Raw genomic sequence first — 545,071 nt, 5'->3', positions numbered from 1 at the left:
GAAGACGCCAAAAAATTATCCCGAGTTCTAGGTGAAGATAATTGCAGTACCACTGATCGCGGACGAGAACTTGAAGGGTTCACCTTAGATACACGAGTACAATGGGCAATATCAGTTTCTTCAATCTCGCAGCCTATTATTTTTCCTATCTGTTTAGCTATACTATATAAATTCTCATTTTTATGTTCAGGTATGCATTGAATTTCTAGATTACTGGCACGAGAATGCTGCTCCAAGTATATAATACGCGTATTCAGTTCTTTCACTGTATCTTTCATCTTCTCTTTTTCGCTTTTCAATTCTGTTATTTCTTTTTTCATGCTCTCATGTTCAACCACAAAATCTTCAAATTTTGCATTCATAAAAGTTACGGATTCTACAATCTCCCTTACTTCATTCCTTATAGTAGCCAATTCCGACTTTATCATTGAGGTCATATCTCCTTTAAGCTGTGCAACCATTTTCTCGAATTTGCTATCCAGAATATCCTGAACCGCAACACGCACGTCGTCCACTGTCAGTGGTGGACAGGCCGACGGAGGAGAGTTCAAAGCAGGTCTTTTATTACCTCTAGCAGTCGATATTTTTCGCACTGGTGTACTATCCTTTCTAGTCATCTTCAAACGACGGTTCTGACAAACTGGACATTTCCAAGATTGAAGAAGCTCAGAATCTGATATTACTTGTATAGATAAACATTCAAAGTGAAAATATTTATTACATTCACAACAATTAATGTACTTCTCGTCTTCTGGTCTATCCAGCGCACAACAGCCCCAAGTCCTAGGAGAAGTCATTATATTTATAATTTATATATGTATAAACGAATATATGTAAGAACTATGCGTTACCAGATAATGTGGGTATTATTTTATATCACTTCCACAATTAATGATTCTTATTTATGGGTATTTTTAACTGCATACCTGGCAACACAAAATAAAATTTCTGTCTGATGTTGATGCAAAAAAAATTAATTTCAATGTGGGTAGAAAACAAAAAATCCTGCGAATCCGCCACTTCAATGAAATCCATACAAAGAGTACAATACTTGCGATTGATTTATATTCCACAGATCGATGAGGTTCCCTGAGATAACAACTCACTGCAGACCGAGGTAGCCACACATCAAATTGTTCAATATTATAGCTATTTTAAAATGCTTGTGTATTACTTTTATTAAAATAAAGAGCACGACGCGACTACACTGTTAACAACTTAAGATGGTTATCTATATGATTCCGCTGAGCCAACTGATAAGCTATAATGCGTAGCTCTTTTCCTGTTAAACCAAAAAGCCGTGCTTCCATAGATTTCACATACTCCGCCAGCTCATTTTCTTGCTCGGCTGTGAAAACTGTTTTGAATCGTCCCAAATGTTTTTTTCCCGCAGTCGTTATCAGAATCAGTGTCGGCATTAACAGTTTCACGAGCTTTTCTTACTCGTCGTTCTAAGGTCGACTTCGGAACATCGTAAGTAGCCGAGGCTCGAAGAAATCCCATTCTATCAGTAAGAACAGCATTTACTGCTCTTCTCATGTCTTCTTCGTTCCATTTGCCACGATCTGTTTTTCGTTTATAGTTGCGAACCATTTTATCTGTAGACAAATAAATAAATAGGTAAATACTTTTGATCCTGATTTAAGTAGAATTTAAAAATATTATCAGTAGGTACCTACATAGAAAATGTTATTTTAATCACAAGGTCGGGGCAAAACGGGATAGTATCCCATTATGCCCCGATCATCTTGCCCCGATCCACACGTAGTTAAAAAAGATGACGCAATTCTAACCTCAAACTTAACCGGCGAAAAAATCTGGTATAAATTTAATGTTTTGGACTCCTATAATAAGCTCGGGATAGAAATAATACATTAACACAGGTACTTACATGTCTGTACATCAGTTTTCGAATCAAATTTTGCGTAAAAAAACTTGCAATATCACTTTTTTCTCTCTGCAACGCAAAAACGAGTTCTAACCTGTCCGCTCTGCATGGACGCACTGGCGGAGAGTGAAGTTCGTGCAAATGGCGCTGTTGCCGCTCAGAACACAATAACAATTCACGCACACAAGCTTACTTCCCGTGCTGCCCCGAACTTCATCTTGCCCCGGTCTCCCCTATTAATATTCCTGTTACTCAATAACCAGTAGGGCGACTTGGTGTCGAACCGCTCGTACGCACGAACACCACACGCAATGCATTTAAGGGGGGAATAGGGTTAATTCGTATGAATAAAGTCACATTTTTGTAGTATTTTTTTATGGAACAGTTGAAATCTATTCATTAAAACGAAATATGACATTCGAAGAATATTGTGTAAATTTTTTATGGAGAAATATTAAAAAAATATATAAGCAATGGCGCAATTATTCTGGGGCGTCTGGAAAAAAGTTGAATGGCGGTGACACTCAGAACTCGGTGCTGGATCATCTGAAATAAAAAAAATCTAAATTATATCGTTAGTTAATCGCTTTGCTCAGGTAACACTGAAAGGGGTTTTTCGAAATTTCAATTTTTCATTTTATTTAGGAACTCTTTAACCCTCTATCCCTACAGTGAAGTGCTAATGCACGATCCCTACGGTGGGGTGTTTTTGAACCCCCGTCATTTTCTACGAGTTTTGATTCTCCAGGTGCCATGAACAAACTACAAATTGGATAAACAGTATTTATTTATATTTATATAAACTATATAAATGTCTCAACATATATATTAATTTTAATTTCAACCAACAAACTTCGAAAAAAAAAAAGAAAGAAAAATCAGCCTTTTTTTCAGTCAAATTGAATAGACAAAAAATAAGTGAATACAAATCAACTAGAATATAGGTAACGAAAAAATACAATACTTTAAATCATTAATGATTCTCAACTAGATTAAAGGAACAAAAGTTGAACAAAGTTGAACAAAAAGAGGAACAAAAGTTGAACAAAGTTGAACAAAAAGAGGAACAAAACCCACATAAAAAAGTTTGATCTCAGAAAAACGAAACACTGTTGAGGTATGAACATTTTATGTATAAAAAACAAATGAACGAACGCATATCAAGATGCTAGTCGTCAAATCGCACTTGGCACTGTAGGCAAACATGAATGTTTTTTTCATGTTTCTTACATATGGCCCTTTGGCACTTAGCACATGAAAACTTGGTTTTCTTGATGTTACGGTTAGTGTTCTTTACATTTTCTGTTAGACTCAGCACGTACTGAGTAGGTATCTGCATGCCAGGTTCTTGGGTGATTGTACCTTTTCCTACGTAAGGGATACCTCCCATAAAGTAAAAAGTCCTTGCATCACAAAGAGATATAACTTTCAACCCATACTTGTCGGGTTTGTTAGGTATGTACATCCTGAATCCACACCGACCTCTAAAGCTCAACAATGTCTCATCAATCGTAAGGTACTCGGACGGAGTGTAATTCTTCTGGCAGTGATCACAAAATTTGTATTTGTATTTGTATTTGTATTTATTGGAACCATAAAAAAAAAAAAAAAAATTACAATTGTAGGGTAGTGTACGATAACAGCCACATTAGTTAAAAATAACTGTGTCGTGGCTGTCAACGCCCACCTCCTCAAGGCAGAAGCGCTAGCGTTCCAGTATAATAAATAAAACTGTTAATTAAACAAGAAAAAACATATACCTACATGTAGCACATATATATGTGCTCAACATACATATAAATATTTAGACATTTAGTTTTACATTTATTTTTACATTTTATTATTATGTTGTTATATTATATTAGTTTAGTTATATAGCATGCAAAGGAACTAGTATAAGTTATATAGTAGTATGCGTGCGTGTGTGTGTATGTAGTGTGTGTGTGTGTGTGTGTGTGTGTGTGTGTGTGTGTGTGTGTGTGTGTGTGTGTGTGTGTGTGTGTGTGTGTGTGTGTGTGTGTGTGTGTGTGTGTGTGTGTGTGTGTGTGTGTGTGTGTGTGTGTGTGTGTGTGTGTGTGTGTGTGTGTGTGTGTGTGTGTGTGTGTGTGTGTGTGTGTGTGTGTGTGTGTGTGTGTGTGTGTGTGTGTGTGTGTGTGTGTGTGTGTGTGTGTGTGTGTGTGTGTGTGTGTGTGTGTGTGTGTGTGTGTGTGTGTGTGTGTGTGTGTGTGTGTGTGTGTGTGTGTGTGTGTGTGTGTGTGTGTGTGTGTGTGTGTGTGTGTGTGTGTGTGTGTGTGTGTGTGTGTGTGTGTGTGTGTGTGTGTGTGTGTGTGTGTGTGTGTGTGTGTGTGTGTGTGTGTGTGTGTGTGTGTGTGTGTGTGTGTGTGTGTGTGTGTGTGTGTGTGTGTGTGTGTGTGTGTGTGTGTGTGTGTGTGTGTGTGTGTGTGTGTGTGTGTGTGTGTGTGTGTGTGTGTGTGTGTGTGTGTGTGTGTGTGTGTGTGTGTGTGTGTGTGTGTGTGTGTGTGTGTGTGTGTGTGTGTGTGTGTGTGTGTGTGTGTGTGTGTGTGTGTGTGTGTGTGTGTGTGTGTGTGTGTGTGTGTGTGTGTGTGTGTGTGTGTGTGTGTGTGTGTGTGTGTGTGTGTGTGTGTGTGTGTGTGTGTGTGTGTGTGTGTGTGTGTGTGTGTGTGTGTGTGTGTGTGTGTGTGTGTGTGTGTGTGTGTGTGTGTGTGTGTGTGTGTGTGTGTGTGTGTGTGTGTGTGTGTGTGTGTGTGTGTGTGTGTGTGTGTGTGTGTGTGTGTGTGTGTGTGTGTGTGTGTGTGTGTGTGTGTGTGTGTGTGTGTGTGTGTGTGTGTGTGTGTGTGTGTGTGTGTGTGTGTGTGTGTGTGTGTGTGTGTGTGTGTGTGTGTGTGTGTGTGTGTGTGTGTGTGTGTGTGTGTGTGTGTGTGTGTGTGTGTGTGTGTGTGTGTGTGTGTGTGTGTGTGTGTGTGTGTGTGTGTGTGTGTGTGTGTGTGTGTGTGTGTGTGTGTGTGTGTGTGTGTGTGTGTGTGTGTGTGTGTGTGTGTGTGTGTGTGTGTGTGTGTGTGTGTGTGTGTGTGTGTGTGTGTGTGTGTGTGTGTGTGTGTGTGTGTGTGTGTGTGTGTGTGTGTGTGTGTGTGTGTGTGTGTGTGTGTGTGTGTGTGTGTGTGTGTGTGTGTGTGTGTGTGTGTGTGTGTGTGTGTGTGTGTGTGTGTGTGTGTGTGTGTGTGTGTGTGTGTGTGTGTGTGTGTGTGTGTGTGTGTGTGTGTGTGTGTGTGTGTGTGTGTGTGTGTGTGTGTGTGTGTGTGTGTGTGTGTGTGTGTGTGTGTGTGTGTGTGTGTGTGTGTGTGTGTGTGTGTGTGTGTGTGTGTGTGTGTGTGTGTGTGTGTGTGTGTGTGTGTGTGTGTGTGTGTGTGTGTGTGTGTGTGTGTGTGTGTGTGTGTGTGTGTGTGTGTGTGTGTGTGTGTGTGTGTGTGTGTGTGTGTGTGTGTGTGTGTGTGTGTGTGTGTGTGTGTGTGTGTGTGTGTGTGTGTGTGTGTGTGTGTGTGTGTGTGTGTGTGTGTGTGTGTGTGTGTGTGTGTGTGTGTGTGTGTGTGTGTGTGTGTGTGTGTGTGTGTGTGTGTGTGTGTGTGTGTGTGTGTGTGTGTGTGTGTGTGTGTGTGTGTGTGTGTGTGTGTGTGTGTGTGTGTGTGTGTGTGTGTGTGTGTGTGTGTGTGTGTGTGTGTGTGTGTGTGTGTGTGTGTGTGTGTGTGTGTGTGTGTGTGTGTGTGTGTGTGTGTGTGTGTGTGTGTGTGTGTGTGTGTGTGTGTGTGTGTGTGTGTGTGTGTGTGTGTGTGTGTGTGTGTGTGTGTGTGTGTGTGTGTGTGTGTGTGTGTGTGTGTGTGTGTGTGTGTGTGTGTGTGTGTGTGTGTGTGTGTGTGTGTGTGTGTGTGTGTGTGTGTGTGTGTGTGTGTGTGTGTGTGTGTGTGTGTGTGTGTGTGTGTGTGTGTGTGTGTGTGTGTGTGTGTGTGTGTGTGTGTGTGTGTGTGTGTGTGTGTGTGTGTGTGTGTGTGTGTGTGTGTGTGTGTGTGTGTGTGTGTGTGTGTGTGTGTGTGTGTGTGTGTGTGTGTGTGTGTGTGTGTGTGTGTGTGTGTGTGTGTGTGTGTGTGTGTGTGTGTGTGTGTGTGTGTGTGTGTGTGTGTGTGTGTGTGTGTGTGTGTGTGTGTGTGTGTGTGTGTGTGTGTGTGTGTGTGTGTGTGTGTGTGTGTGTGTGTGTGTGTGTGTGTGTGTGTGTGTGTGTGTGTGTGTGTGTGTGTGTGTGTGTGTGTGTGTGTGTGTGTGTGTGTGTGTGTGTGTGTGTGTGTGTGTGTGTGTGTGTGTGTGTGTGTGTGTGTGTGTGTGTGTGTGTGTGTGTGTGTGTGTGTGTGTGTGTGTGTGTGTGTGTGTGTGTGTGTGTGTGTGTGTGTGTGTGTGTGTGTGTGTGTGTGTGTGTGTGTGTGTGTGTGTGTGTGTGTGTGTGTGTGTGTGTGTGTGTGTGTGTGTGTGTGTGTGTGTGTGTGTGTGTGTGTGTGTGTGTGTGTGTGTGTGTGTGTGTGTGTGTGTGTGTGTGTGTGTGTGTGTGTGTGTGTGTGTGTGTGTGTGTGTGTGTGTGTGTGTGTGTGTGTGTGTGTGTGTGTGTGTGTGTGTGTGTGTGTGTGTGTGTGTGTGTGTGTGTGTGTGTGTGTGTGTGTGTGTGTGTGTGTGTGTGTGTGTGTGTGTGTGTGTGTGTGTGTGTGTGTGTGTGTGTGTGTGTGTGTGTGTGTGTGTGTGTGTGTGTGTGTGTGTGTGTGTGTGTGTGTGTGTGTGTGTGTGTGTGTGTGTGTGTGTGTGTGTGTGTGTGTGTGTGTGTGTGTGTGTGTGTGTGTGTGTGTGTGTGTGTGTGTGTGTGTGTGTGTGTGTGTGTGTGTGTGTGTGTGTGTGTGTGTGTGTGTGTGTGTGTGTGTGTGTGTGTGTGTGTGTGTGTGTGTGTGTGTGTGTGTGTGTGTGTGTGTGTGTGTGTGTGTGTGTGTGTGTGTGTGTGTGTGTGTGTGTGTGTGTGTGTGTGTGTGTGTGTGTGTGTGTGTGTGTGTGTGTGTGTGTGTGTGTGTGTGTGTGTGTGTGTGTGTGTGTGTGTGTGTGTGTGTGTGTGTGTGTGTGTGTGTGTGTGTGTGTGTGTGTGTGTGTGTGTGTGTGTGTGTGTGTGTGTGTGTGTGTGTGTGTGTGTGTGTGTGTGTGTGTGTGTGTGTGTGTGTGTGTGTGTGTGTGTGTGTGTGTGTGTGTGTGTGTGTGTGTGTGTGTGTGTGTGTGTGTGTGTGTGTGTGTGTGTGTGTGTGTGTGTGTGTGTGTGTGTGTGTGTGTGTGTGTGTGTGTGTGTGTGTGTGTGTGTGTGTGTGTGTGTGTGTGTGTGTGTGTGTGTGTGTGTGTGTGTGTGTGTGTGTGTGTGTGTGTGTGTGTGTGTGTGTGTGTGTGTGTGTGTGTGTGTGTGTGTGTGTGTGTGTGTGTGTGTGTGTGTGTGTGTGTGTGTGTGTGTGTGTGTGTGTGTGTGTGTGTGTGTGTGTGTGTGTGTGTGTGTGTGTGTGTGTGTGTGTGTGTGTGTGTGTGTGTGTGTGTGTGTGTGTGTGTGTGTGTGTGTGTGTTTATTTAATATATACAAACGTAGTTATTTTAATTTAAGTACATAATAGTTTTTCGGTGCTGTCATAGTCTAATTTATGAAGCCATTGGTACAGTATTTTTTTACATTCACGAAATGTACGTGGATATATGGTAAGTTCTTTGTTAACTTTATTATATAATACTGAACTTTGATATTGGTATTGACGTCGTACTGTTACTAAATTTGTGAATGGAGTGTGACAAATCTTATTAGGTCTACGTTTGTTATTGTCATTAGCCGCATTAAATGTAGTATTCGAATGTCTACGTAATACTGTTCTAAATATATATGTTTGTCTTACAGTCAATACATTACAAAAACTATAGAGCTCATTTGTTGGGTGATAAATTGGTTTATTGATCATAACTTTCAAAACAACTCGTTGGGCTCTTTCCAATTTTAAAAATAAGCATTTTCCAGAGCCTCCCCAAACTGGGATACAATATCCTATAATAGAATGAGCGAGGGCAAAGTATACATTTTTCAAGGTATTTAAATCTGCGCAATTTCTGAGGTTTTTAAAAATATAAATTAATTTTCGAACTCTTGATATTAATGATTCAACTTGAACATTCCATGACAAGGTACTGTCAATTTGTATACCGAGGTATTTTATATTATTAGTACGGGTAATTTTAACACATTGACAATTGACATTTGATGACTTACACATATGTGCAGTCAAGGAAAACGAGGGAGAGGGTTGAGAAGATAATCTTGGAGCAAAAGTGATGTATTTTGTCTTATCTAGGTTTAGTGTTAATAAATTATAGGAAAGCCATCGCATCACATGTTGAAGTGAAGATTCAGCATACATCTGAGCCTCAGACCAATCCTTACAATGAACAATTATGACAGTATCGTCAGCGTAGGTTACTATTTTACAATTTGGTAGTTCGATCTTACAAAGCTCATTTACATAAATCAGGAACAGCGTTGGTCCGAGGACGCTACCTTGTGGAATGCCGTAGTTAAGAAACTCTTCCCCGCTAATATAGTTATCAATTTTTACAAATTGTGAACGATTGCACAAGTAACTTGAAAAGATTTCAAGCGATATACCTCTTATACCAATTTGCTCCAATTTGCGAATTAATAACGGGACAGAGACAGTGTCAAATGCCTTTGACAAATCGAGAAATATTGCAATAGTCTTAAACTTATTATTAATGTGGTTAGTTACAGAGCCAGATAATTCCAAAATGGCATCTTCTGTGCTTTTTCCAGATGTAAAGCCGAACTGGTTAGTAGCAATAATATTATGTTTATTTAAATATTTTATAAGCCTATAATTTAGAATTTTCTCAAAGATTTTTGATAATGTTGTTAATATAGAAATTGGCCTATAATTACTGACACTATCTCTGTTTCCGCTTTTATATATAGGATGTACAAGTGCTTTTTTAACACTACAGGGAAAATTCCAGAAGATATACAAACATTAAAAACATGACAAATGATTGGAACTAAAGTATGTTTAGCAGCTTTAATCAAAGTAGCTGAAATGTTGTCAATTCAAATTCGTCCCATATTTCTCGAAAGGCTGCAAACTTATCAGTTTTATTTCTCTCTACACGAGTAGTAATCGAGTCAAATCTCAGTGAAGATAGTAGAAATTCTAATCGCTGTTTTGACATCACAGCTCGAAAGATCGGTGGTCCATATTTACGGGAGTATAGATCATCAAGTTTAAGGTTTGATTTTCTCAATACTCCACTAAAGAACAACAAACCGAACAGAGCTTTCAATTCTCTTTCATTTGTTGGTACTGTGAATGATTGTGGGGTAGTATAGTTTTCTGCCATTTCAGCAATTTTCACGTTCGTGTGGAGCACAATTTTCTCAACCATTTCATTAGTGATGAAAAGCATAAAAAAATCCAACTCATTTTCAGCGGTGCGAGCTGTTCCTTTGGCTCCTGGTAAATGTGTAATCAAGTTTCTTGCTGGTACTCTGCTGCTCCTGTTGGGCAGTAGAGGAGTATCAGTCCAAATAGTTTCTTCGTCTTTACCGAGAATAAAATTTCTGTCGCCAGTATCAGAATGTAAATCAGGTTGAGGAACTTCATCTTCTACCAAAACTTCAAACTCGTCGTCTTGGTTGTCATCATTTTCTAATAAATTATCCTCATCATCACTGCAAATTTCTTGTAACAAAGTACTCTCATCCCTTCCCACTGGTCGTCGATTGTCGTCCTCATCGTCACTCCATAAATCTTCGGCGTTCAACCTCTCTACCTCCGCCCTGATTTCTTCATCTGTAATGAACCAGTCCATTCTGAAACAAAACGAATTTTTTTCATTCATTTATTTAGAAAGACTTAGGTACGAGTGTAATACAGCGCAAACCAACACAAACATGCATAACCCACCCTCTCCAACATACCAATACACATGCCCACACACTCAGAAATCTGTACAGAAAATAAACTTTGAAAATAATCCCATACTAACATAGACACTACGGTGGGGTTCGTGCACACCCCAAGCCTGACATGGCGTCATATTTTTGATGAAATAATGATTCACTCACCTTATCTGAACTCCTTCTCACGCTGACAGCTCGGTGGATACTGAGAGAGCAGGTACTGAAGATGGAAAGAACATCAGACGCGATTAACGCATGCGCACAAACCTAAAAATGGCGTTGGGGTTCACCTGAACCCCACCATAGGGACCGAGGGTTAACACTAGGTTTACGGGCGTTTCTTATATACCTATCTCTACGAGCATCCGTCAAATTGACGGGTGGATGAAAATACGTATTTATTTTAAAAAAAATCAATTTATTCAAACTAAATCTGAGTTTAACAATATAAGGCTTCACGTAAAAATAAAATACTAATAAGTCAAATTTTTTGTTAAGTTATTACGAAAATGATAACAATAATATAAAGGCTACATAATCATATTTATCGAGGACATTTTTTACATACGTATTGAATTTCTTTTGTGCATTTTCCGCATACGATATTTTTACAATACATACAGCAATTACTGGTTCTATTTTTATTACAGTAGCCCACTTGGCAACTTTTTCGCACTCCCGATGTTGAAGGTGACCGATCTGAAACGTCTGAACTGTGACGAACGTTCTCCTTGTTTTTTCCAGCTAATTCATCGGCTAAAGAAAATATAAACTCCTTTCTGTATATTTTCGATCCGGTACACTCTTTGTACAATATCCACGCGTTTATCGCTGCCAAATCTAAAATATTATAAAAAACTTGGAGAGGCCATCGAAAACACCCTGCTTTCACACTATATTTGCGTGCCATCTGGTCCGCGACATCGACACCAAACTTTGTTTTATTATAAAATGTAATAGTTTCTGGAACACATTTTCTATTGTTTTCTATCTGTATATTTCTATGCTTGGTGCTCAGAAGAAGAACTTTTATTTTCGGTTTACTTTTATATACAGTAAGCGTGCAGTTGTCTGATTTATATAAATTTGATGAAAATAACGGCATTTTGTCCTTTGTTTCTTTCGCTGGTTTTGGTAGTTCTCTCTTGTTCGAGCGGATGGTCCCAACCAAAGTTGTCTTTAGTTCAAGCAATTTTTTGGCCAGCGGGATGCTTGTAAAAAAATTGTCGGTCGTGATATTTCTTCCTCGATGTAAATACGGTTCGGCTAATTTCAACGTTACAAACTGGCCCAACGAATTTGAGCATCGAGTGTCATCTTTTCCCAAGTAAGGGAAACCATTCAAAATATATTTTGATTTAACGTCAACCGCTAACCAAAACTTAATGCCAAATTTATACGGCTTATTTGGCATGTATTGTGTAAATCTGCAACGGGCTTTAGTTGGAAACAGTTGTTCATCCACTGTGATATTTTGATGTGGTTTATAACAAGCCTGGCTGTTACTTATAAATCTGTTCCATACTTCAGAAATGAGTGCAAATTTATCGGTTTGTCAATTATCAATTCAAAAGCACTAGTTACACAACCCGACATAATATTTCTTTTTGTGTAACCAGTAGGCCCTACGATATCCTTGAATATAGTATGAACGGACGGCCTACCCCTAGATTTCCCTGCTTTCAGTCTCACCCACCGTGTCCCGTCAACTGCAATTTCAATTTCTTCCATTACATCTCTGGATGTACTTGGAATACTCGTCCTCTCATCCTCGGTGTCAGAACTAGAAATAATCCGCCTCCTTTTCTTGTTACGACGTATATTGAAGAGGTTTTCCTTTTCACTATCCGAAGATCCTTCCATTTCTGCAGTTTCAGTGGATTCAGAATCTTTACTGTAATCATCACTTTCACCTAATTCATATTGATCTTCTTCGTAGGACACCTCAGAACAATCCTCATTGATGTTGGTAATTTTTGTCAATTTCTTATTATATCGCGTGTTTCTACTCATGATTGCTAGAAAAGGGTGATCGGTGAAAGTAAAAAATACCGTGCAAAATTCAATTACCCTATTGTAAAAACTTACAATAAGCGGGTGACTACAATAACCAAAACTTTTGCACACTGTCTTCGAAAAATGTTCTTACCACTGTCACTGCAGCGACTATACTGAAGACAGCAGGGATTATCGCAGATTCATATCGCAGCCTAACGTCGGCTACCGCAGGCTGTGAAAGTTCCTTGTGTGTGTTGTTTATGTTTGCACCAACACATGAACTGAATATCTTTTCGATACGACATTTAGTCTGCTGCACGCTTTGAGTTTCGAATAACGCGAGGATTTGACACCCGGGCTACACAATTCGTTATCGAGGCGCTATTGAGATTATGAGTTGGGGGGCGGGGTCTTAGACCTTTCTTTCAGTCTTATATTTGCTATTGGAGGTATAATTTTACAAGCGAAGCAAATATATAAGGATTGTTGACGTAATCAGCTAACCCGTCAAATTGACGGGTTCCGTAGAAATAGGTATACAAGATACAATTTTCAAAATTTATAAAGCTTAGGAAAATAATAATTGTGCGTATAAACTCTTTTAATGAAATTATAAATTTACGATGCAAAATAGTTAAGATTAATGCTATGGTTTTTTGCGTGTTTCATTTCAAAGTTTGAAATCCGTCAAATTGATGGGTCCCGTAAACCTAGTGTTAAAGGAAAAATCGTGATTTTTTGCGATAAAAATCGGTTAATTTGTTATGGGACCGTTCAAGTATTACGTAAGCAAATTTATTACAATTATTTAAGTCTAACTTTCCTATCAGTGTGCGTGTTTACTTTTTTATGGATACGTCTAGTCGCATGGATACGAAACCAAACGAAATAATACATTGACAGAGGAAATTTAGACAAGTGAATAGCGCGCGGTAATTCTTAATAATATTTAGAAGTACGTTTAATAAGCTAAGGCGCAATTTATTTAATAAATGGTATAATCGCCACCAGTGTTGATAATGGCCTGCACCTTCGAGGCATACTATCAACAAGATTTACGACGTAATTTTTCGGAAGTTATCGCCAAATTTTCCGAATTATCCTTGAAAGATGCTTCAAATTGTATACAGGCTTTCCTGCAAACTTGATCTTCGTAATGGCCCAAATGTTTTCAATGGGGTTAGCATCGGGGGATTGGGAGGGCTAGTCCATGGTGGTGATGCCATTTTCTTCTTTCCGGTGGCGATACAGGCGGCTCCGATGTTTCGGGACATTATCCTCTTGTAAGACCCAGTTTTTATTGTTGGGTCCGAACAACTTTTTCACTGATCTCAGGAGGCCGCGTTTGTAAATTTTGAGCATTTTATGCGAATATAAATTTTGAGTAAAAAGCTCTAAGCAACCGAATCCGCGCTGGGACAAGCATCCCCAGACATGAATTTTTAGTTGTTGTTTAACGGTGCGCTGAACGAAATCTGTTCTACTCTAGGCACGCTTCACCGGAACCCATGCCCAAAAAGTCGCTTCATCAGAGAAAACTACATTCGACCAGTCGCGATCTTTGTTGTCACTTGTCCAACTAAGGCGTTTTTCTATATGATTTTCCGTTAGCAGGAGTTTTGAGCTCGTAGATCGATATGATAATTTTGCCTCGTGCAAACGTCGCCAGATCGTGTTTAGATTGACACAAATTTCCTGCTTGGCAAGTTTTAACTTAGCTTCGTGGAGACGCAAAGTGGAATTCTTCTCGAACAACTTTACGATCTCTTTATCTTGATGACTGGATGTTGCTCTCGTTCTCCTTCGTTCAGGAAAATTATTAACGTTTTTTGATCGTTTATATCGCTTAAGGGGGGCGATACATGTAATCGCCTTAATTTTTACCGTTTTTTGAGGACTTTTTAAACTGGGAAGGAATGACTGAATCTTTTTGAACTTTTTTAGGGTTATTTATTATATATTAAAATACACAAAAAAAAATTTTTTTTATTTTTTTTTTTAAAAGGCTGCCGTAAAAATAAATCTGCCAAGACCCTCTCGGAAAAAGCCATCAATTTGCGGGCGTTCTCACTTTTCGTACGGTGATCTGAAATCATAAAAATTAGTTTGTACGTGTTCATAAAACATATATCTTCTAGTTAAGCCTAAAAAAAAAATTAAAAAAGTCACAAAATCGTAAATTGGCACACCTCAGAAAAAAAAAGTTCGATTTTTCACCTTTTTTTCAATGGTTTTTTTGGTAAAAGGGTTAATTTTTGAAAATTTTTTTGGAATGTTTGAGGTTTAACTAGAAGCTATTACTGTAAAGTAGATGTGTGCAAAATTTCATTGGAATCGGTTGAGAACTTTTTGAGTTATCCCACCCGCAAATTTCAAAAATGTCGTTTTGAGAAAAACGCGTTTAAAGTTTTGACACATAGAAACTGTATGATTAAAGTGGCTTACCGATTAATCAGCGATTCCAGGGCCATATAGAAGTCCTTCGGTACGTTCAAGGAACTCGTTTTTCTTTGCAAGTTCCTGCAGACATGCTTGACGACTTGTTTGGTGGTCAAAGAGCTTGAACGGCGATTTTCTCGATTCACTCTTTGCTCTCGATTTTCTTTTATATGACATGGATTGGCGGCCAATAACAATTTGCAGTGAGTTCATAAGTTGTAAGATAAAATTTAACCCATCATTGAACAACCCTGCAGATATAAAAGCACTAATCTCTACGATCTTCCGTCCAGAGTTGAGATGTTTTGGACAGAGGCGCCAGACAGTAGAATTATAACTTTCATTTGCATTCTGAGTCAACCTCCTAAACATCTTTCAAGCAAGTCATCCCGAGATAAATCGTCAAAAATTGGCTTAATATGAGGTTGAACATCAGGATGTAATGGAGTTGGATGTTTAATTTCTTTGGGATTTTCTCCTAAAGCTTCAGCTTTGCGCCACTTGCACCAGCTATCGGAAACAGATGGACAGTACTCAGTGACTTGAATCATCTGTTAGAGCACATATAGTAAGTGGCCATGATCGCATCTTTCATGTCTTTTACACTATTAACGTTTCTTCGAATGGCCAATCCGTAATATAACGATAATTTTTTAATTAATGCTTCCGTCAATTTACTCTTCCGCCCAGATGATTGTCTCTTTTAGTTTTTCGGAGACGAGTACCCATCCTCTTCTGAACATGGCCGATGATTTACAACTCGAAATTCGTCGCCATACGGATTCAAATCAAGAATTCCTTTGAAGGTTTTTGAATCTCCATCTCCTATGTAGTTTCCGTATTTGACACCAAATAATTCTTCAGATCGTGAAAACATTTCCTTTACAGCTTCGACTTCCATAGCACCAGAAGAACCTTTATGGTTTTCTTGGCAGTTTGGCATCATGTTCTTCGAACCACTCACGATATTCTTCAGTGTTAGTTTTATTTTTCCAACGAGCACAACCTGCACAGAAACTACTTTTAACGGCTAAATCAATTACTTTACCACACTAATATCCAATAAGGGTTGTGACCCCATACATCGATTTAAAACCCCGCTTTTTCCATGTACCGTCCCCAGAAACTTTTAAATTTAAGATTGGCCGCTCATGCTTTTCGTTCTCACGTTTTTCTTCGCCGACAGCTTTTACACAAGAAGCTTGAAATAACGACTGTGTAGTGGTGTGTAACAGCGAGATGATAGCATTGTATGTACTTTCAGATATACCATTACAAATGTCCATCATATTACAAAATAAGTTAATTCCGCTCTAGCAACACCTAAAAGACGCATGACTAACACTATTCTGCGATTTACTTCAAATCCATTATTGATTAATGGTCCAGAAGAAATGTTTTTGAGGCCACACTTGCATATCACGACGATTTTAAAACCTAAACCTCTGTTAGCACTTTCTTCAAATTTCACAGGTAATTTACAATCACGACATATCAAAATCTCTGACAATGCTGTAAACACGGTAAAAAACTCGATAAATCGATAGCCAGAAGCGGACTGTAATGATAATTTTCTTCGTCAGCGTTAGAGAGTTTTCTCGCACTTGTACTTTGCGCTTTATTTTCTTCATTTTTATTAGAGTGTTGATTTCCATAAAACTGTCTTTTTCGTGGTTTCGCACTACGGGTTGATATATTTCTTTTATTTTTAGGATAAGACTGCATTTTTATTTAACTTATTAATTTACTCCGCACAAAACGAATGCCAGAAGTATACTGAACTGAACTAAAATAACGGCAACACTGGTTTTAAGTATTTTATGTTAACTATATAGTCCTTGTATACCTAGAATTAAAGAAAAAAAAGGTTTTTGGAACATCTGCTGACCCGGTTCGATCATACAATAGACCCCAAGAATCTACATTCGAAACGCAGGTAGCGAGAATCGAGCGCTCAGTTACAGATCAATAGCACTCAAGCGTCGAGTTGAGGCGTGGCACTTAAATGAGTTTTTAATGTATAAATAATGATAATTTTGTTTTGAATATTTACAGGCATATTTTTGAGATGTTATTCTAACGATTTATGAAAAAAAGAAAAAATCGATTTTTTTTTTTTTTACATGTATCGCCCCCCTTAATCCACTTCTCAACAAACTTTTTTGACTTTTTATTCACTTTGGCTGCAGCAGCATATGATAATTTGGGTCCTTTTGGATGCGTGCACAAAAACACAGCTTCAAGTCCCTTCCATATACTTAGCACCCATTATTGTTTACGTCCACTTCTCACAGTGTTTCAAGTGGCATTAAAATGAATAAGTGATGGCGTCGTGGCCTACCGATAACACAATCGCACTCTGAAAAAGAGACGGGAATATCTTCTAATTTACTATTTAAAATGCCGCCTACTTTCTTGTGGAATAGACTGTATGCATTATTTGCGATAATCCCTGAAAATGTGTTTGGTTGGTGGTTAAGCAAAGACAATGTGAGGGTTAGCCATTCGTGTAAAAAAGTAAATAACTACCGATGACGTAATCGTCATCTAGACTCCCCTACCCCCATGTCATCTAAAATAAGCAAAGCAAAAACCCCCCCGCCCCCATGGTGCTTCCGTAATACTTGAACGGCCCCTATTGTAAAATAAAAAGTTTTAATAAATTTGAAAAAAATTCTCCAGCGTTACCTCTTAAATTAGATATAAAAATAGAGTTCAAAATTCCAAAACAATCAGTGCAGTAGTTGTGAAGTTATAAGTGGCACCGACTTTGAAAACATGAGTTGTGGGATAAACGCTTTAAAGTTTTGAACACTAAAAAGTTTAAGAAACATTCATAAGTGAGTTCTATCGGCTTACTTCACACTGAATCATTGATGCCAGGTCCATAAAGGATGTTGCAATTATCCAGGATGTCTAAAGCATCTTTTTGCTTCTGTCTACAATGAATCCTGCCTTTGTTTTCCAGCTTCCTGCTTGGCTCGGCCTATAGGCATGGAGTCAGTTGATCGCGCCCACTCATGAGCGTTTGGTCTACTATTAATTCCTATGTCTTGCATGAAGGTTAGATAAATAAAAGCACCTTCATTGAAGACACAGGGTGCTAAATAAGCTGCAATCTCAACAATGACAGAGGTTCTACTTAAGTGCTTTGGTGAGATTTTCCAAATAAGTTGGTTCAAACTTTCATTGTTGTTCTGCGTAAAGCCTCCGACACATCGTTCCAGGAGGGCATCTTTGCATAGATCTTCATAGATGGGCTTGATGACATTTAAAACATTCTTAGAAAGAGTACTATATGTATGTTTGAACGAATCCAATGCATTAGCAGCTGCAGCAATTTGCCATTCGCACCAGGAGTCCGCGCCATTCGGGCATTTTTCATGTGGATCCTCGTCCATCGAACTGTAGTGGAAGAACTTTACCCAGATAGCATTCTTCATATTTTCTACAGAATCAGAGTGACGTCTAATAACCAAACCGTAGTGTACCTTCAATTTATCAATCATTTTAGCCGTAAGCTTCCCTTTACCACTTTACTTTCAATATCTACAACGGCTTTTTTTTTCACTATTTCACGCAGACGCGTGTTCATTCTTTATTAAACGTGTCCTACACATTCTTTTTTCATTATTGAAAAATCATTACCATAAGGTATACAATTCACTAACCCGGAGCTTACTCCGGGTGACTCCAAAGCTTACTTTGGAGTCACCGTCACCAATGTACTTGCAAAATATCGCACACTATTCGTTAACGAGCGTTTAAACATGGTTTTTATCGCTTCGACCTCCATATTTCCAGCTGCACCAGTATGATTTGCCTGATACTTTCCAGCAGCTACATGATTTTCATACCACTCTTTGTATTGGATAGAGTTTAATTAACTTTCCCAAATTTTACATACGTAGCAATATGAACTTTTGACGAAAATGTCAAGAACTTTACCTATGAAGAAGCCAATTAACGAGGTTACACCGAATAAAGATGAGAAACCCTTTTTTTTTATATTCGGTTGCCTGATACAGTGAGTTCGTCTTCATCTTCAGTATTTTTCTCTGAGGTTGTTGCTGCTTTTTCTTCTTTTATAGCAGATAAAAAAATCTATTCGCTACTTCTCTTACAGTCGAGTATCTAAGTATCAAATATAAAGCGACTTTCAGTCCTTCAAGTGAAATCTTTTGGATTACAGTTTGTCTTTTTATTTTTAAATAATCAACTGGTAACTGTAACATAAACTAAGAAGATATCAAACACCAGTTCAGTATGTTACAAAAATAATAAAATAAAATTAAATAAGTTTTTAAAAACAACATGAAAAAAAAAAAACAATTTTCAGCGAATATTGAGTAGTGATTGACCTGTAGCAAAAGATAAATATGATTGTTGTCTCGATGTGCTTCCAGAGAAATCGGCTTCGGTAATATTAGTTTGATATCATGTTCTTTGACATATGAAATATCTGGCTCGTTTGGATTGTGAAATTTATTTATAGATTTCTAATGCAGAAAACTAATGCAATATTCTAATTTTTATTACGACTCTAACACTTTACCAACGTAAAATACTCGTATTTCTGTTTTCTTTGTAGAAAACTCAACCAAAACATATTCACCCTCCTGTGGTGTATGAGACAGTGGCCTTTCCAAATAATTGGAAGTGACAGGGACAAGATAATTTTCTACTTCTTTATCAAGCCGCATCAGATTTTTCAAGAAGTTCTTCATTTTCGGAATCATTTTGGGAAATCTTCTTAGTTGTTTTTCTTTTTTAGCTTCTTTTCATTTTTCTTGACAAATTTTTATCCATTTGTGTTTCCAGTTTTTCCGGGGTATCTATTGCAATTAAATTTCTTCCCAATTATCTTGTTTTTCTTTTGGATTTTCTAGGCAGGACGCCTTTATTAGGTTTCTGAATTCAAAGGGAGATATTATCTTCGATTTTTTATCAACAATTGAGGTGAAAAGTGTGACGTATGTCCATCGATAAAAAGTATAATTGGTTTTCGAATATTGTTGTCATCTAACCATGAGTGAAAAATACTACATATGTATTCATAAAACGTCTCTCTAGTCATCCACTCATTATCCGAACGTCCATTACTACATGATGTGGGTACTGACAAACTTAACTCTCGTGGTATCCTCTCATATTTAAAAATGACCATTGGAGGTAGAATATCTTTAGCAGTATTGCCACCAAAAAGTACAGTAAAACATTCTTTTTCATCTGTGTTAATGTTTTGGTACACAGTTCGCTCTCATTTTGGTGCTAGAACCTTACTTTTTTTGGGGTTCAGGAAGAAAGCAGTCTCGTCCATGTTATAAACTCGCTGAGGTGCATTTTTTTTTTTTTTTTTTTTTTTACAACACAGGGGGCAAACGAGCATGCGGCTCACCTGATGGTAAGTGACTACCGCCGCCCATGATCACCCACAACACCAGCGGCATTGCAGGTGTGCTGCCGGCCTTTTAAAAGGAATATACTCTTTTCTTGAAGGTTATGTTGTCGTATCGGTTCGGAAATACTGCTGCTGGAAGTTGATTCCAAAGAATGGTTGTGCGTGGAAGAAAGTGCCTTGAAAAACGCACGGTGGAAGACCGCCACTCGTCCAGATGATTGGGATGAAACTTTAGTTTGTGGCGGGTTGTACGGTGGTGAAAATCAGCAGCAGGTATCAATCCGAACAATTCCTCAGAACACTCCCCATGATAAATTCGGTAGAAGATGCACAGAGACGCAACATCTCTGCGCAGTTTCAATGGGTCAAGTCGGACAGTAAGGCGTTGACTATCGATAATTCGAGCCGCCCGACTTTGAATGCGGTCTAACGGAAGGAGTTGGTACTGTGGCGCTCCTGCCCACAGGTGAGAACAGTATTCCATATGCGGCCTGACTTGGGCTTTATATAATTTCAGGCGGTGTTCTGGCATGAAATATCGTCTCACCCTATTGAGCACTCCTAACTTTTTGGAAGCTATCTTAGCCTTCTCCTCCAGATGACCGCAAAACTGGACGTCGCAAGATATATCAACGCCCAGAATTCCTAGACTTGACTTTTTATCAAGGGAAGTGCCCTGAAAGTGAGGAGATACGACAAACGGCGTCTTTTTTGCGGTAAACGCGCAGACTTGTGTCTTTTTGGGGTTAAATTGGACAAGATTTTGTTCACCCCAGATCGAAACTTGATGGAGTGAAGTTTCGATTTCAGACACAAGTCTATTCCGGCACTCATCGGTATGTGCCCGCGAGATCTTTGCATGACCGGTATATAATGTATCTCCTGTACTGTCGTCCGCATAGCAATGAATATTACTTATCTGTAACATATCATTGATATGCAGAAGAAACAGAGTCGGAGATAGTACACAGCCTTGCGGGACACCAGCATTCAAAGGTTTTAAATCAGAGCATGCACCGTCGACTACGACCTTAATGCTACGTTCCTTGAGAAAACTGGCGACCCAAATGCACAGTCTCGCAGGCAACCCAAATGAAGGTAACTTTGAAAGCAGCGCTCTATGCCACACCCGATCAAAGGCCTTCGCAATATCCAGACTAACTGCTAAGGCCTCTCCCTTACTCTCGATTGCCACTGCCCATCGGTGTGTTAAGTATTAAGAATATCTGTATAATTATTACTGTTTAGATAAATAATAACATCTTGAAACCAGTTTTTTATTTGAGATATCGTTACAGATGCTCTGGAGGCTGTCAAATATTGGGTTTGCCTTATTATAAGGTCAGGGTGACGCTGTAAAAAGATGTTGTACCGTCTCTTCCCTGTACTTCCGTTCTTGAACGGGGTTTCAATCGTAAAATCATCAACTAAAAGTTGATTTTTTAAGTTTAGTTTTTTTTTTTAATTGAATAAAACGCTCAATTTGTGTCATTTATTCAAAATTTTTATTGAAAAAGCCAAGTTATCATCTTGGCTTTTGCCATTTACATTTTAAAGATAACTTCATGTAAATATTGTCCGCGGCTTCGTTTCAAATGGTCCATTCGGAAGGTCCGATTTTGCGTCACTTTTTTGAGCATTTCCGCCTGTATTCCACTAATTACGCGTGTTATGTTATCCTGTAAGGCTTCAATCGAGTTCGGCTTGTCCACATACACTAACGGCTTTACATAACCCCACAAGAAATAATCCAGAGGCGTCAAATCGCATGATCTTGGCGGCCAATTCACAGGGCCATTTCGAGAGATAAGCTGCTCACCAAATTCATCCTTCAACATGTCCATTGTTTCACGAGCTGTGTGGCATGTGGCATCGTCTTGATGAAACCACATGTCAACCTTTTTTTTTTTAAATGTGGAAAATGCATCATGCAGAAACACACCCCCGGGGGAGGGTGTGAATACTGCCGGACTCCTACCGGCTAAAAACCACATGGCAATTCCTCGCCGCGCCTTAGTGTTGGGGTCCCGGGTTCCCTGTCGTAGTCGACCGAGATCCCCTAACGGCGTTGGCCCGCGCCGGCTCGCGGGCCCCAACTTAGTTTTGGGGCGGGTACGAGACAAGTTACAAGCGGGTAAGAGATGTCCAAGCCCGAAATGCGCATCTCGGCCGTCTTTTCAGGTTTGGAAACCTGGACCACACTCTCCGGGAGCACCTCCCGGAGTTTTGACCCCCACTTGTGGCGCTAGAGATTTCGATGACTGGCGCCGGTTGCAGCGGTTCTACATCGAATCGACTCAATTCCCAGGGAGGGATGACTTATTCGGGACTTTGCTTCCCTCAAAACCTGGGCATAGTTGACTCCGTTTCTTTGAGCCTCTTCGTTTATGGCGACAACCACCGCCACCGAACGAGGAGGGCGCAGTTTGGACGGCACACTCTGCGTCGCCTTTTTTGGCGCGGCTGCCTGCGCTTGCCGTTTCTTGGCCCCCCGTTTAACGACGGTGGTCCACCCCTCTTCATTATCATTCGACACCGCCGGCTGGGACTGCACTCAAGGAGCGGCAGCTGGCGTCTGGGAACCTGAGTCCTTAGCTTCACTTGCCCCGCCCCCTTCTTTGTCTTTTCCGCCACAGTTTGAGGCTGAGAGACCGACCCACCAATTGGCTGCGTTATCGCAGATGTTTCCGCTTCAGCCGCCCTCAGGTCCGCGGCAAGCGGGATACGCCGATTTTCAGGTAGCAGGCGCTCCCTGATGCCATCTATTTTATCGTCGATGGCGTTCCTCATCATCAGCGTCAGCTGATCCAGAACGTCTTGGTTCCCCAAAATTTGGGGGGAGTTGACGGGCGGCGTAGCCGGCCTCTCACTTATTGATCGCACTTCGGCGCACACTTCCTGGAGTTCTTTGCGGACGTCATTCAACTCCGCACGCAGGTGCGCATTCTCTTCAATTAGCCGCATGTTGTCCTCAGAAGAGGTACACTGGGCTATGTTCGCAGTCGCTGACCTGACCGTTGCGACCACGTTCTTTAGGTCACGAATATAGCCACCCTTCAGGTTTTTGGACTTGGCAGCTATCTGGGCGACCACTTCCATGGCGTCATCGATTACCTTGGACGGCTCATGAGTGGTTTTTGCCTGCTCCGTAGCGGGCAACGCTGCCTGCGCGCCTCTGCGCGGAAGAACCCGGCGTGCCAGGACCAATACCTCCTCCATAGCCCGCAGCTCAAGTTCTTCCCTTTTCGCTTTGTTTAAGTATTCTTGAGCTTTGGCGAGCCCGATGTATTGGCCGGTTGTTGGCGGCCGACCACGTCCTCTGCGCGCTCCTTTCGCCATAGAAGAAGGCGATGATCAGTGCATGACTTCCGAGCCAGAGTCGGAATCTGAGCTCGTCCGCAAACATCGTCTCTTAGACCCTGCCCGGATTCGGCCCCTGAAAAATTTCCCCTACAGTGAATTCTTATACGGAGAAGCTGTAATTACAAAAGCTGCTCCAGTTCGAGTTTTCTTAGAAGAATTGTTTTTAGGCAACCTAGGCACTGGCTTAAGAGCAAATGGTGAACCACAAGACGATGGTAGTGGATTGTCATAAACACTAGCTCTTGTTGATGCCTTAGAAGATGTCAATTCTTGAGGCTCATCAGGAGGATTTTCATTGGAAATACCGCTATTGGATAACACTTCAGTTGGCTCTAATTGGTTTTCAATCGAAGTAAGCATACAACTTGTATCCTCCGGATTTGTGTTCTCGACAGTTTTCTGAACATTTTGTGATTCTTGTTATTGATCCTCTTCATCAAAGATTGAAAACTCTTCGTCTGTAAAAATATTTCGATTACAGGGAAATAACCCAGTTTTGCGAAAACTATTTACGGCGTTGGTCATGGTAGCCGCTTTTTCATAAGCCGTCCCAAATAATCTGGCTACATATTTATTTGTTAGTGTGCGTCCCGGATTATTACGCAGCCAAGTTTCAATTTCTTGAGAGTAATAAGCTTTTAGTGGCTTCATAAATGCCACATCCATTGTCTGCATTTTATGAGTGCAATGTGGCGGCAAGCAAACAATTATCACGTTGTTGTCTCGAGCTAAATTAATCATATCGATGTTTCGTGTATGTGTGTCGTGTGTCATCTTGAAGGTCAGCGGCCTTTGCCGCCTATCCATCCACTTCTTAAGAAGTGGACGGATAGCCTCGACGGTCCTCCGGCCGGCCGATGGATGGGCCAGCTGCTGTTCCCACTCCCGCTGCAGGATCCGTCATACGTGGAATTTCCGCAGCGCAACTTCCAGGCTGGAAGGCTCGGCACCCTGGCGCCTCCGCTCCGATGGGGTCGCCTCCTGCTTCCATGCACGGCCTACTACGCTTTGGGTGCGGCAGGTGCCCAAAGGTTGGTGCCCTTGCGGCCGATATTACGTCACCGACCCGCCCACCCCGCAGAACACGCCAGCCGAAATAAGTATCCAGTGGCGTGCTCTGCAGGGTGAACTGTCCCTCGCTAGACACCGGAGCTTAAACAAACGATTTTTGTAGAGGTTGTTTCCTCGCGGCCCAGGCGTTTAAGCCAAAGCCCCCGTCCTCTCGCTCGGGTGTAAAACATGACCACACCTCCGCGAGGGATTACGGGTTTGTCGATGGTGGCACAAGGCCAATCCGGCTGTGCAGGTAAGCACCCACCGGACCCGTCGACCCACTAGAGGCCCCAATTTGTTGAAGCCACAACAAACATCAGGGCGAGCATCCTCGCCCATTACAGGGACGGCCTATAGGACCGCCGCTGCCACCCCGTAAAAAAAGAAAAAAAGAAACAGAAAGGAAACAAAACGACAGAATAGGCAAAAGAACAGGAAAGGATAGAGAGAAAAACAAAAACAAAAGTGAACCAAAACAAAACAATGAAGAGGAAATAAAAGAAGAGATAAACGAAGTAGGGCAGGCTAGTTATCCCCAGAATTGTCGACTTGATTAACAAAGCGGAGAGCATATACTGCCTGCAGTGTCCGAATATTAGTCGTCGGTAAGTGAAATCCCTACAGCAAGAAGTCACTTACCGTCGATGCCCGGGGTGCACCAGTCCCCAGCCATTGTCAGCCACCGTTTCCATCGGACGAATCCATCAGGACAAGTGATCGTACAATGGCAAGGGCGTACTAGAAGGTTTCTGACCCACACCACACAACCGTTACCCTGCGCCCCGCGCCCCGTGCATCGCACCCGAATATTCCAAACCGTAGGGATCACTTTGGCCCATAGCACACGGTGTATTTTAAACGCATAGAAGACGCGCATGTGACTCGCGTATAAACGCTTCAAACGAAATTCGAATGCAACCTTGTAACTTAAGCACACGGGGCGATCGTGAAATGCGCCTCTACTGCGCGTATACAGCGATACTGTAGTCGTTCGTAGCTATTGCGTTTTGATTAAAGACTCCTCTTCTTCAGTTGTAGAATGGTGTCGTGGTGAACTGACGACGAATCAGCAAAGGAATTGCTTTATGTGTAACAAAAAATAGCTAAGAGTAAAGCAAGCAGCAGAAGAACAAGAGCCTAACTTAAATCAAAATGTTACACCACATGAAGATGACATCAATTTTGAAGAAAATTATCAAACAAAAACAGAACAAATGAAAAAAGATTTTATTAGCAACATTGACCATTTAAATATTAGAACGCCATCTCAACATGAATCTGCAGTCATTATTAGCACAAAGCACATCGAGCTAGAATCGCCTTGTACAAGAAAACCCCTTCAACCAATAAGCCTTGCATTTGCTTTAGCAATTATGTGGCCCTCTGAATCTCCACTTAAAGGTAACCAGAAAAGACGTAAGAAAGCTCGCCTACCTGATGCAGTAAATAGCAGCGTCAACTGACTAATCAGCGCTCTCGCTTTAGTCACAAAAATAGCAGTAGCTTCATCTCCTTGTTCTCGTTCGAACAGGCGTCTATACACCTTCTGTGGCGGTAATTGAATACCATATGCACCCTGAAGAAGTTGTATCGCCTCATTCCAGGTCATCACAGAGTGCTTGATTCCTTGCCACCAGGTTGCTGCGAAATCTGTCAAAAGCATTGGCATACCACGAAGCGCTATTTCATGAGACACTAACATATTCCTTGTATATAAGAATAGCATCTACAAAAGTTTGTACATCTCCAGTTCCATTAAAATGTACAGTACATCTGGCAAAATTATCGGCAGTATCGACATAGTGTGCACCCCACCAATTTCGCCGGAGCCAGGCTGGAACACGCTGTGTTGAAGTGTGTCATCAGCTGTGCCTGAGATGACAAGCGGTCGCATGCATTGCATACTCGCGACAGGTGCAGCTGCGTCAGCCGACGTCACTGAACTGGCAGTTAGAAAGACCGGCAGCACACCTACAATGCCGCTAGTGTTGAGGGTGATCATGGGCTGCGGTAGTTACTTACTATCAGGTGAATCGCATGCTCGTTTGCCCCCTGTGTTGTAAAAAAAAAGTTATAGTAAAAATCCGTGAACTATCCTCACTCACTAAACTTAGCTCTATAACGTGTAATAACCATTTAAAAGTTCACAACTATAATTATTTATTATCAAATCGATTTTCGATATCGACTCGTCATTCACTAAATTTTATCGACATATGTACATCACTATTTCGTGAGGTAATGTTGGCAACATTGTACTATCAACTAGATCCAAAATTGTTCGTTTCGTCTTTGTCACTCTATATTGTCCATGGCAGTATGAGAATAAGAATTTCAAACAAAAAATGGAAATTGAAATATCACAAAAGTATACACAATACAATGTTAAATTTCTTTTTGAATCTTATGTGACAATTATATACACCCTTACTACTTAGATACATTGTAATTACTATACGGAATGTCTATACCCCAAAATTCTCGTAAAAATATGAAAGCATTGAACCTGGACTGTCCATTTGTCGAATGTTCTAGAACTAATGATAATAAATTTGGCTGTAAAATAACACTCGGCAATAAACAAATGGTTTTCACACAGTCTTTTGTTAACAAACTTGCACCACTTTCAATTACTAAATGTTCGGCCTTGTATTGGGCTGCCACTATAGTGTATTCTTTTATTTTACGGGCCAAATAAAAGGTCTTAGTACAGTGTAATCAGAGAATAGAGACTATTCCATTCGCTCATCTAGAGCACACAATCGTGGAATCGAGTTGGTAGGCATTTCGGTATACAATTGTCTAGGTTACGTTGTTGTTATTAAATTTATTCCATAGTGAAAGGCGTAGGATAGGGGACTAAAACCCATACAGCTTAATCTTATTTCATTTCTTTTCTTGAATCCTCTTTGTTATTGGGGGACTTAATTTTTTTTTTTCTGTTTTAGGCTACTGAAATACCGCAGCCCAAAAAAAGTTTTTATATCAGACACAAAAAAGATGGGGATGTTTTGTCTGTGTGGATTCGTTTCTTAGTTGAAAAACAGGATAAAGCCTGACCAAAAAAATAAAAAAACCTGCTCTGAGGGCGCTATAATTATGGCAACATCTACTATAGTCATACTATTGCGAATTGGCAAGTGTACTTTTTTTAGCTAGTGTTTAATTTAATATAAACTATCGCAAAAAGTTAGTTTACCTACTATTTATTTAAATTCGCGGCTAGAAGAAGAATCGACGTTTAAATTTTTTTTAATCATTACAATACAATCTAGGTTTATTTCTTTCTTTTCTAACGACTCAGGAAGGACAGTTAAAATTTACTTTTTAAAGGTTGTTCCTACTACAAGTTTTTTTTTAAAGTAAATATTTAATTTTTAAAGTATTGTGAAATAAACTTCCTTAAAAGTAAACTATAGGCATTCTGATTCTGATTCTAATTAGGCAGTTTAAAAAAGTACAACTTTATTATTTCAGTATTAGCTTTATTTAATATTTTAATAGCATAAGTCTTCAAAGTCAGAATCCAAATATTCAACAGATTCATATGTTTCATGATCTTCATTGTCTGATTGTTGTGTTTCAATTTCAGATATAACAGATTCATTGCTACTTGTATCACTGGATGTTTCACTATCGTCACCAACATTTATAATAAATTTTTCAATTTCTCCGTCAATTACTGGTCCCCTTTGTCTAAAATCTTATTCTATTTTCTTTGTATGCTCACAACAATTATTCCATGTATCCTAGAAAAATAATTAATAAGTCAGTAACTGTATCTAAACAAAATATTTAATATTATATTAGATGAAATGTGATATTTACCTCAAAACAGTTTTTTACAAGCTGCATGAATGTGATATTGTCTAAACCAACATTCTTTGTGGCAACCTTCCCTTTTACTATGCCCCATATCATCTCAATAGGATTGAGGTCACAATGATAAGGAGGCAGTCTTACTATTTTGTGACCATAATCCTGTACTAAATGATCTATTTCATATATTGGGTCAGGTTTATTTTGTTTTACTATAACCATTAGCATACTTTTGGTAGCATTGGTAGGGTAGGCAATATTATTTGATGAAAGCCAGTCTGTAATTTCTTTTTTTCTATTTATCATGCTCGGTGGCTTGTTGATTTGGCTAGAATGATATCTAGCGTTGTCCATGACTATACAGGTAGGTTCATGCAAATTGGGTATTAATTTATCCAATACCCATTTCTTAAAATTAACTGTATTCATGGCGTCATGGAAATCTTTTTTTTCTTTGTCATTATAAATTAATAAAGCATTAGGGACGAACCCAGTCTTGCCACCACAATGGACAATGACATATCTTTTGCCTTTAGCCACAGATTTAGATCCACCAGGCTCATTTTCACTTTGCCAGCATTTAGCTTGATTGAGCGAAGTATGAATATAACTTTCATCAAGGTATACAACTGGCATACCACTCTTCCTTACATCTTTGATTTCTTGTAGATATCTATCCCTCCATGCTACTATATCATACCGCTCCATAAGAATTGTCCTTTGATTTCTACATTTTTTAAATTTATAACCTAATGTGTGTAACAGTAAACGAAGAGACTCCCTGCCACCAACAAAATTTATTGATTCTTTCAGAGCTGCAAGCAACCGCTTCAAACTCGGTACTTCTTTTCGGACGGCATAAAATTCTTGTAATTTATGCCTAATTGCACAGAGATCGAAATCATCCAAATTGATTTTCTTTTTTGTTTTAGGTTTATTTTTCTTGGGTGTAGAAAATACAACTGAGGTCTGACCTTCTCTTCGTATTTTCATTACGGACGATCGGGATATACCTATACAAAAAAAAAAAAAACAAAAATAAAAAAACAGAACTTTTAAATTAAAAATTAGTCACAAATTAGCCAATTCATATTGGACGTAGTATATGAGTTACCTACCAGTCATGTTAACAACAAGGTCCGTGATGTTGTTTAGAGGAATAGAGTCAATTCCTTCAGACCTTCTTTCTGACAAGTAATTATTTATATTATAAATAACTTTTCTTAACTGGCTTTTAATCGTTTTTGGCATTTTAACGCTGAAATAACTCACTTAACCAAGAAATACACCACGCACAATCGACAACACACTTTGACAGATGACAATAATGACATCTCTTATAGATGGTTGCCAGTTGAAGAAATTAGTTCCAATAGTTTTCCGCAATATGGCGAGGTTTTTTATTTTATTGGTCAGGCTATAAACACAGACACGTTTGATTCCAGACAATTTATCATATTGAAGGCTAGACAGCATGGTCTCCGACCTTAGCCTGTTCCACAACGGAACAAACGTCCTAAAAAAACAGACACATTTGAAGGTTATGCGCTTCTCAAAAAGGTTATTATTATTTTTAATATTTAATACACTCCTCGCAAAAATTAAGGGAACATAAAAATTTTTGAAATTTTTGGGTGATTTTCAACAGGCTGTATTTCAGTGAAAAATAATCGTACAGGAAATTTAAAAAAAGGGTTTTGAAGCTTGAAAACTCTAGTTTTCAGATTTTTTGGTGAAAAATTTTTTTGAGCTCCGGTTTCCATGCAATTCTTAAACAAAGCTGAAAATAATTTTTTTCTAAATTTTCTAGGTTTCGTTTTTCACTCTATGGGCATGGAAAAATTTTTTCGAGCTACTCCATTGTATAGGTCTCTTAGCGTGTTTATTCAGCTTCAAAAATCGCTTTGGATGGCTCAATTACGACCATTTGTCTCCGATATATCGAACTTTGAATGCAAAAGCATCCTTTTCCATTCAACTGCTAATATCTCTGGAACTACTGGTCGCACAGCAAGCGGGCGCCGAGTTTCTTTATCTGCATAAAATTTCCAATTAAGCACAGTCAAGAGTTAGTGAAGAAAAAATTTTTTTCCACCTCTAACATTGAATTGAAAAAAGTGGAAAAAAGTGACTTTTTCTCCTTTTTTGGTTACTTGGCTGTATCTTCGCTAATATGGGCGAGAAAGCTAAGGTTTGAGGAAAATTTTACAGTCTATTGTTCCTTAAAGAACCCCCTAAATCCCTGGAGCGATCGGTTCAACGGTTTTTCCCGGACCAATTGATTGAAATTTTGGAAAAAATAAGGGAACAAGGTTTTTGTCCCTTAAACTCACCCTAATCCATTCAAAAATCAATAATTTCATTTGTTTTTCACTTTTTACTCAATTTTTTGTTTTTTAAAAATTCATTATCAAAAAAAAAAATCGAAAAAAATCAAGAAAATTTTTAAGAAAAATTTTTGCTTGCTGTGCGACCAGTAGTTCCAGAGATATTAGCAGTTGAATGGAAAAGGATGCTTTTGCATTCAAAGTTCGATATCTCGGAGACAAATGGTCGTAATTGAGCCATCCAAAGCGATTTTTGAAGCTGAATAAACACGCTAAGAGACCTATACAATGGAGTAGCTCGAAAAAATTTTTCCATGCCCATAGAGTGAAAAACGAAACCTAGAAAATTTAGAAAAAAATTATTTTCAGCTTTGTTTAAGAATTGCATGGAAACCGGAGCTCAAAAAAATTTTTCACCAAAAAATCTGAAAACTAGAGTTTTCAAGCTTCAAAACCCTTTTTTTAAATTTCCTGTACGATTATTTTTCACTGAAATACAGCCTGTTGAAAATCACCCAAAAATTTCAAAAATTTTTATGTTCCCTTAATTTTTGCGAGGAGTGTATATTGTAAGGATAGCCTACGTAATGGCGTTACTCTAATTTCATATGTTGTAGGAAGAGTTTATTTAGGTAAAATATATTTAGTGTACATAATAATAAAAGTCTCTCCGACTAACTACGCAGTAGATAAGTTAAAACAATGTATGCTATACGTCACGGGACACAGGCGCAGTCGAACCAAACTTCACATGCGTTTTAGCCCTGTAGCGAGCGAGAGGGACAGCACTAGCCTTTGATAATTGCCGCATCGAGCGTGTCCTCGTTCAGTTGGCCTTCCTGACGTTCCTGGGCATCCCGCACAGATCCACGAACATCTAGAGTAGGGATGTTCATGTAAAAAAAATATCGATATTTTTTTCGATATAATATATCGTAATGTTATATCGATACTTTGCGATATATCGAACATATATATCGATATTTTAAAAATATCGATATATATGTTTGAATAATTATTGGGTGTTTATGATTTTGTACTTCATCATCGTCATCTCAGCCGCAAGACGTCCACTATACTGGACATAGACAATATTATTATGCAGCCTACAGAATAAAAAACTTTTAATTTGATTTTGAGTTTATTAAGAAAGAGATGAAAGTAAAATGTAAAACTACAGTCAATCACTGTCAGATTCAGAGTTATTACAAGCGATGAATTGTATAGGTTCGATAGGCTCTATTTCGTCTAAACTGTTATGTTCATTTACTTGCTCAATGAAAGCTTCTAAGGTATTTTCTTCATTAAACTGAATGTCCTCGCATTCAGCTTTATGTTTAAGATTCCAGTTATAACAAATGAATGAAATTTTTTCAGTTCTTTCAGTTGTAAGTCGATTTCTTTTGTTATTATGTATGTAGCCTTGGATACTAAAGGAACGCTCAGTGGCTGCCGAAGTACAGGGAGCTGATAGAATACGAATCGCTACTTTGCTTAACTCAGTGGAACCACAAATACCTTTCCACCATATTAGGGGCTCAATGCTATCTAATGAGCTCCATACAAATCCTCTGGCCCAAAAGTTTTCTTTAGCTTTATAACACGCCAAATCTGCCATTACATTTGACAAACTTAAGTGTTGGCTTAAATTGTAGATAAACTCCATACCCTTAAGTTCTTCCTCTTGAGTAAGTTCGACTCCTAGAGTCCTGGGGTCTAGAATATATGCTGCAAAATGTATTGGCCTCATTGCCATATTGCATCTTGAAGATACTGATGTTAGAATCTGCTGTTTGCTTTCTTCGCTCAATGTCGAAATCTCATTTAATGCAAAACGTATCTTAGCTTGTACATCTCTAAATGTAATGTACGAGGTTTGTCCGGAAAGTACGTATAAAAGTTTTTTAAAAATTTTATTTTACAATTATTCAGGTAAATCAATTTTATCCCCTTCAAAGTACTCCCCCTGTGACATAATGCACTTGTGCCAACGCCGTTTCCACTGTGAGAAGGCTCCTTGCAAGTCCTCTGGTTGTAGGTTTCTCAGCTGCCCCGTCGTAGCTTTTTTTATCTCATTTATGTCCCCCACATGCCGCCCCCGAAGTACCAATTTGGTTTTTGGGAACAAGAAGAAGTCACACGGGGCCAAATCCGGCGAATAGGGGGGTGTTCGGTCACCGAATGGAATTTTTACTCAAAAACTCACGGACAACAAGAGAGGTGTGGGCAGGGGCATTGTCGTGGTGAAGAATCCAACGCCCCTCTCGCGCCAATTCTGGACGAACTCGTGCCACACGAGCTTTGAAGTCTGAGCACATCGACGTAGAATTTTCCATCAACTGTCTGGCCTGGAGGGACGAATTCTTGATGGACAATCCCCCGAACATCGAACTCTTTCTCGGCCCTCTCTGAATCTTTTTAGCCACTTGTGGACGGTTGGTTCCTTCAAAGCATCATCCCCATAAACTGTTCTGAGATCGGCAAAAATTTCACGGCCATTCTTGCCGAGTTTCGAAACGACGCGCTGCTCTTCAACGGAAGCGGGCTCCATGCCGACGGGGTTTCGTTAAGTAACTTCACATGGCGTGACAAGCCAGTTCGCTAGACCAGAACTGAAGCATTGTTAGGGACATAAGGAAGGGGTCCTGCGCTTACCTGGCCTCCCCACTCCTCTTTCTCGCATTCCAGAACACTTTTATACGAACTTTCCGGACAGACCTCGTATGTGCGATGCAAACGATTCTGGTCGCTCTCTAAGTAAAATATGCTTTCAGTGACTGGTTCCAAAATACTTATACATTCCCCTGTCTTCGTCCAGAAATCATCACTTAGAATTAAATCTTTAATATCTCTTGAAATTACCACATCTTCTCTAACTGTTAATATTTGCAAAGCTATCTTATTTGCTTTCAAACTTTTTAACGAAGTAACATGACTTCCCCATCTTGTAGCACAAGGCAATTTTAGTGTTTGTGTAGAATCTTCACCCTGCCTTGATTTTATCAACAAGGAACTTAATCGTTGACTCCTTTTAACAGTTTTTATTATATTTATGGCTTGCATAATAAACACAGTTACTTCTTGTATCTTTACAATATCTTGGCACAACAAGTTAAGGATATGTGCACAGCAACCGAGAGGAACAACATGTGGATATTTGAGTTTTGTTAATTCGAATGCCTTTTGTATATTTCTAGCGTTATCGCCAATAAGTACAAGAAACTTATTTGCTCCATACACTTTCATTACTTTTTCAACTTCTTGGCTAAGGTATTCACTAGTGTGAGGATTACTTTCTGTATTCAAACTTTTAACGTATGCAGGTTGAGGTTTTGATATAAGAAAGTTTATTATTCCTTCATTTCTTAAATTAGACCAGCCATCGCACTGAAGGTGTAAGTAACTACAAGCATTTAGTTCCTCATTTAACTCAAAACGCATTTCTCTATATATTTTATCTAAGTATTTTGTCGCTAAAGCTTTACGTGAAGGTATTTTAAATTTTGGTTGCAATTTTTCGAAAAATTGTATCCATAAAGGATGTTGCACCATCGATAATGGCGTCCCTGTTACAAATATAGCTCTCGCTAATTCTGTTTTTATATGATCATCGGTGTCTTGAAACTCAGCATTTATTGTAGTGTTAGCAGACGACGAGGGGCTTATAAAAGAATCATTTGTCTCTATCTCTGACAGTCCAGACATTTTGGTTTTGGACGAGCTATCTTTTATAAGTTTCATAGAGTCTTTTAATGTTTCTGGAGATTTTGGACAAGTGATAAGATGTTGAAGCATTTTGGCAGCATTACTGAATTTGTAGACCTTATTACAAAGCTTGCAAGAAACAGACTTGTTTGGTAAAGTACGGTAGTGCTCCCATATGCGTAAATCTTTAGGTCTCCCCATTGAACCTAAAAAAATGAACGATGATTAGTTGGTCTGACGAAAATTCAACAATAGAGTGCCTATTTTTTTACAATGATTATTTCTTGTTATTTACAATAAATTTATTAAAAAAATAATAAAATAAATACAAAAAACCTTTGTAAAATTACATCTCCTCGGAGGATTAAACGCAGACGCTAGTTTATTATCGTATTGTTCTGTATTTTTCTCAGCAACTTCTTTAATTCGATTAGGTACTTACGCATATTATGTTAAAAATAAATATCTAGTACACATCTTAGGCTATCCACCATTATTATCCAATGACGACTCTCAGCTAACTATGCACTATCATCCAAAATAAACGTGTATGGAAAATTTTATCCCAGTCGGTTGAGGATTGAGGATAATTGCATCAACATACGAACATACCTACATACTTTTATTTACATAACGCAAGCTAAATAAAAGCTTGTAATAATACATCTAATTTTAAGTTAAAATTGTTAAGTGATCATGATATAATTGTATCATTCAAAAATCCACTTACCTTTAATTATTTCTTGTTAAGTATAAATATTATTTCAAATCTGCTCCCTTAATATGCACTTTTTTACTGCTTTTCCTACCTAACACGTTACCAGGAAGTCACGTTACCAGAGTCAGAGTAATAGTGAACACGTTTGACAGTGATTGTCGTCGCCTCATATTCAGCGTCGACGAATAGGGGAATCCCCAGTCATAATGTATTGCATGCGTGGCGGTCTTACTTCAAATCCATAAACAAAGAGATAATTACAGAACTCGATACTAGATGGCGCTGTTTTTGTTTGAAGAAAGTTTGCGGGCTAAAATACATAGAATTTCATCAATGACTTCCACAAAGAACAACATTTCTGTTTTTTCTAAGTCCGTATCTCTTCCGTATATTTCATAAGATATAAGCTTGGGCTACATTGTTATGCAACGTGATTTTGTCGCTGTCTTGCTAGCAGGGTTGACAGATATACGATTTAAATCGTACTCATACTATTATTTGTCTATTTTTTAATGTACGATCGTAAAGATTATGATCGTAATTCGCACAAAAACATACGACTTTTTGGTTACCTGGCAACATTTTTATTATGAAACGAACATGCTCACATCATCAGTCACATGCAACAATTTATTGGGGATTTCCCCTTCACATCTGGCAGTCCTGCTTGCTAGAATATAGGTAAGTCAGCCACAGTTACTGACGATCGATATTTAAAGGGTATTGTTTTTGTGCTAAATATTTCATAAAAACGTTATTTAATACTTTGTGGATTATTAATTTAGTTGATAATCACTGGAAGTAAAATGGATGCTAATTTGAGAGATCAAGATCTTCGTATAAAACAGTTAATAAAAGAAAATCTACGTAAGTACTCTTTTTATACCTAGGTAGGTAAGGTATAATAAACACAAAAGGTACTTAGATCGCGTGTGTTCGAAGCATTTATTCTAATAAATTTAATTTAAAATTGTAGAAAGAAAAAAATGTCTGCCAAGCCGTAGCCGAAGCCGATCTCCAAATATATTTGGCGATAGTGAGACCCAGTGTCCAGATGATTTACCCAGCGTCGTCGCAACAAAGAAAAAAACGAGGATAAAGTAAAAGAAAATTTACTGAAAGAAGAAACAAACTGTTCTAAATGCTTAATTTATGGAGAAGAGGATAAAAGAAATGAGTATTTCGGACTGTTAGTGGCTCAAGAATTTAAATATATACGGCCATGTGTGCGAACGAGGTGTTATGAAGAAATTTTAAAGTATCTACGGGAAGCAAAAGGCCAACATGTTGATCAACTGCAACATGAAAACACTGAAAATTAATTACTTTCATTTTATTATATATAGATTTTTAAAATTTCCTGAAATATTATTAGTTAACGTTTTATTTAATATTGTAGAATTGATCAATACAATTTATAAAAATAATTTATTGGTATTACTTACATATTTTCAAAAAAATACGTAAAAACCTATTTTTTTGGGTGATTATGGGAGTTTATGGGTGTTTATTGGGTTTTTACCAAAGCACCGGGTTTAAACCCGGTGCTTTGCCCATCTGTACTTGTAAGGGTTAGATCTTCTACACAGCATAATTAATTTTTTATAACTGTTGATAATGCATCATACTTTTCATCTAACCACCGTGTTACAGAAGTTCTGCTAGGAATGTTATAGTGCCGTTACTTTCAAAAGATTCTTGAAACCTTCATTTTCAACTAATGAAAAAGGTTGATTGTCTTTACAGATCATGAACATTATGGCATTATTAATTCTTTTAGTTTTGTCACCAGTAGAGGTATACGCATATATTTCTCCAAAACTACGTTCAATTGATCTCTGGCGTTTAAAAGGCAATTCTCTATCATAATCTATCTTTTGATCAGGTTGAGAATTGTTCGTACTTATCTCGCTACTATCCATTGGCGACGACGTAGAATCCATTGGAGATGTCGTAGAGGTTGAAGGCAACAGTTGATGTTCGTTGACGGTAGATTCCGATATCGTGATACTATCTTGTTTTGAAGTACTAGGAATTGGGTTGGACGAATCTGAATTAAAATCTTTTTTAACAGCAGCAGCACTATGGTTACTTTTGAAAACTTCCAAGTAGAGAGCCTTCTGAATATTTTTGATATGTGCCATCGCATTAGAGGTATTGCCAGCCGTTTTAACATTTTTTTGACATAACTTGCATCTGACAGATTTGTCATAATTTTTTTCGTAATATTTCCAAACAATATTTTTTTAGTGGGTGCCATATTGAAAGATTTCCTAATTTCTGAAAAAAAAAACTGCGTGAGAAAAATTCTAAGTCCTAAAAATTTATGAAATAAAAACAAATCCATCGAAATTAATTTCGCATCCCTAACTAAGACTCTTGAAAACCAAAAAATGGCCATTGAAAACAATTAGTACATTTTGGAGAATTTGATACAAATATCAATGAGTTTGAATATGACCGACATGTTTTTTTTTATTTTTAAACTGTACATTTTTTAGTTTATTGAATAAAAACTTTATTTACAATGTTCTTTTATTATTATAAAAAATAATTAATGTCGGCTAGATTCACACTCATAAATACTTGGGCATTTCATTATTTATTGTTTTATACAAATAGTAACAATTGATAGTACTTTCATTAAAAACACGTTATACTTACTGTATGAAACGTAAACAGAATAAACAAAACAGACAATGATTATCACAGCTTGCTTCTTTTATATAATAAAAACTGTTTTTATATATCGTTATTTATACACACTTAAGGGTATTTATATTTCGTAAACTATAATAAACAAAATAGATAACTTTTAAAGGTTATATTGCATTTGATTGCATTAAAAACGAAACCAACAAAACAAGTGAGCACAGCACAGATCACATATATGTCTAAAGCAAGTAAGTGACCATAGACACCACAGATTTTTTTTTATTGGAAGAAAAAAATACATGAGATTGCGTTTAGGTAGTACCAATGCTGCCAACACCACATATTATAAAAGTTTTACCACTAGTGCTGCCATCGAGGAGGGTATCTATCTCTCAGGTCTACGTTTCGTTATTGCAAAAGCTTTCTATAACCGGGGGATTTTCCTTTTATTATTACTCAAATTAACAATGTTGCAGAAAATAAATAGATATAAATAAAAAATGGAATGTGACCCGATATTTGGTGTATCGGATGAAATATATCGATATTGTTGAATATATCTATGGCGATTCCACAAATAAAGAAATTGAATGCAATGACAGGTGAACTGTCAAATAGCTAGCGAGCGAAGTGAATCGACAAAAAGCCACGTGTTCTAAAAAAAACCGACATTTTTCTATAATTAATATTGTGATTCGATTAGCATTTTATAAATAAACGTTTTAAATAATACAAAGTTTTGATTTAAAACATGGTGGCAGCGTAAATTTCAGCACAATGGATTCATCTCTAGCAAATATAGTTGAACAACAAACTGTGCTTTTGAGGTCTATGCAGGAACAAATCGCAAGACTCATACAAAATCCGCAACCGGGACCGGCGCAAAATATAAATGTACCATGGCCATCACCAATTAAAACAGATATAGATCCTGAAGATGCATTCAAAACGTTTTATTCGTCATGGAGAAACTATTGCCGCGCTACTCAAATGGAGGAATGGTCGGCCGACCAAGAACCAAGAAAAGTTAGTGTATTATTTAGTGCCATAGGTGAAGAAGCTTTAAAAAAATATGGTAATTTTGGAATTACAGACATAGACAAGCAAGCAAAAACGGCTGAAGAAATACTACATAGCATAAGCTCAAAAATGGTACCTAAAAAAAACATAATTTACAATAGATATATATTTTTAAGTAGAGAACAAATGCAATATGAAAATTTTGAAGTTTTCCATGCAGATCTATTAAAATTAGTTGAGGATTGTGACTATAAGATGTTTAAAGAGGAAATGTTAAGAGATAAAATAGTTTTAGGATTAAAATATATATCATTAAAAAAAGAATTGTTAAAGAGGGACAAGTTAACATTAAAAGAAACTATAAACTTATGCCCTGCAGCTGAAGCCACCGATAAACAAATGAAAGATCTGTCTGTGTCAACTACATCAGAAATTAAAAAAGTAGAAGAAAAAAAGATTAAAAAAGGGAAATGTAAATTTTGTGGAAATGTTCATATATATAAGAAGGAAATATGCCCAGCCTGGGGCAAACAATGTGAAAATTGTAAAGGCAAAAACCATTTGTATAAAGTGTGTAAAAAAAAGAAATCAATAAAGATGGTAAAGGATGTGACTGACAATCATATCGGTGATCTGACTGATTCTGATACAGATATTGAGTATATCATTAATAAAATTACAAATAATACACATAAAAGTGCAGCAAAATGTGTACTAAATTATCTAGTTAATAATAAATGGAGAACAACAGAATGCCTCCTGGATACAGCTGCTGATGAGTGTCTTATTGGTCTTCAAAATGCCCAACAAATGTTTGGCAAAGACTATGTTAAACAAAAGATACGACCATCTAAGAAACATCTGTTCAGTTTCGGTGGACACCATATTATTGTGCATGGGGAAATAGATATCACACTAAAAATACAATCTACAATAATTGTTCAAGAGTTTTCAGCCTTTAGTAAAAAATGGAACTTTATACAAGTAACATCTTCTCCCCATCACCCTCAAGGAAATGGTAAAGCTGAAGCAATAGTAAAAATAGCAAAAAAACTGCTATTGAAAGCTACAGAAAACGGAGACGATTTCTGGTCAAGCCTACATTGCTTAAGAAATACTCCTAACAAGATATACTCTAGTCCTGTACAAAGATTATTTTCACGTAGAACAAGAGGTTTTTTACCTATTATTAAAGATTTGCTAAAACCAAATGTAATCAAATATGTATCAGAAACTATTAAGAATAACAAGGAAATGATCAAATACTCTCATGACAAAAAAGCAAAAAAAAAAAACAACCACATTAGAAATAGGACAACCCGTCGTGGTTCAGATTCAACCATCTTCAAATAAATCTTGGACTCCAGGAGTAATTGCAGATGTTCTTTCAGATCGATCATATCTTGTTGATATAAATGGCACAACTTACAGAAGAGACTTGATACACATACGCCCATTTTTACCAAATTCAATAGATAAACCCCATAAGCAAGATATCACTGATATGACTACAAATTTTCAAGAAAATATTACTTTAGAAAACATGCAAAACATTGGCGAAAATATGGTTCCTTCATCTCCAGTTGCTGATCCTTCAGTAGATTACTTTAGTTCTCAAGGTCAATTGTCGTCTCCTAAACCAAAGACCAATTCTCCTATAAAGAAAACAACTACCCCTGCAGACAACAAGCCAAGCAGACCTAAAAGAGAAACAAGAAAACCAGCATATCTAAATGAATATGTTTGATAGTTTTTTTTTTTTAATCTGTTATCCTTATGTATAGGTTAAAGTTTAAATGCTTATTTTTAAGTTATAATAGGTTATCCTTTAAATGTTAATAATTTGGTCCAATATTAATATGTTCTAATTTCAATAAATCCTTCTATAGTAATAGTCATTGGTGCAACTAATAAAACTATTTTCTAAGATTGTAAAATTGTAATACTTCTATTCAGTTGCAATTATTTTGTTCAGTTTTGTTGCTGCATCATAATAGTTCTTTATTTTTGTAAAAAGATAACGTATTGAATATATCTGTGGCGATTCCACAAATAAAGAAATTGAATGCAATGACAGGTGAACTGTCAAATAGCTAGCGAGCGAAGTGAATCGACAAAAAGCCACGTGTTCTAAAAAAAACCGACATTTTTCTATAATTAATATTGTGATTCGATTAGCATTTTATAAATAAACGTTTTAAATAATACAAAGCTTTGATTTAAAACAGATATTACATTCGATACTAGATGATTCGGTAATATCGGATTAAAGCGATATATCGCGTGTATGTATCGATATTTTTTGAAATATCGATTTATATCGCCCACTACTAATCTAGAGTCGTAAAGATTGGGCAACCTTCCTAAAGATCGCCTTGATACTTCTCAAGTCATAACAAACAGTAAGTGGTTAGGTCAACCATCTCAAAGGCGACATTATACTCAAAACCTTTTAAGGTTCATAACATTAAAACAGTAGGCAACCCTTTGAAAGGTTACATTATACTCAAGATCTCTTAAAGTTCATTCACAAAGGGTAACCGTCTGAATGGTTATCATAATGAACCTCTTAAGGTTACTTGTGCAACATAGTTAACAAAGTAACCTCTTAAGGCACTTTTCCTTCTAGAATTACAATCCAATATCGACTTAGAAATGCGTAACCTCTTAAGGTTCACAGTTATAATTCAGTTTGTTCAATAAAACTAATGTCCACCTCTGAAGGTCTGCTTAATTCCTAACCTCTTTAATATTTGTCCTCTCAAGGGTTATTAACGAGCTTGCTAGGGTCCTGTAGTACCACTAATCAAGTGGCTTTTCAAATAGCATTACCTCTCAGGTTCATCGCTGTCCACTGAGCAGTGATGCTCTTTATAACTCGCCAGATAGGTCTTGCGAATAAAACTGAAACTTATTTTACTTACCATAAAATGTTATATTCTTAAGAAAATAAGTATTTTAGCATACAAATAAAATCACAGTCACAATTGACAACGGCACAATAATTCCAACAAAAGGGTCAGTTCTTAATCTGACTCCCTTAATCTCAACATTCTCAAACATTAATCATCTACTAGACATAAGTAATTTAAACAAAATATATGATATTATAGATATTTTAATCATAATTTCAGTCTGAATCTGAATTATAAGAGGAATGGTACAACTTTAATTTATCCCTGGTCATAACGTTCTGATAAACTCGGCCACTTTTAGACATGTTTTTGGTAAGATATCTATCATGTGGTAGGCTCTTAATAACATATAGCCCATCATAACGGGGCATTAATTTTCCACTTCTCAAGCCTTTTTTTATAATTTTTAGTTGAGCAAGGACAAGTTGTCCTACTTGTAAAGATGGTTCTATGCGTCGTTTTTTATCAAACGACCGCTTGGATAGTTCCGCAGCGACTTTTGACCGCGTGGCAGCTACCTCTCGTGTAGCGCAAATATCGGATATTCGCGTCGGTGTAATATATATATATGTAATATATAAAATTCACCAGCAATACGTGGTTGAAACCCACACAATAATTCAAGTGGACCTTTTAGTTGTATTATTTACATTAGAATTTATTCCTAATTGCACCTTAGGCAAGTATTGCTCCCAATTATTTTGATCATCATTTACGTATGCAACGAGTGCATCAAGTGTTGTTCTATTAAATGAGCACATGTCGATCACTGGCCCCACGCAATATAAACAAACGATACACAATAACAAACGTGTCGAAACTTGTCATCAAACAAAACTTCGCTCCTATTGGTCAATGAGCACGTGCCGATCACCGGCCTCACACAATTTAAATAAACGATACACAATAACAAACGTGTCGAAACTTGTCATCAAACAAAACATCGCTCCTATTGGTCAATGAGTACGTGCCGATCACCGGCCCCACGCAATTTCTTTCTTGTAGCAACTTGTGCAATTTCCGCATCCACATGCAACTCTGCATCGATTTTTGCGGATGCGTAAGTGGTTGCGGATGTTTAAATTGATGTGGCAGTTCCGCATTTGCGGATGCAGATGCGAATATTCGCGAAACCCCTAATATAATTTCTATTAAATAATTACAAGTCTTTCCATACTTCCAACCAAGGTATGCTCTTATCTACGAATACTTAAGACCCAATACTTAAGTCATTGATAATGAAAATAATAATGTACAGATAAAAATAATATAATATAACCCAGAAGAATATGCAGCAATCCAGTGTCTATGCTACTCCATCGTGTTCTTCAAAAGTGGCCATACTCAGTGATTTATTAAGTCATAAAAATGACAGAACAAGGCGACAAAGGACTTAAAGGCAATGTTAATAAATAATTATGGATGAAAGATGAAAATTATTTAGGATACAGAAGAAACAGAAAAGCAAAGACTAAAGAAAAAATTAACGTGAAACAAGACGTATTTAAGTCTGTAAAATCCATGAAACCATCTTGAATTTCTGCGTTTTATAAGAAATCGAAACTCAGATCATATGACAACATAAAAAAAGGATAGCGGCAATATTTGTTTGAAAATTTCTGGAAGAACATGAACTGGCAGAAGTGAAGATCATTTATAACTTCTCACGGTAAATAAAGTACAAAAAATCTCTTCTGAGATTTGAAAAATACTATAAGAGAATTACAATATCCCAATTGCGAGACATTTTGGTAGTACTCGTATGCTTAGAAGAATCCAGGAAACTTTTTATTAGAGAAATATGCGTAGTGATATTGAAACTTTTGTAAAGAAGTGCCCACAATCTCAGATGAATAAGGCCCTTAGGCAGATAAATCGAGCACCCATGCAAATCACCAGCACGTCGATCGAACCGTGTCAAAGGATATCACTCGACATTGTTCGGCTAGTTCCCGAAGCAGGACCAGCAAAACTAAAATACGTTTTAACTATATAAGATGAACTAACCAAATTCTCTTCCGCGTATCCAATTTGCAGCATTACAGCAGAGGAAACAAGCGAATGCTTGCTTCACTACTTATCCATCTTTCGTATTCCCAAAACAATCCTCACAGGTCAAGGGACCAATTTCAGTTCCGATCTGTTCAAGAAAACTTGTGATTTTCTCAAGATAAAGAATTTCTGGTCCTCTCCATACCACCCACAAACTCAAGGCGCTTTAGAGCGTAAGCATTCAATTCTTAAGGAATATCTCAGATCCTACGTTAACGAAAAACAAACGAACTGACCCCATTATGTCTATACAGCCATGCTCACTTACAATACATTCATCCATTGCACAACTCATCTTACACCTTACGAACTTATATTCGGAAACAAACCTTTTATATCAAATTCTATCTACGAGGAATCGCTAGGTGTAACATATACTGAATATGACCGTATGCTACAAAAAAAAAAATCATAAGAAAATCTAAAGAATCTTCTAAATAATATTATGATAGTCATATCCGTCTAATCAGATATAAAGTTGGAGAGTATGTACAGTAGGTGGCCAAATTATTATACTCATTTGAAAAAAAAAATAGTTTTTCGTGCTTGTTATGTGTTTTATCTATAATCATGTCTAGTTTAAACAATATTTATTGTCAATTATATTAGTTTATGGGTTAAATAATATAAATAAAAACTATAATGTGTAAAAAACGCTATATATTTAATAATATGTTTTTTTATTTAATACTTTGTGAAACCTCCTTTCTGGGCAATAACGTCTTGTAGACGGCGCGGCATACTAGAAATGCAATTGGATGCAATTTCTTGCAGTGATGGTGTACTGTGCCATGCTTTTATTATTTTTTCTATCAATTCTACTTTCGTAATTATGACCTTTTCCTTAGAAATTTCTTTTTTAAGAGCAGCCCAGACATTTTCTATCGGGTTTAAATCTGGCGAATTTCCAGGCCAGTCCAAAATAGTTATTTTGTTATCATTTAAAAATTTCATGACTTTTTTGGCCTTATGGCAAGATGCCGAGTCCTGCATGAATATACAGTCGCCGTCCGGATACCATTCGGCCATCTGGGGAAAAAGACGAGTTTCTAAAACTCGTAGGTATTGGTCTTGACGCATAGTTCCCTCAACTAAATATAGTAGACCATTTCCTTTTGAACTAATCACGCCCCATATCATGACGGACAAAGGATGTTTGATTCGTTCCACAACACAAATTTCATCATATTTTTCATTTGGCCTGCGGCGAACAAACTGGGAATTGTCCTGGAGAATTTGAATTGACGATTCATCGGAAAAGCAGAGCTGTAAGTTCAATAGATTCATGTTAGGATGGATCACTTATTTCATATCAAAATTGAAAAAAATACAATTAATATGACTTGATTACCTTCTCCCAGTCTTTCACAGTCCAGTGTTTATACATTTTAGCAAATGCCAATCGTTTAGCACGCATTGTCTGAGTCAACTTAGGCTTTTTCAAAGAGCGGCAACAATTGAAATTCAGCTCTTTAAGTCTTCGCCTTAACGTTCTGTCAGACAATGTTACGCCAGCGTCATCTAACAAAGCTTTAATAACTTTTCGGGGCTTTCTGCGATTCTCTATAGCAACACGCCTTATTTCCCTCTCTGTACGAGGCGTCGTAAGGCGTTTTCTTCCACATTTGCCAGCACGTTTTGGTGATAAAGATTTGTTTTCGTCTGTCATTCTCTTTATATTTCTAACTGTGGACTGTGAAACGCCTGCTAATTCAGCAATTTTTCGTTGTGAGTGATTTGTATGATACAAAAGCGTCTTTATTTCCGATCTTTTCTTGGGTGAAATGTCGGAACACTTTCCCATGGCTAAAATAATCGATATTTGATGTTAGAATGACAAAACAACATAAAAAACCAAGTAACAATACAAAAAAATGTTGATATCCACTATTTATAATTAATAATAATAGAAATATGACATATTACCTTGAATCAAAAAATTTTACAGCAAAAATAATTTTAAAACACCCTTTTCTAACTTTGTGTTACACGCGCCAAACGCCGGAAAGAAATGACCGACGTGATGTCCGAGTTTTATGGTGTTGCCATGTCAAAATTTTTAATGAATACAAATGTTATTATATCAGAAAATATAGAAGTAAGTCCGTAGTAACAGAAAATAACCGAAAGAAGAAAAATAAAGACCAGTGAATTACCGAAAATGTGGATTAGTTCGAATGAACATCAAAAAATCATGATGTGTATAATAATTTGGCCACCTACTTAAATGGACAATGTTGTTTTTAAACAACATACTAAACATCACAGATAAAATTGACCTTCTTTTAATTTTTTGTTAATTTTGACAACTAGTTCTGAACGAATTTTGTACTTTTTTTAATGATGGCACTATCCAATATTTTTATGCATTGAAAACAAGTTAATGTCAAATGTCACTTTGAAGAAAACTTTTCTAGTGGCGCGAAACTAAGTTTTGTAGCTGTGTTCGGACTTTGATAAAATATAATGTAGTATACTTAACATATTTTTATTTTCTTGATTATATCTTCAATTACATATTCATGTTGTAAAACATTGAAAATCACTTGATGCTACTGTCGAATTAGGCGAAATCTGGTATGTTGTAGGAAAACTACAATGCGCATTGCCTGCTAAATAAATGCATGTTTGGTGAAGGATTTTTATTTTGCTTTTCAGCATGCCGCGATTACTAGAAAGCGAAATTACAAAGTATTTAGAAACTCTTGAAGATTCAGAAGATAGCTTAGACGGGTCAGACTCCGAAATAGAGGATGAAGGTCACTATTATCAAACAGCTCGAGATGTTCTTCGAGACCTTGAAAATAGTGATGAAGGTCAGAATGCCCAGTCTGATGAAGTGGATGCTGATTCTCCTCTCGTAATCGACAACGATGAAAATATGCCAGACCCTCCTATTTTGGAAGCCGAAGAAGCAGCACCCCAAAGTAGATCACAAGGGATTTCTAAACGACCTCTGGTTTGGCGAAAACGGAATCTTGTTACTGCTGAAGACAGCCTTATTTTTAGGGGAGAAACTCAGATAACGGAAGCATTGATGTCTTGTAACACGCCGTATGATTTTTTTAAATTTTATTTTACATCAGATCTAAAAAAGCAAATTGTAGAACAAAGTAACTTATACGCAGCCCAGAAACAATTATAAATGAAAATATTCTAAATAAATTCCTAGGCATTCTGATTTACACCTCAGTTATAAAATTTCCAAACACCAGGGCTTACTGGAGTGAAAAATTTGGTTATGATCACATAAAAAATACTATGCCGTTAAAAAAATTTGAAAAATTAAAATCCACTCTCCATTTTGCCGACGATACGCTATGCTTGCCCAAAGATCATCCAGACTATGACAGGCTATTCAAAATAAGACCTCTTGAGGAAACGCTCAACTGCCAGTTTGGGAAGGTTCCCTTAGACCAAAGGCTTCCATAGACGAGCAGATGTGTGCAACCAAAATGAGCCATTACATAAAACAATACATGCCCAATAAACCCCACAAGTGGGGGTTCAAATTATATCTCATCTGCAGTCTACAAGGATATGCTCATAGATTTGAGGTTTGCAGTGGAGGGGGCTCCAAAAATAACATCTTACCTGGTGAGCCAGATAAGGGAGAGTCTGGCAATACAGTCGTCAGGTTAGCTAGACTGGTAACACGTAATGTGAATCACATTATATACTTCGATAACTTCTATACTTCTGTGCCTCTCGTCATCTATTTAGCTAAGGAAGGAATTTTCTCACTGGGAACAGTAAGAGTAAACCGATTGAGAAACTGCAAATTGCCTGAAAAAAACATTATAATGAAAAAGAACGTACCCAGAGGATTCTATGAGGAAAACGTGGCGACTGTGGATGATATTGACGTAAGTGCTGTTGTGTGGAAAGATAACAAGCCCGTTAACCTTCTTTCCACTTACGTAGGAGCAGAACCACAGTCACACGCTTTGATAAATCGAAGAAAGAGAGAGTTGCTATTCCATGCCCCAAAGTCACCAAGGAGTACAATACAATGCACACATGGGAGGCGTGGACTTATTAGATTCATTTATAGGTCGTTATCACATCACAATGAAGAGCCGCAAGTGGACCATGCGCTTATTTTATCATTTCCTGGACCTCGCAGTTATAAATTCATGGGTTATGTTCAAGAAGGTAAATAATATAAAAGGAAATGATCAACTTCTCAATTTGGTTACATTCAGACAAAGCTCTTTAGACTGCAAATTGGGTCTACCTGCAAATGGCGCTAAACATGGTCGACCTAGTGGGAGCACAATACAAAGAGAACTTGTAATGAAGAAGTTCCGAGGACCAGCTCAAGCAATTCCTTTGAAAGACGTCAGATTGGATCAGACATGTCATTGGGCAGTTTGGCTGGATAAGCAGCAGAGGTGCAAATTCCCAAAATGTTCAGGCTTTACATTCAAAATGTGCCAAAAATGTCGTGTATCTTTATGTGATACGAAAAAAAGCAATTTTTTTTATAAATATCATAATGAAGAATAAATAAATACATTTCAAAAACAATATCCACTCTTATTTTACCCATACTTGCAAAATCTCAATGAATGCGCAATGTAGTTTATAAACAACACTCACATATTATTGCAAAAAAAGTATAGTAAATTCATGTCTAGATTTTTTTACTCATTTTTCCTAGACAGTAATACATGTCTATTACACAAATATATTTTTTTAAAACGTGAAACAAAAATCGTCCATTTAAGGGTTAAGAAATCATTTGAGAATGCGTCAATGCGTTCCCCTCAATGGAAAGGCCCTTACAAAATAGTTAGGACAAATAAGAATAATACACTTACTTTACTCATCAACCGACGCCATGTGACTCATCACTTCGATCAAATGAAAGCAGTCGTCGTTATTGTCATAAATTAGTAGATAGTTTTGATATTTTAAGCTAATAAGGTAGTAGAAGTAAGACGTGAATAAGATTAGGAATAGTAATTATAAGCATTACTTTTATCATTTTTATTTACCATATAACCATTATTTACAGTTCAGTACGAAGTCAATCACAACAAGATTACGTTCAGCCAATTACTACAAGCTCAGGCCTTTACTATGATTACCTAGGGAACTTTAAAGTTCAAGGCGATAAGGCCGTCTTTTGTATCACTTCTCATTAATATTTACTGTATTTGTTATCTCTCTTTTTACTTAGTGCAATAAAGTGTAAATAAATAAATAAACTTCAAGGTTAATAATGTAGAGTTAAAAATACTAATACCTGTAGATATTTCTCGTTTCGGTCCAAATATTTTAAACATTGAAACTTCCTTAAATACTACCGAACAATTACGTAATCAAACCAGAAAAAGAAATTGATGCAGAATATCATAAAATATTACAACCACTAACAGTAAGACTCCACGATATGAATAGACTTTGCATCTATCTCACATTTAATAGACAATAGATTCAGACGAAACACTTGGATAGGAGGTATAGGAACAATCTTAAAACTCATTGTAGGTTCTTTATATGAAAACGATGGGCTGAAACACGACAAAGCAATACGATCTTTACAAAACAACGAGAAACAATTTGCTTCACTAATGAAAGAAAATATTTTGGTTACCGCCTCTACTTTAACACATTTTAATAGCACTTTACGTAAAATAAGAGATAACGAAGTTAATCTTGATGAAGCTTTCGACAAACTGTTGTTAAATGTAAAAAATATTAAAGAAAATAGTTGGCATTCTAGAGACGTCAATACTCGCTTTATCATTTCAATTGGAAGACATAACATAGTAAACGCCATTTTATTCAGTAGTCAAAATATCCTGCACCCTGTAATGATAACACTGAGTCAGATATATCGAGAGCTTACCGATAACTATAGATATGTACTTGCCCAGCGATCTCGAATTGCCTGTAAATTTAGATATAAAGTCAATATATCTTATTTTAAGTATTTCTAAACTATGATGTTATTATATTAACAATAAGATTATATTTGTTTTGCAAGTGCCACTGGTCAATACCAGAGAATATATGTTATTCCATAGTATTAGCCTACCGACAACTTACAATCCTAAAGAATCAAATTCGTTTAGCTTGATCATACCTGAAAATAAATATATAGCAATGACCAGACAAATCCCATTATTGTTTTTGACAATATGAAAATCTGCAAGCCTGTGACTTTGGGAAATTACATCTGCGACATCGAAAATGTGTATTCTGTGGATGCAAAACATGTATGTGAGAGTGAATTATTGGCGAAAATGATTAGTGAAAAACTAGCACAATGTGAAACTAAGATAATAATAGAAGAATTGGATGTTTCGAAACCGTTGAAAAACAATAAGTGGCTCTATAATTAATCGAAACCGAAAAAAAAAATCAATAGACTGTTTCAATTCAAAATTATATGAGACAATTATTAGGCACAGGTATACTGAACATCCTGGATAATTGTATTGGATACTGCAAAAGCACTACATTAATACCAAGATACAATATTTTAAATATTACTTCACCTATCAGCCATGTACCGGAATTTAATCTGACTAATGACACTTACTGTAACTTAGTATAGTTAAATATACTATCAAATAATGTGTCCTGTTCAACTACAAAACATTGATTTGGATGAATTTAGTTCTAAGAATAATTATAAATTCTGTTAGAACATAAGAACAAGTACACTCAAATTTTCCGCGCCCTCCCTATCCATTCCACCTGTCAACAAACGCGAACAATTAGAGCTGCCCAGAATGACAACATTCGAGAAAAACAAATATCATCGATGGCGGCCGTTTCGCGCGTTCACAACAAAATATTCATAACTAAAGTGCTTCAGTTTGGTATTCATACAAATTTGTGGCTAAAAGTGAACCTAAGACGATCGACAACCCGTACACTTGTGGGCAGCTCCAGGCAGACTACAACAAGAATATTCCGTAAGTCCTTACCTTTCTACATCTTGTCTGTACTTGTTCACTCTTTTAAATGAATTAAGAGCAATTGAACATCCTCAAAGCCCACATATTGTTAAATATGAGACACAATATTCTATTTTTATAATTATAATCTTAGTCTGTATTGTTATTATTGTAGGATATATAACTTAAGGAATTTTGTAGAGCCGACAGCAACCGCCACTTCCGATTCAATTTCAACAAATCATCTCCCATATCTGCTCCCAATATAACAGACAATACAACTAACAGATAAGACTCTGAAACAGAAGTAGTCACGCCTATTGCCCCATTAAGGACCAACATTTGAAAGTCTCGGTATCAACTCTAAGTCTCTTCTTAAAGAGGGAGATGTACCCTAGCACTGTACGGGTTAATGCTGCGTTGGCGCTCTGCCCACCTTGGTCAGCATTTCTGCTCCTCTTGACAATCAATGACTATTTTTATGTCAGTCTGTCTCGAGCCTTCAAAGTGAACGGTTGCCTAAGGAAATACGCAACTATTTGTCCTAAGTTCTTTATTTTAATTAAACTATCGCGAGTGTAATCAGTTTTTTTTAATTGAAGAAATCCGCATAATAGAACATATACCGTTAGCGCAACCGCGACTACCATTGGGTTATCCTAACAAAAACCAAACAAAAAAATCCTTACCGATCGGCTTTATTTCAGCAGAGGGAAGAGGTGTCTGAGCAGTGGGCGTATTGACTTGATCTGGCTGAGTGACTGTTTTTAAGTATCATTCAGAATACATAATAAAACAGTCTTGCCTGGAGTAGACAAAAAGTCAGATTTTTTTAACTCAAACTATAATATTTAAACACGCAGCATATTATAAACACTTAAGACTTTGTAGCGCCACCTATAAGTGGTTCATTAAACTCATTTTTTCGCCAAACTCTCGCGCCCGAAAAACCAACTCCACGCGAATGCGTCATGCGGGCAAAAACGCTATCTCAATGATTACGTAACAAGAAAAGTGCAGATGATGCGGAAGAAGGCGCAGAAAATGATTATTATTACTTGTGCTGCCTTGATTCTATAGCAGACCAAATGAGCAGTGGGTTCAAAACATATGTGCTATGCATCACGTCTAGTTTTCGAGGTAAATGTCAATCATTATTTTAACTACCCTCACTTTAGGCGTATAAGAAACAGTTGAGGTTTTCGATGTTATTATACTTTTTTGTTTTGTTTTTATTTAAAAATTGTTTCTATTTGATAACCTCGATATCTCTGAACATATTTATTTGAAAATCCAACATGACTACTAAACTAAGTGACAGTCGCAACTGCAAAAATGCACCAAATAAGTTTTGTTACGTTTGTGGACAGTACATTGTGAAATCATAAAAAAGTGTTTCTGAAAAAATGAGAAGTGCATATTTACTTTATTTTGGACGTGCTATTAATCAAGATAAACCATGGATACCACAGCTTTTTTTAGTGTTTCATGCTATGCCTCTCTCATATCTTGGTTTAATGGAAATAAGACGACAATGCCATTTGCCGTACCAGCTTTATGGCGTGAACCTAGTAATCATTTTAATGATTGCTACTTTTGCATGACTGATATACATGGCTTTACAAAGAAAATCAAGCACAACATTCAGTATCCTGACGTTCCTTCAATGTCGAAGCCAATACCTCACAGTGAAGAAAAGCCTCCTCCTTTACCTCCTACCAAAAATGAAATTAAGATTTCGGAAGAGCCAGATTCGCCAAATGTTGTAGAATATAATGACGAAAGCAGCAAAGATCCTGAGTTTTTACCTTCTACAAGTTCTACAAATGTCTTAGAAAATGCTTTGTTGATGAATGCATCCATCTACGTTTTTGTTTAACAACGATAGCTTGCGACGGAAAACTTCCTCGAATGACCAACGCAATTTTACAGGTTATAAGAAACAAAGAACTGGAAACTAATATAACTATTTTTCAATGAGTTGTCAAATAAAGCACAGTCATCATTATTCGATAGAATGAATTCAATATGTCTGAAGATCAAGTAATAGCTTTAAATGGATTATTTTGGAAGAATATTTAGGCTCTAATGTTATTTCTAGTTAAATCTTTTTTTATATTGATTCTTTTATTTATGTGTATTATTTCTTTTTTTATATATGTTATTGTACTGATGCTTTCTTGGGAGAGCGTATTGGAAGACTGTAAAGCCCATCCAGTTGATGTAATAAATAAATAAATATATTAAATCTTATTTACATCTATGCATGATACAAGTATACGTTCTGTCATTCAATCTTTAATTATATATTTTGTTAAACTGAAGACCCAAAACTTAAACCAAAGAGTTGCAAGTACTTTTGGTTTACCTTGCGACCAACAAGTCTCAGAATTTTTCACACAAATAATAACAGGTTTTGAAAAAGACATTTTACCGTACTACTTTGGATATGGCGCTGTTTCTCGACAACTCATAGCGAACAATAGTAATAATGCAAAAAAAAAAAAAAATAATTTTGATAAAAATCAGCTTATATTGATTGTTGACGGTATGTGCGTACATATATACGACACCAAATACTAAGAATTTTTAAAGGAAATCATACTCAGGACAAAAACAGATACATCTTTGTAAACCTTTCACGATATGTACCACAAATGGTTTTGTCGTTGATTTTGCTGAACCTTTTTACGATACCCTAAACGATGTTGTAATTATGAAAATTATTTGAGAGGATTATTCAGACTTAAAAAACTTCTGTTACCTACTGATATATTCATTGTCGACCGCGGATTTAGAGATGTCATAGAATTTTTGAATCAAGAGGGTTTCAATGTTTTGATGCCAGTTTTTAAAGGTATTAAACTTTCACTGAGTACAGAAGAAACTAATGTATTGAGAAAGATAACGAAAACTAAATGGGTGGTAGAAGCTGTTCAGGTAATATTGCTCAAAAGTATAAACTTTTACATCATTCTCCCGATAATAAAATGTTGCCAAAATTGGACCGCTTAAGTAAAATTATTGGTTTTCTGCCCAACACTTATGAAAAAAGACGTGGTTCAGATGGTGGATTAAATTATAGTACAATATATGAAAAGTAGACTAGACGTAGAAAATATTTCGAGTTCAGAGGTGCAAAACCAGCGTTGGAGCAGAAAAATAACTATGCTATTTACCTTCAACAGCATCTGAACTGCTCGATTTTCAACGTTTAACTGAAGATCAGCTCAAGATTTTATTCACAGGATAGTAAAAGTTAAGATGTATTTAACATCAAGGAAGAATAATAATAGATGGCCGTTGACACTCTTTTTTCGTCTTATAGATATTGCTGGAATAAATGCTATGGTAATATTGACGGCAAATAATGTGATTATACAAAAAAACGTAAATGTATTTACGTACTATAGGCATTGAATTGACAAAAGAGTACGTCCAAAGAAGAGTAACGATAATAAACCTTCCAAGAAAACTGAAGAGAAACATGATTGAACATTTGAATATGAATGTTGAAGATGTTGCTGGTAATGAAGCGAGCACTAGTTCCAGCATATGCAAAATATGTCGAGTAAAAAAAGGAGACAATCGAAGACATAATGCACATCTTGTCAGAGAAATATTTGCAGAAGCTACACTTAATGAATTTGCAAATGTTGTCTTGATAAAGAAAATATACTCAATAAAAGTAGATTTATTTTTACTATTGTCATTTTAAATGTTTTTACCAGTTTAATGTACTTACACTAATAGGTTTCGAGTTAGTAAATGGCCGTTTAATCCAAAGAATATTTGAGTTGTGTTATTTGAGTTTAAACATAATAATAATGCATCAGAGTACTAAAAATAAATGATTATTGACTTATTATTGTTTTAACTCTCTAATATATAAGACAGATTTTTTCGATTACGCGCAACCGCTACTGTTACAAACGACTGCATGCCTGCTTAAAGGTTAACTTACAAGCTTTTGAATTAGTTCGGGAGCATGCAGTTGTTTTTTTAAGCTTACCAACACACACAATTTCAAATTATACATGATAAGAATATGGCTATTATAATTTCTAGATACTAAAATAATTGTTGATAGATGAATAGACAATACTGATAATGACTTCCAAAACCAGGACCCTAATTTCATGGAAACCAAAGTTTTGGAAGCAAATACTTCACATACAATGAATGCATCCTCTGGTATTGAAACCAAAACAATTAATGAGCCTCTAATTCATGATATCTCAGAAAATACCTTTGTAAAGGAAAATGGGTTCAATAAGACAATGATCACTTTAAACCTCACTTCATTTACGGGTATGAATACTTCATTACTATCACTGTTATGATCTCTTATTTCTTACAAATTCATCGATTATAAAATAAAAACATATTTTTTTTTCAAGATTCTTTGGACATCGCTAATGTCGAGACATAGATAGACAATAATCCAAATAATATTTTAGAAGCTATGGATATACCTACAATAATGAAAACCACAGGTATATATATATGGCGGCCAGTCATTACTTTTCTTATAAAGTCGTATGCCATGGTTATTAGTTATTTTACATGAGAAACATAGGCAATGGACAGGCAGGACCAATTGGATTTATTGTGTTATATCCCATACTATTCTATACATCAAAATGTCTTATGGCGTGCTGGGTTGTGCTGCTATGTACCTGAATTGAGCTGCTCTTTAAGAAAATGGTTCGATAACGAAATTCTTTTTTTAGATTATACAAAGGATGCAGATTCCTCAAATAATGGAGATTTTTCGCCATCGGATGGATCACAACATAAGCTTCCACGCTGTACAAGGAAGTCTAAAAATTCTAGTAGATCCTCCAGTTCGTCCAGCTCTTCTAGCTCTGGCAGCAGCTCATCGAGTTCAGATATTAGTTCATAATATGGTCGATGCGGAAATCAATAAAAGTAATACGAAACCAGACCCAACTTTGAGCTTGGAGATGCATAGATAATGTGGAGTCAGAATTAAAGAGCAGCTTAAGTTGCTTTCGAAAATAATTTGTATATCTCAATGTGTGAGGTTGATCATAGAGGACTTTTATTACCATCTATTGTTATATACCTATGTATCACAAAATAAATAAATGAAATTAAACAAGCCAACGATTAGAATGGCAATCATAAAATTACATGCAATAACTGGCATCAAAACGACTTTGATTAAATTTACAAAAGACCTATATATTTTTTCCTAGCGGATCTAATTCAGTTGAAGATGATACTAATACCACATGTTTCGAGTCCTAACTGGAACTGAGATGGCAGATTATTGCAGAGGGCAGTCACAGCCACTGTTAGCAATATCAAAACTTGCACAAACAGAGGATTAAAAAAAAAAAAAAAAAACAGTTACTTGACTAAACTGGTAAAAACACCAAACTTTAAAAATTTATACAAAGCTATGAGTATCTAAACCCAACATTGCCAGAAAATCAACAAGTTTTCTCGCTGTCTGGAAACATTGTGATTTTTAACATCAAAAATTCATTTTAACACCATCTAATGATAAGGAATTGTTTGTAATGGATATTTTTTTTAAGTGAAAAAGGAATGGTAACCCTTCCTGTGATATCAATTTACACTGGCTAAGGACCAATGAGATGATTGGTGAGGATGAAAGCAGATTAGTTGGCCCATCGTCACGAATTCATCACAAAATATATCAAAAATTGTATCCAGGTGGGACCGCGTGGAAGTCGACCTGATAGTGCATTTACTACCCCTTTATTAATATTCCCCTTCTCCGGGGAGGGATTATGGCATCCCCATTACTAGCTAGGTCAACCTCTGCGCCGTCCCCTTGGTGTTTCCAGGGACTTAGCGACGAGGGGCAAACTGATTTGTTTTCATCTTCCACTGGTGCCACGGTATCGTGTCACCTCTTTTCTTAGATGAAGATGGAATGGAGAGTTTTTTTTCAAAGCGTGATAATGGAACGGTAACCCCACCGGCGTTATCGATGTAAACCGACGGGACACCAGGATGACAGGAGGATGATAGGTCAGTTAGATCGTGACGAATTCAACAAGAATAATTAATGCTTTTAGCATTAAGTCCGCCATGTACAGATATTTGTACTAATGAATAAATAAATAAAACAAAAAAATATTTACGATGGTTTCCAGGGGGAACCACGTGGAGGTTGACCTAATAGGGATATTGCTAGCGATAGGGCTGTCATACTCTATTGCTAACAATCCTTTCCCTCCCGGAATGGAGACTTGAACACACAAAGGCGGGTGTACATCCATTAAAAGGGGTAAATATACAGGTACCAGTGGTGCTGTTGCCGTGTGATCCAGGCATAGAATAGGCCACCCCTTCCTTTCGCATGGGTGTCGTAAGAGGCGATTAAGGGAACCTAATGGTCGAGGAATGAACAGCAGCGTCCCTTTTAAAACATCACAAAAACTACAAAACTTAACTACGGTTGCCAAATTGCCTACCAGTATGGTAACTACTGGCTAAATCTTCCTTTTTGGAGGCCTATGGACAATGGACAGTAGACGGGTGATATAATTATGATGATGATGATATAGGTACCAGAGCAGATCTAAATAGAAATCTAAGTATGATAAATCGTGTTCTATCTGAGGTCTGAGCCAAGTCTTCGAAACAGCAGTGCATTGAGATACTATAAAAACGCATGAAGCAAGAAATGGATGGAGCTTTTGGTTCTCTCTGTCTACCCTGGAAGGAATTTGCCGTTAAAGTATGAAAAAAAAAGAAACCTAATATGTTATTCACAGTTCATACAAAATATTTATTATGTCAATCATATATTTTTCTTTAAAAAAAAAAAAATTCCTATGTGCAACCAACTTAACTGTGAAGCGGCAAAAAGTGGAACCCCGTCCGCCATATTGGTAGTAGTTCTAAGGACTTATAGTCTAAATTAAAATATTTTTTTATTACAATACCAATATATAACAGGGAAAATAGTAATTTTACTATATATAATACATTACACACACACACACACACACACACACACACACATTTGCATTTTATATTATGCATAATAATTTTTTTTTTTTTTTATTTAAGTCCAGTCTCAATTTATAAAAGGCATTACTTAGATATAGTGTGTTAAGTAACATAATCTATTTCTTAATACTAGTATTAGTGTTCATTTTTTTTTTATGGGTGAAAATGGTATGGTAACCCCGTCTGCGCTAACGGGATACGCTGGTGGAGCACCAGTGAAGGGTGATAGATGAAAATAAAAACAGGCCAGTTAGCCCATCATGATGAATTCATCAGGAATTAACCATGATAGTTTCCAGGGAGAACCGCGAGGAGGTCGACCTGGTTGGGTATATTGCTAGCAATGGGATTCTCAGTCTCCATTACTAACAATCCCTTTCCCCCTTTAGTGTTCATTATTTGGGTCAGAAAATTTTCTTTTTCCTAGGATTTAAAAAGACAAATTGAATTTTTTGAAAAAAGAACATCTGTATAAACAGCACTACACACTATAAGGAATGTGGGGGTAAGGGATTGTTAGTAATGGGATGTAATATAATTGTTTATCTAGAAAAAAAAAAATCTCCGATCGTATTAATGAATAGTAACACCAGTTTTAAAGATTAGAACACGTTAATTAACATACTGTATATAGATAAATCGGTTTACTTTACACATATAGTAATACAAACATATTGTATAATTGAAATAAAATAATTCATGTACCATACATATAATGTCGAACGTAATATGATATGTTTCAACAAAATCTAATGAAAATGTACCTTAACAAGTTTTCTTGATATGGGATTGACATGTTAAAAAAACAAAAATCCCAAATTAAATGTAGATTAAAAAAAAATTTTACTGACACACTTTACGAAGGAAATTATGCAATTATAAATTAATTATTATGAAATTATAAATGCAAACCATTAAATTAATTAACAAATTATTGATTTGCACTATTATTGGACATTAGCAGACTGGCTTATAGACAAATAAATTATTGGTTTGTTTACATTTTCATTAAATTGTGTTGAAATAGATTATTATTAATTGAAGATTGTGTTTCACAAAAAAAAAACACACTTCAATTCTGACGAAAACAGTTATTTTTATCTAAAAACTAAACTGCTGAACCGATTTTGATAAAATTTCTATGGGACCACTCTGTAAGTATATCCTTCAGATAAAAAAAATATATATATATAAATAAACTAGCGACCCGCCCAGGCTTCGCACGGGTGCAATGTTGATACTAAATATACCTACCTAGATAGACATATACCATTGCGGACTTTTTTGTTGACCTTTTTAAGGTGTAGAATACTGTAGTACATTATTTTGATTTATCTCGTGGGGTTCAGCCAGCGTTTGCAATGTAAACGCAAAAAAATGTGTTTATTTACGACATCACATTAGAAACCTCTTTTATCAGTGTTTCTCTACAATATTATGCATGTATTATACAGATAAACCTTCCTCTTGAATCACTCTAACTATTAAAAAAAAACCGCTTCGAAATCCGTTTCGTAGTTTTGAAGATTTAAGCATATACAGGGACGGACAGACAGCGACAGCGACTTTATTTTATACTATGTAGTGATTTAGAACTGACAGAGTTATGAGGAAAAAAAAAAAAAACAAAAAAATACACCAGAACTGAGAACCTTCTTTTTGAAGTCAATTAAAAAATTAAGACATTTTCTATAAGCAACGTGGCTGCCTATCTAGCATACAGTCCGCCTGATGGTGAGGGGTGACGGCAACTAGTTACATTAGAGGTATCATCTCTCACGCATTACCGATGATCCTTCTTAACAAGCAGCAAACGAATTCAATTATTATCTCTCGTATGAGAAAGAACAAGACGATGGATGTTTCTGTCTCGTTCTATCTCATGCACGTGGTAGCGATAACGTTTCTAACGACAGAATAGCCATATATCTAGTAGAGCTCATAAATTGTATTACCAGTAATTTTAAGCAACCATGCTATTAAGGGATTGGTGAGACAAAGGTAGCCTGGTAGATAAAAATAAATAAATATCATTGGATATATCACATAGCGCCAAATTAAGCAGAGTTTATGACTGTACAAAGTCGCCATCTCGTGTTATATTTGCATACTACGTTTCAGCATTTAAACTAGCTATGGCCATTTTTAGAGCGCCCTCTTTGGACACATTGCCTCCAATAAACCCTGTGCTGTGACAGAAGATGCAGCCTTCGATTTGAGCGACATTACTCAAAATGTCATCACGTACACCCCACCAACTTTTGCAGAGAGGTTTTCTGGAAATAAAAAAAAATATATATATTTAGGTTTTTTGTTTGTGTCATCAAAAGTAATATGCCTCAGTAATATACAGCTATTAGGTCGACCTTCACGTGGTTTCCCTTGTAAACCATCGTGAACAATTCTTGTCGAGTTCGTCACGATGGGCTAACTGACCTACTTTATTCTCATCTATCACCCTTCACTGGTGCCCCGCCGGTGTATACCGATACGCGCGGGTGGGGTTACCATTCCATTATCATCCATTAAAAAAAAAAAAAACAGAAGGTGCTACTCAATTCTGCTGTAATTTTTTTCTGTTTATTATAACGCATATAATTGCGTGTGCAGAATTGCGTGTTAAGCGTTTTTTTTTTTGATGGGTGAAAATGGTATGGTAACCCCACCTGCGCTAACGGGATACGCTGGCGGAGCACCAGTGAAGGGAGATGATGAGAATGAAAACAGGCCAGTTAGCCCATCATGATGAGAAATTAACCTAGATAGGAGTATCTAGGGAGAACAGTGGAGGTCGACCTGGTTGGGTATATTGCTAGCAATGGGATTATCAGTCTCCATTACTAACAATCCCTTTCCCCCCGCGTGCTATGCGTTATAAAGCCATCCAACAAATTTTTATACATCTACAAATTGGCCCCATAGAAATTTTATCAAAATCGGTTCTATAGTTTAGATTTTAAATCAAAATAACAGGTTTTACCATTCTTGAATTCTATTTTTTTTTGTTATGTAATACAATCTTATTTATATAGAGAAATGTTTATAAAAGTGCTAAGAAACCTTAGTATCACCCTTATAATATCCTTATTTTGATTACTTACACATAGATATAAATAAATAAATAATAAATAAATAAAATAAAAATATTTTTTTCAAGTAAACTCAATAATAAGCATTTTTGAATAATCATTTTTTATGAACATACCGCTCAGTTCGGAATGCAATTTCAGCTGAGAAGAACGGACAAGAAACACAGCTGTTGCTTTTTTCAAATAAAAGTTATATATTTTTTTATACAACTTAGAATGGCAAACAAGCTGACGGTCCACCTGATGGAAAGTGGTAACCGTCGCCTATAGACATGAGCAGTACCATGGACATAACAGAGTATACTGTTTCGCCCATGATACCCCCATGCGTTGCCATTCCTGAGGACTCAGGTGTTATTCCTCTGTACCCAGTAAATTCAGTTAAGTGTGGAAAAAAAAATATGACTGGATAAAATTACTATCACAAACTTTGTATTGATAAAAGAAAGAAAAAGCTACTTTCTCAATTATACATCTAATTAATATATTAAAAACTAACCTGAGTATAAAACTTGTGGGGCTAACTGGCACCGCCTGGACCCTCCACGACCGAGGCTTGTCATTGAACAAAACATACTTGATTTCATGGCCAAGTTCCATCTCGGTTTCCAAATCAAACAGATGCTCTTTCCACGGAAACCTTTCTGTGAACTCTACTATCTGACCTGAACTGTGGACCTCAAATCGTTTGTCTATGGCTGATTTGACATAATCCCGTGCCGGTAGCCAGACGGAAATAAAAAAATTAACAATATGTAGTAATTCCTCGCTCACTAGCACCATGGCTTTTTTAAATACTTCATTAATATCAATCTGCTGGTTACTATTCCATTCGGGATTCAAACGGCCTACTCTAGCACTTAAATGCGTGCGGATTTTGTATTTCGGCTCTTCCTCAGTCATAGGCACTCCATTGTCTATGGCATCTATTTCCTCTATTAAGTTTTCGTAAACTTTTTTATAAATAATACTCAAGTCAGATGGGCTTAATGGGGTTTCTTTTGGTGCTAATTCTCGTAATAACTGCTCTCCATAATATGCATACACCAGGCCAGCTGAGCTTAATCTGAAACAAAATATTGTAGCAATCTTTAAAATCCCTGACATTATAATTGAATTTGTTTATTTGTTACCTCTTAATGTCTTAACAAATTATCATGAAATTATATACCAGAGGGAGACTGTATAAAAGTCGATTGCTTGGGTACCTCTGTCACATTCGTGTTTCAACCGTGAAGCAGTTGTGTTTGCATGGCTGTGTTTCGGTTTGAAGGGTGGGATATAGCCGTGAATTTACTGGGTATGAAGGAATAACACCTGAGTCCTCAGGAATGGCAACGCATGGGGGGTATCATGGGCGAAACAGTATACTCTGTTATGTTCATGGTACTGCTCATGTCTATAGGCGATGGTTACCACTTTCCATCAGATGGGCTGTCAGCTTATTTGCCATTCTAAGTTGTATAAATAAAATATATAACCTATGTTACTTTTTTTGCTGATAATGTAACTTTCTATAGTAGATTTTTTTTTAAATTGTTGGAGGGTGGAAAAGATTGTCTAAAAGGGCTTTTATATCTAAAAATGTAATCTCACTTATTGTCCTTGGGGTTGATAGCACCAAAAAAAAAGAAAGATAAGTGGAAAAATTAAACAAATCAAGATTATATATCCCTAGCAAATTTGTTTTATTATCATCCGACTTTACTTCATTTGTTTCTAAACAAAATTCAAACCATAAATGTAGCTTTCCCAACAGCCATGTGCTACAAATTCATTGAACTTGAACTGTGAACTGTTAATCACACAGAGTACCAGTCCTATTGCTAGCAATATACCCTGGCAGGTCGACCTCCATGTGGTCCCCCCTGGGAACTATTGTGCTGAATTCCAGGTGTATTCATAATGATGGACTAACTGACCTGCTTCTTCATCCTCATTTATCATCCCTCACTGGTACCCCACCAGCATATACCAATAACGCAGGAAGAGTTACCATTTCATTATCATCTATTAAAACTTGGCCTCTTTTCCTCTTTATATCCCATGGATATTAAACTGCAACCGATGACTTCCACTTAATATGCAATATACTTACTTTATATTATATTTGTCTCCAAGTGCAGGTTTCAAAGAACTTAGAGTTTCATTGAATTCCCTCTGATGGTGGTCATACCGCTTCTTCTCATGGTCAAAAACTGCCCCAACATCCACAACAATGTCACATTCTTTTAATTTCTCCAGGTCCCTTGTTCGAACAATCTCGGCATCTTTGTATTGAGGCAGCCTCTTGAGCATATAGCAAGCAAGTACTTCATCACAGTGAAACACACCATCATGGGTTCCAATCTATAGTGGAAAAATAATAAATAAGTACTATTACTATGTATTTTTAGATTTTTTTAAGTTTCGCCCATGACGCCTCCTATGCGTTGCCATTCCTGAGGACTCAGATGTTATTTCTCTGTACCTTGTAAATTCACTGGCATATACCACTCTTCAAAACGGACATGCCACACACAGCCCTGCAAACACAACTGCTTCAAGGTAGAAGCGAATGGGACAGAGGTGCCCAAGCAAACGACTTTTGTACAAAGTCTCCCTCCAGTAAATCTGATTGTGGTGCTCTTAATGTCAGTAGGTAAGTTATAGCTTCTAAAAAGAAAGCATATATGTATTCCCAGACATAACTCTACAAAGCGTTACTTGGATTCTAGAGTGTGCAAAAGAATTCTGAGGTGTGCTTGGCTCACACGTCTCCCTTCTAACTATGCTAATGCCTATGGTTATATGTCAGCCTCTTGGTTATGCCAGCTTCACCTATCATTCCTCACTGGTGCCCCGCCTGTGTATACCGATAGCGCAGGCGGGGTTACCATTCCATTGTCATCCATTAAAAAAAAAGCTTGTTGCTCATAATTCATGATTTAGTTCAACAAAATAATAATTAAATAACGGACAGTGCACGTGGCTATTGCACTTTGCCGACAAATTAGGTTATTTTTATTTATTAAAAAATAAAAAAATGATATCTCACATAACTAGCGTTTGTTCATTTTATAAAAGTAAAGGGCAACAAAAATATACAAAAATCTAACCTTCATGTTATTAAAAAATCCACTAAAAAGTCGAATTCCAGAGAATTTTTGGCGTTTTGTAGAGGTGTGGTAAACAAATGTGTACACTTTATTAATTTGTTTAAAAAACATTAGATAACAAATTTTATGCAAATATTAAATAACATTTAGATTATGAAGTTGTAAAATACATATTAATAAATAAAATTATTTGTAAAATATAATAAAACATATAATAAGAATGCTAGAAAGAGACATATAAGCTATAGAGTAGTGATGTGTCGATTAACATTGAATCGAGTATTTAATTAAACAGATAATCGAGTATACGATTACTCATACATATAATTAAAATGCATGATAGTAGAATATAAGTTTCGAGTACTTACGGTACTTGAATACTAGTCGCGTGTTTATCATATTTTTTCAGATTCTGTTTTATTATTTTATTAATATTTTTCTTATCTAAGTGGGTACCAGATGAAAAATTATTACATTACTGAATATGTATTATCTCCATTAAAAATAAGCTTCAGAAGATGGATATCCATAAAAATTTTTAATAAGTACGATTATTTTTTTAATTAGTGTAAAAATTCTTGACTGACAGAAATACCTAACTCGGTCATTACTATAGATTACCGTTAGTGAAGTGTCAAATATGGTGACGAGATTACTGAGTATGATACTCGGATACTTAATAATTTAATAGGTTCTCGAATATTTGATTATTACTAATTAATTGATTATATATTTTATAAATTTATATATATGATCAGGCTGTTATTTAAGTAACAATTTTTACTTCATCTATATGTAATAGACTAGTATAATAGACTAATATAATCAATAGGAATGTACAGTAAAAGTACTATTTGTATACGTATATTCATTTTTTAAACTACTATGAGTATATAAAAAAATATAAAATTGTATAAACCTACTTCTATAGCTTCTATAGCACAGGAAAAAATATTACGTATTGTAAAAAGATAATTAAGATTTTTAAAATTATTTTAAATTTGTTTAGAGACACATAATACAAAAAAAAGAAATTCAGTCAATTTAACAGCTTCGTCCTTTTGAAAATTGGTAAAAATATTTTAAAATAAGCTTATAAATAGCGAAAATATTGCTTAACACAAAACATAATTACTGATTATTTGTGAATTATAATACTATACTCTCAAAAAATAGTGGTGTTTGACTTTTACCACCTCAAGGACTGAATTTAAAAAACCGAAGACAAAAGAAGAAAAAAAAGAAGGTTTGATAGTTTTATTTACCTATCGATTAATTATGTAGAATATACTATAATAATCGATTAGTAAGTACTTCACTTGAGAGATTCTCCTGTTGTAAAGAATTACACTAGATGGCACTGTTTCTGAAATAAGTTCAATGATTACGTTCTTATATGAAAATTAATTGCTATTTATAAACTTTTTAAAATTAAAAGTTTATAGTAAATTTAAAAAAAAAAACATATAAATTATTCTAATTTATAAAAAATAATTATATTCTCTAAACCTTATCATCATGATATAAAATAATGTCATTAGAATGAGATAAGCCCATAATCGAAAAAGAGTAAATTCAAAGAACACTTTAGATTGTTTAAAAATTGTATTTATTTAATATAACTTCCAATGTTTATAATTTATTACAAATAACTTAAATATCGTGACAGTTCAACTAGATGGCGGTAATGGTACCGCCATAAGTCGCTGTAAGCAAGTAAATAAGCTCGGGCTTTTAGCATCCATTTACTTATTTAAAAGTTAAATAATTACTAACTTTTTGTCCGTTTCTTTGTACGTATGGATTCCAGAAGTTAGAAAACCAATGAAACAGACCACATCTAGATAGCTTATTTTGATATAACATATGCTAGTTTCTAAGTAAGATCTTCAGGAACACAAGTGTGGAGGATACCTCTGTCCTATTCGTGTTTCAACCGTAAAGCAGTTGTGTTTGCATAACTGTGTTTCGGTTTGAAGGGTGGGATATGGCGTGAATTTACACGGTACAGAGGAATAACACCTGAGTCTTCAGGAATGGCAACGCATGAGGGGTATCATAGGCGAAACAGTACACTCTGTTATGTCCATAACACTGCTTGTGTCTATAGGCGACAGTTTTTTTTTTTTGGTGGATGAAAATGGAATGGTAACCCCGCCTGCGCTGATGGGATACGCTGGCGGAGCACCAGTGAAGGGTGATCGATGAGAATGAAAACAGGCCAGTGAGCCCATCATGATGAATTCATCAGGAATTAACCATGATAGTTTCAAGGGGGAACCATGAGGAGGTCGACCTGGTTGGGTATATTGCTAGCAATGGGATTTTTAGTCTCCATTACTAAGAATCCCTTTCCCCCCTTGATGACGGAATTACCATTTCATCTCACCCATTCAAAAAATCACTGTCTTCTGTCTCATATACCGGGTAACAGTTACATATCTATCGGTCCATTTATTTGCCAATTAACTAGGGGCACCCGCGGTTTTGTCTATAATACTTTTTCAATCCTCCTCACTTATCGCCACATACCTCCTAAATTGCATCTACGTTGATATTTCTCTTCATATAGATTTGTTGGTTTCGGATATGTCTAATTCGACCTCTCTTTAGAATAACTACAATTTAGTCGCTAGAAGTCGGATGAGAGTGTCCTCGACCGAGTTACCCACTTACTTCCCCCTGTAGATTCGCTTACATAGCCATCTACCAGACTTAGATGGGAATAGATAACGCCACCACATTGTGGAAGGCAAAAAATCTCAGCCTATGTAACCAGCATTTTGTTGCATTCTGTCCTTTGAATAAGTTATAAGTTTATTGTAAATAAAAGAATAATAATTCAGGATTGTGGTGGAATACGGAGGGGACATGGGGGCAAAGCTCCCCAATCCAACCAATAAAAAAATATTACCAACTTAAACGTACACTTGTTTGCCTGGCACTAGTGTTTTTATAAGCCACAAAAAATTGCTAATTTTTAAGTAAACATGTTTGATCGCTACTAGATAAATGCATGATAACTTCATAAAAAAAAAAAAACTGAAATTTCTTCATATTTTTCTTATACCACTATGGTGGCAAATAAGCATACGGCCTGTCTGATGGTAAACGGGATTACCGTAGCCAATGAACGAATGGGAATAGATAACGCCACCACATTGTGGAAGGCAAAAAATCTCAGCCTATGTAACCAGCATTTTGTTGCATTCTGTCCTTTTAAGTCCATTTTTTAAATAAAAGAATAAAATTCAGGATTGTGGTGGAATCAAACAATTTAATATAATCCAACCATTAAAAAAATATTACCAACTTAAAAATGTACACTTGTTTAATAACATACATATTTTTTTTATAATTCTTTAAAAAATTGCTAATTTTGAATTAAACATCTTTGATCGCTACTAGATAAATTGATGATAACTTTAAAAAAAAAAAAAAAACGCAAAATACATCAGTATTTTTTAATATACAACTATGGTGGCAAATAAGCATACGGCCTGTCTAATGGTAAACGGGATTACCGTAGCCTATGAACGTCTATATAGTCATGCTATATATTGATGATATTTTCTTTTTTGGAAAGCTAGAGGAGCTCTCCTTTTCCCTTTCATCCATTTGTTACGCGTAGATTTGGTAACAAACAATCTACATATAATCCAACCATTATAAAAATATTACTGTTAAAAAATGCTCAAAGTTTACTTGAATAACATACATATCTTCTTTTTTCATTTCTTTATGACATACAGGAACTCTGAATTAAAATCTCTTTCGAATTTAAATTTAAATTTAAAATAAAAAAGTTAAGACGCAAAATACATCAGTTACTACATCTGTTTAATATCCAATCTGTGGTAGGCGTTATCTATCATTAATCTCTCGTAAGACCAAAAAATCCTGCAAAATTCCTGCCTAAATTTGTAGTTATTAAAAATCTATTATAGATCATTTTTCCTTGTCCGTCCGTCCGTCTGTCTGTCAAGATCCTTTTTCTTAGGAACACCTTACCTTCACGTGTTGTTGAAATTAGTCAAATTATGCTCTTATTTTTTTTATTATGCACTAGCGGCCCGTCCCGGCTTCGCACAGGTGAACATTTTTACATTTTAAAAAGTGGCCATTAAGGCTGCACATGCGGCGGAAGCTTAAAAATCGAGTAACTTCTCCCGTTTTCCCAACATTTGCCTTCACTGCTCTGCTCCTATTGATCGTAGCGTGATGAAAAGTATACTATAACCTGCCTAGGAGTATGAAGAATAATTGTACCAAGTTTCGTTAAAATCCGTCGAGTAGTTTTTGTTTCTATAACGAACATACAGACAGACAGACAAAAATTTTACTGATTGCATTTTTAGCATCAGTATCGATCACTAATCACCCCCTGATAGTTATTTTGGAAATATATTTCATGTACAGAATTGACCTCTCTACTGATTTATTATAAGTATAGATTTATAGGAATTCTGCTTAAATTACTAAAATCTAACCTATATAATCTATGGATGGGATCCATTCTCCTCTTTTTTTTTTTACAACGCAGGGGCAAACGAGCATGCGGCTCACCTGATGGTAAGTGACTACCGTCGCCCATGATCACCCACAATACCAGCGGCATTGCAGGTGTGCTGCCGGCCTTTTAAAAAGGAATATACTCTTTTCTTGAAGGTTATGTTGAAGTATCGGTTCGGAAATACTGCTGTTGGATGTTGATTCCAAAGAATGGTTGTGCGTGGAAGAAAGTGCCTTGAAAAACGCACGGTGGAAGACCGCTACTCGCCCAGATGATTGGGATGAAACTTTAGTTTGGGTTATTGTCTAACTAACTCCTTGGGTTATTGTCTTTGATAATAATGAGTAGATATTTTGAAACGCAACTAATACGGAAGTACCAGAGGGAGACTTTGTATAACATAACAGAGTATACTGTTTCGCCCATGATACCCCCCATGCGTTGCCATTCCTGAGGACTCAGGTGTTATTCCTCTGTACCCAGTAAATTCACGCCATATCTCACCCTTCAAACCAGAACACAGCCACGCAAACACAACTGCTTCACGGTTGAAACACGAATAGGACAGAGGTACCCAAGCAATCGACTTTTGTACAAAGTCTCCCTCTGGTAGTCTGTACAAAGTCTCCTTCTTATTTATTACCTTCTATTGAGACTATAATAAAAAATATAATACAAAACAGTATTCACGTCCGTGTGGTCCCGGCATAGAATAGAGTCGGGTCTGTGGGTGTCGTAAAAAGCGACTAAGGGAGCTTAAAGGTCGAGAAATGAACAGCAACGTCCAAATTAAAATATCGCTAAAAGCCTAATTGTGGTTGCTAATATACCTGTTAAGCGTGGCAACTACTGGCAACGAATGATTTCCAGTGGGAACCGCGTGGAGATCAACCTGACAGTATATGTTTCTAGCGATTACTAACAAACCTTTCCCTCTTCAATGATATAAGTTTTTTTTAATGGGTGATATTGGAATGCTAACCCCTCCTGTGCTAACGGTATACGCTGAATGATTTAGGTTCTCCATTATTAGGTGAGTCAGGCAGTTTTTTTTTCTATTATAAATATGGATTACCCTAAAAATCAAAGTCCTATGGTTGGTTGGCGCCGATGATTATTTATAATTTCGCATATTTACGATAAGATTACAGTGGTTTAATGACCGAATTTTATTCATATCACACGTTATAGGTCTCGCTATCTCTGCGATGACATAATTCATCTTTCTGCACGGTAAGTCCGTTATAGGGTAGACAGTATCCCAAATGCCCAATGCAAAAAGTTTTTATATATAATTACTTGTAATCCTTTTATAAAATTTTAAGTGTATTACATTTATACAAATCTTGTATTGAATGATAGAGTAATGAGGAAATGATAGAAATCTCCAACTATCTTTCTCCTCTCACCGTACTGGTTACGCTTCAAACTCTTTTCTCCTACATTCTTCACGACTCTGAAACGCGCTTCCTGATGCCATTAAGAGACTACCGACTAAACCGACTAACTTTCAAAAAAAAAAAACGTTCACGCTCAATTTTTATCTTTATCTGAGCAATAAGTGCTTTATATTATTCCCAAATTCGTGTATAATATAGTATATATCATATATGTGTAAGTATATTTGGTATTCATATATATTTATTCGTTTATATATGTAATTTTAGTATGTATGTGTATCAATAATTAGTAGTACCGTATTCGAGTATTCTGACACTTCCCTGTGGTTGACTGGGAGAGAATGCTTTTAGCATTAAGTCCGCCATGTGCACATATTTGTACTAATGAATAACTAAATAAAAAAAATAGAACGGTATAGAATGGGCCATCTCCTTCCTTCCCGCGGGTTTTGAAGAAACAACTAAGGGAACTAATGGCTGAGGGATGGGCAGCAGCGTCTCTCTTAAAACATCAACAAAGCTTAACTGCGGTTGCCGAACCGTCTACCAAGCCTAGTAACTACTGTCAAAAGATCATCGGGTGCGCAACCGGACAGTGTAGAGATTGCGTGCTCGGCTATGGACCTCTATTTCCGTACAGTCGGCATGTGTACTGCCGACCTTGCAGCTACGACCGAAGATTCGCAGCTGAAAAAAAAAGGAAAAAAAAAGAAAAAAAATGCATCGGAGTAAAAAAAAAAACTGAATTAATTTATATCGTAATATTGAATATACTTACCATAATATAAATATGCTGTGTGTGCCCCGGCATAGAATGGGCCGCTCCTACCTTTCTCGTGGGTGTCGTAAGAGGCGACTAAGGGAGGGCGAGGGTGGACGGCAACATCTCTAAAAGTCTAAAGCTTGGCAAGCGGGTTGCCAACCCGTGGCAACTACTAGCAAAACTCCCCTTACGGGGAAAGTTAATGTCCAGCAGTGGACGGTTAATGGCTGAAATAATAAAAAAATATATAAATACCCATTAGGTTAAACCTTATATGTCAGAACTGGAAAATAAAGACAACACACAAAAATAAATAAAAGAACAGAACGATATTGTACCTGAGAATAATAGAACACAAAACTGATTCATATGCGAGGATGTGGACGGTACCGTACAATAAAAATAACACTATGCCGAGGGACTGTGGTTCTTCGACAAACCAAAACTGATTCAAATTGAGGACAAAAATCAACGGAAATCTGAAATAAACCAATAAGATCGTTACAACAAATGGGAAAAAGTGAATTGAAAAATGAGGAATGAAGGAAACATGGTAGTAAAGAGCGAGGAAAACTTAGAAGGAAATAAAATTAGCTAAATAAACCTGGAAATTAATACCTGAGAACAAGCTGCACTCCTACGGGGGGCTAAATAAAAACCCAATATGTTACTCAACGTTATCAATATAATTCACTCCACATATCATATCAAAAAATTATAATATTCATATACATGAGAACAGAAAAACTTAAAAAAAAAGCAAGCAAGACCTCCCAATAACGGAAAGAATTCATAGAATCTAGAACTAGCCCAATAATTTTTTTTGTCCTGATCATTGAACACATCTCGATCATGCGGGTACCGTTCCTGTCTACAGACCACAGTTACCACTTTCCATCAGGTGGGCAGTCAGTGTGTTTGCCATTCTAAGTTGCATAAAAAATGCTGGCAATGTCGCGGGTAAAAGCTGGAAGGCTATATTTATTTAGCTTATATTTTTTGTCGTACAGATTCCCACGGGAATGAATTAGCGCAAGGCGAAACGTGGTAAGCCACTAGCCTATAAAACTAAGTGTAGGTTGTAAAATTTGTTTGTTGTCCATGTGTTTCTGAAACATGAATGTAACATGTCACTGTTCTTTTTTAACCGACTTCTAAAAAAAGAGATTCTCTTTTCGATTGGATTTTTTGTTATGTTTGTTACCTCGTAACTCCGTCAGTTGTCAATCGACTTGGAATAGTTTTCCTTTATATGAAAGGTTATACTTATAAATTGGTCTTGTAGAAATTTTATTAAAAACGGTTTAGTGGTTTAATTTTAAAATCAAAATAACTGGTTTAGCTACAAATGAAGACTTTTGTGTGGGACAAAAACGAAGAAGTAACCCTGCCTGCTCAATTTATATACGCTGGTTGAGCACTAGCGGGGGATGATGAAAGCAGGTTTGTTGACCCATAGTGACAATTTTATCAAGAATTAACTACGACAGTTCCCCCTGGAAACCATCGTGAACAATTCTTGTTGAATTCGCCGCGATGAGCTAATTGATCTACTCCATCCTCACCTATCACCCTTCACTGATGTCCTGCCAGTGTATACCGATAGCGCAGGCGGGCTTACCATTCCATTATCATCCATTAAAAAAAATAGCTTCAGTTTAATGAGAGAAGCTTAGTCAAGTGATGAGTCATACTTACGTAGTCACATTTACTACAGATTTCTTGTCGTCATATATATATATATATATATATATATATATATATATATATATATATATATATATATATATATATATATATATATATATATATATATATATATATATATATATATATATATATATATATATTATGAAACAATGTTGAGTCCTCAGAAATGGCAACGCATGGGGGGTATCATGGGCGAAACAGTATACTCTGTTATGTCCATGGTGCTGCTCATGTCTATAGGCGGCGGTTACCACTTTCCATAAAGTGGGCCAGTCAGCTTGTTTGCCATTGTAAATTGAATAAAAAAAAAACAGTAATTTTATACAAGAGCTATTATTTCGATTACTAAGTAATTCTAAACAGTGCACTTTAGAATAAAGTATTTTTTTAGTGGAATATGCTGCCGTGCAATTGCCAAGTCATCTATTAATACGTGAAACAAAAACTTTGTACCCCTTTTTACGAAAATCGCGCGGACGGAGTAGTATGAAATTTGGCACACTTATAGTTTATATACAGAAGGAGTGAAGAATGATAATATATTTTTATAAATACACATAAAAATACATTAAATCAATAAAAAAATAAACATTACACGCACTACCATGTATTTGACTCCCACACTCATATATACTCTTTTGTTTATTGTTAAAGTCTGTGGTCAAATTGAAAATAGATTAATATTTTCAAGCATGTTTTGTGACACGTGTTTCATCCAATAACGGGGCGTCTTTAGGTAAATTAGTAGATCCCTGTTCAAAGCCTAGTATATAGCCTAATGTTAAGCGTTCGGTATCTAAATTGAGATTTTTATTATCTTGTCCATAAAGTGGCGAAATTGCGATAACTCAAAATAGTGTCTGAACCTTTGTTAATAGATAATACACGTTTGTGACTAGGTTTTTGAAAAATTGGAATATTAAAAAAATAAAGTGTAACTAGTTATAGTTTATTAAACTGTATAATTTGAAAAATGATAAGAACTTTTAAGCTTTCCAGATATCCAATTAGCGCAGGAGACTAAGGGACTACTCACACTTATTCAGCTCCCTCGCGTTTCGCTGAACGATTTTGGTCATACTTGGTTACAGCTCTGCTTCTATCAGCAGCGTACGGCATCGTAAGAATGAGAAAAGCAAAAGTCGATTGCTTGGGTACCTCTGTCCCATTCGTGTTTCAACCGTGAAGAGAGGTGCATGCCTCTTTGGGCGGCGTAGAGAGATGTTAAGAATGGCGTAATATACATTTGCAATTTTGGAAGGAAAATTATTTTAACGCGTATATTTTTTTTGTATACAACTTAGAATGGCAAACAAGCTGACGGTCCACCTGATGGAAAGTGGTAACCATCGCCTATAGATATGAGCAGTACCATGGACATAACAGAGTATACTGTTTCACCCATGATACCCCCCATGCGTTACTATTCCTGAGGATTCAGGTGTTATTCCTCTGTACCCTGTAAATTTACGCCATATCCCACCCTTCAAACCGAAACACAGCCATGCAAACACAACTGCTTTACAGATGAAACACGAATAATACCCAAGAAAACGACTTTTGTACAAAGTCTCCATCTGGTTATATATATATATATATATATATATATATATATATAGGGGAGAAGGGATTGTTAGTAATGGAGATTAGTAGCCCCATTACTAGCAATATATTCTGCCAGGTCGATCTCCTCATGGTTCCCCCTGGAAACCATCGTGATTAATTTATTGTTAGATTCGTCACGGTGGGCTAACTGACCTGCTTCATCCTCACCTATCATTCTTCACCGGTGCCCTGCCAGTGTATACCGATAGCGCAGGCGGGGTTACCATTCCATTATCATCCATTAAAAAAAAAACTGTCCACTGCTGAACATAGGTCTCTTCCATAGGGGGGGGGGGGGGGGTTTGCCAGTAGGTGCCATGCTTGGCAGACAGGGTTGGCAATTGCATTTAGGCTTTGGCGTTGTTTTAAGAGAAACGCTTCTACCTATCCCTCGACTATTAAGTTACCTTAGTCGTTTTTTATGATATTTACGGGAATGGAAGGGGTGGCCTATTCTATGCCGGGACCACACGGCACGATATTATATGTATACGTTAGTAAAATATGGTTTAAATTTCTTTAAAGTCTATTTTTTACAATATACAGGTTGATATTGAAAGTGAACTGATCTTATTTCTTTCTTAAACTAATACATATTTTTAATTATACCCCATAATTTTATTATAAAAAATATTAGGTTTTTTTTATGGAATTCTTATAAGGTATGTGTATATAGAAAGAAAGAAGAAAGAGAGAAGAAAAAAAATATTATTAATTTAATTTATATTTGTAAATCACTGTTTCTTGGTAATCTCATATGGACTCCCGCGATACAGTTTCGCCTAGTGTGGGGTCTAATGTACTCGCGTTGTAAATTTCTTGTATTTAATAAATAAATAAATTATGCCACTCATATATTATAAATAAATATATAAAGTTTCTAATTTCCTCTAGAAAATACGAATACTATAAAAATAAAATAATAATAAAAATGTAAATGGGAAAGACTGGGAAGATGCATGGATGTTTGTTACTCTTTCATGTAAAAACTACTGAACGGATTTGAATGAAATTTGGTGCATGGATAGGTTATGTTCTAATTTAAAAGAAAGTTTATATACTGATTCACGCGAGTGAAGCTACGTGATACATCCAGTCAATTATTTGGAACATGTAGTGTATGATAGAAAAAAGTGTGCAATAAAGTTTTCATTGATTTCAGGTTCTTTACTAATCATCTGTCTTTATTTTAGTCCTTCTTCGTTTTTATATATATTAACAATAATATAAATTTGTTAATACAACAAATAACCCCATAGTGAACTCCTGTGATCGTTTCAGTTACGATAAATATTTAACCAATACCATGGCCAGCTAACCGAAACGGCACAACCCAAAATTAGTAAAAAATTCCAAAAGTCACTTTTTCACACTGTACATTCGCAAACTAGTTTGTGCTGCGGACAGTACCCAGTGATAGGTTGGAGCTTTTTTGAAGACGTAAAGTGTATCGGACCAGAGTTCAGATAGCAAAGCGGGCTCAGTAACGCGCGAGATTTCACGCGGCGCGGTCACGTCATGCCGCTCCGTTGCCACTCGATACCGGCCGAGCGCACACCCGAACACGCTCTCAGCAAACGACGATACGTCGACGAACATGTGATCAGTGACAAACCAGAAAAAATCATAGAGTAAAACACGGACAAACTTTCCGCCGCTTTCACTTTGAGGTTATAATTTTTCCGGTTGCAATTTTTCCGAACTCGTGCTCTTAAATTTGCGATTTGGCAGCGTATACGGTATCCGTTGCATAACAATGCAGCGAAGGCCGGACGTGGAAAACTTGAGTCTTTTCACGCCGGTGAAATTTTTCAACTAAGTATCCACGTGTGTGCGGTGTGCAGACAGATTTAGGCCGATTTTAATGTAACGACATATGCTCCGTGGTGCCCTGTTACGAAACGTGCAATGCAAAAGTTTTGTTCTGAAAAAAAGTTTGTTTGCTTATCGTCAGATGACAGTTATCCGCTAATTGCTTAACAAAATTTCTTTTGGCACGGATCTGTGTAAGTTTGCCCACCTTTAGCCTTCGTTTCACACGCCGCACCAATTATTTAAGTAAACATTTGGCATTTATTGGTTTTTGTTTCGTCCATTATAATTTTTCAGTTTTCTCTAGGTAAATGATTACCGTGTTTTTTCTCTATGATATTTTCGGTACCATAACGAGAGTTTTAAGTTTACCCTCAAGTGGATCATGTGTCATTATTATAGTGCGTGATTTTCAGCTCTCACACAAACGCCGTTGGGAAATGTTTCTAGTATCAGTTACCTTCCTTGTGTGATGTCGATTAAACCAATACCAGTGTTCAGTTAGAGTTACTATAACCACAAGTGAATACGATCCAGTCAGAAACAGTACGAAAGTGACACGGTACGTTGGGAAACTTGCGCGGTTTTGAAGAGACGAGAGTGTGAACCGTATTTCGAAAGTGCAACTTCGTTATCCAATGTGCTGCTCTGATTTTTGCTAATCGATAGCTAAATCTAAAGATTGACACAGGTAAGTGTCCCTATATGGTTAACATTAAGAAATTATATTATATATAAGCGGAACGTGACATGTGTAACGTAGCTAATGTTGATTAGGTAAGTCAATAAAAAATAACTAATACATAAAAAAGATAACACATATCTTAAAGACGTGAAAAAAAAAGCACAATGAAAATAAAATCGAAAATAAAAAAAAATACTCATTCAGAGAGGTCATAGGATGTTTATAAATACTAGCAATATTATTTCTGAGCTAAACGATCAGCACAATAGTCTATCTATCTCGACTAGCAGAAGGCTAATCACCTTATTACCTAGAAAACGTCAATGAAACGTTCGTGTTTGCCAAGTACTAAGTCGTTACAAAAACAGTTGAAATATTTTAAAACCTCGTTATAACACATGCGTATCTGAAAACGTATCCATTATATAGATGTCTATATCTAGCAAGATCTAGATGTAATTTCTCTAAAATATATATATATTTCTAAATACGATAATTAACATCTTAAACTAAATGTTAAATTCTTAAGTCTAAATGTAGTTGACCTTGTAATTAGTCAGCTAATTAAACAACTATGGTACACTTACTTCAAATATTGAAATTTGATGGAATTCTCATTAATTTAATCCAAAAGTTCAAAAGTATGTTACCAAGCGACGATTTTAAAATATTCTTAAAGTAATAGTGCTTGTAACTCATTACCGTTCTAAATGCGGAGCACATACCTAATATAGCACGATATCTAATTAAATAAATAAATATTAAAACTATTTGGTTGTAGATTTTTTTTGTACTTAATATTATTTTTTTAGTTTATTTGATTAAAGATTATTTTGTTACGCATTAATATATTAAAAATTATTTTCGTTTTATATGACCTGTAGTACCATTTTGATTCCATTATATTTTATAAGAGTAACTAACTATTGCCTTCACGTTGATTCTATCTTTTAAATTCTGAATTAATTTATTATAAAAATTTAATTTTCTTGCTTGATTTTAAGTTTAATTATATCACCGTCTACCTCATTATCTTTGGTTTATTATAAATTGAAATTTGTATTGTTATCGGCACTTGTTAATCAAATTAGAGCGGTTGGTACTATGTCTGATTCTATTCGTACTTACTGATTACATACATTATTTAAACGAACAAGATAATGACTAATTATGTAAACACTTGTAAATTATACATTATATTCAGTTGGATACGAGACAAAACAGTTTTTACGCGAGCCGCCGTCTGCACATCAAACAATGACCTCGCACGAATATTTTGTTAAAACTAAAAATAATACATTACCTGTAATTTCTCTTACTCCTGATAGAAATGAATATGTGACAGTCTATAATCTACTATGTAATTTGGATTTCTTCTATTCTATTATCTATATGTCAGAAGGCCTACCCATATCTCGCACTGATTTGATAGTTGATAACGTGAAGAAAGTATACAATGGACGATAAGGCTAGATATAAATTACTTATCTATTGCCCCGTTTATGTTATCAAGCAACCGAAAAATTTAGAGGAAGTCTTCAACTTGATGATTGATCACGGTTGTTCCGACTGTATTTAACATGTCTTGGCCAACATTTTTTAAATGTTGATAATGTTTAAAGATACAGGATGTAATATTGGACAAAGGTCTCTTCTTATCGTTTAAATCAAGTTATTGCTGTAATAATTATATTTAGAATAATCGCCACTCTTGCCAAAAGCAAATATTATAAATAGGTACAATATGATTTGAAATACAAACATGACGAAAGAATTCAACCAGGGACTAAATTCGAGATCCATCGTTTAAAATCAATCAAGTATGGGAGAATGAAATGAAAGTAAACTTGAAAAAGAAACAGTAAACAATTATTCCTTATCTTTGGTTATTCCGCAAATAAATCGACACGTGTGAGTAAATTTAAAATCAAATTTCAGATAGGGTTTTCTTATCTCGATAATATTCCAATAAGATACCAATATCTTGCATTGATATTGAATTTGTTTAACCTATAAGTTTGCACCTTTAAAATGTTGACTAGTTAATTTGAAAACCAAGAAGAAGTGTTTCCTTAAATCAAGATCGATTAAAGATTTAAATAAACTAGCGATTATATGCAAGTATCGATTTGACGTCTAATTCAAGAGGTGCTTCAGTTTTATACAATGTCGTTACCAGACTGCTTTTGTGAGCTAATAGTGCAGGTAACCGAGCTATCAGTTATACGTAGTAATTTAATTTAAAAACTGTTTTGTCACGTTCATAGTATTGTTCCTCATGTTTATGTCTTAGAGTTGTAGTATTTATATATTATTGTCAATGATTATACGTATTATTTCCAGTATTATTTGAAATATATTCAAATATTTTTACATTACCTTCATTAGAAAGTGCTTATAATGATCATATATTATTTGTCGTCTTTAGTTAAACATTAAGATTTCTGTCTTTAATAAAATTGCATGTTCTGAGAGGGTTTCTGGATTTGAGTAACGTATTATATTATGTAATTTTAGTCATTCGCAACTTTTGTCTCTTATATTAATTAAAGAATAGTGCTGTGAATGCGAAATAATTGCAATGATTCTGAATTCATACTGGCGACTGACGATTATTTTACTTTGCACTACGTTGATGCTTATTGACAAGTTAAATACTCGATAGTAAATGAAGTACATTAACATTATCTAATTCATAAGGATGTTGTTTATTATTATCAGCATAACAATCGTGTGAAAACTATAATAATAAGCTATTTAATTATTTAAATGAACAAACAAATGACGAAGGCTCAATAAATATAATCGAAAACTCAATTAACCTTAATTTAGGGAAGGGCCTAAAATGCCACTGATGTTTATCCGCGGACATCGTCCAAAGAAGCCGAGACACTTTAAACCAGTTATTGCGAAATCAGTCCGTGACAAATGCATAGTTGTTGAACGAAGCGTCAACTAAATATAGCCAAATCACTTCCTAGTTCAAGGGAGTCGTTAACGTAACGTTTATTGTTGCTTTTTATGAGCACCCGTAAAATATGAAATACCTATTCCTGTTATGTCGCTGTGCTCCGATTTACAGACAGCCCGCAGCTAATATGCAATGCACATTTATCAGATCGCTAAATACACTGACAATATTTTCTCCACGTTCTACTGTAAACCATTTATAACAAGTGTTTACCGTTAATGCTCTTTTTTGTAACATCCCTCCTTCTATCTTGATATATGTACTACCTCCTCCTCCTCTCATTGTATTCTTCAGTTATTGAGTATTGTGACTCCCCAGTAGAATCATCGTTTCTCTAATAATATTTTTCCATCTGTGTCTGTCTTTGACTTTATATACTACACTTCTTCTAAACGAATTCTTTTAAAGAGGCTCGTTAGTTTCGGGTACTTCTAATTCGGTCTCCCTTCTGAATATGGCCAATTTGTTCGATGTAAACACTATGAGGGCTTCGACCGACTGATTGGTATTATTTCTACTGTAATTGTTTGTATTGGATTGTTATCGGCATATTTATGCCATAGACTATTTTATTCATCGTTAATTATATGATCATTCGTATTTTATTTCATAAGAGTAAAAAATAAATTGTCTATGATATAGAAGTTATTGAATTAATTTAACTGAGAGTGTATGAGTAGGTACATAGTTTACAATGTAGGACGTTTTATTTACAGTTAATTTGTCTCATTCAATTGGTGCATTTTAATAGTGAAATAATGCACTTTGTAGTAGATGGCAGTAGCATTTTAGTCATCGAAAAGATGTAGAATGCGTATGCGCATCGAATGCGCGATAACTCAACGTAGAAAAGCGTACAAATGACGACCATAAACTAAACTCCGGACTCGTTGAAGGTTTTAACATCAAATTGAATATTTTAATGATCGAGGAAAATACCTGAGTGGACATAATAATGGAAACGAAAGTGGAACGAATTTGAAACAAACAAAACTTATGATATAAATAAAATAATTAAATTTATTCATCGTCACTAGTTGAGATAAAAATAATTATTAGACATTACCAACTTCTTTTTCAGTTTCAATTAGATCTGTTACTATATATCCTTCATTTTACTTTAAAATAATGGTGTATTATTATAAAAATATAGTCGAGTTGTGAACATCCTCTTTTTTGGAGTTGGTTGAAAATCATAAGCCGGCTATTTTTTTTTAATTATTACAATATATATTTGTTAGATTTACATAAAATTTTGTATAATTTTATTTTAGTTAGTGATATGGAAATTTCATAAAATTAAATAAGTCTGTCTAATTATACGCACTGTTTTAGACACTATCACAGCGTATCACGTTTACATTATTTACAAAAACGCCTATGTGTTTGATGATCCGATTACGGAGAATTTCTATTTTCATATTCGAATTTTTCTCGTATGAACCACGTGCAGTTAGAAATAGACTAGCACGTTTTTGTATAGAACACTTTGAGAATCCATTGTTCAGTACATTGATGGTTGTTTCATCATCACCATCATCCTCATACATAGAGGCCTTTCTCATAGATTACCAAAAGGAACGGTCCTGAGCCATCTGTATCCACTAACTCCCTGCAATGCATTTTGAGGTCGTTACTTCATCTAGTAGGGGGTCGTCCCACACTGCGTTTGTCTGTACGGGGTCGCCACTCAAGAACGTTTCTTCCTCGTCGGTTGTTAGTTCTTCGAGCTATATGACCAGCCCATTGTCACTTTAGCTTGCTTATTTTTCAGGCTGTTTACAGGTTACAGGTTGTTTACTTCAAATTATTTTTATTCATAAATATTTAATAATCTTTAGATTTAAATATATAAATTAATAATGTATGTAAATAAATATCTATTGGGCAATTGTGTTTCTTTTCTAAATAATATGTCATTAACAAATATACAGTGGAAAAGTTTCGATAACTATCAGCCGAATGAGCGTAATAATTTCGTACCATTGAAATCTTTTTTATTTCGTACAAATCGAGTGCGGCGCGTAAGTGCTCGTGATGATACAAGCGGGTGATAAGCCTGTCGTTTTTTTTGCAATTTTTGACTTACTCCGATTCGGTAGGCGGGCGTCCGATTGCCTGCGGAGTTGCTATGCAATCGACTTGTATTAAGTTGCGTTTACACTTACAATAGCATTATTTTTATGAATTAAAACAAATAAAAAAGTTCTGTTTTTATATAATATGATATAATAAAATTGTAAATAGAAGATGGTATGTATAATTTAGCTAACGTGAGTATTATATGTACGTTATTTTTAAATTACTGTTTTAATTTAATATTGTTTTTTTTATTTCTTTGCTCATCACGTTTTTTTTATACAACTTAGAATGGCAAACAAGCTGACGGTCCACTTGATGGAAAGTGGTAACCGTCGCCTATAGACATGAGCAGTACCATGAACATAGCAGAGTATACTGTTTCGCCCATGATATCCCCCATTCGTTTCCATTCCTGAGGACTCAGGTGTTATTCCTCTGTACCCATTAAATTCGCGCCATATCCCACCCTTCAAACCGAAACACAGCCATGCAAACACAACTGCTTCACGGTTGAAACACGAATGGGACAGAGGTACCAAAGCAATCGACTTTTGTACAAAGTCTCCCTCTGGTTGCAACCTTTATATTATTTCTGTCTATGATCGACTGATAGATAACGTCATATGGTATCCGCCATTTACACTAGGTGTATTAAAGTTTAATAAATAAATAAAAAAAGATTTTATTTAAGGACAAATTATAAGAGTAGTCTTGACGATGTAGAAGATATGCAATAGAAGATAAAATTATTTGAAATATTTGTTTTTGTGTCTGTCTGTATATTTATTTAGGCATTACTTAAAAAGTACTACATTTAATTGGATACGGTTTTCACAGTTGTATTTTTAAAGAACAAACTGTTTGTTACAAAAATTTGGTGTAAATTTTATGTGACGAAGTAATAAATTAAATAAAGGAAAAATATTGGAAATTATTTTAAACGAACTGCAGAAATACGAGTTGCACTTGAATGGGTTTTTGTTACTATGTACTGTTAACTCATTATCGCCACAATATACGGTGGACTCCGTTTAACCTTTTATCCAAACAAAATTACGCGCTCCCACAAATACATTGTATGTCGCATTACAATTGCCGAATTACATTGTATACGTAAATTATTAGTTATAAATATGTGTGTGTGTGTGTGTGTGTATCAAAATAATGCTATATAATAACCTACCTGCCTTGCTCGGTATTTCCTGTACGCACCTTTTTTTTGGATATATACCTTCTTATTCATAAAAAAGTGAAATTTCTCATAAACCTACTTTAGCTGTTGAATGAACTATTTTGTCTCTTTCTTTTGTACTAAATTCTCAATTTGAAAAAAGTGACATAGAATAGTGTAATATTTATTATGGGATTTATGTAAGTAGGGGGGGGGGGGGTATATTAAAGTTTCTTCAGGGTCGATAAGGCGCACGTGATACCTGTAGTGTTGCAGGCGTCTATAGGCTACAGTGACCGTTTATCATAAGACGGGCTGTATGCTTGTTTACCACCTTCGTGGTATAAAAAAAAGGTAAAATAGATTTGTTAAAGAACTTTGTTTTTAACTTTTTATGAATAAGAGGCTTAGTCTACTAATAGGAGGTTAATTCTGTTAGTGGGAAAGATTTATGCCCAACGGTGGGATAATAATGAATGATGATGATAATATTTACAGCACGTCATCATCATCGTATGATAAAATAATCGTCTCCAAAATAATGTTTTCACGGTATTTATTTTAATTCGAGCTGTTAATTTATAGTTCGGAATGTGTACACGCTGCTTTATATTGCTTGTAAGTTTATTTAAAAATCGACATTTTGGATATATACAAATATAAATTTTTGAAAAAAGGGGTAATTGGCTAAAATACTTAAGGGGCATTTCACTAGAGCTACATTTGTTATTTGTTTCTTGAGTTTTTTTAACGGGTGAAAATGAAATGGTGACCCCGCCTGCGCTATCGGTATACGCTGGTGGGACACTAGTGACAGATGATAGGTGAGGATGAAAGCAGGTTAGTTGGCCTATCGTGATGAATTCAAGAATAATAAATTATGATGGTTTTTAGAGAGAACCGGGTGGAGATATAGTTAGATCGCATTACTTTCACACAATCCCATTTTCCCCGGTTTAAAAAGTAAGCATTGGTTTATGGGACACAGGTATAACATTTTAATTGTTTTTTTTTTTTAATTTTTTTATTTAGAGGCTTTTATCCTATAAGGATATGCCAGCCTTATCATACCCTAATCTGAGAATGGCAACACATGAGGAATACCGAATACCTGAGTCCTCAGGAATGGCAACGCATGGGGGGTATCATGGGCGAAACAATATACTCTGTTTTGTCCATAGTACTGCTCATGTCTATAGGCGACGGTTACCACTTTCCATCAGGTAGGCCGTCAGTAAGTTGTATAAAAAAAGTGTCACAGTGTATTATGTGGTATATTTATAGTGTAAATACATGAATGTATAATGCAACGATTATTGCATTAAACATTCAGTACGGTCACCCATCCAACGGATAGCAACATTAAAAGTCGCTTGACCTCATTGATCGACGCGGAAATAACAATAGAGACTGGTATATATGACGAATGTCACGTAACATATACAAAAAGTCCATGATTCACCAGACTTACTTGAAATACAAATGACGAGATGTTATAAAATAGAATAGAAAATATTTATTGCCAGCAAAACACAATTACAAAGAAAAATACAAAATATATAAAAAAAATTTTTTATAGTACATCGATGTGTAAAATGGTAACCATCGCCTATAGGTATGAGCAGTACCATGGACATAAGTGTATACTGTTTTTCCCATGCGTTGCCTTTCCTGAGGACTCAGGTGTTATCCCTCTGTACCCTGTAAATTCACTGCCATATCCCACCCTTAGAGTTGCCCAAGCAAACGACTTTTGTACAAAGTCTCTCTCTGGTCAATATATAAGAAGTATCTCATATTAGGCAAAAGAAACTGGCTCAGCTGATGCTGTGAGTGTCCAAGTGCAATGTGTACAGCTGCACAGCGCTGGTTTTCAGCCAGTCTCTACCTGTATATGTGTGTGTTATGTACCTACAATATTTTTATACATCTTTGGAATAGCTACCCTGTATAACAGGGGGGGGGGACAGAAATTGTTACTAATGAGTTCTAATAGGCCCATTACTAGCAATATACCTCAACAGGACGACCTCCACGTGGTCCCCCCTGGAAACCATCGTGCTGAATTCCAGGTGTATTCATCACGATGGGCTAACTGCCCTGCCTTTTCATTCTCACCTAGCATCCCTATCAGTATATCCAGGCGCCATGCCTGCGTATACCTGTCGTGGGTAATTATAAAATAAATATATATGTGGGTACTACAGTAATAAAGTAGTTGTTGTTCACACTCGAGACGTTTCATTACATTCACTACATGGTGACAGCGGTATAAAAGATTACGAATCCTTAACGTGTTTAAAATTGTTATAAATCAGTGTATAACATTAAATAATAGTATTAGAAATATATTTGTGTCATTGTGTTGGTGTGGTGTAGTATAAAGTGTAATAATGGAGCACGCGCGTCCGCCTGCAGAATTAAATATGGACGGTGGCCCCGTAAGCCGGGCCGACGCTTGGAAAAAATGGAAACAACAATTCATGTTATTTTTGAAGGCTTCTGGTGTAGCCTCGGAGCGCTCGAGTGTCCAAGCTAGTCTAATGGTAAATCTAATCGGCCCGGATGGCTTCGATGTATATCAAACGTTCACATTCGACGAAGACAGTGAGCGCGATGACGTCGCGGTATTGATGAAAAAGTTTGATAATTATTTTGGAACAAAGCCGAATGTAACGTTAATGAGATACAAGTTTTTTACGCGTAACCAAGATGAAGGGGAATCTATACAACAATACGTCACCGCCCTGCGTCTTCTGAGCAAAACATGCGAGTTCACCACCCTGGAAGAGGAGTTGATCAGGGATAGAATCGTCTGTGGAATTCGACATTCCACTGTCAGGGACAGACTGTTGCGGTGCGATGACCTCAACCTAGATAAGGTCATAAAAATTTGCCAAGCGGAGGAGGTGTCCCAGGAGAGCTGCCGTCAGATAGGGTCGAGTGGTGACACGGCGCGCGTGGACGCGGTGTCGGCGCGCGGTCGCGGGCGGTCGGCGGCGCGCGGCTGGCCGCGGCGGGCGGCGAGCGGCGCGGCGCGCGGAATCAACCGCAGGGGGCCGGCCGCGGATGCGCTTGCGCCGCGGGCCGCGCGGTCTCCGTGCCGCGCTTGTGGCTCCGCGCGGTGCAGCGACAGCGAGTGCCCCGCGCAACGAGTCAGCTGTTACGTTTGCGGTAATCATGGACACTTCGCGCGCATGTGTAAGTCAAATAATTTTTTTCATAACGCCGGCCGCGCTCGGGCCGGGCGAGTATATGGAGTGGAATGTGATGTTGTGAGTAGTGAACCGGAAAATGATATTTTTTATATTTCGTCCGTCGACTGTGGTGACCATTCAGGGGGCTGGTTTCAAATATTAACGTGCGAAAATGGACATGAAAATTTTAAATTGGACTCGGGGGCCGATTGTAACATAATATCCTATAGTACATTTTTAAAATTAGGTTTCGATCCGAACATAATTGTAAAAAAGAATATATCTTTATTATCATACACGCATGACACGATTCCATTAAAAGGAATCTGTACTATACCTTGGTATTATAAAAATATTATTTATAATCTCAAATTTGCTGTAGCGGACATAGAATGTAGCAGCGTGCTGGGACGGAACTCTTGCGAGGAGTTAGGGCTAATCAAGCGTATAATGTCTATTGAACTATCCAACTATAATGACTTATTTAAAGGTTTAGGGTGTTTGCCCGGAAAGTATCACATAGTAACTGATAGCTCGGTTCCACCTGTCATATGTGCGTCGAGGAAAATTACTCATGGGTTACGCGATCGCTTAGCACAGGAGCTTAATAAAATGGTAGATTTAGGGGTCATCAGGAAGGTGAATCATCCAACTCAATGGGTACATCCTCTGGTGTTGGTGGCGAAAAAGGATAATGGAATCAGGGTGTGCTTGGATCCACGAGAACTGAACAGAGCTATTCAACGTGCTCACTTCCAGTTGCCGACTGTGTCGGAATTAGCATCTCGCTTACACGGAGCTCGATACTTTTCAGTTCTTGACGCAAACGCAGGCTTCTGGGCCGTGGTACTGGATGATGAGAGCGCGGACTTATGCACTTTCAGCACGCCTTTTGGACGGTATCAATTTTTACGTCTGCCGTTTGGTATTAATTGCGCGTCAGAGGTTTTTCACGCCAAATTACGTCAACACCTGGAAGACCTGGAGGGTGTAGATAATTATGTTGACGATGTAATAGTATGGGGGGAAACTCGGCAGATTCACGATATGAGATTGAAAGCGTTATTAAATAGAGCGAAGGAAATAAACTTAAAATTTAATAAACAGAAATGCAAAATTGGAGTTCAGGAAGTGACTTCTCTGGGCCATGTGTTTGATTCTAAGGGAATGAGACCGGATTATAATAAGATTAAAGCCATTAAAGAAATGCAAATACCAAAAGATAAAAAAGATCTCGAGCGGTTTTTAGGGGCAGTAAATTACTTATCAAAATTTATTCCAAATTACTCAGAAATAGCCATTCCGTTAACAAGTCTATTGAAGAAAGATAATTACTGGCGGTGGGAGGATAGCGAGCAAAGCGCGTTCGACCAACTCAAAGAGTGTGTGTGTGGAGCGGGCGTGCTGGCGCTGTACAATCCGACGCAGCCAGTGCGGTTGTCTGTGGACGCATCGCGAAATGCACTGGGCGCAGTGTTGATGCAAGGCGGTCGCCCCGTCGAATACGCTTCCCGTACGCTTACAGATGCGCAAACCCGGTATGCACAGGTGGAAAAAGAGATGTTAGCTATCGTTTTTGGTTGTGAACGATTCCATCAGTACATATATGGGCAAAAGGGCGTCATTGTGGAATCGGATCACAAACCCTTAGAAGGAATATTTAAAAAACCTTTAGCGTCTGTCCCGGCGCGTCTGCAACGTATGTTACTGAGGTTACAGTGTTACGATTTGACTGTAACATACGTGCCAGGAAAATATATGTTTATAGCCGATATGTTGTCTCGTGCGGCGCTTCCCGATCTATATAGTGAAGAAATGCATTCTAATATAACTTACCAGGTGAAAATTATTATTCAAAACATTCCTATTTCAAATGATAAACTCACATTAATAAAAAGAAAAACTAAAAATGATCATGAACTTAATATATTATTAAATTATATAAATTACGGATGGCCTAAGCACAAATATAACGTTGCAAATGAAGCAAAGTTATATTGGTCGATAAAAGATGAGCTTTTGATAGTCGATAATGTTATATTTAAACAGGATCAGGTACTTATACCTAAAGAATTAAGAGAAGAAATGTTAAAAATAGTTCATGAAGGGCATCTAGGTATAGATCGGTGCAAGCGGCGCGCGAGGCAAGTTATGTTTTGGCCGAGTATGTCACGTGACATAGAGCAGTTTGTAAAGCGATGTCACACCTGTCAGGAGCACTCAAACAGACCTGCTAAGGAGCCATTGCTTCCTATGGAGATTCCAGCTCTGCCGTGGGAAAAGGTCGGCTCAGATATATTTGAATTTAATCGTAAATATTTCCTAATTATTGTTGATTATTATTCTAATTATATAGAGGTATGTAAATTAAATAATTTAACTTCTAACTTAGTCATTCAAAACATAAAAAATATTTTTTCACGTCATGGCATACCCAAGGTACTGATAAGTGATAACGGGACTCAATACACTAGCCGAGAGTTCAAAAATTTTGCTAATGTGTGGGGTTTCAACCATGTGACGTCCTCGCCGAATTACCCGCAGGCGAATGGTAAAAGTGAACGCGCAGTTCAAACTATTAAAATGATTTTAAATAAATCTATTAAAAGTAACGGAGATTTTGATTTAGCTCTTCTTAACTATAGAAATACACCTAGGGATGGGTTGAGTTCTCCTGCGCAGTTGCTGATGGGTCGCAGGTTGCGTTGTCAATTGCCAGTACATGAAAATCTGTTAAAACCAAAACCTGTCGATCCTTCTGAGTACCAAACTATGTTACATAAACAAAATAACAATAAAATGTACTATGATCAGCACAGTAAAACTCTTCCTATGTTAAGAGAAGGTGACTCAGTAATCTGTATAGATGGAAAGATTAGGAGCAGAGGAAAGATAGTGGGGCGCGCTGACACTCCTCGTTCTTACATTGTCAAAAATAGTGTCGGTGCCAGGTATAGGCGAAATCGCCGTCACTTGATTAGGTGTGAAAGTGATCCACAAGCAATGCATAGTGACCATGGTAAAGACGAACAATTTAACGATGCGTGTGAGTATTCATGTACTAGCAGTGACGAGGCTTCGAATCTTAATAGTGAACAGCTCATCCGCAAAGCTAAAGCAGTGGCTATTCAACGCCTACGGAAAAAATTGTAAAAATAAAATACTTATTATTTATAAAATACTTTTTATATTATATATATACATAAATGTTTCTATTTTTTATTTCTATTTCATTTTTTTTTTTATAACGGGTAATTAAGGTGATGGGTTACTTAATATAGTATATAAGAAGTATTGTACAATTCATATATAATACAGTATATTTAAGGAGATAGAGTGTACCCTTTTGTTATATTCTTTAGAACTTGATTACATTGTTTGTTTTATATAATTTGGGGGGAGATGTCGTGGGTAATTATAAAATAAATATATATGTGGGTACTACAGTAATAAAGTAGTTGTTGTTCACACTCGAGACGTTTCATTACATTCACTACAATACCGATAGCACAAGCGGGGTTACCATTCCATTATCATACATTACAGCAGAAAAATTGTGTGATTGATTAAAAGATTTTTTGATCACACAAATCATACTTCATCACCAGAGGGAGACTTTGTACAAAAGTAATTTCCTTGGGCACCTCTGTCGCATTCGTGTTTCTACCGTAAAGCAGTTGTGTTTGCATGGCTGTGTTTCGGTTTGAAGGGTGTGATATGGCAGTGAATTTACAGGGTACAGAAGAATAACAAGGATGGCAACGCATTGGGGGGTATCATGGGCGAAACAGTATACTCTGTTATGCCCATAGTACGAGGTTTGTCCGGAAAGTACGTATAAAAGTTTTTTAAAAATTTTATTTTACAATTATTCAGGTAAATCAATTTTATCCCCTTCAAAGTACTCCCCCTGTGACATAATGCACTTGTGCCAACGCCGTTTCCACTGTGAGAAGGCTCCTTGAAAGTCCTCTGGTTGTAGGTTTCTCAGCTGCCCCGTCGTAGCTTTTTTTATCTCATTTATGTCCCCCAAATGCCGCCCCCGAAGTACCAATTTGGTTTTTGGGAACAAGAAGAAGTCACACGGGGCCAAATCCGGCGAATAGGGGGGGTGTTCGGTCACCGTAATGGAATTTTTACTCAAAAACTCACGGAACGATCTTGGCGCAAATTTTTTTCATTTGAAGTTCGTTTCTTAGAATTTCGTGGACCACGGTTTTGCCCAAATTAAGCTCTTCAGCCACCTGTCTGACCGTTAAACGACGGTCCCCATTAACACAAGTTCGAATTCTTTCCACGTTTTCGTCGGAATGTGAAGTGGAAGGACGTCCTGAACGTGGGTCATCTTGAACGCTTTCTCGGCCCTCTCTGAATCTTTTTAGCCACTTGTGGACGGTTGGTTCCTTCACAGCATCATCCCCATAAACTGTTCTGAGATCGGCAAAAATTTCACGGCCATTCTTGCCGAGTTTCGAGAGAAACTTGATTACGACGCGCTGCTCTTCAACGGAAGCGGGCTCCATGCCGACGGGGTTTCGTTAAGAGGTAACTTCACAGATGGCGTGACAAGCCAGTTCGCACCGCACGGCGGTCAGACCAGAACTGAAGCATTGTTAGGGACATAAGGAAGGGGTCCTGCGCTTACCTGGCCTCCCCACTCCTCTTTCTCGCATTCCAGAACACTTTTATACGAACTTTCCGGACAGACCTCGTATTGCTCATATCTATAGGCGACGGTTACCACTTTCCATCAGGTGGGCCGTCAGCTTGTTTGCCATTCTAAGTTGCATTAAAAAAAGTCTATTGTATGTACTTACTCGTATATGAATTAACATTGTAACAGACATCGCGAGGTCACTGCCCTTCGCACCAATCAAATGAAATTTATTCGTTTCTATGACGCGAATTTATCACATATTGGAAAAAATTTTAACAGCATTAAAAAACGTTTGTTGGTTCACGACATTGACCAATGCAAGTTAGCTGAACTTTGACTTTTTTATTGGTACATACTACATTGATGACAAACAAGCGTACGGTTGTTTCATAGTAAATAATTGGCGTGTAATTATTAATATTGGTTTCATTTTATGAAAGACGATGAATGAATGAATGAATGAGTATACTTTATTTGCATTACAGAATATAAGGAATTAGCAAGACTGTTAACAAATATAACGATACAGTTGTATAAGTACAGTAAGGCGGTCCTAAAAGCCTGCGCTTGCCAATCCGTCTGACAAGCTTGGTAAATACTGGCAAAATTCCCCTTATGGGAAAGGCTTATGTTCAAAAGTGGACATTTAACAGTTGACATAATAACTTAAGATAATCTTTACTTATAAAATCTTTTGTCTTCACTAATTATCAACCAAAATTACTAAGTCTAGAAAACTGAAATTTGAATCGTGGGCTTATAAAAATAAAGCTACAAATAGGTTATTTTAATGTCATACACATCTAATTAAATTTTGTTTTCATTTATCAAAATCTGTAATTTCCTTTTTCTTTTGTTATAATGAAATTCTATAGCTGTTGGTTTTTATTTAATAATAACTAAATAACGCAAGCATTCGTTAAAAAAAGATTTTTTTTATATATTTTTAAGGGCTTTTACCTTCTTCAGGTATATCAGCCCTATCGTACACTAAACTGATTTCTCAAATAAAACTTTATCTACTTTCCCTAGAGACGGAAAAAAAGGAATAAATAAGAATTAATAATTTACAGAGATGTTAAAAACATTCTGGTTTAGGTTTAGTTTAGAAAAATTCTTATTAGAGGGGAAACACAATACGTGTGCAAGACTGCAGGCGAAAACTAGTTATTATAACAAATACTCAGTTCTCAGGTGTAGTAACAGTTCGATATGTAGGTATACGTGATGATAACTAGTACTCGTCATATGGGACGTCATTTTATTTGGTATTCTAGTTTATAAAACTGATAAAGCTATCTTGTTATGAAAACAATAGCTTACTTTAAGAAAACCCTATCACGTTTGTTTACAAACTAGGCACTGGTATTATGGATACCGAACCGATATCTATATATTGGGTTTCTGTGAATATTGATGGCGGGAAAAAATGCATCACTCATTTCGATATCGTCCATATCGGTCGGATATCTATTTTCGAATATGTTAAAAGTCTGTTATTAAATATTATTATTTGGATAACAGTGGGCCTACCATGAAGTATTTTCCGATACGAAACGAAACAGAAATTTGGTAATAAAATTACATTATACATGTCGTTTAAAAATGTAAAAATATCGTTCCTCTGCACTATTAGGATAGTTTTTATGTAAAACGAAATGTTAAGCTCCATTTACTGGGTCGATTTCGGTATGAACAAAAACACGAAATTGAGCATGAAAATTCGAAATTTCATTTCATGGTAGACCACCAGACTTTTAACACATTTGTTAAGGTACCAGTATACAGATATTGTAACTCGAGTATATAGATATTGCTATATATTATCCACGTCTACTATAAACTACATACTTACTCACTCATTACCTAAACTATGATAAGTTGTAGATAAACTGGTATAGGTTGAATATAATATGATGTATTTGCGCTCAATGCATATATTAATGTAGTCATTTTGATATATTTATATAAAAATAACTGTAACCTTGGGTTCAATCGTGTATCTAATATAAATGAGTAAAATCTTACATAATTTATAATATTATTTATAGAATGAATGAATGGATGAATGAATGAATAAATGAATGAATAAATGAATGAATGAATGACTCTTTATTGTTCCCTTTAAAGAATGATACAGATTATAAAGATTAACAATATATAAAAAAAGAATAATTAATTACATAAACTTAATTATAAGATATTTTTTATCCATTTTTTATACAACTTAAAATGGCAAACAAGCTGACGGCCCACCTAATGGAAAGTGGTAATCGTCGCCTATAGACATGAGCAATACCATGGATATAACATTTTGATGACAAAAGAGGAAGAGAGAGACAGACTTTGTACAAAAGTCCTCTGCTTGAGTACCTTTGTCCCATTCGTGTGTGTTGTGAAGCAGTTGTATTTGCATGGCTGTGTTACGGTTTGAAGGGTGGGGTATAGCAATGAAATTATAGGGTACAGGGCCATAACAGATTAGTCCTCAGGAATGGCAACGCATGAAGAATATTATGGGCGAGACAGTATACGAGTACTCTCTGTTATGTCTATGGTACTGTTGATGTCTATAGGCGACGGTTATTACTTTTCATCAGGTGGGCCGTCAGCTTGTCTGCCGTACTAAGTTATATAAAAAAAAAAATTTAGAATATAACTTTTACCACACAATAGTTCTCAGTGTTATTACTTTCCATCAGGTGAGCTGTCTGCTAATTTGCAGTTCGAAAACTCATAAAAAAATCTGTATATTCAATTATTTTTAAATCCATAATAAAAACTGTTTGAACGTGATTAATTAATAAATCAATTAATACCGAGAAAATATTATTTCCTATATAAAATATATTTCCTCAACACTAATTTTGGTATTGAGGAAACAATCATATTTATATTTAGTGTTAGACAGATTTCGCTTCAAAAGTTCATGAATAATGGAAAAAAAGGTTCAAAATTAGTAAAAATAATAACGTCTAATAATGATAATAATCAGCTTTAATTACCAGTTATTTTGATAACTAAACTATTGAATCGATTTTATTAAAGTTTCCATGGGATCAATCTATAAGTATATTTTTATAGATAAAAAAGAATTTCCCAAAACAGAATCAGAGTAATAAACGTAAAAAAATACAACTTTTTAAAGTCAATTGGAAATATAGTCATACTTAACCTCCTCCAATTAGAAGTCTGTTAACTCTACAGCATACAAAGCCACGACAGACTTTTAAAAGGATGCGGTGTAAACGTAGTCTAAAATTGCATATCAGTCCAAATATTATAATGATAAATGTCAACGTACACACGGCAAGCAGCATTTTAGAGGTTAACTGCAAGAAATAACAGGGTACCCGAACCGGAAACCTGACCGTTCGGAAACGAGTCCGATGTACTTAGCGCGTATTACATAGGCAATTTCTTTTAAATTCGTCATTAACCATCACAATTATTATCTACTGGGAATGAAATTGATTTTGTGATAACTAGAGCACGTTGCGATGGGCGTACTTGATTTGTCAGTAGCGTTTTTAAATTTCGAAGCATCATTAATTTTATTTAATCAAATTGCTACAACTTTTTTTTTCTTTTATGCCAGTTGTATTTAACTGATTATCTACGCTTTTATCATCTTTTGTGTTCGTAAGCATTTATTATGCAATCACTAATCATGATCACTGATTCATAATAAGGTCTCATTGTATGGAGAATTCTAATGAAATCAGTTTTCTCCCATCTATATCAGCCCTTTGTCTCATCCATCTTCGGACATAGGCCTTTTATCCATCTTTTCATGCCTCTCTTTTTTATCTGTATTGTTTGCATTTTAATAATTGTTCCGTATTAACTCGAATGACGAATTCAACTATTGTCTAGAATCTAAAATAAAAAGACTTATGAATTCCGGTATTGCAATTTTGCTGATTTCACGTATATGACTGACGTGTCAGATGTTATAATTTAAATAAAATATTAATAAGTTTGCATTAAAATCGCCGTGTAGCCTCGGTATAGAATGGGTAATCCCTTTCTTTCCTGTTGGTGTCGTAAAAGGCGATTAAGGGAATCTAAATAACACCAAAGCCTGATTGCGTATTTCAAACCGCCTGCCAAACGTGGCAAATACTGGAAAATTCTCTAAATAGAGGGTGTATATTCGGTAAAGGGCAGATAACGGCTGATATGATGTTGATAATTGATAAGTTTTCAAAATAAAATAAGATTTAGTTAATTAGAATTATAAAGAAATTGAAATAGTAACGACGGCTAACAGAAAAGAAATTACTAAAATAAAAAAAAATTGAAAAACAAATACAATAAATAATTAAATATACATAAAGATAAAGAACCTAAAGAATTTAAACATGAAGAGAAATATGAGAGTTTTCAATTTAAAATAAAACTCTTATTAGAATAAAAGTAAGATAATGATGACTAATAAGCAAAGAATGATCTTTTAGAGAAGTTACGTACTAAAATGAGCAATACAGAAATTAATGTTAGTTATACAGCGTGAAACAATAACTTAAGATTTAGAGTTTAGAGTGACTTCAATCATAAAACTAGTTACAGTTCAGATGTTCTAAATATACAATGAGGTAACGCTGTAACAGTCATGTGTTAACAAATATATTATTCTAGTCTAGACATAGTTGAGGCGTGCGTAATAATTAATAAAAAACAAATAAAAATCACTGTGTGACATAAATAGCAAATTATTTGGTTGGAACAGCTCGATGTTGTATATTTGTTTAATGAAGTGGAAAGTATCTTATTTTTATGTTTAAAATCACAGAAAAGCTTGTAACATATGAGGAAATATTCAAAGATTTCTGAAAGCACATATTTTTTACAGATCTATTTCTTTTAATGCGCCACCTACCAACTTATGCTTTAATTCCTTCTATCCAAAGGTTGTCTGGAAGAGATTGCTCAGCAATAAGACCGCCTTTTGTACTAAATTGTTCAACAAATCCTGTTATGTTGGTGCAGTAAAGTGTTAAATAAATAAATAAAATAAATATTATATTCTGTGGATCTTTACAGTAAAGATGAATAGATCATGCAAAAGATAACGTGTATAAATGAAAGTGATGCTCGCTCTTATTGATAGCCGTCAAATGATAAAAAATCTTGCTGCATCGATCTAACGAATCAAAGGCATGATGAGTACTTAAGTCTTAGATGCAGGTGTACAGAAAGAAACAGCTAAAAGTCATTAATGAAAAGTAAATAAAAAACCACCCACAGTGCCATCCCACATGACATATTTGTATTGGATGGTGTTACAAATAATTGATGATTAGTCACACGTAAATGATCATATGTTACATTCCAACAAGTTGCTTGTAAATTTTCAGAATGTTTATTCTCTTCTTACAAAGCTCGTAAATACTGTTACCTTTATCGTTAATCGTCATTTATTTCATGTGTTGCCAAAGAGAAATACAAAATTTTTTCATCATTCAATTCTTACTTTGATCCAGGTTTTTTAAAATTTGTTTTGCTTACGTAATAACTATTATTTTATCTGTGTTTTTCTTTCAATTATTTGTAGTTAAAAAAAACTTTTTAAAACTCTTTGGGTTGATTACACAATTCTGGAAGTTTTTGGTGGGTGTTTCCTTCTGTTATCTTAATGCAAATTTATCTAACATTAATTCCTATTTAAATATTCCATTAGCAAAAGTTCACTCAAATTCTGCAAAATAAGACCTTTTTGCCAAGTATATGAAATCGAATCGGGATATATATAAAGTCATTATTTAAAATGTCATAAAATGTCGTAAAGGCCGACTAAGGGAGGTCGAGAGATGGGCAGCAGAGTCCCTTTTAAAATATCTCTAAAGCCTGACTGTGGTTGCCAATCCGCCTGCCAAGCTTGGCAACTACTGACAAAACCCCCTAAGCGAGGCTTATGTTCAGCAGTGGACCGTTGAGGATTGACATGATAATAACGATGATGATTTGTGGAAATTTCCACATTTATCTATCATTTTTACCATTAACAAGACTTCATCTTTTGTTCTGATATTGCTGATAGCCTTCGACATGATATTACAAAATGCAATAAGAAACTAATTAGTCACTTTCAAACAGTCGCCGGACAATTGCATCACACGCCTATCGGCAGTTGATACGAGTATATTATTTTTAACAGAACACAAATAGCACACTTCGTTGGCCCTGATTACTATCACGTACAGGATCTTAGTCGACTTGTGTCTGTACACGCTAACCGATAAAAGTACAGCATGCAAACATCTATAGCTTTAATTCAAAGACAATATTAGAGGGAGACTTTGTACAAAAGTCGTTTGCTTAGACACCTGTGTTTCTACCGTGAAGCAGTTATGTTTGCATGGTTGTGTTTCGGTTTGAAGGGTAGGATATGGCAGTAAATTTACAAGGTACAGAGGCATAATACCTCAGTCCTCAGAAATGACAAAGCATAGGAGGTATCATGAGTGAAACAGTATACTCAGTTATAGACATGATACTGTTCATGTCTATAGGCGACGGTTACCACTTTTCATCAGGTAAGCCGTCAGTTTGTTGGCCATAAGTTTATTTGTTTGGTTAAGTTGCATAAAAAAAAAAACAAATTTTATAGTCATTCAATTATTATTATTTTTTATATTTGTAATAGTTGATTTTAGAATTTCGAAAATATTAAAAAAAGACGCAGTTCACAATTCGTCAGAACTTTTTTGTGTGTATACGATAAGGTAACTGCAATTTTTGTTAATTCTATTTGCATTCAATTGCATTCCCATGTTAGTCCCATATGTATTTTGTTAGAATTAAAGTGACTTTTATTGTGAATCAAGAAATTTAATTATAGGAGACGTTTATGTATTTATTTATCATTATCTTTGGTATCATCATATCAACCGTTGATTGTCCACTGTTGAACGTATGCCTTCCCCATAAAGGGGGGTTTTGCCAGTAATTCCCATGCTTGACATGCGGATTGACAACCGCTGTTAGCTTTTGATGATGTTTTGAAATGGACGCTGCTGCCTATCATTCGACTATTAAGTTCCCTTAGTTGCCTCTTACGACCACCCATGCGAAAGGAAGTGGTGGCACGTTCTATGCTGGGACCACATGGCAATCTCTTTGCTACATAATATAACAAATAAATAATGTAAATTAAAATAAGATATAAGGTAAAATAAGTCTTGATTTTTCCGTTTAGGAGTAAGATGTGCACAAGTCGAGTGTTATATTTGATATTTCTGACTACCTAAAATTAGAATTAGAGTCGTGAGCATATTAAATAACCCATGCATTATTATATTTAACTGAATTTATTTTCAGTTACAAGTTGTCCCACTGAACAGAGGAAATTGTGTGCAAATTGTGAATGCTGTTTACAATGTTTATGATGCGGATATATGACCAAGTTGAAGAGGGGAGACATTGTCAGATCCTCCCAAACAGGGTCATAGCACTGCTGTTCAAAAATAACTGTGTAATCAGAGGGGTCCAGAATATGCCGAACATCCGCATTCAAAAGTGCATTGCCTTGAAGGTGACAGTCAATTACTAACTAAAAATTATTAGTATTAGTTCTAAATATATTTATTTTCTAGTTAAATCTCAACATCTATGTATATGCAAAGTGTACGAGCTCTTCTAATTTATTTCTAGCGTTAGTTGATTCAAAACTCTTTTTCTCTCCTTAAGTTTAATAAATCGAAGAGGTAAATCCTTTTTAATTTGGGATAAAATCTAAAATGCGATATCGCCACACGCAAATGTGCTCCTGAAGTTCTTTTAAGTGCTATTAAAGTGGTAATTAACACTTCAACTCGATTAATAGTTGCGGATACCACCGCTCAAGAGACCATAAACTCGGTACAGATAGATATATCAAGGTACCGTTTCAAACGAAAGTGAGTTTAATAGTCTTCGATAGATTTATATATTAAAATTGTTAAATTTATTTATTAAACAAGTAAATTTATTATTAAACTGTTAAATTTATTTATTCACTAATTAAATGTATTTATTAAACCATAAAATTTGTTTGTTAAACTAGTAAATTGTTAACTTTATTTATTAGGTAATTGAATTTATTTATCAAGCCATAAAATTTTATTTATTTAGCAACTAAATATATTTATTAAGTTATTAAATTTAAATTTATTTATTTAGAAAATAAATTCATTTATATACTTTAAATTTATTTTACATTCATCATCAATTTTGAATCGATTTTGGTCTTTTTTTATTTCCGTTTTGAATTATTAATTGAGTCACGTTTATTTGTTTTTTTTTTGTAGAATAATAAATTATCATAAATTTTAAATATACGAATCTTCATAAGTTTCTTATGTGTTTTATTTGTTCAGTTTACGATTTTCTATTTTACCAACATTAACGATCACGAATCAGTAAGGACTTATCACTTTATTAAATTAATATAGATTATAAAAACCTCTGTCTACCTCATAAATTACCTTGATTGAAGATATAGATAGATTATAAGGAACAGACATATTGACATAGAAACAAAATAAAATACATACACTGATAATTATGTGTTTCATTATCTAAAAGTACATATAAATTGTTATCTTTATATCTAGGCTTTTTAGGTCGTTGAAATAATAATAATGCATTTAACACAATCAAATATTTGTATAGTTTTCATGACATTTGAAAATAGAATCGAGACACGTTTTCTTTCTTAAAGAACCGGAAAATATAGCGAAAAACCGCGGCTTTGTCCGAGTGCATCATAATAATATTCTACACGGATAAATTATACTACAATTTATTTATTTAATACATTATAATAAATATTTTTTTTTATACAACATAGAATGGCAAACAAGCTAACGGCCCACCAGATGGAAAGTGGTAACCGTCGCCTATAGACATGAGCAGTACCATGGACATAACAGAGTATACTGTTTCGCCCATGATACCCCCCATGCGTTGCCATTTCTGAGGAATCAGGTGTTATTCCTCTGTACCCTGTAAATTCACGCCATATACCACCCTTCAAACCGAAACACAGCCATGTAAACACAACTGCTTTACGGTAGAAACACGAATGGGACAGAGGTATCCAAGCAATCGACTTTTGTACAAAGTCTCCCTCTGGTAAATAATAAATAAGCTATATATTATACATATTATTCTATGTACTAATGGAATAATATGTATAATATATAAAAAATATGTGTGTATTAACAAGGGCTCTCCTCACTGGACACTGCAAACTAAACAAGCATATGGCCCAACTAGGTTTATGCCCAAAAAGTGTTTTGCAGATTTTGTCACAACGAGAAAGAAACGCCGCAGCACTTAATTTGTGGTTGTAGCTCACTCATACATAAACGGTATATCTCGTTTGGAAAACACACTCTGTATCCTGAGGAGATAAAAAACGTCGCTACAAAAAACATCTAAAAATTCCTATCATTGATACGAATTAGCAACGAACTTTAAAAAAGAGTACAAAAGATCATAGGAAGGTCGCAGTGTCTTAGATTTTTCTGCCTGAAAAAGCCCGTCTTTCGGTAATAATAATAGCATATAGTATAACAGGCATTTAGTAGTTATATATAATACTTTATACACTGTTTTATACAGACAAAACTGCAGGATAACTTATATATATATATATATATATATATATATATATATATATATATATATATATATATATATATATATATATATATATATACTTCATATATATAGTTTTACTTCATGTTTTTCTTCTTCCATATGAATTATTTATGATCTGATTCTACTCTTATTCTGGTCGAATTAATTTTTTTTTATGTAACCGATTGAAAGTGGCAACAGTCGCCTATAGACATGAACATTGATTAGCTCCCCATGAAAACCATTGTGGTTAATTTCTAGTGAATTTGCTGCAATGAACTAATTGACCTGTCTTTATCCTCATTGTTCCATCTTTCACTAGAGTCTAGCCGTTATATACCGTTGCTTTGTATTCCCGGAAATAGAATAGATCACCTCTTCCTGGGGGGAAAGGGCTTGTTAGTAATGGAGACTAAGAATCCGATTGCTAGCAACATACCCAACCAGGTCGACCTCCTCGCGGTTTCCCCTGGAAACTATCATGGTTAATTCCTGATGAATTCATAATGATGGGGTAACTGGCCTGTTTTCATTCTCATCTATCACCCTTCACTGGTGCTCCGCCAGCGTATCCCGTTAGCGCAAGTGGGGTTACCATTTTTTTTTCACCCATTAAAAAAAGGTCACCCCTTCCTTTCCCGTAGGTGTCGTAAGAGGCGACTAAGGGAATTTTATGATCGAGGGATGGGCAGCAGCATTAACTTTTAAATCATCACTAAAGCCTAACTACAGTTACCAATCCGCTTGCCAAGAGTGGCAATTACTAGCAAAACTCCCAATGGGGGGAGGTCTACTCGTATGTGCAGCAGTGGACAGCTAACGTTTGAAGGCTGATATAAAGATGATAGGAGTACGCAGCATTCCATCATTACCCATTAACCCCCAAAACCCCATTCGAACGATCTTTGTCCCTGTTCGATTAAAAAGTTACACGCTTACGGAAAATTATTAAAAAATTAACAGATACCTATGTTGATTTAAGATAAGTATGTATCGATTGCCAGTAAGTATGTCGATACTGGATACACTATAAAGAAATGATAAGGCCAAGTGTCCTCAAGTACTCGAAATGAGAATGCATGTTACATGAGCACTTGTGTAATAATAAACATTGATATTTTTTGGGTTCCGTAGTGGAATGGTTAAAACGGAATCTTTTTACACGACTGCTCAAAAATAAAACAGTGAAATGTTTTCAGGGTTAATGTAATTGTATGTGACAATCTTTCTTCCTGGTTATCTGATTAGAATTATTTTGTTCAATTCTACTTCCATTAGTATTTTTTTATGCAACTTAAAATGGCAAACAAGCTGACGGCCCACCTGATGGAAAGTAGTAACCGTTGCCTATAGACATGAGCAGTACCATGGACATAACAGAGTATACTGTTTCGCCCATAATACCTTCAATGCGTTGCAATTCCTGGGGACTCAGGTGTTATTCCTCTGTACCCTGTAAATTCACGCCATATCCCATCCTTTAAACCGAAACACAGCCATGCAAATACAACTGCTTCACGGTAGAAACACGAATGAGACAGAGGTACCCAAGCAATCGCCTTTTTTACAAAGTCTTCATCTGGTCTGTTTGCTGTTTATTACACGTTATATATATATAAAAAAAAAATATACGGTACGTATAACCGCTACATCAAATTGGTAACGGGCTACGGAACCCTATTCGCGAAAACCCAATACGCTATTGACTTTTATAAAATTGAGAATAAAATACGGTAGCAATCACTTAAACTAGCTGCCACTCGTAGGTTTGCTTGAATGAGTTAGAACATAAAGTAGTATATGTAAAAAGTAATCTATAAGTTCCTACAAAATTGCGATTGTATTGGTACTATTTGTTTGTATGTATGTGTATGGCTCATCATTCAATTGTTATATAAGGCAACGATGCAATGACCTAAAATTCAATCTGATTGCAAGTGCGGGAGTTCAGTGCTGACCTCTGTCTGAGGTTTTATAAAATATGATGGGCATAAAAAAATTTTGTTCCATAAATAAAATTATCCGTACTATTTTTTTTAAGCAACTTAGAATGGTAAACATGCTGACGGCCCACCTGATGGAAAGTGGTAACCGTCGCCTATAGACATGAACAGTACTATGGGCATAGCAGAGTATACTGTTTCACCCATGATACCTCCCTTACGTTGTCATTACTGAAAACTCAGGTGTTATACCTCTGTACCCTGTACATTCTAATCTGTGTATGATATTTGTGAAAATAAATTTGTTTATTTGGTTATTACCTATTAACCAATCACTATAAAATTTGGCAGATACGTAGTATTTGGAATGGAGATAAAGGAAATCTACTTTTGCTATTTTGAAACATGGGGTGTTTCCTCTTGGAAAAACATCGACAGGAAGTTACCACGGGAGGGTTGAAAACTGCAGTTTGGCTTTTGATGACTCGTCCTACCTTAGTTGCCTCTTACCATACCCAGGGAAAGGAAGGGGTGGCCTATTCTATGCCGGGACTTACACGGCTAGAAAAAGCTAGTGTATAATACAAATGTTGGTATTGTTCTGAAATCGAAGCCGCCAAATCGGGAGGCCAGGCAAAGACATGTGTTACACCTCTACACTACAATACCAAGGTCATCGATGAAAGAAGAATGTACAGCACTCATGAGATGAACCGGCCAGCTTGTTTGCTATCCGCGACAGTATAAAAAAAATGTATGATAACCCAGCGGTCAGTGATTAGAATTGTATGTATGTACATGTATGCGGCCGCTTCGTTTGCTAATACTTTATTAATAAACATTTTGGCAACGCGAATGTAGAATGCGAATAGTGTATTGGCATATTTTTGGATTTATATAACACCCAAATAGCAACAGCGTTGTTTTCTACCTATTTATCTACCGACTAAAAAAAAAGATGAGTTCAATGTTGTTGTATGTTTTTTTTTAATTCTCCACCTCTCAGATCTCCATCATTTGTGAATTGAATTGGAAAATTGTTTTTTTTTTGGTCTCATAGAGGTTTCATCAAAATCGATTAAGTTTTTCTGTTTTTTTTTTTATGGGTGAAAATGGTACGGTAACCCCGCCTGCGCTAACGGGATACGCTGGCGGAGCACCAGTGAAGGGTGATAGATGAGAATGAAAACAGGCCAGTTAGCCCATCATGATGAATTCATCAGGAATTAATCATGATAGTTTCCGGGGAGAACCCCGAGGAGGTCGACCTGGTTGGGTATATTGCTAGCAATCGGATTCTCAGTCTCCATTACTAACAATCCCTTTCCCCCCAGTTTTTCTGTGTTTAAATCAAAACTGGTTTGAAGAGGGTTTTTTTTGTGAAACAATATCTTAAATTATTCATCATCGTAACGTTTCAGGGTGTCTTTATTAAGTGCATTCTGAAGGAAGAAGTTCCCAATTCGTCCATTTTTTTTGGATCATAATTACGTTGTCAATTTTTAACCCGTTTGTCATGTCTTGCATTCGATAGGGTTTCGTTCTGTGTTAGTTCCAATTAATTGTAACTTACAGAGGAGTCATATATCTGTTACATTTAACATCGATCGACATTCCTCTCCAATGACAACACTTTGTCTTCATTCTGTAATGATTAAAGTCAACATTTTCTTGGCGAAGTAAAGAATTGCTTATTCCGTAGCAAATTCTACGTAGGAATCGCGTGTTAAAATTTTTGAATTTAGAATGCAATCGTAGCTTCCGCAAAACCATTAAAAATTTTGACAACCCAACCAGGGTCAATTCAAAATCATTGTAAAGTTGGGTATATGCATAATAATTAAAAATATTTTAACTATTTATTTTTAAATGTATTTAATTTCATTTAAGCATTCTAAAATATTAATAAATTGAAAAAATATTTTGCGATAACTCCATCCTGTTGGATTTGAAATGTTTCAAAAGAGTGATCGAAAATTTCTTCCTTGATCTAATATATGCCAGTATCTGTATATTGCAGTTACAATAACTAATAATATTGGCCCAATAACAAATAAATTAAATTATTGTAATATCGAAATGAAGTACCCGATCGAAATGAACACTGATGTCCGATTAGTATAAACCTTACCGATATGGGTAACTCCTTTTTCCATCCTCAATGTCCTTAGATGTTCAATATATTGTAGTGGTTCCGATATTATCCACGCCTAATAGGTACTTGGGTTGGAGAAGGACATTATTGGCTATTTTTTATGCAATTCACTCGAAGTCGTGAGTTTAGTTAATAAATAATAATAAAAAAAAAAACTATAATGACAGCATATAAGCAGCCAGATACAAATCTGACGATCCACAAACAAACTATAGCAAAATTTCCAAAGGATATGATTTCTAATGTTCACCTGATACAGCATAACTTATGGCCCAATGATGCCTAAGTTCATTAACGTACTGCGTGAACGCGTTCACTTTACATGCGAATTGCAAATTATTTGCCTCTTAAGAATCATTTTATAAACCTAGATGTGAGTTAACTTTTAGCTGCATACAATGTGTCCTTGCGTTGCATTGCTCAATGCAATGTTTGCTGCTGTCTAGCCCATATACCACACGTGTTGCAGTGATCGGCGTACATTCTAAATGTGTCGGTTATCCGCAAAATTATAGAGGAAAGTATTGTGTTTACAATTGAAAAAATTGTTGGTTTTTTTTTAATGAGTCGAGGAAAGCATTGTTCTATGCTATATGTATGTGAAAAACAATAGAAGATATTTTTTTATGCAACAGAATGGCAAACAAACTGATGGCCCACTTGATGGGAAGTGGTAACCGTCGCCTATAGATATGAGCCGTACCATGGACATAACAGTGTATACTGTTTCGCCTATGATATTCCCCATGCGTTGCCATTCCTGAGGACTCAGGTATTCCTCTGTACCCTGTAAATTCATTGCCACATCCCACCCTTCAAACCGGGGGAATGGGACTGTTAGTAATGGAGACTGAGAATCCCATTGCTCGCAATATTATGCTAGAATTACCAGGTCGACCTCCTCGCGGTCCTCCCTGAAAACTATCATGGTTAATTCCTGATGAATTCATCATGATGGGCTAATTGGCCTGTTTTCATTCTCATCTATTACCCTTCACTGGTGCTCCGCCAGCGTATCGGAAATACGGTACAAGTGCAAAGCCGCAAGCAACAACTAGTACTTTTTATAATATTATATTTGAGTTTGTGATAATTATTATAATATTGTTTTTTTTTTCTCGTGAAATACTAGATTAAATGCAAACTCGAGTCTTGCGTCCCCAGGAAGGTTATCAAATATAGTTTTTTGCATATTGTGACTAGACCTTTAAATTGAAAAAAAAAGTAAAAAATGGACGTTTAATGCCGAAGATATGAACATATTATATGCATAAAATAGCGGGTCGTATTGATAACCTTCTTTTTTGAAATCAATTTAAAATAATGAATGCGGCGGTACGCGTTTCAAAATATATCTGTATGGTTTCGTTGTAAGATTTAAATAGGTATGTTAGGCAACATCCAAAGATATATACCGTTCTGTACAGTATCTTAAAATTTGACTCTTTGCTCTACAACAACCAATCTTGACTAAGTTAATATAAAGCTGATATGGACTTAAAACTTATTATTTGATTGTAAGAAGGATTTTAAAAATCGTTTCAGAATTGGCAAATATAATAATAATATATTAACAAAAAAGGATAAGTGACAATTTATTATGGTAGGTATCTTAAATTAAAAAGCTACTTAATACCTTCAAAATCAGTGAATTGGTTGCATAGATTTCATACAAATGTTTTTTGTTCGAGGTGACGCGGATCTGTATAAAGTTATGATAAAACTACAGTATGGTAAGTTGGAGTATGTATCTCATTTTCTTTTTTTTTTTTTAGAAAAAATTTATCATCTAAAAACTAATGTCATAGACAAATAATATAACTCTTATTATGTTGGTACTTAGCTAAAAATAGTCAAAGATTTTATACTGATAAAATATACAGTAGTTGGTAATACGAATATAAAGGAATATCATTATTGCACACTTACATAGCATTAACAAATCGTTAATGCTAATCGCGATCATGAAGATTATTTTAAATTATTACTAATATAACTGCATGTACTTACTTATCTTATTGCTTAAAGGTTATTGTACCTAAATACATGTATCATATTTCTTACAGAAGTAAGAAGCGTGTGTTATAAATAAATTCACGTTACTAACGTTGATTTTTTTTTTTGCATTTATTTTGTTAATTAGAAGCTGATAAAGAATACTCAATTAAAACGTGACCGACGCGATGGATAAATGAGTCCACTTTCCTTTGCCGTTATAATAAAAATATAATAATAAGTATATTTAGTCTATGGTTACAAGATAGCGGCATTCCTCAACATTTTTGCACGACTTTCCAGACCACACCTAATCCTTTTCCATCAAAGATTACTAATAGTACTTATTGGAATTGGAACAAGTGATACTAGACACGACGACCCTGCGACACGGATTCCATTTCTATTTTATTACCTACTTACGTTAAACTTTGTGAGGGACTTAAATTTTCATTGCTTCGGTCCTTAGATTTTATAAAGTTGATATAGGGGAAGAGGTTTTCCGAACTGTTATGTATGTTATTTATATAGAATGAATGCCAAAAATATATATTTTTTTAGGGAACTTGGAATATTAAATAAGTTGACGGTCCACCTGATGGTACCTGATACCAGCCACTGGGGGGGAAAGGGATTGTTAGTAATGAAGTTTGACAACCCCATTGCTATCAATATGCCCTTCTAGGTTGACCTCCACGATGGTTCCCCCTGGAAACCATCGTGAACAATTCTTGTTTAATTTGTCACGATGGGCTAATTGACCTGCTTCATTCTCACCTATCATCCTTCACTGGTGCCCCGCCGGTGTATACCGATAGCGCGGGCGGGGTAATCATTCTATTATCACCCATTGCTATTTCAATTTTGTTGATTGACTATTTAAAATATAATGGTAAAAATATTAATTTGATATTGGCACGAATATTCTTTCATTAATAAAAATAAGAAGAAATATGTTTCAAAACGAGTAGGTTTTTTTTTTATAATAGTTCGACATATCATATATATAAAATTGTAGTTGAAACAAGGTTTAATTATGAATGAAGGATTGACCCTGTTCGGTTTGAACCACAAATATATCTCAAACACAAAAATTTTCACTGATTCGCTAATGAAAAAAAAGAAAAAAAGCATTCCGTCATATGCAGAAACAAAACTTTAAAGATGGCGCCGCCACAGATTATAAAACTTGATGGACTGTTGCCGCCCACAATATGTCATTTCCATGCATTATTAAGAGATATCTGTCGATCTGTCACATAAAAACAATTGTAGTAGCCGGCTGCGCTTTGTTTTATTGTTCAAGTCATTATCTTGAACGTAATACACGTCACAACATACTATAATATAATGTAAACTTTAACCATGTGGTTATATTTATAATCTGTAGTGTTTATACGAATGTTGTTTTAGCTGGTCGAAAACTGGCTTTGGTAGATACCGTGAGATAAACTTTTATTTTTACTTTATATTAGTAATTACAATAAAATTATTTCATAAATGTGAAGACATAAAACAAGTAATCACTATGTTATGTAAGAGTCAGCCCAACCCTTATAATGATGAAATTGGGAAATGGGTCTATGCAACCTAGAAGTATCAGCACAATAAAATAAACGAATGTCTATATGCCTCTGTAGTAGTGTAGTGTATAAATATGAAAAAGAGTCTGTTTGTTTGTTACCTCTTGTCATTTTAATGGCTCGGTCAATTGTGAAGAAATTTAGCATTATTATTCGATATTGAGAAGTACATAGATCACTTTTTAATCTGGTTAATTGGTGTATGCTGATAACACGAAATCGCGTATAAAAACTAGTAAAGAATAAAGTAAGAAAACATAGCCGCGAAAATCAACAGATGAACTGTCAATCTGTCAGTCACGATCTATTTATCAAGTGGCTTACGAGTGTCTATTCCGAAATGAGCTTCTTATTTGGAAGCGGTCGTACTTAATTACCAATTATTATTCAGGATTAGGGTGTCTCATAGCTTATTAATTTGAGATTATTCAAATATTGACATTTAAATAATAAGAAGTGTTTACTTTATATATTGAGAAACTTAAGAAATTCCAAAAGTTCTTAATTTTTTTATTTTTTTTTTTCTCTCTCTCTCTCTATATTGCATAATGGCGTTTTTAATTTTAAACTAATTTGAAAAAACTTCTTTTGTATACATACTCTTAAAAATTATTAGGTACAAAATGAAATGTCTCACGTTTTTTTCACTTTTACATCTAGATATCCACCGGCCTAGCCAACATAATAATCTTACTTTAATTACATCGTTCGTGAACTAATTTGGTTGCCTAAATTCGCAACGCCCAAAACCGTAATTAAACGAAAACGAACACAAGAAAGAGCGGCAAAAACCGATTGCCAACAGCCACCTGAAGATGTTACGATTTCTCGAAACTAATAAAGCACGATAATGACTTTTAGAAATCACTATCGATTATTAGTAATTAGTTTCTAATCTATTTTAAATTATGTTTTTTTTTTTTTTATGAAACAGTAGACAAGATGGCAGACAGTTTGATGGAAAATGGTAATTGTCATTTATAGATAATAGTAATTTTTTTTTCAGAAAAGTTTTTAACGGCTCTGGAAACTAGTCGTTGTTGAGTCTGATGGGTTGCCATTCACGTGAGGGAATATGAGTAATATTATATTACAATGGTATATTTTATAGTGTCTATGGTGTTTTTCAAGTTTATGGGCGAACGTTATCAGTTATCACTTTACATCAGGTGTGTAGTCAGTTCGTTTAACATGTCGCGTAAAAATTGTCTGTTTAAGATTCCCATTATCGAGTTACAGATTATGGTTAAAAACATATGTTCATTTTAGCCATAATTTACAGCCAAAATTTTTAACTGTAGTAATTTAATTTTAAATTAGAATGACCGTTTAAAGATTTTGAGAAAAAAAAATTGGAGTTTGAACAGGACTACCATCTGGTCATCTAGTTATCACAAAGTAATTATCTCATTTGACTTCTAATTAATCAATTGTTAACAAGTAACTATAGTGACTCTTGAATGACAGTTACTATCACCAAGACGTAAACCGGTTAAGCGTTCCCGAGATTACTGACCGCAAATAACAGATAACGTTCAGTTTATTTGATTGTCGAGATTCTATCTGGAAGGTCTATAAACATTAATATGCACACATGCTTACCTTAATAATGATATCTTGTATATCATTCACGATCTAAACTCGATTAAACCCACCGCTTTATCAAACGTGCAGCCCTAGAGAACCACTGATAAGAATATTACGTAATTTATCTATCTTTTTTTTTTTATACAACTTAGAATGGCAAACAAGCTGACGGCTTGTGACGGAAAGTGGTTACATTCGCCTATAGACATGAACGGTATCATGGATGTAACTGAGTATTCTGTACTTATAATTTATAGTGGGTTTTTAAATTTATTTTACTTCTATTTATTAAAATTTATATTGTTAGTGTAAGTTAAGAATTAATTAATTTTGAAATAATCGCTATTAATTTTTTTTGTTTTTTTAATTATTATTATAATAATTTAAATAATTAATAACAATAAAATAATGATAATTAACATTTTAATAATATTTCTCAGATAATTTTAATGTAAATATTTATAAAAATACACATCATAAATTATTACTATCCAGTTTAAGCTACACATTCCATCATAGATTCAGACATAATAATATAAATATTATATTAAACAATTTAAACCTAAAATTAATAATGCCTTATTGAATTTTTATATGTTTTGTTTTAATTTTCTTGTTCATTTTAATTTATTTCTACACGAAAATAAGTTTAATGCAGGACCATATCATATCATCATCAAATGATGCTATTATTCGTCCACTGCTGGACATTGCCCTCCCACATAAGGAGCCACCTGCATTCACTGACTCCCTGACCATAATATATCAGCGCTAGGATAGGACATAGGCCTCCTTTTATTGGGGGATTTAAATATAGTAAAATATACTAATAACCATAAAATCTTATTAAATTATAACCTAATAATAATATACAGTCTTTTCGAATAAGTTTTTAAAATGTAATATAAGATTTGCTAAGTCTATAAAGACAAGATTTTTTTTTCATATTAACCTATTGACACTGACATCTGTCGAGTAAAATTTCTATTCGCGTATCATCAATGTCTAATTAACCTAATACGGCTTTAAGTTATAGCTTATAAGAACTGTCAAAATAAGTAGTAGGTAAGTGGCGTTTTATATTATTATACCAAACATAGCGCATACTCTGTGCCTACTTACAAGAAACCTATTGCCAATTTGTATTGTTAGTTTTATTAATGATGCAAAAATACTGGTTTCCAACGATGATATCAGAACTCCGCAACCATTAGTATGAAGTTATCGAATAAAAAAAAAAAACTAATACAATCACAACACAGTCGCTAGATGTATAGATCGATAATGTTTTTTGAAAATGGAGCGTTTACTGTCAACTGTTCACAGTTAATAAATCGTAGTTTTAAAAATGGAACGGGGTAAATGTTTTTTTTTTGCAATAATTCGTTCGACGCGTTCTGTCTTCATCTAGTTAACAATTATTATTTCTACAATTTGGCTCAGGTAAACTTTAAGGTTAAAACCCTTTAATTTTCCGGGATAAAAATAAACTAAACGTAAACCTGATATATAAGCTGTTACCTGCCAAGTTTTACTACAATTTACCTCGTAGTAATGCGTCATGGTGAAAGATTAAATTCTTAGAAATTAATATACCTATTATGGGGTTTATTTTATAAGCATATATTATGCCTTAGTATATATATATATATATATATGTATGTATATATATATATATATATATATATATATAGCAAACAAGCATATGTTTATGCTTGTTTGCTACTATAGTAATAAAACTAGAAAGGACTATCATCATCTATCAAAATATAATTAAACAAGAATTAGCATATTAATCAAACTGACCAAGCTAATAAAAACAATAAAAAAAAAATGCTTAAATAATTGTCTAATGCTTTAACTTTATATAATATATAACTGACACTTTGGGCCAATAGAAAATCAAATTTGAAAATATTCAAAATTGTTTAATTGATTTTAAAAGTTAACAGTCTGTTAACGCCTGCATAAGCCATCGTCAGATTTTGGTGTCATATTGATAGAGCGGGACGTCAATATTTGTTGTCTCTATCACCTTAATCGATAGAAAGCAATGCCAAATTTCAAAAGACATTCGCCGGGTGCGATGTTACGTTGAGTGATCAATTATAGACGGAACACCTGACCGTTGGTGACCTGCACAACGGTTGAATGGGTTGTTTTAAACATTTCTTTTTATAGACAACCGGCAGACGGCCGTGTATTTTTATATGCGTAAATTCACGTTAGCCGCGCCTTATACGCATCAAACAAATTTGCTACGTTCCATGTAACGCAGTAATTTGATTATATTTTTTTTTTATTAAAATATTATCTATCCCAGCGAATGTTGTTTTAGTACCATGATAATTTTCTTAATTTTATCGGAATAAAAAATATTCTACATATCTCTCTAGTTGGACCAAACGATATATTTATAAAATATTGCCGTTTTGGAGATTGGCGCCCAATGAATATGGATCGATTTTTATGTTCGAAATTTTGAAAGGAAGAAAAATATATTTTTATTTAAGTGAACTTAGATTCGAGCATTTTTCAATAGTCATTTCTTTATTATTTTACCACTCATTCGGAGTGCAATTTCAGCCAAGAAGTAACGGGCAAGAAATTCAGCTGTTACTTTTTTGTTCTAGTGACTGATTGCCGGGTCACGCAAGCTACTAGGATAGAAGTAGCTTATGTCTATTTCCATCCCTGTAACAAACATACCGACAAATCGTCAATATTTCTGGGTTGATTTATATAATATCTTTTATTAATTGAAAGCATTTTCTGTCAGAATGGATTCATGCTAATTTTCTTATAATTGTACATTGTTTTATATAATAAAAATTATCTAGACAGATTATTAACACAATTAACAATAATTGCTAAATGTCTAATCACAATAAATGTGTATGACCTTATTTTTTTTTAGTTAGATACCATAATCAGTGTATGAAAATTATGAAGAAAAAAACGAGACAATATCCGGGGCTAATTTTTTTTTGCTTGTGCAGAATATATTTTGTAACCATAAATTAAATACAAATGTTTTTTTTTAATAAATTAATAAATAAGGTAACTTATAATATTAAAGAGAGACTAATTTGAGTAAAATTACTAAGGGACTATTTTATACATAAACCCTATCAATTTAATCATTAAAAACAATTCGCAATGAATTTTTGTCAATATTTTCTTCACTTCAGAATGGAGAACGTATCAGTTTTCCTGTATTTTATATATGTTATGTAATTTATCGCCAATTCTGAACCAGTTTTGATGATTTTTTCTGTATGTTTGCATTTGTAACCACTGTATATTTTTTTAAATTAGGATATAATTTCCAAAAATGTATTAAAGTTGTAAGTCTTAGATAATTTTAACCAATATTGCAAAAATACAAGGGATATAAGTTAGAAGCATTTTTCGATATCTTTGTGTATTTGTCTGTTGTAGTTGTTACATTAAAATTTGTAAATTTGTTTTTTGTGTTTAGTTGTATTTTGCTTTATTTTAAATATTTTAAATTTTATGAAATAAGACATGTTGAGAGCTAGAAAAAAAATGAGTTTTTTTATTAAATTTAAATTATTATAAATAACAAAAAATAACAAAACTGTTTTTGTTAATACATTTCATGTGTTATTTTAAAACAGTTTACATGTTTGATGAAAATCTGATCGTATTACAAGAAGTATTTTTATATTTTTAATGTACATTTTACGTTAAATTACTAATAAATTAAACAGATGTGATTAATATTAATACTTACTAATATCAAATATTTATAATAGCAAAAGTAATAAATATTCCGTGGAGAATGGAAAGGAACGAGTAACTACATTTATTGATAAGTCGCCCTACATCGGACGTTCATTAAAAAATTTAATTTTTTGTGTCCATTAAATTTTATTGGTTCTAGTAGGTAGGTTTGAGTGATTGACGCCGAGCCGCGAGGTCTTGTACTAGTATTTAGGGCGACCGTAAAAGCATGCGAAAAAGTAACTGTCCTGAAATTTTCATACATACCTACTCGTAGTTCCGCTTTATTATTACGCTCGTTACAAATATTTTTTAAATTCAATCGATTTGAAAAAAGGTTTACAATTCCGTTTTTTTTTATGTCTGTTACCGGTTTTCAATTCAGTTGTATATTTTTACTTTTGTTACCTCAAAATTTTGTCATTTAAAAACTGATTCGGGATTTTTTTTTATCTAAAATGGATATATTTTCATATTTGTTTTAAAATCAGTTTAGTAGTTTGGTGTTTAAGTTAAAATAGCTGGTTTTGATACAATTGAAGTTGGTTTTTCGAGAAACAAAAATCATTATAAATCAAATTATTCTTATTTTATAAAATATTGTAACCTTCACCTTAAGGGCACCTGCAATTCCTCCAGTGTTGTGGATGCTCATGGACAGTGGTAGTTATGTACCATGAGGTATATGACATGACTACAACGCATATGCTCGTTTACCTTTACACTATATAAAAAAAAATTAAACGCTATATCTTTAAATAAACCAATACACATAAATGACCTTTGTGGTATAAAAAAAATGTCTTCATATTTTTATATTTATTATTATATTTTTTCTGTCATTTTTGAGAGCTAAGATGTGTTATGTCTCCGTATCTTATAATTTCTGTCATTTTTGAGAGCTAAGATGTGTTATGTCTCCGTATCTTATAATTTCTGTCATTTTTGAGAGCTAAGATGTGTTATGTCTCCGTATCTTATAATTTCTGTCATTTTTGAGAGCTAAGATGTGTTATGTCTCCGTATCTTATAATTTCTGTCATTTTTGAGAGCTAAGATGTGTTATGGCTTCGTATCTTATAATTTGTGCCATTTTTGAGAGTTAAGATGTGTTATGTCATTATATCTTATAATTTCTGTCATTTTTGAGAGCTAAGATGTGTTATGTCTCCGTATCTTATAATTTCTGTCATTTTTGAGAGCTAAGATGTGTTATGGCTTCGTATCTTATAATTTGTGCCATTTTTGAGAGTTAAGATGTGTTATATCTCCGTATCTTATAATTTGTGCCATTTTTGAGAGCTAAGATGTGTTATGTCATTATATCTTATAATTTCTGTCATTTTTGAGAGCTAAGATGTGTTATGTCATTATATCTTATAATTTCTGTCATTTTTGAGAGCTAAGATGTGTTATGTCATTATATCTTATAATTTCTGCCATTTTTGAGAGCTAAGATGTGTTATGTCTCCGTATCTTATAATTTCAATGATTATGATTATTTTTATTGTGTTAATATATGACATTATACTAGGACGTCATGCGTTCGTCGACATAAAAATTCCCGAAACAGTTCATTATACACACGATCCGATTACATAGTTAACAGGCCGCGGGGTCGACAACGACGGTTTTGGTAGTAAAATATTACATAAAAAAAATGGTCATTGATCCCTATAAAAAAAAATTCTTATCAATAGTATAACGTGCTAGTAATGACCGGCCAATAGGTATGATGTGTTGTAACTAAATTGTTTAGTTCATTTCGCTAACTTCTGCTTCGCTAGCTTTTTCTGTTTACTGTAATAAATTATGTATGTATTATATAACTAGAATATATGTAAATTAAAATTAATATATTAAAAATTTGCACGCCAACATAGAGGCAGAATGTACCATATAAGGGAAATGTAAACCTCTTTCATCTAAAACTACCTACATTCTAATAAAATAAATTAATTTTATTTAATTTCATTTCAACTATCTAATACGTATATTTCGTTAACTAAATATTTAATTTTTTTTTAGTTCCCAAATAATTTCTACTTATGTATATATTATGTTACTTCTTTTATGTATTTTAATTTTGTTTACATATGTATTCTTTTACTTCTTATCTCTTTTTTTATATATCTATGTCTGTTGTTACTTGTGTGATTGTTAATTCTCTCTCTTTCTCTCTCTCAATTCAATTTAATCTAAATGATTCTTCACTTATGTTGACGATATATTATCTATAATATAGTATAGGTACCGATTGATTCACAAATACTGTTTAATTATAGTGGTGACCCGAATGACCGAGATATATGTATAGGTGGTTTTCCATCGTTCAGGGTCACGGGATCGACGCTATTAAAGTAATTGTATTGTTTTTAAACATTCTTATATAACTTATGTTTCACAGGACAAAAGAGAGAGAGAGATGGAAATGTTTTATTTATTGTAATTTAGATAAAAAATATACGAATAATAATATAAAAGATTTTTAGGTTATATTTTGCCAGTAAAGAACAGAGAATAATGTATATACAGCAAATATTTTGTAGTCGTAAGATAATATTGCTTAACATTTTTCTTTTCATTATTTTAACGGCTTTAACGATAAAAAAAAATATTGTCACATAAAAAACCAACTATAATTGTGACAAAATCAGTTATTTTGTTCTAAAAAATAAAATAATAAACCAATTTTTTATATAAAAAATCATGGAACCATATAATTTAGAACTGACAGAGTTATGAGGTAACTAACATAACAAATATACACCTGAATTCAGAGCCTCCGTCTTTTTGAAGTCGGTTGAAGAGTAATAGATTTTTTTTAACTGAAGGGAACCTTCAGGTTACCAACGTTCATGAAAACTACTTCGATTTCAAATAAATTATTAAAAGCACGCTATTTGGAACGGTCTAATCGATTTTCGTCGATAACAGTAGCAACCGTTTGCATCGTCGATATAAAAAAATGGAGACGATAATATATATATATATATATATATATATATATATATATATATATATATATATATATATATATATATATATATATTATATTGATGTACGAGGGCAAAAGACAATTACTTCGTAATAAACTTTCGTTACGCTTGATAATCATCATCATTCATCATTTCAACCTTTAACTGTCCACTGCTAGACATAAGCCTTCCCCATAAGGGGAGTTTTGCTTTGGTTGATTCGCCCTGAATGCAACTTGTTGGCAACTGTAGTTAGGTCTTTGGGAATGTTTTAAGAGGAACTTGCTGCCCATTCCTCGACCGTAAGTTCCCTTAGTCGGATCACATACGGAAAAGGAAGGGGTGGCCTTTTCTATGCCGGGTCCAATACGGTGATTTAACAATAACTGTTATTAACTAGTTAGAAGCGAGTGCATAATTTGGTTGTATGCGATCCATTGTTAGTGCTGTTTTGTTGTGTCCAATTATTTTTTTAGTAATGAAGTAATTTACAATACAGGCGTAAATAACGCGTACCTATAACGTACACATTTTTTTTAATACGGCGAAAAGTTTGAGAAATTATTTTTTCACCTCGACGAATGTGGTAGGTTAATGAACTCATGGTAAATAGAATGCTGCCAAAAACCATTGTTGCCAGATTGATTATTTTTTCGTAATTTTGGAGAAAAAATTAAATGTTGGAGTAATGGAATTATTGGAGTTTTTGGACAAAAATTATATCAGCGTGGAGAGATTAATTTTTAATAGTTATATGACAGTGTGGAAAAAGGATAAATAAAATTTTCTAGAAAAAAGATAAGGTCCTGGATTCGATTTTGAATCGACTCGAGTCTGGGTGTTCTGGGTTATGTCAACCGATGCTCCTTGCCTCGTTTCTCATAACATAGGGTATCGTAGCTTGAGCTCTATGCGATTGGTGTAATTGTGTTTCACTTATTATTATGTTATGCCCTTAGATTATACACCGAAACCTATCGTGTCTATAGAATATTAAAAAAAAAAAATAATCAATTAATGAAGTCAAAATTTGTGTTTATCCCATTAAAAACAAAAATAGTAAATCGGACGCGTGTTTTACTTTGATTTAGCTAAGCATCTATGTAATGTAACCTACAAAAATAGTTGTCAGTTGATAGTGCCACGGCTAATTGCCAACCGACCGCCTCCGTATAACGGAACGAACAGTGACGTAACAGACATTGTGATTGGCCATAGACTAGTCATGGGTCTAGACCGTAGAAAGAGTGCGCCATAGAAAAGTTTATGAAATTTGAAATCGCAGTAGAATGTTGTTATAAAGCAAATGAACAAATAAAACATATAATTCCTTACTGGTAATATCGCTACTTAATTTGTACGGGTAATATAATTTATTTATACTTTGTTCAACAAAATAAAGGTGTATACAGAGAAAGATTTAAAGTATTTCCATTCTCACTCACATTTACATATTTCGCTTATATACGAGTACTGTCATTTCATGCTATATCTATTCGGATGAAATCTTTGGATTATATGTCCTATCCTTAATCTTTGTTACCGTAAAACAGGGTTTATATAATCGGTGGGACGAATAGAAAAAATCTGGAATAATTTAAGGAAATTTTTTTATGTATTTCCTGAGGAGACAGAAACGAAGAAAGGAGACAAAAGAAACGTCAAAGGGGTGAACGAAACGTCTATGGGGGAAATAAAAACTTGCTTACACTGTAAAAAAATTTGTTTTCAGTTAGGGTTGTCAAAACTTATGGTTGTCTCTTTATTTATAAACAGAATTAATTTGTAAAAAAAAAATGCCAATAATTGGATTGTCATTAGCTTTTTACCGTTTAGTAGTTACATCATTAACGTCAGACTGGGTAGACTTTATAAATATTTAACTAATGGATTTTTATAATTATAATTAATATATACGGTTTTTATCTTTATGTATGTTAGAGTTATCTTAAGTTTTATTTGAACATGCTGTTAAATGATGATGTCAAACGTTATTTATTGCTTATTCTATTTTTAGTTGTTGTCGATCAATACATTGATTAAAAAAATCACTATTTCTAAAACAAGCTAGCATTTATTTGAGATTTTATTTCGCGTATCTATGGGTATTACGAGAAATTAATTTATAATAAATTTGAAAATTTTAGTAGTTTAGGCGGGGAGTCTATGCTACCTATGGTCTATTGTACCCGCGGTTGACCAATTAAACTATTGAAATTTTTTCACTAATAACTCAATTTATAATAAGGAATGTTTAGACAATTATAAGACTTTATGGGTATATATTCATATATATTTCGTTACAGCATGTTATAATTTATCTATCTAAAAAACTATTGAATGAGATTTTGTCAATGAAAATAATCATAACTTATATTTACTTAGACTCAAATGCTCTTTGAATCAGTCTGTTGTATTTTTTTTTTCATTGAATGAATGAATTTCAAATAAATAAATAAATAATAGAATGGTAACCCCGCCTGTGCTGACAGTATAAGTTGACGGAGCACCAGTGATAATAGGTGAAAATGAAAAGACAGATCAGTTACCCCATCGTGATGAATATACCTCGAATTCAACACGATGGTTTAAAGGAGGAACCAGGGACCGAGGACGTCGACCTGTATATTGCTAGCAAGTATTTTCATTACCAATAATCTCTCCTCCCCCGTAATATCAGCCGTTAATTTCCCATTGCTGAACACAGGCTTCCCTCATAAAAAAAGGTTTTACTAATAGTTGCTACGCTTGGCAGGTGGGTTAGCAACCGCAGTTACGCTTTGTTGATGTTTAAAAAGGAACGTTTCTGCCTATCCCTCGACTAATAATCTCCCTTTATCGTCTCTTATGACATCCACAGAAGAGAAAGGGATGATCCATTCTATGGCGGAACCACGCAGCGATTTGTAATATTAGTGGATTATTTTTACGCCAGTTTCCCTAGATACAAGTCTTAATTCGTCCACCTAGCAACTAGTATATGATCCAAGTCTTGCTTCGTCCACCTAGCAACTGAATGCTCGACATATAAAACTATTTCATACACGCAATCTGTAAACATTTCACGACCATTTAGCCAGTAGCTTGTAGCGACAGAAATAACTGAACCTACATTAACTTATCCCACAAAATTATTAGGCCTAAAATAAGTTTACACAAAACGTGGCAATATTCGCCTCCAGTGGTGCGCATAACTAAATGAACTCCGCTTATTCTATGTAAAGACATATTTGTCGTTTAATCTAGGGTTGGCGCATTGGAATTTCTTTATATTTATTTATTTTATTTAACACAAATTTTTACCCTCGGCTTCGATCGCATGACCGGGATATATTTATTTAAAATATTCGATAGAATACGTACGTACGTCAATAGGCAACTATTTGTTAAACAAACATACTTTCACATTTGTACTATTAATGAATATTTACTTATTCAAACAAGTTAATGGTTTATTATCTATGGAAAATAAATAAAAAATAAAATCTAAAATTGTTTAAAACAATAATTTTTTATTTATGTCATACTCGTGTTGGATGTAAATTGTATGAACTGTTCTGCTCTAGTACGAACAAAATTATTTTTTTTTGTTTTACTCTAATTGGATGTGTTAATTTTTTTGTTTGCAATGGGCTATTTATGATGGATTAAGTATTAAAAGTAGGCCACTGTCAACCCTAATGAAAATAAATGTTCCCAAACATCTATTAGCGGAATGAATGATGTACGTAGCAACTAATTAATGGTCATACAAGTGTTTGTCAACACGCATCTCCTCAGTATTTGTGTGAAGTAATAATATTTTTAATAGACTTCCGAAACAAATAAATTCCAAATTTCAATTAAAAAAAAATCGATCTGATTTGGGGAATTTTGAATCTAATTATTTGCAACACTGGAAAAATGGCGCGCTTTGTTTTGGTGAAATATATTTGTCATAATTAAATTAGCGACATTTGACTGGACTTAGCCAGATAAAAATGACCAATTTTGACCTGTTTTTAATACTCGATTCTCTATCTATGTAATATATAAGTCTAAATTAGAATATGTATGTAAGTAATCTAGAATGATTACCTATATTTGTCCATTATTGGTATGTGGTGTGTGTGTGTGAGAGTGCGTGCATGTGTGCGGGCGTGCATGTATTTATAGTTGCAATTGTTTGTTGCAAATTAAATATTAAAAAAGTTTATAAAAATACCTCGAATGCGAAGGAAGGAGCGTTTGATTGTATATTTAGTATAACAAGATCTTTCAAAGAGTGACACGGATGCATCTTGTTACTTTTATTGTATACTCCGATTCAATGTTAATCATATTTTGATATGACAAAGAATTTGCGATGCGTATGCTTTGTGTGTGTGTATATATATAATAGCCCGGTATAATCTTATATATAAAATTCTCGTGTCACGGTGTTTGTTACCAAACTCCTCCGGAACGGCTTTACCGATATTTATGAAATTTTGTGTGCATATTAGGTAGGTCTGAGAATCGGCAAACATCTATTTTTCATACCCTTCAATGATAAGGGTGACCCTCCCCAATATTTTTTTTTAATGGACTAAAAAAATATTCTCCAAATAATGTATATGGCAAAACAACGTTTGCTGGGTCAGCTAGTTTCATTATATTTATATTATAAAAAGAAGAGAGAAAAGAAACAGATATCTCACGCCATCAACAGATGTGGCGTAAAGACAAAATGTACAACGAAACAACCATTTTTCAATTCTTACAAGGCTATTTTTTAATAGATAATAATGGAATGGTAACCCCACCTGCGCTATCGGTATACACGCGCGGGGCACCAGTGAAAGATGATAGTTGAGTATGAAAGCAGGTCAGTTGGTTCATCTTGACGAATTTACTTAGAATTAACCACAATGGTTTTTAGGGGGAACCATGTGGAGGTCGACCCAATAGGGTATATTGCTAGTAATAGAGCTATTTGACCCCATCACTAGCAATCCCTTTACCCCCTATCTCATGTCACCAGACACCAAGATATTAATTGTAGAAACTCGGAGTGCTTTGCCTCTAGTGATGAATTCGGGGTAAAGGGGTTTTTTTTTAATGGTTGAAAATGGTATGGTGACTCCGCCTGCGCTAACGGGATACGCTGGCGGAGCACCAGTGGAGGGTGATTGATGAGAATGTAAACAGGCCAGTTGGCCCATCATGATGAATTCATCAGGAATTAACCATGATAGTTTCCAGGGGGAACCGCGAGGAGGTCGACCTGGTTGGGTATATTGCTAGCAATGGGATTCTCAGTCACCATTACTAACAATCCCTTTCCCCCCGGGGTAAAGGGGTTTGCTCCAAGGTTCTGAGACATCTCGAGAGCAAAGAAGACCTGTGTGTATTAATATGTCAATTACATGATTATATAGATTAGATTTATATAATAATTACTTATATATTACTTATTGGTAAATTAATCACGAACGTGTGGTCCTGGCATAGAATGAACCATCCTTTTCATTTCAGTGGATGTCGTAAAAGGAAATTAAGGGAACTTAATAATTGAAAGAAAGAAAGAAAGAAGAAAGAAAACATTTATTGACAACAACAAAAAGTTACATAAATTATAAATTAAAAAAAAAACTTTACATTTATTATTACCAACGTGGTCACCACTCAGTATGTGCTGCAGCAATTTAAATGCTACAGCGCTGATATTCTGTGGTGCCCATACGTGACATAATTAAAGGATGGATAGCAGCGTCTCTCTTAAAAAATTATCAAATCCTAACTGCGGTTGCCAATCCGCCTGCCAAGCATGGCAACTACTGGAAAATTTCCTTGTGTAAGGGAGGCTTATGTTCAGCAGTGGATAGTTAAGGGCCGATATGATGATGATGACGACTTTATGAACACTTTTGTAGGTTCATATTTCATCATCAACGTGAAAAGTTTTGAACTGAATAAAAAGGAAATAAAAGCAGAGGGAGACTGTACAAAAGTCGATTGCTTAGGTACCTCTGTCCCATTCGTGTTTCTACTGTGAAGCAGTTGTATTTGCATGGCTGTGTTTCGGTTTGAAGGGTGGGATATGGCGTGAATTTATAGGGTACAGAGGAATAACACCCGAGTCCTTAGGAATGGCAACGCATGAGGGGTATCATGGGCGAAACAGTACACTTTGTTATGTCCATGGTACTGCTCATGTCTATAGGCAATGGTTACCACTTTCCATCAGGTGGGCCGTCAGCTTGTTTGCCATTCTAAGTTGTATAAAAAAAATACACCTCTGAAGTGTCATTCATTTGTTTTTATATTTACCTACGAGTATAGACGTAATACATATTAGAGACGTCAGACAGACTATTACAAAATCAAATACGAAGATGGCCTATTGACATCAGGGGGCGCCACCGTTGCACAAGTAATAGTAGTATCATAAACTGTCTCTGTGTATGTAATGGAAGATAAACATCTACGCTCGCACGGAAACTGTTTCAAGTTTGCAAAATCGCAAGTTTTTGTGATTCATAGAGAATATTAACTTTATATGAAGATTTTTTTATTGCAACAGGAAATGGATCACACGATCCTGAGTGATGACAAAGACATCATGGTGCGTGGGTATCGTAAGAGTTGTTTGTGTTTCGTTCGGCTCCGAAATTTCGGAAAATATTTCATGGTAGGCTCTCTAATTTTTAATGCCTTTGTTTCGACGTGGGTTGTACCATGTCGTGGTCACGGCAGGATGAGTATTAAAGTGTTTTTTGTTGGTAGCCCCGCCTGCGCTAGTGGTATACGCTGGCGGGGCACCAGTGAGGGATGAGAGGTGGATACTGAAAAAGCAGGTCAATTAGACCATCGTGATGAATACATCTAGAATTCAGCACGATAGTTTCCAGGGAGAACCGTGTGGACGTCGACCTGACAGGGTATATTGCTAACAATGGGACTGGTAGCCTACATTACTAACAATCCCTTCCCCCTAGTATGAAAGTGTTTATTTTTAATGGATGACAATGGAATGGCAACCCCACCCGCGCCATCGGTATACACCGGCGGGGCACCCGTAAAGGATGATAGGTGAGTATGAAGCAGGTCAGTTAGCCCATCATGACGAATTCAACAAGAATTGTTCACGATGGTTTCCAGTGGGAACCACGTGGAGGTCGACCTAATATGGCATATTGCTAGCAATGGGGCTATCAAACAATCTAACAATCCCTTTCCCCCAGTATGAAAGTGTAAGATAATGTAATAAAAAAAGTACAGGATCAGATTAGATTGGTGATTATTTTAAATTACATAACTCTTATATTAGAAAATTGGTTAAGAATCAAATTCATCAAAATTTAAATTTTATATGCATGATATTGTGAATAAAAATTACACGTAAATCAATGGAAAAACCTCTAAACAAAAAAATAAATGAGGCCTGCATCGGACCATAGATTATTAAGTTTTTTTTTTTATTCCACGACATTCCTTTCATTCATTTTATTTGATTTGGTGGTGTTTTTGATTGTTAAAAATTTGTATAATTGTGAACTTTTGATTGTTAAAATATATACAATGATGTCCTAAAATTGATTAAGGTACGATGGGACTGACGTGCCTAAAAGGACGAAAGTCCCTAAATAAATAAAGATAAAATAAATAAATAAATAAATTTGTCAACGTACCTCCAAATGTATTAGACAATGCTGACAGCATGTACCTACTCATAAATTATTTAAAATCCAAACACTTGACACATGTTCGTGCTGCATGTCACCAACCTTGACTTTAAATAATTCGAAATAAATCTGACTATTAGCAGTAACGTGAAATAGAAATATGCCACAACCTTGTATCTAGATTCGAAATTAGAATACAATAGATTTTTTTATAATAAAAGGTCTGTATTCCAGACAGAATTCTGAGTATAAATTCTACTTGGTTACATTTAAATTGTCTTTCCCATATTTTGAACTAGTAAAATTTTTCATCTTGCCTCCAAACAAATTGTTTATAATTACTCCTCTACATCCAAAGGTTGCCTGAAAGAGATCGCTCTTAGCGATAAGGTCGCCAATTGTTTTCTCATTGTGATTATTTCTTGTAATTATTTATATTTATAATAAGTTTACTATTGTAATCTTTTGGAGGAAACAATAAAGAGTATCTATCTATCTATCTACTAGGCGTTTTAATATTAAATTAATAACTATCTTAGTGAGTAATTTCTAATGAGTCTGAAATTAATCAGGCAAGTCTGAAGATGCGTAGGAATAACTAAAAGTACAAATAATCATAAAATCAGACTCTAAGGAACTTTCTTTAGACTATGATAATACTTGCTTACCATCAGGTGGGTCGTATGCTTGTTTGCTACCTCAGTGGTATAAAAAAAACTTGCCTCGATATTATAAAGTTATTAATTGCAAACTCTCTCTTTCTTCATTCAAAAACATTATCTGTAATGCTGTTTTTGTCAATACTGTAAACTTTTTTGGCACACATTTTATATTATAATTTATAATTGAAGTTTAGGGAGAATTTCATTTCATTTATATATTTTGTGATACATAGATAACAGTGAATGATAGAATAAATTCTCTATGGTCTACCTCGTACATTGGGGGGGAAAGGGATTGTTAGTAATGGAGACTGAGAATCCCATTGCTAGCAATATACCCAACCAGGTCGACCTCCTCGCGGTTCTCCCTGGAAACTATCATGGTTAATTCCTGATGAATTCATCATGATGGGCTAACTGGCCTGTTTTCATTCTCATCTATCACTCTTCACTGGTGCTCCGCCAGCGTATCCCGTTAGCGCAGGCGAGATTACCATACCATTTTCATCCATAAAAAAACCTCGTACATCGTGGTATACAAATTTACAAACTTGAACAAAATAAGAAAAAAATTAATTAGGTTCTGTTTTTAGGACCACAAACTATCACTGACTTATGTATTATCAGCTATTATTTAATAGATGCTAATGGAATGGTAACCCCGCCTGCGTTATCAGTATACACTTGCGGTGCACCAGTGAGGGATGATAGGTGAAAATGAAAAAGCAGGTCAGTTAGCCCATCGTGAACGGAATAGACCAGTCCTTTGTAGTTGGCTAATACTTAACATTAATCCACTTGGGTCCATTAACACAAATGGCCTACACAAATGTTATAAAGCGGAAAGTGCCAAGCGTGGCAACTACTGGCGAAACTCGCTTTATGGGGAAGGCTTATGTCCAGCAGTGGACAGTTGACGGCTGTTAAAAAATACAACATAAAAATATCTACTCATGCAATTGAACATTTTAGGATGAAAATTTCATAAATCAAAAATTCAGAAACTACAAAAATATTTCAGTCTTCTGTACTAACTCGACAGCTGAACGCACCGTGTTCCGCGCTGAATTGTCTCAAGATTTTTGTTTTTATTTCGACCCGTGTTCCTTTGATGAAAATGTTTAATTTCCCTTATTCAAAGGTTGCTAACGTGTCGGCTACACCCTGTATAATTCATCGACATAAAAAACAGGTTACGAATCAAAATAACCGGCGGTTCATTAGTCCCAAAACCAGAAGCGGTAGTGTCACCGGACAATGCATAACTCCGGTCTGCGCGCGACAAAATTAGCGACGATATTTTGCGCGTGCGCACCCAACATCGGCCGCGCGGGCGCAGGCAAACTAGACCACGCGCGCAGTGATCTGTTAATCAATGGACCGTGAGTTATTTTGATTAGACGCATTTCTTATTGTGTTCAAGTGTTCAACACTCGATTACGCCATATTTACATTAGGGCACTAGGCTTTTTTATGGTACTTAAAATTCCAAAAAGCGGTTGGTCTACCTTATGGAAAGTGGTCATTGTCGCCTATAGACATGACCAGGACCATGGACATAACATAAGAATAATATGTGATCACTAATGATTTATGTTCTATAATCGTATTCCATTTTTCCATTTATTACAAATATTGAAATACATTTATGGCAATAGATGGCTGTTCCATAATATTTATTATGAAATAACAAAATGAGGCCACAACGAACAAACTTACTATCACATTTATAATCATCAGCATCATATAGATAGATAGATAGGTAGATATATAATTTGTTTTTTTTTTTTTTTTTTTTTTTTTTTTTTTTTTTTTTTTTTTTTTTTTTTTTATACAACTTAGAATGGCAAACAAGCTGACGGTCCACCTGATGGAAAGTGGTAACCGTCGCCTACAGACATGAGCAGTACCGTGGACATAACAGAGTATACTGTTTCGCCCATGATACCCCCCATGCGTTGCCATTCCTGAGGACTCAGGTGTTTTTCCTCTGTACCCAGTAAATTCACGCCATATTCCATCCTTCAAACCGAAACACAGCCATGCAAACACAACTGCTTCACGGTTGAAACACGAATGGGACAGAGGTACCCAAGCAATCGACTTTTGTACAAAGTCTCCCTCTGGTGGTATGTGCGTCACATACCAATATCTAATGTTATTTGTAATAAGTATGTACTTAAAAAAGAAATAAAACAAAACAAAAAAAAAACCAGCTGTTAACTATCCACTGCTGAACATAGGACTCTCCTTTAAATGAGTATTCGCCAGTAGGTGTCATACTTGGCAGGTGGGTCGGCAACCACATGTAAACTTTTCGTGATGTTTTAAAAGGGACGCTGCTGTCCAGCCCTCGACTATTAAGCTCCCTTAGTCGCCTCTTACGACACCTACGAAAGGAAAGGGTGGGGAAAAGGATTGTTAGTATATAGTAGTTTGTAATGGGGTCTAAGTGCCCCTTTGTTAGCAATATACCCTATCAGGTCGACCTCAGCGCGGATCCCCCTGTAAACTGTTGTGGTTAATGTTGATTTGTCACGATAGGCCAATTGACCTGCTTCATCCTCATCTATCATCCCTCCTACCGGACAGACGAAGTGATCCTATAAGGGTTCCATTTTTCCTTTTGAGGTACGGAACCCTAAAATAAACATTTTATTGACAGCACCAATAAAATTGTATATAGTTTTAGATAATAATATAAAATCAGTTTACAATATAAATTACAAATAATATTAAGATTTGCAATGCTAATTTATAGCTAGGTGGCCTCCATGCTTCACACTTACATTTTTATGCCTAACGGACATATGACATCATAATATGAGTGTAATATATATTATAGATTTTTTTTTAATGGATGATAATGGAATAGTAACCCCGTCTGTGCTATCGGTATACGCTGGCGGGGCACCAGTGATAGGATGATAGGTGAAAATGAAAAGGCAGGTCAGTTAGCCCATCGTGACGTATTCATCATGGGCTAACTGGCCTAAAATACATCTGGAATTCAACAAGATCGTTTCCAGGGGGGACCACGTAGAGGTCGACTTGACAGGGTATATTGTTAGCAAAGAGACCAGTAGCCCGTATTACTGTGTATTACCGTATTAAAAGTGCATTTAGTCCAGTTATTATTCGAACCATGTGCTTTTTTAATTAAATATTTAAGAGACCAGAATGCAGGGTAAGACATTTTTAAAATGTTTCCAAAAGAGATCGTGTCAATTCTTTTTATTACATATAAATTGATGGAATGATACCACAAATAATATGGCCAAAATGTTCAATTGTTTCGGCTGTGACTTGTCACATTTTACGACGGATCTAATTGTAGTTTATAGGTATATTGCACCGCGGTGTCTCACTCTATTCTATCTCAATTAGCAATGGTTTGATGATACCGCCATTAATCAAGGACAAATTGATAAATTTGTAATTTATTTTCGAAATACATTAGTAGATTATACTTTTTTTTTATATCACAAAGGTGGCAAATAAGCATATAGCACGTCTAATGGTAAACTGCCACTGTAGCTTATGGACGCCTGTTATACTAGGGGTGACACGTGCGCGTTGCCAACCCTGAAGAAACTTTAATATACCCTTTTTGAAGAACTCCATACTTTAGTCTCTTGGGATTATTGTTATACTATTATGTATCATCATTTCGTCCATTAATTGTCCCCTGCTGGACATAAGCCTTCCCCATAAAGAGAGTTTAGTCAATAGTTGCCACGCTTGGCAAGTGGGCTCGAAACCGCAGTTTTTTTTATTAGGTGATAATGGAATAATAACTCCGCCTACGCTATTAGTATACATCGGCGGGGCACCAGTGAAGGATGATAGGTGAGAATGAAGCAGGTCAGTTAGACCATCGTGAAGAAATCAACAAGAATTGTTCATGATGGTTTCCAGGGGGAACCACGTGGAGGTTGACCTAATAGGCCATATTGCTAACAATGGGGCTGTCAAATTCCATTACTAACAATCCTTTTACCCCTTCGAAACCGCAGTTAGGCTTAACTATTATGTATATTAATATAATAAAGCAGAAGACTTTGTTTCAGAGTGCTAATCCTTTAGGTAGGTAGGTAGGTAGTTGTCTACCTACCTACCTACCTAAAGGAAATAAATGAGCATGCGGCTCACCTGATAGTAAGCGACTACCACCGCCCATGGTCACCCACAACACCAGCGCCATTACAGGTGTACTGCCGGCCTTTTAAAAAGGAATATGCTCTTTTCTTGAAGCTTATGATGTCGTATCGGTTCGGAAATACTGCCGCTGGAAGTTGTTTCCAATAGTTAAATATAAAAAAGTGTTTCAGTGAAAATTTCGTCAAAACTTAATTATTATTAAGTTGAAAAACAATATATTTACCCATATTACAAGCTGTACTTAGTTTTGTTCTAGATAGACCTGTTTGGTATATTCATTTTTAGGGCTATTTATTACATAGTCAACCAACTTTAATAAAAGTGGAGGGTCTTACTTCGGTTGTTTTTTTATTTGTTATTTCATAACGTATTATATAACATAGTTATACCAGAGGGAGACTTTGTACAAAAGTCGTTTGCTTGAGCACCTCTGTCCTATTCGTGTTGCTATCGTGAACCAGTTGTGTTTGCAAGGCTGGCATTCGGTTTAAAGGGTGAGATACGGCAGTGAATTTACAGGGTATAGAGGAATAACACCTGAGTCCTCAGGACGACAACGCATGGGGAGGGGGGCGGGGTATCATGAGCGAAACATCTATCCATGGTATAGCAAATATCTATAGGTAACGGTTACCATATTCCATCAGGTGGTTGCCATTCTAAGTTGCACAAACTACTGTTATTTTATTTAAAGACTACCAAGGCATACACAAAGTTAATACGTCAGTGAAAATCAACCAGCTTCGACATTTTTTTAAGAATTAAACGTTTGCAAAGTGCACTAGACACATAAAAACAGCAACTAATGTTCATCTACATATATCAGACATATTTTTATATTGTCCTTTATCCAAACGAGTGTAGACAGATTTCGTCTCAATTAAATTCAACGTTTTATTGGAAATGAACGCATCTGTGGCGTTGCACCTTGGATATCTGAATGTCACTGAAAATAAACATCTCGGGTCGCGGAGGTGACGATATAAATACATACTAATATAATAAAATAAATAAATAGAATTGAAATTTCAATCTTTTTTTTTAGTTTTATTTATTTATTTAATAAATAAATGAATAAAACTAAATATATTTAACATGTCTACAGGGCGGACTTAATGTCTGATGGCATTCTCTACCAGTCAACCGTTAAGCTAAACAGAGAGAGTGAATGGCGGTGCATTGATTTAAGAAAAACAATTCGTAAATTAAATATTTTGAAAGATAACAACATTAATTACATTTTAAGATAAATGATCATACAAATATATAGAATAATATCATTATTTCAGCCATTATTCGTCCACTGCTGGGCATAAGCCTCCCCAATAAACTGCCATAAAGAAAGGCCCTAAGCCACCTGCATCCACTGACTCCCTGCAATACATTTCAGGCTGTCACTCCATCTTAAGGGATTGTTAGCAATGGAGTTGAACAGCCCCATTGCTGGGAATATGCTCTATTAGGTCGACCTTCACGTGGTTCCCCTTGGAAACCATCGTGAACAATTCTTCTTGAATTCGTCACGATGGGCTAACTGACCTGCTTTTATCGTCACCTATCATCCTTCACTGGTGTCCCGCCGGTGTATACCGATAGCGCGGGTGGGGTTACCATTCCGTTATCACCCATTAAAAAAAAATCATCTAATGGGGGGTCGTCACTGCGTTTATAGAATATAATTGTTTATAACTCTATAATTGTTTGTATCTATAAGTTTACTATTGTAATCTTTTGGAGGAAACAATAAAGAGTATCTGTATATCTATCTATCTATAGACAGGTAAGTATTTGTTTTGTTTTTCTATTCAGGAAGTATAGCTATTGGTAGGCTCTGATACTGAGTGATAAGGACCAATGTCAGTTTAAATAGGTAAGGTAATAATGATAAGAGATACAAACAATTCCCTTAGATATATTAATTGAGGATTGTTGATTTCCTGATATTATTTAATACTTTCTTTATACTATTATTGTGGCAAACAAGCATACGGCCCGTCTGATGGTGAAACGATGATGGTACCGTAAAGCTACCGTAGCTTGAATTGCCATACCTTAAGAAACTTTATTATGTCCTTTTTGGATACCTCATGCTGTAGTCTTTAAGGAAATTTCGGCAGGTAGATCATTCCACAATCTGAGCGTTCGCTGGAGGACAGCCCTCTGAAAACACACTGTGACCTCTAGCATTCATCCTCACTTACGTGTAAGAAATAAAAAAAAAATGAATAAAAATATTATTAGTAATTATCAATATTTTCATCATTTGAGCCTTTAACTGTCCACTGCTGGACATCGCCTCCCCCTTGGCGAGTTTTACCAGTAGTTGCTACGCCTGGCAGTCGGATTGGCAACCGCAGTTAGGCTTTAGACATGTTTTAAGAGGGACGCTGCTGCCCATTTCTCGCCCTGCCTTAGTCGCCTCTTAAAACACCCACGGGAAAGGAATGGATGGCCCATCATATACGCCGGAACTACACTGCAGTTTAGATTATTTTACAATAAACAAACATTTTGTTAATTTAAATTTTAACTCGTTTACTTTGAATTGTTTGTCACATTATTTATTAGGTTAAAGAACTTTCCTTATTGGTTTAAATAACTAACTACCTGTTATCATCGTAAAATGATTATCATGCCAATAAAATGCGTTCCAAATTTTATTAACAAAATAATCAATTTATTCGATCAAATAAAGTGATCAGACAAACATTTTAATTTGTCGACGACGGTTTACACCTGCAAAGTTGGGTTGTAAACGAAATGTTATGTCCGTAACCAAAATCGAATTAACTACTAATTGGCTTTAAAACTAGTTATATTTGTGCAATGTTTATCTTAACCATACATCTGTCGTTAACAGTGCGTCGCCCCGCGGTTTTACTTGTTAAGGTATGATTCTAAATTAGGATGGTAATATAATTTTTACTATGGTTACACCTATAGTACAGTCCTCAATAGTAATTGAATATTCAATTTATATCAATTTTAGAGCTTATTTCAATCCAATATAGAGTTGATAATAGATTTTTAATGTTGACCGTAAATAGGTACTTGTGGTGTCTGTTTTAACGAGCTCACCTGATTATTCGAGACCAAGTTTCATAGTATTTAAGTTGTAAACTTGAGCAATCAACTTGTTAGTATTTTTATATGCTTATTATTTTGTAAAATTATTTACGTATTATTTTTTAGTAGTATTCGCTTACGGATTTCGTTTAGGTTTGTTTAATTCAAATTTTTATTTTTATTAATACATGATTATTTATAAAGGCAAGTGACTTTTGCAAAAAAAAAATGCACCAACAAAATTAAATTAATATTGAATATCTACATGGGACAAATCAGAAAGTATATATGTACTTGTAAATAAAAAAATATTTTCCCAAATAGATTTATATAAATGATAGAGTTCTGAAATAACAAACATAAAAAAATTGAATGGAGAACTCACTTCTTCTTTTTTTGAAGTCAATTAAAAAGATCAGGCGCAGACGAGAGATTTTTCGTCCACGGACAAAAAGTACCCCCATACGTACACATCTATGTACATCATGCACTCTCTCACAATACAATATGTCATTGTAGATCAAAGAATACGCACCATTTACCGCCGTCCGCGTCTGCATCGATTCTAAAATTGTCATCTACGGCCCTGCCAAATGCTAACTAAAAAGATGACATCTCGAAATAGTGTCATTTCTAATGTGCGAGATGTGTGTGAGCTAGTTTTCCCGAGCCGCGCGTATTTCTGTTGATGACGTCAGGTGTCAATGAACTATTGGCATTATCTGTAATAGGGTTGCCAACTACTGCGCGTTTCTATTGTTATCTATTATTAATTATATAATTAATGCTATTAGATATGACCTCGTGCTATGATTCCTCTATTTGCCGCGTTTCACATTTAACCTATTTATCTTATTGATAGTTCAAAAGAGTTTCTCAATTGTGATATTTTTCGTGTGTTACGCGACATAATTGGATATTGTGAAATCGTTTTCATTAGGGTTGTCTGATAGCGAAATTTTTTTACAAACAATAATTTATATTTTTCTTTTTAATCATATATCATGATGTTTAAATTACGCAAACTTATACGAAATTAAAACAGTGTTTATTATATTATTGTTTATTTGGCAACTTTGCAATCAATATGCGTCTCTTCAACGAAACGCTGTCTCTTGTTTCTGAATTTTGTTTTTTCATAGTCTGTTTTATAGTTTTTATTTTTCAATCATAAGAAAACTTTAAGACTTGCATTTTCAAATTCAAAAGTAGAAATCTAAGAAAGTAGCATCTTTTTAAAGAAGTATTCTACTATTAAATTGAACAGTTTTCTTCAAAGAACATATTTATTCATTTAACTCTTTATTGCATCAAAAACATAAAAATATACAATGTTAATTCAAAATTATTTGAAAATTCAAATGAAATACAATCACCATTCGTTTTGGGTAAAATTATAAGTTTTATATACTATTTGTAGGATTATTTACATATCATTTTATACATATAATGAAAGTAAGCATCAACAACGTACTGAATACACCAAGAAAAAATCCTTTACGCTCGGGAAATTACCCTTCTTTGCATAATAGTGGAAATTTCAATCATAACATTGAATGCCCAAAAATTATATAAAAGACCAAGTTCACTTTAAGTTGATCGTGTCTGTATAACTTTTTAATGTCCATTGCAAAAAAAAAAAAAACAAAACATAGCTGTCAAATTTATTTTTTTAACCATTTTTCCTTTAGTTTTGAACAATAATTATATCACCTTGATTTATTTTACCAATAAAAAAAATCATGCAACGCAGGCTTAAGACTTTGCACGTTCACACGTATCTACAGTTTATTCCGCTAATTAAAAATCATTACTGCTTTGTCAAAAAAAATAGAACTATTAAAAAAAAATATAGCTAGTGTTAGTCGGGATGATATAAAGAGTCTAACAATACCGCAATGCATCCATATCTGTACAGAAATAGAAGTTATGAAGGAATAAAAAAATATAAATACTATCATCATCATCATACCAGCGGTCTACCGTCAGCTGCTAAACATAGGGCTCCTCCAAAAGAGGGCTTTTGCTAGTAGTTACCACGCTTGGCAGGCGGATTGGCAACCGCAGTTAGACTTCGGTGATGTTCTAAGAGGGGCGTTGGGCGTTGTAGCCCATTCCTCGACCACTAAGTCGCTTTAGTCGCCTCTTACGACACCCATCTTACCTTATGAATCCTATAAACTGCACTAATTCCAAAATGTTGACAATTTTGTTTACTCAAAGAAAAAAATATTCTTATATATTTTTCAATCGACTTTAAAAAAGGTGTAGGATCTCCATTCGGTTGGATTTTTTTATATATATGTTAGTTACAACATTACTCCATCATTAGTAGCCGATTTGGATTTTTTTTTAATATGTCAAAGTGATTAGTTTTTAAATGACAATAAATTTTGCAAAGACTAAAATCATAATTTTTTTTTAGTGGAAAAAATCACAAATTTCTTGCATTTTTGAACAATCGTGTAAAAACAGCGGGAAAAGGTTAATAAAAATTTTATTCATATTGTATTTAATTTATCAGCGTTTATTTATATTAGCAAGATAAAAGCATACATAGTGTAACAATTTCTCAGTGGCAAGTATAACGTGTTTGTTATACGACAAGGGCACGAAACAAATTATTGAATAATGTCCCGGGTTATCTATCCGTCACCGCCAACTGTTGCATCGCACCGGGCTGCGATAATGCTATATTTATTAATATTTCAATAATACGCTCCGTTAACATAGGTAGGGTCTTTCACGGACACGTTGCGCTCACTGACGGCCGAATGAAGGATCCATTTCCTTGACGTAATTGTAAATCTTTTTTATACAATAACTACTTTATTTAAAGGAGGTTCTCATTCGATTGTATATTGTATTTTTTTTATGTTTGTTATTTCTATAAATATTATTACTATTGTTATTTACCAGAGGGAGACTTTGTACAAAAATCATTTGCTTGAGCACCTCTTTTTGTTTTTTTACAACACAGGGGGCAAACGAGCATGCGGCTCACCTGATGGTAAGTGACTACCGCCGCCCATGATCACCCACAACACCAGCGGCATTGCAGGTGTGCTGCCGGCCTTTTAAAAAGGAATATACTTTTTTCTTGAAGGTTATGTTGTCGTATCGGTTCGGAAATACTGCTGCTGGAAGTTGATTCCAAAGAATGGTTGTGCGTGGAAGAAAGCGCCTTGAAAAACCTCTGTCCCATTCGTGTTTCTACTATGAAGCAGGTGTATTTGCACGGCTGTTTCGGTTTGAAGGGTGGGATATGGCAGTGAATTTACTGGGTACAGAGGAATAACACCTGAGTCCTAAGGAATGGCAACGCATGGGGGGTATCAAAGGGCGAAACAGTGTACTACTAGTAGTAGTAAGTATACTACTTCGCCCATGATGGGCGAAGTAGTATACTCTGTTATGTCCATGGTACTGCTCACGTCTATAGGCGACGGTTACCACTTTTCATTAGGTGAGCTGTCAGCTTGTTTGTCATTATAAGTTGCATAAAAATAATAACTCCGTCAGTTGTAAACCTATTTGGATTTTTTTTTATCTAAAAGAATATACTTACAGATTGGTCGCTTAGAAATTTTATCAAAATTTGTTCAGTAGTTTAGTTTTGAATTCAGAATATTGGTATTGCCATGTAATTTTTGTGGAACACGATTTAATTAACTAGTTAATGCTCGCGATTTCGTCTATGTACATTTAATACTTCAAGTAGTTTATTATTTTTGAAATACCGAAATACTCTAAATTTTATTCTCCTTTTTATTTTATAGTACATTTTTGTCCTATTTCTTTGTTTTTTTTTTACCTTTTTGCAGTCGTGAATTTTAGAAGTAGAAAAATCAATTAAATTTACTTCTAGATAGCGTAGGTAAACTAATTATTTCTAGACAGCATATTAAAATAAAGCATTTCCCAGATTTTAAGTTAGGCCTTCAGAAATATGGCTGTGAAAAAAAGTACTTTTCTTGGTAATGGAGATCTAGCATAGCTAGCAATATGTTTTGTCAGGTCGATCTTCAGGCGGTTTCCGCTGGAAATCATCTTGGGTGATTCTTGAGAAAATCCTCATGATAGGCTAATTGACTTGGTTTCACTTATCATCCCTCACTGGTACCCCGCCAGCGTATACCGACAGCAAAGGCGGGGTTACCATTCCATCTCATTTTGATTACCCATTAAAATTCTATGTCATTTACAATGTTATGTCCATGTTTATAGGCGACAGTTACTATTTCCATCTGGTGGTACGTAGGCTTGTTTGCCATTTTAAGTCGTACAAAAAAATTTATTGAGTTTTATGTATCTAAAGCTCTTTCATCGCCTTCAGTTTTATATGTTTATAGCGTCTCCAGGGTCTTTGACCTGGCGGTATACTTTGTACATGACAGAAAATTTAATTACATCACTGTAATAATTATTTCTAGTGGTGAGTAATACGATATGAAGTATAGAGGCCATAAACTAAGACATGTCTCGAAATTGAAATTAAACATACTTCTGTGTAGCCGACAAGTTAATTACTCACTTCACATCGACATAGAAACCGTTTGGATTTATTTAAGGACATGATATAACATTGTTTTTCTATTATATGTAAAGAAACAGTTAAGAGAATATGGTATTTTTTTCATGAAACTTAGAATGGTGAACAAACTGACAGCCCACCTGATAGACAATGGTAACTGTCGCCTATAGGGGGAAGCGATTGTTAGTAATGGGGTCTAACAACCCCCTTTCTAGCAATATACCCTATGAGGTCGACCTCGATACGGTTCCCCCTGGAATCCATCGTGGTTAATTCTTGTGGACTTGCCACGATGGGCTAACCGACCAGCTTTCATTCTCACCTATCATCTCTCACTGGTGCCCCGCCAGTGTATACCGATAGCGCAGGCGAGGTCACTATTTCATTTGCACCCAAAAAACCGTCACCTATAGGCATGGTCTTCGTGTGTGGCCATTCCTGAGGATATATTAGTGTTATGTGTTAGCATTTTTTTTTATACAAATTAGAATGGCAAACAAGCTGACGGCCCACCTGATGGAAAGTGGTAATCGTCGCCTATAGACACATCCAGTACCATGGACATAACAGAGTATTCTGTTTCACCCATGATACCCCCCATGCGTTGCCATTCCTGAGGACTCAGGTGTTATTCCTGTGTACCCAGTAATTTCACGCCATATCCCACCCTTCAAACCGAAACACAGCCATGCAAACACAACTGCTTCACGGTTGAAACACGAATGGGACAGAGGTACCCAAGTAATCGACTTTTGTACAATTTCACCCTCTGGATAACCGACCTGAATACGAGCGAAGCTTCGTGAAAATATGTGTTACAATGCATATGCATTTTTTTTAAGACTCCTCTCTCCCTGTGGAAAAAATCCAAATTCCACCACTGCATATCTCTCCAAACGGACTCCGAACAGACATGATCAATTGATGTAAGGATAGCTTTGAAACTGATCTTTCTGTGTGTCCAATGTTACTACTACTATTCCTCTAAGGGAGGCATCATCTTATAAAAACCTTTAAAGTGGTTTGCCGGATGAAAGAAAGACAGAAAGAAAAAAGAAAGAAAGAAAGAGAGAAAGAAAGAAAACATTTATTGCCAACGACAAAAAGAGTTACATTAATTATCAATAGAAAAATCTTTACATTTGTTACTGCCAATAGGATGTCTACTTTTAATGCCCCTCGAAGCAAGTAGCAAATGCCAATCATCTTAAAAGTATCCAATTATGAATTTTAAAATATTCAGAAGTTCGAATTCGACCTTGGGACCCCGGAATTCTTCTATTACTATTATTATTTATATAATATTACGCCTCAGTTTTCAGTTATTAGATCTTGAAGATTTATTATCTGGATTGCCGTATAGTCCCGGCATATGTTTGTAACGGGATCTAACAGCTCTATTGCGGGAGGAAAGGGATAGTTAGTAATGGAGACTAAGAATCCCATTGCTAGCAATATACCCAACTAGGTCGACTTCCACGCGGTTCCCCCTATAATTAATTCCTGATGAATTCATCATGATGGGCTCACTGGCCTGTTTTCATTCTCATCTATCACCCTTCACTGGTGCTCCGCCAGCGTATCCCGTTAGCGCAGGCGGGATTACCATACCATTTTTACCCATAAAAAAAAAACAGCTCTATTGCTAGCAATACCAGGTTAACCTCCACGAGATTCCACCTGGAAACTATCATAGACAATTCTTGTGGAATTCGTCACGATCAGTTAACTAACCTGCTTTCATTCTCACCTATTATTTCCCATTGGCACCTCGCCAGTGTAAACTGATAGCGTAGGCGGAGTGACCATTCCATTTACACTCATCGGAAAAAAAAACATCGTAATCCTTAGGAAAATTAATACATAGGGATGCTATGGGCATCACAGTGTATTCTGTAATATCAATGAAGCTATTCATGTTTAATTGCATTTCGAACTGGGTGGAAGTTTAAAAAAAAAAAGATTATTAAAAAATGTTTATTATTAAGTTTACTTGAATAAAATTATTTATTATTATTAAAAAAAAAACCAAAATTCACATATCCCCTTTTAAGGAGAGAAAATGGTACACTAACTAACCCCCAGTAGAAGAACAGTGAGCCAGGATTCAGGGCCACAGGGATAGAAACCGGCGTACTATTCGTGCAGTATCCAAGAGCACCGCTTTCGGTTTTATTATTATTTTTTTAATTTTTTACAAAATTCACATCTCCCCTCTTAAGGAGAGGAGATGGTAACTAGCCCCTGGTAGAAGCACAGTCGGCCCGGGTTCAGGGCCCCAGGAAGAGAAACCGGCGTACAATGCGGGCAGAATCTAGAAGCACTGCTTTCTGCATCTTTCCCGGGAGTGAGCTGCCTCGAAATCCCAACCGTCTAAGATATTGTTCCAGACTGATTGGGATAAGACCGTTCACCGACAAAACGATTGGAATGATTTCGGTGGACGTCACCCCCCATTATTTATATATTATTATTATTAAAGGTGACAGTTACCATTTTCCATTGCGTAAACCATCAGCTTGTTTGCTATTCTAAGTATCATAAAAAAACAACACTTAAGTCAATGAAATTTTTATTAATAACATCTCACTCAAGTCAGATATGTGAAGAATTTCACGCCAGCATTTTTGTTATGACGGCAAATGATACTAGAACTTATCAGAATCTCTTAATGACGTTACTGTACGAAGCATAAAAATTTTAAACTTGATTAAAAGGTGATAATTCCCTCGCTGTTGGTATGTGGTAGTCGTAAAACTGATACCATTTTGAACAATATAAACGTCTCTTTACTTAATGAACATCTGTAGAAACATAATGTACATATAAAACTTGGAAACTTGTATCCAACGTCTACAGATTTCGTAATATATTCCTATGACCTTGACCCTTATAATTATTTTTTAAGAATTGAAACATGTTTAAATACACAGTTTATCTTAGTTTCATCTTAAAATATCTAAACGGCTAATAAATGATGCAATGTTTGAAGTGAAATTAATATTATAAATAGACAGTTGTAATGCCGATGTAATGAGATTAAAAAAAGAATGTGTTTGAGTCAGTTTGGGTGACTTGTAACGAATCGAATAATGTTTTAGGTTCTGTACAAAATTATATATACAAATTTAGGACTTATTATGTATTTATAATATTCTTTTACATTGTGGAAATCTGTATTTAACATTATAAAAGAGTATATTAATGAAGAAGCAAATTAATTGCGTACGTAATTGCGTGTGTTAATGCTTTCATAACATTTAAACAGAATCTTACAATGAAAAATAATATAGTATAAACTAATAAAATAAAAAATAATGAGTATAAATAAAAATGTGTATTCTTTTTTATGATAAAAAAATGTAAAAAAAAATCTCTAATACTCAGGACACAAGTAATTAAAACAAAATAAAAAAATAACAAAAATAAAATCAAAAAAAGTCATAAATGCTATCCTTACCAACAAGTTGTTAAACTAATCGCTGTATCTATTATTCAATTGTAATAAATTTAAAAAAAAGTTTAAATTTATGACTAAATATCGTGATAATAAGTAAAAATCGTAAAGTCTCTACTAATGATAATCAATTATTTAAAATATATATATATATATATATATATATATATATATATATATATATATATATATATATATATATATATATATATATATATATATATATATATATATATATATATATATATATATATATATATATATATATATATAGTTCTCTGTGTGGTCCCTACATAGAATAGGCCTTCCCTTCCTTTCCCATGGGTGTCGTAAGAACCGACTAAGCGACGGCGAGGAACGGGAGACTTATGTTCAACAGAGGACCGTTTAAGAGCTGATACGATATGATAATGTGTGTGTTCATCGTTTTCAGTTTTAACAACAGAACTCTAACAATAAATTAAGATTGTCCACCATTAACTGTGCATTAATATTGTAAACTAGAAGATAAAGCGTAACAAGATCCGTAAACTGTTTGAAATTCTCAACGTTAGTAGCTGCTTAAATTATATATTATAATTTGAATGTCTTTATAAAATAATAGATTAACTTTTTCAATGTATAATGTTGATTTAGATTCGAGATGTATGGATGTGAGTGGTGGTTAAGTGTAAGTGTGAAAGTGTGTAAGTGTGTGTGTAAAGTGTGGTGTAAGATAGAATAATGCGGATTTGAATAGAGTTTACGAAGAAACTGAGTATATTAGTGTCAGCTAGTAGTTTTTTATTGTGATTATGTTTATTTTATTGTACATCATCATCATCATCATCATCTTCCTACCCTTATCCCAATCATTTGGGGTTCTATTGAACATTGCAAATAATTCCTCTCTCTCTCTCTCTCTTTCTATATATATATATATATATATATGAAATTAATTGGAAAAATAATTAAATTAAAAAAATTACATTTTGGAAAAAAATACATAATAGTTCCAATAGTTTTCGTCATGCATTCGTAGGATACAGATCAGATAAGATATTCATTAGAATAGACTAGATGAAACTCCAAGTTAAATATTTATATTGGAATTAGGCCTCTCTATAGTTGTCATCGTTGAAGCAATAAACAAAGTAATAAAGTGCAAAAATATCATAATATAATATCATCAAATAGAATAATTTAACAGATGATGGGACATTTCATAGTTACGAGTACATTCAGTCACAGATAATATAATACTGTACTAGACTGAGTTTAGAAAATAAAACTCAGCGATTAGCGCTGAGATGTATATTCATGTTAATTTTGCTGCTATAAATTGTGCTTTTGATCCACAATAGATTAACAATAACTTAAATTGCAACAAAATTAATAAGGAAATAAACAATATTGATTTTTATAATCAAAGAATTTTTAAAATCAATTCAGAATTTGTGCAATTACGTAATATACAGTTGAACTACATAAAGATGTAACACAAAAGCAAATGAATGAAGTTTTAATACAACCAAAGAGTTTTACTAATCGCTGTAATGCAGCAACGGTTACCAAGACTGCGTTATTGCTACGCCAAATTTGGCAAGTGCAAATATGACGTATTAAAATATGTTTATAATATTGCAGTGATATCATTGAGATGTTTATTTAAATATATAATTATCGAACCCAATAAAAGAATCATTAATGTCACACAAAATTATAATATTGCACTCGTTCGTGCAAGAATCAGCTAAATATAAAAGCTGTGATAAATGACAAGAGTGATTTTTGTTTGTAATGATTTTATATCACGCTCGTTACTATTTGCTATTGAAAATGAAATATAATTATTATAAGTTAAGATTTAAGCACAATGTATTAGCTCCTTTAACGTGTTATTAGCTGGAGTGACTTGTGATTTTTATTAACATGTGATATTTCACTTGCTACGTGTGAAATATTCCAAGCCTACTAGCTTTACGCGTATTTGCCATTTGTGTAAATACGTCACCATACATCAAGTACGGGGAATAGATACACGATTTGCGGTATAAGAAGGTGTTAATGTCGCTAAGAGGTAATTTATGTTGCTGAAAATAGCATTTCCTGTTCTGTATGCAAAATATTCTAAGTGTTAGACAATTTGTATGGAGCGTGGAAAGCTTTTAATTTAAACATCGCCTTTCTAAACGCGGTGTTTTCGTAGAAATGGGAGTTTCAATAGAATTGTTTGTATACGTATTTAAGTACGGGTTAAGTCAAACTATTGTGTAGTTGTGGGGTTATTAAAAAGTATTGTTCGTTCGAAGTGTAAAAATAAATTTGAAAAATTGACTTTTTAAATAAATGTTTATTTAAAAGTCAATTTCTCAAATTACTATTACTATATTATTATGTACATAGGTCTTCCCCATAAAAGTGGCAGCGGTTGCTACTAGTTGCTACGCTTGGCAGGCGGATTAGCAACCGCAGTTAGGCTTTGGTGATGTTTTAAGAGGAAAGGGACGCTACTGCCCATTTCTCGACCATTGAATTCTTTTTGTCGTCTTTTACGACGCCCACTAGAAAGGATGGGGTGGCCCATTGTATGCCGGGACCATACGGCGATTTTTCAAATAACTCTGATTATGTTACTAACTGTTGACTAGTAGTGATTGCAGTCGCGGATATGTTTGTTGTAAATTTTATGTTTAAACATGAAAGATTTTTAAAATCAATAAGTGTTTTATGAGTTTATTTATATTAAACTAAAAGTCAGTCAGAAGTTATAATAAGCATTCAACTTTTGTAAAATACTTTCAAGACTGTCGATCAAATAATTACTAACCGTGTTATGAAAATTACGTCACTTGATAAATAAGTAGTAACAAATATTTACAAACACATACAAATGACAAAATTACAGAGAATCCGACGGTTAAAGTTCATACAAATAAATACTGTACAATGTTAATTTATTTCATTTAAACACTTTGTTATCAAAGGCTTTCATTAAAAACAATTAATGAAGTAAACAAGCGGTGTACAAAAATAAAATTGATATCGACTACAGACATCTCGAGGCGTATATTTTTAGAGCCACTCTAATTACGGCACTAACAAAATTGTAATTTGTTTCAGATCTGGCGAGCCCGCAAACATCGGATCGTTTGTGGCTTGTAATCGAGAAGTGGCGGATAACACCGAATGGCGCAATAATCGAATCAATATGCGAGCAACGATGTCGCTAGAACACGATACCAATCGAACTGTCTGAGTACGCCGGGCGCTCATAAACATCTGTGAGGGCATGAGTTTCGACTGTCACAGTGCGTTCATACAAGTGATTTTTTGATTTTGTTGTTAGTGACTATGCGTGTTGTGTATGGACTGTGACGTTCGTGGGGGTATGAGAGAAGGGGTTGTGCAGTGACGGCGCCGGGGCGGCTGCCATGGGCGCGGCGCGCCATGCATCTGCGTACGCGCCCGCTGCGGTTGATTCTCGCGGCGCTGGCGCTGGCCACCTGCGCCGCGGCGCCCGCGCCAGAGCCGCGCGCGCAGCGTTCAGCGAACCTCAGCCACATAACGGGCACCTCCAGAAAAATACAGATGTTCCTCAAGAATCGTTATCTCCAGTTGCTGCCAGATGGCACTGTCAACGGCACCACCGACGGCAACAGCGAGTACAGTGAGTCATTATATTTTGTTCTATGCACTTAATTTTATTCTATATATTCTATATTACACTTGTAACTTACAAGACGAGTGTCTTTCTAATAAGACAATTAAAAGGCATCTCTTCCAGCCAACACAATGTAGTGGAAAAGGATATACGGATAGTTAGCGGATAGCTAAAGTGCATGCGTGCTGTAAGAACGACATTTTTTTTTATACAACTTAGAATGGCAAACAAGCTGACGGCCCACCTAATGGAAAGTGGCAACCGTCGCCTATAGACATGAACAGTATCGTGGACATAATAGAGTATACTGTTTCGCCCATGATACCCCCATGCGTTGCCATTCCCGAGAACTCGGATGTTATTCCTCTGTACCCTGTAAATAGACACTAATATAGAAAATACGAATTATATAATTAATAATTTAACCATGTAATCTCGGCATAGAATAGGTCACCCCTTCCTATCTAGAAGGTGTCGTAATAGCTGACTAAGAGAGGGCGAGGGATGGGCAGCAGCGTCCCTCTTAAAACATCTCTAAAGTCTAATTGCAGTTGCCAATCCGCCTGCCAAGCGTGGTAACTACTGGTAAAACCTCCCAAGGGGGAGACTTATGTTCAGCAGTGGACATAAAGGTTGATATAATAATAATAATGATATGATGAAATGAATAATAAATTTAAAATTATTTCTATGTTATTATTTTTTTATTTATTATTCTATAAGTTTGAGTATTTGAAAAGTGCACACGATGCAGTAGCTCTTTGCAAAGCATTAGACGTCGCTCTTAATAAGTATACACCTTGTTATGAAGAAAAAATATTATATCATGTTTACTTTGCTCAAATTTTTTAAATGTATATTTATATTTACATTCATTTAGTCATTACGATCCTGACGCATATCCGAATTCTTAAAAGTTGTGTAATACAACTTTGTTACTTATTATCATCATACCAGCCGTTAATTGTCTAAAAAGGATAAACACTGAACATAAGGGACTGCTGGCAAAACACCCTCCTCTATAGAAGAGGGGGGGGGCTGCCTGGCTGACGACCCCCCGGTCGTCAGCCAGGCATGTTGGCAACCGCAGTTAGGCTTTTGATGATGTTTTAAGAAGTACGCTACTGTCCATCCCTCGACCAATAAGTTTTCTTAGTCGTCTTCTACGACACCCACGAAAGGAAGGGGTGGCCCATTTACGGATATGATTGTCATTATCTCTTTAAAATAAGGATATGTTTCTCTTTCAATGATCACTTTTAATTTTGTATATCGAACATTAACCAAGAATGTCTCCCAACAATTTATTTATTTATTTAAAAAACCAACAGAGGGTTTTCAAATAAAATTAATAAACATTTTATAACAAAGCAGTATGGCCAATAACAGGTTTTACTAAATTAATTTCGTAGATTATGTAGTTGACAATTGTTAAAGGAAAAGCAGAAAAAATAAACAAATCAAATAGGTAAGCAATCGTTGAAGTCACAATAATATTTTTACACATACGCAACACATATATATATACAATAATAAATATATACATATGCACCAATACACAAATATACGCATACATACGATAAATTCAAAAAGTAAAGTAAGTATTTTAATTACAATTTTCAATTATAATGATGTAAAAATTATTTCTTTACATATACAAATATCTTACATACATACAAATTTCTTGCTTAAAAATTATCACCATTTTTATTTTTAACAATACAAGTTAAAAGATTCGTAAGTACACATTATATTTTAATGAATGATTACCGCTTTAACTTACGAGTAATTTAGCCGAGAAAGCTCGACTAATTCCGGAACTATTGGAAACCCTTATTGTAAAGATTCTATTGTTCTTATCCTGAGTGAAAATAGTGATGAGTTAAAGGAAATTTTTACAATAATTTTATAAATGTTACAAAATGAGGTATTGTTGATTAATCATCGATATTAAATCGATTGTACAGATCTATTGCATATGAATATTAATAACTAAGTTTGAGATAAAAGAGATTGACAGGCTACGTCTTCATTAGATAAAAGCCTCTCAATTAAATAAGATAAAAAAAAAACACTCAATAGAAGCGCTCGTTAACAACAAACTGTTAGTAACGATTTAGTTAGACCTCTTTTTGCGTAAAACAAAAACTGCAATGAAATGCAAATTGGCGAATGATTACCATATAAACTAGATCTAGCTCTGAACGTGGAGTCACACGGTTGAGCACTTTACACATTTAGTTCTGGAAATAACTTTATCTTAATAGACAATCAGGTAGCTAAGAAATATTTCAATATAGTAATATACTGGGATAATTAAATGTGGTTGTAACCAATAGTTTCATTTATAGATAACTTATTTTGATCTTCGACTTTTTCTCTGTATCCGGGACATAATTACTGACCGGGACAAAAAGTAGTCTTTATACCTCCTTCTCCATTCCATATAGTACGTGTATATCAAAATTTCATAGTGATTAGTTCAGCCGTTTAGACGATTAGACGTAACAAACAAATTCGCTTTCATATTGTAGAGAAATTATTGGGTTTCTCTGCTCATTTATAGATTTCGAAGCGGTACCGATATAACCCCACCACCATTATCATCATATTAGCCCTTAACGGTCCACTGCTGAAGATAAGCCTTCCCCATAAGGGAAGTTTTGCTAGTACTTGCTACTCTTGGCAAGCGGATTGGCAACTGCAATTAGGCTTTAGATATGTTTTAAGAGGGACGCTGCTGCCTATCCGTCTACCGTTAAATTCCCTTAGTCGCCTCTTATGACACTCTCAATAAGGGAAGGGTGTGACCTATCTATGCCGGGACCACACATATTACCCATTTCGAAATTTAATTCCGCTAATAGTAGCATCGGAGCTGAAACCATAGATTGTTGGTGTGGAGGAGTAATCATCAATACCCGAAGCTCATAACATTTAATGTAAGCCATATATCGTCCATTGTTGATTTACCACCAAATGAGGTATTATTATTTAAGGATGACCAAAGAGCATCCCGAGGATATCCGCAAAAGGACCAAAATAACCGACATAGCCCAAAGGATAAGCAAGCTGAAGTGGCAATGGGCTGGTCACAGTGCTCGAAGAACCGACAACCGATGGGAAGAAAGGTTCTTGAGTGGCAACCGCGTACGGGCAAACGCAGCTTAGGACGATTCCCCACTAGATGGAGTGACGACCTAAAATGCATTGCAGGGAATCAGTGGATGTAGGTGGCTCAAAACCGTTCTTTATGGCAGTCTATGAGGGAGGCTTATGCCCAGCAGTGGACGGAAAATAGCTGAAATGATGATGATGCTGATGGAGCATCTACTAAAGTTAATCCTTCGCTTCAATTGTTTGTAATCTTACACACCAGAGGGAGATTTTGTACAAAAGTCGATTGCTTGAATACCTCTGTCCCATTCGTGTTTCTACCGTGAAGCAATTGTGTTTGCATGGCTGTGTTTCGGTTTGAAGGGTGGGATATGGCGTGAATTTACTGGGTACAGAGGAATAACACCCGAGTCCTCAGGAATGGCAACGCATGAGGGTTATTATGGGCGAAACAGAATACTCTGTTATGTCCATGGTACTGCTCATGTCTGTAGACGACGGTTACCACTTACCATCAGGTGGGCAGTCAGCTTGTTTGCCATTCTAAGTTGTATAAAAAAAAACATAATAATGGTAGCTGTATTAGACAAAATGGTACTAATGATAATGATATCATTGACTGGCACAAAATCATTCTTAATGGTAAAAAATCAAATCACATCGATACATTTTTTTTTTGTGTATCAAGACATAATGTATTGAGTTTTTATCAACTTTTCGAGTTTGATCAAATTATAAGAAACTTTTTTTTTTTACAATCAACTCAATGAGAAATCCAAGGTTTATCTTATGATATATAAAAATAGTTACAATTATATTTGGAAATTACGATGTTAGAGAAAAAAAAAACTTCTTTGTTACTTCATTACGTTACTTAGTAACTGAGTAACAAAAAATCTAGTACTACCTGACTCATTTCTTGCATAAGCCATAATCTGTAAAAGATAACAATTGCCTCAGTTTATTAATAATAATAATTTACGATATGGTCCCAGCATAGAATGGGCTACTGCTTCTTTTCCTGTGGGTATAATAAGAGGAGACTAGGAGGATTTAATGGTCGAGGAATAGGCAGCAGCATCCCTCTTAAAACAACACCATCAACTATGGTAGCTAAGCCGCTTGCCAAATTTGGTAACTATTGACAATATACACCCCTCCCTTTATGGGTATATGTTATATTAAAAATCATTAATTAATGAGAAATTCCATGCCGTATATTGGTTTGAGAACCTGGAAAGAATGAGACCAGAGGGAGACTTTGTACAAAAGTCGATTGCTTGGGTACCTACGTCCCATTCGTGTTTCAACCGTGAAGCAAGTCTTTGCATGGCTGTGAATATGTGATGTGTGTGTGAATAACACCTGAGTCCTCAGGAATGGCAACGCATGGGGGGTATCATGGGCGAAACAGTATACTCTGTTATGTCCACGGTACTGCTCATGTCTATAGGCAACGGTTACCACTTTCCATTAGGTGGGCTGTCAGCTTGTTTGCCATTCTAAGCTGTATAAAAAAAAAAATAAAAAAAATGTCAGAGTTAAGGCTGATAAAACAGCAAATATAATGCAAAAGGTGAAAGATGCAGTTACAGAGGAAGGTGTAACTATATATTTTATATTACTAACCTATAATGATCATACAGATCATATGCTGTCCGGTGAGGAGTTAAATGTTTTCGAAACCAACGTGCGTAAACGAGACGAATTACGAAAACGAACGAAGATTAGATATATATTTAAGAATAGAAGCATTTGGTACTTGTGCCTCTATTTTTGGTCCTTTCTAATCACCCCGTAATATACTCGTCGTGAAGATAGACAAAACCAATTAATATAATACACTGAAATGCTAAGCCTCTCCCACGGCCGGTAGACTTTCAATATTTTTTATCCAATAAAAATGTTTCATAGCAACGGAATGATTACATATCAAATGCGAACACCCAAATAACACTAATAACATAGACGTCAAGGAGTTTTCTATTGGTATGGTATATAATTATTTTCAGATAATAATAACCAGTAACTGTTAGCTTTAATTGTGATAATGACTTCATACCGATCGTTATCGCCCGCAGGTTGACTGCGGTGGTCTGATATCGAATTGGAATCGTGGCTTAATAACTGTGTTACGGATATTGCCATTTGATATTAAAGCCACTTTGTTCTTCATTTGTATTACACCATTAAATGTGGAGCGATCTGCAACACGATTATCTTTAATCAACTATCAAATGTTATCAGGAAAGTAGGAGGTCGTAAAGCGAGTTTTGTCTTGTCCTTATCTTCGCTTATTGTGAATCAATTTTAGTGTTTATTTTTTTATTGTGTGGATTAATTTCAATGCAAAACGGTAGTAAATATTCAGAATTATCAATAATTTTGCTAAGATCGTTAAAGTTTAAGTTATATAAATACTAATAAATAATATTGTTTAAATTATATACTAAATTTTTTTATACACTTTAGAATGGCAAACAAGCTGACGGCCCACCTGATAGAAAGTGGTAACCGTCGCCTATAGACATAAGCAGTACCATGGACATAACAGAGTATACTGTTACGCCCATGATACCCTACATGAGTTGCCATTCCTGAGGACTCAGGTGTTATTCCTCTGTACCCAGTAAATTCACGCCATATCCCACCTTTCAAACAGAAACACAGCTATGCAAACACAACTGCTTCACGGATGAAACACGAATGGGACAGAGGTACCCAAGCAAACGACTGTTGTATATAAAAAAAAGCAAAAGTTGTATATAAAAAAAGTCTCTATCAATATACGTAATCGATCAACGATGTTGGCTCAATCAAAATTGTCTCGCAAAAACGGCCCGCCATGAAAGGCGATAATAAAAGTCGTATTCGACATTTCGGGAACCAAATTAAGTACACATAAAAAGCAGGTTTTTATTGCTCATTTATTGCGGATAATAATAGTGTTTGTAGGCTTCAAGTGTCATGCTTTTATATATATATATTTTGGTGCGTTCGATTTGTGACGTGTCTGGCTGAATGGAGACTGTTAGTTTTGTTGCATTCCGAAATCGTGAGCGTAAGATTTTTATTTTATTTGACGTTGGTATCATTTGCCGGTCATATAAAACAATTTTGCTCGTGTTATAAGGAAAATTGAGTATCATAGTTTTATTTCCTCTAAATGGTTTTGTTTTTATTTAATGCATAATTTTTTTCATTAATTTTTTTTATGCTACTTAGAATGGCAAACAAGCTGACGCTTCACTTGATGGAAAGTGGTAACCGTTGCCTATATACATGGGCAGTACCATGGACATAACACAGTATATTGTTTCGCCCATGATACCCTGTAAATTCACTGCTATATCCAGAAACATGAATGGGACAGAGGTGTCCAAGCAAACGACTTTTGTACAGTCTCCCTCTGGTATTTTGTTACTTTATATAATCTAATATTTAGTATATATATATATATATATATATATATATGTCGGAGTGTGTGTGTGTGTCTAGTTGATTTTATTGTTTCTCCTGATAAAATCAGTACTTAGTACATTATCTCTTAAACTGTCTACCGCTAAATCGATTAATTATTATTTATTAGGATTTTTTCCTCGACTACAATATCAATATCGTGCGAATTATTTAATCGACACCCGAAAGCTAAACTAGTGATGGGCTATTACGTGTAATGAAAGATGTAATAGTCGATTAAAAGTATTTATAACTCAATTAGTTTACACTCCGGACCTGTAATTACAAACGGTAGTTATTGTGAAACCGATGTGTGATAATATAAACTTTTTTATCACAACTCAAAAGACGCCGCTGATCTAATTGATGTTCAATCGTTATAAATCGATAGTTGATTCTACGAATTATATTGATTAGTATACTTTTTTTTTCTAAATAGAAATATCGAGTGAAATAAATCATATCGAGTGATCGCGGTAACGTTAATAAATTACAAGATGGCGACGATATTCGAAGTTCTTAAAATCTTTTGTCGAAATAGTTATGGCATTGGGGACTGTAGCTCTATCGTCACTTGTTATGGTCGTTAGAATAAAAAAAAAAGTTGGTAATTCAAAGATTATCTACTTACTAGTATCTCTTAACTGATTGATTTATAAAATGGTTCTAAAAATTTAATATTTAATATTATTTTATTTAATAATAACCTCTTTATGTAACATAAATAAATTCTACATCAATTTAGAATTAGGATGGTACATTATATTATTACTATAATTTAATTTAATTAAACATTATGTTAATATACTAAAAGATATTCGTGATTAAGTTTTGATTTATTTTAAAGTATTTTATTGCATTTATAAAAAAAAATTCAAAACAGCTGTAATATTACAAAAAAAAAAAGTAAAAAACATTAAAAATTAAATTACAATACTTTTTAAAATTATTTTTCTACCAAATCGATTAGGTATTAAAAAGTCTTTCTCGACTTCCCGGTAGTAATTTCCTCAGATCGCGTCATTTCCAATGTACCACTTGTTATACATGATAACCACGACAATTTTACGTATTCACTTACAAAAGCGATACGCTGAATTATTTTCAACTTTAGTGTTGTAACTTTACGCGATATAATTTAAAATCTTAATCGATTTGTAACGAATTTAGTCGATTGTAATATCGTGGACTTGTCGTGTAATATGCTGCTCCGTTTATATCGTTCACGTACCTACTTCTTTACTGAAGTCGATTTGGCAGTGATAGCTTTTATTACATTCTGCTTTCTATTGAATATGAGATTTGAACTCTATTCTATTATCAATATAGACATAAATTAGACAGATCTATATATAATGAGTATTGATAAAATTTTCAAATCTTAGTGTTGTAATTCTTTTGTTTATACAACTTAGAATGGCAAACAAGCTGACGGCCCACCTGATGGAAAGTGGTAACCGTCGCCTATAGACATGAGCAGTACCATGGGCATAGCAGAGTATACTGTTTCGCCCATGGTACCCCTCATGCGTTGCCATTCCTGAGGACTCAGGTGTTATTCCTCTGTACCCAAAATATCATAAAATCTTCATATTGCAGATTTATTATTGAAACCAAGTGTTAATTTCCAAAAGGAGATAGTTTTTAAATCATATGTATAATTGTGACTATAGACTATATATACGTAGCCAATTCGATTTTGATACAAATTTTCGTAATCGATAGGGTCCACTCCCCTATTGATGACATTTTAATTTATGCTCGATTAAAGTAGTAATTTTTCAATAAGAAGCCAAATCTTATTTGTGACAGTTAAATTTAAATGTAGACATAGGATACCGCGTTCTAAATTCAAATTAAAATAATTTTAAATGTAATATGTTTACGAACAATGACGAATAATTACGATACACGGTTTTTTTAGGAGCAAATCGTCTACGATATTTTCGTGGATTATAAAAAGGTCATTACTCTAAAATTGCCTTTATTATTAGCAATTTAAACGAACATGACGGTCTACATTTTCAAATAATTAAACATATGTTTCCTATTATTTTGAGCTAGTAATATTAACGAGTATTAACAGTTTTTAGACATTTTGGCGCTCAGACAACTTGGTATTATATTTTTAATATAAAAAAAAAATGTATTAATGACTTTCATATTGCCTTGTTTGAATTCAGTTTGTGTTAAAATTGTTTACTGTTTTAGTTATTTATAAATAACTATAAGATATGTTAATTATTATATATTTGTTAGTTCCTTATATGAATGACTGGCGGACCCACGCAACTTCGTCTGCGTCGCAAGCTCTCAAAAGGATTATTTTTTCTCGTTTTTGCAATATTTTTTATTGATGCTTCGCTCCTTTTGGTCTTAGCGTGATGTTGTATAGCCTATAGCCACTCTCGATAAATGGGCTATTGAACATTAAAATAATTTTTCAATTCGAACTAGTAGTTTCTGTGATTTGTATGTGCAACAAACAAACAAACTCTTCAGCTCTATAATATGAGTATAAATTAAATATATTTAAGGTGTGTAGGTCCCAGCATAGAATAGGCCCCTTCCTTTCCCATGGGTGTTATAAGAGGCGACTAAGAGAGCTTATGGTGGAGGGATGGGTAGCAGCGTTCCTCTTAAAACATTACCAAAAGCCAAACTGCGGTTGCCAACCCGCCTGCCAAGTGTGGCAACTATTGGCAACCCCTCCCCCCCTATGGAGGAGGCTATGTTCAGTAGTGGCCAGTTAACGGCTGATGCAACAACAAATTTTAATGTATTTAAAGGTAATGTAAAATATGAATTTGCATTCATTTATCGTAGGTTTCCTCAGTGCAAGACTACAAAAGTCATATCTACGGGTACCATTGTCCCACTTATGTTTCTGTTGTTAAGCAGACATTGCAGTGAAATTGCTTAATACCAGGCACTGTCTTCAGAAATGGCAACTAATAAGGAGTTCCATAGGTGACACAGTGTGTTCTACGATGTTCATAATATCTTATAAATAGACTGTTTGTTTGTTGGCTATTCTAAATTAAAAAAAAAAAAAGATTAACTAAATATACAGGTAAATAGTTGTAAATTTAAATGTACATTGTACGATGTGTCTAACCCATAAGACAAGGATAAAAAACGATATAGGAGGTGCGAAACACAATGTATCCCACACTGAATTGTTCGTCCCACAGCGCGATCACAGATTATACTAAAAGGCAATCGATACATCTGTGACGATGACGGATTTATTGACCATAGAGTAAACATAAATTTGCAGATGGCGCCAAAAGATATACTCTCGCTATATGGTAATCTGGTTACAAAATTATTTCCTATCTATGTTAGATATTTTAATGTTTAGATTCTTTGAAAAAGTACACATAAGAGTTTTAAAATAAAGAAATATGTTACTGAATTAAGTGTTATTTTGCAGAAGTTCATATCACTGGTTATTTGGTTAGAATTATTTTGTTTAATTCCGCTACCATTAGTATGTGTGTGACTGCCAACACTCGAAGATTGACCACCATCAGATTACTAGGAACTTAACACCCTTCCATATTAGCTATCAATCTCCGACTGCCATTTTGTTCACGCACATTTTGCATTACATGTTTCACCTCCAAACAAAGCATCTTCTGGCAAATTATTAGATAGCTGCAAATAAAATAAATAAATAAATATGCTCACGACTACAATCCCTAATAGGGCAGTCAGTTAGGTAGTTATCGACTACTACCGTTGTGGTGAGCGTAATATTCGACATGCCCACGTTTAAAAGAAAGCAAGAAGAAAGAGAGAAATATTTTTACCGAAGTAAACTTAAATTTAAGCATTTTTGAGTAGTCTGTTTTTCATTACCGCCCATTCAAAACGCAATTTCAGTCAAGAAAAACGGGCAAGAAACTCAGTGTCTAGAAAATATCTAGACTTATCGTTTTTTTTCATGAAAAATAAATCTTACAAACGTATACTAATATCTCTTGTTATATAGATAGAGTGACTCCATAGAAATGCTTCGATAAAAACGGGTCAACTTTTTCATACAATTTTGCGTGATAAATAGTTATGAGTGATTCCTTTATAACTTCTATATTTATTTTGTCTTATAAATTCTGCGTTTTTTTAATACGTAAATACTTATTTCATTTATTAAATAATACGTCAAGATAGATTTTATACGTAAATATATAGAATACTGATAAAAGAAATGAGTCAAACAAAAAGTTGACTCGTTTTTGAGGCTCGATGCTCTATCTATAAACTAAGACTAACATAATTACAGTTACCACTTTTAAATTGAGAATTTAGCTCAAAATAAAAAGACAAAACAATAACTCAACGTTCAATAAACTTTTTTATTAACGTCATTAGCGTTTTTATTAATAAGGGTTAGTGCTTTTTTTTATGGGCGAAAATGGTATGGTAACCCCGCCTGCGCTAACGGGATACGCTGGCGGAGCACCAGTGAAGGGTGATCGATGAGAATGAAAACAGGCCAGTTAGCCCATCATGATGAATTCATCAGGAATTAACCATGATAGTTTCTAGGGGATACCGCGAGGAGGTCGACCTGGCTGGGTATATTGTTAGCAATAGGATTCCCAGCCTCCATAACTAACAATCCCTTTCCCCCCAAGGGTTAATGTTTAATGGGTGTTTATTATTTTTATAATATCAACTGGTACGTCGATTTAATATAGGTATGCGATATGATACACGTGTCAAGATTATGATAAATTTTAGCACTTTGTGTTCATCCAGATAATAAATTTGATTAGATCAAAGGGAACTTGTATTATTCAAATTATTTTTATCACAGATAATCTAGTTTGACGTTGTTTTGGTGCACATGATAAATCAACAGTTAATAGTGATATTATACTATCTTGACACTATTTTGGATGTGTCTATTTTAAAAATACATCACTATACACGTGTTCAAACACGAGTTTACTGGCTTTTGTTTTTTTTTTTTCAGTTCATTTTTTTATTACAATTTGTCATGTCTCGGAATTTAATAATTAATGGAAATTGTTGATGGAAAATAATCGCTTATTGTTATTATTATTTAAATTATAATAATATGTATTATTATATTATTATTATTCGAGTATTCTGACACTTCCCTATGGTTGACTGGGAGAGAATGCTTTTAGCATTAAGTCCGCCATGTACACATATATGTACTAGTGAATAAATAAATAAATAAATATGTGCAAAAATTAATCTTTCGTTTGTCTAAAGATTGATATTGAATGACTAAATATATCTGATAATTACTTTTGTACGCCACCGTCTCATTTCTATTCGAGCTGTGCTAGAGTGTAGACGTACGGTATTTGCTAGTATTAGCATAGAATAGTATCGAATATTATTGGATTTTTGTTCTTGTATTTATTTATCCATAGCCCAATTTCTAAGACTTATATTAATATAAACCGTAGTTGTTAAAGAATACACTGTGACAACCATCATATCTTAGGTGCTTTGCCTTATCTAGAACTTGTCATATTTCATCCTTCAAATCGAAATAGTCATGCAAAAATTCTTGTCCATTACACGAATGTGGCGAAAATAAATTAATTATCCTCAATATTTAGTTATTTCTTAAGAGCATAGTAGAAGGAAAAATAGAAGGCAAAAGAGGAAGGGGAAGACCAAGGAATAACTAAATGGGACAGATAAATGAAACACTAGGTGTCATGTCGTAATAGGGAGGTCAAGGCCTAGTATAGAGCTGGCTATAAGAAAATGCATGAATTAGTTGCACCGACAAGAGGAAACTCTTAAATGAAAAGAGAGACGGCTCAATCAGCTCATAGTAATTTGGTATAATCGTAATATTTATAATAGAAAAAGCCCTAAGTCGTTATTTTTTTTATCCCAAACTACAGATTTAAAAACCCCGATCACGCAGATGATGTCTTAGTTAAAAATATTATGTACACATATAATCGTTCGCGACATAGATTATACATACTTTAAGATGAAGCGCAAGCTTTAAAAACTGCAAAAGAAAAAATACAGTTGGTCAAGATTCACTTCTGGGTGACTTGTAATTATTGTAATACAATAGAAAGCGCATTATTTTTCACTGTTGCTAATAATTCGGTTAAAAATTCCCCACAAAATTTTTTGGTTACGTGATAAAAATAAACTTCATGTATGTAATAGTAAAAAATAGGTATATATTTAAAGTCTATTCCCAGAACAATAAAGATAATAGAGTATATTTCTTCCTAAAACTTTGCAATTTCTTTGATGCAGATGTAAGTGTCTATGGACAACGGTAATCATTTACCATTAGGTGAGCTATATGCTCGTTTGACCTCTATGGTACAAAAAAATATCTATCACAGTAATCAGTGAAAACAAGCATATAAATGAGAATTAAGTTGAAAAATTAAAACAATAAAAAAGTTTTTATTGTTCAATTATCATATACATTTCTTTCATTTACTCTTATTTGTGACTAGACATTCTGGTATCTCTATTCTTGTGCATGACAGTAAAAAAGTTGGCGTGTTTTGGCAAAGCGTTTATTTTGCAATACTCTATCTAGTGGTATATGATCTATGTTTACTATATCTCTTATCTATTATATAAAACTTGATCCATTTTTAAATTGAATTAGTTTAAGTGCAATTTATACGGCTGTCATTTGTAAACGGATGATAATTGATTTCATTAATTATGTTCTACATATATTATATTAGTAATTCTAAAATACAAACTAGAATTAGATCGCATGTGTTCCAAGGCGACTGTATGTCTGTAAACAGAGGTGAATGACCGGTATATGAAAAGGAGAGGTGATATTTTACTAATTAGTGACCTTTTATTTTTTATTAATCTGTATTATATTTTTTTTATTTATTTAATTCTTTATTGTACACACCAGTTATAAAAATATGACAGAGGTAATCAAATGTACAAAGGCGAGCTTAACTCTAATAGAGTTTAAACCGCAGTTTAAAATTTAAACTATTTAAAAATATATAATATTTAAAGACATATTTTTTTATACAACTTACCATGGCAAACAAGCTGACGGCCCACCTGATGGAAAGTGGTAACAGTCGCCTATAGACACGAGCAGTACCATGCACATAACAGAGTATACTGTTTCGCCCATGATACCTCCCATGCGTTACCATTCCTGAAGACTCATGTGTTATTCCACTGTACCCTGTAAATTCACGCCGAGGCAAGTACTTGCAAATCCCTCCCTTATGGATAGGCTTATGTCCAGCAGTGGACAGTTAACGGCTGATATAAAGTTCTGCATAAAAATACACCCACAAATGTTGTTAATAGTTGAAACTCGTTCATTATAATACGGCTCTTAATGTGCAAGTTTTATCAATATTGTCTTTAGAGGCATTGACCGTGAAAATTATAGATAAATCCATATTGCTAGTAAATTAAGAATTAATTACCATACATTATCAGTCGCATTAACGTAGCTAGAAGAATACATCGTCTACTAATTGTGAAATTGATATTATACCAGAGGCAGACTTTGTACAAAAGTCGTTTGCTTGGGCACCTCTGTCACATTCGTGTTTCAACTGTAAAGCAGTTGTGTTTGCATGGCTGTGTTTCTGTTTGAAGGGTGAGATATGGCAATGAAATTACAGGGTACATAACACCTGAGTCCTCAGGAATGGCAACGCATGGGGGGTATCATGGGCGAAACAGTATACTCTGTTATGTCCATAGTACTGTTCATGTCTATAGGCGACAGTTACCACTTTTCATCAGGTGAGCTGCTAGCTTGCTTGCCATTGTAGGTTGCAAAAAAAATTGGATGAATGTAAAATAATCAAATATATTCTTCTTTAAATAAATTTTAAAATCGATTACATTAATAATCTCAATTCTGGTACAGATTTTTTTTAACGAAGCAATATGTTTTCACGAGATTTCCGCGAGACATGCGGATCCTCATAATTATACAGAGCGGTGTGGTGATTCAGCCGGCGCGGCAGTTTGATTGATAGTCGTCGTTTTAATTCTTCAATCCACACCTGCCGGGCGCTAACAGCACACGCGTTTCCTTATAACGTCTTCATCGACTCTAAACGGCCGACAAGTTCCCGGTACGATGAAACATTGACGAATTTGGTGTTAAATTATAATCACTTCCCGATACTTGCCAATATTCTGTATGATCTGATACGTGTTTATACGTAATATGTTGTTTTACTTGGCAGATTTATTGAAACAGGATTTCTTGTTTTTTTTTTTTTTTAATTTTAAACCAATAATTATTTAGAATAGAAATAGAATGGCATCCGCAGTTAGCCTTTAGTGATGTTTTAAGAGGAACAATACTACCCATTCCTCTACTAATAAATTCTCTTAGTCGCTTCTTACGACAGACATGGGAAAGAAAGGGGTGGCCTATTCTATGCTGGGACCACACGGTAATTTATCTCGCATTACTGTAATTGCAGTTTGTCATTATACATATACATACATTGCCCATTTACATACATTAAAACTCATAATGCACTAGGTGTAACTCGAGTTAATACATCACATATGTTTATTTTATGAATGAATATATATATACATATATATATATATATATATATATATATATATATATATATATATATATATATATATATATATATATATATATATATATATATATATATATATATAAACATAAAATAATAAACAGTTGATTTTATTATGTTTATTTGTTTGTTCGTCAAATAATTTTAAAAATTCTCTCACCAAAGAAAGCTGTATTATCAGCGAGTAAGCTATATACCTATTATTTTATTAATAAAAAATATCGCAACGAAAATTATAATAATGTAATTGCAAGTATTTATTTATTATTCTTATATCTATCTGCGCGTTCGAAGCCGGCGCGGGTCACTAGTTTCAAATGAATACATATATTGCTGTATTAGTAATAGTAGCCATGTAAGCTCCGACATAGAATAGGCCTTCCCTTCCTTTCCCGTGGGTGTCGTAAGAGGTCGACTAAACGAGAGCGACGGATGGGCAGCAGCGTCTCTCTTAAAACATCTCCAAAGTCAAATTGCGGTCGTCAATCCACCTGCCAGGCGCGGCAACTATTGGCAAACCCCCCTTATGGGGGAGGTTATGTTCAGCGTAAAGATTATTTGAATTTAAATTTGAAATTTCCTATTTTTTTTTAAATAGCAGAGAGTCAGTGCATGCAAGTATTCCATGGTCATTTGTTATGGCCGTCTATTGTATTGCAATAATTCAATATTAATTTAAAAAAAATATTGTAAAATATATAATATTTTATTGGAATTTAGTTAAGATTGAAAATATGTTTAATTGGTCAACTCGTTTTTTTAGATTTAACACAATAAGCAATAGATATACAAGGTACATAGTTCAATATAAATTTAAAATGTTTTGACATTGAAAGTGTCACCGCATTTGGTATTCCTACGAATTTCGTCAAAGAATACATTGTACGCAGAATAGATTGACAATCCTAGAAAATAACACGTCGTTACTATTTGTAATGTTTGATTTTGACAAATGACAACGAAAAAAGTGATGTAACTTTTTTCTTTTTTCTTAAAAAAAAGTTACAACACTTTTTTTTCAATGTCGTGTTAAATTTGATTTTATTATAGCCAATAAAAGTTGCATATTCACTCGAATGTAAAAGGTTAGACTAGCAATTTTATGACTTAAACAAACACAATCAAGTTTGGTGTCAAGGTGAACGCACCGACAGCGAAAAGTTACATAACACCAGATTACTTTCGCTTGCGTACGAAATGATATAAATAAAATATTATGTCGGATTGTTGAATATGTTTTACACATATGCAGATGTATGCGTATGTTTTCGTGTTATGACCGGCGGTGAACTTGACTTTTAGTGTTGGCATCAATCAATGGTTAATTTTAATCTTTCACGTTGTTTACACATATTTTATTTATTTATTTATTTATTTATTTATTCTTTATTGTACACAAAACATACTGGTAATTACAATTCATTATAAACATAATCTACAAAGTATTTTGGTGGCAATAAAAATATGTTGATACTATTTACCTGTAATCGCGATGTCCTTCTGTTCGTGCGCAAATTTAAAATATAAATTAATAGCTTTTATAATGAGCTTAAGACCAGTATTTCAATAATAGTAATTATTTACTATTCGTTTCCTTAAGCGAAACCTTTTTTATAAGCACAAGTTATATTTTAATGTAATAACTACCGGGAGAAATCTCGACTAGTTTTGGGACCAATTCGTGATCCTTAATCATGAACAGCTGTTACGTCCACTCCGCGCTCGTTTTTCGCTTTCTCGATCTAATTACACGTTAGTTAAATCGGTAATTATTACATTAAAATATTCGTTTAAGAGTGATGTCCTTATCAAGTGTTTCTAAACCTCTTTTGAAAGCGAAAGGTCTGACGTGGCTTATCAAAAGGCGTTCTTATGTATTATTCAGAGCTTAACTAAATGATATAATTTTTGTAAGTATTAGAAATAATCTGAAGTTTGTGTTGGGACCTTGGAATTCTGGATCGCAGTCAAAAATATCCGACTGATCTGTCACCAGTTATACTAATTCTGCATTACACACAAAAAATGCATTAAAAACCCGTACATCAAATTAGCATTTAACAAGCGTTTAAGTAGCCAGCGATTCAGAAAATAATATTGAGATAAGCGTGTCGAAAGTTATTTATTTTTCTGTTGCTAGACAGATCACAGATCAAGTGTCATACGTAAATCTGTATACATTTGTAATTAGTACATTGATGTACGAAATAAACTTGGACTTTATTACGTTAGTGATAAGAGTGTTTATAATTTTTGATTGTGTACAAAATGTATCTTGGTTTTCGCGGATATTAATCAAAGTGTCAACGTAATATCGAGTAATTAATTGAAACGCATAGATACATACGCATTTCGGTTGTGACGGGTTATCAGTGGTTCGTTAACGTGTTCGGGTTGAATGATCCGATTTCCGATACGCATATAACGTAATGGGATTTGCAATGATATATGTATTTTGCTTTGATCTAAATCAATTGGATTTAGACAGTAACACACCTAAATCAATCTGATTGCACTTTTGTATCAATCCATATCAATAAATACCGTTTTGATATTTGATTTACAATCTTTTTTAACGTGAAAATAATAGTTCTCAAAGACTGTTTTGATTTATTTATTTTGGTATTGTACTAATTTGGTAAATTTGTCTACAATTTTTTTTTCTTTACGTCGATTAAAGGCAGGAAAAAATTTATCATTTTTTCGGACTTTCTCTAAGAGACAGGTAATAAATAGGTATTTATGGATAATGTTCGTTACATTCTTGTTAATTAATCTTTGCCGCTTATTAGCACAGGTGCATCGACACGCGCAAACAGGTTGGTCGGGTGCGCGGTGTCGAACTCGACTCACTTACCAAAAATGATGTACCGCCAAATTGTATAGAGAAAAAATATTGTTGCCACTACCATAGGTATCTGTAATTGTCACAGAGTAATTAATAGTTGTACACCGGTGATAGTTCATTAGGTAAAATACTTGTCTGTGGTCAGGAAATCTCAAGATCGAATTGTAGCATTAAAAATTTTTAAGTCATTTTTGCATTAATGTAGTAATTAAACATTTTATTTGATTAACAAAACGTATTTGAATTGGGACAAAATTAATTCTTTCGCATGTCAAAAAGAGTCATTAACATCGGTGCAGAGTAATGGAAGATATTATATAACGTACCTCTGTCCCATTCGTGTTTCAACCGTGAAGTAGTTGTGTTTGCATGGCTGTGTTTCAGTTTGAAGGGTAGGTAAGGTCAATTCACGCCATATCCCATATGGCGTGAATTTACTGGGTACAGAGGAATAACACCTGAGTCCTCAGGAATGGCAACGCATGGGGGTATCATGGGCGAAACAGTATACTCTGTTATGTCCATGGTACTGCTCATGTCTATAGGCGACGGTTACCACTTTCCATCAGGTGGGCCGTCAGCTTGTTTGCCATTCTATGTTGTATAAAAATATATATATCGCCCACGTGAATCAATATATAAAGTAATGTATGTTAAGGTGGGATATAAACTACACATGTACTAATTTTTATTTAAATCCGTTCAATCGTTTAAGCGTGATTGAGTAACAAATATACACACATCTAAACATCCAAACGTGTTTATAAACTTTCACATTTATAATATTAGCTATGTTATTTTTCGAAAAAGTTTATCGGTTGCCAGTTACCAGTATTTCTTTTTCTACCGTAAAAGGAAGCTAACAATTTCAAAATTAGCTTATAAACATTTTACTGTCAAAATATTTAATCATAATACACAAGACAAGTTCTCAGAATAGGCTTGATGTAACGCCTGTCGAGCTGAGAACATGTTTAACATTAACAATGTAATTTGTCATTTCTCGTTTTAATTTATTTCAAGATTGCCATGTACGCCGATTGTTTTCTGACATAAAAATAGATATTTGTTTGTATAAACTAACAAATACACTTCATGAAATACTAGCGGCCCGACATTTTTACATTTTAAGGCTGCACACGCGACGGAAGCTTAAAAATGGAGTCACTTCTTCCGTTTTCCCAACACAAAAAAAAAACTTACTACCACCTAGTACAAACACTAGATTCCACAAATGCTCTGTGCGTTCAAAATTAATTTAATTCTTTGTGGTGAAAACTAAAACCATTTTACCTTTATTAATTGCAAAATTTTTTTTTATATACAACTTAGAATGGCAAACAAGCTGACAGCCCACATGATGGAAAGTAGTAACCATCGCCTATAGAAATGAGCAGTAGCATGGACATAACAGAGTATACTGTTTCGCCCATGATACCCCCCATGCGTTGCCATTCCTGAGGACTCAGGTGTTATTCCTCTGTACCCTGTAAATTCACGCCATATCCGATCCTTCAAACCGAAATACAGTCATGCAAACACAACTGCTTCACGGTAGAAACACGAATGGGACAGAGGTACCTACCCAAGCAATCGACTTTTGTACAAAGTCTTTTGAATCTGTGTTATAATTTATTCTTATTATTTAATTAAAATAATATTTTCAAATCGTAATCGAGTAACAATAGTAATAGTCTTTTTAAAGAAACGAGGGTATTCGGCGCGAGAGAGTTTTTACCGCGCCGCATTGTGGATCCGACCTTGTAAATTGAGTTAGTGGAAACTTATTTGGACTCGCTCGCTATGTTTTATTCATTGCGGCGAATTCGTCGATGAATATGGCCATTATTGGGTAACTAATTGAAGTTGTACCTTCTAAATTGGTGCTTAATAAATCAAGTATTGCGGTGGCAGGAAGCGAAGTAGCGATTTTGGTTTTGATTTTATGATAATACCTTGTAGTTTTAATTTTTTTTTTTAAATTATGTCACAGATAAGATATTCAGCTACAAATGATGTCGACAAATATATATTATTTAAATAGAAAATAAATAAATTAAATTAACAAAAAATTAAAGATATTTTAATTAATTTATTTTGTTTGTTTAAAAAATGTATATATATATATATATATATATATATATATATATATATATATATATATATATATATATATATATATATATATATATATATATATATATATATATATATATATATATATATATTTAAAAAGAATATTAAATTTCTCTTAAAAAAACCATCACTTTACAATAAAATATAATATTTTTATTCTACAGCATAACCATTCTGCCATTTCATGCCATTCTTCTTCATTAGATACTCTTTATGTCTTAATTTTATGGTACTATGATTTGTATTTGCATGGTTATGGAGGAGCGTGACCTTCTGATACAGGTGATAACACTTACTAGAAGGTCACCACAACGTTTTTAGTATTGTATCAATTTTGTTACGAAATATTTTTTTTCTTTTTTTTATATATATACTTTTCTTATATATAACTCAAAAAACTCTTAATTGATTTTTAAAATTGGTTAACCTGTAGAAAGATACATTATCACAAAATTGTGTAAAACAAAGTCGCTTCTCGTCAGTCTGTTCCTATGTATGCTTAGATCTTTAAAACTACGCAATGGATTTTAATACGGTTTCTTTTAATAGATAGAGTGATTCAAGAGGAAGGTTTATATGTATAATACATGCATAATATTGTAGAGAAACACTGGCGCCAGTGTAAAATAAAATAAAATCATCAGCGAGTACATAGGCTGTGTTTTATTATAAAAAAAAAGCGCAAAGCCAGGGCGGGATACTAGTTATTGATAAAATCCAAGTAATTTATTATTTAGTAAACTATACTGAAGGGTTATTGAGTGCCAATTCGGTTTAAGCGGCAAATCAGTTACCCGGCAGTTGCAACTCCCAAGTGTGGTTTAGACGGGCGAATGAAAGCTCCGTTAGATATATAAATGCGCATATTATTTCAACACGAGTATGACATCAAGAAATTGCGAGCCAGCCTGTACCGGGTTCTGTCGGTCACGGCTAACGAACGACACAGACGGGATGGTGGCTGCTAAAGCGCAGGTTACATCGATCGTAACTTTTTAATAATTGACGGTTTAAACTAAAGTTAAACAATGGTATACTCGTATGTGAAAACGGTTTTAATAAAAAAAAAACATACATTCAATATTAGATAGATACTTAGTTGTACTTTTTTAATAATTAAAAGTTCATGATTCATCCTAAAGGGTTTTTTTTTTAATGGATGATAATGGAATGGTATCTCCGCCTGCGCTAACGGTATTCGCTGGCGGAGCACCAGTGAGGGATGATACATAAAAAAAAATTTTTTTTTTTATACAACTTAGAATGGCAAACAAGCTGACGGCCCACCTGATGGAAAGTGGTAACCGTCGCCTATAGACATGAGCAGTACCATGGACATAACAGAGTATATTGTTTCATCCATGATACCCCCCATGCGTTGCCATTCCTGAGGACTCAGGTGTTATTCGTCTGTACCCTGTAAATTCACACCACCCTTCAAACCGAAACACAGCCATGCAATCACAACTGCTTCACGGTAGAAACACGAACGGGACAGAGGTACCCAAGCAATCGACTTTTGTACAAAATAACCTAAGATTATAAAGAACATATTTTAGACATCATACAACGCTACAGATTATAAAAAAGCATCTTATAGAAGTTTTGTACACTAGACTTTACTATAACTTACAGACTAGTCTCTTTATCGAATGCCTTTGTCGGGACATCTTCGCCCCCGTTAAGCATAGTTTAAGTGTATTAGAGTCCCTTCAGTCGATTTGCACGCTTCGGGCTATAATGTGTTTGGCATAACGAGAATGACAGTGCTAAATCGATGATTTATTTAAACGACCAGTTAAGACATTTATGGTTTTTCTGTCATGTAATCATGGTGTAGTGTTTGAGAATATTAACGGTGGATTATCCAACTTTTAGATATATGAACCTTTGCTAATACCATTAGTAAAAATAATCTAGGAATAAATCCATAAGAAATTCTAGCCCTTATTTTTGTAGTGTTACTTTTAATTTAGAAACTTTTGAGCAATATTGAATAATTAAAAAATATATTTTACAAATTATATTACTGCACCCTTTCGTACTAATATTAGAAATGAAAAAGGGTGTGTTTGTTTGTTTGTCAATAATATCTTAACTCTTTAATGACTTTAACAATTGCTATAAATTTTAGTATAATTAGTACATAGTTACAAGTACAATTAGGTTTATAATACATTATTTTCTGTTTCTAATTCTGCTCTATAGATGTATATGCTGCTACAGTAGGCACATTAAATTAATTAAGATTAATTTAAGATATCTGTCAGAAATTATTTCATGATAATAAAAGAATAAGCAATATTAAAATAAAATTGACATTTTCAATATATTTACTAATTTAATTCACAATAACAAAGGTGAAATAAATTTTTTAATGAAACGAAAAATACAGTGAACTATTTTATAGTTTTTTAGACATAATATTAAATCACTAGGTACAAGCAAATAGCTGAAACCATCAAATTAGTGCAGGCGACATGTTAATTAGGATATTTAATATCCATAATAAATTAAGGACAAAATAGTTCCGAGGGCGAAGATTGATTGCAGCTTCGTTATCTAAGGACGAGATCTGTGTTTATTTTTTTATGGTGATTATAAATTAAGGGTGAGTTCACGGCTGTTTGCTTCAATGAACAAAATTTGAACTCGAATAGACCAAATAATGTTGCTGGAAGCTACATACACAGGTTATCATTCTATAATACTCCAAAATCAAATTTTGATTTAAAAATAGGTTCATGCTTAGGATGTCATTGTATGGCAATCTTACGTTTAGTTTTGGATGTATGAAAAGCAATGAAGTAGGCTTTTAGATGGCGTATCAAGATAAAACATACACCAGATTTGAAGTTAGACCTTCAAGAAAACAAGTGATTCAGATTCAGCTTCTTTATTTGCATTAAACCTTAAAAATTGCATCTAATATTGTGCAGTAATTATTACGTAATGGAAATTTATAAAATTTATTAATTTGGCCTTTATTGTTTGTAAGTAATATTCATTGTTATGCAGACGACAGTACAGGAGATACATCATATACCGGTCATGCAAAGATCTCGCGGGCACATACCGATGAGTGCCGGAATAGACTTGTGTCTGAAATCGAAACTTCACTCCATCAAGTTTCGATCTGGGGTGAACAAAATCTTGTCCAATTTAACCCCAAAAAGACACAAGTCTGCGCGTTTACCGCAAAAAAGACGCCGTTTGTCGTATCTCCTCACTTTCAGGGCACTTACCTTGATAAAAAGTCGAGTCTAGGAATTCTGGGCGTTGATATATCTTGCGACGTCCAGTTTTGCGGTCATCTGGAGGAGAAGGCTAAGATAGCTTCCAAAAAGTTAGGAGTGCTCAATAGGGTGAGACGATATTTCATGCCAGAACACCGCCTGAAATTATATAAAGCCCAAGTCAGGCCGCATATGGAATACTGTTCTCACCTGTGGGCAGGAGCGCCACAGTACCAACTCCTTCCGTTAGACCGCATTCAGAGTCGGGCGGCTCGAATTATCGATAGTCAACGCCTTACTGTCCGACTCGACCCACTGAAACTGCGCAGAGATGTTGCATCTCTGTGCATCTTCTACCGAATTTATCATGGGGAGTGTTCTGAGGAATTGTTCGGATTGATACCTGCTGCTGATTTTCACCACCGTACAACCCGCCATAAACTAAAGTTTCATCCCAATCATCTGGACGAGTGGCGGTCTTCCACCGTGCGTTTTTCAAGGCACTTTCTTCCACGCACAACCATTCTTTGGAATCAACTTCCAGCAGCAGTATTTCCGAACCGATACGGCAACATAACCTTCAAGAAAAGAGTATATTCCTTTTTAAAAGGCCGGCAACACACCTGCAATGCCGCTGGTGTTGTGGGTGATTATGGGCGGCGGTAGTCACTTACCATCAGGTGAGCCGCATGCTCGTTTGCCCCCTGTGTTGTAAAAAAAAAAAAAAATTGAGAATCTATATATAAATTTTCCCTAAATATTTCCCATGTCCAGACATCGTTTAGTTACAATTTTATTATATTAGTAAGATTGGAAAAAGTGTTGTATGTTGTACTAGTAAAACAAAATATTTTTTTATTTCCTACATATATATAGAAATACCATGTCCAAAAATTACAACAAAAAAAAAACTAAGCCTCCTATAGAAGACGCTGCGTACCAACTGTTAAGTAAGTAGATGTAGGAGGCTCAATATGTTTTGTTATTTTTCGGTCCGTGTTATGTTAGATATGTTTAATTTTCTTGGATCTTTTTCTTTTAAGAATTTCCTCTCGTCGGGCAACTAATTCATGAATTCTCTTCCAGCCATCTCTGTTCCAGACCATATCTTTGACTTCCCTATACAACATGACACCTAATGTTTCTTTTATTTGTCCTGTGTAGTTATTTCTCGATTTTACCCTTCCTCTTTTACCTCTATTTTCCTTTTAGTATGCTCTTTAAAAAAAATTTCGTGTCGTATTAAACGGCCCAGCATTGGTAGTTTCATTGGTAGAACATTAAAGACAATTCTAATCATTTCTATTTCACCCTGCATAAAAGATAATCCACAAAAGAATCAAAGTAACGGACAAAACCAGAAGCAAGCTGAAGTGGCAATGTGCTGGTCACATTCTACACTACCAAACACAGTGTAGGACAACCCTCACGACTTCAAATGCATTACAGGGTGTCAGTGAATGCAGATGGCTCAGGACCGTTCCTGATGGCAGTCTATGGGATAGGCGTATCTCCAGCAGTGGATGAATAATGGCTGAAATAATGATGATGAATGGTAGCTACCACATTCCTTTGGGTGGACCGTCCCCTTGTTCGCCATTCCAAACTCTATACAAAAAACAACCGAATCATAACGACTTTCACCAGAACAATGATATATCGACAGGTCCAACAATCATTGTATGCACAATGCATATGCAATGCAAACGACGTCATTAGCATACACGTGTCAGGTTTCTTGACTTGCACTTGTTCGGTTTTGTGAGATAATTGTGTAAACCAATTGACAGAACGGTTAATTATGGTTTACAAAATTACGGTGCCACTGGGCCGATTTAGGGAAACTTATTTTTTAAACTATTTCAGAAAGTAGGAGGTTCTTATTATTAAATCATCTGTATTTTAAAGTGGTTTTCGAATATTTTGTATTTATTTTATGCGATATCTTTGTCATATTAAAAAAAAAAATCTTTGTACGCATTCTTTTGCCTGTGATTAGGAATGTCTTCGCTAATTTAAAAATAAACTTTTTTTTTCATAAATTTCGAACCTACAATTAATCTACTATATGCCTATCGAATATTTGTTCTAAAATCTTATTTCTTTTTTAATGTTTTTTTCTTATCAATTACATTTTTGTAACTTTGAGTGAAATAAAGATTTATTATTATTAGTAATTATATTATTATTTTTTAATTTTCCTTTTTAATTAAAATTAACTTTTTTTTAGTCACTGTTATATATTTATATAATTATTTATACAATGTATTATATAAAGGAACATAATGACAATTATTTTCTTAAGAATGCTTTGTATTATCTTTATAATAATGTATCAGTTAATATTTCTGTATCCAATCAATGAATCCTTTCACATTTACAATACCGACTAATTAACTAACACCGCCTCTCGTGTTTGGCCATAAAAATAGTAGCCGTTTTCACTTGGATCCTGTTTTTAATTTACATGCCCAATAAACGTACACACAATATGGCCTAACAACCTTTTATGTTCCCTTGTTAAGTATGAACAACGAGATTTGTTGTTTTTTTTTTTTTTTTCACCATTTTTTATAACAATTTGTTTCACCTCTAAACGAGCGATAAATTGTTTATTACTTACATTGTTAAAATATATACTGTGAATGTACAAACGCTTATAAATAAATAAATAAATATAGGATTTAAAATCATTTTACTTTTATTATTTGAAATTTATTACATGAAAAAACTTTAGTTTTTATATAATTAATTATTAATGATTAAACTAAAAGGCGAGGTAACCCGTCTGATTAAAAGAAATATGTGCGGTTAACCTAGTATATAACGGTGGGAAAGGGATTGTTAACAATGGAGTTTAACTGCCCCATTGCTAGCAATATGCCCTATTAGGTCGACTTCCACGTGGTTCCCCCTGGAAACCATCGTGAACAATTCTTGTTCAATTCGTCACGATGGGGTAACTGACCTGCTTTATCCTCACCTATCATCCTTCACTGGTGCCCCGCCGGTGTATACCGTTAGCGCGGGTGGAGTTACCATTCCATTATCACACATTAAAAAAAACCTAGTATATAACTTCGTAATTGACATATAAAATACATTATTTCTAACCTACCTATATTCTTTTCTGTGTTACATCACATCAGTCTTTAACCGTCCACTGCTGGACATAAGCCTTCCGTTTGTTTTTGCCAGTAGTTGCCACGCTTGGCAGGCGGATTGGCAACCGCAGTTAAGTTTTGGAGATGTTTTAAGAGGTATGCTGCTGCCTATCCCTTGTTCTTACTGAATAGCTTCTTACAACACCCACGTGAAAGGAAGAGGTGGCCTGTTCTATGCCGGGACCACACGGCGAATTTGATTTTTTATTACTGTCTACAATTTAATATAAACATATAAATAAAATTTATACAAATATAAATTTAATATATACTTTGTATGGTTATTTATATATGTATTGTATGTGATTTATGTGTATATATATATTTTTTGTAAGTATAAAATTTTATATATTTGTATGTTTATTTTCCATAAATTGTTATCTTTCAAAATAGATAGATAGATACTCTTTATTGTTTCCTTCAAAAGATTACAATAGTAAACTTATTATAAATATAAACAATTACAAAAAATAATCACAATGAGAAAACAATGGGCGACCTTATCGCTGAAAGCGATCTCTTGTAGGCAACCTTTGGATGGGAGAGGAGTAATTATAAAACATTACAATTAAAATTTACAATTGTTTTTATTAAATCTATGCTCCGCCATTTACTCTCTCTCTGTTTATCGTAACGGTTGACTGGTAGAGAATGTCATCAGGCATTAAGTCCGCCCTGTAGATATATTCTAATGTGTGCAAAAATATAAATAAATAAACAAGTTTAACACAACATAACCCATCAATCACGTAATTGTCGCGTAACGTATGACAGACAGCGTATAATTAATGATATTTTAATAAATAAACGTCACGACATAACCCCATCACGATTGTATTGTTTAATTGACCCTGAACATTTCGTATCATTAATCTCACTTTGTTCGCATGAGAAGAAAACAGAATTGTCCATGCATTATTATTACCTTTTAAAGTAAAAAAAATAAATAATTTGCCTGTTAAAGAGTTGGATAAAACATGATACTTGCTTGAATTATTGTAGTCAGCAAATATAGGAAGAAATCTCAAAAATATCAGATAATAATATCGAGCCCAATTTCATTATCGTGTCATTGGTGGGATGATGGGGGGGGGGGGGCACAATGAATCTCTTGCTCTCCTTATATTCACAAAATACATCAAACTAGTAGTAATAAAATATTTAAATAAATCACACATAAGGGGTGAGGGGATCTCACTACATCTCACTAAAGGCTCTTATTATCGTGAAGCAGTAGTGTTTGCATGGCTGTGTTTCGGTTTGAAGGGTGGGATATGGCGTGAATTTACTGGGTACAGAGGAATAACACCTGAGTCCTCAGGAATAGCAGCGCATGAGGGGGAATCATGGGCGAAACAGTATACTCTGTTATGTCCATGGTACTGCTCATGTCTATAGGCGACGGTTACCACTTTCCATCAGGTGGGCCGTCAGCTTTTTTGCCATTCTAAGTTGTATAAAAAAAATATTAAAAAAAAAATACAATCGTTTGTCTGCACGGAGTACGTTCCTAATTAATTCGCTAAACAGAAGAAATTACTAATTAGTAAAACTTTTCAAATGTCATTATGGCCGACGTTGGCGCCATCTACCTTATTATTATAAACACACGCCACTTAAATATTATTAGCCATTAATAACATAATTAAATTACAAGCAAATCACAAATGTTTCACGGAACACATTAATATTGTTTTCAAGTTCATTATACAGCGAAAATCGGTGCTCTTATCTCGTTTGTATGGAGAAAAACCGGTACAATTTAAAACGTACCGTTGACCATTATTCGTCCATGTTTGACAACTTACTCACTGCTAATTGTATATTTAATTTGATTTATTTATTACTAAACGAACATCTGGCTAACTTTCCAAAAGATAATAAACTCGATTTAGGTAATAACGTTTGATTTAATAAGATGAAATAAATAAATTATTTGAATATTTGGGCCCAGAAATAAATTATCGAACAAAAAATTGAGTTTGTCCTTAATTTTTGTCTTTGAATGACCTCCAAAAGGAGAAGGTTCTCGATGTGTCTGTATATTTTGTGTATCGTACTGAGATGACAATCTTTATTCCCATATTTTACTGTTACTACTAGTAGATAGTAGATGGGTAAGAGAACTTAATGGTTAATAGCGTCCAACTAAAAACATTACCAAAATCTAACTGCGGTTGCCAACCTGTCTGCCATGCGTAGCAATTACTGGCAAAACCCACCAATTGGCTGAGGCCTAAGTTCAGCAGTGGACAGTAAACGGTTGATACAATGATTATAAACACCAGGATAAAAAACAACCAACAGTCCTTCTTCATCCTAAATAAATATACTCACTATCACATTTATAATATTGGTAATCCATGCAGTAATTTCTACGAGTATTATTGCCATGTCAAGAACTTAAAAATAAACAGTTCAGGTATTTACATTCTTGTGGTATTTTTTTACGTTTTTCATAATCAAAGAACTTCTTAGGACCAAACTATCCTAATTGTATCTTTATCTCTTTAGCTCCTAAACCCTAGCTTCCTTTCGCTTTATACAAAAAAAAAATTATAAATGTGTGTGTATTGATTATACACATTCTATATGTAAACGATACAAATTAAAATACATTTTTACATTTCGACAAGAAAGCAGTTTACATTTTATAAATTTGTTTGGCGTAAACCGTTTTCCAGAAAAAGTTTTTATTAAATTGTTATTGATTTATGATCTTTACTTAAAGGAAATTGTGAATTACATTCAGGTAAATAACGAACAAATGTTTACTTTGAATGTTTTATAACAAAATGCTGAAAGTTTTATAATAAGCGCAGTGCAATTATTAAAATCTGAATCACTTAAGTAAGGTGTTATAGTGTTAATAGGTATATGCATTGTGAATTTTTTCCCGCGCAATTTATTACCGCCATCTTTTCCCGCCAATTTTTCTGTAGTACGTAGATATTGTTTTATTGTATTCATACAGTTACAATATGGAAACTATAATAAAATTATGCCTTATATAATATCTTATGTTACACAATTAAATATGTGTAAAATACATAATTTCCTTTGACGTTTGTTTATCAAAGATTTTTTCATTCAATTATTTCATTACCGTGCTTATTTTCTTACCTATTTCTTCCATTACATGCATCATCTTTTATATTTTTTTATATATATTTATTGCCACTATTAAATTTTCTGTTATTATTTGTTAAGGAAAGTGGCTGATTTAAATTATAATATATGTTAACGCAAGTGAAAGCGAAAGTAATAATATGAGACCTAGGCTGAGGCCGGGTTCTAGGTCCCATAAAAGAAGTTTGTGTCAAAATGGTACGGACTCACCTTGACTGCCGATTTAGCGTAAGCGGTACACGCTCAGGATGCACTCAGGACTAAGGATTCAGGAAGCCACGCCATGTAAATGTCACAATGGCGCTGATCTATTTTGGTCTACTTGTGAAAACCACACGATATATGTTAGGTAAACAATCACTCGCGATACTTGGGAATGATAATGGGAATGTCCAGGGGGTTTACGAGTTCTCCACACAGTAAATAGGCGCAAAACAGCAACCCGTTGCAGAGTGTTATGCAGTAGACGTTGGACTGGGGCCGACCATTTTTCTGTTCGTCTTATGTCAGGGGAATCGGTAGAATATTACGCGATTGGTGGGTATTATAAAATTTATAATGATGTGACTTTCTTAAACATTATTTTTATCATTTATTATCTTTATTTTTCTTAATGACTTTTCTTTACAATGCTCTCATTCCTTTTTATTTTGTTCTATTATATTTATTGCCACTTTTAATTTTTTTGCTATTACTAGATCTTGCATTTATAATTTTTATTTTTACTTGTCTTTACAACGCATTCTTCCCTTTTTATTTTACTTTTTTTACTATTATATTTATTACCACTTTTAAATTTCCTTGCTATCACTATTTCTTTCCTTTATCGTTTTTATTTTTCTTTATTATTTTTATTTACTACAATGTTTTCTTTTCTTTCTATTTTGCCTTCTTGAAGTTACTAGTTTAGCTACTAACGATAAAATCCTCTTTGCGTATTAATCTCCATCAAAATTGTTATAACTTACATCTATTTCATCTTGATTAAAAATCTAGTCAAGGAATCTGCAATTACTACATAAACTAACATATTTGTTTGCTGTCGGCCGTCAAATGAACGGAGTATTTAGTTGATGATGTTTTAATTGGACGCAACCCACTAAGATATTAAACGTTATTTCTGTCTTGATAGTATAATTTTTTATGCAACTTTAAATGACAAACAAGTGGACGACTCGTCGAAGATAAAGTGGTAAACATTGCTTATAAAGCTGAAGGGTACCCTGGATATCGCGGAATATACTGTAATCTTCTTGAAACCCCTCAAATGTTACCATTCCTGAGAACTGGGATAATAATAATTTCAGTTTACAATGTAACTAAGCTATCGAAATATACTAATGGCGTGAGGGATGATAGGTAAAAACAAAGTCACTATCATGATGATTCACTAGCAACTTATGCACAATGATTTATAGGGGGACCACGTGGATGTCAACCCCTTTATTACATGGTCACCTATTACGATGTCCTGGGATGAACAAGACTGTTGCAGAAGTAGTTGTTTGGGCGTCGGTAGTCACTTAACATCAAGTGAGCCGCATGCTCGTTTGCCCCCTGTGTTATAAGTAATTCAGTTATATATCGTAAGTTTTTCTAGAGGACACGCAGATTGTTATTATAATTTTTTTTTAAATATGTTCAGTAATACTGGCCACACAAACATATTCCATACCATAGGCGTATGCCTAGATTGTCGAAATTTTTTTTTATCTCCCATATTTTATGTCTTAATATATGTAAAAAGTACATAATATAGACAATTTTAGCTATTTACATCTCATTATTATGTTCAAGTAAATAAGATTTATGCAAAATCCGAATCTGTGCTACAGCGATAACTCTTATCAACTTTTAGAATGTTATCAGCCGAAAGTGCTGCAGCTAAGAACGGCTTGGGTGGTCTCGAGACCAAACAAATTTCAACTTTAACAGTAGTGTGTAAAGAAACAAAATTAGAACTAATTACGGCACCATTGAGTATTACATTGCTTAAAAATATTAGTTTTTAAGTGATTTAAAAGTGTTTTTTCTGTTGTAATTGTAAAATAACAATCCTATTAATCTCCAGTTGGCCTTTGATAATTTTAAAATTTTGTGAATGAATATTAAAACATTTTATTAATTATAAATAGAATACCTATTTTTTATTTATCGGAATACAAATATTATACTTACAAGTTGCGTAGCAATTTATGCATGAATGTATTACAGTTACACGAAAGCATAATGAATAAATTTTTTTATCAATCACAAAAGGATCCATATAAGGACCTCTTTAATATTTTAAATTATGGCTGGCAGCCTAAAAAAATTCGAGCAATTTAATTTTTGAACGCGTTCCAAATATGGCGCCTGTTTAAATGGCGGGAAATTTTGACGTTTATTGTGCAGCACCCACTCTACAGAATTTAGATATATAATTAGTGCTAAATAACGACATTGAACCATAGCTTGACTTAAAAGAACTGTATAAAAAGGTAATCCTGTGGGAAGTTTTGTTGAAATTATCATAGAAACGTTTTCTAAATGGAATTAAAAAAAAAAAACAAATCGAATCATTCGATTAATCGATTTTTGATTTGTAGTACTGTTGAACATCAACGTACTGTGTCATGGTGGTGTCATTTATTCATTTGTTTACATACTCATTATGTTTTGCTACCATAAACTATATAGTGAGTAGTCTATTCTACATACACTTGTCTCTAAATAAAGACCAATAGAAGCAGTCTCTCCCATTGTCTATATACTATATACAATCTTAAATCGCTGTACGTTCTTGTCTTTCTGTTGCAATTGTATTGGCAGTAAACTTGAAGTCAACGTCATAAAACTTGATCAGGCTCAACCTTGCCTATAAAATCTGAATAATGTAGTGTAACCTTTATAAAATACTATTTTAGCGTATTTTTTTGTGCATGTTAGCAAATTTTACTAAGTTTTTAATTCGATAGAGATGGGATGGGGAAGGTTTTCATATATTTTAAATATTTTAAAATTATTAAATTTTATTATTATATTAATTAGGTATATATTCAAAATTTAAAAATATAACATAAATGAATTACTATATGTGTGTCAGATTTTCTCCACATATGTACAGCCATATTGAGTAACACACATAGGAAGCTTGTTATTTATAATGTTACTTAATTTCCTAAGCTATTTAATGTAGGTGATCGTAAGATGTCGCCATATTGTTAAGGGAGCCCTCAGTTGACACAATTCCTGGGCTTAGCACCAGTTAAATGGGTTAAGACATTTTGTCAATATACATAGGATACAGGGCTGCCAAAAATATTTATGGTTATAATTAACTTTTAAAAGACTTTACATACTTTATTACATAATAATATTTAGCAATTGTCTATAAATGAATTTCTGTTATCAAGAAAAAAGATTTTTTTATACTTAAAACATAAAATATACACACAGGGATGTCAGTTTAGCTAGGACTGAGACTCTCGTGAATTTAGTAATAATAACTACGTTGGCACATTAACGGGTCGCGTCCGACTCGCGTTCCATTAATTCAAGAATCAGATATCGCAATGAAAGCGTATATCTTTTGAATATAATTCAGTTAATGATAAATTTTGGGATAGTAAAGAAAATTAATCTTTATTTCTACAATATATCTCATTTTTAATATCTTGTCAGTTAACGAGAGCTAGCTAATAGAAGCGTAAAACAAGTTGATAAGACATTAAAGAATATATACAAAATTGACAACCCTAATCAAATGACTTGGCGGTTGTAAATCGCAGCCTCCCGACAGATTATCGCTCTGCAAACAGACGATAAAGTGATGGATGCCCCTCATGTAGGCCGGTATACTAAAGAGAGACAGGTGTATATTCGAGAGAAACAGAGTATTAAAATATGAAAAGTATATGAACTTGGCAAGTAATTGATGTAAACTGCCAAGTGATTGCCAAGTATCTAATGTAAATGGCCAAGTATCTAATTATTATATTATATCAGCCGTTAACTGTCCACTGCTGGACATAGGCCTTACCAATAAGGTTTTGTGAACAGTAGCCAATCTTGGCAAACAACCGAAATTAGGCTTTGGTGATGCTTTAAAAGACTATTAAATTTCTTTAGTCGCCTCTTACAACACTCATGAGTAAGGAAGGGATGGTTTATTCTATGCCGGGACCAGACAGCATTGCATTATGATAAGTATCTTACACCAATTGATAAATATCTAACGCCTTATTATTCAGCAATAACTGTCGTGATTGTAATTGTATTGTAATTATTCATAATATTATTTTTACTCATAGAAGTATCGACGATATCGGTATACGGCAAAGATGTATAGTTTAATCCGTATGTAACATATTATTGTATCCTATATTGAACAAATAAATAAAGGCTTTACTCACATATTCAACTCGGAAATGCCCGACTAGTTACGGACTTGACAGTATCTTTACCTAGATATCTCTGCAACCATTTATGTGTCAATTGCCAAACTAACTGTCAAATATCAATCAAAATCAAAAATCTTTAAATTAATCTGGATATATGTTACTCAACTTTAAATAGAAAAACTCCTTGATAGTAAAGTATATTTTAGATAATGAACATCGCAAGTTACACTGTAATATCCATGATATTCCTCATATGTAGCCATTCCCGAAGAGTACGATATTATGCCTATGTAGCTTGTAATTTCACTGCTATATACCGTACACCCTATATTAAATAAATTTTAGTATATAATCTCAAGCTGTAATTTATATACGAATATTTACAAGAGAAAATGATTTATTTTACTATCATTTATCTTGTTTATTACTTGAGGGGTAGACAGAAGTGTTTATCGGATTGTCAATTGCTATGATCTACTGTTAAATATGGCGGTATAGCTACTTTCTAATTATTTACCAAGTATAGTAGTTATTACATTGTTTAACATTTTCAAATGAACTGGTTGCATAGAATGCGTATAAACTCGTTTTTTATTCGAAGTGACGTGTTTAAGTAAAAAAACATTAGCTTAAAAACTTAATATTATATTGTCTATGGCGTAAGCTCATATTGCTTAGTCCATAAACAAAATTATGCAAAAATATGTAACCGTATTCAAACTGTGCCGTTGTAAATAATAATGAATGCGTAATATTACTGAGCATTCTGAGCATTGGTTTATTTATTGCTTTAAACAACCATAGAGTAATATGTACTCGTAATAGTTAAGCGTATCATGCATATGTATGGACACTATGGATGTTATTTATTTTTGTTTGTAAACAAGTGACATTCTAAAAATGTATGACTATAGTTTAACATCTCATAAAATATCTTGTTCGTTGTTACGTTACCAAGGACTGTTATAGAAAAAGAAAACAATAGTTTTATCTATGGTACTGCAGTGTATAAAATTGGAGATTTTATAAAAAAAAAAGTACCTTACTTGTCAGTACTGTGTTATTAATTACCACCACTAGCATAATAGTACTGCATCATCTGTGGCACAGCTCAGAATACCAAGATATCTACACTAATATTATAGGAAAATACATAATAAATAATACTAATATATAGGAAAGGTTTGTATTTTTGTGTGTATGTATGTTTGTAATGAAGAAACTCAATTCTACTTTGCCGATTTCAAAAATTCTTTTACCATTAGAAAGCTACATTCACCCTTAGTAACATAGGCTATATTTATTACTAGAAAAGATTAGAGATCCTTACTTTAAAACTTTAGTAACGTAACTCAAGGTGTAAAAAATTCTATAAAATAACTTTCGTCGCGTGTGCTGCAGAAACTATTGGTGATAGAACAAAAGTATGTTCTACAATATTGAAGAAAATATCAATAATTCCAAAAAAAAACGTTCCAATACTATATGCCTAACTATTATCGTTGTCACAATAACCACTTTTTAAAATGTTGTAAAAAATGTCCACCCGTACGCAGCCAGAACGGGCCGCTAGTCAAGAATAAATACAAACTAATACATATAAATACACAGAATAGACATACATATAAAAACACATGTGTTTTTTTTTCTTTTATGGATAATATCGGAAAAGTAACTCCACTTATGTTTTTAGTATATTCAGACGCTGGCGGGGCACCAGTGAGAGATAGGTGAGGATGAAAGCAGCGGGCCTACCATGAAATGTTTCCGAAATTTCGGAGCCAAACGAAACGGAAATTTGATGTTAAAATTACATAATACATGATGTTTGGAAATATTAAAAATGTTCAAATATTGTTCCTTTGGACTTTTATGATAGAATGTATGACGAACGAAACGTTAAACTCCATTTATTGGTCCGATTTTGGTATAAACAATAACACGAAATTGAGTCCGAAATTTCGGAATTTCATTTCATGGTAGACCCGCTGATCAGTAGGCCCGTCTAAACGAAATCATCAAGAATAGAAACCTATTTATCACATCCATATTGTTATAAAATCTCATTATGAAGCTCTTACGTAAAATGTTACACTATATCTATCAACATAAAGTTCAAAAGAACAATTATATAAATATTTCGAACTTTTTCTAACAAAATATTTATTCGTTTATGCGAAATATCCAACATATATTATGTTGAATACGTACAAAACACTCCGATAATCGTTGCGAGTTTAAACTATTCGAATAATAAAGGCCCTTTGTCACAGTATAATAGTAAATTTAGATTTTTCTAGCGTTGTTTGCGGTTTCTATCACTTTTAATACGAAATGAGACAGGTTTATGTCACCTCACGCTGCGTTGTAGGTATGTAGGTAGGTGTTTTATTTGGTTACTGTATTATAATAGAATTTTAAACTCTTGGCATTTGTTAAATTTTTTACTGAACTAGGTGTTATCTTGCGGAAATTTATATCACTGGTTGTTTTATTAGAATTGTTTTGTTTAATTCCGCTACCATTAGTATGTGTGTGTGAGTGCCAACACTTGAAGATTGACCACCACTATTATTACTAAAAGTTCCACAACCTTCCATATTAGGCGTCAATCTCCGACTGCCATTTCGTTCACACACGTTTTGTGACACGTGTTTCACTTCCAAATAAGGTATCTTCAGGCAAATTATTAATTCGCTAGAGCCTAGTATTTTTTTTTATACAACTTAGAATGGCAAACAAGCTGACGGTCCACCTGACTCAGGAAGGACATAGTATGACGCGTCTATGTATTTTGTAATGTCTATGGTACTGTTCATGTCTATAGGTATATTCATGATTACCACATTCCATCAGGTGGACATCAGTTTGTTTGGTGTTACAAGTTGTAAAAATAATATGTTATAATCAAATATAACTCGTGTCAACTATTCCCGTGAACATCAATTCAAATTAACCGAAACATTCTAGTAGGGTCAATAAATTACAATATAATTGTGATATTTCGGTTGTTTATCTGTAGATTTGTTAGAGTTTTTTTTTATTACAATGTTGGCAGAATATATATTGTCTCTGGCCCTTTATAATTTTAAATAATCGCGGAATAGTAATTCTGTCATAACAAGATAAAATTTTATTTCCTATTAAATAATATTAGTTTCATCATCATCATCATCATCATCATATCAACCTTTAACTGTCTACTGCTGGATATAACCCTCCCCCTTGGGAGGTTTTGTCAGTAGTTGCCACGCTTGGCTGGCGGATTGTCAACCGTACTCAGGCTTTGGAGACGTTTTAAGAGGGACGCTGCTGCAGCCCTGCCTTAATCGCCTCTTTTTTTTTATACAACTTAGAATGGCAAACAAGCTGACGGCCCACCTGATGGAAAGTGGTAACCGTCGCTTATAGACATGAGTAGTACCATGGACATAACAGAGTATACTGTTTCGCACATGATACCCCCCATGTGTTGCCATTCCTAAGGACTCAGGTGTTATTCCTCTGTACCCAGTAAATTCACGCCATATCCCACCCTTCAAACCGAAACATAACCATGCAAACACAACTGCTTTACGGTTGAAACACGAATGGCACTCTTACGACACTCGCACACATACACAGGAACATGCACGCGCACACACACACACACACACACACACACACACACACACACACACACACACACACACACACACACACACACACACATAAACCGATATGTGTGTATGTTTGTGTTTATTCACGATTGAAATAACTGTTACTCGTAACTTTTTTTGCATAGAAAAATGTAGAGCTCGTATGGTCTATGCTTTCGTTGCCAATCATACGTAGTGAGGATAAATGTAATATGTTACGTTTATTATTATCTATAGATCATGACGCACGGACGGTAGACAGTCGTTTGTGTGAATGGGTAAGCCGATACCAGTGAATCAGTTGGCCGGTCTGTCGCGCGTCTGCCTATTGTAAGCCAACACTCGACCGGTACAGTTATATCGTCTATGGCTTTTATTCTCAGTTAAACATATAAGTTTTAAAGACTCTATATAGTTAAAAGAACGAGTTCAGAGTAGTAATTTTCAGCTGACATCCACACAAACGATGTCACGGGCGAAAATTGTATATAATGTAGTAAAATTAATTACAAAGTACGTCAATGTTACTTGATTTTAAAAATGGAACAAGTTTTTAAATTCAATTTTATGTTTATGTATATACGCACGTGGCATGCACACACATATACACATACACACATGCACAGGCACACGCTCTCGCGTGTATATATATGTACGTGTGCGTGTGAGTGTGCGTATGTGTAAATTTCACTAGGATTTTTCAAATCCATATTTTAAGAGGAAATAAATAAGAAATGTTTGATAAAAGCCAGAGTATCTAGTAATGGAAAATAATAGTATAAAATGACGCCGATAGATAAATCTTACAACCATTTTTGCAATGGACGTCTTGTGGACATATATTATAGTTTGTGGACAGCGGATCATTGGCTACTGTATTGTACAAGTGACAAGATTCAGCGATTTAATAAACTTTTTATAGAGGTACTTTGAACCTTTTTTATAAGCGAAAAAAATATTGATATCGTAAAAGTGTTTTTTTTTTGACAACCAGTTGAGTCAGTTAAACGAGTCATGAATAACAATGTTTTATTTTAACCTATTCAAAATACATTTAAAAAATATAAACAAACTCTATTTTTCTACATTTAATTTACATTTTTTCGTTTAAATCAAGTTTTTTATAACTTTTCCTGATATAGTTTTTAACCATAAAGAAAATTAATTGTATGTTCAAAAGAGCATATTCGTTTTCAAAAAGCCGGCACTTGCAATTGCTCTAGTGTTGCGGTTGCAAACGGGCCGTGGTTGTCACTTACCTACCTTACTAGGTGATGCGTATGCTCGGTAACTTTATGTAATACAAAAAATCTAATAATTTAACAATCGCTATCGCTTATGCACTTGGGGCGTACCAATTGCGTGCTGTGCGCGTAGGAGCGGCTTCCTGGCTGCGCAGGCGCAGACAACTGACAGGCGGTGAGGGATCGCCACCGGTGGAGAAGCCATAGTGGGCCATCAGATCTAATGGACACCCATTGTCTAATATTGGTTGAGGAGATTTATCTGTACATTCGTTGTTGTTTCGTATCTTCACTAGTAATTTGATAAAAAAAATTACCCTTACTTAATATTCATCATCATCATATCAGCTGTTAATTGTCCATTGCTGAACATAGGTTTCCCCATAGAGGGGGGAGTAGAGGGGAGGGGTATTCCTATAGTTGTATGTAGATGTTGCATATGATATCCATACTAATAACAAAAACCAAAATTAAATATAGTAAAACATGGCGCAAAATTTCAAGCGGTTAAATTGTATAATACAGTACCCAATGCATTAAAAACTATTGAAGATTGGAGAATTTTGAAAATAAAACTTTATACTCTTTTGTTGGAAAGGTGCACCTACTCAATTGATGAATTTTAAAATACTCTTTTAATATTTTATGCCTTACTAATGACATTTGTAAATTAATTGTAATGTAATTTTTGACAATTATTTTTGGTTATTTTGTTGCTTCGTATTTTTGTTTTGTTTTGTTTTGTTATATTTTATGATATCTTCTTGTTACTTATAAAAAAAATATTTAACACAATTGTAGCGAATAAATAAATTTGAAAAATTGAAATAGTTGCCATGCTTAGCAAGTGGAATGACAATCGCAATTAGATTAAAATGTTTAAAAAGGGACGCTGTCCATACCTCGACGATACCCACGGGAAAGAGAGGCTTGGCCCATTCTATACTGGGACTATGTCCCTCTTAAAACTACGTTTGCCACCTCGCCTGCCAAGTGTAGCAATTACTGGCAAAACTCGCCTTATGAGGGAGGCTCATGTCCAGAAGTGGACAGTTAACGGCTGAAGTAATGGAATGTAGTACCCATCTATACATAGTATCTGTTTGATAGTAACACATAATACATCTTGTTCTACAAGATCGTGTTAGTTGCCCATTAGATTTGCAAACTACATAGTAAGTTTGATTCCTGATTAGAGAGTCGTTTCTGTCAGAGATTTAGTGGCCTTTCTATTCACTACAAAGTGTATGTAAATAATCAAATATATTTTTAAGATCTTGTTATTATTATATATAGTACATAGATGTATATTTTATATATATATATATAAGTGTATATTTTTATGGCAAACGAGCTGACGGCCCACCTGATGGAAAGTGGTAATAGTCGCCTATAGACATGAGCAGTACCATGGACATAACAGAGTATACTGTTTCGCCCATGATACCCCCCCCCCCCTTCCCCCATAAGCAATTCCTGAGGACTCAGGTGTTATTCCTCCGTACGCAGTAAACTCACGCCATATCCCACCCTTCAAACTGAAACACAGCCATGCAAACACAACTGCTTCACGGTAGAAACACGAATGGGCAGAGGTACCCAAGCAATCGACTTTTGTACAAAGTCTCCCTCTATTATTATAGGGATTCAACTTTTTTACACTCTATATTGTGCATATATGTGAAATATTGTAAAAGTGAAAACACGTAACAAACTTCATCATCATCATCATCCCAGCCTAATGGCTGTCTACTGCTGAACATATGTAGGTATATATATATACATACATATATATATACATAGGGGAACCTATTGACTGCCATAAGTAAGGATTCTGAACCACCTGCAACACCTGCCAGCTGCACCTGTAATAAACTTATTTCACGTTTATTACTAAGGAAATTTGATTAACTTTAACAAATTGACAAATTCAGATTTATGGTGTGGGTCCACTTAACTGGTTTCATTTAAGAGGGCGCTCACCGTAAGTCATAACGTTTATAAAGCTTGCATTTATCCTCAAATTTCTCTGACTAATGTTATGATTTATGGACACCTGCACCGTTTTCTCGCGACCTGGTTTCTGGTAAATCTGGAATTGTGATGTAGAATACCCGATGAAACAAACATAATTCGATATTGCGATGCCAATCACTACGATTGTAATCTAGTATGAGGTAGTCAGAGTTTTATGTCGAATGTGGATATTATAGTAAGATATAATTGTATATATATGTATATATATATATAAAGAAATGCTGAATGCCACATTTATTTATTTATTTTATATATAAATAATCTGATAAGAGTATGAACTTACACGTATTTTAGTCGACAATGCTCATGACTAAGGACGTACTAGTCGAGAAACTAGTCAAGTATTCTCGACTAGAATACACGTAAGTTCTTACAATAAAATATAATCTGTAATTAGGAAACTTTGGACAATAATAATGATATAATAGTTATTAGTTTACATATTCGAAATATGTCGCATTTTCTCTAAGTCGGTAGTATTCTATTTACATACTTATATAAAATGATATTGTGTAGACACAAGTGCGCCTTAGAGTAAACACTTTGTATTGCGCTAAAGAATCATGTAATCTTGTGTTGTATTCCAAATATGTAGGTATCAGTTTGTTAGGAGTACTCAATATGAATCGATATTTCATAAAATATCGATATACGAGTATACACGCGATATATCCGATTAATCCGATATTATCGAATCATCGGATATCGATGTATGAAATATAGTACAATATTAATATCATACCATTTCCACTTAATTTTCACATAATAACTCTGCATTTAGTTTTTTTTTATACAACTTAAAATAGAAAACAAGCTGACGGCCCACCTGATGGAAAGTGGTAACTGTATATCGAAATAGGTGATGACCTATTTTTCCGTCATCAATGTCCAGAGGGTCCAGAGGATCCAGAGACTCAATATATAGATACCTATCATACCTAATACATACATTTAGCGGAGAAAGGGATTGTTAGCAATGAAGTTTGACAGCCCCATTGCTAGCAATATGCCCTATTAGGTCGACCTCCACGTGGTTCCCCCTGGAAATCATCGTGAACAATTCTTGTTGAATTCGTCACGATGGGCCAACTGTGCTGCTTCATCCTCACCTATCATCCTTCACTGGTGCCCCGCCAGCGTATCCCGATAACACAGGCGGGGTTACCATTCCATTATCACCCATTAAAAACAAATACATGCATATATTCTCTAATGGCGAGCACATTAGTAGTTAGTTATATGAATAAACAATAATTTCTCCGTTGCACCACTATCTTATATTTAGATTCAGAATACTGCTGTAATTTTGTAAAGCGGCTGATTTATCTGCAACTAATCTGGCTTTGTGGCTGCTGTTCACGGCTCTCATATCTAAATTGATTGTTTATGGATTGTGTATATATAATATATTAGGCATAATATATGTATATTATGATATATTAGAGAAGAAAAAGTATCTCATTTCGATTGTATTGTTTTGTATTGAACTGTAGTGTATTGTATTGTATTGTATTGTACTACTTACTACACGTGACCGAAATATGTTTACTGATCGGGATACAAAGTAGCCTGTATCCTTCGTTCATCCTATTACTATATGGGATGAAGAAGGATATAGGTTACAAGTGTGTATATACCAAATTTCATAGTAATTGGTTAAGCTGTTAAAGTGGTATTGGGTAACAAATAAACAAACTGACTTTTACATTTATAATATGAATAAGGATAAAATATCTATTACAATTATGAACGGATTGGGGGGAAGGGATTGTTAGTGATTGGGAGTTTAGTCCCCATTGCTATCAATATACCCTATCAGGTCGACCTCCACGCGGTGCCCCCTGGAAACTACCGTGACCAATTTATCATTGAATTCATCACAATGGGCTAACTAACCTGCCTTTTCATCCTCACCTATCACCGCTCACTGGTACCCCGCAAGTGTATACCGATAGCGCAAGCGGATTAACCATGCCATTTTCACGCATAAAAAAAAATGAACGGATTTGTTTTTGTATTTTATTACCATTTGCCAGTATTGTATTTTTTGTAGTCCCGGCATAGAATAAATAGGTCACCACTTCCTTTCTCGTGAGTATTGTAAGAGGCGACTAAGGGAAGACGAGGGACGGGCAGCAGCGTCCCTCTGAAAACAACTCTAAAGCCTAACTGCGGTTGCCAATCTGCCTGTCAAACATGGCAACTACTGGCAAACCCTCTGGGATGCTCATGTTCAGCAATGTACAGTTAAAGGCTGATAAGATGATGATAATTACAGAAATATTAAAATATGAAACATTTTTGAATAGTCATTTTTTCATTACCGCCCTCATATTCAGATACCTCATACTCATATTCAGATTGCTTGGGTACCTCTGTCCCATTCGTGTTTCAACCGTGAAGCAGTTGTGTTTGCATGACTGTGTTTCGGTTTGAAGGGTGGGATATGGCGTGAATTTACTGGGTACAGAGGAATAACACCTGAGTCCTCAGGAATGGCAACAAACAGTAAACTCTGTTATGTCCATGGTACCGCTCATGTTTATAGGCGACGGTCACCACTTTCCATCAGGTGGGCCGTCAGCTTGTTTGGCATTCTAAGTTGTATAAAACAAACAAACAGAACGCAATTTCAGCCAAGAACGGCCAAGAAATTCAGCTGTTGCTTTTTTCAAAAAGTTTAAATAGGTATATAAATAATGTATTTTTGTGTGAATAACAAACTATAAAGCAGTTTATTAAAAACAACCATTATGATGGTATCTGACTCAATTAAACCATATCTCACATATGCCGACTCCATGGCCACGTGAGACTCCCTTTATTTTTTAAAATTTATTACCCTCATACGTTGCCTTTCGGCGTAACAATATTTGATAAGCTGGTAACCTAATAACCTTGACAGCACCATGATGTCCAATATACATGTCAAGGGAAGCCGTGAGGTGCAAGGTATATAGCATCCATAAAATTGGAGCCAGTAAGAGAGCGATTATAAATTACTGATTTGAAATCATTTAAAAAATAATAAAGATAAATTTGATTTAGAACTAGTACAATTATTCTAGATATAATATGTAGAATATAATTAAAATAATTAAGGATTTTATATTTTTGTTTCCATTAACAAAAATATGTAATGAATCAGAATCCCATATAAATATTTGGCTAATAAACTACCTGATATTCATTGAATATGAATGCAGCGAATAGCTTACCGCGTCTGATCGAATCAGATATTAGACGTCAAACAATTCAAGCTTGAAATATTTATATGACATCGACACTGTATAATTAAGCGAAAATATAATTTATGCTAATTGACGATCGCTCGCTCATTTTGGCCGGTGCGTTTTGTATTTGTGTCAAATGATATTTATTTTGTGATCGATAACCCGACATCGAGATCATGGAAGTATTTATTCAATATTCATTTAAATTAGTGTTTATTATGATTAGTTTATGTCATAAATATATATATATTTTTTATTAAGGACTAGTTTTTTACTTTGTAAACCGCATTCAATTTGGTGCAGTAGGTTATGCGCGATGCTAGAACAGACAGACGGACAAAATGTCTAGAAAATATTATTTCGCTCCTATTCCTATTATTAAGACCCCTAATATCAATTTCTATTAAATATGTCTCCTATAAAGATTTCGCCCAATTACAAAATTTTTTATATTAGTAATTAATTAATGATAAGATTTGAAAAGAAATATAAATGTTTAAGCATAACAGTCGTTGGTTCTAAGTTTTCCCGCCCATACCATAATCATATTTTTATGCAAGTTCAGTTGACAAAGAGAAATGGTAAACATCGCTATTACAGCATACATTGAACACCCAGAACTAATCCTTAGAAATGTCACCATGAGTATAGAACAACAGTCGCGATATGAAGATGTATGCAATAAAAGTGAACACATAATATTTATATCTGTAATATTTACGAAAACTAACTGTGTCAAATATTGTTTGGTAAAGCACACGCGAATTACGTTCTGACGGTCGGTGATAGGTTTTTTAAAAAACTAATGCTATTCAAGTTCACAATGTCGTTTAATATAATTAAACACAGAGTCTTTATTTAAAATTTGTAATTATATCATATTAGTTACATCTATGAATCGTGATTGATTCCTAAAATGTAAACCGTACGTTCGCGACTTAAAACATACTGGCTTCTCACTGCCTTGTGGTATTCCCTTTTATTAATTTCCTTTGTAAAGTGTGTCTTCATTCTTTCTGGGAATTTGTGTGTGGGAACAGGTATTGTGCAATATGTATTGGTATGTTGTAGCACGGTTTGGAAGGGGTTTGCACCCGTAACACGCGACATAATACCCATTGGCTGTGGTCATCGTTTACTAAACCATAAGACTATAAATTGTACCTTATTAGTAACCTCATTATAAATGATAAATATTACAAAAAGAAAATTAATTAACCATCCCGACTATCAGTAGCCCGCTCCCGCTTCCTCGCCCGCTATTCTCGAAGCCCTACACTTTATAATAAAAGAGTCGTATAACTCGGTTCCATGAAAGAGTCACATCTTACTTGATATTATGAATGTTATGTAAACTGTCTTGTACAAACGAAACGGAAGGCATCAAAAGTGTGTCTCATTATGCACTTGTGCATAATTCCTACTAATGTTATAAATGTGAAAGTGAGTTTGTTTGTTACCTCTTGGCGCCTTTACAATTCAAACAATTGTAATGAATTTTGGTATACACGAAGTTTTATTTATTTCGATGCTAAAGGATTAGAGGAGCTTCCTCCTGTGAACACTCAGGTTGTGGAATGATCTTCCAGCCGAGAGTTTCCCTAAAGACTACAGCAGGGGTTCTTCAAAAAGGGGCCTATTGGAGTTTCTTAAAGGTCGGCAACGCACACGTTACCACCCTGGTGTTACAGACGTCTCTAGGCCACGGTAACTCCGTTTATCATCAGACGGGCCTTATCCTTTTTTTATACTACCATAGTAATATAAAAAATCACCAGAGGGAGACTTTGTGCAAAAGTCGATTGCTTGGGTACCTCTGTCCCATTCGTGTTTCAACCGTAAAGCAGTCGTGTTTGCATGGCTGTGTTTCGGTTTGAAGGGTGGGATATGGCGTGAATTTACTGGGTGCAGAGAAATAACACCTGAATCCTCAGGAATGGAAACGCATGGGGGTTTGATATCCCCCATTGGCGAAACAGTATACTCTGTTATGTCCACTGTACTGCTCATATCTATAGGCGACGGTTACTACTTTCCATCAGGTGGACCGTCAGCTTGTTTGCCATTCTAAGTTGTATAAAAAAAAATCCTTATTATTAAGAAGTTCTATAAAACATGTAAAAATAAAATACATACATTCGCATTTAGATAGATTTATTTATACGAGTAAGGTATATAAAGCATGTTAATAAATAAATAAATAAATGAAATTAAAATAGATACATCTAAATGCGGATGTTCGCATTTAGATAGATTTATTTAGAAAATCTATCAAACATATTAAAATAAATTAGATACAACCGTATTTAAATAGACTTGTTTGGAAATTCTATTAAATCGTAACTTTTTTATACAATTCACAATACTATCTACGTACCCACAAGTATTTTAAATCCTTATTAATATTATAAAACTGATAGTTTGTCTGTTACCTCATATCACTTTAACGGCCTAAATAATCAGTATGAAATTTAATATACATGTATTCTTTATTATGGAATAGAGAAGGTCATAGACTATATTTTTTTCCAGTCAGACATCATATCCCGGTCACGCGAACCAAGTCACGGGTAAAAGCTAGTATTATATACAGGGATAAGAAACATTATTCGAAAAAAGGACGAACGCACGCTACCGTACTAGGCGGTTGGAAATAAAACATCTATTTTACATACATCAGCTTTATTTGTTTATGTAACTCTTGAACTTAAAATACGGTGGTCCTGCCCTAATGAAGTGTACCTTGTGGGTTTGTTTGCACTGTGTGACGTCACGGTTTTCACGTGTCAAGAGCAAACTGTCAACTGTTGTACGTGAGTGTCGTCGGGTTGAATTCATTAGTTTGGGCGGAACAAAAGAAAATGGTTCATTTTTAAAGGGTTAGGCGAGCTACGTCACTGGCCTGATACACAAAATTGTGGTTTAAAGTTTAAATATACAGGTTGGTGCGCTGACGGTTCGCGTCCATTTCGCGTCCGGGCTTGCTTGCTAATCAAGGGTTGCAAGTAACAGATACAGAATTGAGAGCATGTGTTTCATTGGTCGTAACATTATTTGATAAATACGAATTTTGTGCATTCAAATATGCACATTAGTTTAATCATCAACATTTCAGTCATTATCCGGCCACGGCTGGACATAAGCCTCCCCCATAGACTGCCGTAAAGAATGGTCTTGAACCACCTGCATACACTGACTCCCTGCAATGTATTTCAGGTTGTCATTTTCATTTAAATTTGTTTAAAAATAGTGTATATTATTAAATTGACGACATTTTAAAATCTCTTAACTCCGGGATCGCGTAAGTCGGGTAAATTTAATTCGAGGTATTACTGTATTATTCATAATTTATACACACAAAAATACTAGGTAATTAAAAATTCCTTTCGGAAGTATGTATATAGTTTAAAAGTAATACTCTTTAGTATCGTGTAATGTCAATGAAAACAGGTCTAGTCAATCGCGGCTGCTCTGCAGTGCTACTGTCAGCATCCCGCTGGCTTCAAGTAAGTCTTCTCTTTAATATACTGACCGTGTCGTGACATGTGCTAGGATCAAGGCATACGCTGTAGCGGAGTAATAATTTGCATTTTAAATTAACAAATAAATTTTCTCTTCTTCTTCTTTCAATTTAAATGGCTGCTACTAATTTTGATTGGTGATTCTACCAACGTCATGGTTAGAAAGGCACGGTGAGATAATCTTGTTTCTGTGGTTCTTGAATCTGGCCGGTAGTAAACAATATGGCTTGGTGTTGAAATTGAATGCTAAAAACGAATACAATATACAATGTTAGTATCAATAAGGGAGAATAGACAAGTGTTAGTAAAGGTAACATTAATAACCAAGGGACGATACCTGTAGGAGGGACAACATAACATTTCATCTTTTTTAGTGTCAGCCACCTGTTATATGACGTGTATTCTGGATTTCAATAAAAACTATCAGCTAGGTGAGAGCGTTCATTTATTTCTTGTTGATTTCTAAATCATAATTATGTAGAGTATGTATAGATGAAAATTGGCAGAAAGATAAAGTCTAACGTAGATAGAACATTGTTGAACTGACGACTTTACATGATATTAGGTTTTAGACTTTCTCACTGCAAGTGATAAAAGAATTATTTCCCCTCGCGTTCTCAACTTAGAACCATAAAAGTTTCATAAGATCATTATCATAGTTTACCTAAATGATTGTGATGATTCCCATCATTTATAAACCATAGACCATATATGATCATTGTACAACACTGCCAAAAATGCTTCTTCTAACGAGTTTTCATACATCCCTGTTTTGGGCCATGTGGATCGCTGAATATTCAATTTGGTCGTAGTTCTAATTGGGTTAGTTCGTCAGCTTGGTGCCCTGATCCTACTCTCGCCTTGACGTCTCTCCATCAGTTTTAAAATTAAAGTTTGCTCACTGTCCTCACCATTATGCATTTACCAGATTTTAGAGTAGATAATTACAACATGTCATCTTGTCACAAGGTACGCAGAGTTTGTACCGTAGGTATTAGAGAACTGATACTTTACTGACTACCACAGGCCACTCCACAGGGCACTTGGCGCGAAATTAGATATATGTATTACTAATTTCGAAAATTAATTAAAATTTGAGATTGCCAAATTAAAATTACTCTTTATGCTACTAAATACCATGCATAGAAGACTAGTCAACGGGTTCAGGTAAAAGTTAAATATAATACGTATAATAATACGCCCCAGCTTGTCTCTTGGACCATACACCATTATGAAGTTGTATTCAATTTTGTAATGCATGCTTTTGTTACTTCAATCTTTATTAAGAGGCCTATGAGGCTACCTCCGTTGTGCACTAGTGGGCAGTCTTATTTTATTTCAATTTTATTATGAACTACCTTTTTGCATGTAACTTTGTACGCGTGGATTTCAAAAGTAGGAAAAATCAATAGGATACAATACTTTTAGATGGTGTATCTCCAATTTAGTGCTATAGTTCTTGCATAATGCCGGTACAAACATACAGACAGACAAACAAACAGACACAATTGGGGGAAAAGGGATTGTTAGCAATGGAGTTTGACAATTGCTACATACAGACAGACAATTCTTGACACGATGGGCTACAATCCTCACCTATCATCCTTCACTGACCGACAATTTCTTATCATCAATTAAAAAAAAAACAGACACAATTTCTAAAATAACTTCTCTTTTTTCTTAAATGTGTCACATGAACAGATATCGTCTAGTTACAATTTTAGTATATTATTAAGATTCGCCACAACAAGCCAAATGATCTGACTTTATTCTTATTTATCAGTTTTTTTTTATAATCATAATCCTGTATTATATAAAATACCTTGAATCTATTGAAGTTAGATGCAAAATTCTGATTTGAGACCATAATCCAAAATGCTAACAATCAGTCGTACTACATTACTTGTTTTTCTGTAAGTATATACAAAAATTGAAGTGTGATTTTATTCACAAGTAACATATTAATTAAAGTTTGCTCCCACTTATCAGGTTATTTCTATGCTCAGTTCTCTGATTGCTCAGCAGCCAGATATTGATATATTTACTGAAAAAATAGATATATTTTTAAAATGTTATTTAAAATTTTTAAGTTGGTAAAATAAATCTATGGCTCACTACACATTTTGGGATACTGTAATTGTGGTGAGTAATTTATATATAAATAAATAAATAATTAAAGATTTTGCCCCACAAAAAGCCGACTTCAATTGTGACAAAACCAGTTATTTCTATGGGGCCAATCTGTAAATATATCTCTTTAGGTAAAAAATAATTTTTCTAATCGGGTTACAACCGACATAGTTATGAGGTAATAAACATAACAAAAATACAATCAAATTAAAAAACCTCCACCTTTTTAAAGTTGGTTGAAAATAGTCACTTATTAAATACTATATATAACAATTTGTCATTCGTTTAATTTTAATTGCAATAAATATCTATTTAAATCAATAATATAATCAATAAAATTACAAAAAAATATACATAACCCAAGTTAAATACACAATTTATGTACCTAACACAATTTTACTGTTTAAGTTAGTTGAAATTATTTCACCAATATTTATTTATTTATTTAACTCTTTATTTCACCAAAAACATAAAAATATACAATGACAATTGACAAGTGAGACCTTGAGACCAGAGGGAGACTGTACAAAAGTCGTTTGCTTGAGTACCTCTGTCCCATTCGTGTTTCTACCGTGCAACACGTACGTGTTTGCATGGCTGTGTTTTGGTTTGAAGGGTGGGATATGGCAATGAATTTACAGGATACAGAGGAATAACACCTGATTCCTCAGGAATGGCAACGCATGAGGGGTATCATGGGCGAACCAGTATACTCTGTTATGTTCATGGTACTGCTCGTGTCTATAGGCGACAGTTACCACTTTCCATCAGGTGGGCCGTCAGCTTGTTTACCATTTTAAGTAGCATATAAAAAAAAAGAGATATACAGAAACATAAATACAGATGGAAATATGTACATAAAGGTTCAAAAGGCCAATATCGCCATGCTCAAACGGTTAAAGCCCATCATAGTGTCTATATAATTAAACAGCCAGTTTAAAACATTAATAACATATAGCAATTAGTTAAAGTTAACTATAATCCCGTGCCGTTAGAATGATCTCAATATTGCCAAGTAACATTACCAATCATTAGTCATTAGCGGGTCATTGTTACTTTGTAATTAATGTTATGAAATTTAAGTAATTAATCTTACAAATGTAATTAGACAGTTTGTAGTTTAAATCGATTAAAAAATAAAGGTGTCTATGGTTGATTATATATAGCAATATCTATACATATATTGGCCTAATAACAGATATAGGGGGGAAAGGGATTGTTAGTAATGGAGTTTGACAGCCCCATTGCTAGCAATATGCCTTATTAGGTCGACCTCCACGTGGTTGCCCCTGGAAACCATCGTGAACAATTCTTGTTGAATTCGTCACGATGGGCTAACTGACCTACTTTATCCTCATCTATCATCCCTCACTGGTGCCCCGCCGGTGTATACCGATGGCGCGGGTGGGGTTATCATCCATTATCATCCATTAAAAAAATATATATATTTATTAAAAAAAAATATATCTATATGTTCTCCTTTAACCAAAGGTTGTATGTAAGAGATTGCTCCAGCGATAAGACCGCCTTTATGTACCTATATATTTTAATCTGTAATTTATGTTACTGTACCTCAATTGAATTGTTCAATTGCCATTGTATTTTATTTTTTATTTTTTGGTGCAATAAAGAATCAAATAAAAAAATATTAAATATTAGTTATTCAATATATAATATCGAAAAGGAGAACCCGCTCGTAATCGCAATACATCCCAACCATCTGAACGAGTGGTGGTCTTTCACCGTGCGTTTTTTAAAGCACTTTCTTCCACGCACAACCACTCTTTGGAATCAACTTCCAGCAGCAGTATTTCCGAACCGATACGACAACATAACCTTCAAAACAAGAGCATATTCCTTTTTAAAAGGCCGACAGCATACTTGCAATGCCGTTGGTGTTGTGGGTGATCATGGGCGGCGGTAGTCACTTACCATCAGGTGAGCCGCATGCTCGTTCGCCCCCTGTGTTTTAAAAAAAAATACAGATATCCGACTGGTATTGGTGTTATTAACGTCCATAAGAACCCAATATATAGATAACGGATATTACTCACCTCTGATGGTTACCATACCATACCATATCAGACGTTAAATGCCTACCGCTGAACAAAGACCTTCATAAGAGAGATTTTGCCAGTAGTTGCCATGATTGGCAGATGGGTTGGCAACCACAGTTAAGCTATGGTTGCCAATCCGTTTGGTGTTTTTTTTATAAAGAAACGCTGTTCTATTCCTCACCCATTAAATCCCCTTAATCACCTCTTACGACATTCACGGAAAAGGAATGGATGGCCCATTTTATGTCGGGATGAAACAGCCAGTGGATGGTATGGTTGACGTTGATAACATTTAGAGGTGTCGATAATTACGTATAATGATGTTAAAATCGTCTGCATGGGTACTTTTGTTCCACTCGTATTTCTACCGTGAAGTAACTAAACATGGCTGTGATTTGAAGGATGGGATGACAGTGAAATTACAAGGTATTGTGGCATAACATCTTTAACCTCAGGAATGGTAACGTAATAAAAGTGTCATGGGCGACACAGTATACTCTGTTATGTCCATGGTATTCTTTATGTCTATAGTTGACGTTACCACTTTCCATCAGGTGGGCCGTCAACTTATTTGCCATTTTAAATTAAATAAAAAGAACCTACTTACACGACGCGAAGGTTCCCAAACACATTTTTAACACAAGAATAATGTTCGCTAGTTAGTGTAAAAATATTGTGGAACGCCCAGGGCGGAGCCGAGACTGATAAATGATATAAATAAGACATAACAATATCTGGTGCGCAATCTTTAAACTATCTGCCGACCCGATCGGGGTTGATACCATTTCGGACATTTAATAAGGTCCTTTTAACCAACTACCCACAAAAAGGAAGAAGAAAAGATTCTAAATTCAAAAAAATAAAAGAAAAGTACTGTCGAATTGGGAGGTGGTATTTTTATTTTACTTTCTGTATCCTGCGGCTTTGACTGTAATCGTGTTGTGACGTTGAATGTCTTTTCTCAAGAAATGAGCTATTAAATAAAAAATAAAAAATCAAATTCGACTAATAGTTTTAGACAAACGAACTCTTCAGCTTTATTATTATGTAGAATGATTGTTGTGATATTTTTGTCAGTTGTAAACCGACTTTGATGATAACTTTTTTATATTTGAAAGGGTATATTATCTTGTCAGTTTTATCCTAATTTTGTCAATATTGAAGTTTTTTCTTTGTTTTAAATTATTAAAATTAAATTATTCAAAAAAGCTATATTTACTGGAAAGAGTGCAAAGAGTCCCGAATTTTATGTACAACAACAAATCAAGTTGCAAGACTTTTATATTTATAGAAAAATACCAATATGAGTTAAGACATTATCTTATCTGTGATATAAATTGATTCTTAATAATATTATGTGAAAATAAATTTGTTTGTTTTTTACGCCAATGATAAAAATTATTCATAAACGTATCTTAATCATATGAGCATACTATTTATAAATATTAAAAAATACTATCGTATCGTAAATTAATTAAAAATACATTTCCGTTCCAATGAAATAACCGAATTGGGAATAGACCTCATTTGTTGTAACTATCACCCGTACGCTGCGCTCGCGCAGTTCACACGTGAGCTAAAACGATATCAGGTGTTGTTATAATACCTTTCAATGCTTTGCTAGAAACGATTTAGCGTTTGGAATAACTAGTAATTTCAGTTATGCCTTCAAGCTATAGACGATATTAGATAACAGACAAACACATATATTTTACTGAATTGGTTTGCAAAAATCCATATCACTGGTTAGTTGATTTAAAATATTTTGTTTAATTCCATTAACATGCATGCGTGTTACTACCAACATTATGTACTGAGGACTGGCTGCTATTAATAGTATCTATAAATAAAAAAAAATGATTTTTTAGGAATTGAAAATAACAACTTGAGCTTTTTTTTTTCAAAAATGTATACGAGAAAGAAACGGCAATAAACGCTCTCAATTGAAAAAAGAAGTGTTCAAATCGGTTTAAAATTAGCGAATAAATATATTGCGTAACATAAAAAAATTAGAAGAACTAAAAAACTTCTTTTTCAATTCGTTTATAAAACCGGAAATTACCGCTTATATTAGCACTGCAGCGCAAGAGTGCAGACGTTTTTAAAATGTTTCACAAATGATTTTGGCTGATGATCAAAACAAAAAAGTAATCAGCATATTTCGTACTCTTTATTTCCTATACATCGTATTTTTTGCTTGTTCAATCTGTTGGCAGATGCCAAAACGGCAAAAGGTCTAAATTTGGTGGGACTGCCGAAACGTAGCTTTTTTTGTAACTTTGAAAAATTCATATATTTAATAATTAATAAAATAAATTTGTTATTTTATACCTCGGATTTTTTTATTATAAACTGTTATAATGTTCGTTATAATACATATTGTCCGTGTGGTGGATATAACATAAGCGTCCACTAAGAAAGGTATTTTGAAAAACTTACAGTTGAAAGAAGACATTACGCTTGCAATGTTGCGGGCAACAGTTAGCTAAAGTTAAATATAAAGCTACTTAATAATTAAAGAGAAATATAGTCTCAAATCAGATTGTCTTGTTAACATAACACGACACGGCCCTCCAACTTTTTACTTCTACGTATGTAATCATATACAGACGTGATTTTCTGTGTGTGTTTATGAGGAAACGTCTTCAGTAGCAGTCCAGCCAGAGGAGTATTATATTTCTCAATATTTTTACTTATACATCTTTGGCTTTTAGAGGGGCGTGCCATGTTATCACAGATAATCTATACAATCCAGAATGATAATTATAGATTTCACTTATAAAACAGATCAATGTTAACTGAACACGTAAAAGTTTATGCAATTATCCACTCAATAAAACAAATCTGAAAAAAAAAAACAGATTCCACCGAAAGTGGCAAGTCATAGACTAAAATAGAGCGCCTAAACGTATCACAGAATGGTTGAACCGCGAAACGTACCTGGTTCGTAAAGTAAATATTTGTGAGTTAGCCCCACAACGAGTCTAACAGGCGGGGTCAACGCACCTGTTGCATAAGCGAACTGCGTCAAAAGTCGATCAAGGTGATACGTCAAATACAGCTAAATGCGTTAATTGCACGTACGTTGACAAACACAGAGTAATAGGTTATTTTTGGCGGGAATTTTATTGTCCTGTATTATTTCAATGTTATGTTTTTTTCTTTTTTTTTTATAAAAGTTATATACAATTCGTAAGTATAATTTGTAATCACTATCATATATATAAAGTGTAATTAATACTATGATATAGGAAAAATCCATTTCATTGAACTTATTTTATCGGAATTCTTTTTATCAATGAAATACTTAAGACTTCGCCTTTTGCGGGCATATTGGTTTTATATTAATATTAATGAATACTTCTTAATTATATATAGATAGTTCTAATTAGTACTTAATTTGTAATAATTACATTGATTGGGTACTTTTTCCGCTTGCTAACGAAGTAGGTAGGTATAATCCAATAAAGAGGTGACTAATTAAAATAAACCGAGAATTAAGAAATTCCAGGTAAGATTAAGAAGTTAAAAAGCACTTAATGGAAATAAAAAATATAGGTATAAATAAAATCTCGTGTAAAATGCTGTAGGTATAAGATATTCAGTAACGTATTTAAAAGTAAAATAGTGACCATAAACATAGATTACCGTCAATAATGTAATTACATTGAACATGGTAATTGGCTTATTGGAAAACAGCCAACACATCACTAATGATAAAGTATTGTGACTCGCCTCGTGATTACCACTGCTTTACCTATTTCTACCACGAAGTGGTAATGTGTGTAATCATTACTTATTAATTGCGAAATTCGTTTCGGCATTAAAGGTAACCATTGAGCTAGTATTTACTAAATGTTGCATAAGGATGGTAACTTATATTTAAACATTCCTGTCTTTATTTGAAATGATGCGGTCCTGCAGATAACTAATACAGTTTCTTTAAAAAGTTTTTTTTTTAAACACTAATGCTAAAACCTAACTATCCTAGCCGAACAGAATGAGAGATACTATGAATATACATAGCATTATATTCTATGATATCTATGGATCAATATTGTTTTTATTTAACCATAGACTTAGTACAACATACTTAACGCTAGATAACAATTATTACTTTCTATCTAGTACACCCTTTACTTATTTGCTTTTCTTGATATATATAAAAAAAAAATCGAAAAATTCGAACCAAAATCATATTTTAATCGAGAAATTATCGCTATATAAAATTTCTTAATCTACCGCTTTGTAACGTTTTACCATATTAAAGATATCAAGACACCGCCCTTTTAATGGTATTATACAAATAATATATTACATTAATCCATTCCGATTGGGGTATTTATCAAAATTACAATGATTTATTAGGTTCGTGTTTATAATAGGTGCACACGCGATGGGGTAAACTTGTTTGATGATATTTAGTTGACTTAAAGATTGTTTTATATGTGAATGATTGAATTAAGGATAAATGAATGAAACATTGACACTTTTTAGAGGGCAATTTAGTACAAAAGCTTGTAAAAAAGTTATTTGCGTTGTTAGAAATAAGGGAACCCCTAATTCTCTATGATATTTGTGTTTTTTTTTCCATCAAACAGTTGTATTTAATGGCTGTATTTCAGTTTGAAGGATGGCAACACAATAAGTATTAGTCCTCAGGAATGGCTACATACAGTGGCGGATTTAAAAGTAAGCTATGTAAGCTGGTTCCTATGGCGGCATATTTAAGGGATGGCAAATTTGCGGTCGTTTTTTTACAATCATAAAATAACAATTTTATTGACAATCATTGTAATTAATATGATTGTTAATTAGACTCTAATTAACAATCGTATTTATTAAAAACAGCGATTCCTAAAGTGGGTATCGCAGAACCTAGGGGTTCCGTAAAAAGTCACCAGGGTTCTGTGGAATAATTTACATAGTGAAACAATTTCATTCTTCCCATTAAAAATTAAAGGAAACTATAAAATGTTATACTTAACAAATATTTCTAATAAAGGCTTGTGTTTTTATTTAAATTACAGTGTTTTTGATTTTTAATCTATAAAATAAAAAGTATTTGTTAGGCGTTCCGTTGTATTAAAGGTTTAGAAATCTCTGAATTAGAATATCGAATTATAGAGATTCCATAGGAGTATCAAAATTTAAATAGCCTACTAGTGGTAAATGTGTGAATTCAACAATAGCTATGTATTAAGCAACAACTACAGTGTGTTTCCAACATAAAATAGGCCACCTCTTCCTTTTCCCGTGGGTGTCATAAGAGGTGACTATGGAAAAGTTAATGGTCGAGGAATGTTCAACTTAGAATGGCAAACAAGCTGACGGCCCACCTGATGGAAAGTGGTAACCGTCGCCTATAGACATGAGCAGTGCCACCCACTTGCCAAGCGTGACAACTACTAGCAAAATTCCCCTTATGGGGGAAGCTTATGTTCAGCAGTGGACAGTTAGCGGTTGATATAATATAAAATAAATAAGCAACAAGCTTTCTATCAGATGAGTTAGCTTTTTTTTTATTCAAGTTAGAATGGCAAACAAGCTGATGGAAAGTGGTAACAGTCGCGTATAGACATGAGCAGTACCATGGACATAATAGAATATACTGTTTCATCCATAATACCCTCCATGCGTTTCCATTCCTGTGGACTCAGGTTTTATTCCTCCATACCCAGTAAATTCACGCCATATCCCACCCTTCAAACCGAAACACAGCCATGCAAACACAACTGCTTCACGGTTGAAACACGAATCGGACAGAGGTATCCAAGTAATCGACTTTTGTACAAAGTCTCCCTCTGGTAAAGCTTGTTTACCTTACTAAGTGATTAAGAATAAAAACAAAACATATTTAGCTTTCCTAAAGGCAAATTAATTTTATTCCCAACATTTTTTTTTTTACTATATTACCCGTAAGTATATTTTCTATCCTTACTTAATCTACGTTCAAATGTAGAATTCAAAATTATACAATTGTTCCAATACAAACACGATCCTTGCAATAACTATAGACTTTTGTATAAAAACATTACACGTCAGAAACTGAATAGGATTTGTTTTTCATTTTAGTTTATGTTACCAGTTTTATTCTAATATAAACCCTACGTATGAAATAGAATTTTCGTGTTCATATTTCAGTATAAAAAATTACAAGTAACGTGTTCTCTCCTTCGAAGGGATACTTTCACCTTTCCCTTTGATTGGGCCATTACTATCACGTATATCAAGTTAATAATAACAAATTGGACGCACGCATCCATTTTCTGTATTAAATCACGGTTTTATTACGTTTTATTGATTATTTCGAATGGAATTAGGGAAATTAACATTTGATTCTGGTAGCGATGACATGGGTAATACCATAAATATTTACCGTATAGAAAATGTTTGGTGTAATGTTTATTTCTTTTTTACATTAGTGGTGTTTTTGGTAAGTAAATAATTTATTATGTCAGCTGCATGTTAGATAATTACTTAATTAATCTGATGGCACAAAATTTCTTTTTATTTATTTTTTTATTTATCTTTTTTATTGGTCTTCATTAAACCTAGATGGCTTAAAAGGAGGACATAACCACATATACCCCAGTCAGCCGCAGACAGAAATAACAGAAAATTGCATTTCATTGCAGAACGTTGCATTGTCATTGATAATTGACAGTGCAACGTAATAAATAATATTGAATTAAAAAAGTAATTATCATTCAGAAAACTTATTTATGTTATAGTAGTTTTTATTTAGTAGAAATTCTCTAAGCTTATTTTTAAATGTTGTAACACTAAAGTCGAATCGGTGGCGCCGTTCCTGTAAACCTAATTTTATAATTAAAATTTCAATGTAATAATATAGATAAATCTTAAATCTAAGGACCAATTTGTATTAAATTTCTAATAGATACATTTATTTTATGATAGTTTATAAAACACTAATTTCAAGAAACTATCAAAATAATGTATTATGTTAAAAGATAGGTTATAGGTTAAAAGGTAGCTTTAGAATAAGGCGCCTTAGAATTAACCCACTCTCTATCTCAAGTTTCATTCTAGTTAACTTATTGTATCATTGGCAAAATCATCGGAATCCCATTGGAGTCATAACTTAAAAAAATATTTCGTATATAATTTTATAATTGTACAAAATGGAGTCAACACTTCAATCAGAATTCGATGAAAGGAAAATTTAGTGTATCCAAACAAAAACAACATTCCCACAATGAGAGATCATCAATAGAAAATAGTCATTCGGCATGATACATTTTCCACTATTAAAACATTTTATTGCCTCCACACTTTGACTGTGGGCCGATGGGAATAATTCCGATAACCTAATTTAAGAGATGCTCTAAACTTGTCGACACCCTTTATTTTGGTCCTCGTAAAATTTTTAATGTCCAGAATACTCGATCAGTTTAAAGCGCCCCACTGACGCTACGTAACCACTAATTGCTGTTTTAAAAGGTCGAAATAGACTGACATAGGAATTTAGTAGTCGAATCAGAATAGTTGTAGCTGTGAGGATAATGCGCTTGAATGCTGTGACTTAAATATATTTTTATAATACTTCGCAAGCAAGCAAACTAAATTAAAAATAAACAAATTAATTTAAGTTATTATTTAAGTATAAATATTGTACTTATTAAGTTATCTATTTTTTATATTACAACTCAACGTTGCAAACAAGCTGACAGACCTCTTAATGATTGAAATCGCCATGAGATGATGATGAAGAATATCTGCGTTTTTTGAAATAGAAATTACATTTCAATTCTTCTATTAGAATTGTCTAAACAATTAAAGAGATATAAGAAAAACTTTAACATACATATAATAATGAAGAATTGTTCGTTGGAAAAATTCCAACGAACAATGAAAAAATTATAAAACTTTTAAAAACAAAAACAGTACCTACGCACTGAACATAAACTTCTGTGTTTTTTTTTTCTTATTTCTGGTGATTCTAATTTCTTCATCGGACAGTATACGAGAATTACTTGCAATAATAAAATTATCAAACGCATTCAATTAAAAACAAAGTTGTGGCCATATATATCTACAACTGTTTTAATTATTCGAACCCTTAATTTCCATTTCGATGCACATTAAATGCTGTATATAATTGGAAGATTTAAAAAACGACACAAAAAATCACGACACGGTCGCCGACTGTGTGGCGTGCCTTAGCCTTATCCAGTCCCACTGTTCCCGCGGCAAATTCAAGCGAAATTCGAGATTAAGTAGTACTAAATTTTTTTTTATGTAAGTACATTTTTGATTACGTCCGTAGCTCGGAACCAGATAAATAAGCTATAAAAAGAGTTATCAAACTGGTCCGTATGTTTGTTTTCGTCCTGAGTGATTCCTGATAATACTGAATTAATAGTTAATTAATTGTTTTTTTTTATGTCTCGTCAATAATTTAGAGTGGTAATAAAATCCTAGTTGAAAATTGATCTAATGCATTTGTTTGGATGAATTTTTTTTTTAATCAATTAAATTGTTCGTTGGCGACAGTAATCACTTTCCATTAGATAGGATTCGAATTTTAAATATACAATCGGGTAAATAAATAAAAAAAAAATAGTAAATAGTACGTGATCACGTTGTGACTACGACGTGGTGCAATCCACGTCGAAACGTCGGAAATAAAGAAGCAGGTATGTAGGTACAGTTTACTTCTCAATTTTTTTCTTCTTCTTTCTTTTCACCACATTAAGTCCCGATTGTGTATTTAAAATATATGTAAACAACGTGAAAGTATAAAATCAAGGATTAGAATTTATATTACTTCCATAAGTCCTATAAAACATGTATATATGGTATATATTCTTTAGTAATTTGCCGCATGGTCCCGGCATAGAATAGGCCATTTTTTCCCGTGAATCTCATAAGAGGTCGCCTCTTAAGAGAACTTAATGATCGAGGGATGGGCAGCAGCATTCCTCTAAAAATATTTCCAAAAGCCAAACTACGGTTTCCAACCCACCTGCCAAGCGTGGTACAACTGGTAAAACTTCCCTTATGGGGAAGTCTAATGTTCAGCAGTGGACAGCTAATGGCTGATTTAATACAATATTCTTTCTTAATACTCTATTAATAGTAAATTTATGTTCTAATAGTGTAATTGGAAATTTTACGCAACTTATTATGACTTCGCTACATTTTACCAGAGGGAGACTTTGTACAAAAGTCGATTGCTTGGGTACCTCTGTCTCATTCGTGTTTCTACCGTGAAGCAGTTGTGTTTGCATGGCTATGTTTCGGTTTCAAGGGTGGGATATGGCGTGAATTTACAGGGTACAGAGGAATAACACCTGAGTCCTCAGGAATGGCAACGCATGTGGGGTATCATGGGCGAAATAGTATACTCTGTTATGTCCATGGTACTGCTCATGTCTATAGGCGACGGTTATCACTTTCCATCAGGTGGGCCGTCAGCTCGTTTGCCATAAAAATATACACCTATATATAAATATATATAAAAATATACACTTATATATACAAAAATATACGCACTTTTAATTACTATCGCATAAATTCATACAATAAGAGCACAAAAGTTTCATCATTTTGGTATATAAAAAAGTTCACTCTTATCTCTATAGCGTTAAGGGTGAAAATGGGAAGAGTAAAAGCTTCCGTGCCGAGGGCGAAGGCTCGGCTTTATCAGCTGTTAGCTGGCTGTATAACTATAAACCACTCACATGCCCCACTTGGCAAACAAATTTCGTAATAATAAATTTAGAGACAGAATGTTATGGAGATACCTTTTAAGGTATATGGCCGTATATATTAGGCATGGAAATTATTGCTAAATTTAATTCATTATCATATTTGAAATTGAATGAATGAATGAATGAATGAATTAATTAATTAATGAAAATTCTTTATTGATCCCTTCAAAGAATGATACATATTGATAAAGATTTTAATGAATAACAATATGTATACAAACAAAATGTATAATTAATTACATAAAAGCAAGATAAAGAGGCAACAATGGATGGCCCTATCACTATAGCGATATATATAAATAAATAAATACAGCGATCTCTTCCAGGCAATCTTAGGATGGAGAGGAATAATTAAAAGTGCGTCTGGTCAAGGCGTATCAGAAAAAAAAATAAGACTTAAAAAGAGAGAGAAAAAGGGTTAAAAATAAATTTAATCGCAGTATAAACAATATAAATATAAAATAAACTTACACATACTAATAGTAAAATATTATTATTTTTATGTTTTTTATTCTACATTCTCGAAACGTTTGTTTCTGTTTTTAAATTTAGACTTACGACTTTGTTACATCAAGTAAGTGTAAGAGTGTTTATTAATTAACAATTAAGGGAATCTTCTTGTAAGAATTTTCGCACAAACATAAGCCTCTCCCTAAAGAGATTTTGCCAGTAGTTGCCACACTTGGCAGGCGGATTGGCAACTGCAGTTAGGCTTTGGAAATGTTTTAAGAGAGACGCTGCTGCCCATCCCTCGCCCTCCCTTAGTCGTCTCTTACGACACGAACGGGAAAGGAAGGGGTGGCTTATTCTATGCAGAGACTAAACAGCTACGATACGACATGAATTTCTATATTATTAATATTTATTATTATTTTATTCGCAATGACATCACCTGGGTCTAATGACAAATTTGATTATCACTCTTAATGATTTAAACTTAATGTCGCTACTACTATTTACTGTTGTAACTGAAATATGAATTACGGTTTAACGATAAGAGTGAGCGAATAGAGACTTAATAGAAAATCAATGGATGCCTGTAACACTAGCGACGTCACGCGCGCGTTGTCGACCCTTAAAAAACTCTGTTACGCCCTTTTGTTCGATTTTTTCACAACCTATTCATACGATTATTTCACAACCTGAGAGTTTACAGGAGTAAACTCCTCTGTAACCGCACTGTTCATTCGATATAGTCACGTATTTGTATTCTATTTTTCTAATATTTTTTCCACATGCCTGAAATTACATTAGAAAATTACATTAGCCTAAATAAAAACATGATGTTTACTGTAGGCGGGTTGCTAAATTCTCAATTTATTTTAGTACAAGTGGTAATTTTATTATTTACCCTACAGTCACGTATTTTGCGTAAACCACATTCAAATAACATATAACCTAATTTCGACATAATACTATCGTCATTTATTATTTACCTATTGATTATTACTTATAAGAAATATTAAACTATGCCAGGTATATAATTGTAACTTAATAATACATTCGCAGATTTAATTTGACCACGTTTATTTTAAATCGACGATTGCTAATCTAGTCACAAGAATTAACTGCGGAAATGACCTAATATTTCTTTTCTAAATATAATAAATCTAAGTATATTTGGTATTCATATATATATTTATTCGTTTATATATGTAATTTTAGTATGTATGTATATCAATAATTACTAGTACCGCATTCGAGTATTCTGACACTTCCCTATGGTTGACTGGGAGAGAATGCTTTTAGCATTAAGTCCGCCATGTACACATATTTGTACTAATGAATAAATAAATTGTATTGCACAAAAAAACATCGACTTTATTTAAGTATCCACAATTTACGAATGAATGAATGAAAACTCAATTCTCTTCAGTTACTTGGATTTAAAAACTAAACTATTGACCCGATTTAATAAAATTTCGATGCGACCAATCTATAACCATATATCTATATGCTTAAATATAAAAAAAATATTTTCATAATAAGAAACATACATCTTATGTTTCTCAAAAAATAATATATTTTCATCGCTCCATCTTCTCTCCAAATTAATTTCCTAGTTATTGTTATCTATGCCTATATGCAAATAATAAAAAAAAAATAACAAAGGCATATCCACACTTATCTCTACTTAATACATAACAAATCTGTTATCTGTGGCCACTGGTTGGGCAAAAGAACCGACTCATTAGGCCATATTTTCGCGTATATGAACGGTGAATTGGGGTGTGTACATACGAATGAGCGAACGCGATTTTAATGCATTGGATATAAAGTAATTGAAGGAATATAAAGAAATGCTTAAATGATTAATAAAATTAAAAAGAAATATATTAATAAGGCTTCGCTCAAATTCAATTAGACTATTTAGCTAGTCCTACTAGCTAATAGAAAAATACGGTCTAATCGAATAAAAACATCGTATGGTAGAACAACAATCAAAATGGGGAGAAAAGGACATTATCAGAAATTATCTACGTCTTTAAGTGGATTATTCGATTTTCATCACTTAAAAAAACATTCTATAGCCTGTATAATAAAAGGTTTTGAAAAATAGAATAGTGACTCTGCTTGAGCTATAGGTATATAATAGTAAAGTGCCAGGAAGGGATGATAGATTATGACGACGTCGTTCAGAATTGATTTGAGTCAATTGGGCCACCATGACCAATTCACCACCCATCCCTCTTTTGTTTGTGAAGTTCACGATACTGTTAATATCTATAAATGACAACTACCACTTTTCATTAAGCGAGTGGATACATACATACAGGTTACACAATTGTCCAAAAAATAAGTATAATGTTTTCAGTTTTTTTTTAAATCAACTTAGAATGGCAAATAAGCTGACGGCCATACTGCATATGCTTCCTGATGCCATTAAGAGACTACCGACTAAACCGTCTTTCAAAAAAAGCGTTCACGCTCACTTTTTATCTTTATCCGAGCAGTAAGTGCTTTATATTATTCCCAAATTCGTGTATAATATAGTATATATCATATATGTGTAAGTATATTTGGTATTCATATATATTTATTCGTTTATATATGTAATTTTAGTATGTATGTGTATCAATAATTAGTAATACCGCATTCGAGTATTCTGACACTTCCCTATGGTTGACTGGGAGAGAATGCTGTTAGCTTAAGTCCGCCATGTACACATATTTGTACTAATGAATAAATAAATAAATAAATATTCATACCGGAGCTGTAAAGATATTGAGCATGCCTACCTAACACTTCGTCTTCACTGATTATATTGTTTTTCCAAATAGTTGTTCTTTTTTTTTTTTAATTAGCAAAGTAAAAAGTACACGTGTTTGACCATAACCGCTACGCTTTAGCTACACAAACCGCTACCTTACACAGTGTGCGCAGCATTGACAGAGTTGACTTATTCGACACGTTTTTAAAGGTACCGGCCGTATTTTAAATTGTGATTTATATTGCTCCTTCAGTATTGTCTGCCACCATTCGTGAAGAGGGTCCACCTGTAATTTTTAAATCTGTTAACACATACAATGCAAAAGGTATTGGCATTCTTTTTTCAAATTTCAAAAAAAGAAGAGGTCCATAACTCGCATGTTTTTATTTTTAATTAATATTTTCTGCGATATCTTCGTCACTTTGGATCGATTTTTTTTTTTTTTAATTGAAACGGTTTTCTTTCCGTGTGGTGGATCTATTATAAAAATTAATATAGATATTTTTTTAACCGATTTAAAACAAAAGGGTTTCTATTATTATAGTAGAATTAAATAACTTTACAAAAATACGATAAATTTCAGTTACCATTCCACCATCAGGTGGGCCGTATGCTTGTTGGCCACCATAGCAGTACAAAAAAAATACCTATTGTCAATAGTAACTATTATAAGACGCATCAATTGTCAATACATTATAACAGGTTTATTTCTTTATTTTCCAAATACGAAGTATGGTTAAGAATGGAGGTATAGCTAGCTTCCGGGTGGGCCATTTGGTATACTAAACAAATGCTTAAACCGAGTAAATCCAAACTTTATGGTTGTATTAACAATATAATTCACTCTAGATAGTTACAGCCATCTAATAAATATAAATATTTTCATTTATTGTGATTTAATGGAGCAGCCCTGTCCGATGTTAGATTAGTACGGATACGACTGTAAAATATTTACTGTTAGCTTTTACCCGCAACTTCGTCTGCGTGACCCGATTAAGTCGCGGTATATTTTCTAATTGGGGTAAAAATTAGCCTTTTCTATTACTTTTCCTTATCCATCTCTTATATTACGTGTACTAAATTTCATAGTGATTATTTAAACCGTTAAGGCTACAAGCTAACAAACAACCTCACTTTCAAATTTATAATATTAATAAGGATTACAGACCAACTGTTTTTACTGTGTATCATCGATTTATTAAAAATAGGACATTGCTTTAAAAGTATATGACAGATTAAAAGTAAAATTTTTTTGATTAATTATTAAATATTTGAAAACCAGCCCTGTGTATTAGTAATAGCTAAATATATCACTATTACAAATTAATTTCATTTATATTATTTTATTTATGTAATAATAAATTCTTCTCTATTAATTTGTTTAGAACATATTTAATTTTCACCTTTACAATACGTAATTTATCACAGGAACAATCAGCCAGATAACTTTGAAAAAGGTTTGGTTTGAAATTAATTCTAGCCTAAGCAATTAGGCTAGAATTAATTTCAAACCAAACCTTTAAAATTTCAAACTTGCTACTGGCTTCGGAAGACATGTGAGCCTTCGTTTACAATGAAAATGAATTAGAAACTTTTGGTATTAGAGGGCGCTACCGTCACACGTGAACTAGTCGAAGGAATATCCACACAATTCTCCAGCAACCCTACTCAAATAGGAATTAAAATCAGTAAAGTTTGTTTATGTTGGGTTGTCGGAACACCGTTAGCGCGCGCTCACACAAATAACATCTCATACTAATCGACATTTGGATCACAGGGCATGCTTACGAGCTTAGGGGTGTTCCAACATATTTTTATATAAATTAAAAAATTTGTAAAAATCTTTTTTGCTTTTAAATAATAATAATTGAAGTAACCGACTTTAAAAAATACTCATTATATTTATTGATTTTTACGATTTTAATGATAAATTACAAAAAATTAAATACAAAGATATTCCTTATCCCAGATTAATGCATGGAGTACTTTATATTGTAAATCAACCGAGTAAAGCAGCATGATACAGTTAGTATAATCTATATATTATGTACTCAATAACACGTATTATATAATTAGCAAATCTATAATATTATTTTAGCAACTATGTATGAAACGTATACAGTGATTTTTTTTAGAAAATTCTAGAATATTCGCTACGTTAACAGAAGCAATCATCATAATTTCAGCCATTATCCGTTCACTGCTGGACATAAGCCTCCCCCATAGACTGCCATAAAGAACGGTCCTGAGCCACCTGCATCCACTGACTCCCTGCAATGCATTTCAGGTCGTCACTCCATCTAGTGAGGGATGACCCATACTGTGGTTTGCCAATACGGGGTCGCCACTCAAGAACCTTTCTTCCATATCGGTTATCGGTTCTTCGAGCTATGTGACCAGCCTATTGCCTCTTCAGCTTATATTTTGGGCAATGTCGGTTACGTTGATTCTTTTGCGGATATCCTCGTTTCGGATTCTATCACGCAAAGAGACTCGGAGCATAGCCCTCTCCATAGCCCGCTGAGTGATTTGAACCTTTTGCATACGGGCAATCATGTAGGACCATGTTTCGGTTCTGTAAGTCATCACTGATCCATAAGTCAACACATAATGGAAGCAATACATTTTTATAATAATTATAATATCATATTTATTTAATTATAATAACTTTTTTTTTATACAACTTAGAATGACAAACAAGCTGACGGCCACCTGATGGAAAGTGGTAACCGTCGCCTATAGACATGAGCAGTACCATGGACATAACAGAGTATACTGTTTCGTCCATGATACCCCCATATTTGCCATTCCTGAGGACTCAGGTGTTATTCCTCTGTACCCAGTAAATTCACGCTAAATCATTATTCAAACCGAAACACAGCTATGCAAACACAACTGCTTCACGGTTGAAACACGAATGAGATAGAGGTACCCAAGCAATTGACTTTTGTACAAAGTCTCCCTCTGGTGATCATATCATAATAATTATAAGAATATTTATTTAACTCTTTATTGCACCAACATTACAGGATTTGTTGAACAATTTTCAATACGTATAGTGAAGTACAAAAGGCGGTCTTATTGCTAAGCAATCTCTTCCAGACAACCTTTGGGTAGAATACCTATATTAATGTTTTAATATGAGGGGAAATTACGAGCCTTCTACTTCGAGATTGGCGAAGAAGTTTTGGTATTCTAAATCATTATTCACATTATTATATCAGTCGTTAACACTTCACTGCTTATCACCACACATAAAGGAACGCACACACACACGCACGCACACGCACACGCACACGCACACGCACACGCACACGCACACGCACACGCACACGCACACGCACACGCACACGCACACGCACACGCACACGCGTACGCGCACACGCACACGCACACGCACACGTACTTAATCCTTTGATTAATTTTATTTTTAGTAACTTTATTAATTCTCTCCTGTGTTATTGTTATTTAAATTTTGTACCCCATGTTATGGAGCGGGCGTTAATAGCTGCTAACCGTAGTTAGGCTTTGAGAGGAACGCTGCTGCCCATCCCTCGACCATAAAGTTCCTTTAGTCTCCTCTTACGATCTTATAATTATAAAAACTAGCTTTTATTTAAAGTTTTCATTAATTTTCATTACTGTATATAATAATAATGATAGATCACTAAATATAGTTTATAAAATTAGAGTTATTTTAAAACCATAGATAACCACTTTATTATAGAAGCGACGAAAATGTAACATCCTATAAACAAAACAAACTCATCCCCAATCGTTCGACACGTGTAGTTTATTGTTATTAAAAACGCCGCCCGGTCTCAGGTTCGATGCTCGGTGGCATTACTCAAATAGATTCCGGATCCATTGATCCTTAACGAACTTAATTAATTATTTTTGATCTCTTTCCTAGATGCCCTTTTTTAATTAATTTCCATTTTTCTTTTGTAATTAATACAAGAATTTTATCCCGTAAGTTCGTTTGCGTGGATAATTTATCATCAACATTATTATATCAGCCGTTCTCTGTCCTCTACTGAGTATAGGCCTCCCCTATCGACTGCCATAAAGAACGGTTCTGAGCAACCTGCAACCACTGACTCTCTGCAATGAATTTGAGGTCGTCACTCCATCATGAATATATATATATATATATATATATATATATATATATATATATATATATATATATATTCTTGTTCAAACCTATTTTAACTATTACACTGTTTGGTCGTTTTCTTTTAAGTTTTAAATTTAAAGTAAAAAAAGAAGGAGACAAATTGGCCGTGTGGTCGTGGTATAGAATTGGCTAGCCTTTTCTTTACCGTGGGTATCGTAAGAGACAACTAATGTAACTTAATAATATATATATATATATATAGATATATATATATCCCGAATCTTCAAGAATGGCAACGCATGGGCGAACATCATAAGCGAAACAGTATTTTCCGTTATGTCCATGGTACTGCTCGTGTCTATAGGCGACGGTTACTGCTTTCCATCAGGTGGGCCGTCAGCTTGTTTGCCATTCTAACTTGTGTAATAATGTTCAGCTATAGACAGTTGACGGTTGGTAAGGTATGACATAAACCGACATAACACTGGGACTGGTTGACCGGGAGAGAATGCTTTTAGCATTAAGCCCGTCATGTACACATATATGTACTAATAAATAAATAAAACACGAAGTATAAGCAAACTGGCAATGGGCTAACCACATAGCTTGGAAAATCTATTACAGATGGGGAAGACGCAGTGTATTGTAGTAGACGACCCCACATTACAGATAATATGATATATTCCTATCTCTATAATTATACTAACAGTATAAAGTTTATGTATGACGTTTGGATGTTTGTAACTTAATCGTCATCAAACAAATGAATGGTTTTTAGTAAAATTTGCTAAACAGAGAGATCGTAAACTAGTTTCTCCTATGTTATACGATACTTTTATACTAATTCGCATGAATTATGGATAATAAAATACAATTAATAGACTCTTTAAAGAAACTAAAGCAGTAAACGAAAGTTAAAGAGGTTAATCACATCAAAGGAATTACGTGTGGTCCTATCGAAGTGTTAATTCCAGGAATATTTGTATGTGCTGCCCTCTAGTGGAAAATCACTGGATACCAATTCATTGCATTTTTATGTTTGTTACCTCATATGATAAATAATAGAGAGATACACTTTATTGTTTCTACCAAAAGATTACAATAGTAAACTTAACTATGAACTAGCGATCCTACCCGGTCACAGACAAACAGACAAAAATTTTAAAAAGCATCGTTTTAAGTTCTGTTTCATTCATAAAGCCACCCTATAATACATAGTTTTTCTTATATATCTTCCATGTACAGACAGCGACCAGATGGAGACTTTGTACAAAAGTCGATTGCTTGGATACCTCTGTCCCATTCGTGTTTCTACCGTGAAGCAGTTGTGTTTGCATGGCTGTGTTTCGGTTTGAAGGGTGGGATATGGAGTGAATTTACTGGGTACAGAGGAATAACACCTGAGTCCTCAGGAATGGCAACGCATGAGGGGTATCATGGGCGAAACAGTATACTCTGTTATGTCCATGGTACCGCTCATGTCTATAGGCGACGGTTACCACTTTCCATCAGGTGGGCCGTCAGCTTGTTTGCCATTCTAAGTTGAAAAAAAAAACCTTAGCAGTTTGGCCTCCACGCGGTTCCCCCTGTAAACTTTCTTGATTAATTCTAGTGGAATTCGTCACGATTGGCTAACTGACCTGCTTTTTTATCCTCACCTATCATGTCTCACTGGTGCCCCGCTAGCGTATACCATTAGCGCAGATTACCATTCCATTATCACACATTAAAAAAATGCCTATAATGGGGGGAAATTAATTGTTGGCTATGGAATGTGATAGCTCCATTGCTAGCAATATGCCCTATTAGGTCGAACTCCACGTGGTTCCCCCTAGAAATCATCGTGAACAATTCTTGTTGAATTCGTCACGATGGGCTAACTGACCTGCTTCATCCTCACCTATCATCCTTCACTGGTACCCCGTCGGTGTATTCCGATAGCGCGGGTGGGGTTACCATTCCATTATCATTCATTAAAAAAAAAAGCCTATAATAATATCTTGCACATACACTATTATTTTTAATAAACTATTTAGTTTTTTTTTTTTTATGCAACATAGAATATATAATTAAATATGAACCCATTAATTAAATTCATAGAATTTTTAAACCGTACCGCTGTGGCAACACCGCGCGCTTGTGTTGGAACTATTTAAATTCTTTCCATCACTAACGGGTATTCTTATCTGATGTTCAATACAAATTGGTATATGACCTGTTATCGTTAACTTCACTAATTAACGTTATTCGATACTTAGTTTATTATATTAGACAGCGATAACTTTAGGGTGTTCGACACCTTCCCTGATGGGACTTGATGAATGTACGCTCCTACCTATATAGATATATATACATACGTATAAGAATTTTAAGAAAAAATGTGAAAGTTACTATAGAATTTTTAAAATTATTTTTAATTACGTTAAGAGATTAAATTTTTTAAATACCTAATTTAAAATGGATTTATCTATCATTAGTTCTTATGTATAAAAATTATATATAATCTATATTAATCGTATATAAAAAAAAAATCATGTCTTACAATGTTTGTTCACGCTTATCTCCGAAATTGCTCGGCAGATTTTAATAAAAATTGCAAATGTATATTGTTTGATTCGTAGACATAGCATGCTACGCGGCGACAGATAGATAGATAATTTATTTGCATTACTTTCAGCACACAACAATATATACAGTAAAAAGAGATAAAAAAATTATATACAAAAAACGCAACAATATATATAAAACAAGTAACAGTTTTCTTCCTTCATGCCATAGTGACACAAAATGGTCACAACTCAGTTTATTGTTTTGCCCTCAAAAGAGCAAAACACTGATATTTTATTGTTGCCAAAAGCCACACTAACGATGCAATCACAAAAACGAGACAAGAAAATTAATACACTAGTGTGCGTGTTTGTGAATGTGTACACGTGATCTGTCAAGTGTTGCATAGAATTAAAGTTGCAAAACTAGCAAAAATATATTTGTTATAATTCTAATTTCGATTCGGGGACATTCGGAACTTTATTTGTAACAAATTATATATATATTTTTCTACCAATTCTTGTATATAATATTTTCGATTATTTTAGAATATAATAAATTGCGTAAAAATATTGTGTTTAAAGTTATAATTACGTGAAAAATTTGCGATTTTGGGCCTCTCCCCCCATAAGAGACGCCATGCGATCATCAATCATCCACTTTCCATCAGACAAGTTCTTTGACAGTAGTAACAAATCAATAATACTAGGATAACGATGCCTTGTTTGCTATTTCAAATAGTATTAAAAACTCTGTTCTGTAAGGAACTTGATATGAAGATAAATATAGAGGAACTTCCAACAACTTGGATATCAGACACACATAACAAGAACCCAACGTGCACAAAATTAAAAATAAAAGAAAACGAGGGCGTCTCATAATACCTACCTAATTGTTAGTCCATCGTAATGCTCACAAACCCGCCCATCACATAATTCGGTGGAATAACTTAATCAGACCTAATAAAATTATACACCACACACGAAAAGTAAACATGAAAACGAAAGTCCTAAAGCCCACAATTTACTCTTTCAAAACTTGATAACTTCATCTCGCATAATCATAGTGTAGAGGAAAATGACGACCACCAATAACGTGCTGTTTTAAATATGTTTCGTTTGAATTTGAACGTATTCGGCTAATCAGCCGCCGACCACCGGCGAAAGCAGACCTGTGTTTAGCGTAATTTGCCGATAATTTGTGAAATGAGGCTGAACTCGCTGCGAATTTTAATGTTGTATTATTATTGCTTTTTTTTGCTGAATTCTCGTACCCTGGTGTCGCGGTGTCGCTGACCCTCAGTACTTGACCGGGGCAATTGAATATTTTATCAGACAGGTAACAGACCTCGGGATGGAAGTTCATGAATATGAAAACAGGCCCCTAAAGGTTTTACAGCCTACGTTTCATTACCAGATAGGGAGCAATGAAAATTAATATTATTCTGTTGAGTGTTCGCTTTCCAAAATATACCCCAAGATTTTATTACGCCATTTTCGCTACGTTAACAACGATTTTATGGTCTTTTTGGTTCAGCGTCGCATTAAAATTAGTACCGTCGCTAAAGCAGCCAAGACCATAACAATATTAGCATTCAAAACAAACATTCGTCACATCTCATAACTATGTACATATTTCACACACAATACATCATTACATCGGATGCCACAACAATAATTTCTGTTAACCAATAATAAATTAACTGCAATACCATGTCACACGATGTACATTGCTTATTTGGTATATGAAATATCTCACTGATATTATACTAAAACAACAATGTATAGAAAATGTTAATAATTAATTAATTTCAATAAGAATCTTTATTGTATCCTACTAAGGGTATAGGTTAATTGGTGTCGACAGAGTCATGATAAATCATAAAGTAACAGTACGAAGCATCGTTTAAAGCTACGTGATTGTAATCACAGGGTATGTTTGTGTACTATTAAAAACGTCTGTGTACAGACAGACACATTCAAAATTCTCTATATCTTAACTATTAAGCTATTAGATTTATCCCATGAATAATCGTGGTTTCACCAGAGGGAGACTTAGTACAAAAGTCGTTTGCTTGGACATCTCTGTCACATTTGTGTTTCTACCGTGAAATAGTTGTGTTTGCCTGTGTTTCGGTTTGAAGGGTGAGATATGCCAGTGAATTTCAGGGTGCAGAGGAATAACACCTGAGTCCTCAGGAATGGCAACAACTTAGAATGGCAAACAAGCTGATTATGTCCATGGTACCTCACCTGATGAAAAATGGTAACTTTCCATCAGGTGGTCCGTCAGCTTGTTTGCCATTCTAAGTTGTATAAAAAAAAAAGATTACACAATAGTCATTCTGGAGTTACAAATAGACTTCGTGTGTAATATGTTAGTAAATTCATTGTAAATTATCTTTAATTGCATGTTCAACTCTATTTGAACGTAAACACGACAGTTTTCCCTTGTCAACGTGACTGGCTCTTATATTTATTGTTATATATTTTACATCATTGAAGATCAATAATATATATGAGGTACAATATATAGATATGACCCTATCTACCTTTAAAAGGGTGAAATTTATGTATATATATGAATCCATTGATGAAAAATGGTAACTGTTAAAACATGAGATTTTCATAACAGAGTTTTTTTTTGATAAACATTTGCTATTCCTGAAGACAATAATATAAGGACAATATATACAATAGAGTCAATTGTTCACGCTAAAATTGAGATTTTTATACTTTTTTTTATAACTACACGGCTTTGAATGCTTCCTTTCAGCCAATATTTAATTTACATTAGTTTTATTGTTATAAAGTGACAGATTATAAAGTGGTATTGTTTGTATAAGCTTTATTGTATATTCACAATTGAGTCGTCTTTAGATATCAACCTACAACCTAAATATTTTCGAAATGTTTGGAGAAGAATATAGGTAACTCTTCACTTTCATGAACGCTGACAAAGCCACGGATAAAAACTAGTGTTCAATAATATCTGATAGTCTCGCTCTTCACATTATCCACTATCTATGAGCAAACTGTTCATGTAATGTGATCCTGATGCGATGTTGCACGCGATATGCATCCGATCACTTTCTTCATCACTGCTCAAGTTATTTTTGTCTATGAAACCTGTTATATTATCAAAGAGTCATCTGGAAGGTCTCCTATACGATACTTCATTGTGCATAGATAAAGGGCAATGCTTAAAAGTTATATTGTAGATCGATAGATTGTTCATAAAGATTCGTTGTTTTTTTCTCTCTCTCTCTCTTTCTATTTGTTCATAAACCACATATTTATTTTTCACATAAAATGGAAGACAGAAAACAACATATTTTTTTTTATTATTAAAGATTTTTTTTCTGTATTAAAAATATGTTGTCTGTGGTGTTTAGGATTTTTTTTTTTCTATAAAAAATGCAATTTCTAGTTCTTTACTTACATTTGAATGTGAAAAAGACTCTATTTTCTGCACTTGGCCTCTCATTTGAGCCGTTGTGCGTATTTTACTTACATTTATTAATTTAAATTACAAACACTACAACATTTATGTATATAATAAGATATTGCCATCAATCTGGAACCACAAATTGCATATAAAAACATCCTAGTGGCAAGGTTTTTCAAAATATAAAGACAAATCATCGGATTAATGGCGGGCCGACTGTGCATGGTCTACATGCAAAGATCTTCATTTGTTTCTATTAAAATATATCGCCGTATAACGTTGTCGTGGTCTCGAAGCATTTGTATGTAAATAAATATCGTCACATACATTTATACACCTATCTGTATTATTAGATATTTATTATCTGTGGATTTACCTGTATGATTCAGAATACATTTATTCTACATTTTAATTTAATTGTCTATGTGGTCCCGGCATAGAATAGGCCATCTCTTCCTTTCCCGTAAATGTCGTAAGAGGCGGCTAAGGGTGGACGAGAGACGGGCAGCAGCGTCCCTTTTAAAACTTCTAACTTTCCTTGATCTGCCCGATTGGTTTCCCTTTTCCCCGCCTTCCTTCTATCTTACCTTCTATTATAATGTTCATAAGTTCGTTGTGTCGTATCAAGGGTCTTGACATTTTTTCCCTATAACCAAAAAAATTAAAAAAATTTTGCCAAACAAGTGTTATTCCCTTGTGCTCTTTTTAATTTGATAAAATAAATTAATTACTAGATACCAAAGAACAATACAAATCTTTACAGATGGTAAAATCCTATTAATATTATAAATGCGAAATTTTGTACACACAAAAACTACTGGACGGATTTGAATGAAATTTAGTACACGGGTAGATTATATCTTAACTTAGTACATAGTATTCTATATATCTTTATATACTGATTCATGCAAGTGAAACCGCAGGATACAGCTAGTGTATTCTATAATGGCCATTCCATGAACAGGTTACAACTATATTTATCATTTTTCATCAGGCAAGCCGTGAGCTAGTTTGCCATTCCAAATCATATGAAAATAAAATAAATCTAAGATTCATTCCATTATCAGATTATCAATTTTATATACGTATATAATATCCCATTAATTTGTATTTCATTACCGTTATTTCATATCATTTGCTATCAGATATCGTGATTGTGTTATCAGCCATCAAATTCGCGGGTTCACTGACCCCTTATCACGACGTTATCATAGACAGAATATGCACTTAGTCGTCAAGCAAAGAAGATGCCTTGTTGGCCGCCGGATACGCGATATGCTCGTGGAATTGTTTATTGTGGCATTAAAATTCTTTACAATTCTTTTATTACATTTATTTTTTGTATGACAAAATGTTTGTTTGTGCATACAAATATTTGTAATGACATCTATGAAATAGATATATAAGATTAGCAAATAATGTATTTAATCTTCCCGGAGGAACTACTTTTGGTCTCCTTCTGCACGTTGTTCGCTCAATGCAAATATTTAATATTATTTATTTACTGATCATCAACACATAGTCATGGCATATAATAGGACATTCATTCCTATCACGTGAGTGTCGTAAGAACCGTCTAAGGCAGGATGAGAGATGGGCAGCAGCAACCCTCTTAAAACATCTCTACTAAAGTCTGGCAACCGCAGTCTAAGTCAAGTTCATCATCATATCAGTCTTTAATCGCAGTTAAATATCTAACTGTTCACTGTTGAACATAGGCCTCCACCATAAGGAGGGGTTTGCCAGTATTTGCCACGCTTGGCAAAAGAGTTTTAAAAGAGTCACTGCTGCCTATCATTCGACTATTAAATCTCCATAATCATCTCTTACAACACCCACAGAAAAGAAAAGAGAAAGACCCAATCTATGCCGAGACCGCACGGAGAAAATGAAAGCAATAAAAGATATCCAATACATCCTTTATTATTTTTCAAGTTTTATTAAAAAATCGCCTGCAGAAGTCAGCGGCGAGATCTAAAGCTATAAAAATATTCACAGCTTAGAAATGAGATCTTTACGACGTTGAATCCCGCATTCAATCTTTTACAGACTATTCTATATTCTAGCGTAGACGTTTTAGACAATAATAAGTACTTATGTAATTTTCTGGTAATATGCCAACATATTTTCAATGTTTTCGGTCAAAACCCTTGGATTGGAGACGTGTAGTCTGCTAAGTGATACAAGTATTTAACATAAATAATTTTATATATGTAGTCGGTTTAAAAGTTGCGATTTACGATTAAAATCAGAAAATAAATAAATAAAGTAAATAAATAACACCAAAACACCAAAAGTACTCAGCCTGTTAAAAGTATTAAAAAGCTTAAAAAGAAATGACGCGGGACCGTTCCCGCCAAAAAAATATTGTACAGATTAGTTGGCCTGTGTATCTGTACAGCCTTCTGAATTATTATTCTGTAGAAAGACTGTAGATACTGTGCCTAATCTATGCACTATTAAATTTACAAATGTTACATAGGCAAAGACACTCCGAGTATACTGCTATGTATCAATAAGCCTTAGTATTTTAAAAAGAGTAATAATATCATTACAAATAAAAAAAAAAAAAACAAAATATACGAATGAAGTGAACAATGTCAGAGTACAAACAAGACATAAGAGACACCGCCATGAAGTATAATCAGTGTGTTGTACACAAATGTCTTCTTTTATGAATGAAAAGACAAGATTGTCAAAATGTCATTTATTTCCTATATTCCGTTGGCGACAGTTGTCTCAAGGTTACCTACTGACCGTCTAAAAGCAGCTTGTGAGCTTGCTGAGGTCAAGGAAATTGGGTTATCAGTTATATTGCACTAGTACATTTTATATTGATCTTTTGCAGTTTGGTATTTTAGAGATTAAAAAAAAATAAGCTTATATTTATATTAAACAATTATAAGCCTATAATTTGCGGAAACAAGAGTCATTTGCGCAAATTCTAAAAAATAAAAAAAAAAATTTGTTTGTAATAGATATGATCAAAAGGCGCTTAACTGATTTTAAAAAATCTTTTACCTATAAAAAGCTAAAGTATCAGCAAGTAACATTGATTTTAGTTCTAAAAACATCGTGCAAAGCCAAGATTGTTTGTTAGTTAAACTAGATTTTGATTTAAGCAAAACCTCAATAATAAAATAAAAAACGTTATTTTGTAATGATAACTAAAAAATACTACTGCCTAATGAGTGACTAATTAAAAAAAAAAGTAACTTTACACTACTATTATTACATTGTATATTATTAGAGTGTTAATAATATAGAAACGACAATATCCTTTTAACTACTTACCTTTGCCAAATAAAAAAAAAAACAAACAGGAAACAGACATTGTCTGTGAAGATATTCAATACAAAATGCGTCACGAAGTGAGGACTCCAATGAACCGGAACACAACAATGTGTGCCGTAGATTTTTGGCGACAGAAATACTTATGTAGGTGTAGTGTAGACCTACTATCGACAGTCTTCTATCTTTAGACCGGAACGTTGTACCGTCTAAACAGTTGCACAGAAATAAACTGCCATTATGTGAAAGTGGTGAATTTCTATGCTTTTCTAAATATATTGTGATGACAGAGATAGGTAATTTGCTGTCTGGAAACTGGCAAAAATACAGAAAAATATAGTCAATCTCGCTCGACTAAGGTAGGACTCTAATAACACAATATATCCAAATTTGTTCGAATTTAGAATTTATGGAAGAGACGAGAAGAGAAAGTAATGACTTTTTAGAGCAATCGTGTACCACAATACACCAATGTATGTAAATGAAAACTTGAATTATCGTCATCATGACGAAGACGCTCATCATTTCAGATGTTAATTGTCCACTGGTGAGTATAGGTCTACCCCGCAGACTGCCATAAGCAACGGTCAGCAGTAGTGAAACATTATTGTGCTAGAAAACTATACTTACGTAATGTCACAGTATAAATAATAGTTTTACAGTATGGACATTCACTGCTGCACGCTGCGATCTTACCTCACCCCTTCTCAAGTACGCATTAGCAACCGAACTCTATTTTCCCGCGCTAATCGCAACTTCAGATGCACACATTGTCACCTGTACAGACTTACGTACAGAATTATATTGAGATTTAATGCTGCACACATTAAAAGGTTTCGTATTTATTTGATCATATTATTATGTAGATAAATATAGAGCAATTTTTTTATCTATGACAGGTACACTTGGATGCATATTTATTTAATTTAGTTGGCTGGAGGTATTAGCGATGTCATGTGCATTAGTTAAATCTTGTTTTTATTTATGTAATTGGCTTTTTCTTTACTGATTTTTTTATAATTAAGAAATTCTTTACCTTTTGGTTTTATTTAATAAAAAATAAGTAAATTGGATAGATTACGAAATTATGTCATAAGGAAAAAATAAATTTAAATATAATATAATGCAATTTTATTAATGAGTCTGTCACAATATTTGGGAGCATATTATAAATGATTTCCGGAACTTGGGCTTATAAAAAACTCAATTTATTATGTAACGATTAAAACTCGGGATACATACCAGATATTACCCACGTGGTTTCCATATGTTCGCGACCGCTAACGTGAAATAATAAATAGTTTTTGTACTATCAAAGCTAATGTTATTGTTGAAAATATTTTTATATTGAATCTTTTACGGGCTATTCACCTTTTGGCAAGGCCACAGCTGAAAGATAGCGAAAATAGCTGAATAGAAAGAGACGGAAGAGCGACGCACCGACGGGAGGTTAGCGGTGTGCAAAGTGAGGTTGACTCGAATAACTCATAGTTATGTACTCAAGTACTCAATATACATAATGTATGTATTATTAAATTATTGGGCTTTTTATATTTCTGTATTATACCATAATAATAAGCTGCATTTCTTGTGAATAAGCAATTTGATTGAATAATTGGTTAACTGACTTAACTCGGATACGCGCTATTCGATTACTAGTTTCAAGTACTTTCGATACTCGAATAATACACGTATGTATATCATAACTTTTATTTCCGTTTCAGTATTATATTAATATTGTCCTTACAAAAGGAAAAATGTATTATTTTACTGAAGATTTATCATTTTCATAAAAAACAAAGTTCTAAAATGAATTGAGAAATAACTCGAGCAAACACAAACTCTACATACTCGAATACGCATGCAAGTACTCAATTACTCGATCCGAGTCGACAGACTCGAGTCAAAATTCGAATCTTTTTAACGAGTACCAAAATAGTCGAATATCAAAAAAGGCCGACTCGGCACATCACTAGCGGCTCACCGACGAGAGATGTAATCGGCATGATGTATCTATTTGTATGAAACAGGTGTACAGAGCCTGAAGTCTTGCGTAACTGTTGGTGCCGTGTCGAGACTGTTCCGATATGTAACAATAAACTTTCATAGAACAATAATATTTTTGTTTTTTAATTTATCTTTAATCGATATAAATAGTTTCGTGTTATAATATTATTACGTATACGTCTTCCGGTTGATAGGAATTTGTTTGGCTCTCCTTTAGAGGTACAGTCAACACTGAAAATCGATAAACTGTTAATGATGTCTGAAACATTTTTAGTAAAAGTCGTTAAAGAAAATCATTGCGTGAATAAGACAAATATCGTGTAAGATTTAAAATTATTATAATAAATACTTATGTATGTTTCAATGAACAGAGGTTCTATAAAAAAAAAATTAATTATTTATATCGACTTTCGGTAAAAAAAAAACTCAAAATAATGATAGGGACAATAACGGGCCATTGTCCATTAAACAAATATTTATATACAATAGGAGCCACAGGCAGCCCTCTATGTCGAGGCTGCCACCGCAACGCAGCAGAAACGGCTGCTCACGTAATCCTGGAATGTGAGGCTGTGGCCCATCAACGTTTAGAAATCCTCGGAACGGTGAGGTCGCTCCGTGAGGCCTGTGAAGAACCCAGGAAGCTTCTGCGCTTCTGGGCGGAGCTAGGCTGGCTGTACTAGCCACAACTCATACGCACAACGGCCCAAATGAGAGGCTAAGTGCGGAAAATAGAGTCTTTTTCACATTCACATTCATCGACTTTTGGTGCTGACTGTACTACTGTCATATCCATTTGTCACCTTATGCATACTTATAAATAAATATACCCATAATAATATCATTACTATTATTTATATATATATATATATATTTTATGGATGAAAATGAAGTCGTACATCCACCTATACTAACAGTATACAATTACATATTATATTATTATATATAATAATAAATAAATAAATATATGAAATGTAATATAAATAAATATTAATAGAAATGTTTTTCTCTTTTCAGGTAAGTTCGTATGCAGTAACTACATTATTATTTACGAGTTATATATTGTAAGTCAATGCCGTTAATTTTTTTTTCGCATTTTTTGCATAAAACATACGGCTCATGTGATAGAAAGTGGTGATCGTTGCCTATACACATATCCCACCCTTCAAACCGAAGCACATAGCAATGCAAACACAACTGCTTCACACTAGAAACACGAAAATAGCCAAAAATCAATATTAACCTTTAACGATATTTCTAGGAAACGCATTATTATGGGTTTTAGCAAATTATTCGCTAGAATACTTTTATTCAAAGACATTTCAAAGTTGTATACCCGCTTGTAATTTTTTTATAATAATATATTATATAATAAATAAATAAATAATCCATCGATATATTACAGGATGCCATATAGTCTCAGACTGATCAGAACTTGTACTATGGCATTAGATGACTAATAGAAATGCTTTAAATATTTTTTTTTTCTAAATACTTACATACATAGTACATATAATATGTATATTAACATATTAAATATAAAAAATCCAGAGTACAAACAGAGAAATTTATGAACCCAAATATTAGTAGGTATGTACAAGTGGACACTCTTTATCTGTGATTTTCTGATTTAAAAGGATATTTTTACAAATTGATTCCACAGAAATTTTATCAAAGTCAAAATCAAAAAATTTTGTAGTTTAGTTTTTACATTAAAATAATTAATTTTATTTCAACTAAAATCCGTTTTTTTATGGGATACAATCTTTAATTAATTTGAAGCATGTTAAAAAGAAAAGAGACAAGCGTACGAATAGATACAAAGATATCAAAGTATCTTATTATCCACTACATACTTACTTACTCTGGATAAAAAAGAAAACCATAACTCAACTAAAAACAAGGAATTACATAGAAGGAATGATAAAATAAAAACTGAAAATCATATGGCTGCCTCCTTTCTACTTATGCAAATATAATTAGTAAAAAGAGGACGAAAGATACACCATCAGTTGGTATTCTTGTCAACTCATAGAAGGCTAGTGTATAGAAAATGTTTGATATGTCAATTATTTGTCAATGACAAATTTTAGATTACTAGATTATATATTCGACACAGTTTATGTAGAAAGTATGCAAGCAGATTATATTTGAATTTAGTAGGGTTATACGGCCGTATAACATTTTCTACGCACTAGCCTGCTATGAATTGTCAATTTTATCACTCCATCTATGCAATTCCTTGTTCTTAGAAACTCAATGCATTATTTGTTACTTTTTCTTTTTTTACAAAATCGCCGATTTTATTACTTTAATTAAAATACCAGCCAGTATTTTATTAGTCTTTATTATGTCTTCTGTCATTTAGTAACATTGTTTTTTTTTTCTGCACTCATATCAATAAACTGGCTAATCTTTGGGTGTAAAATTAAAATGAACGTAAAACACGGATTTAGGGCAAAACATAAAATTTGTTTTTAAATAGACATAAGAATTGGGTATATTTAATCCCTGCTGACAATATATGCCTTTTATCGCCATATTATGATGTCGAGCAGATACTAAAACTTGGGTTTTTGTGAGAATTTATATGTTATTACTACTACTATATTATTATTACTAAGTTAGTTACTAAGTTACTAATTAGTTATTATTACTAAGTATGTAATGTAAGAGTTCATTTGATAGAAAGTGTTAATGTAAAAATTTCTAGACTTGTGAATGAATGAAAGAAGAAAGAATAATATATCAAAAATTAAATTTACAAGGTACAGAGGAATAACACTTGGGTCCGCAGGATGGCAAAGCATGGGCGAAACAGTACACTCTGTTGTACATGGTACTGCTCATGTCTATAGGCGACGGTTACCATTATCCATCAGGTGGGCCGTCAGCTTGTTTGCCATTCTAAACGTTACATAAAAAAACTAATAAAAAAATTACTTTTAAGAAAAAAGATGTTTTCAACCGACTTAAAAAAGAACGAGGTTCTCATTTCGGTCGTATAATATATTTTTTTATGTTTCTTACCTCATAACTCCATCAGTTGTAAACCTATTTGGATTCTTTTTTTTTTTATCTGAAACGATATGTTTACAAATCGATTCCATAGACATTTTATCAAAATCAGGTCATATAGGTAGTATAGTTTTTCAATCATAGTAACTGGTTTTACCACGAATGAATGCGGTTAACTTTTTTTTTTGTGGAACACAACTATTTTTTTTTTTATAAAATTTAGTACACCATATATTGTTTTATTAGTCATAGCAGAATATAATAGGTTATATCCTTCTCCATTCCAATTAGTAATTGTATACAAAATTTCATAACTATTGGTTGAGCCGTTGAAGTGTCAAGAAATAACATACTCACTTTCATATAAAATACTAACTTTAATTCGCGACGTCGTTCACGTGACTGGAATATTTTTTTTAATGGATAAAAATGGAATGGTAACACCGTCTGCGCTAACAGTATACGCTGGTGGGGCACCAGTGAGGGATGATAGGTAAGAATGAAAAGGCAGTTCAGTTAGCCCACCGTGATGAATACAATACATTCAGCACGACGGTTTCCAGGGGGGGACCACGTGGATGTCGACCTGATAGGGTATATTGCTAGCAATGGGACTGACAAGCTGCAATACTAATAATCCCTCCCCCCTCAATTGGATTATATTGTGATCAAGATGAATAGTAGCTTATATCCTTCTCCGTCCAAACTTCATGACGACTCGTTGAGCCGTTCAGGCGCCAAGTGGCAACAAACAGGTGGTTTTTCAGGTGGTAGAGCCACGCTGTAATACCATATGGTATTGCAGCATGAATGGGCCGGCTCGACCGGGGAAGTACCACACCCTCACAGAATACCGACGCTATGGTTGCACTTTCAGTGCGATCACATTCCGTATGGTGAGTTTTCCCTTTCCTATTCCTAAAATCCTTTCCCCAACCCCGTCCCCCTATCCTACAACACGCAACCATGGCAGTGGAATTAAAAAAAAATAACATACCCCAGGGAGGTACCAGTAACCATGTTGCTGGAGAATCCTCTCTCGAGCAACCACGCTCGGGCTGCCCTGCGTATTCTGGGGGGGGCAAAATTCCGCTCTTTGGAACCAAGGGCAAACGAAGCAAGATTTCTACGGCATCCCCTTCGCTCAATGTGAGCTTCTGCAATATTAGGGGATTACATTCAAACCTAAACGCTGTCCACCACCACCTAGAAACGGCGCGGCCGGCATTGCTCTTTCTAACGGAGACACAGATATCCTCTCCAAACGAAACTTCATACCTGACGTACCCGGGCGATAAACTTGAACATTGTTTTGTTTCGCGTGCCGGTGTATGCGCGTATGTCAGAGAGGATATCTGCTGTCGCCGCCTTGGAACTCTTGAAGGTACGGACCTGTCTATTTTATGGCTACGCGTAGACTGCAATGACCATCCTCGCGTCTATGCATGCCTATACAGGTCCCACAGCGGTAACATCGAAACCGACCAACTCATTGAGCACGTCCAAATGGCTACAGATTCCCTGCTCGAACAGATTCCTTCCGCTGAAGTCGTGATTCTTGGCGATTTTAATGCCCACCATACCGAATGGCTTGGTTCACGTACAACCGACTATGCGGGAAGATCTGTTCATGACTTTGCTTTGGCTTATGGTCTGACGCAGCTTGTTTCCTCGCCTACGCGAATACCTGATGTGTTGGACCATTCACCTTCACTGTTGGACCTTCTGCTGACCACCCACCCAGACAACTATGTGATTTCCGTCGAAGCTCCGCTTGGATCGTCAGATCACAGTTTTTCCACGGGTAGACGTCGTGTTTGGCACTACAGGTCAGCAGACTGGGATGAGATGCGGATTTTTTTCGCATCTTACCCATGGAGGCAGGTTGTTGCATGTGAAGCACACACTGGATGATCCCGACGCCATTGCCAATTCCATTGCTGATGTGGTGCTTCAGGGAATGGAATTATTTATTCCTAACTCTGTGGTGCCCGTCGGCGGGAATGGTATGGAGCCTCTTGTAGAACAGCATCTCGTCTGAAACAGGAGTGCTTCCTAACCTGGGCAAAGGTGTGGCGTCGCGAATCCTAACACCAGTGCTCTTAAAAAGAAGTATAACTCTGCCTCTAGGTCTTTCAAAAGAGTTATAGCCACAGCGAAGTCAGAGCATATTAGTAGAATTGGCAAGAGATTGGCTAGTTTGCCCTCTGGAACTCGAGCTTTCTGGTCTCTTGCCAAAGCTGCACAAGGGAATTTCTGTAAGTCATCTTTTCCACCATTGCGCAGGGAGGATGACTCGTTGGCCCAGAACGCTAAGGAAAAGGCCGATCTTCTTGGATCCATCTTTGCGTTAAACTCGACATTGGATGACGGGGAGAAATCACCACCGACCATCACGTGTTGTAGGAGCTCTATGCCTGACATTAAATTCACGCATAGCTCAGTGCGTAGAGCACTTTTCTCCCTCGAAATCCATAAGTCGAGTGGGCCCGATGGTATTCCTCCAATTGTGCTTAGGACGTGCGCTCCAGAGTTGGCTCCGGTTCTTACGCGTCTTTTTCGGCTTAGCTACTCATCGGGCATAGTCCCAAAGTTTTGGAAGACTGCTCTGGTGCATCCGATCCCTAAAAAGGGAGATCGCTCAGATCCAGCTAACTATAGGCCCATAGCTATCACTTCCTTATTCTCGAAGGTTATGGAATCCATCATTAACCGTCAACTGCTCCGGTACCTAGAAGAACACCAGCTGATCTGTGATCGCCAGTACGGCTTTCGACAGGGACGTTCGGCCGGTGATCTTTTAGCTTACTTAACACACCGATGGGCAGTGGCTATCGAGAGTAAGGGAGAGGCCTTAGCAGTTAGTCTGGATATCGCGAAGGCCTTTGATCGGGTGTGGCATAGAGCGCTGCTTTCAAAGCTACCTTCATTTGGGTTGCCTGCGAGACTGTGCATTTGGGTCGCCAGTTTTCTCAAGGAATGTAGCATTAAGGTCGTAGTCGACGGAGCATGCTCTGATTTAAAACCTTTGAATGCTGGTGTCCCGCAAGGCTGTGTACTGTCTCCGACTCTGTTTCTTCTGCATATCAATGATATGTTACAGATAAGTAATATTCATTGCTATGCAGACGACAGTACAGGAGATACATTATATACCGGTCATGCAAGGATCTCGCGGGCACATACCGATGAGTGCCGGAATAGACTTGTGTCTGAAATCGAAACTTCACTCCATCAAGTTTCGATCTGGGGTGAACAAAATCTTGTCCAATTTAACCCCAAAAAGACACAAGTCTGCGCGTTTACCGCAAAAAAGACGCCGTTTGTCGTATCTCCTCACTTTCAGGGCACTTCCCTTGATAAAAAGTCGAGTCTAGGAATTCTGGGCGTTGATATATCTTGCGACGTCCAGTTTTGCGGTCATCTGGAGGAGAAGGCTAAGATAGCTTCCAAGAAGTTAGGAGTGCTCAATAGGGTGAGACGATATTTCATGCCAGAACACCGCCTGAAATTATATAAAGCCCAAGTCAGGCCGCATATGGAACTGTTCTCACCTGTGGGCAGGAGCGCCACAGTACCAACTCCTTCCGTTAGACCGCATTCAAAGTCGGGCGGCTCGAATTATCGATAGTCAACGCCTTACTGTCCGACTTGATCCACTGAGGCTGCGCAGAGATGTTGCATCTCTGTGCATCTTCTACCGAATTTATCATGGGGAGTGTTCTGAGGATTTGTTCGGATTGATACCTGCTGCTGATTTTCACCACCGTACAACCCGCCACAAACTAAAGTTTCATCCCAATCATCTGGACGAGTGGCGGTCTTCCACCGTGCGTTTTTCAAGGCACTTTCTTCCACGCACAACCATTCTTTGGAATCAACTTCCAGCAGCAGTATTTCCGAACCGATACGACAACATAACCTTCAAGAAAAGAGTATATTCCTTTTTAAAAGGCCGGCAGCACACCTGTAATGCCGCTGGTGTTGTGGGTGATCATGGGCGGCGGTAGTCACTTACCATCAGGTGAGCCGCATGCTCGTTTGCCCCCTGTGTTGTAAAAAAAAAAAAAAAAAACAAACTCACTTTCACATTCATAACACCAATAAAGCTTGTACTCCTCACTGTAAACTTCACAAATTATAGCCACTAAAAGACATAAAATATTTCGCCTGTTCCCATATAAATGAGTCGCGACAGACGATAATAATTCCGTATGAAAAAAATCCCATAGAATTCAGACCACACAAATAGTTTACGATTTTCAATTAAGGCGAATGACTTCTTGTGCATTTGGAATTTATGATTTAACACACAATTAACAATCCATAAAATCTTACTTCTGAATACGATTTTTTTTTTACAAAAGGAGCATCATTATCATATCGGCCTTTAACTGTCCACTGCTGAACATAAAATATACCAGATAAAATGTAAATCAGATTTCAAGTTACACCTTCGGGGACACAACTGTGAAAATTTCATCCAAATTGGTGTAGTAACTTTTACTTGATACATACAGATAGACAAACATTCTAAAATATATTGTTTCAACTCCTATGACACTTATTAAAAGCAGTCACATTATTTTTTCTTAAATATGTAATAAATTATTGACCAATATAATGTGGTACAAAAGGCGTATTTAATGCTATCGGCATTCTCTACCAGTCCACCTTTAGGATGTGCAGAGATACTCGATGGCGGCTTAAAAAATACAATTATTTATATTTAGATATTTTTTAATTATAGTTTTATAATATGCATTGTTGCTCCTTTCCACTTTAGGTGTTGCTAGAAGAGATCTCTCTTTTAGAGTTAAGCTCCCCTTTGTACATTTACCTCTGTTATATTTTTATGTATTATAAGTATGTAAAATAAAGTATAAATAAATAAATAAAAGGCACCTACAATGTTTTAATCAAAAAATTAATTAAATTAATAATTAGTCAAAATAATATTTAAGATCCGTACGCGACCCAAAGGTCTCCATAACACTTGTAACATTTCCACGTTGGATTGCCATAGATATTCTTCGAGTCAGACACGAACTAGAACGGCGATCATATAAATAAAATATGTATATAAATGTCTAGATGATGAAAAGCTTTAATCTTTGGCCAATCTATATAAAATGATACTCGATGACATATGAGAGTCACAAAGTAAATTGCGTTTAGTTACAATTCATTTAACAACTTGGCACACGAATTATTACGACTCGAATAGATTTCGGGTCACAAAAGTTTAATGTGCTAGCTTGGGTTTACTCGCCCCATGTCATATTAGCGACAGATCACGTACGCATTACACATCAAAAAAATTAAGCAGTTTTACATTATCGCAACACGTCATATGCGTAGTTTGTCAATGATAACCCGCCACAAGCTAAAGTTCCACCTCGATCATTTGGATAAATGGCTGTCCTTCACCGTATATTTCTGTACACACATTCCTCCATACAAATCATATAGAAGCAACTCCCAAGAGAAGTGATTTATTGTTGTACTTGATTGATTTTATATAACATTTTCCTTTTTTTCTTTTAATAAAAAAAAAGGTATGTACAAGTACGTATATACTTATTGAAAATAAAAGCTAAAACGTTAGTTTTTACATATGCAACCAAATTTAATTGAAAATGTAACAAATTTAAATTTACAACGGGACAGTTATTTAAACTCAACATAGCGACCAATATACTATTACTTGATTAAACATGTTTAATCGTCAGAGAGACAAAAGAAAATAAAAATTTAAATAAAATACCTACTTTTAATTACATCATTTTCTTTTTTATTGATTAAAAATTTACTAACTATTAAAGTGTTTGTCACAATTAAACAAGTACATAATACGTATTTTGTTTAAATTAACAATTAAAGAGTAACTTCTCCTTAAATTTGTCAGTTGAAAACCTCATTTGGCAGAAAGCCAGCATCGCGAGCCATGACTAGTATAAAGAATTGATCCCTCAGTAAACTAATGCAGTATAATTCCTTAAATTTCTTACGTGTTTTTTCTGATCTGTGAGTAATCAAATCAGTTAAATTTGACCCAATTTTCAATCAATGACACCATGATGGTATCGTCCGAAGATGGAAATAGGAAAAAAATAATAAACGGCTGTCCCACCCATGTTTCTGCTATGAAGCAGCTATACTTGAATGGCTGTGTTTCGATTTGATATGTGGAATCTGACTTTTTTAATGGATGATAATGGACTGGTTACCCTGCCCGCGTTAATGGTATTCGAGGGCGGAGCACCTGTGAGAATGAAGCAGTTCAGTTAGCCCGTAATGAACACACCTGGAATTCAGCACGATGGTTTCCAGGGGGGACCATGTGAAAATCGACTTGACAGGCTATATTGCTAACAATTATAAATTTCATTAGTTCGTTCTTAAGGTATTACCCTTCGTACCCATTAATTTCACACTATCGTTGTAATCAGTAACAAGGATTCATGTCTTAACAAAAATATATTCTCAAAAACCAAAACCTAAAACTAATTCAATTAATAAAAAAAATTTATATAATAAATATATATTAATAATTAATTAACTATACTTAAATGTGAATAAATCTTCCATATTAAAAAAATAAAATAAAAAGAGATTTATAAATGTTGTTACTTAATTTATTGACATAATAGATAGATATACACTTTATTTGAGTCATTTATGACACACGTAAATTTACAGCTATTTAGCTGTAAATTTACGTGTGTCATTTATTTGCATTTTCATTGAATGCATGAATTTTCAAGCATCAATGAAAATGCAAATGAGTTACATAATTATAAAAATAAAACACAAAAGGTAAAATAGAAAAATATATTTTCGCCATATGTAACCCAAACATATGGTCCTAGTTTACAATATCTGTTTCTACATATAATATATACGAGTATATATGTAGATATACCATATAGCAACATGACAAATCTGCACAGAGATCATTAGTTACTGACAGCTAGGAAGTAAAACTTCATAACAAGCTATCAGTAGTCGCTTTATGCAATTAATTCTCATATACGACCATAAGAAATCATCGGGATTAATGAACTTGAAATATAATCGAGGATTGTAATGTTACAGCGTTTGATATATATTTAAATATCAATATCACGAGATTCAAATACAAGTATGAATATTACAAGAGTATAGACAGTGGTCTGACTGCCAGCGATTAAATAAGTGAATGAAAATAATGATAATGATTATCATCATGTCAGCCGTTATCTATCCATTGCTGAACATAGGCTTCTTCCATAGACTGCCATAAGGAATGGTCCTGAGCCTCCTGCGTCCACTAACTCCCTACAATGTATGTGAAATCGTTACTCAATCTAGTGTGTGGTCGTTCAACACTGCGTTTCCATGAACGGGTTCGTCCCTCAAAAATCTTTCTTCCCCATCAGCTAATGTTTCTTCAAGCTATTTGGCCAACCCATTGCCATTTCAGTTTGCTTACTCTTCATAGAAAATAAATACTGAAGATAAATGCTAAAAGTAGTTTTACTGACAATCGTAGCAAGATGTACATAATTTTTTGCTTGTAAGTCACAAGTGTACCATTAAAAACACTTAAATAGCTATATTATATCTTGTAAATTTGCTTGCAGTAAAATTTCTAGGTTTAAATTTTGGTTCCAGCTTAGAATGGGCCACCCCATCCTTTTTTGTGAGTGTCGTAAAAGGCGACTAAGGATTTTAATTGTCAAGGAATGGGTAACAGCGTCCCTCGTAAAATATCGCCAAACCCTAACTGCAAATTTTCAACCCTACCAGGCATGGCAATTAGTAGCAAAACACCTCTAATGAGAGAGACCTATATTCAACAATGCTCAGTTAACGGCTGACATAATAATTACTAGATATAACACCAAGAAGAAAAATAGCATTTGTTAATCGTTTACAAGTATATCGCTTCAACCTGTCGTTGGGGCAAAAGCTGTACAATGCAAGCAACATAACAAGTCACCAAGTTGTACAACAAATAATTTGCAAGTATCGGCGCCCGGGGCCACCGCATCGCAATTGTGTCACCTAATTGTCCAACTTGCCGTATTGGAACACAAACATGTGGAGTTGCTTTCGTGTTTTATTTTTTAAACTCTAATATTTGACAATCTTTCAGGCTCAGTGATTACTAATATATATTTTGTCTAAATGTTATTTTTAAAACTTAGGCTCATTTCTAACGATTTGTATATATTGTGGCTATATGCTTGTTTGCCACCATAGTTAAAAAGGACATATGCCACTTTTTAACCTGATCAATCAATACGTATTACTTGGACGAAATTTGGTTGAGCCCTGCAAAACAATAAATGTTTTCCATAAGTTAAATATTTGCGCCCCATAATCACTAGTTATTTAAATAACCATGTCTATTACGTGTTTTCTCTAGAATTTGCATCCAATAACGACACCTATATATTCGAAGCGGATTCGTGCTGAATATTTTACGTGCAGCTTTAATTTTGCCACAGCGAAGGTAAAGACAGATAAAATACTTTCGAACGAGTGAACAACAAGATTAGGTCGTGACTACAGAATACTAGTGACACAGACTTGTACCACATTGCAATGTGATATGTTGGTCGGTACGTGTGTTTTGAAAGTCGAAAAAAAGAAAATAAAGATAGAAAGATTTGTATAAAAGTCCCAGGTAAAAACAAATCTTGCATGGTGTTTGCAAATATATCTATTCTAGAACAGATAATAATAATAAGTGACATATAATCGCACCAAATTGCCTAGTTTTCAAGTTTTGGTACCCTGTAATTTATAACATAAGGTTCTAGTTAATTTAGCAAATTCAAATAAGTTAGTTTTCTCAATTGACCGAGAACCCGGAACTTCATTTAAGCACATCAATGAACGATAAACTTGTAGATTAGTGGAAACAAGGTTAGTCTAGAATCATCATCATTTCAGTCATTAATTATCTACGTCTAACCTCCCCCATACACTGCCATAGAGAACGGTTTAGGGCGACCTGCATTCACTGACAACTGGAGTCCGTCTCCAATAAATAGATAGTCTAAATTATTACATCCGGATTAATTTGGCCACACAATGTTAAAAAAAGTATCATCACGAGGCTTCCCAGTCTCTTTCTCTCTCTCTCTCTTTCAATCATTCCGTGTAAACAGGGATAATTTCTAGTTTTTCTTGGCACGCTGAACGTGGGCATGAGGAGAGTTTGCCCAGTAGTTGCCACTAGACTTGGCAGGCGAGTTAGAAACCGCACTTAGTCTTTGATGATGAAGACACTGCTACCCTTTGTCGACTATAAAGTTCCCTCAGTCGCCTCTTACGACACCTACAGGAAAGATAGATAGATTACGAGTCTAAATTTTCTATTAAAACGTTCGTATATGATAGCCAAATATATTTTTATTCGCAAAGTACACTCCATGTATTTCCATTTCTATCATTTATGAGCGGCGTGGTGTATCGTACCAACTTGACCGCATGTTTGCGGCTGATCCTTGTAATAATGTTACACCAGACGTTATATGACACGCGGCAAATAGTTTTTGGTTCTGTCAATACAACTCCCAAAAGAGTTAGGAAGTGAGTATTGACAGATTTTTTAATGAATGACAATGGATGGTAACCCCGCCTGCGCTAACGGTATTCGCTGGCGGGGCAGCAGTAAGAGACGATAGATGAGAATGAAAAGGCAGGTCAATTAGCCCATCGTGATGATACACCAGGAATTCAACACGATGGTCTTCAGGAGGGACCATGTGAAGGTCGACCTGATAGAGCACATTGCTAGCAATAGGACTGGTGGTCTACATTACTAACAATTCCTTCCTTCCAGTAATAAGGTTTAGCTCTATTATTTATTATATTGTTTGTTACGAAGTAAAACCTATTAATAGAATTCTACATTCTAAATTCAAATATTATGCATTTCATCATCGTCATCATCTCAACTATTATCTGTTCACTGCTGAACGTTGGCCTCCCCCATAGACTGTTATAAGGAACGGTCCTGAGCCAACTCCATCCACTTAGTCCCTGGAATGTATTTGAGGTCGTCACTCCATCTAGTGGGGGACTCGTACTACACTACCCGTACCTTTTGCCCGCACGGGGTCGGCACTCAAGAACCTTTCTTCCCCATCGGTTGGCGATTCTTCAAGCTATGTAACCAGCCCATTGCCACTTCAGCTTGCTTATCCTTCAGGCTATGTCGGTTACTATGATTCTTTTGCGGATATATTTAATTTCTATTTAGTGTCTAAAAACATCTTGTCGTTCATTTTAAGTTGCATTTGTTGCTAAGTAAAATGTAATAACATGTGTGATTTAGTATTAGTTTATCAACTGACTGTCGCATTTAACGCGTTAACGTTAACAAATTGGTCAATTTTGCATAATATCGATCTATTTACACCTCTAGACGATTTTGATCGATCTGTATGCTAATCGATAAACGGGCGATTATCAATATCTCAAGCTTAGATTATATAGATAGAGCATCAAGCCTGAAAAACGGGTCAACTTTTTGTCAACTGACGCGTTTTTTATTAGTGTTCTTATATACTTACGCACACAATTAATCTTGACGTATCTATATTTAATTACTTAATAAATAAAATGAGTTTTTGCGCATTAAAAAGGTGCAAAATTTGTAAGACAAAAGAAATATGGTAGTTATAAAGGAACGCACCCGTAACTATTTGTCATTTTAACATTTGTCATTTATTTAATAATTAAAATAAAACACAAACAATATATTTTATCTATATTTCTATTTTATTTTTTATAAAGAATTTCGTGGCTGGATTTTGGCTACAACAGAATATCAGTGTTTTGCTCTTTTGAGGGCAAAGCAATAAGCTGAATTGTGACCATTTTGTAACACAAAATGGTCACAACTCAGCTGTGACACACACATAAATGGAAAAATTGTCTGTTATTATTTGTGTGCTGTAAGGTAATGCAAATAAATTATCTATCTAACTATTTATCACGTAGAATTGTATGGAAAAGTTGACCCGCTTTTCTAGAAGCGTTTATATGGAGGTACTCCATCTGTATAATCTAAGATGTCAATGTATTTATTATCATCGGAGTATAGACGTTGATTACATGAGTAAAGCTGTCCGTATTCCATATTAGGCGAACTTTTATGTTCTAATTGGTGTTCTTTATAAACATATACGGAAAGCTTGTTGACTATTGCGACGATAATGTCGATTTTTAAAGTAACAAGTCACCAGTTCGATTCCGTGGAATGAGTACATGTGAAATTAAAGACTTTAGTATTGTTTTAAAATAGTATTCTTTCTATGAAATTTAAAAAAATTAAATAAACACGTGAGTTGAAAATAGATAAGAATTCTATCTCCTAAACTAACGCGGCTGTTAATTTTCAACTTGACTTCATATTGTTAATTTTCAAAAAATAAGGTTTTAATTTTAACTTTATTTTAGTGACTGAGTGGGTAGGTAAAGGGTGTCATTTCACGTTTCTCTTCTCTCTTACACTCTTCTTCTCTCATTTGTCATATAAAAAAAAACCTAGTTCTGAATCTGTGACACTTTAAAGTTCATTAAATCGCACGAGTCGCAACTTATAAATATGTATTTGTAATTTACATTCCGTTGCATTCGAAAATTCAATTTTACTAGAATAATGAGCTCTACAATAATTATGTCTTATTAATTATTAACTAAGTATGTCAATTATTATAATTGACGGTCTCAATCAAATAAAATGGATAATTAATATCAATCAACACAATATATATTTACATAATGATATTGGCGCCAAACAATTGTTTCCTGGTTTATTACAAGAAAATAGGTGGCCTTAGACTAAGAATTATCATAGATAAAGTAAATAACTACGTGGAATAAATGTATAAAATAAATATATTTATATCTATAATTGGTTATAGTTAAATATATTTCTCATTTATTATCTAATAACTATTATTTGCTGTGTGGTTACAGCATAAAATGGGTCACCACTTCCTTTACCGAGGGTGTCGTAAGAGGCAACTAAGGGAACTTGATAGTCAAGGGATGGGCAGGAGCTCTTTTAAAACATCACCAAAACCTAACTGTGGGGACCAACCCGCCTACCAAGTGTGGCAAATACTGGCAAACCCCAAGGGGGATGCTTATGTTCAGCAGTGGACTTTAAAGGCGGATATGATGATGATAATGAGACATCCATTAAAAAAAAGACAGAAAAAGAAGAAGCAGTCTATTCTATACTAGGACCACACAGCCACACGGCCTAAGATAAAGATCTTACTTTTATGTAGTTAAGTGTATATATTTAAGTATTAATTTTGTTTGTGTAAATATTTTTAAACTTAAATAATAACAATAATCTGTATTATTCTTTGAAGAGAACAATAAAGAATTTCCATCATTCATTCATTCATTCATTCATACGCGTGAATTTAACGTGGAATAGACTACTTTATGTATGTTTTTTTTTTTATTTTTTTTTTATTGTAATTTGTGTAATTTGTGTTTGTAATTTTTTATTGTAATCTATCTACTTTTTATCGTAGCCATGTAGACAAAATCACCTACAAAACTGGATATAAATAACCATCCTAACTACTATACTTATGCAAATCTATAACACCATAATACCCATACTTCGGATTCCAATTACCATACAAAGTTGCAATTCATAGTCATTCTAACAAGACTAATTTTATAACAGACAGACGGATACCTCATCTATTATAATAGAATCTTGTTTTCCACGTCTATTTAGCAATAAATAACCGTTGATATTCCACACAGAATTGCGAGAATAAGTTATAAATTATGGCAACACCGGTGAGGCGTTTCGTTGCAAATTCCGTCTGTTAACTTATACATTGTACCTACATAACTATTTGTATTGATTAATACAAATAATTATGTATTTTGAATTGAAATAAAACTTATTGGAGTGAACCCTATAAATAGCAAATGTACTTAATTATAAAAATCGCAATATTTATAAAAAAAATATAGGTATAATCGAAATTGCCAACCTCGTTTTTAGAAGTCGATGGAAAATTATATTTTCTATTACTTTATTCAGAAAAATTTTGAGAGCCACGACACAGTTTTTTTTTTTTAACTAATGTGGCTGTTACATCACCCTACTTTTGCAATTTCTAACAAAGTTTAAAGAAAAATAAAAAACCGTAAATTATAAATCGAGCAAGAATTACTGGTTTTCTTTAAATGTATGCACATTTTTCAGGTTTGGTATCTCCATACAAATTTCATGAAATCAATCAGCAGTTTGACTTTTAAATCAAAATATCTGATTTTGGGCACGATTAAAGTTAACACAAACTTTTTTTGTTAAGTATCAAAAGTCGGGGGGAAAGGGGGAGGGTTAGTAACGGAATCTGAGAATCCCATTGCGAGCAATATACCCAACCAGGTCGACCTCCTCGCGGTTCCCCCTGGAAACTATCATGGTTAATTCCTGATGAATTCACCATGATGGGCTAACTGGCCTGTTTTCATTTTCATCTATCACTTTTCACTGGTGCTTCGCCAGCATATCCCGTTAGCGCAGGCGGGGTTACCATACCATTTTCACCTATCAAAAAAAAGTATCAAAAATCAAAAAGTGACGAAATACGCATTATGTCTATATTTTTTTAAACATGCTATCATCATCATATCAGCCGTTATTCGTCCACTGCTGAACATAAGCCTTCCTTATAAGGGGAGTTTTTCCAGTGGTTACCATGTTTGGCACGCGGATAGTTAGGTTTTGGTGATGTTTTAAGAGAGACGCTGCTGTCCATCCCTCCACCATAAAATTCCTTAGCCGCCTTTTTTGACACCCACAGGAACGAAAGGAATGTCCCATTCTATGCCGAGATCTCACGACTACATAATCAATTCAAAATAATTTTAATGAATCATTTTGCAAAATATTCCGGTGTGACCTTACAATTATTTTTTTATTTATTTATTTAAGGAACACCAACAAGCATATTGCATTATGACATATAGGTATAACAAACATTAAATACAATACAATATTAATGCACACGCCTATTATAGGTATTCACAGCATCTACTTTAACATAATTATACAGTGCGAGAAAACGAAGTAACAATTATAATGAATTAAATAACACTAGACTACAAATATTTTAAAAGTTGCGTTATTAGTTATAGAAATAAATATGTAACCTAAGTTGTTTTTTTTTTTCTTTGTTAAACATAAATAAAACACTGAAGTTTAAAAAATACAATTGATTTATTAAACTTTCATGTATATGACAAAGCCTAAGCCAAAGCCTAAAGGCGTTCTCTACCCGTCAATCATGGGACAATCAGAGAGAGACAGGTTAATGACGATAAAAAATTTAAATATTAAAAAGCTTCTAATGTCTTTGATACCATTCTGTATAAATAATAACTACCTTAATACATCCACTCGTAAATTCTAAACACTTCTAAACAATTAATAGACTAAAATAACATTTTATAACCGCCTTAAATATCCATTTATGACGATTTATTGTTAGAAATGGGCGGTCTCGTCTCGTCTCGCTCTCATTTGATGTTTTTGTATAAATATGTATGACTATTTATATACAAATATATATGATGACAACCGGCGATGATGTATGTATCGACTTTTTGTTATAGTTAATGATTCAGTTAGCTAAAATAGTAACATATACGTTATTTTATATAACTTTGATTATTAGCGTTTTTAAGAGTGGCAAGGCTAGTCCTTTAAAAAAGGCGTATATGCTTTCTTAGACGTGTATGCAAAGCTTTGTTCTCATCCTGTGTTGGGCACCGGAAGAAACTGAGGTAAGCAAGGCCCACTTCTCCTCCCCTCTAGATATATCGCCTATAGTATTTTTTTAATGGATGGTAATGGAATGGTACCTCCGCCTGCGCTATCGGTATACACTGACGGGGTACCAATGAGGGATGATAGATGAGGATGAAGCAGGTCAGTTGGCCCATCATATCGAATTCATCAGGAATTAACCATGATAGTATATATAACCAGGGACCACCGCGAGGAGGTCGACCTGGTTGGGTATATTGCTAGCAATGGCATTCTCAGTCTCCATTACTAACAATCCCTCCCCCCCCCCTATTGGGATACAGTTATCTTTATTTTTTAATCTTGTATTAGTTTCGATAGTTTAATTGACCCGATAACCATTATTTTGCTATGAAATATATGAATGGGTGGTAATGAAAAAATGGCTATTCAAAAACACTTAAAACTAAGTTTATTTGAAAAAAAATACGTACTGAATACTGTATCGTATAATATAGTTAATAACTACCATTACAAAATTACCATATCATTTTCACCCATAAAAAAAAACACTGTATCCCAACAATGAATGGAAGACAGCAAAAGGAAATTATAACATCAATAGTATTTGAAACTGGACTGGATGCTGTTCATGTCACTTTCAATTAAGTATACCACCAGCTTAGTGACTTGATCAAGTATTATAAAGTCATGTTAGTGATATTTATGTAAGTTTTCACATAATATCTACCTATTAAATACCCTACAATGTCGTGGTTTTGCTAATTCCCAGTCCATTACAATCTTGTGGCTGATAGTATCCACTTTCTTACGTTATCTTGATAGGATGTGGTGAATATACACGTCATGCAAATTCTGGCTCGATTTGCAATGAAAATGAGCAATTAAAACATATATAATTAAATACAAAATAAAAAGACATGTGCTTGGGGAATGTAATCCTGCCACCTTGTTTATGTAACACGAAGTGTTTCATACATGCAATTTAAAAAAATACCTCACAAACGTTTTCATAATTTATTTCTGCTGTCTATAGCTTTTATAGAGACCAAAGATGTTTTGTTTTGAATTTTTTTTTTTGTTTATTGACTTTATCTTCTTTTTATTATTTGCTAGCTTTTATACGCAACTACCCTTCAACTTGCCGTGTGGTCCGGACATAGAATCGGCCACCCCGTGTTGTGTCGTAAGAGGTGACTAAGGAAGGGCGAGGGATGGGCAGTAACGTCCCTGTAAAAACATCTCTAAAAGCTTAACTGCAGGTACCAACTCGCCGGCCAAGCGTGGCAATTATGGCAAAACTCCCCTTATGGGGAAGGGTTATGTTCAACAGTGGACTTAACGACTGATATAATAATAATAAAAATATCAAATTTTAGTTAAACCAATGAAGCGCCAAGAGTTAACAAACATTCGGAATTTGAATTGGGTTGTAGATTATTCTATACTTATATTATAAGGAGCAAAGGTTTGATTGTTTGTTTGTACGGATAAAATCAAAAACTATTTAAACTATTTTAAAAACGATTTCACCTATACTCGTGTAACACATTATCTATATATTATTTTCTATCTATCAGTGCGAATTCGTTTTGGTTTGCCAGTAAAGAATAAATTAGGCACTAATTAAAATCCGGTTTGAAGGACCATAAACACTAAATACGAAAAAAATATATACATTTTTATGAATTTATACAATACATCGGCGAGTATTTACATTAATTTGACAGCTGGACACAGTGTGTTAATATTGAGAGTAATGATATTCAGTTTTGTTTGTGTTTTTTTTTTTAATATTATTAGGTTATAATTTCGATTTCAAACTGATCAGAGAAATGGTTCTGGAAATGAGCATGCTAATGTCTGTTTGTTTATCAATAAATTGGCGTCGACGGATTAGACTATAATAAATTACAAGAGGAATTAGTTTATGAATTGCAAATTTGTATTTATCGATCAAGTTATAACATTGTAAACACTGGCAACCGTTTTGTTTGATGTATTTCTACTTACGTTTATATTTAGTTATCATGCGAATTAAAGGCTCTATTACACTATCAAATGTATACTTAGGTAAGATCACACTATCCCACTAGTGTTTTTTTTTTCTTTTATCCTGTAGTTTAAGATAGTAAGTAACAACACCAGAGAGTAATTTTGTACAAAAGTCGTTTATTTGAGCATCTCTGTCCCATTCGTGTTTCCACCGTGAAGCAGTTGTGTTTGCATGGCTGTGTTTCGGTTTGAAGAGTGGGATATTTCGTGAATTTACAGAGTACAGAGGAATAACACCTGAGTCCTCACAATCGGCAACGCATTGGGGGGTATCATGGGCAAAACAGTATACTCTGTTATGTCTATGGTACTGCTCACGCCTATAGGCGACGGTTACCACTTTCCATCAGGTGGGCAGTCAGCTTGTTTGCCATTCTAAGTTGAATAAAAAAAAAACATCTGGGAGAATAACTCAGATTTTAAGCCAATTTAGCAAAACTGGTTTTGTAAATTGATCCGATTGGATGGAAGGGATTGTTAGTAATGCGGACTACCTATCTCATTGCTAGCAATATACACTGTCAGGTTGACCTCCACGTGGTGTCCCCTGGAAACCAACATACTGAATTCTAGTTGTATTCATCACGATGGGCTAACTGACCTGCTTTTTCATTCTCACTTGTCATCCTTCACTGGTGCTCCGCTAGTGTATACCGTTAGCTTAGGAGGGGTTACTGTACCATTATCATTAATTTAAAAAAAAATGATCTGATTGATTTAATCGAACCTGGTATCTCATTTAAGCTAAGCAACATACTCACCGCTGTGTCACAGACGTCGTCGAATAACTAGTTGTAAACTGTGACTTTACTCATATAAACTAAAGATTGTAGATAAATAATTTTAACACATGTTTCTTTTCTGTTTCAGGTAAGTATAAAATATCAATATCAAGCACGTAGTCTTAATCAACTTCTAAGGATGTGTAAGTGTTTTTACTTAACAATAATGCTGAAACCAAATTTAAAATAAAAACAAATTTTCCAATTTAGTTTTTAAACAAGAAACTTATTAATTTTTATTTATTTCTTTTATTATTTTTAATAACTCGCTTATTTTAATATGTCCTTATTTTAAACTACACCTGACTTTATTACAGACTAAATGGTCAGTTAATATAATATTATATTATGTTATAATTATGACTTTAGGTGGTTATTCCTTTACTTTAGGTATCGTAAGAGGTGACTTAAGGAGCTTAATGGTCGAGGGATGGGTAGCAGCGTCCCTTTTATAACATTATTAAGGCTTTAAACAAAACCAAAAACAAACTGCGGATGCCAACCCACCTGTCAAGCGTGGCAACTATAAGCATATTTCCCCTTATGGCAGAGGTCTGTGTTCAGCAGTGGACAATATACTATAATATATAAGTGAATATATATATAAATAATATACAAGTGAAAACATAAAGGAAGTATACAAATAACCAAGTTTATCAATTATGCCAAGTATAGAAAAATAGATTATATCAATCCTCACAATAGATATGTATCTGTCGCCAAGCCAGCTCTGTTACGGGACCAAAGAGAGAACTAATTTGACGATAACTTTACTTCCAAGTCATATTTGGTTGCAATACAAAGTCGAGTATTAATTTTAGCCCAACACGATGTCACTAAAGGTATCCACTCAATCAACCGGAAAGCAGAGCCATGAAAAGCGCGTGTTACACCGCTTTAATATTTTTTACTAGCAATAACTTTTTAATAATTCATGTATCATGTTTATAATAGTATTTATTATAGGTACATGACTATAATCTTGACGAATATTATTATTTATTTATTTCTTATTGTTATTATTACATATTAGAACAGTAATTGATATTATAATATCTTAGTGGTAGTGTTATCATAGTGTTTTCTAATTTATGTACTGATAAACAGAAGAAGTTTCCGAACAATCTATATAACTAACTAACTAAATTATCAAAATATATAACTTTCTTAAATGTAATCTCAATAAATATATATATATATATATATATATATATATATATATATATATATATATATATATATATGCTATGAAATATAATATATGTAAACTATTAATGAATATGTAACATTTATTATCTCACAATAAATGATTGAATGATAATTAATGGATGTGATATCTATCTTTGTATATATTTGTTTATATATAATAGTGCTGCCACCTACCCTCCTTTAGTTTTCTTACGACACCCACGGGAAAGGAAGGGGTCTTTCTTTTCTCAGTGTCCTAAATAAATGTTGTCTATATATATATATATATATATATATATATATATATATATATATATATATATATATATATATATATATATATATATATATATATATATATAAATGTATAATACAAAAATTAAACTGCGTATCTCAAAATAAATGATGTAAATTAATTATATATATATTTATTTATATATAATAGTCAACCTATTTTGTTTTTCCATTCTGTCCATTTAACTAAATGTTGTCTGAATTGCCAAATAAGCATCATTTATTACATCAAATGTATTTACTATTCTATAAATGGTGCAATAAAGTGTAAATAAATAAATAAATAAAATTTCTTAACTATCAGTGTATTCTGTTTGTCCATTCTGTCCATTTAACTCGTTCTGAATTGCCAAATAAGCACATTTATTCATCAATGAGATCTTTCAAACAGGTATCTATTAATTAAATGAAATAAATTGACTGAAGCAAGAAATTTATATATTTTTATATTCATATTTTTGCAGTGCCTTTGGCACTTTATACATTATAACAATAAGTGCCTTGGCGTGAATAAAAACACTTTTTTACAAAATTAACTCTAAAAATAAATAACATCCCGTTGATTTTGTAGCCACACATAAGATGGCCTAACGATCCTTTCGCATGTCTGAAACAAGTTCGCGGAAGTACCGACTCCTTTTGACCGACAAACGACTTGTAAGTTGATCTTCTGCTTCGTTTTTGGTCTCTGCGTCTGCCCAAAGTATAAAACAGAGAGTATAATTTTTAATTATTTTATTTCAATTTATTGGAAAATCAACAAGAATAAAATTTGTATAGTAAATTCATTGACAATAAATAAAGTAAATTTTTTTTTGTAAATTACTAAAGCTATAAATTTAATAAAAATATAAAAATGTATTTTATTTTATGACAAATACAAAATACAAGACTATTTGTAAATTAAGTTTATGTAAATGGCGGTCATTTATTACTCGATACTATATTGAAATAAAGATAGATTGATGAATGTGGAAGCAGAGAAAGAGGTTTGTTTGAATCGAAGCATTTGGCGTTCCATTGTTTCTGCCTACCCTAATGGGAGACAGGCGTGACAGACAGATAAATGGCGGTCCTCCGCCGTACGCTTTTCAAGGCACTTTCTTTCACGCACAAACACTCCTTGGAATCAATTTCCAGCAGCATTATTTCATAAGATACGACAACATAACCTCCAAGAAAAGAGCATATTCCTTTTTAAAAGGCCGGCAGCACACCTGCAATACAATCATGGGCAGCAGTGGTCGCCGTCGGGTGAGCCGCATGCTCGTTTGCCCTCTGTGTTATAAAAAAAAATCTCTATCAACAAACGTATACCTTGTACTATGCAATGTATATTCTGTCCATAATCTACAAATTACATTATACATAACTATAGTTTAATATAAGTGTGGACATTGGCCTTAAGTCTAATAGCTCAACACGCCGTAATTCTACCTAATAGCCACTTAATATAGTGCCCACAGATAATCTAAGAAATTCATTTAAATTGCATTGCAAGATGTAATATATCCTATTGATCTTGAAGATAGGGTTGGCAACATTATATTTTTAAACCCCACCATACATTAAATTAAAGGAAAATTTATTACTCGATACTATATTGAAATAAAAAGATAGAAAATCTAAGAAGACCCAGAAATAACTACGTGGGACAGATAAAGGAAACGCTAAGTGTCATATCGTATAGGGAGGTCAAAGATATGGTCCGGAATAAAGGTGGCCAGAAGATAGACAATTAGATTTATTTATTTGCATTACTTACACACAAATTATAACAGATATAAATATACATAAAAAGCCAGATAAGAGAAATTGTAAAAAAAAAATACATAAAGCCAAGTACAATTTTTCCTTTTGTGCGTGTGCCATAATAATACAACATGGGCACAACTCAGTCAAGAGTCAAGATCATCAAGATCAAGGTCAAGAGAGTACATAAATTAATTTTCCCGACAAGAAGAAATTCTTAAATACAAAAAAAAAATATATTGTAATATTTTACCAAGACAAGTCTAGACTTGTCTTGATGGTAATCTAAAATTTTTAAGTTCAATCTAGTGTTTTTGAATTTGTAACCATAAACAAGCAGGTGTGGCACGCTAATTAAAAATTAATTTAAAAACACTATACAGAGTGGATTGGAAAATTAAAGTCGTTTGCGACACTTAACAGTAAGAATCTAAGCATACTACATATATAACCTGTGACAACAGAATTTAGTAAATCAAAAATTTCAAAACAAATTATTTTTAGTCTCCCATATTAACTGCCATCGACTCTACCAGCTGCAAACCTTGGCATACGCGAGCGTATACCAAAAGCGCAAACGCAAGTGCTTGGGATCTCAAATCCAATACATAGCACAAAAAAAAAACTGCCATTGACTTATTTTTTTGCCATTTTCCTTTTTTTTTTATTTTAAATTTTTTCTTTAGTGAAAAATTTCATTTTCGCTGATAACGAATCTCCGATCAAAGTATACTAACGGTTTTGATTACACCCTGTATAGTGTTTTTACAATAATTTTTAATCAACAGTACCACACCTGCTTATTTATAGATACAAACTCAATAACACTAGATTAAACATAAAAATCTTAGATTACCACCAAGATAAGTCTAGAGAAATATTACAATACAATATTGAGTAATTAATTTAAATTTAATTTATTACTCTGCTTTATACATACGAGAATGTTAAGTACAAATGTGTTTTAAATTTAATTCGTGTAAGTATTTGCAAAGTTGTTACTTTGTCCTCTCTTCGTATTACGCGAAATTATTTATAATGCAAATAGTATTATAAATGTGTGAGTTTGTTTGTTACGTCTTAGCACTTTAAGCGCTTGACTAATTATCATGAAATTTAATTAGTATACACATAATATTTAGTATTAATAAGAACGTATTTTATCTTTGTCAATGAATATATCTTGTTTGGGGGAAAGGGGTAGTTAGTAATGGGAATTTACCAGCTCTATTACTAGTAATATACTCTATCCGGTCGACCTCCACGCGGTTCCCCTTGGAAACCATCGTGGTTAATCCTTGTAGAATTTATCACGATGGGCTAACTGACCAGCTTTCATTCTCATCTATCATTCATCACTGGTGCCCCGTCAGCGTACACCGGTAGCGCAGATGGGGTTACCATTTCATTTACATCTCACAAAAAAAATGGCACGTACAGTGCAGTTTTTTTTTATGGGTGAAAATGGTATGGTAACTACGCCTGCGCTAACGGGATACGCTGGCGGAGCACCAGTGAAGGGTGATCGATGAGAATGAAAACAGGCCAGTTAGCCCATCATGATAAATTCATCAGGGATTAACCATGATAGTTTCCAGGGGGAACCGCGAGGAGATCGACCTGGTTGGGTACATTGTTAGCAATGGGATTCTCAATCTACATTACTAACAATCCCTTTCCCTCCGTACAGTGCAGTTTCAAAGATATTTTCTCTCGCGAACGCTCATACTGTAGATTAAGCTTCCTGCCGAGGCTTTACATAGAGATTACAGTATGGGGTTTTTCAAAAAGGATATATTAAGGTTTCTTCAGAGTCAGCAACGCGTACATTTCAACCCCAAGTATTACAGGCATCCATAGGCTACAGGAACCGTCTACTACGACGGGCTGTATGCTTGTTTGTTCGTAGTATAAAAGAACTTTCTATAAGGTATTTCTTATGAGGCGTATCTATTATGGGCGAAACAGTATACTCTGTTATGTCCACGTTACTGCTCACGTCTATAGGCGACGGTTACCACTTTCCATCAGGTGGGCCGTCAGCTTGTTTGCCATTCTAAGTTGTATAAAAAAAATAAAAAAGGTAGGCCGTTAGCCTGCCATTCTAAGTAACAAAAAAATTTAAAAAAAAATTATACTTAACAATTCATAATAATAATAATATTTCCGTAATAATCCACAAACTAATTGTTTGTAAACGATCACAGGTACAGTACAGTTTCGTGTGCATATAAGGCAGCCCTGCAGAGGTCCAATTTATCAAACCATACCGTTATAATTAACGAAGATAATCCAACTAAATGTAGTACAATACAAAGCCTGATTTCTATCTTCGTTCCGGGTTACTACTGCGGTCCATGTTGAGGAAGTTAATTATTATACGATCACAATTAATTTAGAACAAACAAACAAAGTAAGTACATATATATATATATATATATATATATATATATATATATATATATATATATATATATATATATATATATATAAACAAGGGGAAGGGATTTTTAGTAATGCGGACTACCAATCTCATTACTAGCATATATGTGTTAAAAAATCTAATGATTGTAAAAAGAATTACTGAAAAAATCTTCATTTATGAAATACATTTAAAAGTATGACTATTACGTATAAAAAATAATAAAAATATGATTAGAGTGCAAGTCAACCATATAGCTCGAAGGACCGACAACCAATAAAGAAAATAAAGTTTTCGGGTGGCGCTCCCTACAGACAAAGGCAGTGTAAGGCGATAGATACCACACTAGATGAATCGACGACCTCAGAACTTTCAGGCGAATAGAATCGAACCTACGATACCACAAACTTTCCTTATAGCAGTTCTATGGAGAGTATTATATTCAGTAATGAATAATTAACAGCTGACTTAATTAAATTAAAATTTATTTCATTACGTAATTAAATTATAATTTTAATTTAGTAATTTATTATTATTAATTTTGTTTTATTTGATTTAGTGATATATTTACGTCTTTCGTAAACATATCACTAAATCAAATAAAATAAATTATTAATTAATAATGAAAAAAATATATTCTAAAGAAATTTATAAGAAAAATTTCTTTTTAAAATTAATTCAAGTATCTATACAAATAAACAAAGAATCAAACTAAACATGGCCGTCCGAGTATTACCTATTAAAACAAAATAATTACTTTAAATTACTTTACATTCCGCATGTACATATTTATTACAAGTAATTACATGCAAAATGATAATGTTATACATAAACTAAAGGACAAACGTTCAACAACTATACTAATAATATTTAGTGTTGGAATAATTAACATCCCGTATTTAGGTTAATAGTAGGTACTTATCAATGACGTACCTATCCCATAACTTTGTCTCCAGCAATGGGACTGCACAATTATCCGGCCTACGGTGAATCCCACGCGACGTAATAACATTTTAACTGCAATAAATGTCTCTTTAACCATAACTGTCTGCTTATTTGTCGCCGTAAATCAATAGAACTGTCTATAATACTGTTTTTATTTATGATTCCATTGTATTTGCATATATAAGTTATGATTTCTTCCGCTATATCATCAATCATTCAATATATATACTTTTATAATGTATATTTAAGTGTTACTCTATAGATAAGGTTAGGTTTTTTAGATTCGTACAATCGTATCGTATCGTGTTATAAAAATCATTTGATCCCAACATAATAATACCGCGCGTCCAAATGATATATGTGTATGCAAATAAATTATTGATTGATTGATAAAATGATTGACAGGTCAGTGTGGGAGGCACAAAAGTCATTGGCTATTTCCCGCGGCTCCATCCGCGTGAATCAGCACATAAAGTTAAGTTAAATATTAAAATATTAAGATATAACCTACCCGTGTACCAAATTTCGTTTAAACCCAATCAGTAGTTTTTGCGTAAAAGTGTAATAAACATCCATCCATCCTTACAAAGTGTCGCATTTATAATATTTGATTCATATTTCTCGGGGGAAAGGGATTGTTAGTAATGAGGTATAAAAGGCCAATTGCTAGCAATATACCTACCATATCTGATCGATCTCCACGCAATTTCTATTAGAGACTATTGTGGTTAATTCCAGAGCGTAAGTCACACTTCGTTTATGTCCAATTCGTCATGTAGAGTTAATTGACCTGCATTCATAATTCTAAAGGAAATCTCCGAAATTCCTTTAGAATTACAGGCAGATGAAGTTTTTTTTTTTGTTTTTTTAATGAAACAATGGCAAACGTACATACAGTTCACTACTCGTAGACGGAAAATAATTTAAGATCCTACAAAATAAACCGAGTTCAGTTGTGACCTAAGAACAAGGAAGTACAAAATCTTTGATTGTGACAAAATCAGCTATTTTGACCTAAAAACCAGAAAAAACAACAGTTCTAAAAAACAGAATCGATTTTGACAAAATGTCTATGGGACCAATTTGTAAGATAAATCCTTTCAGACAAAAACAAAAGAATTTTCCAAATGTGTTTAAAACTGACGGAGTTATGAGGTGACAAACATAAAAAACATACAAACGAATCGAAAATCTTCTTTTTGAAGTCGTTTGATAAGTCATTTATACATATATATATATTTATACATACATATTTGTCAAATAAATAATTACAAAGTCAAAAGTTATTACAGTTGAAACACAAAGTAAATGTTTATAGTCGAATACTGTAAATACGGTTGCAACTAGACCTAAATGTAGGATAAATTTATAAGTAAGAATACCGCAACGAGTTTAAAAGTAGTCAAACTCGAAATCACAATTCTGTTCCAGTCTAGATTGTGGATAATGTGACTGAGTGGTGGCCGTAACGGTGCTTGAGCATGACAAGCGTTTTAGATCTTCTAATTTGTTACATCGTTGTACCTTTGCGCTTTATGGAGCCATATCTGTGTTCATGCGTATCTCAAATTAAAGATATATAACTGTAGTATAATAGATTTATACAGTAATTTAATTACGTAATCCTACTTTATATGTATATGATATATTATTTAACAATATAAAGGTTGTAAGCCTCTTGGTAAGAAATAGAAATAAAACACACGTACTCACGGTTCATTTAATTTAGATATCATACTATTAAATCATATATTTACTTATTTTACTTCGTATATGATATATAACAAATAATATAACATAGATACCCAACTTCTGTTAATCCATTCACACTTATTTAACTATAGCTACTTTAGGACTTCTATCAACAATAATTGATATATATTTTATATAATGACCACGTGGTTTACTATACTTGTTCACTCTTGATACGGCAGGGAGCTCCGCTCTGTTCAACGGTTGGACAAGAAGTGTCTCCCCACCCAAATGCCTATCTTTTATATCGACACGGCCGAATTCGAGTAAACAAGTCAGTGAGACCACGTGTTCTTATAATTTCATTACTTTTTATTTAAGTATCATGATAATAAATAATTATAAAATCAATTAAAATATAAATTAGTGTTCTATATACATTACAAGAATATTTTTTTATCAAATTCGGTATGTAGTACGACAGCGCAACATTGGTGAACCCGACGCTTCAAACGATGTAAATCAAAAATTGTATAATCTGTTTCAATAGTAATTGAAAATATAATTGTATTGTATTAGCCTTTAACTGACCACTACTGGGTACGGAGGGATAACATCTGAGTCCTCAGGAATGGCAACGCATGGGGGGTATCATGGGCGAAACAGTATACTCTGTTATGTCCATGCTACTGCTCATGTCTATAGGCGACGGTTGCCACTTTCAATCAGGTGGGCCGTCAGCTTGTTTGCTAAGTTGCATCAAAATATTTCCTTTTATAAAACGATTTAAAATTAGATTAATTAATTACGAAGCATTTATATTAACATATCTTCATTTCCGAACCGATACGACATCGTAACATTCAAGAAAAGAGTATATTCCTTTTTAAAAGACCGGCAGCACAATTGCAGTGCCTCTGGTGTTGCGAGTGATCAAAGGCGGTGGTAATCACTTACCATCTGGTGAGACGCATTTTCGTTTGCCTCTTGTGTAATAAAAAAAAATGTCGTCTTACCCACAATCATACAGTTTCAGCGAAACCTTACATACTTATTTCAAAGCAAAAATGATTTATGTTCTAGTCATCTCTTAATTCCACGAGTCAATACAACTCAGATGCATAATGTACAGCTCCAAAAATATCCACGATCCTGTAATATCTGTAATTCCAAAGCTATTCATGCTTCCTATTACACTGTAACAACAAACATTGTAGGCACGTAGACTTTTCACTGTTTGTTATGATAACGTCTGGCAGAGTTCGTCTATGTATTCGTTTGGCATTAGTGCAGAAGCCAGAATGTTAGTAAGTTACAAAGAGATTCGAAACTTTTTTTTTTACATAGAGAATACTATTCCTAGAGACTCCAGTAATTCGTGGACAGAGTAGGCTTTAAAAAAAACAGAGTAGGTACTGTGAAGCTTTTTTCCATTAAAATCTTCATTGTGCCTCTATACACCTTTTTGCCAATCGCATGTCGCATTAGTGTTTAGTTTATTTTTCTTAACAACTCTGTTGACCAGGTGACTTAGGGTTTTATTTTAAACTGCCTTTCTTTTTTATTGGTGGATTATAATTTATTTCCTTAGTCGCTTCTTATGATATCCTGGTAATTATAGGGACTATTTATCAATATTTTATTACGATTTATAAACTTCAAAGACCGCAAATTGTTACTGGCTCAAAACATCATTGAGCAGTTTCAATGCAAGAGACAAGGGAGTTTGCTTGGCCAATTCTGTTCTTCTTAACAGAGCATCCATTAAGTGCAGCCAACGTACTCGAACGTAGTTATAGAGTGCTCGTGTTGATATTGATACTAATGCAGTTTGAGTACATTTTTCCTTCATATTAATTTTAGCACATAATAAACTAAACCAATTAATTTCCCTCTCATTTCAAAAGTAATACCTAATTAAAACAAGCTCTGATATATGTAAGGATAAGACACCTTAAAACCATACATATTTCTTTTTTCACCATAAATATATAAAATATTCAGACTCGTGTGGATTCCAAATAATTGCATTACTTTCTAATTTACTACGTAAGCATTATTTAGCATTTAATAGCTTGTATACAATACAACTGTTGTGTTATAGAAGGCACTCACTCAAGCTATTGCTGTTATAAGGTAATTTATTTTATTACGACAAAACCAAATAAATAAATACCGCGTGGTCCTGGCATAGTGTGGGCCACTCGTCCCTTTCCTTTCTTTCTTTCGAAGGATGGACAGCAGTGTCCCTTTTAAAACATCACCAAAATCCTAACTGCGGTTGCCAACCCGCCTGCTAAGCGTAGCAACAACTAGCAAAACCGTCTTATGAGGCAGGCCTATGTTAAACAGTCGACAGTTAACAGCTTATAGGATGACAGGAAATAAACAAATAAAATAGTTACGTAATATGTTTTAATAAAATAAATAAAAAAACGTATACACAGCCATTTACTCGCATTATATATTATCACCCAATAATTGTCGGTAAACCTTTCAAATAAGATGTTTTACCCAACTTGTTTATTTTACGACACAGTTAATGATCGTGTATCGGAAACGTTTGAGTTAAACTTCGGGTTTATTTCGAGTTATGCAAGCTTAGTTGTGCTTATAGATCATTATGCTAATGTACAAGGAAGGGCCCATTGCAGTTTGATCGCATTTACCGATAACACTGTTCATTATTGCTATAATTAAATAGCTTTTGTAGGTCCACTGTGAGCTTCTGAACATTATTTTGTCGAGTATCATTAGCTTAATATCGTGAGAAAGTTGGTGTCAATGTTTATTTTAGCTAAAGGTCTGTAACGTTTTCCAATAGGTCGGTAACGGAACGTCAATTTATCTGTCAATTAATTCAATTATAGAACGCAGGGTACCATCCTTAATCTATGTTAGAGAATTATCTTTTTAAATTAGGAATAGACAATGTAGACGTTTAATGATTTGGCGGGAAACTCCGTGTATATACTTAGGTTTGTTTTTTTTTCTTTTAAACTGATTTAGCTAGTTATCAACCACAATTATGTTTTTTATACCATATGCTGAAAAAGAATGATAGTTTGAATTGTCACAAAAATAATATTGAACCAATGACTGAATTTTTAACCAACTTAAAAAAAATAAGAAAACTTTCATCGTACATAGATATCATCTAATATTTAAATAAAGTATAATATTTTAAGTCATCACCTTCGTTGCATTCTTCAGTTATTAAGAATCTCGACGGATTCGGACTAATATTCGATGGACCCTTATGAAATTAACTTAAAAATTTAAAACCGTAAAATATGGATATTATTATTACATTCCGGTACATAGATATTACAAATGTAGATGTCAAATTAGAAAAAATCCCAATATTTTATATAGTAGTGTCATAACGGAAATTAAACGCGTCCACCGAGAGTGTATCGATCCACGAGTTTTGTAAACTCACTTTTCTTTTTATTACACTACACAGTATTTATTTATTCTTTGTCGCCTTCATTAATTTAACTAGGAAATTTAGGGTTGTCACTTGTACTATGTATATTTTATTATCGTGATATTTTCTTAAATTTTATCCATAGACTCTCTTATTTCTCCACCATAATCACAGCCATGTATTGTTCATTTTGCTGAACATATGCTATTCCCCATAGTGACAGTCTATAGTCTAAGACATTACCTCACTGAGACCCATCTGCAACAACTAACTTTCTGCGTTTAATTAATGAATTAGAATTAGGCAGTGAATTTACAGGGTACAGAGAAATAAAACTTGAGTCCTCAGGAATGGCAACGCATGGGGGGTATCATGAGCGAAACAGTATACTCTGTTATATCCATGGTACTGCTCATGTCTATAAGCAACGGTTACCAGGTGGGCCGTCAGCTTGTTTGCCATTCTAAGTAGCATAAAAAAAAGAATTATGATGACCTCAAATGCGAGGTCATTTAATAGGGTAACGTTAAATACTACGTTTACGAGTACAGGGTCGCCACTCTAGAATGTTTTCAGTCCATCAAATCGAAATCAATAAAAAAAAGGATGATGAAAATCGGTTTGAAATTAGGGAAATATGACGTAACATACATAAAAGATCAGTCGAATAAGAAAACTCGATCTTTTTTTCCAATTAATTTAAAAAAGCAAATATGGTAGCCCTGCCCGCTGATCGTTAATGTGTGTAAACATAGTTTATAAGCACGATTCGTTTAAGTCATAACTTAACCGCGGGAGTCCAGCGGGCGACGGAAGCTCGCGAGAAAAGTTTACGACACCAAATGACTTACACGACATACAATTGTTATTTGTTGCGCAATGTGATTTACTAGCTATTTCCCGCGGCTCCGCTCGCGTGAATCAGTATATAAGATCTTAATCAATCAATCAATCATTTATTTGCAAAAACAGTTCTAAATTTAAAGTTGTAGAATATGTACTCGTAGTGTGCTGTTTTATAATCATAGGGCGTATAAATATATGTTAAGTTAAAATTTGAGTTTCAAGTTTTATTAAAATCGGTTCAGCCGTGGTTGAGTTCAGTATGATTAAGTATAAAATATACAAACATTTTAATAAACATTCACGATTTGGTAAAGGAAACACAGATGTTTTTATGGAACTTAGAATGACCGTCAGCTTATTTGCCATTCTAAGTGGTAAAAATTCGTGTGTACTTATTCTGAACCGATTCAGTTTATTCTTTTTTTAAAATAAATAGAGATTACAATCATGATAGTTCTATACTAATATTGTCAATATTAAACTCACTCACATGTTTGTTCCGTCATCACATAAAAACTACTCCAAATAGGACACGGTTTACACAATTCTGGAATGTATTTCTTAATATCTGGTGTAAGTTTTATTTTGATGCACTATCTAAAAGCGAATTAGTAATGAGGAGGTCCTGCTTTGGGGTTAAGAAAAAGAGAGAAATTGTAAGAATGATTGAGGTCAGAAGGGAAAAAATGTTGGGATACTTGACATTGGATAGATAGATCTAAAAGTGTATATTTCATTGTATATTTTTCTATATCGGAAATTCACGCATACGAAGTAACGAGCAAAAAGTTAGTATTCCAATTTTTTTTTTTTGTATTTCGAATTAATTACTTAATGTGATAAGTCACACTTATTTACTTTTACACATTAAGTGTAATTTACCACATTAAATATTTAATGTGGTAAATAACACTACACTAACGTATTAAGTGTGATTTAGCACCTTATCTTCTTTATGTGCTAAATCACACTTATATGTGTAACTGCACTACATAGAAACACGAAAATGAAACATTCTAAAAAAATAATTAATTTTTAAACGACTTCAAAAAAAGAAGGTTCTCAATTCGGTTGTATTTTTTTTGTAATTGTTACTTTATAACTTCGTCATTTTTGAACTAATTTGGAAATTCCTTTTTTTTTTTATCTAAAAGTATAAATTTACAAATTAGTTTTATAGAACTTATATCAAAATCAATTCAGTGGTTTCATTTTTAAACCAAAATAACTGGTTTTATTAAAATTGAAGTCTTTTTTTGTGAAACATAATCTTCATTTGTTTATGATTTATTACATATTTGATATTTTTATTTATTTGTTTATAATATATAATATATACATATTTTAATGAGCTTTACAGATTTACCAACGCACTCACCAAAAACTAAAAAAAAATAAACATAATAATCGTAAAGCAGTTGTGTTTGCATGGCTGTCTTTCGGTTTGAAGGGTGGGATATGGCGTGAATTTACTGGGTACGGAGGAATAACATCTGAGTCCTCAGGAATGGCAACGCATGGGGGGTATCATGGGCGAAACAGTATAGTCTGTTATGTCCATGGTACTGCTCATGTCTATAGGCGACGGTTTCCACTTTCCATCAGGTGGGCCATCAGCTTGTTTGCCATTCTAAGTTGTATAAAAAAAAATACAATAGCGGAATAATAATAATAATAAAATTCTAATATACTTTTAAAAATAAATATAAAAAAATACATTTCTGTGTAATTTGTCACCGCTCTGCGAAACTCTGTGGCAGTATATTTATGCATTACAAACATAGGAATAAATTGATTGTATTTATTTTATAAAGGTTATTGTTTATCGAATGGCATCCAGTGATATCAACAAGGCTCATTAATTCTAATTGTGTAGCTGGCAACATTATCGGATAGTTCCCGTCATAAAATTGTGAAAATTAAAATTATCAATTTTATTAATGGTTGAGGTTACAGTTTATTAAGTCAGTTCACTGTATGCGTTTAATTATATAGTTTTAATCAAGTTAATTTTAGAATTTTTACTACTTTATTTGTTGTTGGAGTTTCGATTTAATCGTGCCAGTGTACTAATATAATAAACAGGTATATTTAGATTAGAAAAAAAAATATATTTCTATATCATACTTCACAAAAAATATGCTGATCAATACATTTCATCCATTATAAAACAAATTATTTGTACAAGAAACAAATATGCAACTATTATTGTGTCTGAGTGTACCATCAGTTACAGCGGGATTTAGAACTAGTCGAAGAATTACTCTAACACCTAAAGAAGATTATATACACGCACAGGTTCAGCAAAACAAGTTTTATTATAATACCTAATTGAAATTACAGGACCTAACACTAATAGATATATTCGCGTGACTGTCACAAGTAAAATATCATGCGACAGCCCTGATTATATTGTCTAACGAGTTAGAAAATCGATGTGGCAAGCTTTAAGGATTTGTTCACTGTATAATTTTATATGGCTAATACTATTGTGTCGTCTTATGGTCATATATTGGTCGTAGGATAGCATCTTTCTTTATATATACTTAGCTTGTGTAATGCGATTATAAAGCGCATCGTCTAGAATTTTAAGCTATAAATTAAAAATAACAATGTGGCAACCCTAGGTTTTACTTTTTTGTCTGTACAAAGTTTAAATTTAAAATCAGATTCGTTTATTAATTGATAGAGTCAACATTTTTCAAATTTAGAATTTCCTTAACATAACTATATTTACATTAAATAAAATCTAAGGTATTAAATACTTTATTGTGATGAATGTCTATGGTTCATATATATTAATTATCTATGGTTTTGATGAAGTTACTTGCCACGAGCTCAACACATTTCGTTTAATATTTTCATTATGTGGAATATTTTCCAGAGGGAGACTTTGTACAAAAGTCGATTGCTTGGGTACCTCTGTCCCATTCGTGTTTCAACCGTGAAGCAGTTATGTTTGCGTGGCTGTGTTTCAGTTTGAAGGGTGGGATATGGCGTGAATTTACTGGGTACAGAGGAATAATACCTGAGTCCTCAGGAATGGCAACGCATGGGGGGTATCATGGACGAAACAGTATACTGTGTTATGTCTATGGTACCGCTCATGTCTATAGGCGACGGTTTCCACTTTCCATCAGGGGGGCCGTCAGCTTATTTGCCATTCTAAGTTGTATAAAAAAAAAACATTATATCAGCTAGTTGCTATTCTAATAAAAATAATAAAATTAAACATTTTTTTATGATTAGACAATTGATTATTAAAAAACAACAATATTTAAATAAAAAAACATGTCTTCAATACAATTCAATATTATAGTCTATCATCATTCTTCAAGCAACTTCAAAAAGAAGGAGTTTCACAATTCGATTGTATTTTTTTTGTTTACCTCAGACTTATTTATTTACCCCATAACTCCGTCAGTTCGAAACAAATTTGGAAAATTCTTTTATTATTTAAAAGGATATATTGACAGATTGGTCTCACAGAAAATTCAACAAAATTAGTTTAGTAGTTTAGTTTTTTAAATAGCTGCTTTTGTCACAATTAAAGTTAGCGTTTTTTTGGGACACTTTTTAATTATTTAATATTATAAGCTTATAAACCATGCATATATATTTTATATTTACTTATTTTTATAAAACTATTATATGAAAAAAAGGTTATTGAATTTTTATATAATACACGGTACTACAAGAAGGGATCCAAACTCAATTCCCGCCCCGGAAATGGAATCCGTAACACATCCCTCAAAACCGTTCCAGTTTACGAGTGGAGTAACAAATATTTTGTATTTGTATTGTTACATCATTATATGATAGGTAGATAGGTACTCTTTATTGTTTCCTCCAAAAGATTTGAATAGTAGACTTATTTTAAATAGATAAGTACAAACAATTACAAGAAATGCTCACAATGAGAAAATAATGGGCGAACTTATCGCTAAAAGCGATTTTTTCCAGGCAACCTTTAGACGAAAAGTGATATTATAAATCGGATTTACATTGTTTTCGCTTGATGTATAAATAAAAACGTTTATATATATACATATATATATTATAAATTAACGATATCTACAATGTCAGACATACAGTCAGTTTAGTTTGTAGTTTCTAAATTCCTAGAGAATTAAACTGTCGCTCGGAGCGTCCATTGCTAATCCTCACTATCGCCTCTTTGACCCTTCCGCATACATATAAATGGCACCGTTTAAAATATGGCAGTATATTGCTATTACAGAACTCCTTAGGTCGTAGTTCCATTGCGGATTAAAAAAAAAACTCTGCGATATCAATCAAGCTCGCGTCACTTCGTGTAAAAAGAATTGATTAAAATCTATGCAACCAGTCCGTTGAATTTGAAAACATTATCATTGTTTGTGAATAAAAATTTATTTGAGGACATACGACTCAATATTCTTAATTCAAATGTATTTCTTTCATTAGTGTATTTTACTTATTTTATAAATGAAAATAGTGAAATCACTGGTCAGTAAGTATTACAATTAAAGTCTGTGTATTATTATTTAACAACAATATTGCATTTTTTTTACATATAAACCGATTACTGTCAAATTATTAATGACAAATGATAAAACTAGTTATTTTGATTTAAAAACTAGATTACTCAAATCAATTGATAAAATTTCTATGGAATCTATTTCAAAGTACAAAATAATTTTCCAAAACGGTTTATAATTGATGGAATTCCGAAGTAATAAATATGAAACTAAAATACAATTAAATTGAGAACATTTTCTTTTAAGTCCAGTTCTAATTCTCTGCTAAATTTTTTAAATTAAAAAAGCCTTGCAACCCGTAAAACCTCATATTACATATTTACTTTCCCACATTGAACTTACCTTGCAAACTTATAGTAATAATATTAGGCACGGAGATATAATGTATCCAATATCAATCCCCTCTATCCCACTAAAAGAGACATATCTACAAATATACAAAAAGCTAAGGCTTATAACCTGGCAAATAATACTTCCCTACAGCATTACCGGGTAAGTTATGAGCCAATCAGTTAAGCTGTCCTAAGTTAAGTGAGACTTAACTTTATGTGATGCGCTTATGAAGTTGTTTTATTTTATTTAAACGGAGAGTGGTACTTACTGTAACTTATCTGTTACTTATATGTAAATTAGTTTGCACGTTGTTATGAAAGCGGCTCTATGCTTGCACTAAGCATTGATATACAGGGTGTTATCGAAATCGTAAGCGGTATAACTAAGAATTTACTCATGCTTTACATATTTAGTCAAAAATTTCGTGAATCTAAAATTAAAAAATTGTTAAAATAATGTAGAGTATTTCATACTAACTCGGCAGCTACACATGTTAGTGTAGGAGGCTTAAAATATTTTACCATTATTTGGTAAATTTTTCTTTAGTAAAAATTATCGGTTTCCCTTCGAAGAGAATGTTAACGATCTTTATTTTATCACAGTATAAAAAATAAACGCTCTCACCCTATATAAAAGAACCCAAGATTTAAAATAGGAGGTTAATAGTAACACTAAAATAGGAATGAATTATATATTCATGTTTTAATATTAACATTTACTACCAATCGTGTCATATTATTGTTACCAATATTATAAAAATATAACTACATAATAAAAAATGACAAAAATATCTGTAAGTGTTACAACTCTATACGTTTATTATATTTTAATGGAGATGGGAACAAACTCGATTATTTAGAATAAATAAAAAAAATATTAACAATATAAATAAAGTAATTGTATTATTCTTTATTAAATCATTATTTTTTTTATTTTATTATTAATTATAAATTAATTTATTCCCGTTTCCTTACCCTAATGCTTAAACTACTAATTACGTAATGCGACTGTTCAAAATAAAAAATATTGTTAAAAATTAAAATAAATCACGGATTATAATACCACAATATATTTATTTATACTTAAGTGTACTTTTTATGTAAATAAAAACAATTTAACTAAATTGAATTTTAAAGTAGCTAGTTGTAGAGTAAAGAATGATTTTAAACTACATCGTTGTGAATAAAAGTGTCATATAAAATTTAAAATAATACTGTAGTTTTTTTATAACTTTACGACCGACTACTGTATTAGTATATTTTATTTTATAAGATTGTATAAGTAAATTGTTACTTAAACATTTGTTTTTATACCACAAAAGTGGCAAATAAACATACAACCCGTCGGATGGTAAACGGAGGGTATAGCCTATGGACACATGTAAAACCAGAGGTGTCACGTATTCAAAACATTTCTTACTCCATGAAAATGCATTTGTTGGTGCTATCCGTTACCTTTGGTATGGAGAAAACTATCAAGAAAAAGAAAAATCTTTGGGAATGAGTAAAGAAAGTTGACAGAAAAGGAATTAAGGATTTATGTAAAAAAAGGAAAAGGGGACACTATAGTTCCGGAGGGGACAGTGATTGCAGTGCTTCGGGAAGTTGAGGTTCCTACTCGAGAACCTTAATTTGTGGCTGTAGCTTCCTTATACATAACAATATTACAACAATATTAATCTATTCCCAATTTGACCATAGACTTCAACAATAAACAAAAGAGTATATATGCGTGTGTGTGTAAAATATATGGTAGTAGATATGTGTAATAGTTTTCTTTTTATTGATTTAATGTATTTTTATGCATAATTTAAAAAAAATATTAGCATTCTGCACTTCCTCTCTATGTAAACTCATCTACGCGCTATAGTGGATCTTTTACCGTCCATGCTGCTAGATTATGGAATTCTCTTCCCATATTTATCCGTGAGAGTCAATCCCTAAATATTTTTAAGAGAAGACTTAAAGAGCGTCTTCTATCTCTTATATTTATTTATCTATATATGTAGGTATATTGTATGTATATGCGTATGTATGGGTAAGTATTATATATGCATAGATGTAGGTATATATTTATGTATATGTATATGTGTATTAGTATGATAAAATATAATGTTATTAATTTAATTTTGGCTGTTTAAAAATTGTACACTGCTGTATCCGCTGACATTGATGCTCCTTTCCACTTTGGGTTTGCTGGAAGAAAACTCTATCAGAGTTAAGCTCGCCTTTGTACTTTTGTTTACCTCTGTCATATTTTTATAACTAATGTGTACAATAAAGTATTAAATAAAAAAAAACTATAAGTGTGCCAAATTTCGTACTCCTCCGTCCACGCAATTTTCAAAAAAAGGGTACAAAATTTTTGCTTCACGTATTAATATATACATAGATGTTCTTTACAACTATATATTGTATACCGTTTAACATAATAAATTAACTAAAACTGCACTAATAGAGATGTTGAACCCGGTAACATTTAAAATAACCATGCTCGGTTTAGCCCACTCAACACCGCACAACGACTGCGATTTATAGAGTTGGTACTATGTTTTTACAAGTTAAATTGCTTCCTACGTATATCTGAGACGATGGATAGGTCGGTGCGAGTTCGTATGTCTGTCATTCGATTTCAGAATTTGTTTTTGCACTTAATAAACGCGCTGATATTTCGCATCTTGCGAAATGCTCGTGATGTAACAACTCTGTCAATAAGGTGTAGTGTAAATAATTTGTTCTCAAACATGCTTGGAAATGTGAGCATTATTTTGACAATCTTCTTAGAGATAAATCAAAATTGCCATACTAGCCAGATACATGCGGGCAGCGGCCGGCGAAAGTTGTATGAAAATCCATATCTGTCGTGTTTTGTGACCAGATAAATTACTATGTAAACTCATATCTGTCCTGTAATTTAAAAATGGAATGACCTTTTACTTCGAAGCATGGCTACTAAGAAGGTAACTAATAAAAGGTTTTATTTAAATTTTGAACTAGCTTGCAAATAGAAAGCTGTTAATTGAAAAAAACAAAGGAACATTATGGCACGTGAAACATTATTATTGTTCGTTATTCGTCATTGAACTTAAAAAGTAAAACTGTGTTTTTGATTTCCGCGCATTGTTTGAGATAAGTATTATACAAGTCTTGGCCACAACTAAACATTGATGGACTCACGTATGTGTGCCTCGGCTATGCCTCGGCCCACATTTGCACGTTCGTCCATCAATGCCTCAGTTGCTGGCCGCTGCAGTAATGTACTATCATTGAATGTATTTAATTATATGTCACCGGAATATATTTCTTGGCCGAGATAAAAAAGTAGCCTAAATCATTTTCTATCCAAAAAATTTAATAACAAATTTTATGACGATTAATTTAAGCATTTAAGCCACTAAAAGAACAAACAAACTCATTTTTATATTTATAATATTAATTTTTAGGATTAGTATTTAGTAGGTACAAAATTAATTCTTTAATTCCTTCTACCCAAAGATTGTTTGGAAGAGATTGCTTAGCAATAAAACCGCCTTTTTTACTACACTATACTTATTGAAAATTGTTCAACAAGTCCTGTAATATTGATGCAATAAAGTGTTTAATAAATAAACAAATCATATAAAAATTACAACAGATGGGCCATCAATTTATTGTCCATTTTAAGTTTTATATATAAAAAATAAATAGAAAATACATACGAGATTTGATAACTAGTAAAAAAATAACTTACCTTCTTGTTAACAATATGTAAGTTAATTTAAATTTTATCTGAATTACGTGCAAGAAATATTTGAATTGTCTCTTTTATTTAGTGAAAAAAATGTAACCTACCTCAATTGTATTATTTGCATTTGAAAGTGAAACTTAAAGTATTAAGTTACATATGGCGTAGTATCCACGCGACCAACTATGGCCGCACCAGCGCACGTGCCTGCAATACAAAACAACACACGCTTAATATTATTAAATAAAACATAATTATTGTATTGTAAATGTAAATATAAATGGATTACTTAACTGTATTTACATTTTCTATAGAAATATAGTGTATTTCTATCGATAATGTAAATACAGTTAAGTAATCCAGAAGTCGTCGTGTAGGTCCCGGCATGGAATAGAATAAACAAAACAGATAAAAGAAACACTAGGTGTCACGTTGTATAGAGAGGTCAAGGATATGGCCTGGGATAGAGCTAGCTGGAAGAAGATGCATGAATTAGTTGCACCGACAAGGGGAAACTCTTAAATGAAAAGAGAAAAAAACCAAACATACATTATCTATTCAAATATAAAGAAATGAAAGTTCGTTTGTTTATTTAGTGAAGTTGATTTCTAGAAATATTGAAACGATCATAAAAAATCCAAGTAATTTTAATTTAATCATCTAATTAATTATTAATATTTTTTTTATTTTTTTCATCAAACTAATAAATATAAAAATATCAAAGGAAAAAAATATTGAAAAATATTCATGTTTGTTGCCCAATCATTTAAATCAAACAGCTATATGGATTTGAACATAGCTTTATATACAGATATACCATATCCTGGATTAACATATAAGATATTTTTTTATTGTAATACATGCAGGCAAACCTAAAAAAAACGGTCTAGTACGTTTTTTAATTAATTTTGCCTTCAGTGAAACTAAACAGTGAATGTATTTAGCTGATTAAGACTCTCCTAAAGACAAGTCAATGAGTTTATTTAGCTGTATATTATAAGTTGCTGGTTGTATTATAGTGTTGCCTTAATCGATTATTACTTAATCGATTGTGTTAACCTATAATCAAAATATCGATTGACCTGTCGATAGCATCCATTAAAGTTTTACGTAACTATATTAAGTGTAATCTAATAATCGATTATTAATAATATTGTTTATATCGATAACCAGTTCAAAATTGTACCATCATCATAGTTCTAGTCTATATGTTATCGAGCAACACAATCGACGTACGAATATATTCGACGATTAATCGATTCTCATCGATTAATTGTTAATAATTATACCATTGATTTCTTATACATATGTATGTAGACAACATAATCGATTATTCGATTATTTGCAACTTCATTCGTAGTTTCGATTCATAAATGGCTAACTTTTATTAAACAACACTACGAGTACTATACTAATAGAGCCATTGGATACAACTTTCCTTGTGTAAAGTGCGCCTTATAAATCACGCTAGTTAGTGCCTTCGGGTGTGTTCATCGAGAGCTCGTTATCCGGTGTTCGATGACCTATATTATATTAATTGTAATTCTGTATTCGAACGCACACTTGCGATTAATTTGTCGCAGAGTTTAATCGCACGACTTGTCGCAGTTGCAGCGCTTGTAAAAGTTATCACTTACTTTAAATAATTCGTAATAGCTATCGATTGGCTAATATAGAATAGTAATTCTAAAAACGCGGCATGATAGGAGATAGTAATCGTCTTCTAAAAATGTATAAATAAAATATCACAAAATACACCATCACGCCCATAATACACTTTATTTATTGCAATAAAAGGACTAAGATGTTACTGTGTTACCAGTATGTTTTTTTCTGTCGTTCAAAATAATTTTGAACAGACAATTATTGTCTGAATGCATTTTTTCCCAAAATTCAACTTTAAAAGAACTATTCTAGTTGCACTCATGTCTGCAATAATTAGCGATGATAGATCAAAATTTTGATTCTATTACAAGTACCTAATTTTTATAATAAACTTGTAAAATCTCATATCTAGATTATTATTATTTTTTTTTATACAACTTAGAATGGCAAACAAGCTAACGGTCCACCTGATGGAATGTGGTAACCGTCGCCTATAGACATGAGCAGTACCATGGACATAACAGAGTATACTGTTACGCCCATGATACCCCCATGCGTTGCCATTCCTGAGGACTCAGGTGTTATTCCTGTGTACTCAGTAAATTCACACCATATCCCACCCATCAAACCGAAACACAGCCGTGCAAACACAGCTACTTCACGGTTGAAACACGAATAGGACAGAGGTACCCAAGCCATCGACTTTTGTACAGTCTCCGTCTGGTGAATATTATTATTATTATTTTAAACCACATAAAATATTCCCCTAAAAATTCCCTAGACGTTGACATATTCAAATATCGAATTTTCAATTTATTTCTTACTAGCTTTTAACATACGTTCGTAAGTCCGGGATATGTTTACTAACTGAGATAAAAAGTAGCCTAGGTCCTTTTCCATTCCATATAATACCCGTATATTAAATTTCATAGTAATAATAAACAAACAAACTCACATTCACATTTACGCATTTACAGTGTTGAAATTCTTGAATCGAAAGTGTACAGCCACGGAACAAGCAATCCTTTAAATACTCGTATATCTGAATTGAGTGCGCGCAGACTATTTACAATTACCCGAACAATAACAATCGATTGTTGGTGGCGAGCACCTCTCTCGATTACGACTCGATAGCCAAGTAACAGTTTTCCAGTGCGTAACACTAGTGGCGATTATTTCGATGTCGATAAAATTTTATACATTCATCGAATATGCTTAATTAGATTCGATATTCTGAAATTAAGATTCTAAAATCTTTTTTTAAATATCAGTGTCACTTAAATAGTCAGTAAATAAGTATTACCTGAAGAAAATAAAGTAGCACAATTAGACTTAATTTTGATGTTAAGTAATAAATGTATTAGGAGTACAAATAAGTTTCCGCCGTTTTATTGTGGATGGCGCGGCACGGAGTTTCGGTTAGCTTTCGCAGATGATAACCGGCTTAAAAAATAGTTTCGACATTCAAGACCAACATAACCTATTAATATTATTGATTTGATATTGGTAAAATATAATTTTTATAACTTGAGCTAAGGCGCATCAATTGCTCGTAGAAGCATATGGTGAGGGTGCTTTGAGTGAGAGAACGTGTCGAGAGTGGTTTCAAAAGTTTAAAAACGGTGATTTCGACGTAGAAGACAAAGATCGCAGTGGAAGGCCAAAAATTTACGAGGATGCAGAATTGGAGGAATTATTGGAGGAGGATTCATCTCAAACACAAAAAGAACTTGCTCTAACATTAGAAGTCACTCAGCAAGCAGTCTCACATCGTTTAAAATCATTAGGAATGATTCATAAACAAGGAAATTGGGTTCCGTACGAATTAAAGCCGAGAGATATTGAACGCCGATTATGCTTAAGTGAAATGCTGCTAGCTAGACATAAAAAAAAGGGTTTTTTACATCGTATCGTAACTGGTGATGAGAAGTGGATACATTATGACAATCCAAAAAGAAAAAAATCATGGGGATTACCTGGCCACGCGTCAACATCAACAGCAAAACCGAATATTCACGGAAAAAAACTTATGCTGTGTATTTGGTGGGATCAGCTAGGTGTAGTGTATTATGAGTTGCTTAATCCGAGCGAAACAATTACTGGAGCCCTCTATCGAACACAATTGATGAGATTGAGCCGAGCTCTGAAAGAAAAACGCCCTCAATACTATTCTAGACACGAAAAAATTATTCTTCTGCATGACAATGCTCGTCCACATGTTGCGGCTCCCGTAAAAAAGTACTTGGAAACACTTGATTGGGAAGTGTTACCCCACCCGCCGTATTCACCAGACATTGCACCGTCCGATTATCACCTGTTTCGGTCCATGGCACATGCTCTGACGACGCAGCGGTTTACATCTTATGAGGATACCAAAAATTGGGTTGATTCGTGGATAGCCTCAAAAGACAAGGAGTTCTTCAGACGTGGAATTCGAATGCTGCCTGAGAGATGGGAAAAAGTGGTTGCAAGTGATGGGCAATATTTTATATAAATCTATATTACCGTTCTTCTATAATAAATATTTAATTTGTGTTAAAAAACGGCGGAAACTTATTTGTACTCCTAATACTTTGACTGTTACCTTTTTTAAGGAGTTTTTAATTTTCCCTTAATTATGTATATATCACGTGACATCTTCTGAAATTCTAGACTGTTTTTAGTAATTTATTTAATCGATAGGATTTATATCCCATATTAAATTTGTCACTATTAATGCAGACTTTTTTGTGAAGCAAAAATCTTAAATTATTGTTCTAAATATTTGATTATTTTAAATATTGAATAAGGTCGTAGTACACAAAATGCTAGACAAAAATTGAATATACTTGAGATTGTGACTGGAAAATTCTGCTGTTATGTATATTTCTAGGTTAGGATTAGTACTACATAAGAAACTATAACTTTTATTAATAAATAGTCATTATTAGGTCTCTAAATAACTGGTTGACCCCTATTTTGATCCCACTGTCGACAATTAGTGTCATGTCAATCATTCTGTTGTCTATAAATAATTTATCGATTGTACACATTTAAAACATAAGCTGATTTAAAAAACATCATTAGAAGGTGCTGAGATATAACTCTATGACAGATGGACGAACAGACAAAAACAGTTAAATAAAATACTTTATGGCAACTACGGCCTATTGCTATCTTTTATACAACTATTAATAAATCCTTACGATAATATTACAAATTTGTTTGTGTATTTGTCACCTTTCTCTTGGCTCTATGAAATTTGGTATACGGCATAATATGGGATGGAGAAGAATATAAACCACTTTTATCCCTATCGGCGACTGTATTTCGGTAACGCGGAGAAAATCACGGACAAAAACGTATCTTAAATAATATGTTTATATCGGAGGCATTACACTGGGTTTACCCACTTTCTGCCTCCATTGGTGAGTATATTCCGGTAACGCGAGCGAAGTCGCTAGTAAAATCTAGTCTTAAATAATGTTTTTACATCAAAGGCATTACACACAGCTTGGTATACCTCTGCCTAACAAATACAGTACCAAAGTGTTGCGCCAAATATTGCTTGAACGGAAAACTAACCTATGTCCTCCATCCCGAATGCTGCGTGTATACCAAATTTCATACACTTTTACAGCTTAACATATAATAAATTAACCTGTTAAAATAAGTAAGAAACAAACATACTTTCACATTTATAATATTAATAAGGATATCGTACATCCGTCGATAGGGGGGAAAAGGATTGTTAGTAATGGGGGTCAAATAACTTCATTACTAGCAATTTTCCCTGTCAGGCCGACCTCCACGTGGTTCTCACTGGAAACCATCGTTGTTACCAGGTGGGGTTACCATTCCATTATCATCCATTGAAAAAAAAAAACATCCGTCGATACCAATATATTTATCGACTATTTTCACATCACTATTTATTTTCATTGACCACTCGCGAAATCGATCTAGGGTTGTTTACGTTAAGATAAGAAGTTGGCAACTTTCATTCGTGGATTTAACTGTAAAATAATTATTATTTATCACAATAAAATTATCAATATATCCCAGAAGACTGTACAAAAGTCGATTGCTTGGGTACCTCTGTCCCATTCGTGTTTCAACCGTGAAACAGTTGTGTTTGCATGGCTGTGTTTCGGTTTGAAGGGTGGGATATAGCGTGAATTTACGGGGTACAGAGGAATAACACCTGAGTCCTCGGGAATGGCAACGCATGAGGGGTATCATGGGCGAAACAGTATACTCTGTTATGTCCATGGTACTGCTCATGTCTATAGGCGACGGTTACCACTTTTCATCAGGTGGACCGTCAGCTTGTTTGCCATTCTAAGTTGTATAAAAAATATATATATATATATATATATATATATATATATATATATATATTCAGCATTTTCATACAATTTTGCGTGATAAATAGTTATAAGTGATTACTTTATAACTTCTATATTTATTTTGTCTCACAATTTCTGCGTCTTTTTAATACGTAAACACTTATTTTATTTATTAAATAATACGTCAAGATACATTTTATGCGTAAGTATAAGTCAACTTTTTGTCAACTAATTTGACAATTAGCTGACAAAAAGTTGACCCGTTTTTAAGGCTCAATGCTCTATCTATTAATCAATACATAACGACCATATTTTATTACCAACCGCTACATTTACTTGATACAATTACTTAGTACATGATAATACTATGCACTTATACATATGTATTATATTATCTCTTTACTTATTCATTTATTTATTCACAATTTGTGTATGTTTGTTGTATTCACATCATTTTTACCGGTACCTTTCCTGCAGTAGATTACCCGCCAATTAATTATTTTCTCTCTAACTACACTGGGTTGGCTGGAAGAGATCTCTTTCAGAGATTAGCACTCTCTTGCTAACAAGTTGTTAAACTAATCGCTATATGTATTGTTCAAGTGCAATAAAGAATATATATATAATGAATTGAACATCAGCGAATTAAAGATCGATAACACTTGGACACGCTATTTTTGTTTATTGATTGAAATTATTTGCATATACGAGAGTATTTTGTATACAGTAAATCGTTTACTAATGTTATATACATGATATTTATATGTAACTTCATTATTTATTTATTTATTTAAGGCAAACAGACAGCTAGAATAATACATAATTACACACTTAAATAGTAATTTGACAGCCACTAAAGTTTGCACAAATGTAATATAAGTGAAGGAAATAAAAAATTCTATTACTAGCTTTTACCCGCAACGTCGTCCGTGTAATGTAAATGATGTGAATATATATATATATATATATATATATATATATATATATATATATATATATATATATATATATATATATATATATATATATATATATATATAGTATATACAATAACTGAATAAATAAATTAAACATATTCAACAGTTCATTGAAACGGGATTGGATGTCACTATTACTCAGGGTTGTCAACGTACATAAATTACATGTACAAGCAAAGTTACTTATCTTATTTGTAATTAAAATATAAAGTTAATTAACATTATCTAAGTTAGATAATCTTTATAGTTCTTCTTGAATTCTCGCTCCTTGTCTAATTAAATACGATATAACATAATACGACTTTTCTAAGAAATAAATTAGTAACATCTAGAATTAGACCCAGTGAAACTTCATGACATGACCGATTTTAAAGTAATGGAACAGATTGTTTTTTATTTGTTTTTTTTTTTGTTTTGCTTTATTGCCATGACAACAAAATAAAAAACTTAAAAGAATCTCTGACACAAATTTATTTACGACATTTTTATTAATTTTAATAATTATTTTTTATAATTGTTTACTGGATTACTAAAATTAACTCCATACTAAAGTGCCTAAATATTTAAGTCTATTTAAAAATGAATATAATATTATAGTAATCTACTCTTTCTATTTTAAAATTACATACTATTTCATTTGTGTTTCAACCGTAAAGCAGTTGTGTTTGCATGGCTGTGTTTCGGTTTGAAGGTAGTAACCACCCTCCGTACCCAGTAAATTCACGCCATATCCCACATATGGCGTGAATTTACTGGGTACGGAGTAATAACACCCGAGTCTTCAGGAATGGCAACACATGGGGGGTATCATGGGCAAAACAGAATACTCTGTTATGTCCATGGTACAACTCATGTCTATAGGCGACGGTTACCACTTTCCATTAGGTGAGCCGTCGGCTTGTTTGCCATTCTAAGTTGTATAAAAAAGATTTTTTTTTAATAAATTATGGCTTAATTTTTAAATAAATTATTATCGAAAATAATCTACAAACATCAGCAGCCCTATTAGAAAAAAAGAGTTAGGGGTGACAAGTTCAAAGTTTAAATTATGTCCATAGGAATATCTGATACGCCCCACCCGCTCACAAAAGAAGGCGCGCCGGCCCCATAAATATCACCAAATATTATATGTGTATCAGAGGACAAATCTTAATTTATTAAGATGTCGACGGTGATACAACCAATTTATGAAGTAGGACCCCGTTGGCTATTATACAGATAATGGTGTGCCGATAAAATGCCTTTTTTAAGGTTCCCCGGTAAATTAAAATGTAACTTTACTAAATATTAAGTAGACGCATTATTGTCGTGTTCCATTACGGATCGGATACGCCACTTGCTAGCGTTCTATTGGATTTTTTTTTAATAATTTGGTCATTATATAAAAGGATTGTTTTTTACCAGAATCCATAACGTGAAAAAGCACTTTTTAAGGTAGTATAGTGCAGCCAACTGTTGAATAAAATGTTTTCTTTTCCGCATACATGATTCATATTGTTCCTATGTTATACAATTTCAATGACTGGATAATATTGTAACAGATCCTTAGACTATTTCTAAAGTGAAAAATGTGTTGTCCTCCTCTCTCGTACTCGCTGTGCCCAACAGGGTCCATAATTGAAATGTTATCTACTAATTATATTATGGAATGCAATAAGAAATAAATAAATGGTCAGTTAGGATAGTGAAGTCTTTTTTTTTATAACACAGAGGGCAAACGATGCAGCTCTCTTGATGGTAAGTGACTACCGCCACCCATGATCACCGACAACACCAACGGCATAGCAGATGTGCTGCCGGCCTTTTGAAAAGGAATATGCTCTTTTCTTGAAAGAACCCCGCCTGCGCTAACGGGATACGCTGGCGGAGCACCAGTGAAGGGTGATAGATGAGAATGAAAACAGACCAGTTAGCCCATCATGATGAATTCATCAAGAATTAACCATGATAGTTTCCAGGGAGAACCGCGAGGAGGTCGACCTGGTTGGGTATATTGCTAGCAATGGGATTCTTAGTCTCCATTACTAACAATCCCTTTCCCCCCAATAATTACTAATTCTAAAATAACTATGTCATTTTATATGAGTAAGCTGATTGGTTATATCTATCTTAATTTTTGTTGAGTTTTAGTCTGAACTGCGAAGTGACTAGAACTAGAACTAAACATTGTTCATATATTTTTTCATGACAGTATCGCAAACAAGCTGTCTGCGCATCTGATGAAAAGCGGTAACCGTCATTTATAGACATGAACACAACTATGGATATCATGAAAAAAATATAACTAATACATAATTTTAGCTCTGAGGAAATGATAAAGTTGAGTATATCAGGAGCATATATATGACGTGTGGTCCCGGCATAGAATGGACCACCCCTTCATTTTCCGTGGGTGGTAAATGGGCATAGCAGGGTCCATCTTAAAACATCACCAAAAGCCTAACTGCGTTTGTTTAATTATAATAAAACACTTTTTTACAGTTTAGTGTCAATCTTTCTCACGGCTTCGTCCGTGTCGAACCTCGGACATTGCTTTTAAGTCGAATCTAAGTGCATAGTGCTTTCACTATTTTATAACTAGTAATAATAAAAACATTTTTAATTTAAATTATTTCTTTTTTCTTATTTCTTTCTTTCTTTTATTTTTTAAGGAAAGTTTTGATTGATTGAAATGATGACATTGATGACTGGCACGCTGAAACTGCTTAGTCTAAAAACATTAATATGCATAAAGATTCCGTATAATTTCTATGAACACTATTAAGAGATTTCCTGATATTTCATTGGTCCATTCAGCTTGTTTACTATATCGCAAATTATTTATTTATTTATTCTTTATTGACCACATTACAAAAAATGTCTAGTACAAAAGGCGGCCTTAATGATATATAGCATTCACTCCCAGTATGGACTAATTACAGGATAAATTTAAAAATATCTTTTAAAGTATCCGTATGATAATATAAAAACTAAACTTTCTTTCATCATATATATAAAAGAGTTTTTTAAAATACTCATGCGCCCATGGAAACGGAAGATTTAAATTTATCAACTGTGCCAACCCTTATCAAGGCCTTTAAATAATAAAAAAAAACTACTACAGCCATAGCTACATATGATTTTATGATACCAATAAAAATATGCGAAATCTGTCTATAGCCCAATAATAAAGTTATCGCGGCCACAATAAAAACTTGGCATCAATTTATTCCTATCATGTTTATAGGCGTGCACTTTAATTCAGTTATAACATACGATAAAATCAAACACAATCGATAAATAATCGATTTATATTGATCAGTATGACCGATTTATTATACATGACTGTGTCGTATTTAAAATACGAGTAGAATTGATATGTTAAATATCTCGCGAATTGTAAAAGATACGATAGAATTTATGACTCTATGGTCGAAAGTTATTTTCAATAAACTATTAGAATACTTATATTTGAATTTAGAATTCTAACTTCGATAAAGGATAAAAACAGGTTCGAAAATTCACCTGTATTTTTTGAGGGGAATTATTATTATTAATAATAATTATTTATTTACTATCTTCGTCGTTAACGTTATGACCCCATTTTTATAATTTCTTTTAGGGTCGATAGAATTTTACTGATTATTTGATTAGAATTATTTTGTTTAATTCCGTTATCATTAGTAGATAGATAAATAGATAATCTTTATTACCAGTATTAAGAAAATAAAAAATTAAAACAACAAAAAGAAAAAAAAAAACAATTAATGTTGCTGGTAATAGGAGCCGCCTCAGCTGTTGCTATATATGTACAGCTCCAGCGAGATGTACCTATATAGCGCTGATTTTCAAGCGGCCTCTTAACTCCTTAACCTTTAGCATGCGTGCGAGTCGCCAATACCTATTTCTCGGATGGGAGACTCAACAGTACGGTATATATATATATATATATATATATAACAGGTAGAATGCATAAAACACTGCAAGATCCCAATTAGAATTGAAGGATTCTTAGTCAGTTAGAGCCTCGGAGCGGACCCCTCTACCCCGGCTTCAACTCCAGGGGCAACTATCCCTGGGTCACAGAGTCAAAGCTTTGTTTGGATTGTTGGATGAGGCGCGTCTTCCTTCTTGCTCTTAATAGTTGTAGTGAATTGGATCCTCACCTATTCTCTCCGAATATTTTATTTTCTCACTTTTTTTTTCTTTAAACTAATTAATTATATATATGAGCCCTTGTTAGAATTGAAGCCTCCTAACTGGAAACAGTTTCGTCAACGCCCTCTGTGGGGTCCGCTCGTCACGTTTACCGTGTGACAGCGACTGTCAGCGCTGTCGACCGATTGTGTCAGCGTGTGGTAATTGGTCGGGCACCCGGCGGCCCTTAATCTGATTAATTGTTCACTTCTTTCTGTTAAGTGATCGGATGCCCTATGTACAAGTAGATAAAGGTCTGAACTAGTTATAAACTTCGGGTTTGCTCGTATTTGCGAGAAACTTGGCATAAAAGTATTCCCTGTGCTAATCTAGGACTTGTGTTTATTTATTGAACTTCAATAAACCAAGATGGCGTAAAAGGAGGACTTAACAACATAATGGCGTTATCTACCAGTCAATTGTAGACAGAAATCAGACTCAGGAACAGGTCCACAAAAAACAGACTTCAAAACTAAGCTACTGGACCAATTTTGATAAAATTTTTATTAGTCCAACCTGTATTTCAGATAAAAAAAGAATTTTCCAAAACGGTTTATAACTGACGGAGTTATGAGGTAACAAACAAAAAAATAAAACCAAATTAAGACCCTACTTATTTTTAAAGTCGATTGAAAATCGTTTTACAACATTAGATATATCTATCATATCAATAAGGAAGTTTAGAAATATCTTAATTAAATGGACATTACACTTAGACGTCCATACTATCTTCAATTGAAGAGTTACTAGCAATTAGAATGTTCCGACCCATTCTAGCTATCTCTATCTGACTGTATACATATTTCTCATTCCAATAATGAGCTACCGCCACTAGGTACCACTGTTAATAACTTTCACGACTCCATCTTATCAATTCGATATGGTCTTAATTAAATTTGAACTAATGTTATAAAGAGGGAAGATTTAATATTTTTTTTTTCTATAAGAGATAATATAAAAAAATACATAACCGATTTTAATCATTCTTTCATTTATAACAAGCATTGTCAGCGAGGAACACAGTGCTGTATTTTATTAAAAAACATCTAGTGAAGTCGATGTGGTTTTCTTTAGATTTTTGAAGGGCTTGCCATGTTAACGTATATACATATATACGTGTACATACCGCCCCGGCATAGAACTACACCGCACTGTCGCCTGAAAACTACATATTTCTAGTGAATTCGTCACAAAAAATACAGCTGACTTGACTTCATACTTATCAACCATCGCTCTCAAGAAGGAAACACATGAGGCCATGGGCATTACATTACATATTTTGTGATATTCACGGTAGTATTCATGTCTAAATACCACCGTTACCACTCTCTATCAAGCGGGCCGTAAATTTATTAGCCATTATTGCAAAAAAGTTAAATCTGCGCTATCCAGCCGTATCGAAGCAAACCAGCCTCGTCATCAGTTGTCAAGACAACGGGCAACTGGTTTTTGTTCTCATCTGTACAAAAAAAAAATACCGCGAAATTTACATCTCTTCGGTAACGGTATATTAGAGTGAGATAGAGCACGTCTGCCGATGGTTAGACGGATGTAAGAGGTAATATGGCGTTTATAACCCGGTCATCGCGGCTTTATCACTGTGAATTACTTTGACAAAATGTCTTCCCAAGAAATCGCCATTCGCGCCGATACGTCACGCTCAGTGGTGATGCGGTTAAGCACTCTATTATTATTATCTAGTAATATTCTTAACTGAAGCTTGAAGATTAGTTTATATTCACAAATAAAATATTTACGATGTTATGATATATAAAATCTCTGTGTGGTCCCGGCATAGAATGGACCACCACTTCTCCTGTAGGTTTTTTTTATACGACTTAAAATGGCAAACAAGCTGACGGCCCACCTGATGGAAAGTAGCAACCGTCGCCTATAGACATGAGCAGTAACATAAACATAACAGAGCATATTGTTTCGCCCACGATACCTCCCATGCATTGCCATTCCTGAGGACTCAGGCATTATTTCTCTGGCAACGCATGGGGAGTATCATGGGCGAAACAGTATACTCTGTTATGTCCATGGTACTGCTCATGTCTATAGCCGACTGTTACCACTTTCCATCAGGTGGGCCGTCGGCTTGTTTGCCATTCTAAGTTGTATAAAAAAATATATTTCGATTACGTGGACGAAGTCGCCGTTAAAAGCTAGTGTTATATTATATAAAAAAAAAGTATTTACCTAGGCAAGACAATAAAATACAATGATACTAAAGGGTTTATTGTTGAGAGACAAAATTGGCGTAATGTAAGATTTTACGATGGTTTTTATGTGTGAATACATTATCGTATCCTCACGGTACACGGGCACACACTCGGCTACAATTTGAATTTGTTTACGGCATATTTATGTATGTTTAAATGTATTGGGGCTGAAAATAAAACTGATTAAACGTGTGTGTGTATAAATAATTTATTCAGTTCCATTCTATTCTCTTTATAGGTCTACTTATGGGGAACAAGCTGACCACCCACCTGATAAACAGCGCCCTTAAATGAATTACTTTATTGATTACATTTTACACTATTTGTTTAATTTGAATGAGAGATAAATAAAAAAAAAGTGAATCTCAATAAGAGCGTTAGAAGCCAAAACAATAATTTTTAAAATTTGTTTGTCTGTCTGCTTGTATATTTGTTACTTAACACGCAACAACTATCGGACTAAACTATATACAGTTTTAACAGTTATGGTTCTGAAGATGTAACTTAAATCAAGGTCATTGGTTTTTCTACTACTGAAATCCAGGCGTACAAAGTAGCGAGCAAAAAGTTAAAATATATATATTCAAAAAGAATTACTATTTGTCAATATGCACGTTACAATAGAACGGTTAAATTGATTTTTGTCAGCGTTAGAACTCAGATCCTCCAGATCCATGTTATAAAAAAAATCTGTCTATACTCTATGCTCTGTCTGTGACATGTCAAGTGTGTTGTATTTTTTTTAATAAAACTTATATCCAGTTAAATCCTAGTATACCTCACAATACATTCTAAAATAAAAAGAATTTTTATTTCGGATTGTAAATTTCCCAGTTCAAATATTTAATAAAAAAAAATCCAAAATTATTAATAGACGGCAATTCACCATCGCTCTTGAAAAGTTATAAATAGAGAAAAATTATAAAGACATTAAAGGAACACTACCGAATCAAATAGCTTTTCTGAAAACATAAAACCGCCTCGCACTAAAGAAATAGGCTCGGAACAATAAAGCAGTCATCGAAACTGTAAAAACTATATGACTCGGAAAGTTTTAAGGATAACATTTAAACAGCCGACCGAGAGATATCAATTTTTATTAGAGAATTAATAAAAGTTGCCCACGAAAATACATTAGGTCAATCACCTTTGAACAGATGTAAAAACGTCAATATAGTTGTATTGTTTACTTTAAGTCGAGACTGTTATCAAATACACGATTAATAGTGTGACCTAAATTTTATATCGATTTTAATAGCACAATTTTTGATTCCAAATTCCATTTTAAAAATGGAATATTCGATCCATAATTATATTCTTTCTATTTTTTTTTTTTTTTATTCAATTAATAATAGATACGTTAATATTATATCAATTTTTAAGAGAATAATTTTTTATTCGAAATTTAATTTTGAAAAAAGAATATTGGATACGAATTTATATTCTTTCAATTTCTTATTCTAATTGAATAATTGATACATTAATATTTTTTGTAAGCTTCTTTATTCAAAATTACACAATTTTGTAATAATATTATAATAACTATGGCTATAGTGTAAATATCTAAGAATTGTAACATTACATTAGATTAATTTTACTTGTGATTTATTTCGCATAATATCTAGTATTATAATTATTATATTCGTAGCTCCCAAAGAGGGTTTACGTCAGGCAGATGGCCGGTCGTAAAACTAAAAACCAAATCTTTTTATAATATGGATAAAACCATATTACGCCGACCCCAAATGATTGGGATAAGGGTAGGAAGATGATGATACTCGTAGCCTATATTCACTCGCGTGAATCAATAAATAAAATATCCTATGTTCTAAGTCAGGAATAGTTAAGATCTAATATAACTGTCAGTGTACAAAATTTCATTCAAATCATCCAATTTTGTAATCGATCCCCCATCCTGAGCGAATACAGGGACAATGTCGTAATCATGAAACGGATACGGACTTAAAAGAAATAACCGTTCAGTAATTTTTGAGTGAAATAATAACAAACATGCATCCATTCTCATAAACTTTTACATTTATAATAACACTGAGATATTAATATAAATCTACAATTTATATAATTGAACAAAGATGTAAAATCAAATACTTCTTATAAATATGTACTTATGTGGTCATCGCAATTCTAAGTTATATATAAAAAAAAATTAAAACTATATATATATATATATATATATATATATATGTACTTAATTTTTTTTACATTAAACCCGATCCGTGTTTGAAATAATCTAAAAGCCATACTGACACTTAGTGTGAGCAAAGATTGATTAATTTATGAAACGATGACCATCATTCATTATGGTTTGTAGCGGTGACGTAATTGTCACGCCTCTTTATAAAGTCTCAGTAGGTTATGGATGTTATTGATTCAAGAGTAGTGTTGTTCTGAGAAATATATCGATGTCGATGGTTGCCTAATCTTTTGTAACGAATAAAAACTGTCAGTTACAATTAGTATTATTTAAAATACTTATACTTCGTTCTACTGTTTGTTATTTTTTTTTTATTATTATTTATACACACGACTGTTGTATTTTTCAAGCGAAACACATATGTATTTTAAATTATATAATATGATTAATATAATGAACTACTATTAAAAAGTCACAATACAAACAGTGAATTAAATAAAAAGTAAACATTCAATTTGTTTAGTTTTATTATTTTTATTCCTTATAAAAAAAGATTTTAAAGCCTACTTGAATATATGGTATTACTAGCCCGAACACTTAGTTGACACAATTTGTCGAAAACAGGATACAGATCACTTGTATTCTAAATTGAATAACAAAACATTGTAATAAATATTCATATTTAAATAACAATAGATTTTAACAATACTAATACTTAGGAGGTATTCTGAATTGATCCCACTTAAAAGACATAGGACATCTGTATCTATAAAAAAGGAAAGACTTGTTGATTTATTTGTTTGCAATGGATGAACTCAACATTTACTTAAATTATTGTAAAAATTCTCTCATTTATAGAAAGTATATATATATATATATATATATATATATATATATATATATATATATATATATATATATATATATATATATATATATATATATATATATATATATATATATATATATATATACGTTAACAGCGAGTAACATAGACTATATATTATTTGTTAAAAATATATCTGTCCGTGCAAAGTCGGGGCGAATCGCTAGTAACACAAAAACAGAGTCAATGTACTTCTTTAGTTTATTCTTCAATCATTATTGACTAGCGCCGTTTAGATGGTGATGTATCTGAAACATACCGAAATAAAAATGGTCTTTACACTTTTTACACTCATTAGTCGAAGCTTATTTGTAAAAAATCACTAATGACGTTAGTCGATGAATCATCATATAACTGTAGCATCGATATTAGTTGGCGCGTCACTACAGCGGTGCGGTACGTGCGTGAGCGCACGTCGCTGAGGCGGCGTCACGCAAATCCCCGCGAAAAATTGCCGAACAAGGCCGATCGTTGACCTCGGAACTAGAGACCTATAGCAATGTCTGAGCTGAGTGACGCTCACGTGTCTTCTAATCACATGGGCCATCTAGTGATTGCATGCGGCAAACGACGTGTACGCGAAGCTTGCAAGCACTGCCAACGTTGAAGCAATGCGCCATCTATAATTTTAATATTTGATAATTAAAGATTGTCCCACAAAAAAAAACCGACTTCACCAAACTAGTTTTTTTTTGCTGGGTGAAAATGGTATGGTAACCCCGCCTGCGCTAACGGGATACGCTGGCGGAGCACCAGTGAAGAGTGATAGAAGAGAATGAAAATAGGCCAGTTAGCCCATCATGATGAATTCATAAGGAATTAACCATGATAGTTTCCAGTGAGAACCGCGAGGAGATCGACCTGGATGGGTACATAGCTAGCAATGGGATTCTCAGTCTCCATTACTAACAATCCCTTTCCCCCCTTACCAAACTAATTATATTTAAGTATATTATATTTATATAGTTAGTTTTTTGCGAATCTTTTATAAGGAGACTCTATCTATATAACCTAGGTCTATCATCTAGCAATAAAATGTAAGGCTTATATTATATTTAAAAATATAAGAATGAGTTTTTTTTTTTTTCGATGGGTGAAAATGGTATGGTAACCCCGCCTGCGCTAACGGGATACGCTGGCGGAGCACCAGTGAAGGGTGATAGATGAGAATGAAAACAGGCCAGTTAGCCCATCATGATGAATTCATCAGGAATTAACCATCATAGTTTCCAGGGGGAACCGCGAGGAGGTCGACCTGGTTGGGTATATTGCTAGCAATGGGATTCTCAGTCTCCATTACTAACAATCCCTTTCCCCCTAAGAATGAGTTTGTTATCGTCTCTTGGCGCCTTGTGGGCTCATGAAAATTGGCTCGAACCATCAAAATATTCTAGTCACGCGCACCGACTTGCTTGGCGCGCTGGTTGATCTTGCACGTGGTTTCCAATATAATTCATAACATCATAAACATGCATCCCCGAATAAATATTATGTTAATAGACTAATTTAAAAAGAGCAAGAGATGAGCTCCTTGCCAGATCTTCTTGGCTGAAACTGCTAGCTGAACTAGACGGCAGTAAAATATGACGGGCAAAGTGGCTATAAAGTGTCCTACATCAATAAATTAAAATGACTCTCATAATAACAGCATGAAGACGTTCCATAGATTTTGTGTGTTCAGAATCAATTATTGAAGCGACATTGTTTTTTTTTTCTATTTTAATGTATCATAAATGGAATCTCTGGAAAATAAATAAATATTATTATATTATTTATTTACATATTTATTTATTCTTTATTGTACACAAAAAATTATAAACATATAATATATATTAAATAAAAATGTCCAGCAAACACTAAGTGGAAAGGAGCATCAATTAATTAATTATTATTAATTGGGCTTATTTTCTATAGTTTTTTTTTTTTTTTAATGGATGATAATGGAATGGTAACCCCACCCGCGCTAACGGTATACGCTGGCGGGGCACCAGTGATAGATGATAGGTGAGGATGAAAAGGCAGGTCAGTTAGCCCATCGTGATGAATACACTTGGAATTCAGCTCGATGGTTTCCAGGGGAGACCACGGGGAGGTCGACCTGTTAGGGTATATTATTAGCAATGGAACTGATAATCCGCATTACTAACAATCCCTTCTCCCCCTATTTTTTATAGTATTCAGAACATAAGCCATATTACAACACAACACGGCATTTTAAAATATACATAAATACATTTATAGAAAACAAAAATCGAGCTATCAAATTCTTATTTTAAAAGAGAAAGGTATTATTTTTTGTTTGTTGCGAAAAAACTAAAAAATACTTAAACTATTTTAAAAAATCGTTCACCTATAGAAACCTACATTATCAGAGAGTATGTTACTCTGTATTGTACTGCAATGCTAAAACTCATGCAAAGCTGATAAGAGTCGATAGTTGTATAATATAAAAATCATATTCGTTCCAATCTATCTTTTGTTCAAACATAGTTCTCTCTCATACTTTTTTTATGGGTGAAAATGGAATAGTAGCCCCGCTCGCGCTATCGGGATACACCGGCGGGTTACCAATGAGGGACGATAGGTGGAGATGAAACAAGTCAGTTAGCCCATCGTGATGAATTCATCAAAAATTCCAAGGGGGGCCGTGGGGAGGTCGACCTGCCAGGGTATATTGCTAGTAATAAGTCTACTGGATCTCATTACTAACAATCCCTGTTGTAGAGGGGGGCCTCTATCTCATATAAGGCCAAAAAGCACCACTTGCACTATTTTCGTCACTTACTGATCCACTGATTCACTGCAGATATAAAATATGTGTATATATATGTAATGTGTGTGGGTAATAAAAATTTCAATAATTTCGCGACCGGATAAAATGGACAATTGATTTATAGTCATTGATCGATTAAATCGAAATCGATTTTTATCGATTAGACATATTCGTGTCACAATATGATTCCAGTGGTGTAAATAAAAAAAAAAGGAAGCTTGCAATAATAAATTCATGCATAAATGGCCTTGTAACAGATTCTGGAATGAAATAAACAATCAGATTAGTGATGTGCAAGTCAGACTGATTCGGATACTGACTCGTATATCTAATAGGTACACAGGTACACGTGTATTCAATACACAGAATTCGTATATAGTATTCGAATACTAGTTTCGAGTACTTGCAATACTATTCGAGTGTTTATCATAAGCTTTTCCGTTTCTTTACTTTCTTACTTTAGTTTATTACTCTTCTCCGTCCAAAAGTTGCTCGGAAGAAATCCCTCTTAGCGATAAGGCCGCCCATTGTTTTCTAAGTGTAATATTTTCTTGTAATTGTTTGTATTTACATAAAATTTACTTTTGTAATCTTATGAAGAAAACGATAAGAAGTATCTATCTATCTTTTACATCAGTTTAATTATATTTTCCTTAATTGCCAAAGGAATAAATATTAGATTTATAAACTATTATTATCCCCATAAAAAAGTAAGCTTCAGAAATAATTTGAAAAATTATTCGAGTCTGATAAAATACTTAAATATTTGTACAAATACTAGAGTTCTTATCTGAGTCTTCAGACTCGAGTCAAGATTCGATTATTTTTGTAACGAGTACTAAATTACTCGGCTCGTTACATCACTAAAACTGCGATAATACTATAATGTTACTAAAGATCTGCATTACCAATGAGCGTTTTTAATTCATCGAATATATCATTGAGTCGTGTCCCCACATTGGACATTTATATCTGTTATTTATTTCATATTCGTCAGATGTCGCGACCGAAGCGTATCAACACAAATCAAATGTCCAGACTCTTCCTGGAAAGCGGTCTGATGAGATTTCTAATATGACTGGCAGCTTTAAACGTAATGTATGGAGCAGGCCCACGTCACTTCGAATTAAAATCATTTGTTTGTTTATATAAGCTTTATTGTACATTCATATTTAAAATAAATAATGGGTTATAAAAAAATTTCAAAGTACACAGATGGACTTACATTTATTTATACGACATTCATGCAACCAGTTCATGAAAACCGAAGATTTTACGCTGTAAAATAGCTAGATCTTTTATGATACCTACCAATATCTAATATCAATAATCTACGCCTATTCCTTTAATTAAATTTTCAATGTAATATCGTAACTAAATCTTTGTTTCAAGGACGAATATGAACTTAATTGTTGCTAAACATGGCAGCTACTGGCAAAACCCCCTAAGGGGTAGGCTTATGTTTAGCAGTGGAAAGACTAATCTGATGATATTTTTACCCCTTTGTATTTTTATCAAGAATTTGTTGTTGCATGTCAAAAATCATATTTTTGCATTTTTTTTTATTATAAATTAGTCCGGCCAAGCGCGAGTCTGACTCGCACTTGACCGGTGCTTTATTTCTAATTTCAAATTTGTAGTTCAAGCACTTTGAACATTGACCCAAACTTATCGCTGTTTATAATTTGTCTTTTTTTTTATTATGTTTAGACAAATTATATGATAATACATTAATTTCTTTGTTACAATTTAATAATTAACTATTATATTAGACGCATGAAGTTGGCACGTTTTAGTTAATGAAATAAAGATATCAATGTACAAATTATTTTAATTAAAATATTGAGTTAATATTCATTAAGATCGTTATTTTCATGTCCTTTTAATAATCTAAACACCAGTGAGGTTACCACCATTACAAGTAACACAAAAAATACCGTCCAGGTGTCAACTACCATAGAGTATTTTAATAATCTAACCGTAACACAAACCGGGTTCAATTTTGACAGTGACTTTCACCGTAATTATTATTTATACAGAGGCCTCTTGCCGGCTTTTATCTTATAATTTCATTACCAAGACACATCTCTGTTCTGGATACATTACTTTTATGGATGGCAAAGATTAACATTTTGGAATGTTGGTTCGACAGTGCTGATGCAGTGGTAGGACCGATGGTTTATCTAGGGCTTACTAATTATGTATTAATTATCAAAGTATGTTTATATGTTAGTACAAAGTTTTTTTTTATGCAACTTAGAATGGCAAACAAGTTGACGGCCCACCTGATAGAAAGTGTTATCAATTTAAAAAAATATAAAATCAATTTTATATTAATGGTTCAGAAATTGTTTTTAGCTTTCGACTATGCTGATTACAGCAAGTAATTCAGTTTTGAAGATCAATATTAATTTTCCTTTATCACAAAATTATTCGCGTAATTAATTCAAATATATTACAACTAATTAAAATAAATGCAGGTGATCGGAACTAAATTTTGAGCAAATACAAAATTATGTAAACTACAGTCTATTCAACATCTTATTAGCGATTGAAACAAAGAATTTAATAATACATAAAACAGTACTAAAGTCGGAACGTAATCTAATATTTATAAATAATTTTCAGAAATAATTTCCAATTTCAAATGGAATAAATTAAATTTAATGGAAAATTATGTGATAATATACTCAAAATTACAAAAATTTAAAACGATGAAATTTGGCGGGAGTCATTTAAAAAATAAATTGTCTATGGTAGAATTTAGTGGCCAGTACCAAATTCAAATAAATTGCTATCAGCAATAAGAAAGCCTTACTGTACTTATACAACTGTATCGTTACATTTATAAATCGTCTTGCTTATTTCCTATATTGTATAATATAATGCAAATAAAGTATACTCATTAATTCATTCATTTTAATTTAATATTTCTATCTATACGTATTTCACACTATATTACACTATATTACTATACTATAGTATGTAATGAAAAGGTTAATGACTGATAAGTATCTTAGAATGATACTACAATTTATTTATTAATTAAATAATCATAAGAACAAGATCAGACATTTTACTGACCTAACATTAATATGAATTGCGATAATTACACTGTTATACAATTATTTTAATTTTGTATATAATTAATATATATCAATAATTTTTAAATTAATAAAATAAATAATAACAATGAAAAAAAATAATAAAAGCATAAATTAATAATTTTATTATAATTTATTAATTATATATATATATATATATATATATATATATATATATATATATATATATATATATATATATATATATATAATTTATAAAATATTAATATATTTAATTTATTAGGAGTAGAAAGTAATGGCTCATAGGACGACACTGTATATACATACAATCATCATGATATCAGCTATTAACTGTCCACTGCTGGACCTAAGCCTCTCCCTAGGGGCTTTTGCCAGTGGTTGCCACGCTTGGCAGGCGGATTGGCAAACGCAGTGAGGTTTTGGACATGTTTTAAGAGGGACGCCGCTGCCGCTGCCCATTGCTCACCCTTATTCGACTCTTATGACACCCACGAGAAAGGAAGGGATGTAATATCTATATACAAAAAAAATATATAGTCAAGGAATCTCTCTCTTATAGATATCAATAAAAACATTTCATCTTGACAAATTTAGCAATAAACCATTCTGAAATTATACCATTTACATAAAATAAGAAACATGTAAATCGGTCTAGAAATCACAGAGCAAGCGCACATTCTCAATTGACCCAACGCTAATTTTTCACGTAACCATACAAACAACTATGAATACTAGTTGTAGAATAATTTGTATGGAGCTGTTCACACTTAGCCATTCTCATGTAGTTCATATATAATCTACAGATTGTAAAACGTGTCAGCTGATGGGTGGCCACTAGGAGATTATTATAGCCCAAGATATTCCCGTACATAATCTTACAATCCATACCTGAAGTTTAACAGCAATAAGTTATCACTTAACACCTAGATAAGTCCAGTAATAATAACATAAACCACTAATCCAAAATGGCGCCGGTTGCTTAAACGTAATAACGCTCAGTCACGCAACGACCACACACGTATATTGACGTGTGCAACAAACCATTGATATAGTTTTAAATAGATATCGCCACTGTATTTAATTTGCATGCCAATTTTTAGATCTACTTATTTAAAAGAACCTACTACATCCTCAGCAAAACTTCGATAATAAAAAGTGTAAATCAGAAAATAGTTAAGAGAATCGCTAATAAATGACGACTATTATAATCTTTTTGGTTAGACGTTTTAAAAATATTTAAATTTAGAATGCAATATCATGTGAATAGAATTAAATTCGCAAGGAATGCAGCTGTGTTCAGTCATATATGGAACAAAAAAGAATAATTATATATTATTGGTTCCGAATTTACAGATCTTTCAATGTTACGTTTTTTTTTTTTTATTTTGATACAACTTAGAATGGCAAACAAGCTGACGGCCCACCTGATGGAATGTGATAACCGTCGCCTATAGACATGAGCAGCAGTACCATGGACACAACAGAGTATACTGTTTCGCCCATGATACCCCCCATGCGTTGCCATTCCTGAGGAATAAGGTTGTATTGAACAAATACATATGAGTTAAATGATGCAAATAAGTTTTTTCTGTTATAATTTATTTATCAACTAGCTGTAGCAAAATATTAATTTCGAATATAACCTACCAACATGTACCACATTTCATTCAAATACGTTCAATCGTTTGAGTGAAACGGAATGGTCAAACCAATGGTCGGCGCTATCGGATACACCAGCGGAGCACCAGTGAGGGATGACAGATGAAAATGAAGGCAGGTTAATCGGCCCATCCTGAAGAATCCGACAAGAAGCGCTCCGCTTTATTTTTGTATAGATTAAAGTCTGTGCTGTCTGTGTTTATCTACGTCTATGGTTCACATAGTGTGATTACTGTCATTCATTTAATTAACGTGTGGATATCTCGAGCGATTCATATGCAGAATTTCTGTTGAAATAAATTATGATTGGGTGTAACAAGTGAAACCGTGTGAAAAACGATGTAAAATTATGAGCTTCTCATTACTGATGCTGTCGATTTAAAATTTAGAACAACTTTACATATTATTATATTAATCCATCCAAACTGCAATTTTTTTTATGCAAAGTACGAATAGTTTTCGATTAGATAATGTGAATATAATTCTAAATCTGAACTCTTATAACTCCTATAGTGGGGGGAAAGGGATTGTTAGTAATGGAGACTGAGAATCCCAATGCTAGCAATATACCCAACCAGGTCGACCTCCACGCGGCTCTCCCTGGAAACTATCATGGTTAATTCCTCATGAATTCATCATGATGGGCTAACTGGCCTGTTTTCATTCTCATCTATCACCCTTCACTGGTGCGCCGCCAGCGTATCCCGTTAGCGCAGACGGGGTTACCATACCATTTTCACCCATCAAAAAAAAACTCTTATAGTGGCTAATTCTAGTTCAATTCGTCACTATGGGCGATTGGATTAATCCTCATCAGTTATTTATCACTGGTGCCCCGCCAGTGTGTACCAATAGTGCAGACGAGGTCATCATTCCATTATCATCCATTAAAAAAAATGGCTCGATCAAAAGTCATAAAATTTGGCATACATGTAATATTTGACATGGAGAAGAACAAGCTACTAACTATGCAGAAAATTTCACGGGCATGTCTAGTATAATAACTATTAAAAAATAAAACAAAGACAAATACCTTTCATCATCATCCTATCAACCATTGACTATTCACTTCTAAACATAGGTTTCATCAGGTGGTGGGGGTTTGATAATAGTTTTTTTTTTTATACAACTTAGAATGGCAAACAAGCTGACGGCCCACTCAATGGGAAGTGGTAACCGTCGCCTATAGACATGAGCAATACTATAGACATAACAGAGTATACTGTTTCGCCCATGATACTTCCCATGCATGCCATTCCTGGGGACTCAGATGTTATTCCTCTGTACCCTGTAAATTCATGCCATAATAACTATTTAAAAAAAAACACAGCCATGCAAACACAACTGCTTTACGGTTGAAACACTAATGGGACAGAGGTACCCAATCAAACGACTTTTGTACAAAGTCATTTTGCCAGTAGTTGCCCCGCTTGGGAGGCGGTTTGACAATTGCAGTTAAGGCTTGGCGATATTTTAAGAATACCCATCATATATTTTTTTATTACCTTTGAGTTCCCTTAGTCACCTCTTACGACACCCACGGAAAAGAAAAAGGTGGCCTATTCCATGCTGAGATTACAAGGCACCTTTAATACGTACAAATAATATGTTAACATTCCTTTAGAAATGATCTCGTATATCAATCGATTTAATTAATCTAATCAGGAATACTAGATAATTAACAAAAGTAAATAGAACGCTACTATTCATTCACCAAGTCCATTCATTGCAAGGATATCGGATTCCTCATAGGAGCAACTTCGAATTTCAATTTTAATACCTAAACAATAAAGTCTAGAATAGCATACAATAGTACCGTAGTGCTGGGCACGTACCCTGCTATTAAATTGAACGTTTATTTTCACTTAGCATCGATAAACGTCCGTTATTTTCATGGCAATGTCCGTCAGCTAGTGGTTGTTTAGAGGTGATTTTGTATCAATTTACTGATTTTCACCTCAGGATAGAGGAGATGTGACTATAGTCGATAAAATATTCATGTAGGTATGTCTTGGGTACATATTACTTCAATGTCATAAAAGAATGGAATGAAACATAAATTTTTATATCATCATTGCTGAACATAGGCCACGCCCATACGGAAATTTATATATTATTATTAAAAGAGTGGAGAAAGATAGAAAGCCTTTGGCACTGGGTTATTTCTGCCAACCTCATAAGAAAATTGGCGTGAATATATAATGAATAAATTAACAAACTAACTAAATAAATAATACTTGACATCATGTCATAATTAACCCATTTAAATTCATCTCATTTTAATGTATCTTTAAAGACTTAAATAATTCAAATTTTGTTCGTTCTGTGTTGTGTTGTATACTATTGTTTTTTTGTTTTTTGTTCTTGTTTTATATACTGTGTGAATCGCATGATTCTTTGAATAAAATATTTCTTTCTTTTCTCTAAATCTCTTTCGTTATTTTAAAACAAATTCAAATAAAAATATATAATAAAAGTTCTAATGAATACAAACTGTATAAAACTGCCCCCCTTGCTATCAAGTTGTTAAACTAATCGCTGTATCTATTGTTCAAGTGCAATAAAGAATATATATGTATATATATATATATATATGAAATATTGTCGATATTAAACAAATTGTCGTAATACATCACTATATTCCAATCGGTCCTATTACTACCCCCGGCCACTCACCGGCCGCTGATCGGCAAATTGCACAAGCGGCTTCATTCACAGCTTTTTAACGAGAATTAACGCTCGATATCGATACTCTGTGTTTATCGTATAGGGTGCATCCTTCGTACGAAATATCTGGGATAAACAAAATATTCTAATGAGGTGTGAATTAGGAGTAACAGACTATTATGGAAAAAGAAATTGTGAGTTCTACTTATACCTGTAAGTACGCTGTGTAAATATTTAGTAATCTAAAATACTTGTTTCTCCGTTTGATATTCACAGCTAAATAACTAAACTAATTTCGATAAAATTTTACATTATCATCGTTTTATGATAAATCATTACGAACTATTAATTCGACATGAACAAAGTTGTGAATTAGTCTTTTTACCATTTTCCATTGGTTGGAATATTTTATATACAATTTGGTATATTAATTACCAGCTGTATACTACGACTTTGGCCGCGTAAAGCAATATATAAAGTATCCTGTACTAAATTAGGATATAAACTGCCAAAAGTCATTCAAATCCGTCTAGTAGTTTATGCATAAAATAGTAACAAACATTCATCCAGCCATCTTTACAAACTTTCTCATTTATGATATTAATAATTATTATTTTATCTTGTCATCAAAATGTAATAATAAAAACCCAAATACTTGTCCTAAACGATGATAATATCATGGTGACACTACACCGGCGCCTGCGCACCTAACGCCTCAGGCGCCGATGCTTATGATCCTAGCGATACGCCCCCACTCGACGCACTTGTGCGCTTGCGATTTCCGATCACACGGAGATTGACTCAAGTACCCATTCAGATAGTTACTATCTGGATATCAAATATTCTTCAGAACACTACAATGACATACATAGAGATAGATGACGCATTTAACCTAGTAGGTATACGATTTTTCTTTAATGAGTGATAATGGTATAATGACTCCACCCGCGCTAAAAATAGGTATACATTGGCGGGTCACCAGTGAGTGGTGATAGGTGTGAATGAAGTCGTGATGAATTTGACAACAATTATTAATGATGGTGTCCAGGAGGAACCGCGTGAAGGTCGATCAGACAGGTATATTGCTAGCAATTGCCCCCCCCCCCCCATGTACGAGTATATTGTGACAGTATGTAATCTGCACCGCTAGTAAAAAGTGACTTAAAGCACACTAATTCTAAAGTTAGCATAATGCAACAGTAGGCAAAATTAAGTCGACGAATAGCGCCGATTAAAGTAATAATTACGTTGGCTTACTCACTACGATGGTACATTCTACCGCACCGAACGATTGAAAATATCACATGAATTGCTATTTTTTGGCAATCCTCGATACTTATTAAAATAAGTTATATATAAAATATGTTAAAACATAAATTTCATGTATAAATTCTTAATCAAAATTTACCTACTATCCAAGTAAAGTCTTGAAGATTAGCATGCAAATCAAATATATTTTGTTCTTAAAAAACACTGGACCTCAATCGTGCTAAAACCATAATAAATGACGAGCTACCTTGTGGACACTGTACAGTACATATATTTGAATTTAGAATAAGGAATCATGTCTCTACATACAGGTTTTGCTTCGCAATAAACAGTTTTATTTTCCACAAAGAAGCATTAGTCGTTACATAAGATAAAGCAACCGATTTCAATTGTGACAAAACTAATTATTTTGACCTCAAAACAAAAAAAAAGATTTTGATAACATTTCTATGGAACCAATCTGTTGAACCTTTTAAATAAAATAAGAATTTTTGAAATCGGCTTATGACTATGTTATGAGTTAACAAACAAGAAAAATACGACTGAATTTATAACCTCCTTGTTTATGAAGTCGGTCGAAAATTGGAAGATTGGAGTGAATCCCCATCGATTAAAAAAAGAATAGTTAAAATTGATTCAAAACTATTTGCCACCTATCACATAACGTCTGGTGTAACATGAAACGATTAGCCGCAAACATGCGGTCACATTACGACTCCTTTTGGAAGTCGCTTAAACAGATGCAATTGCGACATCTATTTAAATCGATGTCCATGGATCGATATAATATATGACTTGGATTATTTATACCTTGAGCGGGTAACAACCGTTTATGTGTTTGGAATTTCGTTCACTAAATCATGTGGTTTTTATGCGCTTGCGTTTACCTATTATTCTGAAATTAGATCTACTACTAGTATGAAATATCTCTATACAATACAATATATCTAAGCACAAAAGTCGATTGCTTGGGTACCTCTGGCCCATTCGTGTTTCTACCGTGAAGCAGTTGTGTTTGCATGGCTGTGTCTCGGTTTGAAGGGTTTGGGATATGGTGTGAATTTACTGGGTACGGAGGAATAACATCTGAGTCCTCAGGAATGGCAACGCATGGGGGGTATCATGGGCGAAACAGTATAGTCTGTTATGTCCATGGTACCTGCTCATGTTTATAGGTGACGGTTACCACTTTCCATCAGGTGGGCCGTCAGCTTGTTTGCCATTCTAAGTCGTATAAAAAAAACTATAGATCTAATAAATAGATATTTTAAAACACGGAATAACATACGGCTAATATATCACCACCGTCATCACCATATCAGCTGTTAAATGTTCACTGCTGAACAAAGGCCTCACCCATTGGGAGGGTTTTGCAGGCGGCTTGGCAACTGCAATCAAGTTTTGATGATATTTTAAGAGGGCTGCTCATCTTTCGGTTATTAAGTTCCTATTAGCTGCCTCTTGCGACACCCACGGGAAAGAAAGAAGTGGCCCACTCTACGCCGGGACCACACAGTGATCATATTATTACAGGTGTGATAGTATTATTAAAGAAAGGTTTAAGATTCGTATGGAAAAGTAAAAAATTTAGCATACCCATGCGAAGCCGGGACGGACAGTTAGTTTATAACATTATTAAGGATTAGTAGTATTTGCATTTTTTTTTCGTTATGTGTAAGATCTAGAATTGTCCTCTTCCGTTTGTTTTTTTTTCCTCATATAATGAAGATCTTTCTAAAGCATAAACAAGCATGCAGTTATTGATACTAATTAAAATGAAAACTAAAGATTTGTATGTGAATTTGAAAAATTTTGTCACCAAGAACCGAACCCGGGACTCCCGGACCACTTGGTACGTTCTACTGCAGCAGTCAATAAATACGAATTTAAAAAATTTGGTAGTCCAATTTGGGATTTGATCCTGGGACAATGGGATCCTCGAATCACAATCACGCAATTTTTTTTGGGTGCAAATGGTAACCCCGCCTGTGCTAACGGGATACGCTGGCGGAGCACCAGTGAAGGGTGATAGATGAGAATGAAAATAGGGCAGTTAGCCCATCATGACAAATTCATCAGGAATTAACCATAATAGTTTCCAGGGAGAACCGCGAGGAGGTCGACCTGGTTGGGTATATTGCTAGCAATGGCATTCTCAGTCTCCATTATTAACAATGAGAGTTAAGTTAATTAAAGAATAACAATTGTTAAATCCCTTTCCCCCCAAGTGTCGCAGTATTTGTTACCAAACTCCTCCGAAATGGCTTTACCGATTTTTATTAAATTTTGTTTACATATCGGGTAGGTTTGAGAATCGGCCAACATCTATTTTTCATACCTCTCAATAATGAAACCCCTTAATATATTTTTTTTAACAATATTTTTTATTTCATTTTATTATGATTTAGCATTGAAAAATACATACAACTTCAAATTCTCACCCTTTTACCATCAACCCCTATTTTTTAATCGCGATTTTTATATGCCGCAATAAGGTTGCAAGATGGCAATCGAATATAATAATTGTAGTAGGATAAATTTTCATGTATAGCTCTAAAAATAATGTATATGGTAAAAAAACTTTTTTCTTTATAAAACTTAGAATGGCAATCAAGCTGACGGCCCACCTGATGGAAAGTGGTAACCGTCGCCTATAGACATGAGCAGTACCATGGACGTAACAGATATAACGTTTGCCGAGTCAGCTAGTAAGTATATAAATAAATATAAAATACGCTGTATTCACACAGTTAAAATGTATAAACACTGAGACCTCTTTACTAGAAACAGTTAGCCAATACAGTCGCGTGACAGCAGTTTAGTTTATCTCCTAATTAGTCTAGAGTTCCACGCCTCGCAATCTGCTAGCTGCTAAATACGACGCCGTGAATATATCGCACGCCATAAATAATCAACAAGATGATTATTGAGAACATAATTGCTTCGCGCGTGTACAGGTTGATATAAAATAACTCGGCGAGTCCTCCTTTTACAATGTAGTTATTTATTTATTTATTTAAACTTTAATACACAGTAAAATTCTATGTACATTTGGCGGACTTAACACCGGACAATGTTCTCTACCAGTCAACCATTGGGCAAACTGAGAAATACGTAGACGGTGCATTTTTGAATTGAGAAACAAATAATGTTATGTAGTTATAAATTAAAATAAATAAATACAAATATATTTCTACAAATCCTATTATTATTATACGAAAGTTTATTAGGATGTATGTATGTATGTATGGGTATTTATTACTCGTTCCTGTAAAAACTGCTATTGAAAAAAATTTATTAAATTTGACATACGAATAGGCTATATTTTAATTTAAAACATATAATATTTTATACAATTCACGTAAACGAAGGCATACAAATAAATACATACATAAAACAAATATCTATATAAATTTTCACACTTATCTTAATAAGTGTGAAAAGTTATATAGATATTTGTATTGTATCGCTCAATTATTTTTAAACAATTAATTGTTTTAAATTGAACGAAATTGCACAAAACTTAGTAAATAGATAATCCATATCCTGGATTACCACAAAGGATACTTTTCATGTGGACGAAGCCATTAGACACAAGTAGTGTTTTATTTTTATTTATTTTATTTAATACTTTATTATACACACTAGATTCTACCTAAAAATATTACAGAAGTAATCAAATGTACAAAGGCAAGCTTAACTCTGATAGAGTTCTCTTCCAGCAACACCTAAAGTGGAAAGATGACTTAGTCTATACTAACTCATTGATTTACGAATCTAACCAATACCAAGCATTTTTTCATTAATTTATCTATAATTTAAAATGGTATCAAAATTAAAGATGAGTAGTTTAAAAACACAAGAATTTTATTTTAGTATCTCTGCACATCTTAAAGATTGACTGGTAGAGAGAATGTTTATAGCATCAAGTTCGCCTTTTGTACCACATTTTTTTTTTTTTTAAAACTTAGAATGGCAAACAAGCTGACGGCCCACCTGATGGAAAGTGGTAACCGTCGCCTATAGACATAAGCAGTACCATGGACATAACAGAGTATACTGTTTCGCCCATGATACCCCCCATGCGTTGCCATTCCTGAGGACTCAGGTGTTATTCTTCTGTACCCAGTAAATTCACGCCATATCCCACCCTTCAAACCGAAACACAGCCATGCAAACACAACTGCTTCACGGTTGAAACACGAATGGGACAGAGGTACCCAAGCAATCGACTTTTGTACAAAGTCTTCCTCTGGTTGATCAATAAAGTTTAAATAAATAAATAAATTTTAAGGGACTTCAATTTTGCAGGATCTTGGAAATATAAGTTATATAAACGACATAATCATAGTATTATTTGTACTACTATTTATATTATGTTACATATTACATGTGGTGCTGGAGAAAGATGGAGAAAATTAAGTGAATAGATCGAATTAGTAATGAGGAGGTCCTGCTTTAGGGTTAAGAAAAAGAGAGAAATTATAAGAACTATTGAGGTCAGAAGGGAAAAAATGTTGAGACACTTGATACGACACGACGAACTTATGAACATTATAATAGAAGGTAAAATAGAAGGAAGGAGGGGAAGAGGGAGACCAAGGCATAGTTACAGTAGGCAGATCAAGGAAATAGTTGGTGTCGTGTCGTATCAAGAGGTGAAGAGACTCGCTGAAAATCGTAGTAAGTGGCAAGAGCTCCACCGACAAGCAGCTCTTAAATAGGATAGAGAGATAGAATATGTATAAAAGCAAAAATACATATAAAAATTACTCAAATAATTTGTGAGAACAGCCTGTAGAAGTTATAAAATCCCAGAATCTCGTGTCGTGCGATGACTGAGCGAGATAAGATATCATCTATAATGCTTAATGAGTCATTTTGTTAATTTTATCGATTTTGTATAATTTAAATCCTGTTCGCCAATATTTATGTACCTATTAATTATTTATTAAAGAACGCGATTGTTTTCTTTGTCTTTTATCTACGACTTTATTTTAAAAGTAGCCATTTTCCGTGACTTTTCTCATGTGGATCAGTTCCTACGTGTTATGTTAGGATTTTTTTACAACACTGGGGGCAAACGATCATGCGGCTTACCTGATGGTACTTATCCTAGGTAGGATGTAAATAAAGTAAAAAAAAATCATATACAGTTTAAAAATTAACAGAATTAAGAATTTTTTTTGCATTTTTATGGCATCCCTCGGTCGTAAATATTCCTGATAATAATAAATATCATCACATCAGGCGTTAAGTGTCCAGTGCTGAACATAGGCCTTCCCCATAAAGAAAAGTTTGGCCAGTAGTTGCCACACTTGACAAGCGATGTCCGTAGTACTGCCCATATCTTTAGATGACAGTTACGACTTTCCATCAGATGAGCCGTCAACTTGTTTGCCATTCTAAGTATTATACAAAAAAAAGCTTAACCTTTCCTCTTTAATATTATATGAACACATATTGTATTACGTTTAAATAAGTTTTAAATTAATAAAGATCCCTCGTGACAGCTACTGTTATGTAATGCATATAAAACTGTTCACTTCAAACAACAGTTGAAATTTATTGCATCAAACATCGTTAAACACTGTTGAGAACATATTTAACTAACTTGATTATTACGTTTATGGTTTCACTAAGTAACTATTATGTTATATACCTATAAAACGATTAATTATATAAACTAAAACAGGTCAAGTGTAAATTAGACCCAAACCACCAAGGGTTCCGTGCTTAAAATAATAGATACGTAAATTTTTATTCTATTTAGATTAAAATTTAGGGAGTCAGTGGATGCAGAGGGCCTACCATGAAATGTTTTCCGAAATTTCGGAGCCAAACGAAACACAAATTTGATGTTAAAATTACATAATACATGCCGTTTGGAAATATTAAAAATGTTAAAATATTGTCCCTTTGGACTTTTATGATAGGATGTATGACGAACGAAATGTTAAACTCCATTTATTGGTCCGATTTTGGTATAAACAAAAACACGAAATTAAGTCCGAAGTTTCGAAATTTCATTTCATGGTAGACCCGCAGGTGGCTCAGAAGAGGGGTGAGGAGGGGTGGGGACAGGCTTATGCCCAGCAGTGGACGGATAATGGCTGAAATGATAATGATAATTAGATATAAATATTTTTAAATACTAATTACATCCGAATACAATAAAAAATAAAGAAAAGTAATAACGGTGTTATTTCTGTGTACCTTGTAAATTCAAAGAATGTCGTTTTTAGACAGCATACCAAGTCTAATCAAATCATCCTTATAGGTAGGTTAAATTAGGTTTGGTTTAGCGAGAGCCCCAAAAAAAAGATTTTTTTTATAAAATTCTTACATTTAGCAACACATGTTGATAAATCCTGGTATTTACCAATATACGGACTTTTACAGTAACACATATATTTCAATAAAGATATAAAGTTATTTCATATAAATATTATAAATATAAAAAAAATCTGTTGTAATATTTTCGAACAAACATTTACTAACAAACCAAAGTATTATCCACTCAAGCAGCGAAGGGCTAAGAAAATTATTGAAGCGTAATATCATGATGCTCACGATTCCGAGGAATTTCTTAGAAAATTGTTTACAAAGGGAACTAATAAGATGAGTTTTGAAACTGTTTACGGGGTCTTCTAATGATAGAACAGAGTGCTGGGTGTAGGCGCTGACGCGGAAACGAGCGGACGTCACATACTTAGCTAGGAGTTTGTTTAAACGATAAAAACGTGCTACCAATTTATGCTTATGAGGTACTTTCTTTTTTTTAAAAGGATGATAATGGAATGGCAACCCCACCCGCGCTATCAGTATACACCAGCGGGGCACCAGTGAAGGGTAATAGGTGAGGATAAAGTAGGTCAGTTAGCCCATCGTGACGAATTCAACAAGAATTGTTCACGATGGTTTCCAGGGGGAACCACATGGAGGTAAAAACTAATAAGGTATATTGCTAGCAATGGGGCTGTCAAACTCCATTGCTAACAATCCTTTTCCCCCTGCTTATGAGGTACTAGTGAGGAATAGGTGAGGATGAAGTCAGGTCAGTAGGTCTAGAAACGAGTGAATGGAGAGAGTGGTCAATCTAATAAGGCATATTGTTATGAAGCCGCCAGTCCTCATTACTATCAATTTCCTTGTCCCTAAAAGCTCTGCTTCGTTTGGAGCAAGCACACACATCATCAAATCATCATAATATCAGCCCTTAACAGTCTACTGTTGAACATACGCTTCTCCTATAAGGGAGGGGCTTGCTATAGTACGCACATAAATATAGATATAGTTATTTGGCCATTGCTAACAATACACGGTATATTAGTAACAATGAAGTCGCTAGGAAACAAAATAATAAATATATAAATAGTTAAACAATGCCCGTTAAATTTTATTCTTTTATTTCTATTACTATATCATCATCATCATGACAGCTTTTAACTGTCCACTGCTGAACATAAGCCTTCCTCTTGGGGGGGTTTTCCCAGTAGTTGCCACGCTTGGCAAGCGAGTTGGTAACCGCAGTTAAGCTTTTGTGATATTTTAAGAGGGAGGCTGCTGCCCATCCCTTGACCATTAAGTAGTTATTACTATATACTATACTGAAATACTATATTAAAAGCTCTCATGTAACTTTTTCTTAAATACATATATATAAATAGGTTTAGATATGTACAGATATAGTCGTTTTTTTTATAACACTGAGGTAGCAAACAAGCATACAACCCACCTGATGATAAGCGGTTACCGTAGCCTATGAACGCCTGCAATACCAGAGGTATTACGCGCGCGTTGCCGACCCTGAAGAAACCTCTTTACCCCCCTTTTGAAGAACCCCATGCTGTAGTTTAATTACAATTTTAATTATTATACGTATAGCGTACTCTAAACCTATTTTTAATACCAAACGCTAATAATAACATATCCGCTACCGCTTCCGCCCATACACCCTATACTAATTCAATTTCGTCTCTGCATTTCTCTCATTTTGCGTTGTTCAAATGTTCTTAACATCGCCTTGTTATGTAAATGACAGCATTGCCATGGTCCTTTATAGCTTACTATAAGAGGAAATCTTAAGAACACTTTTAAAGGATATTTACATGAAATGTTATTTTCTGTCTTCCTTTGGCTTAAAATTATTTTGACATTAATTTGCACTTCTAAAATAAAATAGAATTTTACCAGTAAGAGACTTTATACAAAATTATCTGAATGTTGGGTAGCATTGTCCCACTCATATTTCTACAGCCAAGTAGCTATGTTGACATGACTGTCTTTCCGTGTATAGAATGAATTGTTTAAATTACTAAGTTTGGAAGTATAACATGCTAATCCTTCTGTGGGGGAAAGAAGTTGTCTGTTGTAATGGTGTCTAACAGTCCCATTGGTAGCAGTGTACCCTATCAGGTCGACCTCCATGTGGTTCTATTTCCAAAGCTTAGGCTTTGGAAAGCCAAAGTTTTGGAAACACACGTACCACGAACCACACCATCACAGAGCCACGCAGTTAGCTGCGTTTGCCAATCCGCCTGTCAAGCGTGGCAACTACTGGCAAAACCCCCAAGGGGAGGCTTATGTTTAGCAGCTGTCAGTTAAAGGCTGATATGATGATGATGATGATCTCCTATATGCAGGCATTATCTAACTACGATTTTATTATATAATTATGCACTAGTAAGATCAGTATGTAATTACAATCAATGTGTTGGTTGCAGCGATACTTCAGCGTGCGACGTTCAAGGTCGGCCTCCTGACGATCCAGGGGGTCTACACCTGCCTCTACCTCTGCATGGATGCTTGCGGATACCAATACGCACATGTGAGTATGCCTTTATATCTGTACTTGTACTCAGATAGGGTACAAGTCAAGCAATAGCACACGTTTTCCTAATTCAGCCATCAGTCTCCACAATATATACACTGTGTTTTTTTTTTATAAAACTTAGAATGGCAAACAAGCTGACGGCTCACCTGATGGAAAGTGGTAACCGTCGTCTATAGACATGAGCAGTACCATGGACATAAGAGAGTATACTGTTTCGCCCATGATACGCCCCATGCGTTGCCATTCTTGAGGACTCAGATGTTACTCCTCTGTACCCAGTAAATTCATGGGCGGCGGTAGTCACTTACCATCAGGTGCGCCGCATACTCGTTTGCCCCCTGTGTTGTAAAAAAAAAATTCACGCCATATCCCACCCTTCAAACCGAAACACAGCCATGCAAACACAACTGCTTCACGGTAGAAACACGAATGGGACAGAGGTACCCAAGCAATCGACTTTTGTACAAAGTCTCCCTCTGGTATTCTTAAGTGTATTCTTAAGTGAATAGTTTGTTCATACAGTATTGTGGAGAATAAATAAATATTTTAAATACTGAATTTGAATTTCGAATACCGTTTTTTATATTTCTTTATACCACTGAAGTGGATAATAAGCATACGACCCACCTGATGGTAAGCGATTACCGTAGCCTATGAACACCTGCAGTACCAGGGACAATACGCGCGATGCCGACCTTAAAACTACCTCTTTACCTTTTTTTTTAAGAACCCCTTTTATTTCAAATAAGACATGCCATTTATACGCACGAAGCACTTTGCGTTTTCCTTCATCATGCGCATGGCCAAGGAGTGGAACTCTCTCTCTGGTTTTCTCATCTAAATATAATCTGCACCAATTTAAGGCAAATGTGAATAAGCTATTTGTGTTCATATCATTTGAGATCGTGCTCAATCACGGGACCTTCACTTCACCGCCATATCCCACCCTTCAAACCGAAACACAGTCATGCAAACAACTGCTTCACGGTAAAAACACGAATGAGACAGAGATACCCAAGCAAAGGGCTTTTGTACAAAGTCTCCCTCTGGTAATATATGATAGGCAAATTCTTTTAATGTAACTTTTACGGTTATCTCATAGAGTAGAGAACAGCACCTACATCATTGGCGACACTGATGACACTGAAAAATTTTGCCAGCACTCCCCGATGGCAAGAAAGAAAGCCATCGAGGGTTTCTCTTTTTTTAATGACTAAAAATGCAACGTTGACTTTGATATGACTAAATACTTATGACGATTACGCGTGACTCCTGCGGCGCTCCATTCGACCAGTATTAGACAGGTGACAAACGATAGATACGATATCGTTAGCGCTCGTATCAAAAAGAACAACACACGCAACAACAGGTGTCTCGTTCTATCTCATACACGCGATAGCGATAACGTTTCTATCGGTAAATTCGAGCTGGATACACCAATAGATATAGGTTATCACAACAATAGGCTACGATACCCAAAAATACAATCGATTACAAATGAATCAATTGCATTTAGGACCTATCCACACTCCACAATAATGTATCATAATTCATTAGTGGATAAATAAAATAAAATTGATTGCGACTGACGATTCGAAACTTTCACCGCACCAGGATATCGATCGATCATCGAATGATCGACAGATCCCATCTACGATCCATATAATATCGAAATATATTTGTTGAGAACTGATCCACCACGACATTTTGTTTTATTATACAAGGAATGAATTACTCACTAGATCTAAAAGGAACATGATCGTAAATATATTTTTCTTTAATAAACAATGTAATACCTTGTAATGTAATAATCGTACAGTAAAAGACACCATTGCTTACATAAATTTGCGCTGTACTTTTATTAAAATCATATTTCCAAAAATAATTAAAGCATTATTAATAGCTCAACAATTTATACTCTACGCTTTATTGCGCGATGCGAAAGATACGTCAGTAAAGCCATAAAAAATAAAGTGAAATTTTTATGTATTCAATTATATATTTAATAATTAAAAAGTGTCAATTATTTTATTATTAGGCTGACAGGCTCGACTCCAAAAATCTCACTTTATACAGCGCGCTTACAATAAAAACTGCTAAAATATTGATGTCAAATTAAGTAATTCATCCTGTATCAGGTTGAATGAAATATCGTAGTCGATTTCGAATATGATAGTTCCTATATCGATAAGAATAATCGGACCCAGTACATGGCAGTAAAGTCAAAACAACGTTTTCCCTATCACGTATTCCATACCAAAAATTACTTATTATATATTTAATTATTATATATATATATATATATATATATATATATATATATATTATTCTAAATGTCTGTTTGCCTTAAATAAATAAATAAATAATGAAGTTACATATAAATATCATGTATATAACATTAGTAAACGATTTACTGTATACAAAATACTCTCGTATATGCAAATAATTTCGATCAATAAACAAAAATAGCGTGTCCAAGTGTTATCGATCTTTAATTCGCTGATGTTCAATTCATTTTTATTGCACATTTATTGGTTATTGATACGGCTCGTTCGGTTTTTCTGTGACATCATTATATTTATTGAGACGTGTGAATGGTCCCTTAAGATTTTTTTGGTCCGTTTTCAAATGCTATTGTCAATTGTGACTGTAGCTCAATCGAGTGTCGATTCTGGTTTGTGGGTGGCATATCTATTGTAATGGGAGCGGTGTACCAGTGAATATTATGCCAATTGTGAGATGATAATAATAATAGTGAAAGTATTATATACATAGAAACAAATATTTATATATTCATTTATAAATACTTCAATATCTGTTAACTGTGTCTACTGTGGAACATAGGTTTCCTCCTATTATTTTTATGGATGATAATAGAATGGTAGCCCCGTCTGCGCTATCGGTTAAAAGACGATTGCTTGGGTACCTCTGTCCCATTCGTGTTTCTACCGTGAAGCAGTTGTGTTTGCATGGCTGTGTTTCGGTTTGAAGTGTGGGATATGGCGTGAATTTACAGGGTACAGAGAAATAACACCTGAGTCCTAAGGAATGGCAACGCATGGAAGGTATCATGGGCGAAACAGTATACTCTATTATGTCCCTGGTACCGCTCATGTCTATAGGCGACGGTTACTACTTTCTATCAGGTGGGCCGTCAGCTTGTTTGTCATTCTAAGTTGTATTTAAAAAAAATACTTTGTTTCTATCATAGATTGTTTCACATACTCCTCAAATACAGTGAATTGTTTGTTAAAGTAATATTTATATACATATTTATTTATTTAACATATTATGTGTATTTATATATAGTACATATATAGTGTATACACAGTACATAGAATTTTACTATACATCGAAGTTTAAATAAATAAAAAAAAGCTAAATCATTACAAATACATTACAGAAACTTCATATAGACTTTCATTACGACTTATAATGCCTTTCCCTATCTTTTTTTTTTCTTAAAAACTTAGCCTAAGGTATATTTTTAATTATATGTGGGTATTAAACATTGATTTATTTATAGATTAATCAGTCTTATAAATCTATTTTCTACCTTACGACCGATTATAATAAAAAGGACTTTCTCTTAAAACATTAAAATTATGTACATCAACAGCGGACCCCTAAAGGTCGAATTTCACAGTCATAAATATTATAAACGCTCGATTCTTGTGTGTCACTCGAAGTGTTACACTCGATTTATGTCTTAATGTTTTATGTTACTGGCAACCCTACAGGGAGGGCCGAACCATGTTTGTTTTGGTGTGTGCTGGCAAATATGTTTGATCAATGGTTTGTTACGCCTCAAAGGCGATGTTAACTACTTGTGATCACGTAACTTGATTTTCAGTTTGTCATAAAAATTAAATGTGTTTTGTAATGTACTTCTGCAAATCATTGCCATGTAAATATTACCAAGTGGCTCAAAGTACAGACAAGAGTAGAGAGAGATTGTTTTCTGTTCTATATAATTAAGAACTAAAATAACAATTAGGTACTAAAAATTACTGAAGAATATAAGAGTAGAACAAATGTTACTGATAACCATGATTTTATTTTAGTAACTTAGATTACATAAAAAAACGCTCAACAATAATAAACGGCAAATTCTATTGCAACTAGATTTATATGAGGTAAACACGAGTGTAAACATTGCTTATAAAAGAACTATCAAAATCGGTTTAAAACTGACTAAGATATCGCCTAACATACACGCAAATCTCTCTCTCTCTTCGTCCTCTTCATTACTAAAGGTCGTGTCCTCGAAAGGTGTCCGTTGTCTCTCTTATGATGTTATTCCATTTTGCACGGTCTTCAGCTTCACGCAGGGCAGCTGCAATTGACAGTCCCGTAACGGCGGTTATTTGGTCCGACCATCGATTAGGCGATCGTCCGCATGGTCTTTTTCCTTCTATCTTGCCTACAACCATTAGTTTGTCCAGATTGTCAGACTGTCGTCGAGCATACGCAAATATACACTTAAATTTTAAACCTCTTCCATTTTAAAATTCATTAAAAATAAATAGCAAATATCCTTGATTAAAGTTTACAAATCATTTCAATGAATCGTTCATGAATGCCGCTTAAATTTTAAACAAACAAACTGAGCATAATACCTATTTAAGAATTTAATATAACTCCTTGATTGTATTGTAAACAAACATTGTCCCCTCGACATCTCAATGGATTGAAAACATTTAGCAAATCATTTGTCTTCGGATTCACGCTCTCACCCTTGTTTGGAGCCGAGGTCATCAATTTAGGACGGTCTAAACAAATGACTTTGTTTTCGTTCCCCGACTATTTTTTTGGCGGGAAAGTGCAACTGTCATAATAAGAGGTTTATTTTTTTTCTTATATATTTTGTTATGCAAATGTCATATCAACTAACACGACAATTCGTGTTAGTATTCTGCTATAGTATTATTGTCATTTGTTTGTTTTATTAGATTTTTATTTAAATTTCCATCAAATATTTAATCTTAATTAGTAGTTTTTATCTTCTAAAAGTCGTCTAATGCTTAATAGCTTCGAAAATAATGCATGAATGCTTGGTATTTTAAATGAAAAGTGAGAGAACTAGTTTCTTGTCGTAATAGATTATAAATACGTTACAAACAGCGCTGAATCAAATTTATAAATTAATGGTCTAGACGTAAGATACCAGGGTATATTGATATAATGGAATTTATCCATATTTCGATTAAACTAAATACTTATTAAGTTACTTAAAATAAATTTAGTATAAACGCTCCATAAACATATTAATATTCTGAAGGTAAACACTCTAATATAAGTATCTATCTACTCTATGGCAAGAGCCATCACCAGCCAGCAGCCATCAATTAACAACTGGAACACTTACGATTTGAAAAATGGAACGCAATTCGGAAATCGAACACGACATCCGCTAATTGCGAAGGCGGGAAACATTTATAAGCGACCAATTTACGTAGACCCATGCAGCGAAATATTTTATTCACTAGTTGAAAATAATATTATTTGGTCGGGTAAGCCTAGTCAGGGTGATCCCATTAAGGAGGCGCTACACTAACAACGGAGCGATAAGAATGTAGTGACACCATTAATCAGGAATTTTTCGATTCATTAGCGCGAGCCGAGAGAATCGATTTGTCATAGGTGGATGTGTGGCCTTAGATAGGGGGCGAAATGTTTAGATGTAATTGTTTTATTTTTCTTCTATGCTACAGAGACATGCTTGAATAAAGTGTACACTGTACACTGCTATCAAAGTGGCACCTTTTAACGGACCTCAGTGTTTCCTTGATTAAGAGCAATCTCTAAGTAAACATAATTCAAGGGTCACATTTATCAAAATTTATAAATAAAACTATAGAACAAACTTCTTTTTATTCGAAATCAGTAAAAAATTAAAAGCAGTAAAAAGGTTAAATCAATCTAATATTTATCACTTTCACAAAAGCCATTGACCTCCAATTCTTTCGTGCCCTTTTTCAATTTCCTATTCCAGGAATACACTCGTATATTAAACGAATTCAGAATTGTTTTTGGTTTCCCTTGCATTTGATTAATTAATGAGAATTCTTAGTAGGCAGAGGGAAAAAAAAAAAAAAAAAAAAAAAAAAAAAAAAAAAAAAAAGAACTAAGTGCTAATAGCGATAATTGGCGTATGACGATTTTAATTCACTAGTAATCAAATTTACTGCAGTGTGAACACAGCATTAGACATACATATACATATGTTTAGTAAGAATAGGTCATATATAGCATTATCTATATATTTTAATTACAATAACTATATACTGGTCCAATTAAGTACATGTTAAAAGTTTGGATAACAATCCAAAAAATAATATAGGATTTTTTTTTATACAACTTAGAATGGCAAACAAGCTGACTACCCACCTGATGGAAAGTGGTAACCGTCGTCTATACCATAGACATGAGCAGTACCATGGACATAACAGAGTATACTGTTTCGCCCATGATACCCCCCCATGCGTTGCCATTCCTGGGGACTCAGGAATGATGCTTTGGAAAAGCAAGTTTATATTTGTATGTAGTGTTAAGATTATTAAGATCGCTGTTTTTAAGAAACAGTTGAAGACTCTTGCGTATATACAAAATGTTTGCGTATATGTATTGTGAAGCTAAATAGTTAATGAGCTTATTAAAGTCGAACGACATATACCCGGCAAGCGAGGTCGCGAGTAAAAACTAGTCTATAAATAAACAGTAATATAGTTTATAGAAAAAAAAAAAATTATTAAACAAGGTTTTAAGTTTTAAAACTCTTCAACGCTTACGTCTAAGCAGTTCTCTTGATCCGCATTATCAGAATAATTTGTCACGAAGGGAACCTTACCAGTACCATTTGACGACGAAATGGTGAGAAGTGCATTACAGCGATGCGCCGGCGCATCGATCATTCATAATCTCCGACGTCACTGCTTCCTCTAACAACATAAGTCCTGACCTGCTACCGATGGCACTTCAGACGTGGCACATTAAGCGCACAATACCAATATTTAATTAATTAAATTGCAAAATAAATAACAAAAAAGTTAATTAAATTAACAAATTAAAAACAATGAAGAATAAGTCAAGTGTTGTGTTGACTGTAACAGCAACAATTGAATAATGTCTCTGACCATCACATTAGAGATTATAGTCGTGAGCAAGTTTAATTTTAATTTTCTTCTTAAAATATTTTTTTCTTATCGTGTGATGACGAAATATGAATTCTAACACGTACACGCGATTATATATGGATTCGCCTAGACCATTTATAATCAATATTCTCCTTCTGAAGGGGTTCATGATCCCAGCAGTGGGAATGTGAGTGGTCATTATTACTTTAATGAAAATTTACTGTTGTGGGAAGTATTAGTGTGTGTGCGTAAAAATAAGTAGATCGTCTAATAAGAGATTTATTGTAATTATGTATATTGGCTTTATTCATGTTTAAAACTTGGGCATGCCTACAACCAGACTAGTTTCAAACTGAATAGGACAAGTGCATTATGTCACAGGGGGAGTTATAAAATCAATAATTGTAAAATAAAATTTTTAAAAAACTTTTATACGCGGTTTCGCCAGACCATTTCTTGTGAGTAGTCGCAGTGGGAATGTATCCCCGAAAATTTAAAACGTAAATAAATCCTAATACAGATTACAATACAATATGACTCGCAGTAAAACTTATTATTCAACAATAAATTTATTGATTATTAACACCGCCTGTTATGCACCTGTCTGTTTTTATATATATATATATATATATATATATATATATATATATATATATATATATATTCTTTATTTATTATTTAATATATAAGGTCAGTTTTATTTCATAGTATTGTCAACTGGAAAAATACAATATTAACACTGCAATCTAGTATAAAATCAACAATTTTATTATAAGTGTGGGCAGTTTTTTTTACAATAGCAATAACTTATTAAAATTCTATTTCATCAAAAACAAAAGAATTTTATTTAATTGTTATTTTAATTGTAATATTTAATTATACATTTAATAATCTAATCATAAGTCTGGATGTGCCTCGAGCCTTATCGGATCTTATGTAACGGTGCCTCGTGGGAGTTTGTCCAATCACGTCCCGGATTACTCGCTAGTCCCCGTCACCTGGCGTTGCTTACATAATTCTAGACTGGCTCTATAATGCCTGATTGCCCATCAGTCATTAGGAGTGCGACTATCTAGACCCCAATGCCACGTTAACACTTATTCCTACTTTGTTGACATATACTTACAAATTTTTACTCACGACTTAGTCCGCGTGACATATTTATTGACCGGAATAAATATTCTCAGTTTTACCACAAAAAAGTTACACCTGCGACTGACTAGTGTTCAATACATATTTAGACGACTTCTTAATAAAGCGTTTCTAATATCTGTTTACTCTAAAACAAAAAAGGTCTATTTTTAAAGAAAATAAATTTTAGTTTTAATTATTACACAAACTAAACAATACAGACATGATGATGATGATGATACATGACCTATAAAAATGCTACACAAAATCTAAATCAACATCATTATATCGCCCTTTAACAGTCCACTGCTGAACATAAATCTCCCACTGGAGATTTTGCCAGTAGTTGCCGCGCTTGGCAGGCGGATTGGCAACCGCAATTAGACTTTGGAGATGTTTAAGAGGGAGGCTGCTACCCATTTCTCGCCGTCCCTTAGTCACCTCTTACGACAGCCACGGACAAAGAAAGGTTGGCCTATTCTTACACGGCAACTATAAATTAAAAATCCAAATTGTAATGTAAAAAATTACATCAAAACCATTTTGTTTCACAAACCAGCTTCCTAAATGGATAATAGTTTTATCAAAATAAAGTGTTTCTAGATAAACACGGGAGAAGGATTAATAAGGGGGTACCACAGATAATAATAGAGTCAAACCGTTGAATTCAGGGTCGTCGTCGACAAGAAGTTTCTTATTAAAAGTGCATAATAAATAAATCAAATAACACTAATATACTTATAATAATAGTCTATAATTATGTACTTAATCGTGCCTATAATTTGATATTATAATATAGGGAAAAATATTTCTAATAGCTTTATTTTTATTCGGCCATGTTGAGATGAAAAAGAGCAACAACCCTAACAGACCATCGACAAAAAAAAGAACTTGAAATTTTAAATAAAATTCGGACTAAAGGGTTTCGCCGCGCCACAGGCGCCGCCAATGTGTGCCCATCACAAAAAATTACCAATGAAAAAAAGTGTAAAGCGACCCACAAAATAGACATAATTTATATTATTTGAATTAAACACCGCATTGTGTTTTCGTTTCCATAATTTTATTTACGATTGTTTACCCTATTTTATGTTTTAATATTTGGCTTTTATTTATTGGTGCTCCATTTTGTCGCGTGGAATCTGTTTTTTGTTTTTTTTTTCTAATGTTTGAATTTATTGACGTTTTTGTGTTGGGTATTCGACGTTAATGTGTAGAAAATTTGATTTTGTGTTTAAAATTCAATATTTAATACTTTTTAAAGAGTGAACAACGGTGACGTATATTTTCAGTAAGTAGTTAATTTAAATTAATGTAAACTTCGTTGTTTGTTGTATATATATTTCAACAAACAATATAATTTTTTTTTAATATATGTATATATATCCTACACAATATTTAGCTAAGTTTTAATAATATCTTGTAACATTCTCCTAGTCTTAAACATTTTACTTTATTCATTAATTATATACTTAAGTAAAAAAAGTTTTAAGATACATATATAAGATACGTACATACGTAAATAATAAAATAATCAAAAGAAAACCTATACAAATGCATCATTCGCTTAACCGTGAATTTTGGTTAAGCCGTCAACGTGAAGACGTGACAAACAAGCTCACTTTTACGTTTACAATATAAACAAGGTAATAAAATTTGGTTCCAAGTGAAAGACGACTTAAAATTTTAACAATATTAGTATGGCATCTACACGGTTATAAATATATTCGTTTAAAAATTTAATCAACACAATTTAGAATATTCTTAATTGAATTTATTTCGAATTTAGAATCGGAAACATGCCATATTACCTAACATACATAAAAAAGTGAAATTGAGAATGTCCTTCTTGAAGTCAGATTAATAAAAAAAAACAATAACAAAGTATATCCTTTCAACGCAGTTAAAGACAACTTTCAGAGTTCTGTCTTTCTGTCATTAAGTGGTGTCGTTTTATAAAGAGAAGTATCGACGCTCACATATTTTACTACTTTTTTATGATCACCATAAGAATTTGGTGTAAGGACGAAAGAGGCCGCCCTAAAATGTCGCCAGTCAGATTAGGAGATTATAATTCGATATAAATTTATTAATGATTAACAATGATATCGAATTTTGGAATATCATCTAACGTATTCATTATGTATCTAATTATATGGGTAGCGACTGGAGGCGTGGAGTTGTTGTTCAACTGTTTCTCATTTATTACATCGCTGCTTCATGTACCTATCACATCTTCATATCATTTATTACGTCACTATCGCTACTTCGTATACCTACCACGACTTCATCTCATTTATTACGTCACTATCGCTACTTCATATACCTACCACAACTTCATCTCGTTTATTACGTCACTATCGCTACTTCATATACCTACCACGACTTCATCTTATTTATTACGTCACTATCGCTACTTCATATACCTACCACGACTTCATCTTATTTATTACGTCACTATCGCTACTTCATATACCTACCACGACTTCATCTCATTTATTACGTCACTATCGCTACTTCATATACCTACCACGACTTCATCTCATTTATTACGTCACTATCGCTACTTCATATACTCTTAAAACATCTCTAAAGCTTGACTGCGGTTGCCAATCAGTCTGCCAAGCATGGCAACTACTAGCAAAACCCCCTCAAGGGGGAGGCTTATGTTCAGCAGTGGACAGTTAAAGGCTGATATGATGATGATTTGTAAATGAAATATAATAACAGTATAAATATATTAATTATTATAATTATATTTACCTATATACGGGCAGTTTACTCACTTGCCACTTTTATTATATAAGAAAAAATAGTGACAAAGATTCACCCGAGTCCACCAATGGTTACACAATAGTATGTGTGATTCGGCCGGTTAATATCACATAAAATTCCCGGACATTTACGATGATCCCCAATAAAAGCCATAAAACTGTGCCTGTCGATACTTTTATCTGTATATAATGTATAAATACCACTCCAATGTCCCTCTATGTTCTAATCTAAACTAATGCGAGAGTTTTAAATTCTCATAAAACGGACATTGGTGACAACAATCGCACTGCATCGGATCGTAAACTTTTTATCGCTTCATTACTTTTATTTTTACACCCTTTGTTCTATTCGAACACGTGTAAAAAAGGCCCAACAAGGAAGGGAGCTTTTGATTTGCGAACTGCATTCCAGAAATTAATGCATAAAGCATCTTTAAGGATACACTAAAATTCGACTAAGTTAAATAAACTTAAGGAAAAGAATCTAGTAATTTTTTGGTGAGGACAAAAAATAGAAATAATAAAATTAATTAGAATTAGGTTCGACCAAAGGAGTTCGACGAAAACTTTTTTAAATAGATAATTCTCTAACATTCTTTTTTTTTGCGTATTTACCAATGTCTGTTGTTATTTGTGTGCTGTAAGTAACGCAAATAATATATATATCTATCTGTATATGTAACCACACTACAACTAGTTTAGTACTCTTTTATCAATCCCAAAATGCATCTGACATTGAGACCAAACTCTCTATTATTTACTAGTTTTACCCGACCGGGAATAGAACCCGGAAACTTACTTACGTTCTAGTATTACGCCATATAATTAGGAAGCGGTGCTGTTATTCCAACTATAGAGTATAAAATTTAAACCGATATGTATATATCTACTCATTTAAAATTTCGATAAACAAATTCCCAATTAGTTTAAACATCTACAACTCATTTTTTTATTACTACACTTCCGTAAACTGACAATTAAATAGCGAACAAAGATTTACGATTAAAATGTAATAGCCATGACATTTTGCCTTGCACAGATTCTATCTTTAATGGGTCTAGGCACTTAATATTCCAGATATTGGAGATCGTAAATAAGAATTTGGCACCTGAAGCACCGATTAACCAATTCGGTGTTGCCGGCACGAATTGCTTTGATTTAAAATATTTCTTCCATATATGTCCCATCCCGATATCGTCTATGATCTCATAAATTTTGTTTTTTTTTTCTATCATCCGTCACCTGTCACTGTCACATTTTGGCGCGGCCACAAAACTACACAATGTAGTAATAGTTAACTATAGTTAGGGGTATTTAATAATTTCAATCTTTAAAATGAAAACATTCCTTATTTTTATAGCTTTACCTAATATGTAGTTACAGATCCACCGTGATTCTATACGACTAGCATTTTTTAAATGATAAATCATTAAAACCACATACCTAACCTAAATTAAAACTACAATCTTATATTAAAACAACTTACGGATTCAACAAAATATTGGATCATGAAACAGCATTAATTATGGTTTAAAATTCATAATTCCAAAAAAAATATTACAAAATAAAATCACATTAATTAAAGTTTTTTTACAGTTCAAGCTGCTAAAATGTCAACTGTTTCTTGCATTATGCTATGACACACAAGACATAAATACTCATCCCACTAATGTTTCCATAACGAACATAAAAAAAAAAATTGATAAAAAAAAATAATTTTAACATTACCCGCTAACATTTTAAAAAGCAGACATTATGGGGATATAAACTTTTTATAATTATACGATTAGACAATGTAGAGAGTGGCCATTTGCATAGAAGAATGATTTCTGTCCAATGTCCTTTCCCCGTGATGTCCATAAAGCTACACATATCTATAAGCGAATATTACCACTTTTCATCAGGTAGATCGTCAGTTTATTTGCTATTATATCTTCGATAAAAAAGATGTTTGTGAAATTATATATATAAATTTTGAGGTTAGAGAGAATCAAGTGCAATAACAAAAGATCGGATGAAAATGTAATAAGGGTAACTTCATTCAATTTCCTGACTCACATCATTATCCAATGACTCTTAACTTTATACAGTATTATAAATGATCTATCAGATCATCATAGGCCAAACTCTAATTGCTAAATAAAATGAAAACTTTTTGCACTATACATTGCAGAACAATAGCCAATATTGGAGCACAGACAAGCAATAATTAAAAAAAAAACAAACATTGTTCAAAGATCATTATAATTTTGTTATTATCATAATTAGAATCTAACGTATAACATTTTGTAGACATAAAAAATACACTTAATTGCTAGGTTTAGTTTAACAACTTTATTAGGCAGCGGTCTAGTATTAGTATAGTCTAAATTTAAATAACCATAACTCTATAATTTGACCTAAGAAACTGTTTTGATTTTCTTTTAAACAGGTTCTTAATTAATCGTCTATGTTTATTTTTTTTTTTACGTTATGCGATATCTTTGTTAATTTTGGTTCTGATATTTATTTTTTAAATAGATAAAGTATAAAATATGACACGTAAAAAAATTATCCCATATTGGAGGTGTAAATTCTATATTTTTCTTTTATCTATTCGTGTGTTGTGTTACAATAGAAGTCGCTGTTTTTTTTGCATAGTGAAATCTTAAAATAATAATTTACTTTTGAATTCAAACCACGGAAAATCCTGACATAAACTAAAAGACTGCCGCATATGCATAAATTAACACTAAGTAGATTCACAGACGACAGGCCAACATTCGAAACACCGAACTATTCTGGAAGGTTGATGGAATCCTATCAAAATACTCGGAATTGACGCAGTTTGATCACATCGATCTTTTACAAGATCGCGGGCTCCGTGTTTCTTGGAAATATTAACAATCTGTGGTCGCCCCTCGACCCTGTGAATCTGTCACGTTCGAGCGCCGCCGCCAATCTGATTTCTTTTTTAATTTTTTCGACCAGACCTGCTCAGGAAACAGTGTTATACATACATCATTATATTTAATTTTTTATGGCTTAATTACAATATTATGTGGTAAAATAATAATTAATCAGTAGTGTGATTTTGTTATCATACATTAATTTTACAATAACCATATTTATAATGAAATTAATTTAGCCGCCACAATTGGGAATGGACGAATCCAAAATCGGACTATCTTAGATCGAATAACAGAAATGCAATGTAAATTCTAAATTAGAAAACCGCTTTGGATTCTAATTTACGCGCATCCCGAGTTATTTATTCAGCAATAAACATGTCAATTACTGTGGCCTAGCTGGAGAGATTTATTTCCTGCCCCCCACAATTTAAACGTACAGTGAAAAATGTAGTCATAGACACGTCGACTGTCACTGTACAAATAACCAGTCAGTGGCGGACTTAGTCCGTCAGTGGCCCGGGGCGGCAAAGCTGAATGAGGCCCCCGGTTTAAGAAGTTAATGTAATATTACAAACTTTTTTTTCAGTATACATTTATATGTGTAAGTGTTATGTGTATGTTTATTTAGTTAAAATCTTGCAAGTAAAATTTAAATTAGACTTAAATAATTATACAAGGAATATGAGGAAAATACAGGTTTTTGGAAACCCTCCAGGACCCAGAGAGATCCGGAGCAGGCCAGGAATTACGATAGTTCCTGATCTTGTACCATCCATATGTACCACACTGGAACTCTATTTTACTGGGGAGAAAGGGATTGTTAGCAATAGGGTCTTACTGACCCATTGCTAGCAATAAACACTGTTACGTTGACTTCCACGTAAACCCCCTTAAAAATCATAATGGATAATTCCAAGATTCATCCAGAATTCATCAAATCATCTTTACTTACCCCTCGCTGATACCAGTAGCACGAGCGGAGTTGCCATTCTATTTTTACCTCAAAGACATCTGTGTTGCCATTTTTCGACTGATGTCTCGAACAACGAATCTAATAGCAATCACGAGCAGGACCTCGATGCTATGAATGCGATGTTAGAAACCTTAGACTTAGTATAACATACTTCATAATCTAAGCTAGAAACAGACTTAAAAAAAAATATATTTAAAAATGTTTTCATACATATTAGTTTACTATTTTATTTGTAATTTTAATTTTATTTAATAATACCCTTAACAGGTACATATTCAAATGTTAAAAAATATGGAAAATTAAAATTTTATTCAAATAATGGAACACCCAACGTCCTTGGAACACTGCCATATGGACTCGCACCCTTTATTGGATTTATAGACAAATACTTTTCTTTTTAAATTTATATTCTATACATAAATATGTATTACACGTACTCAGACTAAGTTTTAGTACATAATTTAAATAATTATTGTATTTGTACTCGTACAGGTAGGTAAATATCTAATTGTGTGTTTCCATAACTCCGCAGCGATAATTCCATTTTGGCAGCCTATTTCTATCAATATACCGTATCTGGTCGACCTCCACGCAGTCCCTTTTAAACGTTAGTGGTCAATCTGCTGTGAATTCGGCATGATAAGACAACTATCCTGCCTTCATCATCTAGTACCCTGCCAGCATGAACTAAACAGCATATAAAAAAGAATATAATTCCATTTTCATTTAAAAACAAAACTTTACATACATAAATCTCTCTCTCTCTCTCTCCCTCTCTCTCTCTCTCTCTCTCCCTCTCTCTCTCCCTCTCTCTCTCTCTCTCTCTTCTTACTATTTAATTTAAGATTGCGTTCCACAAAAAATACCCACTTCAATAATGACATAACTAGTTATTTTAATTTAAAAACTAAATTACTGTGCCGATTTTGATAAGTTTTTTATGAGACCAATCTGAAAGTATATACTTTCAGATAAAAAAATAGTTTTCCAATTCGGTTTATAATGACGCAACTCTGAGGTAACAAACATAAAAATTGAGAACTCATCGTTTTTTGAAGTCGGCTGATATATGTGAATATTTGAAATAATGATTGATGTTTTTTACCCAATCGCACAATTAAACGGCTAAACGGATGTGATTGAAATTTGGAACATGGATAGACTATTACCTAACTTAACACTTCACTTTGATTTTTATATACTGAATCATACGGGCAAAGTCACGGGAAATAGTTAATATAGAATAAGCAAAAAAAACATCAACATATGTGATTTTATTTAACTAAAATAAATAAATAATAAATAAAAATATTTTATTGACACATAAGGACGAACATGCTGCGGAGAGGGATACTAAAATTTAATTCCGTCATATTGAGTCCTTTACAAGGGCCAGGAATCAAAGAATACCCTGTATCGATTTATTTTTAGTCCATAAAGATCGGAATCGATAACCCTCAAACTAGTGCCGTGTATAATCGAGCTTATCGATAAACGATCTATCGATACTGAGACGGTAAAATATTTGACCTGCAAGGTTGGCACGATTTATTCACTGGAAAATATATGTAAATAATATGAGAATAAATATTTGCATATCGTTGGGTATTAGAATAATCCTATTACAAGATACATAGATTTTGCATGCCACTGTAATAAATATTATGATTTATTATAATATTCATTGAAATACGGTATCCAACTAAGTTGGTAAGGAGGAAAGGGATTGTTAATAATTGATTCTATCAACCTTATTGCTAATAATATAGGGTCGGTCTCCACGTGATTCCCTTTGGAAACCATTCTTGTGTAATTCGTCACGATAGACTAACTGATCTGTCTTCACCCTCACCCGTCATATCTCACTGGTGTCCCACCAGCATATATCGACAGCACAGGCAGGGTTACCATTACATTTTCGCCAATTAAAAAACAATACCACAGCGACAGTTCACAGCGACAGCGACAACGAAACCACTTCCCATCTTATAGGCAATCTGGTTGTTTACCATTCTAAATATCATAAAAATCTACTACTTAATATAGTAATCAGTACCTACTTGTATTATTACTTATAATGTACTGCTGGACACAATTTTTATCAAGTGTTAAGGTACTTAACTCGATTTTTATGTGAATAAAATAATTTGATACAATAGTTATTCGAATATCGAAATATATTAACAAACAAATGTATTCGTACATAGACTAGTAATAGAATGAACATGAATTAAAATAAGTTATTAAATACAAAAAAAACTCACTTTTATCATAACAGAATTAATATGAGGCTACTAATACATATAATACTAATACAGGAGGCTAATACAGGCTAATTTCGATGAAAATCCTTTCTATCAATAAAGAAATTGATCCATAATTATCAAGAATATCGCGCGTAATATATGATACATACAAAATACAGACGAATTCAGAAACTCTGCACACAAATTCCTGCGTTTACATTTCAATTAAAATCAATAATGTAAAATTAGACATAAGTAATTATAAATTGAATTGCTTGATTTAATATATCATTATAATATTACCTTTAGAAACTATCGTAATATATTACTAATCATCATTATTTTAATAAAATAAAATAATGTAAATAATTCATGAATTCAATTTTATCGATATTTCGTATCAAATCAATCGATCACTAGTTGTTATCGCGCCCAATTCACACCATTTGCTCTATGAACCAATTTCTCTAAACATGGTCCTGTAGCTATTATTAGAAATGGGGTCTAATAGTTTTTGGATAAGATACGATAAATAAGTACTTAGACGAGATCGTTGTGAAGTTTTACTTAATTATGACATCATTAACGGTAGTTAAAATAGTTTAAAAATAATTATTGTAATCTATGTGAATTTGGCGGCATTTATTCTTGTCCCGACTTATAAATAAAACAAGAATTACAAGTAAATAGGTAGATCCATTTGTATTTCTTTTATATATACTTACATGAAATAAAGTTGATTTAAATAGATTTTTTTTTTATTTTGAATATTTTTGTTGCGAGTTTAAGATATATATTTTAATGGTTACAAAAAAAAAATTGTATGTACCAATACAAATATAAAACATTTTACTATTTACAGACTTTTTGATCTGTGAGGAACATTAGTAAAAGCTTACAATGGAAATGGAGCTGCGAGTTCTTAAAAAAAATGTTTATTTTTTTATATGGATACAAAAAATATGTTATTCTTTGTCAAACCATAAATATATTTGAGTATATTTATAAATAAAACAAGAACAACGACAGTAACATTTTTTTTTAATTTATATATAATAAAATTTACAATTTTCATATAAAATTAATCTGTATCCAGAGTAATAAAATCTATCACAACAAAATAGCCATATTATATGTAGAGGGCACGCCCACATATATCATAATCTAAATAGATTGGCCCAAGATCCGCCATATTTGGTTTATATTTTATTACATTTCGTCGCTATAAAACTGTCATATTATGCCAATTCACGATCTCGTGGGAATAAATATTAATATTATTATAGCATTTATTTGATTTTATAGTTTTATTATTGGAAAAACTAATTTCCAATTTGTCTTTTTTTAAACGACTTCCAAAAAAAGAAGGTTCCTAATTCGTTTGTACTTTTACGACTTACATTATATGACTAAAAAATTGTACGTCAAATTTTGACAGCTATATTTTTTAAACCAAAACCAAGTGTTCCATTTTTGTAGTGTTATAAGTACTTGGATCAAAAGCTTCCCAAATCAGATTTTTTATTTAATTGGGGAATTTTTTCTGATGTAATATAAATATAGTACATCTATAAATGTTGCTTAAAGTATACATCTATTAATTAAAAAGGTGGCCATTTAAATATATTATTAAAATGGTTATAGAAATGGTGAATAATTCTTTTTTTCTATATTCATCTATGGACACAACTAAAATCGCTGTTTTCATTTTTGGAGTAAGATATACTTTGATTTTTTTTTATCTGTTAATATTTACTTTTTTTTTCTCAAGAGAAAAAAAAATTGGCGGGAATAGTAAGTACTCTGTACAGAACTGTAGGCACCAGAGACCAAAGTAAACAAACCATGTAATTAGACATTACTCCAAAGAATTTCTAGATATAACTTACAAAATCGCAATTAAAGCCTAGCTATTCCATTCCATTTGTAATCAAGACGTCATCAGAGATTAACAGGGAGTACAGTTAGAAATATCTGAGTGTAAAATTAATTCTAATATTAAAATCTTGGTCAGTGGTGACCTCTGTCAAATTATTTAGTCTCGTGAATACTTATTTTAGACTATACCTGTTTGACTTTACTTATAAAAATATTAGTAATATTAGTTTACTTATTAGTAATATAGGATTATTATTCGAAGATGTATAATTATGTATATCTATTCTCACTCAGTAAATGTTTTGCGCCTACCGTCATTTACCGATTTAATTTTTTTGATCGAAATATAACTATCATACCTCTTAAATTGAAACTGTAATACACATTTACAAAATTTTATAAAAATCAGGTGAGCATTTTAAAAAAATAGCGTGAATGGACATCGTGATACGATATTTTTATATATTAAAATAAATTAATTTAATAATTTATAAAATTAAAAGCAGAATAGAATAGAATAGAATAGAATAGAATAAATTTATTGTGAGCTGTATGTTACAATTTTTCGTAAGATGTTATTAACGTCTCAAAGGAAAACAGCCTACCCATACATCGGGCATACAATACGATTAATTACAAAACATTAATTATTTTACAGTCATACATTAAAATTGTCAATAAAATTGAAAATAAAATAAAACATGTCAATCAACAGTCACAAACTAACTCATGGTCACCATTAGAACATATTAATTATCATCCTATATATTAATTAAATTATTTATAATGTCAATGTAAAAAAATATTCAAATACACGTCACTGCATTACATGTAATTTTTCTTACTCCAAAATAAATACAAAAATGTTTACTTCTTAAAAAAAACAATTTCATTGCGCGATAAAATTACTATAGAACAGAGAAATAAAGTATAACAAATGTCAAAATAATCAATAAAATCGGTTCGTAATTCGTATCTTATGATATACACATTCACACACAATATAGATGTACGGAAACCTTCCTTTTTGAAGTCCTCTAAAATTGTATACACAAATCAAAAACAAGTGTAAAAAAAATTGCAACTACCTCTTTTCATGACATATCTTTTATGTTCCAATAAACACTATTAAATATACTAAAATCAAATTTATTTAAATATTAATAAATGTCAAATAAAAATCTTCAGTAATTTGAAAATTTTATTGCAAATTAAATGCATATTTAAGGCACTTTTATTTTATTAACCTGTGTTAATAAAATTACATTATGATTACAATCGGGACAATGCACGCCCAATTAAACCGCGGGTGGTATACACTAAACACTAACTGTATCGATAATGCAAAATGCAACGGGCCAAGTCCTCTAAAGCAGTTCGCAGTATTTCCAACAGAAAATATTTGTAATTATTTTCGTCAGCTTTTCCGTGTATATCAATATAACTAAAATCAATTGCCGAATTGTTTGTTTGAAATACGTCACTTCATAATGACTGTACCTAATTAGTTGATTCTTTTTTTAAGAAAATATTTGATTTTTTGGTTAATAGGAAACAAACTGATGGCTCCTCGAAAGGAAACTGATAATCATCGCCTATAGATATGAACAGTACCGTGGACATAACAGAGTCTACTGTAAATAAGTAAAAAAATTGGGTTAAAAATATCCATATAAAAAGTGAAATAATGAGTAAGACAGATGATAGTATTCAAATTTTTATTGTAATTAATTACATAGTCATACTATAAAAGAGAGATAAATCTCATTTTCTTTATTAGTACACCCGTAGAAAACTGCGGGTGTACTAATAAAGGTATAATCTTAGGGTCCAATCACAGTCAAAAATGGACCGATTAAACTGTTACCACGTTCTCACAAATCGATGCACTATAATAAACTGAGAAGTCTAGAAATCTTTTAATTCGGAGTATTTGATACTTAGTTTTCATCTATGTAAAGGAATAGGAGACGAGAGTGAAGTATAATTATGTAGGTAGGTAGATAGATTTATATGTAAGTGGCTCCATAACCTGGTTTATCTGTTTAAATATACATTTATTACCTTAGTAATAAAAACTAAAACCTACAAAACTATTTTAAATATTAGCATCTCTTATCACTTCCTTACGTATTACGATCTCAAAAAAAAAATTCAATAGCGATAATGTAGGTTTAAACAAATAAGGGGACTAATCTATAATTTTACAAAAATTTCTTACTAAAAAAATAGATATATAATGTTTTAAAGCAAAAAATACAATTACATATATAAGTATTTTGGCTATGTTACGCCTATCTTTCATTAGGATTGGCAGAAACAATAAATTTCTTTATAGTAATTCTTCTTACATCCATCCTTTTCGATTGACAAAACCAACACATTCTTTTTTAATCTTTGTTCAAGAGCATTTAGTCAATACTTCTCTTATCCATTTGCTAAATAAAACAAAACAAGAGTTATCGTTAATGCTCTCATTAATTTAATTTAATTTAATATAATAAACAAATTATCGTACAAACACCACAAATTTTAAACTTGGCCTATCTAACTACTGTGCACCTCAATTTATAATAGCAACTAAGCTATGTTTTTAGCAAATGGTAACATCTTAAGATTAGTAACTTTCCTGCGGGTATGCAACCGGAGCTCGGATGGTAATGGTGGTTTAAACCGTCGTTAAACATAACGTGCCATTTAAGGTTGAACAAATATCGTATCCTTGCAAAATATTGTAGCCACCCAGTATTTTCATGTTTAGAAATAGTTTTGTTGATCATAAATTGAAATGAACATTTCCCACTTAGCAATTAATACAAGTTAGGAATCGACTACCTTAGTTTAAGTTTAGAATTTTATTCTATTGATAAACAAGTTATTATATAGTTGATAAAAAATATTTTATTTAATTCCGCCTTCATTGGTGTGCGTGCGAATGCCAACATTTGAAAATTGACCACTATTAGTAGAATCTTTATAACCTTCCCTCTTAGTCATCAATCTCTGACCATTATTACGTCTATGCTCATATTGCTTGAAAATTTATAAATTAAATAATTATAAATTTACTAGCTCTATACCCGCGACTTTGTCTACGTGACTAGAATAAAAAATAAGTATGCACAATAAATGTATTATGTATAATTGTTTTAGTATGTTACTATAATTATGTCGCATATTTTTCACCACATCTACACTTCATACGCTTTTTGATTTTACCAAATGGTTAGCTGGTAGAGAATGCCTTGCCACAAGGCATTCTCTACCAGCTAACCATTGGTTAGGTTTACCACTTTTATACAGTTTTATTGTAAAGAATAAATAAATAAACAATAAACTCTTTCTCTTTTACCTCTTTTTTTATATTTTTAAAACTTATATTCAATTTTCAAAGATGTCTACATATCTATCTCTATTTTTCTCCATGCTAAATATTATTACTATACGTGTATGACATATTACATGATTGATTGAGCCGTAAAAGCGCCAACAAACCAACAAAAATACAAACTCACTTTCACATTTATAATATCAGTGAGTATATTAATCGTGTTAATTAAGATTTATGTTGTGCGCGCATCGTGATCGGATTTTACAAAAATGTGTTAATAATGTTAGTGGCTCAATTAATTTAATCAAACTATTTTAATGTTGACACAAACATGATCGCCATCTTTGATTTTGTGATAAAAAAACCGTTCTATTTGTGAACTGGTAGCGAACTTGGCATTATTGTTACCAAGATTTATAATGTTTTATATTAATAAAATCAAATTTTCCATTAGGTGCTTCATTGGTAATAGCAGATAGATTTAAAAGACATCTATATTTGTTTTATATCTATATATTAATACCTGAAGCAAAAACTTTGTACCTCATTTTACGAAAATAGCGCGGACCAAAGAGTATGAAATTTGACACACTTCTAGTTTATATAGAGAAGCAGTGCAGAATGATGATACTTTAATAAAATTATGCATAAAAAATAGATTAAATCAATAAAAAAAACAACATCACACACACACTACCATGAATTTAATACATACACACTCACACACACACATATATACTCTTTTGTTTATTGTTAAAGTATACGGTCAAACTGAGAATAGATTAATATTGTCTTTAATATTATTTGTCTATGGTCTTACTGAATGACAAATATAACCATAATAAATTCATTTATTACAGTATACATATACATATACACACACACACCACACACACATATACACACACACACCACACACATGCATGCATGCACACACACGCATGAATGCATTTAGATATACTTATTACTAATATTAGATAATGTTTATGTCTTAATTTTATGGTACTATGATTTGTATTTGCATGGTTATGGAGGAGCGTGACCTTCTGATACAGGTGATAACACTTACTAGAAGGTCACCACAACGATCTTAGTATTGTATCAATTTTGTTACGAAATAAATATTTTTCATTTTTCATTTTTCATTTTCATATGTTATGGTTAAATTTATATGTATATATATATGTATATGTATATATGTTATGGCAACCACTACTTTATTTAAATGCATACAAAACTCTGCACCGAAACTAACTATTCTTTTTTCAATCGATAGGAAGCATTCCCATACTAATTTTATTACAATAGATTCGCTGCATTTGTGAAAAAAAAATCTTAAATGATTCTTATTAAAAAAATATTATTAATAATTAAGTACAAATTAAATACGTAAATACTTACTAACGAGATTTTTATCTAGATTCAAATTTCAACTAATTGCTATAAACTTTTGCAATATGTTATAATAAATTTGTATTAATTATAAACAAATTTTGTATTAAATATAAATAAACGAAACAAACAAAACAAATTTCTTATTACAAAATTACTAAATTTTATTGTTAAAAGTTTGGTAAGCACACATTATATTTTAATGTAATTACTACCGGTTTAACTTACGTGTAATTAATTAATTAGATTGAGAAAGGTTGGTTACTAAAGTAATTATTACATTAAAATTAATAAATGGAGAGTTAGTTCTTTAGATTCTTTTAATTGTAGGAGAGCTAAAAGTTATGAAATCAATATGGCAGTTCCCAGAAATCAAAAACTTGTAAGAAAAAAAGAAGAATTTTAAAACTTAATGGCAACCAGGAAAATCTCGAGTCATTCGCTATACCCGCCCAAGATAAATGCACTTCGTTACCTAAGTTACGATAACAAATTGCTATCTCCATAAATCAGTCGGGTTATAATTTTCAACCGATGTCCGACACTGCCCATCGCAGATTGAATTTAATGCTCAATCGCTAATGTTCAGTCTTGCGACAATTTAAGATGCATTAGTATAGCTTACGGGCTCTTATGCATATTTATGAACAAAATAGCCAATTCGTTTGACCACAGAAAGTACCTGGTTATTATAAATGTAAGAGCCGTCTATGCGGTGTTGTGTTGCTAAATGGGAGGAATCACACTGTATTAATGTAATCATTTATTCATATAACAAATGGGAATGTTTATAATAATCTACACATATTGTAGGTACATAAATGCAAATGTTGGTGTCTAATACTCGATTCTGTATGCTAATACCTCGTTCATGACTTGAGGGTTAAAAGCCCGTTTTTTATAAATCATTATAGATTAATTTCTATAATCCGCCCCATTTTAATAGGCACCTCGCGCTACGGGCGTAATATTAACTGATAGTCTATATTGTCTAATACGTTTACAAAACCCTGGAGTTATGTTAGATATATATCATCACACCACACGTCATATTCCCATAAGCACTTAAACTTTTTCAAATATACTAATCACCGCCCTCTCTATTGTTTCAGAAGGATCTCTCGGACGACTGTTTGTTCCAAGAGCATTTAGAAGAAAACAATTACAACACATATTCGCGAATACGAAACGGTAAGAAGACCTTCTTAGCGCTGGACAATCGAGGGCGGGCGAGGCGGACTCAGATACCGATGAGCCGACAGCTCGGGAACCTGTCAACGTATGCGCTGACGCTAACCAGGAGATGGGACGGACACGGACACAAACCGACGCAATGCCCTCCGCGACGGCACAGAGGAAAACTGAAGAGGCCCCCACCGAGACATAGAAACTGCCTGCAACGGCTGCAAAAGCAGAATTTAAGACATAAACGCAAGCACAAGAAGGCTAACAACCCCAAAAAGAAACAGAGACATCCGAAGGCGCGGAGAAAACATGAGAATAGTACGACGACGACGACCGAAGTCAGCTGGGACGAGTCGACCATGTCGACCATGTCGACGACAACAGACGCCGAGTTTTTTCGCTCGGCGACCGCGCAGGAGGCGGTCGGTCGCGCCTGAGTCGCTCCTTAGTCGCGGTCGGGGCTGCCGTTGCGTTGTCTCACTAACACCGTTCCACGCTTACACGCGTTTGAATCTCTATATCATTCCTGTAGAGTGCATAGAGCGTCAGCACTCGAAAACATAGCATTGCATTGCTCTCTTAGACGGGTGGCGGAACTAGTGACCTGGTCGTTTCTCCTCTTGATCGGTTGCGAAAACTTACTTCTTTCTTCTGTAGTCGTAATACCCAAATACTCAACTGATACGAGTCATGTAAAGAACAAACGGCGCAACTGCCCTGCATTGAACAATAAACTAACTGATATTATTCTACCAAAGCTACTGAAATCATCTATCTCAATTTATATTCCTAGTTCGCTTTAAAAATATAGGTTTATTGGCAAGATTCCATTGTCTTAGTTACTGTATCATGAAATTATTAATGTAGATATTGCTAACTTATATTCGATAATCTCAATTATCGGAGCACTTTAATTTAAACGAGTTGTGATCATCGGTCGGTAAGGTGGAACCGTGTTACGTGTTTAGAGCATTCCCGTTCGTGGTGATCCAAATACTTCGGTACCGTTCAGTCTTAATTTTATTTGGTTCTTTAATTTCCAATAAAAGCCAAATGGACTGTAATATCGGATGGCACTATATTTGTTATTGGTGTATCGTCCGAATCCATTTGTTGGTCAACTCCTAAGATTTCTATTTAATTACAGCTAAGTGATTCGTTAATGGACCTGATAGAAGACTTCGGTTCCGTTACAAACGAATAGCATTTATCGCCCCCAAAAATCTTAAACACCCGTAATTTTCCAAGTTTACAAAGTGCCCTCTCAAGAGCATATTCAAATTAAGAAATTATCACTTTAATTCCTTTGATGGCCCCGTTGTGAACACGAATATTAATATCGAAATTAGTTTACGTATTTTATTGCTCCGATATGTGTCCATTTACATATGAATGCTTTGGATTGTCACGCACTGGATTTTTGGGAAGCTTTTGTACTTAGATTGAATGTGTTGAGGTGTAATTTCATAAGAATATGACTGAGATATGGACTGAGTAATGTAGTTTATGTTGGTTTCGGTCTAGGGTACGATAGGATAAAGTATGGTGCGGCGTAACGGCATGCTTCTATATTCCATGCTAAGGTGTCCGATTGTCGGAGGCGAGTGGTCGTCGCTCCAGCAATAGACTGTACAATTGTCGAAACTGGATAAAAGATTGCGCAATGCGAACGATGCACTTAAATCACGACCACTTGCCTCTAAATCGTCCAAAAACGGAGTAGTGATAAAAAACTAACATCAGAGAAGTGACTATTAGTAAGTAGTTTTTAAAACGTGTATCTAATTTGTAAATTTATTTATTTTCCATAGAGAAAGTGTATTTTGTTAACGTTTTAGTTGATGTTTTTTTATTCTCTTTTTTCCTTTAGTTCCAACCGAATGTAGATGTGTAGAATTTCATACGCTTGTTATTTTTAGTGAGCCAATTTTATTTGTATTATAATTATAAGTCCGTTCGGTAACAATATGTGCTCTGTATGCAGTTTGTATGGAAATTATGAATGCATTTGCAAATATTGAGATTGGATGGATTCACTATTACATTCTACATATTCGATAACCCTCGCATTCTGATATGTGCGTAAATCTTGTAGCTGGAACCCTTGTCACATTGTCAACGAACATTCTATTCAAATTTAAATTCAATTTGTTTTTCAAATGTTTTTACATTAATGGAGCAAAAAGTTATAAATATTTTTTAATCTATGCCCAAGAACTTTTATTGTTTGTAGGTAGGAAGGAACTTCTTTGTGCTTTGTGTTTTATTGAGCGCTTGACAAAGTAAGTTACTCCTCGGGAATATTACCCAAAGGGTCCATCTCTCCATAGTAATTATGAGTGTTACAGTCGATTCTGTGATGTCCATATTGCTATTTATACTTTTTCAAATCATAATTGTTTTGTTGATTATTTATTAAAAATCTATTTAATATCTTTTTAATTCTATACTGACTACGATAAATTAGTTTTACTTGTATAATCAAAATTTACTTTTGTTTATGACATATTAATTTTTTACTAAAAATTATTAATTTACTTGTCTATAATTATAAATAATTATGAATATATAATACTCAATACCATGAATTACCTATATAATATATTAACTTAGTTAATATTCAATTATTCTGTACGCTGACAATGTGAATAAGCGTTTTGTGAATATCATTCAGCAAGCTTTATGAATGTACCTATGTATGTTAGACGAATGATATTTTGTATTTATTATGTATGTATTTATATATTTTAGTTGATCAACGAAAGCGACAATAAATCGGCGCTCAAGTAGCATTTAGTGAGACCAATATGGACGAAATTGGTTGGCGCAATCCTATACATACTATTAACGTACTATATTTTTAAAAGCGTTAAGATTTCTTGTCACTTTTGTGCAATAAATTATTAGAAACGCGGTTATATAAATTTGACTCGTTATTGTATACTAAATTAATGCAAATCGATCTTTATGTTAGTGTAGAAGCAGTATTTTGGCATTGTTAAAGTGGATCCTTTACAGTATCTAGTTTTGTAGTTTTTTAATAAATAAGATTGTAATGACAATAGCTGATCACTGATTTTGTACAATCAAAAAGTGGTTACAGGCAAGCTTTTAGTATTGCGCGGCGGTAGCAAATTCACTGTTATCTAGTAACGAGATTTAAAATAAAAAAAGCATAGACAATATTTAAAAACAAGTGTTCTTAAAACTAAATACCCATAGACTAAACAAAACAAATGAAACCGTATATGTAGCTCATAGACTAAGGAATATTGGTCCTTAATCTAGAATGTAGCTAATATTTTTAAAAAGTATGCAAATGACATGTACATTGTATATTAATCGATTAATTTAAATCGATTTTAATAGAATAATGTGAGTTTGCGAAGCACGCTATCGAAGGTGTAAAAATATGAATCGTAAGTTTATCTTATTTATACATGTGCCATATAACACTAGCCCGCCTGGCTATACCTACCGATCCAATGTACACTTAATCCCAATACAATCAATGTTTTTTATACCATCCAATAAAATATAAATTTGTTAAGAGTGTTCATGTCGAAATCTGATAATTTCTGTGTTATGTTAATTTTCTTTTCATTCACTACAAGACCACATATTTAATATAATAAATACATTCTAAAATAATAAAGTTAACATATAATACTGATGTTGTCAGAGTTTGGGGTGAATACTCTTAAATCCATACAATTTATAAAATATCTACTTAATACAAAATCAATAAAATCCAACAATCCTCTGCTCTGTTTCACTTATATGTATATAAAACATTAATGACAAGATGAGTCAATGCAGTATTAATAAATTAATTTCGATACATTTACATTTTACAAGTAATTGATGATAATGAATATGTGACATTTGTGTTTACAATCTTACAGTGCATTTACAAATTACAATGTACATTAAAATTTCGATACTGATAATTATGAAATCGTCATGGTTAAATGGTTCTAAAGTAGAATTTAATCACATTTTTACCTACCTACGTAGTTTTACCAAAAGATTGATGGAAACTTTTGGACAATAACTTTTTACAGCCTCTTATACTGACAAATAAAAATGATTCTACAAATATAAAACATGGTTTCATTTCATTTATTTATTAAGGTACTTATAAAACTGATACTATAAACTTTGTTTTTGATAGCAAAAAAGATTTTAAAAATTCCCCAAGTAGAATATGGAATAGATGCAATTTTTCGTGATTTATATACAATAGTTCTGTGATTCTGCAAGCTAATTTATCACCTTCGTGGTATAAAAATATATTTTACTTGTCTATCAAATACTTTCGTAAATAGAACAGAAATGTATAAAAAATATATATGTTTTTGAAAATTGACAGTTATTTTAGTATGAACACTCTTAAGGCCCCAGAAAGAAACTACATCTATATGGTTGAACTGAAATATTTTTTTCATTAAATACCACACGTTCTTTGAGTAGAGGTACCAGCTATATTATACCGGGTGTAAGGGACACATTGGCAAAAACTGAAACAAAGATTTCAGTCTTTTATTCTGAACCGAAAGCCAGTGGAAATTCTTTAGGGAAAATTTAAATTTTTTCCTCTATTTTTCTCAGTCAAAATCATGTAATCTATGATATTGTGACATAATATAAAGAAATAATAATATTTTATAGTAATATACTATGAAATACCAAAAAATAGTAACAGCAAACGTATCACGCGTCGTGTGGATCGTAAAATTTCAAATACATTGCGCGGCGTCAAAACTAAGATTCGTCAATTATATATATGGCTGTGGTGCATTTCCGGCGGGAAACTAATTTGCCATCTGATTCAGACCATTCATCTGGATCAGCTGTTTTTGTTTTGGCCAACCTGTCCCTGTAGAATAACAATGAATGTAATGCTGAAACCCCGACAAAGAATAAAATTAGGGGAAACATAATTTTTTTAAGACCAGAGGACGTCAACCTTACACGATTACTATTAGTAGTTTTTTTTTTTTATATAACATAGAATAGCAAACAAGCTGACGGCCCACCTGATGGAAAGTAGTAACCGTCACCTATAAGCATGAGCAGTACCATAGACATAACAGTGTATACTGTTTCGCCCATGATACCCCCACATGCATTGCCATTTCTGATGACTCAGGTGTTATTCCTCTGTACCCTGTAAATTCACGCCGTATCCCACCCTTCAAACCTAAACACAGCTATGCAAACACAACTGCTTCACGGTTGAAACATGAATGGGACAGAAGTACCCTAGCAATCGACTTTTGTACAAAGTCTCCCTCTGGTATATACATACGTATACAGTTATATACGTAATATTATATTATGTAAATATGTACATTGGAAGTGTAACCCTCACTAATACTAAACTGATCCGATTAAGACCGAACCTGGGAATTCATTAACCTGAAGCTCCATGCCTCTGCCATTGCACTGCAGAGCTCTTAAAGAGAAATAATCTAATAACACCAAAGGCTTCAATCTACTTTTGATGAAGTCTAATAGCCCCATTGCTAGGAATATATCCTATCAACTCGAAATCATCACGACAGGCCAACTGATCTGCTTTCATCTTCACCTATTATCCATTATTGGTGCCCCGCCAACATATACACATAGCTCAGGCATCATCAATGACAACCTATTCGGTGATGTTCGTCGTATTGTTCATAAATTCGTTTATGAATAATTAAAGTTTTTTTATGGAAAACAAAAAAAAACTTTCGGATATTCATTAGATTCAGCGCGGATAAGTATATGATATTTAACAAAATTTTGGATAATCTTTGTCAACCGTTAACGTTATGGTGAACGTTACACTCAACACGTCGATATTTAATCGAGCATGTTGAAAATCAACGTAACAGGAGCGAGCCTACCGCCATCTCTCGGATTTATTTTGGTTTGTTATCGGTGTTTTACATCAGTATTTTGATGGGTGAAAATGGTATGGTAACCCCGCCTGCGCTAACGGGATACGCTGGCGGAGCACCAGTGAAGGGTGATAGATGAGAATGAAAACAAGCCAGTTAGCCCATCATGATGAATTCATCAGGAATTAGCCATGATAATTTCCAGGGGTCCTCCCTGGAACTATCAACGCGGTTAACGCGAGAAGGTCGACTTGGTTGGGTATATTGCTAGCAATGGGATTCTCAGTCTCGATTACTAACAATCCCTTTCCCCCTTACATCAGTATTGGACGAACATTTAAACTACCACAGAAAATCTTTGTTGTTTTTCAATCTCGAACTCAGAACCTTTAAGGCCTGTAAAACAGGGTTTGTCTACCAAATAAATTCAATATTTACACTGAAGTACATTTTTCACAATGCAAATATTTGCATTATGAAAAATTTTATGTTCCCAGCATAAATAAAGCAGTAAAAGGCAACTAAGGAAGGTTGAGGGATGTGCAGCAGCGTCTGTTTTAAAACATCTCCAAAGCCTAACTGCGGTTGCCAATCTGCCTGCCCAGCATGACAACTACTGGCAACCTCAAGGGGAAAGCTTATGTTCAGTAGTAAACAGTTAAAGGCTGATATGATGAAATATTTGCACTGTGCTGGAATCGAACCCACAATCATAAGAATACGAGGCAATGTGTTAAACTACGCCAGTAAAATCCTTATTTAAACATTAAACGAATTTAAACATCAACTGACTTGCGTAGAAATAATGTTGGGCTTGAACCCGCAACGATCAGACCAGAGGGAGACTTTGTACAAAAGTCAATTGCTTGGGTACCTCTGTCCCATTCGTGTTTTAACCGTGAAGCAGCTGTGTTTGCATGGCTGTGTTTCGGTTTGAAGGGTGGGATATGGCGTGAATTTACTGGGTACAGAGGAATCACATCTGAGTCCTCAGGAATGGCAACGCATGGGAGGTATCATGGGCGAAATAGTATAGTCTGTTATGTCCATGCTACTGCTCATGTCTATAGGCGACGGTTACCACTTTCCATTAGCTTGTTTGCCATTCTAAGTTGTATAAAAAAAGTGAGGCATTGTATTAAATCACTACATCACCTAGTTTCTCAATTGGACAACTGAAGGTGAACTTTATTTAATACCACGTGACTTGCAAAGAAAAAATTACGTAAGTATAAAAGTATATACGATGCAGCTTGTACGGGTAACGAGCGAAACTTGAAAACATCTTTACATATGAATCATTATAGACTTTGCTTTATACAAACCGGACGATGTAAAAAGAACAAGTCCGTTAATATTACATATATACATATCTGTCACGCCTATCTCCTATTAGAGTAGCCAAACAAAAACAATGGAACGCCAAATGCATTGATTTAAACAAACCTCTTTCGCTTCTTCCACGTTAATTAATCTTTTCATATCACACATCCTCGCCGCTTACGGGTACTTTTAATTTGGCTCATCTTCAGCACTTCGCCTATTTGTTCGACATACCTCTATCTCTCCGTCTAAGGTAGCCCCTACCGACATCTCCATTTATTTTGCTCGATACATCTCTTTCGTAATTCTTCTTCTCGTAATTTTTCATTCATCCTCTCCTACGTGGCAAAGGAATTCCGTAAATATTGTCGTCAATGTTAGAGGCCTATTAATCTTGATGGACCATACAAAGCAAATATATAAGATCCGTGTAATATGGGCTTTTAACTGCCCGAGTATAAGAAAATGCAGTTTAAGACGATCCCCAACTAAACGAAGCTGCAACGTCGAATGTAATAATAATATTCGAATAAAATGATTTTTGCAATAGTGAAATTATTGGATATGAAATATAATAGATCAGTGCTGTGGAACTATAGTCCTGATTCTCGGGGTTGACAACGGAATGATGCTTAAACAGTATTAATCTGTAATTTCTACGGAGCAATTCATATCTAAAGCACACAGTCAGGTACTACTTTCCATTAGACAGAATGTCAATTTGTGTTCAGCATCATATCAGCTTTTAACTGTTTACTGCTGAACATAAGTCTTCCCCTGGGAGGGTTTTGTCAGTAGTTGCCAAGCTTGGCAGGTGGATAGGCAACCGCAGTTAAGCTTTGGAGATGTTTTAAGAGGGATACTGCTGCCCATCTTTCGCCCTCCCTTAGTCGCCGCTTACGACACTCACGGGAAAGGAAGGGGTATTCTATTCTATGACGGGACTACATGGGAATTCTAAGTCTTGTGTAAAAGTAATTATCTTACCAATCAATACCAACATAATGCGAACGAAAAAATAATAAAACCTTGCAAACATAGCATGCAGACAAATAACACAAAGTGGCGCCACTATGTCATGATATAGGTGCCAATTATATGCTACCATTTTAAATTAATTTTATCTTTTACTAGGTCTATAGCTCTACATATATATCTGTGGTCTATAGTTTTGTCAGAGTCATAGACAAGACATGACTAATTATCCCGCCTTGTTGATATTTCTGATTTTTTAAATGTTACACAATTTTCAAGAATTTATATTATAACATATTTAAAATTTAACATCCTAAGTGAATCTAAATACGAGTACATCATCAGAACTTAAATAAATTTAATTTTCCTATTATTGAGAAAAAGAAATACTATTAAGATTATTAAACAAAAAAAAATAACATTTTTTATTTTAATTTGTGAACGATATTTTTTCTTTTGGTGGACCCTACTTAAAATCGATTACAATTTCAGTTTATAATGTTGGTAGTACAGTAAAGGACAGATAAATTAGAGCTCCTATGCGTGCGAACGTGACAAATTTATACAGGCAGCAAAACTTGTTTTCGCATTTGTTAAAGTTCAACCGTATATCAATGACATAAAAGTGATATGGACTGTAATTTTATTGTTGTATGGTATTGGACCAACGCCATCGACTCATCGAATGAAGGTCATCAACAGCTCGCACTCGTACAAGCTCGATGTTCCATTCGATCGCCATCTTGTTGAATAAAATCAACTCGTGATAACTTTTGATTCGATACGCGTTCAATCGTTTTATACATTAGAATTTTGCCGGCGAATTGATTATAAAGTGAGAATCGATATTGAATCACTATGAAGAAGTGTTCATCAATCGCGTGGCGATTTTTTGATCGTATTGAAAATGAAAAGAAGAGATGTATCTCGGTTATGTGCAAATTATGTGATACTCAGTATAAGTTTTTCGGTAACACAACAAACTTGAGACAACATTTGATAAACAAGCATCCGCTACAGTGGGAATTAGCACAAAATGGAACTTTCGACGAGAGTAATTTTCGTATCGACGATGACGAATCAAGATCCTACGACAAAAACGTACGTTACTCAATATCAGTTGATAATTCAAGAAATCCAACAGGAGAGCAGATGCCAAAAATTGAAATACAAAGGGTACCTATAATCTTCTGTTTAGGTTATAATATGTTCTTATCACTCACTACATTCCAATGTTTGCATTGAATTGATAAAAATAAACACATACTCCAGCGATTATCTGTCGATAATGATCGTCCGAGTAGATAAATGTGAATGTCAGATTATTGTTTAAATAAATGTTTTACCTACCAAATCGGTAAATCGATTCTAAAACGAATCGATAAATTACAATTCAAATATAACCAGCCAATTATAGATAAATAAATACTTGTTATAATACTCTACCTGTGAGAAATCTTACATAAGAATGAAATGTTATTTACCAACACTTAACGAAATTAGTTAACTTGGGGAGACCGCGTGTAGGTCGATCTGACAGGGTAGAGTATAATGTTAACAATTGCATTCGTTTCCAATATTAATAATCTCTTCTCTATTTATTAGATTTGATATCACCCCATACAGTACTGATTTAGTGACTGGTGTGTAGTAACGCTAGGGTACTTATATCCTATCTCATAGATAGATGTGTATGATAGATACTAAAGAATAATTGTTCTATTGCAGATTGACGTATTAGAAGCATCGGATGTGGAGAACGACAATAGAGACAATGAAGAGTCAGAGGCCACCTTCAATCTAGTGAAGCAATTGCATGAGAGCTCTGCCCTACGAGGCTCAGACGAGGAGTGGCTAGAAGACGATCATTACCAGACATATCAACCAAAGCGTAAGAAAGTCGCATACAGAAAAATAAAAAGGGAAATACAGACACCACCGAGGAGAACAAGAGAAACATATCGGCCAGTGAAATATGAAAAGTCACCGGTGATCGCAGACATCACAAGTTACCGAGACGAGTACTCTGTATTTGGTGAATATGTGGCAAATAAATTAAGAAAGTTCAAAGTGCCCCGTACTCGAGGTAATTTGCAACAGTTGATAACAACAATACTGTGGCAAGCCGAGTATGGGACATATGATAGTGCGAACGCTGTGAAAAGAGTACTTATGTACTCGGTACAAGATCCAGAACCTGGACAAAGTACAATCCATCAAGATCAAGACCCAAGTATGGTCCAGCATGTTCTTGAAACACACGTACAAGCAGAAGAAGTTGTGGAAGAGCAGCAAAACACGCCAAACTAAATGAACCAAAGTATCTAAGTGGAGTGAGGTTAATTATATTTAATTAGCAATAATGACAAATATATTACACGCTTAATGTTCCATAAAATAAATTTATTGTGGTTTAATATTTCATTTCCTTCTTCTTTTAATTTCTGCTTTTATTTATTTATTCTTTATTGTACACAAAAAATTACAACATATAATATATATAAAATAAAGATGTACAACAGGCGAGCTTAACTCTGTAAGAGTTCTCTTCCAGCAAACCCTGAGTGGAAAGGAGCATTAATTACTTAAGCAGTATGCGTTCAATAATAGAAGGAAACATTATAGATGTTTCTATTAAAAAATAATAAATAACAACTTTTAAACAACTGTTATTGCACATCTGTGTTTCGGTTTGAAAAGTAGGGGTTTTTTTTTTTTAATGGGTGATAATGATATGGTAACCCCGCCTGCGCTATCGGTATACACTGGCGGGGTACCAGTGAGGGTTGACAGATGAAGATGAAAGTAGGTCAGTTAGCCCATCCTGACGAATTAAACTAGAATTAGTCACGACAGTTTCCAGGGGGAACCACGTGGAGGTCGACCTGACAGGGTATATTGCTAGTAATAGGGCTATTTGACCCCATTACTAACAATCCCTTCCCCCCCTGAAAAGTAGGGTACAGCAGTGAAATTATAAGGTACATACATCTCAGTAATGGTAATGCATAAAACAGGGGGGATAGGAATTGTTAGTAATGGGGTCTAACTGACCTATTGTCAGCAATACACCCTATCAGTTTGACCTCCACGTAGTTCCCCCTGGGAACCATCATGGTTAATTCTAATGGAATTCGTCATGATGGACAAACCTGCTTTCATCTTCACCTATCATCCCTCACTGGTGCCCCGCCAGTGTATACTGATAGCGCAAGTGGACTTATCATTCCATTATCAACAATTTAAAAAAATGCATGAAACAGCATGGGTATCACAGTATTCTGTTATATACATAGTTCTGTTCATGATTATAGGTGACGGTTACCATTTGCCATCAAGGGAGCTGACAGATCTCATCCCAAATTAATTAAAAAAAAATGATTCAGTCTGATCAAAATTATATCTTGATTTTTGTTTTGTTGAATGAAAATGGATTGGTAATCCCGCCCGCGCTAACGGGATATGCTGGCGGAGCACCAGTGAAGGGTGATAGATGAGAATGAAAACAGGCCAGTTAGCCCATCATGATGAATTCATCAGGAATTAACCATGATAGTTTCCAGGGGGAACCGCGTGGAGATCGACCTGGTTAGGTATATTGCTAGCAATGGGATTTTTAGTCTCCATTACTAACAATCCCTTTCCCTCTTATAACTTGATTACTTAGCGGTTTAGCTGACTGCCTTATGATTGCAAGTTCAATCCCTGTATATAACAAATATTTGTATTTAGAAATGTGTTGGTTTAATTGTTTTGAAATATATGTAAATATTTTTGTTATTAAACGTGACACTTTCATGCTTTAGTGGTTTTTTTAATGGATGAAAATCATATAATACCTCTGTCTGACTTATTGGTTTTCACAGACAGAGTACCAGTAAGGTCAAAGTCAGTCTGCCTACCACGTTTCACCAGGATTTTAGTTCCACTGGGAACCTCATAGAAGATATATAGCAATGAATCACTGGTCCCTATTACCAACAATCTCTTTTTTTATAATAGATGAAGATTGGTGTATCTCCCTATACTAGTGGTGACAGTGGCACGGTACCAGCGGAAAATGAAATCGGGTCTCGTGATGAATTCAAGAGGAATTAACTAAATTATCAGGAGGGACCGCGTGGAGGTCGACTCGACAGGGTATATTGCTAACAATAGAGATTATTTAACCATAAAATATAAATTAACGACCACCAAAATAAAAAAGAAAAGCATTTATGAATCGATATTAATGATTATTCAGTTCAGTATTAATTTGGTCACGATTGAACCTTTGGTTTTTTTTTAAATTATCAAATTTTTATCGTTTACCCTATATATTTGCGAAGTCAAGAAAATATACAAAATAACTTAAAATAAGTTAACTATTTAACGAGTTCGTATTATAAAGTCACGCATGCGCAGTTTGGTATAAATCTCTCTCCATCCCACGTTTATCTCTCGCTCGCTAATGTCAAACGTCAAACAGCTGTTCTGCCAACATGGCCACGTTAAGTTGTACGTTTAGTAAAATAATAAGAAAATTAAAAATTTCACCAGTTTTTACGCGTAATTTTAGTAATGTGAGATTAAAAAGTAATAGTTTTAAAACTGTTGCGACATGTGCTTGTGTAATCGGCGGCGGTTTGGTGTTCTATGCTGTAAAAAGCTTTGGAAATATCGATACAGTCTACGCTCTCAAAGCGAAGGTATGTCATTTATTTACAATCTTATCACTAAATAATAAGGAACTACGTACGGCGTGACTTGTAAATAGTAATTTTATGTATAACTTATTCTAAAAAAGTATATGAACCATTACTTATGTCATTATAAACGTAAACCGCGCAGTCGCAATTCTTGACTTGTTGTTTATAAATAGCACCGCTTTTGACGTTTAACTTTGTGTGCATTCAAGAATACGAATGTACTACATAGACATTCTAAATACACGTGGTTCGCTCCAGTAGATATTCTTAAATACGTCTATATGTATAATATATATTTTTTTCAATAAATTAAGGCGATATTTTTAAACTTCATTTTATTTTAATACGATTTAATTATTTATTTTTTAATTGCCTACTTATTTTTTTCTCTTATATCTTTCTTGTGTACAAAAAAGTTTATCATTAAAACAAATAAAAAACCTCTTGAGACCAGTGGTCAGAAGTTAGCAATGATTGATTCACGTGATATGGGTGTCTAGATCTAAAATTAAAATCCAAAGGATTTTTTTTAATCCAAAAGATTTGGATTTTAATTTTAGTTTTCACTTAGCACTTAAACAGCAAGTCTGCATCTAAAACGTGCCTTTATTAAGCTTCTGACTTTTTTTAATGGGTGGTAGTGGAATGACAACCTTGCTTGCTTGAGGGGAAAGGGATTGTTAGCAATGGAGTTTGACAGCCCCATTGCTAGCAGTATGCCTTATTAGGTCGACATCCACGTGGTTCCCCCTGGAAACCATCGTGAACAATTCTTGTTGAAGTCGTCACGATGGGCTAACTGACCTACTTCATCCTCATTTATCATCCTTCATTGGTGCCCCGCCTGTGTAAACCGACAGCGCGGGTGGGGTTACCATTCCATTATCATCCATTAAAAAAAAAATCTTATAGATGATAGGTAAGGATGAAAAAGCAAATCAGTTTTTTTTCCCTGGAAATTGCCGTGATTAATTCTAGTTGAATTTGTCGCGATGGACCACTTGACCTGCTTTTATCCTCCTCTATCGTCTCTCGCTGGTGCCCCGCTAGCGTATACCGATAGCGCAGGTAGGGTTACCATCAGTGGTGTAACAATAGGGTGGCAGGGCTGGCAAAATGCCACAGGCCTCCGACCCAAAAGGGCTCCGGCTCAAGAGTCCGCGAGTTCAGAATTTTTTTTTTTTTTACATTATACCTGAGTATTTTATTTTACTTGAAAAATATTTTTTTTTACTGATAGGGCCCCATCAAAAGAATTTTCCACAGGCCCCAAATGGTATAGTTACGCTACTGGTTAATATATATACAATTATCACGCATTAAAAAAAACCTGCGTTTCTCGTCCGACGATACGAATATAACGTCCCACGTTGAGAAAATAAAAAAAAAAAACAACAGATTAGCGGCAGTGACGTCGACCTAAAGGATACAGGTACGTAGTTGCCTGCTAGTTGACGTCTGCAAGGGTAATGCAGTCGCAGTCAGATTTACATACATACTAGCTTTTTACCCACTGTTTCGTACGCGTGGTTTTCAGAAATAAGAAAATTAATTAAATAAATCACTTCTAGATAGCATGTCAACATAAAACACACCAGTTTTTAAGTTAGATCTTCAGGAACGTAAATGTGAAAATTGCGTCCAATTTGGTGCATTAGTTTTTGCATATATCTTCCATTCCATGTACAGAGATCATTTAGTTATAATTTTATTATGTTAGTAAAAAGTAAGATAAGATACGCGCTATGTGGTCCCGGCATAGAATGGATCATCCCCTTCTTTCCCATGGCTGTTACGAGACAAATAAGGGAACTTAATCGTCGAGGTACGGGCAGCAGCGTCATTCTTTTAGCATCAACAAAGCCTACCTGCGGTTGCCAACCCGCTTGCCAAGCGTGGCAAATACTGGCAAACCCCTCTTAATAGAAGAAGGCCCATGTTCAACAGTGGGCAGGTAGTGGCTAATATGATGGTGCTGATGATGAAGATAAGATACTAGGTGACCTGACAAACGTTTTGTACCCTTAACCCACTGACCAGGTACATCTTATCAATAATAAAAACTACCCTATATCTCAAGATGGAGCAAACAATACATATTTACAAAATTTCATTAAAATCGGTCAAATGCTTTTGAAGACTAACATAACATGAATGAACATCAGGATTCTAATCGTGACACGGGTTTTTTATATATCATATTAAAACTGTTTCATATTTTAATTATCTTTCAATTTAACGAATGTATAAATGATATAGACTTTTGTAATAAACAGTTTATCAAGAATTTGTATTTATGTGGGAGGTTCGTAGTTTTGTGTCTTCATCTACCAAGAAACCGCGTTATACATATTATATAAACATATTTACGTAATCCCTTTGCGATGTTTGATTAGTTTTTTTAATTTTTTTATACGATGTTACGATTATATTACCAATTTATAAACAATTATCATATCTCGGCTCAGAATTGGCGTATAATATCGCTTTATATACGTACAAATAAGTATTAAATTTGTGTTTCATAAAGAGAACCGATTTCTGTAGTGGCAACAGCAGTTTTTTTATTTAAAAACTACTGACCTGAAATAAATGCTCGTAATTGTAACTTGTATATAATTTACGCGGCCTTAATGAAGCTTGATGTAGCCATGTTTTTTTTAATAGAGCTCTTATAATATTTTCTCATTCAAATCTAATGCATAGACAAAATATTGTGCTTTTTTTACTACATCCACAGTCTAGAAACAAAAGTTTATTAACCAGTGAATATTGCCAGTGATAGTCTACAGAAACGAAACGTGGTCTTTGACTAATAACGAAACATTGGAAGGTAATGAGAAAGATCCATAGTTTCAAATACTAACTTATCTTTATTGTGAACCTTTATACTCGAAGAACTTACAACCGAGAAGAAAGGTTTATCAGTAGGGACCCCTCAAGAGACAAGGGAAGTGTAATACGACCCCAATGGATGATTGAAATAATGATTCAAACATAGACACTCAACTCGGCTTCATTGGTCAATACCAAACATCGTGTACAATTGACGCGTGTTAAAAATACTAATTTACACGTACTCATTTGTTTGTTATCATTTTAAAGTTTTAACAGCAGTGCTAGCTCTAAACGGTTCTAATATATCCTTTTTTGGCGCCGAATTCCTGGCGCATTGCACAACGGTTTAATTGAAGAGACGCGGTTGAGTATTATGAAATAGTATGGACGACCCGGTTTGGACTAATGGTAAAAAGTGATATCGAAAGAGCATATCAACGGAGACAACTTCAAATAACAGGCGAAATTTTACAGGAGACAGAAAGCATCCTAATTTTGAATTTATTTTAAATAAGATGATACCAAAAAGTATATAATAAAGTAAAAAATGTTTCTTTTGATAACATAGAGAGAGATACTAACTAAGATAGAAAAAATGTCTTCTTTAGAAGTCAACATGCACATACGAGTATATATATAACGGATTATGTTCTGAAGAACTCTTCAATATGACGCCTACAGACCTTTCACCATCATACCGCTCGCCATCAGCAGGGGATCTATTCTCATACCTTAGAACCAGATTGGTCACTCACAGTGTGGTTTCAAAGGATCCTTCTCCCGGAAACTCTGAGGTCGTGGAATAATCTTCCTGCCAAAATTTTTCATAGATCTTCACGACAGCATGAATTTCTTCAAAAAGGGCGTATTAATGTTTCTTAATGGCAACACGTGTGACATTTCTGGTATTACAGGCGTGTTTAGACTACGTTTACCATTAGATGGGCCGTGTGCTTGTTTGCTACCATATTTGTATAAAAAAAACATGAAAGTCGAGATCCATTTTCACGTATATCAGTCTTTCTTCTCTAAATCCATAGAGATCACTTCATTCGAATAGAATTTTATTTAAAATCATTAAAGATCGGTGCTTTTATGCTAGATTTCTATCAAGTCGACCTCCACTCGGTTCCCCCTGGAAAGAATCTTGCTGAATTTCAGATATGAATATATCACGATGGGCTAACTGACCTGCTTTTTTATTTTCATCTATCATCCCTCACTGGTGCCCCGCCAGCGTATACCGTTAGCGCAGGCGGGGTTGCAAAAAAAAAATAGATTATCTTTAATTAATACATAAGAAATCTTTGTACAAAATTTCTAAATCATATGCTTATTGAAATGTAAGTCAGTTTCGTTTATAAATACTGATAGTTCTCACAAGATACACACAGTAAGAGAAACATAAGGGACTGCACTTAAAAATCCGCCACCCGCGTCTTCATCGAGGCGGCTCTCATCAAATGAACTTGATGCTTACTTCACTATATTAATGACAGCTATCAATTCACGCCTCGTATAGTGTGGTGACCATCATTTTTGGATTATTTTGCACGGATATGGAGGTAAAACGATTTGACGCATAGATCGAAGTATCCAGTATGCGGTGCTGAAGAGAAGCCCATATTTCATCCTGTATATTTTTTTATACATTTTAAAATGGTAAGCCAGACCTCCTGATGAAAAGTGGTAACTATTATCTACTGACATGAATAGCACCATAGGACAGAGTACATTGCTCCTCATGTGTAACCATACCTATAATTTTATTGCTATATACAACTCAGTCGAGTAACGCCTGACTGCGGTCCGGTCTCTCAATATAGAATCTCAGCCCAAACTTATGAATTTTACTATTTTATATTTCCCTTATTGCAAGCATTATTAGAAATATGGTCTAAAAGTCCCATTTCTAGCAACCAGAGAGAGACTTTGTACTGTGTTTCGGTTTGAAGGGTGGGATATGGCGTGAATTTACTGGGTACAGAGGAATAACATCTGACTTCTCAGGAATGGCAACGCATGGGGGATATCATGGGCGAAACAGTATAGTCTGTTATGTCCATGGTACTGCTCATGTCTATAGGCGATGGTTACCACTTTCCATCAGGTGGGCCGTCAGCTTGTTTGCCATTCTAAGTTATATAAAAAAAACATATCCTATCAAGTTGACGCCCACGCCGTTCCTGTTTGAAAGCAATCTTGGACAATTCCTGATGGGTCTGCATATTTTACTGTACTAGGTATTGTCTTTCGAAAGTTAATATCACTGGTTATTTTATTTAAAATGACCAGTATTCATTCTCATCTACCATCCTTCACTGGTACCCTGCCAGTGTATACCGATAGCACAGGCGGTGGTACCATTCCAATTTCACCCAATAAAAACTATATAATATTTTTACTATACAATGTATTTGCTCAAAAAATCAACGATCTAATGAGAGTTAAGTAGCAAAACAAGAAAAGATAGTAAGAATCAGTTGGGTTCAGGGTAATACCATCTTACCTATTTCTGCCGTGAAGCAACAAACCGTGTATTGTTTTGGTTTGATGAGTAAGATTAGCCAGTGCAAATTCTGATGCAATATGCATTAACATAGTTCTCAAGGATGATAATGCGTGAGAGATAGGGCCGGCACATTATATTCTGTGACGCCCATTGTCTTGTTCATGTCTACGAGATGAAATTTAAACCTTTTAGCATCTATTTAACTAGTGAACGTGATATTTTTAGAAGAAATACACATGGATTTAAAAATTCTATAAATTTTAAACTTCCTGTACATATCCTGTACATATATATCATATAACATATCGCATCCAGTTGTCTAGTTAGTATGGAAAGGCATTTTCTGTGAGTCTGCGACCTATTTTTCTTTAATAAAAATGTTTAAGTTTTACATTTCATTTTGTTATTCGCAACACAGTTTTATATTGTAATATTGTAATCAATGTTTTTGATCTAAATAAATATTATTATTTCGCCGTGCATATTAGAATACGAGTACAACATGGCAGGGGCGAGCGTGTCGGAGTCACTAGAATTTATTTGGTTTTAAGTTACAAAAATGCTTATGATTTCGGTTTCATTTTGTATGAGACAGGCGACTGTAACAATTTCCACCAGGTGTGCTATTAGCTTATCATTTCAAATTGTATTACATTCTCATTAATAATAATAATAAAATAATAAAAAATATCCTAAAATTTCGTGATATATGGCCACCCTCTTATGAGAATTGTCTCGGTAGGACTTTTCGACGTGTTTTTTAGTTAACACGTGTTAAATGCGTTAATGAGAGCCCGGGGTGGCGGCCGATTAATAAGACAGGAGAAAAATTACTTTTAGTGGAATCCTTTACATTACTGGGAAGTGACAAATACTTAAAAAAGAAACGAAATAGTCACTACTCGTAGAGCGGCCAAGTGCGTCTTAGTTACGCAATTTACGTGTGATTATTATCTCATTTATTCGTAAATGTAAATTCATCATTAATATTGATTTGTTATTACTTATTTATTTAAACTTTATTGACCAATAAAATGTGGTACAAAAGGCGGACTTAATGCTATAGGCATTCTACTAGTAGAATCAACTTTTAGGAATGTGCAGAGATACTCGAAGGCGGTTTAAATAATAATTTATATTTTAGAGTAAAATAGTAAATTACATAGATATAAACATAATGAATGCATATAGATAGATATATAATTTATTTGCATTACTTACAGTACACGAATCACAACAGACACAGATATATGGTACAGAAAAAGCGAGATAAGAGAAATGCATAAAAAATACATGTTAATAAATGCATTAATATTTAAATAAATGGAAATTAAATATTAATGTTATTATTAATTTTTTTATCGCATAATGATGCATCAACTTGTTATCATATAAACGTTTTAATCATATTGGCGTATCTCGATCAGCATCTATTTCACGCTCGATGCACTTGTATCGGATCGGATGACATTATCTACTATATGTCATGTTTGATGGAACGATTGGCTATGGTGTACCCGTGTATTTTTAAAATGGCATATCGAAAAATGTGGCCAAGGGTGGCGTTGTGGTGGCAAATAGGGTTCTGTACGGATTACGCTCAATCTCATGCAACAACAAATAGCTAGATTTAAGTTTTTTTAACATTTATTTAAGATTAGCTTTTACTCACGGCTTTATTCGAGTGAACGAGATTAAAAAATAGCCTATGTAGATCGCTCTTAGCGATAACGCCGCCCATTGCTTTCTTAGTGTAATTTTTTTTGTAATTGTTTGTATTTATAATAAATTTGCTATTGTCATCTTGTGTAAACAATAAAGAGTATCTATCTATCTATCTATGTCCTTCTTCATCCCAAAAAGCCTGTGTATACCAGATGTCATGACGATTGGTTAACTTGTTGGTATATGTGAAATTTATTTATTTATTTATTTTTTATTGTACACAAAAAATTACAAACATGTAATGTAGGTATATTAAATAAAGATGTACAACAGGCGAGCTTAACTCTGTAAGAGTGGGGGGAAAAGAGATTATTAGTAATGGAGACTGAGAATCCCATTACTAGCAATATACCCAACCAGGTCGTCCTCGCGTTTCCCCCTGGAAACTATCGTGGTTAATTCGTGATGAATTCATCATGATGGGCTAACTGGCCTGTTTTCATTCTCATCTATCACCCTTCACTGGTGCTACACCAGGGTATCCCGTTAGCGCAGGCGGGATTACCATACCATTTTCACCCATAAAAAAACTCTGTAAGAGTCCTCTTCCAGCAAACCCTGAGTGGAAAGGAGCATTAATTACCAATGGGCAGTATGCGTAAAATAATAGAAGGAAACAGTATAGTTGTTTCTATTAAGAAATATTAAAAGTATGTTTGTTATCTTTTGGTGTTTTAACAAACAAAGACTAAAAACAAGACTAGCATTAAGACTTTAAGACTAGCATTTACCCGCGACTTCGTCTGCGTAACCGAGATATGTTTATTGACCGGGATTAAAAGTAGCTTATATCCTTCTTAATGCCATGTAGCGCAAGCGAGGTTACTATTCCATTTTCACCCATAAAAATCCCATACCTATCAAGTACGTGGTTTACGTTGAATTTTTTTTTTATACAACTTAGAATGGCAAACAAGCTGACGGTCCACCTGATGGAAAGCGGTAACCGTCGCCTATAGACATGAGCAGTACCATGGACATAACAGAGTATGCTGTTTCGCCCATGATACCCTCCATGCGTTGCCATTCCTGAGGACTCAGGTGTTATTCCTCTGTACCCAGTAAATTCACGCCATATCCCACCCTTGAAACCGAAACACAGCCATGCAAACACAACTGCTTTACGGTTGAAACACGAATGGGACAGAGGTACCCAAGCAATCGACTTTTGTACAAAGTCTTCCTCTGGTCTATAATTAACCAACAAAAATTTTGTAGATAGGACGTTTTTTAAGAAATTGAAATGCTCCCGCCTTATGGTTTTTTAAGCAGTTTAAAAAAGAAAACGATCCCCAAATCACTTATTTTTTGTGAGTGTATGTTAAGCGTTTATCACCGCCAATACTAAATTGAATTCGCTAATTATATTTACAAAGTCTGCTGCCGTGTTGGTCCTGTTTAAATTTTGTTACTAGAAATAGATAGATAGATACTCTTTATTGTTTCCTCCAAAAGATTACAATAGTAAACTTATTATAACAATAAATAATAGAAATATTTATTTTATTACGAAATATTTTTTTTTTTTACATTATATTACAATTTTTATTTAATATTTCGTTTTAAATAAGTATAGGCAAAGACACGGTAGGATGAACCCCCACTAGATGGAGCGAAGACCTCAAATACATTGCAGGGAGTCAGTGAGTACAGAACGTAGGTGGCTCAGGACCGTTCTTTATGACAGTCTGAGACAACATGAGATTCTTCAAAAGGAGGGTAAAGAGGTTTCTTCAGGATCAGCAACGCGCGCGTAAAGCCCCTGGTATTGCAGGCGTTCATAGGCTACGGTAACCGCTTACCATCAAGCGGGCCGTATGCTTGTTTGCCACCTAGTTTGCACAACACTGCACAGCGTTGATTTTCGGCCAGTCCTCAACAAAATCAACAAAAATGCAAATGGGTACAAATGTATGTTCTATATTGATGCACCTTCTCTATTGGTTTTCCTACTTTTGAAATTTGAAATAAAGACGAAATAGCGAGCAAAAACTAGTTACGTATATATTTTTGTTATAACATAAATAATACGTCCGAACGAAGTCATGGTGCGTCACTAGTTGCTAACACCTTATGATAAATAATTCATTTGTGGTCTTCCTGTGCCGACCTAACCTAGAATTGGGTGTTACGATGCCTACAAATCGATTAGGAAAATATTTCAACAATAGCATTAGTCATATGCATCGTATTTATTTATAGTACTTTTATATTGGACTGATTTCCTTATAGTTCACTAGCTTTAACTATATGGAACGCCAAGTCATCAGCTTCGTTTAAAGGACAAGTCAAATCCCATTTTCTTTCACTGTAGTTACTCTTTGCCTTACTTATTTTAGTTTTTTATTTCATTTTACTTGATTTGTTATATTGCCTAGTGTGTGCTATGTATATATTTATATGTGTATGTATATGTAGTATTTGTTATAATAAGTAGCCTAATAAACGATATTTATTTGATGTTTTTGTGCATTATATGTAAAAACAATTAATTCACTCTTCCGCCACCTATCCACTACTATATGTTCTCCTTTAACCAAAGGTTGTCTGTAAGAGATTGCCCCAGCGATAGCCCCTTTTGTAGCTTTATATGTATTTTTTTTTTGATGGGTGAAAATGGTATTGTAACCCCGCCTGCGCTAACGGGATACGCTGGCGGAACACCGGTGAAGGGTGATAGATGAGAATGAAAACAGGCCAATTAGCCCATCATGATGAATTCATCAAGAATTAACCATAATAGTTTCCAGGGAGAACCAGGAGGAGGTCGACCTGGTTGAGTATATTTTAACCTGTACTTCATGCTACTGTATTTCAGTTAAATTGTTTATGTGTCATTGTTTATTTTTATGTTTTTGGTGTAATAAAGAGTTAAATAAATAAATAGATATAACTCGTAGCTTTTCCTGAACAGTTTATACAGTTCCTTAGCGAATTACAAGAAATCCTCTCGTTGTTTAAAGAAAGTCTGTGCACAATTTTCTGTTTGAAAACAGCTTTATTTAAATGTCATACAGTTGTCATAATTATTAGAATTTGGCCCATGACTCTACCAGACACCAATCAGTAGAATTATTGAAGCCTCTGATCATTGTCATGTAGACGCCGTTTCAATCATCACTTGACCTTTGCGTCATCAACGCGAAGCTTGTTCTAGTTTAATCATCGTTTTATGAATCATCATCGAAATTGCGATGATCACGTTCGATCAAGTGTTTTTGTATTCAGCGTATAAATGGATTTGTCATTTCTGGAGTAGCTTGTGGTTTGTGTCAAATGATTTTCAATGATAGATCATCCTAGTGATATAGACAGGATGAGCTCGAATTCATTAGTGTACTTTTAAAAGGTTGTTCTAAAAACTAAAGATTTTACGATACAATAAAGTGAACATTTTTAACAAACAAAAATGTCAAAATGCGACAATAAATTTTGAGCCTCCATCGTATCGGAGGCTAAAAATTTGTCATTTATCACTACACATTTTGTAAAGGTCAGTAAATAATACAATAGAAAATAGAAGAGGCAAAATACTGGGCCACCTTTGCAACATGATGATTTTATAGAAAGCGTCATCATATTCTCATATCAGTCATTTAATGTCCTCTGCTGATCATAGGCCTCCCTCGTAAAGAGGATTTTAATTAGTTTAATTTAGTTGCCACGCTTGACAGGCGGGTTGGAAACCGCACTTTGGCTTTGGTGATGTCTCAAAGAGAACGCTATTGCTCATCCCTGAACTGTTAAGTTCCCTTAGTCGCTTCTTACAACACCCTCAAAAAAAGTAGGGGTGGTCCATTCTATTGTGGGACCACATATCCATTAAAGGGCATACTAGAATGAAAAATAGAGGGCTAAAGAGAAAGGAAATCCGAGAAATAATTACATGTCGATGGGCTGGTCAAAGACTTGGCCTGGAATAAAGTTGGTAGAAAGAGAACATGAATTAATTGATCCGACAAGAGAAAACTTTTTTTTATACAACTTAAAATGGCAAACAAGCTGACGGTCCACCTGATGGAAAGTAGTAACCGTCGCCTACAGACATAAACAGTACCATGGACATAACAGAGTATACTGTTTCGCCCATGATATCCCCCATGCGTTGCCATTCCTGAGGACTCGGGTGTTATTCCTCTGTACCCTGTAAATTCACGCCATATCCCATCCTTCAAACTGAAACACAACCATGCAAACACAACTGCTTTACAGTTAAAACACGAATGGGACAGAGGTACCCAAGCAAACGACTTTTGTACAAAGTCTCCCTCTGGTAAACTTCTTTAAAAAAATATACTTTTGGGAAACATATTATGTTGCATTGCTAAAACGAAATCCTTTAAAGGGATCCGAACGATTTCGATTTCAACCTCTGTACAAATAACAGCATTAAGTCATCCCAAAGCATTTGTAAGCAAAATGCGTAAGCGTAATATCCCGACGTCTAACCGACGTCCTATAAGTTTGTGGTCTAATTCCGATCACGGATCGTCAACAAAGAACTTGCGATCAAGTGACAGTAGTCACGTACTAAGATGGACTTCCCTAAAGGTCGCCGAATTGTCCCTAATATATTTGCATTGGCCAATTCTTGGAAATACAAGGAAATTTAAGTACAGAAGTTCTGTCCGCGACTATGTCCTCGTGACTGGGATATATTTATTTATTTATTAGTACATATATATGTACATGGCGAACTTAATACTAAAAACATTCTTTCCTAATTAATAGGACCATAGAGAAGTGTCAGAATACTCGAATGCGATACTAGTAATTATTGATACACACATACTTAAATAACATATAAAAAAAATAAATATATAAATAACATATATGAAATATACTATGAGAATAATATAAAGCACTTATATATTATTTTTACGCGACTGTCCAATAAAAGAGTGTAATGTTTTGAGGGTTTATGTATCATGTTTCTTTATTTCACTGTAACTTAGAAATACCTGAACAGATTTGGATGCATGAAGACTATTTAAATTCTTACATCATCTCGAATGGCACTGGCTTATTATAAATATATAAATGAGATATATAGACAGATCATTCTCTTGATAAACACATAATTTACCTATTGTTATCCTATTTATGTATTCTTTATTGTACAATAAAAATAATTGACGTAGGTAAAGCCGTCGGATCCAGCAACTGGCATATAAATAAAAAAAAAATATATATAATCTAAAAAAATATTCCATCGACCATTTACCATAAACTAATTTATTCAACCCGTACACGTTCGGTAGCATCCCCTCGATACCGCCAAGTGTGAATACCCCTATTTTTACCGTCCATTGATAAAAGCAGACAACAAATTACATCATTATATCATCAAACAATGTGCACCATAAACAATTTGATAAAAAACCAAGTGACCACGAAACTAGTGCGACGTTGGTGGCCCATTCTTCGAAGCACCCTCTGCTAATGGGCCGAGGGACAATATGGCATCATTTATTGGGGGGTTGCTACAATTTAGGGCTCATCCGTGAATAGCGTCGTCTGATTTACTTTTAATCGTGCGCCTGATATTATCGCGAGCTATTGAGTGTTTTGTTACGGACGCCCGCGTGCCCTACTATTTGTTTTTTTCGTACACCGCCTGTGAGTTCGAACATCGGGTTACGTACGAGTTGATTTTTATTCGAGAAGCTTTTCTATACGCCTAGTAAAAGTGTTTATTGAAAATAACATAATGTAATTACGTAAATACCTACTTAAAGTTTCATGTTTTTATGTTAGGTTAGTTATGTTTTATGTTATATATATTTTTTCTGATTAATCATATTACAGGTATACAATGCTATTTATTCTCGACTTCGTCCGCGTAATCGATGCATGTTCGCTGGTAAAAAGTAGTGTGTAATTCTTCATCTAATATATCTATAAAACTGCTTGTGGATTGAACAGTTTTTCCTTATTATCAAATATTATATGGTATTGCCAATTACCCTAGAAATATAACCATAGATATATGTCTTATATGTGTATAATCCATTATATAATGGATTAAATACATATAATAATATAATATTACATATATAATAATTTGTAATTAAAAAAAAACAGTTAAAGAATATTTATCAATACAGTATTTCCAGATATCTACGCAAACAAGCGAATATTGTTTTTCTCTAATATTAATACAGATAGAAATGGAATTTATCCTTCCTGAACATAACCTTCAAGAAAAGAGCGTATTCCTTTTTAAAAGGCCGGCAACACACCTGTAATGCCGTTGGTGTTGTGGGTGACCATGGGCAGCGGTAGTCACTTACCACCAGGTGAGCCGCATGCTCGTTTGCCCCCTGTGTTGTAAAAAAAACTTTTGATTACAGCAAAGTAGTCGGATAATTAATAATTATTTTTAGTAGGATTAATCTTCTAAGAATTCGAATGAAATATAATTTGAGTTGCCAAATCGTTTCGAACAAGCATCGAGTTGTTTATTTGTAAACGTAGTAAGAACATCGATGCTGTCAAGTGCGAGGCAGAGGGATTGTGTTTCTCCGACAAGAAAAAAGTAGTAAACTGTGAAACATGTTCACCGTCTGTAAAAAACAAAACGGTAGATGTATGACTTTCTCAATATGTATAAATAAATACTTGGACACCTGCTCAAGTTTAGTTTTAGCGGGTTCTTATTTGCTTTTTACAAGACTGCGAAAGGTTTATGTTTTTCGCAGAATAGGCATATCAATTCTTTGTCTTGCGAAACAGTATTACTGTCAAAAACATAAAATTTAAACTGAGAGAAGAAATTAAAAGAATTTAAACTTATATTTCTTGCCCAACCTTGCTACGAGTATACAGCTAAATTTTAATATCAGTACATATTATTTGAGAATGAAATGTAAAGTGTCACAAACAAGCCCTCTTGGCTTGTTTAAGTGGTACTAAAAAAATCTTTTTTTTTTATGTATACATTTACATGATAATTAAATAAAATAATTATAATAATAAAGCTAATTCTAACTGCGGGTCTAGAATAGAAACGTGAAATGTGACATGGAAATTCCTTGTATTAGAAGAAGTAACCTCTAAAAGGCAGGAATCTTTAAAAGGCGGCTTTTAATCTTTATAATGAATGGATAATTTTGCGTAGAAGTAAATTTTTTTTTTTTTTTTTTTTTTTATAATGTGCTATGCATTCTTCAACTACTTTTTAAGTATAAGCTTTTATTTTACTTCAATGTAAAGTACAAAATAAATAGATGCACTCTCGACAATAATATCTAATGGGCTAATCAGAGATATTTGCTGACTTTTTAGGATGATGTTACGTTTTCCATCATGAGATAGTTTTATAAAGAAGTATTATATGGTATGGTATGGAATGGTAGCCTCGCCTGAACCATGAGTATACGCTAGAGAAATACTGGCAAGGATATAATATTTTTATTTATTTAAACTTTATTGACCAATAAAATGTGGTACAAAAGGCGGGTTTAATGCTATAGTCATTATCTGCTAATCAATCTTTAGGATTTTCAGAGTAGAGGGTAATTAATAATAATGAATGAATGAATGGTTTATTTTCTCTTCACAAAAGGTAGAATAAAGTGACAACTTGAGGTACAATTTGATATGAAGACAAATTTTGTGAGAGACTGGTGCTTGCGGTAGATTTAGAAGAACCTGTGTTACAAATCATCATAATAATAATTCTGAATTGCGATATTGTCAGTGTAAAACATATGTTTTAAATAAACTAATGGTGGATGATTTTATCAAAAATCATTCATTAATTTGCCCGTGTGCAAAACAGGAAATAATTGACTACTATCTCATCATAGATTACTTTCTCTCCTAATGTTTTGTGGCAGCCCAATATAATCCATCTTATCAACCACCCATGAACACTCAGTCCGTCCGTCTGTCACAGTTAATTTGGAGTTGCGCTCGATTAGCCCACAGTAATTGATTGCCTGACGTCTGCCGCTAAGTGGTCGCTTTTCCATTACTGCCAGTTTCTTTCCCGAATTCCCGGAAGAAAATTGCTAAATTGGGTTAGTTGTGAGTACGTAAGTTTAGAAGTTTTCTTAGAATTGCAATTAATTCATAACTTAGTGGGTAGAGAGTATTGTTAGTAATGGGAACCAGTTATCCTGTTTCGAGCAATATACCCTCCACGCAGGCCTCGTTGGAAATCGATGGTTTCCAGTTAGACAGTTCCTTGTGAATGCTTCAAGATGGACCAGCTTAACTGACGTGGATCTTCATGTATGTATCATCTCTCGTATTGTACATGCTCAGCTGCTTGACACGGATTTAGTCATATCGTCGAATTTTGTACAAACTTTCCCCACTAGTAAAGATTTTTTAACATTTTTCTTTATTCTTTATTGTACACAAAACATACTGTTAATCACAATTCATTTGAAACATAATGTACAAAGGCGAGCTTATCTCTAATAAGAGATTTCTTCCAGCAAAACCTTTCCATGTTAATGTGTTATTTTAATAGAACTGTATCCTCTTGGCCATTTCCCATCCGCTGTTATCATCATTATTAGTGTTTTATACAAAATATCAAATGCGGTCAATCATATAATACATAAGAAATGAAGTCAAAGGTAGATTATAAGGAGACCATTTAAAAAATTCTCGATGCAATTCAAAAAGTGGTTGAACTAGTCGAGTTACGTAGAAACCGAGCCGACAAGGTGGCGACTGCAAATCCTGATTCTCTTATCACTAAGCCTTCACTGTTAACATTCCTGCCTACTTATTTATTTGATAAATTACAGCTACTGCAAGTAGCTGTAACCGTATGTTATAAAGATACCTCTTTCTGCTAATTGGTGTTACAAGATATATTGAGTTTTAACTGGGTTTTTCAATCCCTAACCTAAAATAAAGTTATTGGAAGTATTTATGTTTTCAAATGGCATCAATAGAAAGGAGATTTTCAATTCGGTTGTATTTTTTTTTATGTTTGTTACCTCATAACTTCGTCAGTTCTAAGCCGATTTGGAATTTTAATAAAATAGGTTCAATGGTTTAGTTTTTAGATCAAAATAACTGGTTTATAAAACATGTCTTTCTGTAATTTTTAATTTAGTAATAATATATTTTATTAATAAATTGAAATTAACAAAAATATCACTTAGTCTTCTAGATTTAAAAATTCGCTTATCATTTCTGAAGTCATTCACTGCAGCTCAAGATGCCCGACTCAGCACTCTGTTATATCTATGGTACTGTTCATGTATATAGACGACGGTTAACGCTATCCATCAGGTGGGCCGTCAGCTTGTTTCCCATTCTAAGTCGCATAAAAAATATTGACAGTAGGAAAAAGCTTGTTAGGGAACGTTTAGCCTCATTGCTAACAATACACCATATCGGGACAACCTCCATCCTGAATAATCGTGATTGATTCCTAGTGAATTCACCATCATGAATTACTTGACCTAAATTCATCCTGCACTGATGCTCTGCCATTGTATACTATTACTATAGGTGAATACACCATTCCACCTTCGTGCATTAAAAAAGAACGATGGACAAATAAAATCAAACAAATATCGAGAAAGGTATTTCCACACCGGATCCAACAGCGCCATATCATAAATCGCAAGGGAATCAACCCCCTAATGTCACCAACAAACTGTTGGAAATAATCCCCTTTTGGAATTTTTCAATCAACCGGAATACATGTGACTACATAATTCGTTTTACTGTTTGGCCGCTCGAGAATGCCGTGATAATGATCTTTATTTACAAAAATGCACCCTAACTTCAGTTGGATTGGATTCTATTTGTCTTGTTGTACGGTTGGAATTGAAAAAAAGATGTAATGGCGCGTACAATGGATCGTGTTGGTCGTTGAAACAAATCTGTTAGGACGGCCGAGGGTAAACATATCCTTGACATGGCAGGATCTAACAATGTATCCTTTTGTTGGCTTTATAATATTTGTTTTAAATGGTTTATATTAAGGTCAAGTAAAGCAATATCAGCAATCAGGCAAGTGACATGCTTTACCAGAGGGAGACTTTGTACAAAAGTCGATTGCTTGGGTACCTCTGTCCCATTCGTGTTTCAACCGTGAAGCAGCTGTGTTTGCATGACTGTGTTTCGGTTTGAAGGGTGGGATATGGCGTGAATTTACTGGGTACAGAGGAATAACACCTGAGTCCTCAGGAATGGCAACGCATGGTACCGCTCATGTGGACCGTCAGCTTGTTTGCCATTCTAAGTTGTATAACAAAAAAATGCTGAACCGACCAGACGAAAGGGTAATAAAAAGACAAGATAATAAAAAGTTAGCTAACTCCATAACGTTGTAGAATGGCTTTTTGCGTGACATTTTCTCTTCCTCTTAAAACTTCGGATCCTTCACGCATAGGGTGAAAAAGCAAGTCAGCTGATAAACCGCTGATAGTAGTCTCCACCTTTCCAGTTCCCCTGGAAATTATCATGGTTATTTTTTATGGAATCCGTCACCATGACCTACTTTCAGCCGCATTCATCATTTCTCACTGATGCACTATCGATATATGCAGGTGGCATAACCATTCCATTTATACCGATATAAATAAAATAAAAAAAAAAAACAGAATTAAAAGCCTGAGTGGGTATACAAATATAACAAATACTTATTAAATTTAAACAAGTAAATCTGCTCCCGAGGGGGGAGAAGGGATTGCTAGTAATTGGGATTAGTAGCCCTATTGCTAGCAATACACCCTGTCTTTTTTTTATACAACTTAGAATGGCAAACAAGCTGACAGCCCACCTGATGAAAAGTGGTAACCGTCGCCTATAGACATGAGCAGTACCATGGACATAACAGAGTATACTCTTTCGCCCATAATACCCCCCATGCATTGACATTCCTGAAAACTCAGGTGTTATTATTCTGTACCCAGTAAATTCACGCCATATCCCACCCATCAAACCGAAACACAGCCATGCAAACACAACTGCTTCACGGTTGAAACACGAATGGGAAACCGTCATGCTTAATTGTAGGTAAATTCATCACGATGAGCTAATTGACCTGCCTTTTCATCTTCACCTATCGCCCCTCACTGGTGTCCCATCAGCGTATACGAGTACCTATAGCGCAGGCGGCGTTACCATTGCATTATTATCCATCTAGAAAAAAAAATCTACTCTTGAAACACAAAATGCCCACATTACTCCGAGCATATTCGAATCCAGCGTTACAGATAGCGAACCTACCGCCATCTTTTGGATTTAAATGGTTTACTCCTTTTAATTTTAATCTGATAATAATACACAATAGAATAATTCTCTTATCCTGGCGTCCATAACCGTCATCTCAAGTGAGATCAGTTCATACATCGATAGTTCAAATTTCGAACACACCGCCCCGAACCCGCGCAGCCACACGCATTGTTAAAAGATAAACATCTTGTTAGTCAATCACCTCGCAACCTACCCTTAAAAAGGACACAGTATTCCTTCATAGTAAAACAAACCTTCTATCTAAACTATAAGGTATAGTTTCGCCTATATTCTATAATTAATTTATGGCTGTCAATGGAAAAATAGAGCATTTAGTGGCAAAGTGTTTAGAGTTAAACGTAATAACTGATTTGTAGGGCGTTTACTTCATTAACATATAACATTGTCTACCATAATGATCCTCTATATACAAATAGTTAAATTTGTAAATTATTTTAGATGAAGAACCTATATATCTAGACCAGAGGGAGACTGTATATATATATATATATATATATATATATATATATATATATATATATATATATATATATATATATATATATATATATATATATATATATATATATATATATATGTAATAAAAATTAACAGAAGCAATAGCTAAAAAAAACAATCTTTAAGAAGTACGCTTGTCATATTAACTTAGGATTCAATTCTCATTAACCATAATATTGATAAGTCTTCACTAATTACCTTAGCTTAGTGTTAATAAACACTTAGCTATGAGAGCTGTATACGTGTCTGATATGTTCATCTAGCTTGAGCTTACTTATAGCATTGTACCTATTCTGTTTAATTGTTGTGAATATATTGTAAATGTATCTTTTATATATAAATAAATACGTAGTAAATACTACTGTATGGGGGGAAGGGATTGTTAGTAATGGGGAGGTTAGTCCCCGTTGCTATCGGGTCGACCTCCACGCGGTTCCCCCTGGAAATTATCGTGACTAATTCATCGTTGGATTCGTCATGATAGGCTAACTGACCTGCCTTTTCATCCTCATCTATCACCTCTCACTGGTACCCCGCTAATGTATACCGATGGCGCAGGCGGGGTCTTTTTTTTTATTTTTTTAATGAATGAAAATGGAATAGTAACCCCGCCTGCGCTATCGGAAAACGCCGGCGAGGCACCAATGAAGGATGATAGGTGATGATGAAGCAGGTTAGTTGGCCCATCGTGATGAATGCATCAAAAATTAATCACGATGGTTTCCAGGGGGAACCGCGTGGAGGTCGACCTGTTAGGGTATATAGCTAGTAATGGGTCTGTTGGATCGCATTATTAACAATCCCTGCCCCCCCCCCTCGCAGGCGGGGTTACGATGCTATTTTCACTTATTAAAGAAAAAAAAGTACTGCTGTATACCATATAACTTTCTTTCTTAACTTTCTTAGCTTATGCTAAGACAGAAGAAAAGAAATTTATATGGTATAGAGTAAGGATTACGTACTACATAAATATTGTAATACTTCTATTTTAATGGTTGGATTATTTTTAGTCATGATAAACTCCGTGTGCTCACGGATTAATAATACCATGTGACATCACTTATTTAATATCCAAGAGGCTATTAGGGGAACAAACAAAATATTTTATTGTACAATGCTTCGTAGATACATATTATATTTTATTGTAACAGCGATCGGCTAGCGTTCGCGTCACGGCTCTTATTACTAAGGGTCCCGGATGGCCCCAAAACTAGTTCAGCTTTCTCAACTAAAGTGCACCCACATAAATCCGGTCGTTATTTCATTAAAAATATAACACACCAAAAGGAGACTTTGTACAAAAGTCGATTGCTTGGGCACCTCTGTCTCATTCGTGTTTCAACCGTGAAGCAGTTGTGTTTGCAAGGCTGTGTTTCGGTTTAAACGGTGGGATATGGCGTGAATTTACTGGGTACAGAGGAATAACACCTGAGTCCTCAGGAATGGCAATGCATGGGGGGTATAATGGGCGAAACAGTATACCCTGTTATGTCCATGGTACTGCTCATGTCTATAGGCGACAGTTACCACTTTCCATCAGGTGGGCCGTCAGCTTGTTTGCCATTCTAAGTTGTATAAAAAAAAACAATAGATTTAGCGGAATAACTTGGCGCATTTGAATTACAATCAAATCGAAATATATTATATAGACGTCAAATAGTCTGTCTTATTTGCCATTTATTTTATGTGATTTCACTTTAATTTCCAATCGACTACTTATCAATTCATTGACAGTCACTCCCGCTGAATCGGCGAAGACATAAACGAAACAGGCGAATTCACAGTCCTTTCGTTTTTAAAGTTCCTTAAAACATTGGTGTCATGTCAACCATTTTATTGCCGGCAAACGTCTGCTCCGAGAAATCAGAGCAAGGACAAGAAGCGTTAACTAATGATCAAAACAAATCATCAGAGATTCGGTTCGTAAACGAAACGCTACGGTCTGTTACCGATTCACAACCGTACTATTCCCCCATCAGAAATAAAAATCATTTAATTTTCAACCTTAATACTCTGATATTAAGAAGACGCCCTTAAATATGTCGAAGCTAGTGACGTGAATAGAATATTGTCGAAGATATAGTAGACTGATTTATATAGAGTTCGCCGACTCAGTGGATCTGTCTAATAAATCTCAATCAAGATCACAGATACGATATGATTGGTCGTCTGTCGGCGCCCGATAAATGCCGAAGATACCCGGGTTACATAACTAGATTTGCGTGGTAATGAACCAATCTTTTTGTTTTAAAACCTTATCAAATGTTTCATAACTGGTCGTTTACGAATTTTTATTTACAAACTTGTAAAGTGTGTGACTTAAACAATTTCTAATTCGTGGTTAGTGTATTTTTAAACATCTTGCAATTAAGGGAAGTTCTCAATTCGTCTGTATTTTACTTATACTGACACTGATGCCAAAAATGCAATCAGAAAATTTTTTGTCTGTCTGTATGTTCGTTATAGAAACAAAAACTACTCAACGGATTTTAACGACACTTGGTACAAATATTCTTCATACTCCTGGGCAGCTTATAGTATCTTCTTCTTCATCACGCTATAATCAATAGGAGCAGAACAGTGAAGTGAAATGTTGGGAAAACGGGAAAAGTTACTCCTTTTTTAAGCTTCCGTCGCGTGTGCAGCCTTAATGGACACTTTTTAAAATGTAAAAATGTCCACCCGTGCGATGGCAGGACGGGCCGCTAGTCATGAATATATCTAGAAGAGGTCTCTTCATCGGTTTTCCTACTTCTTAAATCCGCGCATACAAAGTAACGGGCGATAAGTCTATCGCTGCATTTGGTTAATATGATGACGCCATTTTTTAAATGCAAATGTAGGTGCCTCTTACTTAAACTGTAATCCTTCTTCCCTTCTAGATATCTCGTTTCTAATCCGCGTGGTTTTCTCACTGGTCGATATCAAATAAATGATTATGTTATTCCCATGATTCAGAAGCCGATCATCGACAAATGAACGATGCAATTAATTCCAAAACTGGACTAGGCCCACGGCCAGATATCTGAGTAATGATAACATGCAAATTCTTGCAGTTGAAAGTTATAGGACTTTCATATCGACATTAATATATGGATTAACTAGTTCTCACTTGCGTGACACTTGCAACTAGCCCTATTGCCGGCGAGAAGACGCGGTGGCAATCGAGCGAGCATTGTTTGCGCGCGAATTGCATTCCATTTTTAAATTTTATTATTTTTTTTTAATAAATAGTTCATTTCTATAGAATATGAAGAAACAAGAATGACTTCAAACAGCTTTTGTCTAATTATTAAAAGCGAAAACAACTTTTTTTTCAAATTAGGTACAAACTTAATAAATTTGTTACCAATTTTTATCTTGTTTTTATAAATATTAAGAGGTATAGAAATAGTAGATCCTTTAGACGTCTGTTAAACCTATATCACTATCTACTCTTCACATATATTTCTTAATAATTTATAAAGTATTATACCCTTTGTTTATTCATTTATTCATATCAGCCGTTAAGTGTCCACATAGCCCCCCATAAAGGAAGGTTTTTGCCAGTAGTTACCACGCTTGGCAGGCAGGTTAACAACCGTATTTAGGCTTTTGGTTATGTTTTAAGATGAACACTGCTACTCATCTCTCGACCATTGATCCCTTAGTCGTCTCTTTCGACACCCATGGGAAAGGAAGGGATAACCCTGTTTATACCGTAACCATATAACAATACCGTGTATGCTTACCACATATTATCTTAATTTTGCTATATGTTTACCAAAGGGTAATTTTATATAAAATTCAAATAAATGTCTATAGGGGTTACGTTACGTTTTACATTACTTCAAATCAGCACATAGAACGACAATATTCACTACAAGTGTCTTAGGGATGGCACCTAGAATATACTCGTATAATAAATTACCTAAATTTCTCAGTCATAGGTGACATAAAAAATTTCAAAACTAAACTTTTATATCAACTAATAGTTTGTAGAGGAATAAAAATTATTTAATTTTTATAATGAATAATCATTTTAAAAAATTCTTTCTACTATAATCAGAATGCCAGCCGGCCTGTGTCCGGCAGTGGGCGAAAAATGGCTGGTGATGATGATAGTCAGAATATATTAATAACGAGTGGAATGGGTTGTTTTTAAAATTTTAATTATTTCAATTTTTTTGATTCCGTGCGAACACTGGCCGTATCACTAGTATTATATTAGGTTCTTCCATGTAGCTTGTTCTGTGTTTAATTTATTAACACACAAACACCTGATAAGTGAAGGATACGGCGCCGAGGTCGATACAATATTCAGCCTAACCTCGGTGATTTATTCGAAAACTATCGATCTCATAGCACAATACATCACTTGTTGGTCTATTCTTATTGTCAAGTTGTACGGTCAGCGACAAAGTCGAGGAGCACAAAAAATTATGTACCAAATCTATTTTTTATTTATTACACTTTATTGATTAATAAAATGTGGTAACTCTTGCAGTCAACATTTAAAAAAAAATAATATTATTTATATTTTAGTATGCGATTATATTACGCCGTCTAGAAGTGGTTGCCTACTGCCAAAATCTACGTATAGGAAGTTGTAGGCAAAAGTTAGCTATTTATTAAAAGTTATTAATGTAAACAATTTTTATATTTTTTTTTTTGGACATAAACAAATGTTAAACACCCTCATTAAGATTTCTAAACATATATTTGACAGCTGTCTATTGCAAGTTTAGTTTTTTATGGTAAGACCAACTCTGTCTTGTAGGTTATAAATATATAGAATAGGCCACCGGCATAGAATTTTTTAGTATATATATGTTATTATAATTTTTGACTAATTTACGACATGCATATAATTCTATCGCTAACCTTATTGAGTTACTTATGTATACAATAGCATTTACGGTTTTTTAGAATCTGTTAGGGTTCATCTTACTTTTGATGCTGACTGTACAACCAATTCTTTTTACATTATCTTTTTAGTGTTACATTGTTCGATGAATGGGAACTTTTGAAATATTTAGTTTAAATCTAATAGGTAAAATTTAGTTTGATACATTTAAACGCACAGGCAAAAAGGCTGCGTCTGAAACTATAAGGTTTTGCACGATTCCTTATAAATATATAACTGAGCATTAATAATTCCCTGAAATTCCCACGGATATGGGAGATAACAAGTATAATACAGATAAAGTCGCAGGACAGAATTAATTATGCGTACTACAATTATACATACTAGCTGTGTTCACGACTTTGTTCGCGTGACCGGTTGCTTGCAATTATAACTGTTTGGCGGCAACCTCAAATGGGACAGAGGTACCAAATTAGATGACTATACTATAATCCCTTCTAACATATTTTGCAATCAAGCATTTTGCGAACTCTTTTGCTAATTAGTAAAAACGGACAGAGATTCGAACCCGGAATCTTTTTTTAAATTTAAAAAAACATTTTTGGGTAGGGTCACCCTTATCATTGAGGGGTATGAAAAATAGATTTTGGCCGATTCTCAGACCTACCCAATATGCACACAAAATTTCATAAAAATCTGTAAAGCTGTTTCGGAGGAGTTTAGTAACAAACACCGTGACACGAGAATTTTATATATAAGATATATTTTATTATTATTGATAGAATGATCAATATTACACAATTTCTCCAATCACAATTACAACATGTAGCCATAGAAATTCATTTCGCCATGTCAATTAGAGGTTGTGATAGACGGACAGACAGACGGACACTCAGTTCTGTTTCAAGTCTTCCGCTTTGCCATTTCAGTATAGGACACTAATAGGACGACAGAGTACCTATTTACAGTCTTCTTTGAATCTATATTGTCATAGGAAATGATCAAAAGATTATATCGCTTGCTATTCTCAATAAGGGTTCGTATACAGTAAAAGTACAATATTTTTTTATGCAACTTACAATGGCAAACAAGCTGACGGCCCACCTGATGGACAGTGGTAACCATCGCCTATAAACCTGAGCAGTACCATGGACGTAACAGAGTATGTTTCGCCCATGATACCCCCATGCGTTGCCATTCCTGAGGATACAGCAATATCTATAGGTATATTGTTGTTACATACGTACTTGTCATTAATCAATCTTGTCATACACTCCCGCTGGTTACTTCATATTTTGGCTTTTCTTCAGCACGTCGCCGATTTGGTCGACATAGGTATATGTCCGTCTAGAGCGGCCCTTGCCGACATCTCCATTCATTCTTGTTCGATAATCTCTTTCGTAATTCTTCTTTCATCTATTCTCTCCCAATGATCTTTTATCTATAGAAAGCTATATTATCAGTGAAATAACATAGGCTATACGATACGTCGAGCATCGAGCCTCAAAAACGGGTCAATTTTTGTCAGCTAATGGTCAAATTAGCTGACTCGTTTCTTTTTATCAGTATTCTATATACTTACGCATATAATATATCTTGACGTATTACTTAATAAATAAAATTAGTATTTACGCATTAAAAAGATGCAGAAATTATAAGACAAAATAAAAATAGAAGTTACAAAGGAATCACTCCTAACTACTTATCACGCAAAATTGTATGAAAAAGTTGACCACTTTTTCTCGAAGCAATTCTATGACAGACTATCTATATAATCTAAAGCTATATATTATTTTCGCAAATTCTAATATGTGAATTATCTGTGCGAAGCTGGGCCGGATCACTAGTGTTTTGTATTCCCACTAGCTTTAAAAATATTTCTCTAAAGATATCAATTTCAGCCAGTATATAACATATGTTGTTTTAATGTAGTAAGTACTCTGTACACGGGGGTCCGTCTGTATGAATGTTGACATGACGGATGTGCGCGTGACCGCTTGACCGCCATTGTTTTATGCGCGCGCATGCATCTTGAGCGGCCGCGGGATCTAGATTTGTGGGATTTGAATATGGAATGTGATGCATCGATGCAGGTTTTATATGTCTCTTTTTATCTGACTACCGAAGATAGAGGAGTTATTTCTTTCGGGTATATTATGTAAGTTTCTATTATGGTACCTTTGGCGCGACTTTTAATCGGCTTTTAATAAAAAAATGGGAGTGGTAATAAAATACACATGAAATTAGTTTTTTGTAACTCACTTAAAAATAAAACTAAATTTTTACTGGTTGTTTAATTAGAAATTTTAATTGTAAAAAACGTGCGTGGACGAAATGTCAGTCGCCGATTGATGGCTAATATGGAAGGTTATAGAACGCCTGGTAATAATACTATAATAGTAGTAAATCTTCGAGTGTTAACTGTCGTTGAGTCGCATGCATACTGATGGTAACAGAATTAAACAAAATAATGCTAATCAAATAACCAGTTATCTGGACTTTTACCAAATAGCACCTAGTATAACAAAATATTTAAATTCTTACTTCCTCAATAATATTATAAAGTGAGTTTTTATGTTACTTCTTGGCGTTATACGAGTATGGCGCCAGTCTCGGGTAAAAGCTAGTCTTATAAACAACACTAAGAACTCCTGTCACATACCAAAAACTGGACATTTACTGACAAACTGAACTTTAAAAAACTCTTTCATAACAAAGGATTTATTGTTTGGCCGCCTCGCAACAAATCATGTTCGAAACGACATTTTGTATGAGCTCGGACACCAAAGATTATAGAGGCGAAAAAATTTATTGCTTCATCTCAAATGAGGTCGGTAGGTGTGAAACTGATTGTCCAAGTGTGTTCGAAAATTAAAAATATTTTGAAATATTTTTAATTGCGTACACGATCCTTGTACTGTAGATTCTCTATAAAATTGGCAATCAAATTTTAATTCATCGAAATAGAAATTATGGTGGTTGAATAGTATGTACCGTGGGTACAAATAACTTTAAAATTAGAAATACATAGATCTGGATCGTACTCCATGTAGTTAAAAAAAATTGTAAAAAGTTATCAAATAAATTTAAAAGCTTCTTATTAATGAAGCCTATTATTCTATTGTGCCGTATGGTCCCGGCGTAGGATAGGCACACTCCTTACTTTCACGTGAGTGTCGTAAGAGGTGATTAAGGGAACTTAATTGTCGAAGGATGAGCAGTAGCGTCCCTCTTTAAACATCACCAACGGCTATCTGTGGATGTCAAACCACCAAGCGTGGAGACCTATGTTCAGATGTGGGTAACAGCTGATATGATGATGATTATTATTCTATTGACGAGTATGTAAAGGATAAATTGATATAATGTCGGCCTCTTCCCCCCGGTTGCAGCCCCTAACAAGGTGCATATTGTGTTATGTATTTCTTAATGCTTGTAAGATATTGTATCATAATATGCGATACAACTGTAATAATAAATAAATATTCCGTATACATACATAAATTATAACATCAAAGTGTAAAACATCTATAGTTAAAAATGTAAACTCTTCAAAATTCCCAAATGCAAAACTACATATTTAAAAATGGATCTTACGCATTAAAAATTATTAAAAAATTAAACTTACAAATAGGATGCGCACAAATACAGCGCTTATTAGGACAGTCCGTGTCGTACAACTTTTTACACGCGTCCATTAAATTCGGCTGCAGGTGCGTCAATCATTGCCAAACGCCGCTTTGATCGATCGCTATTACTTTGACAGCGGGACAAGAGTTGTTTTGCCCACTGTTGGGATCATTCTGACATTGCAGACGCTTGTATTGACATGTTTTCAGTAAGGTGACAATAAAATTTTACTTTCGAGGATATAATGGAGTTATAATTAAAAAAATTGGTTCACGCTGTTTTAATTTAAATGTAATAAAATTAAGCAGAAATTATTAATTCTCCTTACCTTACAAACTGCACTTATACCGCTTGAAATACGTAGTTATGGGTTTCTAAATATTTTAAATCAATATTTAGTAAGTTACCTACACTTTTTCAACCGACTTCAATATATATTTTTTTTATGTTTGTTACCTCATAACTTCGTCAGTTGTAAATCGATTGGATTTTTTTTTTATCTGAAAGGATGTACTTACATGTTTTTTTTTTGATGGGTGAAAATGGTGAGGTAACCCCGCCTGCGCTAACGGGATACGCTGGCGGAGCACCAGTGAAGGGTGATAGATGAGAATGAAAACAGGTCAGTTAGCCCGTCATGATGAATTCATCGGGAATTAACCATGATAGTTTCCAGGGAGAACAGCGAGGAGGTCTACATGGTTGGGTATATTGCTAGCAATAGGATTCTCAGTCTCCATTACTAACAATCCCTTTCCCCCAACAACTTACATATTTGTCCCATAGAGATTTTATTAAAATAAATTCAGTGGTTTAGATTTCAAATTAAACTGGCTTTGTCATAATTGAAACGGGTTAGAGACTGGATTGGACTTCCAAATGAAGGATTTTTGAGTAGATTTTTTAAGGAGTCTAGGAGAAAGGATAGGATGTTACTGCATGGGAGGATGTGAGATACGATAATGACAGCTGTGGTTTCTGGGGGGCGCGTAATCGTATTCATCGGAAGGATGTACCCACTGAAATCTTTCAATTTTATTAAATTTTATATGGTGCAAATTTTCTCAATTAATCCGTGACAAATTTTAATGACAACATTAAATCGAATAATCACAAAAATTTACTCAATATCATGGCAACCCTACATATACCAATACAAGGTGTTTGATTCTCCTCTTAGGAAATTCAACTAACAAATAAACGCTTGATATGGATTTTTTATGACATATTCAATTCAGGGCTGCCTCGCAATAAAGGGTCGTGATCAATCATTGTAAACGATTGCTCTTTCCTTGGCATTTAAAAATATTTAAACATACAGCTATATATCTGTCACGCCTGTCTCCCATTGGGGTAGGCAGAAATGGAATGCCAAATACTCCGATTAAAAGAGACCTCTTTAATATTATAATGTTATTCTTAATAAATTAATATGTCAAAGCATATTATACCTTTTTTATAATTATTACAAGTCTTTTTTTTTATTATTAAAAAAAAATTAACATGTATAGAAAAAATATAGAAAAACGTGTATAAAAAAATACCGCTTTCCTTTAGTCTATTTCATAAAAAAAAAATTTTAACCTTTCCTGGAAAGTGTACTAGTTTTTTGGCAAGGCATTGGCGACTCCCTTGGTGTCGTTAGGGCCCATGGGCGGCAGTAATCACTTGTTATCAGGTACACCCTTCACTCGTGTGTTATCAGCCTTTTACATAAAAAAAAACAATAATACCTATAAAACACATTGAGATATTATTTTGTTGTAATAATATTACTTGCCATAATTAGCTACCCCTTCCTTTCCCGTAGGTGTCGTAAGAAAGAAGCGATTAAGGGAACTTAATGGTCGAGGGATGGGCAGCAGCGTCCCTCTAAAACATCACTAAAACTTAACTGCGGTTGCCAACCCGCCTGCCAAGTATGGCAACTTTACCAGAGGGAGACTTTGTACAAAAGTCGATTGCTTGGGTACCTCTGTCCCATTCGTGTTTCAACCGTGAAGCAGTTGTGTTTGCATGGCTGTGTTTCGGTTTGAAGGGTGGGATATGGCGTGAATTTACTGGGTACAGAGGAATAACACCTGAGTCCTCAGGAATGGCAACGCATGGGGGGTATCATGGGCGAAACAGTATACTCTGTTATGTCCATGGTACTGCTCATGTCTATAGGCGACGGTTACCACTTTCCATCAGGTGGGCCGTCAGCTTGTTTGCCATTCTAAGTTCTATAAAAAAAAAAAAAAAAAAACTGGCAATTCCTCCCAATTGTAAACTGCAATAAGAAACTGCCTCTATCCTTATGACAGTCTATGGAAGAGGCCTGTGTTCTAATAACAGCTACTATGACGATGAGGGGGGAAAGGGATTGTTAGTAATGGAGACTGAGAATCCCATTGCTAGGAATATACCCAACCAGGTCGACCTCCTCGCGGTTCCTCCTAGAAACTATCATGGTTAATTCCTGATGAATTCATCATGATGGGCTAACTGGCCTGTTTTCATGCTCATCTATCACCCTCCACTGGTACTCCGCCAGCGTATCCCGTTAGCGCAGGCGGGGTTACCATACCATTTTCATCCATCAAAAAAAAAACTATGACGATGAAGATAATGATATCATATATACATGAACCCTGAAAACATTACACTCCTTTTGTACGCAATCGTGTAATAAATATTTTCTTCAAACTACATCGACTCAGTACTTACATATATGTTTACACAATACGATCTAATACAATAATCATTTCCTTTCTTAGGGCAGTTAGGACGTACTCGAATTATAGTAATTTGTATCAAATCCCATAAACAAAACAATTTGCGATGCGGCGTCCACAAAGCCAAGACTGCCCATTATGTTGTTACGGCCCCATCACATTATTTTCGGGTGTCAAATGCCCAGGTCTAAGTCAAGATGGCATCCTGCTAAATATAAACAAACACCAGGGACCTCAAAGTAATTCAGCCGCTAAGTGGCAAATGACGGTCTCTCACCGCTTTGGAATCAACTTCCAGCAGCAGTATTTCCTAACCGATACAACATTGTAACCTTCAATTAAAAAGCTTATTCCTTTTAAAAAGGCCATCAGCACCCCTTCCACGCACAACCAGTGCGTGGAAGAAAGTTCCATGAAAAACGCACTGTGGAGGACCGCCACTAGTCCAGATGGTTGGGATGAAACTTTAGTTTGTGGCGGGTTGAACGATGGTGAAAATCAGCAACAAGTATCAATCCGAACAATTCCTCAGAGCACTCCCCATGATAAATTCCGTAGAAGATGCACAAAGATTGTATTGCTGGCAATAGGTCAATTAGACCCCATTACTAACTATTCCTTCTCCCCCCCCCCCCTATTAGTAAGATTAAATTTTCAGTCCTACCATGATTTCAACGTGATATTTTATATGCAACGTCGAAACATCGACAGCAAATAATCAAATATGGGGATAATATTTACCTGTAATCGCATCGCGTCAAGTCCCAAAAATAAATTTAAATAATTTCGTACTTCGTACAAGTACATACATTACGCGTATTTGTCTGAAATTACAAGACATTTCAATGTTATCGACCACTGTTTTGTACTAATTTGAAAACAATGTACGCGTTTGTGTACATTTCGGAATCGAACTCCGTTTATGGTCGCCGCTTAAAAGCCACTTTTCATCAATCCCACGGAGTCAGTGTCACCGAGGTGTCACTGAGGTGAACTAAATAGAGTTGACAAGTTGATAATTACGGTAAAATCATAAAAAAATACTATTAAAAAATGCCTGTAAATAAGTTTACTTGAATAAAAAAAAATACTTTTATACTTATTAAAATCTAAATCAGAAATCTTTATTACTTTTTAACATTCAGATTAGTTTGCAATATGAGAGACAAATATTTATCAAAAGGCTTAAAATTTTAAAACCGTTTCATTTCACTATTAAAAATAATTGATAATTATACAATTGATTGAATTCATAGAATATATGACATTAATTATTATTAGAATTTTGATAACATCGTAGTACGATCAGTAAAGTAAAAAATTCTAAATCACTTCTTATTGATAGGCCCTGAAATGCAAAATAAAAAAATAGATAATATTAGAAATAATTAGTCTCTAATGGATTTATTTATATTTTTATATTTATTTGTAATGATTTTTATTAACCCTCAAAACTTATTACTTTACAAATATATTACAAATATCATTTCTTTTTTTTTTTTTTATTTTGTCCAATTCACAAACTTCTGTTCTCCTTATATTTCGAAGTCATGCAATAAATATCAAAGTTGAAGTATAAAAATTTAATTAATAAGTAATATAAAAAGTATTGAAAGTGTACGTCATCGCACTATTTTATTAATTAATATAAATGAATAGTAAGCCTTGAAATGAATGCTCTACATATACATCTCAGTGATCGTTGCTATTTGCTGGGCCTATTTATAATATGTCTAGGCCTAACTGAAGTCATCGCTGATCGCTAACGTAAACAGAGGTGCTGAAATGTCCCATCATTAATATATCAATTGATTGTTAAACGTACATAAAGGGTTCCTTGTTACACTTCTACGTACTTTTAAATATAGAATACTATGTCATCGATATAAAAATAACTAAGATTTACATTTGTGTACAAAACTTGCGTTTAAAAGTGTCTCCAAATAAAATTATAAAAAATAAGTTGTAAAAAGTTGTAAAGAAATCATCATCATCATCATATCAGCCGTTAACTATCCACTGCTGAACATAGGTCTCCGCCATAAAGTAGGTTTTGCCAGTAGTTGCCACGTTTGGCAGGCGGTTTGGCAACCATGGCTAAGCTTTTGGTGATGAAACGGATCAGTAGGCCTATCGTAATAAAGTCAACAAAAGTTGACCACGACGGTTCCAGAGGGAGCCGCGTGGAGGTCGACTTGATAGGTTGTATTATTATTATTTATTATATTAATATACATACTCTATATTGCTAGCACCTATTACTAAGAGTCCCTTCCCCCCACCCCCTAGGTGAGTCACTCGCCGAAATTTTTTTTATACAACATAGAATGGCAAACAAGCTGACGGCCCTCCTGATGGAAAGTGGTAACCGTCGCCTATAGACATGAGCAGTACTATGGACATAACAGAGTATACTGTTTCACCCATGATACCCCCCATGCGTTGCCATTCCTGAGGACTCAGATGTTATTCCTCTGTACCCAGTAAATTCACGCCATATCCCACCCTTCAAACCGAAACACAGCCATGCAAACACAACTGCTTCACGGTTGAAACACGAATGCGACAGAGGTACCCAAGCAATCGAGTTTTGTACAAAGTCTCCCTCTGGTAAAAATATAAAATTTACGTCATTTAAGATTCATGCGGCTAGACTATGGAACTAGGCTCTCTTCCACTGCATATTCGTGAAAGTCAATCGCTGAATATTTTCAAGAGCAGATTAAAAGAGCGTCTTCTGTCCTCATAAACTTATTATGCTTGTGTTTGTATATGTAGAAATAATATTTTATTTATATTATTATATACAGATATATGTGTATTTATGTATGTATATAACTTACTTTGTATTTAATGATAGGTGAAAATGGTATGGTAACCCCGGCTGCGCTAACGGGATACGCTGGCGGAGCACCAGTGAAGGGTGATAGATGAGAATGAAAACAGGCTAGTTAGCCCATCATGATGAATTCATCAGGAATTAACCATGATAGTTTCCAGGGGGAACCGCGAGGAGGTCGACCTGGTTGGGTATATTGCTAGTAATGGGATTCTGTCTCTATCACTAACAATCCCTTTCCCTCCAACTTACTTTGTATTTAGGTAAGTACATTTATTATTTCTTAATAGAAACAATCATACTGTTTATTGTATGCACTGCCCGCTGGTAATTAATGCTGGGTTTCCTGGAAGAGAACTCTTATAAACTCGTCTGTTGTACATCTTTATTCAAAATAAATTATAACGATGTAATTTTTGTGTAAAATAAAATATAAATAAATAAAATAAAATTAAGCCCTATGAAATGCAGGTGTTTGGCCGAATACCACTGGGTATCTGTTCTAATAATTGATTATTTGTTTGCCGTTATTAATGTCATGCTTTAGCTTTAACACTTCTTCTGTTGACTGTACTCATCAGTGTTCACGGTAATAAAATTGTAGTGAGGTGGGCAGAACAATAAAAAATCACACATACCCGCGCTCCACTGCACCAGAACTTAAATATAGGTACAAAAGATCCGATGCCGTTATTTTGTTAGAATTAGTTTTATACATAACGATTTAAATCGTTAATGAATAATATTAAAAGTTGAAAACCCCAGAAAGTTCATATATTTTTTTTTTACAACACTGGGGGCAAACGAGCTTGCGGCTCACCTGATGGTAAGTGACTACCGCCGCCCATGGTCACCCAAAACACCTACGGCATTGCAGGTGTGCTGCCGGCCTTTTAAAAAGGAATATGCTCTTTTCTTGAAGGTTATGTTGTCGTATCGGTTCGGAAATACTGCTGCTGGAAGTTGATTCCAAAGAGTGGTTGTGCGTGGAAGAATATATCATTTAATATATCTTATAATTATATAATATATATAATAAATATTTCAATCAAGTAAAGTTTACTTAGCATATTAAAATACACGACGGATTTGCTAAAATCAAATATTTTTAAATGACTTCAGAAAGAAAGAGTTTCTCAATTCGGTTCTAATTTTTATGTTTGTTGTCTCATAACTCTTACAGTTCGGAAACAATTTGGAAAATTCTTTTTTTATCTTAAAGGATATACTTACAGATTGGTCCCATAGAAAATTTATCACAATCAGTTTAGTAATTAAAATTTTAGAACCAAAATACTTAGTTTTGTCACAATTGAATTTGTGAGACATAATCTTTAATTATTAAAAAAATATAGCTACTGTCATTAAGTTGATGGAAAGATTCAAACAATATTCTATACCTATATAAATAAACTTACAATATATTTAAATATATAAAATATATTTTATCATTTATATATGTTGCAATGAGCCAATGGATGTATATGTCAGAATTATTGCTTCAGTCAGATCTCCTGTCTTTTATTATCTAAATCTGTTTTCACGAATCCTTAGAATAGTGATCGCGCTGTAAGCTCCTGGACGGAGCTTGGTTGGCTAAGTTAGTCACGCTTCGAATATATTCTATTACTCAGTGTTATCTAGTCCAAACAAAACAAAGCTTGTACTATATATAGATGCTAGGTAAACGAGAAGCTATGTGCAGAAAAATCAGTCTAATTTACGATTTACTTAAATCTATGAAATTAACTAAAAATATTACACAACAAGTCGATGTCATCACGACCCCGTGTCGTTACCGTGTCGTTCCCGCGACCACTAAAGCGCGCTTGCCGAAATGAATTAGTAAATCGGCGTCGACATTCCCCATGCGTCCCGTCGACGGGTAAAAACGCCGACATCGTCTAATTTATTTATGAGAATCGTATCCCCTCACAATGGCACCCACTTAGGGATTTCAAGCAGCTTTCAAACCTACAGGGATTCAATAAAAGGGTAAAACAATCTCGGTGTTACTTTTGGAGAGTTTACAATAGAATTCTTAGGGTTATTACGGGGTTTTAGCTATAATCTGTAAGGCTACCATGAAATGTTTCCCGAAATTTCAAAGCCTAACGAAGAACAAATTTCATGTTAAAACGTAATACCTTTTAAAAAATGTTAAAATATCTTTCATTTGAAATTTTGTGGTGGACTTTTTGACTTATGACGAGCAAAATATTAGGCTCCATTTACTGGACCGGTTTCAGTATGAACAAAAACATGAAATTTCTAAATTTCGGATTCTCTCTGTCTATTCTGTAAAGTATTTAGAATAAAAAATATGGAATAGAAATCTAAAAGTATCCTTAACGACTCTACAGTTTTCTCAATAAACGAGGTATATTATAAAAATATGAAAATGATATTTATTATATGATTGAAAAAAAAAATATTAAAATCGTTACAGATTATTCAATTAAAAATTTCTCCTCTCCGTTCAAATGTTGCCAGAAGAGAACATTTTAGTGACACGACATGACGACAATATATAATTTCAATATAATACATCAATGAACAACAACATGAAAAGTGAAGTATGAAAAGGTAGGGACAGATTTTTATTGGTAGTGGTGCGAAAACCAACACTTTCTTTTTGTAAAAGCGAAGCAAATCATATCGATTTGATGAAACATTATTTGTAATTTTTTGGTAAAAACTAAAAATCGCATCTGGCAACCCTGTTTGTGATTTTTTTTTTATAATTATCGTTCTTGCAAAATTTTCTACTGTTTCTACTATATCTTTTTTCATATATGAACGCATCCTTAATATTCTCTCTTAAAGTTCGGTTTTAAATTCCGATTTTCGAACCGAAGAAGCCGTTCGCCTCACTCACACAAAGAGTATCTCTCTATCTGTTAAATATGATTTATTATTAATTTATTTATCAAATATATTTGTGATTAATGTATTCTAATTATATACTAATACCTGAAATTTTATGATGTGGTACTTTTTGGTAATTTATATTCAAGCATATTCTAAATGTATAAAATTCAAGTTTTGTTGACAGCGACAACTGCAGAGAAATGCATTAAGAATGGGCTGTAGAATCATAAAAAATGACTGTTAATATTTTTTTATGCAACTTAGAATGGCATACAAGCTGCTTCACTTCAACTGTTTCACGGTAGAAACACGAATGGGATAGAGGTGCAAGCAAACGACTTTTGTACAAAGTCTCCCTCTGTTAAAAAATGCTTAAAATTTATTTGCTTTCAAACGAGAATTATTATCAATCGATTTAATTAATTAAGCCCCTCGTTATATGCTACATTTCCTGGACATACACGGCTACTTTCATGACATGTCAGCACATGAGTAACGAGGTCATAGGTTCAAGCAAACATCAGCTATCAAAGGTTAATTTAACATACCGTATTCAAGTAGTTATTAGAGAAATCGATCGTCGATTTACAACATAAACGACCCGGATTAGGGTTGCCCTTTGTTATTGCACAGTTTCTGAATACCACTAATGTTTGTGTGAAAGTGGCGCCCTCTTTTGTTAAGAGTTTAGGCCGTTTTCAGTATAGACGATTAACTCTGATACGTTTATGAGCCCTTCTATCAGTTTAATATTATATTATCTGTGGCCCTGTGAAGCTAAAAACAAGTGATAATTATTTAAAAAAAATTAGAAGTTGGATTCAGTATTGAAAACTCGCGGACCGTAGTAAAGCCTTAATCTGACCTGTTACAAATGATTACTCAATGATTTCACTGTAGAAGTATTATTTTGTATCCTTGCGTGTATATATGTAAGTGCAAATCACTGGTTAGTTGATTAAAATCATGATGAATCATTCACAGTCTGGGCGCCGAACAGACAAGACTAGGCTCTGAGCAGCGACCTATATTAATTTACTTAAAGATACCTCGTTCAGAGATGAAACTTGGTTAGAGATTGATGATTAATAGAATGAGGAAGGTTGTATACCTTCTAGTTAATAGTATCTTCAAATGTTGACAGTCGCACACATGCTAATGGTAACATAATTAAATAAAAGTTTTTTTTTTTATACAACTTAGAATGGCAAACAAGCTGACGGCTCACCTGATGGAAAATGGTAACCGTCGCCTATAGACATGAGCAGTACCATGTACATAACAGAGTATACTGTTTCGCCCATGATACCTCCTATGCGTTGCCATTCCTGAGGACTCGGGTGTTATTCCTCTGTACCCAGTAAATTCACGCCATATCCCACCCTTCAAACCGAAACACAGCCATGCAAACACAACTGCTTCACGGTTGAAACACGCATGGGACAGAGGTACTCAAGCAAACGACTTTTGTACAAAGTCTCCCTCTGGTAAAAAAAAATTGATTGACGTCTTCGCAACAGACGAAGCAACACATGTATGTTTCTGAAATTGCAGTTACCCCCTTCAGAAAAAAATAAATTCTAAATTGCAATCTAGAATCCTAACAATTTTTTATTATCGACAAACTTCATACATACATAGTTGAAGTTAGGTTAGGTTGGGACTGAGGATTCAGGTGTTATTCCTCTGTACCCTGTACATTCAATGCCATATCCTACCCTTCAAACTGAAACATAGCCATGCAAACACAACTGCTTTACAGTAGAAACGGAATAGAACAGAGGTATCCAAGAAAACGACTTTTGTACAAAGAGGAAGACTCTTATGTCGATGATATAATATTATTTTAAGTACTCTTACTTTGTTCCAACATCTTTATTGAAATGTTTTCGTGCTTGTGCTCACGAAAACAAACAACATAATGTAAACATTTTAATAAACGCAGTGGAACGAAGTACGAGTGTCTTATTAATATGTACTAGCTTCTACCAGCGACTTGGTCCGCGTGACCGGAATATGTTTACTGTCCGGGATAAAAAGTAACCTACATACCTTCTCTATCCCATATAGTATGCGTATATCAAATTTCATAGTGATGGGGGGAAAGGGATTGTTAGTAAAGAAGACTAAGAATCCCATTGCTAGCAATATACCCAACCAGGTCGACCTCCTCGCGGTTCCTCCTAGAGACTATCATGGTTAATTCCTGATGAATTCATCATGATGGGCTAACTGGCATGTTTTCATCCTCATCGATCACCCTTCACTGGTGCCCTGCCAGCGTATCCTATTAGCGCAGGCGGGGTTACCACTCCTTTTTCATCCAATAAAAAAAGTTCATAGTGACTGTGAAATGGTGGCCGTTAATACACAATAAGTTAACAAACAAACTTATTTTCACATTTATAATATTAGAAAGGATTAGGAGATATTTAAGAAAAAAAAAAAGATATAAAGGATCTTAATAAGATCAACAATGTCCAATAATTTTTGAAAGTTTGAGAAACACTCCATATCGGTTCCAGCATCACGTAAACACTACTATACTAAAACGAATGTGAATTTCAAAGTTGTGTTCTTAAAGGTCTAACTAAAAATCTGGTGTATAATTTATCTTGGCATGCTGTAAATCCATGCGTACGAAGTAACGAGCAGAACTTAGTTTTATAATAATATTATAGAATTGACATTATTCACATTCACATTATAATGTTGAGATATTTCTGTTTCCCAGAGGGAGACTTTGTACAAAAGTCGTTCGCTTCAGCACCTCTGTCCCATTCGTGTTTCTACCGTAAAGCAGTCGTGTTTGCATGGCTGTTTCGGTTTCAAGGATCGGATATGGCAGTGCATTTACAGGGTACAGAGAAATAACACCTGAGTCCTCAAGAATTGCAACGCATGGGGGGATATCATGGGTGAAACAGTATACTCTGTTATATCCATGGTACTGATCATGTCTATAGGCGACGGTTACCACTTTTCATTAGATGGGCCGTTAGTGTGTTTGCCAATCTAAGTTGCATAATATAAATAAATAAATAAATCCCTATTAGACGGTTTACGGGGTTTTGGTCTAAATTAAATAGATTGCAGGGTTGCTAACCCTACTCCAGCTCGGCTGTATAAAGCAAGCAAATGTGGCAAGCGGCTCAGACAGACATAACATTTGTATAATAGCTTTCCAATTGCTTCATATTATATCTATATGTTTGATAAACTCGAATGTCATTGAACTATTTTTTTTTAATGCAGAAGAAATCGCTTTATGGCCCCGGCATAGAATAGCCCTTCCTTTCCCTTGGGTGTCGTAAAAAGTGACTAAGCGAGGGCGAGATCTGGGCAGCAGCGTCCCTCTTAAAACATCTCCAAAACCTAACTGCGGTTACCAATCCGCCTGCCAAGCATGGCAACAATATTTTTGTTTTCTTTGTTTTTGGGTTTAAACATTACATTTTATAAATTAAAAGTACCTTGAAAAATCTACTTAGATCAATCGTGCATATGTTGAAGGCAAAAGTTACAATAGTTTTCATTCCAATTTATAGTATTGTAGTATTAAACAATTTAATTATTTAAGAATAAACATTAATTATATAAAATAATAATAAAATAACATTAATTATGTGATTAAATTATTTTATTTAGTCATTTAGTAAGTTTATGTTTTTTTTTTTTTATACAACTTAGAATGGCAAACAAACTGTCCACCTGATGGAAAGTGGTGACCGTCGCCTATAGACTTGAGCAGTACCATGTACATAACAGAGTATACTGTTTCGCCCATGATACCCCCCATGCGTTGCCATTCCTGAGGACTCAGGTGTTATTCCTCTGTACTCAGTAAATTCACGCCATATCCCACCCTTCAAACCGAAACACAGCCATGCAAACACAACTGCTTCACGGTAGAAACACGAATGGGACAGAGGTACCCAAGCAATCAACTTTTGTACAAAGTCTCCCTGTGTCAAAGTCAGTACAGTAGCATCTCAGTTATTCGAATCATACAAAACCAGGAGTATTCGGTATAATCGAAAATCCGGAAAACCAATCTTAAAATAAAATCAAACAATACGTAATATTTTTTTTTGTATTATCTAAAAGGTTATACATACGCTATTTAGACAAAACGATATAAAAAAAAATTACGAGCTATAAAGATAATGGATTACGTAACACCTGTTTACCTAAATAATACATAATAACATTTCTAAATAATTTAAATCGCGATATTGAAGTGCATTTTATTCGTACTTTATTGTCTCCACATTGTATGTAACTTTGTAATCAATCGACACAAATACCTTGTTCCGATGCGGGAAGTGTACCCGCAACCTTTCATCTGTGAAGCGGCCACTTTAACCCCAATACCGCGGGGGTCACAATTTGCATTTTATCGCTGCAATAAACACTCGATATCCATTTGACAAAGTGTACTCATGCAAATTTCACGGCCAATAATTTTATATCTCTATAATGTATGTAATTACATGATGCAGTTAATTAGCATATATAGAATGAACATTTAGTAAACATTTGTTGTTTTATCAATTGCTAACGACTTGCCCCGGCTTTCACCATGATATTAGCTGTCCACTGCTGAACACGGGCCTCTCCTATAGACTACTATAATTAACGGTCCCAAACCAGCTGCATCCACTGACTCCCTATAATGCATTTGAGATCGTCGCTCCATCTAGTGGGTGGTCGATCTACACTGCGTTTGTACGGGTTTGCCACTCAAAAACCGATCTTTCCCATTTTGAGGTTGACGGTTCTTCGAGTTATGTTACAAGCTCTTTCCCACTTTAGCTTGCGTATACTTCTATAATATTGCCCCGGCTTTGCTTGGACGCAAATTGTACATACAAACCTTTCGTTAAAAAATATCACTGTCATATCTATAGACATGAACCATGACATAGCACCATAGAGTTTAAATAATTGTGTGTTTGCTACTCCGTCACGCGTAAGCAGCTGCACGGATTTCTATGAAATTTGGTAAACATAAACTATAGATTAACACATAAGATACTTATTATCCTAGTGGACACATATAATACAAATGTGACGCGAAGACAGAATAAAAAACAAAGCTAAACAAAAAGTCATAGTTTTCAACTAGTCTTTACTAATATATTATAAAAGTGTGTGTTTTTTTTTTTTGATGGGTGAAAATGGAATGGTAACCCCGCCTGCGCTAACGGGATACGCTGGCGGGACACCAGTGAAGGGTGATAGATGAGAATGAAAACAGGCCAGTTAGCCCATCATGATGAATTCATCAGGAATTAACCATGATAGTTTCCAGGAAGAACCGCGAGCAGGTCGACCTGGTTGGGTATATTGCTAGCAATGGGATTCTCAGTCTCCATTACTAACAATCCCTTTCTCCCCAGTGACTGTGTTTGTTTTTTATCGGCTCAACTAATTATCACTGAATTTGATATAAACGTAATATTTGGAACGGAGAAAAATATAAGGCGCATGGTCAATGAGCAGATCACCATATCGCGGACGAAGTCGCAGGTTAATACTAGTATAATATAATAAAGGTGCAGATATTATGTTAATTCGTCGATTATCTCAATGGGCTCCTAAGGAAATTATCTGTGGTCCCATTATGCTGTTTTTTGTGGGCCACTTCATTATAGTGTTTGTTTAGCTAATTTTTTTTTATTTATTATGTAATCAATGCTGCCAATCTTTTAAATGACTCGACCGCTAAAAATTATAGTTTTAAAACATGTTCATTTAAGTTGACTTTCATTAATCACTACATGGTATAAAACAAAATTGCTTCCCGTCTGTCTGTCCCTATGTATGCCTAGATCTTTAAAACCACCCAACGGATACGGTACCTCTGTCCCATTCGTGTTTCAACCGTGAAGCAGTTGTGTTTGCATGGCTGTGTTTCGGTTTGAAGGATGGGATATGGCGTGAATTTACTAGGTACAGGGGAATAACACCTGAGTCCTCAGGAATGGCAACGCATGGGGGGTATCATGGGCGAAACAGTATACTCTATTATGTCCATCGTACTGCTCATGTCTGTAGGCGACGGTTATCACTTTCCATCAGGTGGGCCGTCAGCTTGTTTGCCATTCTAAGTTGTATAAAAAAAAAGTAGTTTTGCGTGAAAGTGTAACAAACATCCATCCACCCATCCTTGCAACTTTTGCACTTATAATATTAATAATATATAGTAGACACATGTTTCCACATTATATAAATAACAATGCCCTTAAAAATGTATAAATATTATAGTACCTACGTATGACAGACATACTTACAATCAAAATGTCCGATTACTCATCTAATTATCATTAGAATAAAAAGCTATGTACTCTATAAACAATAGTGACCACTTAAGTAACAGATAAGTTTGGACAAAAACCAATGAGCCAAATACTATGCCGCGGGCGAACAAGTGTGTAATCGTAAGAGATACCTACAGCTTATTATTAATGCTACGATTTTTGTTTTCATAAAAATGTGTTAAGGTGATACGTACATAAGTGCATTTTCGATGTTATATAATTTAAATTTTTGATAAAAAATGTGTTGCCATTTCTAAAGTGCTAAAGTTGTCTGAAAGAGATCATTTTTAGCCAGGTAAGCCAGATGCTGTTTTTTTTTTATTATTATTTTTACCCGAATGTAATTTTTTTTTTTTTTTTGGTTATTGATACGATTTTGTTCACTACCCAATAACAAACTTGTGTTAATTTTCATTACAAGGTGATAGACGATAAAAATAACTCTGTTTCCCCTCATTTAAGTATTACCACTATTAATATATTTTATTGTATTTGTTTACAATGTTGTACAACAAAATATTGTATTTATATACCGCTGTACGGTTTTTTTATGTAAGCCATTAACTGTCCACTGCTGAATATATGCCTCCCCATTTTTGGGGGGTACTACCAATAATAGCCACGCTTGGCAGGCGGATTGGCTATACGATTTACAAACACCAATACTCTCAAAAAAAGTTACCCAAATTTCTCCAAGCTCATTTCATATTTCTCCAGTTTTCTATGAATTTCAAATAGCCAAAATTTCACTAACAGAATTTTTTTATCCAAATTTATGCAAGAATACCCAATATGGAAACGCTGCTTTTAGCCATAAATAGTTGTATATTTTCTCTATATGCTCTTGTAAGTTTTAATTTATCTAAATTTTATTTTTTAATCTTTTGGGTCTATCTATCTACACATACATTATGTGTGGTTTATTATGGACCAATTAAGCGATCCGACAAATGCAGTTTTAACAAATGTGATTATATTTTTATTTCTCGCCAAAAAACTATCAATTATCTCAAGTTGGAGTAAACAATACACATTTTTTTTTTCAAAACATTCATAAAAGTGTATTGAGCTATTTAAGAGATTACCGTGAACAAACACCATGAGATGGGATTTATTATATATTAGTATAATACAATAATGGCCGTTCTACACCAACTGTTTTTCTCGTTCAAAGTCCCAAAGCTCGTATATTTTAATTTGCCGCAATAACTTCTTGCTGGGTGGCAACCAGATTTGATTTGTGAAGTTATTTGTTTAATATTTAAAACTTAGCCGAATCCGCCATTTGGGATTTACGAGTGCTATAAATAAGTGGGTTACAAATTGGTATTAAGTGGCACTAACGAGCTGACGTTCAGACCATTTTCGCATTTAAACACCATAATAAAATAAGTGGGCGTGGACGCTTGATGGAATGGGTCTGATTGTAGATAATTTTGTCTAAATCTAGGACATTATTAGGAATTAACCTGACGGCCAATTCTCAAGAACTAAAAAAAGGTATTTATTACCAAAAAGAAATAAAAGACAGAATAGTTTAAAAATATTACTTATATTAGAACTTATATCAAATTAGATTATGAAAAGTCTGCATTAAGTCCCCAAACAAGGTCTGTTCGTATCTTGGGCATTTTTGGGAATTAACCCAACGGTCAATTCACAATAACTTCTAATATAGTCAATATTTTATAGGAGTCACAGAAGACATCCAAATTCGGATTTTTTTTTACAAACTAGCGACGTACTGTACGGGACTGGCATAGGAATTTAGTTATATTGTAATTAAGTATTTTTACGAAATAATAATGTTTTATTTCACCTTTTTATAAAATTCTATATCGTATGTAGATCTTACGTGTTTATGTTTCTTATGTATTAAAAGTTTGGCCAACCCTGAACTAAGTAGATTCAAATCCATTGTCAGTTTAGGTAACCCACCATCCAGACAAGTCTAGCCACCCAAAATTTCAGGGGGAAAGGGATTGTTAGTAATGGAGACTGAGAATCCCATTGCTAGCAATATACCCAACCAGGTCGACCTCCTCGCGGTTCTCCCTGAAAACTATCATGGTTAATTCTTGATGAATTCATCATGATGGGCTAACTGACCTGTTTTCATTCTCTCATCTATCGCCCTTCACTGGTGCTCCGCCAGCGTATCCCGTTAGCGCAGGCGGGGTTACCATAACATTTTAACCCATAAATAAAAAAAATAAAAAAAAGAAACCCAAAATTTCGTTAGCCTTGACTACTACAAGTCAACACCACATAAATTTCAATCAGGCCCCTAAATGACGACGCGTTGTAACGCATACTCGATGCCAATTTAAAGAGTGTAATCATATATCACATTGAGTACCTGCGTCAATTATTATTTATTAGTACTAAGTAAACTGTTCACATGATTCCGCGGTGGTATCGATCTATTGGTGGACCGTAAAACACGTCTGGTGCCCCATATCGAACTCCGGTTGAGTTATAGTTTATTAACCTAACATTGTGGTACAGTTTGCAATGTAATGATTTTTTAATGGATGAAAATGAATGACTCAGTTTATGCTGATGGAGTACAAATGAAGGATAATAGGAGAGGATAAAATCAGGACAGTTGGAATATCGTGACCAATTCGCCGGAAATTAACCAAGACGTACAGAAAAACATGGCACCTCTAGATTACAGGCTGTAGTGGCCATTTATCATTAGTCGAACTGTAAGCCTATTTGCCAATTTCGTAGTAAGAAATAATATGTTCGCGTGAAAGTTGTGAAGCAGTAATATATGCGTTTGGCCTGAGAATAAAGCAAGATATAGCTAATAGCAATCTCTTACACAAGAAACATTACATTCTCTAAAGACACATTGTTCCGTGGTACTTTTCCATTTTTGGCAAGTTGCTTCCAGTGCTATGTACCTATGCTTGCTGTGCTCAGTCACTAAATCATGATACACTACCAAAATTATGATTATGTAAAATATCTATAACGCCTAAATTTGCAGTTTCAAACTTTAATCTTTGAGAGTAATCGAAGATATCTGAAGTCGTAACTTCATCGCGGTTTTTTTTAATAGGAGTTGGTAGAATGGTAGCCTCGTCTACGGACGGATGAAAACCATGATGATCATTTGACCTATTGTGAGTAATTCATCAGAAACTAACCACGATGGTTTCCAGCACCACGATTTGTCTCGATACACTGCTTATAGTTCTTCCTGTTCCTATAGTATTTTGTACGTAGCTGTACTTACTAAGTCAACGGTTTTAATGTGAAGAACACTCGCATTATATGCCTAGCTTATTAGATATTAAAATATGGAACGGCTGTGTGGTCTCGCGGTTTGAGGGCCGCCTACCCAGACGCTGTGCCCTTACGTCAGTCCTCGATGATTTACTAGGTACCACAAAGGCCATAATTATAAATTCGCGTGTCTTACTAATTAGTATACTGATTAAATGTTTAACAAGGGGAACAGATTTCTAGAGAAGTCCGTGGTTTAAACGTCGGGTACCGCTTCGAAAAGCTGTAAACTTATTAAGATACAAAGAGGTAAAATAATGGTTTAATAAATTAAATAATGGATTAATGAGCTCAGTGTGGTGACTTTTGAAGCAATGGATGTCCATTTTTTATGGGTTATAATAGTGAAGAAGTTTATGGCCTAACTGATGGAAAGATGGTTGGTGGTAACCGTCGTCTATTTTTTTTTCCTATTATGATTTTAATAAAAATCTTACTAATACACACATCTTACTAATACATTAAAAAAACTTAAATATTTTTTTTAGACATTTGATCTGTTTGTTCCGACATCAGACAAAAACTACTACCAAATTGAATGCGTATTGAAGTGTAATTGAAGCATTCACTGTAGTATTCCTGAAAGTCTAGCTTATAAACTGGTTTATTTTAATATGCCATCTATTTAATTCATTTTCTTACATCTGAAATCTACGTATACGAAGTGGCGGGCATAAAGCTAGTTCTCAACACAGTTATTTTACATTATATCTGGAAAAAGAGGGCGCTGGCGATGAACATTCCCGCTAGTGCCCTCACTCCTACCTTCGTTTTTGCAACGCGTGGCAGTTAGTTGTCGACGGACCATTGGAGAGTGAACGAGTATTCCAGTAATTTAATAAGGTGTTGTACTGTGGTTGTTATATTCTTATTCATAAAAACGTCAAACGTTTCATTAACCTATTTTAGCTATTGAACTGTTGTCTCATTCTTTTATGTTTATTTATTTATTTACAAGAAATATGGTAAGTGTATAGATGTTACAATAAGTATAAGTCCTCATATTTTGCCATAATTAGGCATGCAAATATTAAAACTTAAAAAGAATAAATATTAAATAAGTCATTAAAATTCAAAATGTTATATAAAAAAAAAACATCAAAAATGTCAGACACTTGTCAACAATAAAAAAGAAAGAAATGTCACAATGTCAAATCATGGACTATTTGCTATGTTGCATTCCCAATTTGTGGCAATGCGACAAAACAGTGCAGTAGCTTAAATATGTTTGTAGTTTTAGATAACATATCCACACCTATTAATTGATGTCAGTGGTAAAAGGTTGTAATGTTATTCGGATGTTATCAAAACTGAAACTACAGTTACGATTATGAAGCCATAATATTTGAATCATTCCATCCCATCAGGACAAATCACAAAAGCGACCGATGACGAGCCTGTCCAGAATATAATGCCATATAAACACACTCTGTGACAGTGTGAACGGATTCATTGATTTGATCACAGCGGGAAATCGGGATCAAATAATAAGTGGCGCGAGTGGATCAATCGATAATAAAAAAAAAAAATTGACAGCCTAAGATGTAACGTAGTGTTTTTAAAATTAAGAAATTACCCTCATTTTTCAAGACTTTGATAACGTTCTAAATTTAGATTGGATTAACGAAATTAAATGAATCTCCAATAATTGAAAAAATGAAAAACTATTTATGACTTGGTACGATAAGGTTTGGGGACATATTACTAAAAGAACTATGATTTTAAAAATGAATGGAGAAAAACCTAAAAAATTATGAACTGTATAATAGAAAAAAATAAATAACATGAAGTTTGAAGTATGGCTAGATGACTGTATCGAGACTAGAAATTAAAGACAAAAAGTTAGTAAAGTTATGAATGATTACAAAACTTCAATGTACGTGTTCTATATTTAAAAAAGGATTCGAATAGTCCATAATGTATGCGTGTGAGTGTATGTAAAGGCGCACACCGACCATCCTGGCCCGATAACACATCAGTTGTCAACCATTAACATTTTAATAAAATCATAAACCCTAGGATTGATAGGGATGTCACACGTCGGATATTCATATACATAAAATTGTTTCCTGATAAAATAAAAATAAAGCAATTTTCTGAATAAGAAGTGTTAAAGACTAGAACACGGAGTATAAATGTAAAAAATAAATACTGTTTATATAAGAAAAATTGGTTGAAATGGAGTCATTTCGTCATTCACCTAAAAAATAAAATTTAATAATTAGCAGAGATAACATGCCATACTTCAAGTATGTATCATAATAATATTGTTTTCTGTAATTGCTAACTATTGATCCTTACAACCTCATCAAATTCTAGTCTTACCCACAAGGCATAGTAAATAAAAAAGGATAACTCATAATGTAGTTAATAGCTTTTTTTCTGTTTCTAAAACATGGTAAACACTGAGAAGGACTTCAGATTCTCAGAGTAGCTGTAAGTCGACTCTAATCAATTTCATATTTTTTTAAGTTACTTAAAATAGCAAGCAGAAGGGCCACCTGATGGAAAGTGGTAACCGTCGCCTATAAATATGGACAGTACAATTAACATTACAAAATAATTTGTGAGGGTAATTTTTATTTCTAAATTTTTTTTTATATATATAAATTATTAGGTATAAAAGTTTACATTTGATTGATCCTACCTCATTTAGTAGTAAGAATTACACTAGTGTATGCTAAAGACTTCTATTAGGATGTAGTGGATACATGCTGCCATCCCTACAGTAAAGTCATCATAAAGTTACATTATTCCCGTTATTGGTCTCACAGCGGCGCCCCCTGACGTTATTGCTTACACTAACTCGCTACACTTTGTTGACTAATGCCTAACTATATTATTATATAGAATTGAATTTATTAGATGCTATTTTATTTAAATTTTATCACGTTCCATATTGTTTACATTGTAGGTTCAAATTTTTTGAATTATAACAGCAGTTTTACATATTAGATCCACTTATATTAATTTCTTATTTGTAGATATGGCCTTAGGAATGGCGGTCTCTGATTACTCTAGGATTCTAATGTCTGAATCTTATCAATGTAATAAAATTTTAACTAGACAATGTAACCGATTTCGAGTATAGGTGGATAATATATAGCAATGGGGGGAAAGGGATTGTTTGTAATGGAAACTGAGAATCCTATTGTTAGCAATATACCTAACCAGGTCGACCTCCTCGCGGTTCCCTCTGGAAACTATCATGGTTAATTCCTGATGAATACATCATGATGGGCTAACTGGCCTGTTTTCATTCTCATCTATCACCCTTCATTGGTGCTCCGCCAGCGTATACCGTTAGCGCAGGCGGGGTTATACCATTTTCACCCATCAAAAAAAAAATATAGCAATAACTATATATTTTAGTCACAATATCTATTTACTGGTCCAATAACGAATATTTTAAAAGTCTGTTATCAAAAAAATAATATTGGATAACGAGACTGTTAACATGTTCTAAAATAGATATAATACTGATATGGGCGATATCGAAATGGCCGATGACTTTTTTCCCGCCAATGTCCAAAAGAACGCAATATATAGATATCGGATCGGTATCTATATGATTCATACCTAATTCGAAGGCGCCATTTCTATAAAACTGGCACTAAAAATATCAATTCAATATCACAGCAAAATCGTTAAATAAAAAAAAAAGAAAGATTAATAATTATTTTAATTTTATTATTTCTTTATTTTTATTCTTTATTCCATAATATGGATTACTTTTCTAATAGATTTATGTCAAAACAATTATAAATATTGTTTATGACGGTCTATAAAACAGTAATTTTGCGAAACTATCAAATTAAAATGTTACAATAAGAGATAAGTTTAGACAAATGGAAATACATAGAAAATAGACAAATAGAAAGGAGTGTTACAGAATCAACTTGAATGGTCTATATATACACGGGAGATATTTAAGAAAAATTGAGAATAGATGTCTTAATATGAGTAATGGAAGCCAAAACAATAATTTTTAGAAATTTTGTCTGTCTGTACGTTTGTCCGTTACTTTCGAAGTAGCGGACGCGTGGATTTAAAAAATAAGTACACCAATTAAATAGACCACTTATGTATAGATAAGATATCAAAATGAAACACACTAGTTTTTAAGTTACATCTTCAGGAACGCAACTGTGAAAACCGTATCTAATTCGATGCAGTAATTGTTGTATGATTCCAGAGCAAACATATACACAAACGGCAATATTATAAATAAAATCGAAATAATATTTTCATGTCATCTATTGGTCTTATAAAGACCCTTAATATTAGTTGTTTGTAAATATATCCCATGTACAGACACCGTGTAGTTACAATTTTATTACAATAGTAAGGTGATGCAAATCACACGCACGCACGCACGCACGCACGCATGCACACACACACGCGCACACACGCACGCGCTCGCGCACCTTCAAACGCTTACACACACGCACACGCACGCACATATTGTGATAGTGATACATTAAATGCAGTTACTCAATTTTAATTGCCTTATATGTTACAATCTAACAGGATCTATAATTTTCAACGCGGAACCGCCATCAAAACTTATTACAATTAATATTTTGACTCCAACGCATTTCCATTGAAACGAACATAAATATTAGTGTTGTGTAACAAAATTATTTTAATTCAATTACGATTTATAGTGATGTAGATACGCTCGAATGTTCAGACGTAAATTGTTTTATCGATAATCGATAACGCGTCGATATTATTCCGTAGGCGTGTTGTCATGCACTGTTGTGTAATCGTGATAAATATCGATGTCAATTAGAGACGTGCTCTTATTTAATCGAATTGACTTATAGACAGGTAACAGCTGCAGTAGTCCGCGGAAAATGCCGTGAAATACTTCAACGGATTATCAATAGTTTAATAGAGTAATATCAAATATCGACTTCATCTATACTTATAATAAATCTGTAGAGAGGTCAATTCTGTACATTAAATATATTTCCAAAATAACTATCAGCGGGGTGATTAGTGATCGATACTGATGCCAAAAATACAATCAGTAAAATTTCTGTCTGTCTGTTTGTATGTTCGTTATAAAAACAAAAACTACTCGACGGATTTTAACAAAATTTGGTACAATTATTCTTCATACTCCTGGGCAGGTTATAGTATACTTTTCATCATGCTACGATCAATAGGAGCAGAACAGTGAAGGAAAATGTGTCTGTTACATCCAAACCACTGAACCGTGAAGAAGGACATAAGCTACTTTTTTTTAAGAAAAACAACAGAAACACGGACAAATAAAATTATTATAGTACTAATATCGTAGTAAATCGTTTTGACTAAAAGGAAAATATCAAAATCGATTTGATCGATTAATGATCGCATAACATTCCACACACAAAAATGCTATCACGTTAAAAACCTCGTCTTTTTTTTAATGTCCTTGAAAATCCATATACGTACAATTAATTGACGAAAATAATTCATTCCATAGAAAAAAAAAACCCTCTGTCTATGCCAAAAAAATTTAAAAAATACAATCGATTTTATTTAACAATATAAAAGATTCCACCCCAAAAATCAGATTGCACTCAGGCGAGTTTCTAAGCACCAATATGCCTTTTATCATGTGAAAAATCACAGATAAACCGCTGTCGGCTGCGCGTGCGCACGCGGCAAGCACAAAGGCAAATTAATAGCGCGCAAAACAAATTGTGGACGCGCCCATATATGTAGCGGTCGTTAATTTATACAAACGTATCTGTCTGTCTGTCCTTGTATTGAGTTTTTATTTGCGTCCAATTGTTTCCGAGACGCCGAACAGGTTCCAGACGCTTCAACGGATGCTATCGTCATCATGATAAGTTTATATCAACTGTAATGGCAAAGCATACAGCCCGCCTGATAGCAAGCCTATTATTGTGAGATTAAAAATAAAAGTAAGTGCATCAGTGATGGGACAGTAATGGATGATAATGGAATGGTAACCCCGCCTGCGCTATCGGTATACGCTGGCAGGGCACCAGTGAGTGGTGATAGGTTAGGATGAAAGCAGGCCCGTTAACCCATTGTGATGGATTCAACAAAAGTTAATCACGATGTTTTTCAGGGGAAACCGCGTGGAGGTCGACCTAACTGTGGCACTACATTCTTTTTTCACATATTCTAAACACCTTAGTAGAAGTGTAAGGAATTATTACTAATGGGATCTAACAAACCTAGTGCTAGCAATACGCCCTGCCAGGTAGAAACCATCACCATTTACAGACTTGTTTTCAACCTCACTTGTCCATAATCCCATGTACCGATAGGCGGAGTTCCCATTCTATTTTCACTTATTAAAAAAAACCACTCTCAATTTTTATTTTATCTTCTTCTCAATTCGGTTGTATTTTTTTTGTGTTTGTTACCTCCCAACTTCGTTAGGATTAACCGCGCTATCGGTATACACCGACGAGGCACCAGTGGAAGGTGATAGGTGATCCAGGTCATTTGGCCTACCATGATGAATTCCACAAGAATCAACCATGACGATTTCCAGGGGGAACCGTGTGACCTGAGAGGGTATATTGCTAGCAATAGGGCTATTAGACCTCATTACTAACAATCCCTTTCCCCCCAAATTGTAAGTGGTTGTGTTTTTTTTTCTTATATTGAGACGGTTTATTTATTATGGATATGATTTCCTTCTTACCAAAGTTGAAAGAACACTATTCAAGCCGCCTGACCTTAAAAACCCATACATCACGACACAATAAACTTGTAATTTGCGACCGACACGCGCGTAATTGAGACGTTTTCCGATAAACACCGTTTATTCACGATATTATCGGTTTAATGACAGCCCTCGGGGCGTGTAATTTCACAACCTTTTTTTTTTTCGATGCTCTAGTTCTAGTGATTTATGTAATGCTAGTATGTAATATACTGTTTTTAGCGATATGAGATATTTGTTAGTATATCTTTCGACATTTAAATTTAAAATTGTAAAAAAGATATTTTCTTTGTGAATGCGAGACAAATAAATCATTTTTTTGATGGCCGAAAATGGTACGGTAACCCCGCCTGCGCTAATGGGATACGCTGGCGGAGCACCAGTAAAGGGTGATAGATGAGAATGAAAACAGGCCAGTTAGCCCATCATGATGAATTCATCAGGAATTAACCCTGATAATTTCCAGAGAGAACCGCGAGGAGGTCGATCTGGTTAGATATATTGCTAGCAATGGGATTCTCAGTCTTCATTACTAACAATCCCTTTCCCCCCACAAATAAAACATTGACAAGAAAAATCAGGTATGCACGCACGATTTACTTGCAATCGCTTCGGTTCAAGTCCCGATAGTGTATTTTAAAATGTGTCAATAACGCGGAAGTTTAAATATATCTAATTAAAAAAAAAATAAAGCAAAAATAATAAAAATAAAATTATAAAAAGCCAAATACTTCAATGGTGACAAAATTAAAGTATTTTACAATATGTGTCGCATGGAATCGGACATAGGATACAGTGACCGTTTACTATCAGACAGGCTGTATGTTTATTTGCCATCTTTATGGTGTAAAAAAAAATTCAAACTGAAATATAATTTTATAGCTTTTATTTTTATTTTTAATCGACTTCAAAAAGGAAGACGATTTAAATTCACGTGTATTTTTGTGTATTTATCAAAATCTATTAAAAATTACCAACAAAGATTAATTTTTATTACAACAATACCTATAAAACAAATAATAATCCTAAGTAATTCTTACAAATATTATAAATGTGATATTTGTTTGTTACCTTATATCGCCTTAACGGTTTAACCGATCTCTGAAATCTGGTATACACGTACTAAATGAGAGAAGAATATACGCTGCTATTTTATTTCAGGACCAGTAACGAAGTCAGGAGTAAGAGCTAGTATCTCTGTAAACTCGAAAAAACATTTTTTTATACGACTTAGAATGGCAAACAAGCTGACAGCCCACCTGATGGAAAGTGATAACCGTCGCCTACAGACATGAGCAGTACCATGGACATAACAGAGTATACTGTTTCGCCCATGATACCCCCCATGCGTTGCCATTCCTGAGGACTCAGATGTTATTCCTTTGTACCCAGTAAATTCACGCCATATTCCACCCTTCAAACCGAAACACAGTCATGCAAACACAACTGTTTCACGGTTGAAACACGAATGGGACAGAGGTTGGGTACCTCTGTCCCATTCGTGCAGCAATCAACTTTTGTACAAAGTCTCATCATATATCATTTAGTTGATACACCAATCACTATAAAATAAAAGCTCACGGTGCGTTTAATAATTCAAAAAATAATAGATGTAATAAATATTAAATACCGAGAGTATATATGATTAATAAAGTATTTTTATAGCTGATTGCAATACGAAGCATAGCGTGTCCAACGAAGAGTTTAAATGCGAATACATGACTATTGTTATCGACTCGTGATACAGAGATCATAAGCTTGAAACGATTAATCGATGTGCCAACAAGTAAAGGTATATGGGCGAGGAATAATAAACTGCTATAAAATTGTTTCGAAGCTAATAAAAATGTTAAATATCTTACTATAATATGTCCATTGTGTAATTACAAAGATTTTGTTGTTTACTGTATGTATGTATATATGTGCGTTGTTTCAATTATTTAGATAATTAAATAGATTATAATACTAGCAACTAAGAAACGTACGCGTTGCCATGGTGACAAAAATAACAGAAAAAAGTTTATTCTCATTAAAAATATTCATCTACCAACACATAGCTTTTTATTTATTACAATGTCAAATAAAATAATCAAGCAGTTCCTCAAAATCCTCGTTCCGGATTGATAAAAAAAGTAATTCTGGGATTCATAACCTTTTTTTCCTAACATTTTTTTTTCAGAATAGCAATTTTAGGATTCATTAGTAACTTTTCCATTGATTGCACTGGGAGAACTTAAATTCTATCATAAAGTAAAAAAAAATGTCAAGCATCGCAACGCAGACCAGAGGTTTTACCAGTGGGAGACAGTACAAAAATTGTTTGCTTCGACACCTCTGTCCCATTTATGTTTCAACTGTGAAGCAGTTGTGTTTGCATAACTGTGTTTCAGTTTGAAGGGTGGGATATGGCAGTGAATTTACCAGGTTCAGAGGAATAACATCTGAGTCCTCAGGATTGGCAACGCATGGGTGAAACAGTATACTCTGTTATGTCCATGGTAGTGCTCATGTCTATAGGCGACGGTTACCACTTTCCATTAGATGGGCCGACAGCTTGTTTACCATTCTAAGTTGTATAAAAAAAAATGCAAACACATATTAATAGGATGTACAACTATCACCTATAGACATGGACAACACCTGGATATCTCTAAACATTTTATTAAAAAAAAATTTAAGATTGTGTCCCACAAAAAAAAACAGACTTCAGTTGACAAAACCAGTTATTTTGATCTGAAAATTACTGAACCGATTTTGATAAAATTTCTGTTTGACCAATCTATAAGAATATAATTTTAGATAAATAAAAAAATTCCAAATTGGATTAGAATTGACGGACTTATGAGGTGTTCACCTTATCAATATATCACCATTTAAATCCTACCACTGTCAAAATGTTTAAGTCATCTATCAAACGTCTCGTTATATACCATGTATTATTTTTTAAATCTTATGTTTATTTTTAATTATGTTCATTTCCCGTTATATTTATATAGACATCATATATTATTACTTTCTCGAGTAATGTTAAATGTCATAATATAGTATTTAGTAACAGTAGCCAGCCGGTGGCTACGGCGCGGCGGCGGCGCTAAGCTCGTAAACTTTATTGTACAATAGATATGACTGTTGAAATTCGAATTGCAATTTTATTAATAATCAAACATTTGTATAGGGCTGGCCATTCTACATTATAAATAAATGTTAGACTTTGATAATGATTTTCACATAAAAAGCTTGTTTTTGATTAACAGGCTTTAATAGAAATTAGGTTTTATCATCAAACTCTGCGCCCTACACAGTGTTATAGTTAAGTATATCAATAAGTTGTGTTATAGAATACCCACTGGAGTGCATTGCCGTTATCCAAATAGTCTTTTTACCACTAGCCGCTGTCGTACGAATTCTGGAAAACGGTCACCTTTGTATAGACTTGTGAATTCACACAACGCTTTATTTAATGATGTTGATATTATTAATGAATGCCCAAGCACTTTTAAAAAGCTAATCTCTAAAAGATTCATATAATTTATAACTGTTCTTCTTTGCTTAAGCTATTTGTTATTATATTTGAATCGAAACTGTGGTAAATGGTGTTGGTGGCAAATCTACTCAATGTTTTCTTTAATTAATATTATGTATTATTCTTTGTCACTGTTAGTTTTCCCAAATAAATGAAAAAAAAAAAAGATAAACAAGACTAAACATGACGGATTTATAATGCGACGAATTCTTATGACTGCCTTCAGTCTTTAGAGTCAGACCAGCTAGATCAGGGGTAGCCAACCAATTGATCGCGACTAATAGTTCAGTCTATTGCGGCAAGGCAAAAAATATAATATTTTGCCAATCTAGCGGAAGATGCTCAGACGCAATGCTTACACTAATATAAATAAGTAGTCACTAAGGATAATTTTCAGTTTTATGTTTAGTCTCTTAGTAAATTAAAAAAAATACTATAATACTACATTATAGTATACAGTACTATGTTTATTTTGATATCTCAAGAAGTATTTAATTGGTAGATCGTACAGGGTTTCGTCAATAAACAGTAGATCCTGGATCTACTCAAGTCGGCCACCCCTGAGCTAGATGCTAATATATTATATAATATAATACTATATTATTTCGATACTGAATATATACAAATATGTCAAATTACAGTTTATAAAGACGCCTGCGATTATTTTGAAATTTCAGCGAAAAAACATACTATAGCAAATAATATATAAGCAAGTAAAAAGTTAGAGAAAAACAGATGTGATCTCGACTATGCCAACCCTAACATTAGCACAGATATAACTCATAACGCCATCTATAACCGATAGTACGAACTCATGAATATGCGATATGGCGTGCATATAACATATGAAATATGAACTTTCACACTTATTTTAACTCCGTTATGCCGTCATGACTGTTTTTTTTTAATGGATGATAATGGAATGGTAACCCCACCCGCGCTATCGGTATACACCGGCGGGGCACCAGTAAAGAATGATAGGTGAGGATGAAGCAGGTCAATTAGCCCATCGTGACGAATTCAACAAGAATTGTTCACGATGGTTTCCAGGGGGAACCACGTGGAGGTCGACCTAATAAGGCATATTGTTAGCAATGGGGCTGTCAAACTCCATTGCTAACAATCCCTTTCTCCCCCTGTCATGACTGGATTGTGATCGATAGTGATCAATATAGGCATCATGTAATGAAACAAAATCAATGTAATGAAAGAAAATTCCTATTTCACTAATATAATAAAATTGTAACTAAACGATGTCTGTGCATTCGAGATACTTTAGAAAAAATAATATTAGAGGTTTTAATAAGACCAGTAGTTGTCAAAACGATATTTTTTGTCTGTCTGTCTGCATGTTTGTTCCTGTATCAAGCAGAAATTACTACAACGTACTGAATGTGATTTTCAGTTGTGCACGTTGTGTTGAACCCATAATAATTTTAAATTAAAGCCACCGTTTATGTAATCTTTCTTTTTGCGAAATAAAATCTGTGTTCTACGAATAGGCGATCATATAGAGACTGTAGAAAAGTCGTTCGCTTGGGTACCTCTGTCCCATTCGTGTTTCAACCGTAAAGCAATTGTGTTTTCATGGCTGTGTTTCGGTTTGAAGGGTGGGTATGGCGTGAATTTACAGGGTACAGAGGAATAACACCTGACTCCTCAGGAATGGTAACGAAAGGGGGTATCATGGGCGAAATAGTATACTCTGTTGTATATAAATAAGTTGTATAAAAAAAAAGTTATAACTTTCCATCTAATGGGCCATCAGCTTGTTTGCCATTCATCATCATCATCATCCTATGGGGTAAGGGTCTCCCCCAATTATTATTTGGAGTCGGCGTAATATGTTATTCTCCTGCCATTATAATAATAAAAAATTTACTTTTCTTTTAATACAACTTAGAATGGCAAACAAGCTGACGGCCCACCTGATGGAAAGTGTTAACCGTCGCCTATAGACATGAGCAGTACTATAGACATAACAGAGTATACTGTTACTTATAAACACACATAACTTAGTACTCTTTAATTGGTACTGCTCATGTCTATAGGCGATGGTTACCACTTCCCATCAGGTGGGTGGTAAGTCGCATAAAAAAAGTTATTTTTTTTTAATCTAAAAATGTAAAATGAATAATAAAAACGAGATACTTCGTAGAGATAAACTCTACGAAGTATCTCGTTTTTATTATTCATTTTACAAACCAAAATATAAACTTTTAATCACGCTCCCTTTCTCTTGTTCATGATAATCCATGTTTTAATACCTAATATATTAATTACCCAGTAGTCCAGATTACATTATTGCCCTATTCAAGCGTCTACCAACTTGATATACTGTCGTTTGTAGCTGTCAGGAAATTTGCGTAATTATAACATTACAAGAAGTTATTACACCATTAGCTTTTAGTTTTGTGGCTGACTGTACCGTGTTAGTCACTATAAACAATGTTGATACTAGTACTTACTAGAGTCGCACAGATATTAAGGTGAATAGATAACACAAGTTCGCTTTTTGTTCAATTTCACCTATGTACAATAGCATAGATAGATAGATAGATACTCTTTATTGTTTCCTCCAAAAGATTACAATAGTAAACTTATTATAAATATAAATAATTACAAGAAATAATCACAATGAGAAAACAATGGGCAACCTTATCGCTAAGAGCGATCTCTTCCAGGCAACCTGGAATTTGGATGGAGAGGAGTAATTATAAACAATTTGTTGGGAGGCACGATGAAAAATTTTGTTAGTTCTAAATATGGGAGATGTGATACATATAATAATATATATATACTAACACATATACATACATAGCATAGGACAAAATATTCCTTAATGGAGTTTTTAATTTATTAACTACGCTACGAATTTTATATGATGATTGAAGTGCAGTATATATAGGAATAAAGCATAAGAGTATGATGACACCGTGAACAGAATAGTGTTTCCTGTAATGGCAACGGTTACAGCATTCCATCAGGTGACCGTCAGCTTACTAAGTCTCAAAAAAAAATTTAGATGTAATAATTCATCGAATTTTATGTTGTAAGCATATTGATTAAACACACACACACTATTCCTTCTTATATTATTATGTCAACTTTTTAAAGCTCAGTATCTTTGTAGCATTATCGTACATTTTTAACAATAAAAAAAGGAGTAAAGGAAGACTTTAAAAAAAAAAAAGAATAACCAATTACAGTGTATTTTTAACGACCTTCAGGTTTCAAATCAAAATTCTAATCAATTCTCTACCAGCTATGCGATGCGAGCTAACCCAACTTTGTAATGGCCTCTTCTAGCTCTATCCTCAAATCAGCCTTGTGCTATAAAATTATTGTATTGTCAACAATAGTTACCTAGTAAAAATTAAGTAACGTCAAATTAATAAAATTTGTTAAAAATATGTTAGCAAGAACATATTTGTTCTTTATTATATTTATTTATCTTTATTTAACGAAAAATTTGCGTACTAGTTATATTTTATACAAATTTTATTAAGACATTTGCCTTATCTATTCAATATGATATCTTATCTAATAGTAAAGTAGTTACTTTGTAACTAAAATGGAGAAATATTCGAATCACTTTAAGTAACAAGTAAGCGAAATTCTTCGGGTAAAAGCTATTATTCCCAATAGAAACAAGCTCGTGTTGAAATTAAAAGTAAACGCTTTAAAGGATATATATCAAACTATCACCAGATATTTTAATGTAATAGTAATCGCTCATGACTAAGGATCACGAATTGATACCGAAACTAGTTGAGATTTTTCGATCTAATTACACGCAAGTTAAACATGTAGCTATTACATTAAAATATAATGTGTGCTTATGCGACTTTTAACAATAAAATTTGACCAGATCTGGTGATAGTTTAGGTAAAGTTTGCTTTCTGCTATATTTGGCAAAAACTTTTAAACTACTTGCATTATTTATTTGGGTTATTTCATTTGGTTCTATCATTCAGTTATTTTTTTATAAAAATTTTTAAAGCTGAATGCCATTTGGTTTGGACATCTCAGAATACACTATGAAAACCATAATACTCTTCATGCATTGTCATTCTTAAGAACTAAGATTTTTCCTTCTGTAAACCATCTGTAATGTTACTGACTTTTCCGATTGGCTAACTGGCATAGAATATCCGTCACCTATCGTCCTTCACTGGTTGTCGTAAGATGTATACCGATAGCGCGGGTGGGGTTACCATTCCATTATCACCCATTAAAAAAACTATCGCATATAGACATGAATGCCATTTGGTTTGGACATCTCAGAATACACTTGTGTTCAGCAGTTAAAAACTAGTATGATAATGATCCCACATTTCAATACAGAAACATAATATCCTATATAAGCAGTAATGGGGGGACTACAGGATTGTGTGGTCCTGGATAGAATGAGAATCCCATTGCTAGCAATATACCCAACAAGGTCGTAAGAGGTTCTCCTAAGGAAACTATCATGGTTAATTCTTTTGAAAACATCATGATGGGCTAACTGCGGTTTTCATTCTCATCTATCAAGATTGGCAACTACTGGTATATCCTCCAGGGGGAGGTTTATGTTCAGCAGTTAAAAACTAGTATAAGAATGATCCCACATTTCAACACAGAAACATAAAAATAAGCAGTAATGATAAATAAGGAATGCCTTAGCCTTATATTTTATACTAAAAATTTATCCACACAAATATGCAAAACTCCTGCAACTTGTTCCACGAAAGTGAAACACTTTCTCATTTACACTAGAATCTTTGGCATCCACTTCCATAACAATATATTTCGAAAATAAATAGGAAATTTAATCTAGTCTAGTATAGGGTTACCATCTATCCGGATTTAATAGGAATTAATGAAAATTGAATAAATGAATTGTTTATTTATCCTGATATTTTATATAGATGGAAAAAATTTAAATCAATATTTTGTTTAATTTTCAAATTAAATTGGTCACTCATTAATTATATTTACGCACACAACTCTCCTATGTTCAGCAGTGGACAGATCTGAGATGATGATGCCCCAACTCTCCAGGTTGTGACGAATAAATATATGGCGTGCCAGCATTCATTCGTTCCCAAATTGTCATGATAGGCGACGTAAGGAACAAGCACTTCCAGAAGGAACAGGACATGACAGTGGAAAACACGTGACCTTATTTGTTTTAGTCCAAAAGTAACCTATGTCCTTCCCCATCTTATATAGTACGTGTATACCAAATTTCAATTGTGATTTATTGACGATAATAGGTAAAAAACGAACAAATTCACTGTCATATTTATGTTATTAGTGAGGGCTAGTAAGTATTCGGTTTTATTATTTTCGTAGTAACATGGAGAATAATGTGTCGTTATTATAAGAGCCTTTCCTTTATTTACATTTCCTTGATTACTACACTTCACACTATAAAATTTACGTATTGCCTTCGATTTGTGAATTCATTTTGTAATTAAATTACTAAAAGACACAGCGATTTACAAAAAAAAAGAAAGTTCTTAATTTACCTTATATTTTGCATATTTTGTAACATCATCAACCATTGATCAACTATCAACCATCATCAAAACTTGAGCTTATATTACTTATATGTATATTAATTTTATATTATTTTTTAAATCCGAACTGACAACCCTAACATGGTGGGTACTTGGCAACATTATATCGAGTATACGACACCCTCCTATCTAGTGCACCGTTGCAGCCCAGACCATTTCTTACGTATAAAGAGGCCGCCAGATAACCCCGGCTGCCTGCTATCACCACCATGAGTGTAAATTTCTGTTACAACAGTTCCGCCTACCGCGCCTCTATAAGCCAGCTTTTGCCTGCTAAAATGACAATATTGACGTGGCAAAGTCCATTGTGAGTACTATCAAGTTTGGAAAATAGGTAGATTATTTTTAATAATTTTTAAAGAAATAAGTTCTCAATTTGACTGTATTTTTATATGTTGTAACACAACGCTTCAGGGGGGAAAGGGATTGTTAGTAATGGATACTGAGAATCCCATTGCTAGCAATATACCCAATCAGGTCGACCTCCTCGCGGTTCTCCCTGGAAACTGTCATGGTTAATTTCTGATCAATTCATCATAATGGGCTAATTGGCCTGTTTTCATTCTCAACTATCACCCTTCACTGGTGCTCCGCCAGCGTATCCTGTTAGCGCAGGCGGTGTTACCATACCATTTTCACCTATCAAAAAAAAAACAACGCTCCATGTGATTGTCCAAGAATAAGAACATTGAATCTTGAGGATGAAAAGGAATTGTGACAGTATGTCACAATTCCTTTTCATCCTCAAGATATCAAAAGCCAATAAGAGGAAACCAACACAATTCCCGAGTGCAAGAAGAAAACTCGAAGTAACACCTAATGTCTAACTACCACTACTACCTGGAGAGTGGCACAACCCTTCTGTGGGATGTTTATAGGCTGTTATTATTAGGGGTTACACAATATCTTAGTTGAATATGAAAATTCAAGGATACAATTAGCGCAGAGATAAAATTGGTTTTATCCCTTGTATCCAGGAACTTGGATTCCTGTTTTATGGATCTCATGTATTTGTCTGATAACCCAATACAGGTTTGTCATACAGGAACCTTTCATCCCCACCAGTTATTGGTTCCCTAGTACGTAATATATAGCCGGGCTATTCCACATCAGTTTGCATCTCCCGAATGGAATCGGTTATTTTTGTTCTTCCACGAAAATTTTCTTTATAAATTCGATTATACAGAGAAACTCTGAACGTAAACATCTTGCTAAAAGACTTGGAGTATCTTCAAACAATGCTCAGTGTAATATCATATTATTTACAGTCGGAGATTAATGACTAATATGGAAGGTTGTGGAACTTCTGGTAGTAATAATAGAGGTCAATCTTTGAGTATTGGTACAGTCACACATATACTAAAGGTAGTATATACTAAAAGAAATTAAACAAAATAATTCTAATCAAATAACCAGTGATATGGACTTGCGCAATATGAGACCTATTTAATTTTTATATTATTTAGTTTTACAAGTCACTATCATTAGAAAAAGTTTGGCGTAGTTTTCAAAATACTGCTTGACAAACAAATGTAAAACATTTAATGAAAAAGTACAAGAGAAAAAAAATATATAAGACCCTATTCCAAGCCACCTGGCCAATGTGGGCTTTACCACCTCTTACGAGAGAACTCCGTAGGCAGTGGGACGTTAATAAGTTTGTAATATATATACGCGTATATCTAAGTAATACATATATACAACACGGAACTGTTTCGGTCTCCAACAATGCTCAAGCGCCTTATCTTGATACGCCGAAATTTATACACTGGCAACAAACAATAATCATAATTCCTATACTGTGTTCATGTATCTGTCAGCACAACCACCGGAAAGTACGTGTATCGGGTCAATCGCGACGCTAGTTTGGGGACGTCGCCTACGCCCCACGAGTTACGATCGCTGTTCGCTTGTACGGGCGTGTTAACGATAGCGCGTGTGTGGACCAGGACGGTGGTTTAGGAAATGTCCTGAATTATTGAACCTCTAGAATGGCCACCTCAGTGATTTCAAGTTCCTATAACGATTTATTTGCAAATTTTCTACGATAATATGTGAAATTGGCTTTGGAAGAATTGGACTTTTGGAAAGATTTTTTTTCTAAAAATTAGAAATTCTCCTGTCCTATTTTAAAGCACAGGACTATTTTAAAGTTTATTATAGAGAACTCTGTCTTACGTAACGTCAAATTCTCTTAATCTGAGGTCGTCTGAACCTCCAGCTGAAGACACCAGTACATTTCAAAAGTTTTTATGACAAATCGTTTACTGTGCAAGCCTCTTCTTGGACTACGGAATAGTCTCATGGATCTTGAAATAAAAATTTTCTCATGGATTCCTTATGCGACTTAGACATTAAATGTATTTTTTTTATTTACCGTTATGGACAGAATATATACCAAGTGTTCCAACAAGGAGATGCGGTGTAATGGCTATTCGAATTTATAATAGGATACCAAAAACAATGAGAGAATTGCCATTAAATTATTTTAAATTAAAATTGAAAACATGGTTAATAGATTAATTTTTACTATTTCTTTTTTATAAATGCTGTGACATTGACTTATTTGAAATTTAAATTGTAATTTTAATTTTATTTGACATTTTTATCATTTTATTATTTGTAGTAGCTTTATTGACTGTTGTTATTTCGTGTGATTTATTGTATAGCCAGAACAAATCTCAGAACTAGGCCCTCATATTTATTTATTTTATTTACACATACACTAAACAAACTTTTCATTTAAATAATATCATTAATTAAATGCAATCTCTTTTTAAGAAAATAATATAAATTATACATGTTACATATGACAAAACAACATAATAATAAAGATTACACAATTATATAATAACGTTACATTTTACTTTGAAATTAGAATAAATAAAAAACATATGTATAAAGAAACAAAATTAATGTAGCAGTGTTTGTGCAAAGGACCTAACTCAGCATATAGTTTGTTTTTTTTTTTAATTTTACTTACATTACATTTAAAATTTATTACTTAAGTGACTTCCAAAAGAATGAGATTCTTAATAATCGTATTTTTTTTTTTGCAATTATCGTGCTCGACAATTTTGAACCAATTTTCCAAATGTAACATAGAGTAGCTATGAAATAAGTCATTGCTGGATATCTACGAAATATCTCAACGTTTATTAGTGTTTTCATATCTGAAACCACTGTACAGTATACTGACGCCTGTAGAATCATTTAAATAATATCATTTATCTTTATATATATATATATATATATATATATATATATATATATATATATATATATAATAAAATAGTGACTAGATAATGTCTGTACGTAAGACATATGTAAGAACAAAGACTATGTATCCTAATAAGATCAATAGATGCCAAAACAATATTTTTTATAAATTTTCTCTGTCTGTCAGTCTGTATGTTTGTTCAGGCATCTACTCCAATCTACAGCACCAAGTATAGATAGGTATGTTTTATCGTCATAGACATTTAAAAGTACCTATGTCATTTTTATGTACTTTCAGAATCAATACGTACGAAATAACGGGCAAAAAGCTAGTATATTATATGTGTTGCAGACAAAACTCTTAACCAGTCAAATGTACTATTGACTAGCAAAATCAGTCAAAAGTACTTTTGACCGTAAGCTTTAGTCAATAATACATTTGACTAAAATAACAGTTAAAAGTACCTAACCTAACCGCAAATTTGCAGGGGGGAAAGGGATTGTAAGTAATGGGGAACTGAGGATCCCATTGCAAGCAATATACCCAACCAGCTCGACCTCCTCGCGGTTCTCCCTGGAAACTATCATATTAATTCCTATATATATATATATATATATATATATATATATATATATATATATATAATATATAAAAAACCGCAAAAATGCAGTCAATAGTACTAATAACCAAATATTTTCAGTCAAAACCATTTTTGACCAACCTGTTCAGTTAAAAGTACTTTTGATTGATTTTGCTAGTCAACAGTACTTTTGACTGCTTAAGAGTTTTAACTGCAACATATGCATGGAGTTTTAGGGTGATAAATGTCATATGAATCCTACTAGCAAGTTAGTAATGTGCAGTAAAGCATATGATTGCACTTTATACCTTCCAGTCTAGCTTTTGAATGCAACAGTCGTATAAATATTGTAGCAAAAGTGGGTCAATTGAGATGAAAGCTGGTTAAATGAAGAGGCGAATGTTGTTTATGGCTTCGGCGCCTGTCTCCTATTATATCTCGTAATTGACCCCCACTGGGTGTGTTCCTTCACCGTTACATTCGAGGTGTTAGGAGTGTGAACTGTCTTGTAGCAGCTTCGTGCAGCGCCACAAGTTATTTGAACATCAAAATTAAAATTATATTTAGCGAGTATAGATTTTTGTGTGACATGCTTAAAAGCGTGTATCGACGTCCCAAATAGAATTAGAATTTTCAGAATTAGACATTAATGGACTTGGCCATTTTTAACCCCTCTTTGCATTTTTTTTATGGGTGAAATAAATCAAAGTGATATAATTAATATTAAAAAAAAGAAAAATGGTTTAAAAACTAAATTTGACAGCTATGTTTTTTTTTCTGCAATGGACATTAAAAAGGTATCCAGACACGATCAACTTAAAGTGAACTTGGTCTTTTATATAAGTTTTAGGCATTCAATGTTATGATGGAAATTTCCACCATTATACAAAGAAGGGTTAAATTTAAGTAATTTTTAAACACTAGTTTGTTGCTCCGACATTCGCGTGAAGATAAAAGGTAATCTATGTCTTTCTCTTTGATTGCTGAAATTTGCATCAGGTGGGCCGTCAGCTTGTTTGCCATTCTAAGTTGTATAAAAAAAAAATTACCCACCTCTACTCTGAAGTGCTTAATCTGCCACTGATTGACAACTATAAATTATAATAATCCCATGTAAGTATAAATTATGTCAATAGCAACTGCAGGGGTGGTCAATTCTATGTCAGGACCACACGGCAACTAAAAAAGCTAAAATCCGAAAATGCGACATGTCACCATCTATTCATGTCTTTAATTATTACTATGTGTTCTGCTATGACCTAAAGGACTGTTAGTAACGGGGTTTAACTGACCCATTGCCAATAATATACCCTATCAGGTTAACTACCATGTGCTGGTAAATCTCCGACTTATATTTTTCTATCATATAATGTTTGGAATAAATTCCTAGTTTACTAATATTTTTACGTTACTAAGTAATTCTGTACTTAGGTCTATTTGTACTTTAAGCATATTACAGTTGTTTTAAAAATCTAAATCCGTTAAGCTAACTAGTTTTAGTGGTTGGACAGAATGTGATGGAGTCTCGATATGCAGGCGCCACGGGCTCTCACCTACCGCCGTCGTCAGATCCAATATTCGATAGTAAACAACGATACAATCTCAAAGTCCGCGTCGAATGTAACTCAAACAATGTTTTATCCATAGACTTAGTGATTTTATCGATAGAAAATATTAATAAATGAGTTTTAAAATAATGGAACATCATATACGTGCCTATAAAATTTGAGGGTTGCCCTCGAATTAATTTTCAACTAAGGGAGAGCAAGGGATGGTCAGCAGCGTCCCTCTTAAAACATCTCTAAAGCTACTGACTACGGTTGCCAATTGCCTGCCAAGAGTGGCAACTACTGGAAAAAACCCCCCAAGTGGGAGGCTTATGTTCAGCAGTGGACAGTTAAAGGCTGATGTGATGATGATGAAGAAAAAGGATTTTTTTGAGTGTATTAACAAATTTAATCTTATATAAAACCGCCTTCAAAAAAAGGAGGAGATTCTAAATTCGGTGACTTTTTTTTTATATTCCATTAAAACCATTTGTCTATTTTTTCCTAATAACCTATAAATATTATTCATTAATTCTAAAAATGTCTATAGTCCAAGATTAGGTTTCATTCGGTATTTCTAACCTTGCTAATGTTCACAAAAATAAATATATGTACTTACGAATCCTTACGATTTTTTTTTATAATATAGATAATTTCCATAGATTAAAAATAGTAACTTGTGGTTCTATAATAATTTATTCCCTTACTCAAAATAATGATTCAGTAAGTGATCATTCATTTCAATTTCGAATTTATCACCACCAGAATCTCTTATCTGGCGTTGTTTATCACCGTGCTATCTAAATATCAGTTAATTATCGATAGTACAGATAAAGCTCACTGCACAGATACGACACCTGGTGGTGGACAGGTTCACCTTACAAGCTTTCTCCTCAGCTAACACGTGGAAGCTGAGCTAAATTATTTATTTATGGTACGGTTTGTTAAAGGGGCGCTTCCATACGACAAGCTGTACCGTAATTTAATAATACCTTTTATACTCGTATGCTATATAATTTAATCTGTATTCTCTTTAATAATAATAATAATACTCATAATTAATAATTTTTATTCAAGTAAACTTAATAATAAGCATTTTTGAATCATCATTTTTTTTTTATGAAAATTCCGCCCAATTTATAATGCAATTTCAGCTGAGAAGAACAAGCAAGAAAGCTACAAGTAGAAAGAAAGCAAACTGTTTCTTTTATTCATATAAAAGTTTACAATAAAAAAAAAAAAAAGTTTAAAGGGTGGGCAGTGAATATGGCAGTGAATTTACTGGGTACAGAGGAATAACACCTTAGTCCTCAGGTAAGGCAACACATGGAGAGTATCATGGGCGAAACAGTACGCTCTGTTATGTCCATGGTACTGCTCGTGTCTATAGGCGATGGTTACCCCTTTCCGTAAGGTGGGCCGTCAGCTTGTTTGCCATTCTAAGTGGTATAAAAAAAAATATGTAATGTTCATGGTGCTGCTCACGTCTATAGGCGACGATTACTTTCGATGAGGCGGGCCGTCAGCTTGTTTGACATTCCAAGTAGTATAATAAACAACAACTCCACGCATCACCGCTTCACTTTCACTACCTACATCAGAATCACCACAAACAATTCCCAATAACAATTAACATTTACACGCTCCTGTCTTATATTCACACTGATGCAAGTGGGCGTCGGACAGTAGGAATTTTGATTGAGTTACAAACACATCGGTCCGACTCGAGTTCTCGATTACGTTGCGCCGGCGCATTTGATGGCGAGATTTATCACTCATCGACATAATGACGTAACGCCTAATAACCGTCGATGGTGTCCGATATATGGATCTTATGTTGTAATCTTGTTTGATAACAATGCGTGGGTCGATCGGACAACACTGGCCCATGTTTGAAGTGCCCCTAAATTGGACCCCACATAGAAGATGGCTACTGTCAACTATTTCTGTGCTCTCATCCATGCTATTTTCAACCATATCGTCATAGTCGTAAAATACTGACGGATCTGACAAATATTACATATAAAGATCCGTCAGTATTCTACGACTGTGACGATATATGACTTTAGTCTTTAAAACTTTTTTCTGAAATGTTTGTTAGTCAAATATATCAAATAAATATTTACGAGTAATTAATATGCTTTTAAGCGATTTCCAAAAATAAGTTCGTCTGTATTTATTTTTTTTGTGCCGATACCGCGGAATTTCTGTGACTATGTTTAATGTGAAAATGCCTTTTGAAATATGTAGATTTTACCCCCGTATTAATACCATTATTGTTCCATGGTAATCATAATGTAAAATTGAAAGTAGGCTGGTAGCCAATAAAAAATACTCGTATGTAGATCGCATGTTATTTGAGAAAGAAGTCAAAAGTCTACATTACGACAGATGAGGACGGACGCATGTAAGGATATCTGCCTTTGAGAAGGATTTCTCTGCCTCTCCTTCAAGGATATATCGTGAAAATAAATAGGAAATTGGGTTAACCAACTGTTCTTTGTAGCGATCGTAGAAAAGGGTATTAGACAATAGAAGATTTTAATGATGAAAAATGATGATTCATTTTTATCCTTATACATAAAATTATTTATATATGTATTGTATGTGATTTATGTGTGTATATTTTTTGTAAGTATATTATTCTATATGTTTGTATGTTTATTTATCATAAATTGTTATCTCTTAAAATATTTATTTAATTTACTACTTTTTTAAATCTGTGCACCGTCATTTGCTCTCTCTGTTTGACGTGGTGTGGTTGACTGGTAGAAAATGGCATCAGGCATTAAGTCCGCCCTGTATACATTTTTTAATGTGTGCAATAGTATAAATAAATAAAAGTAGAGAAATGCAAGCAGTTCATTAAATATATTTGTAATCACACTTCATAACTTATAAAATTAAACCTAAATGCCACAACGGCATTTCTTGCCCACTCTTGTTAGCTGAAGTTGCATTCTGAAATCCACAACTAGCAGAATTATTAAATTGATTATTCTAAAATGCTAAAACAAAAGTTTGCCAACTCTTACCTGAACCGTACCGTAAAAATATAGAATAGACTTTACCGTCACGTCTTTCCTTCCTCCTATAACCTCGGATCCTTCAAACGTAGTGTGAAAAAGCACTTAGTGAGCCAGCAAATAGCGCTCAAACGTTGAGAGTAAATCATTTCTTCTTCTTCTTCGTAAATCATCTTTTCGATTGATCGTATTTATGGATCGACCGTATTGTTTCAATGTTCGCTCAAAACGGTGTGATCAGATATCGTGCTATAATTTTTTTTTATGCAAATTTGAATAGCAAACAAGCTGACGATCCATCTGATGGAAATATAATAAAGAAAAAAAAACGCTTAAAAATAAATTAAAATTAATAAAAATAAACTCTATTTATATTTCTGCAACGTTTCGCTTCAATGATAATGTAAACATTTATCTATTTTTACGTTAACACACAACATCACTACATTTATTTCTCGTGTGTATGTGTGTGTGTGCATGTGCATGTGTATCTTTGACACGCCGCGTCCAAACTGTCATCTTGGATATACAGAGATCAGCTCGTGCGACAGTCGACTGATTTATATCACCAGCAAGTGCATTAATCCAAGTCCAACAATTAGACAACCAGTGTGTTTAACTCCAGACCTTTATATGCGATAGGCGGCAACTAAAATAAATAAATGTTCTTTGGAATAATTCCAAACGGAATTTGCACGTGCTTCTGTTTAATGCAGATATTTTTATATCAGCTGTCTTTGTCTTTACATCAGCGAGTAATAGAGACAGGTACTTCGTAGCCTGTACCTGTACAAGCTCTAACACTGATACTGATTCTTACAGTCTTTAGTTCTGTTATAGGCTATTCAAATTTATGATCGTTGTTTCATTCTACTGTTTTTATCTTTAGTTTTAAAGATTTAATTTTCTTCACACACTATATTATGCTTATCCCTCAGTCGTAGCTGTTCCTGAATACTGAAGTGTAGTCTCAATAAACGTCCTCTAACTTTCACCCGCGACTTCGTCTGCGTTTACGGGATATGTTTACTGTCCAGGACAAAAAGTAGCCTATATCCTTTTTTTTTATACCACTGAGGTGGCAAACAAGCATACGGCCCACCTGATGGTAAGCGGTTACCGCAGCCTATAAACGCCTGCAATACCAGGAGTATTAAATGCGTGTTGCCGACCCTGAAGACACCTCTTTACCCCCTTTTTGGAGAATCCCATGCTGTAGTCTCTTGGGAAAATCTAGGCAAAGAGCTTATTTTATCACCTGAATGTTAGTCACATATAGCATTTTAAAAGATAACAATTCGACATCGAGACTAAATGACATACTTCTTAATCATAATATTAAGCTTGATATCAAAGAACCAACTCGAAAAAATACATGTATCGACAATATCTTTAGTAATATAAAGAACGCAGTAGGCAATGTACATAAACTGGAGCTGTCTGATCATAACACAGGACAGACATTAACATTTTCAGGAAAAAAATTTAAAAAAATTGGTTACTGGTATATTAAAAAAGAGACTACTCTAAGATTAATATATCCAAGTTTCAACAATGTATGTCAAGTCTTTCGTGGTATGAAGTTTTTAGTGAAAAGGATACAAATAAGTCATTTAATAGATTTCATGACATTTTTGTTATGTTTTATGACTTGTGCTTTCCTACAGTACGCATAAAAGTTAATGCTAACACATCATGTCCAAAATGGTTTACTAAGAGAATTAAAGTATCTTGTATACAAAAAAGGAAACTAAGATACATGGCATATACAAAAAAATCTATTAAAAATAAAATAAACTTTATAACTTACGATAAAATATTTAAAAAATGCAAAAATACCTCAAAAAGACATGTTAACAATCACTACATAAGTAAGGCATCTTGGGACATTATTAAAGACAAAAACGATACAGGAAAAGGATACCAGGAAATTGAAGCTGTACAACACCATGGCAAAGTAGAAAAATACCCAATAAAGATAGCTAATATTTTCAATAATTTTTTTAAATATCAATTTGCTCTTCTGATTGAAATACAGCCGTTGAACAGCCGGTGGCAAAAATATTCATACAATATGAATACAAAATTTCTCTTGTATATTTTTATTATCTATGATTAATCAATGTTGTTGCTACTAAACATTATCCCTCGTTCTCTTCTAGTTAACTTGATTATGCGCCATAACTGATGTCAAATTTATTATAAATTTCAACCGACTTCAAAATACAAAGAAGTTCTCAATTCGGTTGTGTTTTTTTGTGCACCTCACAACTTTGTCAGTTATTTCTATTCGAAAAATTCTTTTATATCTTCTCTTTTTTTATAAATTTTATAAAAATCGGTTTTATAGTTTAGTTTTCAAATCAAAATAAACTGCTCTAATACAATCGAAGGCAATGTTTTTTTTTTTTTTTAGTGAATAAAAAATCTTACAATTTCTTCGTAATGTCCCGCCAGCGTATACCGTTAGCGCAAGCGGAGCTGCCATTCCATTTTTACCCATTAAAAAAACGTCTGGGTGACTAAGGGAACTTAATAGTAAATGGATGAGCAGTAGCATTCCTCTCAAAACATTTCTAAATGCCTAACTGATGTTGCCAACTCGCCTGCCAAGCGTGGCAACTACTGGCAAAACTGCCCTTATGGAGAAGGCTTATGTTCAGCAGTGGACAGTTAACGCCTTTTTTTATACAATTTAGACTGGCAAACAAGCTGATGGCCCACCTGATTGAAAGTGGTAACCGTCGCCTATTGACATGAGCAGTACCATGAACATAACAGAGTATACTGTTTCACCCATGATACCCCCCATGCGTTGCCATTCCTGAGGACTCAGGTGTTATTCCTCTGTACCCAGTAAATTCACGCCATATCCCACCCTTCAAACCGAAACACAGCCATGCAAACACAACTGCTTCACGGTTGGGACAGAGGTACCCAAGCAAACGACTTTTGTATAAAGTCTCCCTCTGATGTGATGATGATGAAACTTAAGTATGTCTATATTATCATGATCATTTTGTGGAATAATATTCTTTCAATCGATACGTCATATTACGACAATATTTCCAAAATAGAAACATCGTTCATACCCGGATGCGTGGCGGGACGTGAACCCGTATGCATCATTGTTTACAACACGTCAGTCGGTGCCGGATTAAGCACGCGTCGTGAAGATATGTCGGCGGAGCAAACATGACGGGGAGTGTTTGCTTCTCTTATTTGCTTGCATTCTTCGTGTTCCCCAGTGGTTTCGCAACTTGATAATACTATTAATATTGTGTTGAGATCGTATTTATCTAACTCTAGGATGAGTTTCAGATTCTAGACAGTTCATTGTTCTTAAGTTTTCTTTTTGATTAACTTTGATGAAAGTAGACGATAATTATGTTTTTTGTTTAATATAGGTAGTACCTTAGATTATGAAGTATATAGATTGGCAATATATTGGAAGTATATAGATGTTAGAGCGAGATAGAATATTAATTGGCACAATATATGCTCGAAGCTGATTTAGTAGGAGTATAAACAAAATAATTTCTAATTATAATTACCATTTGCAAAGGAATTTGTTTTAGAATTAAGTGTAGAAAATAAACCACAAAATTACACATTTTGTACAAAAATTACTTATGAATTTATTTTATAATTAAAATATTATTAAATATTTATTTAAGGCACTGAGTGGCCCGTATCGTATCACCCGTAGACTTGTCAGGTCGTATCACATGATAAACTACAAAAAGATATGTATATATAAAAATAAAACCAACACAAACGTAAAATAATTTGTAACATTGTAATCTTTGTGTGCAATAAAGTATAAATAAATAAAATTAAAATAAATAAAATTAATTAAAATAATAGAGAATAGAAGAGGCAAAATGCTGGGCCACCTTATACGACATGACGATTTTTTTAAGAGCATTGTAGAAGGAAAAATAGAGGGTAAAAGAGGAAGAGGAAGACCGAGGAATAACTACATGGGACAGATAAAAGAAACACTAGGTGTCATGTCGTATAGGGAGGTCAAGGATGTAGCCTGGGATAGAGCTGGCTGGAAGAAGATGCATGAATTAATTGCACCGACAAGAGGAAACTCTTAAATGAAAAAAATAAAATAAAATAAATATCCGCTTCATATCAAGAATAACGTAATCCTCAATCGTAGTAATTACTCTAAACGCTAAAGTCAATATGGTTCATGTAAGTTCACGCCGTCCTTACACAAATGAACGGCTCTTTGTCTCGAAGCGAAAAATCCTATTTGCTTATCCATTTCGTTCAATATGTGCTAATTGGGTTTAAAAGGATAACAAACTTGTTGACTCATAGTGTCTAACTACTACGTACTAGACGCTGACAGTGCAATGTTGGCTTTCATTTCTATTATGCATTTGTGAGTGTAGTTTTGTTAAGTTTACTATTAGGAATGGTAAACGAGCTTACGGTTATCGATGGATAGTAACTGCGCCAGTGACATTACAGACTATTAATCATATATACACACAGACAAAGAAAACTAAATTCGACTTGTGAAAATCCGGTCATTCTGCTCCCTCAGATTTTATCCCACCAGTTGAGCAGCTACCCCCGTATACTGTTTTGCAGTGTCCAATCGTCGTTCATCGGTGCGTTCACTTGCGTGTTTTTTGGTGGTAATATTTTTTTTTTATACCACTGAGGTGGCAACCAAGCATACGGCCCACCTGATGGTAAGTGATTACCGTAGCCTATGAACACCTGCAATACCGGAGGTATTACGCGTGCGTTGCCGACCCTGAAGAAAGGGGGGTAACCTCTTGAAGAACCCCATGCTGTAGTCTCTTGGGAAAACCTCGGCAGGGAGCTCATTCCACAACCTGAGTGTTGTGGAATGAGCTTGTTATTTTTTTAAATGAATTTAAATATCGAGTTTGATTAATCTCTCATTGTCTGAACTGGCGTCAACCCATAGAATATACATTATTAAATTTTGCCTGCAGTAGTGACTGCAATCAAATCTTAATTGTATTCTGAAGTCGCTTGTAAAATTGTCCTCATAACAAAAAATTAACGAAGTAGGTACGTGCTTCGCCGCAATAAACTTTCATTGTTAAAAGTTTATCTTTTAGCTCTAAATACTTACTAAAAGTTAAATAGTTCAATAATAATTTGTATTCTTAGATTTATTGTGAGATTTTTAGTTTAAGTCTCCATTACTAACAATATCTCCCCCCTCCCCCCCGAGCTTTTAGATTAGGTACTACACCAGTTTCTAGGTAATGCCTCATTATTTTAAAATAAATAAATAAATAAGTATTTTCTTTGTTCATTCTATTCTCCTACAAAAAAAAATTCATAGGAATAGAAACTAAACTTTCTACACGGCCAAAGTCACAGAAGACTTAGTAGGTAGTCTTAACTAAACATTAAACTCTGGTTAATAAATCAACGCAATACTGTATCACCATAAACGTACATACGTTATGAGATAAAATTATTTAACTCCATGTAACGGACTCGTCAATTATTTAATCGACAAATCAACTATATTAAGTTCAAGACACACCTCTGTCTACCCTTTCAGTGGATTAGTATAATTGTTTCACATTACCTACGCAGTCTAAAATAGCCACTTTAAATCTTTTTTTTTTTATGGAAAAGAAAAAACATTTTTCTAGTTTAGAAAATTAATATGGGATAGGATCAACATATAAATTTTTTTTTAATTAAAAAAGGTTCATTAAAATTTAATTACAGTTTGCGAAAATAACGTGTACAAATGAATACAGTCAAATTAAAAGTCTTTTTTGTTTTGATTCATTCATAAAGTCGCCATGTTTGTTTTTTTTTTTATTAATAAAAATGATTTATTTACACCACTTATTGTCGGTTTACACTGGTTGGTGATGATGAAGTCTGATCAGTTGGTCCATAGTAACGAATTGATTGATAATTCAGGCCCCGTGGAGGTCGACCTGACAAGAAATACAATCAGGCCCTATTGCTCCGTCATATCAGCTTTTAACTGTCCACTGCTGAACATAAGTTAGTCTACGGTTATATTGTATAAAAAAAAAATAAGCCTCACCCTTGGTTTTACCAGTAGTTGCCACGTTTGGCAGGCGGATTGGCAGCACAGTTAGACTTTGGAGATGTTTTAAAAGAGACGCTGCTGTCCATTCCTCGCCCACCCTTAATCGTCTCTTATTACATCCACGGGAAAGAAAAGGGTGACCTATTCTATGCTGGGACTACACGGCAATATTGCTTACAATGCTATATATATAAAATTGACCATCTGTGTACCAACCATTCAAATCCGTTGAGCCGTTTAAGCGTGATTGTGTAACAGACGTGTAAACATCCAAACTCTCTAAACAAATATTACAAAGAGGAAAGATTTGTTTTTTTGTTTGTAATGAATAAACTTGGTAAATACTTAACCGATTTTAAAAATTCTTTCACTTATATATAGTTTAGTATTGTAATCTTATTAAGGAAATATTAGGGAGTATTTTTTTTAATGGATGATAATGGAATGGTAACCCTGTCTGCGTTATCGGTATACACTGGCGGGGCACCAGTGAAGGATGACAGGTGAAAATGAAGTAGATCGTTTAGCGATCGTTAGCCCATCGTGACGAATTCCACTAGAATTAACCACGACGGTTTCCAAGGAGAACCGCGTAGAGGTCGACCTGATAGGTTGTATTACTAACAATGAGTCAGTTAGACCCCATTACTAACAATCCCTTTCCCCCTATGAATATCTATTTATATATAAAGCTACATTATCAGAGAATAACGTGGACCATATTTAATTAAAAAAACCATGCAAAGCGGGGTTTTATTACTAAACATATATATTTGTAACTAGTACAATTGTAAAGACGAAGTATGTACATAGGAGATATTTAAGAAAAAATATGAGGACAATAGAAGGAGAGGGAGACTTTGTACAAAAGTCGTTTGCTTGGGTACCTCTCTCCCATTCGTGTTTCAACCGTGAAGCAGTTGTGTTTGCATGGCTGTGTTTCGGTTTGAAGGGTGGGATATGGCGTGAATTTACAGGGTACAGAGGAATAACACCTGAGTCCTCAGGAATGGCAACGCATGGGGGTATCATGGGTGAAACAGTATACTCTGTTATGTCCATGGTATTCTTTATTGCACTAAAACTTACAGTAATAACAACAAATTAATGACAATGTTAGCAAAGGCGAATTTATCTCTGAAAGATATTTCTTTCAGTCAACCTAACACAGTGGCATAGGACGTAATGAGTGGGCAGTATTAGTGCTAAACAGAATCTAAAAGAAATATTTACATAAATTACAAATCATTACATATATATGAAAAACGTATTCGTGCCCGTATGAATCACTAAAAGTGGCCATTTTAGATCACAGTACGATTCCGTGTCAAGGAACTCGTTACGTTCACGCCGTCCTGACACGTTCACATTTGCCACCATACATCACGGGCTCGTTAGATTACCAGCACTGTTGACCAAGTTGTCCTAATGGCAACCACCATTTACACCAGATGATGATTGGGTGTAACCGGGCCGTATGTTAAACATTACTATTTAAACTCGCTAATGCTAATAACAGTAAGCTAATAAATGGTTAAATGTACTCTATACTATGTTGAACCAGTACACGGAGTGAGTTTTTTTTTATTATTTATTTTCTATCCTTTTTTCTCAACAATAGCTGGTAGTAGCTAGTGTATACTACAGTCGGGGGAGGGGGGATTGTCAATAATGGGGACTAATGTCCCCATTGCGGGGGAAAAGGGATTGTTAGTAATGGAGGTCAAATAGCCCCATTACTAGCAATAACCTATAATAGTATAATATAATAAAAAATAATAGTTACTAAAAATAACCTGACAGGGTGTCAGGTCGACCTCCACGTGGTTTCCCCTGGAAACCATCGTGGCTAATTCTAGTTGAATTCGTCAGGATGGGCTAACTGACCTGCTTTCATCCTCATTAGTCATCTATCACTGGTGTCCCGCCATTGTATACCGATAGCGCAGACGGGGTTACCATACCACTATCACCCCCATTGCAAACAAGCCCTGTCAGGTCGACCTCCACGCAGTTCCACCTGGAAACCATTAGCTAACTGATCTGCTTTCAAGCTCATCTATCATCCCTCACTGGTGGCTCACCATTGTCATCTATTAAAAAACTATACTTACAGGTCGTAATTAAGGGTATGTGTGTGTTTGTGTGCGTTTATGTGTGCGTGAGTGTGTATGTGTGTGTGTATGTATGCGTGTGTGTGTATATGTATATGTGTTATTATTACTATATTAGCCGTTAATTGTCCATATAACAAAAGTTGTCTGTAAGAGATTGCCCTAGCGACAAGACCGCTTTTTGTACCTTTATGTGTATATTTCAATCTGTATTTATGTTACTGTTTTTCACTTGAATTGTTCAATTGTCATTGTATATTTTTATTTATATATTAATAAAAAAGTAACCAAATTTTGTTGAAATTGTCACATAAACAATATCTAAATGGGATTAGTAACAAATCGAAACTTTCAATCGATTAATCGATCATTTATTTGTTTGTACTACTATTGGGCATCGGCAGACTGTCTTACGGTCGGTCGATCTATTTATTATTACTTTATTTACATCTTCATTGAAACAGAATTTACGCGAACACTTCACGAATGATCGCTAATCGTTACAAAAACTGTATTACATAACAGGTCTACTTCCTGGTCGTTAAATGAGTTAAATGCACTTTTATTTATTTATTTTAACTTTATCGCACAGTAAAATTCTATCTACATTTGAGGGACTTAACACCGGACTGTGTTCTCTGCCAATCAACCACTTTTCTCTAACAAATAGCGCCTCAGAGAATTATAATATCATAATAATAATATTACCACTCATCCAGGGGAGAAGTGATTGTTAGTAATGGGATTCTAAAAGCTCCATTGCTAGCAATATAACCTATCAGGTCGACCTCCATGCGGTTTCCACAGTAGGCGTAATTTTATTCTATTTTGTTTTAGTCACATTCAATTAACCACAAAGAGAATAATGATAAGCAAGCTGAAGTGACAATAGGCTGGTTACATAGCTCGAAGAACCGACAAGTGATGGGAAAGAAAGGTTCTTGAGTGGCGACCCTGTACGGGCAAACACAGTGCAGAACGACTCCTTACTACATGGAGTGACAACCTCAAATAAATTGCAGAGAGTCAGTGAATGCAGGTGGCTTAGAACCGTTACCTATGGCGGTCTATGGGGGAGGTCTGTCCAGCAGCGAAGAGATAATGGCTAAAATGACGATGATAATGACAAAGAGTAACAGTTTTACAGTCCATTATTTTATCATTAAATCATCATTCTTTATTAGTAAAGGCCTAAACATGTATATAAAACAAAATATCTCCTATACTATTTCATACACATTTTAGATGTCAAAACATTTTTAAGTTTTATGAAGTATTTTGCAGGTATTCTAATATAGTATAAAAGCTCTTGTCAATTTGTCAATTAGCCAGTTAAAAAGTACTCTCTTAAATTGCTATAATGACAAATTTGGAATATTGCTGTTTTTTTTAATGAGTGATAATGGAATGGTAACCGCACCCGCGCTAACAGTATACACTGGCGGGGCACCAGTAAAGGATGATAGGTGAGGATGAAGCAGGTCAGTTAGCCTATCGTGACGAATTCAATAAGAATTGTTCACCATGGTTTCCAGGGGGAACCACGTGGAGGTCGACCTGATAGGGCAAATTGCTAACAAGCCCTTTCCCCCCTGGAGTATTGCTGTTAGATTATTAATTCATACACACATATTACAACACAGGGCACGATTAACACTCCATTATCACAAATTGTAATTTCTTTTAAGAACTCACTAATCCATCTTTTAAAATCAAATATAAATTGTCGTTGAACTAGATAAGTTAACTGATACATAGTGACAGGTAGTTGTGGAAGATTAAACTTCACACAAAACTAGGGTATTTCATTAACACCGTCCCCGTCCATTAATTACAAGCAAATTAGAAACTTTATCGTGAAGAGGCTTGATTGAAAAGTGCCAATAGTACCGGCTCTATAATGACAGGTCGCGGCATCGCTTTAACTGGACCGTGATGGATTGTGATAGATCGTGATAGGTAGTTAGGTGATATCACTGAGGTGGTAACGTTACACGCAATTTTCTAGTCATTCAGCCTATTTTCAACCGACTTCGCAAAAGGTGATTACTTTATATACGATTATGAATTTACACTGATAGACTTATTAAAGTTTATTTTAAATACATTATCGGGACTTAACGCGACGAAAATTGCAGGTAATAGTACAGTAGTTGCCACAGTAGTTGTTAGTATATATATATATATATATATATATATATATATATATATATATATATATATATATATATATATATATATATATATATAATCAGCGTTTTGGAATCCCATATAATAGCTAAAGTATATAAAGCTAAAATATATTTTCCTTTTCACTTTATCCTAATTCAAGCGAACAAAACAGCCGGATATATTTAGTAAGCACATAAATTGGCATACAATAGCTGACAAATATTTGTTTACTCACTTCACAGTTTCCCGTAAAATCCTTTAATTCCGTACACAGTCAAATCCTAGTATTACGCGGGATTTGAGTTGAACAAACAAATAAGACAGGCTTAAAATTCTTACTAAACGTTTATTTATCTACATTTTATAGCAAAATTTTGTGTTTATTATGTAATAATGTTATTACCAGACAGTCCCTCTCGTGTTTCTCCCGCCAACAACCTATGTTTAAAATATTACAATACTGGCGGGGATATACTCGAATATACAAGCTCCCTCTCGAAGTTGTTTCCATAAAATCGTGCTAGTAAAAATTTAAATGAAAATAATATGTACAAACTTTAAAAATCGTGTCCTACTAAAAATCCAAAAAAAAAAACAAAATGAGTTATTTTGATCTAAAAACTAAACTACTGAGCCGATTTTGATAAAATTTCTATTTAAATAGGTTAGTAAATATATTCTTTCGTATTAAAAAAAGAATTTTCCAAATCGGTTTATAATTGACAGAGTTATTAAGTAACAAACATAAAAAAAACACAAACGAATTGAGAACCTCCTTGTTTTTAAAGTCGGTTAAAACTGTATAACGTTATTGTCTCCACTAATTATTTCTTAATATATTACGCAACATTACACTAAAGTTTCAGTGTGCGCGGACGCATCATGTACTCCTACATGGACATATCGCTGCATGCGCAGGCGCCGCGACCGACGCTCCCGAGATGGATTTGTGGGAATCCTAAATCTTCAGGACTGCATTCAGGGGCTGAACATTAGTATTATTTTAGAGCGAACTGTTGATTTTGTTAGTTGAATGTTGTATATTCTAGAATGTACATTACGTTCCATTTAATAAACGGCATACTGATGAATCATCATCATCATCGTCTCAGATTTTATCTATCTACTGCTGAACATAGGCCTCTCCCATAGATTGTCATAAGGAACGGTCCTGAGCCACATGCATCCACTAACTCCCATACATCCACTAACTGCAATGGTATGAATAGTGAAAAAAATTTCAATACTGAGGTATAGAAATTTATTGAACTATTTTTTTTTGTATGTTTTTTTTTATACAACTTAGAATGGCAAACAAGCTGACGGCCCACCTGATGTAAAGTGGTGACCGTCGCCTATAAACATTTCAATTCCAAAGAAATTCAATTTTTTTTTTCTAAACTTTGTCTAATTTTGGTAGTGTTGTTAACTAGGAAGGAATTAGCCGAATCGTATCAGAATTAGGAAAGATATAACATGTGTATAAAAAAATCCTTGCATCTGCAATTCTGCACCAATGGCTCAGCAGAGTACAAGCTGTTTTTTTTTTAATTTTTTTTTTTAGTTTTATATAGGACAGATAAAAGAAACACTAGGTGTCATGTCGTATAGGGAGGTCAAGGATATAACCTGGGATAGAGTTGGCTGGAAGATGCATATGCATGAAATAGTTGCACCGACAAGAGGAAACTCTTAAATGAAAAGAGAGTTTTTAGGAATATTTCTAGAAAAAAAATTTTTTTTAACACCCTTTTAAAAATACTAACATTACTTTTAAGGCATTGCCTATGTTATGTTAATAAATTTACTGTATTTTAGGTATCAAATATATTGTTAGTTTACCAATTTAAAAAAAAAAGCCCCAATACTCGATGTTTTAGTGAAACCAAATCCGTCCCATGGCGGCTAGCTCGCCACATAAATTGTGAAGCGACAGTTTTTAACCACTATTGTACAAATATTTGTATCGTATTAGCTGAACATGTCACGTGATGTTAATGGGACGCCCCGCTCGCGTGATTTAGTGGCCGTGTGTAGCTCGCTACCTCGGTCGTGTTTGTTGTTGAATAAAGCTGTATGTCTCATTGGGGGCTTTCTATAAAACGAAATACAAAAGCTGTTATACTACTAAAGCTGGCGACTTCGTCCGTTTTTAAATGAGTGAAATGGAATGGTAATTCTACACTGTCAGAATACGCTAACGTTGAGGTTAAAGTTGTGATATTTTTAATAGATGATAATGGAACGTTAATCCCGCCCGCGCTAACGGTATACGCTGGTGGGACACCAGTGAGGGATGCTAGATGGGAATGTAAAGCCAATAAACCCTTCGTGATGAATACACCTGGAATTCAGCACGATGGTTTCCAGGAAGGACGTGGAGGTCGACCTGATAAGGTATATTGCTAACAATGGGCATTAGTAACAACCCGTTCCCCCCTATCGTGACGTGTCCACGTATATCCTTACAAATAAAAAAAATTCAACCGATTTGTGAGCCTTCTTTTTTGAAGTCAGTTGAAAATATGTACTGTTAGTAATTACGTACATAAATGCATTAAATTAATATTAAAAATATAGTAATACCAACGATATTTACCTATAAAACAAGTTGAAAGTAGTCAGATTTGTAATAAATATGAATTATGCATATAATGATGATTTCTAATAGCGGCAAAGGGCGATACGTACAATCCATCAAACATGTTAAAACTGAGAAACACAACTCACATTGGGACGTTAGGGTGTGACCAAACGAACGCATGCAACAATATACTTATGGGACACAAAATGTAACGATGTCCCACACGGAAAAATATTAAAATCTAGTAAATTTAGGTAGACCTTAAGAATACATAAAGAGTATCATACCATATGTATAAGACATTTGTCACTTTTGCTGTGTAACACTGTTCCTTGTCGTATAAAAAATACTAGTATTCTGTAATATGTGCCTTACCTTATCTTATGTGATGTTATACACATTATCCAACAATGTGTCATCTATATCTTATTTAATTTTCGTGTCTACTAAGTTATGCTAAACTCGGACTTTTTTCGTTCTTCAAATGTATATAATTCCATTTATGTTCCTAATTATAAATTAAAATAGTAAATTCAATTAAAGATTAAGAAGATAAATATAAATTTATTTGCATAATCATGTTTGCATTCTGTTTTATTCTATTCATGTATGTGCAGTAGGTACATATTGGGTATTGTATGATGTTATAGTTCTAATATGTTTTGCCAATATTACATTTATTTTTAACGGACTATAGATTTACAAAATTAGTTCAATCATTTCTTGAAATAAACACACAATCGATCAAATAGGATGTAATGATTAATATTTTAAATCTGCGTTATATCCATATAACATCTCTACGAATATATATATATATATATATATATATATATATATATATATATATATATATATATATATATATATATATATATATATATATATATATATATATATAGGAAATAATTTAGTATTCTGAGTTGTGCCCCTAGATGTTCGTTGCGTGGTTTTTCAAAGCACAGGGTACCTAAGCTCGAAGTCAATCGGCGAGTGTGGCACATATTTATTATTATTTATTAAATAAAATCTCTCATATAGTATATTTATTACTGTAGATTATAACCAAATATGGATTAAATATAGTAGACACGGACAAATATTGTCCCAACTCCTACTGTCCCAGGAAATTTTCACGTCTGTTGGTTCCCAGCTTAATCCCGGTAGCGGCAAACTAGTTCGTAAGTACGTCTTTATCTTATGAAGGTCCACGGAACTGCAAGATTTCTCCTTGTTTATCAGATAAGTCAGTAATGAATTCTGATGCACGGAAAGTCGATATTCCGATATTTTTTATATTTCCGATATTTAGGTTCTTTTTTAATGGGTGTTAATGAGGGGGAAAGGGATTGTTAGTAATGGAGACTGAGAATCCCATTGCTAGCAATATACCCAACCAGGTCGACCTCCTCGCGGTTCCCCCTGGAAACTATCAAGGTTAATTCCTGATGAATTCATCATGATGGGCTAACTGGCCTGTTTTCATTCTCATCTATCACCCTTCACTGGTGCACCGCCAGCGTATCCCGTTAGCGCAGGCGGGGTTACCATAACATTTTCACCCATCAAAAAAAAATTGGTGTTAATGGAATGGTAACGCCTGCGCTATCGGTATACACTGGTGGAGCACCGGTGAGAGATGATAGGTGACAATGAAAGCAGGTCCGTTAGCCCATCATGACGAATTCCACTTGAACTAACCACGATGGTTTTCAGGGGGAATCGCGTGGAGGTTGACCTGACAGGGTATATTGATAGCAATGGGAACTAACCTATTCATTACTAACAATCCTTTTCCCCCAAATTGAAATGTTAGGTCGTTTTGTATCTATGCCGTCCGACCTCCATCCGTCCGTTGTGGTTTACTGCCATATTACTGAGACCAATTACTTATTAATTTTATCATGACTAAAATCGCTGGTTTTTTGCGGAGCAAAATCTTAAATTATGTTTACTTTAAACACTGTAATTACGATATCGTGATAAAACTGACATAAACATACAATTACTGTATCATAACGATCGATAGGGCGCGGTAACGTCTGAAGAGAAAGTATAAAAAATAATATGTAAGTAAAAATTTAAAGTCTGTTGCAAGATACAGTATACCTTCATTAACAACCGTTAACAGGGGGGAAAGGGATTGTTAGTAATGGCGCGGTTCTCCCTGGAAACTGTCATGGTTAATTCCTGATGAATTCATCATAATGGGCTAACTGGCCTGTTTTCATTCTTATTTATCACCCTTCACTGGTGCACCGCCAGCGTATCCCTTTAGCGCAGGCGGGGTTACCATAACATTTTCACCCATCAAAAAAAAATTGGTGTTAATGGAATGGTAATTCCCCCTGCCTTATACCATAATTTCATAGATCCTATATGTTACACTAACGATATCCCTTGATTTAAGATATCTATAGTCCCCTGGTTCTGGATAAGCCGTTCCCAGTAGACTCATACGCATACTTACCAACGAATCACAGTTGCACATCAAGTGTTCCATGGATTCCGATTTCTCCCCGCACAGTCTGCACAGTGTGTCCGAAGATAGACCCATCTTGTGTAGTATATGCCTTATTGGCATATATGTCCAGTTAGGGCACCCATAATGAGTCTTAGTCCAATAGTGGACAACAATATTAAGCGTAAGGCTGTTTACACTCACAGCGCGGAGTTTTTTTTACCTCTAGTATATATATATATATATATATATATATATATATATATATATATATATATATATATATATATATAGACACTTGTAAATGTTTTCATAACTGTTTTACGCCCGATTCCAATCTGGCGCCACGCAACGTACATAGTTCACACGAAATCCTAACCATCTTGTATTTTATACTCACATAATACTGATATTACACGTTTAAACGCCCGCCAGTAGCCACGTAATAGTTTTATAAAGCGTCAAGGCGGACAGGTCGCACTTGTTTTGTAGCATGGGACAAGGGACATGAGTGGGACGCGAGATGTGTATTCTTACATACAGCAAAGTACATATAACAAAGTGCCAAAGTGCGCTTGCCATCCCACATGTCAAGCGTGGCAACTACTGTCAAAATCCTCTTTATGGGGAAGGCCTATATTCAGCAATGGACAGTTAACGGCTGATATTGTGATATGAAACTTTATTTTACCTTTAAATGAATTCTAAATTATTTTGTCCAAATTGAAATCTGTTTTGTTTTCATGTTACAAAATCTTGGTTATGATACTAGCTTTTGCCCGAGACTTCATCCACCTGACTTTTGACCTCCTCTACATCATATAATAATACATGGTTACCAAATTTTATGACCATCAGTTGGGCCGTTGAAACGCTAAGAGAAAAAAGACAAATATGCTTTAAAATTACAATATTTAATTAATAACGCAACGTTCCTCTTAAAACATTACCAAAGCCTAACTGCAATTACCAACCCGCCTGCCAAGCGTAGCAACTACTGGCAAAACTCCCCAATGGAAAATACCAGGAGGAAATGCCCCCCCCCCAGTAATCGATAGTACCAGCTCAGGACCGTTTCTTATGGCAGTCTATGGGGGTGGCCTATGTCGAGCAGTGGATAATTAACATCTGCTATGATGATGATATTCTTTTTTTGTGGGACAAAATCTGAATTGTGATTTGTGAACAAATTTTGAATATGAACCCTCATGGACGTTCTAGCTTGATGCATTTTTGCGATACTGGCTAGCGCTCGGCCACAGCTACCGTCTGTACACCTCTCGTTAATAGACGTGCGCGTGTGATTTAATGTCACACCGGTACCGTAGAATCGCGTGAAAGCACATTCCTCTATCTACACTAGCACCCGCCTCTTGATTCGTTCGCTGTTCATTAGTTTATTCACATGTTTCCTAACCGATTAGTTATTTTTATTAAATTACTTTTTTTGTACACACCAATCGCCTGGTCTTCCCTGTGTTATAAAGAAGCCAACATACGTTGAATTCCAAGTGTATTCATCACGAGGGCTAACTGACCTGTTTTTTCATCCTCACCTATCATCCTTCACTGATGCCCCGCTAATGTATACCGTTAGCGCAGGCGAGTAACCCCGCCTCCATCCCATCATTCCATCACCCATTAAAAAAATGTAACATTATATTATGATTTATTACCATATAATAAATAAAAACATTTTGATTATTAACTTATTAATTATTCTGACTGTAAATGCCAATCCAACTCTTGTAGTGTATTTGGATAATCACATAATTTGCACTCATGATGTATGCAAGTGACTTGAAGCTAGTCGTTGTCGCTACAAGATCCTGACAGGTGGCGGGCGTGGCGTGTTTGCTTGTTTATTTCCCATTTAATAATACATATAATTAAAACAAGTGTAAAAACTATCTTGTACATAATTATTTTGAAAAGAGTAACATTTTTATTAATGCAACTTAGAATGGCTCACCTGATGGAAAGTGAGAAACGTCATCGCCTATAGACATGAGCAGTACCATGGACATAACAGAATATACTGTTTCGCTAATGATACCCCCCATGCATTGTCATTCCTAAGAACTCAGGTTTTATTCCTCTGTACCCTGTAAATTCACTGCTATATCCCACATTTCAAACCGAAATACAGCCATGCAAACACAACTGATTCACGGTAGAAACAAATAGGACAGAGGTGCCCAAAGAAACAACTTTTGTACAAAGTCTCCCTCTGGTTGGTTCTAGTGACTGTTGAGTTTCTGGCGGGTTCTTTTCAGAAGATAACAACATACGGAACCCATTAGTACAATCATAAAAATTGACGATTTAAAAAAGCTTATAAACGAGTCTATTTGAATAAAAATTATTTCTATTATATTCTATTCAGCATGCCCACCACTGCGCCATAAGAGAAAGAGACAATTATAAAAAATAAATATCTTACATTCACCATGACACCGACATTATAGTGTGTTGTTAAACCAGGAAAAACGCAATGTTACCTAACAACACAAATGTCACGTAGATCAATGAATATCTGCCTATCTCCCGGAGCGTGAACATATATTATTTTTACTACCACCTCAAACGAAACCGAAAAAGGGCAATCTAAAAATTTACCTCATTTGTAAGGATTTATAACTCCTTTAAGGGGTGCCACATTGTAATTTACTGCCATATTTGTGACAAAATAGCTATTAAACAGCGGACAATGAAGGTGACAACCCTGATTTATTGGCGTGATAAAAGATGTATCTGTTTTAAGTTAAGGGTTCCAAAGACGAGCTTTAATGGGCGCCGATTTTAAACTAAGATCCCTGTAGAATAACTTGCTCGTCCCAAGTAATTGTTTAATCTTGTTATTTTTAACAATAAAATTAAAAATCATCCTTTAAATTGTGAACATAGGACTCCCTCTATTGTGGGAATTTGTCGGTAGTTGCCACATCTGACAGGCGGGTTGGCAACCACAGTTATGCGTTGTACATTTTTTAAGAGTGGCGCTGCTTTCCATCCGTCATCCATCCCTTAGTCGTCTTACGACACCCACGGGAAAGAAACAGGTGGCCTATTCTATGCCGGGACCACACGACGGTATCACAAAAAGATACCATAATGAAATGTCCTTTCATTAACAACAGTGTTTGTTTGTAGAAACGACAATAACGTTGAAACAGTGAAATTGTAACCATTAAAAGCAAGAAACGTGATACGCGGAAGGGAAAAGTTTAAAAATTTGTGTTAGAATAACATATTTTGGTGGAAGATCTCGGCATCCGACAATGGAGTGTATTATTGTTGTTCTCTATTTCGGTACTACTTATAGATGTATATTATGTTACGTAAATAACACCTCCTGCGGTTTTCTGTTCTTCTAGTACTTTATAAGGAAATTATAAGGAGTGATTAAAAAGTGTGAAATGGACTCACAGCGACAGCGACTTTGTTTTATGATTATAAGAAGTAATTAAAAAGTGTGAAATGGACTCACAAATTTTTGATAATAAAACCACAAATAATCTGCCATTTATAGCACAGCTTGTGATCACAGCATCATAAGCGAACACGGAAATGATCCACGAATGATGAATGAAATATGGTCCATGAATGTCCTGATACAACTCAAATACAATACCAGGTGTTACTAATATGCTGTCAATCCATCAATACATTTACATATAAATATATTCAAACTCTTCCAACTGCAATCATCAAGAAATCATCATGTCAAAATCTGAATATATTTTATTTTATTTTTATTTTTAGACGACTTCTCTACATTCATGTTTCACAAAAGACATTTTTTTGGCTGCAATTTAGAATGGCAAACAAGCTGACGGCCCACCTAATGAAAAATGGTAACCAACGCCTATAAACATGACAGTACCATGGACATAACAGAGTATAATGTTTTACCCATGATATACTGTTTTATTCATGTTTGCCCCCATGCGTTGCAATTCCTGAAGACTAAGGTGTTATTCTTCTGTACCCTGTAAATTCACTACCATATCAAACACACACAGTCATGCAAACTACTTTTTTTACAAAGCCTGGTGTCTACCAGATCCACGAGTAAAGGTTATGGTGAAATGTATTAAAGAATTTAAACCATTGTCCACAGCCCGACGAGTTGTCGAAATCAGTGAAACTGACGTCACGTGAACGCCGCTTCATCAAGTTCGCGAGCGTGGAGTACGGTGGCCAGTTGTACATGACGCCGCAGGACTTCCTAGAGTCAGTCGTCGAACAGGAACCAAGGCGTGAGTACCACAATTCAACCCGTATTGATATTCTTCTTCTATAGAATAGGCCATCTCTTACTTTCCCGTGGGTGTCGTAAAAGGCGACTAACGGTAGAGAACTTAACGGTCGACCCATGAACAACAGCGTCCCTCTTAATAACTGTAGTTGCCAACCTACCTGCCAAGCGTGGCAATGACTGGCAAATCTCTCCATTAGGGTAAAGCCAATTTTCAGCAGTGAACAGTGAACGGTTAATGTGGTAATGATAAATCATATATACAATTAATATATTTCACACATGTCAAGACAAGTCGGTATACTCGTAGAAGGAAAAAAACGAAAAAAAACCTTCATTCTGTCACAAAAACATTAATAAATGTTTATTTCTCAAACATGCTTGGAAATGTAAGCATTATTTTGACAATCTTCGAAATAAATCAAACTTACTAGCCGTACTGGCCAGATACATGCGGGCAGCGGCCGGCAAAACTGAACTTAAAAAGTAAAATTGTGTTTTTGATTTCCGCGCATTGTTTGAGAAAAGTACTATACAAACCTTGGCCACAACTAGGCATTGATGGACTCACGTATGTGTGCCTCGGTTACCCTCGGCCCACATTTGCACGTTCATCCATCAATGCCTCAGTTGCTGGCCGCTGCAGTAATGTACTATTATTACAAGTATATTTTACTTCGTATTATATATCCCAAGTACTACGTATGTATACTAGTTATTTTTTTTTACAATAGATGATAATGAAATGGTAACCCCGCCTGCGCTATAGGTATACGCTGGCAGGGCACCAGTGAGGGGTGATAGGTGAGAATAAAAGCAGGTTCGTTAGCCCATCGTAACGAATTACACTAGATCACGATAGTTTCCAGGGTGGATAAATAGAACCGCGTGGACGTCGACCCGATAGGGTGTATTGCTAGTTATGGGGAAATTAGTTACTCCATTATTAACAATCCATTTTCCCCTGTATACTAATATTATAAAGTTGTTATGTCCTGAGGTAAGCAGACATATCATACATTTGCGAGTATGAATCATATAATCCTGTTCGTTCGGGGGGAAATGGATTATTAATAATGGAGACTGAGAATCCTATTGCTAGCAATATACCTAACCAGGGCGACCTCCTCGCAGTTCTTCCTGGAAACTATCATGGTTAATTCCTGATGAATTCATCATGATGGGCTAACTGGCCTGTTTTCATTCTCATCTATCACCCTTCATTGGTGTTCCGCCAGCGTATCCCGTTAGCGCAGGTCATACCATTTTCACCCATAAAAAAATCCTGTTCATTCAGGACAGTATGGTCACAAGTTGTACTATTATATAATTAATATTGTATTCCAGAAAAAAAACCGACACCGATTATGAGAAAACTAGTCGTTTTAATTTAAAAACTAAACTACTAAATCGATTTTAATAAAATTTCTATAGGACCAAACTGTAAGTATAATATATCCTTTAAAATAAAAAAATCCTATTTGCATTTATAATTGACGCACTTATGAGGTAACAAACATAAATAAAAATACAACAGAGAATTTCCTTCTTCTTGAAATAAGTTGAGCAATATCAGATTTGTTATTAACTTTTGCAGCTCGTCTCAAAAGGCGTATCCTCACGGCCAAGGAGATCGAACAGCTGCGCGACCACACGCCAGCGTTGAAGAAAGGGTCACCGCAGATGTTCAGAAACCTTAGGGATAAAGGTCAGTATTTACTCAACTGCCAGAAAGGATGATTATGTTTTCCAACTGCATTTATATGGGGATCTTACATAACGTATACTGTAACATTTATGATGTTGCAAAACTAAGTCTTACTTATTATTTAATATAATAAAATTGTAGTTAAAGAATATTTATACATAGAAGATATTTAAAAGAATATAATAATATGAGAGGTATTAATAAGACCAATAGAGGCCAAAACAATAATTTTTGAAAATTTTAGACAAAATTTTCAAAAATACAAAAATACAGACAGACAGACGTCTGTCTGTATGTTTGTTCTGACATCGTCCAGAAACTACTGTATCACATTGTATGCGGTTTTAATAGTTGTAACTTAAAAACTAGTGTATCTTTTATCTTGACAAGCGTTGATTGTCTATTGACTATATGACCCCCCCCCCCCCTCCCTATATTGTTGAGGCCTATGTCCAGCAGTGGACAGTTAACGGCTGATATGGTGATGAATAAATAGAAGGGAACAACGAATTGGGCAACGCCTGCGTGACATTCCTGGTGTTACAGGCGTCCATGGGCTACGGTAACCCTGTTAACCATCAGATGCGAATCGTATTCTTGTTTGCCACCACAGTACTATAAAAATTTTTATAATAGTAATTACCTCTATGTATATATACCTTTGTTTCAGGAATAATTTCATACACGGAGTATTTATTCCTTCTATCTATATTAACAAGTGAGTATTTGAACTTCTTTTAGACTGTATATAGGTTAGATATAAAATGTATTTTAACCGACTTCAAAAAAGAAGATGGTTGTGCTCCTGTTCCACTGTGTATTTTTTTTTTTTGAGAATTTTTATAACGTTTTCAAACAAGTTATGTTAATCAAATCGTCATAGTCGAAGAATACTGACGGACCTTTATATGTAATCTTTGTCAGATCCGTCAGTATTCTACGACTATGACGAAATAGTATGGTAAGCACATCTCTCCTCCCCCCCCCCCCCTGTTTCCTGGCGTTGACAGGAAACACTGACAGTGATAGATGATAGGGAAGAATGAATGCAAGCCTGTTGGCCCGTCGTGACGAATTCGACAAGAATTCACCACGTGAATACTACTGAGCGGATTTAAATGAAATTTGATACACGGCTAGGTTACATCTTAACTTAGCATACAGGATACTTTATGTACTCATTTACGCGGGCAAAGCGACGGGATACAGCTAGTTAATAATATTGGTAGCTAGCAAATCAGTAAATGGCAATGTATTTTTCCAGAACCGGCCTCCGGTTTTCAAATAGCATTCAACATGTTCGACACTGATGGCAACCAAAGAGTGGATAAGAATGAATTTCTAGTCGTAAGTACTAATATATATTGTTTGTTTTTTAAAACCTTAAATCATATATGTCTTGATAGGAGACACCAGAAGGAGACTGTACAAACGTCGTTTGCTTGGCTACCTCTGTTCCATTGGTGTTTCTACTGTGAAGTTGTATGGCTGTGTTTCGGTTTGAAGGGTGGATATGGCAGTAAATTTACAGGGTACAGAGGAGTACCTGAGTGCTTAGGAATGGCAACGCATGGGGGGTATCATGGGTGAAAGAATATACTCTGTTATGTCCATGGTACTGCTCATATCTAGAGCCAACGATTACCACTTTCCATCAGGTGGACCGTCAGCTTGTTTGCCATTCTAAGTTGCATAAAAAAAGACAATCATCCTTAAAAAATTTGCTTAATTTTTTTTATTTTTGTATCAGTGAGTTTCTATCATGGACCGTACTTGACTTATATTATGTCAGTGTATGTGTGAACAGGGATACCATAATATTACAGTGATGACTTGCAATACCGAAAAATATAGCGATTACATTTGATTAAAAAAAAAATACTTGAAAATTCAAGATAACTGTTGGCTGCAAATACTATTTTTTTTCAAGATTTTTGACATTAGAAACCTGATCTAAATATATAATGCATTCATTTAAAAATAATTAAAGATTGAAAATTAATTTAAATTTAATACCCATCAAATTTAAATTAAAAAACGATTTATTTATTAATTTATATGCTTTTGTACATTAATTTTTAATGTAGATATCAGGTAATAACAAAAATGTACATACATGGACTTATTCCTTAAAGGGATTTCTTTCAGTCAACCTTTAGAACCCGAAAGGAGAAAGTGTCTATAGGGTTTGTATATAAAGCACAACATGTATGGTGCAAAAATAATATGATAAATAATAAAATGTATTATTTATAGCTATATAGTTAATAACAGAGTAATATAGATAAATGAAATTATAACTGTTATTACTTTATCTGCATTTATAATTTACAAAGTTCATATTTTTATTTTATGGTATTTTTATTTTTTTTTATTTTATTTAGAATAACACATTTTTTTTATTGGATACTAATGAAAGATGATAAATAAAACCTTTAAGTAGTAACCTACATGTAAAATTTATTAAAAGTAAAAAAATCGATCGAGGTACTATCTCGTTGACCATATAGCAACCAAAGTGGAAATTAATTTATTTTATTTATTTATTTATTATTATTTGACAAAAAACACAAAGTTACAAATACAAAATACAATGGGTCCCGCAGTAGGCGAACCTGTATCGTGGGCACCCGGCAAATATTAACAATTCACAAATGTGTTGTAATAAAAAGTACATAGTGAGCGGGTATTAATATAAAAAAGTATATAAAATTGAAATAGTGAAAAAAGTAATAAAATCAACAATATAAATACAGAAGCAATTATAAGATACTGATGATATATGCCCTTAAGAGAAACTCAGTTGAATAAATGAATGTGGAAATGTTCAGGAGTATGTGTGAATGTGTGTTGTGTAATAAAATGAAATAGGCCAAAACTAAATTCAAACCCGAATGAAACAATGTTTAAAACAGATGAAGCTAGAGAAATAAGTCTATTTTTTATGGGTGACAATGAAATGGTAATTCCGTCTGCGCTGTCGGTATACATTGGCAAGATACCATTGAAAAATAACGGACGAGGATGAAAGCAGTTCAGTAAGCCCATCATGATGAATTTCGCAAGGATTAACCATGATGGTTTCCAGGCGAAACAGCGTGGAGCTCGACCCGATAGGATATACAGATTGCAATGAAGCTGTTAAACCCCATTATAAATAATCTCTTCCAACACACACACACAAGTATATCAGCATAGACTGTTATTACTACTATTCGTATCTGAGTAGCACCCTTTGATGACAAGTGTTTCCAGGCTGCGCTCGTTGCACACGAAGATTTCTCACGTGGCTTATGGTCTCTGCTAAACTAATAACACCTACCGATAGCTTATCACTGGAATAAATCAAACATCAATATATGTTTATAATCACGCCTACTCCTTGAGAGGGAAATCTATAACATTATTTATTTATCTTTCACTTTATTGCACCAAGTAATAAAAATTATAAATACTGTAAAATTATTATTAGATTATTTCCATACACAAAATGGATGATACGTCAATAGATGATTCTGAAAAATATTTTTTTCAATATTGTAATTTATTGTTTAAGTATAATAATAATATAACTATCACTATCATCATCTTCCTACCCTTATCTTACTTATTATTTGTCGGCGTAATATGGTTTTATCCATATTATAAAAAGATTTGGTTTTTAGTTTTACGACCAGCCACCTGCCTGACGTCAACCCTCTTTGGGAACAATATAACTATCACTATAACACTAATTAAGATCTATTTCAACCATATTTATGCAAATAAATTATTATTATTATTGTAAGTGCATATTTTTATCATCCATGGTGTTTATGGTTTTAGACTTATAGTACAATTTGTGACTACATTAGTGTATAGTTTTATTTTTCACCTGAAGTAGCTATGTTTAGAAAAAATTAATATAGCACAGCACAGAGTAGCTATTCCTGTAGAACGTTTACCTATTGATTGAAGTGCATAAAATTGTAAAAACTGTAAGTGATCTCAAAGTAGCATATCTCTAGTTTGAAGTAATCTGTAATTATATGCACTGTGATCAAAAACTCCACAAAGATACTATGTCATAGCACGTTTAACACGAGAACATCTTTATTCAAGAAGGAACTATCATTTTATTTATTTAAGTATTTATTTTTTATTTTCTATTCTTTTTTCTGAGCATGTTTTCTGCCGTATATAATTTAGATCCAACGGTTGCTCGGTGGTGCGTTTAAGGAGCGTAAGAATCTGGACCCCAAAAGTCAGGAGGCAGTGAGTCAAATGAATGCTTCTTTTACGGTTTCGGTAAACGATTAAGTTTCAATTCGATTTATTATCATTGTAAATTATCCTATATATATATATATATATATATATATATATATATATATATATATATATATATATATTATTGTTGTTTAAATGAACAGAACACTTGAAAATTATTGTTTACTAATAGCTAATCAACAATTTGAAAAAAAAAGTATAAATGAGTATTTATTTTTTTCCTTTTTTACTTAATATATTGTTAAAGTATTTCAAATAAAGTACAGTAATAAAAAATACACGTGAATATATATAAATAATATCTATTCATATTATATATTATTATTTCATTAATCTTTTAGAATAAACAAAATCGCTAATAAATCGATTTGGACTTTTAACTCGCCTCCGAAAATAAAAGGTTGTGCCGCTCTAAATATAAAGAATGTCTGGTTATGTTCGTTTCTGGTTTCTGTGTCGTTCGTTTTGTTATTTTTTATTTTTTGTCTTCTTTCTTTATATTTTATTGAATGTTAATTCATCACTTTTGTATATAAAAGTTCAATATGTCGTATCTTACTTAGTAATCCATTTATGGAATTTGCAAGTTGTTGGGTTCGACTCCTTTAATTTCATTTTAATAATCAGTGTATGTTTCCATATATTAATATTTATTGTTTTATATTTGAGACATAATACATAAGCTAATTTCTGTGGAAGATACTTTTTTTTTTTTGTTTTAAAAAGCGGCACAACCAGCTTTACATTTTTTGCTTTGAAATTATTTCGTTTACTTGATTTTTATATTAATTGTTTTTTTTTTTATTTTTTTTTAATCAGAAAACAGCGCTTCTCATCTAAAATGTCGAAGTATAAAATTGCTTTATACTGATTATTTGTATAATAATTATATTTGTGTGTAATATGTGCTCACCGCCTGGCATTGTAGCTGCTTTCCTTAGTCTCTTCAAGTGCACAGAAGAGCAAGATGGCCCAAATCGAAACAGATTATAAGCCTTCTACAGTAAGTGAACAATCCGGGTTTTGCGTGTCACTGGCTGCATCTGTCCAATTGTTTTTTTTTTCTATGTTGTGTCGTACCGTAATTTTTTGAGGCATAGCTTGTCTCGTTCGCACACATTAAAGTGTAAAAATGTTGTGACACAATTATTGTAAGTATAATGTTCACTATACAATAAAAACATGAAATATATTTATATGTCTGTTGATTGTGTGAGCGAGAAAAATATCTATTGTTTCTTTTTTATTTTCTATAATAATGTCTTGCAGTCGCCTGATTGTTTACTCTTGCATAATGCGTTTCTTTTTTCTATATCAACCTTTTTTTGTAGTTTGTTTATTCTGTCGTCCATTATCTGTTTTACAAAATAATTTAATCAATACATAATATAAATACGAAAGATTTTCATACTATGGATCTATAATGACAGATAGGTCTTAAGAAATAAAAAAAAATGTAAACACAGACTAAACCACCATTTTATGTTTTTTTTTTTTTTTTTATAAAACTTACTGTTTATTGTCATTAATAATCACCTGTAATGACGGTGTACAATATACGCAAGCACTTTAGCCACTGTACAGGCTTATTCTTACTAAAACTTACTAAAAATTAAATGTTTTATTAAAAAAAAAAAAACTTAAAACTTCCTATAGACTTATTTTAATTTAGTGGGTTTTATCTCCTTCTTGTTTTGCCACTAACTCGAATTTGCCTCAAAAGAAAGAGACGAAATTCACCAATAACTAAATACATACAAATATATACATCAAGTTTGTCTCTCATTGCAAAAGTTTACGAAACTATTTTAATATTTTTTTACTATACTAATACACTGTGAAATATTTAATTTACCAAATATTAATTGAAACATCAAAATAATTAAATTCACTCATTATTAAAAATTTTTTTGCACGTTTTTTACCCAATTACCGTTTAGTGATACTGATACTCTATTAATATGGTGTTTTTCTTTATTCTATTATCTTCTTCTACTTTCTTTATTTAAATATATGTATAATATAAGTATGCTCACGACGATAATACTCGACGAGGTAATAAGAGGCAATTAAATTGTTGCTGAATGAAGACAATATACCCGCCACAAGATAAAGTTCCATCCCGACCATTTGGACGTGGCGGTCCTCCACCGTGCATTTCTGTAGACATTCTCTTCCATACACAGCCAATGTACCATACATTGGCTGTGTATGGAAAATCCTACTACTTACCTACCTACCCCCAGCAGCATTATTTCCGGAGATACGACATTGAAACTGTCAATAAGATAAAATAGATAAAGATATATTTATTCAACAAATATATGTTTGTATAAGCACAGAATTTATCATTGATTCCTACACTAGGCTGAGCCTGTCCTGTAGGGAACAGGGTTCGTTTTACCATATACGTGCATACAAAGATTAACATAGGCTTTTTAATACAGCTATTAATTGTTTATCTACTAATTTATATAAAAAAACATATACCTTCCTAAAAGGTCGGTAAAATACCAGCAATTTCTCTGAATAACTTCAGGCGCGTGTTGGCGGCGGTAATTACTTTGTTAGGCCACATGCTCGTTTCTTTATGTAATAAATAAATATTTGACAAACTCACACTTTGCCCAACATATTAATTGTATGCAACATAGCAGGTGACGAGCCTAACGCCATCTCTAGGATTGTTTTGCATTAGTATTTTCCGTTACTAATAATACCATTGTTGGACCTGTATGTCGAGTCCTAAGATTATATAGATAGAGTGTCTCCATACAAATGCTTCGAGAAAAACGAGTCAACTTTTTCATACAATTTTGCGTGATAAATAGTTATGAGTAATTATTTTTAACTTCTATATTTATTTTGTTTTATAATTTTTGCATCTTTTTTAATACGTTAAAACTTATTTTATTTATTAAGTAATTAAATATAGATACATCAAGATACATTATGTGCATAAGTGTATGGAACATAATTTAAAAAATTAGTCAACTACAGGTCAACTCTTCGTCAGCTAGTTAACAAATTAGCTGACGAAAAGTTAACCTGTTTTTGACGATCGATGCTCTATCTATATAATCTGAGATCGAGACAATCATGGTGTTTTTTAGGAAGAAGGAATTATAAGGAGAATATAGGCAAGCTATATACGAGGTTTGTCCGGAAAGTACGTATAAAAGTTTTTTAAAAATTTTATTTTACAATTATTCAGGTAAATCAATTTTATCCCCTTCAAAGTACTCCCCCTGTGACATAATGCACTTGTGCCAACGCCGTTTCCACTGTGAGAAGGCTCCTTGAAAGTCCTCTGGTTGTAGGTTTCTCAGCTGCCCCGTCGTAGCTTTTTTTATCTCATTTATGTCCCCCAAATGCCGCCCCCGAAGTACCAATTTGGTTTTTGGGAACAAGAAGAAGTCACACGGGGCCAAATCCGGCGAATAGGGGGGGTGTTCGGTCACCGTAATGGAATTTTTACTCAAAAACTCACGGAACGATCTTGGCGCAAATTTTTTTCATTTGAAGTTCGTTTCTTAGAATTTCGTGGACCACGGTTTTGCCCAAATTAAGCTCTTCAGCCACCTGTCTGACCGTTAAACGACGGTCCCCATTAACACAAGTTCGAATTCTTTCCACGTTTTCGTCGGAATGTGAAGTGGAAGGACGTCCTGAACGTGGGTCATCTTGAACGCTTTCTCGGCCCTCTCTGAATCTTTTTAGCCACTTGTGGACGGTTGGTTCCTTCACAGCATCATCCCCATAAACTGTTCTGAGATCGGCAAAAATTTCACGGCCATTCTTGCCGAGTTTCGAGAGAAACTTGATTACGACGCGCTGCTCTTCAACGGAAGCGGGCTCCATGCCGACGGGGTTTCGTTAAGAGGTAACTTCACAGATGGCGTGACAAGCCAGTTCGCACCGCACGGCGGTCAGACCAGAACTGAAGCATTGTTAGGGACATAAGGAAGGGGTCCTGCGCTTACCTGGCCTCCCCACTCCTCTTTCTCGCATTCCAGAACACTTTTATACGAACTTTCCGGACAGACCTCGTATAATAGAATAGATCTTTATTCAAATATATTTGTTTACAAGATCTTTTAATATTTTTTTTTTATGATTCTACTGCTCTTATTCTAAATTTAATAATGGACAATGAAAGGATTTTTTTAATGGATGATAATCGAAAGGTAACCACACCCGCGCTATCGGTATACACCGGCGGGGCACCAGTGAAAGATGATAGGTGAGGATGAAGTAGGTCAGTTAGCCCATCGTGACGAATTCAACAAGAATTGTTCACGATGGTTTCCAGGGGGAACCACGTGGAGGTCGACCTGATATTGTTAGCAATGGGGCTGTTAAACCTCATTACTAACAATCTCTTTCCCCCCTATCTACCATATATAGACATTGTTTAGTTACAATTCTATTATATTTGTAAGATTCATGATAAGATTGGCTACAGTGACCGTTTACCGTTTACCTTAACCGACCTAATAAGGCATATTACTAGCAATGGGGCTGTCAAACTCCATTGCTAACAATCCCATGAATCCAATGAAAGGTTAAAATAATAATAATAACTATGTGTTATGCACTTGCGGTTTGCCGAAGAGCGTCGCATATTATCAAAAGTTCCGTAGAGGTCGTCGACCCCCATCTAATGCAATAAAATTATGCTCTACTAGTACTGATAGCAGAAAAAGTTATAATTTTTATTTTTATATTATTTTTTTTCTTTATTAAAAAATATATTACTTTTGATGCAAAGGAATTATTACTTAATTATATTTAGCAAAATAATGAAAATTAAAATTTAATGGAACTGTTTTTTTAAATTAAATGTTCTAAATCTCCATTTAATCTTTAAACATTCACATTCAGCTGTCATATCATTACATTCGAAAATACTATTGCTTCGGACTTGTTGTTTTGAAGTTTGAACTCCAAATTAATCTAATTATTTGATATGAACTTTACAAGCTTTCTATTTTTACAAAATTGCATGAAAAAATTTAATTCGTTTTAATAACATAAATAAATACATTATTACATTTAAAAATTAAAACGTTACATGTGGCTGCATATTGTGAAAATTAAAATTTTTAAGCCTTATGGATTTTGTGCGTCTTGCATTTTTTTATCCTGTACTATTATTACTTATTGACTAACATAAAACAATCGTGCATGTATGTTGTAAATTACACTGCTACATTACTGCAACAATAAACATAATTATGTAAACTGTTACAGAAAAGAATTCGAAACCCAGCGATAATATGCATTAAACTTACTCTCTGCAACGATTTATGTCCAGAGAAAATAAAACCTTTTTTTTTTAACATAATGGAAAAATATTTTTTAGTCTTACCAAAACAGTCATGCTCCAAATATAATAATAAAAAGGAATATGAAAATATTTTTATAACAAATTCTATTATATCGATCACGTATGACAAGAGCATTTTTGTATATATTTGATTTTTTTTTGATCGTGTGGTTTGAAGTATCAAAAAATCTTTTTTATATTTTTTTATTTATTTATTTATTCATTCATTTGTCATAGTTATTTCCGTATTTATTGTTTACTTTTATTGTTATATATATATATATATATATATATATATATATATATATATATATATATATATATATATATATATATATATATATATATATATATATATATATATATATATATATATATATATATATATATATATATATATATTTAATGCATTCATGTACATAATATAGAGTTGTTATAATGCTCTTATGATGTGTAAGTACATGAAACCCTGTTTGGGTGTAGCAGAATTATATTGATATGTAGCTAATGACAATACATGCATTAATGACAATTTAAATGTTAGATTATATTTAATTACTTTACATATAAATATTAGTTTTTTAATAGATTTGTCATGCAATAATTTTGATTTACATTAAATAAATAAAAAACAATTTAAAATATCATATAAAGATGAAGTCATTCTGGTTATTTAGGTATATTTTACAAGGAACATGCCTTGAAAAAATTTGTTCGCTTCCATGAATAATATCGCTGGATTTCGAATTTTGATAATGTTTTATTTACATTTACATTGTACAATATATTGCTGTATTGTAATTGTAACTTACGTACTACGTACCTAACTTTAATATTTAAATAAAAAATTTATATTTATTACATTTAATAATTCTAAACTTGTGTCCTCTATATTCCATTACAATCCGTTAATAACCCAGGAGTGGGCATAGATCTCTTCCTATTAGAGGAATATATTAGCGCTCTGTTACCACTCTGGCCAAGTGGTCTAGTATAGAATTTTATTTCGAGATTTTCATCTCTTGTATTAATGTATTATAATTTAATATTGTCCCATAAAAAAGTCAGTCGTAGCAAAACCATTTTAAAAACTAAACTAGTCAACCGATTTTGACAATATTTCTATGAGACTAATCTGAGAGTATATCCTTTCAGATAAAAAAAAAATAATTTTCCATATTGGTTTATAAAGAACAAAATTATGAGGTAACAAACATAAAAAAAATCAACCAGATTCAGAGCCTGCTCCTTTTTTGAAGACGATTGAAAATCTATATTTTTATATTTATTTTTTAAAAACCCTGTGATACACTTGTAATAATCACCATATAACTTTTTATAACCTTGTGGTCCCTGCATAGAATAAGCCACCACTTCCTTCCCCGTGGGTGTCGTAAGAGACGACTAAGGGGAATTAATGGGAGAAGGATGGGTAGCAGCGTCCCTCTTAAAATACCTGTAAAAGCCTAACTGCGGTTGCCAACTCGCCTGCCAAGCGTGGCAACTACTGTCAATACTCCCCTTATGGGGAAGGCTTATGTCCAACAGTGGACAGTTAACGGCTGATAGTGATAGTGAACTTTATATATTAGGAAAGCATAAAATACACTTATATGTCAATTTTAAACTGTCACTATCATAAATAAATAAATAACAATCATTATCAAAACCTGTTTAGCAATTTGATGTATTTTTTATTTATAAATCACACACATGCTTCTATTTATAGACGTTCCAAAAAAAAATTATAATTTTTAAGGGCTTTTACCTTCTTCAGGTATATCAACCCTATCGTACCCTGAACTAATTTCTCAAATAAAGAAGAAAGAGAGGAATTAATGGACATAAATAATTTACAGATATGTTCAGAATATTTTAGAATCCGTACTGTTATAAATATGAAAGTGTATTTCTTACGTCTTGGCAAACAGCAAAAAACAGTACCAACAGTGGGTAACGTGCCTGCTGTTGGTAGCTTAATGCTGAAATAAGAACTCCTTGGTCATTTTTTTTTTCTCTTTTATAATTATGACTATGTTAGTTACGTTTTGTGAATTTGTTTTGTGGCCACTAAATGTTTTCCATTCAATTCTATTCTCTTAACAATTTAAAGGCTTAACCAATCGTTTTGAAATTTGGTACATGCGTACTATATGGGAAGGGCTATCCTATATTCCGGTCTGACGAAGTCGCGGGTTAAAGCTGGTATAAGAATATAGAGGACACAAAATTATCTACCGAAATGTACCATAAAAATGTTATTAATAAATATATAATGGCAACATAGATGGAGAAGATCTTCAGCTTCGCGTGGCGAGGCAAGAGGGGTATGACAGAGGATCCGAGCCAAGATGGCAAGGAGGGAGCCCCACAAGACAACTATGTGAATGATGAACAAGGTCTGCAGAGGAGGCACAACGTGGACACGTTACTGCAGGTGAGGTTTTATGCATCATGAAATGTCAAGCATGCATGAAAAGTGTTTTTTTTTTAACAGGTAAAAACAGAATGGTGCACTCGCCTTTTTTTTATACTACGAAGGTGGCAAACAAGCATACAGCCCGTCTGATGGTAAACGGTTACTATAGCCTATGGACGCCTGCAACGCTAGTAGTGTAACGTGCGCGTTGCCGACCCTGAAGATGCCTTTAATAACGGTATACGAGTACTATGGCAGATGTTTTTTTAATGGGTGAAAATGAAATGGTTACCCCGCCTGCGCTATCGATATACGCTGGTGGTGCACAGGAAAGGATGATAGGTAAAGACAAAATCAGGTTATTTGGTCCACCATCGCCAATTCCCCAGGAATTAACCACAATGGTTTCCAGCGGACGGACCTCCGTGGTAGTTGACCTAACGACCTTAAGGTATAGCTGATACCCGCAATTTTGTCCGCGAGATATTTGTTATTCCTTCGGTTAACATATTTAACTTCCTTATTGTAGTGAACTACGTCTAAGAATACTGGACCAAAACTAACAAATGACGTGTCGTTCTCACCCTTTGCCTTAGGTCAAAATGACTTTGCTTAAGTAGGTTGTGTGCTAAGCTGTATAAATTACTATTTTTTAACTATCCTACGAGAACTCTTTAATTTTCCGTAATTAAAAGTACCTGAAATGTTGACCGGGCATGTAAGGTACCACCAAGCAAAATGTCATTTAAATCTGTCCAACAGTCGCGGAGATTAGCTTGAACACAGAGTAATGTCTATGTCTATGTACAGACATTCAATCTCTACAGTTTTATTATATGTATAGATTAGCTAATATTATAACTAATGAGGGTTGAGCGCTGTTGTCTGAGATACAGGTTTTAAAGCCTAGTTTAAACACAGATGTTTAAACTTTTTTTTTTATACTACTTAGAATGGCAAACAAGCTGACGGCCCACCTGATCGAAAATGGTAACCGTCGCCTATAGACATGAGCAGTGCCATGGACATAACAGAGTATACGATTTCGCCCATGATACCCCCCCATGCGTTGCCATTCCTGAGGACTCAGGTGTTATTCCTCTGTACCTAGTAAATTCACGCCATATCCCACCCTTCAAACCGAAACACAGCCATGCGAACACAGCTGCTTCACAGTTGAAACACGAATGGAACAGAGGTAACCAAGCAATCGACTTTTGTACAAAGTCTCTCTCTGGTAAACTGATCCAAATGTACAAATGAATTCGTACCTACTTTTACTGTAATTTCCTGTATATTACAATCATAGTTATGCAATAAAGTTATTATTATAGATTAGTAGCCATCAGGTCATTCCAAACGATCCACCTACCACCACTACAAGTAATGTTAACGGTTCCCATAACCACCATAAATCTGGCAACCTGCCAATTGGCCGTCCAATTAAAAAGTAATGTGAAGTCGAAAATTTAAAGTGAGGTCACACGTTAAGTAGCATGTCACAACCCCGATTTAACCTCTGAAATTTATTTGGTTTTAAAAACTTTGTTTACTATAAAGAAGTATAATTATTTATATTTAAAATGATACTTAACCATTTAAAAAATGTCTGTGGTGTCATATTTGAGGTAAATACACAGAGGGTTCCGTACTTAAATAAATTAGTAAATTTGTAGCTAGTTTCTCGTTTTCTTTGAATGAAAAATGAATATTTGGAATATGTACTAAATATTTATACATCAACTTTACAAGAACTGTTGATCAATTTTAAATAAAAAGCGTTACTTTTTTTTACGTATATTTTACTAGTGTAAGTTTAATATAATTTTAGATTTATATTTTATATATATAAAGCAAATAAACTAAAGTAAATGCTTAACACAATAAAACCAATAATTTGGTCTTATTGTGTGTACTTTATTTTTTCAATTGTTTCTTTTGCAATATATTTAGCTATATAATTATATAGCTGGCTGGAAAAGAATGTATGAATTAGTTGCCCCGACAAGAGGAAACTGTTAAATGAGACAAGAAGAACAAGTATATAACAATATCTAAACAATATAATTTTTTTTTAAAGTTTAAATCGATAGTATTAGTAATTATTAAAATTAAATATAGCGCTGTGACAGACAAACGAACAAAGTTGAAGTATATCGTTTCCTTTTCGTTTCACAATTTTAGTACGGAACCCTAGAAACGCTTTGGAAATGTGCACTCGAAACGTGATAAAATATGTCTATATCTATCTTAATTACGCAAGTGGCGTGCCATAAACCCCATTCCTCATTTTAGCTTTTTAAGATTTATTCAGATTTTATAATACAAAACTTGAATGGACATTTAAAGTAATGGTATACCCGAACGTGCCAGTACAAAGATCTAACAGACGTGAGAACTTCTATTGAGAATTACTACAGAGTTAGCACTTTATTCATGTTACTTTAAACCTCATTGTTTAAAACTCTTTGGGGATATATATTATTGCTTTATAGCTTTATTGTCATCCCACTTTATTTTTATTAACGTCAATAAATTTACCACAAAATACATACATCACAATGCAAATGCAATCTATTTACACATACAAGATACACTCAACAGATTACAATCATTAACATTAAATTAAATATAATAAATAAATATATATATATATATATATATATATATATATATATATATATATATATATATATATATATATATATATATATATATATATATATATATATATTATATTTATTTACAAAAATAAATAGTTTGAACTACATTGAGACCCAGACAGCAATGTTAAAGCAGTTAGCAAGCAATATTTAATTATAAATTATATAAAGAATGTGGTAAATAACAGTGAAGTACATGCAAATAATAAAAAAAGTCATTCTAAATACATGTCGTATCGTGTGCGAATTCACACAAAAAGATCCTAATCCTAATCATTCATTAATAGAAATATTAGAATTTCTTGGTGTAACAAACCCATAAGTCTGAGTTTGAAAACCAAAATAAACGTTTCAAGAATAAAAAATAGAAAACTATAATAATAATAATAAATAGTCATTAAAATTATTGCTAAGATATCAGCCGTTAACTGTCCACCCTTGAAAGGTTTTACCAGTAGTTACCATGCTAAGCAGGCGAGTTGGTAACCGCAGTTTCTTTTTTTATGGATGATAATGGAATGGCAACCCCGTCTGCGTTAATGGTATACACTGGTGAGACACCAGTGAAAGATAATAAGTGAGAATGAAAAGGCAGGTCGGTTAGTCCATCGTGATGAATTCCCTTGAAATGGAACACGATAGTTTCTAGGGGGAACCGCGAGGAGGTCGCAAAACAACGCAATTATTTGGAACCCACATGAGTCTAAATATATACTTATGGTGGAAAAAAATCCAAAAGAAATTTGTAAGGTGGCTGTACCAAAAACAGTATGGTTTCAAGGTATCTTATCCCCATATATATCCGAATATGTTTTCGTTGGGTATGGTGGGCTATAATATACTTGAAGTGTGACGAAAACTAAATTTAATTGAGTATGTGTTAAAATTAATGCGGGGGGAAAAATGTAACCAAACTGTACTGGAATCAATATCAATAGAAGCGCCCAGTAACTACGTGCGAGCACGTCGACGACACTTATTCGATGTTCCATTACGAAGAACAGAGTTCGCTAAGCAAACTCCCCTATCTCTTGCATTTCGACCTGACAGGTTGTATTGCTGGCAAAGCAGCTACTAATCCCCATTATTAACAATTCCTTCTCCCCCTTGGGGTTGCCAAGGGGGAGTTAGGGTTTGATGATGTTTTTAGAGGGACGCTGCTGCCAATCCCTCGACTGTTAAGTTCCCTTAGTCGCCTCTTACGATGTGAATGCCGTAAGAAGGAGGGAAAGGAAGGAATGGCCTATTCTACGCCGGGACCACACTTTAAAATTATTAATCATTAAAAATGTTCAACCCACAGACACACATCTCACTACAATTTTATTATACCTATACACCATTGCGCAATATATGCGGCTTGCCGAAAGATCCCACGTACTATCAAGGGCCCTATAGGTTATCGTGTCTTGTTAGGAACAATAAAATAAAAGTAATGGAATATCACTATATTACCCTATAGTGTCGGTACGATGGGCAAACAAAGTTATTTTTTAATATTTAAATGTTTTTAATAACTAAAATATAAGTATATTTGTTATTCATATATATTTATTTGTTTTATATATGTAATTTTAGTATGTATGTATATCAATAATTAGTAGTACCGCACTCGAGTATTCTGACACTTCCCTATGGTTGACTGGGAGAGAATGCTTTTAACATTAAGTCCGCCATGTACACATATTTGTACTAATGAATAAATAAAATAAATAAATAAGTAAAATATAATTTTATTTATACCACAAAAGTGGCAAGCGGGAATACACCTCGTCTAATGGTAAACAGTCACTGTAGCCAATCTTATCATGAATCTTACAAATATAATAGAATTGTAACTAAACAATGTCTATATATGGTAGATAGGGGGGAAAGAGATTGTTAGTAATGAGATTTAACAGCCCCATTGCTGACAATATCAGGTTGACCTCCACGCGGTTTCCTCTGGAAACCATAGTGGTTAATTCTTGTTCAATTGGTCACTATGGGCCAACTGACCTGTCTTTATCCTCACCTGTCACCCTTCACTGGTGCCCCGCCAGTGTATACCGATAGCGCAGGCGGGGTTACCATTCCATCTTCATCTGTTAAAAAAAAAATACATGGGAGATATTGAAGAAAAATTAATATGGAAGTCTTAATAAGACTAATAGAGGCCAAAACAATATTTTTTATAAATTTTGTCTGTCTGTTTGTTAGTTCCGCCATCACACAAAAACTGGATTGGATGTAGTTTTCACAGTTGCGTTACTAAAGGTCTAACTTAAAAACAGCTGTGTGTTTTATCTTGATACGCCCATCTAGAAGTAGTCCATATTAATGGTTTTCCAACTTCTGGAATCCACGCGTACGAAGTAGCGGACAGAAAGCTAGTATGTACTCATATATAATATAAAAAACTAACTTTTTGTGGGGCTAAGTCTTTCTCGCGACATCCGCGTGGAAACTGACGTTTTTCATTACATTATTATAAGGAACTACTGTATAAGATTTGAAATTAATATTATATGTACATTATTTTAAGATTGTGTCCTACAAAAAAAAAAAAAAACAGACTTCAAAAAACCAAAAAATCCAGATATAATATTTTGATCTAAAAACTAAACTACGGAGCGGATTTTTTAAAATTTCCATGGGACCAATCTGTAAATATATTTTTAGAGATAAAACAAGAAGTTTCCGAATCAATTTAGAACTGACGGAGTTAAAAACAAACATAAAAACAAAACAACCGAAATAAGTACCTTCTTATTTTTCAAGTCGGTTGAAAAATCTCGTATCAGAATATTCATTCACATTACAAATTCAATTTTAATGAAATTTTGTAAATGTGTATTTTTTGATCCAACTTGAGTGATAAGATAGTTTCGACGACAACCAGTATTCTTAACCCTCCTAGGAGAGTTTAGGTGAAGACCTCGGACCCCTTTTCCCCGGCTTCAACTCCGGGGATGACTACCCCTGGGTCGCTGGCTTGAAGCTCTACTCTTCCAAGGGTGAGGCGTGATCTTCTGTCTACTTCGATGTTGTTGCAGTGGTGGGGATGTGAGACCTCTTCTTACCTCTCTAAACATAGTTTTTATCCCAATATGGCAAAATGGATCCGGTGAGTGGCTCTAGTGTATCCCTAGATGTCATTTTTTATGTCGTCATTTCAGGTTCATTTCTTTGGAAAGAAAGGCACAAGCGATCTGAAATTCGAGGGCTTCAAGCAGTTCATGGAAAATCTACAGACCGAGGTTCTTGAACTGGAGTTTCAGGAATTCGCCAAAGGTAATTTTTTTTTGAGATTAGAGTAAATTTAAAACCTCTAGATCAGTGATTCTCAACCACTGTGCCGCGGCACTGTTGTGTGCCGCCAAATTTTGAAAGTGTGCCGCCAAATTTTGCAAATATTTAAAATTTTTGTCATAAACTATTTATGCAGTGTGTTGTAGTAAGTAAATAATTTTTATCTTTTTCTTTGTGTGCCGCCATATTTTGAAATCGTTAAATATGTGCCGCAACAAAACAAAAGGTTGAGAATCACTGCTCTAGATGAATATAATTTAGAAAAAAGAAATCGGGACTTTAGTTTTAAAATTTATTTAACTGAAATTTTGTTATCTATTTAGTTATTATAACAATTTTAATACAAAAGAGTGTGAAGGTTTTTCTAATATTATTATATTATTAATACAGCCATTAACGGTCCATTGATAACCATAGGCCTCCCCCATAAGGGGGATTTGCCAGTAGTTGCCACTTTAGCTTTGCTGATTTTTTAAGAAAGACGCTGCTGCCCATCTCTCGACCTTTAAGTACCCTTAATCGCCTCTTACGACAGCCACGGGAAAGGAAAGAGTGGCTCGTTCTAATAATGTTATTTAAATCTGTTTATCTATTTATGTATGGCTGAGTAACATACATCCAAATATCTGTAATCTACTAAAAATATGCTGCTATAAAATATGTACATTTTGATCTGCAAATAAAAAAAAAACTATGTAAAAATGTTTTGTCAGTGGGTTTGATTCTGAATCGTCACGTCTCTGAATCTATCTCTTAGCCTAATATTATGTTTGTGTTCACATAATTCAATTATAAAATGTTATTTCTATAGTTCTATTGTTTTATAGTTATGTAGTATTTATTTACACTTTATTGCAATACTCATTTTTATTGTTATTTATACTTGCGTAGTATTTGTTCTAATACTGATGCTTTCCTTGTTCAACCTATTATCATATCCCTCTGAGGGGTTTTGCCAGTAGTTGCCAAGCTTGGCAGATAGATTGGCAACCGTAGTTAGGCTTTTGATATGTTTTAAGAGGGACGCTTGTACCCATTCTCCATCCATGGATGACTGTAAAGCTCACGCAGTTAATCAAATAAATAAATATTTTAATTTGGTAATTTCGGGAAATTACTGTTTTGTGGTCCATCACAAACTAAATTTATAATAATTTCGACATAAATCTTTTAAAAATTTAGTTCATATTGGTCCTCAGAATAATGATTTCGCTGTGTATATCAAATTGAAATTTTAAAAGTGTAGAAAAATAACCCCTCAATATCGACCCACGTGTTGTTCGAGATAATGTAAGGAAGCAAACGATACCCCATACATCGAAATCTGTTTAGGCATATAAACATTATGGTAAAGTAAAAAGACTCACATACATACATAAAGCATGAAAACATTACACTCTTTTTGTGGGCAATCGTATAAAAAGATATTGCAACGATAAGTTCTTTACAAATTTAATAACATTTTCTGACAGGTTTACCCGCACTTTATCTTCGGTTGCACTCATTAACCAAGCTTGGTTGAACTCTAAAATTATTTGGGCAACTCCGTAGATAAGACATGAGAAAATCTGACCTAAGTTAGTGTGATATAGCTGTGATATTACTAACAAGCCGGGGCTTCGCACGGTTATGTATAGATAGATAGACATTTTATTTGAGTCATTTATTTATTATTATTTATTTATTTATTTTTATTATTTATTTATTTTATGACACATGTAAATTAACAACTGAATTATTACTATCAAATGAATTATATAATTATAAAAAATATTTTCGCTTCCCTTGCCCTAAAGACCTTTGACATATTTTTTCCTTATATATAGTTCATTTACAATTTTATTACATATATTTATAAGATATAATGTATTTTATAATCGCTTTTGCATTTTGTAATCACGATCGTAAAATGCATGTAACCAATTAATTTGACCCCCGCTATCTACAGGCCGAATGGATACACGGAACTGTATCTCAGGAAGTACTAAACCCATTTAGATAAAACGTACCTCAAGTAATAAGTTAGGCAATAGACATGTTATAGGGTTGCCGTCCGTCATTATTTCAGAATTACACCTGCTGCATTATTTCTGATTTATATTATTAATTTTCATTTGACTTTAAAAAATAAGTAGGCAATCGAATTTGATTATATTTTATTTTATATTTGTTACCTCATAATTCCTAATAAACCGATTTGGATAATTCTTTTTTTATCTGAAAGGAGCACTTTCAGATAAAAAAATAAATATTTTTTTAAAATAAATTTTTTTATTAAAATCATTCAATAATTTTTTTTTAATCAAAAAAACTTGTTTACCATAATTGAAAATGTTGTTTTTTTTTTTTTTGCAGTAACAATCTTAGTTTATAAATTATATTGTGTTAAAAATTGGCTTCAACCGAAACGGTTGTTTTTTTTTTATACCACAAGTTTGCCACCTGCCAACAAGCATATAATCCGTCTGATGGTAAACAAACACTGTAGCCTAGTTTTTAGATCTAGTTTGAGATTATTTTTTACCCTTATTAAGGAGGTAGCTAAGAATTTTTAAAATTAATCCCATATTTTCTTTAAATGATTTCAGCCATGTAAACACGAATGCGAACACGCCCTCCCTTAGTGGCCTTTTCCGACAACGACGGGAAATGAAGGGGTGGTCTCTTCTATGCCGGGACCACATGACCGGTTGCGTAATATGTCCAATATTTATTTATTATCTTGCAGGTCACGAAACGATATCTGAAGTGGACTTCGCGAAGATACTCCTCCGGTATACCTACCTTGATACTGACGAGTACGACATGTACCTCGACCGGCTGCTGGACCGTGTGAAGGATGAGAGGGGCATCACCTTCGACGAGTTCAAGACCTTCTGCCAGTTCCTGAACAACCTGGAGGACTTCACTATAGCCATGAGGATGTATACGCTGGCCGACCATCCTATATCTAAAGGTGAGTGTAGCAAACAACCTAATACTACCTCCAGGGGGGGAAAGGGAGTGTTAGTAATGGGGATTAGCAACCTGACTCGTTTTTGAGACTCGATGCTCTATCTATATAATCTAAGGAAAAAATAATACAAGGCACACACCTTATTTTTTAATTTATTGGTCCTATTACACAGTAAGGCCAATAAAAGCCAAAACAATATTTTTTAGAAATTTTGTCTGTATGTGTGTTCCGGCATCAAGCAAAATCTACTACACAAAATTGGATACGTTCACAGTTATGTTCCTGAAGATTTAACTTAAAATTTGGTCTATATTTCATCTCGATACACCATCTAAAACTGGTCATTAGTTTTCCTACTTCTAAAATCCACGCAAACCAAATAACGGAACAAAATCTAGTTTTAAAATTTTTATTTCCAGATGAATTCCACCGCGCCGTGAAGATCTGCACCGGAATCTCGCAGTCCGAACACCTAGTCACCACGGTGTTCGCCATATTCGACGCGGACGGGGACGGCCTGCTCAGTTACAAGGAGTTCATCGCCATCATGAAGGACAGACTCCACAGGGGCTTTAAGGTATCCACCTATCTGTCTGTTTAGCCCACGTTAACAACTTAAGCATCTCGAACGAGACCCTCTCGCGCATCAAATGTTACCAGAGGGAGACTTTGTACAAAAGTCGATTGCTTGGGTACCTCTGTCCCGTTCGTGTTTCAACCGTAAAGCAGTTGTGTTTACATGACTGTGTTTCGGTTTGAAGGGTGGGATATGACGTGAATTTACTGGGTACAGAAGAATAACACCTGAGTCCTCAGGAATGGCAACGCATGGAGGGTATCATGGGCGAAACAGTATATAATCTATTATGTCCATGGTACTGCTCATGTCTATAGGCGACGGTTACCACTTTCCATCAGGTGGGCCGTCAGCTTGTTTGCCATTCTAAGTTGTATAAAAACAAAATCAAATGTGTTCCGATTTGCGCTATTCCGAGTACCTCTCGTCACTTTATAAATATTATGTTTATATTTTTATTTGGAGCGATACCTTCTCGCCCGTTTGTATTTCATAGAGCTTAGTGTAAGTATATTTATTATATGTTCATTCGAATTTAGTGCGTGCGCCAGTTAACCTCATTTTAGAGAAAAACTCGCATTAAGTGGTGAACCCACTGCTGGGTATAGGCGTCTTTCTTCTCACGCCACTTATGACAGTCCTGTGCTATCCTCATCCACTGCTTCCCCGTTATCCGCGCTATGTCATCCAACCATCGGGTTGATGGTCCACCGACTGTTCTCTGTCCTTGTCTTGGGCACCATTTTGTCACGGCCTCGATCCACTATCTGTCGTCAAGTGAATAAGTATATCCTTTCAGATATAGAAAGACAGATTACAATTTATAAAAAAAAATATATAAAAAAAAACTTAATTTTCTAATTGTCATTGTATATTTTTATATATTAGGTACAATTAAGAGTTAAATAAATAAATGAATTAATAAAAAAGTTTCTTTCATTTACAGTCATACGCCAAGAACGAAGGTTGGGAAGCGTTCAAGTCATGCGTGAAACAAGAGATGAAGAGTGCTGTGTAAATGTAATTAAGGCTTTTTTTTTATCGCCAAAGTTTATTGTGTAATTACTTACTACTGGATAGTTCATTGTGTAATTAATTTATATGATAATTTATCATTTCTAATTAGCTCAAACATATCGTCGGCGTAAATGGAAAACTAAATAATTAAATTATATAATTAAATAATTAAATTGAGGCCTACAAAATCAAAGGCAGCTAGCTAAACGTTATTAAATCGATTTCATTGTCACTCTTTACTTAAATATTTTTCTTAATTAAAAGTTCTAATAGTTAAAATTCAAATTATTACTAGTATTCAAATTTTTTTTCAATCTAGTTTCAAATATAGAATATGTAACACCGAAATGTATACGTATTACGTATGTATAGTAAGTACCTACGCCGTGAGATCCGTCTAAACGTACAGCGCACGCGCCGACCGACCAATAGCAGCGCGCCTCTCGCGCTTCCAGAAATTTCGCGGCTAACGAACGAGAGAGTAGTAAGGCGATGAGTATTTATTATAGTACTGTTTCTTGTTAAGTTTTATTTTAAGACACACAATTTCATAATAAATAACGTGTTCCCCCGTTACAAATATAGTTCCATATCTTTGACAAAATATTAGTTTTCTTTTTTTAGTTTCCTTAAAATTTTACAGACTTGGATTTAGCTGTCTTTGATTTTATATTTTATAGGCCTCAATTAGACTAGTTGTATCCCATGGATTTGCACGCATGAATCACTATATAAAATATCTTATATATAACCTATCCGTGTACCAAAATTAATTCAATTCCGCTCAATCAATCAATCAAAATTTACTGGGTACAGAGGAATAACACCTGAGTCCTCAGTAATGGCAACGCATGGGGGGTATCATGGGCGAAACAGTACACTCTGTTATGTCCAGTCCATGGTGCTGCTCGTGTCTATAGGCGGTGGTTACCACTTTCCATCAGGTGGGTCGTCAGCTTGTTTGCCATTCTAAGTCGTATAAAAATATTTTTTTTCCAATTAATCTACTTACAAGCGGTATCGAAGCTTTAAGTTTCAGGAGAGATTTTGCCTCACTCTGCGTATTCTACTGCTTGTACAACGGACTGTGTTTAGAGGAATTGTTTAATATGATGCCCACAGCCATTTTCTACCATCGTATAGCTCGCCATCGACAGGGAGATCATCCCATACCTTAGGGCCTGAATGGTCGCGTACAGCGTGATTTCAGATATGTTTCCTCCCATGAACGCTCAGGTTATGGATAGAGCTCCCTGTCGAAGTTTTTTCAAGAAACTAAAACATGGGTTCCACAAAAAAGGGGTAAAGAGGTTTCTTCAAGGTCAGCAACGCGTATTACTATGAATATAGGCTACAGTAACCGCTTACCATCAGGTGGGCCGTATGCTTGTTTGCCACCTCAGTGGTAGAAAAAAAAATCTGTTTTATGAATCATCATAATTTAAAAATTATAATAATTTTTTGCTCGTGATATCAAATTGAAAAAAGGATTTAGAGAAATGACACGTCGGTATCGACCCCTATTCTTACAAATATACATATTAACTGTGTTTTTATTACTATGGGCAGTAAAATTATTATTAATTATGAAATTACATAATTATGATATAAAATTAAGGATAAAATAGTAAATCGCGCTTCTCTATAAACTACAAAAATTAAATTACTGTTTTCGCCATCTACGCCAACGAAATACGTCGTTTATAGTTGATTTTTCTCACAAATCTAATCTAAATTAAGATATTCATAACTTCCTTGCACTTTCCCTACCTCTCGTAGTTTAGAAATACATAAATAATATATTTAATGCACAAATAGTGAGATTTTTATGGTTGTTTATTTATTAATTTGCTATTAACATTGAGCTTGTGAAGGTCTCTGTACACTACCTTAGATAGAGTATTCATTATGTAAGAGCCGATCACAAATAAACGATCTAGTCTTATTTACCAGTGCATAGAGGCCTTTTTGATGCAGTGCTTGTGATTTTTAGTGTAAAAAAAAAATATTTATCAATTATAGTAGACTTACGATCTCATACAAAATCTGACGTAATGGCCTATTCATAAAAAAGCTGTTTGATAAACTTATTATAAAAAGTTTTTGTTTGTGTAACTTGTTATGTCCGTATCTTTAGTTTCTTTCAATATAACTGTATGAAAATGTAAAAGAAACGAACTGGCCTGACCACAAGCCAATATGCTATTGCCCAATAGCAATGCAAATAAAACGTCTATAATTTAGCTTTAAGGTTTAGATTTTTTTACCAATTTCATTTAAAGAAAATTTGGCTGTTTTTTATTAAATTCTATTGAAACAAAACATATATACAATCGCCACTGCTGATTCGTTATTAATATCGAATCGATACTTACGATTTGTCAAATCGATTATTAAGAACTCAACACAAAATAATTATTTAAAAATAAATCAACAATATAATTGTTTTATAAAACGAATCATAAATAATATCGATCGATTATAATTTATGGTAATGATTTATGACTTTATTAAATTATGATTTATGACCTTTTAAAGAAATAATAATACCACAGTGTAAGAAACAACCAGTGGTCGAACGTATATATTGTATAACTGATAGAAGAGAGTTCTTTAGACTGTGATAAATACCATAGAGAACTATATCGGTTTTTAATTAATAAAACATCTGGACATAAAATGTTATTTGTTATAAAAAAATCTATTAAGTTTTAATGGCATCGATATAAAATATAAAATGACTAATCGATTAATTCAACGAAATAACTAGCTAATATCTTTTGTGAAGAATGAACGTAGTCATGTGGTGCCATCTATGTTGATTTTTATTGGCGTCCTATAGCCGTACTACCAAATTACATTTTAATATCTCTTATAATAATTGTTACTTAAACGTTCGCTAGTCATTTTTATGTGTACAAATATAATTTGTTACTTTATAGTTACCAAGAATTTCGAATAAACTTATAACTATTTGTATGATACAATCATTCATGTCTCTATTTAAATAAATATTCAAAATGGATTTATTCTTGTTTTCTTTCACTAATATCCTATTGGAGGTTTTTTTAAGGTATTAAAATAGTGTCCCCGCCGGCGCTATAAATATATACTGACGAGGTACCAATGAGAGATGATAGGTAAAGATGATAGCAGGTACATTAGCTCATCATAACAAATGCCACAAGAATTACTACGGTGAGTTGGGGGGAAAGGGATTGTTAGTGGTGGAGACTGAGAATCGCATTGCTAGCCATATACACAACCAGGTCGACCTCCTCGCGGTTCTCCGGTGCTCCGCCAGCGTATCCCGTTAGCGCAGGCGGGGTTACCATTCCATTTTCACCCATAAATATAAACCATTAAGGCGCCATAAGGTAACAGAGATCACTTTCATATTTACATATATATTATTATCCGTTTCCCGCGGCGTTACCCACTTCTATGTTCCCATATATCATTCCCATTGGAACCCTTCATGTATCCGGTATTTTATTCTATTATATACTAAAATAATAATTTATATTCCTAATACCTTCATAAAGTTTCAGCCACTTTAACTCATCTGTTATAACATTATATGTGTTTCTTTAGATTGATATAACTTTATTTATGAACCGATTGAAATAAAACTAACACTAAATATCACTAACAAACTGCCATGCATTGAACGCAAAATCACATTCAAATCGGTTAAACCGTTTCTGCGATTAGCGTGCACAAACGAACAGACAAACAGAAAAAATCTAAAAATCATCGGTTTTGAATTCTATTGCGTTCATAAAGCTCTCCTATGATAGTTTCTCTTATATATCTTCCATGTACAGACAGCGACCAGTTACGATTTTATTATATGTATTGATGATTAGTAAGGATTAACAAAGGAATAAATAATAACAAGATTTTCGAGTTCAAAATACTGTATTTATATTATTCTCCCAAAAAATAAATAACATCGTCTCGTTTTACAATTTCAAAGATACTATAAACGCGATAGTACGTTTAATTGTTAATTAGCTAAACGTTATATTACCTTCTATTGAGCCTAGAACATTCTATTGTGACGCGGACGGAAAATAACACATGAAAAAAGCGAATTAAGCAGTTAATACAATTTTAAACTCAGCACGTAATAACTAAGAGGAAGGGATAGTAGGCAGGGGTAATATGGATACCGATGGGGGAAAGGGATTGTTAGTAATGGGGTCTAATAACCCCATTACTAGCAATACGAGTATACCCTCTCAGGTTGACCTCCACGCGGTTTCCCCTGGAAACCATCATGTTTAATTCTTGTCGAATTCATCATGGTGGGCCACCTGACCTGCATTCATTCTCACCTATCATCTTCCACTGGTGCCCCGTTAGCGTCAACCGATAGCGCAGGCGGGGTTACCATTCCATTTTCACCTATTAAAAAAAAATATGGATACCGATCCAATATTGGGTTTCTCTAGACATTAGATGGCGGGAAAAAGGTCTTCACCCATTTCGATATCACCCATATCAGTCGGATATCTATTTTCAAATATATATAATTTTTTGACGAACAGTCTTTTAACATATTCGTTATTGGACCAATATATAGTTATTGTAACTAAAATATATAGATAATGCCATATATTACCAACTCCTATGTAATGAGGGCACTAAATCCTATTACTAAGAATATACTGTATACAGTACACAGATCGACATCCACGCGGTCCCCTCTGGACACCATCCAGGTTAATTCGTGGTAAATTCTTCACAATAAGACTAACAGACTTCATCAGACATGGTTCCTTCCTCCACTGGTGCCCCGCTGTCGACACCGTTTACATAAACTAGTGCATCATCCATCCTTTATGCATTAAAAAAGAAACTTATAATAACTTAATAAATTAAGATGTTTTTTCCAAACAAAAACAAACTTGAAAAACAGACAAGTGCGTTTTCAACGAAACTAAAACATTAGACATAGAATTGTCACCTTATTAATTAAAAAAATAAATATATTCACGACTAATCCGAGATAGGGTAGATAGAGGCAGATTTACTGTTACATTCCATATTTATATGAATATGCAAATTAAGGCAAATTATAAAAATATAAAATTATAAATAATATTATTATCACGACAATAACTGTCATAAAACACTTCTTCTATCTATGTGAGTTGGAATAACAAACAAGCTGACGGCCCGCCCGATGGAAAGCGACAGCCGTCGCTTATAAACACGAGCCGCACCTTGGCAGTCACAGAATACACTATGACGCCCACAATACATTCATGGGTCGTCATTCCTGAGGGCTACGGTGTTATTGCCTCCGTACCCTGTATTAGTTTAGATCCTACATACTTGATAATAATTCTATAGACAGATTTCTTTTATTAAATTTAATTTAATTTCTAATTTTACTAACATTTAAAAGTACGTAATGAATCAATATTCGATGATTGAAGTAATGATTGTAATGATTAACTAAAAATATTAAGTTCATATGTACAAATGTTTGTACAATGTTGTTGCCAGTGACAAGTCGGTACAACTACTGATTAGCAATATATCTTGTCAGGTCGACCTCCACGTGGTCCTCCCTGGAAACCATCATGCTGAATTCCATGTATATTCATCACGATGGGCTAACTGACCAGCCTTTTCATTCTCACCTGTCACCCCTCACTGATGGCCCGCCAGCGCATATCGTTAACGCAAGTGGGGTAACCATTCCATTATCATCAATTAAAAAAAAAAACTATTGACTACATGTAATACATGATTACAGTATAAATAAGTAAAAAGTATAATTTATTCCAATACAACTAAATGGAAAGATAACAAAATTTCGTTCGGAAATTATAGCAGAAACACTTTCAAAATTGAAATTAGTAATAATTTGTAAAATCCAATTAATTATTCGTATTTTTTGTGCTCCTATTACAAATTAGCAGACTGTCTTATGGCTGGCTTAATTATTTGGTTTTTCTTTATAACACACGAAACAAACCAGCATGCCGCTCACCTGATGGTAACAGAATGTGTGAGTGTACATGAATACAACTGTTTGTATTATAAAGTGAGCAATAGACAGAGATAGACAATGAATGAATGACTCACATACACTCAGACATCTGTACATCTTTATTATGTAGTAAGTGAGAGAATCAATGAGTGAGTGCACATTAGCACAACTGTTTTTAGTGTAATATAAGGTTTCAAATATCTCCCTTCCGCCTTTTTGTCTTTTGAATTTCGCGGCTATGTACAAAGCGATACAGAGCTCGTATCTGGCAATACTATAAATATAAGCAGGCGATCGACCAGAAGCGTCCAGAATTGGCCAACAGGAAGGGTGTAGTGTTCCACCAGGACAACGCCAGACCACACACTTCGTTGATGACTCGTCAGAAACTACGGGAGCTCGGGAAGTTTTATCGCATCCATCATATAGCTCGGACATAGCGCTAAGTGATTACCACCTGTTCCTGTCCATGGCGAACGCCCTTGGTGATGTAAAGTTGAACTCAAAGAGGCTTGTGAAAAGTGGTAGTCCGAATTCTTTGCAAATAAGGAGGGGGGCTTCTATGAGAGGGATATTATGAAGTTGCCGTCTAGATGGAAACAGATTATCGAACAAAACGGCGCATATTTGAACTAAATCCGATCACTGTAACACTTTTTATGAAGCATTGAATAAAGAGCAAAGAAGCGGAAGGGAAATATACGATAACCTTATATGAATAATATAAGGTACCTTATATGAGTACTCACTCACACATACACTCAGACATCAGTACATCTGTGTTATGTAGTGAGTGAAAGTATAAATGTGTGAGTGCACATTAGTACAACTGTCTGTATTATAAAGTGAGTAACGGAGTGAGTTACCCAATGATTGAGTGCATACTCACTAACATATACACTTGTACATGATTACATCTATCTGTATTATGAAGTGGGTGACGGAATGAATGAGCGACAGTATTCAGCAGCCGGGCATGGTGAATCCAGTGATATTCATGTCCTCCCCGTGATCGGTGGTGGTTGTGAGCCGGTGGCGAAGTGCGAACGTCGCTATCACGCGCGCCACCTGGTGACATAAAAATATCCTATATCGCTAAACCATATGAGACAAACATATACAGTTCATTACAAAAATATGACATTTAAAGAGAGTTAAGTACCTATATAGTAATAATAAACTCTTTATTGCGCACAGTAGAGATGTATACAAGGAGTATTTATACAGAATGTGCATATACAAAAGGCGGCCTTATCGCTAAAAGCAATCTCTTACAGACAACCTGGCATAAATAGTAAATAAATATAGAGAGAAAGGTAGATGGCGCAAGCCAGACACAGTGAATACAAAAAGTAACCTAATAATATATATTCATATTATCCTATTTTTTAAATTATTTAAATTAAAATAACACAAAATTACATAAACATACATATATAATAATACATAAATATATAAATATACTAAATATCATCAAGGCAAATAATGATCGAGAGATGGGCAGCAGCTTCCCTTTTAATACATCTCTAAGGCCTAACTGTGATTGCCAACTTGCTTGTCAAGCGTGGTAAATACTAGCAAAACCACCCAATGTTGGGTGTTATATTTTTATAGTTTTTTTTTAATAATAGATGGTTTATTTAATTATTGCAGACCCCTTATTCATTACTCAGACAGCCATTATTATGCAATACTATTAAACAACCAATCAGCGTCCACCTCTAGTGATGTCCCATACACACTAGTGAGGTGATCTTACAACAGATGGAGGCCTATACTCAGTACTGTACAATTAATGGCTGATGATGGTATATTTTGTTAGGGAAGCAAATAAGAATGCGCTCTAACTGACGAGAAGTAGCAAGGTCTCTAATGAAGTTATGAAACACGAGAAGAGGGGGAGGGGTATGAGTGCGTTACCGCCCATAAGAGCGTTCGTAACAAAGTCTGACAACGTCTCAATTTACAAAAACAATTGAAGAACTTTTAACAAAAATCCAAATTATTAGTGATGGCCTAATATTATTGCAAATTTAATACTTTTTAAATAATTTAATAAAAAAGAACACTTTTTAAATAATCAAATTGAAATATAGAAATTTTACCCGCAACTTCATTGACATAACTAAGATATATTGAATGACCAAATACCAAATTCGTTACGTCAAATTGGTTGAGCCATTATGTCACCAAGAGGTAACAAACTCAACTTCACATTTATAATATTAGTAAGGATTTGTAATCAAAATATAGTATTTTATTTACCTCTCCGGGCGAATCTTCGTGCACCGCGTGGCCACACCTTGATAATACTTGCATTTGGAATTTACCTGTAGACACGTTCAAATTAATATTAAATACATTGATATGAATTATTAATATTGAAATTTACCCGATAGGGTATTTTTTTAATGGACAATAATGGAATGGTAACTCCGCCTGCGCTAACGGTATACGCTGACGGGGCACCAGTGAGGGATGCTAGGTGAGAATATAAAAGGCAGGTAGCCCATCGTGATGAATACATCTGGAATTCAGCATGACGGTTTCCAGGGGGGACCACGTGGAGGTTAACCTGGTTGGGTATATTGCTAGCAATGGGACTGGTAGTTCGCATTACTAACAATCCCTTTCCCCCACCCGATAGGGTGTATTGCTAGCAATGTGACTTTTACATCCCCATTACTAATAATCCCTTTCTCCCCCTCAATAGATAAATAGATCAATAGAAGAGTATCTATCTATCTAGATACTCTCTATTATTCCCTTCATAAGATTACAATAGTAAACTTATTATAAATACAAAATATATACTCAATATTGCAGTTTCCTTGACTTGGGAGACCTACCTTGCATCTGGCCCACCACCAGCTCGGTGTCGAGGCCATCGAGCGCGGCGAGTAGCAGCAGGCGAGGTGCTGGTGCTCCCAGGAAGGCGGCGGACAGTCCGCGGAACCAGCCCGCCCAGTGCCGCTCAGTGGCAGACAAGTCGATACGCCATTTGTACCTGTGGTCATTACACAAACCCTATTAAGACCTTATAATAAATAACATCCTTTGACGACCCCACCTGATATGACCTTCCAATAGTCACGGGTTCAATCCCCGCAAAATACAAACAAATGTATTAACAAATATCCTGTTTGTATAGGTCATGTATGTACAAAAAATATTTCTTAAATATTGGAGGGAGAAGTTTTAAAATTTTTTATGGTAACAAATTTTAGAAGGTTCTACTTCCATAATGTAAATAAATGCCCATTCGTTTAATACATTATACATCTTATTTGATTGCCACATATAATACATCTCAGCCATTGTCTATCCACTGCTGAACATAGGCCTCCCCCATAGACTACCATAAGGATCAATGCTGAACCACCTACATCCACTGACTCCCTGCAATAAATTTGAGGTCGTGACTCCATCTAGTGGGAAGTCTTTTATGGGTGAATAATGGTATGGTAATCCCGGTTGCGCTAACGGGATACGCTGGCGGAGAACCAGTGAAGGGTGATAGATGAGAATGAAAACAAGCCTGTTAGCCCATCATGATGAATTCATCAGGAATTAACCATGATAGTTTCCAGGGGGACCACGAGGAGATCAACCTGGTTGGGTATATTGCTAGCAATGGGACTCTCAGTCTCCATTACTAACAATCCCTTTCCCCCCTTCTAGTTGGGAGTCGACCTACACTACAGTCACCACTGAATATTCTTTCTACCCCATTGATTGTCAATTCTTCGAACTATGTGATATATGGTTATAAAATAGAATACCCCTTCCCTTCCCATGGGTGTCATCTATCTATCTATCTATATATATAAATACTTATATATAAATATAGATATAAATGAAAAATACTAACTTCATAGATGAGTTTCCATCTCCAACTGCGGCCGGTCGCACGAACCCATCACTCGGGGGCGGCGGTTCTTCACTGCTCTCATCATCCTCCTCAGCGATGGAGTCAGCTCGAGGGGTGTGCCTCGTGGGCTCGGGGCCTGACGGGTTGCTGTCCGGTACGTATGAATCTACTTCGTTGATGGCCAGCTCACCTGTCTGACAGCTAGAATGGAGAGATTAAGATATGTCATTAAACATATAATATATATACAATCATAGATTAAGAATGATCCTAATAGATGACATTCAACGACAGTTATAGTTGAAATGAGCCATAATTATAAGTAAAATATGGAAGTGTGAGCAAGATCAGATATGTTTTTTTCTTGCTTTGCATGTACTTTTATTTTTGGACGAATCCAATTACACCAATACAAAACTAATTTAAATATTAGTGTATTTGATCAGTGTCTTTCAAGCTGAGTTTGGGCTGAGATGTTTAACATCTTTATGAATGACAGAGTAAGCTATTATTATCCCTGTTTATAATTAGACACTTAATTCTTTCTGCCTGTCCCATAGGACACCTGGCAAAACAAAACCTTACAACTAGACTGAATATAATTTAAAAATCTTTCGTATAAAATTGACTTAAAATGACCATTGTATACTTATCAGTTCATTAAAGTCTTCTTGCTATCATTATAAATGTAAAAGTGAATTTGTTTGTTGCCTCTTAGCTATTTAATGGCTTAACCAATCACGATGAAATTTAGTACATACATACTGTATGTAATCAAAAAGGACATAGACTGCTTTTCATTCTGGTCAGTTTTTTTTTTATACAACTTAGAATGGCAAACAAGCTCTAGTGAACATATTCCGGTCACAAGAATAAAGCAGCGGCTAAAAGCAACTTACTTTACAATTTGACTAGGCATAGACACTCGTGCTGAGTCAACATTCCTCACTTGACCACTCCTCACACTGAAAAAAAAAATATAACAATGAAATCAACATTTAATCATAGAGTAACTTTTTTTTCCTAACGATAAACTATATGAAGGACTATATTCATAACTTTGTAAAAGTATAGTATAGTATGCAGATAAACTGCAAAGCAGCTTCGCTGCACTAAGAATATGTATTGTTTATGTAACTGTGATTATGTGATTTAAGTGATAGTGTATGACACCCTTTAAAGAACTATATTAATCTATGGTTTGTAATCTAGCATAGGCAATAGACACATACCTAGAAAATAATTAAAGATAGTACTGCTGCACACTCATATTTTTATTTAATTAATATAAATACATATATAATCTAAATAATACAGTAACTGTTTACTAGAAATAAATTAAATAATACTAAATATTTTTTTTAAATTGAATCTGTCTTGGTTCTATTATTTTCAAATAATGAGAAGCTTCATCTAAGGCGCGGTTACCATAAATGAGGTTCAGAATACAATTCTCGAATGAATCAATTTAAAAATGAGCTGTACTGTTTTTTTTTTTTCATCCAACTTAAGAAATTTACTCCTAGCCAATATTCATAAAAAATAAAACCTATTTTAAATATTACACTGTTTTGTCACGTTCACTCAACTTGGGGATTTAACACAAAAGACAGACAGAACAGTTCAATAGCCAAAATAGGTTAAGGAATAAGGTGGTGTCGTTATAAATCAAGTACATTTTAAAAAATTAATAACTGATTTTTTTTTATACAACTCAGAATGGCAAACAAGCTGACAGCCCACCTGATGGAAAGTGGTAACCGTTGCCTATAGACATGAGCAGTACCATGGATATAACAGAGTATACAGTTTCGCCCATGATACCCCCCATGCGTTGCCATTCCTGAGGACTCAGGTGTTATTCCTCTGTACCCAGTACATTCACGCCATATCCCACCCTTCAAACTGAAACACAGCCATGCAAACACAACTGCTGCTTTATTCTCTTGTAAACTTTTGTAAATGTTAAGCGATTCCTCACCATTTTTTTCTGTAAGCTAGCATGACGGGCGAGTCTAATTTTTTTTTATTATAAGGGTTTTCTTTCAACTGATATGAAGTGTTTTTGTCAATAATAAAGTTAATAATACTTACCACCATTCAATAGCATGTTCAATACTCTTAAAATGTGTGGGTCTCCCTCGTAAGAAGCTTTGCATGCTAGCTAAAGCCTCCATTGCGGTTCCTGCAATAATTATGTGGTAAAACAACTTCATGTACACGAAATTTGCTTACATTTTTTTTTAACATTTCATCAATAATCAATTACTTAGGCGCATCTATATGATAGTTCAAAAATTATTTTATGATTTCCACTTGAGAAACTTGTTCAATTTCATTAATACTTTTTTTTCTGCTTAAAACGACAGTGCTTGGCTTTGTTTCGGTTTGGACAATGGAATATAACAGGGGAAAACACGTATATAGAGGTGTGACACCATAGTTTTCAGAAATGGCAATGCATGAAGGTTACCATGGAAATCACAGAACATTCTTAGCTTACTACTGAAATAATATATGAATAATATTTATAATTAAAATTAAAAGCATGTACCTATCTCATTTCAATAATGGTTAAACATTTGCACGCCTTCTCAGAGGCAGAATGTATTAGCAAAATAAATCCATTCATTTCACTGGGTTTCGACTTTGGCAATAATAACAAACCTTTTTTACATAAGTAAAAAAGGTGCTAATGGGGGGAATGGAATTTTTGGTAATGGGCTCTAACAGCCCCATTGCTAACAATATACCCTATCAAGTTCACCTCCACACATTTCACTGTGGAAAACAACTGCTTTCATCTTTACCTATCATCTCTCACTGGTGCCCCACCAGCATATACCAATAACGCAGGCGGGGTTACCATTTCATTTTCACCCATTAAAAAAAAAAGGACTGTACTGTATGATGCTATCACCACTACCACCATCGCCGATCGTACGCACACCTGAACAAACAGTGCGCTGGTCGCTCAGTGCTGCTCGCGAGACAGTCGTGAACCGCGCTCATGAACAAGGCCAAGGGCAAAACTAGTCAGACATCCCCGAATTTAAAATGCGTATAAACAGACATAAATCTTTACAATACAATATGACCCACGATAGTTATCATTTAACAAGGGTAAAAAACGTTAAATAGGTTAAAAAAAAGTACCTTCGACGACGTCGATGACAGCCAGCCCTTGCACGCAGGGCTGCAAGGACGGCAAGTGTGCCACCCGGACAGCAATAGCTCCGCCCATTGAATGCCCCAGCAGAATCAGGGACGGTAGGTCCTCACAAAACAACTTCTGCAGTACTTGTTCCACGTCCCTGGAATTGATATAATGGCTTTTTTTTTATACAACTTAAAATGGCAAACAAGCTGACAGCCCACCTCATGGAAAGTGGTAACCGTTGCCTATAGACATGAGCAGTACCATGGATATAACAGAATATACTGTTTCGCCCATGATACCCTCCATGCGTTGCCATTACTGAGGACTCAGGTGGTATTCCTCTGTACCCAGTAAATTTTTAATAATTTTGATAAACTATTCTATACTAGCTTTTACCCAATACTTCGTTCATGTGGATTTTAGAAATAGAAGAAACAATTAAATACACAATCATCAAGAAGTAGTGACTTCTTGATGATGTATAAAGTGTAAACATACACCAGATTTTAAGTTACACCCTTAGGAACACTATTGTTGAAAACAGCATCCAATTTAGTAAGTACTTTTTGTGTTACACTGGAACAAACATACAGATAGACAAGCAGACGATATCTCAGAAATTTTTTGTTTTTTGTTTCAATTGATCTTAATAGAATTAAAGACCATATTACAAAATAAAAATAAAATAAAATAAATCTTAAATATCTTCCAAATACAGACATTATCTAGTTACAATTTTATTATATTAAAATATTTTTTATTTATTTATTTATTATGTGTTATTTATTATAACATAAAAAATAAGAAATATTTTAATTGATGACCTTCTTCAAATATTTTTTATGATTATGACTTTTAATTTATTTACCTGACTAATGTGTCTATACTTAAATCTTCAGGATCTTTGGCTTTGGTTTCACCATGTCCTCTTATATCCATTGATATGACCTGGCAGTGGACCATACTAGTCACTTCCTCCTGCAACAGAAGGAACAGAATTAATTCAAGTGCTAATTAACTATAGAACATTATTAAAGTTGAGTTTAGTTTTTTTTTTTTATTTGAACTATGTACTATATACATATATGATATAAAATAAATAAGTAAACAAATAAAATTAACATTTATTTATTAAATCCTCAGAGATGGTAACAAATGTAGAATCTAGAAATATCAGTAAGTTTTTTTAATGGGTGATAATGCAATGGTAACCCCCCGTGTGCCAACGTTATACACTGGTGAGGCACCAGTGAGGGATAACAAAGGAAAATGAAAAGACAGGTCTGTCAGCCCACTGTGATGAATACACCTGGAATTTTGCATGATGGTTTCCGAGGAAGACCACATGGAGGTCGATTTGGAAGGGTGTATTAGCAATGGGAGTAGTACACATTGTTAACAATGAATATAAAAATATATTCTGTACTGTCCATGTTTGTGGCATACCTACAGAATATACCTGTGGTAATGTTTACCACTTTCCAATAGGGGTACCAGCAGCTTATTTGCATTTCTTAATTTTATTAAAAAAAATTACACTTCTAACCAGAGGGAGACTTTGTACAAAAGGCAGTTGCTTGGCCACCTCTGTGCCATTCATGTTTCTACTGTGAATCAGTTGTGTTTACATGGCTGTGTTTCAGTTTGAAGGGTGAGATATGGCAGTGTATTTACAGGGTACAGAGGAATAAGACCTGACTCCTAAGGAATGGTAATGCATGGTGGGTATCATGATTATACAACAATAAATTATATGAACAATATACTCTGTTATGTCCATGATTACTGCTCATGTCTATATGTGATGGTTACCACTTTCTATCTGGTGGGTCGTCAGCTTATTTGCATTTCTATATTATATAAAAAAAAATTACACTCACAGCAAACAGAGCCCAGCTCAATCCTGAATAACCTCCTCCATGTAATGTGATAATCCTCGGCCGGCTGGGATGATCAGGTTCCGGTGATAAGTACACTCTGAATACACCACCCTCTGTTTCCACATCTAAGTACCTCTCGAAATATTTTTTCCAGGATATGGGAGTGTAATCTTTACGACGTCCTCCACCGAATGGAGCTAATCTGTAATATATATATACATATATATAACATGTAATATAATGTAACAGGAGCTAGCACTAATAAAATATACCACTCTTCCAATGGCTTTCATTGTAATTAACAGTATCATGAATCTACATCCAGCTTTGGACATATTCATTTGTGAACTTATTGAATTTCACAAAAAAGCAATACATTATTCAGAAAGTGTAATTATTGGTTGTTATCATCATCATTTCAGCCATTACCCGTCCACTGCTGGGCATAGGCCTCCCCCATAAACTGCCATAAGGAACGGTCCTGATCCACCTGCATCCACTGACTCCCTATGATGCATTTGAGGTTTTTTTTAATGGATGATAATGAAATGGTAACCCAGTCTGCACTAATGGTATATACAGGCGGAGTACCAGTGAGGGATGATAGGTGAGAATGAAAAAGCAGGTCAGTTAGCCCAAAGTGATGAATACATCTGGAATTCAGCATGATGGTTTCCAGAGGGATTACGAGGGGGTCGACCTGGTTGGATATATTGCTAGCAATAGGGCCCTTAGTCTATTACTAACAATCTCTGCTCCCGTGAATTTGAGGTTGTCACTTCATCTAGTGGAAGTCATCCTATACTGCGTTTGCCCGTACGGGGTCGCAGCATATTATTAGAGAATCTTATTTATAAGCAACTAATAAGTTGTTTGAAAAATATCTTGTAATTTATGTGACATACATGGTAATGTAAATGAAACCTATAGATCAGATACAATTAGCTATAAACTAATGAACTAATTATTAATATTTTTTTACTGATAACAACTTGACAAAATATTGTTTCAAATTTTAAATACACAATCTCACTTCGATATGCCAGAAGTTTTAGGGCATCTAGGTGGCAATTTATTTTTCAATATACTCTTCTGTAAAGCTGACATTTTATTTAACTTTCACTGATATTCGTGCACGTAAAACTATTTCTATTTTTCTATTTGCAAACAAAAACATTATTTATAACCAAAATATTCGACGACATTTTGTCAAATTAGATGTAGTAGCGACGCAAAGAATGTTCTTTAAAAACCAGTAAATATATTCGATTTAATGGGATAAATGTAAATCGATTTGAAACTGAAGTGAATGTCATCGAATAAGTATGTAGATTCTTTACTTATCTAACACGTTCATTACATTGTCAAACTTGATGACATGGAGTAGTGTTATTGTCATGATTGTCATTGTACTGTAGTATAAAACAAATTTATATTTAATTAATTTGTATTTGAAATGTAAATTACTTTCTTTCTCGATAAAAGACATAACGTAGCTTTATTTTTAGTACACTGGTGCCTATTAATAAATACACAGCAAACTTCTTAATCAGTAGCTATGGACTTCTCGAAGATATGTCGTATTTGTCTTGATTCAAACAAACAAACATTTGATCTTTTCACTAGTTTTTATGCTAAAAGGAACACCTTTTACAGCGATATGTTAACTGAATGCACAAAATTAAAGGTTAATATTTACATATAACGTAAGTAAAATTATGATGTAATTTATCTATTTTATTAAATATTACTCAATGTATTTTTAGCCTCATGAAAAGGATGGATTACCACGACAAATATGCAAAGAGTGTACAAGACAACTCAAACGATCGTATGCATTCAATATACAATGTGAAAATAGTGAAAAGGAATTAAAAAATCATATGTTGACAAAACAAGTTGGTGAATCTAAAAGTTTGCCAGACAACTGTGATGAAACAAATGATAGGAAAATGAAAAATGAGGAAATAAAACATGAGGTGAAATATGAACTTAATAGTGATATTGAAAACAATACTCATAACTCTAATGTAACTAGAGATAATGAAAAAAATAATGACATTAAAAGTGGTGAGTATAAATTCAGTTTTAAATTATTTGTCTATGTTTATTATTTTTCTTTTTAATGATTTCTTTCAACAATTTAATAACAATGGTTCCATATTGGACTATTAAAATTAATAGATTTATTTATATATTACAATTTATTATGTTACTTTTTTATAGATTTCTGATTAGTGATATTCTCAATAAATAATAATTTATGTAATAATAATGTCCTCAGGAATGGCAACACATATAGCATTAAAAGAAATAGTTGCATATTGAAAAAAAAAAAAAAAAAAAAAATTAAAGTCTAAAAATGTATTTAGTAAAATTTATATATACCACCGTCCAACGATGCCATTTACAATGTATTTTCTCAATTATTAACTTCTCACAATGGATTACAAAGTCCTAATAATTCAGTGGAACTGTCGTAGCATAACAAACAAGAAATCAGACTTATTTTATTTGATTAATAAATATAATCCTTTTATAATAGCTCTCCAAGAGACTTGGTTAAAGCCAGGATATCCTTTTAGGATTTCAGGCTTTACAAGTCTCCGTGATGATAGAGCTGACGGATATGGCGGTGTTGCCATATTGGTCAAAAACTCCCTTCCTTTTTCTTCTTTTTCGCTTCCTGTATATAGCGGCATTAATGCAGCTGCTATAATTATAAATGGTATCTGTTTTGTTACTTTATATATTCCTGATCCTACATGCCAAATATATTCACAACTAGAACAATTATTTTCAATTTTACCTAAACCTTTTCTCGTAATGGGCGATTTTAATGCTCAACACCAATCGTGGGGCAGTTCTACTTCTAATTTTTATGGTGGAAAACTCCTGACGATAATTGACACTTACAACTTATGTATTATTAACTCAGATGTACCAACACGTAGAACTGCACCGAATGAAGGGTTTAGTGCTCCTGACATTTCAATATGTTCTTCTGATTTAGCTTCTTCACTGTCGTGGTATCCTCATTCCTCTACTTTCGGAAGCGATCACTTTCCCCTCATTCTTTCTTTTCCAATTTCCATTCCCTCAAGTCGAAAGAGTGGTCCTCGGCTTAAATATAATTTATCAAATGTAGACTGGAATATTTACAAACAATATTTAGATAATAAAATATCGGAGTTACCTATTGTTTACCATGGAAATGAACATCAATGTTGTAATGACTTGATGATAAATATGAAGGAGGTTGCTGATTTATTATTTCCTGTTAAAAATAGTGCTTCAGGGAAAATTCCCTCGCCACCTTGGTGGGACAAAGATTGTACGGAAGCAATTAAAAATCGTAAAGAGGCTGAAAAAAATTATAATAATTACATGACACCAGAAAATTTTGAAATTTACACCGCAGTTTCACGTTCTACTCGAAAACTACTGAAAAAAAAGAAATTAGAAGGCTGGAGAAGATTTTGTTCTTCTATCTGTCCAGAAGTTAATTCATCAGTCGTTTGGAATAATATTAAAAGATTCAGATCTGCCTTTAGTGATCATACATCACGTTCTGCACTCGATTTAACTTTAGCGAATAAATTTTTAGATCGTCTTGCTCCTAGTTATGTGCCGGAATGCCTTTACAATATTTCTCTATCCGTCTCTGACGAATTATTCGAACTTGACTCTCCTTTTACTCTAGTAGAACTTAAAGGTGTTCTAGCTTCTATTAAAGACTCTGCACCGGGAGAAGACGGTGTACCGTATTCCTTTTTTAAAAATGCTAGCGATGCGACATTAATTTACTTTTTAAATATAATTAATTCCATAATTATTTCGGGAAATATACCTACTTCATGGAAGTCTCAGATTATTATACCATTTCTAAAGCCTCATAAACCACCTTCTGAACCATCTTCATACCGTCCTGTTGCACTTTCCTCTGTCTTACTAAAGCTAGCTGAACATTTAGTGAAAAACCGTCTAGAATGGTTTTTAGAAAGTAATAACTTACTATCCCCGAACCAGTTTGGTTTTAGGAAAGGTAAGAGCACCTTAGATAATGTGAGCATTCTTATTTCAGATATTCATATAGCTTTCTCACAAAATTTGTCAATCCTCTCAGCCTTTTTAGATATAAATTCTGCCTATGATAATGTAATAATTTCTATTTTAAAAACTAAATTACAAGCTCTAAATGTACCGGTAATGCTTTCTAATTTCATTATTAATATTTTATCAGAAAGAACAATATATATGAATTTAGATGAAGATACCAAATTATCTAGAACAGTATGGAAAGGCCTTCCACAAGGATCTGTTCTCAGTCCAATCTTATTTAACATATACACATACGATCTAGAATTATTCCTTGATAAATCCGTCAAAATTTTACAATATGCTGATGATCTTTTATTATATTTTATTGCGAAGTCCATAGAATCTGCTTCTGCCAAATTATCTGATTCATTAGATTTGTTAAAAACGTGGTTAGATGCAAATGGTCTTAATCTTTCTGTAACCAAGAGTAGTGTAGTTTTGTTTTCAAGAATGAGATCACCGCAACAAATTAAGGTGCTTTATGATAACTCATACATTCCTATAAAGACTGAAATTAAATTTTTAGGTATCGTGCTAGATAATAAATTAACAGGTCTGTCCCACTGTAATTATATTTCTACGAAATGTGAGCGTAACCTCAACATTCTTAGGTGCCTTGCTGGAGTTTGGTGGGGAGCACATCCCGTTTCACTAAAACTTGCTTATAATGGTCTTATAAGGAGTGTCATTGATTATGGAACTTTTTTGTTAGCTCCAGGAAGTTCATTTGCTTTTAAGAAATTGGATTTAATTCAATCAAAGGCCTTGAGGATTATCTCTGGAGCAATGAAATCAAGTCCAATCAATGCTTTACAGCTCGAAGTCGGTGATCCACCTTTGGTTTTAAGAAGGCAATATCTATCTGATCGCTTCTTTTTTCGTTGTTTACAATTATCTGATCCTCCGCTTATTCAAAAGTTATCTCAACTACATATCTTTATTTCGTCTTCATCTTATTGGAAACATAAAAAACCTCCATGTTTAATACAAAGTTATGAAAAATATAAATCCATAGAATCTCCCACTTTTACATCGTCCTGTTTTCCCATTTATAAATGCTCATATCAATCTTTAGTTTTATCTCCTAATATTAAATATGATTTTGGGTTATTAAAAAATGATTCAGAATTGAATGCCAAATTTATGTTTATAACTGACATTGAATGGAATGAATGGCACTACATCTTTACTGATGCATCAAAACCAGACAATAGCGGTTGTGTAGGTGTGGGTGTGTTTCATTCACAATTTAATATCGTTCAAAAAATTAAACTTCCACCGGAGTCTTCAGTTTTTACCGGGGAATGTTATGGTATTTTAAAAGCTGTAGAATATATACTTTTAATGAAATTACATAAGGCAATAGTTTTCACTGACTCTATGAGCTCTTTGCAAGCTCTAGCCAAATATCCGTTTAAATCAAAACCAGTTTATCCCATTATTTGTGACATAAGACAAAGTCTTTATCTTTGCATGTTGAGAGGTTATTCCGTTTCTTTTGCCTGGTTACCAGGACACAGTGGTATTAGCGGCAATGACAAAGCTGACCTTATTGCAAGAGAGGCTGTAACTTGTGGTGATATGTATCCGTATCATAATTACTGTAGTGACCTAGCTTGTCTCCCAAAAATATATTTAAGGTATGCCTGGAAGGAATATTGGGAAAAAACAAGTACAATAAAAGGAAGATTTTATCGCCTTATACAACCCGATATTCCTTTCAAACCATGGTTTTGTAAATTAAAGCTTGGAAAGACCGCAACAACTATTATAACTCGTATGCGTCTAGGTCACGTATGCACACCTTCTCATTTATACAAGCTTGGTATTGTACAAAGTTCGTCGTGTAATTGCGGTGCTGAAGTGGCGGACTTGAATCATATATTCTTCTCATGTTCTAAATTTGACCACACCTCCCTTTTTAATCATCTCCGATCCATCCGTGTTCCATTCCCAACTTCTATTCTTACTCTACTTTCTTCCAATGATCCTATTATCTATAAAATACTATCTTCATATATATATGATAACAATATTAAGATTTAGTTATATTACATGAATACATTTATAGTTGCATCAATTGCTTTTCCTATATATTTATAAGTATATTCTCATATGTACAAGTATATGTTTCATATCCTATAAATATCCTAGACCTAATCCTTATCCTTTCTAAATTCGTTTGTGTTAGGTATTTTTATTACTATTATCGTTTCCCCGTTTTGTTCTTGGCAAAATACCCTAATATCGGGGTGAACGCCACAAAAAAAGAAAAAAAAAAAAAAAAAAAAAAAATTTATATAAATAATATTACAATAACAATCATCATCCAGTTAATCTCATAATTTTGACCATATTTTTGACCATTCAGTATGTATTTCTGAATAGAAATCTTAATATTTACTAATTAATAACATAGTAATTAAAATTAAATCATATTAACAAATATAAATGGTGTTGTTAGGTTAATAGGCCATCCTATTAGTTGTAATTTACATCCATTTTCTTATATCTAAATGATTTTTTATATTACTTACAGAACCAAATTTTAATGATGCCGATGACAGTTGCTGGGATGCTGAAGATAATATTCTGCTGAAAGAAATAAGACCCAATGTTGACACAAGTGAGCAAGAGTTGGACAATGAAAAGGAAAAACCTAAAAAGAAAAGAGGAAGGAAGAAAAAAGGTTTTAAACTTCATATATTCTTTGGTACCAGTAGTGTGATTACATGTTTATGTTCATTAAAAGTCCTAATCAAAATTCCTTAAAACCTCACTCAAATATAGTGGGTGGAAGGGACAGGATGGCCAAAACGACAACAGCTGATTCAGATGAATGATCTAAATCAGATAGTAGATTATTTTCCCATCAAAAATGCACCACAGCCATATAATTCATAAAATAAAATAAATATTTTATTTTATGACATTGACCTCACACGTGATTCCGCGCGTTGCATTACAATTATATATATATAAATAATATATTCCTGTTTTTTGCTATTTCATAGTATTTTACTATAAAATATTATTATTTCTTTATATTTTGACATAATGTTATAGATTAAATGATTTTAAATGAAAAACAAAAACAGAAGAAAATTTTGAGATTTTCCAGAAAGAATTTCCACTACTTATCAGTTCAGAATAATGCTCTGAAACAGTTAGTTTCAGTTTTTACCAATCTGTTCCTTATATCCTGTATATCTATGATTATTTCAGATGCAGACAGTATATCAGATGCTCGTAAACCACATCAATGTGATATCTGTGGAAAATTCCTCAGTACAAAAAGTAATCTTAAAGCCCACAAGATATGCCATACAGACATGAGACCATACAAATGTACAGAGTGCCCTGCTACATTCAGGTTAGACAATTTATGAAATATTATACCATAGTTTATGAACAAACTTAGTGATAAAGACATTAAAGAATATTCTTTAAATTATCTTAAATAAGTGAAAAAATTATTAGCATTTTTAGTGCTTTTCAATTCCTTTTTATTTTTAAATTACCTCAAAGCATTTCTTATATCTTTAAAACTATAATGTAGCTTATTTAAAATAAATGTTTGTTTAATTTATCTAATAAAAATTAATTCCAGGGGGCACAGTGCTTTGTTCCAACACAAAAAGGTGCACAGTGGCGATACTCCATACCACTGTGAGTTCTGCTCTAAAAGATTCAGCCGACGCACAGGGCTTGTCAACCATGTACGAATACATACTGGTAAGGATGCAATTAAAATGAGATGTGCTTTTCTTATACAACTTAGAATGCCAAATTATCTGATGCTGGGCTAGGTGGGTCTGATAGAAAGTGATAACAGTCGCCTTTAGTCATGTACAGAACAGAATATATTGAAAAGAGAGTAACAAAGTATGTATGTATGTAGTAAATTAACTATGTCGCCCATGATACTCGTGTGTTGCTATTCCTGAGAACTAGGATATTATGTCTCTGTATCCTCTAATTTCATAGTTATATCCCACTTTTCAAACCGAAACACAGCCATGCAAACAACTGCTTCATGGCAGAAACACGAATGAGACAGAGGTACTGAAGCAGACGAGTTTTATTATTATTCTATTGATTTGTCAGTATAATTTTTATGATATTTTTATTTAACGAATTTCACGAAATAAATATGTAAATATGTGAATTTTATCTCTATACAGTCACAAGTCTTCTGGTATTAAAAATTTTATTTAAATTTGTCTATATATATATATATACATATCTGTCACGCCTGTCTCCCATTAGGGTAGGCAGAAACAATGGAACGCCAAATGATTCGATTTAAATTTGTAAAAAGCTTATGTATCGAAAGCTGTAAAGCTTATAGATTTTTATTGTTTATGAAATGATTTTTAGAAATATATTCTAATTTATATATCAATAAGAAATATAATAATAATAAAAATATCTATACATTCAGATGGATATAAAACCATAGTTCTCAGGAATAGCAATGCAAGAGGACTCCTACGGGAATCACAGTATACCATATGTTATGATGTCCTGGTGCTGTCCATATCAAAATGTGATTGTTGCTACATTCCATTAGGTTGTTCGCCAGCTTGTTTACCATTTTAAGTATCATAAAAAATATATACAAAATAAAACAAAAATATATTTTTATATCTATTTGCAGGTGAAAAACAATATAGTTGCGATATTTGCTTCAAAAGTTTCATTCAGAGTGCACAACTGTCCATACATATGAAAAGACACAACGGGGATAAACCGTTTCTTTGTCAAGATTGTGGAAAAGGTATGGCTAACTTCTCTCGTATCAATGGCAATCTATAAAATATTACAGAAAATATGTCTCGTCATAAAATCATTATTGTGATACCCTTTAGGAATAGATTAATGAATGATATAATAATAATTATTATTATTATTCTTTATTATCATGTACATAACACATAGATATGATAATAATCAGGAGAATGTGATGGCTTCAGAATTGCTGAAGCACTCTCTCTAAGCTTAAAATTTTAATTAGATAAGTTTCACGAAAGTACTATTTTTATAAATTAACTTTATAATAACTTTGAATTAAATCTAATAAAAATTTCACAATTATCTCTAGCATAGTTATTTTGCTGTGTTATCAAATAAAAAAAAAGTATTTTAGAGAAACAATAGCATCTCTGAATTGACCCCGATGATGATGTTTTCAAGGATGTTAAGAATCACAATGTTTCATTCATATAATCTGCTATAGTAATTATACTAATCCATTAATATTACACTGTCCGTGCAAGACAACTAATAAAATCTGTGAATTATAAAAAATAGATCATATTGCTATTGTAACACCGTATTTTTTTTAATTCTACAATACAATTTTTATTTCTCTAATGGTCAGGTTTTCCAATTAAGGCCGATTTGATGGTACACCAACGCATTCACAATGGTGAGAAGCCATACTCCTGCACCCTCTGCACCAAGACATTTGCTACTTCGGGTAACCTATCCATACATAGGCGAATTCATAATAAGGAAATTAGGTCAGTATATATTTTTAAAACATTAATTTTATGAGTTTTTTTACTTTCTTAAATTAAAATATCAAAGGCCTTAAATACCTATTCTAACTTATACACATTCTTATACTTTTGGTACATAGAATACAGTATTTAGAGCTAGATATAATAAAAATAGTGACATGTAAATTAAACCGGTAATTATTATATTAAAATATAATGTATACTTACGAAACTTTTAAAAATAATAATAGTGAGGTGAAAAATTTGGAATTTGCCGATTTATTATTTTAAATCGAATGATAGTGATAGTAATAGATTTATAAAAAAAAAAAGATATATCCTCTACAGAGAAAAATCAAAACCGTTAACGATATTTAAAACGAATCTACCCGTGTTATAGAAATTATTAGGCCAAAAATTATTGATATTCTGGATGTATGCATGCATGAGCATGGAAAGCCATTGTCTGATTAGTCATGTATGCGATACTATCACAAAAGTAGTAGTATAGGGAGAGACCCGAGCTCAGTATTGAATATTGATTCAATGCTGAGCTCGGGTCTCTGCAATTAAATTATTGATTGATTGCAATCAATAATTTAATTGCATAAACATATCATTACTTTGCACTTGTACAATGCTATGTTTTACCATCGTACATATTACGAAACGTTAAAGAGTTTGATAAGAGTAAAAAACTTTTAAATCCTTAATACAAATATTGCATTTTCGCATTTCAGGTACAATTGTAAAGAATGTAACCGTGGTTTCGTCACATGCAGTGCGTACAGCGTGCACTTAAAACGGCATAAAGGGCAAAGGGACTACTCATGCGAGTGTGGCAAAACATTCTACACTTCATCAGCCCTCAAACAACACAAAATAGTGCACACAGGCGAAAAGAAGTACCAGTGTAAAATATGCGATCGGAAATTCTCTCAATGCAGCCATTTGAGTCGACATTTTAAAAGGGACCATTTGAAAGCGAATGCCCCAGTGCCTTCTTCTGATCATTATAAATTGGTATTAGATAATGGAAGGAGTAAACTGTGGACTGTTGTAGATGATGCCATACAAAAAGTACCACTTCACCATAACCATAATGTAAACATCGAAGAAAAGTTAACACAAACTCATATTTTAAATGAAACAGATAAATGTAACGAGTCCTAGTGATGTGCCATGTATTTTAATTTACGTTTCAATGCTGTATTTTTATTCTACCTCAAAAACAAATGCGGTTTGAAAAATGTATCATATTAGTTCGGTTACCTAATCTATACGTGTTGAGATATCACTAACTCGACAGTTATTAACCTGTAAATTTATCTTTAAAACACTAAGGCCTAACTTATTTTAAGCATAATTTATTATTTGAGTTATACACTATTTTAAACAGTTATAGCCTATTTATAATTACAATTATTTTTTACTTTTTTTTTTTAATAGAAGCTGAAATCAGTAATACAATAGTGTTGTGTTACTCTATTAATAGACTGCAAAGATCTGATTAACGCCAAAAACTGTCATCATGGATTTTATTTTTGAGTATATTTATTTATTTTATACTAGTGACTTGACCCAACTTTGCATGGGTAGATACTTGGTCATTAACTCATAATACCGCTCCAGTGGCGTAATTACGGTCTATTATATGTGTAAGTGGTATCTTCGTCTACTCTGCACATCTTTAATTTTTTATTTATTGATAGGATTTTACTCCCATGTATATCATAATAATATTTAAGAAAATTGTGATCTTTTTGATGAAATATAAATAATTGAGTATTCAGATTTTCTACTACAGGGCAAACATTTAAATATCCTGTAAAATTTGGTTTACACAAATTTAAAACCGGTTGAACTGGGTGAAAAAATAATTATGATTGTAGTATTACCTACAATTTATTATATTCTCTGTGAATCTCTCTTTATATCTTTATCTATAAAGCAATTTATGGAAATGTATTTACTAACTAATTCTGTTAACTTAGTTAATTTATTTATTACCTACTTATAAAAGGCTTTACAAGACTATTAAAGCAACAGTTTTACATTAAGTATATTTAATTGATATTATGCATTAGCTATCATTGAGAAAACAAAATTAATGTTTTTGTTTTTTTGTTTTGTCTCATAACTGAGTACAGAGCTATTAATTTAATTTATATAAAATATGGATTTGAAAAGATCTGTCACAAATTAGATATATATAATGTTTTTATTTTTTTATGAATATATAATTTATTACACTGTGTGATAGGTATATTGTATGTGGTGTTAAATTATTATTTATTAATTTTCTATTTTGTGATAGGGTTAAAATGTACATTAAAGTGTAAATAAATTTGTATACTTATTTAAAATGCCTTTTATTGATGAATGCTAGAAATACTAATTTTAAAATATGTTTAAATGGATATTCTAAATTTTATTAATATTTTTATATACATTACATAATATTTTAGACAATTGTGTTATTTATTGTATTATATATTTATCGATATTGACCTTATACTTTTTAAAATTATTATTTTCATAATAACTGCGAATCTGTATTAACTACAAGAATAGTACGCACAGCCGTTTGTATTCTTCTATATTTATTATACTCTTTACAATTGCCCAACTATAAACATTGTAAGGTGGGAAAGAAAAAATTGACAGTAATGGAGTCGAACAGCTCCATTATTAGTAATATATCTTATCAGGTACACCTCCACGCAGTTATTCTTGAAAACCATTATGATTTTACAAGAGGCTAACTGACTTGTTTTTATCTTTATCCATCATCTTCCACTGCTGCCTCGCTAGCAAATATTGGTAACGTAGCCGGGGTTCGTATTATACTGCAATATAAGTTCTTCAGTTATCTTTACAACGGTGTTTACAAACTCTAAAAGCGAGTTAATATAAAGTCTAGATACTTATAAGTTTACAAGTCACACATACCGCAAAAATATTTTAAGGTCTTAATTCCGTAAATTTAAAGAATAACAAATTATCGAAAACCGCAAAACATAGAATATATATTTACCTCTAGTCTTAGTGTTGTACAACACTAGCGGTGCCACAGATTACTATAAGAAGTTTCGATGTATTTTATTATATCTATGGTCTCCAAGTTGGTGCGTTTAATTCAATTTGTTGATACTTTATTGCAATTTGCAATATTATACAATTTTTAGTATATATATTTTTCATTATAATATTATTTTTTTACATTAAGTCTCATATAATTGTTAGTGTTAAATACATAATTATTTTTTCATCTTTATAAAAAGATAATAACATAGAACACGGCAACTCTGGGGAAAAGAGAAATAAGTAAACTAAACGTAAAACGTTGAGTTGACTGATCTTTATATTACCGTTTATGTTCCAATTATTTTATTTTCTATTAGTTTTCAATACTTTACCTAATGTTTTTGCCGCAAAGGTAGTTTTAGGATGACAATGGAAAGAAGAATCAAATTAAAAACCTTAAACAGTCACATTACTTGCAAGATATGTCGTGGATATTTTATTGACGCTACTACAGTTACGGAATGCCTACATACGTGTTAGTATTTTATAAATAACCAAGATTTATTTTAGTTATCTATTGATGTATTTACAAACGTATAATAATAGCCACCTTTCTATTTTCATGACAAATGTAATATCTGTTTGTAACAAGGGCTTACCAGTAACATTTCTGTCACTGTTATATATTATCTGTTACTTAAGACAATTCTATGTTGTTTAACTTCATTTAAAGTTTAAAGCTACTATTTTTCACAATAGAAAGAGTTGTTATCTCAGTTTGCAATATTTCTGTGTATTTAAGTTTTGAAAAAATATTATAACCTAAAAACTTTCATTTGCAGTTTGCAAAAGTTGCCTGGTGAAACATTTGGAGGAGAACAATACATGTCCAACATGCAACATTGTCATCCACCAATCTCATCCACTGCAATATATCAGCTTCGACCGTACCATGCAAGATATTGTATATAAATTGGTCCCTGACTTACAGGATAGTGAGTGCTTATTTTATTACTGGTTCTTTGCCCGCTACTTTGTGTGTATGGTTTCAGAAGTAGGAAAGCCAATAAAATAGACTACTTCTAGATAATGTATCATGTATCAACAGTAAAAAGAATAAATTGCATTCACAAATAATTTATTACTTTTATATTTGAATTTTCATTTAATAAGTAAGAAATTTACAACTTTAAAATCTACCACTAAAAACTTTGCATCTACTTTATATTTAGCTTTTCTAAAGCAAATTTTAAATACATTTTTACCATTAAAATACAATTTTTCAGTGTCAATAGGAATATTATGGTATGGTTAACACTTTTAGTATGCCACCACAAAACTTTTAAAATAATCAGTCAGAAACATTGAGAAATATTAAATTGTTTTTGAAAATTGATAGAAAAATGAATTAAGAATTTTAAAAAGTTGCAATGTTGCCACACTTTGGTACACTTCAATTATAAAATTAAGGCTCTTAAAAATATCTACTGAAATAATAATTAAATATCTTCTATATTTAATATTTTAATATATTAGTGTCACTAACAGATAGATCTTTATCATGAAATGCTGCCATTGTAATCTCCACACTTAACTCTCTTATGTGGGCTGTTGTACATATGAGTTGTAGCTAATACAGCCAGCCAAGCTCCATCCAGAAGCTTCCTGGTATCTTCACAGGCCTCATGGAGCGACCTCACTGTTCTGAGAATTTGTGAATGTTAAGAGCCCACAGCTACATTTTCTAGGATTACGTCAATAGCCTCGGCTTCAAAACAACCTCAACATAGAGGATTGTCTGTAACCCCAACATCTACTTATTCTTTATTGATCACATTACAAAAAATGTTTCTTACAAAAGGTAGAATTAATGCTATATAGCATTCTCTCCACATCAATCTTTAGCAATACCTATATAAATATATATGTTTTTCAGATATGTATGTATTAAAATATATAGGATATTCTGTCAAATTATTATGATATATATATATATTTTATGTAACTTTGAATGCCAAACAAGCAGATGGCCCATTTGATGGAAAGTGGTAACTGTCGCTTATAGACATGAGCAGTACTGTGGACATAACAGAATATACTGTTTCTATAAAACGAGAATAATATACTCACTGTACCTACCCAATGATTTACATTAATATTTTTTTATATACAACTTAGAATGGCAAACAAGCTGATGGTCCACCTGACATCCACATCATGATGATGTCACATGTCACATTCCACCCAATATGACATCTTTTAATCCTAAAGCAGTATGCAAACCAATAGTGTATGACAAAAATAGAGGCACTTATGCAAATTATTTTGCACATTCTTCCTCTGATACTAAAATGTTACTATTTCAGATGAAATGAAACGCGAGCGTGACTTCTATCGTACGCGGAACCTGCCGTGCCCCAAGGATGCAGCTCTAGCTGCTGACAAGCCTGGGGCTGGAGATGAACCGGAGCAACCTGACAACACTGACTGCCACAGAAAAGATGAACAGGTATGCAGATTTTATCAGACATGTCTCAGTAAATTTTTCCATCCACCTTCTTTAAATACGCCTATGATGATGAATCTTTTTCTAGATATTAAGTTACTGTTTACAATAATATGTGGAGGTAGATTTATAATTCTATTATCTTGATTTTTATCTATGGTCTGTGACATATGGTTTCACTGAGGACACTTCTAAAATAATTTATTTTTGAAATTTTAAAAATAATTTAGAGGTTATTATTTCAGAATTAGTAATAAAAAATACATCCAAGTTGAGATTATGAAGCAAACAATTTTTTTTTATCCTTAGTATTTTTTTCAGTAGTCTTTCACATACACCCACATCAGTCTGTAGTTTGCAAATAATTTTATTTTAGTGCCCTCTAATTTAAGTCTAAACTAAACTTGTCCTATGGGCGACAACGGGTTATAAACTTGTTGGAAATACATACAAAATAATGCGAAGACACTTTAATAATACCATAAATATTAAACAAAACTTTTGTGTTCAGGTCAACGTGTGCTTGGAGTGTATATCAACGTCCCTGCGTACATTGAAGCGTAGCTTTATCAGGTGTTCGTCGCAGGCCACCATTACACACCTCAAAAAATTTGTAGCCAAGAAAGTATTAACGGGAATGGAGAAGTATAGAGAAGTAAGTAATTTATTAAAAATAACTAATTTAAGAAATTCGTTCCTATCCCACTAATGATTCAATTTGGAAATAAAAAATTTTATTTTGAATTTCGAACAAAAATAGGTAATTTGATTAATAAAAAGCATAGTTGTATTTTAATTTACATCATGTTTTTTTTTTCAGATTGACATATTATGCAATGATGAATTATTAGGCAAGGACCACACATTAAAGTTTGTATATGTAACACGATGGAGATTCAGAGACCCGCCCCTACGATTGCAGTATAGACCTAAAATTGATCTATAAATAGTATTTTTTTAAATGGTAGCAACATGTTTTTATATATGCCTGAATATAGTTAATACCTATATATTTAATACAATGTCTATACTATACTAAATGAGGATTGACTATTACATATGAAGATACCAAATTAAGGATACAGGCAAAGAACAAGGAATGTCGTAATTTTTGCTTTTCTCCCTCTTATTTTATTTGATTTCTAAAATTAAAAAGTCTGATTTTAGCAAAAATATTTAATAATTATTAAAAAATAAAAATAGAAAAGCGTATATGAAAAAACTCATTATTACTTCTAAGTAAAAAGTGAATTTTGACCTGAATAATATGACTACCTAACTTCTAAATTGCGTTTTTTTTTTATAATTGATACATTAGGCCATTCCCTGTTCTTTGCTTGTATACTTCAAATGGAAAATTCCTTAGGTTTGCCTGTTTTGAAGGCTTTATTCAATTTTATACTTGAAAACGAAAGTGATAAGGTTCATTATGCAATAATGTCAATAAATGCAAGGATTTTCCATGAGTTCATCTCATGTATGTGTGTTAATATAGCTACAAAATATGATCTTGTATGAGGTCATTGAGTACATCGTAGAAAGAGAATGCTACAGGGACTAACCTTAATCTAAGAGGTACATACATATTTGGGCATGTACTAACATTGTCTGTTTATGTGCAGCAATGTTGGCTTTTGGTGGAATTTGAAATATATAATTGATATCTATAATTATATGTGTAAGTGAGAACACTACTAAAAGTGTTTTCATTTATAAAGATGGTTATATAATTTTTTTTTACCTAATAAAATTATTGGGGTCCATTTTGAGATGCATTGCTCCAAGTCTATCTCTTAGTCTAATATTTTAATTTGATAGTTTAGCAATATTAATGTTTTATGGACTATCACAAAATAAATTTATAATAATATTGACTTAAATCTATTAGAAAATTATTTCATATTGGTCCATCCAATAATTATTTTGCTGTGATATCAAATTTAAACTTTAATTTTAGAGATAGGTTTAAAGAAATGATCCCTCTGAATTGTTAAACCATCATTTTCCACCAATAGCTTTTAGGATAACTTTCTCAATGTAAACATTTGAATACATCAATTTCTTATTATTGTAAATTTAAATGATCAGTCAACTTTTTACTTATTTGTGGGTGATCTTCTACTTTAATCCATAATTCCTCGACACATTCTTTCCGGGAACGCTCAGATTGTAGAATATTTTTTCTCTAAATAGAGTTTCAAAGGTCTTAAAAAGTTTTTTCATAATCAGCAATGTGCATATGACACCACCAGTATTACTGGCATATATAGATACCATGGTATAGTTATGGTAACTATTAGAGAGATGCTCTGGAGCGTTCTTTGTAATCTGTGGAGGATGAGGGTATAAAGTAGATAAGTTTAATTTTATAGTCTATTGTTATGTTCAAACATTATGGGTTCAGTGGTCATATTACGATGATAATAATTTCGAAACAAACTGGAAGTTTTCTGATTAAGAAAATGCAGTGTTTTTAATTATTTTTGTTAAGAAGAAAAAAATATACTTCAGTTTTAATAAAGTAGTATGGGATCAAAAAAAAAATTCTTTTAATAATAATGGTTATTAATTCACATATACATTCAATAAACATAAATCAGTTACAATTGTAGTAATATAATCGCTGCAAAAATAAATATGGTCCATCTAAGAGTTTTCCCAAGAGGTTCTTCAAAAGGGGGGTAAAGAGGTTTCTTCAGGGTCGGCAACACACGCGTAATACCTTTGGTATTGCAGGTGTTCATAGGCTACGGTAACCACTTACCATCAGGTGAACCGTATGCTTGTTTGCCACCTGCCAGTGGTATAAAAAAAAATCTAAGAACATCGTGACCTGGGAGGACACAGTGGAATTGAAAGAATTTTGTATTGGTCCCATACTAATTTCCTATAAAAGTAGTGAGGGCTCATTGTATCTTGTGACTGTGACTTTGTGTTTTTATCCAATAATAATTTTCTATTCTATTCAAATATTAAATTGGTCACCACCTTTATAGAATCTAATTTAAAATAATTTTATTTTTTATATTATTGCCATAATTATTTATGATTATTGAATCCTGTTAATTTTGGTTTTATTTTCAATAAATAAGTTCTTTTAATTTTCATGTAGCAATGAAGACTTGTATGTGTATTATAGAAATTGGCGTGTTAACACCTTTTATTATTTCTTCATTTTATTACTTTTGTTATTTTTTTTGTTAAACAAAAGTTTTTGTTACCGTTTCATAGGTTTTTTTTTAATTATAGCTACCTAAATTAGAATAATTTGATGTATGGAATTTACAATTTTAATTATTGTATTAGTTAATATAGTTCAATTATAGTTGTATTGTTTATGAATACCTATGTAAGTGGAGATTTATTTAATAGATATGAATTACGATCTAATTTAAATATATTATTTGAACACGTCATTCTAATTTTTTATTACTGCATCTGCAGTCATTACAATCTCTCAGTCCTTTTAACACAATTGACACTGGAAGATATATACTACAAAAATAGATAGAATATAATACAGCTATACTAGCGCTTTTATATACAATTTAAAAGTAATAGAAACAAACAATCTCTCTCTGCAAGTGCTACTTATCCATTCATGCATCAATATATTTGTTATGCCTGCAGTTAACTATATTGTTATTGTTTATTTAAATTGATACTTAATAATGATACTCGAATAGTAATCAATATTCATTTTCATAACTTTGTTAATGGTTTTAAGAATTGAGTATCATAAAAACGATTATAATCGCATTTATGTTGTCATTCGATTTGTTCTATTTTTTATAACAGTCGCTTATCCTTTTTTTTTTTGTGGCGAATATTATTTATCGACTTAGGTACTCACACTTAGCCGAGCAATGTTAGAATTGAACATATCTAGTCGATTAGTATAATCGACACATACAAATAACTTACAACGCTAAAATTACAGGCATATAATTGTCAGGGTTTGAAATGTATTAACCGATATTTTCCGACAATCTTCTAAATTGGTTCTCTCTAGTCTTTGTGCGTTACCTCTCTATCTACGCTTGCAGAATTTGACATTGACAGTTGTATATATGAAAAAAGCTGAAAATGGACGACCGCTAGATTCCCGTTTGGCACGTGAAGTTATTTTTTTATTTATCTATTTAAATTAAACAAACTACCGTCAAACTGGGTGCCAAAACGGTTGAAAGATTCCTAAGCCTCGCGGACGACAATTTCGTCGACGATGTCAACGACGACCTGAAATGTTTTGTGGCGGAACGAAATGTTGACAGGTAAACAACTTTAAACATTCTTACTCGTAATATCTGTGATTATGGGTTATTTTGCGTTTATAATTTATAGTAAACTTCTTTATACGCCAGTATTCAAAAGCGTTCCGATTGTGCCGTTTGCATTCAAGGTTATGAGTCAAAGGGGGCACCTGTGAAGTACATAATTGTGACCAATCAAGGATATTTTTATATTCATTCAAGGTCCTTAAAATACTAACGGCACTTAGCGACCGCAGCGCGACTGCTCTAAAACAATTTAACTACACACACCTTTTCCTGTTTTATTTTTGTTTGTTATGTATATTATACGTTTAAATAAAGAAATAAACAAAATACATTATTATTTTGTACCACGGCATTATTTTACTCTGTATAAATTTTTTCTCTAGAAAAATAATTTTAATACCTATAATTATTTAAGTCATAAATTAAAATATTGCTTGAATAGTAAGGTAATTGTCAAAAAGATTATTTCTTCTTAACAAATAACTATATGATTTCTTTTAGAATAAGAATAATATATTAATAATATTGTATTAATGATGACTTTGTTACAAATTTATTTCTATATCAAATATTTAATTTTTAAATATATCAAATTATTGTCAGTTTTAATTTCTGGATAATTTAAATGAAAACTATATTAGCTCAGTTTCATTTTATTTAATGTATTAAAATTTTATGACATAATCTCTTAAAGTTACTAATTTTTATGCAATGATTGGAAAACACACAATTACAACAATAGCTATAATGGATAATAAAAATTATGTTATATATTGCCAATAGAAATAACAATAGCTAGGTAATAAATGGCTAGCCATAAATAAAAGAAAAAGTTTGAATAAAATTTTATATCAAATTAACAGTAGCTCTTATGTAAGGTGAAATGTGTTTAATTAATTTATTTATAGGATCACCAACATAAGATACAGCAAAATATTTCACTACAATACACTAGTTGTTTAGGTCTAACTGTTTTTACATTTAGAGGCAACCATAGCATGCTTTGTTTGTGGAACATTACTGAAACTTATGAGATGTAATAAAATAATTACTTTAAATGTTATAATGTTACAAATGTAAAATAATAATATCCTTCTAAGGGTGTGTCTGAGTAGATGTTGATCATTATCCCATATAATTTATGTACATATGTTGTATATCTAATATATTAATTTATGTGTATATATTTACTAATGTAAAATTGATATATATTTTTTCTTGCATTAAACTCCTCTTAAATACCTCATGAGGAGGCCTATGTTCAGCAGTGGACAGTTAGTGTACAATGTGATATGATGATGAAGTATCTTTGCTTATTTATAATGGTTGTCTGGCAGTGAATGCTTATAGTATTAAGTTCACTTCTTGTGCTACATTTTATTGGTTAATAAAGTTTAAATAAATATTTTTTAATTTAACTTAATTGCTGTATGCACCATATATGGGAGGATGAAATTCTTTTTGCTGGATCACTGACTCGTGTTTTTTAGAGAAAATTGTTCATTTGCTCTAATAAAATATTCTCTTAAAAGGATTTTAATTTTTAGATAGGCATGTGTTTACTGACCAAGATAAAAAATAGTCTATATCCTTCTCTTCCATATAGTATGTGAATACCAAATTTCATAGTGATTGGTTAAACCATTAAGGAGCTCTAAAAATTATGTATTAATGAATCCATATTTCCACACCATTAATTAATATATAAAGTATCCTATGTTATTATTATTATAATTTCAGCCCTTAACTGACCACTGCTGGACATAAGCCTTCCCCATAAGGGGAGTTTTGCCAGTGGTTGCCACGCTTGACAGGCAGTTTGGCAACAGCATTTAGGCTTTTAGAGAAGTTTTAAGAGGGATGCCAGTGTCCATTCTTTGCCCTCTCTTAGTCACCTCTTACGACATCCATGGGAAAGGAAAGGGTGACCCATTCTATGCTGGGGCATACACGGCAATCCTATGTGTTACTATATAATTTATCTGTGTTTCATTCAAATCCATTCAGCTATTTAAGTGTGATTGAGTAACAAATAAACATGTTTACAAAGTTTAACATTTATAATATTAGTAGAATTTATAACATTTAAAAATGATATAAAAAAATATATTTTACAATTCTTTTTTAGATTTAATGAATTTTGTAAACGTCAAACTTCAATTATATTTATTTTGTTCAGTGTGCTGGTGTTTCCACCAGTGAGTAACTACCGGAGGTTCCTTATCCACCGGTGCGTCGAGGAGCTCGCTCGTCCAGATCTCGCCACCTTCTCCATTGGGTTCAGCGACGAGCGACGGACCGTTGTCTGCTACCGTGACAGGCTACTGAGGTTACTATTAATATATTGTTTACCTTTCTATGCGCGATTTTCAGAAGTATGAAAACTGCTGAATAGGTCACTTCTAAATGACGTATCAAAATAAACACGTTTTTAAGTTAGACCTTCAGGGACACAATGGTGAAAACCGCATTCAACTTGGTGCAGTGTTTTTAGCGTGATGTCGGTATAAACAAACAGGCCGATAAGATTTCTAAAAATAGTTATTTTGGCTCGTATTGCTCTTATAGAAGCATTTTTTTTCGTCCATATTCAGATGTCCAGTTACATTTTTTATATATTAGTAAGTTAATATCGTATACAATAAAAAAATTAAGAAAACACGAACACACAACAAAATTATGTATAAAGATTTCTTTTGCTACTAAACCCTATAAAAAAAAAAAAAAAAACACCGCCGCCATTTGTATATTGCAGATCCTCATAAATTGAAATGTGTAATGACTATTGCGTTTTGCTATAATAATTTTAAGTCTGGTTGCATGTTGTCTGTCTGTTGTGATGCAAATTGTAACTAGGACGTTTACTCAAGTCTCTCTTAGCGACCGGTGTACAATCGCACATTGCGGATCAAGGACGAATATCGAGAGGTAGACGGGTCCAGTGTTACCAGATCGCACTTTATCACTTTACAAGTTGTGTTTCACTCGATCTTATGTGGTCATTGTGAGTTGCATTTTGTAATTATTCTATCGAAGAGTTATCGATTTATTCACAACGTTCTTTATTTATGCAAAAGTATGTGCATCTAGTGCCTTTAAATTGTCTATGTTAAATATTCATTGTCTATGTCTATGTTTAAAGAAATTTATTGTACACAGACAATGTTTTACAGTAATCGTGAACAGATTTAATTAACTTTTTTAGTGCGTATTAATGTTAGAATGTAGTTCTCTTTTTGGAAGATCAACAACAAACTACAGACTTCTGTATTTCTTTTAAATAAAGGGCGTTAGTGTATTTTAGATTAGGCTCGCCTGGCTCCAAGAAGGCACAATTATATGTTCTTAAAGATATTTTTACGGTATGCCGAGAGCTCTCCTTATATACTGGGTTGAGCCAGGCCTTTCCATTTACAAACTCTTATGCTACGGGGTAATTTAAATTTCTTTATGACCATTGCGATAGCTCGTTCATATTGTTAATAGAAGGAAGCTAAGGAGTCAATGCTTAACGTGTGGTATCAACATAGACAGAGCCACCCCTTCCTTTCCCGTGGGTGTCGGAAGAGGTGACTAAGGGAACTAAATAGTCGAGGGATAAGCAAAAGTTTTCCTTTTAAACATCACCAAAGCGTATCTGCGGTTGCCGATCCGCCTGACAATCGTGGCAACTATTGTTTTTTTTTTATCTGAAAGGTACTTGGATTCTACAAAAATATCATCAAAATCGGTTTAGTAGTTTAGTTTTTAAATCAAATTGGTTTTGTTTCGATTGAAGCTGTGTATTTTTTTATTTGTTGAACTAATTTTTTTTTTCATAAAGTGTTTAATAGTCCGGTTAAGGTCGGTCAGTTAGTGACATTCAGTATTTAACATTTAATTTAAAAAGTTAAAGTTCTTCAGGTCAAATATGTCGTAGTAATTGTAGAGGTCGGACACGTGACCTCTGAGTAAAATGTCCGCACTGCAGTTCCTTCCGTCTATGACGTTTTGTAAAAGCAAGTTTTGTTAGAATGCATAAGTGTAATGTATGTGTTTGCAATGCGTATGCAAATGTAAATTATAAATGGGATATATCCCAGTCCAAAGCGAAGTATTTAAGTGACTTCTCCTTAGAAGTCACTTGAAGAAATATTTTTGTTCAAATAAACTTAGATTTAAGTATTAAATATTAATAGTAATTTTTTTCATTACCCCCCCAAAAAGAAGTATTTTCTCATTTCATTTGATTTTTTTTTTATGTTTTATGTGTTCTTTTTGTAATCAATAGGGATTATACTTCTGTTCCTGTTGGTCTCATATTAATTTTATTATGGTTGACTTTTTTTTTTTAAATGGATCATAATGGAATAGTAGCCCCGCGCTATCTGTGTACATATATTGGCCAGGTCAGTTAGCCAATCGTGATGAATTCAATAATTAATTAATTACTATGCTTTCCAGGGTGTATTGCTAACAATGGGGTTGCTAATCCCCTTTACTAACAATCCCTTTTCCCCCCTATGATTGACGTTACGACGATTGTTAGCTTGTTTACAATAAAAAAAATGTATGAGAGTGTGTGTGTCTGCGATTGGAGTCACTTCGTTTGAAGAACAAAATGTACTTGCTTAATATAATACCATCGTTTTTCAATAATATTGTATTCAGTGTTTTTGTTCCAAATAAAGAATTATTTAAAAAAAAAATACCCCTCATATACTAAAATTTTAAATTACTTTTCAACGGTAGTTTAAAAAGCTTATCCTCTTCTTCAAACATCTTCTAGTTATACGACCATGCTGAATTGCTGACATAACCAGCTTCAGTCCAATTTATACAATGATGAATTCTTAGTATTTTCCATATTTTCAGTGATGAGGCTTGCGCCCGACCAGCCATGGGACTGACACACATGGACCGCGGCGATGAGGCCATATCACGTTCCGGTAAGTTTGCAAATTTTACCTTAAACCAGGGGTCCCAAATTTATTATGTCTGCTGCCTATTTTGAGAGTAAATTCTTTTTTACCGCCCCCATTTTTTTACCTACTTAAAAACCACTATTACTTCAAATTGCAAATCACTCCCAAGCCTCTACACAACGTCCTCATTTTTTCTGGTTCTCTTACCCTTTAGGCCTGCAGCGCCCACAAGGGGGCGTTATCGTCCACTTTGTGAAAGACTGCCTTAAACGTATTGTATATAGCAGGGGTGGCCAACCGGTGGATCGCTACTATCAGTCCAGTCGATCGTGGCAAGGCAATAAAATATGCTCACACTAATATAATATAAATAACTAGTTACTAAGAATAATTTTCAGTTTTCTATTTTCAAAATAAAAAAAAAATACTAGGTACATTACTACATAGTCGTGTACTGAACTGTGTTGTTTCATTTGTGATTTCAAGAAGTATGTAATCGATAGATCGCACAGGGTTTTGTCAGTAAACAGTAGATCTTGGGTCTAGACAAGTCGGCCACCTCTGGTATATAGAATATTTATTGTTGTGACTACTCCACAATCATTGAACACACTAGAGTCCTATATGTAACCTTACTACTTTACAATAAGCTCGTAAATTGGTTAAATTCATGTTTCCCAGAGCATTTTTTTAAATTCCATTAACAATATTTATACATGATATACTGAACATAAACCTCCCCTTTGGGGGGTTTTGCCAGTAATTTGACACGTTTAGTGGCAATTACTGGCAAAACCCCCGTCTAAAGTCTAACATGGTAGCCGCAGTTAGTTAGAGATGTTTGAAGAGAAATGCTGTCCATCCTTCGCTCTCCCTTAGTCACCCCTTACGACACCCATGGGAAAAGAATGGTTGGCTATGCCGAGAGCACACGGCCATACCACGTATGGTCATACAAGTCTATAAATACTTGACCCCATACACACATCGACCCACTATCGCACTAACGCAGCATACCTAATTGCCTCTCGTTAGCATACAGAAAAAAAAACACAAAACAATTCGCTTCCCTCAATACAGCGGTTAGGCAACGCTTGGTAACATTGTTCGCTCATTCTATGTCATAATCCGTGGAACAAACATCGATTAGTCATGTATTCATAACAGCTATTTTATTTACTTAACGATCTAACATAAGATTTTAAGATATTGTTCCAAAAAACTCATCATCATATATCAGCCTTTAACTGTCCACTGCTGAACATACCCTTCTCTTGATGGGGGGGAGGGGGAGGGGGGCTAGTAATTGCTACGCTTGGCAGGCGGATTGGCAACTGCAGTTTTTTTTTATGAGTGAAAATGGTATGGTAGCCGCGCCTGCGCTAACGGGATACGCTGGCGGGGCACCAGTGAAGGGTGATAGATGAGAATGAAAACAGGCCAGTTAGCCCATCATGATGAATTCACAATTGCCAGGGGGGAAAGGGATTGTTAGTAATGGAGACTAAAAATCCCATTGCTAGCAATATACCCAACCAGGTCGACCTCCCCGCGGCTCCCCCTGGAAACTATCATGGTTAATTCCTGATGAATTCATCATGATGGGCTAACTGGCCTGTTTTCATTCTCATCGATCACTCTTCACTGGTGCTCCGCCAGCGTATCCCGTTAGCGCAGGCGGGGTTACCATTCCATTTTCATCCATCAAAAAAAAAAACGGGTCCCCGTGGGCGAAATTGCGATATATTTTGTATTTATATCATCACACACGCACACACACATACGCACACACACACACGCACACACATGCAATAGAAATTACAGAATTGTATGACACTCATAATGTCAATCATGAGACTAATCTAAGAATAGTGAATGAGGCTTTATTTATTCAGCAACGTCGAGTAATAACGGTAATTTGTCAAGTTTATTATTTGGCTTTACCATAGACACGACTAGGGTTGCCAACCCTCCCTGATAGCCAGGAGACTCCAGTAATAATGGTTAACCTTCCGACCTCTAGAAGTGCAATTTCTCCGGTTTTTTTTTATTTAATAAATGCTTCCGTACCTCACACGTCGCTACTTACTCGTTTTGCGGTCTCTAATGCTTCATGCGAGCGCGTATCCAGCATAATGGAGCAAGTATAGAGCAAAGAAAGAAACCGAATTAGTATTTATTTAGTAAAAGCAGAGTTACAAGTACTAACAAATTTGGATTTTTTATGTAAAAACTTTTATATATTTATATATGATTTTGTAGTGAAACACCAACAAATATTAGATGCTGCTCGAAAACAAAATAAATATAAATTAAAAAATTAATTTATGATTTACTTTTAATACCCCCCCCCCCCTCTCTCTATAAAATTTTCCCATGTTAGTCCTTTCGAGAATTGACAACCCTAACGCACACACAAATAGTACAAGTCGTCAACTTGTTAGATGAAATCTCACAAGTACAGATTAGATTTACCTGTCGTTACGTTACATCAGTTATTATACTTTATTATTTGATTATAAATTGCTCACTTCACTTACAGTTATTCAAAACGTGTGTTCATAGGTTCATTTTACAAACGTAAAAAATTTAAACAACATTTAGAAAATTTATCTAATTTAAAAATATCAATATCTGGCTGCTGAGCAATCGGAGAATTGAAAAAAGAAATAGCATAAATAATATTATAAGTAAATAATAAGTCTACATGACTTAGGATTCCAATATGCTCTCTCTCTCTCTTCGTCCTCTTCATTGCTGAAGGTCGTGTCCTTGAAAGGTGTAAGCTGCCTCTCTTATGATGTTATTCCGTTTTGCACGGCCTTCAGCCTCTCGCAGGGCAGCTGTAATTGACAGTCCCGTAACGGCGGTCACTTGGTCCGACCATTGATTAGGCGATCGTCGGCGTGGTCTTTTTCCCTCTATCCCTCCAATATGCTATTACTATCCTATTCTGTTATTATTTATAAATGCCAAAGTTTGTAAGGATGAGTGGATGGTTTATTATTGTTTATATGTTTATTCTTTAGTTACTTTATTTTATTTACTACTTACTTTATTTATTATTTTTAAGTATTTACAAGGCGGACTTAATGGTTAAAGCATTCTCTCCTAGTCAACAACCTTAGCAGTGTAACGTTCTGACATAGAATAAGGCCACCCTTTCCTTTTCCGTGTGTGTCGTAAGAGGCGACTAAGGCAGCTTAAAGTGGAGGAATGTGCAGCAGCGTCTGTCTTAAAATACCATCAAAAGCTAAACTGCGCTTGCTAACCCGTCTGCCAAACGTGGCATCTACTGGTAAAAGCCCTCTTATGAGGGAAGCTATGTTCAGCAGTGAATAGTGAACGGCTGATACAATAACGACCTAAGGGATGTTTTTTTTTTGATGGGTGAAAATGGTATGGTAACCCCGCCTGCGCTAACGGGATACGCTGGCGGAGCACCAGTGAAAGGTGACAGATGAGAATGAAAACAGGCCAGTTAGCCCATCATGATGAATTCATCAGGAATTAACCATGATAGTTTCCAGGGGGAACCGCGAGGAGGTCGACCTGATTCTTAGAGATGTTTGTTACTCTTTCACGTAAAAACTACTAAACAAATTTGAATCTAATTTCGTACACAGGTACTTTATATACTAAATCACGCGGACAAATTCCCGGCAAAACAGCTAGTATTTGTATCAATGCTCTAATTAATATATACTAAACGCATCGTTTTTCTTGGGACCGGCTCGACTAATTTGGCAAAAATTTTTAAACGTCCTCCGATTCATGTCTAGATTTTCACCTACTAGGTTCTCCATTTTATTTGTATTTTTTTAATTATGTTATTTGATTACGTCTCCAAATTCTGAATCGATTTGAACTATTCATTCTGTAATCAACAATGTAGTAAAAATTACCGTTTTTCCCCCATTTTAACCCTCTGGCCGCCTATTTTTTTTTAACAACAATAAAACACGTCGCTTTGACAATAAATAGCAGTACGAATATTTAGCCATCTAGCAAGGTTCTGAGAAACAATAGCAACCTACCAAAACAAAAATCGCGGGATAACAACGTCAATAAACATAAAAAATGCGAGCACGTCAAAATCGCGGGATACGTAAAATTAAACTAGTAGATACTGCACGCGGAAATCGCAGGATGCCCGGTCAGAGGGTTCATTTAGCAGCGATTATAGGTGTTTTTTTTGCTGACCAAAAATTTACTTGTTGCAAAGGAAAATTGCAAATACGGTTCCGTGTTCCCTAAATATTTATATTTAGACTTCATTTTTTTTTTTAATTAAATTTTAACGCGTGTAACAGTTGTTTTATTTTTAACTTTTAATTTTTACAAATAGTTTATGTCCAATTTGGCATTATGCCTGTGTATGTTTATTTTGATTACGTGTATTTGGCATTACAGATATATTGGCATTCAAAGTATTTCTAATTTGCTCTAAATCTGTAAGCGTATTTGCTAAAATGTTTAACACAATTTTACGTTATATTGTATGTTACGAAGTTTCGAGGTCAAGTCGTCACGAAGTGTCATTGGATCATCACACACATTGGAATAATCATTCCCACTTTGTGACCGGTTTTCAACTAGTATGTGAATAGACACGCGATACTGCAGTTTAATGTTTTACAAGGTTATAAATATCTAGATTTCTATTAATCTATACTTAAAAATAGCCGTGTATGCCCCGGCATACAATGGGCCGCCCCTACCTTTCCCGTGGGTGTCGTAACTAAGGGAGGGCGAGGGATGGGCAGTAGCGTCCCTCTTAATACATCTCTAAAAGCCTAATTGCGGTTGCCAACTCGCCTGCCAAGCGTGGCAACTACTGGCAAAATTCGTATGAGGAAGGCTTTTGTCCAGCAGTGGACAGTTAACGGCTGAAATAATAATAATACTTATAAAATCGTTTGTCTTGACTAACTATTAATACACATCCAAAACTAACAGAAATTTGGAACCTAAATTTGATTTATAACGTAAGCATTCGCTAAGAAAGTATTATTGAAAATTTCCACTTAAAAAGTAACGCGTGCAAAGCCACGGGTAACAGCTCGTGATATCATAATCGTCTTTAGCTATACATGAATGATGTAAGCTACAACAATATAACAGGAACTAAGATTCACAACACAAGTAATTGCATGAGATGAGAATATAGATGATGGTTTTTAAATTATTCATTTGATTTATGATAATATTTAAAATGGCCTCATCAGATCTCAGTCCTATTGTTTGTCGACCGATAAAGCTTCACCAAAAATGTGTGTATACCTTTACTTCTGGGAATGGCAAAAAGTAGGCGATTTACCTAATAGAAACTGTTTAGCAATTCTGGTAAATATGAACAACATCATGGACATAGATTTGACTGCTCTTCGTGGTAATCATTAAGCTGTTGTGTTGTTACGGTATAGAATAGGTCACCATTTCCTTCCCCGTGGATATCGTAGTTGGCGACTAAGGGAATTTTATGGTCGATGGATGGGCATCAGCGTCTCTCTTAAACATTACCAAAACCTAACTGCGGTGATCAATCCGCTTACCAACTTGGCAAATACTAGCAAACCCCCTATTTATGAGGTAGGCCTGTGTTCAGCAATGGACAGTTAATAGCTGATGTGATGATGATATTGGAAATCCTTACAATATTGTCATTGTCACTTCTAAGGACTAAGTGTTTTATACGATGTGGAATGGGGAATAAGTTGTTTATCCGTATGAAAGAAGTAAAAGTGTTCTGTAGTATCCATCTTAATTTAGTAATGTAATTTCACTGCCACATCTTATTCTTTAAACCGAACATGCACATGCAATCCAAGCTGCTTAGCAATAGAAACAGTGGTGGGTGGGACAGAAGTAACTGCGTAGGCGACTTTTGTGTCTTCTGGTAAATACAATAAACTTTTACATGCGACTTCAACCGTGTTACCGAGGTATATTACCGGGACAAAACGTAGCCTATGTCCATCTCCATCCCATATAATAAGTTAAGGCACTAAGAGGTAACAATCACTCTTATTTCCACATTTATAATATTGACAAGGATGCTGTTATACCTCTTGTATCACTAATGAGGGAAACTAAAATGCGTGCACTTCGGCAAATGCTTTGGTAAAAGTAGGTAAAACGATAATACCTTAGGACACTTTACGCTACCTTGATACAAATTCGACAATACTATTACTTAATATTGGTAACAATAACATCTGCAATACGTCCTTCACAATGCCGGCGCATCGCGAAGAAAACAAAAATGACCGCTACGAAATTCCAATGACATAATCCGTAAATGATGCAAGCCGGCTCGAATGTGGCACACCGAAAGTGAAAGTAGCACGGGCATTGGCTCTAGTACTCGCCTTCTCCCGTTAATTGCCATTTGGGTACTGTTCCTATATTGGTATTGTCTGATTAGACAAAACTTAATGGAAAAGTAAAGGAATAATTATCCCGACCGTGAGTCAGTCTGCTGCATGTCCAACAGTACAAATGGAATCATCTGGTTCTAGTTAATCTTAATTGAATGTCACTATTAGTTACTAATCATGATTTAGAGAATGTTTCTGTAATAATTGCAACCTTTACATCAATTTCTGCAGAAACAGTCTTTGGCGTTGACATTAATACTTTGTGGGTCTTATCATCCTATCAGCCAATATGTGTCCACTGCGAAACATAGGCCTCCCCCTATTGAGGGTTTTGCCAGTAGTTACCACGCTTGGCAGGTGAGTTAACAACTGTAATTAGGTCTTTGGTGATGTTTGAAAACTCACACTGCTGCCTATCCCTCGACCATTAACTTCCCTTAGTCGTTTCTTACGATACTTGCAGGTCTTATATTTTTATACAATTTCCTTTGTTAATATACTAATCATATTCAGGTCAAGTCTTATAATTAAAAATTAACTAATTTTCTTTAATTCTTTTATTCTGCTTAATTTCTTCTACTTCTACTGATTGATTTTAGAGCTTAGGATGGTCATCAAATTTCCCTTAGGTTTATATAGACACACCAGATTTGAATTAATTAGATAAGTTTTATGAACTAGTAGCAGAATGATGGTAATCAATGTGCAATGATGTAGTTTAATCATTGAGATCAATATTGTCCATAAGACATGATATTTTTTTTTATTGCTTGAATATCTTTCTTAATTATCGACGTAGTTTAAATAATTGATTGCTAGTTTCTAGATTATCAGAAGATTGATTATATATGCTCTTTGATGTTTTATAAGAACTTAAGAATCTATTTTAAATAAGCAAGTTTCTAGGTCATCGTAATTTAATGATTGATAGTCGTATGATATTGATGAACCAATAAAACAATTTATAATCAGATTTTTTCTGACACATTCATTATCATATTGAATAAAAAATTAGATCTAGACCTTGACACTTGGATACTTTTAATTGGTTCTCAGGATTAGATAATCATGCTTTTTTTTTCGAAATTATGTAATAATTAGTGGACTGTGTTGGTAATGTTGTAACGACTTTTTTTATATAATTGTTATTTTAATGGAGAGGGTAGATCTTATAGCTTTTCGGCGAAGTATAGTAGTAGTAGAACTTTACTATGATGTTCACGATTTAAAATTAAAAACTTCTGCATGTAATAATTGCACACGACGTCCGTGACGCGGGAGTGGATGCGTTGCTTTGCGTAAATGAGATCCCATGTTCAAATCCCGGTCAGGTCAATTTAGTAAACGAACTTTTCGGGTTTGGGTGTTTTCAGTTGTGCTGGAAGCACATGAATGTTTGTTTTATGATTTTTCATAACACAGAGTATCCTAGCTTCTTGACCAGGCGATTGGTGTAATTGTATGATACATACGTACTAAAATACATTTTGCTCCACTCTTAGATCGTGATGATAAAATTGTACGACATCTTGACGTGTTATGATAAATTTTAAAAACGCCCATTACTATTACTAAAACTACACATTTAAGTAGAAGCTTCATTTGACCGGAATTGAATGTAATTTTCTTAATTTTTGTGAACGTTAAATCATCACAATGTATTTTTGTATTTCCTCGATTCTGGTTGATGATATCATTAGCCTTTGAAATTGTAGTTGCCCAATTGCTCCATTAAAAACTAATGACTTGTCGTTTCGTAAATGACGTAATGAGAGATGCAAAATTGTCCTACATTTGTTAACCTTTTGCCCCATTCAAATTGCCTAATAACTTATTGAAGTACAAAAGGAGGAAGAGTAAATAAATCTCTCAAATTGCCCAAGCGGCATCAATGAAAGGAGTCTTACGAATTACTGCCTCGGCTCGTCACGATTTTGTATTACGAAATGCATTGTTAATTCGATAGCTGTAGCATTATCAAAGCCTATCCTAGAACTTTTATTGATGTTTTCAGGTCCCAATGATGTTGTATATGTTATATTTGAAGTAAATGAATTTTATTTAAATTTTTAAGTGATATGTAAATGGAGGTTCTCTGTATTAGTCTGGTTCTTCGCCAATTCTGAACCGACTTTGATAATTTTATTTTGCAGTAGTAGGTTTACTCTTGTGTTATGTGGGAAGGAGATAGTTAGTAATGGGGTCTAAAAGTCAAATTACTAGCAAAATACTCCATTTAGTCGACCTCTACCTGGAAACCGTATAATCGTATTTAATCTCGTCACAATTAGCAAATTGAACTATGTACTTTTATCCTCATCTATCATCCTCATCTGTCACTGGTGCTAGCGTATACCAATAGTGCAGGCGGGGTTCTATATATATATACTAAGTACTATTCCATCTTTACCTATGAGAAAACTTACTTATTAGTTTCTTATTGATTTTTGTTCTTCTTTATTGTTCGGATTGAAGCGACTGTTTTTGTTTACGGAGCAAGGTCCTTGAAGAATACGATGCCGCGTTCTAAATTTAAATATTTTTAATTTAATTTATCAATGTTCTTTTCTATCATTAGTTTGACGATTCAAGTTGCTATATAAACCAAAATCTACTTATTCGTTACAAAGACATAGATACCTCCACGGTATTTCTATGTGATGTACACACGAATGAGTTTTAATCAAGAATTAGTGTCTACAGAGGAACGTATTTTTCTCTTTACTTAGAACCAAACTCGCCAGAATTATCCGCTTCTCTGCATTGTATAGCAATATTGGATAATTTCACCAGCTGGTTTTTGTACATAACATACTTCCCGTTAGATATGTAACCTGACTTTCTAGAACAACGGACCACGAGGGCTAGTCAAGTTGTCACAAGCGGAAATGCAGTAAATTGCAAAATTTATTCGGTCTCGTGAGTAATATTGCTGTTAGTACAGTGTTGTACTAAATAGGTGCAAACCGTAGCTGTTGTAAATGTTATGTTACACATCTTGATTTCCGTATTAATTTCAGAATAATTAAGAGTTTTGTATTTTGTAATAGTAAAGTCTTATGAATAATGCCGAAAATTTCGTGTTAATAGCATTCTTAGTGGAGTAAATGGTGATAAATAAATACCGGACTATAAAAACATTTGTGTCTATATGTTAATTTTCAAAAATTATTAATAGCGTTCAAAACTTTTGCCTACTGAAGTGTGATGATGTTGCAATTGTATGCAAATTTTCGAAAACAATTTAGTTAAATAGTAAAATAGTTATTTTCAATGTTTTTGATTGACGATTATTTTAAGAGGTGCTCAGTGTTCTTAGATTTTGATGTCAAAAATGTATTTGAAAGATTTCATAACAAAATACGAAGTGCAAAGTTTTTATTGGTACGTTGATTTTTTTTATACAACTTAGAATGGGAAACAAGCTGACGGCTCACCTGATGGAAAGTGGTAACCGTCGCCTATAAACATGAGCAGTACCATGGACATAACAGACTAGATTGTTTCGCCCATGATACCTCCCATGCGTTGCCATTCCTGAGGACTCAGATGTTATTCCTCTGTACCCTGTAAATTCACTGTCATATCCCACCCTTCAAACCGAAACACAGCTATGCAAACAACTGCTTCACAGTAGAAACACAAATGGGACAGAGGTACCCAAGCAATCGACTTTTGTACAAAGTCTCCCTCTGTTTGTCGACCGATAAAACTTTACCTTTTACATTTTTGTTTTATAAAATCAATCAAACGTTGAAGTCAATTCAGTTTTTGTTTTTAATAATTTGACAGATAATTGGGACGATACCATACTTTGTTATATACAATCTTAAACAGTTTTTTCTCTAATTAAAGAGTTAGATTACATGATGTCACTAAAAACTGTGTTGACCATAAACGGTCTAGTCTTGTAAAATTCAACAGTTAAATTTTTTGTTTACTTGTCACTTTTCGTTTTTTAAATCACCACTTTTTATTACAAAAACGCTTGTATTTCAATATCGAATCGCGACGAACCGTTATTGTCTGTGAAACATTTCATCACCGGGGCCGGTCTGTACACCCTATTACATTACGATCCGAGTTTCCGCTCCACATCTTTTTGAATTCAAGTACACAATCAAGGCCCGCCTGGGCCTTTTCCCTCGTTCGTATAGTTACTAACAATATTATAATGAATTGTATAACGAGTTGCGAAAATAAAACTACTTTCGGATGTTGATATAGAAACAGGAGTTTTTTTGTATTGACGATAATAGAATGGTAACCTCGCCTGCGCTAATGGTATACACTGGCGCGGCACCAGTGAGGGGTGATAGGTGAGAATGAAAAGGCAGGTCAATTAGCCCATCGTAATGAATACACCAGGAATTCAGCACGATGGTTTCCAGGGAGAGGACCATGTGGAGGTCGATCTTATAGGGCATATTGCTAGCAATGGGACTGATAGTCCGCTTTAACAGAAACAAGAATGGCAGCATATAGTGTTAATTCTAAACATACCTGTTTAATATAATATGTGTATTTTATTTGAGCATCTATACTACAGATTAGGCATGGGTAATATGGATATTAATCCCATATCTATATATCGGGTTCCTTTGGGCAAAGTCATTTTCGCCCATTTCGATATCATATGGCGGTCGGATATCTATTTTCGAATATGTTAAAAATCTGTTATTTAATATTATTTTTTAGATAAATTTTTAACATTGTAATTGTAATTGTAACTAAAATATATAGATATTATCTATCCCTACTACAAATGTAATAAACGATAGCAAATTGGGTCGATTTCGAGGCGTCTTTTTTCTCCACATATTTTAAAAGTTTAAGTTAAATTTTCACAGTCACAGCGATGTTTATTCCGAGGACCAATATGAACTAAATTTCTAATAGATTTAAGTAAAAATTATTATAAGATAGTTTACGATGATCCATGATACAATAGATTCGGGAAACTATGAATTTGTCTTGTGGTCCCGGCATAGAATGTGCCACCCGCTACTTTCCCGTGGGGGTCGTAAACGGTGACTAAGGGAACTTATTGGTCGAGGGATGGACAGCAGCGTCCTTCTTAAAACATCATAAGCCTAACTGCGGTTGCCAACCCGCCTGCCAAACGTGGCAACTATTATCAAACCAGCGTAAACCAATAGCTCATTCGGGATTACCATAACATTTTCACATATGTATTAAAAAAAAAACTATACAATCTGTATATGTATGCATACTTTATAGCAAAACTGTAACCAGACCGTGTCTATGCATGCGTCTCGCTTAAACAACTAGACGGATTTTAGTGAAATTTACTGCAGTGATAACTTAGTGCCTGTTAGTGTCTCGAGTCCTGCATCATCTGATGGAGTCGTGACTCGTGAGCAATAAATGATGAAGTATTTATACTGGCAAGCAACTGGAAAATATAATAACATTATCAGCAACCATGGGAACCACGTTCACTGTAACTGCATTGATGTAATACTAGGATGCTTACGTTTTGTCTACGTACTGCGGATTTTTTCAATATTTTGTTGATTTATTTTAATAGGTGTTTTGTACTTATGGTTCTTACTATATATACTCTTTACATAATAAGATTGTGTTACATAGGAAAGAAGACGGGTTCAATTGTATACAAAACCAGTTATTTTGATTTAAAAACTACTGAATCGATATTGATAAAATTTATATAGGACCAATCTGAAAGTATAAATATCCTTTCAAATAAAGAAGAATATAAATATTCCGGTAAAAAGGGGGGTAAAGAGGTTTCTTCAGGGTCGGCAACGCGCGCGTAATACCTCTGGTATTGCAGGCGTTCATAGGCCACGGTAACCGCTTACCGTCAGGTGGGCCGTATGCTTGTTTGCCACCTCAGTGGTATAAAAAAATCCGATTTGGAAAATATAAAGAGGTTCATAAATGACGTAGTTATGAAATAACAAAAAAAAATGCAACCGAATTGAAAACTTCTTTTTTGAAGTTGGTTGCAATACATAAGAGGCACCTGTCATAAGTGTTAAATGCTGTTCATGTCTTTAAGCAACTGTGGCCACTCTCCATCAGGTGTGCTGTTAGCTTATATGTCGTTGTATGTCGTTTATAAAAAAAAATGAAAAAATACACTCTTCATGACGAGACGTTGTGAGGCCGCCGTACTCGCCAAAAAGATTCCCTAATGAAGTCGAACAACTATCGGAAATGACAAACGGAGTAAGTTCATAAAATTCCCGTTATATATATTTATGTTTCTCTGATTTCCTCATTACTGGGGGTTGTAATGACATGAAAATATCACTCTCGTCATCATGACTTTCTAATCCCTATTCATATTATATATATATATATATATATATATATATATATATATATATATATATATATATATATATACGTTTTTAACCATGTATATATATATATATATACATATATAGACATGGTTAAAAACGAACACAAGTTTTAAAAATTAAAAAAAAAAAACTACTTTTGTAAAATATACAAAAAGTAACGACTCTTGTTTTTTAACCGACTTTATAGTTGATCAAATTGAAGTGTAATTGCAAATTACGTCGCTTCCTAGTGCGTGTCTCGTCAAATAACGATATAGTGAGTTCCCTGTCGTAATGTTAAATACGTATATTTTAAGTACATACCTTTTACTAAACAAATTCCATATTGACCATATGGAACTTTAAAGAGAAATCCAAAATATTAGCACCCCTTTAAATGAATCGCACATTTTTCCCAAAGAAACATGAGTTTCGAAAAACGACAATAAATGTTAATCCATTCATGCTAACTTCACGACTATCACCTTAATATGGAATTAGTTTTTTTTATTTACATTATTATTATTTAATTATGATTAAAAAAGTTTAAAATAGCTTACAAAATATGTTTAATTGTAAAAAGTTATTATACACTGCACGAATATAAAATTTTGCAAATTATAACAGCTACTTTAATTGTCATTAAATTAATATGAATCCAACACAAGAGTGTACTATTACACATTTCGTAAATAGTTCACTAAATCAAAATTAATAACAATTTTACAATGTAAATTAGATAAAAAGCAGGGGCGAATTGAGTTATATGAGTTTTCATTATTTATTTTAAAAATGGAATCTAAAATTGTCTAGAAATAAAACGACAAGAAAACAAACCTAGTCATTATTAGGAGTCTTGTCAATATTAACTATATTCTGCTACTTTTCCCGCATGAATTAAGATGAAAATTACACTAAATTAAACGATCACTCTGTACGGTCAATCACCTTCTCCGTATATTTCAGCACATCACCGATATTTGAAACACGGGTAGTCGTCTTGTTTTTATAATTTTGTTTGTCGTGCGCGTTTGTCATGCAAGCCGACACGTCTATCATTACGAATACACATGTATACTTATTTTTTTAACAAAATATTGATCATTCTTCTAATAAATCGATAAATAGTTTTAAAATTATTTTGTTACTTTTTATTATGTAATTTTTATTCTTTGAGTATTTAAATAAGTATTTGCACTGGATATAATGTATCTATCTATTAATGACAAGCACGAACTTGCTTATTAAAAATGATGAAATCAATATTCCCACGTTGATTTTACCAACAAAATTTTATAGGTTACTGTTATAAATCCTCTTAATTGAACAAATAATTATTAAGATATAATTTTTTTTTTGTCACACTTATATAGTTAAGAGATTTTTACAAACAAACTGTAGTACACTTGCTCCTGCGCAACTAACTGCACACTCACTGCATCCACTTTCCCGTTAAACCCACATGTATAATCAATTTAGAAATAAGTACATTTATATCCCAATACGGCATTAGGAAAATATGGTGACTTTATGTAACACTGTTGCGCAGAGTCGGCGGCCGCGGTGGGAGGTTGCAAGCCGGCGCAGGCGCAGCGCCGCGCGCAGCCTCAGGAAAAGATCAGGTTAGTATCAAAACATTTCCTATCACATTTGTACAGCGCACACCGAGCCGCGTGGACGTACGCGCTTCTCTTATCGCTGTTCTGATTGCAGCTAATCACAACTGATAGGAAGTGATTGTGTTCAGTGTTATTTTGTGTGTTTTTGTGCATTTACAATTGTGTGACTATCTCGGTGCGCTTCGAACATTGTAAGTGTTTAATATTCTATTGTTTACGCTTGTTGGAATCCAAGTTAATTACGCTCAAAAAGCCAATTGTCTGTGCCATCTGTTGTAATTACGTCTCAGATATTGTTACAATTGGAATAATTATCGATCAATAAGATTACAGCAATATACGTGTACATGGTGTTATCGTTATGTGTTATTGGTAATTTCCTTGTAACTTGATTTATTCTATGTTCTTAAGTTCTCTTCGCTTCCCTTATAAGGGAATTGACGTGGAGATTGAAAGACTTAAAATCCAGTAAGATGTAAACCTGATAATGGACTGGTTTCGATTTGACAGTTTGATCCTTTACCAGTTTAAATAATAATAGGAAACATATTTCGTGTGTATGTACAGTTATTACCTTGGAAATGACAATGACCTTAATCCCTCAAACAAACTTATTTGTCGTAAACTAATTATAAAATTATTGGTGACGAACTATTCCTCATCATCAAGGATAAGCAAATGTGATGTGGCATGTATGTGAAGTGGCAATAGCTTGGTCACATAGGTCGAAGAACCGACAACCAAAAGGGAAGAAAGGTGCTTGAGTGGCGATCCCGTATGGGCAAACGCAGTGTAAGTCGACCCCACTCGATGAAGTGATGACGAATAATTAATTGGCACCATTTCGTAAAAATAACATTGCCAATTGCATAAACTCATTTTTAAGAAGACAAAACCAACACACCTTGACATTTGGATTACTTGGCACATTTTTTTTATGTTTTAGTAATTCAAAATATCGACGCAATTTGTATTTTTAATACTTTATCATATCTTAATATATTCTTGTTATTATCAGTATTATGTAAATTATAATAATACGCTCAAATAAAGAGGAAATTTGGCTGTGATGGCTAACAGTAATCAAACTGGGAAAGGAAAATGTACAGAGTTGAATCCAAACAATCAGACAAAAACAGAAACAGTTTATTGTTGTGTCGTAAATTATTTATTGACGAGGATACAAAATGACTAAAATGTTCGCACAGAGGAAAATAGGTCAAATAAAATGCGGACAAAGTCGCATCTGATTTTATCATTAAAATTCAACTATAGTAGATGTAATAAACAAGGTTTAGGTTATTTAAAGACCCCTTCAGTCTCGCAACATTATCATAGAAAACTTCTGAGATATTAATAATAGTATAATCTTCATCAGATTGTGGATCATTTGATGCAATACCATTGCACGGTATTGCATCAAATGTTGGCACCAGTTTCTCAACCGTGACCTTTATGCCTTCACTTTGCAAAGTTACGAGTTACTAGTCGTGTGCCCCATAAGTTTTATTACTGACAATTTCCGTAATAAGGTTTATTACGGAATATTCCAATATCAATTTTTGAAGTTTACATTTTTCTTTTTCTCCTTATTTTCTATCCTCAAGTTTTTCTTATTTTTTTTTTTTTATTAATCTGCTTTAATAGTTTAATTCGAAATTTCGTTTTTTTTCTGTGAATCTATCGATTTATGGTGTATAAATAACTCAATTTATTTGTAACAATATTACATCTTGTTGAATATTTTTTATAAGTTATAAGAAGATATCGTAAAAGAATTTTACAGTAAACAGAAAAAATATGAAGGAATGAAATAATAAATAATAATTGTCCAAAACAGCTGTTAATTGTCCACTGCTGAATATAAGACTTCCCCTTAAGGGGAATTTTGCCAATAGTTGCCACGCTTGGCAAGTGGGTTAACAACCGCATCTTTACCATTAAGCTCCTTTAGTCGTCTATTAGGACGCCCACAGAATAAAAAGGGATATGGCATATTCTATGCCAGGACCACATGAAGAGATGACTGAGCAAGCTTGAAAATTCTAAATCATGAGTAGCGACTTATAAATAGTAAATACCATGGGCTGCATGTTCTGTGATTCCTAGTGTTAACACTAATACGTGTCTAGACAATGGCGGACCGGCATAAACGTAGCGGGTAGGCCGTCCACCGTGCAACAGTCACCATACTACCCTGCAAATTTTTATATTCATCGCGCGGTTGAGACGCCCTCTGTGTGAAACTATACTTTACTACCACGAGACTGTTTTGTTGTTCTATAAATCTTATTATAATATATCTATTTAAGTAAAATTAAAACCGATAAATATATTAAATACCATAACTGCACATTGTGTTATTCCTCTGTACCCTGTAAACTCACTGCTTTATCCCACTCTTATGGGGTGGACAGAGGGCATACGTTCCATCTTACATACATTAATTTCAAACTCGGCCATTACACATAGATGCAGTATAATCGCTAACATTCCTTGTAATGTCATCATTGTCTTGCGCAGCGATCCATCTGCATGTATTATTTGAGTTCGCAGTAGATTTTCCATTTCCATAATTCCTGCCCATCTCTGTGCTAATTTTATGACTGGCGATCGAGTGTTTGGTTGCCATTATCGAGCTGGCTTATTGATCTGTACTAATATAATAAATCGAAAAGGTTTGTTTATTTGAATGCGCTAATCTCTGAAACTAGCAATCGGATTTGAAAAATTTCGCTCTTTCCTTAAGAAAAGTTATGGACTGTTCTACATCACAAATAATCATGCTACCACTAGAGGAGAAGCCGCGGGGCATAACTAATATATGGTCAGTCAGCTTTTTGGTTTGATGTGTGGAATAGGTTGTGGGTGTCGTAAGAGGCGACTAAGGGAACTTAATAGTCGATGGATTGGCAGCAGCGTCCCTCTTAAAACGTCACCAAAGCCTAACTGCGGATGCCAACCCGCCTACTGACATTTAATTAATAATAAAATTAAATTAATAATAATTTTCTCATAATTAATTTATAACGTGAATTTTGACATCTTGTAATTATTTCATAAATTATATATACATTATAAATTAATTTAAAAATAAACTTTGTTATCTAATAATTTCCTTAAAAGGAAATTAAAAATTTTATTTCGACGAATCAAATTTAAAATCGAATGCTCTACGGTTCTACTAAAATCTTATGATTCAACCATTCTCGCGGCTTTGCTTGTGTAGTGTTGCCTTTAAATTGAAATTTTTGAAAACCCTTTCTTACCTTATTTTTAATTTAAAAGTTTAACATAGGTTTATTAATAAATAAACTTTATTTAATAAACCGGTGTTCCAAATATCATCTTTCTAGCCTTAGCTGTGCGTTGATAGTCCAGGCAAATTATTTTATAATGATTCAATATAGCAACACGTTAATTTCGTGTTTCCTTTTGACACAATTGCTCGTAGCTATTGAAGGAGAATTCCGGCGTACGAACAATAAATCAAACGTACTAACTAATCTGTTACAGTTTTGTGTCCCTACGTGTAACACGTGTTTTTAACTGAATACAAATATGAGATTGAAAAATGTTCAACAACTGTGAAACAGATTTTCGTGATTCTTTTTGAAACTGAGGGCCTACCATGAAATGTTTTCCGAAATTTCGGAGCCAAACGAAACAGAAATTTGATGTTAAAATTACATAATACATGCCATTTGGAAATATTAAAAATGTTAAAATATTGTTCCTTTTGACTTTTATGATAGATTGTATGACGAACGAAATGTTAAACTCCATTTATTGATTCGATTTTGGTATAAACAAAAACAAGAAAATTGAGTACGAAATTTCGGAATTTCATTTCATGGTAGACCCGCTGTTTACTCCTATAGTAGTAACGTAATAGTTCTGAAGTCAGATTTTTTAATGCGACAAAAATCTCTTATTTAATGTGTTGTTTTAATTTAATAAAATGAATTACCGGTGTGTTGGACTTTGTGATTTATTCAGCTATTATTATGTGCATGTTGATGAGGGATTGTTTGATCATGGGTAACTTTTTTTTTATACGTTTTGTTCTACTTTATGTTTTAGCTTATAATGTATTTACGAGCAGTAGAATTAATAAAAGCTTTTTATGTGTTTTTCTATCATGCATATACATACACACACCTGTCCTTTTTGGGCATGCATTTATGCATCAATATAAATACGAATATTAAAAAAAAAATTGTCGTTTTTGTATATAGTTAATATTAAAGTTTCGTGTTTTTTTATTTTAAATTAAGCTTCGGGACGCGTCATATTAAGGCCCGAAAGATGAATTCAAAATAGGTTTTCATATGTTTTTCTATCATGTATTTATACATTCCAGCCTTCACCTTAGATGCATTAATGCATGATATAAAAAAAATGTGCACACAATGATGGGAAGTTAAAGAAATTATCTTATTTTTGTTATTTAGGTGGATAGAATGGTGTTTTTCTTACGTTTTAAACTATTGATTCAATTTAAATAAAATTAAAAAATTTTATTTGGTTATATTATAGATTCATGCATTTAAATTGGGAGGGACACACAGACTTAATGTATGTAGACAATATACGTATGTAAATTGAAGTGACGACTCCAGTTATATTTTTCCAGTTATTCATTTATATTGATTGCGACCGATCCCCAGTTCGACGCACCCGTGACTGGAGTCGACACTTCAATTTACATTATCAATAAATTCATGCCGACTTGTTATTCAGTATATGTACTATAAGGCACCATATGTCAGGACCTCTAACTTAACAATAGGTTACTTTTTACTTAATTCACGTTGATAAACATAAGTGATCAGTTAGTGTAATTTCATTAATTAATTATTAATTTAAAACATACAATATTTTTAACTTAGATTCCAAAAGGAAACTAAAAAAAGGGTAAAAATACAGAAAAAGCAACGACGATCTCTACACCTTTAAGAATGTAGATGTAACTAAAACTAATCGTAATAAAGAACATAAAAGAACTATTACAAAACCTCAAAACACATTGAGCAATTAACTAAACAAGTCTACCGTTGTGTCGGCAAATATATCCGGACCGACTAGATACTCCGACTTGGACGCTATCAGCGCCGCTGCAATCACAACTCGCCCGCCGAAACCGAAAGTGTGCCAAAGAGAGGGGCAAGTTGGCCAGTCACTGGCCTTGGCCCCCTTCGCTGTTACGTGACGCCGTAATAGTTTACAACAGTGCGACGTGACCGCTCATGAGATGTTTTGACGCGGCACTTAACTATGTGCTTATTACTACCCTGTGCGTTATATCATATTAGAGTTTTCCAGCAATTTTGTACACGTGACCAGAATGAAAAGCATATATCTTTTTTTTTCGTCTCGAATAATACATGTATGCCAAATGTTATTGCAGTTAATCGAGTCGTTAAACGCCTATAAAATTGCCAAAAAAATACTAAGCACTCTCATCTTTATAATATCAGTAAGGACACAAGTAATAGGTTCCTAAAACAATTTAATATATAATTAAAAAAAAATTACGGATTCAACAATACAACAACAAAGTATCGATTATACTTAATTAGTAGATGATCTTCACTTTCTATTTAGATTTTGGGAGCAATTTTTTCAACATGAACTTATAAGTTTCCAGCAATCAGCTTTACTACCAGTGAAGCTGATTATGTTTATGACGTCCCAATTTATTTAAAATATTGAAAGATAATATTAGAAGTAGTTGAAAATTTTAATTTTGTAAATGTGTCTTTTTATAGTTGATATCGCAAATACGACTCACTAATTAATTTTGTTTAACATACTTTTTAATTCCCAATTACTATCTACGCTAAAATTATATCTTTTGTTATAGATCTGGTTCAACGAAGCCCCGACGTCCAGATCGCGCAGTTTACGTGCCGAGAGCTTTACGAGTCGCAGAAAATACAACAACAGAAGATCCAAAACAGGAGACTAACCACAGGCGGCAAAGCCACAGCGCTGACGGAGCCAAATGTCCTAAATCGCCTGCATCGAAAGAAAAATTCTCGCATGGCACCCCAAAGAAGTCTCTAGATAAAAACTTTTGCAACGTGTACACACCCCCTCACCTCAGGAATCAAAGATCTCACACAGCTCCAAGCATAGACCAAGCGACGGCGAGCGATACAATCGAATCTGTGCCTTCAGCTTGCCAAGTGCCAAATAGTGATAGTGCAATATCGTTTAGTGATAATAGTTTTAACGACGTAGAAGTAGGTGAAAATTTTTATATAGGTGATTACTTCGCAAACGGTCAGCTAGGGTTCTACAGCCCGAATTACTACAGTGAGTATTCCGAGGACTACACTGATAACGGGTGGAGACCAAATGAGCCGGACGAGACCATGGCTTTAAACGAAGCGAATCAAAGCAATATTATTGATAACGATTATTTATACAGTAAAGATGAGGATGTGGAAAAGAACGAGTTGAAGCGGGCCTCGCAGGAGATAAATAGAAGTAGCAAGAGAATAATCAAACAGAGTTTCCATTCTGATGTCCTAGTCATATCGGATCCTGTAGAGGAGCCTAAGAGCGAAAAGAATGAGGTACTCTATGTGCCGGACGTAAAGGAACCAGAGCCGAAGAAGTTGAAGCCTAAACTAGAGGCTAAGGTGTCTCTAAAGCGCGAGGAGAACGATTGGGATGCTGTTTACGATGAGAGCGGGGAGTGCTTGGATCCTTCCTTGCTTGAAGAGTTGACGTCGACTGTTGGGAAGGTGCACATAAGTAAAGCGAAGAATAACTACGAACAGTACCAGACGCGAGGACAGGCGCTTTTCAATGGGCCGTATGATGAGACGTTCGCGCATGTCGTGGAGGTTTACGACTTTCCCAGCGAGTTTAAAACGAACGATCTCCTATCAGTGTTCAGCGACTATAAGGACACCGGCTTCGAGATAAAGTGGGTGGACGATACGCACGCGTTGATAGTCTTTAGCAGTGCTAAAATTGGTAAGTTGATTTTATTTTTCTATTGATGTACTTCTTGCAGGTTCACAAATATTTCCGACTTGTAATTAATTACTAGCTATATCTCACGGTTTTACTCACATGAATTAGGATTTGTCCTACCTATTATTATCTAATATATAATTCATCTTTATCGTGTATCGATTTTATCGATATCAGTAAAATAGAAACCTTAAAGTGCAACATTACTATTACAATGGGTTTGATTCTGAGGGGCCATTTCTTAATACTATCTCTAAAACTAAAATTTATTTAAAAGTTATTGTAAGGATCCTTTTCTAACAAATGTAAGTCAAAATTAAAGTAGTTTTAGTTTAGAAGGGCCTATAAAGGAGTAATCTTGCGATGTTATTAAATTAAAATTAAACTTAAGAGATTTTTTTTCTGCTTAAAACATTTCTATGAAACTATTTTGAAATCGCATATTATTATGTCCGTTCTCTTTCAACCTCGTAATTACGGCTTCTTGAAAAGAGCTTCGCTTAATTTACTTTTTCACCATTGAATAATGAAGTGAAACTTTATAAATGCTCATTTCATCTGACTTTATTAAAGGAAGGGGTGACCCATTCTATGTTATGTGGTCCCGGCATAGAATGGGCTACCCTTTCTTTTCCCGTGGGTGTTGTAAAGGGTGACTAAAGGAAAGTCGAAATAATAATTCAATGGTTGAAGGATGGGTAAAAGCGTTCTTCTTAAAATATTACCAAAGCCTAACTCCTACCTACTAAGTGTGGCAACTACTGGCAAAACTCACCAAAGATTCCTCTTTAGGAGTTAGGCTTCCGCCTATGTTCAGCGGTGGACAGACTGTTGATATGATTATCTGACTTTATTTACAAAGAAGTGACGTCCATAATTGTTATTATGTTAACTTCCTAATTGGTATTTTAATTATTAAATCATAATTAATTGATCATTAATTGACAAAATCGATCTGAATGTTTTGTAATTAATAAATCATAATTAATTGGCGATAAATAACAAGATCGATCTGAATGCTAAACGTAACATAACGAACTATCTGAATGTTTAATCCCAAACATTAAGAGTCGGAGCGAAAACATTGCATCATTATTAACCTATTAGCGATCCAACCTGGCTTCGCACTGGTAGAAAAATATTATCTTTATATCTTAATAATAGCCTATCTTACTCGCTGATAAAGTAGCTTCCTATAGGTGAAAGAATTTTTAAAATTAGTTGAATAGTTTTTGAGTTTATCCATTACAAAGAATGAAATCAGGGGGAGATTTTGTACAAAAGTCGTTTGTTTGGACACCTCTATCCCAATCGTGTTTCTACCATAAAGCAGTTGTGTTTGCATGGCTGTGTTTCGGTTAGAAGGGTGGGATATGGCAGTGAATTTACAGAGTACAGAATAATAACATCTGATTTCTCAGGAATGGCAACGCGTGGGGGGTATCATGGGCGAAACAGTATACTCTGTTATGTCCATGGTACTGCTCATGTCTTTAGGCGACGGTTACCACTTTCCATCAGGGGGGCCGTCAGCTTGTTTGCCATTCTAAGTTGTATATAAAAAAAACTTTTATTACTTATTATGCATGGCAATTTTTCTTTTCCATATACAAGTGTATTATGCTTTTGTTCCTTCGTAATTTTTTTAATTTATTAAAATAACCTCGCTTGTACAATTGGTTTCCACTAGCGGTATACCTATGTGGGATGATAGGTGAGGATAAAGTCAGGTCAGTGGGCCCAGTTGCTAAAGTTGGGTAGATCGTAACAAATTTGGCAAAATTAATTAATCAACACGGTTTGCACTGGGATCATTTTTATATTATTGGCAATAACTGTTAATTCCCATTACTAAAAACTCCCAATGCTTCTAATCAGCTCTTACGACATTCTGGAATGATAATTTCGTTTTAGACCGATCACAATGTATTCTCAGTAGGTCATTACACTAGGAACATTGTTTAAATCTCGTTAAATTATTGTTTGCTAAGCTTGTTCTGAATTAGATAACTAGTTTCCGGTGTCCGAGTTAAATATAGTTGGTTAATGTTAATTATCTGCTATAATTGTCTGTTAACTCCGTTACAACAGTTCTAACTTGGCTGGAAACTATTTACTCTAGATTTTGTAAGAAATGTCACTAACTCTCTGATGATGAGTGTATACTCATACCAGTAACATCCGCTTAGTATATGCATGTGTGTCTGTATGTATATGTATGTGTATATATGCATATCTGTGTATATGTATGTATAAAGATGTAAGTTTAGTATATAGAATTAGGATATAAGTTTATAATTGTTTAATAAGCTGTATGTACAAGAGCGCAAAGCTGCAGACAAACTGCAATGCAGTTTCGCAGCACTAAGAATATATACTATGTAACTGTTTACTTGAAATAAATAAATAAATAGATGAAGCACAGTGGGAGCGTTACCATGTTGGATTCTTGTATGTTTAGTGAATGTTCAGTGGAAATGTCTAGTACTATGTTCACCACGATGGCAACAGGTGACGAATGTTGTGCGTTACTCCATTTTTGTAATGGATGACAATGCAATGGTAACCTCACCTGCGCTAATGGTAAATGCAGGCAAGGCACTAGTGAGGGATGATAGGTGAGAATTAAATGGCAGGTTAGTTGGTACATCGTGATAAATACACCACGAATTCAGCACGATAGTTTTCAGAGGGGGCCACGTGGAGGTCGACCTGTCGAGATATACCCTGACATCTATATATTTATATGAATAAAGAGGTTAATCTTTATCTTAAGTATCTATTTAGTCAGTGGTTTAAAATTAACCAAACATGAATTGTAACTCAGAGACTGAAATGAAATTATGGATAATATAACATACTTGTTAACAAATATAAAACATTTCAAATCAAATAAAATGTAGAACAAGCTATTAAAGACGATTATGTATATTTTAAATTAATTACATTAATTATAAAATGATCTAATAAAAATGTTTTGCGGTCGCAATCGAACGTTATCAGTGATTACGCCATTCACATATTAATGACTGAATGTAACCGCATTAAAGCGAGCTATTATAAGTAAAAATAAACAAGCTCACGACTATAACGATTCATTCAAATTTTATTTTATTTATTATCAGACTAGCGACCCGTCTCGGCTTCGCACGGGTGGACATTTTTACATTTTAAAAAGCGGCCATTAAGGCTGCACACGCGACTGAAGCTTAAAAATGGAGTAACTTCTCCCGTTTTCCCAACATTTCCCTTCACTGCTCTGCTCCTATTGATCGTAGCACGATGAAAAGTATACAATAACCTGCCCAGGAGTATGAAGAATATTTGTACCAAATTTTGTTAAAATCCGTCGAGTAGTTTTTGTTTCTATAACGAACATACAGACAGACAGACAAAAATTTTACTGATTGCATTTTTGGCATCAGTATCGATCACTAATCACCCCCTGATAGTTATTTTGGAAATATATTTCATGTACAGAAATGACCTCTCTATAGATTTATTATAAGTATAGATAACAAGATCTATTTTTAGAACTAGTCTTAAAATTATTTTAGTAAAGAAGGTTAGAAGTTAATAGACCATATATATATATATATATATATATATATATATATATATATATATATATATATATATATATATATATATACAGGCAGTCCTCGTACTTACGGCATGTTAGGTTCTCGAAATACGCGACGTAAATCGAAACGACGTAAGTCGAGACATATTTTTTCATATGTTTACATGTAAAACTCAAGGGTTAGGTTCCACACGGACTCGAAATAATAAAAAAAACTGCATTTATAACAAAGGACGTACTTTATTATTAAAAGTAAGTTCTTAAAATAATTATATATTATGCACTTATGAAATTGCTAGTTATTTTTGGTATTTGTGTGTTATTAATTTTAATAATAATTATAAAACTTATACATATGTAATGATAAATAATAAATTAAACTTTTGGCTTAAAGAAACTATCAATTCTAGATTGCTTGGACTTCTTTCTTCTTGCTATCATACAGATCTTGGTAACATGATAGGCTGCACAAATTTTGTTATTAACGTTAAAACTTCTCTCAAAATTAGGATCATTTTCTTCAAAAATTTTCATGGCATTCTTCAAATTTGCAAAGGCTACGGAAAGTTTTTTAGTGTAAGTTCTTTTTAAAATGTCACTAATAGAAGAAGCTATTTCTTGTGACTCGAGTGCTTCCTTTTGTACTTGTGCCTCCAATTCAATAAGATCTTCATCAGTCAGTTCTTGCGAATGTGAGCTTAACAGATCATCAATATCATCAGTAGTAACTGCAATGTCAGGCAAACGGTTAGCCAAATGAACAATGTCAGTTGTGATCTCATCGACATTTGGTTGATCTGTAGATGTAGAACTTTCAGATGGCTCAAAAAAAAATGGGCATAACTTTTTCCACACTCCTTTTAAATTGTTGGGTGTCACCTCATCCCATGAAGTAGCAATATTTTTTACGCATTGCAATATTATAACTTTTCCAAAATCTCTCAGCTCCATGCCATCATTTTCATTAGCCTTTACAGACTGTGAAAAAGTTTTCCTGAGATAATAGGCCTTAAAAGACGCGATAACTCCTTGATCCATCGGCTGTAACAACGAAGTGGTGTTGGGAGGCAGGAACACGACTTTGATTTGAGGATAATATCGGCAATACGCACAGGATGGCCGGGAGCATTGTCCAAAATAATAAAGCTTTATAAGCCAAATTATTGTTTGAACAGTACTGTTTCACTTCAGGTATAAAATGCTTAGTAAACCATTCTTCATATATATATATATATATATATATATATATATATATATATATATATATAACTGGAAGAGTATATATATATATATATATATATTTTCAGACCTATAAACTAAAAGGGGTTTCAATTTAAGATCACCTTCAACATTCGAACCCAATAACAACGTCAAACGATCTTTAGCCGCTTTAAATCCAGGCATAGACTTTTCTTCCTGTGATATAAAAGTACGAGAGGGCATTTTTTTCCAAAACAAACCAGTTTCGTCCACGTTAAAAATTTGTTTAGGCGAATAGTCTCCACTTTCGATAATTTCCTTTAATATTCCAGGAAAACTCTGAGCAGCCACATGATCGGCACTAGCAGCTTCTCCTTGCACTCGAATGTTATGTAACGAATATCTCGTTTTAAAGCGCATGAACCATCCGCGACTGGCAGAAAAACATTTTGTTTCGTCACTATTATTCTCGCCACGTTTATTTTGCAGTGTGTTGATGATACTCAGCGCCTTATTTTGTATAATAGCCAAACTTAGAGGAACCCGTCGCTGAGTTTGATCTTGAATCCAATTGTACAACAGTTTTTCCATTTCATAAATTAAAGCATTCCTTTTGCGTATAATAGTGCTGTTTGAAGAGACGGAAGGAAGAGCTGTTAAGAGTTTTTCTTTATCTTTCAATATTGTTTGTACCGTCGTGCGTGATAAATTAAGTTCTCGTCCAATAGATGAAGTCGAATAACCGCGATCTTTGAGTTTTAAAATCTTATATTTAACCTCCATTGTAATTGACTTTCTTAATCTCTTCTTCACTTTATTATTACTGTCTTATTTAGGTGGCATTGTTTAAAATTCACTTAAATATGTATGTAAACACAAAAACTGTCAAAGATGCAAAAAAACTAATTTATTACGTCTTGATTGTCCGTTGTCCCTGAATGTACTAAACAAAATCAGTGACATTTGCGGGGTATTCCCCGCACGAGACGACACCGCGCCCCGCCCGCGCCCCTCACGGACATTGACCTTGCGACAAGTGAATTCTCCGATATGCCGGAAATCGAAACAAATGACGTATGCTTGAGGAATAGTGTCAAAACATTGTTTGACGTAACTTGAAACGACGTAAATCGAAACGACGTAAGTCGAAGCCTGTATATATATATATATATATATATATATATATATATATATATATATATATATATATATATATATATATATATATATATATATATATATATATATGGCGTTCGGTGAGGACGGCGACAAACCAGGGAATGGTTATTATAATTTTCAGTCATCGTTCTGACGAAATGCCCTTATCACAGGTGCAGGGGCATCTTCAGCTATCACTTTAAAGATAGTGTTGGCGTTCTACTCACTATGGACGCGACTTTCTTACGAATGATGGCAAAATATTATTGGAATTGTCAGTGTTTTTATTAATGGGTGATAATGGAATCGCCGTGTGATCCCGGCATAGAATAGGCCACCCCTTTCCCGTGGGTGTCGTAAGAGTCGAGGAAGAACGAGGGATGGGCAGCAGCATCCCTCTTAAAACGTCTTTAAAAGCCTAATTGCCGTTGTCAATCCGCTTGCCAAGCGTGGCAATTACTGGCAAAACTCCCTTTACGGAGAAGACTTATGTTCAACAGTGGACAGTTAACGATTGTACTAATAATAATAAAAAAATAAATAGAACGGTAAACCAATAGCGCATATAAAGAATTAACCGAGGGGGTTTTTAGGAGAAACCGCGTGGAGGTCGACCTGATACAATAATAATGTATAATATGTAAAATAAATAATAATATACCCTATATATTTCCCCCCGACAATTTTGAGATAGGTGAATATTTGATTGCGACATTATCAAACGAAGAGGAGGCGGGGGTTGTTAATAATGGGGTCTACCCCATGGGGTGAACCCATTGCTAGCTATAACCCTATCAAGTCGCTCTCCACGTCGTTCTGGACGCCCTAATTCTTGTTAAATTTATTACGATAGACCAATTTATCTGCTTTCATCCTCGCCTATTATCCTTCACTGGTGCCTCGCCAGCGTATACCGATATTGTAATTCTTTTGTTATCAATAAAAAAAAAAGATGTTATAAAACAGTTACAAGTTACAAATATATACTAACATATATTAATTACGCAATGGCCGTACAAACAAAATGATAACCGTTACAAAGTAACGTTATCCCACTGTTTCGCGTGATGTCCGAACGTAAACCGTTTTTATAACGTTAAACATATTTGTTTACGGTTTAACTCGCAGGTAAACTGTCAATAGAACTCGCATGTTTAGTCGCTGTATATTTTCATTTTTATACTTCTGTCTGTGATGCAACTATGTTTTTTTAGAGTAAATATGATCTTACATAAGTATTGGTTTGTGACTTTGTGACCGCGAACTTATTGGTTAGGAAATGAAATGATAAATTTTCTTTTTTAATTTGTCATCTTGTTTTTTCCGATCGTGTTGGAATTTCTATTGAAGTTTCATTATAAGAAGGATCAGTCTGATTCGAAGTTTTAACAAAAAAATATAAGTATATTTAACTAAGTAGTTACAAGTACGTAACTATATACCCAGTGGGGAAAGGGATAGTTAATAATGCAATTTTTTATGCAACTTAGAATGACAAACAAGCTGACGGCCCATTTGATAGAAAATGGTAACCGTCACCTATAAACATGAGCAGTTCCATGGATATAACCTATTTTTCCCCTATCGGTTGTCGGTTCTTCAAGCTATATAACCAGCCTATTGCCACTTCAGCTTGTTTATTCTTTATTATTATTGTTTTCTTTTTTTTACCATTTACATGATTAACATAAATACATAAGAAATATACGAGTACTTAGTATAAATATTTAATTTCAGGCACCTATTGATTAATACACTAAGATATAAAAGAAAGTTTGAAAAATTTTTAATACTCTACAGAAAAAAAATCCAATGAATTATATAGCCTAAGAAAATAAGACATTGAATCGGAGGCGATCAACAAAAAGCTATGATACGAGCACAAACTAATTCTACCAACCACCCGGTTAAATGTTTATATTTGTATTTATCTATTTAATCTAGTTTTTCTCCAAGATTTCATCCTCGTTATCGGGATTTAAAAATTGTGTGAGACAACAAGTAGGGTCTGTCCTTGTCTATTTAAAATACTATATGTATACCAAGCATGATGAATTGTTGAGACTCTTAAAGGTAACAGTCGCTTTTACATATTGCACATACGCGTGGCTGAAGCCGCGGTATAGTGCTAGTTACAATATAATTTATTTTAAACTACAAAATATTGTATAATATAAAATGTGAATATTTGTATTAATTGAAAATAAAATTATATAAATCGTTAACATAATCGATTAAATACGAAAACAAGTCCATGTAATAGACATAAATAATCATAAAAACACTGCTATTCTAAAATCAATTTAAAAAAATACTTTTGGCATAACGATGGCGATTTAGTCTATATTTTCCCTTTTTAGGATTCCGTACTAAAAAGGTACGAAGGAACCCTTATGTTCAGACTTCGTACATCCGTCTCTCACAGCGTTATATTTCAGCAAACTATCTTTAATCTAATATTTGAAATGGTTTTTTATGTCATTGGCCGACACCTTTTACAATAGAAATCATTGAATTTTTTTTTTATTTTATTTGCTAGGAAGTCCGAAACGGATATTTAAAACTTCAAAATTGACTAGTCCAAGTGAGATACCATATGAAAGGGCTTTATCTGTACATTTTAATTTTGACTTTTATTTCTTTTTATGATGCGTACTTTTTTAGTTATAGTATCGATAATATGAGAAAACCTCCCTCCCCTCCCACCTTACCTCCGAAGATTCTAAAACTAAAAATTTGACATAATTATAGTTTGTAAAGGTATATGTATATAAATATTACAGAAAAATTTGACGATGTTAATTAGTTCCGTTTATGAGAAATTATCAAAAATTCTCTAAAAAAAATAGTTGTTAGTTGTGGTCCTGTTTTTAACCAAAATTGTGACCCGAAATAAGAAATTACAAATTGTAATATATAAATGTTAATTAAACAGAAATAATAATTATTCGGTGTCATTTTATCTCATATTATATTATGTATTTAAATATGGAACCCTCGGCGTGTGGAGTTAAACTCACACCTGACCATTTTTTTTTTTATTTTAGATGTCGCTTGATACTATCTCACATCTTAAAAAAAAACATACGTATATTAAATTATTGTGGTCATAATATGCTTTTTGTGGCTGTCAAAATACTTTTTTTTTTGTGCTCAATTTGGCAATGATCCGTCTAGATCCTTCTGGATTGTTAACTGTAACAATGCTTCAAATGATAGCCAGTGTTGTCTATGCATAACGTGATGCAATCCTAACGTATTGTTATGAGTCGGTTGACGTAACATTAACGCTTGATAAAACTGTAGTGCACAGCAATAACTGCAGAACAATTGCATTACCACATCGTTAATATTTGCGATTTCAAATCGACAACCACGAGTACTCTTCCTATTTATTAAGCGACGTCCAAAAAGAATGACATTCTCAATGTGTTTGTACTTTCTGACAATTCTTATTTCAAAATGCAACTCTTTTTTTATTTTAAAATGGGTCATTCTTGTTTTAAAAAGAATAAACATTTATCGTGGATGAGGTATTTCAGAGACACGTTACAACGTTAAACGGAATTTTGATCCATAAAAAACGTTTTTAATCGTGACAAGTTGTACCAGTATAGGTAATACATTAAGTATCTTGTAACATTCAATTGTTCATAATCAGTGTTTAAATTCTGTTCAAACATCTCCTTAAAGCGCTTCCACCTCCTTCAGTAACAAGATATAAAGGAAAAAAATTGTAGAATCGATTAAATCCTTTTGGAAGTTTAATAGATATTTCCTATTTATAGTATATCATATCAGACTTTAAGTGTTTACTTCTGAACATAAACCTCACCTTGGGGGTTTGCCAATAGTTGCCATGCTTGGTAGGTGGTTGGTGCAGTTAGGCTTTAGAGACGTTTAAAGAGAGATACTAGTGCCCATCTCTCACCCTCCTATATTCGCCTCTTACGACATCCACGGGAAAGGAATATTTATGGTTGTTTAATAGACATTTCTTGGGGGGAAAGGGATTGTTAGTAATGGAGACTGAGAATCCCATTGCTAGCAATATACTCAACCAGGTCGACTTCCTCGCGGTTTCCCGTGGAAACTATCATGGTTAATTGCTGATGAATTCATCATGATGGGCTAACTGACCTGTTTTCATTCTCATCTATCACCCTTCACTGGTACTCCGCCAGCGTATCCCGTTAGCGCAGGCGGGATTACCATACCATTTTCACCCATCAAAAAAAAATAGACATTTCTTAGTATAAAGCTATTGCTTTGTAATATATCTATTGCAACAAATTTTCGTGTTTCACGAACAATGTATTGGTGCAATAAATGTATACAAACACGACGATTGCAGTTGCAATGAAATACGAGTAAAATAACAATAATTTTGCAATCAACTTATTGTACGGACCGCAGTGGCATCATAGATTCTGCAACTGCATCCACTATTTATCAAGCTGTCGTAACGTTATATAAAGACTTCGGGTACAGATCAAGAGCGCTTGATCACATCGTGATTCACGACCTACTAACCGTACAAGACATAAGCGTTAGCGTTAGAATAACAACTAAAAAAAATTCACATAATTTTGTAATTTAAAATTTCTAAAAAAAAATACCGACTTCAGTTGTGGCGAAACCAGTTACTTTGATTTAAAAACTAAAATATTAAACGAAGTCTGATAAAATTTCTATGGAATCAATCTGCAATTATGTTCTTCAGTCAGATAGAAATAGAATTTTCTAAATCGGTTTATAAATGACGGAGTTATGAGGTAACGAACATAAAAAAAGAACCGAATTAAGAAACTCTTTGTTTTTAGGTTTGTTGAAAATATTGCTTAATTTTATTTTCAAACCTTTAAATTAGTGGTGTAATTGCACTACATACGCAGCTCTAAATTTTGTTTTGTTCATCAATAGAGTTTGGTGTTGATTCCATGTTAATTTTGTGACGATTGAAACAGCTGTTTTTCTTGCGGATCGATAAACTAAGATATAAGATAGCTTATTCTAAAATAAGACATTTTTATGTAAATTATTTACGAAATATCATCAATTTGTGTTTAGTCTTGATTGAAGTCGTTATTTATTTGTTTTCGGAGCAAATTATACTAATATAGCAGTGTCAGTAGAACAGAAATTAATTTGTATTTATTTAGAATTTATCACGATTCTTAGAGTATTACGAATGAACTGGCCATATTATAAGTCAACTGATATTCACATGTATAAAAATCGCTACCGCTTGTAGATTATATCATATCTTCACTTTCAGTTTCGTTAGCGCGCTCCACTTTTTTTTGTACGAGCATTGTTTATTCAGTTCGCGATACATTGCTCACATTGAACTTGGACTTTTTATTTGCACTCTTGCAACGCACAAATGTATACAGTGTACCGCGATTTGGTAACCCCTCGTGTGTGTCGCAAGTGTCAAGCTTAATACGTGAATATGGCTTCATTGCGCGTGCTAGGTCGTCCGTGATTGTTTTAAGGATTTGTAATCAGTTCAGTTTTTGGAAAGCACTTTTCTCAAAAAATGCACGCCGCTTTCTTGAAACGAAAGTGTATTTAATGGAATTCTTGAATTGTAACAGAATATATGTAGTTGAATATGGAAAAAAGTTATAAATATAAGAAAAATAATCATTGTTCACCATAACTGATCATCATACATAGTAAATTATAAAAAAAAAAACATAATTATAAAAACTTCATAACTGCGCTGAAAGAGTCTTCTCCGCTCAAGCTGAATGTTGAGTGACACGTATGTAAACTCAGTCACGACTTATCGCGTCTAATGACGTGCTCGTCCGTCATACTCGCGAACGAAAGCTGCATAGGGACCGGCTTACTTCAGAGGTTTATAACTCATCATTGTCAGCTCACAACCGTTCTCTACTGGACTATTAAGACTGATTTTCAATTTCGTTTTTTTTTACATTTGAGAAATTGAATTATAGAAAATTTTTATTAGTACCTTCGAGGAATGCTACAGATTATAAAGATTAATCCTTTTAGTGCCATTAATTTTTACTCATTTCTACTTAAAAATGCGAAAGAAATCTTTGTCGTATTGATGTCATTTACCCTTGTCTCTAAAAAAACTGTATCTCCTCCAAAAATTATCCAATTTAAATATGTTTTTTTTCAGCAAGCTAAACAGCGACTGATTTCACGAGCGCTGACGCTCGTGGCACTTTTAGTTGCAATGCGCACGAGCGCGATGGCGCTCGTCGGCACTCAAAGGGTTAAACAAAAAAAAAAAGATGAATAATTTAATTGTTCCTAAATATGGAAAAATTAATTTAAAATTTTTTTAACTAAATTAATTTTTCTACTATTTACTTTAATTTGTGATACCACGTGTCAGATAGATTTGTTTCTTCATAATTAAACATTTTTTACTATAAAAATACAGCCTTCGTATCGATTAGATGCCTGATTTGATTCTTACAAATATAAAAATATTAATTTTAAGAAACTATCACTTGCGCATAATTGCATTAATATTTTTGAACCGATTTATTCGATTGTCTCTTGAAAGTCAACCATTTCTTTGGAAAGGACATGATTATTGTCATATTTAAGTATGAAAATTGTATTGTAAATGATTTCTAATAATTTTTTTTTCATTTTTTTTTATTTTTATTGACACAAAAACAGATTACAACCATAAAAAACTTAAGTAATAATTACATTTGTGATTCGGCTAGGTTATAATCCAATTACATTATGTGCACAGCTTGAGTAATTCATTAAAAGCAAACACATAATATAAAACAAGTTCTTCCTAAATATCAAATATTTTGTATTGAATATGTCGATGGATTTGTGGTCGAGCAGTAAGTCGTTATAATGACGACACATCCTTACCACAGGATCATTTGAAGACATGGCTATTTGTGTTGGATTATTTTTGTTTATTAACCCTTTGCACTCGTATATCGTACGGGGGACATTAGTCGTTTTATCATTATTGGCCACATTCCCATCCTAGGTCAAGGTGTGTATACAGAGGTATATTTTGAAATTTCTGATTTAAGGTTGGTGAATCTTCTAGTTACATTGGAATACATTTCCATACAAACAAATTCATCTTGATCGAACATGAAAAATATTCCGAGTTATTTGCTAAACATTCTAAAGCATAATTACGAGTGCAAAGGGTTAATTTAATCGGTAAGTAATACGGTTATGTTATGACAATCGTCATGTTTCATGAATACAGAAGTTGTATTAAGCTCGAAGCGGTTTTCATATACTTGTATTCGATACTTCAGCTAGATAAATATTTTAAATTATTAAATATTATTAATGCCAGCGATTACCTATGGAACCGAAACATGGTCCTACATGGTTTCTTGTATGCAACACTGAAAAAACAGTGCTGATGTCCTGTAGTTCAAATTAAAAATTGTATGATGGAATATTTCGATTTATTACAAATATCATTTGGATAGTCTTTCAATTATTAGTTTAACAAGATTTGAAAATAATTGCATTATATTTATACAGATTACTTATTTAATTAGTTACCGGTTACTAAAACAGCCTTGTGAGTCGAGTAGTGAATGCATTGAGAGAATTATTCAACCCACAGTTATTTAAATAAATTATTATTATTCTTTAATTACCCCATTAAAGTAAATAATTTCATTATCAAGCTCATGGCCACTGTCATCTTTAAACATAAAAACTGTATTGTGCTCAGTGAATGGTCTCTATTTAGTTGGAGAGACGTGATTAGAATTTTATACATTTGCATGAATATTCAGTGTTTGTATAAGGTTTTAAAATTTAAATAATACAATGACCAAAGCCAAGCTTCGGCGTGCCTGGTGCCCCTGACCAAATTTGTGACGGCGCTGATGAAAAATTATAAACCAAGTTTCTTCCTCTTTTCCTACGAGAGAGTCTCTTTGGTGTAGCTTCTCTATTGATCATGAAAGTAACAGCAAATAATGCAGTTATGGTATTTTTTCTCAGTTTTAATTGAACTAGCTTTTCCTTTATTATTTCCTTGTATTTTACTATTGTACTAAAAAATAGTGTCGCTTGATGGAAATTTATTATTAATTAAACTTTACGAGCGAGAGCTCTTAAAGTTTAATTCTCTGATTCTATTTTAAAATGTATGTTTATTAAAAAATACAACTAATTAAAGTACGCTAAAGTTTCATTTTCTAATTTATTTTTAATGTTTGGCGAATAACTATGAGGCTGTTGAAATTAAATAACGTACAAATTACGCTTATATTTGTTTATTTTTATTCACATGTTATATATTACTAGCTGACTCGGCAAACGTTGTTTTACCATATACGTTATTTCGAGAATTATACATGAAAATTTATCCTACTACAATTATTATATTCGAATACCATCTTGCAAGCCTATTGCTATATAAAAATCGCGATTAAAAAACAGGGGTTGATCGAAAAAGCGTGAAAATTTGAATTTGTATGTATTTTTCAATGCTAAATCATAATAAAAAAAATTGTCAAAAAAATAATAAAAAAATTTTTAGGGGTAGGTCACCTTTATCATTGAGGGGTATGAAAAATAGATGTTGGCCGATTCTTAGACTTACCCGATATGCACACAAAATTTCATAAATATCGGTAAAGCCGTTTCGGAGGAGTTTAGTAACAAACACCGTAACACGAGAATTTTATATATTAGATAGAATAGGTGCTATAGTATTAATTACTGGTATAGTAATCTATTTGGATATAAACTTCCAGCAGCAGTATTTCCGAACCGATACGACAACATAACCTTCAAAAAATTGATATTCCTTTTTCCGGCAGCACACCTGCAATGCCGTAGGTGTTGTGGGTGACCATGGGCGGCGGTAGTCACTTACCATCAGGTGAGCCGCATGCTCGTTTGCCCCCTGTGTTGTAAAAAAAAAATCTATATATATAAAAATTCTTGCCACTTTTCGTTGTAATTTTATAACTACAGAACGGGCTCACCTATCCAAACTAAATTGGTAGGCTTTGTACGGACTATTTAGTAGATGATTTATGTGAAGTTTGCACAAAATCGGTCGAGCGGTTCTTCATTTATCACATTTTTTTGTAACAAATGAATTCAATAAATGGCGGATCATTTTGTTAATGGGGATTTTTGTGTCAAATTCAAACTTTTTTTAAGATGGGGATTGTGCTGCCAAATTGAAACTTTTTTCAGCGTCGACAGTACAAGCATGTCGTTATGTCATTCATGTGGTTATTTCATTTTGGACGTGCTTCGATTAAAGCAAATTGTCAGCGATATAGATGTTAGGATTATTATTTTTTATTATTTTACTTTATAAGTAGCGAAGCTCGTACCGGGCCGCTAGTTATTTATATGTAGTCCCAGTATAGAATGGACCACCCCTTCTTACCCCATGGGTATCGTAAGAGGCGACTAGGGGAGCTTTATGGTCAAGGGGTGGACAGTAGAGTTCCTCTTAAAACATCACCAAAAGCTAACTGCGCTTGCCAATCTGCCTGCCAAGCGCGGCAACTACTGGCAAAACCCCTTTTATGGGAGAGGTCTACGTTCAGTAGTGAACAGTAAACAGCTGATACAATGATGATGATGAGTTAGGGGGAGAAAGGGATTGTTAGTAATGGAGACTGAGAATCCCATTGCTAGCAATATACCCAACCAGGTCGACGTCCTCGCGGTTCCCCCTGGAAACTATCATGGTTAATTCCTGATAAGTTCATCATGATGGGCTAACTGGCCTGTTTTCATTCGCATCTATCATCCTTCACTGGTGCTCCGCCAGCGTATCACGTTAGTGCAGGCGGGGTTACCATACCATTTTCACCCATCAAAAAAAAATTATGGTGATGTAATTAGTTATTTACTTATTTATTTGGAACAAATGTGTATATAAAAAAATTGCATCAGACAATATTCGTATTTTTTTTATAACACGGGGAAACGTGCATGCGGCTTACCGGATGATAAAGTGACTGCCGCCGCCCATAAGTGCCCGCGACACCAGAGGAATTGTAGGTGTGCTTCTGCCCTTTTAAAAAAGGAACATACTCTTTTTTGTATTGAACTATATATAATAAAATTACATGTAGTAGTAGTTTTATTGAAGGTTACGATGTCGTATCGGTTTGGTATTACCGTTGTTGGAAGTGACCTAAAGTTCTGACCTCTTCACCGTATTATTTACCATATGTATTAAGTAAAGTGCTACATAACTATATCAATCCCCTGGTTGGCAATACAGGATACCCTGTGTTATGACAAAACATCAAACATCTGGGAGCAAACCCCAAAACACCCAAATCCAACACAGTTCAGAAATGTTCGTTTACCATTCAGTTAATTGCGCATAAACATTAACAGTACCATGGTTTTTGTTAATGGATGATAATGGAATGGTAACATCGCCTACGCTAATGGCATACGCTGGCGGGGTACCAGTGAAGGATGATACGTGCGAAAGAAAAGGCAGGTCAATTAGTCCATCGTGACGAACACACCTGGAATACAGCACAATTGGGATAACAATGAAACTGACAATCCGCATGACTAATACCTTAAACTCCTCCCGTCCTCACAGTACCATGACTACCACCGAATATACTGTGACGCCTATGATTCTCCTCATATATTACCATTTCTGAGGACTAAGATATCATCAATTTTGATCTCATAAAAAAATTCAATATATATTATTATACATTACAAACAATATACGAGTAAACCGCTAGAATATTCCTAATGGAAGTTACCGACATGCCTAGTACGGCCACCGCATCGTCGTGCTACTTGCTCGGCGCAGCGTTGCGTCACCGAGGTCGATGAACCACCTTGCGAGGTTGTGCCGAAAGTAGGCTCTGTAGGTCGCGGCTCATTACCACTGCACTGCAGCGTGCTGTTTTGACGCGGCAAAGACTTGACGCAATCGAATTAGGTTCACATACAATAAAATAAACGTCAAAATGTTAACGTCCATGTGATCTACATATAAACAATAATTGAATTTTTTTTTTGAAGCGAATCTAAATTGAGTACTCGAAATTTTAAAATGATCTCAGATACTTACTGGTCCAAATTTAGATATTATATAAAAGTAGGTAGGGTAAATTATAAATTCGTTGTATATTTTAAAATAAATTTTTATTAATTTTTATAAAGTTTATTTTTAGATTTATAGCAGAAAATGTAAAATAAACAATTCCATTCTCAAATATTTGAAGTTACTAATGATTTTTTTGTAAATAAATTATATATCTACGGATACTTCACATATTGTTCTCATTGGATCGAAACCACAGTTTCGCTAGATTGCCAAATTAATATTTTAATTTTAAAACTAAGTTAAGGGAATAGTGTCTTAGAATCGACCTAAATATCATAAAACTATGTGGGTATATCTCTTATAAATGATTCTATATCCATGGGTCGCATGATACAGAGAGAAATTGTAACCACAATATAAATTGGTCGCAGTTAAGAGTGCTGAACGGTTAACACTAGGCTTCGAGCAGCAATGTAATAATTTGCCTAAAGTTGCCTCGTTCAGACGTAAAACACATGTCGCAAAACATGCGTCGACGAAATGGCAGTCGGAGATTGATGGCTAATATGGAATATTGTGGAAATTCTAGTAGTAATAATGTTGTTTTTGCGTGTTAATTTCACACTTATGGTAAAGAAATTAAACAAAAATTATCATGTATCATGGGCGAAACAGTATACTCTGTTATGTCCATGGTACTGCTCATGTCTATAGGCGACGGTTACCACTTTCCATCAGGTGGGCCGTTAGCTTGTTTGCCATTCTAAGTTGTATAAAAAAAAAAAAAACAAAATAATTCTGATTAAATAACCAGTGATATGGATTTCCGCAAAATAATACATAGTTCAGTTAAATATTCACAGTTTAAATATCATCAAATTACTTTTCCAGCTGCAGAGGTGTTGTCCTCCCAGAGACAGATGGTGAGGTGTCGGCCGCTCCACGCCGCCACCCTCGAGTCTAGGAATAAAGCGAAGAAGTGTGCAGAGTACCTACAGCCTTACAGGTTAGTTTTTTTTTTATATTTGAACGTAGAATAGCGTACAAGGTAACTGAGAGTGGCAACCTTCGCCTGTGTAGATACGGGCACTGTGAACATCACAGAATTACACTTTGACACCTATGGAACTTACCGGACTTTGACACTTATGGAACCGAGTATACTGTCACCCATGATACCTCTTCACTGAGGTATTACATATGAGTGCTCCTAATAAATATAATTAACCTATTTCTTTGTTATTTATTTTTTTATTATTTTTCTTTTTTAAATTCTATCTCGTTTCGTTAAAATGGAGATAAATCACATTGACTATAGTGTCATTTGTTGATAAGATTGTTTTTTTTTAATGGATGATAATGGAATGGTTACCCCGCCCGCGCCATCGGTATACACTAACGAGGTACTAACGATGGATGATAAATGAGGATGAAGCAGGTCAGTTTTTTTTTTAATGGAAAAAAATGGAATAGTAACCCCGCCTGCGCTAACGGGATACGCTGACGGGGCACTAGTGATGGGTGATCGATGAGGATGAAAACAGGCCAGTTAGCCCATCATGATGAATTCATCAGGAATTAATTATGATAGTTTCCAGGGGGAACCGCGAGGAGGTCGATCTGGTTGGGTATAGTGCTAGCAATGGGATTCTCAATCTCCATTACTAATAATCGCTTTCCCCCGAAGCAGGTCAGTAGCCCATCGTGACGAATTTAACAAGAATTGTTCACGATGATTTCCAGGGGGAATCGCGTGGAGGTCGATCTGGTTGGGTATAGTGCTAGCAATGGGATTCTCAATCTCCATTACTAATAATCGCTTTCCCCCGAAGCAGGTCAGTAGCCCATCGTGACGAATTTAACAAGAATTGTTCACGATGATTTCCAGGGGGAATCGCGTGGAGGTCGACCTAATATGGCATAATAGGGCATATTGCTAGTAATGGGGCTATCAAACTCCATTGCTAACAATCCCTTTCCCCCCTGATAAGATTGTTGGTAACACGTTCGACAGACAGCGGCCGGAGACGTGCACGGCGCTGGCGCGGCGGCTGGTGACGGGCGCGCTCGGCATGCGGCTCAGCACCGCGCGCCAGGAGCGCGACGAGGAGCGCCGCCTCATCACGAGGGCACGAGGTAACTTACACTAGTCACACTTCAGCCCGATCTTCGGTCGCCGATCATCCGTCACGGAACGCCCATACTATTTACCAGAGGGAGACTTTGTACAAAAGTCGTTTGCTTGGACCACCTCTGTCCCATTCGTGTTTCTACCGTGAAGCAGTTGTGTTTGCATGGCTGTGTTTCAGATTGAAGGGTGGGATATGGCAGTGAATTTACAGGTGTACCCTGTCCATGAACATCCATCTATTCACTCTTCATTACAAAATTTCTCAATTGTAATAATTATTATATTAATAGGATTTGATGTATTTTATTTATGCTACTTAGAATGGCAAACAAGCTGACGGCCCATCTGATGGAAAGTGGTAAACGTCGCCTATAGACATGAGCAGCACCATGGACAAAATCGCCCATGATACCCCCTATGCGTTGCCATTTCTGAAGACTCGGGTTTTATTTCTCGGTACCCTGTAAATTCACTGCCATATCCCACCCTTCAAACCGAAACACAGCCATGCAAACAACTGCTTCACGGTAGAAACACGAATGGGACAGTGGTTGCCAAGCAAACAAGCTGACAGCAAGTGGTAAACGTCGCCTATTGACGAGAACAGTTCCATATATAACAAAGTACTGTGTCAATCAAGATACCTTTCATGCGTTGCCATTCTTGACGACTTAGATGTTACGCCTCTGTACCCATATTTCACCCTTCAAACCGAAATAGCCATGCAAATACAATTATTTCATGGTAGAAACACGAAAGGAACAGACTCCCAAGCAAACGACTTTTATACAGTCGCCCTTTTGTAATAAAATATAGTAGAACTTTTGTAATGAAATATAGTAGTTTTTTTTTATTTTTTTTTTAAATTGATAATTTATGTAACTTTATTTGTTGTTGGCAATTGATGTTTTCTTTCTTTTTTTTTTTTTAGAAATAATCATAAAATAGGCTGTATTAATGACTTACCTTCATATTTTCAGAGAGGAAACGGCAAGAAGCCCTTCACAAGGAAGCGGCATGGGAGGGCTCGCTCGCCAACCAGTCGCTCGACGCGTGAGGTAACCGCACACCTGAGATAAAATAGAGATTGGTTATTCAATTAGAATTGTTTTGTTTAATTCCGCTACCATTAGTATGTGTGCGACTGCCAACACTCGAAGATTTTTTTTTATACAACTTAGAATGGCAAGCAAGCTGACGGCCCACCTGATGGAAAGTGGTAACCGTCGCCTCATGTCTACAACATGAGCAGTACCATGGACATAACAGAATATACTGTTTCGCCCATGATACTCCCCATGCGTTGCCATTTCTGAGGACTCAGATGTTATTCCTCTGTACCCTGTAAATTCACGCCATATCCCACCCTTCAAACCGAAACACAGCCATGCAAACACAACTGCTTCACGGTTGAAACACGAGTAGGACAGAGGTACCTAACAAACGACTTTTGTACAAAGTCTCCCTCTGGAAGATTGACTACTATTATTATTGTGAATAATACTTTGCCTGAAGATGCCTCATTTAGAGGTAAAACACGTGTCACAAAACGTGCGTGAACATAATGACAGTTGGAGATTGATGGCTAATATGGAAGGTTGTGAAACTTCTGATAGTAATAGTGGTGGTCAATTTTCGAGTATTGGTATATTATCCCGATTTACCCCTTCCTTTCCTGTAGGTGTCGTGAGAGGCGACTAAAGGATCTTAATGGTAAAGTAACCGCCTGCCAAGTTTGGCAACTACTAGCAAATCTCCCCTTATAGGGAAGGCTTATGTTCAGCAGTGGACAGTTAACAGCTGTAATGTAAATGTATAGGTCCATTTACAGATACAGTTAATATTAATTTAAAATTTTGTTATTATTTCCAGATTCAATCACCAGTCTGTAGTATTATAAAGAACCGCACCGATCCTAATATTACGTTAGTGTAAAATGCTCTCAAAATTATATTGTCTACGTAAAAGTTACATTAGTTGTACACATAGATATTTTTGTAACAGAAACCTTAGTAGTATCACGCCCAAGGGGTTTCGGTCCTTATGCCAATGTGTCATAAAGTAGGTTTTTCAATTAGTTCATAATTCTCTTCGCTTTTAGTATAATTTTCTCTTGTGATTTAACTTACGAGCTTCCCATACGACTGATTTGACTTGGATGAAATAGTTTTTATGCCTTTCTTTGAAATACATCACACATAGTTTATAATTTTAAATAAATCTCCCAATGTTTTATTATTATAAATAAAATGATATATTGAATAATAAGAAAGTGACATACACAACAGTAGTTTGTGAAAGGTTTTAATCGTTTAATTCTTTAGCTAACTTCGCATATGACAAGATCTCTTTCATTTCATCTTTAAGATGAAATCGCTCATAAAATATATTGTTATAGTATTTTAATACCAAATATTAGTATTTTTTATTATTTTATAGTTTATTAATTTTATAGGCAATGTATTTATAAATATGAGAGGATTTACTTTTTTTATTATATTAATGCAAACAATCATACGGCCTGCCAGATGGTAATATGCTGCGGTAACCTGCGAGCATCACACACGCGTTGAAGAGCATTGTGATATGATTGAATAATTACAAATATTAAAATACTGAATTACAATACTCGGTAATTTGCCTAACAAATCTGATCCTGCTATCCGGAATACAATATCGCATACTCCTTACCGACAGAAGTAGGTAAAACAGATATATCCATATATACGAGGGGAGGTCAAAAGTTCGCGGAATGAAGGGGAAGGCGGTTGAAATTAAACATGAAACTATTTTTTCTTTTCAATATATTCTCCCTTAACCTTAATACATTTTTCGTACCTCTCAAATAATTTGTTTATACCATCGAAAAAACAGGTTTAAATTTGCTGTCAAAATGCAGACTTGATTTCTTCATCGTCGTTAATTTTTTTTCCACGCAGCTCCTTTTTCATTTTTGGGAATAAATAATAGTCACTGGGGGCTAAGTCTGGACTATAAGGTAGGTGGTCTAATTTTTCAAACCTGCATCAGTGGATGGTAGCCGTCGCAACATGGCACATGTGGACGAGAGCGTTGTCGTGCAAAAGGAGCACACCTTTTGACAGCTTTCCTCTTCTTTTTTCCTTGATAGTTTCTTTCAATCTGTCCAATAAAGAAGCGTAGTTCTGTCCCGTTGTAGTTACACCACGATCTTTACAATCGATCAGCAAAATACCTTCTGTATCCCAGAAGATAGTCGCTATGATCTTTTCGGCCGATTGTGACAATTTAAACTTCTTCAGTGTTGTGCCTTTATTATACCACTGCATTGACTCTTGCTTCGACTCAGGTTCATAGTGGTGAATTCAGGTTTCATCTACAGTAACAATCCGGGCCATAACTTCTTCCCTACTCTCTTCACAGAACTCCAAAATTTGGCGAGAACACTCGACACACTCACTTTTTTGAAGTGACGTGAGCATTCTTGGAACCCATCTTGCACTGACTTTAGTCATGCCAAGATGATGATGTAAGAATATTTAAAATATTTGTTTCGGATACTCTAACCATTGCTGCAAGCTGCTTCTTCTTCAGCCGGGTATCTTCTAATACAAGTTTTTCTACTTTTGCGACGATTTCCGGTGTGGTGGCCTTAATTGGCCATTCGGAGCGGGGGTCATTTTTAATAGATTCTTCTTTATTTGAAAAGATCATGCCACTTGTAAACCGTGGTTTTACCAGGGACCGCGTAAACTGCTAACAGCTCTTGAAAAATCGTCTGAGCGGATTTTTCTTTCTTGGTAAGGAACTTAATAAAGGCGCGGTGTTCATTTTTCTCCATACTCGCTGACTTCTTCCCGATTCACTTGTTTGCAGGTAGATAACTCAAAAGTCAATGACACGATTTGGTTCAAACTTGGTATATATACTCTTAACGAGGTGCTTAACAAGTGACTACCTGGACGAGTAAACCAACCTCCGCCAACCCCTCCATTCCGCGCGAACTTTTTGACCTCCCCTCGTATTACTCTATGTTTCCTATGATGAGTACATTATATGAACCTCGGATCGTTGATTACTCTGTGACAAGCAATAAATAAATATAATCCTTAATAAGTATAAAAAGAAATCTTATAAACGCCAAATGTCTCTATAACTAATCAGTTGTTGATTAGTCTCCAATCATAGCATGTTTGTAAAGATATTTGGTTGTTTGTTACTTTATCACACTAAAATTACTAAATTAATTTTAATGAAATTTTATACACACATGAACTATATCCTGAATTATGACATAATAACTATATTACAGTATGATTGCTTAATATCCTAGTTATTGTAGACAAAACTGCAGAATCACTTAATTTTCTATGTACAATTGAAACTTCATTTATTTTAATACATTTATGTTTTGTTGTGAGTTATTTGTGTGCCTTTGTCTCTAGTCTCGGTGTACAGAGCGACTTGAAACCTCTTGGCGTTAAAATTATTAGTCGAAATTAGATATAGAGATACCTACATAGATTAGAAAGTGTATAGATTTATTGTCTTTGAAACATTAGATACGTTTCTAAATAGAAATGTGATTGTCTATGGTATTGTAAAATTAGTTTTGATTATTGTCTAAGTTTATTTTATATGTATATAGATAAAAGGTATAAAATTTGTTTTTAAAATTACCACTGTTACTTTGCACGAAGTTTTTTTATTATTTTTGTCAATATTAATATGCCATAGACAAGTTTTTAATTTTTGCACATTTGTGGAACATGTCTACTGTTTCGAAGCATCGGAAAGTAATACATATGGGTTACAGTATATGGTGGATCGATGTTAGACTATTGCTAGTTGTGTTCAAAATTTGACGTATCCTGATGTAAGGTATATATTTAATTTATATTTAAATATAGAATCTGATGACAGTTAACAGCTGTCAGCTTGAGATGAATACGGATTAGCAATAGATATTTTTTTTAATGTACATCACAATTGTAGGAATGAGTTAATATCGTAACTGAAAGTTGATTTTTAATATAAGTTATCGAAACTTAAAACTGAAGTACTTTTTTTAATGGTTGACAATGAAATATGACTACGCTATCTGTATACATTAGCGAGGTTGTAGTGGGAGGATAATAGGTGAGGATGGAAGCAGGTTAGTTAGCCCAAGTCGTGACGAATTCCACAAGAATTAACCACGAATGTTTTTAAGAGCAACCGTGTGGAAATCGATAAAGTATACTGCTGGCAACCTTATGTTGTAGATCCCATTACTGCACCCCCCCCCCTCCCAATTAAAGTACTAGACAATACTATGATTTTTAACATCACATAAAAGCGCTTATGTATCAGAGATTATTAGGTACATGATATCAATATCATTGTATTGCGTTATCCTTTATATATTCATAGTTTCATACATATGAATGTAACAAGGAATGGATGATATCCAATATATAGTTTACGTTCCGTTCAATATCTAAATATTGGACCGATACATAGTTATCGTAACTATATACGATTTGTATCGCTCATGCCTACTCAATTGCATTATATTTTTGATTAATTTGATTGAGATTTCATCTGCGAATACTCATTCGCATTTCTAGGCTATTATACACTGTGTGTGTGAAAAGGGAATCATTAGTGTATTTTAAGGGAGTTTTTTCTCGGTAAAACTGAATATTTTACCTAAAGGAACATAACCCACCCATAAATACAACTAAACTCGTCGAGTTAGTGTAACAGACTCAATTTTTATTTTATTTTTTTGTTGTTAGTTGACCCACGTTTCTTTGGCAGAAATGTTCAGTTAATTATCCATTAAAACGATGCCAATGTTTTTGTTTTCACTCTGTATTTATTTTACAACCGGACCATTATCTGATACTCGTTAATTTATAAAACTATGCTGATGTAACTCAAAAAATATGTGGCAGTTTTCATAGTTGTTTAATTGTGTAATTCTAAGATATTGAAAATGAAATAAAAAATGTAACTATCGCATGCAATTACGATCGCTGTAATTGAAAAATGATTTTTTTTGATTATATTAAACATTTTAAATTATTTATAATTATTATTAAAAAATGAGAATTATACTCGATTAATTGTATAATTGAAACAATTTCGAATCTGCTTATGATACATTTATTAAATACAAAGTAATCGAAACACAATCTAATGACGTTGCAATAAGAGCTTTTATTACAATGTCTTCTCTCGTGATGTATCCAGAGTTTTATACAATTACACTACAGGCTTTGTATGACCCTAAAAATCTATTATTATATTCTTAAAACTAGATTGAAAACAATGATCTTCAACCACATGAAATATGCACAGCTATCATAGAGGTCATAAAGTGTTGTTTATTACATTTAAATGGCATTTGTTTGTTTTAAAAATGTCAGGGATGTATTTTATGGAATGGTGAAAACTTCGCCCACGTTATCAGTATACGTTGACGGGGTACCAGTGAGAGATAACAGGTGAGGATTAAAACAGGTCAGTTAGCCCATTATTGTGATGAATTCCACGAGATTAATTCTTATAGAATTCGTCACGATAATAAGCTGATGGTTTCCAGGGAAAAGTCGTGGACGACGGCCTGGTTGGGTATATATATATTATATATATATTGTACAATATCTCTCCCACCATTTCTTCTGGTTAATAAATATGTAGTGGGGCAGCTACTCACTTCATTACATTGAAAGTGTTGCCCCCTTATTCATTAAAACAAAAACCGTCTACAAAACTATTTCTACTATTACATTGTTTGGTCTCTTTTTTTTTAAATTGGGATTTTAGTACAAAAGAAAGAGACAAAACAGTTCAATAGCTTAAATAGGTTTATGACAGGTTTGACGTATTTATGAAGGTGATTATAGTGTATTCCGAAGTACATGTCAAGTATAATAATAATGTAATAAATATATAATAACATTGACGTCGGTTACGAGCTCTATAACCAGATTTCTCCAATATGTCCGTCTATAAAATACAAGTCAGAACTTTATTGTCACAAACATTTTTTTCTTTTTTTTCTGATACATTACCTATTGAAGGTTTCAATAAACCAAAGATCTGAATAATATGGACGCTTGAGTGTTTACTAAAGTAATATTTCAAATGCAAGGTGCATTGAGAAATTTTAAATGTTAGCTATAAAAAAAAAATGTTCCGACTCTGCTCAAGTCGAGTGTCCTGTCTTTTGTTATTCGTACTAAATCATATTCCAATTATGCAACGGTCAGAGTACAAGTTGGTAATTTTCTTTTTATTCTTTTTTTTTTTCTTTATTTTTACTCGCCCATCGACAATACAAATAAAGGTGTTCATACACGATCTATCGGGAATTTTATAGACATGAGATCAATATAATAACTTATCATTCTTATAAGATCGATCAGATCAAGTTTTCTCGTTTGATATAATTAAATGCTGAGCTCTGCATATCAGATGTGCGTGTTTTATTTATGATTTTGTAAATTTTTATACCTGAATATGAATGGTTACTAAAAGTTCAAACAATTATCTTAATGGTAATAAAAATAAAATTGTTATATTTTGAGAAATTGAATTACAAAGTGAATAATTTGATCTTTAAATATATATAAGGCAAATAATGAATGTTCGGATTTATGTTCGGAATATATGTGCCTATTTAAAAATATAAATCGCAACAGATCGAAATTAAAATTTTAACAAATTGTACATGTTTCATCGAATGTAAATAATGAAATTACGAAATGATATTATTTATATAAATAAAACTCACAATTAAAGATTCAAATGTTTACTCTTATTATATATTCTGATATGATTATTTTAATTTTTATTTACATTTATCTGTTTTATTAATGAAACTCTACCCGATTTACTTCATGTAAATGTACAGCATAATTTGTTGGACGCAAAAAGTTTGAATCAATCAATTGTAATATTTTGAAACAACTGTCTAAAATAGCAAGTTTAGGCTTTGGCTAACTTTCAAAATATGTATATCATATTTTCTTTACCAATTACTCTTTCAAACTGAGATCCTTGAAAATTGGACCATTTCATAATTTTTAATGAGAAAATCTTAGAAAAATAACATAATGGTATGGATATAACTTGGAATCGAGTAATAGTATACATGGAATTAAACTGTTTTAAAAAAACAGTAAGTGGATATGTGAAAATAACTTTTGAATCATTTTATACTAAATCGTTAACGAACATTATCACACGTGTACGGGCCCCTTTACGTGCTGTATAACTAATGTGTTATAAGGCTCTTATAGACGAAACACTTTGCAAATATTGGCGTATTTGAGATTTTTATTTTGTCGGTGTTTCAAGAGGGGGACTTTGTATAAAAGTCGTCTGCTTGGGCACTTCTGTCACATTCGTGTTTCTGCCATGAAGCAATTGTGTTTGCATGGCTGTGTTTCGGTTTGAAGGGTGGGATATGGCAATGAAATTACTAGGTATAGTGTCATAACATCCTAGTCCTCAGGAATGGCAACGTATGGGGGATAACAGTATACTGTTGTTATAGCTGCTCATATCCATAGGTGACGGTTACCACTTTCCATCAGATGGGTCGTCAATTACTCTGTAAGATCGGTTACTCTCAGACATGTATTAATGCATAGCTATAAGATTTGCTTGCATTCTGGGGCGAGTACGGTCCACCCGGCCTTCCCTTAAATACGTCTATTTTCCCAATGACGAAAGAAACTCGAGTTAAAAGTAATTGATGTTAAAAATAGCTGCTGAAACATTTACGACTTGTAAATTCTTTTACCTTTACCGAAGTATCGCTCGTCTATAAAGAATCTTATGGACAAGTGTAACGTATTGTAAGATCTTGATGTAAGAATTATGATAATACATTTTTTCACATAGATTCTGGATTTTTACTAGATCCAACTTTGACTATTTTTGTATTATCCAATGTGAACATAAGTTACAATTGTGGCTAAGTTTATATTTGTAATGTTGTTTATGTTGTAAAAATTGTAATTAACTACCTGCATAATAAGGGTTTCATAGGAATAAGCGTGAGGAAGTGTGGTGACGTCCAAACTTATATATTTTTTAATTGACTTGCTTATCTGTACATCAGAAATATTTAATTATAAATAGAATAGAATAGAATAAATTTATTGTGAGCTGTATATTACAATTTTTCGTAAGATGTTATTAACGTCTTAAAGGAAAACAGCCTACCCATACATCGGGCATACAATACGATTAATTACATAAATAAATAATTAATTAACAAATAGAGATCTGTTTTAGAGATAAGTGCAACTTTGCTTACATTGAAGTCGATTTTGAGGTGTCATTTCTTTAAATTTATGTCTTTATCTAATATTTTAATTTTATAATTTCGCGAAATTTTTAAATGAAAATTTTATGACTATCAAAAATTAAAATTATAATAATTTTCACCTAATAAAAAAATAGATTATATCGGTCGTTACAATAAAAATTTCGCTGTAAAATCAGAAATTATATATTTAGAGATAGAATAAGAGGAATGGCGCTTCAAAATCGGCCCCCATTGTTTCTAATTGTTATTATTATTGTGTGTTTTAGTGCAATAAAGAATATTCATAATTTTGACGTTACCACTCTTCAGTTGGCTTTGATATGAAACATTTTAATGTATACAACATCAAACATATGTAATCCTATTTTTGTTATTGCTCCTTTTCTTTTGTGCTAAATTTGCAATTCGATAGAAAGTGACAAAACACTAATTGTTAAAATAGATTTGTAGGAGTTTTTAATTTTTATCACTAAGGTGTCTAATGTAAGAAAATGACTTCGAAACGAAATTTATGATTTAATTTAAAATATATACTTAATTTCTCTTATCAGAAGGGACCCAAGTGATCAGAATTGTCGTCCAAGAAGAGTTACCTCGTACTTTTATTTGGAAACAGATTAATGCATAATATGCGATAGCCAGCCAATGTGTGGTAACTATTTGCCAATGTATGAAGAATGTCCACTCAACCACGATTGAGGCTTGATCTGTACAAAATATATTGGAAAATATTATTTTTATATATATATGTGGAAACTTCGAGAATTTATTCTAAATTATTAGAATAAAATATTTGTCTGATAGACATACATTCTGTTGTTTTATTTCCATCTATTTCCTTTTAAAGTCTGCGCAAACGCATGTTGTCCCCTTAGAAATTCTCCGTTGGTTGTTTCTCTAGTCCAGTTTAAAGAGAGAGAAATATAGGTCGAGTGTTGTCCATCATTTATATGTAGGCCTTTATGTCTACTAATATGGATATGCCAGTACATTAAAATAGAACATGTATCATACGAATGGAATTAAAACGCTGTTTCTGTTCACTTTATTTTCTGCTATGACACGCCTTATAAAGTAGTAGACATAATATAGGTATATTACGTACCTTTAACGTACATATATACCCCGCCTTCGCTAACAGGATACGCTGGCGGAGCACCAGTGAAGGGTGATCGATGAGAATGAAAACAGGCCAGTTAGCCCATCATGATGAATTCATCAGGAATTAACCATGATAGTTTCCAGGGGGAACCACGAGGAGGTCGATCTGTTTGGGAATATTGCTAGCAATGGGATTTTTAGTCTCCATTACTAACAAACCCTTTCCCCCCTACATATATGCTTTTCTGTGAGGGGAGTTATTCGCATAATTATTTTTACTAGAGGACAATCATATTAGACGTTTCGTAGTTGCATTTTATTCATTAGACAATTTTCTAAACACAATACAAAATGGATTATTAAGTTTCGTTTTAATAACACTTCTTTATAATCAATAACTTAAGAAATAGTATAGTACTACTATATATGATATACATATATAGGAACTGTTGAGAAGCAATATCTTCATACAATTCTATTTTTTATATCTAACCGATTTTGACAGTTCCTTTTAAACTGATAGGGTTTACTCTATTTATCAATCTCATAATAATATTTTTTCTAAAAGAATATGGCCTATATATATATATATATATATATATATATATATATATATATATATATATATATATATATATATATATATATATATATATATATATATATATATATATATATATATATATACATTGCAAATTTTTAACAATGAAATTGTAACTTTTGGTCTCCAATTTGCCGCTATTAAAATCTGCCGTTATAGGCTCAAGCCTACGCAACCTGCTGGTAAACCTGTCACTGCTCGTAACATTAAGGTACATAGATCTTACCAAGTGTACAAATTTCGCTTCTTAATGAATCTACAGTAATAATTAGGACGTCACCCTAATGCGTACATGCGCTAATGAACAACCCGTTCAAAGCAACGGTCACGCCCGTAGCCGCGTAACAATGGCCGACCTTCGATAAGTCGCGGTCGCAGACAAATCGCGTGCCAGACTAGTCAATATATAATTTATAATACTGTACAGTTGTTAATTGTGTCAAACACATCAATTGTCTGCGTCTCGGGCAACTTTTTTTTTTTCAATCGATGAAAATGAAATGGTAACCCTGTCTGCGCTATTGGTATGTTACTGGCAGTGTACTAGTGAGAGATATAGAGAATGAAGTCTGATTAGTTGATCCACAGTGACGAATTTAATAATATTTAACCACGATGATCCTAAAATAAGTTGCTTGGAGATCGATCTGATAAGATATACTGTTGGCAATGGGGTTCACTAACCCTATTACTAGGGGGGAAAGAGATTGTTAGTAATGTAGACTGAGAATCTTATTGCTAGCAATATACCCAACCAGGTCGACCTCCTCGCGGTTTTCCCTGGAAACTATCATGGTTAATTCCTGATGAATTCATCATGATGGGCTAACTGGCCTGTTTTCATTCTCATCGATCACCCTTCACTGGTGCTCCGCCAGTGTATCCCTTTAGCGCAGGCGGGGTTACCATACTATTTTCACACATAAAAAAATACCCTATTACTAACAATCTCTTCCCCCCTCTCAAACTACTTAGTAGGCATTTATAATGGCTAAAAATTAAATAGTAACCCCACCTGTATCTATATACCGGTTGGGTACCAATGAGGGATGATAGGTATGGTTCAAATGAGATCAGTTTGGCTTTACTAGTAGTGACTATTTTACCAGGAATTAACCACGGTGGTCCATTGGGGGTCATGTGAAGGTCCACCTGATGACAGTGAGACCACAAGTTCTCATTATTATTGAAGGGAGTTTCCTACTTGGTACGTAAAAACATAATATTATCCATTGTAGACTATGTATTGATAGACGGTATGTCAGTATGTGTGGTATATATCTTAAAACTATAATGCAACACAGATGTAAACCCTACTAATTAAAAAAAAACCTCAAAATCGGTTTATAATTAAATTAAAGTCTGTAAGAAATAATTTTGAATGTGTATATTCATTTATTTCGTATTTTTGAGCCGTATTAATTTATAATATGCATCGATCAGTATTTTATTATATAAGTACAAAGTGTACCTAATATAAGTAGGTATAAACCTAATACAGGTAGACAGAGGGGTCGGTCTAACTGATCCATTGCTAACAATACACCCTATCAGGTCGACCTCCACGTGGTTTCCCCTGGAAGCCATC

The 545,071-nt window shown here is 34.0% G+C and overlaps 12 protein-coding genes and 1 pseudogene across 23 annotated transcripts; 8 read left to right on the top strand and 5 right to left on the bottom strand.

Annotated features, from left to right (window-relative positions):
* Positions 1 to 9,043: 9,043 nt before the first annotated feature.
* LOC128201965 (uncharacterized) lies at positions 9,044 to 10,259 on the bottom strand. The gene is made up of 2 exons (XM_052900548.1): positions 10,086 to 10,259; positions 9,044 to 9,830 (listed from the first exon to the last, which is right to left on the bottom strand). The coding sequence occupies exon 2, from the start codon at positions 9,827 to 9,829 to the stop codon at positions 9,044 to 9,046; it is 786 nt and encodes a 261-aa protein (XP_052756508.1). The 5' UTR covers position 9,830; positions 10,086 to 10,259.
* A 1,167-nt stretch (positions 10,260 to 11,426) lies between these two features.
* Positions 11,427 to 11,933, bottom strand: LOC128201963 (uncharacterized). Its single transcript, XM_052900540.1, has one exon. It carries the CDS (start codon positions 11,931 to 11,933, stop codon positions 11,427 to 11,429), a length of 507 nt encoding a protein of 168 aa, XP_052756500.1.
* Positions 11,934 to 27,684: 15,751 nt separating this feature from the next.
* LOC113512254 (uncharacterized) lies at positions 27,685 to 31,317 on the bottom strand. Its single transcript, XM_052900818.1, has 3 exons — positions 29,112 to 31,317; positions 28,003 to 29,006; positions 27,685 to 27,923 (listed from the first exon to the last, which is right to left on the bottom strand). Exons 1-3 carry the CDS (start codon positions 29,242 to 29,244, stop codon positions 27,879 to 27,881), a joined length of 1,182 nt encoding a protein of 393 aa, XP_052756778.1. The 5' UTR covers positions 29,245 to 31,317; the 3' UTR covers positions 27,685 to 27,878.
* Positions 31,318 to 47,456: 16,139 nt separating this feature from the next.
* On the top strand, positions 47,457 to 50,044 carry LOC128201960 (uncharacterized; annotated as a pseudogene).
* Positions 50,045 to 56,410: 6,366 nt separating this feature from the next.
* Positions 56,411 to 63,749, bottom strand: LOC113510007 (MYG1 exonuclease). 2 transcript variants are annotated; one of them, XM_052900882.1, is made up of 5 exons: positions 63,501 to 63,749; positions 62,501 to 62,751; positions 60,902 to 61,468; positions 59,425 to 59,589; positions 56,411 to 57,016 (listed from the first exon to the last, which is right to left on the bottom strand). In XM_052900882.1, coding segments are annotated over exons 1-5 (1,095 nt in total). In that variant the 5' UTR covers positions 63,612 to 63,749; the 3' UTR covers positions 56,411 to 57,015. The 2 variants fall into 2 exon arrangements, with proteins under 2 accessions (XP_052756842.1, XP_052756839.1); XM_052900879.1 differs by lacking the exon at positions 56,411 to 57,016 and having other exon boundaries at positions 57,066 to 59,589.
* An 11,229-nt stretch (positions 63,750 to 74,978) lies between these two features.
* Positions 74,979 to 330,635, top strand: LOC113522291 (fibroblast growth factor 22). 7 transcript variants are annotated; one of them, XM_052900421.1, is made up of 5 exons: positions 74,979 to 75,090; positions 75,720 to 75,994; positions 142,310 to 142,856; positions 301,483 to 301,586; positions 326,457 to 330,635. In XM_052900421.1, exons 3-5 carry the CDS (start codon positions 142,637 to 142,639, stop codon positions 326,964 to 326,966), a joined length of 834 nt encoding a protein of 277 aa, XP_052756381.1. In that variant the 5' UTR covers positions 74,979 to 75,090; positions 75,720 to 75,994; positions 142,310 to 142,636; the 3' UTR covers positions 326,967 to 330,635. The 7 variants fall into 7 exon arrangements, with proteins under 7 accessions (XP_052756381.1, XP_052756376.1, XP_052756364.1 ...); XM_052900416.1 differs by having other exon boundaries at positions 74,979 to 75,122; XM_052900404.1 differs by having other exon boundaries at positions 74,979 to 75,161.
* Positions 84,606 to 88,562, top strand: LOC113517668 (uncharacterized protein K02A2.6-like). Its single transcript, XM_052900528.1, has 3 exons — positions 84,606 to 87,248; positions 87,459 to 87,692; positions 87,849 to 88,562. The coding sequence occupies exons 1-3, from the start codon at positions 84,606 to 84,608 to the stop codon at positions 88,560 to 88,562; spliced, it is 3,591 nt and encodes a 1,196-aa protein (XP_052756488.1).
* Positions 330,636 to 335,411: 4,776 nt separating the features above from the next.
* Positions 335,412 to 337,139, top strand: LOC113522281 (uncharacterized). 2 transcript variants are annotated; one of them, XM_026907960.3, is made up of 2 exons: positions 335,412 to 335,891; positions 336,444 to 337,139. In XM_026907960.3, the coding sequence occupies exons 1-2, from the start codon at positions 335,574 to 335,576 to the stop codon at positions 337,023 to 337,025; spliced, it is 900 nt and encodes a 299-aa protein (XP_026763761.1). In that variant the 5' UTR covers positions 335,412 to 335,573; the 3' UTR covers positions 337,026 to 337,139. The 2 variants fall into 2 exon arrangements, with proteins under 2 accessions (XP_026763761.1, XP_026763762.1); XM_026907961.3 differs by having other exon boundaries at positions 335,416 to 335,816.
* Positions 337,140 to 339,164: 2,025 nt separating this feature from the next.
* LOC113519590 (calcium uptake protein 3, mitochondrial) lies at positions 339,165 to 455,795 on the top strand. 4 transcript variants are annotated; one of them, XM_052900948.1, is made up of 12 exons: positions 339,165 to 339,403; positions 428,428 to 428,566; positions 430,163 to 430,273; positions 430,944 to 430,991; positions 431,538 to 431,620; positions 434,462 to 434,527; positions 435,471 to 435,545; positions 442,159 to 442,308; positions 448,112 to 448,226; positions 450,973 to 451,200; positions 451,620 to 451,777; positions 452,724 to 455,795. In XM_052900948.1, the coding sequence occupies exons 1-12, from the start codon at positions 339,197 to 339,199 to the stop codon at positions 452,793 to 452,795; spliced, it is 1,452 nt and encodes a 483-aa protein (XP_052756908.1). In that variant the 5' UTR covers positions 339,165 to 339,196; the 3' UTR covers positions 452,796 to 455,795. The 4 variants fall into 4 exon arrangements, with proteins under 4 accessions (XP_052756908.1, XP_052756912.1, XP_052756921.1 ...); XM_052900952.1 differs by lacking the exon at positions 434,462 to 434,527 and having other exon boundaries at positions 452,724 to 455,793; XM_052900961.1 differs by lacking the exon at positions 435,471 to 435,545 and having other exon boundaries at positions 339,166 to 339,403; positions 452,724 to 455,793.
* A 901-nt stretch (positions 455,796 to 456,696) lies between these two features.
* LOC113522262 (protein phosphatase methylesterase 1) lies at positions 456,697 to 468,979 on the bottom strand. Its single transcript, XM_052900968.1, has 10 exons — positions 468,746 to 468,979; positions 467,713 to 467,914; positions 466,701 to 466,810; positions 465,829 to 465,986; positions 464,767 to 464,857; positions 463,572 to 463,637; positions 462,673 to 462,873; positions 461,651 to 461,808; positions 461,067 to 461,131; positions 456,697 to 459,869 (listed from the first exon to the last, which is right to left on the bottom strand). Exons 1-10 carry the CDS (start codon positions 468,817 to 468,819, stop codon positions 459,765 to 459,767), a joined length of 1,230 nt encoding a protein of 409 aa, XP_052756928.1. The 5' UTR covers positions 468,820 to 468,979; the 3' UTR covers positions 456,697 to 459,764.
* Positions 468,980 to 469,085: 106 nt separating this feature from the next.
* On the top strand, positions 469,086 to 479,458 carry LOC113522286 (zinc finger protein 239-like). Its single transcript, XM_026907967.3, has 8 exons — positions 469,086 to 469,399; positions 469,479 to 469,782; positions 474,353 to 474,502; positions 475,039 to 475,186; positions 475,424 to 475,548; positions 476,474 to 476,593; positions 477,197 to 477,338; positions 478,058 to 479,458. The coding sequence occupies exons 1-8, from the start codon at positions 469,271 to 469,273 to the stop codon at positions 478,488 to 478,490; spliced, it is 1,551 nt and encodes a 516-aa protein (XP_026763768.2). The 5' UTR covers positions 469,086 to 469,270; the 3' UTR covers positions 478,491 to 479,458.
* A 1,184-nt stretch (positions 479,459 to 480,642) lies between these two features.
* Positions 480,643 to 485,353, top strand: LOC113522285 (polycomb group RING finger protein 3). The gene is made up of 5 exons (XM_026907966.3): positions 480,643 to 480,879; positions 481,187 to 481,339; positions 482,711 to 482,853; positions 483,362 to 483,505; positions 483,671 to 485,353. The coding sequence occupies exons 1-5, from the start codon at positions 480,768 to 480,770 to the stop codon at positions 483,794 to 483,796; spliced, it is 678 nt and encodes a 225-aa protein (XP_026763767.1). The 5' UTR covers positions 480,643 to 480,767; the 3' UTR covers positions 483,797 to 485,353.
* Positions 485,354 to 486,915: 1,562 nt separating this feature from the next.
* Positions 486,916 to 542,590, top strand: LOC113522268 (uncharacterized). The gene is made up of 9 exons (XM_052900211.1): positions 486,916 to 487,124; positions 489,310 to 489,459; positions 491,985 to 492,058; positions 506,296 to 506,368; positions 512,232 to 513,355; positions 531,235 to 531,349; positions 532,358 to 532,479; positions 533,455 to 533,532; positions 534,347 to 542,590. Exons 3-8 carry the CDS (start codon positions 492,010 to 492,012, stop codon positions 533,529 to 533,531), a joined length of 1,560 nt encoding a protein of 519 aa, XP_052756171.1. The 5' UTR covers positions 486,916 to 487,124; positions 489,310 to 489,459; positions 491,985 to 492,009; the 3' UTR covers position 533,532; positions 534,347 to 542,590.
* The last annotated feature ends 2,481 nt before the right edge of the window (positions 542,591 to 545,071 follow it).

The sequence above is a fragment of the Galleria mellonella genome, unplaced genomic scaffold (genome assembly GCF_026898425.1).
Source record: "Galleria mellonella isolate WM207_F2 unplaced genomic scaffold, CSIRO_AGI_GalMel_v1 utg1267, whole genome shotgun sequence".
NCBI classification, from domain to species: domain Eukaryota; kingdom Metazoa; phylum Arthropoda; class Insecta; order Lepidoptera; family Pyralidae; genus Galleria; species Galleria mellonella.
The sequence above is the reverse complement of the archived record's forward strand: the minus strand, read 5'-3'. Positions and strand labels throughout refer to the sequence as shown.

What these genes read in the sequence shown, in the direction of transcription:
- LOC128201965 (XM_052900548.1), bottom strand. Translation starts at nt 9,829, where the DNA reads ATGGACTGGTTCATTACAGATGAAGAAATCAGGGCGGAGGTAGAGAGG.
- LOC128201963 (XM_052900540.1), bottom strand. Translation starts at nt 11,933, where the DNA reads ATGAGTAGAAACACGCGATATAATAAGAAATTGACAAAAATTACCAAC.
- LOC113512254 (XM_052900818.1), bottom strand. Translation starts at nt 29,244, where the DNA reads ATGCCAAAAACGATTAAAAGCCAGTTAAGAAAAGTTATTTATAATATA. An exon ending in CCTTGTTGTTAACATGACTG is followed by an intron (nt 29,007 to 29,111) that starts GTAGGTAACTCA and finishes TTTTTTGTATAG; the next exon opens with GTATATCCCGATCGTCCGTA. An exon ending in TTGTAAAAAACTGTTTTGAG is followed by an intron (nt 27,924 to 28,002) that starts GTAAATATCACA and finishes TTATTTTTCTAG; the next exon opens with GATACATGGAATAATTGTTG.
- LOC113510007 (XM_052900882.1), bottom strand. Translation starts at nt 63,611, where the DNA reads ATGTTTTTTAAACAAATTAATAAAGTGTACACATTTGTTTACCACACC. An exon ending in GATTTTTTAATAACATGAAG is followed by an intron (nt 62,752 to 63,500) that starts GTTAGATTTTTG and finishes TTTCCACTATAG; the next exon opens with ATTGGAACCCATGATGGTGT. An exon ending in GGAGACAAATATAATATAAA is followed by an intron (nt 61,469 to 62,500) that starts GTAAGTATATTG and finishes ATTTTGTTTCAG; the next exon opens with ATTAAGCTCAGCTGGCCTGG.
- LOC113517668 (XM_052900528.1), top strand. Translation starts at nt 84,606, where the DNA reads ATGGAGCACGCGCGTCCGCCTGCAGAATTAAATATGGACGGTGGCCCC. An exon ending in ATTCTAATATAACTTACCAG is followed by an intron (nt 87,249 to 87,458) that starts GTGAAAATTATT and finishes ATATTTAAACAG; the next exon opens with GATCAGGTACTTATACCTAA. An exon ending in CAGCTCTGCCGTGGGAAAAG is followed by an intron (nt 87,693 to 87,848) that starts GTCGGCTCAGAT and finishes GGCATACCCAAG; the next exon opens with GTACTGATAAGTGATAACGG.
- LOC113522291 (XM_052900421.1), top strand. Translation starts at nt 142,637, where the DNA reads ATGCATCTGCGTACGCGCCCGCTGCGGTTGATTCTCGCGGCGCTGGCG. An exon ending in CGACGGCAACAGCGAGTACA is followed by an intron (nt 142,857 to 301,482) that starts GTGAGTCATTAT and finishes TGTTGGTTGCAG; the next exon opens with CGATACTTCAGCGTGCGACG. An exon ending in GCGGATACCAATACGCACAT is followed by an intron (nt 301,587 to 326,456) that starts GTGAGTATGCCT and finishes CTATTGTTTCAG; the next exon opens with AAGGATCTCTCGGACGACTG.
- LOC113522281 (XM_026907960.3), top strand. Translation starts at nt 335,574, where the DNA reads ATGAAGAAGTGTTCATCAATCGCGTGGCGATTTTTTGATCGTATTGAA. An exon ending in CAAAAATTGAAATACAAAGG is followed by an intron (nt 335,892 to 336,443) that starts GTACCTATAATC and finishes GTTCTATTGCAG; the next exon opens with ATTGACGTATTAGAAGCATC.
- LOC113519590 (XM_052900948.1), top strand. Translation starts at nt 339,197, where the DNA reads ATGGCCACGTTAAGTTGTACGTTTAGTAAAATAATAAGAAAATTAAAA. An exon ending in CCTTCTATCTATATTAACAA is followed by an intron (nt 430,992 to 431,537) that starts GTGAGTATTTGA and finishes GTATTTTTCCAG; the next exon opens with AACCGGCCTCCGGTTTTCAA. An exon ending in GACTCCACAGGGGCTTTAAG is followed by an intron (nt 451,778 to 452,723) that starts GTATCCACCTAT and finishes TTTCATTTACAG; the next exon opens with TCATACGCCAAGAACGAAGG.
- LOC113522262 (XM_052900968.1), bottom strand. Translation starts at nt 468,819, where the DNA reads ATGTCAGCTTTACAGAAGAGTATATTGAAAAATAAATTGCCACCTAGA. An exon ending in AAAACTTCTGGCATATCGAA is followed by an intron (nt 467,915 to 468,745) that starts GTGAGATTGTGT and finishes TATATATTACAG; the next exon opens with ATTAGCTCCATTCGGTGGAG. An exon ending in TGAGCTGGGCTCTGTTTGCT is followed by an intron (nt 466,811 to 467,712) that starts GTGAGTGTAATT and finishes CTTCTGTTGCAG; the next exon opens with GAGGAAGTGACTAGTATGGT.
- LOC113522286 (XM_026907967.3), top strand. Translation starts at nt 469,271, where the DNA reads ATGGACTTCTCGAAGATATGTCGTATTTGTCTTGATTCAAACAAACAA. An exon ending in CCATGTACGAATACATACTG is followed by an intron (nt 475,549 to 476,473) that starts GTAAGGATGCAA and finishes ATCTATTTGCAG; the next exon opens with GTGAAAAACAATATAGTTGC. An exon ending in ATTCATAATAAGGAAATTAG is followed by an intron (nt 477,339 to 478,057) that starts GTCAGTATATAT and finishes TTCGCATTTCAG; the next exon opens with GTACAATTGTAAAGAATGTA.
- LOC113522285 (XM_026907966.3), top strand. Translation starts at nt 480,768, where the DNA reads ATGACAATGGAAAGAAGAATCAAATTAAAAACCTTAAACAGTCACATT. An exon ending in GGTCCCTGACTTACAGGATA is followed by an intron (nt 481,340 to 482,710) that starts GTGAGTGCTTAT and finishes TTACTATTTCAG; the next exon opens with ATGAAATGAAACGCGAGCGT. An exon ending in GCCACAGAAAAGATGAACAG is followed by an intron (nt 482,854 to 483,361) that starts GTATGCAGATTT and finishes TTTTGTGTTCAG; the next exon opens with GTCAACGTGTGCTTGGAGTG.
- LOC113522268 (XM_052900211.1), top strand. Translation starts at nt 492,010, where the DNA reads ATGGGACTGACACACATGGACCGCGGCGATGAGGCCATATCACGTTCC. An exon ending in TGAGGCCATATCACGTTCCG is followed by an intron (nt 492,059 to 506,295) that starts GTAAGTTTGCAA and finishes ACTGTTGCGCAG; the next exon opens with AGTCGGCGGCCGCGGTGGGA. An exon ending in CAGCCTCAGGAAAAGATCAG is followed by an intron (nt 506,369 to 512,231) that starts GTTAGTATCAAA and finishes CTTTTGTTATAG; the next exon opens with ATCTGGTTCAACGAAGCCCC.